Genomic DNA, 493,013 nt, shown 5'->3' with positions numbered 1-493,013 from the left:
TTTCAATCAAAATGACAAAGATCTACTAGGATGTTATATAAAACAAATAATGAATGTTTTTCATTCGTGCAATGGTGCGAATATGTTCATTCGTTGAAAGCTGGAATGTTCCATTCAACTCGGCTCCGCCTCGTTGAATAGAACATTCCATCTTTCAACTCATGAACATATTCGCACCATTGCACTCATAAACATTCATTGATGAGGGAGTGGTACTTCCGTACAGCACATCTCAGAGCCCCCGATGTGAGTGGTCTCAACATCAAAGAGCTGAGATATGCTGACGATCTGGTCCTGATGGCTCTCTCCAGAAAGCATGCTGAGGACATGCTTGCCATTCTTGGAGATATCTCAGAGGAGTATGGCCTTGTAATACATCCGGGTAAGACAGAGTACCTCGTCATCCAGAAGGTTTTAACAGATTCGACAATCACCTTTCGTGGAGCCATTATACCACGTGTCAGCAAGTTTCGCTATCTTGGCACAACAATAACTCACAATCTCAATGACAGCGAAGAAGTCCGGATAAGAATAGGGATCGGAAAGGCAGTACTTCGGAAGTGCAAATACTTGGCATCTTCGCGTGTTTCCCTTGACACAAAGTTACAGCTAGTACAGTCTTTGGTTATTGCCAAAGTGCTGTATAACTCCACCACACTCACCTTCAAAGCAGCTGACCTAAAGCGCTTCGATGCTTTTGGCAGAATGATTTGGCGAACCCTGCTGGGCATAAAGTGGTCAGACTTCATCACAAATGAAAGGCTGGCTGAACTGATTGGTGGACGGTGGTGTCTCACGAGTGATGAGGTCTTAGAGCGGAAGGCGAAAAGGTGCGCTCATGTGATGAGACAGGGAGGCCTACCCGGCGCAGCTATAGATGGTCTGCATACAGGGACAATTCGAGGCAGAGGCCGCCCTAAGCTGCGCTGGATAGACAACGTCACAAAGTGGAGTGGAAGAAGCGTCAAAGAACTGAGACGAGAAGCGATTGAAAGACACCAGGTGATGGCGGCAACTCCAGGAGTGCGCCACCATTACAACCTGAGGACGAGGCGGCCACGGACGCAAGTCTATGCCGAATGATGATGATGATGATTTAAAAAAGCTGGTTCAACTTGGACAACGCCTCCAAACATCATAAACTGGAGCAAAATTTGACAAGGAAGACGCCCGCTTGCAAAAGTCCTGCTAGACTTAAGTAAGTCCCGTTCTCGTGCGAGAGGTCCCTAAAAGCATGCCCGCAGTCAGTCAAAATGTAGTGATTGTGGTCCCCATGCGCGGGAGCAGGTTGGGGAATACAGGCAAAGATCTTTGATACAGGCCATCATAAAACAACGTCCTGCCGTCCGTGTGACTGAGATTTGTACGCTATCTACAGTGGCGTCACGCTATCTTCGGGCGTCTTCCACAACGCGCGAACGAAGCGCACGTGTTCTAAAGCGACTTTCATTTTGTATTCCTCTTTGCTTCGCTCGCTGTTTCAAAGTTACATTTTTCTGTATCAGTTTCACGGGGTTAGATCGATCATTTTAGTTCCGTTTAATATTTTGTTTGCAATGTCTGAATATGGTGCAGTTGTGTGATCGTTAGGGTTTGATAGGAACGTCCAACACGGTGAGTTGTTCAATCGAACGTGTATGCAGGAAATTAATTCACATTTCTGTTCGTCGTTATGTTTTTTTCTTCTTCAGTTTTCTCATTGTGTTCTCGGGTGTCGGGGATAGTTGGTTGCAGGTTGCAGCAGCTAGAATTATTATGTCACCTTCTGCAAGTGCCGAAGTAATTATTGTGCCGAAGTGTTCCTTGTGCAGTGAAGTAGTACAGTGTTACCCCCAAGTTGCCTGTAAACTAGTACGAAAAATGAGAAAATTCCACCATTTTCCCCCGTTCTGGTCATAATATATTGAGGGCGAAAAGTGGTAATCTGCTTAAAAGCAGACAATTCTGGTATCAGAGTAGCTGAAAAGCAGATTTTCATGGACCTTTTATGAACTTTTCTATTTTTCCACTTTTCTGATCTGAAAAGCAGGTTTTAACATTCACTTGCCCCCCCCCCCCCACCACCATTTTGTAGAAGTCCGATCCCAAAAGAAACTTTGTTTATAATTGCGACGTGGGACTACATGACACACCATGGAAAAAAACATGTAAAATATAATCTAATGAACTTTGGGCTATTTGTGTTATATAAATTATTCTTTATTGTTAAAACCTTTTAATCTAAATGTCAGAATGGAGCCTCCGACGCCGGGTAATCAAACAGATACCAAGAATGGTGTTGGGTCAGCAAGACGTGACAAAACAGACACTGCAGATAATCTTCACCATCAAGCCTCAACCCAATCTGCTGATAAGTCTACTAGAACTACTCCGTCATCGACTACAAGTCCCGTTCCCAACCCTGACCAAGGAACTCCAGGGTTTAGCCAGGCCTTCTCCGATGCACTTGATATAGCAGCTATTGCTGATTCAGTACTACAGCGTGCTTCTGAAGCAAGATACAGGTCTTTGGTGATAGACACTCTGGCTAAAGAAGCCCGCGAAAATTCAAAGGCTGTTACAGAAATCGCCCACGATGTGTGTCGAGCTGCTGTGGCTGCCTCGCTTATTGCATTGGAGACAACTAATTCTGTCACGTCCGTGGAGGATGCTTACGCGACTTACGTCGATGCAAGAAAACCTCCAATAAATCTGGAACAATTTCAAGGGGTGATGCATTTTGCACAGTCCCACAAGGACAGACATCATGTGGGACGTCAAATGAAGACATCCACGAAGCCCCGCTCTCAAAGTCGAGGACGAACAGCAAAACGAGAGACGAGATCTGCGCCGAGCCAACGCGTCTCTCGAAGCCGGAGCAGAAGCCCAGAAACCTTCTACGAGAAATTCCCTTCCACGGTGGTTCAATGCATGGAGGAGTTCGTGCAGAAGTGTTCAAGCTGCTCGTCTCTACCAAGCCTACCGGAAGATGAGGAGATTGGTGAGGAGTTTTCATTAGACCAACAAGAAGAGGTTGGTAAGAAAACCATGACCCATTACCATTTCGTCCGTTAATGTTGGTCCTTGACATTTTGGTATGGTACCCACCCACCCACTCCACATCTAAGTTCATTGTGTGCTTGGAATTTCATAATGATTATGTTTATGGGGTAGGCCTACTTATGTAGGGAAAAAGAACATTTTTGGGACACCCTCTGCCAAGAGGAAAATAGTGCATGAGTATGAGAACATTTGGGGACACTCTGCCAAGAGGATGAGAGTGTTTAGTACGGGAACATTTTTTGGGACACCTTCTGCCAAGAGGAAACTTAAGAATGTGAGATAAGAACATTTTTGGGACACCCTCTGCCAAGATAACAAGAGTGTGAGATGAGAACATTTTTGGGACACCCTCTGCCATCAGGAATAACATGTATGGTATAATTTCGTCTGCGTAAAAAGAGAAGACATCCATTATGGCTTTGCGTTCACAATCATTGACAGGGCCATTTTCGTTGCGTTAGCATAAAACACAGTTTGCGTTTGTTTGCAGTCAGGACCAGATGCCATGAGCTCATGTAGCTCAATGGAATCATCTCCGCATGTTTCGCCAAGAGAAGACAAACCTACAAATGTATATCAAGATCTTTGTGGCAAAATGGGGCTTCTCCACCGTAACCACAGTCCTCCACTACCGCAGCTACGGAAGGTGAGCGACTGCGAGTTGGTTGAGGAGACAACTCGTACGAAGATGTCACCACGGATGCTGGAGACGTCTTCAAGGAGTAGATCTCCCAGTGCAGGGTCTGATCGCGGGAAAGCTGGTAGTCGTCCGTGCTCACCCCTCGCTGTCAGTCCGTCATGCGACTCGGGACCAAAGGCCGATATACAGGTTTGTATTGGTCGAGTTGGTTAAATCATACCGATGGCGCGCTGTAGCGGTTTACAAAATATAGTTTACACTATCCAATTGATCACTGACATCAGTGGCCAAGACTATGGCTCTTTTCGAAACCACGGCTTCGGCTTTGGATTCGGCTTCAGGCTCCGTTCTCTCGTCTGAAGCGATTTTCAATACAACCGTGGGGCCATGCTAGCCTGAGCCGAGTCCAAAGCCGAAGTCCTGGTTTCGGAAAGGGCGGGCCCATGTTATTTTGTATCATATCGATATGTTCGTCGATATCAGTGGGATATTATAAACTATGTACAAACTTCTGTCATAGGGAAATCTGTACCTCGGAAATTCTGTCCCCCTTAATGAAGAATTTAATAACATGGGTTGGAGGAGGATGATTCAAAAGAGGGCGCTATCAAAATAAGTTTATCCACCGTAGTTCGCTGTGAGTGTGTAGGCATATTCCTCCATGGTATAGGGGACAGAATCTCCCAGAAACCAATTATTCCTGGCACTCATCTACAACGAACTGTTGCAAAAAGCATTCCTCCATTCCAGCATATCGGTCAAGTTTACCTCTAACTCTAGTATTCTTTTTTTTACAATGGGCGCAATGACCCGCGCGCGATGCACTACCAATTAAATAAGGTTTGTTGATGTTTGAATGGTCCATGATTGTGCAGTACGGTGTTTTTTAACGTGGGGCAATTTTCGGACTAGGCCCTACCACTGATCGCGCTATAAATAGAGATTAGTCGGCCCTATTTACTTACTCCCGAATTTTGTTACAATGCAGCTTAAAGCGCATGCTCCTTTTTCAAAATGGAGTCTGGCCTGTTTTACACTTTCGAGCGTTTTTAATTATAATGTAACTCAAACATTCAAAAGGTACACGTTTGGTAATTACTCAAAACAAATATTAATTTAAAAACTGACTTGGTAACGAGCATTGGAGAGCTGTTGGTAGTACAACTCATTGTGGGAAACGACTCCCTCTGAAGTAACTTAGTTTTTGAAAAAGAGGTAATTTCTCACTAAAATAATAAAAGACTTCTAGCTAGAAGTCTTTTATTCCTATCTGAAAGCACACAAATACGTCTAACAAGGGAGTATTTTCTGTCATCATTTTCTCACAACTTTGATGACCGATTGAGCCCAAATTTTCACAGGCTTGTTATTTTATGCTTTGATGGGATACACCAAGTGAGAACACTGATCTTTGACACATACCAAACGTGTACAATGCCGTTAACACAGATGAAGCAAAATTAAGTTAAGTTGCCATCTCATTATTTTTGGTTTTATTTGAATTTTTTGAATATTGTTTCAGTACTTTTGGATAGTTGTCATAGTTGTCAGTGGTAAGTGTCAAAGACCAGTCTTCTCACTTGGTGTATCTCAACATATGCATAAAATAACAAACCTGTGAAAATTTGAGTTAAATTGGTCGTCGAAGTTGCGAGATAATAATGAAAGAAAAGAACACCATTGTCACAAGAAGTTGTGTGGTTTCAGATGCTTGATTTCATGACCTCAAGTTCTAAATCTGAGGTCTCAAAATCAAAAACGTGGAAAATTACTTCTTTCTCGAAAACTACATTACTTCAGACAATGTTACTCACAATGTTTTATACTATCAACATCTCCCCATTACTCGTTACCAAGAAAGGTTTTATGTTAATAATTATTTTGAGTAATTACCAATAGTGTCCACTGCCTTTAAAGGTGACCACGCTGGTGCCGCATAGTGAGCCCGGATAATAATCCAGGCGCCCGTCATATTGTTTATGACCTCACGTTTCCGACCTCCGTACTGCGCCTTGACCATCCCTGGAACACTGCCAACTTTATCAAAGCGTTGACCATGTCGCTAGATTGATAAGAACGTCGTTAAGATAAAATCAGGAGAACGCAGGATGTTTTGGTCCTTTAAGTACATATTTTTCCCACGGCTTAAATTTAAAGTAGTTTGCTCTATGATATTAAAGACATAAATACAATGCTTTATTTTGGTCTCAATGCAAATTATAGGGTTAATATATGAGCTGTGGTCAATGTTTTGTTTGCCTCAAAGGTGCTCGGCTATAATTTTACGGACAAAAGTACATACTTTATTTTGGTCTTAAATGCAAATAGAGATAACGTTAATAATAGTGAGATGTGGTCACTTTTTGTTTGTTTGCCTCAAAGGTGCTCGGGAACAACACCCAGTTGTTTCAGCCGCAAATTTCCAGATCGCCAAACGGGTCGAGTGCTTCGTCCACAAACAAACAGCACGATCGCCCCTCGGTCAGCAACGGGTGACCTACGGACTAAGGTGCTGACTTTCTACCTGGCGACGACGACATCAGTTTCCCGACGATTTTTATCATTTTCCCAGTCTATATAGTCCACCATCAATCATTTTATGTCAAAACACTAACAACAACACTCATGAAGCCTAAAGGTCTGAATACCTATCGACACGGGTCACCAATAATTGTAGTTCACTTGACCGTGAAAATGAACCATAAACAAACCTAATACCGAGCTCCCAAAACTCAGGACAAATGCATTTTGTTCTAAATAGATACAATACTCACTTTAATGCGTGGCTTCAAAACTTTGGCATTTACACTTACAGTGTGTTTCAGAATATAAAGTGATTGAGTTTATTCCGATGATGTTAATTACTTAGTTTAGTAAAGGGAAAACGCTTTGTGATCATCTTTTTGTATGGCAATAAAAACCTTGGTTATAATAGCCTTCGATATAAAGGTTTGTTTTTAGATTCACTTTTAGAAGTAATGGAAACATATAATTGTGTATCATCAAAATTTGAACATGAGAAACGTTACTGTTACTCAAATTGTGTGTTCCAATATTAGTATATAGCCGCTCCAGAATTTCGGCAGTCTCAAAAACCTGTAAACATTAAATTTCATTTCAAAAAGTCCCTTTTTTCTTTAAAGTGATGCTTCACAGGTTAGTTTTGTTGTCCTTTCTCTATGGTTTTACTGTCTTAATTAGACCCTTTTCGAAACGACTTGATGTGGCTTTGGATTCAGCTCAGGCTACTAGTACTAGCTTGGCCCAGCGGTTGCGCGTGCTTTGCTTTCCTAAGCCGAAGCCGTGGTTTCGAAAAGGGCCATAGTCTGTTGTGAAGAATCCTTCATTTTCATAATTACATTCATGACGTATACTCCATAATAACCCGTCATTTTATAATGGCCGATAATAGCGACATGATTCACTACGGTACGGACTCGGGTCTGAATTCCTGCGTAAGAGTTATTGAATCAAAATATTATGTGGTCACGAAGAGCATAAAATAGTGTTGGCGTTGCTTAAGACACAGGACACTATTGGTAACTGTCAAAGACCAGTGTTCTCACTTGGTGTATCTTGAGCAACATATTGCATACAATTTAAAAAAACGTGGAAATTTGATCTCAAGTGGTCGTCGAAGTTGCTAGATAATAATTATGAAGAAAAAAAATACCCTCGTCATACGAAGTTGTTCGCTTTTAGATGTTTGATTTCGAGACCTCAAATTCTAAATCTTAGGTCTCGAAATCTGAGGTCTCGAAATCAAATTTGTGGAAAATTACTTCTTTCTCGAAAACTATGTCACTTCAGAGCAAGCCGTTTCACAATGTTTTATACTGTCAACCTCTCCGCCTATTACTCGTCATCAAGTAAGGTTTTATGCTAATAATTATTTTGAGTAATTACCAATAGTGTCCACTGCCTTTAACACTGGACACTACTAGTAGTGCAGCTTCTACTCAAAAGGTTAGACACACAAAACATATAGCTGGGACTATAACATTTTGTCTCTTTATGGTTCAACGAAATATCTACCAACGAAACGTGACTCAATTATTGTTTACATGCAGGTATTAAAAACAAATGCATTTCTGTTTACAATTCGAAAAGTGTCGTAAAATTGAACCATGGGGCGCCACTTAAATTTATTGCCTTGTGGTCTGCAAGGTATCTTTTTTTTTTTAAATGTGTTTTAAGATACTGTTTTTTCTTTTTATCTTGTATAAAGTGTTTTCTTTCTTGCTTATAAATACATTCTGATTAACATATATGCAGCTTAATTGTTGTAAATTTTAGTTGGGCATGGCTATGACGATTACGAACATTTCCTGTCCTTTCTAATTACAAGTACGTCACAGCCTGAGTTTTTGCCATCCGAGCCAGGAAAACAGTAATGGAAAGCCATAAGAATGCATTATAGCAAAACTGGCATACTGTTTTGAAACAATATTTAAACATTGTGTTGGATTTGTTAAAAACAAAACAACCAATCATGGGAGGTTTACAACATATTGAATTTGGTGAAAGCATAGTGAGTGCTGTCCTAAAACAGTCTCAACTAAATAAATTTGACTCCCGGGTCAGTTCTGACCTGGCTTTTGGACAATAGCTGGAGGGCCAGATCCACTTTTAGGTCAGATGGTCAGACTAACCCGGAAACTGTTTAAAAACGGATTCTGTGCCAGTTTGTCGTTTTGGCACCGACTCTCGTTGCCCAATTTTAGAAGCACACAAATTTGCTTATGCATGACATTTTTGCCTTCATCAACAGTATAACCAACCGAATTTCCACGTGATTTTTAAGATGAGCAAAAAACGGATTCTGTGCCAGTTTGTCGTTTTGGCACCGACTCTCGTTGCCCAATTTTAGAAGCACACAAATTTGCTTATGCATGACATTTTTGCCTTCATCAACAGTATAACCAACCGAATTTCCACGTGATTTTTAAGATGAGCAAAAAACAGCTGAATACCAGTTACAATTGCTTGTTACTGGTATTCAGCTGTTGTTTGAAATTTGGTTAGTAATCCTGTTTTTATCAAGGAAGAAATTTCATACTACGCAAATTTGTGTGCTTACAGCTCCATAATGTTAGGCCCAGGGTGCCAGTCATTAATTGTACATGTATAGGCAGGTAACCTTTTTCTGGTTAGCATTATTTTGTTATGCTTAAAGGCAGTGGACACTATTGGTAATTACTCAAAATAATTATTAGCAGAAAATCTTACTTTGTAACGAGTAATGGGGAGAGGTTGGTGGTACAAAATATTGTGAGAAACAGCTCCCTCTGAAGTGGAGTAGTTTTCGAGAAAGAAGTAATTTTTAACGAATTTGATTTCGAGACCTCAAGTTTAGAATTTGAGGTCTCGAAATCAAGCATCTGAAAGCACACAACTTCGTGTGACCATGGAGGAATGATTTTCCTTCCTCCATGGTGTGACAAAGGGTGATTTTTCTTTCATAGTTATCTCGCAACTCCGACGACCAATCGAGCTCAAATTTTCACAGGTTTGTTATTTGATGCATATGTTGAGATACAGCAAGTAAGAAGACTGGTCTTTGACAATTACCAATAGTGTCCACTGCCTTTATCAGCTCAATGAGGTTTTTTTTAAGGTAGTGTACCATCAACATGAACATATTCTTAACAGAGTAACTTTGGTCGTCGCCACACTAAATGTCTTGTTTACATCGTTGATTATCAGAGTATCGCATTGTGTGACATAGACGTTACATCATCATTTGTGTACAAAACAGATACAAAGGTCAACTCGTGATTTATGCTAGGTCAGGATATATATCAGGGGACCGTGTTGTGAACTGGACCCGTGTTTACTGACTCTTCCTGGAATAACCCAGTTTGGATTTTATGAGCGGTGAAGGCAACGGACGGGTAGGAGGTCAGTGGTACGGAAACGTTAAAGGGGCAGCAAAACAAAACAGAAGGAGAAAGACAGTCTTGTTATATGCCTATTGTCATAACTGTACGTGCCTTATACCCATAAATATGATAAGTGAAGTAACACAAAACACAATGTCCACAGATTTACATTAAATGTACACTGTTTGAAGATAATGATAGTAGAACGCGTACCTTAAAATATTAGTTGCTGAGGTGCTGTAGTTTGTGAGATATGAGTAAAACATTGTAATGAAAATACGTTTATACATGCTAAAACATTTTCCGTCTCATGATCACTGAGACGAAAGTTATTTTCATGTCGTTTACTCATTTCTAAAAAAATACAGCACCTCAGTAAATAATACTTTCAGGAAAGCTTTCACAATCATTATCTTCAAACTTTGTAAGTTTATTGTAAATCTGCGGACATTGTGTTTTTTGTCCTACAATAAGTACATAGACCCTTTAAATTATTATGAATTATAGTTCATATATGTCTTGGGCAAATTATTAAGGCATATTTATGAGATAGCTAGCATTTGTTTATTATGGGTCATTGTGACTTGTACTAATTCATAATTGTGAGATGCAATTATTCAAAAATTAAATTGTATTGTTTCCCTCATTAAAGTTTTCGTGCTTGGGCACGCCGTTCCCCAAGTGAGACCAACATCACAAAACATTCAACAGCCCCCCCCCCCCACCCACACACACACCTTCCGCCGATGATGAGAACAAGCTTGTTGCCCCTATAAAATAATTCGGTACATAAAGCCCCACCCCCCCCCCCCCCACGAAAAACCTTTAAAACAAGGAAAACAAACCACGAGCTCCTAAAGCCGCGAACAATTAAATGAAAGTTACGCCACACTCAAAAATAAATGAAACTGTAAAATTATAAGTTTCCAAGGCAACGTTAGATATATATTTATTTTCATTATCGCAATTATTATAAAACAAGGTTCAACTTAAAATGAGTTTGCTCTTCGATTCCTTCATCCACGATTTCCTAGATAGGTCTCAAAATGTGATAAATTCCCTCTTTGACTTATGGGGAAAAACGCTCACATCAAATCGCAAAAAGACAGATTTCAGAACAGAAACCCAAGTAATAAACAACACGGGCAATCCGTGTGGCTTATTTGCATACGAACCCAAACAAACCAACGCACGTAGCTCTGAGGCTGTGTCGCAATCCACATACAATGAGCTATACCATTTCAACACTAGGGGGAATATTAATTTATCAGCACCTACAAATACAAGTCAAGTGAATTAATGAACAAATTAAACAATACAATCTGTTTTAATTCGTTAAGTTGTTGTTAAACTTGTGTTATTTGATAGAAACAATATAGTCAAACATACAAAAACATATCACAAAAGAAAAACTAACAACCTTTCAATTAGATAAGTGGTTTAACCCTAAAGTACATCACTTATGCACAAAACAGCACTGCAGTCGTAAGCGCGCCATATCGCATGGTAACTGTACGTATGCAAAAAACCCATTACTCATAAACCACAGCACACTGTACATTGTGTTTACCTTTTTTACATCCCGTTTTCGGATCATAGATTCACGCGCAGGCTGCTAGAGGTTGTTTATTAATAACAACATAAACTCGCTGTTCTGACCACAAGTATTCCGCGCTGCGCTCTCGACCACTCTCGTCAGACAAAGAAAATCGTCGATTTTATGAGACTTCCTGTCAGATTCTTGACTCCAGACGCAAGTATTCATTCCGTATGATCTGGTGGTTCAAGCTCTTGGGTTTTCCAGCACATAGGAATAGGTAAGAAATTGTGCAAAAAAATGTTTTTATGGAAATTATGTATCTTTTGTACAAAAATAATGTAAAGACAGCTTAGATGATGGCCTGATGGGAGTGATGATGCATGCTGCTGCTGCAACAGCTGGCTGTGTTTATTGTGTTATTTCTAGAGGAATGATAGACTATAAAATGATAAATGGAACTGGAAGATCTGGATATTATGATCTATCCAATTCAATAATTCAGACAATCGTTGTACTAATAGTATTATGATATAGCCAAATGACAGTTGTGTGATATTGATAAGACTAAGAGTTGGAATTTCAGTTACTGGGTCAACATTTTGAGCAGAATTATGATTGAGCAGAATGGTTTTTTTCGTCCAGTGTTTGGGACAACAAAATTTTATGTGTGATCCTTATCGATTCAGACATAACATGTTTTTGTTTTTATGGAAAGTGACAGTTGTGATCAGCGATATTCCTATAATATAGGGCTGGCTCAGCTGTTTCTTCCACAGTCACAGTGTCACTTCTACATTTTCTTCATTACTGGGCAAAGTCAACAAGTTTAAGATATTATTATAAACGTCCAGGAACAACAACTGTTAATAAGAAGTGTCTTGCTCTTGAAAGGACTAAAGTGCCGGGACTGAGATTCAAAGTCAAACCCACGTTGTTGTGACTCGGTCCTCACAACTTGAATATGGTGTGCTAAACTAGACCTCTCGGCCATGACACGCTGCCCCATGCCTTCCACTTCTGTATACCCTGGTTCAAATCCCACTCAAGCCCCACTTTAGTGTGACGAAGGAAGGCCATAGCTCATGCCCTTCTCCTACATAATTCGTTCCGATATATATTGTGGAGATGATAGCGGAGACTGAATCTTTTCCTTTTCTTCATTTGGGTTTTTCCTTCCAATCTAAAATCTGAACATTTCCTCTCGTTTCCTAATAGCCATCCTGTTATTTGAACTTGTCATGTTTGGCGAAGTAAAAAAAAACTTATGTTTAGCGTCCCCGCCCGCTTCCTTTTTGGGGGCCGCATGGATTTTATTTTTATTTTTACCAATTCAAAATGAGATTTTAAAAATCGTAAAATGTCAGCCGAGCCATCGGAAAATAAAATACTTGCAAGTCAGAAATTCCAATTTATACTATAGATTGTTATCGGTCCAGTTGACCCAATCTCCACTCCAAGTACGTACGATCCATTCGGGTATTTTTTTCCCGCAATCCTTTGGTATTACTAGCTGTACTCTAGTAGCACTAACGAGTAATAAACGTTTGTCTTTTTCACGAGGACCGGATACGTCAATTTCTTTTATCGTCGTTGCTACATGTAAAGTCGGGGTACAGACTCGTTTGTCATGACTATTGCGTATTTAATACTAAACTCGGACAAGTCGGTTAGACAGTCGTGTTCTCAGTACGCGCCGCCGTATACGTACAAGTGCGGAACGCTGTTGAAGCTAGCGGCAACTAAACTCGGTTTGACTTGATTTGAAGTCTAATATTTCATGAGTTGACAACAACCACATGGACTCTTGACAGCTAGCTGCATGTGTCTGTGATCGGCTGCCTTAGGGTTTTCTGTCTTGTTTTATAGTTGAAAGTCTCAAGAAAGGAAGAAAATGGTGTTTGTTTGTATATTGATACGAACAAAAACGAAGGTATTAAAGCCGTGGTATGGACGTAGCGTACTGGATGCAAAGATTTCGTTCACAGATGTTTTCGTCTCATTTGCGAGTGGAGTTTTTGAGGAAGGGGACCCCATTGGCGACCAGTATGAAACTACGCAGGTCAGTACTCAAGTCTCAACGTTTACTAAACGAAGTTTTTGTATTTTGGTTTAAAAATAGGTTTTTCAAAATTTATCAAAAAAATTAGCTTTATTAATATGGGGTACATGTGATGTTGGGTACATTTGACTTGATTTGACAAGTTTGTTTACTTTTTTAGAAATAGAAGGGCGGGGGGGGGGGGGGGGAAACCGTTTCGGGTACATGACACACTTTGATTATTTTATTTTTTAGAATGGCGTGTCGGGTATATGACCCATGCCATTTCTTTTTTTTTGTAGCATGGCTTGTCGGGTATATGACCCAGGTCTTTTTTCTTTTTCTTTTTTTGTAGCATGGCTTGTCGGGTATATGACCCAGGTCTTTTTTGCTATTTTTTGTAGCATCCTGTGTCGGGGTTGAAATGACCCATGACCTTTTCCTCTATTGTGTCTGGGAGATGACCCACGTCTATTTCCCTCTGTTTTCCCCTTCTTTTTATTTGTAGCATGTTGGTCAAGCCCTGACCCTACGTACATATATTTCTGTATTGATGCATGACTGCTTGCTATATCACAGATGCTGCTCATTTCATCAAGTCTCTTGTTTAACAAATATGGAATGTTCATTTTATGTTTGACAATTTTATTTTCCCAGTGTGGAGAATGCCTCAAGTGGAGAGTGTGCTATGCAGCACGAGTTCTAAAACCTGAGCAAAGGCGGCAACTAGAGCGGGAACTGGAATTGTTGGCCTTCTCTTGTGGCACATGCTTTCAAGATGTTTCTACTGATGGTGATGAAGAGTCTGTCTTCAATGTAGTCTACGTCAACGATAAACTCACCTGTGACTTGCCAATAGAAGCACCATACTATGTTACTTTTGACGACCCTCTGTGCTTTTTTTGTGGAAGTGAACACGATCTTATCACTGGGGATGGGAACTACCCTCTGTGTAATGAGTGTAGAGATGCAGGCAAGAAACCTCACAAGAAGAACACTTGGGCCTTTAATCCTCGACCACAGTAGGTCATTTTACTGCATTCCTTCAGCAAGGAAAGAACCAAGTGTTGTATGATCTTTTAACACTTAAAGTTTTACTTTTCAAATCTGGTTCACAATGTTTGGAATATTAAAAAAGAGCACAGAACACAGATTGGAACCTCAAGTTCAATTTAGTTCTATTTTTTAACGTTAAATTTATTTTTGCCTGCATCTCCACAGTTTTAAGAAATAGATTACGTTTTATCCGAAAGCATACTTGGTGGTAGTAAGCATCCAGCAAAATTATTTTGTCTAGTTCCCCTGTTGATAAAAAACACTAACAAATTATGTAGAAAACTTTGAATCTCCAAAATTGCCTGCAGGCGTTTTTGAGAAATTTCCATGGTGTCCGTTGGAATGCTGCCCTCAATACAGCCAGAGATGAGGTTGGTACCCATTGTCAGCTCGTTGAACGTGGATGCATTTGATGGAAAAACCGTGACAGTTTTTTGCAGTTTACTCAATAAGTAGGCACTGCATTTTTCAACTCAAACTTTCACTTATGAGTTTTATTTGATGCATCTTTCTTGATAATCTTGCCTTTTAATTTGCAATTACGTTGACAAAAAACAAATAAAACCACTGTAAACGTGTTCAATGTCTTGTCCAACATGTTTCTTTTATGAATTTTGTGTTTGAACAGTAGAAAAACAATGTATATTTGAAATTTTTAAAAGAATGGCGGCCATCTTGAAAATAAAAAATAAAAAATAAAAAGCCCCTCCTCCTTCCTTTTTTTTAGAAACCCGGACGCTAAACATGTTTTTTTTTTTACTCGGCCTTTTGTATAGGCCTACGTGTGTAAAATAAGTAAGGAAGGTTAGTTGCAGTATACTCTCACAGCACAAGGAAATAGGCCTCGAACAAAATAGGGAAATTAGACAAATGGCACCAACAGTGGTTGTTTGTAAATTTTTTGGGAAGTTTTTTTTTTTTAGGCCACCGTGTTTATTTCTAAGTATTACATTTATGTTTATTTCTAAGTATTAGTTTATTATGCTGACTGTAACAGACACTATAACATTTTCCACAGATGCGATCCTAAATGCCAAGTCATTGCCTTGGTGGCCTTCAAATGCTCCAGTAGAAATTTACAATTTCCTCATAGGGTGCCCTTTACAAATGCCTTGGTGCCCTTGCCCTTTCAAAAACAAAGCATACAGACCCGCATTGCCATTCGCTGCACTAATCTTTCATTTCATACCTGTGTATATTACGTAGAAGAATGTATAGTACAACACATGCCTGGCGTGACATGATCTTGTAACGTTCACCAAATTTGCCACATTGCCAGACACACTGGATCACTGCCAGAAGACTTCATCAGAATCATAAGGATGTGTTTTGCTTCGTAATACTGAATCCAAGCCAAGCATGGAGGAACACAATTTCCTTCCTCCATAATCCAAGGTTAAATTGGCTCTATCTCCCACCTTCTTACCTCCACCCTTCTCAACTTCCCCATACTAGCCACCCCCCCCCCCCCTAATAAACAAACACAGCCAATCACCCACCTGGTTCATGGCTTTATTTTGTAACAGTTAGGGTTAAAGGAACACGTTGCCTTGGATCGGACGAGTTGGTCTATAAATAGCGTCTGAAACTGTTTGTTATGAAATGCAAGGGTTAGGAAGATGTTTTAAAAGTAGCATATAATGATCCACACAAGTATCACTCAAAATTGCACGGTTTTCCTTGTTCGTCGCGTACTAACATGGTCGGACCGTGTTAGTCGACGAGGTGAAAAGAAAACCACGCAATTTCGTGGCATATTCGTTTAGATCATTGTATTCTACTTTTACAACATCTTTCTACTCATGCATTTTATAACAAGTGTTAGGGGGCCTACAGAACGCTTTTCAAAGACCAACTCGACCGATCCAAGGCAACGTGTCCCTTTAATAATATTTGCTCCATCACAACGCAGCACCCAAGAAAGGCAATGGAAAACATTACTGGAGAGCAATAAATTGTCTTCAAATCTTATGAGCAGTTTTGCACTCATACACATTCCGACACTACTGGATAGTACATGTATTCTCCTATTTCTACCCCAAACCTTAACTCTTCCCCCTACCCTAGCATGTAATAGAGATATCGGTTGGCAGGGGACATAGAGCAGGTCACCATGCGCCATGATTGGACTGAACTCTATCTCGGACTGAGCTCTATCATGCAGTTTGTTATTGCATTAAAAAACGTTCACAGGCTTTAGGTAAATCCCTAGTAACTGCATAAATAGGCTTATTATCATCTTACATACAGGTACGCACCTTGCAACAAAAGTGTGTTCTTTTTCATACTATTTGAAATGAGAACTCAAGATGACTCCTTGTTTGTATGATTGTTTATTGTAATGCAATAAACATTCAGCCCTTTTCATTCTTTCTTTCTTTCTAATTTACACTGAGAATGTTGTTTGTTTATTGTTTTAAATGAAATACAATAAACACAAAAGTGTGTTCTTTTTCATACAACTCTTTGCAATGAGAATTACTTGTACTGTATAGGCCCTACATGTTGTATGTTTGTTTATCCAGTGTTGGGATGGGTATAAAGTCAACCCTGGGTTTTCATCTTAGAGAGGGTAAGGCCATTTTCATTTTGCAAAGGGCTCTTCCATTAGAAAATCATAAAGTCAATGGGAAACTTTTGAAGGGGCACCAAGGCCAAGAGTAGGGGCAACAAAGACCATGGCCTCCATGATGTAGTTCCAAGCCTGCAGAGTGAAAAACCAAACACTGGTGATTGATTTGCAATCTGGTTTTATGACGTTTTTAAACAACACAGGTGTTACTTTGGTGTTGGTCCATTGTTGATTGAAACCTACATATTTTAATTTAGGCCCGGCGTTAATGCTGATCATGGAGGTAGAAATCTGATAGTATTATCAAAATGTTTGTTGTCCAGTGATGTTTGTTTGGTTTTATCAGGAATCCACGATACTTTGTATACACACAGGAAGTAACTAAATGGTTCCATGAAATATGTACACAATATAGCTCAGCCAAACTGCCATGGCTTCCATGGGTACTGGCTCTTGCAGTAAAGATCAGGGCCCAATGAGCAGGAAATTCTGCTTAGAAAATTTAGTTGCTATTAAGGAAGAAATAAGTGGGGCACTACTCACTACAACGTTAACTTTATGGGCTTTTGGCTTGTAACCAGTTTCTACTAACTTTCTGTGCTTGCAATTTTTTTGTGCATAAGGCTGTTGAGCAGAAAATTCTGCTTAGAAAATTTCTTTGCTAAGCAAGAAATGAGTGGGGCACCACTCACAACAATGTTAACTTTATGGGGTTTGGCTGGTGACCAGTTTGTTAAGAAATAAGTGGGTTAACCAGTCGCAGCAACGGTAATTGTATTGCATTTTGGCTGGTTACTAGTTTTTGCTAAGTAAGAGTTTTTAGTGCTGAACAAGATTTTGTGCCTGTAAATGCTTTATGAAATTGGGCACAGGGCCGTTATTCACTTGGTATTCTGGCCTGGAATTACACAAAAACCATGACTTAAAGGAACACGTTGCCTTGGATCGGTCAAGTTGGTCTTTGAAAAGCGTTTGTAACCGTTTTTTTATAAAATGCATATGGTTAGAAAGATGTTGGAAAAGTAGAAAACAATGATCTACACAAATTTGCCTCGAAATTGCTTGGTTTTCGTTTTACTTTGCGAACTAACACGGCCGGCCATTTATGGGAGTCAAAAATTTGACTACCATGAATGGCCGGTCGTGTTTGTCGACGAGGTAAAATGAAAACCACGCAATTTCGAGGCATATTTGTGTGGATCATTGTATTCTACTTTTAAAACCTCTTTCTAACCATTGCATCTCATAACAAACAGTTTCAAACGCTTTTTATAGACCAACTCGTCCAATCCAAGGCAACGTGTTCCTTTAAGCCATGTTGCCCCTTGACTTGGCCGTGGTGCCCTTCAAAAGTTTCATTTACATTTTCCACTGGAATCACCCTTTGCAAAATGAAAATGACCTTGCCCTTCCAAGAATGAAATCCCAGACTGTTAATTTATTATTTGTTTTTTAATGTCATAACAAAAAGAAAGACAGAAGTTGTGGTGGGAATCCAAACAGTCTACTTGGCATGGTACTCAAGTTCTGAAGTATATCCATAAAAGTTATGATGCATGGCCTTTCTGTCGTTCATCATTCATTTTCCACCAGCAAGTTACACAAGAAGGTTCAATCGTGGTTACTGGCCTGGAATTTCATCTTAGAAAGGGCAAGGTTGTCTTCCTTAAGGGCATTGCCATTGGAGAAACTTTTGAAGGGGCACCGAAGCCAAGACCAGGGCAACTGATGCATAGATGTACATGTAATATCAGACCATTGGTTATATATAATGGGAAAGAATTGTAAAGATATGGATTGGAAGAAGAAACTTCCTTCATTCCTTTTAATGGTGGAAGCTCTTGAGCCTTTAACACCCTTTGTGTCCAACCATAGCTCCATGGTCCAACAAGCATTATAATTGCAAGAAAACAAATGCACACATGTGACTTTCACATGGTTTAATGCACCTCCCCTAAACATTGTGATCCATGGAGCACTATTAACACATGTAGGCAGGCAGTCTCTTTGTTTGGGGTTTTTGTTCACTTTGCAACATGTGTTTACCCACAGTGTCCATGCAGGATGTAATCAAATAAGATTTGCATACATTATGACCACCAGTGGTTTAGATATTGATGGAGTTGGTCCTTATGTTATATTCATCTATAAAGACATGCACTATTCAGGGAGGAGGTGGAATAATAACTGTAGGGATCTGCATTGAGCGAAGATAATGGCTTTATTGGATTGAGAAGGACTCCGAATGTAACAGTTAACCCCTACACAGTGTGCATTCAAAGAGTGCATCATTCATGGCCTATTGCTGTCAATGTTATTCATATAGTAACATGTGCAGGTACATTACCAGGCCTGTATGCTTCGTTTTTTAAAGGGCAATGGACGGCACCAAGGCTGTTTCTCCTAGGTACTTAAAAGGTCTATGTAACTTTTGTAGGACAAAACACACAATGTCCACAGATTTACACTAAACTTACACAGTTTGAAGTTAATGATAGTAGAAAGCTTCCCTGAAAATACTACGTGCTGAGGTGCTGTAGTTTTGGGGAAATGAGTAAAACAATGTAATGAAAATAATTTTCGTCTCATGAAACGAAAATTATTTTAAATCATTTACAAACATATTTTCATGACATTGTTTTACTCATTTCTCAAAAACTACAGCACCTCAGTAAGTAAGATTTGAAGGGAAGCTTGCCACTATCAATATCTTCAAACCCTGTAAGCTTAATGTAAATCTATGGACATTTTGAAAAAGTACCCAAATCCTTTAAAGGGCATCCTATATGAGTAAAGCGTAAATTTCTACTGGAGCATTTCAAGGGAACCAAGGCAATGATCAGGGGGCACAGAGATGTTTGAACTTGCATTTGGCCAGTGGACCACTGATGGTTAGAGGTAGATGCTGCAAAAACCTGTTACATATTCAGTAAGGACGCGTGCTCTGCAAGCCTTGGCAATGTTGCTCTATCAGTATCCAAGGTTCACGTCATTGCATATTGAAAGGACCTAATTGCTCTATGATAGGGCCTACATAATGTAGCATTTGCTTCCAAAATCATGAAAGATTTTTGTAACGCAGAGAATAAGAGGATTTGCAAAAAAGAAGTACAGGGATTGAATTTGGCGGTAAAAGGTTGTACTTGGTAGCTCAAAATGCTACTAGACCAGAATTTATTTTTATAAGACCAGAGGTCGATTGCACAGTAGTTAAGATTGATCTTAAAGCCCGTTTCATACTTCCTGCGAATGTGAATGCGAAGCGAATTTGAATGCGAAGCGAAATTTGAATGCGAAGCGAATTTTGGCGTCACAACCCTCCTTTCGCAGCGATATTCGCAAGTGAGTTGGGCAAAGTTAAACTGCTGCGAATTATTCGTTGCGAATTTGTGAGGTCAACTTTCGTATCGCATTCGCATTCGTAGAAAGTATGAACCGGTGTGGCGGTTTGAGTCTTCTGCCGTGTTCAGTTTTCCGGGACTCAGTACTAGCTATTGACTACTTGCGCTTGCTGTGCGCAGGCGTTGCATGACGTAATGTTACCGTATTCGGTCATTCGGAAAACTGAACACGCGGAAAGTTGAAACCGCCACACCGGGCTACACTCCAAATCGGTCCTCTTGCTAATAAGTATTACAGTGTGATGTCACAATACAAATCACTATGGTAATACTGACAATTTGTCTTTGTGAAATCGTCACCAGAATCAAAACGAGTTGAACAAGCACTAAGAGAACATCTTGATAAATGTATCTCATTTGACTTTTGTGTAAGCGTACTTTGATACTCAAGAGAATTGAGAGATTATATCAGATTTGTTTCACATAGATATAAGACAATGATGTACCGGTAGCAGTTAGTCTATATTATTCAATTGAAAAACACAAGACCGTAAGGCTAGCCGGGTCATATGAGTTTACTGGCTCTAGCTTCTTTGGTTAACTGGAGATCCTGAACTTGTGTGTTGAGTTGAGTGTGGTCTAGGTGACAATGTCAGGAACTTAACACTCGAAACAAAGTATAGGTCAGATCCTATTACATCAGAAGACTGTATACAATTGTTCAAGGGGTGCTTTACCTATCTCATGAATGGAAGAGGCAAGTCTCTTGCACTATGGCGTACAGGAAAGTCAAAGGAATTAGTCCAAGCCAAGAGTGAAAATGGGGGAGATGTTTGTAGTAGGGTTTTGGTGGAGGGGGAAGTCTTGGTTTAGAAATGATAACACACAGAAATAACAGATTAGTGACATTTTCCTGGAATGCTTGACAAGAGGTAGCGAGGGAAGTTTCTGGTCGGCACTGGGGGGACCTTGAGGTCTGAGGTCATAGCCTTAAACATTGTCATCAGTGGTCTGTTTACTAAAAGATGAAAGTGAACCTTGAAATGACAGAGTGTACTATGGGCCACCTGTTGACATATTGGGGAATACTATCAGGGATGGACGCCTTTGGTAATTGTCAGAGACTAGTGTTTTCACTTGGGTAATGGGTGTATGCATAAAATAACACATTTTAGGAAAATTGGGGCCCAATTGGTCATCAAAGTTGCAAGAGAATATTAAAAAAGAACACCATTGTGGCAAAAATGTGTGTGCTTTCAGATGCCTAAAAAAGGCTTCAGGCTTGAGGTGTATATTTGATTGAGAAATAATCTCTTTCTCAAAAAACTATGTTACTTCAGTCAGAGGGAGCCGTTTCTCACAATGTGGGATACTATCAATAACTCTCCATTGCTCGTTATCAAGATAAGTTTTTATGCTAACAACTATTTTGAGTAGTAACCAATAGTGTCCACTGCCTTGGTTTCAGTTCATCCTGCCTGTATAGTTGAGTCCGAGTTTCCTTGAGCTACTCTCCAAGGTCGTGCTTGTGACCTCCAAATTACACCTTCAAAGTACACAATGCTGCCCCTGGAGGATTTCTTATTGGTCATACTCTTGGGAGAATAAGAAAATAATCTGGGCTGAAACTTGTGGACCATGCTTAGCGCAGATTTATGTTCTTAGGGCAGTGCGCCTTGACATGGGCAAACAGCACAGAACTCTGTTGTACTATGTAATGTAAACAAAAAAGGGTTTGTTTTACGAGGAAAATGTTCAAGAAACTTACCACTCCATGCTTGACCCAACACTGCCCTCTTGCTGGGACCTGTAGCCAATTTTGCACATCGTCTCCGAGTTCTCGCGCTGTCGCGCGAAATCTTGAAGGGTCCGAGTGCGCCGCGCGACTGCAAATGAAACCTGGAAAATATGCTAATTATATCGCACTCTGCGCATGGACTGAAACAGCACCATGAAACTGGGCCCATGATACATGATAGGTACATGTACATGTACATGTACATGAATGTAGCAGTTTTTATGATTTAATATTATATATATGACCTTGGAAGAAGAAAAAGACCAAAAGCATTGTTGTCACCAAAGGGCCCCATTTGGAGACTTTGTAATGCCAGCTGGCAATATGTAACTTTCCATTGTTTACGAGTAAATAGCTGGCTGAAATTGGGCCATTTTAAAACATTATAAACAAACAAAAAAACAAAAAAATTGAATGAAAATTGTTTTCCATTGTTTTACCACGGTTTTACTGAAATTGGGCTCAGTGTTGAAATCGGTTGTATAAAAACATACAAACAATTGTATTTAATGAAACAAATTTCTGTAAAAAAACACCACTAAAAGTAATATGTACACATACCATGCACAGACCATACACAGACTATAACAAAACAAAGTATTTTGAACTGACTGAAACCCCAGCAGTGCGCAGAACAAACAAACCATACCATTGTCTGACCACAATTTCTCAAGGAGAACTACTTAAAAATTGAAACAGGAAGTGGATACCTTTTTTTCTGACCAATGTGGTTTTTGTGTACATGATGTCGGTCTACTGTCTACATTTTTAGATCAATTACCACATGCTGGTAAAATCTTCAAGTTTTCGTGGAAATTCAAATACATCTACATCATGTACAATCATAATCATCATGAGCTGACAAACTCCTTCTTGAAGATCTATTTCTAGGGTCGTGGGCGTATGGGGGACTCTTTGGTTAAGTAAGGGGGGCAGAGGAGTTGATTTGCCTGATAAAAACCTTGCAGTAAAAATTTCTGTTTTGTCGTTTTTGATTTCTTTGTCAAATTTTAAATTGTCTTGCAGTGCCAAAATTTGTCCCACTGTTACGCCAGAACGTAGCCCAAAACAAAACCAGCACGGCCCCTTTCTCGTATGTCCTCACTTGGTCTATAAATTTATTAGCCAGCACTGATGATGCCTTGGTTGTGGTTAAAGACACTGGACACTATTGGTAAATGTCAAAAACCATTCTTCTCACTTGCTGTATCTCAACATATGCATAAAGTAACAAACCTGTGAAAATTTGAGCTCAATTGGTCGTTGAAGTTGCGAGATAATAATGAAAGAAAAAAACACCCTTGTCACACGAAATTGTGTGCTTTCAGATGCTTGATTTCTTATCTTCTCAAAATCTTATTCTGAGGTCTCGAAATCAAAATGTGGAAAATTACTTCTTTCTCGAAAACTACTTCACTTCAGAGGGAGCCGTTTCTCACAATTGTTTATATTATTATCAACCTCCCCATTACTTGTTACCAAATAAGTTTTAATGCTACCAATTATTTTGAGTAATCACCAATAGTGTCCAGTGCCTTTAACACCTCTAGGCAAAAGTGACTACCTCAGACCATGGAGATAGACTTGACTCATCTTCATCTTCATCATCCACGTTCAATGGTGACTGGTGTTGACTCAAGACTCCTGACTTGGGGATTTGATATTCAGTAGGCTTTCCCCGATCATCAACCATGCAGGGAAATATGATTTCATTGGTACTTGAGCTTTGACTGTATGTGATGACCAGTCTTTAGTCATTTTGCTGGAAAATAAGTCTTGTTTCTAAGTTCCTAAGAAATGAAGAAAGTTCGATAATAATTTTCCTCCCCAATTTTATAACTAAAAGACAGTGCAGGGCTCAATTTTATTAAGCTGTTTAACCATTATTGTTTGTTTGTTTGTTTGTTGGGGTGTTTCTTCGTTTGTTTGTTTGTTTGTTTATTGTTGCTTAAAAAAGAAAAATTCTGCTGTGCAAAATTGAGAAGGGTACCAGTCACAAATGGTAACCTTTTTCTGGTAAACACTAAATTAAAATATTTTAATGTCATGCAGGCCTACAATGCATCTTTGTCAAACAAATCAGCTGTTGTACAAAGTGACCTCCTAATTAGTCTTTTTGATATAGTGGTCACTATAATATTTATTTTAAATTTTTTATTTTATTTTAAATCTTTTAGACATACACAATAGTTACAAGTTGTACAGGGGCTGTCAAGGTTAAAACAAAAGTATAAAACTGTCATCAAAAGATGTGTAAAACCAGACCCCTGCCAACGATAAAAATATAATTATACAATATAAAAAGGTGATTGCACTGAAACATTTTAAAATCACACAATAGAAATCTTTAAAACACAAGCAAAACCAGACTATTGAAAACAAAAAACTACACCCACAACAAAACACCGCAGCGATAAGAGGAAGGGATAACAATACAGTTTGGTTGGGTGTATACTGACAAATTTACCAAAACCTAATAGTGGCCACCACAGCAAGCGATTCCTCCTAGTATAGCAGTGCAAAATGCTACACAAATGTATCAGTTGCTACTCAAAAATCACAATTTGCTACTCAATATTGGGATCCATTGTTCACAAAATAAATTCAGTCTAAAAAAAATTTGCTATGCATAATTACTGGACTAAATCGTTCTCTGCACCAAATATCTCTAAATGGCAGTGGGTCTTCGCTGAATCAATTGTTCCCATTTTTAATCAATGTGTTCTTGAACTTCAGACAGTGCTCTGACTGCTGAAATAATGAATGGTATTGATATTCAATTGGGGCCTTTGTTCTCTCCAAAGAGGAGGCTGGCACCAGCATTGATTTCAGGTCATATGAATCACTGGGAGGTCATCCTGCCAGCAGCCATGTGAGGGAAGGTTGTGGCCATGGACCCCCAGAGCTAACATGTGGGTCTATTATGATGTGGTCAGACTTTAAGTCCCCCTCCAAGATTGTGTTTAAAGATTTTGTAAACTTTATAGACCTTTCTACAGCCAGACTTTTTGTCAACAAAGGTTGGAAAAGTATGTGAAGCCATGAATGCACAGCTAAAACAGATAACCACAGTTTGTGACAATGTTCAACAGGCCAGATCTGAATTGGCGGCTACGGCTACGGCTGTTGCTAAGGGTGTTGCTAAGGACGTCCTATACCTCAATGCATGATTACCCGGATATCTAGCTGTAGCCGTAGCTGTAGCCGCCTTGTTGGACACTGCCTTACAAAAATAGTGTGGAAGTTGTTGGAATCAAAGCAACAAAATCATGGGATGTATTTTTTGTTTAAAGTGAGAGTTTGCAAAATTATGAAATTTGACACATGATCTGTTTAACACTTTTGTGAAATTTGGCTGCCATGCCAACCAGCATCATATGTGGCTGCCATGCCAATCAGCATGGTTTGTTTATCAACAATAGAAAGGTCTATTGTCCAGTTTCCAAATCACATAATTGAACTCCATGACAGGCCCGGAACTTCATCTTTGATAGGGCAAGGCCATTTTCATTTTGCAAAGGGCATTGGAAAATATTAAAGTCAATTGGAATCTTTTGAATGAGCACCAAGGTCAAGGCGAAGGGCAGAGTAAGTCCTTTGTTGCCTGGGTGTAATTCCAGATGTACCATGATCTAATGATCAGGGGATCTGCAAAGGTTGCTCTATGGTTCTACTTATTCAACAAACCTCTGTGCATTGATGTTAATCAAATTCATGATTCCTGAATACCCAACTGATTATTAAGTGAGTGGCGACAAATGTTCATTTCGAATAACTGCAACTTCTTTGAACTCAAATGTGCAATTTGCAAACTAATGTGCAGGTTGCTAATTAACCATGAAAGTTCAAGGGAACTACCGGACTACAGAACATGTATAATAGAAGGGCAATTCAGCGCTGTCGTTGTTTTAATTAGCCATGCAACTAGCTATAATTTCTGGTTGTCGATTGTTTGTTGTGACAATATAATTAGCTTAACTTTTTCAAACTGCTTACCAACCCAAAGAACAAAACTATGGTATTTTCCTGACTCGAAACACAATAATTCACAGGTTTGTTATTTTGTATTTGATCACACAAAACAAGAACACTGTCTGCAACTACATAGTATTTTGTCAGCTCTACCAACCCTTTATAATAACTTTAATGTTTGGTAAACAACAAACCAGGCGGGGCTGTTCATTGTTTTGTTATGGATGTGTGTGTTTTTTTTTTCAGTGTACATTGCACCCATGTTTGTCAGTGTCAGTGAACATTGTGTTTATGCAGTGAGAATTGTGATTATTGAGTCGTTGGTTTTGTGCTTTTGGGTGGAGCTGTCTCGTCCCACCTATAGTTAGCCAACCTTTATGGCCTGCCCACATTGTGTCATAATATTGACTGTGTTATATACCAATTCAAATAATTAATCTGTCATATACTTAGTTTTTCACTATTTATTCCTGACTCACGGCCCTAATTTTCACAGGTTTGTTATTTCTTGTATTTGATCAAAGGAAGCAAGAACACTGCCTTGGACTATTTTGTTAGCTCTACCAATGCTGTATAATAACTTAAAGACACTGGACACTATTGGTAATAGTCAAAGACCAGACTTCCCCACTTGGTGTATCTCAACATATGCACAAAATAACAAACCTGTGAATGAGCTCAACTGGTCGTCGAAGTTGCGAGATAATAATGAAAGAAAAAACACCGTTGTCACACGAAGTTGTGTGCTTTCAGATGCTTGATCTCAGGACCTCAAAATCTAAATTCTGAGGTCTCGAAATCAAATTCATGGAAAATTACTTCTTTCTCGAAAACTATGTTACTTTAGAGGGAGCCGTTTCTCACAATGTTTTATACTATCAACAGCTCTCCATTGCTTGTTACCAAAGTAAGTTTTTATGCAAACAATTATTTTCAGTAATTACCTATAGTGTCCTCACTGCCTTTTTTAAATGAGAATTGTGATTAGTGAGTCGTTGGTTTTGAGCTTTTGGGTGGAGCTGTCTCGACCCACCTATAGTTAGCCAACCTTGATGCCGTCATTGTATGATAATATTGACTACTCCATACCAATCCAAACAATTATTCAATACTTCTGTGAATCAAACTGAACAATCGACAATGACCATCTGTACAACGTAGAAGGGCACACAGCTGCACTGATTTCAAGACAATGCAAAATTTCCTTTGCTCTATTTTAAAATTTCAATTTGTAAACTATAATAACCAAAGAACTGAACGAAAATGTGATTTTCTGCACAGCCACATTAGACTTGTTAACTTCTAAGACACCAAAATGAACAGCAGATTTAGTAAAAACATGGAGTAACTATTTTGCAGATTTTGTATTCAACAAACTCTATTGACATTGCTTTGTACATTCCTTCACTGTACATGATGCACAATATAATTGTTAGTCACATACCGAATGTAACTTAATGGTGTAGAGAAGTGTTACTTCCTTTTATGACCCCGAGGTCATGTTTAAGGAAACCGAGGCCGTGTCCGAAACGGCGACTTCGGCTACAGCTACGTCTAGATCAGCGCATCTACCAGTGTTGAAGAATAGGCAGACGCGCGCGATCTAGCCATAGCTGTAGCCGAAGTCGCGGTTTCGGACACGGCCTAATATTATAATACACTAATAAAGGGCCTTCTGTGTGATCAGACTTTTTAATTTTGTTATCCAGTAACATGACAAAACTGCGAGTAATTTTTTCTTTGTTCAACTCCAAATCATTTTAAAAAAAAGAGAAATTTTACCCAGTCAGTTTCCCTTGTTGGTTTCAACTTGTTGGCACAAAAATTACCCACAGATATTTCCCCATTTGCCCCACTACTACCGGAATTCCGTGATTAAAGAGCAGTAAGTTTGCCATTAATGTTCACCAATATTATTTGAAAATATTGTTGTTTGAACACTTAATGTTAGTGTAGCCGTGCTTGTTTACTTTGAAAAAAAAAAAAAAAAAAATCTCATATCTTTTTGAGAAAACAAGACAGCTTTCTATTTTGACAATACAGTAAGCACAAAGGACATCACAACAACATTTGGACATGAGTGTAATTCTACATTCTTTCCATTTGTTTTTCCATTATAAAATATCTTAAATCTTTCAGAAAACAAGACAAGATTTATTTTGTTTTTGCATGCATTCATCAGCAACTATTTTTGACAATACAATGTACAAAAAAATGAAGAAAAAAAACATCACAATAACACTTGGACATGAGTGTAAATTTTCAATCTACGTTTGTTTCATGTGAGGCGAACAACACCGACACTCGACTTCAGACATAGTTTGTGTTTGTAGCATGTGTTTTTAGCATAGCTTTGTGTACCATAGGACTTGACTGCCTTTTACGCAGCGCATAGTGCGCAGTCCGTATCCAGGGTGAAAGCCTTGTATGGCCTGACGTCAATGCAAATGGCCGATATTGTTTCTGTCAGCAAAACTGACAAAACTTGGGGTACAATCCACTCATGTGTATTGTATTTTCATACATAATAAATACATGTAGGCAGTCACACCTCCATTGTTGTTATTATGTAGTTACTGAATACAAATCATTATGTACGTGCGTCTATTTGTGATCTTTGCTTACTATACACAGGCCTATGTGGTTAGAGACTAGTAGCATTGTCACTATTCTAATTTATTTGGTTTTGTAGTGAAAATACATTTGTAGCATGTGCGTGAATTGTTGACTGCAGACATAAAACAGATCTTATAATTATTTGAAGCCTTCTTATCAAGAGACCCATTAGTTTTTCTTTTGTGTTATCTTCATTTTAAATACAGCCATGTTTGTCAGCAATGAGTAATGAGACGAAACACATTTAGGCACTAACTATATATATATTTTTTTAAAGAGGCACAAACTATTTTTTTGTTTTTTTGGTCTGGCATTGTGTTTTTTGTTTGTTTTTTTTATCCAAGGAAGGCACAAGACTGGTCATAGTTTGGGAAATACTCCAAAAATTAATGACCATACAAACATACAAAACTTAGTTTGTGAGAAGCACTGCAGCTGATGATGCTATAAACTATTTTGAGAAAGGATTCCATTTGAAATAAATGAAGCTTGGGAAATTTAAAAATTTGAATCTGAGAAACGATTTATGCATAAATCTTTTCTGAAAGTTTCACATGTGACTTTTATTTTATCTTTGCATATACATCGAGGAAAAAAAGGAAAACAAATTAAACCTGCCGAAGCCCTGTTTGCTTCGATTTTGAAAGGGCAAGGGCACCAAGGCATTTGCTCCTCTGCAAAGGGCACCCTTAGGAAATTGTAAATTTCTACCATTTCAAGGGCACAAAGGCAATGACTAGGGGGCATGGAGGCAATCTCCCTTCTTTGTTTCTGTGAAGTATCAGGCCTGCTACCTTTAAAGTCTGTACTGTCCAACTCATTTCTTATTGACAGTTTAGCACCTGCCCTCAAGCCTTCTTATTTTATTCATTTAAAGGCCATTCTGGCCACTGTAATCAAATACTACTTGATTTGGCCTTTTAAAACAAATAGAAGGCCAATTTGGAGTGATGATAATGAGAGTTGAAACCTGTAAAGGTATAATGTAGTCAGTGATATGAAAGTTGATTCCTGTTATGGCATAATGTCCTTTTTCATGTTGATGACTTTTTTTAACATAAAATAAAATATGAAAAAACAGACCCGACATGACAGCGTTGTCCAGAAGCGCCAGCTGGCGGCGATTTCGCCGGCTACTCGGTCCATTGTTGCTGGTTACTTTTTCTTCTTCTTTTATCTTTTTCCCCCCAGTTGTTTTTTGGGAAAAAAATTCAATAATTTGTTTTTCATTTTCACCTGCTACTTCAAAAATTGTGGACAACCCTGCATGATGTGCTTAGGTTTGCACTGTCCTTTCAGTGAAAAGGAAATATTATTTAACAGTTGCTCAATGGGATCCTTGAAAAAGGACAAAGGAAAACAGCCAGACAATGTTGGATAACAGCTAGGTTTTATATAATGTTATATAAAACCTAAAATTGCAGGCCTGGACTTTTATCGTTGAGTGGGCAATGACATTTTCCAAGGGCACTTGCAAAATCTTAAAATCTGATGGTTGGAACATGCCTGGAATTTCATCTTTTAGAGGCCAAGGCCATTTTCATTTTCCAAGGGCACTTCCATTGAAAAATCTTTAAGTCTGTGAAACTTCTGAAGGGGCAAAGTCACAAATCAAATGTGCCAACATTACCGTTGTCTGTGAATGGTCAATAGGTAATGCTCAATAACCAAACCTATCAAGCTTTTCAGAACCATTAATGGTTTACACAATGATTTGCACCAGTGAGCTCATCGGACATAAACCCTCATCTCATGAAAAACACCTTGTTTGATGGGTACATGCAAGATGATATTCTACAGCCGAATGCAGTCCCATACTTGCAGACTCTTGGACCAAATGCCATCTTTCAAGATGACAATGCACACCCCATCGAGCCCGACTGGTGACTGACTAACTGAATAATGTTGGGGTGCAACGGATGGATTGGCCCGCTAACAGTCAATACCTGAATCCCATGGAAAATCTGTGGGACCAGCTTGGCCACGCTGTCCGTGCCAGAACCACCAACACATCAACTGTGGCTGACCTAACCAGGTTCCTTATTAAATGAAGAATGGAACGCCATCCCTCAGCAGCGCATCACAAGACTTGTGTGCAGCATGAGAAGAAGGTGTCAGGCTGTCGTCATCAACGCCTTCGGATCATCCACTCGTTACTGAACTTTTTGTATCAATAAAGTGTCATAAGATCAGTAAGTTGTCTTGCTCTATACCAAACTTCTTGTCTCAGTAAAGTGGATTAAGATCAGTAAGTTGTCTTGCTTGTTTGAATTACAGTGTCAATTTGATTGTTTACACAGTAACAAAAAATTGCTTATTTTGGCACATTTGATTTGTGACTTTGTCTCATTCTCATTAACGTGGTCAAGTCCAGCAACATGTAATCATTGCAATATTGGTATCATTTTAAAGAGGAACAGTTCAGCTTTGCAATGATATATACCATATACAAAGAGAGTATTAAATAATAACAAATATACTGGATTGAAAAAAGTTTCCTTACTTTTTGTGAGCAGTTAACATGTAACACTGGGAGGGCACAAGTGAAAAATTGGACAGAAGAGTCACACAGCGTGCAGCGACAGCATCACATAGGTTTTTTTTTCCAAAAGATTGGCATCATATGGTTGATTATCTGAATACAAATGCAATTCTGTTGGTGTGTGGGGCGTTTGCAAGTAGCGACGAGTCTAGCTATGCTTGAATCCAATGGGCTTAAAAAATATATTGATAATAATAATAATATTAATTTTGGTTTTTACCCATACACCGATGTGTGTTAGCACTGTATACTCAGTACTTTCCCGAGTCCTTTGAAAAACAAACTTGGGGAAGGAAGTACTAACACACATCGGTGTATGGGGAAAGTACTGAGTATACAGTGCTTACACACATCGGTGTATGGGGAAAGTACTGAGTATACAGTGCTAACACACATCGGTGTATGGGGAAAGTACTGAGTATACAGTGCTAACACACATCGGTGTATGGGGAAAGTACTGAGTATACAGTGCTTACACACATCGGTGTATGGGTAAAAACCAAATTAATATTCTTAATCGCCAATGCAAATTTAACATAATAATAATAATAATAATAATAATAATAGTAACAATAATAATAATAATAATTCAGGGGACCATGTTTCAGTTCAGAGTGCTTAGACACCACAATTTAGGTCCAGAATGCCCCACAAAATAATATCCATTCATTATCAGTAAGTTGTCAGCATGGCTGGTTGCACACGTAGTCTCAATTTCAGTCAGGTTTTTTTTGTTTCAAAATCATATTAAATATTGCATTACACACGGAAGCTAATATAACCTGCTTACAAGACCCCAGTCACATTATTCAGGGTTTCTGTGAATCACAAAAGAATTAAAAAGTCTTAAAAAATAACCAGAAGTCCCTATTTAAGGTCTTAAAAAGACGCATTGGAAAGTATAAAGTTCAGTTGTTTGAGGTCTTAAAAAAAAGAAGATAAAGTGTTAAATAAAGTTTCCTATCGGCTAAACAGATAATGAACGGAATTACGCTTCTTGTCAATTTTTTTTTTAAATGAAAATTGTATTTTAGTAGGTAATTCTTGCTCTGGGAAGCAGTAAGCATAATTTATTGTGCTTAGCTATTTTGTTCTGCTTTTAAGCTGCTCTATGGAGTTTGGCGCAGGCCCAATTTCATAAAGCAGCGCAAGCAAGAAATATTGCTTAATACCTTATTTTTGCTCAGCAAATAAGCAGGATACCAGTCACAAATGGGTTACATGAAATGGTAACCATATTCTGGTAAGCATAAAGTTGGTGTGCTAAGCTAGTTTTTGTGTTTGAGCAGCTGTATCAAATGTGGCCCTGTTTTTTAGCGCTAGAAATGTACCAGCCAATTGTATTCAGATGATTGAGACTACAAGGACAGCTAAAAAGTCCAATCATAACATTTGCATGATTAATAGAGCATAAAAGGTAAATACACTGCTGCTGAAGCCTAGCGACGGGAAAACACACTGCTAGAATTCACATAGCTAGTGCTAGAATTCATTGTAGCTGGCAAGGAGGATTTCAAGGGGCTGGGTTTATTTCATGGAGCTAATTAAGCACAAAAAAGTAGCGTAGCACAAAACAATTTGGTCTACTAGGTTACAAATCAAAATATATGATACCACTACACATTTCACCTGTAACTGGATTCATGCTTGATTTTGGTTAGCAGGAAGTTGTTTAAGGCAAAGTGTTTGGTGTGTAGGAACCTTTTGATTTGCTTGCATTATTGAAATATCGCAGACAATCTGGAGTAAATAAAAATCCCCAATAGAATTATGCACAATCTAAGAAGCGTTTCTCAGATTCAAATTTTGGGGCATAAAAATTGATGTATTTTTACATTATAACCACATTACTTCAAAGCGAAATGTTTCTCAAATTGCTTTATACAATTGAAAGCTGCCGCAGGCTGCTAAGCAATAGTTTTTATTTCCATTAATTTAAGAGTGATTAATTTAAGAGTGATTACCAAACGTATACCTTCCCTTGAAAGGTAAACATTTCTCATGTAAAGAGTTCTATGAAAATGGTCCCTGATGTACATACATCATGCCAAGGTCTTTAATCATAATAACCTCATCTCATTAAACAGCTACCTGAGCGGAATGTTTTCAACAGAAATGGTATTTTTACTTGGTTATAATGCACTTGTTCACCATTTTAATGTAATTTTGATATGTGTACACTTCTGAACTTTTCGTAATTATCGAGTAAAAAATCAGGCCCCTACCTAAAGGTTTTTTGAAAAACTAAAAACACTTCTGCCGTTGAGAGCGGGCGTCAAAGGACAATGCCGCTGACGTCATTTGTGGGAGTTAGCTTTGTTATACATCCACGCTGCAACAAAGCGGCTTTATCTACTTATGACGTTTTGAGACTGATTACGTAACGGGGCTTTTCGCAAATCTCGCAGAAAAGCTCTGGACAAGGGCATACAAAATGATTGTTTTTTTACACAATTGAAACCTATTTATAATCATATGACGCGATTTCCTTATTCATCGAAAACATTTTAAGTGGAATTCAGCAAAGTTCACGACTTGACATTTTCGTTCAAGCAGGTCTTTAACATAATGTTTTGATGTAAATGTAAGCCTAATGGGTTTTCTTTGATCTTTTGTACATGTTTGTCTGAAATATGTGCATACATACGTATAAAATGCATTGATGTGGATCAACTTCTTTTTCCTAGAAATGTGTATGGCTTTATGCATCCTAATGATGCAGGTTATTAAATGCTAGTCTACCAGTGGAATGGGAATGATTTTATCGGAAAACTGTAATTAAATGCAAGAGTGATTTGACATTTTAACAGGGGCTCATGTCATATTCATTTTTGCGGGGATGAGATTGTTCAGACTTTTGGCTGAATTCAGACTGTTTATGCCGGCCTGGTGAAGAAAATCAGACAATATTTTTTTCCACAAGCAAAGAAATCCTGCTCATTGGTTCTACTTCTCTAGTGCTTTGGATACTGTTTCCAAAAGCTCCTTGGAGTCTATAACCCCAGGGGTTACCAAACGGTAGAAATGCCATCATTTCAACATACCTTTGAATTTGTATCCAAGTTTCAGACTTTTTCGTTAGTAATGACTCTCTCCCCTGATTTTGTGATGAACTTAAATTTCTCATATCTCAATAGATAGAGTCCTCATGAAAGCGGGGATAAAAATGATGATTCTCTAATATGTCATAGAGTTGTTTTTAAAGCATAAAAACCGGCAAAGCAAAAAACAGATTACCAGCCAAAATGCCATGTTTCATTTACACCTGGGTCCAATTTCATGTTTCTTCTTAACACGCTTAGGATGCCCAGTAAAGCACAGGCACTCTACTGGGCGGTAACAAGAACCACGAAATTGGGCCCTTATTTTTGCTTTAGCAGAAAATCTGCAAAGCGCTATAATCAGCTTTAATTATATATTTCTTCTAACCACGGAACTCTGCCCTTTAGAACGCCCTGTAAAGCATGCATAGAGTTCCATGATTTATAAGAAGAGCCGTGAAATTGTGGCTTGGCAGTCACTCTGCTTTGCTTAGCAGAAAATTTGCAAAGCGCTATCATGTGCTTTTTTAAGCAGCCGTATGAAATTTGGGACCCAAATAATGTTTCTCTGGTATACATTGTTATTTTGAACATGTTGAAACAGGTGGCTGAAAGGCCAATCGCTTCACTGTTAGGTAAAAGTTGAAATTAGAAAAATATGCCAAAACACAAGAGTCAAGTGGCTTTAGCATACACAGTAAATTGAGGTAATTCCATGTAATAATGGTGATTTTTTATTTTTTCCATTGCAGATACTCGAGTTGATTGAGTTAAGCTTCTTCTAAGAGACACGTTAAGCTGGCATCCTCTCGGAATTTGCCCGTCTCATCGACGTCAACGTTGGCAAGTTCAGTCCAGTGGGGCCGTGCATATTGTTCCATGCTCCAACCGGGAGACATCTGTACATTCCCTCTAAAGGGACCGTATCGTTGAGACCTCTATTACGTTGATACACGGTGTGACGTGCTACGCATGTGAGGATTAACTTCTGGGACTGCTTGAGGGTTGTGGTACTCGGGCAGCTAGCAACCACTTTACGACAACCACTCTACGACAACCACATGTATCTCAGTAGTGCATCTTCTTCTGTTTTAAGTGTCATGGTGTTCTCTCAGAGTCATTAGTGTTCCCATTTATCCCAGGCGAGTTTAGACCAGTTCATTGATGCAGACTAACTGATGTCTTAGACGTTCTCGGAAGTCAGCTCAACAGGTGTGAATCAATTTTTTGAAGACCGTGACGTGGCTAGTCAGGATTGCGTGTGTGCTCGGCAGTGAGGACCAACGTCAATACTAATATAGATTCGACGTTGTGTGTGTGTGGCATTGGATGGCCCTATAAAAAAAGAGAAACGGCATTTAAGGATCAAAGCACGTATCTAGACTCTGACAAAATGGTGAAGACATTCCAGGCGTACTTGCCGAGCTGTCACCGGCGTTATAGCTGCATCCACTGCAGGGCTCATCTGGCTAACCATGATGACCTCATATCAAAGGTAAGGCCGTATCCTAGTAGCTACGGCTACGGCTGTTGCTATGAGTGTTGCTATGGATGTCCTATACCTCAATGCATGATGACACAGAAATCTAGCTGTAGCAGCAAATTCAGTTGCTTTGCTGAGATCGAGAATGAGAAACTTCAGACTTTATCTGAATTCCGACTTTTTTTTTTAAGTCAGCCTGGTGAAGAAAATCAAACATTATTTTTCCCCAACATGCAAATAACAGGGATGTGATTTCTCCGTTTGGATTTGAGTTCAAAACTATTGGTTTACTAATTTTTCAAAAACTAGAGTATTTTAAGCGAAAATATTAAAGGAAGTTTACACAAATACTGCAAATCTGTGAACGATTATGATTTTGGTCTTTTAAACAATTTTGTGCTTACCCTTAAATGGAGTGTTTTGTTTTTAAAATTTTTGTAAAGCGCATTGAGACAGATATTGTAAAATGCGCTATATAAGAACTAGTGGTTACTATTATTTTCTTGGTCTTGGTACTGCATCAAAATTTTTCCACAGATTTCGGGAATTGAGGTGTCCTTGTTGCAAAAAAAAACAGAAACCTTTTGAGGCCTTACAATTTAGAAAAGTGTGTTGATGACCCTGCCGACTCCTTAGGAGTACCTCTTGAAAGTTTTGCGGTTTTAAAGACATTGGACACTTTCGGAACAGAAAAAAAACAAAAAAACTTACAGGGTTTACAGAAGGTAATGGTGAAAGACTTCTCTTGAAATATTATTCCATGAAATGCTTTACTTTTTGAGAAAACATTAAAACAATTACCAATTCTCTGTATATCAAGAATTACAAATTTATTTTAAACACATGTCATGACACGGCGAAACGTGCGGAAACAAGGGTGGGTTTTCCCCGTTATTTTCTCCCAACTCCGATGACCGATTGAGCCTAAATTTTCACAGGTTTGTTATTTTATATATAAGTTGTGATACACGAAGTGTGGGCCTTTGGATAATACTGTTTACCGAAAGGGTTTGATACCTTTTGTAGATCAAGATTTTTGCCATGACATGAATCCCCAATCACTATGTATTTAATATCTTTTACCTATAAACGTTAAACTTAGTTAGTCGTCAAGCTTTTGAGAAAAAAAAATGAAAATCACAGAGCAATGCTTTCATGAGAGTCGCGTAAAACCAATGTATGCTTATATAACTTTCGTCTCACTGAGACAAAAATTATTTTTGTGAATTCGTTTTACTAATTTCACAAACATTACAGCACCTTAGGAAGTAATATTTTCAGGGTAGCTTTCTACAATGTACCAGTCGTTATCTTCAAACCGTGTTAGTTTAATTTACATCTGTGTACGTTTGTGTTTTGTGTTGACAAAAAGTATCCAAACTCTTTTAAAAATCCATGTACACTGTGCAGGTCAGACACTAATACGGAGGCAACAGAGGCATTGCCTTCACTCCCTCCCAGGCCTGTATGCTTCGTTTTTGAAAGGGCAAGGGGACCAAGGCATTTTCTCCTAGGTAAAGGGCACCCTATATGAGGGGATTGTAAATTTCTACTGTGGCATTTCACGGGCACCAAGGCAATGACCAGGGGCAACGGAGGCAATTGCCTTCGTTGCCTCCGTGAAGTATCAGGCCTGCCCTCCTCCCTGGTCATAAATTACTTTGTTGCCCCTCCTCTCGTAGCTAGAGTCGCCCAAATATTTTCCCTATCTGCCCCCAACAACAACATGCACCCACTAGCACCCACGCCGTTTCATAAAATCTTGTTTCCACGAATGTTTTTTCTGTATTTGCCATCTTGCCGATTTATGGGCAATGCCATGCATCTACGGCTGCAACACTGAAGGGCGCATCAGGCCAAACAAAATAAATACCAGTTGATTGTCCCTCCACACCCTTTTTGAGGCCGCATCCTTTTTTTTTTATTCTTTTTTTTTTATACTTTTTTTTCCTTCAAAAAGACTCATTTTCTGTGTACTTATCATTTAACTTACTACACTTGTAACTAGTGATGACTTTAAACTGAAAAAATGGTGGGAGTTTGAGTTAAAATGCTTGTCGACCACCTGTGAAAGAAATAGAAAATGAAAATAAAATGGCCCTCATCCTCCTTTTTGGAAAAACCCGGACGATCAACTGGAATTTGTTTTATCTGGCCGTTAGTATAATATACGCACGTCATCGTGGGGCTTAGTAACTGCACGTGCTCTAATGTCTAGTGGACACGTGCACATCATTAGCACATGAACGGAATCTAACTCGGCTGGAATGAACCCATGGCAAAAAATACACCGACTGGTTCTTTCGGACAATTAGTTTATAAATAGTTTGAACAGACATTCTGTATGCAGTAAATGGCTCAATTTATTTTTAAAACATTGAGTTGATTTGTTTTTGTATATGTTCGTTTGTTTTTGTTTGTTTTGATTTTTGGTTATGTTTTTCAATAAACAGCCAAAATGTTAAGTGTTTTTTTCCCCTGCTCAATAGAAAATTTGTATGAAATTGTATGACAAATATTGTATTATAATATGAAAACTGTATGAAATTGGTTTATTTGTGTAAATGTGCACTGAGAACACGGATTTTCAAATTATAATTTTAATATTTTATTTCTGAATCTTTTTAGATTAGAACTGTGCCTTGGAATTGAATTTAAATCTAAATGAATGAACGATTTAACCTTTTTCAGAACATTCTACTTTGTGTAACTATTTTCATGTATCCGTATGGGTTTTAAAAACCCAAATAAATTATTTTCATTGTCTGATATGTTTACTTACCACAAGGGAATACTTGTTCTATTTTTCAACCCAAATTTAATCAATATTTGCCAAGTTTCTTACTCGTAATTACCTGAACTTTATTTGTGAGTGTATAGCTTTTATTATGATGCCATCCACTTCAGACAATATGTTTTATTTATTTATTTTTACTTAATTATTTATTTATTTTATTTCGGGGGGGGGGGGGGGGGGCCTTCAGTTTTTAATTGGGGGACTGACTGCCTACATAAGGGCTAAATAGCTTTTCAGTTAATAAAGGTCATAGGTGCAAATCCCACTCTCCTAGATTTACTTTGTTTAAAGCCATTATACACTTTCGGCACAGAAAAAAAAAATCACAGATTTACAAATAACTTACAGGGTTTACAGAAGGCAATGGTGAAAGACTTCTCTTGAAATATTATTCCATGAAATGCTTTACTTTTCAAGAAAACATTAAAACAATTATCAATTATGTCATGACACGGCGAAACGTGCGGAAACAAGGGTGGGTTTTCCCAGTTATTGTCTCCCGACTCCGATGACCGATTGAGCCTAAATTTTCACAGGTTGGTTATCAGTTGTGATACACGAAGTGTGGGCCTTTGGACAATACTGTTTACCGAAAGTGTCCAATGGCTTTAACCCAGAATTGATGTTATTCGTTTATACTGAGAATACTAAATGCAATATTTTGATTTTAAACATGTTTTTCCTCTATTTTTTTTACAGAAGTGTGTCTTTGAATTGATATTAGTTGAATTGAATTGATATGATACTAATTTGCTGTTTCTTTTGTCCCCCATTTTCTAGTCATTTCAGGGAAGTCAAGGCAGGGCGTATCTATTCAATTCGGTGTAAGTATGAAACCTCACTTTCAGAGCTCAGACTAACTGATCTTCTGCACACGTTGCCTTGGATTGGTCGAGATGGTCTTTGAAAAGTGCTTGAAAACCAGTGGTTACAAAATGCCTACGGTTAGAAAGATAACTTAAAAGTAAAATATAATGATTCACACAAACTTGCCTCGGAATTTCACGGTTTTTGTTTTACGTCACGAAGAAACACGGTCGGCCATTTATGGGAGTCAAAAATTTGACTCCCATAAATGGCCGACCGTGTTAGTCGACGAGGTAATAGGAAAACCGTGCAATTTCGAGGCATAATTGTGTAGATCATTGTATTCTACTTTTACAACATCTTTCTAACCATATGCATTTTATAACAAACGGTTACAAACGCTTTTTATAGACCAACTCGACCAATCCAAGGCAACTTGTTCCTTTAAAGTTAACGAGTAACGGGGAGAGGTTTATAGTATAAAACATTGTGAGAAACGGCTCCCTCTGAAGTGACGTAGTTTTCGAGTGTAGTAAGTTAAATGATAAGTACACAGAAAATGAGTCTTTTTGAAGGAAAAAAAAGTATAAAAAAAAAATAAATGGCCGAGGTGTTTTCTTCGTGGACGAACGTGCGTAGTTGAATAGGGGTTTTTGACGACGACGACGTCCTCGTCAAAAAAACCCTAAAGGCATCTAATACTACATTTCAACCCTACTTAATAGTTAAAGGCATTAGCAGTTCATATTTAGTGACAATGTTCGCAAAATCATGACACGAGAATTATTTCGCCGGATCATAATCCCCTCTGTTGATATAGATACATGTAAACCCTCGAATATTGTATTGGCCCTCATAGCCTAGTGGTTATTAATCGCGCTAACTTCACCGATACATGCGAGTTCGAATCTGCGCACGGGAAAAATATTTTTTTTTATCCCCAAAAACTAAAAAAAAATTCTTTTTGTAATATTTAAGTTAGATTCTTATCTTTATATCGATAGTGTTGCCTTTTCTTTTTCTCAATTGTTAGCCCAACATAACATGTGTGCATGCATGACACGATGATGTTTGAAAAACACAGTAAGCGGAAAATGGTGATCATAAGCGCATAGTTTGGTGGTTAAGAGTTCTGTGAAATCAAATCGTACTAGATCAAACATCAAACCACCGACCTCCAAAAATGTTAAAAATCGTAATTAATTAACCACGTGATATTAACCACGTGACCCATATTTGCATATTTAATTGGGAAATCTTTGTAGCACCATATCTCAAGAAGTAAACTGCCGTTTTTTAGACTGTTTGTAGTTAAAGACTCCTTGGGGATTGGAGATTAATTTTGAAAAACCGTGACCTCAAGTTGACCTCTACTTCCGGGTCAACCCAAAGTGTGGCAATATCGACTTTCAAACTGTTCTCAGTTAGAGACTCCTTGGACATTGGAGATTAGCCTTAGGTTACCATGACCCCATGTCGACCTCTACTTCCGGGTCAACCGGAAGTGGCACCAAAACTCATTCAGCATTTTCTTCTTTTTTTCAATGATAGACTCCTTGGTCATTTTAGCTCATATACCAAGCAAAAGAACACGGAACAGCTTTGTGTTTGTTCACAAACACCTAATGTCTAGTCTTTCATTATTATCTCCCAACTTTGATGACCTATTGAGCTCAGATTTTCACAGGTTTGTTATTTTATGCATTTAATGTTGAGATACACCAAGTGAGAAGACTGGTCTTTGACAATGGACCCTTCCCATGAAATATGCTAATTACATTCACGCATGCGTACAGACCCTGTTGGTTGGCAAACACCATAGAGTTGTGCACTAAGCAGACGCGCAATCGCGTGTGCGTCACGCACCCATTAGCCGTGTACAAAACAGCGCGATTTTCCCTCATTTTGCCAACCAAAACGTTAGTGCGCACGCGCTATGTGCAATTTACATATTTCATGGGAAGGGTCTATTACCAATAGTGTCCAGTGTCTTTAAATATGTTCCTGTTCAGTCTCTTCATTCTCCTGGCTAATCCTTTATGACTAAAAAAAACTACTGTTTCTCCAAAAGTATATGGTCAAAGAGCCCTTCAACTTCATTTCAAACAGCATCCAATATTTGTATAATATTTAACAGAAAATTCCTTCAATAATTTTGTGGAATCCCCGCCATTCGAAACATCCCATGGGACATAAATTGAGGTTGAAAAAGAGGTCACTCTAAACTTAATTTCGAAAAATCATTAAAAAAAATTAGCTGACAAAACAAAGGAAAAACTTTGCTTTTAAGATGTCTTTTATACACTTTCTACTTTTGTTTACATTGCATAAAGCAGCTGCCATAAGATGTATCTAGTGTAAATCTGATATTAGTTTGACAAGCTCAACCATCTGGCACAAGCTGGAAGATTAACTTTGTGTCGAAATATTTTAGCTGAGAAAACGAAGGAAATTTGCTTTCAATATGCCTTTTTGTACACTTCCTACTTGTGTGTACATTGCATAAAGCAGCTGTCATTACATAGTATATGTAATATGTAATTGTAATATTAGTTTGACAAGCTCAACCATCTGGCACAAGCTGGAAGGACTAACAATGTCACCGCACTCAGGGGTCAAGTTACTGGCAGTGATTTCATCTATATAGTCCCTTGATACCCAGGGCTTTTTTCTCTCACTCTCGGCTCTTCTAAACCTGTCCCTATTACATGGCAAGATATCTATGACACATTCCATGTAGCTATTTAAGGAGACAGAATGATGTAGTGTAGTTTTAGTATAGTGCTTGTTGTTGTTGCAGCTGATATGTTGTAACATCTGTATAGGTTGTGCTTTGCAAACGACCTCAGCATTTTAATATGTAGTTTTGCTATTTTATACTAATACAATTTTACTTGAAAAGAAGGTTATTTCAGCCAGCGGCTGCCAACTATGTATTTGTTTTTAATAATAAAACCAGAACATATATACATTTTGGGGTTATTTTTCTAAATTTTTTAGACAAACATCCCCAAAATAACAAATCTAAAAATGTTGAAATTGGAAGAAACTATAAAATGTTGTTGGTTTTACAGATGTTAGTATTAAATAATATTCAAAAACACAAGAGCTCAATGTAGTGAAAGTTTTGTGTTAGGGCTAAATATTTTAATACTAAAAAAACTTTATTTTTCCCAACTAGGGTGCTTTACAAACCTGCCTGACAATGACATTTATATCTTGGGGAAATTTTTTAAAATTTTGAGAAATATTGAAACTAGAAGTAACTATAATCTTGTTAGTTTTTTACAGTTGTTACTAATTTAAAAAAGTACTATTCAAAGACATTTATTTATGATATAAAAGAGTTCAATGTATTGACAGTGTGGTGTTAAGACAAAAAGACTATAATATTCAATTCAATTCAACTCAGCTTATTCCTTGCAAAGATGCAATACACAATATAAACCACACACAATCATTCTGAACATAAATTAGATTAAAAAAACAATTTATCACATAATAAACCACAATTGTAACCCTATTCCTTGTGCACAAGGGGAATCATCTTAGCAGAAAGTAATTTCCGAATATAGTTTCCTTATTAAAAAAACACACAAAAAAACCCTAAAAACTTCCTTTTGAGGACACTCAGTGTAACAAACAATTTTTTGTGTATGATGTGCACAGTTCAAGCTCATTATTTGGCTGGTTGTCTGACTGACAAGATCTGTTTGTTGACAAGTCTATACCTGACCATAGTTCATGTGATGCTGCACGTAGCAATAAAATTAATAAAATTACTTTTAGGGTCTCGCAGTGTAGGAAAGGACGCAGTGTACATTGCCATCCTACTTTATGAAGGAAATTGTCCCAACTTTTTATGTGTTTATGAGAGTTGCAGAAATGCTGGTGTGGGTTTTAATTGCATAGAACATGGATGTTTAATTGATTGGATCTGCAATAAAATCAATTCATGATTATCTTTGTGTATTTTAATGATCACATATATTTCATATTGTTTCATTAGCTGTTTTATAATAAGCTTTGTAATTGCATAAAATTTTAAAGAAATATTACAGAACAATAATTCCTGAAACACATTGTTTGGTCGGATATAACTTTGCATGGTAAATCAGTTATGGTTATCTTTGTAGGGGTCAGGCCTATACATGTCTGGCCGTTATTATTTTTGTTGTTATTATTATTATTGTAATGGAGTCCTTTTCGTTTGTTGATAAATTGCAGAGTGAATATAGCATGTGGTCCAGCCGAGGAGAGAGTTCTACTAACAGGCTTACACGCTGTATCCGATATCTTCTGTGAATGCTGTAAAACTACACTCGGATGGAAATATGTGAGTTTGTTTTAAAGGGGCTATGTCATAAGGTTTATCGCTATTCAGAAACACAATGCATTGTGGGAAGGAATATGGAGCGGTTTCTATGCAGTTTCTACGACTCGCGCACGCAACGCCTATACCTTTGTGTGGGTTCAACAGCGCCCTCTCTTGATATTTTGCTAATTGCGATAAACCTTATGATCAAAGCAGGGTCCAATTTCATAAGGTTGCTTAGCAGAAATTTTTGTTAACAATTGTTTCCTGCTTAGAAGAAGTAATTGCAGAATACCAGTCTCAAATTGTACATGTGACATGGTATTTTGGCTGGTAACCTTTATCTAGTAGGCATGGGGTTGCTGTGCTGAGCTACTTTAAGTGCTTATACAGCTCTGAAATTTGGCCTCGGTCTGTGACTATGTTCGTGGAATTATGAACTGTCACCCAGTTGCTGCACGTGAGCGCCCTCCGGTTTTATCTATTGAGGACGCTAATGCAGTAATTGATGGGTGAGCCATCATTCAATGTTCATCACTGGCCTGCTACGATTTAATGACAACGTTTATGGGTTAATCAGTATGCACGTATTAAGTATCTTTTTGGCTCCGAAAAGAGCCAATGTTATTCAAAGTTTGTTTTTTTGTCAATTTATTTCTGCTATTGCAATAGCAGAAATGTATTGTAAGTATTCTTTTAAATGATCTTGGTTTTGAGTTAATTATTTTTCAGAAAACTTGAGGTGCACAACCTTTTCTTGATGTTATGGTTTTTAAACATTGGCCGAACAAATAATTGTGACCCACTCTGTGAAAATGAGTCACATGTCGTCCAATGCAATATTAAGTTATGGACAGTTTAATGTGGAAAATGTATTAAAAAAAAGAAAAAAAAAAAAAAAAGATCTTTAGTTGCATGGTTAACCTTTAGAACACTTACTTTTAGGCAATAAAGCTATAAATACAACAATTTTGTGATCATACTTTTGTATCCTATTGCACACAATGGTAGTTTAACATATCATTTTACTTGTAATTCGTTTTTCACAAAAAATGGTGTAGTGGCTAATTTCAAACGGGAGTAACTCAGCATGCACCCCAAAGCTTAGACACATACCAAATTACTGCTGCTGATGTGTTCTTTCCAGCCATGTATATAATTCAATTCTTGAAATTGCCTACATCTGACTCATTTTCACAGAGCGGGTCACAATTATCTTATCTTACAATTGTTTTTCTTCTGTCTTTTTTCTTTGCTGCAGGAACATGCCTTTGAGAACAGCCAGAAGTATAAGGAGGGCAAATACATCATTGAGCTGGCTCATATGATTAAAGACAATGGCTGGGATTGTGACTGAGAATTACACCAGGGGTAGACTCCGGTGTGTTAACAGAACTCAACGAATACACAGGAAAAAGCAGCGGGGTTGCTTCAGATGTCACATTGTCCATTGCAATATTCTATGTATATGATGGTGCCAAGACCCAAAGTGCCCACTTATCATTTTGCTGTCATATTATAATAAAAATGCTGTTAAAAAAAGTGATTGATTGGAGACTATAACTGCCACAGCAGGTAGATGATGTTTTGAAGTCAACACACAGGGATGTATGGTTGTTGAACGTTGGAAAGGGCAGGCATTGACTGCGTGTGTTTCTTTATGTCGATCAAGTGGTCATGAGTGTAGCCTGAAACAACACACAGCTGTTATTACCGATTCTTCATCATCATGATCTTCATCATCATCATCAACCAGGCTTCATGGTGTAAAACAGAGTAAAATGTAGTGTCTGGAAAGGTTCGGATTTGTGGTTGTTTTTGTATGTGGATGTTGTAACGGCATTAGATGCAGTGCTCTCGTGTGGCATTCTTACTACACACACACATGGAAGGGTATCTTTTGCATGTTGCAAACACATTGTGGACATTCATTTGTGTACAAGTGTAAAAAGAAGTATGCTTCAACCCTGTGAAAACAACACTGTGTGGACGTGTGTAAGTCCACATAGTGTTTCAAGATCTAACATTGAGTGGACTTCTTGTCTCAGTATGCTTCAACTTTGTGAAAACATCACTGTGTGGACGTGTGTAAGTCCACATAGTGTTTCAAGACCTTACATTAAGTGTCTTCACATCAGATCAACTATCGTTTGAGACCAGTCTCCGGGTCACTGTGCAGTTCAGCCAGACAGAGCCCAGTTTCATAGAGCTGCTTAAGCAGAAAGCATTGCTTTTAAACAATTTATTGCTAAGCAGAAATTGGCAGGACACCAGTCACAAACATGTGACATGCTAGTTTGGGTGGTAACCTTATTCCGGTCAGCATAATTTGCTTTTAAGCGGCTCTGTGAAATGGGGCCCAGATTGCTGCGGTGGTGACACATCACCATACTGACATCCAATTCAATTCACCACTCTGACATCCAATTCACCATTTTGTAATTCTGTAAAAAGTGTGAGATTTATTTAAGTGTACTATTGTAAAATGTAGGCATGGTTTTGTCGGTTTAGAAGTTTTTTATGTGGTAAAAGATACTCCTCGGATGGCGATAGTTCTTGTACATTTTTCAGGGGTTGACGTTTTTTCCAGTTTGGTAATCACACTGATTTTTGCTGCAGCACAATGAAACTGGAAACAAATTTTTTGTTTCCAGAAAGCTAAATGTATTTTATGGAACTCTGATTGAATTAAGGTCTGTGGGGTCCATGAAAGATCCTTGTATGTAGTTTAAAGAAAAAATATTTCCAAATAAAGAAACAGATTTGGTACAAGAATGGGTTCTTTTTGGCTTCACAACATTTAACTTTTATGGTAACCATCCGTAAGTTGTCCTAAATACTCGCTCAGTTTCTCTCCCTTGCTGTGCTGGCTTACTACAGAATGTCTTGACGCCATTTTGAAGAAAATGTTGCGAAAAAAACTGATGACTCGTAGACAAAGTTAAAGAGCTTTGTGTGGAATGCAAAAAAAAAAAAAAAAAACTCACGAGTGGAAATTAAAAGTCTCCCTAGAATAATATTCTAACCTCAAATCATTTTGTTAAAATATATATTTTATTGTTAAATTATTATTAATGATAATTTTTTTATGAATTCCTACATTATGTGCATATAAATATGCATATTTGATATTGATAATTGGGAGCAGATTTACAACGAGCAATGTTGACTTAATTCGCAATCAGAGTTGGGAAGTATATTAATTATTACGGGATCCGGGGAAAATGGTGCTGCAATCCGCGGAATTTCTGCGCTTTATGGCTCAAAGGTTCGCACGCTTGTATTGGTGCAGATGTTGAGTGCAGAATTCTGTGGTAAGCGACACCATGAAATGAGGCCCCGGGTTTTTGTAACATGCATGCCTGCAGGGGCCAAATTTCATGGAGCTGCTAAGCACAAAAATTTGCTTAGTATGATTTTTTTGCCTTGATAAAAATAGGATTACCAACCAAATTTCCATGTGATTTTTGGGAGAAGCAAACGACAGATGAAAACCAGTACAGCACTATGCACAAAAATGGAAATTTGGTCGGTAATCCTGTTTTTATCAAGGAAGAAATTTCATGCTAAGCAAAATTGCGGGCTTAGCAGCATCATGAAATTGGGCCTTGTAGTTTTATGTAATGTGGGTAAAGTGCCAATAGATTTTTTTGTTTTTCTTTCATATTTTGTGCCTTCAAGCTCCGTCAACACATTTAGTGTATGATTTGTCTTTCATACCTCTATACATGCATTTTATTACAAAATGGAAATTTGAGGAACATTTGCATTGAGCCATCATGCATAGGCCTTTATCTTATGCGGCCATCTTGATTTTCTCACATTCAAACCAATGTAACCATACTGAGGCTGGAAGGAAAGTTAGTCTGGTTCTTTTTTGTACAATGAATATAAGCATCCGTTACTGTTGTTGGATGCAGGGAACATGACCAAGATGGTGGCAGCATGATAAAGGTCTATAAAGAGTTCTCTTTGTGATAATACAAATTGCAAAGTCAGCCATCTTTGCGGGCGATTATCTTAAATTTTTTCAACGCACAACTATGCAGTTTGCGTAAATACTGCTTGACGCAGGCATGTTTTATCAAATTCTTTGCATGATTGACAGGTAAACTACTTGGCCATGTAGCAAAACTGATGCAGATCATAAGTCAATTTAGATTTGCCCGCAAAGATGGCGTCTATTGGGAACTATCTATTGCCAAGTGTTTCCCCTCAGCCTATCGGCCATGGTATTCTCAGTCCAGGTACTTCATTCTTGCCACAAGGCAAGTCGGTTTTCTTTTCAAGTAAAGGACACCTCTGTAGGGGAATTTGTTTCTACTGGAAGCGCTTCAAGGGGCACCAAGGCAATCACCAGGGAAATAACAAAGTACAAAGCGTTTTAAAGAAAATATTGGCATTCAAGTTGCATTTTATGCACATGCAAAATTCAAAATCTTCTTTTGTTTTTGGCAGATTCAAATCTATGCCATCAAGTTTGAACTTTAGAGGTATAAAAATCTACTTTTTCTCTCCATCTGTTTGGAAGACAACTGATGTGAAGTGTTGAAATTGGCCAGGAATTTTTGGCGGGAAAAATAAGCAAGGCTGTTACTAACCACCTCTTGTTGGTAGCAGGGGAAACACTGGCATAATTTCCATCAATGTTTTGGTCTCTGTTTTTGTTTTTGTTCTTTATTTCATGCTGTTTTAGAAACTTGAAGTTGTCGGTTCTGTGTTTTTCTTTGTTAATTTATTGGAACGAGTTGGGTATGGTATGTTTGATTTGACCACAATGTTCATGTACTAAGCTAAATGTCATGATGCCTCTCAACATACGTGTTTATTAGTGTCCATTATAAATGCTTACTAAAATGTACATCCACCATGCAAAGTTTCAAAGCCTACTTACAGATGCACCTATTGTTAGTTGCTAAATTTATCGTTGGATTTGCTAAGCACAGTTTTTTCTTGTGGAGCAAACTATTGGTTAGGAGGTGAAATTTGATAGAGCTGTTGAACTACAGAGGTGATAAGTTTCAGACTTGTATCTTTTTGTCTTCCTCATGAAAAAAAAGATGAGGATACTTTCCAGTAGCTCCTTGAAACGAAGAGCTCCAGGGGTTAACAAAAGATGGAAATGCTATCAGCATACCTCCTCTTATTTAGATCCTATTTTGAGACATTTTTGTTGGCAGTAACTCTCACCCGTAGTAAGCATTTTTCTGTGCTTATTATAGAAAAGATTGTGTGCACAAACATGTGGAATATAAACTGGATTGATATTTGCAGCTCCCACGCTTTTTGTAGGCGTTCTGTGCAAACTTGCCATCACATAGCCAGGCCTGGAATTTTGTCTTCGAGAGGGCAAGGCCATTTTCAATTTGAAAAGGGCACTTCCATTGGAGAATCTTTAAATCTAGGGGAAACTTTTGAACGGAAATTCCAGGCCTGCAGAGGTGAAAAGACTTTGGCCTGCATTATGACCAGGACCCAATTACATAGAGCTGCTAAGCACCAAAATTTGCTTAGCATGAAATTTCTTCCGTGATAAAAGCAGGCCTGATTACCAACCAAATTTCCATTTGTTGCATATTGCTTGTTACTGGTATTCAGCTGTTGTTTGCTTATCCTGAAAATCACGTGGAAATTTGGTTGGTAATTCTGTTTTCATCAAGGAAGAAATTTCATGCTAAGCAAATTTTTGTTCTTAGCAGCTCTATGAAATTGGGCCCAGATTTGAGGTATCCATTTGAAATGGTGTAGAGGATCTGTAGACCTCTAAAATGTAACTTTCTGTTCATTCAGATTCCACCAAGAGAAAACTATTATCCAATTTTGAGAAATGTTTCTTCATACAATTGCTTTGAAATGAATAATCTAAGAGTTGCGTCATGAAGAAAACTTGAAAAAAAAAAAAAAAAACAAGATGTCTGCTTTAAATAAAATCATCTCCCAGCTAGAGGCATGTATGTTATAATCAGCTCATGACATTTGGCTTAGATGGCATAAAGTGGTAGGAAATCGGCTCCAGCAAATCCATGATAATAATCTATCATGGAACAAGGCTGGAGGTTATTGTGTGCTTTGATTTTGAATGTTTATTGAGCGTTTACAGATTATTTAAAAAAACAAATAAGAAAGATTATATGACAGAATATTTTAATGAATGATATAGTATAAATACAGCAACATTTTCCAGAATAGTAGAACAAAACAAAATCGGCCTGAAAATAGTAAGGTAAAAAAATTTATGCGTGAGAACTGTTTACGTTGATGGGGAATCTGAATGGGTTGCATGGGTTTCGATAGTCAGAACAGTCCATGGTGGTGTAGCACTGGCCATGGGTATTTATAATATATTGCATTGTCTGTGTTTACATTTTAAAGGGAAGGTACACGTTTGGTAATTACTCAAAACAAATATTAACTTAAAGACTGACTTGGTAACGAGCATTGGAGAGCTGTTGGTAGTACAAAACATTGTGGGAAACGACTCCCTCTGAAGTCACGTAGTTTTTGAGAAAGAGGTAATTTCTCACTAAAACAATAAAAGACTTCTATCTAGAAGTCTTTTATTCCTATCTGAAAGCACACAAATTCGTCCAACACGGGTGTTTTTCCCCCTATCATTTTCTTGCAACTTCGATGACCGATTGAGCCCAAATTTTCACAGGCTTGTTATTTTATGCTTATGTTGGGATACACCAAGTGAGAACACTGATCTTTGACAAATACCAAACGTGTACAATGCCTTTAAAGGCACTGGATACATTTGGTAATTGTCAAAGACCAGTATTCTCACTTTTTGTGTCCAAATATGCATAAAAAACCAAATCTGTGAAAAATTTGACCCAATTGGTTGTTGAAGTTGCAAGAGAATAATGAAAGAAAAAACAAGCTTGTTGCACGATTATTTTGTGCTTTCAGCTGACTAAAAAAGGCTTTAAGTCTTTTAATATTTGAGAGAGAAATTATCTCTTCCTCGAAAACTACGTAACTTCAGAGGAAGCCGTTTCTCAGAATGTTTCATACTATCAACAGCTCTCCATTGCTCATTACCAAGTGAGTTTTTATGCTAACAATTATTTAAATTAACAATTACCAATAGTGTCCAGTGCCTTTAAATATGAACCTTAGAAACGTGGCCTTGGCTGAGGTAGCTCGTTCATTTCAGTGTATCATCACCTGCCAAATAATGCGTAGTCTGTCTGGGATGTATCACAGGGCCCAATTTCATAAAGCTTATGTACAAACACCTTATAATAACTAGACATGACTGCATTTGTGCACAAATGCGGAGCTGTTTCGCCAACAAAAAATTCAATGATATGAACATATTTTTGTGTTCCAAGCAGGTATGACGTATCAAGCCTCTTTAAAAAATTGTTTGGTTATACAATGATCAGTTTAGCAATCTATGACTTTTGAAGAAAAAGAAAATAGAACCATTATACATTTATCTATGTATGTGGATAGTGGACCAATCCATTTTAAGTTGAGTTTATTTGATCTGCTTGATTTCACGAAGATGGGTCAGTTGGTAGAGCGCTGGCACGTTGTTGCAGAATGTTACTCCCGCTCTAGTAATTTTTCTTTGTTTAACCCCAAAAATTACTATTATCGTTGTGTAGACAAGAGAACACACTAAAGGCAAATTCGTTTTTTTGCTGAGGAAGATGAATTGTCTAAGCACTGTTTTTTTCTGCTCTTTAAATTGGGATCATCTGGGCCCAATTTTATAATTGCTGTTTTGCAGAAAATACTGCTTAGCAAATTTCTTTTGTAAGCACAAAATGAGTGGGGCACCAGTCACAACAATATGAACTTTATGGATTGTTGGTTGGTAACCTGTTTTTGCGAAAGCAAGATTTTCCTGTGCTTAACAGGTTTCTGTGTATTCAGGCTTTATGTTATTGGGCTCACCTGGGCCCAATTTCATAGCGTGCTTACTGTAGCAGAAAAATTTACTAAGGTGCAAGCGTATTTCACAGGTTGGCAGAAAAAAATAGGCGGCCATTTTGCGCTTTCACCATGGATTTGCATTGTGACGTCATTTATTTTCGTGCAGTAAGCACCGGAAGGTTTGCATGCCTTTTTATGTGCTTACGGTTAGCGGCACTATGAAATGGAAATCGCACAGTAAGCACAAAATTTGCTGCTAAGCAGCGCTATGAAGTTGGGCCTAAGTGACACTACAGTACTAAATTCTATCACTTGCTCATTCTTTGGTGACCAAGTGTAAACGTTCTAGTTGATGCATAATTGTCGAACATCTCGGGCCAAGGTTCCAGCAGACATTCAAAAAATGGAACTGAATTTGACCTATTGCGAACGAACCTGAAACAGCGCCCTCATTGATGTCAAACGGAGACCTTTCATTGTCCAAGTGGTGGCTGCTGTGCTTACATGTGTACAGGTTTCTATTACGGCGCCCTATGAAGGGGGTCTATGCTTTTTACCTACCCAAAAACGGATATATTTTACATTTTTTTAACACAATGGCCAAATTGATTTTTTGCCGTTACGGAGAGCTAACTGCTTGTGTCCTTTATGTAGATAAAACAACTTTTTAAAATCACCTTATAAATAAATTACTGTTTGTATTTATATTTGGATGAATAGAGTATTGTGTACATATGGTAATATTACTGTACCTTAAAGCAAGATGTGCATAGTTTTCATTCTTGGAAGCTGATGCCACTGCTTAAAGGCAGTGGACACTGTTGGTAATTACTCAAAATAATTATCAGCATAAAACCTTGCTTGGTAATGAGTAATGGGGAGCTGTTAACAGTATAAAACATTGTGAGAAACAGCTCCCTCTGAAGTAACAAACTTTTTGAGAAAGAAGTAATTTTCCACAAATTTGATTTTGAGACCTCAAAATTTGATTTTGAGGTCTCAAAATCAAGCATCTGAAAGCACACAACTTTGTGTGGCAAGGGTGTTTTTTCTTTCATTATTATCTCGCAACTTCGATGACCAATTGAGCTCAAATTTTCACAGGTGTGTTGTTTTATGCATATGTTGAGATACACCAAGTGAGAAGACTGGTCTTTGACAATTACCAATAGTGTCCGGTGTTTTTAAGTAAGATGTGCTGAAGTTTTAATTTTTGGAAGCTGATGCCACTGCTTTAGACAGTGTTTTATTATCAAACATGATCGTTAAAGAAATTATTTAGGTGATTAAGAACTGCATGTTTTTTTATCAAATAAATTTATTTGAAGAAAAAAAAAATTATAAAAAGAGTAGAAGAGATTGCATTAATGTTATTTTGGAGGATGAACATTTATATAATGTTCATTTCTACAGTAATTTATTTATTGTTTATTTTTTACAACAATTATTTATATAAAACTTCAGCAAAAAGGATCCTACAGTGGGTGCTGTGCATAAATTGTTTTTGTCTTATTTTTATTGTGGAAACTTATTGATAAAACTATTTCTTTCTTTGTATAGAGTGGGGCGGGGTCAACTTAGGTACAAACAATTTTCAACTGAATAAGTCAACCTTGGAAGTGCTAAACTGAATAACAATTGGTTCATAGACCCTTTTCGAAACGACTGGGTTTGGCTTTGGATTTGGCTCAGGCTAGTTTGGCCCGGCCGGTTGTTTTGACAATTGCGCGTGCTTTGGGTATACGTACTCAGGGCTACAGACGAGAGGAATCCAAAGCTGAAGCCGTGGTTTCGAAAAGGTCCTTAGTCAAAACCAAAGAGTCTGGTTGTTGGCTGGTATCTATCTCATCGATTAACTCGCCAGTAGATATGCCGGCATGAGAACAGGTACCGGCTAACATCAACATAGTCTTGGTTCAAGTCTGAGATCATATGGGTTCAGACACCTAAATACTGGCCTACAGAAATGCTGAACTCTCGTGGATAAAAGTTGTTAGTTCTTGAATGCTGGGCATACTTCAGCAATCTAACAGGCTCTTTATGTTTTTCTCTGGGGTGATAATTTTTGCGGCTGTAATTAACCACTAACTGTTTCGATCATAGCCAGTGATTAACCATTGGCCAACGACCGAAACAGTTTGGTTACGACCGCGAAAACGCACTCCTTGTGTACTCATCAGCCCATTCCAGGATCGCCCAAGCACCATACCGAGCGAGTGAGGCAGTCACCTTAATGCTGAAACTGCAGATATGTTACCAATTCGACCATGGAGTAATGAATACAAACCATGATTTCAGACTTGAATTCAAGTCTACTATCTCTGCCTCGAACATGTTGGGTACATTTGAGAATGAACAAGTTATTAAAAATGAAATGTGCCCAGCCTGATTTTCATAAGCATAGGTAGATACTAGCAGGAGTTTGTTGCTAGACTTACTTCTACCTATCACAGATGTATTTGTTGAAACGATTTTTTGTACAGATTTCTTTATTAATACATCCTGTGCCATTGACATTTTTTGCTGTACATAAACCATTATGATATTAAAGACGCTGTGATGTGTAATGTGATGTACGAGATGACAGGCAGATGGTATGTCTTTATTGATGTGTCTTACGTCATATAGTCGGTGAAAAGTTTACAGACACCGGACACCTTTGGTAATTTTCAAAGACCAGTCATCTCACTTGGTGTCAACATGCATCTCAACATGCATAAAATAACAAACCTGTGAAAAATTTGCATCGAAGTTGCGAGAGAATAATGGAAGAAATTACCCTTGGCGCACAAGGCGTGTGCTTTCAGATGCTTGATTTTGTGACCTCAAAATCTAATTCTGTCTCGAAATCAAATTCAAAAATTTCAGTGAGAAATTACTTCTTTCTCAATAACTACGTTACTTCAAAGGGAGCCGTTGTTACTTCAGCTCTCCATTGATCGTTAACAAAGAAGTTTTTATGCTAACAATTATTTTGAGTGATTACGGATGGCCAGTGTCCAGTGCTTTTAAAGGGGGTTGGAGAGTGTTCCTGCAGCTATTCTGTTGGTAAGGCAATACGTTACACACTGGTATCTGCTGTATATCATTCGCAAATGTTCCGAGGATTGTTTTACTGACGTTAATAGAAACTGCCCGGTGGCATGCCCCTCCCCCTCCCACCCCCCATCAAGTGGCACCCTGGACACGTGCCACACCTGCCATGCATACCTTAGATATGCTACTGGCATTATGTTACTGTTCATGCTGTGACGTGTCATTGCTGAGTGGTTAAGTGCATTGGACTGGATCAAGTTCTGGTCATCTTTACTCAAGTCAGTCATCATCAAGCAGTGTGTTCGAATCCCGGTCACGACACTTGTGTCCTTGAGCAAGACACTTCAACCATAATTGCATCTTTTCACCCAGGGGTACATGGGTACCCAGTGTGAGGGCAGACGTGGTTCTTGAGATTGATTTAGCTTGAAGGGGTACCTCTTAAAAAACCTCTACCTACGTTTGTACAGCTCTTTTATTTCCATTTACTCCAGTAGCTGGTGTGGGTTTTCCTCTGGCTTATGAGGCATCGTTGGTTTCATTACTAGAAATATATAATAATAATAATAATACACTCTACTTGTCAACTTCTCTAGAGGTCTTCAAGCCATGCGATTCGTTCCTCCCTTAATTTCACATATCAGGCCCCCCCCCCCCAACCGGAAAGCTGAAAAACCATGTCCTTTACCATCTCTTCCCTTCACTTCTGTGCCCAGGGGTGAATTTCACAAAGAGTTAGGACTAGTCTTATCTCGAGTTAGGAACAGTTACTTGTCCTAACTTAGGACTATCCATGCAATTTCTATATCTCCTAGGACTAGTCCCAAGTTAGGACTAGTCCCAACTCTTTGTGAAATCGACCCCTGTGCCCCCACATAAAACAATGTCCTGGCTACATATTACTGTCTTAGAATGTTGCAATGTTTTGCTTGCTGCCTTAAATGAGTTCCTCCATCCTCTGTGACAAATTTCATTCCCAGCAATTTGGCATGTTTTCCTACTTCCTTTGTTCCCATGCCAGTGGATTAAAAAAACGTATTATTTGGGGGTAATATTTTATTTTTTGGTGGCCACTTCTGGGGTGAGGGCTAAATCTGATTTGGGTTGTCGACCAAAATCAACCGACACCAGAGGCACACTGCCACCTACTGGAGCTGAAACAGGGTTACCCCCTTCACAGTCTGTAAGGATGTAGGCATGGGTATCATCCACTAGGAGCCACCTACTCCTGGGGCTGAAACAGGGTTACCCCCTCCACAGTCTGTAAGGATATAGGCATGGGTATCATCCACTAGGAGCCTGGCTGGTGAAGCAGAATGCACATCCTTCCAGAATAGTGCAAATGTAAAACTGGTACAGATACAGAAAAAGCAAAACAGCAAAATCATTTCAAATTCCATGACACCTCATGATCATTTATTAGTACTGCAAAATATTAGTACCTTCTGGAGAATTTACTTACAAAACTTCTAAGCTTTTATTTGTAAATCACAAAACCTAAGTTATACTGCTATTAAAGAAATTGCTGTTATAGAAAGACTCACAGTTAGTATATCAATTAAAAAAATTTTGATTTTAATTTATTAATAATTTATAACGATTGAAATAAGTAAATTATCAAAAATAGAAAACAAGGAAGAAAATAAGCTCAAAATTATCCACTACATTTAAATAAGGGAATCAATGTGTGGTGAAGAGGTTTTCAAATAGTTTTTCAACGGGTTTAAACCACTAGTTGAAAACCGATTCAACACACCATTCATAAATACCTCTTCGGTAAAAAAACATCAACACTTTTTGGTCAAAAAGTAAAATAAATGCAAAAATTATAATTGTTCAATGATTTCTTTCAACACAACACCCCTCCAGCTATGAAATGGTAAGGCCCTCGGGTAAACAACTCCTTACAAGGGAATGCTGTGTGTGTCGTGCGTATCGCATGATGTGGCACAGTTGTTTCAGCCGTTGCTCTCGACCAATAGGAATGAATAAACTGTCTTATAAGCACAGGTGCAAGCTCGCGTGTCACGCCCATGTTTCAACACTTTTTACTGGTCATAAACAAAGGTTTATACACACCCACGTGACGCGCTCTCCACCAATAGGAATAGCGAAACTGTCTGAGGTATTTATGAATGTCATTTTAAGACCTATCATTTTTAATCTTTGGTTGCAACCAGAGTGGTTTGCCAGCGACCAGCGCCTTTGGATGGTCCTACAGATACTGTATGCCATATCAATTTTTTGTGAAATATATTATTTAAAAAATGGATTCATCGAAGTGTGTTGAATCGGTTTTCAACTAGTGGTTTAAACCCGACGAGGCCTGGTTCTGACTTCGTCTCGGTAAAATTATCAAGAACCAGGCCTCGCTGGGATTAAACCACTAGTTGAAAACCTCTTCACCACACATTGATTTCCTTATTAATAATGATAATACATGAGTGGATCGAGTTAGGACGAGTTACTCATCTGAACTTTTTTTTTATTATCTCCTAGACCTAGTCATCTAACTCTTTGTGAGATCGACCCCTGGTACCTTAATTTAATAGATGTTGAATTTGCATCCAGGATTTGAACTGCCTCTAGCTACCATGCCATCTCCAGGTTCTAGTTGGTAAGACACTGCTTTAGAATTGCAAAGGTCAGGGGTTCGAATCCCACTCGAGTAATATGCCTGTGATTTTTGCTCACAAAACTGTTTAGAAAGTACAGAGTATATGTATACAGTGCTTACACACATCTGTGTATCTGAGTAAAACCAAATAATTACTGTTACCTTAAATTACAATTATACTGCACATTCATTAGCGTTATTAAAGTCACCTGACACCTTTAGTAATTGTCAAAGACCAGTGTTCTCACTTGGTGTATCCCAACATATGCATAAAACAACAAATCTTTGACAATTTGAACTGAAATGGTCATCGAAGTTGCAAGATAATTTAATGGGGAAAAAACCCACCCTACTTGCACACATTTGTGTGCCTTTAGGTGTCTAACAAAATAATACAAGACTTCAGGCTGGAAGCCTTTTAATATTTGAGTAAAGAAATTACCTCTTTCTTAAAAACGTTGCTACTTCATGTAGCCGTTCTCATAATGTTTTATACTATCAACAGCTCAAGTAAGTTTTTATGCTAAAAATTATTTTGAGTAATTACCAATAGTGTCTAGTGCCTTAAATATTGTTAATCTGAAGTTATTTACAATTGTTAAAATATATAGTCCATTACATACAAGTTGATAAAAGCCAACCTAAGATGAGCATTAAACTGCCGTAGCACAAAATACAAAGTTCGGCGGGATACATTAATTTGAAAGTCGGTAAATAACACCTTATTATGTAATGCAGCATTATGCACAACATGAGCTCTGATCAAATTATAGTTTAAGTAACAAAAAAGATTTCATTCCCTGAAAAGCAAATAAATAATTTTACTAAAAACGGATGGAAAACTTCTAAATGCGCTTAGAGCCTTTTGCATAAGCCGCTTTCAAACATCTTTATTGTTATTTTTATTATTGGATGCTTTCGATTAACTTCCTTGGGTCTGCTGCCCCCGGTATGTTCGAATAGCTTTGACGCCATTCCAGGGTCAGCCCCAAGTGCCCTGTTTGTGGAGTAGGTCATTTGGGGGCTGGTCCCAGGTGCATGACGTCACCACGAGAGGGTGAGTGATCGATCGATTAGCTCTTCTCGTCAGGGGCTCACCCGAGTGAGCACCACGGGGTCTACCCAAGGAAGCTAGTCAAACGCACCCATAATAGTCAGAGCTATGGGTGCGTACCATTGTGGGTGATTGGTAAAGCGTACCTCCAGTTCTGTCTGAGTTGACGCGCTAGGTCTTTAACCACATTTTGATACACAGTGTGATTATACACATTCTGCATCTCCATAGGGTCTTCTCTGTAACTGTACAACTCCACCGCTAAAGGCTTCAACCAGTTCACCGCAAACGTGGTATGATTAAACGGCAGCCACTCCACATAGCGATAGTCCTTAGAGTGCATAGAGTAACCCATGATGTTTATCTCTGGGAGCTGCGGCGTATTGGTCTTATGCGAAGGGTAGAACGTCGGCCGAGGGTACTGACTAAAACTGGCATTCTTCCAGCGTATGATACCCACCTTACTCGGTGTGTCGGTAATGTTGTGGATTACGGGTGCCAGACTTACCCCCTCTGAACAAAACTGGGTGTGGAAGGTATCGATGGGGCATACTGGGGGTACGGTTAGCCCGGCTATTTCAGAAAGGGTTGGGAATAAATCCACCAGCTCAGCGAAAACGTCGCTCGCGAAACCGGATGTTGCACGTGACGTGTTGAAGTCCGTGATGGCGTTCAGCGGGTTGATGAGGCTGAATCTGTGAGGATGGTCCCAGCGTTTATCGGTGACTTGAGGGATGTAGAACATAAGGGGCACTTGTGTAGCAGAGTCATAGTTACTGTACTTGGACCATTCCTGATGCTCACCAAGCTGCCAACCTGATACCAGAATAACGAGCAACATTTAGTCAGGCCTGATACCTCATGAAGGCAATGGAGGTGATTGCCTCCATGCCCCCTGGTCAATGCCTTTGTGCCCTTGAAATGCTACGGTAGAAATTTTACAATTTCCTCATAGGATGCCCTTTACTAAGGTGAAGATGCCTGGGTACCCTTGCCTTGAAGCATACAGGGCTGTTACGTGTCTGAGCCTGACCAGCCCTAGGCATAAACTTTGCACGTCTTTATCTTCATCATCATCGCCATCAGCAAAATATCTTGTAATCAGCAAAATATATTGTGATACATCTCACTTACTTGTGCGCTATATAAATCAGACATAAACTTACAAATGTTTGAAAATTTATAATATTGATTTTCTTAAAATGTGATTCTGAGCTAAGAAACTTACTTGGAACATTTGCTTACGGCCCTGTGCCGAGAATTACCCCCCCCCACTCCCAATTTATGCTAGAGCCACTTACCATGATCACCAGTGAGAGCAATAATAGTGTTGTTTGCAAATCCTACTTGTTCTAGTGTCGACAGCAAGCGGCCGATCTCGTGATCAATGTAAGACGTTGCAGCAAAGTACGCCTGACGCATCAGCAGCTGAAAACAAAAAAAAAACAAATCACAATCAGGTGATGGGTTCGAACCCCACCCGAGTAATATGCCTGGGAAAGTACTGAGTACTGAGTATACAGTGCTAACACACATCAGTGTAAGGGTACAACCATGAGTTTAAATTCTTTATCCCCATATATATCCCTATATTTTTCTGTATTTCCACGAGCTTGCGTGTGATAACGAATTTATATTCAAGCAAGGCATATGACGATCAGCATTTGCCGCAAACACGTCACTTTTGAATTTACATTTATTTCTCATATTAGCTGTAGGCCTATGTTTTGCGTATAGCTTGAAAAAGCGCAATACGCGGAGTTAGAACACACATCACGCAGGATGTTATATGGGCTGTGCAATGCAAGTTGTTATCACACTCCTTGTTGCTATGGATCGACCAATCAGAATCAAGGATTCAAGCCTGCTTGAAGATAATGAAAGATGTCAAACTGGAGAATTACACATTATTAAAACAACAGATGAACAACAAGAACAATTGATTGTCAACCAAGAACAGGGAAAAGGAAAAGAGGTAGAGAGAGAAGAAGATGGAGAGATGTCATCAGGATTTTTGCAGAACGACATGGACGAGAACTGCACAAAATAGAAATGAATGACGTTTACATGAGGAGAGCTACATCGTACGACACTGGATGAACACAGCTTAAATGATGATTATATGGTGATGATGAAAACAACACAAGTACGGCTCCTAACACTTACATGGTATTTTGGCGGCATGGGACCGTAGTAGTCCTTTTCTTTTTGGACTGGAATATCTTCACCGACTCGTACATCTCTCCAATGTTCCCATGCTACCGGCGGAAGATCCTTGGTATAGTTTGGGTTTGGGGCCATCTTCATTGTATGTAGAGGATACAAAGATTTGTACTCCTCTGGGTACCTATGGGAGAGAGGTTGATAAAAACATGATCGCTGTTAAAGCCAGTGGACACTTTCGGTAAACAGTATTGTCAAAGGCCCACACTTCATGTATCACAACTTATATTATAAAATAACAAACCTGTGAAAATTTAGGCTCAATCGGTCATCGGAGTCGGAAGAAATAACGGGAAAACCCACCCTTGTTTCCGCATGTTTTCGCCGTGTCATGACATGTGTTTACAATACGTTATTCTCGAGGTCGAGAATTGATAATTGTTTTAATGTTTCCTCAAAAAGTAAAGCATTTCATGGAATAATATTTCAAGAGAAGTCTTTTACCATTACCTTCTGTAAACCCTGTAAGTTATTTGTAAATCTGTGAACTTTTTTTTGTTTTTCTGTTCCGAAAGTGTATAATGGCTTTAGAGAGAGGTAATTGTCAAAGACCAGTATCCTCACTTGGTGTCATTCTGAAACTGGCTTCATATTTCTCAACAAATCATCTTCAAACTGATGCCCAATGTCCATAAAGCAAAGCACTAATCGGTTAACCCTGATGTTTCTGGTACACATAGCAAGCACAGGTTTGCCAAAGCTTGCGAGCTTCAGCGGTTAAGTTCCCTTGTGAGGCATCTTTGAAAGGCCAATAGAAGGTTACAAGGGAATGTAGTGCACTTTGTAGCTAACCCTTTCAGACACATCTGTGGGCAAACTTGTTTCCTTTGAAGTGTTGGATTGTTTCATGTGCATTACACAACACGTGGGATCTATGACTTTAATACACCCAATCTGCAGGACATAGCAATAATGGTTTGCTCAAACCCACACCCTTGCAGCACTAGACCTTGAGTCAAGTGCACTAGACCACTAGGCCATGGCACTCTGCTAAATCTCTTGTTGACACAGTCTACCAACAGTCTACAAGTGGCGAGTGGTTTGGATAGTGTTAGGTTTTCGTAACTACATCACAGAAACCAATACGAGGCAATTGGCAAAACACGAGGGCTGTGATTATAATAATAATCAATAATTTGGGAGGCTAATCATCCTTACTCGCAGCTAAGAGCTGAATTGTGAAGGATGCGACTACAACGAAACACGAAACAGGCATGCAAGGGCGCCTTCGGCAGCCAGCCACATCAACCCATTATGACCACGGAGCACAGCGAGAGATCAAAAGTGTTTGATTTTTCCTGAGGTACATGCACATGTAGGAAAACCGGATGGTCTGGAAAACCCTCATGGCACAGTAGAGAACCAACACACAACTCAACTCACATATGGCCCTGGCCGGGAATCGAACCGGGGTCACATTGGTGAGAGGCGAGCGCTTTACGCCCAAGCCAAACATGTGACCCATTATAACTCTCATACCTGAATGGTAGATGGGGTTTATGATAACCCACTGCCATGAAGAATGGAGTATGCAACGCAGGATTGATCACCGATGGCTTATTGCCTTTGTGACGCATAAGAGTATTCTTCTCGTCTTTTACAGCAGCTAGATCATGAAGAGCCGATATGGCGTAGTTAGTGCTGTCTATGTCTGGCAGGGTGCCGCCGGGCTGCTCAGTGACGTTCACGGGACACATGGTGTATGCATGAAGCTTGCCATCAGGCCCTGGGCATACCTGTACCACACAATGAAACCATTAACACGTACACCCAGTATAAATGGGGCAGACATTATTAGTGGAGCAACATTGAGCAAATTCGAGTGTGCACCATGGTTAACAAAAGGTTGACTATTTTGACTCAAACCCAGGTTGGTCGACCATTGGTTGACCATCTAGAACAAGCGTCAGGACCATGGTTTCTTCCGGGTCCCGGTAGCCTGTTCCATGCTAACACTTGTAAGGCCAAAGCCAAAGGGGAACCAGTGACACTATAGCGAAAACGCTGAAGGCAATGGAGTGTTGAATACCAAGGTACCGACGGTTGACTTAGTCTTCCAAACGAGTTGTTTAAGTGAGTGCAACACTGCGCATGTATGTTGCTGGTCAGTAGTTGACTAAATGAGGGGACTCAAACTTGCTCAAAGTGGACTTTGGGCGTTGTCTATGATCCCTTTTATTTAATATTTCCTCTACACAATGTCAAACCACCCCGCAAGTGCAGTTCTAACCAAAAAAAGTCTTTTTTTGGAAGCACAAAAATTATTTTAGCATGTAAAACGTATTTCTTGACATGGTTTTACTAATTTTTCAAAGACTACAGCACCTCAGCTAGTAATGCTTTTAGGGAAGCTTTCTACCACCATTATCTTCAATCGATGTTAGTTTAATGTTTATCTGTGGACATAGTGTTTTGTGTTACAAAAAAGTACTCAAATCCTTTAAGAAGATTTGGACAGCAAAGCACTCTTGACTGTTAGGGTGTTAACGAGAGGCATCTAGGGGATTTTTCTTCCACCGTATTCATTAGTAATTATCAACTTCAACCAAATCAAGCAAAGCAAAGCAGCTTTCAATAGTATAAACCATTTTGAGAAACATTTCCCTGCGACATAATGTTATTATATAAAAAGCTATCAGCTTTTTATGCCCCAATATTTGAAGCTGAGTTTGGGATTCCTATAACGGAGTATTCTTCTTGCGTTGATGTAATTACTCTTCATCTACGGCAATACCACACAAGTGCAAGCACCTTTGGAAATAAAATGTTTGCGTGATAGTTTTATCTGTATACATCTACATTTATATAGGATTAACACACCCAAACAGTTCCAAAAGTTAAAGGTATACCATGTTAGTCGGTTAGCTTTGACAAACGTTTTAAAGCGGATTAGATTTTCCGAAAACAAAATATTTCACTCACCAATAGCACTCATGCCGGGCTCAAATAAAAACAAGGCAATATGGCTGACAAAACAAAGATTTATGAGAAATTAAAATGACACACCGACACAGAAATAAATGGCAGGCCAGGTGTAGACTTGTGGACAAGTCGTTAAATGTCTGTCGCCGTGATTACGTTCCCATTCTCTCCGCGATTCCTGCGACATTGGCGATATTCACGGGAGACTGCTTGCCCCTGGAGAGACTACTGCTCTCGCGCTCATAGTTGGCAGCTGGCAGCTTCGCGCGAAAGCAGTGATCTCGCGAGAGCAGTATTTGATTGCAAAGACTTTAATCATTACGCCACCACCAAGAATCGACTATCACGGCGACAGACCATTTGTATTCTTCTTAAAATTATTGTTTTGCTTGTTTTTGTAGATCTTTGGATTCGCAATTTTTTGATGTGATTTTTCATGTTTGCTGGCAAATAAAATAAAATGAAACAACCATTTGACTCTGGTCTGCAAGTCTAGCCAAGATATCATATTTAAGTAGGAAGAATGTCATGCCTGATAATATATCATGATTCAAACCATTCAAACAAACTGAATAGCTGAGTTCCGGCGGTGTGTTCTTGGCCCGAGTGCACTGTTCACCCGCCCGAACGATGAGAACACATCCCGAGAACAATACACTCGGAACATTAGATCAAACACTACCTTTCAGCAGGGATCAGTCGAGAACAACACTGTACAAGAAGGTGCTACATCATCATCTTCGGCTTGAAGAAACATGAGCAGCGATCCTATTGAGCATCTAAGAACATACCGCCCGAACTCAATCAACAATCAATGCATACTACAATCTCATGGCTGAATTCTCCAAAACAATCTAAAAATTGTGGTGTTACCGCAAACCAAATATATTTTGATACCTCACCATGCAATGCCTAAAATCATATATACAATATCATAGTTAAGTTACTTGTAACTTCGTGCAAATATATGCCGGGTAAAAAATGGTACTCAAATACACACCTTGCTCGTTTTGTGTTCTCTGGTCGGCCAGTAGCAAGGAACTGACCAGCTATAAGGGTAGTCATCAGTGTTGTTGGAGCAAGGACCTTTAAACAAAAATAATAATAATAATCTTCACAATTTGTTGAGAATATGGGAGACTTTGGGAGACTTTGGAATGCTAGGTGGATGCAGACTTACCAAGTAAATTTCCATGTGGTTGTCTTTACTTTTATTAATATACATTTCTTTTGATGCATCATATGTGAACTTGATCACTGTAGCTCACAAGCCAAGGGTGCTTGCTTTGTGAACCAGAACTTACACAGGGGTTAACCCTTACTCTTCCATGATAAGGACAAAGTAATTATGTTGAAGCATCTTGCTCTAGAGCGAATGTAGAGAACTGGTGGGAGAAAATATTTCATGTTGCCATCCAATTGGAGTATAAATCTATCATTTTTGGCCTTGATGTACATAACTCTGAGGTACTGTTGGAAAATTTATGTATTATTTTGGCAAAGAAAGCTATCTATAATTGTAGGCTCAAGAACAACAAACCGAATATGACCTCCTTTTTGAACTTAGTTAAGTTTCACTACACATTGGAGAAAAAATAGCTTTGGACAACAACAACCTGCACAACTTCTTTTTTTTTTTTGTCCCCTCTTTGTTTCTCCTTGGTATGTAATTTGTTCTTGTATGTTGTATTGTTACAAGTATGTGTAAACTTGAGCATTGCAAATAAATAAAAAGAAAGAAAAAAAGAAAGAAAACAAAATCTTGCTCCAGAGCACAAGTGCCACGACCGGGACTCGAACCCACACTCTGCTGATGAGCTTGAGACTGGTGTTCTTAACCGCACTGCCACGTTATGCTACCTTGTCCACCAACTTAAACATCTGGCTGAGCCAGCGTATTACTATACCAGGCCTGATACTCCACAAAGGCGACAAAGGGGATTGCCTCGGATGCCCCAGATCTATGCCTTGATGCCCTTGAAATGCTCCAGTAGAAATTTACAATTTCCTCATTGGCTGCCCTTTACTGAGGAGAAAATGCCTTGGTGCCCTCGCCCTTTCAAAACCGAAGCACACAGGCCTGCTATACTCACCATGATGGAATACTTTGCCAGCTGACAAAGTGTAGTAGCCGTTGTCTTTGAAGTGTTGTGGTATGGTGGTGTAATTGCCCGCAGACTGGCGCCAATAGCTGGACCTGAAGTCCCACAGTAAGGTGGAGTCAGGGCGCCGTCCTGTCAAGAAGGAGATCCGGCTTGGGGCGCATACAGCTTGCTGTACAGTCCAGAAACAGGTCATTACAGTAATTGGTATTTACTCAAAATAATTATTAGCATAAAACTTTAATTGGTAACGTGTATGGGGAGAGATTGATAGTAAAAAACATTGTTAGAAACGGCTCCCTTTAAAGTGACATAGTTTTCGAGAAAGAAGTAATTTTCCACGAATTTGATTTCGAGACCTCAAGTTTAGAATTTGAGGTCTCGAAATGAACCATCTAAACTCACACAACTTCGTGTGACAAGGGTGTTTTTTCTTTCATTGTTATCTAGCAATTTAGACGACGAATTGAGCTCAAACTTTCATAGGTTTGTTATTTTATGTATTTGTTGAGATACACCAACTGTGAAGACTTGTCTTTGACAATTACCAAAAGTGTCCAGTGTCTTTAAAGACAGAGTACACTTCAGGTAATTACTCTACAAGAAAATTTATTTTCCCTTTGAAGTAGTGTAGTTTTAGAGAAAGTTGTAACTTTCAACCCCAAAATTTGAATCTGAGAAAGGCTTCAGGCTTCTGAACATACAATTCTAATCACCCATCTCAGAATATTGATGATAAACAGGAGGCAACTTCTGCAGGCATCTTGGAGGCGACGATCCCCAAGAAAAATACTTGAACATTCAAATGTGAATGCATTTTCTTTATTGAGATTTACTGGAGCTGGTTAAGAAGGATGGGATTTGCTGGCCATTGCTACAGGAGCAAAGATGAGCCAGTATCCAATTTTGTTCTGTGGACCCCTAAGTATGGGAGGAGGAAACCTTGAAGACCCTCACTAACCTACCCTACACTGACATTCTTAAAATGGACACGGGTTTGGAATCAACAGATTTAAAATCGACAATGGGGGACAGAAAGGCACGATTCAAGGACATCACTTGACTGAAGCAAGTAAGTAAGCAAGCAGGTGGCTGGTTATCTGTAAATTGCCTTCAGTGTAACATGACCCCAAGGAGGTGGCTTCTCACCTGTGCCCGGGCATCAGTGAATCGGATGGACTGAGCAGCGAGCTGATCCATGTTGGGGGTATGCACACGCTCTCCATAGCTACCCAGGGCTGGCCGGAAATCATCAATCACCAAGAACAATACATTGGGTTTGCCGCCTAACAAGAAAACAGGTTTGACATGGTTACAAAAACAAATGCCATTTTTGATTTTAGCATTGAGTGTGTTCGATGAGCTTCCCTGTGTCGACCCAATGGTGCTCACTCGGCTGAGGCCTTGACAAGAGCTAGTCAAACAATCACACACCCTCTGAGTCTCGTTGTGACGTCATGCACCTCAGGCCAGCCCCAAAAGTGACCCGTTCAACAAGCAGGGCACATGGGGCTGACCCGGGTGAGCCCCTGGAATGACGTCAAAGCTATTCAAACGTACGGGGGGGCAGATCGGGTCGACACGGGGAAGCTAATCGCACACACCCAGTACAAGGCGCACCCTAGCATACATTGTCTAGTAAAAACTGCTGCGGGCTAAGCCACTTCTGAAATTGCCCTGTGGGTCACTTGCCCTGTGAGCCAAAAGGGTGTCTGGTGTTGACGTCTAATGATCGGGCGGGGCCTTCTTTGGCAATGCATCATGGGATACAAAGGGGGCAACGTTGTAGAAAAAACTGAGTTGTTCCATTTTCATCCATTGATGATATGGATAGGCTATTTCCTCCTTTTGTGTCCCAAATTGTATTGGGCTGCTGGAGTGAGCAGTATGGTCTCTAGGCTTTCTAGCTGCGATAATCGTACCCCTCCATCCTCCCAACTTTTATGGCCACGAGGCAATTTCACCGTAGCAAAACGTGGGTCTAGTCGGAGGATGGAGGGTCACGATTATTGCATCTTTTGACTTTCAGTGAAGATAATTCCAAGTCTTCTGCTTTATTTATCACTCTAATCATACCACAGAGCTTTTTCTCCATCCATGATCAAACTGAAACCTTACCAGAAACTTAAAGTGAAAAATTTACCTTCGTTAAACTGTTGTTGTAGTTGGATGCTGATAATGACGTTTACTTTCACCAAGCAGAGCAATAGTGTGAAAAGAAACACCATCATTGTTGTCAAATTTAATCTGGCATAAAACAAAAGAGAAATTGGATAATACGTGAAATATACCACTGCCAATATTTTTCTCCCATTATTCAAAATTACTCTATAATTTCAATTAAATTAAATTAAATTCAGTTAATTTATTCAATTAAACAAATTGAACGACAGTAGTTAATGACTAAAATTTACATGTTTTCATTTTTTTAAACGACAAAAGTTTGTTAAACTAAAAAGATAAAACCCTAAAGCGATTTAGCTTGAAAAAGGGAGACCACAAACACAATGGAACTAATTATTAGCCAAAAAAGTATTGTTCAAAAAAGAAGCTGATGTCTTATTCCTAACCTAGAACTATGAGGTTCGTTCCACTATTGTTCTTCGTGCGTGGAGACGATACCAGAGAACAAACCTCATAGTTATAGGGGAGTACTGATGACTATATTAAATAACAAAACAAAACTCAAGCACCGAAGATTAAGAGTGGATTGATATAAATCATTACTGCTCCTCAGTCACCTGCGCGTGTATATCCCTACACAGAAAGACTTCAAGCCCTGAACTTATACACGCTAGAACAAAGATGACTGAGAGGTGACCTTATTGAAACCTTTAAGCTGCTCAAGGGATTGGGGAAAGCCGACTGCAAGAAATTCTTTAATACAGCTAGAAACACCAGTACGAGGGGCCATTCTCTTATATTGTACAAGCCGACTCACAACAAAAACATTGGTTTCAGAAGGAACTTCTTTTCACAGCGAATCATCTAACGATTGGAACAGTCTCCCACACAAAGTAGTAAATGCCAAAACAGTGTCAACATTCAAGAAAGAGCTTGATGCCTATTAGTTTTAGGAAGGAATCAATGATGGGGTCACAAAGCCATAACCTAAACAATTTCTCCCATCAATCGTAAGTAAGTAAGATTGTGCAGTAATTCACCACAACCAGACCCAGAATTAATTAAAATCTGAGTAAAACATTACACATGTACATTAATACTGTGTACATACCTTCACAGAAACATAACAACACCAGCTCACAAAGTTGACAGAAGGCCCTATTGTTTTTACTTTTTTTTATAGACCCCTCTCTTATTTCTTGGGTGCAAATTTTAGACACACTACACTACCGTACACAGCCTGTGCTCCTAAGCTGTGGTCTTGTTGTTGTGTTGTAAATGAATAAGGATAAAATTCAGAGTGATTTTGACCTAGAATCTATAGAAAAGAGCTGAATCTTACCCAAGAAAATCACAAAAGGATCGGTCACGGGATCCGATAATTGTTACACACTTTCTCTTCCGACTTTACTCACAGCAGTTCTGGTACGTCATCTAAAGATAAGAATCATGAGCACAAATCAAAACAACAAAACAACAATCATTTATTCAGACCGGAATATTTGTCTCTCCTCCAATCAGCCGCATGAGGGCGCGCTACTGTTTTGCGATGAGCACCTCGTTCTCATACAAAATGTAAATGATCATCGTCTTCACCTTTGAATTGCACTGTTACAAAAACCTTAGGTCGTACTTTCGGGGACGTTTAATTTATCGTTACAACACACGTGTAGAGACTTTAAATGCATCGACGTGCATGTGGAAACATTTCTTTCCCATTTTTGTAACTTTATTTTAAAGAATTTGGGGTTAAAAATGGGTAAAAAGGGGAAGACCGGGAAACAGAGGAAGGATAGGTATTACCATCTTGCGAAAGAATCAGGTGAGTTAGATTGTAGACAACATAAGTGTTGCTTTCAACAAAACTTCTTTTTTACCAAATTGATATAAAAAATTACTTTATTTTTATCTACAAATAAGTGACATTTTCATTTTGCTCTTCTTCGTCCTTTTCCCTCCGTTCTTGCATGCTTTGATTTGATGAAAATGATGACGTTTATGAGTACTAAATGATCAGTAGTAATTGATTGGCAATTCTATATGGTTGTCATAATTGCAATCTATTTCATATTAAAGGCCCCAATTCCCCCACTCCCGCCCCAAACTTTCGCCGTTGTGCGTGATTGATGTTGTGCAATAATCCAAATCCAATGCTTAAAAATTAATTCATAAATACTCCAGACAGTTTCTCTACACCTATTGGTGGAGAGCGCGACACGTGGGGGTGTTTAAACGGTTGATAATGACCAGTGTTTATGTTGGGCGCGATCGGTCAATCTGCGCGATCGGTCGATCGCGGTGCCCTATTGAAAGATCAATTGGTCGCGCAACATCGGTCGATTGCGCAACAATCGGTCGATCGCGCTATCTTTGCGCGATTGACCGATCGCACTACAAGTATTTTTTCCGTGATTAGACGATCGTGCAGGAATGGGATTGCGCGATCGACCGATCGTGCAGAAATAATTTTGCGCGATCGACCGATCGTGCAGGAAAAGTTGTGCGCGATCTACCGATCTTAGTTATATAGCGCATATCACCATGAGGTCCCTATGCGCTGTAAAAGGAAACACTTTAGTTACCAACTACGATTGATTTGCAGTTACGATCTGTCTTACATCTTTGTGAATTCGGCCCCTGCACGTCGGCCGATCTCGCTGATCGCGCAAAACCATTCCTGCACAATCGGCCGATGGCGCAAAACCATTCCTGCACAATCGGCCGATCGTGCAAAACCATTCCTGCACAATCGACCGAGCCATTCCCGCACGATCGACCGATTGTTGCGCGATCGACAGATTGTTGCGCAATCGACCGATTGTTGCGCAATCGACCGATTGTGCATAGTGTAGTAACAGCGCGTAACCTACTTCTAAGCGCGCGCGCGTAGTCTGTTTCTAAGCGCATATGCATACACACAACCCACGCTCAACAGACTCTTCACCAAGTTTTTGAAAAAAATATTTCAAATCTCGATTTTTCAACTGTCAAATTATATTTTTTTTAACAAAAGGGCATTTATGAATGGGAATAAAAGAGTAGTGACTCGTTCTTAAACGTCCGTTTAAAACCTTGCAGGGTCGTTACCGTGCGCTAAAGGCTCTCGCCTTTGGCTTAGGCCTTTATCACACGGTAACTCGACCCTGCCGGCTTTAAACGGCCGTGTAAGAACTCGTCGCTACCCTTTTATTCCCTTATGAAAGTACACGCCAAGCAACGCACTAAATTCCAGGGCACCTACAGTACAGGTCCTAAGGAATCCTACATCTATTTCATCTGTATTGTATGCTGCATTATCAACACTTGGCTTGTATTTTTGTTGGGCACGGTTGGTCTCGGCTCTGAACACATCCAACTTTTTAAGGAATTGCTTGTGACTACGCATGCAGCAGAACACACAGTGAGTGACAGACGCACAATTTTCTGGCCTAAAATCCCCTTCTGTCGGAAGGATGGATGGTTTAAGAACCACCCCATCATCGGGATGATGAAGGGTTTTGATAATCGCAACTAGAATCAATTGACCCTTCGTAAAAAAGAAGTTTACGTTTTGAAATTATTTGGCACAGGAGGCAGGTGCCAAGTGAATGCTCATAAGTTTTAGCAGTGTAAAAACAATTGCCCTACATAAGATTCAAAACTGCTCCAAAACCCATCATTCAAAATCACTTGAATGTTCTCCAGACAGTTTAAAGGAAAGGGTTTATGTTTTTGTCTATAGCACACTAACGTTTTGAATGATTGATTTGTTTCAGGTTACAGAGCCAGATCAGCCTTCAAATTGATTCAGCTCAATCGTAAATTCCAGTTTCTGCAAAAGTCTCGTGTCCTCATAGATTTGTGTGCTGCTCCAGGAGGATGGTAAGAAACAGAACCCTTTTCTAGCCCACCTTCATTTTTATTTTTTTATTTTTTACAACATCACAAGCGCCAATTACAGGACGGATACAAATAATATTAAACAGTTTAAACAGTATAAAGGCAGTACAATTTAGCATCTTATTTTAGTCATCTGCTGGTCAAAGATATGTGAAGCATTGTAGCAAAATATGTCTCTGGAAAATATCAGTATGGAGAAACAAGCCGAAACTGGCAAACAGGGTTGAAACAAAAATAATGATAAACTCTAAATTTAAATGCCAAAATATATTCTACTTTATATTAGCAGCTTCCTTTCTGAAAAAAAAAAAAACATTAAAAAGGTTTTTAAATTAACATTGAAAAATACGATATGTGCAAATGTATTTTCAACAAACGACTTGGCTTTACTTGCCCTTTTTAAGTTTATTCTCTCGCATTTCATGGTAATATCTACTTTTCAAATCTTTTGAAACAAAGGTGGCATCAATACGCTCTTTTTAAATGTAGTTACTGTATAACAAAAAATTACCTTGATCGCATCACAATAAGTCCAAGTATGTCAGACATCTGTTGAATCTGGATCTTAATGTCTGAAAGAACAGTTTTGTAATGATTTAGTGACAAGGTTACAATTGTGTTTTTTTCCCCTATTCGTGTCCAGGCTTCAGGTAGCGTCCAAGAATATGCCAATGTCCAGCTTGATTGTAGGTGTGGACCTGTTCCCTATTCGACCCATCCCACATGTTACAACACTCGTGGCTGATATAACTACAGAGAAATGCAGAAGTGTAAGTCACCTTTCACACAATGAATCCTATAGATGCATGTCCGCTCATTTGTGTACCGCTCATTTGGGGGTCAACTTGGCTCAAAGTGGCTTATTTGTTCACCCTACTACTTGTCGTCAACTCGCTTGGTGCCGTCAATTCACCGTGAACACAACCAATATACATTTAAAATCCACAAAAGAAGCATAGTAGTATTAGCCAGAAGAGAATTTTCATAAGTTTGAGGTTACATTTTGGTTATAATTTGTTTTTTTCCCCCGAAAAACTAATCTTCAAGCAGCAAAGCTGTTGTATGCATCTTGCCTTTTCACAGAGCTTGTACAACATGGGCAACAGAGGGCGCCAGATGGCAGGGTATGGAATATTTTAAACCTAAGACATCGATGATTGATTTACAAGTAGTGCAGTTACAAGTAGTGCTATGCCGTACCAATCACTTATACCTGGAGTCAAGACTATTACATAACCAGCCATCTGCAGGAAAAGCGCCCTCTGTTGCGGCGTGTCATGGCCGAGCGGTTAAGAGCACCTGATTCAAGCTCTGGTGTTTGATCAGCAGACTGTGGGTTCGAGTCCCGGTCGTGATGATTGCCATGTAAAATTGGGGAGGTAGTGCTTTCTGCTCTACCAGCCAGGCTTTGGACTGATGATACCCAAGCCTACATCCGTATGGACTGTAAAAGGGGGTACCCCTGTTTCAGCCCTAGGAGTAGGTGGCAACGGCCTCTGGAATAAAATAATTGCAGCCCACACCTTGAAGTGGCCTTCAGGCCTTGTGTGTCTGGCGACTTGCATAAAAAAAAATACAAATACAATTTTTAAAAAGGCACGAAAGCTGCCCAGTCACCATTTGCCTTTGAGTTTACCATATTTACCGCTTTGAATTATTGTGTTTACATTCACGCAGGCATTGAGGAAAGAAATAAAAACATGGAAGGTTGATTGCGTACTCCACGACGGTGCACCCAACGTGGGTACCAGCTGGGTCTTGGATGCATTCACACAAGGTAACAATTCCTAGTAACTATCGGTATACTCTCCTGCCCAACTGACTCTTGCTGTTTCACCCTAAAAAGGGAACCATTTGCCAGTGCATTTTTCCCATTGGCTTTGTCCGCAGAAAGGGTTGTTTTTAATTATGTGAAACTCAAAGAAAAGAAAGTCCAATTTCAACAATTCAAATGGCATTTAGATCAGGAGATGTTAGTTTACATTGAGACACTAACAGAAATTATGTACCAGTCTTAAAAAAATGTTGAGTGGTATTAGTACTGATATATTTGAAAAACTCAAGCACTTTTTATTCATCATTGACACATCGATTGTCAATTGATATATGAAAAAGTTCTACGCATGATTTTGGCTGTAAACATTAATAAACCCCAGTAATTCTGTGTGAATCGATTTATAAAAATTAATATTACAATTTATACACATTTTATAATATGACTCTTTTTTTCCCCATCTTTACAGCTCAACTTACCCTCTGGGCGATGAAGCTTGCCTCTGAGTTCTTGACGAAAGGCGGCTGGTTCGTCACCAAGATGTTTCGCTCCAAGGACTACCAGCCCATCATGTGGGTTCTCCAGCAACTATTCAAGAAGGTGCACGCCACTAAGCCCCAGGCTTCCCGTGCCGAGTCGGCCGAGATCTTTGTTGTCTGCCAGGGGTACATCGCACCGGACAAGATCGGTATGCAGTATTTTGAATTCATATAACTTTGGATATCTTTTTATCTCTGAGAACACAATTATAGACAGCAGTAATAAGTTGAAATAAAATGCAAAGGGTCTTTTGAGACTCTCGAGGCACTTTTACAGAAACATCAAAGAACCTCTCTCTCTCTCCGCCTATTACCTGGGCCCAACTTCATATACGTGCTGCTAAGCACAAAAATTTGCTTCGCATGAAATTTCTTCCTTAATAAAAATAGGATTATCAACCAAGTTTCCAATTGTTGCATATATTGCAAGGTACTGGTATTTACCTGTTGTTTGCAAATCCTGAAAATTTGGTTGGTAATCCTGTTTTTATCAAGGAAAACATTTCATGCTAAACAAATTGTTGTGCTTAGCAGCTCTATGAAGTCGGGCCCAGCTCACCAAAACATGGAAGGAGGAATAGGGGAAGACAGAAACTCAGTTTATAGATGTATTTGCCAGAGACATCGAGGTGCTTCTAACTGATCTCTCCAACTTAATGAGTGATAGACAGGGATGGGCAAATCTCAACATGATTCCAACCTCGGGTAGACTAGAGAGAGAGAGAGAGAGAGAGAGAAAAGTTGAATGGCTCTTGACTGGCACCCCCTAACAAAGATATTGAACAAATGTGGAGACTGCCCACATTAGGGCTAGGTAGCTCAGTTGTTGGAACGCCGGCACAATAATCGGGAGGTCACAAGCTCTAATCATTTTCTAGGAAAATTCTGTCTTTGTTCAACCCCAAATTACTTTTACTTTTCCCCTGAAATAACATTTGTTTACAACTTTGGTTTTTCTGTAAACAAAGTCTCCTAACCACTTTATCCACGTGTGATACTCCCCCCCCCCCCCTCTAAAAATAAATACACACAAACTTTACAGAATGTGCCACCGATAACAAAATTTCAATCCTGATTTGTTATTTTGTTTTCTCCTTTTATTATATTTTGTTATATTTTTTGTAGCGTAAAAGTGTGACAATATTTTATTAGTTATTGTTATTGTTTTCTTTTTTTTCATTGCAGACCCAAGGTTTTTCGATCCCAAATTCATCTTCAGTGAAGTTGCCATGGAGACCAAACAGAAGTTTGCCATCCTCGCCGACCCGAACAAACCCAAGAAAGTCAAGGCGGAGGGCTACGAAGAAGGGAACTACACACAACACACCGTTGTCAAAATGTCTGACTTTGTAGCTACCAGTTCTCCGGTGGAACTTCTCAATAGTGCTAGCGAGGTGAGAGATTATTATTATTAAAGAAGTTGTGGATAAAACAAAACAAAAACCAATAGATTTATAAAGCTGTGTCATAACCCGGCTTGGCAAGTTTCCTCTCTTTTCTTTAATGTTATTGCCGTAGAAAGTTGAAGACACTGTACAAAGTGTGTGTGCCATTTTAATTTCTTGCATGTTGTCGCGGCCTAGCCGATAAGAACGCCAGACAGAAGCTCTGGTGTTTTTGATCTGCAGAGTGTGGGTTCGAGTCCCGGTCGTGACACTTCAGTGCAAGACACTCGACCATTATTACTGCATACTTTGAATGTGACGTAAACCCATAGGTCATGTGTGTTATGCAATAATGTACGTAAATAACCCTTTGCACTTATCGAAAAGAGAAGGGGTTCCCCCTGGTGTTCCTTGTCTGATCTGCAGCATATTGCTCAACAGCACCTTGCAAAACATTACATAATGCTATAAAGGAATAGGTCTCATACTTAAAAATATAGCTCCACATACTTTGCAGGGAAAAAAAAATGAGCGCTTCAAATGTACGCTCCTAGGGGTGTTATAAACTGAGTTATAAGAACCCATTGTTGTTATGTGTTGGGGGAAATCGGGAAATGGTAGACGCGCATTGCGTGGAGGGGCGATCTGCATCGTGCCAGGGAGCATCAAAAGAGCCTTGCTTTGTAACCAGTTTCCCCACTTGACCCTGTCTTTTCTAGTTATCCTTCGACGACCCTGCCTTCGCCAATCACACACTGACCACCAAGGAGATCAAGCACTGCTGTAAGGACATCAAGGTGCTGGGAAGGAAGGAGATTCGCATCCTGCTCAACTGGCAGAAGAAGATTGCCAAGGAGATTGCTGCCAAGAAGGAGGAGGAAGAGAAAGCGGCCAAAGAGGCCGAGGAGGAGGAAGAGGCAAAAGGCAAAGGAGCGGGAGGAGATGGGTAAGAGATGGGATATCTGTCTGTGCGATTTTGTAAGAAATTATTTGGGGATGACTAAGGAAGAAATTACCGGAGAGCGGGATTTGAAATAACGACTGGCTGCCTCTAGCCAACGGGCTTGCTTAGTAGTCTAGTGGTAATAATAATAATAATATCAAAGTCTTATATAGCGCATGTATCTATCTACTTAATAAGGTGCTCGGTGGTCTTGTGGTTATACCAATGCAAAGGTCGTAGGTTCGAATCTCACCCGAGTGATTTCCTAAGGATTTTCTTTGATTGAACTCGTGAAAGGGGTAAGGGTAAAAACAAATTATATTCTTTATATCAGTTTTGGTTTTACCCTTGTCCTTGCTCCCCGACTCAAAAATATCATCTACTCGGCGTTCCCCTAACAGTGGTTTGCTGGCCAAATGGCAGTTTAAACACCTGAGGACCTGTCAGAATTCACTCTTAGTAGTCTAGCTGGCTAATTTAGTGTAGAAAAGCAGTCCTTTTTTCATTTGAAGTATTATGACTAGTGAACAAACTAGTGGACTAGTGAAGTGACAAGCTAACTGGACCTGCTGGCCAGTCACTAAAAAGTTAAAGGGAAAGTACATGTTTGATAATTACTCAAAACAAATATTAACTTATAAACTGACTTGGTAATGAGCATTGCAGAGCTGTTGATAGTATAAAGCATTGTGAGAAACGGCTCCCTCTGAAGTAGCATAGATTTTGAGAAAGAGGTAATTTCTCACTAAAATAATAAAAGACTTCTAGCTAGAAGTCTTTTATTTATTTCTGATCTGAAAGCACACAGATTCGTCCAACAAGGGTGTTTTTTCTTTCATAATTTTCTCGCAGCTTCGATGACCAATTGAGCCCAAATGTTCACAGCCTTGTTATATTATGCTTATGATGGGATACACCAAATGAGAACCTGGTCTTTGACAATTACCAAACGTGTACGGTGCCTTTAAACATTCAAACTGTTTTATTTTGTCAAGATACTGTTTTGAAATGTTGTTGTCTTTACTTTACAGAGAGGCTGATGATGAGGCTGATGACAGTGAAGATGAACTTGAAGCTATCGATAAACAACTACAAGAAGCCAAGGAAGAAGAAGAAGCTACTAACAAGAGGTGAGTAGGATCTTTCCTTATGAGCTCTTCCATCTACTTTTACTCCACTACTATGAAGGGACACCAAGGCAAAGACCAGGGCCCAATTTCATGGCTCTGCTTACCACCGAATTCTGCGCTTACGATCACGATTCCCCGCTTACGTGCAACCGCCGAATTTCTGCGCTAGCCTTGTAAGCCTAGAATGCGTAGTAACACGGAGGGCGCACGCACTGAAGTCAAAATTCGCCGCTAACCCGTGAAACGGGCTTGCCCTAAGCACAAAACCACTGCTTCCGTAAGCGCCAGTTCTGTGCTTACGGTAAGCAGAACCATGGGCCATGGCCTCTAATGTCTCTGTGTCATGCCAGGCCTGGGTCCAATTTCATAAAGCCTGTAAGCACAACAATTTTGCTTAGCATGAAATTTCTTCCTGGATAAAAACAAGATTACCAACCAAATTTTAATTTGTTGCATATTGCTTGTTACTGGGATTCAGCTGTTGTTTGCTTATCCTGAAAATCACGTGGAAATTTGGTTGGTAATCCTGTTTTTAGGAAGAAATGTCTTGCTGAGCAAGTTTTTGTGCTTACAGGCTTTATGAAATTGGGCCCTGAATGTCGTACTCTGTGAAAATGGTGGCAAGGGGATAATTTGTTTCCCATGCATTTATGAACTGTCATTAAAATGTAGCTGTTATGTTTATGCTGGATCCACACTAGACTGCATGGCTTGAATTATCAATTGCTGTGGTGCCCTGTGCTTTTGCTGTGGCGCCCTTTGCAAAGTTCCAATACAAATTTACATATTCCTCTTAGAGGCCTGAATGACATGATCTGTGAAAATGGTGGCAAGGGAACAATTTGTTTCACATGCATTTAAGAACTGTCATTAAAATGTAATTGAAACGTTGTCTCACAGAAAACGAAAAGACAAGGTGAAGATGCGAAAGAAACTGCGAGAGCGTCTGCAGAAGGCCATGGCAATGAGTACAGGAGCCAGCCAGACTGACACCACGGAGACAGCGTCCCTGTTTGCGTTACAGAACATCAAGAATAGAAAGGTGATTTGCTGCACTTTCATTTCATTGTATTTGTATTGCGATCAACGGGTGACTGAACCCTAACCCTAACCCTAGGGCTGAGAACCAGTGGCCCGAATTCCATTGCAATAGCACTCCGCACAAATGACGTCACTTTTGCTCAAAATACCCGGCTGTCAGACAAACATTCCACCACTTACGCCATCACGGCATCATCAACTCGCCAAATGGCACTATAGTAGTGAATAGTCAGGTCACGCGAGTATACGTAAAACGTGGACACACGTAACCCGCGCTTATGTTAGTGAAATTTTGTTCGCTTGTCTGAGATCCTCGTACTAAGCTTATATTTTTAACATTAGTGCGGAGTGCTAATGAGCACTCTCATTGAAGCACTTTGGGTAAGGGCTCAGCTCTTTTCATATTTGCATATGTGTGCTTAGAAATACAACGTCCCCAGATTGCAGGGTTGGTCTTTTAAAATTAAAGATAAATGTATGCAAGTAGGCTTTGCGCTTGCAAGATTGCGTGCTTGCAAGCTCTCACGCCTTGCCCTCACAGTTCTTTTTTTTTTTTTCAACAGCCAATTACAGCCCTGCGTAGTGGATCAGTTGTCTCCACAGAAACACGGCAATAGTCGGAGGCTTTATATAACAAAACAAATTGTCGGATGGTTTTAGAAAATAATTGTTTTTATTTTTATAACGCAGCAACTTCAAGCAGTAAATCAAGATGACTCCGGCATCGTAGACAAGGACGCCCAAGAGCAGGAGGATCACGACTCTGAGATCGAAGCCCTGATGAACGAGTCTTCGGACGAGAGCGATCTCCCAAGCGAGCTGGACTCAGATGAGGCGGAGATTCTGATGGAAGAGAGGATGAGGAATAATAAGAAGAAGAGAACGAGCAGCGACGAGGATGATGACTACTCAGATGGAGGCAACTCGGATATGTGAGTAGTTTTTTTTTAAGGGACACGTTGCCTTGGATCGGACGAGTTGGTCTATGAAAAGTGTTTGAAATAGTTTTTGTTTTTGCGAGTGCCACTGAGTGACTGATATGTGCACTATGTAAGAAGCCACTATTATTATTATTATTATTATAGCCATTTTTAAAATGTAAGATGCTTTACTATAATTGCTTCTCTCCACCCAGGGGTATAAATGGGTACCTGCGAGGGTAAAGGTTGATCTTGTGGATGAAAAAGCCACTAGCGCCATAAAGCAGCTCAGGGCTGTATACTCCCCAGGGAGCTGAGAAAGATTTAAGGAATGTTATTGGCCTAATGACCAGGGCACTAATGTTAAGCGCATTGAGACGTTATTGTGAAATAGGCTATATATAAGAACTAGTTATTACAATATTATTATTATTGTATATTTTTGTGCAACAACCATGGATAAAATGATAAAACTTAACTGAAAGTTTCTGCTCCATTGAACAGTGACCCTGGAGCTGAGGATGAAGAAATCGATGAACAAAAGAAGAACCCTCTGATGGTTGACCTGGATGATGAAGATCCAAACACTAAATCAAACAGACGCACGAATATGTGGTTCAACAAAGTAAGACATCCCTTTACCCTAACCTAGACTACCCAGCTACTTTACAGTCGCGGAGCTGTAAAGGGGCAAAGGAGGTCCTTTGTCACTAACACATTTTTGTTTACTCCCCCTGTCCCCCTGAAAATCTTTTAAAATAAATTATAAATAGACACACAAACATGTGGTTTAACAAACTAAGACAGCCCTTTTGCCTACCCTAGACTATCCAGCAAATAACCTTGCTTGCAGGGGTCGCGCTGCAGAGGGGCAAAGGAGGGCGTTTCCTCGTACATTGTTTTCTTTACCCACCCCCTCTTGCCCTCCCTCCAAAACAGATGCACAGATATGTGGTTTAACAAACTAAGACATCCCTCTGCTTTACCTTAGACTACCCGGCTACTGACCCTGCGTGCAGTGGTGGAGCTGCTTGTCCCTCGCCTTATTTTTCTTTGCCCTGTTACCCAAAATAGACTGATATGTGGTTCAACAAAGTAAGACAGCCCTCTACCCTACCCTAGACTACCCAGCTGCTGACCCTGCTTGTGGTTGAGGGGCAAAGGCCTTTATTCCCCTTCCACTCCAAAAATTATTTATTTTAAGTTATACAAAAAAAATGTTCCCAAAACGTGGTTTGACAAAGAAAGCCATCCCGGTATTAACCCTACTTGCAGCGGTCGCACTGCGGAGGGGGGAAAGGAGGGCCTTTGTTCCCAACACATGTTTGCTTTCTTTACTTGCTCTTGCCCGCACCCCCAAAAGACACCAATTTAAAAAGTATAAAATATTCACACAATATTTCGGTAAATAAAGATACCTGCTCTGCTCTACCCTAGACTTTCCAGCTGCTAGCCCTGCAAGCTTGCAGTGGCGAAGCTGTGGAGGGCCAAAGGAGGGCATTTGTCCCTCGCATCCCCATTTGCCCTCTTCCCAAAATAGATGCACAAATATGTGGCCATGCAATATTTTATATGGTCTTTTGACTGTGTCCTTTCTCTGTGACATTTGATACTCCAAGTAACATTAGCTGTGTCTCAGATCATTGTACAGTGGACAGCATTTTGATTTATTCTGAAGGGAAATCAGTGCTGAACGGCACAATGTATGCTGAAATTACTGGGCAAACATTGTGAGTTCTGGGCAGGCTCGCCCAGCACTGCCCATCGTGGCTACAACACTAATGCTCATAGCAATAGCCGCATCCTAAGCCCCAGCCACCAACATCCAAGAGATCAGCCACCCTAGTTCTCGAAACCATGTCTAGACCAGTACTAATGCTATCTTATCATTATATCACCAGTCTATATTCTCAGGGCTTGAAGCAGATGAAGATGAAGATTTTGAGATTGGTCAAATGACTGACAACTACAAAGAACAAGGGGGAACAATAATTGGTGAGTCAAAACCCTATTTTGTTCTATAAGAATATTCAATCCAGAAAATTGAATTGGAATAGGAGTCCCGGAGGTGATACCATTACACATACCTGACCTCACCTTTTCGTGGCGTGACGTGGCCTAGCAGTTAAGAGCACCAGATTCAAACTCTGGTGTTTCTGATCAGCAGAGTGTGGGTTTGAATCCCAGTCGTGACACCTGTGTCTTTAAGCAACACACTTAACCATGATACCATGATGCTCCGTCCTTGTAACCATGTAATGCACATAAAAGAACCCACCCAGTGCACTTATAGAAAAGAGAAGGGCTTCGCCCCGGTGTTCCTGGTTTGATTGGCAGCATATTGCGCCACAGCACCTTGTAAACCAATACATGATGCTATGTAAAAGGAGAAGGTCTCATAATTCAAACGTAGTCCGACTTACATTCCAGGAAAATACTGCATGGTAAAGTGCCTTGAATGTCACTTAGTGACGGGTATTTGCCCGCTATATAAGAAGCCACTATTTTTATTATTGTTATTCTATTTAACAGAAAGAGAGAATGGTGACGATGTGGACTCCCTCGATGAAGACGACCAGCCCTCGTCTAATAGGAAAGCCTCGTCCAAAAGTGTTCGCTTCAACACCAGCATCATGAGCATCTCCGACAAGGGCAACAAAGAAAAGGAAGACCTACCCTCGGACAGCAGCGACGATTCGGACGCCGAGACGCCAAATGGCGTTGAGGTTGATAGCAGCGATAGTGACTATGACGACGAGGTGATGATTCGGGAGATGATCGACACTAAAGGGACCGATCAGGGACCTGTGGAGAAGAAGAAGAAAAAGAGCGCCAAGGAGAAGAAGGCAGGGTTTGAGGTGGTTGGGTCGGACGGTGCAGCAGGTTGGTGGTGTTGACTTCTTTAATAAGAATAATAATAAGATGAAGAATAATAAGATACATTTATGTGGCGCATAGCGCAGGAGCCTCTAAGCGCAACACAAAACATATACATGGAAAACAAATATATACTAAAAGCAATTAACACAAAGGAAAGATTCAAACAAATGAGTCTGCCATTTTAGTGAGTCAAAAACTTGACTCCACAAAATGGCGTGCCGTGTTATTTCATGATGTTTAATGGAAAACCATGCAATTTCAAGGCATATTTGTGTGGATCGTTATATTCTACTTTAAAAAACATCTTTCTAACCATATGCAGTTTTTATAATAGATGATTTCAAACGCTTTTCATAGACCAACTCGACCGATCCAAGGCAACGTATCCCTTTAATATTGACTCTTTGCTTGTATAAAAGTCGATGCTTACTGTTTGTAAAATTTATCCTGTTTATGATATTTCCTGGAATCATGAGAATAATTAGTAATGTTTTAAGATTTAGATTTGATTCGATGCTTTTTACTAGGGAAGGTATAACTTCAGTAAACACTCTTCAAAATGAATGGCACTAACAAATTTTGGTTACAAGCCTTTAGTATAAAGCATTTTGAGAAGTTTTTCACTTAGAATTAATTTGGTTATGTAGAAAGACATAATTTCTTTTCTTCCAAGATTTGAATACTAAGAAGCGCTTCTCTCAGTAGCATTTCTCAAATGGTGTATTCCTATTAGGAATTATTCAATTCAGATTTTCGGCAGTATCTCAAAAAAACGCAACCAAATTTTCACAGTTTAGTTTTATTGTAAACATCTACATTAATATAGAACTAAAACACAAATATGAACAGTTAAAAAACAAAGGTACGCTATGCCTCTAAAGATGCCTAAAAAATAGTTGATGATAACTCTGTTCCCCCCCCCCCCCCATTACAGTTGCACATGCGCAGTATCTGGACCCCGAGGGCCTCGCTTTAGGAACCTTGATGGCCACATCCAAGAGGAAACGACGTGAAATCCTGGAGCAAGGCTACAACCGGTTCTCCTACGGGGAGGAGAATCTACCCGCTTGGTTTGTTGAGGAAGAGGTCAAACATGTCAAGAAGCAACTTCCCGTAACCAAGGTAACCAAGGCCCGATTTCGCAATGCGCTAAGATTCATCTTAAGATGCGTTGTCAATATCGCCATGGTGATTAGTATTGTGATGTCACACTTTGATTTGCAATTAAGTGACGTCACACTTTGCTTTGCAATGAAGTGACGTCAAACTTTGCTTTGCAATGAAGTGACGTCTGCTTTGCAATGAAGTGACGTCACACTTTGCTTTGCAATGAAGTGACGTCACACAAAATAGCGTGCCGTGTTAGTTCATGATCTTTGCAATGAAGTGATGTAACACTTTGCTTTGTAATAAAGTGACATCACACTTTGCTTTGCAGTTAAGTGATGTCACACTTTGCTTTGCGATTAAGTTTGATTTGCAGTTGTGACAAGGGTGTTTTTTTCTTTTATTGTTATCTCACAAGTTCGATGACCGATTGAGCTCAACTTTTCACAAGGTTGTTATTATATGCATATGTTGAGATACACCAACTGTGAAGGCTAGTCTTTGACAATTACCAAAAGTGTCCACTGCCTTTAAGATGAGTTTGCAATAGCCCCATGGTGATTTGTAGTGTGACACTCTGCTTAGCATCTAAGCTTTTTGTCAAATCTGTTCGAGCCCTGGACTTGATTTCACAAAGCACTAAGTTTCATCTCAAGATTGAAAACTAATCTTGGAGACCTTTGATATAAAATATCTGTTCGATTTTAAGCGTTACTTTGTTCTTCAGTGTAATGATTTTATTATGAAATTTGTTGACACATTGACTATTCTGACTTCTTTACCCCCCCTCCTCCCAATCCAGGACATGGTGGCAGATTATCGTGCCCGTCTCAAGGAGGTGAATGCTAGACCGATCAAGAAAATAGCGGAAGCGAAAGCCCGTAAGCGCCAACGCTCCCTGAAAAGGATGGAGAAGCTACGGAAGAAAGCAGAGGCCATTGGCGAGACTGTGGACATCTCGGAGAAGGAAAAGATGAACCAGATCAAACAGTAAGTGTTTGGTGCCAAGAGCAAGTTTCGAGCAAGGGACTTTAAGACTTTTATCACGGTGTGGTCATCTTGATTTTACTCCATTCCAACTCATTGTAACCAAACTGAGGCTGGACGAAATAATAGCCTGGTGCCATTCGCAGTGAATGTTAGTATTCATTACTGTTATAAGAAACAGGGAACATAACCAAGATGGTGACAGCGTGATAAAGGTCTATTGTCGACCATTGGGCAACACAGGCAGTATACTCCTTAGGGAGCTGAGATATTTTAAGGAATGATTTAAGGCCCAGCGAGCAGGGGTAATAATGTCGGAAGCGCTTTGAGACACCCCTTGGGCGTGAAAAGCGCTATATCAAAACGGGTTATTATTATTATGATAGCAAAGCAATAGATTATTCCATGTCTATTCCAATGTTTCTGTCATGTCCTCAATTTTCTTTTCTCTCTCAGTATATACAAGAAGGCCAAGCTGAAAACGAAGACTAAGGAAGTCACGTATATCGTCGCCAAGAAATCCCAGGCTGCCAAGAAGGTCAAGCGTCCTCGTGGGGTGAAGGGACACTACAAGGTCGTCGATCCAAGAATGAAGAAAGACGTCAGGGGCATGAAGAGAGCGGAAGCGAGAAAGAAAGGAAAAGGAAAGAAAAGATGAGAAGTGAAAGACGCAAAATGTTGAGAAACAAAACTGGATTCGGATGACCTGTGTTTTAAGATATAAAAAACAAGTGTACCCCGTTTTTATCTGTATCCAGCAAAATGTGGATTGTTTTGCAGTGGGCAGATACAGGAATGAGAAATTTCAGAACCTTTATCTGAACTTAAGCCTTTTTTTGTTTTCCTTGTAAATAAATCCTGCCCTGTGACCCACTTATCTAGCACTGAGGATACTGTTCACAGAAGCTCCTTGGAATCTATAACTTCAGGGTTTATCAAAAGGTGGCAACGCCATCATGTCAACATACCTTCTAAAATTTAGATTCTAATTGGCAGTAAACACATCTGGACCCAATTACTTAAAGCATGTAAGCATAAAAACTTGCTAAGCATGTAAATATGTTGCTTAGCAGAAATAGATTACCAGGCAAAATACATTACAGTTTACATTGCTGCATCTGGTACCCCACTCAATTCTTGCTTAGCAAAGAAAGAATTTGCTAAGCAGAGTTATCTGCTTAACAGCTTTATGCTGTTGGGCTCTGGTGTCAACTGGTTAAATCAAATTTGTTGCTGTTTTGGATTCAAATGTTTTTCTTCTTTTTTGTAGATAATTTTTTTTCTCTTTTAAAAATTTCAAATTAATTTTTTGTGATTCTCTTTTTATTTGATGGGGACACAACACATGTAATTTATTAATTCAAGAATTACTATTAACTGTTATGATTATGTACAACTTGTGTATTATAATGCTGATGGTTGTATTAAACTGCCTGGGATACAAAACTATGTTATCGTTGGTTCTGTCATTTTGATGTGATTATAGGAGAGTACTAAAAAGCCATGATTTTGGAGTGGGACTCCATAACTCTATTGGTTCCTCGACAAAAAAAAAAATCCAAAATCTCCTTGGACCTTCAAAGTAAAGCTATCGCCAAAAGGAAAAAGAAAATTCCACATTGTGTCATGTGGTTTAGTATATCTAAAATGAAGATAAATTTAATATTTTTTTTTTTCCTCTTTTGAACCCCTTATTGTGGAGTGGAACTCCAAACTTCATTGCTTCTTCGTCAACATTTAACGGCATATGATTTCTCAGGTTTCCCCCAAAATCTCCTTGGATCTTAAAAGTTTCTTGAAAGAAGTAAAGCTATCGCCAAAGGGAGAAAGGAAATAGTCCATATTGTGTCCAAACCTTTGGTTTTATATTTCTGAAATGCGCAAGCAATTTCATGTTTTTCCCCCTTTATATCTGTTCGTGTTTTTGTAGTATTACGGATGCAATTTGTGCACATTTGTAATGTGGACTCGACTCTGATTCTACAAATCTTTAAAAATATTGTTAATAATGACACATTAATCAAATATAATTTTACATTTTATTTATTTGGTTTTCACAAAAATACATTCTCTCATGGAAAATCAAATTAGTATTAAACATGGCACTTAATTATTTAATAATTGGCAAATCATTGGCACAACAAAAGTTCCTGAATCTGTGAGTTGTTTCCGAAATAATGGGCTGTCGATAGCAGAAACAAACAGTGACTATCATTATTAACAAACAGCGACTATCATTATTAACAAACAGCGACTATCATTATTAACAAACAGCGACTATCATTATTAACAAACAGCGACTATCATATTATTACAAGCACTGGGATGGTACTGTTTCACCAAACCACAGAGTTTTCAAAAAAGCCTTTTTGAGGTATGGTGGACGTGATAGGAGTGTACTGTTTGGTTTGGTCGATACACCCAAATTTATCCAAACCTATATAGTGTTGAATAATAATAATAATTTGGGGGGCTAATCGTCCTTACTCGCAGCTAAGAGCTGAATTGCGAAGGACGCGGCTACAACGTGTTCGAGAAGCAGGCATGCAAGGGCGCATTCAGCTGCCAGCCACATCAACCCAATATGACCACGGAGCACAGCCAAGATGGAAAGTGTTTGATTTTTTCCTGAGGGAGGAAAACAGGATAGTCTGGAAAACCCTCGTGGCACAGCAGAGAACCAACGCACAACTCAAGCATTGTGTCCGCCATATCTCAATGCGTCCACCATACATCAAAAAGGCTTTTGAAACGGCCCGAAAAGAAAAACTTATGGCCATTGAGAAAATGGTGCTGACCCATCATATAACACAGTGGCCGAGCAGTCTAGTTCACCAAAACCCAAGTGCTGGTGTTGTCAGCAGCAGTGTGGGCTCGAATCCCGGTCTTGACCCTTGTGCATTTGAACAAGGCACTTGACCATAATTGCTTCGTAAACAGTTTTGAAGGTAGTGCATGCTGATCTACTGGTCAGGCCTGATACCCATTTGATTGGCAATATCCATTGTTTCAAAATTAACAATTGTTACGTAAATTTATTTAAAAATGGAAAAAGAACAGTTGGGGAAAAAAATTACTGGAATAAATACATGGTTTACCCTACTTGCAAAAGTACATAACATATTTGAGATGAGTAACTGTCTGTGGTTACATAGGCGTATGGGGTGTCTCATGGATCCATTGCTGGCATACAGTGGTTCTATTGCATAAAATGCAGCGATATAACAAAATTAAATTATGGTGATACATCACAAAACAAATACGGCTAAATATCAAAATAAAATTCAGTGATTTAACGCAATCAAATACAGCGATGAAATGCAATAGTACGGTGATGTAACGCAACAGTTCGGCGATAGATCGCAATACTACAGCAACAAAAAAAACGGTAAAAAACATGACTTCTGTAAGAAACTAGCGAATATGGGCCGCAGTAGATTTGTGCCCATGGAGCCATCTCTCTAGTTCTAATTATAAAACTCAACGGATCACACACTTCATCAAAAATACATCAATCAAGATTTTGTCAATAACACTATGGCTGGGTCTGAAAAAGTGGCTATGGCTTTGCCTTGATAGCCTTGTTGACAATGTTTTGAAGCTTATGATGCCCAAAGCAACACCCTTAGCAACAGCCGCAGCCACAAATTTGAAGACAGCTACACCAACTATTGTCACATCATCTTACAGGGCTTGAATTTTACACTGAAACACAGGCCAGAGACCAGTGATGTTAGCATTGGGCCAGTAATCTTGTGTTTGTGTTCAGAAGATGACTTTCAGTCAAATATAATTCTGTTGAATACGAAGGAAGTTACCCATGATACAAATGAGATTTAAATCTTCTCTCTAGTGCTTTTTCACATTCACAGTATCATCAATGAAAGACACTAAGAATTTGGGAATGATTTGGCAAACAATATTTTCTACAACGACCTGTTTTTACTCTGCATAGTGTTCTGTATTCATATAATTAAAAAAATCAAATTTCTCTTAAAATATAAACTCTGCTTTAAATGGCTCATTAAAATTAATCATATAAAAATTTAAAATTAGAATATCTTAAAGGAATTAACCAATAATTCTGTAAACTTTCTTATGCATAATTTTTATTAGAATATATTTTAAGAAATATACTTTGTATTAATAATTTTGTTGTTAACAATTTGTACATGATGGACGTTGGGTGAAATACATTGCATACTTTCCCAAAGACATTGGTTGTGTTCTTTGTTAAAGGGAAGGTACACGTTTGGTAACTACTCGAAACAAATATTAACTTAAAAACTGACTTGGTAACCGAGCATGGGAGAGCTGTTGATGGTATAAAACATTTTGAGAAACGACTCCCTCTGAAGTAACATAGATTTTGAGAAAGAAGTAATTTCTCACTAAAATAATAAAAGTCTTTTATTCCTATCTGAATGCACACAAATTCGTCCAACAAGGGTGTTTTTTCTCTCATCATTTTCTCGCAACTTTGATAACCAATTTAGCTCACATTTTCACAGGCTTGGTATTTTATGCTTATGAGTGAGAAGACTGGTCTTTGACAATTACCTAACGAGTACCTGCCCTTTAACTATCAAAAGTTTCAAACAGGAAAGCTTTGATATAATGTTTTGCCTAATGTAAAAATCAATGTTAAAAAAAGAGGTTCAAATGTTGACTGTGAGTATGATAAATATATTTTAAATTCTGTTAAAGGCAGTGGACACTATTGGTAATTACTCAAAATAATTGTTAGCATAAAACCTTACTTGGTAACGAGTAATGGGGAGCTGTTAATAGTATAAAACATTGTGAGAAACGGCTCCCTATGAAGTAACGTAGTTTTTCGAGAAAGAAGTAATTTTCCACAAATTTGATTTCAAGACCTCAGATTTAGAATTTGACACACAACAACTTAGCGTGACAAGGGTGTTTTTTTCTTTCATTATTTCGCAACTTCGATGACCGATTGAGCTCAAATTTTCACAGGTTTGTTATTTTGTGCATTTATTATGTTGAGATACACCAAGTGAGAAGACTGGTCTTTCACAATTACCAATAGTGTCCACTGTCTTTAAGCATCAGAGTATACTCACTGGTAAGAAAATGAGATTTATTTTATATTGCTTGTTCGAAAAACTGTTTTTCCTTCTCATTTTCATTCCGATCCTGTACAACAAGTTCAGGTCCACTGAAATAGCTCAGATACAAGCCCCGTGGTCTTGTGGATGCCCCCCCCCCACTTAAGTTCGAGGCCTGTGGCCAATTTCATAAAGCCTGTAAGCACAAAAACTTGCTTAGCACAGAATAGTATTGCTAATAGCAGAAACGCCAAAGACGCCAATTTTTGAGAGACAAAACTGGATTCGAACGACCTGTGTTTAAGATACAACAGCAAAAACATTTAAAAGATGTAGTAACGGTGTTGTGGCTGGTGCCCGGCTCGTTTTTTGCTTAGTAAATTTGTTAATGATAATTTTCTGCTCAACATCTTTATGAAATTGGGCACATAGCATTGAAATCAGTTTGGTCGTCAGGCTTCTTGTAGGGTCGAGGCATAATCCGGTGGTTGACTGCTCTCACCGTACACAGGGTCTTGCGTCCAGTCCAGGGCTATCTGACTGTCCATAGCACTCATCCCATGGTGGTCTACCTTCCCATCCTCCATGGTATCAAGGTGGAGTTTTCTGTCGTAGTGCGGCTTTACTGGTTTGTTCTTGATCATTCCTTCATCTGTGAAAGTGATATAATAATATCATTACGAAAAAGCTTCAACCATAATTTCTGGCAGTGTTTGTAGGGACCGGCCCCTGGTAAGATTAAAATAATAAGTAGTTTTACTTCCACCCCCCCTAAAAATTCAAGAGCCTATACACTAACCCACCAGTTTATCAACAGCCAAATAAATGCTGAACCCCCCAGTGAGGAACAGCAGATAGCGGATTGATGTGGTTCTGTGTTTGGCCCTAAGTTTGTACACGGTTCACTCTCCAGGCAGTGTTATATATACAAGAAAGTGATATTAGTACAAGAAACCTGAAACCGTAACTTCCGGCAGTGTTTAGGAAAGTGATATATATCAATACATAATTTCCTAGGGAAATCTGGCTTCAGGCCTGAATTCTTTTAATATTTGTTTAAGTAATCTGGAATTTCACAAATTTGTGCAAAAAAGGGTCCGGTTTCTTTCTTTTCCCTTGCAACTTCAATGACCAATTGAGCCCAAATGTTCACAGTTGTGTTATTTTTATGCATATGTTGGGATACAGCATGTAAGAACAATGGTCTTTGACAATTACCAAAGGTGTCCAGTGCCTTTAAAGCCATTGGACACTTTCGGTAAACAGTATTGTCCAAGGCCAACACTTCGTGTATCACAACTTATATAGGAAATAACAAACCTGTGAAAATTTAGGCTCAATCGGTCATCCAAGGTGGGAAAAAATAACGGAAAACCCACCCTTGTTTCCGCACGTTTCGCCGTGTCATGACATGTGTTTACTATAATCCGTAATTCTTGATGTCGAGAATTGATAACTGTTTTAATGTTTTCTCAAAAAGTAAAACATTTCATGGAATAATATTTCAAGAGAAGTCTTTTACCATTCTGTAAACCCTGTAAGTTATTTGTAAATCTGTGAACTTTTTTTTTCTGTTCCGAAGTGTATAATTGCTTTAAAAGACAAACTGATATCACAAGCTTACCGATTTCCACTTTGTTGGCGTTGAGTAAACCTCTCAGTGCTTCTATCTCTTCCTCCAGTGCCTCACTGTATGTCTCAAACTTTCTCAGAATGTACAAGGCACGTCTCTTCAACTTCTTGTGATGGTGGATCTTTTTCTCGGCCTGCTGCTCCACGGACAAAACCACCCCTGGGAAGAGAAGTCAGGAAACCAGACTTTGAATAAGCCACTTCGGAATGTCAGTGGCGCATGTCCGTTACTGCTGACAACAGACTTTGTCTATCTCCCGTGACTCGGGAGATAGACCCGGGAGATAAACAAAGTCCGTTGTCAGCAGTAACAGACATGCACAGCTGGAACTCCGAAGTGGCTTATAGTGGAACACTTTTGTGTCTTACTTTATTTTGAGAAAATATAATTAGCAGTTGGAAACTGCTTACATACCAAATGGACCTATGGTATAAATACAAATTTTTTTTATTGGCCATAGGTTTCAACCCTTGCAGTCTCAAAGGCTAATTTTTATTTTATTTTGCCGTGATGCTATTGATGTTTCATAAGCAGAGCTGCCCACTCTCTCTCTCTGATTCTGCAGAAATATTCCTGAAAATAAACCAATCTTTCCTTGTTTTGATGAATGAATTTCAAACCTCCCTGCTTATGGAAACTTTTTTTCCTGTTATGATTAACGTAATTCTAACTGTCTCCCTGATCTTTGTTCAAAATCTCCCCTATTGCAAGATGTTAATGTTGGCAGCTCAGGGAGCGATTTCATTAAGCGTTGCAATGTGTCACAAAAGGTTAAAATGTATATGCATCTTAACTTGCGATGCGCTCCAATTTCATGACAACGGGCTAAAATGCATCAAAACTTCTAACGACCCTTTGGGTCGTCTCAACTTACGTCGCTCTAGTCTCAAAATGGCGTAAATGCTTCTGCTAGATAGAAGGGCCAGAGGGGCATTACAGTGGGGTATTACTATTCAATTGAAAAACACAAGACTGTTGGACTTGTCCAGTCTGAAAGGCACTGGACACTCTTGGTAATTTCTCAAAATAATTGTTAGCATAAAAACTTACTTGGTAACAAGCAATGGAGAGCTGTTGATAATATAAAACTTTGTGAGAAACTGCTCCCTCTGACGTAACGTAGTTTTCAAGAAAGAAGTTATTCTCACTGAATTTGATTTCAAGACCTCAGAATTAGATTTTGAGGTGCCAAAATTAAGCATCTGAAAGCACACAACTTCGTGTGACAAGGGTGTTTTTTTCCCATTATTATCTCGCAATTTTGACGATCAATTGAGTTAAAATTTTCACAGGTTTGTTATTTTGTGAATAGTTGAGATACACAAATTGAGAAGACTGGTCTTTGACAATTACCAATAGTGTCCAGTGCCTTAAAGTTTACTGACCAATGGCTATACCTCACTTGCCTCGGACCCATGGCCCAGGGTTTAAATTTGAGCCCTGGTAAAGTCAATAAATGTCCACCGTTACTTACCGTTAACAATGCGAAGGATACGCCACAAACGTAGGACAACAATGAGGTCCAAGACAGCGAATTGTTCAGGGAAGATCAAGGTGACTATGTCGAGTATGAAGGATGTCACAATAACTATTGCATCAAAAACCTTAGCAAGAAACAAAAACAATTAATCATGATTTATGTACAATGTTTGTGTTTTAAGTGTGATCACTATTCAAACAAATTAAAATTGGCCTTAAATTTTGCTCTTGAAGTTGTTTAGCAATTTCCCCCTCCCCTAACATACAAGTAATTAGGAACATCTTTTTACTTCACACTATCTTTAGACACAAAAGAAAGCCCCTTTTATTGTGTACCTTAAAGGCACATGGACACCTTTGGTAATTGATTTCGGAACCTCAAAAGAGAGGTCTCGAAATCAAATTCAAATATTTTCATGGAAAATTACTTCTTTTTTGAAAACTACGTTACTTCAGAGGGCGCAGTTTCTCACAATGTTTTATACTATCAACAGCTCTCCATTGCTTGTTACCAAGTAAGTTTTATGCCAACAATTATTTTGAGTAGAGGGTCGTTCAAGCACAGTACTGAATGCTCTTCAAACTTAACCGCATTTAGTTGAACCCGAATGAGTTAAAACGGACGGCGAGGGCGGTTTAACACTAAAACACCTCGGGTTTATCTTTGTGGACAGAATAAAAAAGACCATACCCGATTTAACTCTCAACAGATGACCCATTGACCTCCGTAATTATTACGTATACACCCAGTGACCAATGAACAGGACAATAAACCGAATGTTAGAGTAATGGGGTTGCATTTGCTTTGGCCTCTTAAAACCAAAGATAAACCGTATCGGGTTTAACTCAGTGCTGTCTGAACGCAGGGGGAACAACTTTTTACCACCACCTCGAAAGTTAAACCGATTTGGGTCTAACTAATAGGCTGTCTGAACATACCCATAGTGTCCAGTGCCTTTAATCTGTCGTTTAAACAAAGACTAAATGATATCGAAGCTCAGTTAACAAAAGTACACCAACAAGGAAGTAACCCAGCAGTTTATTTGACCACAAGCAACTTCACCTCCATCCTGTCATGACTAAATGGAGCCCTTCATTTGTTTATTTTATACATCTGCATTTTCGAACTTGTTTTCTATGGTTTCAAAACATTCCGTGACACGATACAGCCTCTTTACTCTCTTGCAACTTCGACGACCAATTGAGTCCCAATTTCCACAGATCTGTAATTTTATGCACATGTTGGGATATACCTAGTGGTCTTTGACCATAACCAAAGGTGTCCAGTGCCTTTAATCAAAGTTTGAAGTATTTACCAAGCCTGCAAAATAAAAGATTGAAAAACTCCTCAAAAGTTAAGCTAAAAGAAAAACTTAAACCCACACACAAACAGTATTTACCTCCAGTTTGCTGTGGAAGAACTTTGCACCCAGCGCAAACACTTTAAGCGCCAGCTCAATCATGAAGATACTCAGGATGATCAGACTCATGATGTGGAAAGCCTCGGCCGCAAGCTTAGTCGGTGATTCCTCGTGCTCTTCTTCTTCTTCTACGTGTGCATCGTCGTTATAAGGGTCTTGTGTTTCATTCTTGTAAGTGTTGTAGTAGGGCGATTCGTATCCACTTTCGGAACTGTTCCCTCCCTCTAGGCTGCATCCCTTGGCCTGTAAGATGAATACCCATTTTAAATAATATTTGGTTTTTATATAGCGCTTTTATACACCATGTCTCAAAACACTTCCAACATTATTACCCCTGATCACTGGGCCATTTAATTCCTTAAACCATCTCAGCTCCCTGGGGAGTATACAGCCTGTGCTGCCAAATATGTAGCACACTAAGCTAAACCAACCACAAGAACCATCTCTGCCCTCACAGGTACCCATTTACCCTGGGTGGAGAGAAGCAATTATAGTAAAGTGTCTTGCTCAAGGACACAAGTGTCACGATTGGGACTCGAACCCACACTCTGCTGGACAGAACACCAGAGCTTGAGTTTGATGCTCTTATCCGCTCGGCCACGACACCCCTACCAAATACTCATTCAATTCAATTCAGTTTATGTTTGTTAGATCCCCAAAAGGATCTCAAATGCTCGCATACAGTAAAAAAATTGAAACACTAAAACATTTAGCCACCAGGCAATCTCAGGGGTCTAGTTAAGGCACTGCCCCAGAATTGCAACTGTTGCGAGTTTGAATCCCAGCCGAGTATTACGAGTGTGATTTTTTTTTCACAGAACTCGGGTAATTACTGAGTATACAATGCTTTCACACATTGGTGTATATGGGTAAAAACCAAAATGAATATTAAAAACATTTAAAAGAGTTTTATACAATTACAATAAAATCCGCTAAAAAGCAATAAGTAATATTAGGTATCTCCAAAAATAAAATAACTGGTGTTGTATGGGCGATCAATTTATAATTAACGTTTGAAAGTGAGATTGTATTGTGTTATTGCACAAGGGACAAATGAGGATGGGTATTGGTTTGTCAACTCTTTGTTCAACCCCAAAAATCAAAACTTATAAAACTATGACATATTAAAACACTTACAGCGGCTAATGCCTCAAAGTCAAGAATCAACTCTCCAATGACTAAGATACAATCAAAAACGACCAAGGCGATCACGACAATCTGAAACTTCTGTGAATGCAGCAACTCTCTTAGTTTCTCTCGGAACGTCATCGGGGCCTCGTGGTAGTCTGGGTCGTCCGGGTCATGATGTGACGCTTTGCCATTCTCGTGAGTCTGTTCGTCTGTGACGATCTTTTTCTCGTCGTCAGCTTTGGTGAAGAGACCCATCTTGTTACCGCCCCCTATAATGAAGAAAACAATTATGAACTCTTACAGCTTTCTTTGATAATTTGCAGTGATAGATTTCACTGGATTCCCAAGCAGCAATAGGTCCATCGTTTATACACCTGGGTGAAGAGAAGCAATTTATGGTATTTAATAGATGGAAATTTGCATCAGGACAAAGATCGCTGTGTGTAAGAACTGTGTACTCAGTACTTTCCAAGCTCTGTGAAAAACAACCACTAGCTACAGGGAAATCTCGGTGTTCTAGTTGGAAAGACATTGCTCTAGAATTGCAAAGGTCGGGGGTTTGAATCCCAACCGAGTACATTTATGGAATTCTTTGGTAGATTGAAATTAAAACTGAGGAAGTGTGATTATTTGGGAATGAAACAATTTATCAAAAAAATGCATTGTATTAAGCATTATAATTCACTCCCACAACCTCAAAACAACAAAAATCAATCAACATAAACGAAACAAAACAAAACCAAACATGAAAATCACAAAAGCATGTGAGAAATGTCAGGAAAAAACCAGGGGAAGTGAAAAAGGTTGATTCATAGTGGCACAAGGTTTTTCCCACTGTAAATTTTTGTTTCATTTTCCTATAAATGGGGGATTTTGCAAACAGAGAATCTTAGGCAATCTGTGAAAAAGAAGTTGTTTATGACATTCACATTTCAAATTTTAAATAAATGCAGGCCCGAAAACTTTCTTCTTGCAAAGGGCAGAGGTAAACTTGTCATTACTTTTTAAATGACTAGCAGATCATTCATCTCCAAGCTGCCTGAATTTTTGTTTGTGAAGCAAACAAGCCCTATTTACACAATTTACCGGTTCCAGGCCATTCAAAGAGCAAAATGCAATTCAAATGAATTCCACTGTTTACATCTCTCTTAGGGAGAGTAACCCATAGTAATATCCAAATAATTTGTATCACCATTAATAAGGTACGTACAACCAGGTGTTCCTTTACTGCATTCAATGCAGTAAGCTGCCCAAAAGTTGTCTGTAAAATAATGCATTGTATGGTTATGCTAATAAGGGCCCTACAGCCTAAAATTCACCTTTGTGATAATTTTTTTGATGAAATACAGCAACACAATAATGTTTCATGTTAAAGGTGGTGACATTGTGGTTTTTGCCAACAAAATGTTGATTTATAGGCAAAATTATAAGGACAGATTTAAAAGTCATTGTGAAAGTTTCAGTTGAATCGGTGCCTAGTTATTGAGAAAACGACAAAAGACTAACATGGTGTTTTCATCATGAACGTTAAATACGTCCTTGCGAGTACCAACCACAATTCAGGCAGTATTGCAGGCAACATTCATTCAATCAGACACCACAGAAATTCCCCTAAACTGCCCCAGGCAATCTTTGTAGACTTTTGACATACTTTTATTGAATTCGAATCAACTGGGGGTACTTCAGACAAAACAGTTTCGCAGAATGTTTACTATAATCTTCAAAACAAGTTGGCTTTCGTAAAAGAACTCACACAATTTTCTTTTAGGGTTGTTACCAATGTTTGAGCCCATATTTAATTAATGGTAACAAATGAACCAAAATATGCTACGATAGTCACATTCCCACGCAAATCTAGTTTCTAGATTTATAATAGAAGTTTTCAAGAATGGTAAACTGAGTATCATCTGACTTAATGAGAATTTATTCGATAAAACACAGCAAGAAACACAGCAACTTACACTAAAAAATAAATAAATGCAAGCATAAAACGTGAGAGAAAATTACACAAAACTATTTGAGGATAGCCTTAAAAAAAACTTTAAAAAGAACAAAAATTTAAACATGAAAAAAAAACAAAACAAAAAAAACGAATAAGACATACACATGTACAGGGATATAGATAGGTAGTTAAAAAACAAAAACAAAGCTTATTAATTAATCATTAAGTTTTAAACAAAATATTAAAGTGAAAAAAGAAAAAAAACTATTTATTTTGGCTGAGACAGGAATCAGGATAGTTGAACTCTCAATATTTATGGGTTAATTGGAACTGTTAACAATTCAAGTCGCAGTTCACAGCACAACATAGGCTAATTTTTCTGTGATAATCAGATTGATAATAGATGCATCTTGTGTGCCTGGAATGGACCGTTCTGGCTTTCCACTAAGTTCCGCGCACAGCGCACGTGGGCAAGACACGTGTACGAGCACTCCCAATGACATTCTGCACGATTCTGCTGCGCGTGCCAAATATACGCGCACGCATGACCGAGTTGGTCCGACCACAATCAAAAGATAAGATAAGATAAGGTAAGAACTTTATTATCCCACACTGGGGAAATTAAAACTAGCCATGATTCATACAGTACAGACAAAAACGCTTAAAATTATTTAACAACAAACAGATAGATAAAAATATAATTGATTAAGAATATCAGGTAGAAAAATATGTATCTAGCATGGATTAAAACTTATGCACAGCAATATTTATATACAAGGTAAAATGTACACAAGAGAAGTCCTTAAAACCGACAACGCATAAAACACAGCAGACAGCAGACTGCTGTGATTGGTCAAATGGGTGAACGCGCACAGTTTGATTGACAGGCCGGATCGGTCCATTGCACAGAGGCCACGGAGGCCATGGCCTCTGTTGCCCCTGGTCTTGGCCTTGGTGCCCCTTCAAAAGTTTCCAATAGACTATGATTTTCCAATGGAAGTGCTTTTTGCAAAATGAAAAGAGCCTTGTCATCTCAAAGATTAAATTCCAACCCAGATGATGTTGATCAAAATTGATGAAGTTTATCAGACACAACTTGTAAGCATTTTGTGTTGTGCTTTGAAAACAGCTTTTTGTACACAATGTACTTTTTAAAAGAAAATAGTGAGTTTGAGGGCCTTGAGCAATAGAGACCATGGCCTAGTCTGTGTATGCTTTGACAGGCGTGCAATCATTTATGACACAATCTAGTGTATCAGCATATTACATGTAACTGTTTTGAGCTAGAAACAACTTGTTGTACAAAATGTACTACCAGTACTACTTTTTAAAAGATACTTTATGAATTTGAGGCCTGAAGCAATGGTATGCTGTCTGCTTGTATTTGTAATTGTTCATTGGCCAAATAAAGAATAAGAATAAGAATAAGAATAATGTAGTTTTAGGCCTGCAATCAGTGATGTGTCCACCACTTAGTGCATTAGTATACACATAATGAATGTTTATGAGTGCAATGGTGCGAATATGTTCATGAGTTGAAAGATGGAATGTTCCATTCAACGAGGCGGAGCCGAGTTGAATGGAACATTCCAGCTTTCAACGAATGAACATATTCGCACCATTGCACTCATAAACATTCATTATTTGTTTTGTATAACATCCAAGTAGATCTTTGTCATTTTCATTGAAAGATACAACTTTCAAAACAAACAAAGCGAAGTACACTTTTTAATTGTAGAAGCCGAATGCTAGTAATTTTTACTAATAATATGCCTTGCAGTAACACTGCTGCGTTACCAAAGACACGCGCACGCAGTGATGTTTTTACTCAGCTTTTTCGTTCCATCCGAAAAGTACCATTGCACGCTGGCAGCGTGCCAGCGTGCAATGGTACTTTTCGGATGGAACGAAAAAGCACGGTGAGTGACTCAGCGTGCAATGGTACTTTTATTTGCAAACACGTGACGGACAATCTTCCAATTAAATGGCAAGGATCTGCTTGGGTGTTATATAAAAGGGGTTATTCATACGGCAACCTGACTTTCAAATCATCCAGAACAAGGCAAACACATTTGAGAACATTTTTGAAACACAGATGTACGTTTTGGCGACCTTAACTAGAAACATTGGTCATCGGTTGAGCGTTTTCGTCGCAAGTTCGGTTGAGGCGCGGTGACGATGCTTTTTAGACTAACGAACCGGAAACCAACTTGTTGACTCAGTTTGGCTTTGGCTGGGGTTGCCAACGCACTGCAGTGTGAAATTTATCTCTTCTAAAAAATAACTTGTTGGTTAGTACAATCATGGAAGAAGGAAATAAAAATTTATGGTTAAAAAAAAACACAATTTATGCAAAAAACTTACCAGACTTCTCCATGCTATCAATGGTCGACATTGACATTTTATTATCATCACCGTTCATAATGACAAATCTGTTGCATACTAAAGACAAAGAAAACTTGTCTAAATCTGAAGCCTTTCTTAAAACTGATCTTTTATAAAACTCCTGCTTTCAATGTTTATGCCAAGTTGAACTTTTATGAAGGCCAGCAAGTCTTAAGACACAAGATTCAGCTGGTGTTGTTATACGTAGAGAACAATGTAAACTTTCAGAAATAGGATTCTATGCCCAGGTTTAAAACAAAAACCTGCGTTGCAGTTTGAAACTTGTGGTTGCTTGGTTGTCAAAATCTGTTGCAAATGTCAAACGCTGTTGGACTATACACCAACATCACCCGTGACAACTTCCACCAACAATGGTTAAATGTTATCTGTCCGCTGACACTAATGCAAAAGAAAACCACTCCAGTGGGTTCTATTTAACTAGACACTATTTCCTGTTCAGGTGAACAATGTTTATTCCTGGAAGCACTCAACCGCTTGCTAAAAATGACAACGTCATTGGACCCTGGAATACCAGATGAGGTATGTGGAAGTGTACAAACGAAGGTAGAATTATAAATGACAGTGCATGTTTTGGAAACTCAAGTTAGTAGGATCTTCATAAACCTAATGAGGTCGGATTAGGTACTGGCAGTTGCAGCATGTTATAGTGTAAAGTGTTTTGCAAATTACATTACCTTTCTTAAAGGAACATTACAGACTCGGTTTTGCTAGCAAAAAAGTTGCTGGCAGTGTAAGCACTTTATGTAATCTACCATTTTATACATAAACTGACAAACCTGTAGAGTCTTAGATCGATCAACCAAATGGGTCACAAGAGAAAAACAGTGAAAACCTAAAAAATTACAGATTTTACCAATTACAGATTTTGCATTGCGTCGATGCCAAACAAAAATGAATAAAACGCTCACTGAGCGATTAATTAGATTATTTATTTCTCATCAAATATGAAATTTCAGACAGAAATATTTCAAGGGATGTTTTTTTACTATCATCATCATTAGACTGTGTAAGTTTGAGTACATCTGTGATCTCCACGATTTGTGTTTCTTAACAGATATGTAACGTTCCTTTAAATAATGCATCTCTTCATGGATTACTGATAATTATTACAATGAGGAAGGAAATATCATATATGGTGATAATATCACCTTACAGGCTTAACTTTATTGAAAGCGAAAAGTAACTCTAGGCCTATAATACACAATTTGAGTTGTTATTGTTGGGAAAAAATTCTATCACCAGCAGTGTTCACCGACACTTTTTAAGTTATAATTTTTATATGCAATGGGATTTTTTTATATTTTTTTTTATCGCAACATGGGGTTGACGGTGTTACTGGGTTACTCTGAACTTCATATTGTTCTTGTGTGTGAGTACTTTGATGTGTACTTTGATGTTTTTCTAAACACCCAATGTTCCTTGACTTTGGGTTTGTTTGACCATTTGTAAAGTAAGAACGAAATGATCAAAATAGTGCAGTCACCAAACAATTGCATGGACAATAACGACAATAAATGTAGAACTAGAATGCAACAGGACATTGCTTCAAAACAAGTGCTTTGGTGCCAATCCACTAACCAGGCAATACGTAACCTTGAAGTGGCACATGACTTCAAACATGCTTCACTAAAGTTCACGAAGACATTCAAGAAACACCCAGGAATGCCATGGTGATAAACACCTCAATTTATCCTCCATGCTGAAACCAATAGTTGGTGTATCGTTCATGCTGACCTACAATAAAACAAACAAGTGCTGTCAGTGCCACTCAGCAGCATGCTCAGTGCATACTATTTATTACCTGTGTCACAGTTTCCTGGTGTTGTGTATACTCTATACTGGCTCAAAGCTTTAATTATTTGTTCTGAAATTTCTTCCTGGTTTTAAAAACCCTGCGTGTTTACATTTTTCAGTGGGAGGCGGCGGTGTGTGTAAAGCCTGCATTGATACTGTAGTAGTACTATAAACTTTGAACTTTGAACCTGCGCAGACGGCCTTTGTTTGGAAAGTTTGTATGGTGTGGAAACTTCCGAACTTTTGTTTTATGGGCGGGCGCGCGGGTGGTGGATGGGTGGGAGCTCGGAGGGGGCAGCTGTTTTTATTGCCGCTGCATGCTGCAAACATCCTGGTGTTGTTTGTTGTCGATATGACGTTGTTTTGCCCGAGGGGAAGTGTATTTTCCTTCCTCTGATTAACTCAGAAAGTTGTTTATGGCACCCTCTTCCTCGAATGCGCTGATAGCTATAGGCGGCTACTACGGCCATATGCTACGGCCAGTTTGAAAAAAAAAAAAAACAATTGTTTTACATCTATAGGCTAATTGAGCAACCTATTGAGAAATTAGTCAAACAATTTCACGAAATAAATACGTAATGCTTTCGTATCCCGAGGTGAGACGAAAGTTATCTTTAATGACTTGTTTTACTCCTTTCTCAACTACTGAGCACTGTCATCAGCAAGTATAATGAAAGCTTTCTACCATCATTATCTTCAAACTATGTGCGGTGAATTTGATGTAAATCTGTGGAAAATGTGTTTTGTGTCCTAAAAAAAGTACCAAGACCCTTTGGACATAGAGAAATTCCTCCATGCTTTGGAGTCCTACATGGATCATCCATGTTGGAGTCCTACATGGATCATCCATGTAGGACTCCAAAGCATGGAGGGATGGATGAAACCTGGAGATGATGACTTGGCGCGCGTAATTTGCCATCACGCGCTTTTTGCATGACTTTGGCAAACTGGGCCAACACATTGCATTGTGTTGATGCACTTGTTGATGTCGCACTTGAACAGCGTCAAGCACTTAAGAAGTTTGTATCAATAAACGATGTCATCAGTTTTAAGTTTACTGAACAATTCTGATATTATTGTTAGGCTTCCTCCCCATCCTCCCCAAACCCCGCCCACCCCCCAAATAATTTCACGAGAGGGCGTACGTTGCAAAATAAAAAGTGTCAAACAAAAAAGAAATGGCAGCCAAAATAAAAAGTGAGACCGGCAAAGCCCCCGTGCGTCGCCCAACTTACGGCAAAAAACCACGAGTTTTGCGTCTGGATAATGTTGTAGATGATACAAACAAATTTATGATAGGTTCTGAGGTAGGTAAGCCGCTCAAGTGTCATCATACATCGTATTATTATATGGGCATTGGGCCTAACTTAAATATAGGGATTGTCTTTTTGTTTGGCATTGAAATTGAAGGAGGATTGATTGTGTTGTGTTTTGTTTTGTTGTTGTTGTGTTTGTGCATGAAACACGCGGTGGGTTGTGGGAGCTGAGGGCCTGTTGTTGATAAACAAACCTCGCATACATGCAGGTCTATTTCTACCTCCATGTTCTCTGACTAAAATAAATTCAACATTTTTGTAAACTTTCTTTCAAAAGTTGTTTTTTTAAAATAACTTTTTAATAAAACTAATTCTTCAAGTTCAACACTATTTTTGAATAGTTGTGTGAGCATGGTGAGTGTGACATTAGTTGCGATAATGTGACCCTCCTCCCGCCGTCAGGAGGAGGCCTCCTCTCGCTGTCAGGGTTACGTTGTCATTTTTATTTGGGGACAACAATTAAATGTTCAAGAGTAAAAAAAATATTCAAAAAATGTTTCACAGGTCGGTGATTATCTCGGCATTTACAGTGGCTCAATCTACAAAAGGTTTCCCTTGCTCTGGAGAAAAGTGACATCAGCAACAGAGCGCAAGATGTTACTCAAGATTCTGGATTGTATTTGTAAGTGACCCAGAAAGTTGAATTAATTTGTTAAAGGGTCTTTTCACTTTTTTTCTAATGTTCACAGATTTACATTGAACTTAGTACAAAGCTTCCATGAAAATGTTACTAACTTAGGTGCTGTAGTTTTTGAGAAATGAGTAAAGGTAAGAAAAATCATGTTGCAATTGTATTTTTTGTTGTTCAGGTCCCGACAGTCACAACCTTCCCTACTTCGTTACTCTCGTGAAGGCTACAGAAATTGAGGAGATAGTCGAGGGCCGAGATGTAAAGTACCGGGGAGCCAAAAAGACGGTGAAAGCCAAAAAGACTGTGAAAGCCAGAAAGAGGGTGAAAACCAGATATACTGTGAAAACCAACAAGGCTATGAAAGCCAAAAAGACCTTGAAAGCTCCTTCAAAACACTCATCTCTACCCTCTCCTTTGATTTTGCCACAAGAATGCCAACTTTTGACCAGTGCAAGCTCTGAGAATAATGAATTTTTGTTCTTAACACCCGACTGTTTGAAGTACATGGACACTATTGAGCAGGCTCCATTATGATAGTAGACTTGTGGACAGGTTGTTAGTGGTCTGCCGCGCTGAGATAGTCAAGTTTTGGTGGTGCTCTCGCGAGATCACTACTCTCGGGCAAGCTGCTGGTTGCCCACTTCTACTCCCCATTGGACTGTAGTCATGAGAGCAGTAGACTCGTGGGGGCAGCAGTCTCACGAGAATACCGCAGGAATTGCAGGGAGATTCGGAATAGAGTCGGAACGCTATCACCACGACAGACATTTAAAGACCTGTCCACAAGTCTATTATGACAGTGATTAATTCTCTGGCACCGCAATATTCATCTGTAATCAATGCAATTTCCAGGCTTTCAGTGCATTGATGGATATTACTACTGGACAGTGACAAGTATTTGGAACCGCAGAGAAATAGAATGCTAAGTGTGTCACTGTGGATACGGTTTCGTTGTGTGACTATTTTTATGGACTCGCATATGCCATTTTTGTTCGCGTGTATGCAAATTATTTTGCCATACAGTAGACGTCACATTGACCAATGAAAACATGGGAACGGTCTATGTGCGCTGCCATTTTGCCATACACGCGTGTCACGTATGCTCAATTTGCCATACACGCGTGTCACGTGATGATCATTTTGCCATACATGCGTATTGCGTTTTATCGATATGTCACGCCAACAGAGGACGGCCGAACTCAGCGTTCTCCGGGTTCAATTTCTATGGAAACCCTAAATATCAGCCTGCTAGGTTATACAACTCAAGTAGAATTAATTAAAGGCAGTGGACACTATTGGTAATTGTCAAAGACTAGCCTTCACAGTTGGTGTATCTCAAACATTATGCATAAAATAACAAACCTGTGAAAATTTGAGCTCAATCGGTCATCAAAGTTGCGAGATAATAATGAAAGAAGAAAACACCCTTGTCACACGAAGTTGTGTGTGTTTAGATGGATGATTTTCTCGAAATCAAATTCGTGGAAAATTACTTTTTTCTCGAAAACTATGGCACTTCAGATGGAGCTGTTTCTCACAATGTTTTATACCATCGACCTCTCCCCATTACTCGTTACCAAGAAAGGTTTTATGCTAATAATTATTTTGAGTAATTACCAATAGTGTCCACTGCCTTTAAAGCAAATATGCCTGATATTGAATTAATTTTTGCCTGACATTGACCTGAAATCTAGTCTGTTTTAAGTACTAATGATTTGGTCACAAATCATATCATGGGTTTTATGCCGATATTTTTCTTAAAGGGCCGGCACTGGACACTATTGGTAATTACTCAAAATAATTGTTAGCATAAAAACTTACTCTGTAACTAGTAATGGAGAGCTGTTGGTTGTATAAAACAATGTGAGAAACAGCTGAAGTAATGTAGTTTTTGAGAAAGAGTTAACTTCTCACTAAAATATTGAATTGATTTTCAGACCTCAGCTGAAGTTTCGAAATCAAGCATCTAAAAGCACACAACTGGTGCGACAAGGGTGTTTTTTTTTATTCCATTATTCTCACGAAACTTTGATGACCAATGGGAGACTTTTGGACGCTAGGTGGCAGCAGACTTACCAGGTATATTCCCATTGTTTACGTAGTTCTGAGCGTGCGCATATGACCGAGAACAATGGATTTCACCTGGTAAGTCTGCTGCCACCAAGCGTCCTAAAAGTCTCCAAGTGAGTTTATTTTACAGGTTTCAAAACAACCCGTTGTTATTTTGTGCATATTATGTTTGGATACACCAAGTGAGAAGACTGGTCTTTGACAATTACCAATAGTGTCCAGTGTCTTTAAGTGAATTTGAAACTTTGCATGGTGGAATTACGAAGGTTTGCGGTAACACCATGTAATGATATTCTCTAGCACTGCTAGCAGATATTCTATGAATATCTCTATTAACCATTATTTTATGTACTGCTGGTTTATGGACGGAGTGAGGACATCAATGGTGGAGCCTCGTATTGTGACAGTTTCCACCTGCCACAGGAAGCGGCTGTTCATCATGGAGCTTGAAATGTTTTTTTTTTTACAGGTTCAACCATAAATGATGTAAATAGCTAAAACGTCTTTTTAGGCTGAAATTTTTATTTTGTTCAACTTATTTATAGTATTTTATTGGCAAAAACCCATAGTGTAAAGGACGTTATATAAAATAATTACAATTAAATCAATATTATGTACAGATTTGTATAAAATTGTAAAAGATTTTAGTTAAAAAGTATAAACTATTGACATTGTTGTAAACTGACCTACAAAATATTGCAAATATTACATCTTTGCAATATTTTGTATGTCAGTTTGCAACAAATTCAATCTTTTAAGAATTAAAAACATTGTTCAAATGCAAAACATTCATTGATGGTTTTCGGTTGCATAAACATGAAACAAGATCTTTGATATTTTGATTTGAGGATTAACAAACTGTACTGTATGGCATTTTGTACTGCTGTGTAGTGGTGTGGTCGCTGCTTAGGGTGGGAAACAAGTTGTGAAGAAATAAGTGAAAATACAATGATGCAAGCTGAGAATAGGCCTACAAACAAAATGCATAGTTTACTAAGACCATCAGCATGACTATAAGACAAAGACATACAAGGGAAGCATGGAGGATGAACATGACATAAGTGATGAGTTTTGAACTCCTTAAATGCCAGCGGACTCCCCCACTTTAATCTATTATTTAAGTTTTGTCTCCTTCAATTTTATATTTTGTCATTTTAAATGGTTGAATTGAACAATAAACCTTGAAATTGAACTATGAACTATTTGAAAACTGTGATTTAGGTGGTTCCGCCCCCACCCGGCCCGACCATTGTGTTTTCTCCTTTTCTGTTTCACGAGAGGGCGTGCTGTAAATCACCATCAGGCACAAAACGTGAAAGAGATGGCGGAGGGCAGCGATGAGGCAGCTCCCGTACCTCCACGAACTTACGGCAAAAAACCACATGTTTTCCAGTTTAAGGAACGTGGAAAAAGGTATATGATAGGTACTGAGGTAAGTACGATTCATACCATCGGTTCAATTAGAAAGTAAGAGATTCGTAAAATGGTACAGTACAGTCTACAGTTGTGAATGTGAATGCCATGGTCCGAGGGAGAGTGTTTTTTTCTAAATGGAGTACAGCGCTGTATCACTACGGGACCTTGCTGCAAACTTGGGACATGCACAAAAACAAATTTAGCACCCTGTCGAAAACAGCCGATTTTTAATAACAACAATTATTTGTAATACGAATATTGAGTGTATTTTGAAAATCTTGGACCATGAATTTCTGCCTGTATACTATAATTTCCCTGAAAAAAATCCTCTGGCTCTGGAAGCCAAACATTGACAAAGTTATTTTTTTTTTGGTGGTTTGCAGGTGGGGTGGTATCTGGACATGATGGCTGGCGGAGTCTACAAAAGGTATCCTCTTCTTAGGAGAAAGAAACCAACAAGAGAACAACGTTGTTTAATAGCCAAGACAGCACATCGACGTAAGTGACCTAGAAAGTATAACCATTATAGGCAGTGGACACTATTGGTAATTACTCAAAATAGTTATTAGCATAAAACCTTAGGCCCACTTGGTTAAGAAATGGGGAGCTGTTGATATTATAAAAAAATTGTGAGAAACGGCTCCCTCTGAAGTAGTTGCGATAACGTAACCCTCCTCTGAAGTAAGATAGTTTTTGAAAAAGAAGTAATTTTCCATGAATTTGATTTTGAGACCTCAGAATTAGATTTTAAGGTCTTGAAAGCAACTTCGTGTGACAAGGGTGTTAAATTGTTATTTTTTTCATTATTATCGCACAACTTCAACGACCAATTGAGCTTAAACATTTTACAGGTTTGTCATTTTATGCATATTATGTTGAGATACACCAAGAGAGAAGAATGGTCTTTGACATTACCAATAGTATCCAGTGTCTTAAAATAAATTCAACCAAGCTGTTTTGTAGCGCATGCCCATTTTCATTTTACAAAGGGCACTTCCATTTTCACCTTACAAAGGCATTTCTTACAGTCATAGGGAAACTCTTAAAGGGGCAACAAGGCCAAGACATGGGGCATTGGAGGTCATGCGTGGCCTAGTTCCTGGCTTGCAATAATTTGGCCATTAATTGATGCTTTGTACCATCTTGTCGTTTAGACTGCAGCGATAACGAAAACGATCACAATCAGGGTGCAAAGAGAGCGCATTCTTTTGGTTGAATTGCTTCATGCAGAATACTCATACGCTTAATTAACTAATCAAGGGTGTGCATTGTTAACATTTTCGTTCTCATTATCGAGGCCAGTGTCCACCTTCCCTACATATTCACCACCACCACCTGGCTAAAAATCGCCTTACAATTACAATGTTGTTTTTTATTTTAAGGTCTCTACAAACATGGACTTCCCAGCAGCATTACTCTTCTAAAGGTCTCAGAGATAGAGGAGATCCTCGCTGGCAGAGATGCAAAGTACCGCTCATCCGCTTATACAAAGACTGTGAAGGCTCCCGAAGCAAAACACTCCACTGTGGCCTGTCCGTTAACTGTGCACAAAGAACTCCAACTTACGCCTAGCCCAAGCTCCGAGGTTGATGAATATTTGTTCTTAACACCCGACTGGTTGAAGTACATGGACACTATTGAGCAGGCTCCATTATGAAAGTGATTAAATCAGTGGCACCGCAAATAGCCTTATCAGTTAGTGCAAGGTCATGCTTCAATTATTAGGCAACGCAAATCTGCGGAACAATGGTTGATACATACTGAATCATGGCAAGTATAAGGAACCAATCCTGAGGTGAGGTTCCCCTGGAGACTGCACAACAGCAATACCTGAAGGAAGTAGTCCCAGCCTATTTCTATACCTTCCGGGTAGTAGTTCAAAAGCAGGACAGTTCTTTTCAGAACTGAGAAGTCTCCCGAACATCCGATAATCAACTCTGCGGTAGTAGAATAAAGAAAGACAGTTCTCTAAGAACAAACTCTACCTGGCAAGTAGATACACACATGGTGTTACCGCAAACCAAAGTATGTATTAATACCTGAAACCTTTCTCATACTTCGGCTTCAGCTCCGGCTCTAGGGCCCAATTTCATAGAGCTGCTTAGCACAAACATTTGCTTAGCATGAAATTTCTTCCTTGATAAAAACAGGATTACTAATCGAATTTCCATTTGTTGCATTTTGTTTGCTAATGGTATTTGTTTGATTATCCTGAAAATCATGTGGACATTTGGTTGGTAGTCCTGTTTTTATCGAGGCAAACATTTCATGCTAAGCAAATTTTTGTGCTTAGCAGCTCTATGAAATTGGGCCCAGGTGCCATTGGATGTTGGAACCACCCCCTGTGTGCAAAATACACACTGCTCCAAAAATGTGAAGGCCTGATAGCCAGTTCATGCTCACTGCATTTCTACTGCGACCGTAGCATGTCGCAGAGCCAAAGCAAGAGATGGAGCCTAAGCCAGGGGATAGAGGCAGTGGACACTTTTGGAAATTACTCAAAATAATTGTTAGAATAAAAACTGACTTCGTAACAAGCAATGGAGAGCTGTTGATAGTATAAAAACATTGTGAGAAACGGCTCCCTCTGAACTTGTAGTTTTCAAGAAAGAACTTGAAGTAATTTTCCACTAAAATATTTAAATTTGATTTTGAGATCTCAGAATTGGATTTTGGGGTCCCGAAATCAACCATATCTGGAAGCACACAACTTCATGTGACAATGGTGTTTTTTCTTCCATTATTATCTCGCAGCTTGGATGACCAAATGATTTTAAATTTTCACAGGTTTGTTTTTTGTGCACATGTAGAGATACACCAAGTGAGAAGACTGGTCTTGGACAAAATTACCAAAGGTGTCCTGTGTCTTTAAAGCCATTGGACACTTTCGGTAAACAGTATTGTCCAAAGGCCCACACTTCGTGTATCACAACTTATATATAAAATAACAAACCTGTGAAAATTAAGGCTCAATCGGTCATCGGAGTCGGGAGAAAATAACTGGAAAACCCACCCTTGTTTCCCTATGTAGTTCTCGATGTCGAGAATTGATAATTGTTTTAATGTTTTCTCAAAAAGTTAAGCATTTCATGGAATAATATTTCAAGAGAAGTGTTTAACCATTACCTTCTGTAAACCCTTTAAGTTATTTGTAAATCTGTGAACTTTTATTTATTTTGCTGTGCTGCCGAGATTCTTTGAAATGTCTTGAAAAGAGTCTTAAACATATGTAGTCATTATATACAGAAATAATATATAAAATTAAAGATTCTAAAAGTATCAACTGTCTGTATTGTTTTATTTATTCATTTATTTCTCATTTCTTATATCTAGGAAATACTCATTATTTTAAAGTTTAAAATGATTTATGCTGCCAGACTTTTAAGAGGTGAAGGAAAGACATTCAATGACTGGCTCCCTCTATTTGAAAGTTTTTAAGTTGCCTCTGTTCTGGGAAATTGGAAGGTTTTTATGCTTGCCTCTGCCTTGAGAAATGAAAGTTCACCAGTCCTGGCTGAAATGGCTTATAGCCCTGTTTGGCTTTATGACTACATCTTTGCAATATTTTTTTAGGTCAGTTCTACTATTATTATTGTTATTATTATTATTTATTCGGCCAGTGTCAAAAACAAATACATACAAGTAAAACAAAGGATAATAAGACTTCAAAAAAGGTAACTTAAATACAGGGTAACTAGAGGAGCGGGATTAGACAAAAGGGTGCAGGACAGGTACGGGATGTGGAGGAAGGAAGGGACAACAATACATTCTAAGACGGCCAGGATAAACAAAAGCGTACTACTACACTATGACTCAAAAGCCTGCTTATCCAATCCTCGAATAGAGTATAAATAAAAAAATCACTATGATAAACACTTAGATACTTTAAAACAAACAAATATAAATATATACTTTGAGTAAAACTAAAAACAAACAAATATAAACTTTGAGTAAAACTAACTCGGGTTATTCAATCCAAAGACTTTACCCAAACTTGACCCAGGTTTTTTTTCTTCATCAACATTAAATTAGAGCCTTGTCATTTAAGATGTGATTGAAGGACAAAGCTATAAGAATAAACAAACTACCGCATTGTAATCTGGTATATTAAAAGGCGATTCGGGATTCACCCTCCCCTTTTTCCTGGGTAGTCCCCTCCCCCCACGTGTTTTCCCTCAAAATATTTCACGAGAGGGCGTCTTGTAGTTGCTTTTGTTTTACAAACACAACGAGATGGCGGCCAACGGTGAGAAAGTCCCGATTCCTCCGCGAACTTACGGCAAAAAACCTGATGTTTTCCAGTTTGAGGAAGGTGGAGACAAGTTCATGATCGGTTCTGAGGTAAGTGAGATTTCAAATCAGTTGAATTTAAAGTAAGAGACCCGTACATTGGGCGCAGAATATAGAGTTTGGAACGTTCACGTTCGTTGAAATATTCTTTGTCAATATTTCTACATCTATGATTTCATCGATGTCAAACTATGACGTGTGTGTTTTGTGTGTTGTTCCGCCTGTTGGAGCGATTTTAATATGTTTATGAGATTGCTATTGTTGTTAGAAATCTCATATTTAAACGGAAAAGGTGGTGGCAGGATACGGATTTGTTCCCCTCTCAACTCAGTCATTGTTTGACCATTCAAAGCGTGAACCTGCTGAAGCACGCACATTCCCCTCGTACGTCGTACACAATTATGAATTACAACAGAAAAGTTTTCAATCAATATCAATCAAAAGGCCATTAAATAAATTTACCTGCTGTTTCATTCTGAGTTTGAATACGGAACTCTGAATACATTTTATAGTTACAGGAGACGATAGCGGTAGAAACCGAAATAGTTCTAGTCTCTTTGCGATAAGTGTGTATACTTACTGATATTTACTGGGATATTTTGTGTGCGGTCCTACTACTTGCCGTCAACTCGCCGACTTGCCGTCAACTTGCCGACTTGCCGTCAACTCGCCGTCAATTCATTTTCGTGCCGTCAACTCATTAAATTTACATGAAAAATTTATAAATGGTACACGGAAGTGTTAAGTCTGGGCTAAACTACATATTTCTCATGGTTTTCAGTAAAAATTCATTCACAAAAACGACTTTGTGTTGATAAAAAAAAAGTACCAGTCATTGACATCTTGGGCCAAGACTAATCAATGTGAAAAAGCAAGATGGCGGCCGACGGTTTTGCTGTTTCGAGATAATTTTTTCAAGAGAAAAAAACTCAATTTTTATTCCGAAATATGACCTAAAACTTTCGCGAATTCTCTTTGAGCTGATACTTTACAGTTCTATGTTTCTTTTGTGGATTTTAAATGTATATTGGAGGAGTTGACAGCGAGTTGACGGCGAAGTGAGTTGACGGCGAGTTGACGGCAAGTAGTAGGACCCTTTTGTGTGCGTTGATATAGGTTTTTTAAACAACACACACAGCCACAGGAGCTAGACCTACAGCTTTATTTTATGTCCCATCCGAAGCATGAAGCAGTGGTTTACAAAGTGTCTAGCTTATTATCAGGACACAAGTGCCTCTACCGGAGCTCAACCGCTGGACAACGACTCTGCCTGATACTTCAAAGAGGCACAGAGGCAACGAAGGCGATTGCCTCCATGCCCCCTGGTCATTGCCTTGATGCCCTTGAAATGCTGCAGTAGAAATTTACAATTTCCTTTATAGGGTGCCCTGTACCAAGGAGAAATTGCCTTGGTGCCTTTGCCCTTTCAAAAATGAAGCATACAGCTCTGCACGACACACCACTTGCCGTGAATTTCTGCCTTTATTTCCCTTTTTAAAAAAAACCTGTGTGAGCCATAGAAAAGGAAAAGGTTATAAAATCCATTATAAGTGTGGAATAAACTTTTCAGAAAAAATGAAGAAAAAAATCAAACAAATAATAATATTTCAATTTTGTTTTGCAGGTTGGGTACTATCTGCGCATGTTCCGTGGCTCACTCTACAAAAAGTACCCATCGCTATGGAGAAAGTTGGCAACAGTAGAAGAACGCAAGAAAATAGTCACAATAGGAGATCGTAAGTGGCATGGGAATGATGACCTGGTGTTTTAGGATGTAGTTTTAACAAAATTGGAATTTATTTTGTGCACAAAGTAAAATACATACATGTATGTATTGCCATACATGTATGGCAAATTAGAAAAGTTCCTCCACTCAAATGGTTTTAAATTGTCAATCGTAATGTTTTTCTTCATTTTGTAGTCAAGTAAATTTCTGTTATATCAGGATGGGTAACCTTGGTATCAGTTTAGGATATATACATGTGCCTATGATTGAACTGGCCTAGATTATCATCTTCAAGACGCCATTTTGCATTAGTTGCACAGGATGCTTTTATGTTAAATTCTATAAAAAACTTGTGAAGGGGCACCAAGGCCAAAACCAGGGTGACACATGCGTTGGCCCTTATGTAATTGAAGAGTTTACTATAAAGCCAGACAGAACAGTGATCGACCTAGTTGGGCTTGTTCAAAGAGCTCTATGTGTGCGAGATTAGAAAAACTTATTTTTCAAGTTTGCAATACTTTGGCAATTTGATGCTTTGTTACCATGTGATTGTCTCATTCCTACTCGCATAAATGCATCCACCCTCCATACCCACTATGCCGTCGAGGCAGAACAAAACCTAACAATCTTAATTCTATTTTAGGTTTCGGCCAACATGGACTTGCCACCAACGTTACTCTCCTGAAGTCCACAGAGGTTGAGGAGATCCTCGAGGGCCGGGATTCAAAGTACCGGGCAGTCGCAATCAGCACAGACACCAATAACCTACGAGAAGCTAAACCCAAACGCAGCAGGGATTGGGTACCAGCTATACCAAACAGCTCACATCACCTGGACGCTGTACCGTGCTCCACCAGCATCTCTCGTAATCGAGTCGGTCCGAAAAGACAACGAACATTTCCCATGTGGTAAGTGTAGTATAGTGGCTTCTTATATTTAGCGATGATATCTGTCACTCAGTGATGCTCAAGGCGCTTCAACATTCGTATTTTCCTGCAAGTTATGTGGGACTAGGTTTGAATTAAGAGACCCACTCATTTTTACATAGCTTCATACAATGGTTTACAAGGTGCTGTGGTGTAATAAGCAGCCAATCAAACCAGGAACACCAGGGCTTCTGCTCTTTTTGATAAGTGCACTGGGTTCTTTTATGTGTGTTACACAACACAAGGGACCAACGGCTCAACGCCCTATCCTAAGGACGAAGCATCAAGGTTAAGTTCCTTGCTTAAGGACACATGTGTCACGACTTGGACCAAAACCCAGACTCTGCTAATCAAAAACACCAGAGTTTGAGTGCAGTGCTCTTAACTAGTTCCATGGCTCTGTTTACCATAAGCGAAGAGTTTATACACTTTCATTGTGTATCATTTCAATCCCTGAATGTTGTTCTTCCGCAGCTATGATGATCATGATCCAGCCATAATCCATGACAATGCAGACATGCCAGAGACACTAGTACCCATCAGGCTTGATATGGAGATTGAAGGTCAGAAACTCAGGGACACCTTTACGTGGAATAAGAACGGTGAGTCCCTCTCAACCTAAATTTTAAGATAATATTAATAACAGATGTTTAACATTATATTGTTGTGGTACCCGCTGCCAAAACATAGTATTCGAACACAAGGGTCTTTGACAGTCACCAATATCGGCCGCAGGCTTTGATGCGACGTATACCCAAACTTTTGTTTGGGCGCTGGCCTGGTGACCAGTCTTTTTTCTTTGTCTTTTTCTTCCACTCTGTGCTTCTTAAAGAGAAGGTACACGTTTGGTAATTGTCAAAGACCAGTCTTCTCACTTTGTGTATCCCAACTTAAGCATAAAATAACAAGCCTGCCAAAACATAGGATTCGAACTGCTTCTAGCTACCGGGCAATTACGGTAGTCTAGTTGGCAAGACACTGCTTTAGAATTGCAAGGGTCGTGGGTTCAAATCTCATTCAAGTAATATACCTGTGATATTTTTGTACAGGACTCGGAAAGTATCAAGAAAAAAACCCAAAGAAGAAACAGAAGAAGAAAAAAAATCAAGATAATGCTTAGCACGTAATGATGTGCTTACAATGTTCCTTATCAGTCTGAGTACTAGAACTCTGAGTGCTACGAGTCTGAATACTAGTATTTTGCTATAAGTCGGAGTAGTAGTTCTTTTCTATGAGTCTGAAAAATAGTACTTAGTTATAGTACTTTGCCATAAGAATGAGTAATTCCCTTTCTGTGCGAGTACTTGTACTAACCTATGAGTATGAGGAATTCCTTATGAGTCTGAATAGTAGTACTCACTATGAGTCAGAGTAGTAGTAGGGCCTACTCATTGTGTGTCTAAGTATATGAGTATTGTATTTATGCTTTAAATGCTATAGTTTTTTTAATTAAAGGCAGTGGACACTATTGGTAATTGTCAAGGACTAGCCTTCACAGTTGGTGTATCTCAACATATGCATAAAATAACAAACCTGTGAAAATTTGAGCTCAATCGGTCATCGAAGTTGCGAGATAATAATGAAAGAAGAAAAATCCCTTGTCACACGAAGTTGTGTGCGTTTAGATGGTTGATTTCGAGACCTCAAGTTCTAAATCTGAGGTCTCGAAATCAAATTCATGGACACATACTTCTTTCTCAAAAACTATGGCACTTCAGAGGGAGCCATTTCTCACAATGTTTTATACCATCAACCTCTCCCCATTACTCATCACCAAGAAAGGTTTTATGCCAATAATTTATTTTGAGTAATTACCAATAGTGTCCACTGCCTTTAAATGAGTAAGTACAAACATAATTTTATATCTCATGAGTCTGAAATGTGATGATTGGGTTTTTCACTATTTGTGCGACTTTTATGACCGATTGAGCTCAAAACTTCACAGGTTTGTTATTTCCTTTGTTTATTGCGATACACAAGGGTCTTTGACAGTCACCAATATCGGCCGTAGGCTTTGATGCAAGGTATCCCCAGACTTTTGTTTTGGCACCGGCCTGGTCTTTTTTCTTTGTCTTTTTCTTCCACTCTGTGCTTCTTAACATGTGTTCTGCGCCTTTGATCATTTTGTATGTAAGGGGCGCACTATAAATTTTAAACATTATTATTATTATTATAATTTAAATTTACAGAGACATTAATCACGCCTGAGATGTTCGCTGAAATTTTATGCGAGGATCTGGATCTCCCTCCAGTCAACTTTGTACAGTCCATCGCCCAAGCCATCCGTACACAGATTGATGCCTTCCCAGCAGACACAAGTATACTGGAGGACCAATCGGATCAGAGAGTCATTTTGAAGGTGAGTGTCGGGAAGGAGGGGTGTAGGGGAGGGGGGTGAGGGCGAGATATGATGACAAATGATTTTGACACCATAACCACTCACTGTGTTTAAGCAGGTACCAGTTCAGTACGTAGATCCATAAGCAGAAAAACACTTTATGCTTTAGGATTTTGTACATGTTCATATGGAGGTTATGTGGGTTTCGGCAAATCAATTTCTCAAGATTTCTTAAAATCTCTGTGAGCATGAACATTTTCTTGAAAGAAGTGAGGTAATCAAGGGAGAAAGAAATAGTCCACAATGCGTCAAAACCGGTAGTTTTGATTTTCTTGTGATGCACAGAGTCTGTTATTACCTTATTTGTAAAATGTTTGAGGTTCTGGGTCTAGTAAGTCGTGGAAAGTACTGAGTATCCACGTCAAAAAACCTGTAGGTAGTCAGGTTGGCTCAATCGGTCCTGTCCCTGCCTTCCAACTCTTGTGGTCCCGGTTCGATGCCCGGACCGGAGCCTTGCATGTCGACTGGATTTTTCAGTCCCTTGGTTTTCCCTATATGGTTTTCCTCCCGCAACTAAAACTGAAATTTCATTATTGTTTTTCATTACAAAAAAATGTGTGATTAGCATGCTTTGCAGACTTAATAGTTCAGAGTCAGATGCACAATGTTTTACATAAATCGGTGTTTGGATTAAACCATTGAAATAGAACCCGGAGAATGCTGAGTGTCTCATTGTGCGTGCGGTTTCGTTGTGAGACCATTTTTATGGACGCACATACGCCATTTTTGTTACGCATGTATGGCAAAATATTTTGCTATACAATTTTGCCATACAATGACATCATCATTGACCTATGAACACAGTAAAAACGGTCTATGTGCGCTGACATCTTGCCATTTTGCCATACACGCGTCTCACGCGATGATAATTTTGCCATACGCGCGTATCGCGTGGTATCGATACGCTGCGTCCACAAACGACACAGAGGGTGGCCGAGCTCAGCGTTCTCTGGGTTCTATTTCTATGGATTAAATCAATATTCTTTACTCCCGATGTAAATTATACATCTATTAATCTCATTTCTTCCTTGTCTTGCTCCTAGTTGAACATCCACGTTGGAAACATCTCCCTAGTGGATCAGTTTGAGTGGGACATGGCTTGCAAAGACAACAGCCCGGAGGAATACGCCCTCAAGCTGTGCGCCGACCTGGGTCTGGGCGGTGAGTTTGTAACGGCCATCGCCTACAGCATCAGAGGGCAACTCAGCTGGCATCAGAGAACATATGCTTTCAGGTTGGTCATCTTTACAGAACATACCTTTGTTTCCCTTCTTTTTTTACAAACCACCAACCCCTCAAATCCAACAGCAAGTTTGCTTTTATTTTGTTGCACTGAGGTCTGCGCATTTAAACTGTGTCTACTTTACGTGGGATGGGATCAGACGTGATCAGGATACGAAGATTTTGTAAAAAGGTTTCCATAATGGCTTGAAATTTCAAAACTGGGCGACTAAATTGTTTGTACAATACATGAATACAAGTAAATGACAGATAAAACAGGGTATCCATAAAGACACCCAGTCACCCCTCTGGCTAACACTTTGCTTGTCACATTTTAATATGATGTTTTAATTTGGCTGGGAAACCAAATTATGGTAGGCTTACCTGTTTGTGCTTTGTTAAATTTAATGATTAAAATGCAGTGATTTGTAACCCAATTACCCACTTTTCTTAGGAGACATACGCCTTTTGGAGATTTATTTCAGATTTTTATTTTATTTTATATTTTTTTGCTCTCCTGGACACGCCACTGTTGTTTTACTTTGTTTTCTTAAATATTTTTAATGTGTGTATGTGTGCTTGTAAATGTGTTATGAATATGAATATGAATATTATTATATTGTTTTCTTCTCCTCGATCATTTAAAATCCAGTTCTATTTCTTTTGTTGTAACACCATTAAACTGGGTGTTTTACTTTGGATCAGGTATACCAATAAAGTGTCCAACAGTTTGGATGTTAATTGTGTGATATTGGATTGATGTAGAAGAGTGATGTAGAATTCTAGTGAATAACTCCGGGGTTAAGGTTAAGGCATGATGTATTAAAACCAAAGTTGGCGAAGAATACAAGCCTCGCCTCTACATTTGGCTTGTTAAAAATGCTTATTTTAAAAGAATTCATAACTGTTGCTTTTAGATTATTTATTTGTGTTGCATGTTCATTCAGAACCTGTTTGGAGAGTTATGTGCTTTTAGGAAAGTCACTTTTTGTGCATTTTGTTATAAACCAAAAACCACTTTACATATTTTTGTTCAAGGCAGTGGACACTATTGGTAATTGTCAAAGACTAGCCTTCACAGTTGGTGTATCTCAACATATGCATAAAATAACAAACCTGTGAAAATTTGAGCTCAATTGGCCATCGAAGTTGTGAGATAATAATGAAAGAAAAATAACCCTTGCAACACAAAGTTGTGTGCGTTTAGATGGTTGTTATGCCAATAATTATTTTGAGTAATTACCAATAGTGTCCACTGCCTTTAAGATGCTGTGTATTTTCTTGTGTTATCCCTGAGCATTCTGGACTCTGGTTTTGCAATTTTAATCTTCATGCCTAAGATAATTTTCAATCTAAATTTGTTAACCTTGTTTAAAGGAACATTACAGAATTGGTTTTTGCTAACAAAACAGTTGCTGGCAGTGTAAGCACTTTATGTAATCCACCATATACATTAACTGACAAACCTGTAGAAGTTTGAGATCGATCGGCCATCTGGGTCACGAGAGAATAGTGAAAAACAATTACAAATTTTGCATTGCATCGATGCCCAAACAAAATTGAATAAAGCACTCACTGAGCGATAAACTCCAAACGCAAAGTTAGATTATTTATTTCTCATCAAATATTTCAAACAGAAATTTTTCAAGGGATGTTTTCTACTATCATCATCATTAGACCGTTTAAGTTTTATGCAAATCTGTGATCTTCACGATTTTTGTTTCTTACCAATTCTGTAATGTTCCTTTAATCGTAAGGGGGCCCATGTTTTTATTAAGGAATCATTTCGATTGTTAAGAATTTCTAAGATATACTATGTAATATCATTATTAATATTTCCGTCTATTAAATCTAACGTTACCCACTGCTAAAATATTCTATTCGAACTGCCTCTAGCTACCGGGCAATCTCGGAGCTCAGGAAAGTACTGAGTATACAGTGCTAACACACATCAGTGCATATGGGTAAAACAAACATGACGTTATTATATATTATTCCACATTCTCAGTGAATCCCCCTTACCCACTGTTGAGATTGCGGTACGTAACCAAGGAGAAGCCGACCAATGGTGCCCCTTCCTTGAGACGTTGACAGACGCCGAGATGGAGAAGAAGATCAGGGATCAAGATCGAAATACCAGGTGAGTCATAGCGCCCCCCTTGTGGTGAATTCTAGTGGCTTGATTTTAACCGGAACATCTGCCATCTGCCTAGCCTGAACATCTGACGTCCCACTTCGAGGCTCGTGAATAGGGACTTTTCGTTTTCGGCGACGGATGGTTCTGCGACGGTTGTTCATCTAAACGTTGTCGTTTTCAGCACAACGAAGATTCATCCCAAGTACTGTCGTAGAAATTGAGGGACGACCGTCCTCAAAGCCGACGCATGCGCAGATGACGCCAAATGTCATCTTTACCGTCGCAAAACCATCCGTCGTTGAAAACGAAAAGTCCCTAATAAAGCCAGAAACCGGCCCCAAGCCGGCCTGTACGTTCACCTTTGACCTACATTCATTTCACATAGAGCTACCTAGTCCACGTTATTTTACACTCAGTATTACATGCAAGTACATAAGCCTCTTTGAGGTATGGCAGATGTGATGGGAGTGTTCGTTTGGTTTGTCAGCGGCACATAAATCACCCCGACCAATTAAAGCCCATCAATGGAAAGCTTATGTCACTGCACGTTTATCCAATGACATTGTATCCAATGGAATCACTGGATCTGAAAAGCAAGTACCTGTCGTTATCATTGCTGATAAAGACAGGGCCCTGTAGGGGCCCAGTCTACCATCTACCTCACTAAAGATTATCCGCTTTATATTTGTGATAATGCACTAATCAGTTTTCATTCTTAAATTTGTTTTTAAGAAAATGTGACAATAGCTTGTACAGTGTCTGTATCTAGATAATTAATATTAACCACTTTATTTTCCCCCTTTTTTTTTCTCATCAGGCGAATGCGCCGTCTGGCCAACACTGCTCCAACTTGGTGAGGTCAATTCAAAGGTCACCAAGGGTCGTCAAGGGTCAGTTGATAATAAACTAGTTCAGCTGATTTTGTGTGCTGACCTCTCCTTGCCTTACTGGCTGTTGCTCAAGATTGAATCACCATATTGGTGACCCAGAACAGATAGGCCACATGCACAGGCATGATATTCTTTCTACTTAAAGGCAGTGGACACTATTGGTAATTGTCAAAGACTTGCCTTCACAGTTGGTGTATCTCAACATATGCATAAAATAACAAACCTGTGAAAATTTGAGCTCAATCAGTCATCGAACATGTGAGAAACAACGAAAGAAAAAAAACACCCTTGTCACATGAAGTTGTGTGCGTTTAGGTGGTTGATTTCGAGACCTCAAGTTCTAAATCTGAGGTCTCGAAAACACATTGGTAGAAAATTACTTCTTTCTCCAAAACTTTGGCACTTCAGAGGGTGCCGGTTCTCACAATGTTTTATACTCTCAACCTCTCTTATTACCAAGTAAGGTTTTAAGCTAATAATCTTATAAATACCAATAGTGTCCACTGCCTTTAAAGACACTGAACACATTTGGTAATTGTCAAAGACCAGTGTTCTCACTTGGTGTATCTCAACATATGCATAAAATAATAGAACTGGGAAAATTTGGGCTCAGATTGTTCTCAAATTTGCAATTTGCAAACTTGGAAAATTTTTGCTTTCATTAGATGCATAATAAAAGGCTTCAGCTGAGGTCTTTTATTGTTTGAGTGAGAAGTTACCTCTTTCTCAAAAACTACGCTACTTCAGAGGGAGCCGTTTCGCACAATGTTTTATACTATCAACAGTTCGTTACCAAGAAGGTTTTTGTTCTAACAATTATTTTGAGTAATTTGTGTCCAGTGCCTTTAATACTGACCCCAAGGGCAAGAATCTGACTAAGTGTTTATGAATAGCCAGCAATGTCTATTAAAGCCTACACCTGGGCCCAGCTTCATGGCTCTGCTTATCGTAAGAGCAGAATCGGCGCTTACGGAAGCAGGGAATTCTGTGCTTACGGTAAGCGTATTTCACGGGTTAGCGGCAAATTTTGGCTTCTGCGCGTGCATTCTCCACGTTACCAAGCATTCTACGCTTACAAGGCTAAAGCAGAAATTCGGCACTTGCACGTACGCGGGGAAACATGGTCGTAAGCACAGAATTCTGCGGTAAGCAGAGCCATGAAATTGGGTCCAGGTGATCTTGTATGTCTGCTCTTGTACTCAGTGAAATATTTCTACCTGTTTCCCCCAAATGACCATATATCATGCCTTTATGTGACATGTGACTAGAGCATTACACAGCATTAACAGACAGACCATGCAATGCCGAAGGTAATTTTGAAGATTATTATTAAGTCGGGCTTTCCAGTGAAAGCGTCTGTGGAATGAATTTAGGGACAGACATTCTCTTTTTGAAGTTTTCACCCTTTAAGCCCTGTTTGACCCTTCACATTTTTCTTGGAAGAAGTGAAGTAGTCACCGTTGGGGGGAAAAAAAAAGTCCACACTGTATCCAAACTTGTCCCAGGTGATTTTGAAGATAATTAAGTCAGGCTTTCCGGTGGAAATTTCTGTGCAATGAATTTAGAGACGGACATTCTCTTGTGTTGTATAAAAGCTTAATCTCTGTTTGACCCTTCACTATTTTCCTGGAAGACGTTAAGCTGTCATTAAAGGGGGAACAAATTCAACACTCAAAACTTGTCACAGGTGATTTTGAAGACAATTAAGTCAGGCTTTCCAGTAAAAATGTCTGCAGAATGAATTTCAAAGAGGGACATTCTCTTTTGTTGTATTAAATTAACCCTTAACTCCATGTGTGACCATACAAATTTTCTCCGAAGAAGTAAAGCAGTCACTAATGGGGGAAAAAAGTCCACACTGTGTCAAACTTGTTAGTTGTTTTCACAGGTGATTTTGAAGATTATTAAGCCGGGCTTTCCGTTGAAAATGTCTGGGGAATCAATTTAGAGACAGATATTTTCTTTTATTGTATAAACCTTACTTCATGTTTGACTCTTCAAATTTTCTTGGAAGAAGTAAAGCAGTCACCAATAGGAGAAAAAATAGTCCACATTTTGGTCCAAACTGTGTAGTTTTGTATTTCTGGTGATGTTCAGTGTCTGGCATCAACATTAGCCCATGGACTCCAACTGCTTGTGCAAATAATGAATGTTTATAGACTGCAAGGGCAAGGATATTTACATGATTTTTAATATGGAATATTCCTTCAATATCTAGTTGAATGGAACATTCCATCTTTTAATGATTGAAAACTCACCAAACATACATTTGTTTTAACATCCATACAAGCAGCTCTTTTCATTCGAAGCATAGTATAACCGGTCACAAAAAACATACATTACATAATATTCTGGCTGGTAACCTATCTCTGCTAAGCAAGTTTTATTTGCAGTAGGTAATTTTTCTGGTCTTAATTGCAACTCAGTGCCCAATAGCATCGAGCTGCTTAAGCATAAAAAAGTAGCTAAGCACAAAAAAGTTTGCTTTCTAGAATAAGGTCACCAGCCAAAATACCATGCTATGTGTACTGTTCGTGACTGGTTCCCTGCTTTTAGCACGCTTAGCATAATTTTAAGCCATTTCCGAGTTAGATTTGAATAATTTATGGTACAATGACTCGCTTAGTCACAATTTAAAGCTTTAAAGTTGGGTGATACCAGCACCAAAAAAATCAATTGTTTTGAAATCAAAGTATGAATTGGCAAACCTGAATCTCAAAAAAAAAAAAAAAAAAAATTGCTTCATTATGCTGAACGCAAACGGCTCAGATAGTGTGGCAGGAACCATACCAGTGGTTTCTATACTCAGAGTTTGTACTTCAAGGAACCAGACTGTAATGTTCTATTTATTTGTAGAACCATAAGAAGTCAATTTAAGTTTGTGCCCGCAATCCCGCCTCCAATTGAAGGGGCAATTTGTTTTATGAATTTATTATGTTGTTTTAATTATATTAATTCTTGTACACAGTGTAGCCTGAGATATTCTTTGGAACTATCAAACCACTTAACTGGGCCCAATTTCATAGTGCTGCTAAGCACAAAAATTTGCTAAGCATGAAACTTCTTCCTTGAAAAAAAACAGGATTACCAACCAAATTTCCATTTGTTGCATATTGCTTGTTACTGTACTTAGCTGTTGTTTGCTTATCCTGAAAACCACGTGGAAATTTTGATGGTAACCTTGTTTTTATCAAGGAAGAAACTTCATGCTTAGCAAATTGTTGTGCTTGGCAGCTCTATGAAATTGGGTCCAGCTCAGGTTGAGTATGGTGGCATATTGGCTACTCTACGTCCCGACACCCCATGTTCCAATATAAGACACTATTGGTAATTGTCAAAGACCTGTCTTCTCACTTGGTCTATCTCAACATTATGCAAAGAATTACAAACCTGTGAAAATTTGAGCTCAATTGGTCGTCGGAGTTGCGAGATGACTATGAAAGAAAAAACACCCTTGTCACACGAAGTGTAATTCTGAGGTCTCGAATTCAAATTGGTGGAAAGTTACTTCTTTCTCGAATACTAGGTCATTTCAGAGGGAGCCGTTTCTCACAATGTTTTATACCGTCATTCTCTCCCCATTACTCGTTACCAAGTGAGGTTTTATGCTAATAATTATTTTGAGTAATTACCAATAGTGTCCACTGACTTGCTAGGGTTGAGGTTAGGGTTAGATGCTGGGGTTGGGGTTGGGTTTAGTCCTAGGGTTAGTATTATGAATACATAAGGGGTGTTGGAACATAGGTGTGTAAACTGGTGGCACAACTGTACGTTGGGTTTATTCACAGCGAGATAAGCAGGATTTGAAATTTGACATGGTGAATATATAATCAAGTGAGGTTGGTGGAGACACCATGTAATAACTATATGTATGTTCAGAAAGGGGAAACAACATCATGTAAAGTTGTGTCTACCGACCATGTATTGGGTATAAAATGTGAATTTCTAAATAATGCCACCCAAAAACAACTTATACACAAAATGTGTTTTGACAATATGTACTAAAATGCTCTAAATATCTTATCTTCTAATGTCATCAATAAACTCCATTTTGGTAAAATGTTGCCGTAAATTTGTTTGTTTGTTTGTCTGTCTGTCTGTCTGTCTGTCTGTCTGTCTGTCTGTCTGTCTGTCTGTTTGTTTGTTTGTTTGTTTGTTTGTTTGTTTGTTTGTTTGTTGGGGGTGTTTGTTTTGGGGATGTTTGGTACAAATTGCTGCTGAAGTGGGTGCAGCAGTTTTTCAGGGTGTACCCAATTACATAAAAAGCATAATTCTATTCTATTCTAGACAAATTTGAGAGCCCGAAAAAGGGATAGGTATACAGTGTGATTTTGCCCAATTGTGACCTGGGGTTGTTGATGTAGGCCCGGAACTAAATGGTTCTATTTGCCGAGAGGTGTATAAAATTGTACAGCCACAGGCAATATTTTTAATGAAGGCACGGCAGTTGTAGACCATTCAATGTGGTTAATTTACCTTCATGTTACAAAACAGGGGTTACTTACCGGCAGATGTACCATTGTCTTACACCGACAAAAATTATATACTGAATCTGATTCTGATTTGCAGTCCGTTAGTTCGCGACGGGTGGTGTAGGTTCACTGCTACGTACGTCATGACGTACAGCGTCCCGCATTAGGGTGGTTAAAACAAAAAAAACATACAACTTGGTCGGCGAAGAACACACGAAGTGAGAGCAAACTAACTGCAGACATCTTCTCCAACAGAAAGGCAATCTTTCGGGAGTTTGTCATTATTTTTCTAAATATGTGTTTCGTTTCATCTTCATGAAAAATCGGGGAGATTTTCAGACTTCGGAGTCAGAACTTTGTTGGTGGAAAGCATGACAAATCTTGAGATTTTATACAGAATGAACGAATCCCCACCAAAAAGTTTTCTAACGATATGTTCAGTCTCCTAACGACGGCTAGAAAAATTACCTATACGTCGAATTCTTTGAGACGGAAGAACTGACTCCGCTGACGAACTAGAATTCTGCTCGACCCACTTAGCAAAAGTACTAGTATAGTTCCGGTCGATGTTCTACCTTCCGCCCATGGTAGTAAATTATAAGCAGAACGGTTATTTTAATTTTTACAACCGAGAAGTATCCCGAATTCAGAAAATCTACTCCGTGGTATAATACGTTCTTAAAAGAATAATCTACCTGGCTATCACAATTGTTCACGCAAACCAAATACATCTGTCACCATACAATGCCAAATCACATTATTGTAAGAAGCTTCTGTTTGTTGAAATTGCCACGGACTGAATGAGGAGATTTCAGTCGCCAGAATTAGATGACGACCTCCTCCAAGATTTCCCAACTTGGACATATCGTTGTTACATTTCATTAAAATACTATACCAACCCTTTTTGCTGTCGTTTGAATGCATGAAAAAAAAACTTCGTGTGATCAACAGTATTAATCGAAAACTCGAGCAAAACTCCATTAAAGGCAGTGGACACTATTGGTAATTGTCAAAGACTAGCCTTTACAGTTGGTGTATCTCAACATATGCATAAAATAATAAACCTGTAAAAATTTGAGCTCAATTGGTCGTGGAAGTTGTGTGATAATAATAATGAAAGAAGAAAACACCCTTGTCACACGAAGTTGTGTGCTTTCTGATGCTTGATTTCCAGACCTCAGATTCTAAACTTGAGGTCTCGGAATCAAATTCGTGGAAAATTACTTCGGATATCCTCGTAGATTGATTTCTCACACCTGTCAGATTGACTAATTACTAATAGTGTCAAGTGCCTTTAAAGGCAGTGGACACTATTGGTTATTAATCAAAATAACTATAAACATAAAACCTTATGTGGTACGAGTAATGGGGAGCTGTTGATGGTATAAAACACTGTGAGAAACGGCTCCCTCTGACGTAACGTAGTTTTCGAGAAAGATGTAATTTTCCACTAATTTGATTTCGAGACCTCAGATTTAGAATTTGAGGTATCGAAATCAAGCATCTGAAAGCACACAACTTCGTGTGACAAGGGTGTTTTTTCTTTCATTATTATCTAGCAACTTCGACGACCGATTGAGCTCAAATTTTCACAGGTTTGTTATTTTATACATATATCGAGATACACCAAGTGAAAAGACTGGTCTTTGACACTTACCAATTGTGTACAGTGCCTTTAATGAAAACCGCCCAAATGGCAGGACAACTTCTGAATGCTTTACCCAATGTTTCCATTTCGTGTCAACCACTGCGAGATAGCTATGTGGGGTCTTTTCAGATAGGCCTACTTGGATTTTGTCGGATCAAGAATATTATTGGAAATCTCGACTAGAGTAAAGTACAGAATGGAATTAAGTAAGGAAATGCAAAAGGACTTAGTTGGGATTCTATGAAAGATGTTGAATGCTCCGACAATAGGGCCTTCTGACGGAAATAATAGGTTATGGTGCACTTTCTGTAATGTCGAAGACCATACTCACTTGGAACATGCATAAAATAACAAGTCTGTGAAAATTTGGACTCAGTATTGGTCATTGGAGTTGCAAGTAAATAAGAAAAAACCTTTGTGTCTTCTTTACAGATGCCTAAAAAGGGCTTCAGGTCTTAAAGGCAGTGGACACTATTGGTAATTACTCAAAATAATTATTGGCATAAAACCTTACTTTGTAAACGAGTAATAGGGAGAGGTTGATGGTATAAAACATTGTGAGAAACAGCTCCCTCTGTAGTGACCTAGTTTTGGAGAAATGAGTAATATTCCACGAATTTGATTTCGAGACCTCAAGTTTAGAACTTCAGGTCTCGAAATCAACCTTCTAAACGCACACAACTTCGTGTGACAAGGGTGTTCTTTTCTTTCATAGCTATCTTGCAACTCCGACGACCGATCGAGCTCAAATTTTCACAGGTTTGTTATTTTATGCGTATATGTTGAGATACACCAAGTGAGAAGACTGATCTTTGACAATTACCAATAGTGTACACTGTCTTTAAGTTCTTTATTAAATTTGAATATTTGAGTGAGAAATTACCTCTTTCTCAAAAACTGCGTTACGTCAGAGGGAGCCGTAGCAATGTGTTGTACTATCAACAGCTCTTATTGCTCGTTACCAAGTAAGTTTGCCACTATTGAAGTGCTTTTCAATGAGGAATTTGTGTTCTTCTTAATCCATTCAAAAAGGGAATTCTTAAAAAATAAATATAACAACACTTTTTTAAGGATGGAAATTCTATAGTGGTAGTGCGAAGTGACCACACGGCCAGAACGACTTCCGGTTGCATTGCCTCTCCCTTGGAACTGCAACGACAACCCGTACTCTTCTAAATGCCCCCAAAATAGAAGCAGTCATTGGTAAGTGTAATCAAGGAGAAATTAACGAAGTGTTAAAATAATGTGTGGAAATGCAATAGGACTAAATCCAGATTCTTTGAAAAGTTTAGGACCAAATCCAGATTTTTCGAAAAGTTGTGACCCAGCTGGTCCAGAGGTAAAAAAAGAACCTGGTCAAATCCTATGGGACTGTATGTATCAACACGATCGCCGGTGGTTTTTCAATTTCTTCCCCTCGATAGCCAAGATCTATACACAACACACACACACTTTTTCTTCATCACTGGTCTAATTAATATCATAGAGCTGGTCCCAAGTTATATTCTGTTTCTGCTTAGCAATTCTATTCTATATGCTGAGTAAGTTTTGGTGCTTACATGTTTATGAAATTGGGCCCAGGTCCCCGACGTCATAAATCTTAAGGCCGATGCACACAGGTCAATTAACAGGCAACAATTCTCTCACATGTTCGCTTGTAAAAACTAATTTGTTTTTAGTTGGCTGGAAATGTTGTCTGAGAGAAGTAAAAACTGACACCTTGCAGTGACACTCTAAAATTTCCCGGGTCAGAGAAATTACCTGGATTCTGAGTCCGTTGAGCCTGACGTTCCGGGTCGAGTTGACCCTGAAATCTAGAAAAGTGTGATTGTGTCACTCAGACTCTATGGCCCTTTTCGAAACCACGGCATTGGATTCGGCTCAGGCTACAATCCCGGCCAAAATGCTTGGGCCACCCTTTCCTGAAACAATAGTTCCCTGTGCACTTCCCATTCACATTCACATTAAAGACATTTGCCCGCCCCCACCCCCCACCCCACCCCGCAAAAAAACAAAACACCACTACCCCCATAAAATAATCACTGTTAAAATTAGAAATTCACTTTGTTTGGACATTCATTATATTTTCAAAGCGTTCTTTGCATGTAAAAATTTTTCAAAAAATCACTCAGACAATCCCGGCCAAAATGCTTGGGCCACCCTTTCCTGAAACAACAGTTCCCTGTGCACTTCCCATTCACATTCACATTAAAAACATTTGCCCGCCCCCCGCCCCCCCCCCGCTCAATGTTGACTGAATTCGGAAGACAGTCGGCAAATGGAACCAACATTGAAAGGGGGCAGGGGGCCCAACGAGATATGGCCGGGATTGTAGCTTGGCCCCACGGTTGTTTTGTCAAATATTGCGCGTGCTTTGCGTATACGTGCTCAGAGCTTCAGACGAGAGGACGGAGCCTGAAGCCGAATCCACGGACCGAAGCCGTGGATTCGAAAAGGACCTATGTCAGTTTGAACCATTTCTTTGTTATTTTTAAACAGCGTCCAGTTCAAACTGCCACAGAATGGGTCAGTCCCAAGACGGCACTCGGAATCCGGTCAATTTTGACCAGTGAGATTTTAGAGTGAAGCTTCATAAATTATTTGTTTTACAATGTTGAAAATCCATGCAGGGAGATACAACAATTTTCTGACTGGATGTCGAAATCTGAATTATCCTTTTTTCCCAGAAAACTTTCAGTCAAATCTGATTGATGACTTTTGCAGCAATAAGTAGTTAGTTTTACCATCCCGGAACTTTTTTGAAAAAAATCTTCTCAAAGGGGCAGGATGCCACGATGTCGAATTTACCCCCTGGTGGCTCATTTCTTTTATTTATAATTTTGGTTCACGCCCCATGGTAATTTCAACGAACAGAAAACGTCTTGATGGGCATTCATCCATTCTGTATAAAGTCTCGAGATTTCATGCATTCCACCAACAAAATTCTGACTCCGAAGTCTGAAAAATCTCTCCAAATTTTTCGTTCAAAGACGAAACAAAATATTTTTTTTACAAAATGGAAAACTCTGGAAAGATTGCTTTGTCGTTGTGGAAGATGTCTACAATTCGTTTGATTTTACTCTGTGTGTTCTTCGACCAAGTATGTTTTTCTATTAGCCACCCTATTGCGGAGTCGAGTCAACTTCGACCGGGCCAGAACTCACTTGAAGCACCGGCTAGCGACGCTGAGGTACCGGCAGCAGTGAGTCTCCAACACCCATCGCGGGCCCGTCGTGATCCACATTGTTGTAATGAATTTAAACTGTTGAATCCCAAATTCACAAAAGTTCTGTCCATCAACCTTCGTGAAGTTAGAGGTGTGACACCCTACTCCGGTAAGTAAAACTTTATACTTTGTTTAATTAAAAAGTATGTTCTGGGGTTGTTGTATTTTTAAATATTTGTTATGCACGTACTTTTGCGTAAAATGTTGCCATTGGCCGGCTTCTTCGCCACATGATCGTTTTCGCCCATTCAAATCTAAGAAGTATTAATTTCTTCTGTTTCTAGAGAAAATATATGTCCAATCACTTGTTTTCCCGCAAAAAGACATTTGGGTAATTATTTTCACGGGAAAATGAAATTCGGATTTAATATTTTCACGTGAAAACTGACTTTAGAAAATTAATTTCACGGGAAAACAAAAATCTGAAAATTATGTTCTCGCGGAAATGGATTTCAGAAAAATATTTTCACGGAAAAACACAATTTTTACACTTATTATTCACGCTGTTATTTCACCAACGTCTTCAGAAGACGTTCGCGAAAAATAAAATCTGCAAATTAATGTACATCAAATAATGAATAGAAAAATAGTTTTTAAGACATTGAGATATACACCACCAGTGTTCCGCAGAAGTTTATCAAACATTTTATATTCTGGTAATGATTATGGTCTCAAAGGTTCAGTGATCAAATTGGCACGTCGTCCCCCATTAGTTATATCATTGCTGTGATATGGGCACTGTCGGTAATATCACTTACTTGGAACAAGCAATGAAGACCTTTTTTATAGTATTAAACATTGTGAGGAACGGCTCCCTCATATAGAGGTAACGTAGTGTCTGAGAAAGAGGTTATTTCTCACTTAAATAATAAACGACTTCAGGCCTGAAGTCTTTTTAAGGTATTTGAAAGCACACAAATTTGTGTAACAAGGGTGGTGTTTTTTCATTATTGTCAGCAACTTGAATGACCAATTGAGTAAAAATGTTAACAGATTTTAATTTTTATTTTGGGGGTTGATTTTTATTTTATGTACGTATAATGGGATACACCAAGTGACAATTCTGATCTTTGACAATTACTAAATGTGTCCAGTGCCTTTGCGGTAAGCAGAGCCATGACATTTGGCCCAGAATTTTAGTCTTTGGCTAATTTCTCACTTAAATAATAAAAGACTTCAGATGAAGCCTTTTACTATGCATTTGAAATCACAAAACATTTTGTTTGTTTTCTTTCACTATTCTTTCGCAACTTCGATGACCAATTGAGTCAAAATTTTCACAGAATTGTTATTTTATGCAAAAGTTGATGAGAATTAACTGGGCTTTGTCCACAGTGCCTTTATAGTCACTGTATACACGTTGATAATTGTCAAAGACCAGTCTTCTCACTTGGTGTATCCCAACATAAGCATAAAATAACAAACATGTGAAGATTTGAGCTCAATATTGGTCATCGAAATTGCGAGAAAATGATGAAAGAAAAAAACACCCTTGTTGGACGAATTTGTGTGCTTTCAGATTGGAATAAAAGACTTCTGGCTAGAAGTCTTACATTGTTTTAGTAAGAAATTACCTCTTTCTCAAAAACTACGTTACTTCAGAGGGAGTCGTTTCCCACAATGTTTTTTACTATCAACAGCTCTCCAATAGTTACCACGTTAGTTTTAAAGTAATTACTAAACGTGTGCCTTCCCTTTGAGTCTTCAATTATCAGTTGCTATCAATTGTTTTTACCTTTTACTGTTTCAGATGAAACCACAACAATAGAGTTTGAGTCAGTTGGTCTGACCCAGGTACGAATAAAGTCTTCATATGGTTACATTGGAGTCCAAAATGGTGTAATTACAAGGTTCGCCAACGACGACCGGGTAAGAAACGTAGTAACCATATCTGGTAAAATACGTTTTACATGCTAAAACTGAAACGAAAATTATTTTAGTGACATTGTTTTACTCATTTCTAAAAAACTACAGCACCTCAGCAAGTACCTTTTTAAGGGGAACCTTTAGACTTATAAAAGATGTTAATTTAGCATCAGGGATAAAGAATATAAATTTTCGTTTTTGCCCATACACCGATGTGTGTTAGCACTTTATACTCAAAACTCATCGATGTGTGTAAGTACTTTATACTCAGTACTTTCCCGAGTCCTGTGGGGAAAAAAATATCACAGACATGTTACTCGGGTGGGATTCGAACAAACGACCCACGACTACTATCATTACATCAAACTGTTTAAGTTAAATGTAAATCTGTGGACATTGTGTTTTGTGTTACAAAGAGTAGGCCTACACAAAGCCTGTAACGTTGTTAAAGGCAGTGGACACTATTGGTAATTACTCAAATTATTTATTTGCATAAAACCTTTAAGTTGGTAACGAGTAATGGGGAGAGGTTGCTATAGTATAAAACATTGTGAAAAACGACTCCCTCTGAAGTAATGTAGTTTTCGAGAAACTTGAGAAGTCATTTTCGACGAATTTGATTTCGACACCTCAGATTTAGAATTTGAGGTCTTGAAATCAAGCATCTGAAAGCACACAACTTCGTGTGACCATGGTGCGACAAGGGTGCTTTTTTCTTTCATTAATATCTCGCAACTTCGACGACCAATTTGAGCTCAAATTTTCACAGGTTTGTTATTTTATGCATAAATGTTGAGACACACCAAGTAAGAAGACTGGTCTTTTGACAATTACCAATAGTGTCCAGTGTCTTTAAACTTTAATAATCAATCAGTTTTGATCTTATTTCTTTGATCCACAGTCTTCAGACAATCTTACAATATGGTGTGAAAGCATGTCAGCCAATATGGCGGGTGTTCAGTTCAGACACTTCACCGACACTTGCAGAGAGTCAAGCTACCTAAAAGTATCACGAAATGGGAACCTCAATCTCGGTAACTCTGACGAGGGGTCGGTTTTGGTAAAGTTATAAATGAAAACAAATTCCTTTAAAGCATCAAGTGACCAAATCAGCGCAGTACTACTACTAGCCATAGGTGAAAATAGTTTTTTTTTCTCTGTAAATTTCTGTAAAAGTACAGCCAATTTAAATTTCATGCCAAACCAGTTTTTCATGTGTTTCAAAATTCAGAGTTAATGCATTCGTTTTCGTTTTGTGTCAATCTTATTCATATGGCAATGTGTTCAATTTAGCATAACAAAACTGGTTTGACTAGAAAAGCTCTTGTGAATTTGAATTTTATATTGTTTTTATAAATCGAATGATTACTTTTGCCTTTTTATAAATCGAATGATTACTTTTGCCCAGGCTCAAAACGAAATTGAAATGACTAATTTAACTGAGCATTTAAATTCGCGAAATAGAATGGTTTGGTGGTTAAATTGGCTTCTCATTTGCCGAAATTGACATAGACAACCTATAATATAGGGTCTGTATACGTTTGCTAACGTAAATGGCAAAACAAACTTACTTGAAAAGTATACATCAGCTTTGGATGGTATAGGCCCCTTACTGTCGTTTTCAAAAAGACATGACTTTTATCCCAAACAATAATTCTAAGCTGAGAAACGTTACTGATAGTAACGCTTCTGAAATTGTGTATTCCACTTGGAGATTATGGATTATTTTTCCCGCGTGGACATAATACGCCCAGGATATTTTTGCAATAGCTCAAAATATTTTATGGTAACAAAAATTCAACTAGGATTGAAAAAAACTGTGGGTTCTAGTTACCAAAATGTATAATAGGCATACAATCCCTTTTACAGGATAAATGACGCTGTAAATGTTCCCCTTTAAAGGCACTTAACACCTCTGATAGTTGTCACAGACGAGTAGTCTCACGATGTGTATATATCCCAACATATGCCCAGAAATAACAAATCTGTGAAATTTTTAACTCAATGGGAGACTTTCTGGGACGATAGAGGGCAGCAGACTTACCGGGTAAATCCATTGTTCTCAGAATTATGCGCATGTTCAGAACTACGTAAACAATGGAAATTTACCCGGTATGTCTGCTGCCACCTAGCGTTGGAAAGTCTCCTATTGGTCATCAAAGTTTTTTCATATTTGAGTGAGAAAAATACGTTACTTCAGAGGGAGCCGTTTCTCTCAATGTTATATTAACTGCTCACCATTGCTCATTTACCAAGTAAGTTTTTATGCTAACACTTTTTGAGGAATCACCAATAGTGTTCAGTGCCTTTTAAACCAGTTTCCGGTCAACCAGCCTGACCCTAAGTTGGGTCAAGCCTGACCCGGAGTTGGGTCAGGTCTCCTTGGACTCGGAATCGGGGTTAATTCTGACGCTGGTGTTTTTTGTTTGTTTTTGTGTTAATACTATAAGAAATTAAAGAATTGTTTTTTATTCAAAAAGCTATTTATCTAAAATATTATATTTATTGCCAACAATTTAAGTTATATTTGTTGTAATTCGGATTTCTGTTTTAGGCTTTTTAGTTTAATTTGCTTGACATTTTGTTTTTACCTTCACTTCATGGTTTAAACACAACAAAGATATCATTGGTAAGTTATTACTGATCTTTAGAAAACAGTCAGATAGTGTTATTATAAAGAGGAACGTACCACCCCAAAATTAAATTATGACATTATTTTTTGAAAACAATTTATTGTTTTACCCTACAGTGAGACATATTAAATTATCGTTTGAAAATTCTTCAAACTAATATATTTTAATAATAATTTTTAATAGTAATTATTAAAAAAAATTGATAATTCTTCAAACTGTGTTATTATATATGAGGGGAAAAACAGGAATTTATAAAGGTTTGTTTCGTTTGACGATTTCTTCATTATTTATATTTTACTTCCAAAGAGTATATAACATTTTAAAACTTTATGATATTAAAAAATAATGGAGATATAGGGGGTCGTACATCCCCTCAGGAATTAAATTATACCGTTTGTAGAAAAGTGAAGTTGTTCTTGTACAATATATATTTATTTAATAAATAATAATATTTGCAAATATTTAAATTAATTACGTTTTGACCCTAGCAGATTCTTTCGTGAAGAAGGACTCTGCTGGGGGTCCTTTTGGTTGGTAAGCAGTTTGCATATTATTTATTATTTATTTTTATGTTTTATATGAGAAAGAAAACCTCAGTGTATTGTCAGATTTTTAAGAGCACTTCTAAGGCTAGGTCTTTTTTATGCTCATCTTCTAAACTGCGAAGCCAGCGATGATATTGCTTATCAAAAGAACACTTTAATTGATAGAGTTAAAAACAGTTTTAGCTTGCACAAAGAATTTTCGCTGCTTCATTGCATTATTAGGCTATGTCCTTCTTTAACTCTCGTACGTAAACTGCGTCAACTATGGTGATTATTTTGTGATGGTGTCAAAACAGTTTTGTTTCGTAACCAGTTTCTTGAATATGATGATCTTGACACTCTCGGTCGGCTACTCAGATCGTTCTGACAATCCTTTTGTTTCATACATTTTCAACATGTTCTGGGGGTCGTCCAAGTGTCAGGGTTATCATGTTTCTTTATTTACGTGTTTATTTTTCTTATACTGTATATTTGATGTAAATAAATATTTTTATTTTCTTTTTTGAGGTTTTGAGGAAATAAATAAATACCAACTAAGCTATCTAATCCACAGTGTTTGTTGGTTTGCATGTTGGTCATGATTTTGGATTATAATGTTTTAAAAGCCGTAGGGCCATACCAACCATCACTAACGAAATATACCCTCCTATGTTGTCACAGCTCGTTTACCGCTTTGCAGGGCACGGGAAAACCATCACAATACAGTACAATGAACATTAAAGGCACTGGACACCTTTGGTAATTCTTATTTTCAAAGATAAGTCTTTTCACTGGGTGATCTCAACATAGTGCATAAAATAACAAACCTGTGAAAATTTGAACTCAATCGGTCGTCGAAGTTGTGGGAGAGAATAGTGAAAGGGGAAAAACACCCTTGTCGTACAAGTTGTATTTCAGTGAGAAAATAACTTATTTCTAAGTTACTTAAGAGGAAGCCGTTTCTCACAATGTTTTGTACCATCAACACTGACCTCTCAAGTGTTCGTTACCAAGTAAGTTTTTATGCTAACAGTTTTTTTTTGGAGTAATTACCAATAGTGTCCAGTGCCTTTAGGAACTATACAGAATTGGTACTAGAAAAAATCGTCTAAGATCACATTGTAACTTACGGTCTAGTGACAAGGATAGAAAACATCCCTTGAAATATTTCTGTCTGAAATTTCATAATTTGATGAGAACTAAATAAAACTAATTTCCCGTTTGGAGTTTATAGCTCAGTGTGTGTTTTAATTTAAAAAAATTAAATCGATGTCATGCTCAAAAAATGTGCAATCGGTTTTCATTATTTTCTCGTGACCCAGATGGCAGATCGATATCAAACCTCTACAGGTTTATCAGTTTATGTATGATGGAGTAGGCCTACGAACGGTGCTTACACTGCCAGCAACTGTTTTGTTAGCAAAAAAACAATTCTGTAATGATCCTTTGAACGTATTGTAATGATTATTTTGACTATTTGATGCAGTCTGATTTCTGAGAATTAACTCTGCTGGTAGACTAGCTATAATTATTTAGGGAGTTTGTCAGAATTAAGTTCATGACATTTTGAACTCATGGAAATTGCCGAATGGCAAACGTATCTGTGCAATCAATCTCAAGCCTGTGAGATTAGACGCACCGAAATCTACTATTAGCATGATCAGTGCATGACAGTATTTTCAACGGTGTCCCAGGTCTGCCGGAGAATACTGTCCCCATGGGAACTGTTCAAAAGACTGGAGGGCGTTATCAGAAGAAATTTGTATACAGTTTGCCATAGACCTTTTCGCAAAAATACCGGGGCGCGCGTATTAATTTGCGATAAGGTCTATTAGTGGATAGGGCTGCGGCGCTTGAGTGGTGTGCGTGTGTGGGGGGGGGGGGGGGGGGGGGGGGGAACGGACTAGACTTACCAACAACTTCTTTTTTTCCCAGTGGGTTGGGTGGTTTTTTGCTGTGGGGTGGGTTTCAGGGTACCGTTCTTGTGGCAGGACGGCTTTGTAGAGGTGCTGGTCACCTGTTCCTCCTCGCCACTCACTGGCTTTGTATTTGTTAGCTATTTCGATTCTTTATTTTTTTTCGTATCGATTTGTATTTCTATATTTTTATGCCAGTGTAAAGTCTAATAAAACTAAATAAAACTAAAACTTGACTCAAGAGTCCCAATGCCGTGCCGCGCCAGAAAGGCGTGATGCTCTGCATTCCCCAACATGTACCAAGTAAGTTTTAAGCTAACCATTATTTTGAGTAATTATTACCAAAAGGGTCCAGTGCCTAGTTATAATGCACACCCTCACAGTCAGTCTGCACACTCTGTTGTCATAACTCCCCCTCTCCGGCCGGCCCGTTCACGCCCCGCCCAAAACTTACGATTAACCTGGTTCAGTTTTGACAATAGAGGGCAGTAGTACGTTGCTAAACAACACAAGCGATGAAGATAATTTTTAGAACAGTGAAGGAGTAAAAACAGCTAGCCGAAACTTGACGGAAAGTGTGGTGTGAATGTTACAAAATTATTGGCACGCTGTCATATTTTAATTTTTTATATGAGCTAGACAGCATAATGAAGCAATCATGCCGGTAGCTATTGGAATCGACGCTTTCACTGCGTTTGAGAGGCAACTTAGAACATTATGTCTTACAGAATTTCCCTGCGGACGAGGATCTTGGGTATGTGAATGTCGAACAGGAAAAGTTCCTGCCACAACTTTTGCATTTTGTTATAAGTAAAATGGTATCTAATTCACTCACATGAGATGTTGTGGCAGGATACTGATTCGCTGATGTTTAATTGCCACGATTGTTCTAGACTATGGTTTAACATGCATATTAGGCTATTTAAACATGAGAAAAATAACGAAAGTAAGGACAGTAGTCAGTCATGTCAGTACAGTAGTACAGTGTCACTGTATGTGTCAGTGAAAAGAACACAAAACTATAATAATAATAATAATAGTAATAATAATAAGACTTGTAATGCGCACATATCCACCCTGCTGGGTGTTCAAGGCGCAGTAAAACCAAAAACAAAACAAAAACAAAACACAACACAAAGAAAAACAGACACAACAAAATTAGTCATTGAAAACCTGTGACATAAGATAAGTTTTGAGAAGAGACTTGAATTTTGCGGTACAAACACAAGATCGAAGATTAAGTGGTAAAAAGTTCCAGATGCGTGGCACGGCTGAAGAAAAAGACCTGTCACCCCATGAGTGTCGAGACTTAAGTTCAATGAGGAGAAGCATGGAACTTGATCGAAGATTCCTTGATGGAGTGTAAACTTGAAGTTGAAGCAGTTCAGAAATATAGTGGGGAGCCTTGCCATTTAGAGCTTTGTGGACAACGAGCATCCGCTTGAAGATGATTCGTTGAGAGATAGGGAGCCAGTGTAGTTGTTTCAGAATGGGGGTGATAGAACAGGATTTTCTGGACAGTGTCACAATGCGGGCAGCAGTATTTTGGAGCCATTGAAGTCAGGAAATCTGGTTGTTAGGAAGACTGTAGAGAAGAGCATTGCCGTTGTCAAGACGAGAAGTAACAAATGCGTGAATGACCTTTTCAGTGGCACTTTTGTCCAAGTACTTGCGAATCTTACCTATATTCCTGATGTGATATGATGATAAACGAACAATATTGTTGATGTGTGGCTGAAGTGTCATCGATGAATCAAAAATAACCCCCAAGTTCCGAGCTTTCAGCGAGGGAGCTATCCGAGCATCACCGATGGAGATGTATGGCACTGACGTGACCCAAATAAAAGGAACTCTGTCTTATCATCATTTAACTTCAGGAAGTTTTGTTGTGTCCAACTTTAAATCTCTTGGGCGCATTTCTCAAGTCTTGCAATAGATGCATTGGCGTTTTCTTGAGAAGATTTAAACGTGATGTATAGCTGAGTGTCGTCTGCGTACACATGGTAATTCAGATTAAATTTGAGGATGATGTCCCGAATCAGTAAAGTGTACAGCAGAAACCACTGCGGGCCGAGTACCAACCCCTGTGGCACAGAGTAGTTCAAAACAACAGAGTCGGATATCGCAGTGCCAATACATACATGCTGAGTTCTATTGTGGAGATACGATTTGCACCATGCTAGGGCTGTGTCCTCTATGCCAAGTACAGTACAGCATAGTTCTTGGCTCTGAAATAAAATGCCAATGGTGGTAGGTGTTTAGTTCCGATCCAACATAGTGCACAGAGCAAGCACCGAGCTAGACCCAGTTGAGTATCTGGGCTGGGGCGCTGTAGGGCCTACTCAAATTCAAATGAAAAGGGAGTAAAGCGCCCGGTTTCTGGGTCTAGCATAGACCCAGTGTGTGACTGGGGCGCTAGATTCCTTTTTTCAAAATTTTGACATGGCCGATAATGTCAAAATTTCGAAAAAAGGAATCTAGTGCCCCGTGACCGATAATGTCAAAATTTCGAAAAAAGGAATCTAGCGTCCCAGTCACTGGGTCTAGGTCTAGCACTGAGCTAGAAGTAAACACTTAAATGTAGCCTCTACTCTATATGATCTGCAGCTTATTTTCTGTTGGCTTACTCCTGCCAGTTCTAAAGACAAGATACAAGCTTCGTTTCGCTATCAAGTATCATCATCATCTCCGTCATCATCTCCATGAATGAAACTTGAAAGTGGGAGAGTCTGTTTTTTTTTTAAATCAACCGTAGTTCTAACTTCTAGGAGTAAATCTTGCTAATTTCAAATAAACACTTATAATGACTAACTCTTTGATATTTCTAGTGACCCAGACACAAATTCTTTGGGAAATCACATTTAGAAAATGTACTAAATATTATGGTGTCATTAATAAAACAAATCAAAATAATAGTGGCTTATTATATACGTAGCACTCATCAGTGGTACTCCTAGAACTATGAGGTTCGTTCCGCTAGACGATAGCGGAACGAACCTCATAGTTCTAGGAGAAGGTTCGTTCCGCTAGATGATAGTGGAACGAACCTCATAAATCTAGGAGTAGGTTCGTTCCGCTAGACGATAGCGGAACAAACCTCATAGTTCTAGGAGTAGGTTCGTTCCGCTAGACGATAGCGGAACAAACCTCATAGTTCTAGGAGTAGGTTCGTTCCGCTAGACGATAGCGGAACGAACCTCATAGTTCTAGGAGTAGGTTCGTTCCGCTAGACAATAGCGGAACAAACCTCATAGTTCTAGGAGTAGGTTCGTTCCGCTAGACGATAGCGGAACGAACCTCATAGTTCTAGGAGTAGGTTCGTTCCGCTAGACAATAGCGGAACAAACCTCATAGTTCTAGGAGAAGGTTCGTTCCGCTAGATGATAGTGGAACGAACCTCATAAATCTAGGAGTAGGTTCGTTCCGCTAGACGATAGCGGAACAAACCTCATAGTTCTAGGAGTAGGTTCGTTCCGCTAGACGATAGCGGAACGAACCTCATAGTTCTAGGAGTAGGTTCGTTCCGCTAGACGATAGCGGCACGAACCTCATAGTTCTAGGAGTAGGTTCGTTCCGCTAGACGATAGCGGAACGAACCTCATAGTTCTAGGAGTAGGTTCGTTCCGCTAGACGATAGCGGCACGAACCTCATAGTTCTAGGAGTAGGTTCGTTCCGCTAGACGATAGCGGAACGAACCTCATAGTTCTAGGAGTAGGTTCGTTCCGCTAGACGATAGCGGAACGAACCTCATAGTTCTAGGAGTAGGTTCGTTCTGCTAGACGATAGCGGAATGAACCTCATAGTTCTAGGAGTAAAGCAGTGGCAGGTTGTTTTAATTGTACTTTCGACCTGGATTATTACTGGGATTTTGTTTATTTGTTTTCAGCGCACCTTGAGTGACAAGAGTCTACCAGAATCACGTTTCACTACAACGCTGAAAGGTTTGTAATAATACAGTCCTGTCAAATCTCCGCTTGAAAGCGGATATTCGCTTTTTTCTTTATCAATATAAACCACAAGGGAAACTGACTTTAAATTTTGAAAGGATTTTTTGGGGTTGAACAAAGAATTGACTAGAGTGGGATTCGAACCAACGACCTCTGGATTAACGCGACGGCGCTCTACCAACTGAGCTATCTAGCCTATATTGGCAGTGTCCCTATTTTGTCAATATCTTTGTTCGGGGGTGCCAGTCAGAAGCCATACAACCGTTAACTGCCGTGTAGCCAGGGATCACACCCAAATAACGATACAACCTGGGAAGCGGCAGTCAGGGGATCACCTTAAGGGGATGCGACTTTTTGTTTCAGACATCAATATAAACCACAAGGGAAACTGACTGGGTAAATTTTGGAATGAGTTTTGGGGTTGAACAAAGAATTGCCTAGAGTGGGATTCGAACCAACGATCTCTGGATTTTTCTTTATCAGGCCGATTTTTTCTTTCTTTTTTTTCTTTTTTAAATCCCCCCTTATATAGGCTTGGCATGCCTTATAAGCTTTGCAACAATAATGTACAACTACAATAATGTGAGTTAAGCATTGGATTAATCGGGTGCCCTAATGTTAGCAGCGTAATGCGTGACGCACGCTCACTTGACGTTACACGATGTAGTGTTTGCAGCTCTTTTTTTAAGGGTCCACTCACATGCCTGGTAATAAGTTAGTTTGTAATTCGTCAGCTTTTATGTGCTGCTATGTTAAAGATGCTGTGTCAGATTTTTGGCCTCAAACATTAAAAAATAGATTTTTTTGAGTGAATGGTATTTCAAAGAGTATCACCCGCTCTAACGAAAAAAAGTTTTACTTTTAATGGTCGGGAACCATAAAAAAAATTTAAAACGTTTCTTATAAAACACATTAGAATTGGTCACGTGATATATTGTCGGGATCCCGACAAAAACTAATTCTGAGCACTTAATTTCACTGCTACTAATAATTGGCGAACTTTTTCGAGCTATGGCTCAAATGAAAGCTTGTAACTTTCTCGACCCCTTTTAAAATACCTATTGAATTTTAAATCAAAATTTGTGGGTCAAATCGGCCAAAAATCTGACATAGCATCTTTAATGATTGTTTTGAATGTTGGGGACTTTTCACCAGGCATGGAAATAACCCACGGCATCCACAGCATAAAATTTTCTTATCCTTTTGTGTTCGTGTAGATGTCGGAGCCCATAAAGAGCAAGAGGAGACCCTCGAGGAGTTGATCTCCTCCACTTTCTCTCCGTACAGCGTCGACTACAGCTGGAGTTCAGAAGCCAAACAGCTACGAGACATCGCTGTTAAGAGTCCCTGGCTCATCAGCAATCAATTTATTCTGGATCACTTCAAGTCGCTCAGAATAGTGGACAAGAATGTAAGAAAATACTGTGACATACTGCCAACAGGTCCTTGTCTGCTCTGCAGCCAAACGAAGACAGAAAAGAAACGAAATCAAATACCGTTCAATATGAAACACACTGATTTATTTATTCTTTGAACTCACTGAACTCAGCTGCTGGTCTCTCTAACACAACTTAATCATACACAACACAATGCAACGAGTCGGTTATCTTGGCTCCTGGCCTTGGCTGCTGGCCAACTGCTAGACCACTGTAAAGATTAAGACACGTCTCTAGTAGAGTGTAGAAATGTTCTTCTTGCGATTCTCCCCAACTATTTTTAGAAAAATTAGTTTATAAGTACAAACGTGGATTGAATTTTGTCACAAAATAGCTGTCCATTGTCCAAAGTACACAGACCACTGTCGGGGGTTGTAGCTGGACCAACTTAAGTGGTTAGGAGCTATTAATCCAATTTGTTTAAGTCCACCAAGGGCGAGCGGGACAACAAAGTTATTCACATTTATTTATGGGGTCATCGTTGCTGAAGTGCAATCTTGTTGAAATCTGTCTCTGGGCGGTACAGTGAATTTTCCCCCGAGTGCGGTGCAAAGTTTGTCAGTTCTGGGTGGGCCTGCCCGGCAGCGCCCTTCAAGGCTTTAACCTCGACCACTGCAAAGAAAAGATGATGTCTTAATGAAATGACGCTATATAAAAGCCCAGTGTATGTAAGTATGTATGTAACATCCTCTCGTGGGGGTGTATAAACGATCTTCCAGCAAAAAAAAAAAGGGTTGGTCAGTTGAGCTACAGAAACTCATTGGTAACAATGAGATGATTATTTTGTTGTTAACCCTACAGTGATATCTGTTAAGCACTGTATGCTCAGTACTTAACCACGGGAAAATTACGCAGGTGGGATTTAAACCCATGACTTTTGCCTAGACCACCGAGCTAGCCCTATATCAGCAGTGGGCACCGTAACAATCAATAGCCACATCCGTGTGGGTTAAAAAAAATGTAAAAAATTGTATTTTTTAATCCCTGATACAATTAAACATCAATTATTATTTTGTTTGTATTTTGATTCCATTTTGATCAAGGTGCATACAGTTGATGACGGTTTACTCAAGTTCAGGAATCTTGAAGAACTTACGTTGAGTGTGAATAAACTGAGAGCAGTTGACACCCGTAATATTCCAAGCACGCTAAAGGTAATGGGGTCGATGGTCGGAGGTCTTTTCCTACTCATGGACTTAAAAGCACTGGACCCTTTCGGTTATTACTAAAAAAAAGGTGTATTGCATAACAACTTATGGAGAGGTGTTGATAGTATAAAACATTGTGAGAAACGACTCCCTCTGGACTGAGGTAGATTTGAGAAAGGTGATATCTCACTAAGATGCTTGAATTGGAAAAATTCTTCAGACTTGAAGCCTTTATCAGTGCAACAGTGGCATTATTTCTTTTGATATTTTCTTGCAACTTTAGTGACCAATTGAGTCAAAACTTTGAGTCAAAAATTGTACGCATATGTTGGGATACATCAAAGGCGAATACTGGTCTTTGATAATTATTACCGAAGGTGCCCAGTGCCTTTAAGGATTTATGTTGCTTGTGCAATTTACTAGCTTTTGTAAGATTGATGGGCCAGGGCTCTATTTCACTTAGCACTAAAGATTCAATTTAAGATGAGTTGTCGGTATTTCCACAGTGGTTGTATAATGACATCACACTTTGCTATTAAATAACTTAAGATCAATCCAAGCTCTTTGTGAAATCATGCCTTATAAAGTTCCATAAAGTTTATATTGTCGAAACTGGTGCCCCACTCAGTTTATGCTTTAGCATAGAATTTAATTGCTAAGCAGTATTTTCTGCTAAACAGCTTTATGAAATTGGACCCAGTTTTCAACACTCTCTACTGCTATTTCCAACTTAGCGTTTGTTTTTTTCACAATGCCTAGGTTTTGGAGCTTGTGGCCAATCAGATCAGTGATTTGGAACCGTTATGCAACAAGCCACCTCCCACTTTAAGTCACCTTGGCCTTGGTCTAAACAAGATCTCTGCTCTACATGACTACATTACGGGAACCTACTGGTAAGGGATATTGTGATTATCAACTAAGTCCACTATAAACTATTCAATATCTCTATGTGACTAGTATCCACTGTGTGACTGTCCATTTTAGACTATCCACTATCTCTATTATGCCCACTAATGGACTATCCATGATCTCTATGTGACTATCTACTATCCGCTATGGACTATCCACTATCTCTATTATGCCCACTATGTACTATCCATGATCTCTATGTGACTATCCACTATCCGCTATGGACTATCCACTATCTCTATTATGCCCACTATGTACTATCCATGGTCTCTATGTGACTATCCACTATCCGCTATGGACTATCCACTATCTCTATTATGCCCACTATGGACTATCCATGATCTCTATGTGACTATCCACTATCCGCTATGGACTATCCACTATCTCTATTATGCCCACTATGGACTATCCATGATCTCTATGTGACTATCCACTATCCGCTATGGACTATCCACTATCTCTATTATGCCCACTATGTACTATCCATGATCTCTATGTGACTATCCACTATCCGCTATGGACTATCCACTATCTCTATTATGCCCACTATGGACTATCCATGATCTCTATGTGACTATCCACTATAGACCATCCACTACCTTTGTGTGACTATCCACAATCTCTTTGTGATATGCACTATCGCTATTCACTGTGTCTCTATGTGACTGTCCACTAAATCATGACTATCGACTACAGACTATCCACTTTGTTAGAGAAGAACCTGTAAATTTAAACCTGATGGCATTTTAACGAGACTCCTATTTTTATTTATTTATTATTTTGCCCTATCAAAATCAGTAAGATACCATAGGTCTTGTTCTTAAAAATATTTACTACTTTATTTCAAGGGTCACATATCACGCTAGACTTTTGGGCAAATCGTTAACTGTTTTTGGCGTTGATAGCTTTCCAACTAATTTGATGTTCTCTCGAGATTGCCGGACCCCTGAGAGATTACTGCTCTAGAGACTATGGTCCCATTTCAGAAGACCAGTAGCCTCACATGAGAGCAGTGGTCTCGTGAGAGCAGTCTTAGATCGTGGAGAGCTGAGTATTACACCACGACTCGACTATCACCGGAGCAAACATTAAAACAACTTGTCCACAAGTCTAATTTCACACCTGTAATGAGCCATTTGCAAGTTAGATTTGAATAATGTCTGGTACAATGACTTACTTAGTTACAATGCACTGCTTACATTTGAATTCCTCAGACTATAGAGAAAGTTGCTATGTCACATGGTTCGAGACAAGCTTTTGTATAGCAACCTCCAGAGCAAACCCTGGTACCATTGAGCCATACACCTGTAGCCAGAATCATGAATGGGTGTTCACCATCTCTTCAAAACTAAGCAAAAGCTTGCCCCTAATCAAGTGACAAAAGCAACTTTCTTGATAGTTTGAGGAATTCAAAATTAAGTGGCAACTTGTGTTTAAGCACGTCATTGTACCAGACAATACTGAAATCTCACACGCAAATGGCTTATATTACCCAAATTGATTTGAATTAACAGTTGTCTCGTTTGTTTTGTTTCCAGGCCCGATCTATTATCTCTTGATCTGAGTCACAATAACCTTTGTGACCTCATCGAGGTTGTGCAGACGCTAGCAACGCTTCCCAAACTCAGGAATCTCGTCCTAATCGGTAACCCTCTGGCAGTAAGTGCATTCCTCACTGGCCATTCAAAACAATGGCCTCTTTGGGTTTTCTTTTGTGTTGATACAGACTTGTAGACAGTGTTAGCTTTCCTTTCCGTTGTGGAGTGTTGTGGCATAAGCCGTGTTCGCATTGGACTAATGTTTTACCGAGACAGTGGTTAACATTCGAAAAGGGAAATTTTAGCAGCGTCCGCACTTGGATTAATGAGTTGGGTAAACTAATCGATCGGTAAAACACATACCGACTAACTTAAGACAAATACAAGAGGGCGCTATTGCAGTGACCTTTGACCGGGGTGCATGACAACGAGAATGCAATAAGTGCAACCGAGCTTCCGTCCATTTAAACGATGCATGTGTACGATGTGTCATCACACAATCACGTGGCGCGGCAGGTAGATCGGGGGACCGGATGTGGCTTTTTACCGGGACAGCTTTTACCCAGATCGTGTTCGCATTGGACTTTTCGGCTCGGTTAAATAAACCTGGTCAACTGGGCACTCGTGGGTCGGTTAAACTACCCATTCAGGTCGGGTAAGTTACCTGGGAGGGAAACTTCCTGGGCTGTTCGCATTGGACCTAAAATGGGTAACTTACCCATTTGCTCAGTTAGTTTACCCAAATTAAGTCCAATGCGAACAGGGCAAGTGGTTTAGAGCACTGGACTTAAGTACCGGTGTTGGTTAGTGTGTGGGTTCAGGTCTTGGTCAGGACACTTGTGTCCTTGAGCAAGACACTTGGCCATAGTTGGTTCCTACTTCGGATGCTTGTCCATCTCCTGACGACGATCCGAGCATACTGATTGAAATGTTTAATTGTCAACCAACGACCGGTTCTTTTCAGAAAACACTACTCAAAAGAGATTTACTGCAAACCTCACCAAATTGTATACTCTTATCATGCAAAGTTTCAAATCCTACTTAATTACAAAGTGTACAACGTGTGTTAATTAAACTACAAATCAAACTAATAAACTGTTGACACTCATTTCATTCTTGATAGTTGATACCAGGCTATCGAGGTTTCATTATAGACAGCCTACGAAGTCTGACCATTCTTGATGATATTGGGATCTCCGCAGATGAAAAGCACCACTTCAAGGGTCTGGCCAGAAAAATAGGTGAGTGGCTTCTCCCACTATTTTATGATCTCACCCAAGCCATTTCAGCAATCTCAGTAAATTTAATTAAATTCAATGGGCCATATTTTTGACCGTGTGAGGGCGCTCTCAATCACTTCCGGGGGTATATTCATTCATACCCAAAACAGTTTTTAAAGATTGGAACACATTACCACCACAGACATCTAATCCATCACAGACAATAAGACTTTTAAAGGAGCCGTTATAATCCACCTCTAAAGCAAATTGAAACTACGGCGCAACAAAAGTGACAGAACGCCTATTAATTTGTGCAGGGCGAATCGCGTGTACCCCCGGAAGTGATAAAAATACTATTTATAGCGCCCTCGCGCTGTCAAAAATAAGGGGCATTCAACTCGACAATTACTTCCATATTATTGCAAATTGAACATACAGCTAATTAAAGAATGGTCTATTAAACAAAAAAGTAAAAGTAGAGAACAATTACAGATAAGCCAGTTGTCTCCAGACTGAGCTATCCAGCCCTTTTTGTTGTCGGTCTCCCTATTAGTCAATATCTTTGTTCTTGCGTGCCAGTCAGAAGCCATGAAAGGGTTTTAAGTGTTTTTAATATTCTTTTTGTTTTGACAGAATTTATTTTAGACGAGGCAAAGGTTACTGTCAAGGTTGGCATGGTGACGGGCATTCCAATGCCCCCAGAACTTCAGGTAAGGGGAACTTTTTTAGGGTTACATTTATGGGGATAAAGGCACTGGACACTTTTGGTAATTGTCAAAGACCACTTGGTGTATCCCAACATATGCATTAAATGACAAACCTGTGAAAATATGGGCTCAATCGGTCAAAGAAGTTGCAAGAAAACAGTGAGAGAGAAAAGACTCTTGTTGCAAACATTTGTGTGCCTCAAGATGCATAAAATAGGCTTCAGGCATGTAGGGCCTGAAATTTTTATTATTTGAGTGAGAAATTACCTATTTCTCAAAACTATGTTACTTCAGAGGGAGTTTCTCACATTGTTTTATACTATCAACGGCACTCCATATCTCATTACCAAATATAAGTGTTGATGCTTACAATTATTTTGAGTAATTACCAATAGTGTCCACTGCCTTTAGAAGTTTCACTTTATTTTATACTAATTCATAGCGGATTTTTAATGAGACCTCAACAAACGTCAAAAACAAATAAATTTCCAGATGGCATCTTTTACTTTCCCGCAGGCCACTGAGGAACAGCCCGAGTTTCCCATTGTTACGCGTACCTACTATGTAGAGTGCATGTTCCTGGAGGATTTCCAGGCTAGGGTTTTGTCAGCTCAGAGCAAAGATGTCGCATCGCTCTTGACTGATAAAGAAACAGGGGACTTGGAGAAGGACTCGGGGGTAAGTCTTTTAATTATATTTATTATTTTATCTATTTAATAACACATCCAGTAGCACAATTACTGCCAATAATAGGATGAATAGGGAACAAGAAGAAATGCACAGTTTTTTAGATGTTGGAGGAAAACCCCCAAAGCCGAAACCCACGCAATCAGGTAGGGACTGAAAACCCAATCCACATGAACAGCTCCGAGTCTGAGGAGGGATTCGAACTGGGGTCCACAGAGGTGAAAGGCAGGAAAAGAAACCACTGAGCTAACCTGAGAATCTCACCCCGCCCCCCGCCCCCCCCCCCCCCCCAAAAAAAAAAAAAAAAAAAAAAACACCAAAAAAACAAAGTAAATTTATGTACTGAGTCTGATGGAATCCTGAATCTGGGCCCATTTTCATGGAGCTGCCAAGCACAAAAATTTGCTTAGCATGAAATTTTTGTCTTGATAAAAACAGGATTACCAACCAAAATTCCAAGTGATTTTCAGGATAAGCAAACAACAGCTGAATACCAATAACAAGGAATATGCAACAAGTGGAAATTTTGTTGGTAACCTTGTTTTTATCAAGGAAGAAATGTCATGCTAAGCAATTTTTTTGTGCTTAGCAGCTCTATGAAATTGGGCCCTGGTGACAAGTCTTAGTGCAGAATTTGGTACACTTTGTTGACTACTCACTCGCTTATTGTATTTTAGCCTCAGCTACCAAGTTCAGACGATGTTGTTGAGCAAATGGGTAGTGATGAACAGTGCATCAATACTGCAGAACCAGTCACAAACCAAGGTAAATACATGTAGGTACTTTAAAAACAATAACTATTTTTAAAAACCGCCAATCTTTCCTGAAGATGGAAGGCCTAAAACAGCAAAACCTTCATGCTAATATTTCTAAATCTTCCCGCCTTACTTCTTTAGATGGACCTGTCACAGAGGGAACATTTTTCACAGAAGCCGATGATGAAGACCAATCAGATCAGCAGCCACCCCCCTCAGCCAGTAATGGTACAGACCACTCAGGTTCACCGCTGCCTCCATTAAAGCTAGTTCCATACCGAACAGAGGGGTTGCAATGGTCTGAGGAGGGCCTGGAATTCACCTGGGAGCACGAGTTGGTCATCGATGATTTGCCTGCGCTGAAGGAGTTTTTGAAGAGGGGAATGGCAATCACTGTGAAAGAAGACAAGGTGCAAGACTTACTCATACCAATATCTGATCAATATTAGTGTCTTGTACCTGCTCTAAGTGATCATCTAGGACCAATTTGAAGGTGCCGCTTACCACAGAATTCCCCACTTTGTGTTGTTTGTATTGTTCCACAAACATATCTCCCAAAATAGTACTTAAAGTTACATGCAGCAGTTTTGTTGAAGAATTGGAATTTTCCATTCAGCGATCTAGCTTTAGCCATAGCCAAAGCCATCTTTTCAGATGTAGCTTGAGGAGTTGCTGAAAGCTTGCAGATAGTAAACCATGGAAAACCTTAAAGCCATTGGACCCTTTCGGTACAGAAAAAAAAGTTCACAGATTTTCAAATAACTTACAGGGTTTACAGAAGGTAGTGGTGAAAGACTTCTCTTGAAATATTATTCCATGAAATGCTTTTACTTTTTAAGAACAGTAAAACAATATCAATTCTCGATATCGAGAATTACGGATTTATTTTAAACACATTTCATGACACTGCGAAACGTGCGGATACAAGGGTGGGTTTTCCCGTTATTTTCTCCCAACTCCGACGTCCGATTGAGCCTAAATTTTCACAGGTTTGTTATTTTATATATAAGTTGTGATACACGAAGTGTGGGCCTTGGACAATACTGTTTACCGAAAGTGTCCAATGGCTTTAAACAACCTGACAAGGCTATCCTCGCGTTACTGCTTAGTTAATTTTGCACTCTTCCCTGATCTTGGGCCCCCTGTTTTCAACAAAAGTTTGCTACTTTATTCAAGAGTCAGTGTTATTGCTGCATTTGATGTCTTCTCTTATTCACTGACCATTATACGATTGTTTTCATCAGGTGCTCTCCGTACCAGCAGAGGAGGGGGAAGAGAAGGCCAGCGAAGCAGGCAAGAAGGGAGAGAAGGGAGGAGGAGGAGGAGGGGGACATGCGAAGTCGGCCAAAACCGGGAAGGATAGTAAAAACGAGAAAGAGAAACCCAAGGTAGGAGGAACTCAAGTCTCGAGTGTGTTTTGGCAGTTGTTACCTGTAACTTTTACGCTCATTGGCCAGTGATTCACCAATGGCAAATTCAATCGAAAACCGTTATTGGTCACGACCGCCAAAATGCACCCCAGTGATTTTTAATGTTTTACGGTATATTGCAATAAAATAGAAGGTTATCTTAGATCAGTTTACAATAGAAGAGTTAAGGATACCTCTTTCGATCATAGTGACAATAATAATCATAGATTATTATTTCCATTTCCATTTTTTCCATTTCTTTGTTATTTTGTGCCAGTCGGAAGCCATACAGCCAGTTAATGATTGTATGGCTTCTGACTGGCACCCTCTGGAGGTCATTGGTTCAAATCCCGCTCCAGTAATGATTTCTTTGTTCAAACCCAAACTAAAATTATTTACTCACATCATGTATTTATCCAGGAAAAACCCGGAGGTGGAAAGGGGAAGAAGAAGAAAGAACCGGAGATAGAATTGATCCACTCACCTCCAGAGGTGACGGTTCTAGGTCTTTACACTGTGGAGTTATCTAGCTTCATTGATGGGGACTATAGCACTGAGGAGACATGTAGGTGTGTAGGAGGATTGCTGGATGTAGGGGAAGAGGAGGAGGAGCAGAAGAAAGAGGAGGGCTCAGAGTCTAAGAAGGTAAGAAAAAACATAGCACTGAAGGTTATAACTCGATTATCTCAGTTATCAAAAACCTAGATAGATCACAGATTGTTTTTACACTGTCAGCAAAAAAAGTACTGGTTGGCAATGCTTTAACATTGCATGAGTGCTAGTCATGTTTATTTAAAGAACTGGTTAGTGTCGACCAGCCAGTTTACCTTAGTCACAACACTGGTATTCAGATGTTAAGTTTTTGTATATAGTGTACAAAGCATTTTCTTGCCCAAATAAATAGGGCGTCTTCAAGTATGTCCAACAGTTTTTCAGGCCATCCAAAAGTCAAATCGGGCGTTTGATTATGAAATGCTGGAATGTGTGTACTTATTCCCTTTTCATGACAGCTCTTATTTAATCTGTAATTGAGTTATGAAAACAACAGAGTAATTGTTACTTTTTTTATTTGTAGGACAAAAAGAAGAAAAAGGAAAGTGGAGACACCTCAAAGGCCAAGAAAGGAAAAGAATTAAAAGAAAAAGACAAAGACAAGGGTAGGTATAAATAATTATAAGCACATTTTCCGAATCTTTCCTTACATAACCAACAAAAGGCAAAGCAGCCATAAGTGACATTAAACAGACAGAGTGAAGTAGCTTGACTGGTCCCCTGTCTTTATGGGTAAAGGATAAAGACAGGCACTGGTTCTACAGAACCAGTGATTTCATTGGATACAATGATTTCATTGGATACAATAATTTCATTGGATAAAAAGTGCAGTGACATAAGATTTCTGTGTTTTGATTGGTCTGAGGTGATGTTTGTCAGCTGCCTTTTCAGTCATCTGCATGCAGCATGTTTTGTGTGGATACATGTATACATAGATTTGACTTTGAATCTCCATGTGAAATGTAGTAGTAGTGGCCATTGCCCGACACGGGCATTCATCTCCAAATCTTTAAGTAGCTACGAGCTCTCCTCTCAAGGTCCTTTAGTCTCCGTTCGGTGTCATAATTGGTGCAGGCTTTCATCGTGTAGGCTCTCCAGGTTGTTCTGTCTGATGCCAGGTTACGCCAGGTGTAAAGGGAGGATGTCCTCTTTAGTGTCCTTCTGAAAACGTCCTTGTAACACACAAAGCGACGTCCTGCACGCCTAGTGGAATGAGTTGGAGGTCAAAGATTTATTTGGAAGGATCCTGATGTAGGCTCAAGGCAGGTTTCTGGCGTATAAATCACGCGCCTCAAAGTGTTACGTCAGACGGTCAGGCTGTGGAGTGGGTGTCATTAGTTACTAAAAAACTGCTCTCACAGAAATACTTCAGATTTGTGCACCAAGGTGGTGACGATTGTTTTAAACTTTCTCAACTTAACCATTTAGGCAAGAAAGCTGGCAAACCCGATAAGAAAGATTCCAAGATGAAGAGGTCCGAATCGCAGCTCAGCGAGGATGAGGAGGTACAGACTCCGCCCCCTCCCCTCACCGTACATCTCCAGGTAAAATTCTGCTTTGTTGTATTATCCCTGTCCCCCATCACAGTAAGCCCTTTCAATAACCCCATCCCCATCATTTTAAGTTAGACTCCGCCCTTAAAAACAGTACTTTCCCCAAGTCCTGTGTAAAAAATAATCCAGAGTCATATTACTCCAGTGACCATAATCGAACCCACGTAACTCCACCCCCCCCCCTCAAACTATAAACAAAAAAATTGTGACTCAGAAAGTTTTGCTTTCAACTTTTCAAGTACAGTGTTTAAAGAATTTGGGTACTTTTTCAAAATGTCCATAGATTTACATTAAACTTACAGGGTTTGAAGATAATGAAATGAATAGTGGAAAGCTTCCCTTCAAATATTACTTAACTGAGGTGCTGTAGTTTTTGAGAAATGAGTAAAACAATGTAATGAAAATACGTTTGTAAATGATTAAAATAATTTTCGTCTCATGAGACAAAATTATTTTCATGACATTTGTTTTACTCATTTTCCAAAAACTACACCACCTCAGCACGTAATATTTTCAGGGAAGCTTTGTACAATCATTATCTTTAAACTGTGTAAGTTTAGTGTAAATCTGTGGACATTGTGTTTTTTGTCCCACAAAAGTTACATAGATCCTTTAAATTGTCTTTTTGTTTTAAGTTGCATGTATATTGAACTAAATTTGTTGTACAAGAACATGTTGGTGATTTTATACTGTAAACAAATATTTGGTTATAAATTTTACCAATACAAGTTAACAGATACAAATTATTGGGTAACTATCACTGGATATCTTTATGCTGATTTTGAATGTCACACGAGGCAATTTACTGGCAACCCTTTTTTTCTTGGTGATGGTAAAATATTCCTTGAAAAATGTATCCAGTGCTACCAAAGTGGTCTCGCAGCATGCACTGTGGTAGGTTGCCTGTAAAAGTTGCTATGTGACAAGGCCCTTAGTCTTATGTCTTTGTTATTCCATCTCTAGGTTGATCTTCATCGGTGGCTGACGGCGAGAGATTCCATTCCTAAACCCAAAGAAGTTCAGAAACCAGCGGAAGAGGATGGAGGGAAGAGTGAGGCTGGAGGTCAGACGTAGTAGGAGATTAAATGCTAAGCAGCAACAAGTTAAAAAATATTAGTGCTAAGCGATGACAAAGAGTCTGGACAGAAGCACGCCCGGTTCATTCTTCCTGCCAATGCAAAATGAATTTTGACGTCACAGCCCTTTTTTTGCTGCAAATGTCTCACAGGCGTTGAGCACATTTCAACGAATTATTCGTTTGTGACTTCAAAATTGTCCTTTGCATGAAGTGTGAACCAGGCTTAACTCGAAAAAAATTCATACTGAGAAAAACAAGCACAGAGAAATGCTGGTGTCATTAAACAGGATGAAAGTGTAGAAAGAGGCCAAGATAAGACATGTTTGTTGTGTTCACATCCATACGTACATGTAGTATACCATAGAAACTTAAAAATGTGAAAGCACCTTCAATTGACCATGAAATGATCTTATACTTAAAATAAATAAAAAAGTCAAGTTGGGCTGTTTTGCCAAGGAAGGGCCAAATTTCATAAAGCTGTTGGAGCAAAATTTCTTTGCTCAGCAAAAAAATAGTGTGGTATCAGTTGCAACGTTGCAAACTATATTGCATTTTGGCCGGTACCTGTTTCTGCAAAGCAAGATTTTATTTTTCTGTGCTTAGCAAGTTTTTGTGATTACAGCAACAGAGACAAGTGTGGAATGAAGTGAGAATCTGATAAAATCACTAGGGTAAGCCTGGCATTTTTGTCAAAAATGGGCTGAAATCTTATAGTAAGCCTTGCATTGTTGTCAACAAATTTTTGAAATCTTAAAAAGGGTTAGTTTTTGTCAAGACTGAAAAGTGGGGTAGTATGCCCCAAAATGTTTGTTCCCTTCTTAATGCAATCATCCTTAGATATTTTGACCAGAAAATATATAGAAATTAGTTGTTGATAATCCATCAAATGAAGAGGTCATGTCTTAATTCTCATATATTAAAAAAAAAAAATGTAAATATTTTTTGTAAATATTTGACACCCTAGAAAGGCACAGTGTAAGATATCACGTAGGTTTTTCTGGTGAATAAAGTATTGGTGAGACTGATAAAAAATGTGTGAGTTTCGTGCACTTTTGTCCTAATTAGCTGAAATCAGATACAATCACAAGGGGTAAGCCTTGCATTTTTGACCAAATTAGCTGGAATCGAATAAAATCACAAGGGGGAAGACTTGCATTTTTGTCAAAATTAGTTGAAATCAGATAAAATCATTAGAAGGTAAGCCTTGCTTTTTTGGCCAAATTAGCTGAAATCAAATAAAATCACAAGGGGTAAGCCTTGCATTTTTTATTCAAAATTTGCTGAATTCGGATAAAATCACAGGGGGTAAGCCTTGGAATTTTGTCCAAATTAGCTGAAATCGAATAAAATCACAAGGGGTAGGACTTGCATTTTTGTCCAAAATTAGCTGAAATCAAATAAAATCACAAGGGGTAGGACTTGCATTTTTGTCCAAAATTAGCTGAAATCAGATAAAATCACAAGAGATGAGCTTTACAGTTTTTTCCCAAACTGGCTGAAAATCTAATAAAATCACGAGGGGGTAAGCCTTGCATTTTTGTCAAAAAATAGCTGAACTACAATAAAATCATAGGTGGAGAGCCTTGAATTTTTGTCAAAAATTTGCTGAAATAAAAAAAATCACAAGGGATATAACTCTTGCATTTTAGTTTAAATGTGCCTGAAATCTGATAAATTCATAACGGGTAAACCTTAAGCTTTTGTCAAAAATTTGTATGAAATCAAATAAAACAAGAAGGGGGTAAGCCTTGCATCTTTGTCAGAAGACTGGCTGAAATCAGATAAAATCACAAAATCTTTAAGAAACAACCAGCTTTATTAGATAAAATACCAAATAAAGCTTTTAAATTCAACAATCAAACACAGAAAGTTCAAAATATTTACAAACCAATGTCATTTGAGGTATTTTTAAAATGTACAATTTGTGTCGATAATTTTAGGGCAAACAATTTACAATAATAATTATTATGGGCCTAGCAGTAATATAAAACAGTTGTGTATTTTTGAGGCGTTTTTTTTTAAAGCCCATTATGTCTGTAAGAGTGCCTCAATGTTTACTGTCACAATATATAGATAACATTTACAAAAGTTTAAAAAAATTAACTGCACACACTTTAAAACGATGACTATTTTGGCCCTATGTGATAAGCACTTTATACTCAAGAGTCCAAGAGGGAAAACTCCACAGGCTACTCAGGTAGGATTCAAACCAAACCCCCGTATTAAAATCTGTCGATTTCACAAAGAGTTAGGACTAGTCTTATCTCGAGTTAGGACGAATTACTCTTTCTAACAGTGAACCGAATATGTGACATGTGTAACCCTTAAGTTTTTAATATCTCCTAGGACTAGTCCGAAGTTAGGACTAGCTCTTTTTGACATCGGCTGCAGATGTCATAACCCCATGGCCACTGAGCCTGCCGCTTAAAGGCAGTGAACACTATTGGTAATTACTCAAAATAATTATTAGCATACAACCTTTCTTGGTGACGAGTAATATGGAGAGGTTGATGGTATAAAACATTGTAAGAAACGGCACCCTCTGAAGTGCCATAGTTTTCGAGAAAGAAGTAGTTTTCCACGAATTTGATTTCGAGACCTCAGATTTAGAACTTGAGGTCTCAAAATCAACCATCTAAACGCACACACCTTTGTGTGACAAGGGTATTTTTTTCTTTCATTCATATCTCGCAACTTCGACGACCGATTGAGCTCAATTTTTCAAAGGTTTGATATTTTTTGCATATGTTGAGTTACACCAACTGTAAAGACTAGTTTTTGACAATTACCAATAGTGTCCAGTGTCTTTAAGGTAGCCCAGTTTAAATCAGGTTTTAAACATTTCAAAATGTTTGCAACTACACATGATGAACAGTACAACAATATTTACACTTGTACAAAGAGGCACTGTTTCATGTCACACAGGTTTGTCAAAATGTCCACAATTGTAAGGATGAATTATTTATAGATCGTGGTACACTACTATCCCCTCATCTGTTCCATTGGCCCTCGGCACCAGTGTTCCTTTGGCGTGAGGCACCAGTGTTTTGTAGGCCAAGGCACCAGTGTTCCAAAGGCCCTGGGCACCTGTGTTCCCTAGATCCTAGTAACCAGTGTTTCGTAGGCCCTAGGCACTAGTATACATCAGGCACTAGGCACCAGAGTTCTGGAGGTCTTGGTAAAAGTGTTTGTTTGACCCTAGGCACTGGTGTTCCATAGGCCTAGTTACTAGTGTTCGTTAGGCCTAGGTACCAGTGTTCCAAAGGCCCTGGGCACCTGTGTTCCCTAGATCCTAGTAACCAGTGTTTCGTAGGCCCTAGGCACTAGTATACATCAGGCACTAGGCACCAGAGTTCTGGAGGTCTTGGTAAAAGTGTTTGTTTGACCCTAGGCAATGGTGTTCCATAGGCCTAGTTACTAGTGTTCGTTAGGCCTAGGTACCAGTGTTCCAGAGCCCAGGCACTAGGCACCAGAGTTCTGGAGGTCTTGGTAAAAGTGTTTGTTTGACCCTAGGCAATGGTGTTCCATAGGCCTAGTTACTAGTGTTCGTTAGGCCTAGGTACCAGTGTTCCAGAGCCCAGGCACTAGGCACCAGAGTTCTGGAGGTCTTGGTAAAAGTGTTTGTTTGACCCTAGGCACTGGTGTTCCATAGGCCTAGTTACTAGTGTTCGTTAGGCCTAGGTACCAGTGTTCCAGAGCCCAGGCACTAGGCACCAGAGTTCTGGAGGTCTTGGTAAAAGTGTTTGTTTGACCCTAGGCACTGGTGTTCCATAGGCCTAGTTACTAGTGTTCGTTAGGCCTAGGTACCAGTGTTCCAGAGCCCAGGCACTAGGCACCAGAGTTCTGGAGGTCTTGGTAAAAGTGTTTGTTTGACCCTAGGCACTGGTGTTCCATAGGCCTAGTTACTAGTGTTCGTTAGGCCTAGGTACCAGTGTTCCAGAGCCCAGGCACTAGGCACCAGAGTTCTGGAGGTCTTGGTAAAAGTGTTTGTTTGACCCTAGGCAATGGTGTTCCATAGGCCTAGTTACTAGTGTTCGTTAGGCCTAGGTACCAGTGTTCCAGAGCCCAAGACAGAGCTCAAGAAGGAACCCCAACTGGACTCCAAGCCGGAGCCTAAGCCAGAGCCCCATTCAGAACCCAAGCCAGAGTCAGAGCCCAAACTAGAGCCAGGGCCCAATTTCATAGAGCTGCTAAGCACAAAAATTTGCTTAGCATGAAGTTTCTTCCTTGATAAAAACAGGATTACCAACCGAATTTCCATTTGTTGCATACTGCTTGTTACTGGTATTCAGCTGTTGTTTGCTTATCCTGAAAATCACGTGGAAGTTCGGTTGGTAACCCTGTTTTCATCAAGGAAGAAATTTCATGCTAAGCAAACTTTTGTGCTTAGCAGCGCAATGAAATGGGGCCCAGATCTGTTGGAAAAGGAACTAAATAACTGCTCTCAGTTTTACATTACGTTTCTTTGGCTTATCGGAACAATGGACACATTTCCACAAAACTACCTTATCGTCCTCATATTCAAAGTCTTGTAAATGCAACATAACCGATAGTTAACAAGACTAGAAACAGCGCCACGCCAATGGTATACTGTGGAGAATCACCTTTAAAGCGTGGACTAAAAGGGAAGTACATCTCTTCAAAGCATTGATCATTGTCGCAGCGTATCGGGCCTGATAACCTGGAGAAAGTAAACAGACAAATAACAAGGATTAAACCAATGTCAAAATTTCTCAACTTGAATTTGTTAATGGAAATTGTCGGATGCAAGTGTTTGTAATCGATAGGATTACTAGAGTTCACCAAGATGACCCAGAGGCAGCACCGATGTCAAGGTTGCTAAATCATGTATGAAATACACTTTTGCTTTCGCCAATTTTTTCTGCCATTCTAAGTATAAAAACTTGGTTACTGGTAAACAGGTTTATAAAGTTGGGTCCAGCAGCCGATTTCAAAAACGCTAGGATTAATTTTAGGAAGTCCCAAGATTAATCCTAAGTTAGGAAGAGTTTTGTGAAATCGACGGCAGGTTCCCTCAGGAGTAATCTCAGTTCATACATTTCGTGAACAAAAAAAGCTGTGTCATAGTCAAGCAGCTTTTACTTTTAAAGGAACATTACAGAATTGATTTTTGCTAACAAAACAGTTGCTGGCAGTGTAAGCAATTTATGTAATCCACCATATACATTAGCTGACAAACCTGTAAAAGTTTGAGATTGATCGGTCATCTGGGTCGTGAGAAAATAGTAAAAAAATCAATACCACATTTCGCATGACATCGATGTAAACAAAAACAATGAATTAAACGCTCACTGAGCGATAAACTCCAAGCGGGAAATTATGTTCATTTATTTCTCATCAAATATGACATTTCAGACAGAAATATTTCAAGGGATGTTTTATAATATCATCATCATTAAACCTTGTAATTTTGTGTAAAGCTGTGATCTTAGACAATTTGTTTTCTCCCTCTTACCAATTCTGTAATGTTTCTTTAAAGACAGTGGACACTATTGGTAATTGTCAAAGACCAGTCTTCTCACTTGGTGTATCTCAACATATGCACACAAATAACAAACCTGTGAAAATTTGAGCTCAATCGGTCATCGAAGTTGAGAGATAATAATGAAAGAAAAAAACACCCTGGTCACGCGAAGTTGTGTGCGTTTAGATGGTTGTTTTCGAGACAACAAGTTCTAAATCTGAGGTCTCGAAATCAAATTCGTGGAAAATTACTTCTTTCTCGAAAACTACTTCACTTCAGAGGGAGCCGTTTCTCACAATGTTGTATACCATCAACCTCTCCCCATTACTCGTCACCAAGAAAGGTTTTATGCTAATAATTATTTTGAGTAATTACCAATAGTGTCCACTGCCTTGAAGTGATCCAGCCATGATCACTGTTGAAGCCATCAACTTGGACATGATATTTATATTAAATTATTGAAATAGACAAAAGGATGGAATATGACGACAGAAACTTACAGATAGCCTGGCCCCAAATCTTCAGCAGGCACCCTGGTGAAAACCACAGTGCTTGTTACTGGAAAAGACTGCACCCATTCTGTTGCATTGTCAGAGGCTTGATTGAGGTGGCATGTAACGCTGTTGGCTCCACTGCATTGAAACTTGATGGTCGACTTGCTAAAGCTATGGATATTATAATAATATTAATAATAATAATAATAATAATAATAATAATGGCTTCTTATATAGTGCGCATATCCGTCACTCGGTGCTTTAAAGGGAAGGTACACATTTGGTAATTACTCAAAACAAATATTCACTTAAAAACTGACTTGGTAACGAGCATTGGAGAGCTGTTGATAGGATAAAACATTGTGGGAAACGATTCCATATGAAGTAACGTAGTTTTTGAGAAAGAGGTAATTTCGCACTAAAATAATAAAAGACTTCTAGCTAGAAGTCTTTTATTATTATCTGAAAGCACACAAATTCGTCCATCAAGGGTGTTTTTTCTTTCTTCATTTTCTAACAACTTTGATGACCAATTGAACCAAAATTTTCACAGGCTTGATATTTTATGATTATGATGGGATACACCAAGTGAGAAGACTGGTCTTTGACAATTACCAAATGTGTACCTTCCCTTTAACATACAGCATGTTCCTGCAAGGTATGTTGGACTACGTTTGGTTTGTGAGATCTACTCTTTTTACATAGCACCATTATAATGGCTTACAAGAGAGTGGCGCAACAAGCTGCCAATCAAACCAGGTGTATTGGGGCAAATCCCTTCTCTTTTCGCCAAGCGTGCATTACACAAAACATGGGACCAGCTTTTTATGTCCCATCAGAAGGACAAAGCAATGGTTAAGTGTCTTGCTCAAGGACACATGTGCCACGACTGACACTCGAACACACAGTTTGAACTTGGTGCTCTTAGCTGTTCGGCCATGACACTTCCACAGAACGAGCAAGAGTTTTTCATAATACTGCAACAAAAAGAATTACTACTAAAAATAATACTAAACAAATTCTTATATAGCGTATTTCACAATAACCGTATCAATGCCCTTTACATTAGTGGAGTTCAGGGCTCATTTTCATGGTCTGACTTGCAACCGTAATCTGCTGTAAGTAGTGCCATGAAATTGGACCCAGACATTGGGAAGAAAATCTTTCAGCATAAAGAAAGCAAAAGTAAAATATTTTGTTGTTGTTTTCTTTAATAGTTTGCTTCCATACGATATCTTTCACTACCAAAAACAATTCTTAAAACCTGTAAAGAAATAATAGAATTTGACCCTAATTTCTCCAGAAACAAGTGGATAACACGTACTTGTTATATATTTGGTTTGCGGTAACACCATGTGTGTATCTACTTGCCAGGTAGAGTTTGTTCTTAGAGAACTGTCTTTCTTTATTCTACTACTGCGGAGTAGATTGATCGGGTGTTTGGGAGACTTCTCAGTTCCGAAAAGAACTGTCCTGCTTTTTTAACTACTACCCAGGCGGAAGGTATAGAAAATTGGTTGGGACTACTACTTTAGCTTATAGGATCGTAATTAACTGCACTACCGCGAAGTCAGTTCTTGAATTGGTCTCAACATTTCGACTAGTTTGCTCTAAAAATCGTCAGGAGACTGAAGAGATAAGAAAGAAGTGGGCTTATTTATAGAGGCTTCAGTGTAAAGACAATCAACGCTCTGATTACCGCAAACCAAATTAAGGGTGTATTCGATTAGCTTCCCTGGGTCGACCCCTATGTGGCGTATTTTATTTTTTTCCAGGACACTGTGGGCACATAGTTTACCCACGCTCCACCTGGAAAAAAAACAGACACTTCATCACGTGAGCCTTCCCGTGGTGATGTCAGTGCACCTCGGCCAGCCCCAAGAGCCCCGCTTGTGGATAGGGTCACTTGGGGGTGACCCGAGGTGCACTGACGTCACGACAAGAAGGCTCACACGATGATGTGTCTGTTTTTTTTCCAGCTGGAGCGTGGGTAAACATCTGCACACGTTCGTACTGGAAAACAAAATAGGCGACTTTTCCAGGACGAACGTGGGGTAATTATGTGCCCACGTTTGTCCTGGGAAAAAATAAAATACTCCACATCGAGGTCGACCCCAGGGAAGCTAATCGAATGCACCTATATATTGATACCTCACCATGCAATGCCTGAAATCCTATACACTTACTTGATTCGCGCGGATAAGATCTCCTGCTGCACTAGACCACCAAACTCCCCAGTATTTGCATACAAGATCTCCAGATTCACTCCAGTGGGTACGTCATAACACACACCCTGACCCAGATCAAGGGGTCGATACTCTAGCGTCTCGTTCTGCTCCTCCGACGTTGTCATGTCAGCAGTTGTCATGGCATCAGTTGTCACGGCAGCTGTGACAGGTGGAGGGTCAGTTGGAAGTGGTTGTTCCACAGGTCTTGTAAGAAGAAACAAAAACAGGAAAATTACTTTAAAGACACTGGACACTATTGGTAATTGTAAAAGACTAGTCTTCTCAGTTGGTGTATCTCAACATATGCACAAAATATCAAACCTGTAAAAAATTTGAACTCAACTGGTCGTCGAAGTTGTCACACAAAGTTTCGGCTTTCAGATGCTTGATTTCGGGACCCGAAATCTAATTCTGAGGTTTCCAAATCAAGTTTGTGGAAAAATTCTTCTTTCTTGAAAACTACGTTACATCAGAGGGAGCCGTTTCTCACAATGTTTTAAACTATCAACAGCTCCCCATTACTCGTTACCAAGTAAGATTTTATGGCAACAATTATTTTGAGTAATTACCAAAAGTCCAGTGCCTTTAAGATGTTTATGTAGACCCCTTGCATATGATGTCACAAGCTAAAATAGTGTCTTCATCAAGGTCAAAAGAAGAACTGTTTAATGAATGTCCAAGTGGACATTAAACTGGTCCCCTTTCTTTAACAGCAAGGATAAAGACAGGTACCTACTTTTCCAAACATGTGATTTCATTAGATACAATACGCCTCTCTTAATATTTATGCATGACGTCATAATTCTAACCCAAAATGAGGCTATGGGCGCAAGTCCCCCATCACTTGCAGTGGCTGCGCCTATCGCTTCGGTTTGGGATAGCATTGTGACGTACCTCATGCATAAATATTAAGAGAGGCATATGATTTCATTTGCTAAACATGCAGTGACGTAAGCTTTCCATATCTGTGTTTTGATTGGTCCGAGGTGATGTGGGTGCAGCTGTGGGTGTAAACCATTACATGGTTCTATGTAAAGTAGTAGTAGGTCTCATACTTCAAAACGTAGCGCCAAAATACTGAATGTTGAAGCGCCTTGAGCATCACTGAGTGACGGATATGAGAGCTACATAAGAAACCACTATTATTATTATTGTATACACGCCATCTGATGTGAAGTGTTACAACAAATTCAGAGCTTTCAAGAGATTATTACATATTTAGGCTGTATCCAAATTGGCAGCTTTGGCTCTGGCTATAGGTGTTGCTAAGGGTGTTGCTAAAGACGTCCTATACTTCAACGCATGATGACACGGTGATCAGCCATAGCAGTAGCCACAGTCGCCAATTCAAACACAGCCTGTGTGGCAAATACAAACGCTGTATTCACCCAAATGGTACTCACTTAAAAACTGGCGCCCAGTTCCTTAACATGGTCGTGCTTGCGTTGCCGGTTTTACCAATCCTGTCTGCTGCCATCATTGACAGGAACTCCATCAGCATCGTCTCTCGCAATGCGCTGCAGTTGCTGACTTGTGACCAACCTAGCCTGAGAATACAGCCCGAGACATGGTCCTCTCCATATGTGACATCAACCAGGCTAGACTGTGAGCATAGACTCCCTGGGCCTGGAGGTGGTAACAAAGAGTACATATATTTTTTAGGGATCCTTGGATGTTCGGCGTGCGATCTTGAATCCGCTTGGAACTCAAGTTATACACACATCCAGTAATTTATATGATAAAACACAAAGACCGGGCCTTGAATCCCTTTTAAAAGGGGGCACAGCAATAGACCCTTATCATGATGCCTCCATCTTGGTCATGTTCCTCATATCAAATAACAATAAAATATGCTAATATACATTTTGCAAATAGGAACCAGACTATTTTGTTCTTTCAGCCTCGGTTTGGTTACATTGATATCAATGGGAGAAACTCAAGATGGCTGCACCATGATAAAGGTATATTATTCTCTGGTGGGGGCACTTCTATGAGAAAAATGCAAGTTTGTTTTGGAACCTTGCAGAGGGCACCATTGGAACCTTGCAGAGGGCACCATTGGAACCTTGCAGAGGGCACCATTGGAACCTTGCAGAGGGCACCATTGGAACCTTGCAGAGGGCACCATTGGAACCTTGCAGAGGGCACCATTGGAACCTTGCAGAGGGCACCATTGGAACCTTGCAGAGGGCACCATTGGAACCTTGCAGAGGGCACCATTGGAACCTTGCAGAGGGCACCATTGGAACCTTGCAGAGGGCACCATTGGAACCTTGCAGAGGGCACCACAGCAATCGATAGTTTAATAGAATTGTACTGTGCTTTTAAAGTAATGTTAAATTTTTCAGTAGTTTTATGAAGTAACCTCTTCTCATTAATTGCTGTAATTTGCTTTGTACTGTACTTTTTAAAGCCATTGGACCCTTTCGGTAAACAGTATTGTCCAAGGCCCACACTTCGTGTATCACAACTTATATATAAAATAACAAACCTGTGAAAATTTAGGCTCAATCAGTCCTCGGCGTCGGGAGAAAATAACGGGAAAACCGACCCTTGTATCCGCACGTTTCGCCGTGTCACGACATGTGTTTAAAATAAATCTGTAATTCTCGATAACGAGAATTGATATTGTTTTACTGTTTTCTCAAAAACTAAAGCATTTCATGGAATAATATTTTAAGAGAAGTCTTTCACCACTACCTTCTGTAAACCCTGTAAGTTATTTGTAAAACTTTTTCTTTTTTTTCTGTACCGAAAGGGTCCAATGGCTTTAAGGAATGTTTACTTCTTCAGTATAGTTTTTTTTATACATTGTGCACTTTTAACTTCTTACTTTTATTGTTTGTGTGAAGCGCCTTGGGTGCCTTTTTAGGTGGATTTTGGCTACATAAGATCTTTTTATTCTTAAATCATTATAAATATAACACACCTCTCTTTGAACATGAAATTTCTACGTACTATACCGTGAGTTTATTTAGGCCTTACCTGGTGCCCAGACTCTCAGCCTGTTCGTCTCTGCATCATCAACCCTCACAAAGTCACTAAACTGTACTGGTTCAACGGTGGCACACAGACTCTCATTGTTGCACTCAGTCTGAGGGTCGTAAACAGCCACACCCGACAACACTCTCCTCCCAATGATGTAACCAGGGTTACCAGACCGTTCTACTTGATCGCTGACGTCTGGCGGGTCAATTGGGGCAGGGTCAGATATGGGCGTGGAGAGGTGTGTAAATTTGACTGAGAAATGTTGAGTGAAGGGCAAAGCAGGGTACCGTTCGACAACGATGGTACTGCCGGTAGTCATGGAGGACGTGGTGAAATCTGAGGTGGTTACCGGTATGGCAGGGGTGGTCATTGGTTGGGCAGGGGTCGTTGTTGGAGGGAGAGTCGGAGGCTGGGTTGTGGGTGCTAAGGTGGTCAGCATTTGGGTTGTGGGGTCTATAGTTCCGAACGTTTCTGGGTCCGTTCCCAGCATGGTGATGATATCAGTCACATCTTCTATGAGGGTTACTATTTCAGTGCCCTCCATTGTTACCTCCATGGTCGGAACAGGAGTCGTCGGGGGAGTCACAAATGTGACGTCTTCGTCGTCGTCTGTTGAAGCTTTGGTGCCCACTAGCGCTAAGCCAGCCACGCCTAGGATGACACTAGCATCCGCTTGAACGATCTGGTTTCCTCGCCAGAATAACTCATAGCGGACATCAAGTACAACGTTACTACAAAGTGAAGTTTGGTTGTTATATTGGGGCACGGGTGGGAGGGTGAACCCATCATCCCAAGAACAACGGTCAGGCAGTGCGAAGGTAGCGTTGGAGCTACCGTCAGGGAAGAGGGATTCTTGGTTTGGAGAGACCAACTCTTCGATTCGCAACCCAGAAACGAGGTAGGCCGTGATGTCATCTGTGCAGTAGTACCTGACGGATGTTGGTGCTGGATTAATACCACCGTAACTTCTCAGAATTCCCGGTGCTTCCGAGCATGGTGGATACGCAGCATTGGACGAGAGTGTAAAAGCGCGGGCGCTTAGCACTGAGGAGTCAACGCATAGGTCCTCCTTGGGGTCCACGTCACAACTTGAAGACGTACCCATCTGGAATCTGATTGGGGAAAGCCAAGAGCAGCCACCATTAGAATCCACCTGGGGCAGAGCGAGAAACCCACGGACGCTAGTCTTGAATAAAGTCTCGACCGGAAATCCAAACTTATACCCTCCTGCGTTGGTGTCTTCATCCTGAAATTCCAGAGAGCGTTGCTCAGTGTCCTCAAAACTTGTTGTCTGTGGAGTTGTGGCTTTCAGGGCGTTGAAGCTGGCCGCGTTACGAGTTCCTGGCCGAGACGAGAAGTAGTACCCGAGGTAGGGGCTGTTGTCGGTTTCCACACAGAGGAACGGGGACCAGTCTGATTTGAAAATGGCTTGAGTTTTGCAGTTGTAATCGTCTTGAATGGTAAAATTTCCGCCAGGGATACCCGGGATACAGATGAAGGCTGTTTGATCTTCTTCCGAGCAGAGCTGGGAAGAAAATGTCAAGAAAAAAAATGGAGGACTTAAAACCAATGTCTTAGTTTCAGTTAATAGTACTAATAATAAAAATATGCACTTCTTCCTTCACACCCTAAAGGCATCCAAAGTTGAAATTTTTTTCTCCAGGGTATGAAGAGCTATACTTGAAATATGCAACCCATTGTAGCTCCTTGTAAAGGTTTATGAGGTACTATGGCGCAAACTTAATGCAGCCAAGCATGCCAGAAACAATGCGGCAAACCCCTTCTTCATCTGGGCCCCCAATTTCATAGAGCTGCTAAGCACGAAAATTTCCTTAGCATGAAATTTATTCCTTGATAAAACAGGATTACCAACCAAATTTCCATTTGTTGCATATTGCTTGTTACTTGTGTTCAGCTGTTGTTTGCTTATATCCTAAAAAATCATGTGGAAATTTGGTTGGTATTCCTATTTTTATCAAGGAAGAAATTTCATGCCAAGCAAATTTTTGTGCTTAGCAGCTCTACTATGAAATTGTGCCCCTGGAGACTGAAGTAGTAATGGTCTTGCTCGAGAACACAATTAATGATCGTTCATTAAAAATAAAATGCTCCTTGATGCAATTCAAACAGATTGCGAAAAATAAAGGTGATAAGGTTTACCGAGTCACAGCAACAATTGACATCACATTTATTGGACGTCAGATCACAGGGGCAGGGTGAGACCTCAGTGTAGGCTGGGTTTGTGATGACTCTCTCTGTTTGGGGTTGACTGACGTCTGCAAGGAATGAACTTTATTAACCCTCCAGCTCATTATGGGTGCGTTTGATTAGCTTACCCGGGTCGACCACGGTCTGCCCCGGTACGTTCGAATAGCTCTGACGTCATTCCAGGGACTCACCCGGGTCAGCCCCAAGTGCCCTGCTTGTGGAATGGGCTTGGGGTTGGGGGTGACGTCACCACGGTCGTTTGATTAGCTCTTGTCAGGGGCTCACTCGAGTGAGCACTGCGGGTCGACACAGGGAAGCTTATCGAACGCACCCTATATATTTGGTTCGTGGTAACACCATGTATGAATCTACTTGCCAGGTAGATTATGTTCCTTTGAGAACTTATTTTGCTTTATATTCTACTACCGCACAGTAGATTTTCAGAATTTGGGAGACTTCTCGATTCTGAAAAGAACTGTACTGCTTATTAATTACTACCTGGGCGGAAGGTAGACAACCGGCAGGGACTACAGCTTTAGCTTTAGTGGATCGAGGGGATTTCTCATTATCAGCTTCACAGAGTTCTTAACTGGTCATTTCAACTAGCTTGCTCTGGAAATCGTCAGGAGGCATTTTTCAGCGAGTCAATCAACTACTTTGTACAACTACATGGGTTGTCTATGACAGGCATGGAATTTCGTCTTTGAGAGGGCAAGGCCATTTTCATTTTGCAAAGGGCACTTCCATTGGAAAGTCTTAAAGTCCATGGGAAACTTTTGAAGGTGTAGATGGGGGTACAGACCCCTTGCATTGGCCGTAACCTTTGATGAAACGTGCTCTTGTGAAAGGCTATCTTTGGCCGAGAATTGTGCGCAGGGCATTATTTGCCATAAAAGATGGTGGTCAATGACGTTTTGTGCAATCCATCTACCCTGCTTACAGACCTTTCTTTTGCAATGTCACAGCCCAAGTTTTTGCCAACCCAAGTTGGAAATGTATCGAAAGCCATAAATGCAAACAAACAATAGATCGCTACTGTTTGTAAAACATTCGAACATTGTATTGATTTTGTTGAAAACAAAACAACTAGTTATGGAAGGTATTTTATTTAATTGAAAGTTTGCAAAAAAAAACGTGAATTTCTTTACACCATCTGTTAATGCGATTGAGGAATTTAAAACAATCAGCCGCCCATGCCAACCAGGGCGGTTTGTTTATCAACAAAAGAAAGGTCTATAAGACTTGTTTGAAAGATTCTAGATGACAAACGAAGTGACAGTTATATGTTTGGATGATTAAATACCTGACGCAGCTGTCCAGTTGATAGATCTTGCCGGTGGAACGTCGACCGTCGCCACCACTGCTGTTATCAACCCGCTATACTTCGGACTCGTGTTTAGCTCCTTAGCGGCACAGCAGGTTACCAGTAAAACTCCCTGGTAACCGTCCCTGCTGCCGCTCCGGCTGACCAACAACGCAAGCTCCATGTCCCCTTCTTGGAAGACGATCTCCGACTCTGCGAGCTTCCACTCTGAGCTGACGTTGCCTGGTGGGGTTGTCGGGACCGGGAACGTTGGAGATTGGGTCGTGGGGAGCGGGGTAGTCGGGGGAAGGGTTAATAGTGGCGGGGTGGTCGGTTGAGGGGTGGTTATTTGAGGGGTTGTTGTGATTGGTTGGGTTGCATTGGTGGGCAAGGTAGAGTTTGAAGTGTTTGTTGAGGTTGTCATGGCAGGAGTCGGACCAGCTGGAAATTTGTAACACAAGTAGAACAATATTATTAATTTGATTACCGGTACTAAATCATGCACAAATAAAGGAAAGGTTGCCAATCAATGATTCTTTTCAAACAATAAAACAAAGGAAGTTACAAACTTCATGTGTTTCTTACAGAAGCCTGTTAGTGTCATAGCTATTTTATTTATTTTTGAGAGCAGTTACTCAGGCTGGATATTTTATGTTTGAGAGAGCAAGGCCATTTCAGTTTGCAAAGGGCACTTCTGTTGGAAGATCTCGAAAGTCTATGGGAAACTATTGCAGGGGCACCAAGTACAAGACCGGGGCAGCGGAGGCCATGGCCTCTATTGCCTCTATGTAATTTCCAGGACTGGGCAGGTTTTTTTATTTTCAAGGGCAGTTTTTCTTACTTTCAATGGCAGTTAATTTTATTTTCGAGAGTAGTTTTTTTCCGATTTTAAAAGCTGTTAATTTTATTTTTAAGAAAAGTTATTTTTGAGCTGTTATTTTTTATTTTCAAAGGGCAGTTATTTTTATTCTCAAGAAGTAATTATTACTTTTGTTTAAGTTAAATCTTGTTAACAGTTAATTTCATTGTCAGGATTAGTTAATTTTTATTTTCGAGCAGTTATTTTTTTTTTTCAACCCCACATTGATCATCACGTGAACAAGCATCGAAGCATAAGATATCCACAGAAACTGCGCCCTTAGCAATAGCTGCAGTCACAAAATCAAACAAGATGACAAAATTGTTGATCAATGGATTGCAAGAGGATCCATCGTAGGGAATATTGATAATAATAACAATAATAGTGGCCTCGTCTAGAGTGCTCAGGTCCGCGAGGCATGACGCTCATGGCGCTGTTAACGCAAAATATCAATACAAATACAAAAGTAAGTACAATATATCTATACAACATTGGTTCATAGCCACCAATTGTTTCTCAAATAGAAACTTTGATTGGCTGTAATTTTCCTGGTTTTTTTTCTGGATCCTTCCCTTAATCCCTTTCCCCTCTTCTTTTCTATAAATGAATATGTATTTGTTTGTACTTGTTTGTTTATGCCTCTGAAGAAGGTCCGGTTTGGATCGAAAACTAAGGCCATCTACCCTACTCATTATATACAACATTGGAACTATATAATGACTAACTAGGTAGATATGCAGGGTAATCAGTTCCATGAAACATAGTTACGAAGTGAACAGATGAGTTTTAAGTAATTGTTTGAAAGAACTAGCAGATGAAGCTTGGCGAGGAAGAAGAGGGTCGAGAACAAACAAACAAATCTTTGTAGCTTAAAGGGAAGGTAAACAATTCGTAATCACACTTGAAATTAGTGGCAATAAAAAGTCATTGGTTAGAAGCCTACATCTGCTTTCGGTAGTGTAAAGCATTTGAAAAAAAATTCACTTTGAAGTTATGTTATTATGTAAAAAGGTTAGTTTCAATGTATACATCCACATTAAAACATTTGAACGACTCCAAAAACCAAAGGTATATGTTCCTTTAATAGTCTAGCTAGATGACTTCACTTCTAAGCATCGTGAAAAGTCAGCAGCTAGCTTTGAGAGTCAAACCCATACCTTAGCAATCTCAAGCACTGTAGTCTAACCACTACATTACAAATACTCTGGCGACCAACAAATTTTAAGCTGTGATGCGATTTTGAATAATCCATCAACAAACTTTCAAGTTACAAGAAGCCATGTTTTTAGATATTATTAAACTAAAGAATCAGAGGGTATAATTAATGTACTAATTCTAACGACGATAAAGAACAAAAGGGTTTTACATTTGACGCTACACCACTGTGCAATATACACTGTATACTCGGTGTTTCCTTGAGTCCTGGGCACAATGTCATGGAGCTGCTAAGCACAAAAATTTGCTTAACATGAAATTTCTTCCTTGATAAAAACAGGATTACCAACCATATTTCAATTTGTTGCATATTGCTTGTTACTGGTAATCTGTTGTTTGCTTATCCTGAAAATCACGTGAAAATTTGGTTGGTATCTTGTCTTTATCAAGGAAGAAATTTCATGTTAAGCAAATTGCTGTGCTTAGCAGCTCTTTGAAATTGGGCCCTGATGAGAACATTTCATAGGCTACTTAAGTGGGATTCGAACCATGATACCAACTGAAATTGTTAAATTGTTGGTGATACCTGCTGTCTATCAATTTATCAATACAGGCCGCTTCACTGGGAATCATGCCCAGTGGCCTGGAGTGTGAGACACCTGCTCTAGAATATCGTGGTCATTGGTTCGAATCCCACCCAAGCAGTAGAGGCCTATGCCTGTGAAATATATTTACACCAGACTTGAAAAGCTATCACACACCAGTGCCAGGGTAAGAAATAAATATGGTTATACATAAGATAGCAAAGTTCCATCACCATTTTAAACCAAGAAATAAAATAAAACCTTACATGATATAAGCATGCAGAGTATTTCGGTTTATCAGAGCATTGCTAAATTAATAATGCTAGGTCCAATCTCATAGAGCAGTATGCCAAGCAGATTGCTTAACCATTTTCTGCTTAGCAAAAGTAAGCAGGATACCGGTCATAAATAATACAACTTACATGGTACTTTGGCCGGTAAGCTTATGTAACCTAGTAAGCATAATGTTATTGTGCTTAGCTGCTTTTTGTACTTACAGGTTCTGGACAAGCTTGGTAATTGTCAAAGACCAGTATCACACTTGGTGAAAATTTGGTCTCAATTGGTCAGTGAATTTGCAAGAGAATGAATAAAAAACAACACCCTTGTTGCATTACATGTACTTCGTGTTCTTTCCGATGCATAATAAAATGCTTTGACAGCTAAATTCTTTTAATAGTTGAGTGAGAAATGACCAATTTCCCCAAAACTATGTTACTTCTGAGGGAGCCATTTCTCACAATGTTTTTAAACTATCAAAAGCTCTCCATTGCTCGTTACCAATTACCAATAGTGTCCAGTGCCTTTAAGCAGCTCAATGATGTTACAATTATACTAGTCAAGAACATGGAGGGATTACAAAGGAGGAGGAAGCTTCAGTTTTACTATGCAAACCTGAGGGACAAAAGTAGCACAAAAAAAAACCATCCAGTCATAGCGTTGTGCAGTTAAAGGGTAGGGGTGTTTTTGGTAGGACACAAAACACAATGTCCACAGATTTACATCAAACTCACACAGTTGGCAGATAATGATGGTAGAAAGCTTCCCTTAAATTATTACTAGCTAAGGCGCTGTAGTTTTGGAGAAATTAGTTTTTTTAAAAAGTCACAAAATTAGTTGAAGTCTCGGGAGACAACAAGTTATTTTACCATGTAAAACGTTTTTTTTGTGACTTGTTTTACTCATCTCTTGAAAACTACAGCACCTCAGCAAGCAACATTTTAAGAGAAGGTTTCTTCCATCATTATCTTCAAACTGTCTTAGTTTAAATCTGTGGACATTGTGCTTTGTGTTACAAAAAGTACCCAGATCATTTGACTGCTTCGATTCATCTTAGCACTAAGACCACTACTGAAGCCATACAGTGTACTGCTTACAGGCAAGCAAAGAAACAGGGTGAAAAGTAATCAAATGGCTTTACTTACCAATTTTTGGTTTTTAAGTGCAATTAGTTATTAGTATGTAGAACAAAAACAAAAAATTAACAGGGTTTTTTTTTGGGGGGGGGTGCAAACAAATGGGAATTGAATGAAAATAGTATAAAAAGAACCATTCAGAATAGTACATAAAAAACAAATATCACTTTTTTTATATTTTTTTTAACCCACCCACCCCAATTTTGATTTTTAAAGACAGTGGACACTATTGGTAATTGTCAAAGACTAGCCTTCACAGTTGGTGTATCTCAACATATGCATAAAATAACAAACCTGTGAAAATTTCAGCTCAATCGGTCATCGAACTTGCAAGATAATAATGAAAGAAAAAAACACCCTTGTCACACGAAGTTGTGTGCGTTTAGATGGTTGATTTCGAGACCTCAAGTTCTAAACCTGAGGTCTCGAAATCAAATTTGTGGAAAATAACTTCTTTCTCGAAAACTATGGCACTTCAGAGGGAGCCGTTTCTCACAACGTTTTATACCATCAACCTCTCCCCATTACTCGTCCCCAAGAAAGGTTTTATGCCAATCAATATTTTGAGTAATTACCAATAGTGTCCACTGCCTTTAAGAATTGAATGGCTTCATAATACAAGCCATACATTGAAGAAAAAGCGATGCCTCAAATGAAGCTGATATTTTTTATCAAAGGTTTCCAACACCAGTTTTTTTCATTGGCTTTCTTCTGGCTCAAACAAACAAATCTGTAACTACTTCAGGAATGGTGACAAATCTTGCCAGCTTGGCTAGCTGGGTATTGTGTCTTCTTCTTTGTTTGTTAATATTATATATTATTATTTATATCAGGCTTCCAGGGGCAAAAATATATCAGCGTATTGAACGCTGTGTCAGTAAAAGTTCCCGGATGGAGCAATATTGCTTCAATATTGCTCCTTCCGGGCATTTTAACACTTGCACGCGCATCTCACGCGGCGACTGATGCAACGCTCACCATGTTGGGTAAGTTAGATTTACGTGTATTAACGCCGCAACGCCTAAATCTTGCACTTTTACTGCATAAGGCACAGCACTCTGAGTTATATATATAAACGCACAGTGAAACGGCCCACAGTATGGCGCATTCAAGATTTTCAAAAATAGCATTGAAATAGAAAAAAAAACATAATAAAATTGAATTGAAAATCTGGAATCAGGTGAGCCAAAATAGTGTTGCTTTGATCAAGTCCTCAGCCTGATATAAATAATAATAATAATATTGGATTGCTTTTTTCGGGGGATACAAGAATATATTGCACTCGCTATGACAATATTCTTGTATCCCCCTCAAAGCCATCCAATATTATATAATTATTTGTATTTTTTCATTATAAACTAAATTACAAGTTTTTTAGGCATTGGCTATTCTGAATGGCCCCTAACATAAAATCTGCATAATCATTAAAATCATAATTTTAGTCCCAAGTTAGGATGAGTAACCTGTCTTATTGAGCACATATATCGCGCAATCTGCTGCCATGAAACCAGAAAAACCTAGACAAACCCTTTCACCCACGCATGTGAACTGGGTTCGTTTACAGGTACCACACTCAGCACACAGGGTTTTACGTCCCATCTGAATTGTGGTTCAATATTCTGCCCCAGCTTTTACCCGACTGTCTTCTTGAACGGCATAGCTGTTAATCTACAAACTGAGCACCGTTTCATGAAGCTGGTAAACATTTACTGAGGAATACCTTGCTATATGTAGAAATGGGTTACCAGCCAACATGCTATGTTGCCCTGCAAGTCTTTTGCTTAGCAGATTTAAGGGGTGTTTGGAAGAAACTACTGCTCAGCAAATCTCCATGCTAAGTAAATATTTAGTGGGGCACCAGTCACAACAAGGTAAACTTCATGGTTGCTGTATTTGTAACCTGTTTCTACTACACCAGATCTTTCTGTGCTAAGCAAGTTTAGATTAAAGCTGTTTAGAAGAAAATACTGCTCAGCAAATCTCCTTTCTAACTAAACATTTAGTGGGGCACCAGTCACAACAAGGTAAACTTCATGGTTGCTGTATTTGTAATCTGTTTCTACTACACCAGATCTTTCTGTGCTAAGCAAGTTTGTCAGCTTACAGGCTTTAAGCAATTTGGCCCTGCTAGTACTTACCTGTTGGATTAGGTGTTGTTGCGAGACCACTCTCTGGTACCGTACATTCCGCACGGTCGAGAAAGCTTTGCACTTCGTCCGTTGAGTTTAGCTGGGTGAGGGTGCACAGGAACGTTACCTCATCGTCACCAGGCTGGAGGGGTTCGGCCAGGACCAGTAAGGGGGTGAATTTATTACTGGTCACCCTGGATGTGGCCGGTAACAATGTTACGGAACCCATCTCAAAGTCAAAGAGGATGTCACCTGGGATAGGAAGGAGTTTAATTGTAATATAATCATAATAGTTTGGGGTTTGAACCAAAGACCTCCTCATTAACATCCCGGTGCTCTACCAACCTAGCTATCAAGCCATAAAAGTGGCGGTCTCCCTATTTTGTCAATATCTTTGTTCCTGGGTGCCAGTCAGAAGCCATACAACCGTGTAGCCAGGGATCACACCAAAGCAAGTACCTGTGAAGCGGCAGCCAGGGGATCAACTTAGGGAATGTGACTTTTTATTTCAGATATCAAATAATAAACCACATGGGAAACTGACTGGGTAAATTTAAAATGATATGGGATTGACTAGAGCGGAATTTGAACCAATGACCTCCGAATTAAAGGCACTGGACACCTTTGGTAATTGTCAAAGACCAGTATTCTCATTTGGTGTAATCCAACATATGCATAAAATAACAAGTCTGTGAAAATCTGAAGTCTGTTATTATTTTTATTTGAGTGAGAAATGAACTCTTACTAAAAAACTACGTTACTTCAGAGGGAGCTGTTTCCACGATGTTTTTATACTATCAACAGCTCTCCATTGCTTGTTACCAAGTAAGTTTTTATTCCAAAAATTGTTTTGAGTAATTACCAATAGTGCCTTTAAGCCTATAGGGTAAGTATTTCTTAATGTTACGGTTGTCTTCACTTTAAATATCATTTCAAGTGTGTGATGTTGGTGTGGGGCATCACTTATAACTAATTTGGATCTTACTTGATGATGAGCTTCGTTGATACTGCACATCATCGTCTGATTCTGCATAACATGTAACCTGTAAGGTGTCACCACGACCTGTGATGTCATACGGCATCTGTAATAATGACAAGAACAAGTTTTATGTAGGATTTGAGGCATTGCATGGTGAGGTATCAATATATATATGGTTTGCGGTAACACCATGTGTGTATCTACTTGCCAGGTAGAATTTGTTCTTAGAGAACTGTCTTTCTTTATTCTACTATCGCGGAGTAAATTTATCGGATGTTTGGGAGACTTCTCAGTTCTGAAAAGATATGTCCTGCTTTTTAACTACTACCTGGGCGGAAGGTATAGAAAATTGGCTGGGACTACTACTTTAGCCTATAGAATCGTAACTAACTGCACTACCGCAGAGTCACTTCTTGAATTAGTCTTAACCTTTCGACTAGCTTGCTCTAGGCATCGCAGGAGACTGAAGAGGTAAGAGAGAAGTGGGCTTATTTATAGGGGTTCAGAGGCTTCAGTGTAGATTCAATCAACGCTCTGATTGGTTCTCCTGAAAGGAGAATTGTGGTTGGTTGGTTCGGGGCTATTGTGTAGGTTGCCCATTGTGTGAGAAAGCCCTTGTGTGTAGTGTGGCAGTGAAGAACAAGTTTTATTATTGACTGCTGTCTGACCATTTAGTATCATCCACAATATTGATGCTTAACATCTCCTACTATTATTTAATATTCAATGATCCTTACCGTTGCACTGTCTTGGTCAATAAGGATACTGACTATGTCGAAACTCAACCACACCACCATGCCAACTGTGATGGGGAAGACAAAAACATTTCCAATATTGTGAAGAATATAGTTTCAGTTTTACTTTTTACACTTTTATCACGCAGCCAACAATCGCTGTCATGTTCCCTGTTGAGGAGCATTCTATTTAAAGACACTGGACACCTTTGGTAGTTGTCAAAGACCAGTCTTCCCCCTTGGTGTATCTGAACATATGCATAAAATAACAAACCTGTGAAAATTTGAGCTCAATTGGTGGTTGAAGTTGCGAGACAATAAACACCCTTGTCACACAAAGTTGTGTGCTTTTAGATGCTTGATTTTGAGACCTCAAAATCGAATTCTGAGGTCTGGAAATCAAACTCATGGAAAATTACTTCTTTCTCGAAAACTATGTTACTTCAGAGGGAGCTGTTTCTCACAATGTTTTATACCATCAACCTCTCCCCATTACTCGTTACCAAGTAAAGTTTCATGCGAGTAATTACCAATAGTGTGTCCTGCAAGGAGTAAGGGTGGTATGTAAAGATGAAATGAGGCATTGATGTATTCAAAAGAGGACACTCTGGGTGTTTAACCATGTCAACTGTAGTTCAACATAGAAATATTTTGTGAGTACACACGTCAACCAGTGCGAAGTGGTTAAAATGCTTATAGATTAAAACAATTGCAAAAAACTGTGAACATTTCACCTCCCCCACCCTGTGTTCAGAAGAAAGATCACAATCACTTACCAGATGTTATGCCAGTGACATCACACTGTGCTGTAACATTAGATCCTTGCACTGGTTCACTGTTAACAAAATGAAACCAATTATTTATTTATTTTGTTTATTTATTTATTTCCAGGTAGCACCAGACAGTACATACAGAGAATAAATAATCAGAAGAAAATACTTTTTTTTTCCAAAAAGCGGATATAACATAAATTCTGAAACAAATTCTGAATTCTGAAAAACTATTTTTCAAGTGCAAAATTTATTGTTCTTTTAACGTTCCCGCTCCTTCCAATTTGCAGCTCAACAATGGATCACCAGAACAATTCAAAACAATTTGTGCGCGAAGTAGAATGGTTTTATTGTATATTTAAAATCTTCTTTTTATGTTTGCCTGCAAGATAACAAAGCTTGTATTCCTAGACTTACCTAAGCTGCAGGTTGAGTTGTCCTCTTGTTATCCCGTTGCTATTAGCAACAAAGATTCTCTCCTGACATAGACTGAGTACGGGACTTTTCTTGATTGTTACATGCCTGTTGAATCAAACAAAAGGAATGCATCATTTCAACAACGTTGAATTGACTGTTAAAAAGACACTTGGTCAAAATGCATTTAAAAAACAAATTCTGTTGAAAATTTTCTGTATTTTGGTTTTTGTTACTACCAGTACCAGTGTAAACACACATTTTCTTGACTTGTAGATCTGTGCTAGTGTCAACACACTGTTTCCCTTGATCCTTGGTTAGTGGATTAAGTTGGTGTCAACAACAGTTTCACTTGACTTGTGGATTCATTTCATTATCAACACAATGCTTGCCTTGACTTGTGGATTTGTGTTAGTGTCAACACAAATTTTTCCCACCACTTGTGGATATTTGTTGATGTCAACACAATATTTCCCTTGACTTGTGGATGTTTGTTGATGTCAACAGAATATTTCCCTTGACTTGTGGATATATACTACCATTCACAATGACCTACCCTGTTTGTCCTGCCGAGGTGTTCAGACTGAAGTACGATGTCAACCCTGGGGTTGTCGTCTCTCCCCTGCATTGCACCTCAACCTGTCTTCCCTGGGATACAATGCTGAAAGTATAGAATCACAAAGAGTGGAGACCAGTTAAGATATCACTCCGCAGCAGTGCAGTTAATATTGATCCTATAAGCTAAAGTAGTAGGCCCAGCCGATTTTCTAACTTCCGCCCAGGTAGTAGTTAAAAAGCAGGATGGGTTCTTTTCAAAACAGAGAAGTCTCCTGAAATTCTGAATATCTACTCCGCGGTAGTAGAATAAAGAAAGACAGTTCTCTAAGAACAAACTCTACCTGGCAAGTAGATACACACATGGTGTTACCACAAACCAAATATACATTGATGCTTCACCGTGCAATGACTCAAATCCCATAAACAAAGAGTGAATAATAATAATAATTATGGCTTTTTATATAGCGCTCCTATCCACCACTCAGTGAATACTCAAGGCGCTTCAACATGCAGTATTTTCCTGCAAGGTATTGTGGACCTACATATTGAAGAATGTAACCTTACTTAGCACCATGTAGTGGTTTACGCTGCAGCGCAATATGCAGCCAGTCAAACCCGGAACACCTCGACGAACCCCTTCTCTTTTTGATGCACTGGATTCTTTTATGTGCACCATACAATACACAGGGCAAAAGCTTCACGTCCCATCCGAATGGTTGGTTAAGTGTCGTGCTTAAGGACAACCATTTCGTGAATGAGACTCGAACCTACACTCTGCTGAACAAAAACTACAGAGCTTGAGCACAAAATACTACATATTCTCTGTACATCACCAAATCGCACATGACAAGTTCCTTCGGACACTAGCTCAGAATACTTACTCAAACGGCGCATCACCCACAGTGACGCCATTTCTAAGTTCTATGACTGCATCAGTGAATTGTAATACAGAATCTCCTTCAGTAAAAACTGTTGTTATGGCACAGGACACAGTCACCTGTTGATGAAACAAATATCACATAGTAAGGATTAAGAGTAATATTGGGGTATTGTGGGGTAATATTGGGGTGGCGTGGCCAAGCGGAGTAGAGCATTGAACTCAAGCTCTGGTGTTTCTGTTCAGCAGAGTGTGGGTTCGAATCCCGGTCGTGACACTTGTATCCCTGAGCAAGACACTTTACTATAATTGCTTCTCTCCACCCAGGGGTAAATGGGTAACTGTGAGGGCAGAGATGGTTCTTGTTTGTTGGTTTAGCTTAGTGCGCTACATATTTGGTGGCACAGGATGTATACTGCCCTAGGAGCTGAGATGAAATGGCCCAGTGATCAGGGTAATCATGTTGGAAGCGCTTTTAGACATGGTGTATAAAGTGCTATAATAAAAACCAAATATTATCATATTATCTTTAAAGGCACTGGATACATTTGGTAACTACTCAAAATAACATACTAGCATAAAAAAATAACTTGGTAACGAGCAAAGGAGAGCTGTTGATAGTATATTTTCAAAGGCTTTTTCATACACAATATACTACCTTCACAGGTGCCCGTTTATACCCCTGGGTTGAGAGGAGCAATTAAAGTAAAGCATCTTGCTCAAGGACACAAGTGTTATGAACGGGATTCAAACACACACTCCGATGACTTAACAAGCAGAACTTGAATACGATGCTCTTAAAGACACTAGACACCTTTGGTAATTGTCAAAGACCCGTCTTCTCACTTGGTCTTGAGTAAAGCAATCCCTGTAGCAGTTCTCATTGGAAACTGTACTGGGATGGTGTATCTCAACATATGCACAAAATAACAAACCAGTGAAAATTTGAACTCAATTGGTCGTTAAAGTTGCGAGATAATAAGGGAAGAAAAAACACCCTTGTCACACGAAGTTGTGTGCTTTCAGATGCTTAATTTCGGGACCTCAAAATTTATTTCTGAGGTCTCGAAATCAAATTCAAATATTTTAGTTGAAAATGACTCCTTTCTCGAAAACTACGTTACTTCAGAGGGAGCCATTTCTCACAATGTTTTATACTATCAACAGCTCTACATTGCTAGCTACCATGTAAGTTTTATGGTTACAATTATTTTGCATAATTACCAAGAGTGTCCAGTGCCTTTAACCATTCGCCCATGATACCCTATACCTATTCATACTTACATCTTCATCAAATGCAACCCCCGTGGCATTACTTCCATCCGTCACATTGTACAGGTCAAAGTTCAACGGCAGGGTCCCAGAATTGACATTGAGCGTGAAGAAGAAATCAGTGGGTGATGTCGTAGAGTTACCATCTGACCCCAGGTTGACCCTTCCTTGAATATCTGTAGCACGAAAGTAGATGATTTATTTAATGATTATTTTGTAGCCGTCATTTTTCTCAGACTACTTTTTAACTTTCAGATTCAAAGTGTTAACAAAGAAAGTAAACCACAGACAGGTACATGGGTAAATGAAATAAAGAAATGGGAATAAAGTAATTTTTCAACTTAGTTTTGTTAAAAGAAACAATTCAGAAAACTTACACACAAAACATGAGGGAAAACAAAGGAAAGAGATCAAACCATCATTTAAAAAACAACGTTCTTTTCTGTAAATTACTGCATTACCTCGGTTGTAGTTGGGAAAATCTCATCCTATGTTGCAGTAATCGCAACCCTCAGCTCAGCCTCTCAGGTTACTATTATTTGAATATTAGGCCTATATCGTAGGAGGTCCTAGTTTCGAGGTGTCCCTAAAATCGTGGCAAATCTTTTACTTCTCTGTGCGCGATGTAAACAGTCCCAAGATAAAAATTGTGTGGTTTTATTTGCCAAGCAAAGAGTCTCCTCTCCCTTGACCAAAACTTAGAAACACGTAAGGCTCCACTGGATATTTGCACTTGTAAATGCAAAAAGTTTGGTATTTTAGGCATTTCTACAAGGTACAAAAATATGTCATCATGTTGAGGCCATATAAAAATATTTGCCCACCGAAAAAGTTTCATCAAACTCTATTTCAGTTCACAATTCATGATGATCAAATCATGTGACTGAATATTTTGCTGAGCATTCTGGAAAAAAATATACAGAGGCTTAAAGAAGCCATGTGCCTTATATCATTTTCTAATATTTTTGGAGATTTTTTTGTTAACCCTCCGATCAACATTATTATTTATATTAAAATTTAAACGATCAGCTTGTTGATTCAATTATCACTGTTTATTTATACGCTTTATTATAAATTTTAAGAGAAAAAAAAGGGGGAAAAAATAAATAAAAATCAGATTTGAAAGCCAATGATTATTCACACTTTTTATTAAATTATTTATTTTTGTTATTTTTTGAAAATTACCAAGGTAATTTTAAAATTTCATTAAAAAATATTTTGAATAAAACAAAGACAACTGCTGGCTATAGAGTCATACACACAGTCTCAAAGAACACTTGTAGTCACTGTAGATGTTTCTTCCATGTATGGCATCACCTGGAAACCATGCTTTCTTGTATGCCGTGAAAACAGGAAAAACTCAAAACAAATGGGGCCAGTTGAAGTCATCGAAGATCGGTGTGTAGTGTGAACATTTCAATGTCCATCAAGTTTTAATATATGTTTGCATACTTCATATTAACAAAAGAAGGTAATTAGGGCATCGGTTGATATAAGGCATCATTATTTTTATTCCAATTCAAAGAAAAAGGCATAATAGCGTGAAAACTGTTAATTAACGGAATAACGCAACTGTTTCCAATGCCCCTTCAAATATGATCAATCGAATCAAAGAAGGATGAGGACCTCGTTGAGGTGGTCAAGGATAACTTTCCGTATGGCGCCACCACTTTTTCATTCGATATGAAAAAATATAGTATCTAATTTACCTCAATGAGATATCCCTTTTTGTAAAAATGAGTGAAAAAGTGGTGGCGCCATACGGAAAGTTATCCGTGGTCAACCCTTCTTAATCTATTCTTATTCAGTGACCACCTCGCTCATTATTTATTTGTCTAAGTATCACCACCTCGCTGTGGAGACTTGTCATAACCACACAGGAAATTATCGAATAGCCACGCCACTAAACATTGCTAAATAGTCACTGCTGATCTGGTCCATGGCATTGAACCATACCGTTACTGGTTAAGGCAAAACTCACACGTTATTTATTGATAAAAATTGCCATCAAATAATTAAAAGTTATCAATTTGTTTACCTTGACTATCAGTGGTCTCAAATAAAATCAGGATTGCTATAAAACACGTCACAAAATACTGGCGAAACATTGGTGATAGTTTGATTCTTCATTGCTGTCTGGAATACATCAACTTACACAGTTGTTTACACTAGTTACTTTGCCGCAATTTCCCAACACAAATTTTTATCAGAAAACATTCCTGGATAAGTTTGACCACTTGAGGGCGCTGTGTACACAAAAACAAAAATGTCTCTTCTGTTCGGTCCTACTTACTATTACTAAAAACGATGTGAAAACACGGTTGTATCCTTTGACTTTACCACAAATAATCGTGATTAGAAGTAAAGTAAATTATCTTAAGTAAGTATGATAAGCTCTTAATAAAGAATTAACAACAAAACAATTCGAAAGATGATCGAAACAAAATTGTTTGCAGCTCTTTGATTTGATTGGTGAATAAAGTGGGCGTGGTGGGCTACTTCTATCTAGAAACCTGGGCCTTTTAAGTTTTGCTTACTTTGGTGTTGAGGCTTAAAGCTACAGCTTATGTGCCCCTCTTTAATGCATATGTTTCACGTTGGTAAGGGCATTAATTCACAGGTGGTGCTCCCACTGATTTTTTCCCCATACAAAACAAAACCCTGTAAGTGTAATCTATCCTGGTGTCATGTGTTCTTCTTCTTCTTCCTATACGAGTACTACAAGCCTCACGTGTGAGTAATATCGTACTATGAGGTACAAAAGTAAGCAGGCCGCGGGAACATGTCAGTAAAAAAGCGCACAGAAATACGTGAAATAAGGTGTATTTATACAGATGCAGGTAGGCTGCTGGTGCAAGTAAAAGAAAAAACTGCGGCTTAATGGAGCTTTAGGCTGGACAGCCGACCTTGGAACTGGTCCAGTGATGGAGCTGTCACAACAGTGTCTGGTAGGTGGTTCCACAGACAGATGGCGCTTGGTATGAATGAGTGTTGGTATACAAGTATCCTGCAGTGGTGTTGGAGGAAGCCTGATCTTGATGGAATGAAGTAAGGTGGTCCACATGGTATGGCCACAAGCCCATGCACAATCCTATACACCATAGTTGCTTTGTTTTGAGCCCGTCTCTCACGAAGAGTTTGCCCTTTGAGGTCTTCTAGCATCTTGGTGACGCTGTGCCGTTGATGGAAGTCGGCCTTGACAAAACGAGCAGCACATCTTTGTACCATGTCCACTTGGTCAGATAAGTCGGTGTGGTGGGGGTCCCAGACTGTAGAGGCATACTCGAGCGTTGGACGGACATAGGTCTTGTAAGGCTGCTCTTTGACTGTGGCTGGGCATCTCCTGAGGTTCCTTCGGAGAAAGCCTCTGGTGCTGTTAGCCTTTTTTCAGTAGGATAACAGGAAAATTGTTCACAATAAAAAACTAAATGTTTTTTTGTTCAAATCATCTATCACATTTGTTAGCAATAACACTTACACTTCATGGTGTGTGGAAATTTTAAAAGTTTTGTTTTTTATGTTGCGAAAGATAGTCCGCCATTAACAGTGCTTATGCATGCACGACATTGGAGCAACGTCATATGTTTTCACACCTTTCATTGGTTGGTATTTTATTGAATATTCAGAAACTAGTATGGCGTGCAAAATAAATCAAAAATATTATTCAATTACTACTTAACAAATTTATTAACATTTTTGTCCTAAGGCATTATGGCTACTATATTAGAATCCAGAGATATCATAAGGCATGAAAGTAAAACACCCCACCCCCCTTGAAGCACACACACTTCATAACAATCTGTTTTCCCCCATTTCAGACCAGTAATGTTTGGTTTCAGGAGATAAGAAACCAATCTGATATTTTCTCTTTAATGTAGACTTAATATTTATTACGCTTATCGGATTTATTACAGTATGCCGTTAATAAAATTTTAAAAATTGTTGTTATTTTCACTTAAAATATTTTAATTTTTTCCCATATTATTGGCACACCATAGAATCCCAAATAGTAACCACCTCACGTGATCCATCTAGTGACTAAAGCAGAATGAAACTCAAATCTCAGTCGGAGTATAGTTTGGTAGGCTAGTACAGTAGCCCACTTTGTTAGGCTTTTTTTATGGTTCCCTTTTATCATACTCTGTACTAACTAAATAAAGGCTCCCCGGTTTCTAGTTTCTAGATTAGAAGTAGCCCACTTTTATAGTTTTAGAAGCTGGCCTTGGCTACTTGTTTTTTTTTTAAGAACAATCAGTGTGAAAAGAGAGCCATTACACTTATTTCAGCCCAACAACATGAACAAGGTGGGACAATGTCCGTATAGGGCTGGTACTCGCAGAGCATAAGAAATGAAAAAGTGGTGGCAGGATATGGACATTTTAAAAAAAATTCCTCCAAATCAGAGGATATCATATTATTTCAGTGGATACAAAGAAAGAACAGTTTATGTCTTGGCAGGGACTTTGTCACGCTATGGGGTAATCCTTTTTCAACTTTTGGCCAATGAACTAAAAAAACAAAATCAAGTGTGTGTGCTATTTATTTTGACTTGAATCTAACATTTAGTTATTTTTCCTATCCATGCAGGGAGTTCTAGAAGTCTTCTACACTCGTCAAGAAAAAACACCCATTGATGAATGTAACAAGACTTTGCCGCAGCCTCCATCAAAGTAACTTTCGTCCTTTCCTCTCAGATGCCAAGTCCATCAATCTCATCTCAAAGATGGCCTCCGCCTCGCTGCACAACTCAAAGCCATCAGATGGCTCTGATCTTCCCGACGGGGACGTCCACGTTCCTCTCGACTCCATTTTGAATCTTCGGCGTATCGACGCCCACGGTAAGCTGTACCGCTCAGCAAAACAGGACAAGGCGTCCCCGGAAGACATTAAACATCTTCAAAGTCTTGGTATACGAACCCACTTAGACCTTCGCAGCAAAACAGAGTACCTTCGTGAAAGCACCCCGAAAGCTATCGACCATATTGTCGGTGTTCTCGTTCCGAAATCCCTCCCAGACCCCAAGGTCAAACCGTACCCAACCGATATTCTGATGAAAGGTCTCAAGAAGAAGATGGTTGAGGTGAAAGATTTATCGCAACGACGGTATCTCATCGATTTCTTCTCGTTTGAATTGGCCATGAAAACCTTTAACTCGGCTCCGCTATACAAACGACTGCTTGCCCTCTTTGTGTTGGTGTTCGACATCATCATGGGGAATAACTTCAAGCACTTTGTGAGAATGTTCAAGGATACCATTAATGATCACGGTCTTTCTGGACAGTACATCGACATGCTGGAGTTCGGAGGCAAGCAGTTATGCTTTGGTAAGTAATAATAATAATAACTAGTTCCTCTAATCTGAATCAATTAAATCAATAAATTCAATCAATCAATCATATAGCGCATTCCACAATTACCGTCTCAATGTTCTTTACATTAGTGCCCTGGTCGTTGGGCCAATAACCCCAACAAACAGTGAGCTTCTTCCTTCATGATGTTTTCATTCTTTTGCCTTTTCATCCAGTTCTGAGGACATTGTCCAATCCAGAGAATCTGCCGGCGTTAGTCTCCTGCGCTCACGGAAAGGATCGCACTGGAATCGTAACAGCCATGATATTAAGCATTCTGGGAAAATCAGATGAGTACATAGCAGAGGAATATGCGATGTCAGAGGTCAGTAGTTCATGCATATGCATAATTTGGGTTGACTTTTATAAAAGTCTCTTTCCTGAGGCGCAGTTCATATAAACAGGCATGCAACAAAAATTCTGATTGGTTGATTTGCTCATGTTTTTAAGTCCTTTTGTCCTTTTGCATAATTTAAAATGGAGAGAGTATACTGAATGAAAAAAGGGTTTAAAGTCGAGTTGTTTATTGAAAATACAATGGTACATGTTGTTTAAATGATAGTTTTAACCCTTTCTTGATGTTATTTATCAAGAAGGAAGTTGCTAAGTTTTTGCATTTTAATTGATAATTTTGTTTTTCTTTCTTCAAATTTCACCCCTGTTTACCTGTTTTGGCATGTTTCTCCATACTGATGTGATAATTTGTCTTCATTGAAAATTGATCTAGATTTCTGCCTTGGAATTTTTTTTTTCAGAAGAAGTGCGTGTTACAAGTGCTGATTAATTGTTCTTAATATATACCACATTGCAGGAAGGACTTAAACCAATACGGTCGTCTGTGCGAGATGATATAGTTTTACAGTTCAGGTTTGATGAGTCGTTTGCCACAGCAAAGAAAGAAACAATGTTGAAAGTACTGGAGTACCTTCGGGATAGGTATACATTCAATTCATATAATGATTGACTATGATTCACTTTGATTGACTATAGTTGACTATGATTGACTGTAGACCTTTACCACGCTGTCACCATCTTGGTCATGTTCCTTGTTTCCATAACAGTAATGAATGCTAACATTCATTGCGCAAACATGGCACCAGACTATTATTTTGTCCAGCGTCAGTTTGGTTACAGTGAGTTGGAATGGAGTAAAATCAAGATGGCCACACCGTGATAAAGGTCTGTGATATTGACATGATTGCCTCGTTGTTATATTTTTCTTATACACTGTAGGCTCGAATTTGGGGGGAAATCCACAAGACCGCAGGCCTGTAACTCAGAATCTTTACTGGATCAGGATTTTATTTACAAGACCAAAATCAATATGAGAAGAGACTAGAATCAAAATGAGAAAACAGTTTTGCCATCATTGTATTTGAACAACCACTAAGAGAACATTTATTTCTTCTGTTTTATGAGTGATACTCAGCAGAATCGAAATATATTTTTTGTAAATTTAAACTCAACAGTTGAACATCATTCTTTTGAGACAAAGATGTTGAATTGAAAACAAACAAAAAACACCGGACTTGTCCTGTCTTGACTTCAGTGGCCCAACTCTGAAATAACTGGCCTATGCCTGGGGCGGATGGTCCAGTGTAAAATTTGAGCCCTGGTTATATATCCAACCCTACCAAACTGGTACACTGGAGGTTTATGAAAACACTAGGCCCCTATGTTTTAAAAGGTCGCAATTCTTTTTACATTTTTCTTTCTTCAACATTTTTACCAGATAAGGATGTAAAATGTTGGAGAAGAAAACAATTTTTTAACACAAGGGAATCAAATTAAAACCTGTCATAAATAAATATAATTTTCTTACTTTTTCAGGTATGGATCTATAGAGAATTTCCTGGAATCCCTCGGCTTCGGCAAAGAGGACCAAGAAAGACTGCGACAGGTTTTGTCATAGTGGTCTTGATGTTGATCATGAGCACCAAGGCCAGTCTATTTTGATCTATAAGATTAAGGCCATGTCCGAAACGGCGACTTCGGCTACAGCTACAGCTAGATCAGTGCGTCTGCTTCTCAACACTGGCAGACGCATTGATCTAGCCGTAGCTGTAGCGGAAGTCGCCATTTCGGACACGGCCTAGTTATAATTCTTGGTAGTCTTTCGGGTAGTATATGGATACAAGACTTTGGGTATGGCTTTAGATGCTGGGTTCACAATGTTGACACAGATCAGAGCCCACTTTTAAGGCTCTGCTTATCGTAACCAAAGAATCTACGCTCACGAAAGCAGGGAACTTCAAGCATATTTCATAGGTTAGCAAGGTTTTTTTGCTTGTGCAAGTGCGTACTTCACCTTAAAGGCATTCTTGCTTACACCAGAAATTCAGCGCTTACCCTGTAAGCGGAGAATGGTGATTGTTAGCGCAGAATTAAGCTGTCAGCAGAGCCATGAAATTGGGCCCATGGTGCTACTAAGCCATCTTGCTCTGTTAGCATCACCATGATATATCATGTATATGCTGATGACACTCAGTTGTATTTCTCTTTTAAACCATCCAAACATTTTGCTGATGAGAGCATCAGTCGTATTGAAACGTGTGTTGGTGAAATTCGTGTTTGGATGCAAGACAATTTCCTTAAACTTAATGATAACAAGACTGAATTTATGATACTTGGTTCACGCCAACAACTCTCTAAAGCTACTATTCCCCATATTAATATAGGTGACTCCGAAGTTACCGCTGTTACCAAAGCTCGTAATCTTGGTGTGATCTTCGACTCTTCCATGACACTTAATTCACATATTTCTAGTATTGCACGTTCTACAACATTTCACATTCGTAATATAGGCAAAGTGAGGAAATATTTAACACAAAAAGCAACTGAGCAAATAGTCCACTCCGTCGTCGTTTCCAGACTTGACATGTGTAGCTCACTTCTATATGGTCTTCCTAATACTCAAATTGAACGACTTCAGCGTATTCAGAACTATGCTGCTCGTGTTATCACCTTAAATAAAAAGTCCTGTCATATAACTCCGATTTTGAAAGAATTACACTGGCTACCTGTAAGCAGTAGAGTTAAGTATAAACTTCTTCTTTTTGTGTATAAATCACTCACCAACAATGCCCCTGCATATATTGATGATCTACTCAAACCATACAATCCTCCTCGCAAACTCCGGTCTTACAATTCTAGTCTCCTTATTGAGCCCATATCCAATCATTCATGGGGAGACCGATCTTTCTCACATGCTGCCCCACGCCTATGGAACAAATTGCCAGCACTAGTAAAATCATCTGTTTCTTTAACACAATTTAAGAAAAACCTTAAGACACATCTTTTCAACCAAGTATTTGAGAAAATGGTTTGATTTCTACCCTTCAATGTTTTCTTTGATATTGCATTTGTATTGTATTTCTCTTCAACATGTTCTGGATTTCTTCTTAGCTTAGACTTACGTTTCAATTTTGGTTATTGTACATGTAAATATTATTCTTTGTATTTAGTGCCATGAGCACTTTGATGGATTTGTGCGCTTTATAAGTTCTCATTATTATTATTAAAATTATATTGGGTTCTTACGTTGAAGCCAAAGAGAGTGTGTATTCTATTCCTTTAAAACGTAACATCCATTTTTTTTTGTGCTATGGTTTTAATGGGCTAACAGACATTAAATATTGATTTTACTATTAAACAAGCAGCTTGTATTAAAGAAGATATTGTGATACCAAAGATTTCACTGTGAACTATTTCCAAAGTAAATTACTCTACTTAATAGTATCAAACTTGTCTCGCCCACTAGTGGCATATAGGTCCATTTCTGCTGCCAGCCCTCTTTGGCAAAACATGGTCTCTATTGGTGAAGCCTAATGCAAATTAGGTTTCTGTGTTTTTATTGGTGTTTCTAGCGCACACTTAGTATTTTGTTTTTAGGCGCAGCGGTAGAATCAACTTAACTCATTAAGAGATTATTCCCATGGGGTTGCCCCAAACATAGCTAATCTTCTTTCCACCGAGCGAGCAGAGGTTCAACTCTAATTTTCGTTTCTGTACTGTGTAACTCTTAGTTGCTCCTTTAGTGTTCTCATAACGCCCTCATATGTCAACATTGCAGCTCATAAGTTAGTGTCTTTCTTTCTCCCTCACCATGTCTTATTATCTTAAAAATAATATTAATTTAACGTTTTTGAACATTCTTTTTAAAAATCTTCTTTGTGACATATTATTTCCAAGTGTCAAGTTTAACATCCAGGTAGCCGTTTTAAACAGTTGGTACCTTGGGAGAATGTGTTGAGGGTCTTTGAGGTACTCGAGCAGTGACATGGCTAGGATTAAAAATAAACCACTGTACTTAAGTATAAATTTAATATGAGATACCTGCTTTGATATGTGGTGTCATGGCCGAGCGAATAAGAGTACCGAACTCAAGCTCTGGTGTTTCTGTTCAGCAGAGTGTGGGTTCAAATCCCGGTGATAACACTGAGCAAGACACTTTACTAAAATTGCTTCACTCCACCCAGGGGTAAATGGGTAGAGATGGTTCTTGTGTTTGGTTTAGCTTTAGCGCGTTACATATTTAGCGGCACAGGCTGTATACTCCCCAGGGAGCTGAGATGGTTTAAGGAATAAAATGGCCCAGTGATCAGGGTAATAATGTTGGAAGTGCTTTGAGACATGGTGTATAAAGCGCTACATAAAAACCGATTATTAGTAGTACATGTATTATTATTATGTGAGCGTTAATTCTATAAGAAACTGTCTTGATTTTTGTATGACAAATTTATAACAACATTTTAATGGTAGTGATGTACTTATATCAAGTAAGTGTATTTTTAATAATTAAAACAGATTTGAAGATATGATTATTTACTTAATACTCCAAAAGTGAATTTTGTAACTTAGAGTTAAAAATCAAGTTAAAAATGATAAAAAGTGGTGAAATTGTATTTTTAAAATATAAACAAACTTTTATATAGTTTAATGGATGTGACCAGTATCTTGTCAAAAATACTTAAATGATGTTTAGACTATTAATAATCAAGTATTTGACCAAAACAATAAATAACTTTAGATTTATATAGCTCATAGTAATTAATACTTAATTCCCTATGTGCAACTTTTTTACTATGAAATGATTTTAATAGTTGTATGATAACCAGCATTAAATTAAACATACCTTATGTGGTTTGTTTTCATTAATTTTTACTCCCAAAATGTTGTTGATGACGGCAGGTGTTTTTGACTCCACACTAACGTCACTTTTGCTAACAAAACCTGTATGTCAGACAAACATTCCACAACTAGCTCTCACGCAATCACTTGAGTAAACATAACACTTGGCCATGTATGCACGACTGCACATGTATGTTTGTTAGTCACATTGTCTAAAAAGCTCGTCACACGAGAGCAATTAAGCAAGAGTCCCTTGCTAAATTGTAGCATGGTTGTAAAATTTTACTAAATGTACCATGTGTGAAAGAAAAAGAAATCTACTGTCCAAGTTCACTTGCAAAATCTTGTCAAACATTGCTAGATATTTTACAACCATGCTAAAATTAAGCAAGGGACCCCGATTAAATTGCGGTCGTGTAAATAGGTCTTAAGAGTCGGGTACTGAGCTTCCATTGTAGCATCAGTGCGGAGTGAATCCATCACCATTATAGTAAGTAAAAAACCCAAAAAACTTTGAAACATAATTTTGTGCAAGTTCGTTTCAAACAAGACTAAATTAAAGCCACTCTTGGTAAGAAGAACAATAATGATTAAAGGCAGTGGACACTTTTGGTGATTATTCAAAATAATTGTCAGCATAAAAAAATTACTTGGTAACAAGCAATGGAGAGCTGTTGATAGTATAAAACATTGTGAGAAACGGCTCCCTCTTAAGTAATGTAGTTTTCGAGAAAGAAGTAACTTTGAGGTCCCGAAATCAAGCATCTGAAAGCACACAACTTGGTGTGACATGGGTGTTTTTTTCTTCCATTATTATCTCGCAACTTCGACAAACAATTGAGTTCAATTGGTGTTTCTCAACATATGCTTAAAATAACAAACCTGTGACAATTTGAGCTCAATCGGTTGTCAAAGTTGCGAGATAAAAATGAAAGAAAAAAAACCCTTGTCACACAAAGTTAGTGCTTTTAGATGCTTGATTTCGAGACCTCAAATTCTAAATCTGAGGTCTATATTAAAATTATTTTGAGTAATTACCAATAGTGTCCACTGCCTTTAAGGGTTAAATATAAACTGTGCCTCATCATTTTCAAGATCTTGCAAGGTGATGCCCCAGCATATTTAAGTGATCTTGTGCAGATATACACCCCAGGACATTGTGGCTTACGGTCTACAAAACACAAACTCCTCCAGGAAAAAACAACTAACCATGTATGGGGGGAGAGAAGTTTTCAGAGTGCAGCACCAAAGCTTTGGAACTCCCTCCCGGACACTGTAAAACTCTCCAAATCACTCAACACATTCAAGAACAGTTTAAAAACTCATTTTCATAGAGAAGCTTTTTGTTAAGTTTATTTTCTTATTTTGCTGTTTGCTACTTTCATTGCTTGTTGTTCCTTTGCGGATACCGGCGCTTTATTAAGTGTCCATTATTATTATTATTTAACTAGTGCAGTCCGCAGTCAAAAAGAGTCTAAACAAAACCTAAAAATAAATACTTTAGGTCACAAAGTTTTCTTTTCTTGAAAAATGTATCCATTTATTGTTTCCATACAATATTTTACATGAATATACATGCAGTTCTGCATACTCGGTGCTCTCATAAAAATAAATTAAGACAAATTTGACTCTGGAGTGAAACGGTTGGAAATTCAGAAAAAGTAAACACAAAACCATTACAGTTCACAAAGATTGAACAACCATAATGTTATGTACAACAACATAAGCATACAATCACAAGCCCATGTAACTTCAGTAAAAAATTAGCCCCCCCCCCCACCCCCAAGCATTTGAGGAAGCAAAACACAATGACCCTGCCTAAATTAGCCGCTCAGGCATGGTATTTAGCTTTGGAAAAAAGTTGGAAAATTGTAATGAGTACGAGGGCTGTCCTACATGTACAAGCAAATTTTTTTCCAAGCTATTTAACCCAATTTTGCTGTATTTGTCTTCCTACTTTTATTTGTAAATCTGTACATTTTTTATTTTATACCCTGTTAAGCTTATTGACCCAACTCAACCGACGTCCTCATCCCGAACAAATATTTTGGTAGTGCAATTTTGGGAGTCAGTTTTTAAATATGTTTACTGTGCATTTCGCATTTTTAAGCTACACGTCTGCAGTTTGATTCTTACCATACCTTTGCATGTAATTTGACTCCCAAAATGGCACATTATGGCCAGACCGAAGCCTCTTGTGGTGTCAGTACATAGGGTAGATATAGTGGTCCTTTCTCTATAGATGGATTGCACATAGTGTAATCGACTGCCGTATTTGTTGAAAAACAATGGAAAAAGTACGCTGTGCACAACTGTCAGCCACTGATAGCCTTTCACGCGTGCACATTTCATCAAGAATAGTGGTCAATGAAGTCATGTGCAATCCATCTATAGATAAACTCGGTGTATAATAATAATAATAATAAATAATTAATAATTACACATCATTTGTAAAGGTGTTCTGAATCTGATTTAAAACCATTCACAGGCGCCGTCAGGATGGAAAGGAGGGAATTCTCAAGTGGTAGGAAAAGCAAGTGTGAACAGGGGCCCAATTTCATAGAACTGCTTAAGCAAAGAATTTGCTTAAGCTAAACAAACCCTTGCCAAGACTCCCGGCCAAGACTCCAGTCAATAGACCAATCCAGTAGGCTCCGCCCACGACGCACGTGTGAGCAAAAACACGTGGGGCTCTCCAATGCCTTTCTGCACAACTCTGCCGCGCGCGCCAAGATATGCGCATGCATGTCCGACCTTAGTGTCGGATCTTCGTTGCGTTGTGATTGGTCAATACGCAATGGGGTGGAGCTTAATGGTTTGGTCTATTGTTATGCTAAGTAAACAGCAGCTAAATACTAGTCACAAGCAATGTATAAAACATGGGATTTTGGCAAATAACTTGGTAAAATAAGCAAGCTATTTTCAAATTTTGTGCTTAAGCAGCTCTATGAAATTGGCCCCTGGTGTGTATTCAGTTGTACTGAATAAGATTATCCTTACGGTTGTTCCCAGGGTCAAATAACAAGCCTGAGTTATGTCGGAGTTCAATGATATTATTATATGGTGAAATGTCAGGAGAGATGAATTTGAATTATTGTACAGAAAAAATAAAACAAACATTGGAGTGTGGACAAGTGGTTCAGACTCATTAAAAAAACTCAGACCCTCTTCAAAAACATCTCTGCACCTGTCATGTGTCATCACTTGCTGTTTTTCCCAGATACTTGTCAAAGCAGCCCAACAAACAACAACTTGTTTATGCCTAGACAACCACACCAAGGGCATTCACTCTCAGTGACTTCCTGGAGCTTACTGAGGCAAAATTAAACACTTCCACTTTCAACTACAGCATGAACGACCATTAAGTGGAGCATGACAGAGCTGATTAAGGTAATCTGACAATAGTTTGACAATGGACAAATCTTAGAGTTAGAGTTTTAAGAAATGTTGGATACAATATAACCTTTTTCTAGCTTGTTTGTGTTATCCTCGACAATTCCACATACACATGTACAGGCCTGGGCCCAATTTCATAGAAGCACAAAAAATGTATGCTACCCAAACAAGGTTACCAGCCAAACTACCATGTCACATGTACAGTTCGTGAGTGGTATTCCGCTCATTTCCGCTAAGCAGAAAGCTGTTGAGCTTTACAAGCACCTGTAAGAAATTGGGCCCTGATACTTCAAGGAGGCAACAGGGGCAATTGCATCCGTGCTCCTAGTCACTGCCTTGGTGCTCCTTTGAAATATTCAAGTAGAAATTAACATTTTTCTCATAGATGAGCCCTTCACCGAGTAACCACTGCCTTGCCCTTACAGCAGTGAAATAGCAGGCTTGTATTTAAATGTAATTCCTATCAAAGATCAACAGCGTAGCCATTTTGTTTTACTTGCAAACTGAGGCTGAAATATAGTCTGGCCCAAATTTGATTAACAACACAGTCATAGAGTTATAAGAACTAGAGGGCGCACTGGCCTATATACGCGTGTGTTTGTGCGGCCATTTTGTAAGTTGAACAAACAGGATTGCGTCAGCGTTCAATAAACATAAACTCCAACGTGAACTTCATATTCAACGCGCGTGCAGAATGGTGCGCGTGTTTTCTCGCGGTCCCGTCGCGTTTGTGCAAGAAGCATCACCAGTGCGCCCTCTAGTTGTTATATATAACTCTATGATACAAATCTATGCCTCAAACTGAGGCTGAAATATAGTCTGACCAAAACTTGATTAACAACACTGTAAACATTAACGAACAGAGAGAACCTGACAAAGATGGCCAAATAAAGTGGTGACAGTATTATGTGTATACAAAACATAACTATAATTTACATTTCAGTTCTCAGAAATGTTTCCTGAACATGGGTATCTTTTTCCTTGAATGGTGTTTCACAGTTAAACCGAAAACCAAACGCCAACGTGGCTTTTCCTCAATAGTTTCAATGACCCACGAGTACAACAAAGCATCTTTGAAACAATATCGTACAAAATACAACACAACAAGGAAATCAAAACAGAGTGCATTATCTACTTCCAGAGGTGAACTAAATGTACATACAACAAGAATGACATTTCACTAAAAACACAGATCACACAAATGACAAAATGCAGTTGTGCAATTAAAACAAATTCCCCAGTTTCTTTTTAGAAAAAAATTACATTATGTGTTATCAATATCCATTTATGAAAGGATCAAGTGTTTAAAAAACATTGACGTTTTAAGTTGTTGTAAGTTATGTCAGGAATTGGGATGTCATTTTTCTTCTTCAGTGTTATGGCAACATTACCCCTTCAAAACGAATTGATTAGTTTTAATCCTTAGAGATTACTGGTTTACATTCCTTCAAACTTGATCCTACAGACAAATCTTTCAAACATGGGTGTTTGCCCTGGTTTGGCCTTGGCGCCCCTTCAACAGATTCCCACAGACTTTAAGTGTGTTTCCAATGAAAGTGCCAAATGAAAACGATGAAATGTTCTTGCCCTCTCACAAGGAGGAAATTCTAGTCCACTTTCAAGCTGATAGATTACACTTCTAGATTACCAATGCAGCGCATTGTAACAAAAATCTCACATCAATCCGGCACCATGAAAACAAATCTTTAACTTTTTCGTTGTTATATATTCTGTGACTTAAAGTAGGAGAAAATTATGATACTGCATTGTGGACTTTGATATAAATTCCAATATGGAATAATATAAAGATGGCCTCTGCCAGAATAAAAAGTCCGGCCATTAAATTATTTCTCGCATATATAGAATGCATCTAATAAAGAGGTACACAAATCTATACACTACACTGTTAATGATTTGTAACCTACTGTTGCCTTTGTTTCGGAGGCAAACTTTTATGTTGATGCAATATCCACCAATATGCACCGTACCTTTTTGAAAATGACGTGACCCCATAACTGATAAAAAATGGTCGCCATGTTTTCTATCTATGTTTTGGGTCTATACTTACAAAAGAAAACAGCTCCCATCCAACGTCGGTGTCGAGTATAAAATATAAAAAGCATTGCCGTACAAAGCATCATCTCAATACAACATTAAGAATACAATGTGTAATTAGTTTGGAATTAATGTAGGAACTGTATCCTCAAGAACGTTCCCGGGGCCAAATTTCATGGAGCTGCTTAAACAAAATTATGCTTACCAGAAATAAATTACCAGCTGCACTACCATGTCACATGTACAATTTGTGACTGGTATCCTGCTCATTTCTGCTTAGCAGATAACTACTACACAAGATTTTCTACTCAAGTAGCACCATGAAATTGGGCCCAGATCAGAAACAGCTCACTCTTTTTCTGAGTTGTTCCGGCAGCCGAGCCCTCCTCATGTCTTCCGGACTCTATGGTCATCCTCTTCGTCGCTGTGGCAGGCTGCTGCAGCTGCGAAGGATCCCAGCTTGGTGCCGATGTTGTGCAGTGCCTCGGCGTCTTGGCTATCCAGTCTCTCGTACAGTAGAATGTTTAACGTCTCCTCTAAGATACGAGCCTCGGGAAACTCAACCTATTGAGAAATGAATTAGAAACGCATCAGGGATTGTTAAGATGATCAGGAAAACATACTACTACACACCAATCTTGCAAAAGCAAATCTCTGTCATACAAACATTGGTTTAACATTTATGATTACCATTTGTTCAAATCTAGAAAATGTGATTCGATAACAAGACGACAATACTTATTCTAGTCATTGTGAAATCAGTGGAGAAAGCCATCTTCATTATAAAATCTTGTGTGTATCAAACCGGGGTCCACATAGGTGAAAGACAGGGACAGAAACCACTGAGCCAAACTAACCCCTCTTAAGCTTTGACAGTCTATATGACCCCTCTTGCCCTTTGACCCACTCACCTTTGTCTGCTTCTTCTCACTGGTATACATGATGGAGGTGCAGCTGATCTCTCCGACTTTTCTTGAGTGTCCGTAGAATGACCAACAGCAAATCTCCTCGTTGCCACCGATAACGTCCTTGACGAAGATAACGCGCCCGTTGAAACGTACAGACAGCTTGTCGAACATCTCAATGTTTTTTAGTATGTTGTCGTCAGAGTTGCTGTAGAAATGGAACAATTAAAAAATACATGAATTAAAACTAGGAATAGTTTTTTTACATGATAATGTTTAAAGGGAAGGTACACGTTTTGTACTTGTCAAAGACCAGTCTTCTCACTTGGTGTATCCCAACATAAGCATAAAACAATAAGCCTGTGAAAATTTGAGCTCAATTGGTCATCGAAGTTGCGAACAAATGATGACCAAAAAAACACCCTTGTTGGATGAATTTGTGTGCTTTCAGATAGGAATAAAAGACTTCTGGCTAGAAGTCTTTTATTATTTTAGTGAGAAATTACCTCTTTCTCAAAATCTATGCTACTTCAGAGGGAGTCGTTTCTCACAATGTTGTGTACTACCAACAGCTCTCCAATGCTCATTACCAAGTCACTTTTTAAGTTAATATTTGTTATGAGTATTATCAAACGTGTACCTTCCCTTTAAGACTAGTCCTCACTTTGTGGTTTAGAGTTTTTTTTAGAAAAATGTACCAAGTTAGTTTACCTCCATGGCTTGAACTCGGGGGTAAAGTACCAAAAGACCACAGGACTTTAAATTAAAAAATGTGTACAGTACAATAATGTATGTAAAAAGACCCTGTGTTGATTTCACCAAACTCATCCTAACTTAGGATTAATCTTAGTATTGTGCTTAGGACGAGTTAAGTTCCCTATCCGAAGACATAGGACGCATTGAACCCATCCTAAGTTAGGACGGGTTACTCGTCCTAACTTGAGATAGGATTAATCCTAGCATTTCGTGAAACCGACGGCAGAATCTTTCCACAAAGTGTAAAATTGAAACTGATTTATCTGGTTTGTTTTTGTAAAAAGATTTTACACAGTAAGACAGGCCGCAGTTAGATATTATCATTCAAATGAAAAACAACAATGCCTTATAGTATTTTCTTATTCCTTTTCCTCATAGATTAAAATAATAACACTATCAACTAAAGTTTCTACTTAGTTTACAGTGAACATTTTCAAAGGCAGTTTTACTTGTCATTATTTGTTTTCCCCTAGTTCCGCATTTGACATCTATTATATCGTTACGGTACCCGCTGCCAAAACATAGGATTCGAACTGCCTTTAGCTACCGGGCGATCTCGGTAGTATAGTTGGTAAAACACTGCTCTAGAATTGCAAGGGTCCCGGGTTTGAATCCCACCTAAGTTATATGCCTGTAAAATGTTTTCACAGGACTTGGGGAAAGTACTGAGTATACAGTGCTAATACACACATCGGTGTATGGGTAAAAACCAAAATTAATATTCTTTATCCCCGATGCAAATTTAACATCTATTACAAATGACATGGACGGGATTTCAACCCACACTCTGATGACTCAGCTACTTAGAAACAACAACCCTTTAAAACCAAACCAGAAAAAACAACGAGAACAGTTAACTCACCTTGTGTAAGAATACTTGTTGTTTTGTCTATTGTACAGGAGTTTTACGATGGGCTGAAAATACAAGGAAGTGAAACAAAATTTCAAAACTGCTTCTGTAGTCATGATTGAATATTAGATACTGAAACAAAAATTTTTATCACAGTGTACCTACAATCCCGGCAACATCTTGTTGAGCCCCTGCCCCCCCCCCCCCCCCCCCTTCCATTCAATGTTGCCTCTCATTAAAGGCACAGGGGTTGATTTCACAAAGAGTTAAGACTAGTCCTAACTTAGGACTAGTCCTAGGAGATATACAAATTGCCTGGAAAGTTCTAAGTTAGGACGAGTAACTGGCCCTAACTCGAGATAAGACTAGTCCTAACTCTTTGTGAAATCCACCCCTGGACACCTTTGGTAATTGTCAAAGACCAATATCTCAGCACATGTATAAAATAACAAATTTGTGAACATTTGGACTCGATTGGTCATCGAAGTTGCAAGAGAATAATGAAAGCAAAAATACCCTTGTACCTAAAGAGGGCTTCGGCCCTGAAGACTTTTTTAATATTTGAGAGAAAAATCTGCACTCAAGCTGGGTTTATTGCGCATTCTGCACTCCAGTTAAAGATGCTATGTCAGATTTTTGGCCCCAAACATTAAAAAATTGATTTTTTTGAGTGAATGGTATTTCAAAGAGTATCTCCCGCTCTAATGACATTTTTTTTAACTTAAAGGAGATTTGTCCATTGTAAAGAGCACCCGAATAAGGGGAAATGAAAATGTCTACTGGAGCACTTCAAGAGGCAATTGCCTCTGTTGCCTTGAATGACATTGCTTCATTCTTGTACTAAGGACAAGGCAGTTTGTCATTGATCAAAGGGCACTTCCGTGAAGGAAATGTAAGTTTCTAATGGTTAGATAATCTCAAGGGGCACCAAGGCAACGACCAGGGAGCTTGGAGGCAATTTCCTCTGTTGTAAGCCTGATACTTCTTGGAGGCAATGAAGGTGATTCCCTCCATGCCCCTTGGTCATTGCCTTGCTGCCATTGAAATGCTCCAGGAGAAATTTCCTCAAAGAGTCATTTACCAAGAAGAAAATGCCTTGGTGCCCTCGCCCTTTCAAAAATGAAGCACACAGGCCTGCTGTTGGCTCCTTGAAACATCAGGCCACCAACAATAATTATAACAGAAATAATTTTGTGTGTGTACAAACTCACCTTAGAGGAACTGCTTATAAGCAACTGCGCCTCTCTCTGTGAGGTTATAACAGGAATGCGACAAACTGGAAAATATTCATCTTGCTTTTTCTTTAGCACCTTCTGACACTGGTCTACGAGTCCTTGTATCAAATAATACTTGGCTTCATTGTGAAGCTCTTCAATTTCACTCTGTAACTCTGGCAACGGTATCTGGCCATCCCTGAGGTAGTTGAGAATTATGTTGAAGTGTTTACCACATCTATCTATGAGGATCCAGCCTGAAAAATTTAGGGGGAAAATTACTTTTTATTTTTGCAGTTCTAGTATAAATAATAATACCGGAGTATTACACAGCGCCCGACTACTACCAATAAGGTCGTCAAGGCACTTGCACAAAGAGAAACATTTAAGACAGGTTTTTGAGATAATTTTTGAATTATGATACCGACTTGTAGCACCTTATAATAATTGGTGCGTTCGTTTAGCTTCCCTGGGTCGACCCCGGTGTGCGGCGTTTTTTTTTTCCAGGACAAACGTGGGTAATTATCTGCACACGTTCGTCCTGGGAAAAAAATCTGACACACACCGGGGTCGACCCAGGGAAGCTAAACGAACGCACCTAATAAAGGTTTACAAGATTCTGCCGCACACACTGCACGAAACGCTATTCATGTAGATTCCAATAAACACACAAGACAAAATACAACTGTGATAACGTCATCAATGAGTTGGTAATGACTGTTAATAACCAAACTACCCAATAGTTTATCTTCTCTAGTTTCAATAGTCGTTACCCTCCATCCTCCCAATGGTCAGCGATCAGTGTTGTGTTTCACTAAAATTTAGCTAAACATAGGCCTTAAATAGAAGCTATGACACATAAAAATGATAAATACATAGGGGAAATGGTAAGAAATTATAATTAACTGGTCTGCACTATAAAATATAGAGTTGAGAAACAGAACATGAAAATGGTTTAGCTTTAAAGGTAATTTACAAAACAATCTACGTACACTTTACAAAACAAATTTGGAGTCATTCCCTGTACTAGTAGCGATAACGTAACCCTCCTGCCGACGGCGGAGTCGGTGTAATTGCAATAATCGAAACGGAAAAGTTTCCGTATGGCGCCACCACTTTTTCATTCGATATGAAATAATATAGTATCTTATTTACCTCAATGAGATATCCCTTTTTGTAAAAATGAGTGAAAAAGTGGTGGCGCCATACGGAAAGTTATCCATCGAAACTCTCCATCCTCCTGACAGTCCGAGGAGGAGGGTTATGATTATTGCAAGTATACTGACTGCGTTGACTTGAGTACATCATTATTGGGTTTTTGTATTTTATAATAAGTATTTCTTTTTAAACCTCCATATTTCAATTTACAAAACAATGGAGGTAAACACTTTTTTTGTTACTGCACAAACAAAAATGTGTTAATGTCATTATCAATATAAATAATAATCTCCATTTTTTGATGTGCGGCTTTTTGTGTGGTGGGGGAAGTAAAATTAAAATAGATAGGCTACTTCTTATTTATTTATAATTTAAATAAGTGATTATTCTCTCTTTATTATCTTTCTCTAAACCTACCTTCTGAATCAGTAAGCACTTCCATCCGTCCACTAAACATTGCCCTAAGCATGTTGTCTTGTTTTGTGAGTGTGTCGATGGTCGTGTAAAACAGCGCACCACCGACGTTCAGCTTGACGTACTTGCTGGGCGAGCCTCGTATTTTCACCGCCGAGGTTGGCCCGCTCGCCGCGGCAGACGCCCGGGTACTTGTCCCAGTCGTACCCGCTTCCCCGGACATAACGTCGGAATCAATGGTTGTTGTGGGGATCTATGATATCTAAACTCTGGATTGGTGTGAACTATTTCACGTAGAATAGCTCAAGATTGCTTTTAAAACAGCAAACTCGGGCGAGATTTCCACTTCACCTGTCTGCACACTCCGTCGTTTGTATGGATGTGTGTGTTTGTACGATCTTTGGTGTGTACGAACGACGACGCGCCGTCTATCTTCATCATGTACATGTCAAACACTACCGGTGATTTGCACTGTACATCCCATATACGTGCACTATACATGCAGCGGCAGTGATGTCACGTTGGATTTCATTGATGATGAATTAAATTATGACGTCATGACAGGAACACCCTTCCTTCTTTTTCTCCATGCCCTCCGCACAGCTCATGTGTCTATTTTTAGAATTGGTATAAACCTTTGGGTTGGTGGTGATAAACTTTTAGTATCTAGTCGTCGACCACACTGAACACTTGTCAACATGTTTATGACCAATCCAAGTTCCAAGAACTTGAATTTAGGGCTGAATTTGCATCACAAAAGTAATTTTATTTTGGCATGACTCCCACCATGTGCATTACCTTGGCTGGGTCATGTTTTTTTTTATGGGGACAAATGATATTTACAATAAAACATGAAACATATAAAGCTTGGAGCTTCAAATACTTCTCACTGGTGTTGTTTTTTGTGTAATTAAGTTTAACCAATAAAAAGCAGACTGATACCCTCTTTGAGGCATTGAAGAAGAATAACAAATTCGATATGTTCTGTTAAAAATATGTACACTTATGTTTTATTAAACTTCAAAGTTGAAATAAAACAATGTTCTTAACCACAAGAGAGCATCATTTGGTGAAGTGTGTAAAAATGATACATATAAAAGAGCAGTCAATTAACCAATTTAGGATTTGTTTTCTTTATCTTTTGACAATGTCAGAAAGCCTGGAAATATTAACTCTGAAAATGTAGCCAACCCTCCAAAATCCTCTTCAAGAAGTTGTCCAATAGACTGATCCATTAAGCTCCGCCCCATTGCGTATTGACCAATCACAACGCAACGAAGGTCCGACATGCATGCGCGTATGCTTGGCGCGCGCGGCAGAGTTGTGCAGAAAGACATTGGAGAGGCTCACGTGTTCTTGCTCACATGTGCGTCGTGGGCGGAGCCTAATGGATCGGTCTAATCCAGAGGGTTGAAAATAGTAGGCCTAAATGACAATATTGTTTATCATGGGGCCAGGCATACCTTAGTCTTGGCCCAAGACGTAAGTGCTCGATATTGGATAGTGTACTACTCTCAGGAAATTGCTAAAGCACGCCCTCTTATAGTATGATTTAACCAACTTGACTGGTTGCTCACTAGACTAGTTTCAAGCTCAACGGTCAAGTTGGTTAAAGCCATCGGACACTTTCGGTAAACAGTATTGTCCAAAGGCCCACACTTCGTGTATCACAACGTATATATAAATTAACAAACCTGTGAAAATTTAGGCTCAATCGTTCATCGGAGTCGGGAGTAAATATTGGGAAAACCCATACCTTGTTTCCGCACGTTTCGCCGTGTCATGACAAGTGTTTAAAATAAATCTGTAATTCTCGTTAGCGAGAATTGATAGTTGTTTTAATGTTTTCTCAAAAAGTAAAGCATTTCATGGAATAATATTTCAAGAGAAGTCTTTCACCATTACCTTCTTTAAACCCTGTAAGTTGTTTGTAAATCTGTGCATATTTTTTCTGTTCTGAAAGTGGTTAATGGCTTTAACCAACTTGACTGGTTGCTCCCTAGACTAGTCTCAAGCTCGCCAGTCAAGTTGGCTAAATCATACTAAAAGAGGGCGCGCTTTAGCGATTTACAACTGAGCGTAGTACACTTTCCAATATCGAGCACTTATGTCTTGGGCAAAGACTAGGCATACCTTTATTATCCAAGTTGCCATATTTTTGTGTTGACTTACCATAAGGTACAGGATATTGGGGATTCGGGTTGCATGGGCCTAGGGAGTAAGGGTTAATGCTTTTTACAAAGTGAATTAACCCCCAAAGTTATCCTACTATGCTACACGTACATGTATAGCCATTGTGCAAAGCTGTGGACAACATATTTTCTTGACTATTAAAGTCAACATTGTTTTGAATATTTAGAAGAAATATATAAATTGAAAAGCTGTTATTAAGAAAATTTCTCATTTTGTTTTTCTTTTGAAAATGTCAACAAGTTAGAAAATATCATCTGCAGCTTTGAGTATTAATTTGTTCATTAAATTTTTTTTAAATTTGTGTTAAAATCCAATACTTGTTCCATTCTGCTTTAGACACTGTCCCAAGCTCTGGGAAATAGAAATACTTAGGCCGAGTAAAAAAAAAACATGTTTCACGTCCGGGTTTTTCAAAAAAAGGAGGAAGAGGGGCTTTTTTTTTTTTATTTCAAGATGGCCGCCATTCTTTGTTAAAATGTCAAACATCCATTGTTTTTTCTACTGCTGAAATACACAAAACAATTTAGTCGAGGCATTCAGACAAGACATTCAGATTGTTTTTGCTGAGATCATTTAAAATAACCCTATTTAAAAAAAAAAAAAAAAATGTGCATAAAAAAATAAAATAAAAAATAAAATAGAAAAGGAGGCGGCCTGTAAAAAGGAAGCGGGCGGGGACGCGAAACATGTTTTTTTTTTTACTTGGCCTTATAGAGAGCGTCATTTGGAGTGTACCGGTCCCACTAACCAGGGCTAAATTTCATAGAGCTGATTAAGCACAAATTTAAGCTAAATACAAACTAAAAAAGCTTAATATGAAAATCCTGTTAAAGACAGTTGACACTTTTGGTAATTGTCAAAGACTAGCCTTCACATTTTGTGTATCTCATCATATGCATAAAATAAGAAACCTGTCAAAATTTGAGCTCAAACGGTCTTTGAACTTGCGAGATAAAAATGAAAGAAAACATGCCCTTGTCACACGAAGTTGTGTGCGTTTAGATGGTTGATTTCGAGACCTCAAGTTCTAAATCTGAGGTCTCAAAATCAAATTTGTGGAAAATTAATTCTTTCTCGAAAACTATGGCACTTCAGAGGGAGCCGTTTCTCACAATGTTTTATACCATCAATTACTCGTCACCAAGAAAGGTTTTATGCTAATAATTATTTTAAGTAATTACCAAAAGTGTCCACTGCCTTTAAGCGATATTTGTCAGTTGAAGCAGCCCTATGAAGACGGGCCTGGGGTTTATTACACAAAGATAGTCCAAGGAGTTATTAGAAACTTAAGGCTAGCTCTAAGTTAGAGTGTCTGGTACTTTTTGTAACACAATGTCACAATGTCCACAGATTTACATTAAACTTACACCGTTTGAAGATAATGATAGTAGAAAGCTTTCTTTTCTGATTCTAAACTTGCCAATGGCTCTCTGTGGTGTTGTGTCTGTTTTATTTGGTTCACAAGAGTCTTCTCCAAACCTCTGCAGTATCAGGCCTGAGAACTTGAGTCCATCACGCTAAACTGCTTGGCCACGGCATCCCTGAGGAACGTAGGATCAGAAATCTTTTCTGATTCTAAACTTGCCGATGGCTCTCTGTGGTGTTGTGTCTGTTCTATTTGGTTCATCATCGTCTTCTCCAAACCTTTGCAGTACAAGGCCTGAAAACCTGAGTCCACCAAGCTTAACCGCTCGGCCACGGCATCCCTGAGGAACGTAAGATCAGAAATCTTTTCTGATTCTAAACTTGCCGATGGCTCTCTGTGGTGTTGTGTCTGTTTTATTTGGCTCATCATCGTCTTCTCCAAACCTCTGCAGTTCCTCGTCAATCCTCTTGTGTCTCATCATATCGTTGAAGATCTTGTCCATTCTGGCTACTCGCTTCTTGCCACTTCCTTGGGCATGACCACTGCCTAAAACAAAGACAAGAAAATAAAGTACTTTGTTGTAACATTTAGGAATTTGCCGCATTTTTTACCTTGTAAGGGGGGCGTAGGTGGGCCAATTTCATGTCATGATAAACAAGTAAACAAATAGCTTCTTTTCTTCAATTTGTTATTAAAGTCACAAGAGGGCTCTAACACCTCTAAAGACACAGGGTAAGGCAACATTACAAGTCCTGGGAATGTGCATGTTAGCCAGAGAAAACATGCATGCTGATGATCAAACTAACTCCTCAACTAAATTCAACTCGGGTATAAAATGGCTGAGTCAACAATAAACAGAAATAGTCACAAGAGGGCGCTAACATCTCTACTGACACAGGGTAGGACAACTTTGCAAATACTGGGAACGTGCACATTAGCCATAAGATGAAGTACATGCTGGTCTAGACCCACATGCTCATTCCATGGCCGACAAGCGTGTTCCAAAAATGTTCAAAGTTATCTATGGCAGTCCATACAGCATAATTCTGTAGGTCACAAACCAATAATTTTGTGGTAAGCAGCACCATATATTGGGACCTAATGCAAATGTTGAGCTTTAAATGCACTGGGCACTATTGGTAATTACTTAAAACAATTGTTAGCATGAAAACTAACCTGGTAATGAGCAATGGAGAACTGTTCATAGTATAAAACATTGTGAGAAACAGCTCCCTCTGAAGTAACATAGTTTTTGAGAAAGAGGTAATTTCTCGCTCAAATAATAAAAGACTTCAGGCCTGAAGCGAAAGCACACAAATTTGTGCAACAAGAATGTCTTTACTTTCAATATTCCCTTGCAACTTCGATGACCAATTGAGTCCAAATTTGCACAGAGTTGTTATGTTATGCATATTGTTTGGATACACCAAGTGAGAAGACTGGTCTTTGACAATTACCAAAGGTTTCCAGTGCCCTTAACTGTGGTAGACTGAATAGATAATACTAATACTAATGTACAATAGACTTACCTGGTGTCCGTCTTGGAGTCATGCTTGTAATGGATGGAGTATCAATGTCAAAATCAAACTCTGTGGGTTCCTCTTCCCTGTGAAAAAAAAAGCAAGTTAAAATTTGTCAAACAAGGATTCTTCTGACAACCATCCACAGAGAAGATACAAGATTACAAAACTTGACAACTTGGTGACTAGAGCAGGCTAGTACATGTAGAAACATTGATGCCAATTAAGAACTCACTGTGGGGTATTGAAGTTTATATTAAAACAAGAAGTCTTCTTAATACACTAAAGCAAAAATAGTAATCATGGCTGATGTTCTACCTTCTGCCAGATAGTAGTTAAAAAGCAGGACAGTTCTTTTCAGAACTGAGAAGTCTCTAGAATTCCAGAAAATCTACTCTGCAGTAGTAGACTAAAAAAGCATGAAGAACATCTACCTGGCAAGTAGATACAAACAAAATATAAACCTAAACTGTATTGATAAAGGACCTAAAAGGGTTTTGGTTTCCTGTCCCACTACCAGGAGTAGATGCTCTTTAGTCACTGACTCCACCTTTTGTTGTTGAACTCATTCACCCATTACTTTCTTGTATATAAGTGTGTACTTGGCTTGTCCCCTAAGTAGTTACTACTACCTTCCTTCTCTTATCGATACAGTTATTTCATTTTGGGGACAAACAAACTTACTCTTTCTTTTCTTCAGTTTCCTTCGTCTCGATCTCTTCCTCCATCTTCTCCGTCTCCTCATTCTCTGTTTTTTCCTTCTCAGGTTGACGTCTCCCCGGGCACTTCCACTGCAGCTCCAGAACCCCCTCCTTGTCGAGCTTCTGGTAGAGGTCGATGATGATGTTGGCGTTGGGCATCCACACTCCAGATCGCTTCTTATCCTGAGCGACCTCTCCTTCCTCATCGTCTGTTCCTAAAACATCCCAGTCTTCAATTATTTCTGTAGACTCTTCTTTACAAAGTACTTGCTCGTTCACCTGTTCACATGAGTTTGGGGCGACGACGGGATCAACCTTATCCTCGACAACAATTTCCTTTTCCTCCACGAGTTCTTTGGGTGTTTCCTCTACAGCTCCTTCTTTAACATCTTTCTCATCACTAACTTTTACTTCTTCATCATCTTTCTCAATAACCTCCACCTCTTTCTTAGCTGGTTCGACGTCCTCCACTTCTTTCTCTTTGGTTTCGGGTTCAGTTTCGGCTATAGGTTCTGCTATGGGTTCTGCTGGTTTAGTTTCCATAGGTTCAACTACCTCTGCATTGACATTGCTTGAGTCTTCTAACTGTGTTTCATCCGTCTCCATTTTCACCTCGGGTTCTGGTTCTTCGTTTGTTGGAGCAACTTCTGTTTCTATTTGTGTAGAGGTATCTGCATCGACCTCCACTTGTTTGGACTCTGAACTGATTGCTTGCTCCGTAACGGGAACCTCGGCTGGTTTTTCCTCGGTGGCCATCATTTTGACAGGTTTTATTGAAAACCTAAACAAATGGAAAAGATAAAAGTAAAACAAAAACACATACTTAAAAAAAACAGGATAACCCTGACACTCATGGATGACCTCCTGGTATTAAACTAGTATTGAACTAATTACTATTCTTTTTTCTCTACTCCCACCATTGATATTGTCCTTTGTGTTTCTATCTTCTTATTGTGGTCAAGTCACCCCTTCTCTCCAACCAAACCCCCCTTTGTCTCTCTTTTTATTGTTTACCCCTTGCTTTTTGTCCAGCTCTCTCTCTCTATAGTATTCATGTACTTCCACTTCACTAAATTTCTGTTCATGTTTGTTGGCTTTTTGTTGCCTTGTTTTTCTCTGATTTTGTGCCTGGTGGTATAGAGTGCTGTTGTTGCTTTTGTGAGGTTTGTACTTTATACATGTGTATTTGTTTATCTCTTGTTCTGCGTTTCGCTTTTTCTACAGGGCCCCCAGGGAGAACAGTGTTTTTTTACACTGATGACGGGCTGCCCTGTATAAATAATACTTTTAATAATAAATAATAAAAGTTGTTATTTGCCTTCATTTAAGAAAGACATGCTCTGCTAGCATCAAAACATTGCTGATTAAATTTGGTTTGCATTTTATACTATAATAATAGGTGATTTAAAAGGTAAGTGCAACAGCTAATACTATTTTCTCAAATAAAAATTAATATTTATTAACAATGAAATTAAGTAAAATATAGAAAATAAATTATTTTCTGTTGTAGTTGCCCCTCCTGCCGACGGCCGAGGGTTACATTATCGCAACTAATTCTGCTGCAGTGTTGCGTTTGGGTTGTGGGTAATCCAGGGCCCAATTTCATGGCTGTGCGCTGTTTAGAGCAAAGAATCGACATTTGCAGAAGCAGGGTATTCTCGTCAAGCGTATTTCACAGTAGTTGCGATAACTAACTTCACAGGTTGGCTGGGAATTTTGGCTTGTGATATCTAGTTTGTGTGCATGCACAACTCCACGTTCTAGGCATTCTACACTTCACAGCTAGCCCAGAAATTTGGCGCTTGCACGAGCGAAGAAAAGTTAGATAGAATTTGAATTAAAATTATCTACACAAAGTTGTCACTATCCCTTCACTTCACTTCAGTCAGAAAATCAGACTAATTCCAACTTGACAAAACTATCTAACTTAATCCAACGTAAATGATATTCCAATGATACTTTCTTCAAATCAAAAAGACAAAGTTTTTGCGCGTTTGCTTTGCGGGGGGTAATCATTGTTATACATATTTAATACTGTCCGGAATTTGGGCTAAACAACAAACGAGTGTGGTTTACCAAAACGACTAGCATGACTAGGAAACAAGTCAGATCTTTATCTACCACCAACAAACACTCACCAAGTTTACGTATGAATGATGTCCTTCCTTACTCCATGCTCAGACCACATAGGAAACAGTAAACACGGCAAAGAAACAAACGAAGCTCAAGGAAGCCGCCATCTTGATTAAGAGTAAAGAGTAACCAACAATCGAACACGAAATTCTCAACGCTGATTGGTTGAATTTCCAGCTGATAAATTTGGTGGTAGATTTGACTGCGACGTGTTGACGTGTTGTGTTTCAGCTCCTCTATCGGAAAGGTAAATTTTGATTTTATTCAACTTTTATTGACAAGATTCGAAGACAATTATGTAAACTTAATTCTAATTTTGTTATTGAAAAACTTCATGGTCGCTGCAATGATCGGTCATGACCAGCATGGCAGCAATCAACTTCGAACGTGACTGACCCAATACAAACTGCTTTAATTTGTGCACGAATGAATGTGGGAGGATCAGGAACTTCACAACACAACAAGATGCTTGTCGTTCTTTCCAAAATTAAGAATTGCTCCAACTTCATAGCTAAGCTTGGTCTTACTCTTAGCCATATGGACTCCTCCATTGATTTGTGCTCAACAAACATCTTAAAAACATGATTACCAAAAACCAAAATGCTTTCAACTGTAAACCTTTTTTTTATTATGTATGTTGTTATGTTCTGTTGTATTTTTTGTAGGCCCCTTGTTGTTTAGCCCACCTTGTCATGCTTGTTGGGCTGTGTTATGGCTCTCTTTTAACATCGGTCAGAATTTTCACAGTCGCAAGATCGATGTTAAAAGAGAGCCCAGCCAACAGCCGAACAAGGTGGGCTAGTTCGTTGGTGTAGTGGTACACTGTACTGTCTCCAGTAACTGGGGTGCTGTAATCCTTTTTCCACGAAATTTGTCATTATTGGTCGTACGACTGATAATGACAAATTTTAAGAAACGACCGATAATGAACAATTTTGTTTATGGTTATAGATATAAATGTTACTGTCTTGTTTTGGATTTTTCAATTTCAATTTCATTAATTTTAGATGTAAATTTTCAATTTTTTGTAAAGAGTGGACAAAACAAAACAAAGAATTTCGAAAAGTTTCTGTATCCTGCCACCACTTTTTCATTCATTATAAAGGCTTTGAAAAGTAGCTGAATAGATGTAGATGTTAAGAAATAAAATAGTATCTTATTTACCTAAAAACTTGTGAAAAAGTGGTGGCAGGGTACAGAAATTGTTTCCAATAATTTAATAAGATTGATTAAAATTTTGATTGATTTTGACAGATGTCTTGTGCCCAAAGCGCTGGAGATGCTACAAGAATCAAGGTTGCCGTCCGGCTTCGCCCAGTCAACAAAGAAGACAAAGATAAGAAGCTCTGCGTCAATGGCTTGGACGAGTCCTCTCTGGAAATCTGGAACTGGAGGAACTCTACTCAGACTATCAAGTATAGTTTTGACGCTTTTTTCGACGCTGCCTCGAAACAAGAAGATGTCTACAAAAAATGTGTCGAGCCATTGATGGACAAAATACTGAACGGACAGAATGTGAGCATTTTTGCTTACGGGCCGACTGGTGCAGGTACAAAGCTAGGCCCAATTTCATACAGCTGCTTAGCAGAAGTAAGCAGGATACCAGTCACAAACTGTACACCCAATATGGTAGTTTGGCTGGTAACCTTTTCTAGTTAAGCATAATTTGTTGTGCTTAGCTATTTTTTGTGCTTAGTAGCTCTATGAATTTGAATTGGGCCCAGTAAATTTTGGAGTTGTCTTTTGTTATATGTTGTAGAACTCACTGGGCCAATTTCATACCGCTGCTTCATAGTAAGCAAATTTGTGTGCTAACTATAGCAGAACAATTTGTTGTAAAAGTGTAAGCGTTTTTCACAGGTTAGCAAGAAAATTTGGTGGTGCCAGATTGGGCATTCAAAGGATTTGCATTGTTCTGTCATTCATTTTCATATAGTTAGCACCAGAAGGTTAAGCATGCCTATCGAGTGCAAATGTTTGGCAGCGTTATGAAAAGAAACCTCGCACAGTTAGCACACAATCAGCCGTTAAAGGCAGCGGACACTACTCAAAATAATTATTACGTAGTTTTTGAGAAAGAAAAAATTTTCCACGAATTTGATTTCGAGAACACAGATTTAGAATTTGAGGTCGCGAAATCAAGCATCTGAAAGCACACAACTTCGTGTGAAAAGGGTGTTTTAAGGGTGTTCTTTTGAAAAGGGTGTTCTTTTGTTTTAGGTAAGACCCATACTATGTTGGGCACAGCAGAGAATCCTGGCATCATCCCACGTGCAGTCAACGGTATTCAAAGAGCAACTGGAAAACAGAGAAACGACCCAAGAAATTCACAGTGGACTTATACTTTCAGCTTCTCATACCTTGAAATTTACCAGGAAAAGGTAAATCTAAAATAAATACTAAAAACAATCATAGGTTTCCGGTAGCCTGACCATTCCTGCAAAACCCTTGCAACCGTAACAATTTTGAAGAAAATTGAATTAGCTGTTGCAAACTGCCTATCAACCAAAAGTATCTATGGTATAAATGCAAAAACAGTTAATTTACCAATTAATTACCGATTTCTGAAAAAATGGTTCATTTGTAGCCCACACCTTGAAGTGGCCTTCACAAAAAAATCATAAATAACAAAAATACAACAAAATCTGAAAATGCTTACCTTTTGAAATTTTCACATGTTTGTTTTATTGATGAACATAGATACATTTCTATATGATTAAATTAATCAAACAGTTCCAAAAACTTGCCTTTAAAAGTTTACAATAGGCCCTTTTTTTATATGTGAGCATTTTGTACACTTTTGTGAAACTATTATACCTACAATCTTGAATCAGGTGTATGACCTTCTGGAGGTCAAAAGTCAGGATCTACCCATCCGTGAAGATCGTGATCGGACCATCTTTATTCCCAACCTTGCCGAGCGGGAAATCAAGTCCCTTCAAGAGTTTCACACACTGTTTGTACCGGCTAGCAAAAACAGGTGGGTTGAATAGATAAGCCTAATCTTACTAATTTAGTAAATTCACACATTTGACCAATGCTTGCCAGGCCTGAAGTTTCACAAAGGCAATGGTCTCTATTGCCCTGGTCTTGGCATTGGTGCCCCTTCAAAAGTTTCCCACAGACTTAAAGATTTTTTATTAAAATTAAAATGGCCTTGTCCTCTCAAAGATGAAAGTCAAGGCCTAGCTTTCACATATTTACAAGCTGTTTGGCTGAATGGATAAGAACACCGGACCCAAGCTCTGGTGTTTCTGTTGAGCAGAGTAAAGCCCGGTTCATACTTCCTGCGAATGCGAAGCAAATTTGTTGTGAATTTGACGTCACAACCCTCCTTTCGCAGCGATATTCGCAAGTGAGTTGAGCACATCAACTCGTCTCAGTGCGAATTTCGTTGCGAATTTGTGGCGTCAACATTCGTATCGCATTCGCATTCGCAGGAAGTATGCACCGGGCTTAAAGGCTCGAGTCCCAGTCTTGTCACTTGTGTCCTTTTAAAGCAAGACACTTAATAACCATTATTGCTGTGTCCTTCGAATGGGACGTAAAACCATTGGTCCCGTGTGCATTGTGTAATGCACAAAAAAGAACTTGAAAAGAGAAAGGATTGCCCTGGTGTTCCTGGTTTGATAGGCTGCATATTGTGCAGGAATATACTGAATGTTGAAGCCACTTTATAAGAAGCCACTATTATCAGCTCCATGAGCACCCATTATCTGTGGCGGATACCAGAGCTTTCATCATTATCATTCTAGGATGTTAACTCCCTGTACAATTTGACACGTCAATATCATTCTCAAGCGAAGCTTCTTTATTCTTCCATTTTGTTGTTAATTAATACACTTTCTTTTATCTTGCTATTCTAGAACCACGGCTGCCACCAAACTCAACAGCAGATCAAGCAGAAGTCACTCCATCCTATTACTCAAAGTAAAAATCCAACGATGTTTCTCACTTCATTTCTTTGTGAAACTCATTCTCAACATCTTACCCAGAAAAAAAACCTTTTATAAGTTTCTGTACACAAATCCAATGAAAAGGTATGGGGCGGAAGGACCATTACCAACTGTTGCATGTCTGCATATTATAGGAGTGGGGCGGGGGGGGGGGGGATCAAAATCGAGTCATGAATGAGGGCTTAATTTCAACCCATGTTGCTCTTACATAACATAACATAACAATTAAAATTTATAAGGCGCTATTCCATCAAGATCATAGCGCACTAGAAAGAAATTAACTTGGAAAAAGGTGAGTCTTAAGGACTTTACGAAAAGCAGAGTATTAGATTCCCTAATGGCAGTTGGGAGATTGTTCCAAATCATTGGCCCAGCCATACTGAAAGCCTTTTGACCTAGAATTTTGTTTGCTCGGGGAGCATTCAAGCGAGTGATGTCAAGTGTGGACCAAAGACATCGCGGAGGAGTGTAATGTGACAGTAAAGTGGTAATATAATGAGGTGTAGTTTTGTTAAAGCATTTAAAAACGAGAAGAGCAATCTTTAAATGGTTTCGTTCTCCAATTCGTTCTCTTTGTGTCTTAATGCTTTTATGTGCTTCTCCATCAATCATTACATTCTTCACAAACACCCCTTTAAAACGATCCTCCCCAAATTATACCAAAAAAAGACAGCTCAATGTTTAATACAAGCTGAGTTTTTCTCTAACCTTCTTTCAAGGCCTTCTTGGCTTGGACAGCTTCATAAAGCAACTGGAGCGGATGACCATGTGTGCGAGCCGAGACGCTATCTTGTGTGCGGTCTCCCCTTTCAGTCGCTTGGGATCTCGGCTCTACGAAGCTGTCCCAGCCACGAAAGGCCGTGACAAAATGCAAACTTTCCTAAACAACATTATCTTGTCACTCTTTTTGTAGGTTGTGAAGAAACAGCATCTGCCTCCATACAGGAAGCAGATTGGGAAAGCGTACTTGATTGATTTAGCTGGTAGTGAGAACAACAAGAGAACTGGTAACCAAGGTATCAGGTATGTCATCAAGAGAGTGTTTTTGTATTTTAACAGTAATAACAATAACAACACAAACAATGGGAGACTTTCTGGGACGATAGAGGGCAGCAGACTTACCGGGTAAATCCATTGTTCTCAGAATTATGCGCATGTTCAGAACTACGTAAACAATGGAAATTTACCCGGTAGGTCTGCTGCCACCTAGCGTTGGAAAGTCTCCTATTGTAATTAAGCACACCCAAGAGCAAAGAGCTGTTGTGGTCTCAACGTTTTCGAAATGGTACACTCGTTCTCGTCTTCAGGGAAGAAAAAAAAAGACGCGCAGAGCCTTTTGTTTGAAACGTTGCGACGTTGCGGTCTTTTCAGAACCGACACTCCTCCAACAGATATTATACATGGTTTTACCTGCAAGTTCATCAGTAGAGTTAATTCTTAACACACAGGACCTACGCCTTTATGCCCCATCCTAAGGACTAAGCAATTGAGGTTGAGTGTCTTGCAATTGCACAAATTTCCATTTCAATAAAATGAGATGCTTTAAGGGTATCATTCGTCTCGCATATTTAATATTTTGTAGTGGTAAACTTACATCTTTGTTTTCTTTTTGTGATATCCTCATAGGTTAAAAGAGAGTGGTGCCATCAACACATCACTCTTTGTACTGGGTAAAGTTGTGGATGCACTCAACCAAGGCTTGGTAAGTTGAATCAACTTTATCTAAACTCTGTCAGTGCTAAGCTTGGGCGATATCACGATATTATCGAATATCGCGATACTAATTTGGAAACGATTTCGATATCGGATCGATTTGGTTTTAATCGAAATATCGATATATCGCGATATATCGCGATATCGATTAAGTATCGCAAGATCACGATGTATTTCCTAGCTGAGACATCTTGCACCCCATAGGTTTGGAGTAAAACCAGAAGAATAGGTCATTAGAACACCTCTCTTATGCTATAACTGTCTCTTCTACAACTTTCACTGGGAGTTTGAAGACCGATGAAGTCAAATTTAATTAATCGCGAAGATACCGAATAACGCGATATATTGTCGGCGATATATCGCGATTAAAATAAATCGATATCGCCCAAGCTTAGTCAGTGCCAAGGTTGTACATGTACAATATTTGTTATGTACTCATAAAGTGTCATAAATCCAACATGTAGGACCCATAATAAACATGTTATCACGAGAGAGCATAGTCACTCAAGAAATGCTATTGATTGTCTTTGATCTGGTAACACAAACCAGCAAGATACATTTTGGGATTGGACTATATACCGGTAGCTGTTCTTTGTGCCTAAAAATGTGCATGTGAGCTCAGCGTCTGTATAGCGTTTCGTGTTATGCAAGGGGTCTAAGTTGACTAGGTGTTTCAAACTAAGTCCGTTTTTTTTTCCTCTAGGGTCGAATTCCATACAGAGACAGCAAGCTGACCCGCCTCTTGCAGGACTCCCTTGGGGGCAGTGCACATGCCTGTATGGTCACAAACATCGCACCCGAAGAGACCAACTATATGGAGACCTACACTGCCCTCAACTTTGCCTCCAAATCCAGACAGATTGTTAACAGACCCTTCACAAGAGAGACAATGGGTATGTACTCTGGGCCCTATCTCATAGAATTGCTAAAGCAGAAAGTATTGCTTAATGGCACAGGACAATATTGATAATTACTCAAAATAACAGTTAGCATAGAAACGTATCTCAGCTCCCTCTGAAGTATAATAGTTTTTGAGAAAGAGGTAATCTCTCACTCAAATATTAAAAGATTCAGACCTGCAGCATTTTATCATGCATCTAAAAGCACACAAGTTTGTGCAACAAGGGTGATTTCTTTGATTATTCTCTTGCAACTTCAATTACCAATTGAGTCAGAATTGTCAAAGTAGTGCCCAGTTTTATAGGGCTGCTCAAACAGATAGTTGTGCATAACTAATATTCTGCTAAGCAAAACTAAGCAGGGTAGCAGTCAAAGAAGATACCCGTGACATAGTAGTTTGGCAGGTACATGCAGCCTTATTCTGATAAGCAAAGTTTTGTTTGTGCTTAGCTGTATTTTGTGCTTAAGCAGCTCTATCAAAGTTTGCCAAGGTTATAAGTAATTTATTTATTGTAAAGGAGCAACTTCTAAAGGCACATTTTCTATTTATTATAGAGAAACCAGTTGTACGTGTACCGGTGAAAAGAGCACACAGCACTGATGGACAACGGCCTTCTTCATGCTCCCCATCAAAGAAAGCTAAGAGAGGGTCAAACGGAGACAAAGTAGGATCTACAGCCGTCAAACCACAGGAGAAAGCACCGTTTCTCAGGTATAGTAAATCTGCATCATGTTGAAGAATACTCCCAAAACCAAATTATCAGAATTTGTGATATATACAGTTTTGTCAGCATGTGTGCCCTAAACAAAGCTGAAAGCCACTCTTGGTATAAGGGAATACAAGAAGAACAGTTATTTAGTGTGAAAAATAACTCTGAGGGTAAGAACTGATATTCCTCTTAAAACAGTCTAGATGGTGGGATGGAGGAAAACATGCACCAGGCAAGGAGTTTCGAAGAGATGTAGTACCTGGAATAAAGCTGTTTGAATGGCTCTTTGTTCTACATCTCGGGAAATCAAGAGTGTACTTTGAAATAAAGTTATTCTAAAAAATGCTTTATACTATCTAAAGCTACTGTACGTCTAACCAGGTCAGTTTTTATTGCCATTAATTTTAAGAGCGATAACCAAACGTGTACCTTCCCTTTGAAGCACTGAGCTGACAAACTGAGATATTGTGCCATACTTGTTTCTTTGTTCAGCCCATTGCTGAAACGACAACACAACTTTGAGGAGAGCATGCGACAACGCCTTCAGTTACTAGAGACCAACATCCTGACTCATCTCAACCCATCATCATCAACCAATCAGGACCACTCAAACCAGTCGCATGATCAACAAAATCGCAAGATACTGGCGCAATTGAAGGAGAGTAGCAAACAGCTATCCGAGGTACGCAGAATATCTTACAAGTTTAAGATTACGGACGCCTGTATGCTTTGTTTTTTGAGAGGGCAAGGGCACCAAGGTATTTTCTCTTTGTTAAGCGGCACACAGTGAGAAAATTGTAATTTTTTACTTGAACACTATGTGGATTGAGTTATTCCCAAGTCATCGTCTGGAGACTGCCGATGACTAGTTGAAACTTGATAGTCAAAACTATTGATACCTCAGCATGCGATTGCCTCAAGTCCCATTTGGTGATTAAGTTCACTTTTATGCGAGTCCTTAACTTCACACCCAGAAGTAACAAATGAAGTAAGATGAGGAAGTTTGCCATGCATTTCAAATTAAGTCTTCAAAATTAATTATTATTTGTTTCCATTTCTGATCTGATTACACCTCTAATTTTTCTAGTTACAAAGAGACCACACCAAGCTTCATCACACGGTGGTCAACAGTGCCAAAGTTGGGCACGTGCAGCCGAGAAAACGCAACTTATTGAACACCGTCGAGTCCAACAAGACCGGTCATTGCTCTAAGCCGAAGGCCATCATCCAACCAATGACAGGTAGCCTTTTGACTTCTGTGTTTCTTGAAACCAGTTAATGATCCCTTGTACAATTCTTTACTGAATAATTCAGGCCTCGAAAAATCCCACGGCACCCTACAGCAATTGCCGATGGTGCCGACGTTTCATGTTTGAGAAGTCTACTTTCAGTTTGCAAACTTTACAATACAAGTTTAAAGTGTTCCGTTACTGTACAATGCAATATTAGCATTTTCAAGGATCACTTTAAAAGATAAACTCCCAAATGTCCCTCAACGATATCGTTCTTGCTATATTTCAGTGTCGTCGCAGGAAAATATACCTTCCCCTGTCATCACCAAACCTACTAAACCTACACTGAAGAAAGAGCACACTCGTCAAGATGTGCAGTTCCTGAAGATCAAGGCATGTAGAGACAGTAATGAAGGGAGTCAGAAGGAGAATTTACATCATCTTCAACCAAACCCAGAACTAAGAGCTAAACATGGTGAGTTTCCATAAAAATGTACACGTTGCCTTGTGGTTAAAATATGATAGGGAAAACTTATTCATGTCGAATTAGTTGATGTAATAATTGCATCAGGGATAAAAGAATGTAGTCATGAAGCCCTTTATTTGGTATCTGAGAGCACACAAATTTGTGCAACAATGATGTTTTTTCTTCCGTTAGCCTATTTTCTCACAACTTCGTTTAGTTTTAGTTTTAGTTTCATTAGACTTTACACTGGCATAAAAAAAATATAAATATACAAATCGATACATAAAGAAACAAAGAAGCAACATAGGCAAACAATACCAAGCCAGTGAGTGGCGAGGAGGAACAGGTGACCAGCACCTCTACAAAGCCGTCCTGCCAAAGCCGTCCTGCCACTTCGATAACCAATTGAGTCAAAATTGTCACAGATTTTGTTTTTTTAATGCATATGTTGAGATACACCAATTGAGATAACTTGTCTTTGATAACCAATTATCAAAGGTGTCAATTGCCTTTTATCACCCTCCTTGTGTTTATATTTCCCCAGCTGCCGAGATAATCCATCTACTCAATACCGGGACAGTCAAGCAACTAAAGTCTCTCCAGAGTGTGGGTGAGAAGAGAGCCCAACTCATCCACAGCTGGAGACAAATGTTTGGAGAATTCACTAAGGTCAGTCAAAAAACTACCAAGTCCTTCCGTCCCTACACCTTTAAATTCGTCATCTTGTTTCTTGATTTTTTAGGCTTTGCACGTTGTGGAAAACAAGAAGTAACTATAACTAGTAAACCTGCTGTGGGTACAACCAGGGTGTGTTAGATTTGAAGCATTACATGGTGAGGTATCAAGGTTTATTTGCTTTGCAGCAAGACTTTGGGTGGCACTTAATGGGTAGCATGGTTGGCTTGTGCGTAAAGCGCTCGCCTCTCACCAAGGTGACCCCTGTTCGATTCCCGGCCTGGGCCATATATGAGTCGAGTTGAGCGTTGATTCTCTGCTGTGCCACGAGGGTTTTCCAGACCATCCGGTTTCCTCCCTCAGGAAAAATAAATCACTTTGGATCTTGGCTGTGCTCCGTGGTCATAATGGGTTGATGTGGCTGGCAGCAAGAGGCGCCCTTGCATGCCTGCTTCTCGAACACCTTGTAGCCTCGTCCTTTGCAATTCAGCTCTTAGCTGCAAGTAAGGATGATTAGCCCCCCCAAAAAAATTATTGTTATTATTACTTTGTGTGTATCTACTAGCTGGGTAGATTATGTTCTTCTGAGAACATGTCTTGCAATATATTCTAATGCTGCAGAGTAGTTTATTAACCAGTACCTAGGCGGATGGTAGGAAATTAGTCGTGACCACTTCTTTCGCTTTGTGGATCGAGGGAACTTCTCATTAATAACTTCACTGCCTAGGAGTGAGTTTTTAATTGATCTCAACGCTTCGATTCGCTTGCTCTTGACATCGTCAGGAGACTGACGAAGAGCCAATGCTCTAAAAAGAGAACAACACCAAAGATTTACACATGTGCTCACGAGTTTACTCTTATAATTTTTATTTTTTATTTTGTTATGCAGATTGATGACCTAAGAAGTGTTAATGGTCTTCCAACCAAGACAGTAGATGCCATTATAAGAAACAATCTCCTGTAGAGTCGACTCCAACCAGCCGGCCTTGGAACATTGTCAGTGATTTCTCTTTATGGTACCGGGAGGGATGGATGCAATTTCTCTGAGTGTTCTCTGTGGAGTATTTCCTCAACAGAGTTTACACTACTACGGTGGTAAAACACGTTGACATAATTATTACCCAACAGACTTCAAATATGGTTTATGGTGTATGACTTGTTTTCTTTGATTAGAACAGGCATCGAAATAACCTACAGCACCCACAGCGAATGCAGTGGTGTCCTTTTGCAAAGTTTCAATACAAATTGACATTTTTCTACATAGAAGTGCCCCTTACCAAATGGAAAATTGCCATGCACCTTCAAGAGCAAAGTTAATAGGAGACTTTCCAACGCTAGGTGGCAGCAGACATACCGGGTAAATTTCCATTGTTTACGTAGCTCTGAACACGCGCATAATTCTGAGAACAACGGATTTACCCGGTAAGTCTGCTGCCCTCTATCGTCCCAGAAAGTCTCCCAGTCCAATAGACCGTATTGCATAACCCCTTTGCTGCTATGAAAGTCGCCATCTTGTAGGGCAAACCGTATGCGCGTCTAAACGCGCACATCAAAGAAACACGCAGCGTTCTCGGTTTGATTTCTACGGCACAAGCTCGCACACGTTCACAGACGCCATGTTGTACGGCAGATATCTGAATGGTGACGTCATATTCAATACAGTCTATTGACCCATTTCACCTGACGTCATCATCAAAAAAACTTGAATGCGCCATACTGGTGGGCAATTTCACTGTGCGTTTTCATATATGACTCTATGCCGTGAGTTATGCAGTGAAAGTGCGAGTTTTAGGCAACGCGGCGTTAATACACGTAAACCTAACTTGCCCACCAACATGGTGAGCGCGGATCAGTCGCCGCGTGTGACACACGTGCAAGGGGTCAATAGGAGGAAAACCTCATAAGCTGCATTCAGTTATAAAAAATTTGCATCCGAGTGCACATAGCACTCCATTTTTATGTAACCAGATGGCTGTGTGTCTCGTTTGATGTAAAGTCTCTTACAGTCCCCTGCCATTTAAAGGCGGCCCATGTCACTACTTCCTTTTTAGCTGATACAACCACATCGCCAGGAAGATTTGCCATCAAGAAAACACCAATTGAAAAATGTATGTCACTTACAAGCTTTTACCTTGACCTCTATGCATCAAGAACTCACAATTTGGATGCGTAGAATGGATCCTTGAGCATTTGTGTGAGCGCTTTCTTCTCGTCGGTTTGCAGATTCTTGTCAGTTCTTGTAGACTGCTTATTTTTTGCTTAAATCATCAGTTTAAGAACTATTACCTCTTTGGTTTTCAGCAGGCGAAAACACCGCTCTATACAATAATGTCAATGTATTGCAGAATGATTCATAAATGTTCCTCCTTGTTGAGTTTGTTTGTTGATTCTAAATATTCAATGGCTTCACGTTGGTTTCATTCTGAAATACGAATGTGATCTGCGTTCCAGCACTCGCTATATGTTCATCCTATCCAATAAAGAAACAAGTGTACATTTTAGTGAAATAATCAAAAAATAGCTAGTTGACTCTTTCATGCGCTGACCAGTGGCTAGTGACGGGTTTATATCCCTTCTGAAAAATAGTTGTAAAACAAAAAAATAAAGACTGCACGACCAAACATATTTTCAGAATGGGAAACGGGACTCTTGAGTGGGATATTGTGACCTGTTTGGGTGGGTTGCCATTTGGAAAAACGAATAAACAATTAACATGTCCATGTGATCAATTTATCACTAAAAAAAAAAGATGGATATGACCTGTACTACCTTGTCCATATGCCATGCCAAGTTTTGACCAAATATATAATAAATTAGTTCAAAATATACCGGTTACTATCAATGCTATCACCGTTAGGTGTTTTGTTTTCAATTTATTTCATTTGAAACAATGTAATAAGGAACTCCCACAAAACATGCCTTATTCATAATATAGGACATGTAGGTTTCATCACTGGTGAAACAAGAACTTAATAAAAAAACATTCAAAACATTATTATTCTTAGGGTCCTTACTCCACAAGTGATGTCACATCATGAGCTAAGCCTGTTTTTGTGGGTGTTGCCAGAAAAGAATTAATTTGAAATGAAATAAAATTGTAAAAAACAAACCTACAGGGAATAGTAACGTGTATATTATACACATAATGAATGTTTATGAGTGCAATGGTGCGAATATGTTCATGAGTTGAAAGATGGAATGTTCTATTCAACGAGGCGGAGCCGAGTTGAATGGAACATTCCAGCTTTCAACGAATGAACATATTCGCACCATTGCACGAATGAAAAACATTCATTATTTGTTTTATATAACATCCAAGTAGATCTTTGTCATTTTGATTGAAAGATACAACTTTCAAAACAAACAATTTCAACTGTAGAAGCTGAATGCTAGTAATTTTACTATGCCTTCTTGCAGTAACACCTGCTGCGTTACCAAAGACACGCGCACGCAGTGATGTTTTTACTCAGCTTTTTCGTTCCATCCGAAAAGTACCATTGCACGCTGCCAGCGTGCAATGGTACTTTTCGGATGGAACGAAAAAGCACGGTGAGTGACTCAGCGTGCAATGGTACTTTTATTTGCTATCACGTGACGGACAATCCTCCAATCAAATGGCAAGGATCTGCTTGGGTGTTATATAAAATTTGTTATCTTTGCATTATTTATGTTTAATGTGGTATTGTTTTTTATAACTTGTAAATTTGTACTTTTATCAACGAAATTGTTTGCTTTATTGTTGGTTTTGTGCCAATATTTTTGACTACTTTTTAATATTGTTAAGAGCTCAGTGACTGGTTTGATTGTTTGGGTGCTGTATAGAATCCTACTTATTATTATTATTATTATTAATATTATTCAACGATATTCAAAAAAGACACTGGCAGTAAAAAAAACAAAACTGAATTACGGTCTTAAATTATTGCCGGTACTATTATTTTTATATGTATAACCAATTCTTGATAGATTAATTACAAACTTTGTCATGGCATACATGGACAATGTAAGTACAACACACAATCCAAAACATCCGCTATACAAATGTAATAATATCCTTTTCAAATGTCTATACAAAATAATTGTTAACCAACACGTCATGGAAGCAGTTTAATAAGTAAATATGCAGAAGGAAAATAGATGTAAAATTTTTGGTTTTTACCCTTGTTAGAACTGTATATAATAGATGTTAAATTTGCATCGGGGATAACGAATATTAATTTTGGTTTTTTACCCATACACCGATGTGTGTTATCTATTATATCGTTGCAGTACCCGCTGCCAAAACATAGGATTCGAACTGCCTCTAGCTGCCGGGCAACCTCGGTAGTCTAGTTGGTAAGACACTGCTCTAGAGTTGCAAGGGTCGTGGGTTCGAATCCCACCCGAGTAACATGCCTGTGATATTTTTTCACAGGACTCGGGAAAGTACTGAGTATACAGTGCTAACACACATCGGTGTATGGGTAAAAACCACAATCACTGTGCAAACAGAATATGTTGATGTGAAACAGAATAGTGAAATGGTACCTTAAAATTCACGAACCACTTTTTTATCAATTTTACCTTTAAAGGCAGTGGACACTATTGGTAATTACTCAAAATAATTTTTAGCATAAAACCTATCTTGGAAACGAGTAACGAGGAGAGGTTGATAGTATAAAACATTGAGCGCAATGGCTCCCTCTGAAGGAACGTAGTTTTTGAGAAAGAAGTAATTTTCCACAAATTTGATTTCGAGACCTCAGAATTCGATTTTGAGGTCTCGAAATCAAGCATCTGAAAGCACACAACTGCGTGTGACACGGGTGTTTTTGCTTTCATTATTATCTCGCAACTTCGACGACCAATTGAGCTCACATTTTCACAGGTTCTGAGACACACCAAGTGAGAAGACTGGTCCTTGACAATTACCAATAGTATCCAGTGTCCTTTAAGCAAGAGTTGAACTTACCTGGTAGTTTTCATTTAGTGGACCCAAGAAATGTTTCCATTCCATAAGTTGGTTCATGGCCAGGTTCTGTATAATACATGTATAACAAATGTAAAGAAAAATGTAAATAGAATTTTGTAAAATAAAATGTCCGGAAATCAAACACCATTACTTTCTTTCAACTTTTTTGTTTGTTTTTTTAACTCGGATCTTGTCAGCTTGTTTAAAAATAGTGAAATGAATCCAATGAGGTCCTTCTGGAACGCTAGGTGGTAGCTGACTTGACATAAAATTTCCATTGATTACATAGTTTTGAGTACATGTTTATGCACATTACTGAGAACAATGGATTTACCTAGTAAGTCTGCTGCCATCTTGCGTCCCAAATTGACCTTATTGCACTGGCCACTATCAACCACTATGAATCTTGCTTGCGCCAAGTGTTGAGGACTTAAGCCAATATTCACCACCATTTTAAGGAGGACACGGAAATGTCAAAAATCAAGTTTCTATATTGTTGAAACATAATTGTAAATCAGTTGCTGCTTTGTCAAAACCAGTTCTTATATTGGGGGTTGAGCAAAAACAAATTACTAAATCAGGATTTGAACTTGCATCCTCTGGAGCACTAGCTAGAGTGTTCTACCAACTGAGCTTTCTAGTCTGATGTTGGCAGTCTCCCTATTTTCTAAAATCTTTGTTTAAAGGCGCCATTCAGAAGCAAACTTCTTCAAACAGTAATAAATTTGCATGGAAAGCCCTCCATGACATGAAGAAGATCTGGACATCTCAGCTCCCCAAGGGTTTAAAGCTGAGATTCTTTCATGCCGCAATAGAAACCATCCTGCTGTACGGGTGTGAGTCTTGGACTCTCACAAAGGCATTGACCAAATCCATCAATGGTTGCTACACCAGGATGCTAGGGATGGCACAGAATGTCTCCTGGAGGGATCACATCACCAACCTGGAGCTCTATGGCAACATCCCCCCACTGAGCGAGAAGATCAAGGAGCGCCGGTTGCGCCTTGCTGGTCACTGTCTACGGCACCCAGAGCTACCAGCCAATAAAGTCATCGTGTGGGAGCCCACTCACGACAGGCGCGGCCCCGGAAGACCCACCAAGACCATGCTCAAGACCCTAATTGAAGATGCCGGAGTAATCAACAAGGAGGAGCCAATCAGCTGTATGCAGGATAGAGTTGTGTGGGTGTCAGACATAGAGCCTGACTCAAACATGCGGCAACGCGACAACTTGGGTCGACTGAGTGAGTGAGTGAGTAATAAATTTGCACACTCATGAGGAGGCGGGCATTCCCAAACATATGCAAGTTAAATTGTATCAGTAAAGTTTCTGCTTACCCTCTTGTCAGTGCTGTTCTTCTTGGCTCCAAGTTGGCAAGTTCTATTCACTGTACTCTCCTGTGGGTTATCAAGGACTACTTCTGTACCAGTCTGACATGTACATGCCATCATGTCATGAGTTATGCACACTGTGCCTTCATTCAAAGTGAATAGATCCTGCAAATAATAATAACAACAATGACTAGAGCAAGCTAGTCCAAATGTTGAGACCAATTAATTAAGAACCGACTCTGCGGTAGTACAGTTAATCACGACCCTGTAAGCCAATAGCAGCCCCAGTCTATTTTCTATACCATGCGCCCATGTAATAGTTAAAAAGCAGGACAGTTCTTTTCAGAACTGATAAGTCTCCCGAACACCCTAACAATCTACTCCGTGGTAGTAGAATAAAGAAAGAGAGTTCTCTAAGAACAAACTCTACCTGGCAAGTAGATACACACATGGTGTTACCGCAAACCAAATATACATTGATACCTATATAATCCTATATAATAATAACAATAACGAAAACTTATAAAACACAGAAGTCCATAAAAGTGCTCACTTAACAACGGTACAAACTATAACATAAAGATGTAATAATAGTGAAAACTCATAATAATAATGAAAACTAAACCCATCAAAGTGCTCATGGTGCTAAATACCAGTACACTCGCAAGGGCCTTCATCGCACGGCCACACCCCTGCAAGGTTTTAAACGGCGGTTTAAGAACTTGTTGCTCCACTTTTGTTCCCTTAATAATAATGAAAACCAAATTCATCTAAAGTGCTCATGGCGCTAAATACAAACAATAACATACACATGAACAATAACCAAAATTGAAATATAAGCTTAAGCTAAGAAGAAATCCAGAACATGTGGTAGAGAAATACAATACAAATGCAATATCTAAGAAAACTATAAATAATAACCAAAATTGAAATATAGGCCTACGCTAAGAAAAAATCCCAAATAAAGTAGATATTGTGGAGAAATATAAAATACAATATCTAAGAAAGCATGGAAAGGTAAAACAAACAAAAACTTTTACTCAAATACTTGAGTGAAACAAAATAAAAGTCACATAGAGATAAAAACCCAAATACGGGAAACACTGCTAATGATTCAAACTGGCTCTAGCCATCAGGCTAGCTCGATGGTCAAGCGGTAAGACATCTGCTCTAGCAATGCAAAGGTTGTGGGTTCGAATCCCTCCCGAGTGATTTGCCTGTGATTTTTTGTTCACAGACCTCAGGAATTTACTGAGTATACGGTGCTGAATAAAAAAACAAAAAATTGTATTCTTATAAACATCTATTTAATCATTTGGGGACCCACTGCTTATGATTCAAACTGCCTCTGGCCATCGAGCTAGCTCAGTGGTCTAGTTTGAAGACATCTGCTCCGGCAATGCAAAGGTTGTGGAATCGAATCCCACATAAGTGATTCGCCTGTGGATTTTGTTCACAGAACTTTGGAAAGTATTGAGTATACAGTGCTTAATACACTGTAGTGTATGGGTAAAAAACAAATTATATACTTCTTTATCCCCGGCACTGCAATGGTTGTGGGTTGGAATCCCTCTCGGGTGATTTGCCTATTTTTTTCTCTCACAAAACTCTAGAAAGTACTGAGTGTACAGTGCTTAATACACATCAGTGTAAGGGTAAAAAACAAGCGGCCGAAGCTATTACCTTAAGATCTTCCAGTGAGAATTTGACATGCCCATGGCTCTTAGCATCCACCACAGCCCCACTCAGGCCTTGCTTGCTGATCTGCCTTTGATAAACTTTCTCTTCAATAGTACCCTGTGTAAAAAAAATTTAAAAAGTTGTCTTTTCATCTTGGATGTGATAAGCTGTTAAAAAAAACCTGCACTATAAGCACAAAGTGTGAAAGGTTGCGGGCGCGAAAGCTTGCGAGCGCGAAGCCTGCTTAGGTTAATTTATATTTGGTTTTCCCTACTCTGCAATACGGTGTGTTCCATAAAGGTTTATCTGCTGGTTCTTATGAATTTGATCTTAGTTTTTTTCCCCCTTTTTTTCTTCAAGAAAAAACGGATTTCTGGTTTAAAAGGGAGAAATCACATCAGTATTTTATGCTTCTAACTGGGCCTATAGCTCATTACCTAATAAGCTCATTACACTGGCCTGGAATTTCTTCTTTGAGAGGGCAGGGGACATTTTCATTTTGCAAAAGGCACTTCCATTGAAAACTCTTAAAGTTAATGGGGAGTTTTTGAAGGGGCACCAATGATAAGTGCAGGGCAAAAGAGGCCAGCAGCCGATTTCACGAAACGCTAGGATTAATCCTATCGCGAGTTAGGGCGAGGAACCCGTCCTAACTTTGGTTGGGTTCAATGCGTCCTACGTCTTCGGATAGGGAACTTAACTCGCCCTAAGTCCTAAGATTAATCCAAAGTTAGGATGAGTTAGGTCAAATCGGTGGCAGGGCCTCCATGTAGTTCAAGGCCTGGGAACAGTTTGCATTCTCTCCTGTCAGTTCTGTGAATTGTCTTCGTTTCTGTTTTTCCATAATGTCTAGTGTGTCCCACAACACTTTTTCCAAGGTGAATTCACCAAGGATCACAGCCTGACTATGACTGGGTTGGTTAAACACGCACCGTTGTGATGAGTCTGTAAATATGAACTTGTTTCTTCTGACCGTCTCTCCAAACTCTTGCCATTGCCTGCAAAGAAAGGAATTGTTTGATAAAGACAACACAGGTATGATATGTTTTATGTATTCCGAATGTGTCATTGTATTATGTACAATCGTTTTTATGTACTGAACAAGTTTTGAAAATTAGAATTAGAACTAGAATTAGAATGATTTATTCAGCCAACATTATAAAGTTAAAAACCTAAATCATCGGAAACTGTAGTGTACCTCAAGCTCTCTAGATTTAACAATCACAAAATTACATTTAAAAACATTACGAAGAAGATACAAAAATATAAATCTATATACAAATATATAGGCTACAAAAAGCAGAAAAAACGTGAATTCTACTAGTTAACATTAAAAGCACGAACAGCATAAGGATAAAAACTATCTGTAAACTGCTTACTACCTTTATAATGCTTAAGACGACGATTAGAAGGGAGGAATTGGAAATAATCAGCTGCTGGGTGAAATTTGTCCTGATACATGTATGACCCATAACATACATGTCATCAAAAATGGGCACAACCACTCAAGAAATACTATCGACTGTGGGATGTACAAAGGCAACACAAATCAGCAAGATCATTTCTTTAGTGAGAATGACTTTTATCAAAATTTGTTTACACAATATCAAAAACCTTCAAAAAGCTGGGCATTTAAGTTTCAAATTAGGCAAACAAACAAGCGGGCATTGAAAGAGTTAAGAAGCCTGCCGGACGAACAAACTGTGCTTTTCACAGCAAAAGTTATCGTTGAGTTTGTAAAACAATTTTGTAATCAAATAAAAATGAAATGGCCTGGGGGTTCAATGGACATATATGTAAATGAGGTATTCATACCTGCAGATCATTGGCTGGATTCCAGTCGATGTCATAGAGCAGCAGTCTGGATGCACCAATCAAATTCAAGCCCACACCACCAGCTTTGGAACTCAGTAGAAATACAGCTTTGCACAATAAAGATACATGGACAGTTATCAGTGCTGGTGCTATTTACGATAAACATTTAGAATTTCTCTTGATTAAAACTTAATTATCCCACATCAGTCTTGATTAAAAAAGTACAGACAAAAACACTCAAGTTTAGAACAACAAACAAATTGACAGAATTATTTAACTGATAAAAGAAAAAATATATTTACATTTTTGGGGGCATGATATGCCAACATTTTTGAGATATTAGCAAAACATCAAGTTTTTATCAAGAGAGTCCAAAAAGAGATGTTTGAAAACACTTAAAGGCAGTGAACACGTTTGGTAATTGTCAAAGACGAGTGTTTGGTGTATCCCATCGTAAACATAAAATAACAAGCCTGTGAAAATTTGGGCTCAATTGGTCATTGAGGTTGCGAGAAAATGATGACAGAAAAAACACCCTTGTTGGACGAATTTGTGTGCTTTCAAATAGGAATAAAAGACTTCTAGCTAGAAGTCTTTTATTATTTTAGTGAGAAATTACCTCTTTCTCAAAAACTACCTTACTTCAGAGGGAGCGGTTTCCCACAATGTTCTATACTACCAACAGCTCTCAAATGCTCGTTACCAAGTCAGTTTTTAAGTTAATATTTGTTTTGAGTAATTACCAACGTGTACCTTCCCTTTAAGCACCATTAGGGTTTTGTTCTACTATTTTCTTGTGACTCTGATGACTGAGCTAAAGCTTTCACAAGTGTATTATTTCATGTATATGTTGGGTCACAGTCCGTAAGGATATAGGCATGGGTATCATCCACTAGGATCCTGGGCCAAATTTCATAGAGCTGCTAAGCACAAAATTTGCTTAGCATGAAATTTCTTCCTTGATAAAAACAAGATTACCAACCAAATTTCTACGTGATTTTCAGAATAAGAAAACAACAGCTGAATACCAGTAGCAATCAATATGTAACAAATAGAAATTTGGTTGGTAATCCTGTTTTTATCAAGGAAGAAATTTCATGCTAAGCAAATTTTTGTGCTTAGCAGCTCTATGAAATTGGGCCCTGGCTGGTAGAGCAAAAATGCACTACCTCTCCAGCTACGTGCCTTGCTCAAGGGCACAAGTGTCATGACCGGGTATCGAACCCACAATCTGCTGCTCACAACAGCAGGTGCCAATATCATAGAGCTGCTTAAGCACAAAAAGCAGCTAAGCACAGCAAAATTATGCTAACCAGAACAAAATGACCAGCCAAACTACCATGCTGCATGTACAATTTGTGACTGGTATCCTGCTCATTTCTGTGAGAAATGTGTCAAGCAATATTTTCTGCTTAAGCAGCTCTATGAAATTGGGCCCAGAGCTTAGGCTCAGTGAACTAGATCGCTCGACCAGGACACACCATTAAGAAGACAATTAAGAAAACAGAGCAAAGTAACTTACTTTCTTGTGAGTATGAGCTGTTGAAATGCTCTACAATCTCCTGGCGTCTTGAGGTCGGTGTACTCCCGTCAAGACGACAGAATTTATATCCTTCCTGCTCACACAACATCTGCAGTAGACTCAGGGTCTGTGGAAAAAAACACAATATACACATCAAGACAAGATTTCTACCTTGCATTATAAAGATATTGATTATTTATTCAGCTCTCAAAGCAATACAATAATACTTTTACATGAGCTTGGAGAAACAAAAGCAAAGCAACAACTGTGATCTACAGACCTCTCCTCACAGACATAATGTATAATAATTTATGTAAATGAAAATAAACACTAAGAAAGTACACAAAAAAATACACTAAAAAGAAAAACATATGCATCGAAGGTTAACAAATTTAATACAACATTAAAAGCATGAAATTTGTGATCAATCTTCGTTCCTCTTCTACTTCCCATTTGTGCTCGTCTCCTGCACCCCGCACCCACACCCGGTATGGCCAACGAGCCTTCACAGTCAACGCACCTACACTATGGAACAATCTCCCTCTTCACATCCCTCAGGCTTCATCTCTTGAATCTTTCAAAGCCATGTTAAAGACTCATTTACTTCTTTGCTAAGCTTAGTTATTATAATTTGTGTTTATTCGTAGTTATTGTACAGCGCTTTGTAACTTTTGTAAAAGGCGCTCTATAAATATTATTTATTATTATTAAAGGGACACGTTGCCTTGAATCGGACGAGTTGGTCTATAAAAAAACGTTTCAAACGTTATGAAGTGCATATGGTTGGAAAGATGTTTCAAAAGTATAATACAATGATCCACACAAGTATCACTCAAAATTGCACGGTTTTCCTTTTACGTCGCAAACTAACACGGTCGGCCATTTATGGGTGTCAAAAATTTGACTCCCATAAATGGCCGACCGTGTTTGTCGACGAGGTAAAAGGAAAACCACGCAATTTCAAGGCATGTTTGTGTAGATCATTGTATTCTACTTTTACAACATCTTTCTACCCATATGCATTTTAAAACAAACGGCTACAGAATGCTTTTCAAAGACCAACTCGACCGATCCAAGGCAACGTGTTCCTTTAAACAAATTTTTTAAGAATGGGAAAGAGGAGAAAGAAAAAAGCTGTAAATTAATACCTTTTTTTGTTACCTTAAAAACATATTTCAAGATTCATTGGGCAAGCTTTAAGAACAAGGAATATATCTGACATAAACAGGGGCGAGAGTCAACGCAGACAAAAAAGTCTGAAGCTGGGATCCAGATCTTAGGAGGTACCATTCAAATAATTAGAATAATAATAATAATAATAATAATAATAATAATAATAATAATAATAATAATAATAATAATAATAATAATAATAATAATAATAATAATAATAATAATAATAATAATAATAATAATAATAATAATAATAATAATAATAATAATAATAATAATAATATCAAAGTCTTATATAGCGCATGTATCTACCAAACAAGGTACTCAAGGTGCTGAGTATACACAAATTTCAGAAAAGAGGCTATTGCAGTGATGAATTCTGAGACCCAATTATTTAGCACCTTGTAAGGGTTTACAAGGTGCTACGGCGCATACAGCAGCCACAGCCAGGAACACCTGGGCGAACCCCTTCTCTCTTCTCCAGTGCACTGGGTTCTTTTACATGCGTTACACAACACATGGGATCAACAGCTTTACGTTCCATCTGAAGGACGAAGCAATGGTTAAGTGTCTTGCTTAAGGACACAAGTGTCACGGTTAGGAATTCGAACCCACACTCTGTTAATCGGAAACACCAGAGTTTGAATTCGGCGCTCTTAACCGCTTGGCCACGACACTTCCACCTGTTGGTAACCCCTGAAGTCATAGTTTCCAAGGAGTATCCTCAGTGCTAGAGAAGTGGCTGCTGCATAGTTTGGAGAGAGAACATTATTTACTTGCACCAGGCAGACTTCAAAACTCAGAAATTTCTCATCCTTGCATAAAGTATGCCATGGAGAAGTTACAATCATCAACATACATCCACTGGAGTCAACATATGACCAACAAAGTCTTATATGGGAACCTACCCAAGCTATCAACAAAATCAGACAGAGAAGGAGGCGCTTTGCTGGCCACTGCTACAGGAGCAAAGACGAACCAGTGTCCAATATTGTTCTGTGGACCCCTAAGCATGGGAGGAGGAAACCTGGTAGACCGGCACTAACTTACACTGACATTCTCAAAATGGACACGGGACTTGAATCAACAGATTTCAAGTCAGCAATGGGGGACAGGAAGGCTTGGGGAACCATCGTGATTCGAGGACACCACTCGACTTAAGCAAGTAAGCAAGCAAGCAAGCAAGCAAGCAAGCAAGCAAGCAAGCAAGCAAGCAAGCAACCAAGCAACCAAGAAAGCAAGCAAGCAGCAAGCAAGCAAGCAAGCAACCAAGCAACATACACATTTTAGGCATGGGCTATTTGCTATACCTGTGTGTAGTTGGACACCAGGACAATCTTCTCTGATGGACCATCTTTGTGCATTGAGCGTAGAAGACTAGCAAGGACTTGCATCTTGCCTGAGTGATCAGTGTCTAGGCTGTCCAGGGTGAAGCCTTCAGGGTAGAGTGGAAGCAGGTCCTTGTATAATGATTCCTACAAAAAGAAAATAAGAATAATTGATATTAACGATCTAGCAATGCAAAAGTCTTGGGTACTAAAATGATTCGCCTAGGGTTTTGTAATAGACCTTGGGAAAGTACCGAGTATACAGTGCTTAATAAACATCGGTGTAGTATTGCAAATAGAAAATTCTACACTGTAAACACTCTAACCACTAGAACCCGTTTGCTACGAAATCACATTGCTGCAATAAAATCACAAACTTGCCTCGTATGAAATGAACCTGTGTGATGAGATTGCCTTGGACCCGCGTTATAAACAACCAGGATCAAGACCTCCTCCAAAAAACGCATCGCTATGATCAGACATTTAAAACGACGCATGGCATGATTACCAAGGTCCCAAGCTTTTGCACAACGATCACATGTGCACAAACTATTAAGCAGTACATGTCATCACATGTCATGTGTGTTATCAGAACCTGATGTGTGTGATCGTGTGAATGTTTGTCAAGATATCGCATGCAACCTTTGGGACAAACAAAACGATGGACAGCCGTTTTCGGCTTTCATGTTAAAGGGGCTTATGACCACACTTACTTCTTGCAAGTAGCCAGGATCCAGAGAAGCCCTAGCCTGACGCTCCTCATCCGTGTCTTGACATACTTGATGCAGCAGCCCGGGATGGTTACAAAGCTTCTTCAGCGCCATGATGCAGACAAGGTGAGGGGAGGACTCGCTGGAGGCAGTCAGGCAGCTACGGAGCACACGGGAACTTAGAAGCTTCTGATACAGAGCAAGCTGGAGACGACTTGGCTTGCAGAAGACGACTGTCTCAACTGAATGAATGGATTAATGAAATAGACCTTTATCATGCCGTAAATTTTCATTGTCTTGTTCGCTATGTGCATTGTGGGGTGTCGTGGTCAAGCGGATAAGAGCACCGAATTCAAGCTCTGGTGATTCTGTTCAGCAGAGTGTGGGTTTGAATCCCGGTCGTGACACTTGTGTCCCTGAGTAAGACACTTCACTATAAATGCTTCTCTCCACTCAGGGGTAAATGGGTACCTGTGAGGGCAGAGATGGTTCTTTTGATTGATTAAGCTTTGCAGCGCTTATTTATTGCACAGGCTGTATACTCCCCAGGGAGCTGAGATGGTTTAATGAATGATTTAAGGCCCAGTGACCAGGGGTAATAATATTGGAGCACCATGAGCGTCACTGCGTGACGGACCTGAGCGCTATATTCTTATTATTGGCAATAATAAAACAAAATTCACCTCGAATGAAGGTACAGCATGACATGATGGTTTGTACATGTCAAAGTGGTACAGAGATGACACATGGGATTTAAAAAAAAAAAAAGTATGCAAGTCACCCAAAACAAGGCTAAAAGGGATGGTACAACTCATAGAGCTTGCCAACTTGGAATGAAGAAGAACAGCACAGACAAGAGGGTAAGCATATACTTAAAGGAACACGTTGCCTTGGATCGGACGAGTTGGTCTATAAAAAGCATTTGTAACCGTTTGTTATAAAATGCATATTATTGGAAAGATGTTTTAAAAGTAGAATACAATGATCCACACAAATTTGCCTTGAAACTGCGTGGTTTTCCTTTTATTTTGCGAACTAACACGGTCGGCTATTTATGGGAGTCAAAAATTTGACTCCCATAAATGGCCGACCGTGTAAGTCGACACGGTAAAAGGAAAACCGTGCAATTTCGAGGCATGTTTGTGTGGATCATTGTATTCTACTTTTACAACATCTTTCTAACCAAATGCATTTTATAACAAACGGTTTCAAATGCTTTTCAAAGACCAACTCGACCGATCCAAGGCAACGTGTTCCTTTAATAATAGTACTGGGTTCTTATATAGTGCTTTATCACACTCGATGGGCTTATCAAAGCACTCAAGATTTTTGTTTTTCCTGCAAGGAAGGTATGTGGAGCTACGTTTGAGACATATTCATTTATAATGCCATGTGAAGGTTTACAAGGTGCTGTGGCGCAGTATGCAAAATGTTTTTGCTCAGAAAATTGAAAATGTGGATAAAAAGTCATATTACACTTCAACAGGGGCCAATTTCATAGAGCTGCTTAAGCAAAAAATTTGCTTAAGCACGAAAATAGCTCGCTTATTTTACACATGTTACTGGCCAAAATTTCCTGCCATATACATTGCTTATGACTAGTATTAAGCTGTTGTTTACTTAGCATTACAATTGAGTGGAGTCTTGGTCGGTAATCTGATTTTACTAAGCAATGAATTTTTTGCTTAAGCAAATTGTTTTGCTTAAGCAGCTCTATGAAATTGGGCCCAGGAGACAGGCGGAAAAATGACAAACCTTTGGGAGGTAAATACTTGTTGTTGATCTCTTGAGTTCTCCTTAAAACAAATAAACCAGTCAATCTGGACAACTGAAGACGAACACAAACAATAACATCAGTCAATACATGAACAATCTTGGCTTGTGACTGGCACTCCCAAAAGAAAGATCTTGACAAAATAGGGGGACAACCAAAAGTAGGGCTATACAGTAGCCCTGGCGGCCTTACACTTTCGTATTATACTACAGTGACGTCCTGGATATCAGGGTCCATTTCTGGGGCGGATAATTTAAAAAGTTTCATAACTCAAATCTTACCTGCAAGAAAGCACTAATTTCAACAGATTCACATTCCATTGCAGCATATATTTTTCTGCGGTGGGTCTTGATCGTCATATATTTTCACACAATTTGAAAGTTTTCTGCCCCAGAAATGGCCTTAATAGATTGGACTCTGTATCTGTGTACAGAGGAAGAGTCCTATATAGGGCTAGGCTATACAGCTAAGATGGTGGAGCGCTGCTAAACCACGTTAAACTAGAAATTAATGGTTCCATTCCCGCCCTAGTCAATTTTTCTTTGTTCAACCCCAGATTAATTTCTCAGCTGTTTTTTTTACTGACCTCTGTTGCTCTAGTAGCAGCTAGTTTCTTCTCTTCTTCCGTTGCTTGAGGTTGGTTGCTCTTGTTAATGGGTTCTTCATATACACGTCTGAATGCTCCGCTGGACCCTACAAACGAACAACGGCAAAATAATAATAATAACAAGATCTTATATAGCGCATTTCACAATAACCGTAACAATGCGCTTTACATTAGTGCCCTGGTCATGGGGCCAATAACATCCCTGTAATGTTTCTCAGCTCCCTTGGGAGTATACAGCCCTGAGCTGCCTGTAAGGCGCTTGTGGCTTTTTCATAAACAATATCAACCTCTACCCTCGCAGGTACCCATTTATACACCTGGGTGAAGAGAAGCAATTATAGTAAAGTATCTTGCTCAAGGACACAAGTGTCACGACCGGGATTCGAACCCACACTCCGGTGAATCAGCACCAGAACTTGAATTCGATGCTCTTAACCACTCGGCCATGACACTCTACAAATATAATCTCTGTTCTTATTATTGGCCCAATTCATGTGACGTCATCATCACAGTGTTACAGATGGGCTTTCTCTCCCCTTTAAAGGCAGTGGACTATATTGGTAATTACTCAAAATAATTGTTAGCATAAAACCTTTCTTCGTAACGAGTAATGGGGAGAGATTGATAGTATAAAACATTGTGAGAAAGATAGTTTTTGAGAAAGAAGTAATTTTCCACGAATTTGATTTTGAGACCTCAGATTTAGAATTTGAGGTCTCAAAATCAAGCATCTAAAAGCACACAACTTCGTGTGACAAGGGTGTTTTTTCTTTCATTGCTATCTCGCAACTTCGACGACCGATTGAGCCCAAATTTTCACAGGTTTGTTATTTTATGCATATGTTGAGATACACCAAGTAAGAAGACTGGTCTTTGACAATTATCAATAGTGTCCAGTGTTTTTAAATGTTATGCAACAGTCATTGTGTTTGTACTCCAAACTGTTATTGTTAATGTGCATGCAGTGGGCACACGGATTAATGTAATTGCCTACTGCACTGTGTGATGTTTTAGTTTGTGTGATTAATTACCAACATATTATGTGCCAATTTGGTTACCGGTGCTGCATACATATACAAAGTTCAGATAGTCTTAGAAATGCAATTTGCCAAATGACAGTAATGTCGGATGGCATTTCACATGTTGTCTTTTCTATTGAAATGAAACAAATCTATTCAACTTACCTAAGACACCTGGATTGCAGAATTCAACAATTGAATGAAATTCTTGAAGATCATTCTAAAAATTTAAGTATTAACATAAAAACATATGAATAAATTGATACACTAAAAATAAATTTAGTGAAATGGGCGAGATGGCCTATCAAACGAATATAGACACCTTTTATAATGCAAACTTTAACAACTTTTTGATATTATTTTTCAGGAAGGAAGTTGCCAAAATAAAATGAGGTATATTTTGGTATTTAAATTTACAAAAAAAATAAAAAAATAAAAAGTTTCACACCTGTTGGCCTGAGGCTTATGATCGCATCACATAATGCATTTATGTCACCCCACTGCCATCTTAGAGGTTAGAGGTAATTGAGAACAAAACCATCGAAACGCACAGATTTGTATGAGCTGTGCACCAGATGGGCCAATGACCAACTAGCCTGAACATCTGACGTCACACTTCGAGGCTCGTGAATAACGCCAGAGACCGACATCAAAACCGGAGTATAGTTTGACCTTTGACCTCGGTCATTTCACATAGAGATACGCTACCAACTTCTATTGCGGACATGACAGCAGTGACTATTTGGGCATCTACTGTATGTCACTGCACGTTTACCAAACGATGATTGTATCCAATGGAATCACTGTATCTAACAGAGGGGACCTGTCTCAGGGGCCCAGTCTAATGACCAACCTCCTTTTGACCTCTCAGAGAGGGCGCCCTACTTCAAATGATGTCAAATGTTTGTACCTGAACTGGAGTTCCAGTCAAAAGAATCCGTCTCTGCACAGGGATACTTGATATTAGCTGCAATTAAAACAAATCAAATATAAATTATATTAAAAACACTGGACAACTTTTGAAATTGTCAAAGACCAGTATTCTCACATGGTGTATCCCAACATAGTCATAAAATAACAAATCTGAGAAAATTTGAACTCAATTAGCAAGACAATAATGACAGAAAAACACCATTTTCGAGTTCTAGTGTGCTCACAATGGCCTAAAATTGCTTTAGGCCAGAAGTCTTTTAATAATCGAGTGAGAAATTATCTCTTTCTCAAAAAGTATGCTACTTCTGTTCAGAGAGAGAGCAGTACACTAGCTCTCCATTGCTCATTACCAATTAAATGTTTATGCTAACAAATATTTTGAGTAATTACCAATAATAACCAGTGCCTTTAACCACCAGAGGGGGAAAAGATAGACCTAATAATTAAGGGTCATGAGTAGAACTGCATTGTTAAAGCCAGTGGACACTATTGGTAGTTGTCAAAGACCACTTCTCACTTGGTGTATCTCAACATAACTGCATAAAACAGGGTGTTTTTTCTTTTATTTGTATCTCGCAACTTTGACGACCAATTGAGCTCAAACTTTCACAGGTTTGTTATTTTGTGCATATGTTGAGATACACCAAGTAAGGAGACTGGTCTTTGACAATTACCAATAGTGCCCACTGTCTTTAAGCAGCAAGAATGATGGCTGGAAGGACTTACAAAATCTGGTTTAAAGAACAGCAGCAGAGTGCGGGTTCGAATTTAGGTCAAGACACTTGTGTCCTTGAGCAAGGTACTTAAGAAAAATTGTCTTGTAAAAAGTTGAAAAGGTAGTAAATTCTACTCTACCAGCCAGACTCCCTTTGGATGATTACCAAGCCTACATCCTTATGCAATGTGCAGGGGGTAACTCTGTTTCAGCCCCAGGAGTAGGTGGCAACATGCCTCTGGTGGCAGTTTATCTGGGTCAATAGCCCTCATCTTAAAGCCATTGGACACTTTCTGAACAGAACAGAAATTAAAAGTTCACAGATTTACAAATATATTACAGGGTTTAAAGAAGGTAATGCTGAAAGACTTCCCTTGCAATATTACTCCATGAAATGCTTTACTTTTTGAGAAAACATTAAAACAATTATCAATTCTCGATATCGAGAATAACAGATTTATTTTAACAACATGCCATGACACGCCGAAAACGTGCGGAAACATTGGTGGGTTTTCCCGTTATTTTCTCCCGACTCCGATGACCGATTGAGCCTAAATTTTCACAGGTTTGTTATTTTAAATAGAAGTTGTGATACACGAAGTGTGGGCCTTTGGACAATTCTGTTCGCCGATATTGTGCAATTGCTTTAAAGTGGCTGTCCGGCCTCATAAAATAAAACAATATAAAATAAAAAGGGCTGTTCCCCACAAGCCTGGGCTTTACACAGATTTAACCCAGATCAACTGCCATCAGTGGCATGTTGCCACCTATTCCTGGGGCCGAAACAGGGTTACACCCTTCACAGTCTTTAAGGGTGTAGGCATGGGTATCATCCACTAGATGGCTTGGCCGGTAGAGCAAAATGCAAAAAATTCCCAAGTTATTTGAACAGCCTCCTTCATATACTCACATGATTCTGCTGTAAAAAAAAGTAGGTTCAACTTACAGATGTTGTTTTGATGTTAGTATTCTTCAAGCGATGTCCTTCGTCACAGACAATCAAGTCAAAGCTGATCTTTCTGATGGCCTCAATGGATCGAACGAACATCTCATAACTGATGATAAGGACTGGGTAGATTGGACTGCTGGCAAATTCCTGTGATACATGGGGTGTGATCCAACAAAAACATTACAAAATTGATGACGTTCGAAACTTCTGATACTTCATCACAGGACTCCTATTTTGGGGGGGAGCAACACATGTTATTTTCTGCAGCATCGGGCCAAGTGTGGAACCAACTTCCCCAAAATCATCTCCATCCATCACAACTTTCAAGAAAATGTTTAAGGCTAACCTGTTGAAACAAGCATGCTCACATGACCCAAAGTCATACTCAAGTGCCATGAGCACTTTTTTTAGGCGGATAGTAGCATTATATTAAGTTTTCTTTATGAACATAATCATTGTTATCATTCATTCTTACAACAATAACATATATATAAACAAACAACAAATAAAAAGTGAAGTTGTAGACAAGTACCAAACAAAAAATTGTTTTCCATTATAAATTGAGACACATTGAAGAAAGGAGTACCTGGACTTTCTTGTCGGCATTTACAGGAAACACTCGCATTCTCTCATTACCGAGCCATTTCTTGAACTCCTGACACCAGTTCTAATAATTAGGGCCAAAAATAAACCATGTTTAAATAATTGAATAATGTCTTTATAAAGGAGAAATATTTGGGGCTGAACACACAAAGACAAATTGACTAGTGCGGAATTTGAATCTCTGGATTAACGTGCCGGGGCTCTACCAACTGAGCTATCTACAATCCCGAGCCCCCTGCCCCCTTTCAATCTTGGTTCTCATTGTTGCACGGTCTTCTTCTGCGTTCCAGTCAACATTGAGCGGGGGGACGAGGGACAGGGGAGAGAATGTTTATTGTATGGGGAAGTGGACAGGGGGTGGCCCAAGCATTTTGGCCGGGATTGTAGCCCTATGTTGACGGTCTCGCCATTTTGTCAATATCTCTGAAACGTTGCGTTTATGCCAGTTTTGGTTTCTGCGACGTATAGATACAGATACAGAACAGACAGATCTTTGTTCGGGGATGCCAGTCAGAAGCCATATAACCCTCAACTGCTGTGTAGCCAGGGAAAACACTCAAGTTCCAGTATAACTTGGGAAGTGGCAGCCAGGGGATCAACTTCAGGTGATGTGAATTTTCATTTCAGATATCAAAAACTACAAGGGAAACTAACTAAACTGGTTAAGGAGAAAGTGTACATTTTATAGTAATTACTGTAATTTGTGCATCAGAACATAGAAAGATTTTTTTTTTCAGGGAGCTGCAGAATCAAGGAGACACAGCTGAGACAGCAAAAATGAGGAATCAGCTGAGAAATTGCAAACCTGTTTTCTGTTTCTTTTCCTTATTTTGATGCTTACCTTAACCAGGCTTCCCGGTGTGACAATCAACACTCTCTTGATGATGGGCTTGCCCCTGTAAGGACCTTGCTTAAACAGTGTCCTTTGGTGTTAAAAACAAAGACAGATCTCAATGACATATAAACCAATTGGCTCTGTAAGATTCTCTGGTATAGAACATTGATTGATTGATTTCTTGTTTTATTCCAAAAGGAACATACCCCATCCCCCTGGGGAAAGGTTACAACAATATTTATAATATACAAATTGCAGTTTACATCACGACGGAGGAGTTAGCAATTGTCTCCAAAAAATTTGTCTATTTCCGATAAATATTAATAAAGACATAAATGTCTTCTCAAAGTCCTTGGCGTGTTGTGGCCGACCAGTTAATTGTGCCGGACTTAAGCTCTGGTGTTTCTGATTAACAGGGTGTCACTCTAGGACATAAAATGTGGCCCTTCCAAAAAAGCAGTAACATTTTATTGAGTACAAGGGCTGACCTACATGTAAATGCAAGCATGAAAGTTTGCGAGCACGAAACCTTGCTAGCGCGAAGCCTGCTCACATACATTTATCTTTCATTATAAAAACCCTTCTCTGCAATCTGGGGCATTCTATTTATGAATTTGATCTTAATTATAAAAACTTAATTATATTAAACTGTGATTTATTTTGTTGATGTTTTTTTTTTTTTGGGGGGGGGGGGGGGGGGGGGGGGTGGCAGGGGGTGTGGGGGTAAAAAAAAACTTTATTTTGGGGTTAAAAACAGAAAAACCAAATCCCTGAACTTACCATATTAGACAGATACACTGGAGGGTCTTCCCAAGTCCCATATCATCCCTAGACAAAATAAAATTGCCAACAATACAATAAATCCTGAAAGATTCAGCACAGGTACTGGTAACAGTTCGTCACTGACACCACAGAGTAACGCAGAAGTAGATACAAGTGACAATCGGACAAAACAGTGTTTCCTCAGTACTTTCTTGAGAAAAAGAACTCAGAAAAATTCTTAGTATACAGTGCTAACACCAGTACTTTTCCCGAGTTCTGCGAAAAACAGAGCTCAGAAAAACTCTGAGTAAACAGTGCTTAAACATATTTTAGATGCTAACACACATTGTTGTTAGGGTGAAACCAAAATTAATATTTGTTAATCCTATTTTATTAAATCCATACTTACGCGAGTATTGCCCCATTTCCTTGGAAACCCTTCATTCCCATCACACACTCATACAGGAAGATGACTCCCTCTCGCTGATGGGGTCTGAGCTTGGATGTCAAGTAGGGGTCCAAGACCACATCCACTACAGGGAGGTGCTGGGGATTGTTGGCCCACTGGTGTGCAGAGGAAGGGCGGGGCATAACGAGGGCATCGGGTTGTGTTGCATCGTGGAGAGGTTTTGGAGCTGTTTTGTTGGATGAGCCGGCCTGAATAGAAAGGCACACAAACAAATCTGGGGCTTTTTAGCTGAAAATTATTACAAAATCTAGACAGAAACAAAAATGAGCAAATTGCCTACTTTTTACTTCTCTGTAAAGTGAAAGTGCTTTAAAACACAAGCTTTTTAAATCTGAGTTTACATCACTGATTACCTGCCATTATTAGTCAACAAAAGTTTAACAACAGTCAATCAGACCAATTTCATGGCTCTCCATACTGTAAGCAAAGAATTGGTGCTCATTGAAGCAGGGATTTCTGGGCTTACGTCAAGCGTATTTCATAGGTTAGCAGGGTTTTTACGGCTTTTGCGTATCTGTACTCCAGGTTACTAGACTTCACTTATACACGGCTATTGTAGAAATTTGACACTTCCCCTTTCCACGACCCAAACAAATCAGAAATCTGACTTAAGCAGGAAGAATATCATGCCTGTAATTACCAGAGGATTTAATGCAGTTGATCCAGCCTTCAGGGGGTTCATGAACGGCTTGGCAGCAGAAGGAGGCTTTGACGAAAAGGAATTCTCTTCTGGAGGAGAGGCAGCTGAAGTTGTCTGGAAACATTTGCCTGAAGTGAAATCATTTTGGGGAATCTCACTCATAACCTGCAGTATTAGAATAAAGACCAGTGGTAAATGCTGGGTTGAACATGATCCACACAGCAAGTAGATATAATAACAAATAATAATAATAATGGAAATTTATATAGCGCCTATCCATGTAAACATGTTCCTGGGCGCTGAACAATTCAAAGAAAACCTATTAAAATCCATACCGTTATAACACCCAAGAGAAAACAGTGTAAAAGAAATCAGACCCAAGGGAAAACAGTACGAACAACCCAAACTCAATCATTTAGTTACTCAGTTCATACCTCATCCATAGAGCTATATATATTGACTAGAGCGCTAACACCCCGTTATACACGCACTAAGGTTTTGAAGCCGTGTGGGTGCATCCATGTTTATGTACAAACCAATACAAAAGCTTGAAATTTTGTACGGCAATTGTACGGCTATTTGCATGATAGTGCGTTTGTTGTTTTTTATGTGTCATCGAAGCATACAATGCAGCAAACGTGAACGCACAATCTGCTGCTCAGCGTACAAACTGCGAGCGTCAAAGACGCGTATACTTTTTTTAGTACGTCAATCTAGTCGAAGTTACGGTTTTCATAGTGCGGACGTACGCGAGTGGACAGTCGCGTATGTAAGCGCACACGCCAAAGGTAAAAAAATTGCGGCAATGTGTGTTCTCTTAAAATTAAAATCATTCCGAACTCACGCAACACATCAAACATGTCTGCGCTCAGGATGGCTTCAAAACGCAGAGCAAGTTAGTGCTCTAGTCAATATATATAGCTCTATGACCTCATCATACACATACCTCAATTTCCTTGCCACCAATGACCAACGTATGCCCTTCTGACAAGCTGCTGAGTTCAGTGGATTTGTAGCCTCTACCCTTGCCGATTCTGTCAACAACAGAAACCAACCCAGAAATCGTTAAATTCATTTGCTATTAGACATATGTACAGACTACTTCTTGGTCAGTATGAAGAATGAGATGCCACATTCAAACTTGATGTTCTCGTAAGGGAAAGGCACCTAACGAGGGAAATCTTTACTGTAGAGCTTTTCCAGGGGGGCAGCAAAGCACTGGCCAAGGGAAGGAGGCAATTGCTTTCATAAAGTAATACATTTTATCCTAATCAAAAATGTTAGGAGTTGTTTAAATACTAAACACACAATTCTATATTCGAAGTATCACATTTTACCTAAATCAACAATGTTGGGACTTGTTTTAACACTACGCACACAATGAATCTAGATTAGCATAATAAAGGTAAAAATCAACTTACTCTTTTCCGTCTGTGTCTAATAACGAGACAGACTTTCCTCTGGTCACAAGCACAGCTGTGAAAAACAATAAAATATTGATTAGAAATAGTATTATTTGAAAACCGGAAATAAAAAGTCACTGGACCCTTTCAGTACAGAAAAAGACAAAAAGTTCACAGATTTATAAATTACTTACAGGGTTTACAGAAGGTAGTGGTGAAAGACTTCTCTTGAAATATTATTCCATAAAATGCGTTACTTTTTGAGAAAACAGTAAAACAATATCAATTCTCGATATCGAGAATTACGGATATATTTTAAACACACATGTCGTGACACGGCGAAACGTGCGGATACAAGGGTGGGTTTTCCCGTTATTTTCTCCCGACTCCGATGACCGATTGAGACTAAATTTTCATAGGTTTGTTATTTTATATAGAAGTTGTGATACACAAAGTGTGGGCCTTGGACAATACTGTTTACCGAAAGGGTCCAATGGCTTCAAGGTGGTTTGCCTGCTTGCTGCTGCTTCCCAGGTTGGATCTTGGGTGTGATCCTTTGCTACACGGCAGTTAATGGTTGTATGGCTTCTGACTGTCAATCCTAACAAGGATATTGACAAAATACCACCACAGGTCTGCATGCTTTGTTTTTGAAAGGGCAAAGGCACCAATGCATGTTCTCCTTGGTAAAGGGCATCCTATGAGAAAACTTTGAATTTCTAATGGAGCATTTCAAGGGCACCAAGGTGTGGAATAGTCTTCCCTACCACATCAGGACTGCAAATACAGCATCTTCTTTCAAAACTGTCCTCAAAACCCACCTCTTTGCAGTTAAACAATGACCAGCGACTCTCTACAAATTTGTTCTGTTCCTTTCTGTTGAACTGTTTATTTTGTATCCTGAGCGAGCGCCATGAGCGCCTTTTTGTGGCGGATACCGGCGCTATATAAGACTCCATTATTATCATTAATGACCAATGGAGGCAATCGCCTTCATTGCTTTTGTGAGGTATAAGTCCTGCGGCCAACATCGGGCTAGATGGCTCAATCGAATGACCCACAAGCTCCCCTCTTTAACAAGTGGATGATTTTTTTGTTTACAGCATAGACTGCTTTACTCACGGGTTGATTTCGCAATTAAGTGCTGAATCAACCTGATGTTGATAGATATTATAATAAAACAGAAAGGTAAAAAAAACAAATTAAAAAGGAAACAACTCACCATCCCCTTCCCACTTCTTGTGCTTCTTCTTGGACAACTTGCACCTGAAAAAGTATTGTTAGAAAGGCAAATCAGTAAGCAGTTATATTTTAAGGTAATCAGAACCAATTGTGTTATCTGTGTTTATATAGGAATAGACCCCTTGCAATTTACATCACAAGCCCCAAAACAGCGCCCTCCCTCAGATCAATGAAGACCAACTTCATTTTCGTTTCATTTCATTTTTATTCTAGTTAAGAACCAAAGGACTCACTTTAAAGCCCACTTAATCACTATACTAGCCAAGAACCCCATGGAGAGAAGACAAGGAATGTAGTTTCAGTTTTAGATGTGGGAAAACCCCAGAGAAATATTCCTGGTAAAACTGAAAACCCAATCCACATAGTGCCCCCTAGTGGGACACGAACTGGGGTCCCAGAAGTGGAAGACGAGGAATGATGCCACTATGTCAAACCAACCATCCCTACATCAACCGGACCGCTAACATTGGCTGAGAGGGATTTTGTGCGCGGTGCGTACACACATGCACATTTCCATTGTTTGACCTCAATGATGGGGGCCAATGCAAAGGGTCTATTGGTCAGTTTCCACTTGTTAATTTGCTTTGAGGGTCTTGGCTCAGTATCGAAGGACTGTGTATAAAACAGCCCTGAAATTTTATCTTATCTGAGAGGGAAAGGCCATTTTCATTTTGGAAATGGCACTTCCATTGGAAAATCTTAAAGTCTGTGGGAAACTTTTGAAGGGGCACCAAGGCCTAGACCAGGCCAACAGAGGCCATGCCCTCTGTGAAACTCCAGGCCTGATAAAACATACATACCACACAACATTGAAGTAGTGTGGTTCAGGTTCCCCTTGCTCCTGCACAGCTACTGCCTTAGGAGGATGAGTTGTCTGCAGTGAGGGTTGCCTGAACCCTCGATACTGGATGCTTCTAGGTATTGCTTTCACATCAGGAGCTTGTGCTTGTTCTCTGGCTGATGCGCTGTCTCCTAAAGACCCACTAATGAGGTGACCTTGTTTGACCTTTGACCCTTCATGAGGCTGGACTGAATTTTCGTTGTTCAAGTTGCTACAAAGTTTGTTATCAGTGCATCCCGATAAATCATTTGTTGAATTTCTGATTTCTGCAGAGTCTTCTTCTACATTTGATGCTGGTGATTGTCTTGCATTTAAAGTTTGCTTCATGGGACTGGTGAAAGCTGAAGAACCTAACGTCTGACCAAAGGGTTCTCTTGTCTGGTTGTGAGGCTGGAGAACATTTAGAGCGGAGCGGTCGTCAATTGGTTTCTGTGCATCATAACATCTATTTGATGTTGATAATCTCTGATTCTTGATTTCCAAAGTGTTCTCGTTGCCACTGGTCTGTTTGACTGCAAAAGGAGGGGTAAATCGTGGTCTCTTACATGCCGAGGCAAGCTGGGAGGGGGCAGCCGAGCGCCTCATGGTGAAATGTCTTATCAATCCTCAGTCAGATAACAAAGACCATCTTCTGTGAATCAATAAAAAAAAAAAATACAGAAATAACTGAACTTAACCAAATTAATCTGTTTAGTTTATTTTTATGTAATTTTAAACAAAAAGAAAAATAAATACCCAGCTAGCCAAGATCGACAATTTCATTCTTCATTATCGCAACACTAGGTCTAGGCCGAGGATGTCGGACACTTCGTACCTTTGCCACTTCGTACCTTCGGGACACTTCGTACCGTACCCAAATTGGTCACTTCGTACCGTGGGCGGGGTACGAAGTGACCATCAGATAAGTCACTTCGTACCGTCAGCCGAGTCACTTCGTACCTTCAGTAAAATTATAAAAGTATATAACTGAATACCTCATGAATTGTTATTAATGTCTAAAATGTGAAAGTCCTTGTCAGTGTGAAGTTTAAAATATCATAATTTAAAATTGTAACATTCGTGCGGATCAGCCATTCGTTCCAGTCAGCCATAGAGGGCGCCGCTCCGCTGGAAGTTTTTGAGGCCCGGTGTACATTACGTCATCCGATGTTTCCGGATTATAGGAAAAGATGGAATACCAGTTTTTAAGTTAAAAGTATTTATTTTTAAAACGTGTTTTACTATGATTTTTATTACTATAATTTTTATTATGATTTATTTATTTGATATGGACATTAAAGTGAAGTTCATTAAAAATAATGATTACTGTTAAAAATATTTGTGGAATATCCTTGGGGTTGTGAAGTGTTTGGGTGTTTCTTGTAAGTGTTTTTAAGTTGTTCTTAGATATTAGAAATAATTTTTGTTTCCTTTTTGTTTAAATAATGCACTTATGTCCTCAATCGGTGCAATAAGTCTATTGGCGACACTAGCAATGTGACCCTTCAGTTGATGCAGAAATTCAGAAACTATGCAGAAATCCTGAAGGTACGAAGTGTCTCGTTTGAAGGTACGAAGTGTCTCGTGAGAAGGTACGAAGTGTCTCACGGGAAGGTACGAAGTGTCTCAAGGGAAGGTACGAAGTGTCCAAGGTACGAAGTGTCCAAAGACACTTCGTACCTTCAAAAGGTACGAAGTGTCCAGGGTACGAAGTGGCAAAGGTACGAAGTGTCCTGACACCTACATGTAGGCCGAGCACCGGTGACCGTGCACTTCACTCAGTTTTTCCATGTCCGGAAACTAGACAAAATTATTTCACTTTAACTTTTTTTTAACCGTGTGTCTGTGTTCTAAATAACAAAAACATTTAATTAAACGAAACGAAAAGAAGGGCTAGTCACCTAGAATATTTTACAAGGTTAGAGAATTTCCGTAGGTTTGTTTCTCACTTGAAGGATGAAGACGGAAGATCCACTCTTCTTTTTCTAATAAAGTTTGATTATGGAGGCTGACATTTTGTTTTTCCCGCTGGAGCTTGTGTCTGGTATCAGTCGCCCGATATGGACTCTTCCGTACTGCCTGCGTGCAGCAGATTGGCCCAAAACCAGACTAGTTTGTAAAACTCGGGCGTTCTGCCACGAAAATCTTTTCGGTTTTACAATTCACTTCAAAACTACATTACAAATTAGTAACGACTTTGATTTTTGATGTTATTTGATCTTTAAAAAAATCTCTTTTGTTGGGCCTACTTTTATAATTATTCAGCTTGTAAGTTGCACAGTGTTTTTTATTTTATTATCACATGTCGCATCGTCTGATTGGATAGTATTTCTGAACAATGAAAGAAGACACATTATTGGTTGGCCAGTGGTTGCTAACTTCCCTCCAATTACGTCATATCCGCTGGCCCGGAAATTTGTGGGCACTCTTATTTTTTTACTGTCGTCTGCTAAAACAACTATCTAAGCTGCTATAATTGATTGTCATTGTAAGGTAAGGTAAGGTAAGGTAATGTAATTTGCTTATTTGAAATATATTATTTGTCCTTAGAAATTGTCTTTCTAGAACGTTAATAATTCAATTGTAATATTCTGATCTGATTCTGAGTCTGACAGAGAGAATCTGAGAGATTTGTCAATTGAGAATCACTCGTCAGATGAATGCATGGATGCACTGCACTGACTGACCGCGAAGATATTGCACATTTGCAGCGCAGTGTCTGTCTGTGTCTGTATCATCACAAGATACAACCAGGTCGGATACAACCAGGATGACAACCAGGATGACAAAGGATGACATTCGTTGACAACCAACATGATAATTGCACCTTCTTTTTTTTTTTGGAGTGAAGCACAGCAGAAAGAACAAAGCAAAAAAGTGGATTGGTTTAATTAGGCAAGCAAGCCTTGCTTAGAAAGGCAGTTAGGAATAGCCTGGGTTGGGTGCATTTCGGCGACCCATATTCTAAACGAACTGACCGTCAGAAATTTGTTTATGGTTACTTCATTCAATCAATATGCAGTCACTGGTCAGTGCCAGGCAGAGGCCAGTGCCCAGTGGCGTAAAAAGCTGTCGTAAGGCGTAATAAGATATTTTCATACTGGGGAGGAGCAAGTGAAGTGGGGGCACAAGAAAAACACAAAATGGGTTGGGGCCTTTTGATTGTTGTATAAAGGAAAAAGTCAAACCATTCAACATGTTAACTTTTTCATATTTGTGCATAACTTTTTGAAAATGGGCATGACTGGGTTCTTTCGTGCATAAACTCAACACATGGGTCATAGGACAACTTTCAGTTGTTCAATGGTGAACTGACTGATGAAACAGTCAACGTATGGTCAAGTGTTCGACAAGGACACAAGTGCCATAACTGGGAACTGAACTGGCACTCTTGACAAAACCAGAACTTAAATATGGTGCACTTGACCACACTCTATAGCTCAATATTTGTTCAGACCCCCCCCCCCCCCAAATGTGCCCCAGAATTTGAGACTTGGTTATTTCGGTATCCACACTCTTCACACTAATACATCTGGAAGGTGCTTGGAAGTTTGAGCTCCATCGAAGTAAGCAAATCTGCCCAATTCATTCCCTTGAAAAATCTGCCCCTTCATTCCCTTGTTTTTAGATGGCACATAAAACTGTAAGAGTGGTTATTGTCTCATACTTAATAACTGTGCTGTAGTCTGTTTTCATAATGAGGGTGTAAAATGTTCAACCTGTTTTTACTCAAGTAAGGTTCTCCCTTCATAGTGATCTGATTGTTACCCCGGCCTGTCGTCGTCAGACAGAGCGAAGAAATATGTTCAACACAATTGGCCGCAGCAAACAGGCAACAGTGTAAGTTTTCCAATATTTTGTTTGACAAAAACAAAAAACCTAAAGCCTGTTTGAATCTCTATTTTCTCTAGAACAGTTGTACTACAGCCAACTTATTGAAATGAACTAGTTCCTCTTACCTCGGCAAATGTTATTAAAGACATTATTGTAGACTGCTAATAGTTGAGAACAATTCCTCATTTTATTTGGGGCATGTGAATTGCTGCAGGTAGAAAATAAGTAAATGTATGTACTTCATAGTAATCAACCCTTGACTTTGCCTTTTGTTGTTACAAAAATCCAAATAAAAAATATATAGGTTTGGACCCTCCTGACAAAAACAAAAGAGCACTATTCATCATCATGTGTTTCCTTTGAAAGTAAATCTATAGGTCATATACATCTGATAAAAAAGCCAATTATTCATCTCACAACTTGATTTTTCCTCCAACAGTCATCCATTCATAAAACCAGCTAAGTCAGTGCCCATTCCTCCATCTTCATTGCAAGATATCTCCAGCTCACAATCCTTTCAAGATAATGATGATGAAGGAGAAATATCTGCATCACAACTCTTCCGACAGAGTAATTTCAAAGGTACTGAATCTTGTCAAATTAATAATGATACTAAAGGAGAGACACGGCACACAGGATGGTTTCAGGAATACGACTGGCGTGGTCGGGGCTTGCATCAAACTGGTGAGCGCCCCGCTCACGCCTGACTGGTATAGTCATACCCTTTCATGTTGCGTAACTGCAAATTACTAACATTTCTCACCATAGCAGTGATTTACACTCAATTTGATTTATATATTTTCCAGTTCCAATAGCACCCAGGGGTATTTTGAAACGGACACACCAGTCTGTCAGAGAAGCTTTCGATGAGGACAATATCTTTGGATCACAAAGTCTGTTTGAAGATGATGATCCCAAGCCATCGAGGTCTGATATCTTCAATAATGACTACGGCGACAGCCAAAGAAGTGTAGGGCACCAACAACTTCTATCTCAAGTTGAGGATGTGATTCCAAGTTCGCAGCCGACCAGGTAAATTTTTTGTTTTGCCACTTCTTATCTAATAGATGTTAATCTTAATAATAATAATAATAATAAGACTTGTAATGCGCACACCGTATAAACATTTGTAATCTGCTCCCAGTGTATAAAACTGTGTATTTGTTTGTGAAAATTCAGTACTGTTTTCCGTCCACTAAATTTTGACAGACATGGCCAAAGATTCATTCCTTCATTCACACCCAAGAGGGTTAGAATATCGGACAGTGTAACTTCAAGCCAAAGAAGCAGTCAAGATAATTATGGAGATGACTCACAAGCTACGGTGACGGACAGTCCGTATACACTAGCTATTCCTGGTAGGTGGTATAACTTTTGAATGGTTTTCCTTATTTCCTAAAAGGGATCGTATGCTTCAGGCCTGAAAAACACTGAGGCAATATTTGCCTCCATGCCCCCTGGTTATTGCCTTGGTGCCCTTAAAATGCTCCAGTATAAATTTACAATTTTCTCATAGGATGCCCTTTTCCAAGGAGAAACTGCCTTGGTACCCTTGCCCTTTCAAAAACGAATCATACAGACCTGATGCTTGGTAACCACTTTTAAAATTAATGGCAATAAAAAAAATCTGTTTAGAACCCTACAGCAGTGTTTGATAGTATAAAGCATGTTGAGAAACATTGCTCTTTGGACTAATGTGGTTATGTGACATAAGGTGATCGGTCATAATTTTTTTAAATTGTTGCTGACAATAAGCAAAGTATTGTTGATGCTTTCTTTCGTCATAGTAAAGAATGTTTTTAAGGTGGACAGTCGGGTCTCCCAAGTGAAAGTTGTTATTATTATTTTTTTTTCAATTTCAGGGTACGCAACCCCAGGTGGAACGACACACAGTGGCACAAAACTTCGCTCTGTGAATGAAATACGTATCCTTGAAAACTTTTATGTGTAATATAAGTAAACAACTTCCGTAATATAAGTGAACAACTTCCATCTTTGATCACAGCAATTTTCTTTCCATCGTTATAAATAAATTTCTTAACCAAATTAAAGCTACACAATACAGATGTGTGTTTCCCTTCCCCTACTTCAACATTGTGCAGTCCAAAGTACTTGATGATGTAAGTATTCTGTAGAGCAAGTCGGAGACTGAGTCCAAGTCAGAGACCTAGAGGTTCGAAACCAGTGCCCAAGTCTTGAGACCTGTCTTGAGAACTAGCCCCGTCTTTAGTCCTACAACACTGCATAGAGCCACAGACATTGAAGAGCTTTCAGTTTCAAATTCTTTATTCTGCACAAAGAAATGTAAAGCATAAACATAGGGCCTGCATGAACACATCCTTTATAAAAAATCATGTATACATGACAAGTTGTTTGAAGGATTACTGTATAGTTATAATGTAGTTATTTTCAGATGATTCATTTTGTCAATTACACCAAGGAACAAGATCAAAACAATCATTTTTAAATATTTTATTGTTACTGAAAACTGAACTTGGCTTAAATTTCAAGTCCAGAAAAAAACTTTTAAAACGCTTTGTAAACTACCAACAATATGTTACAATTCCAATTGGTGTTCTTTGTTATTTTTCCACACTTTCTTGTTTAGGTCCTTCATACAGACAAGCATATGGTTGTTTGTGCTCCAACTGGATCAGGCAAAACAGCTATATTTGAATTAGCCATTGTGCGCTTGCTAACAGCATTGGGTGCCAACGCCATCAAATCAAAAGTTGTATACAGTAAGTCAATCTAAACTGAGTAGAATTTAATAATGTGATTGGTGTATGTCATAGTCTGGACCCCCATTTTTACTTGACTTCATGCGGGAGATATTTGATTTGTATCCAAAGGAGACATGCTGAAAATACTAGGCACTTGGTGTATCCCAACATATGAATAAAATAACAAATCTGTGAAAATGTTGCCTTAATTGGTCACCTCAGTTGACGATTTGGCCAGCTAGGTATTTTTTCTTCTTTTTTACAATATTGTTTTTTTTTTTTTTAGTAATTTGTTTTAAATTGGCGTTCGATTTTTAGTTATTTCTTTTTCACACCCACTTACCCACAATCAAAAAAAAATTGTAAAATTAACATTGATTTTTCTGAATTATACTGTGTTCTTAACCAATCTTTTTGTATTATAGTGGCGCCAATCAAAGCCCTGTGCAGCCAGCGCTGCCAAGACTGGAAAGATAAATTTGAGCCTCTTGGTCTGAAGTGTCAAGAGCTGACGGGTGACACTGAGATCGATGATTACTTCCAGTTGCAAGAGATTAATATTGTCTTGACCACTCCGGTAATTCTTATTGGAAACTTGGGGATCATAAAGAGAGTTTGCAGACTGTTTTTCATTGTTTGTAAAATTGAAACAGTTTTTCACCTCAAACTAACCATCTAAAATTTTCTGAAATGTTTGTGTCTGCAAATTTGTGTCATCATGTCAGTTTTAAGTCTGTCCAGTCTCTTCTGGTTTGGTATAGACATTTAACAATCATAGTATATTTTCTTTTACTTCACAGCTTTAAGGGTCCAGTTACAAATTGATAAACTAATCAATGACTTAATCTGAATGATAAGTTTTGGCTTTTAAGTGAAGCATCATTTATAATCAGTGGGCAGGTTTATGTGCCCATTTAAACAGCATTCGGGATATTTACAAACTTAATAAAAGTTTGTTGTTATATGGTCTGCTAATCATATTTTTTGAAATGGCAGATAGACTTCTCAAATCTTTTGTCAAGAAGCAGTACATTTTGTTCAGTTTTTTATTCTCCATTTTTTTTTTTTTTACAGGAAAAATGGGACAGCATGACAAGGAAATGGAGAGACAACAAGTCTCTTGTGCAGTTAGTCAAGTTATTCCTAATTGATGAGGTAAACATACTAATTGTTACAACTTACAAAAACTGTGAACAAAAGCTTCCTCGAGAAACTAAAGTCCTTTTCACACAACGGCTGCCCAAGCTTCCTCACTTGGATCGTTTCTACCCCCGGGCCCAATAACGATAGCACTAGTGACGACAGTAGCTCTGAACCATTGAATGACACTACTCTTCGTTTCAATGATTGTGTTTTTTTAACCCGACAATTCTGAATTCAACGGATCCTAGTCAGCTTTTATTTAATTCCTGTGGTGCTGAATACTTTTCAGAAAGACAACTCAGAGACAAATCAAAGGAATTAGAAAATGACTCATTTTCAATCTTCCACGCCAATATCAGAAGTGTAAACAAAAATTTTGAAGATCTCACTCTTACTCTAAACGAAATACAACATAAGTTCCACATTATCGGTCTTACTTATCGGATACAATGTGAAAAGGGCTTAAATGAGCAACAGTAGATGACAGTTAAATAACTTTTTTTAGCCTTTGAGAAAAACTTATTTAGGGGTCGAAACTTCCGGCCATTAACAATTTGTTTACAGTAAAATAACTCATTACATCTCTCCCATACTAAGGTTCATTCATTGAATGAAGAGAATCGAGGCGCCACTGTGGAGGCAGTGATCAGCAGAATGAAGACAGTACAAGCAGCTGCGGCCAGAGAAGCAACAACCACTGAGAAGGCTGCAGAAGGGGGGACACCAGACTTGAGATTCTTAGCTGTGTCTGCTACAATCCCAAATATTGAAGATGTGAGTTACCTTCCTAATGTTTTATTTTGTTATATTTTTTTATCATTTACCCTGGGGTTTTAAGAGGTGCCAAGTAGCTACAAACAAACATTACCATGGCAAGAAAATAACTAAGAATTTTATGAGATATCATTAAAAGTTGACCATGATAATGTGGCAGAGGGGATGAAACAAATAATTAATAATTAATTGTTAATGTATATTTGGTTTGCGGTAACACCATGTGGGTATCTACTTGCCAGGTAGAGTTTGTTCTTAGAGAACTGTTTTGCTTTATTCTACTGCTGAGGAGTAGATAATCGGAGGTTCGGGAGACTTCTCCGTTCTGTAAAGAACTGTCCTGCTTTTTAACTATTACCTGGGTGGATGGTATAGAAAATAGACTGGACTACTACTTTAGCTTATAGGATCGTAATTAACTGTACTGCTGCCGCGGAGTCAGTTCTGAATTGGTCTCAACTGTGTTCATCAGGCTAACACTTTGATAAGTGACGGAATCATATGAAGGAGAAAGAAAACTTATTGGAATAAACTTTATTGTTTCTTAGGTAGCTGAATGGTTAAAGACTGATGGCAAAAGTGGAGTCTTTCACAAGTAAGAAACCTGATCAAATATAAATTACTTGATTAATCAAACGCATTTCTACATCCTTTGTTACTGAAACTTTGAATATAAGGTAATGTCTTCATTAAACTGCTGGAGACCAAACAATGCATTGAAGTGGTGTAAAAAAACCTGTTTCCTGTTGCCCAACCTCCCCTTCAAAAACCTGCTGACTTTAAAAGATATTATCATCAATTTCAAAAATGTGAAATATTCTGTCCTGACGAACTGCATGTGTCAATGTTATTCCTCCAGAATTCAAGACTTGAGCAAAACATGATATCAAAATTTAATGCTGACACACGTCTGTTAATTTAATTGTCTTATGTTAGCAAAAGGTTTAGTCTCAATTTATTTCCAGATGACACATCCGAGTTTTGGATTCAAAATTTGTATTTTCCTTTTTCAAGAAAACATGTTGCAAAACAAACCCAAACAAACCCTTAGCCAAGGCAACCCTGACCTATCCCAACCCTAATCCTAACCCAACCCAATCCAACCCAACCCTAACCCAACCCAACCCTAACCCAACCCTCCGCCATCCTAACCCAATTACCCTAACCCAACCCAAGCCCAACCCAACCCAAGTCTTGTAAGTGATAAATCATTTGTATTGTTCCAACAGACTTGATGAGAGTCACCGGCCTGTTAAATTGAGGAAAGTAGTGCTTTCCTACCCCTGCTCAGACCGGCAGTCTGAATTCCGCTTTGACTTGTCACTCAACTACAAGTTGGGTGGAGTTATACACACCTACTCAGATCAAAAACCAACACTTGTGGTGAGTGGCAATAATAGTTGAAATGGAAGGGGGGACTTTTAGTACAGTTGGTGGCAGCAGACTTACCAGGTAAAACTGCTGTTTTTAGTAATGTGCGCTTGCTCAGAACTACATAAACAATGGAAATTTACCTGGTAACTTTTATTCCAGAAGTATCCAGTGAGATTGTTTCACTTCATTTCATTCAGAAGAAAAATTTAACATTTTGACAAATTTTTCGGTAGACGATTTTTCATACTTAATCCTACCCCAAAATCCATACTTTAAAAAAAGTCACACAAAAATTACCAATGATATAATTTCCCTGTAATCAAAGCCAATTCCCTAACAACCTTTTCTTCTTCTTAAACTAAAATTGGACTCACTCTATTGTAAGTAAGGTTTGCGGTGACGCAATGTGAAAATATCTTTTGGGGAGGGGTGGCTCTGAGAAGCGTACTGCTCAAAGTTTCGGTCAGTGTGCTCTGACTGTCTTCTGGTGTAAGGTTAAAACCACCACTACTCACAAAAGGGATTTTTACATCGTGTCATCGCAAATCTTACTTATTACTTAGTATTTTCCGAAGTCTTATCTTGATTCATTCTCCATTCCACAGTTCTGTGCGACCCGTAAAGGTGTACAGCAAGCAGCAAGCATACTTATAAAGGAGGCCAGGTTCATTATGAACGGTCAACATAAACAGCGACTACAGAAAGTAGCCAATATGATCAGAGAGACTAAACTAAGAGGTAAGTAGTGCCACCAACAGTAAGTAGTTTTCTCCATGCCACAGTTCTGTGCGACCAGTAAAGGTGTACAGCAAGCAGCAAGCATACTTATAAAGGAGGCCAGGTTCATTATGAACAGTCAACATAAACAACGACTACAGAAAGTAGCCAATATGATCAGAGAGACTAAACTATAAAGAGGTAAGTAGTGCCACCAAAAGTAAGTAGTTTTCTCCATGCCACAGTTCTGTGCGACCAGTAAAGGTGTACAGCAAGCAGCAAGCATACTTATAAAGGAGGCCAGGTTCATTATGAACGGTCAACATAAACAGCGACTACAGAAAGTAGCCAATATGATCAGAGAGACTAAACTAAGAGGTAAGTAGTGCCACCAACAGTAAGTAGTTTTCTCCATGCTTAAGTTCTGTGCTACCCGTAAAGATCTACAGCAAGCAGCAAGCATACTTATAAAGGAGGCAAGGTTCATTATGAACGGTCAACATAAACAGCGACTACAGAAAGTAGCCAATATGATCAGAGAGACTAAACTAAGAGGTAAGTAGTGCCACCAACAGTAAGTAGTTTTCTCCATGCTTAAGTTCTGTGCTACCCGTAAAGATGTACAGCAAGCAGCAAGCATACTTATAAAGGAGGCCAGGTTCATTATGAACGGTCAACATAAACAGCGACTACAGAAAGTAGCCAATATGATCAGAGAGACTAAACTAAGAGGTAAGTAGTGCCACTCATAGGGTTTGGGTACTTTTTTTTACAACCAAAAAACACACAAATGTCCACAGGTTTACATTTGACTCACACGGTTCAAAGATAATGATAGTTGAAAGCTTCCCTTTAAAGGCAGTGGACACTATTGGTAATTGTCAAAGACTAGCCTTCGTAGTTGGTGTATCTCAACATATACATAAAATAACAAACCTGTGAAAATTTGAGCTCAATCGGTCATCGAACTTGCGAGATATGAATGAAAGAAAAAACACCCTTGTTACTCGAAGGTGTGTGCGTTTAGATGGTTGATTTCGAGACCTCAAGTTCTAAATCTGAGGTCTTGAAATCAAATTCGCAAAAAATTACTTCTTTCTCGGACACTATGGCACTTCAGAGGGTGCCGTTTCTCACAATGTTTTATACCATCAACTATTACTTGTCACCCAGAAAGGTTTTATGCTAATAATTATTTTGAGTAATTACCAATAGTGTCCACTGCCTTTAAACATTGTTGCTGAGGTGCTGTAGTTTTTGAGAAATGAGTAAAGCAATTTCTCACAAATTATTTTAGCATATAAAACAGATTTACTTGACTCTCCTGAAACCATATTGCTCTGTGATTTTCACCTTTTTCTCAAAAATTTGATGACTAATGAAGCTGAAACTTCTTCATGTGAACTATATTACATATCTTCATTCACAGTGAGTATGGATTCATGTCATGGCCCATAACTTGTGATACTAAAGTTTAGCTCATTCATAAGTTATTGTTTCTGAATTACAGAGTTACTGCTGAGCGGTGTAGGCTATCATCATGCAGGCCTAGATGCCCAAGACAGGAAATGCACAGAAGAATTGTTCATCAGCGGAGATCTGCCGGTTCTCAGTGAGTACAAAATTGAAATTATTGTGTAATCCTTTCAAAATTAAATTTTGTAAAATATCAAAAAAAAATTGACTGATGATCGTGTCACCCAATATAATTCAGTCAGATATATTTTCTTATCCTTGAATAAACTGCACTTTGCCATTCATTAGTAGTAGGTCTTAACTTATTTTTCGATTGAATGGTAGATAAAAGTTTATTTTCCATTTATTCTAATTTTGTTTTTCGCTTGCACATAAATGTTTTGAATTGTACATTACATGATACATATATTTTAAATAATGGTATTATGAACTAAAGGGAAAGTATACCTTTGGCTTTTAGAGCTGTTTTATTTCTATACAAATCACAAATGAAGATATATACAATAAAACTCAGAAACTGCTGTACTTGCCAAGTTAGATTTTGTTGCCATTAACTTTAAGAGAGATAACCAAAAGTATCCCCTACATGCAGTTTTCTAGAGCAGATGTCTAATTGCTAGGTAGCTTTAATTGCTTGGCTCGTTAGTCGGTCAGCTCAAATGCCAATGGATTCTGCATAAAGAAAGAGGGAAAACGAAACTTGAATATTATCAGTTTATTACTTGTGCCTTAGTGCCATAAAAATGATGTGTGATGGATTACTGTATTTGAGCACAGATAATTGCCAGTTAGCTTACTAGGCTCATAAGTAGGTCAACCCAAGAAATCTGGAAAACAAATTTAGGAAATATTATAAGTTTATTTCTTGTGCCTTAGTTGCAACCAGTACTCCAGCGACTGGTGTTAACCTACCAGCCCATCTAGTAGTAGTCAAATCCATTGGATATTGCAAAAATAAATCTGGAAAACAAAGTCTGAAATAAGTTTATGACTAGTTTATTTCTTGTGCCTTTAGTTGCAACCAGTACTCTAGCAATGGGTGTTAACCTACCAGCCCATTTATAGTAGTAGTCAAATCCATTGGATACTGCAAAAATAAATCTGGAAAATCTGAAATAAGTTTATGACTAGTTTATTTCTTGTGCCTTTAGTTGCGACCAGTACTCTAGTGATGGGTGTTAACCTACCAGCCTATCTAGTAGTAGTCAAATCCATTGGATACTGCAAAAATAAATCTGGAAAACAAAATCTGAAATAAGTTTATGACTAGTTTATTTCTTGTGCCTTTAGTTGCAACCAGTACTCTAGCGATGGGTGTTAACCTACCAGCCCATTTATAGTAGTAGTCAAATCCATTGGATACTGCAAAAATAAATCTGGAAAATCTGAAATAAGTTTATGACTTGTTTATTTCTTGTGCCTTTAGTTGCGACCAGTACTCTAGTGATGGGTGTTAACCTACCAGCCTATCTAGTAGTAGTCAAATCCATTGGATACTGCAAAAATAAATCTGGAAAACAAAATCTGAAATAAGTTTATGACTAGTTTATTTCTTGTGCCTTTAGTTGCAACCAGTACTCTAGCGATGGGTGTTAACCTACCAGCCCATCTAGTAGTAGTGAAATCCATTGGATACTGCAAAAATAAATCTGGAAAACAAAATCTGAAATAAGTTTATGACTAGTTTATTTCTTGTGCCTTTAGTTGCAACCAGTACTCTAGCGATGGGTGTTAACCTACCAGCCTATCTAGTAGTAGTCAAATCCATTGGATACTGCAAAAATAAATCTGGAAAACAAAATCTGAAATAAGTTTATGACTAGTTTATTTCTTGTGCCTTTAGTTGCAACCAGTACTCTAGTGATGGGTGTTAACCTACCAGCCTATCTAGTAGTAGTCAAATCCATTGGATACTGCAAAAATAAATCTGGAAAACAAAATCTGAAATAAGTTTATGACTAGTTTATTTCTTGTGCCTTTAGTTGCAACCAGTACTCTAGCAATGGGTGTTAACCTACCAGCCCATTTATAGTAGTAGTCAAATCCATTGGATACTGCAAAAATAAATCTGGAACACAAAATCTGAAATAAGTTTATGACTAGTTTATTTCTTGTGCCTTTAGTTGCGACCAGTACTCTAGTGATGGGTGTTAACCTACCAGCCTATCTAGTAGTAGTCAAATCCATTGGATACTGCAAAAATAAATCTGGAAAACAAAATCTGAAATAAGTTTATGACTAGTTTATTTCTTGTGCCTTTAGTTGCAACCAGTACTCTAGCGATGGGTGTTAACCTACCAGCCCATTTATAGTAGTAGTCAAATCCATTGGATACTGCAAAAATAAATCTGGAAAACAAAATCTGAAATAAGTTTATGACTAGTTTATTTCTTGTGCCTTTAGTTGCAACCAGTACTCTAGCGATGGGTGTTAACCTACCAGCCCATCTAGTAGTAGTGAAATCCATTGGATACTGCAAAAATAAATCTGGAAAACAAAATCTGAAATAAGTTTATGACTAGTTTATTTCTTGTGCCTTTAGTTGCAACCAGTACTCTAGCGATGGGTGTTAACCTACGAGCCTATCTAGTAGTAGTCAAATCCATTGGATACTGCAAAAATAAATCTGGAAAACAAAATCTGAAATAAGTTTATGACTAGTTTATTTCTTGTGCCTTTAGTTGCAACCAGTACTCAAGTGATGGGTGTTAACCTACCAGCCTATCTAGTAGTAGTCAAATCCATTGGATACTGCAAAAATAAATCTGGAAAACAAAATCTGAAATAAGTTTATGACTAGTTTTTTTCTTGTGCCTTTAGTTGCAACCAGTACTCTAGCAATGGGTGTTAACCTACCAGCCCATTTATAGTAGTAGTCAAATCCATTGGATACTGCAAAAATAAATCTGGAACACAAAATCTGAAATAAGTTTATGACTAGTTTATTTCTTGTGCCTTTAGTTGCGACCAGTACTCTAGTGATGGGTGTTAACCTACCAGCCTATCTAGTAGTAGTCAAATCCATTGGATACTGCAAAAATAAATCTGGAAAACAAAATCTGAAATAAGTTTATGACTAGTTTATTTCTTGTGCCATTAGTTGCAACCAGTACTCTAGCAATGGGTGTTAACCTACCAGCCCATTTATAGTAGTAGTCAAATCCATTGGATACTGCAAAAATAAATCTGGAAAACAAAATCTGAAATAAGTTTATGACTAGTTTATTTCTTGTGCCTTTAGTTGCGACCAGTACTCTAGCGATGGGTGTTAACCTACCAGCCCATTTATAGTAGTAGTCAAATCCATTGGATACTGCAAAAATAAATCTGGAAAACAAAATCTGAAATAAGTTTATGACTAGTTTATTTCTTGTGCCTTTAGTTGCGACCAGTACTCTAGCGATGGGTGTTAACCTACCAGCCCATTTATAGTAGTAGTCAAATCCATTGGATACTGCAAAAATAAATCTGGAAAACAAAATCTGAAATAAGTTTATGACTAGTTTATTTCTTGTGCCTTTAGTTGCAACCAGTACTCTAGCAATGGGTGTTAACCTACCAGCCCATTTATAGTAGTAGTCAAATCCATTGGATACTGCAAAAATAAATCTGGAAAACAAAATCTGAAATAAGTTTATGACTAGTTTATTTCTTGTGCCTTTAGTTGCGACCAGTACTCTAGCGATGGGTGTTAACCTACCAGCCCATTTATAGTAGTAGTCAAATCCATTGGATACTGCAAAAATAAATCTGGAAAACAAAATCTGAAATAAGTTTATGACTAGTTTATTTCTTGTGCCTTTAGTTGCAACCAGTACTCTAGCGATGGGTGTTAACCTACCAGCCCATCTAGTAGTAGTGAAATCCATTGGATACTGCAAAAATAAATCTGGAAAACAAAATCTGAAATAAGTTTATGACTAGTTTATTTCTTGTGCCTTTAGTTGCAACCAGTACTCTAGCGATGGGTGTTAACCTACCAGCCCATCTAGTAGTAGTGAAATCCATTGGATACTGCAAAAATAAATCTGGAAAACAAAATCTGAAATAAGTTTATGACTAGTTTATTTCTTGTGCCTTTAGTTGCGACCAGTACTCTAGCGATGGGTGTTAACCTACCAGCCCATTTATAGTAGTAGTCAAATCCATTGGATACTGCAAAAATAAATCTGGAAAACAAAATCTGAAATAAGTTTATGACTAGTTTATTTCTTGTGCCTTTAGTTGCAACCAGTACTCTAGCGATGGGTGTTAACCTACCAGCCCATCTAGTAGTAGTGAAATCCACCCAGCACTACATCTCAGGCATGTACTGTGAGTACACAGAGACACAGGTACTACAGATGATTGGTAGGGCTGGTCGGCCGCAGTTTGATACCAGCGCTACTGCCGTCATTATGACCAAACATGAGAGCAAGGTATGTGTTGCAGTTAAAGGGTTTTATATAACACCCAAGCAGATCCTTGGCATTTGATTGGAGGATTGTCCGTCACGTGATAGCAAATAAAAGTACCATTGCACGCTGAGTCACTCGCCGTGCTTTTTCGTTCCATCCGAAAAGTACCATTGCACGCTGGCACGCTGCCAGCGTGCAATGGTACTTTTCGGATGGAACGAAAAAGCTGAGTAAAAACATCACTGCGTGCGCGTGTCTTTGGTAACGCAGCAGGTGTGTTACTGCAAGAAGGCATAGTAAAATTACTAGCATTCGGCTTCTACAGTTGAAATTGTTTGTTTTGAAAGTTGTTTCTTTCAATCAAAATGACAAAGTTCTACTTGGATGTTATATAAAACAAATAATGAATGTTTTTCATTCGTGCAATGGTGCGAATATGTTCATTCGTTGAAAGCTGGAATGTTCCATTCAACTCGGCTCCGCCTCGTTGAATAGAACATTCCATCTTTCAACTCATGAACATATTCGCACCATTGCACTCATAAACATTCATTATGTGTATAATAATTGGTACTCTTTATACAACAAAAAACACAATGCCCACAGGTTTTATAGAAAACTTACACAGTTTGAAGCTAATGCTAATAGAAAGCTTCCCTGAAATTATTACTTGCCGAGGTGCTGTAGTTTTTGAGAAAACTTACACAGTTTGAAGCTAATGCTAATAGAAAGCTTCCCTGAAAATATTACTTGCCGAGGTGCTGTGGTTTTTGAGAAAACGTACAGAGTTTTAAGCTAATGCTGGTAGAAAGCTTCCCTGAAAATTTTACTTGCTGAGGTGCGGTAGTTTTTGAGAAAACGTACACAGTTTGAAGCTAAGGCTGGTAGAAAGCTTCCCTGAAAATATTACTTGCTGAGGTGCTGTAGTTTTTGAGAAAACGTACACAGTTTGAAGCTAATGCTGGTAGAAAGCTTCCCTGAAAATTTTACTTGCTGAGGTGCGGTAGTTTTTGAGAAAACTTACACAGTTTGAAGCTAATGCTGGTAGAAAGCTTCCCTGAAATTATTACTTGCCGAGGTGCTGTAGTTTTTGAGAAAACTTACACAGTTTGAAGCTAATGCTAATAGAAAGCTTCCCTGAAATTATTACTTGCTGAGGGCGGTAGTTTTCGAGAAATGAGTAAAACAATGTCACAAAAAATAACTTCTCAAAAACTTTACTACTAATACAGGTATCTATAAACCATAAATCGTGATTCACAGTGAGTAGGGATTCATGTCATGGCCAAAAACGATCTACAAAAGGTGTCAAAAACCCTTGAACAATTAACAATATTGTTATGAATACAGGGAACTACTCAAGACTTTTTCACAAAGGGGAGTGTGTGCACAGCCATAATCACGGGTACACATTGGGCGTTCATTTATGAACAAAACAGTTTGAAAACCACAGATGTAGCATTTATCTCAGTGTTATTTTTCATCTTTGCAAACTTATGGCTTTCCAAATGTGACTTAGTGAGAAACCTCAGTCTTGCTTCCAAGGGAAAATGTGCTTTTTCCCCATAAATGAAGACTTTTAGTTTTAATTATGTTTGATCTTACTTTCCTCTTCTATGTAGAAAAAGTATTTGTCTCTGCTGAATGGAGCTGATGACATTGAAAGCAGGTAAGCTCTGTCTATGAACATGTAAAGTGAGTATTGTTCAAAATGAGTGACTAACTTGGAAAACTGTGACCTCTTCATTAAAGTGTGGTTGGATGAACAGGCTTTTGAGTCACAGTGTTTTCACTTGTGTTCATCCTGGCCATCTTAGGTTAGATTGTCTTAACTCTGCTTGTTGAACTCCTTCACACTTCCCCCATCCCCCTATCTGCTCCCCTTCTATACATTCCTCATCCCCACCCCCATCTCTTCCCCATCTCATTCTTACCTACTGTACCTCTATTCAATTTCATTGGTATTTGTTATACAATTTATCTTTCATCTTGACTGTCCTTGATGTGTGGCATTTCTTACTTTGTGTGTACATGTTTTTATTTTTAATGTTTTTGGCCAAACAAATAAGAATAAGAATAATAGTAATAGTAATAAAGTTACCAGATTAGATTTATTTAAGAATTCGCGATTAATGGAAAATGTGTCGGTATAACTTGAGCACTTTGTATCAATTTTGGTTTTTACCCTTACACGGATGTGTATTAGCACTGTATACTCAGTACTTTCCCGAGTCCTGTAAAAAAATCACAGGCATATTACTCTGATGGGATTCAAACCCATGACCTTGCAACTCTAGAGTAGCATCTTAAACACTAGACTGGGGCGAGATTGCCCGGTAGCTAGAGGCAGTTTGAATCCTATTTTTTAGCAGCGGGTACTGCACTGATTTAATATATAGTATATTTGCATCAGGGATAAAATATATTAATTTTGATAACTTTTGTTCCTCCTTCATCAGCCTTCACAATCACCTGATAGAGCATCTGAATGCAGAGATAGTCCTACACACCATCAATGACATCTCGATTGCACTGGAGTGGCTCAAGTCTACCTTCTTGTATATCCGCATTATGAAGAATCCGTCTCATTACAAGATCCCTGCCAATCTGACCAAGGAACAGATGGAGACGAAACTACAAGGTATTTCAAGCATCATATTCTTCCTACTTAAGTCTGATTTATGATTTTTTGACCCTCAGAAAAATTATCAATTTTTTTATTAAAAGGCCTGAAAAGTCCATTTATAGCCTATGCCAGGCCTGGAACTAAATGGAAGCCACGGAAGACATGGCCACTGTTGCCCCAGTTTTGGTCTTGGTGCCCCTTCAAAAAAATCCCAAAGGCTTTCAAGTTTTTCCAAAAGAAGTGCCCTCTGCAATATGAAAATGGCCTTGCCCTCTTAAAAATAAAATTAAGGCCTGCTATGCCATGTGTACATGTTGGTCAGCACAAAATTGTCCCATTTTTTTCACAGGGGCCAAGTATCATGCCTGGTATTTTGTTTATCTAATGTAGAACTCAAGAATTGTACACAAGCATTCAAAATCTGCCTTGAAATGTGTCTCTTGAGGTATCGAAATGCACTGGACCATTTTTTCCCCCCAAATGCATGCTTTTGAAAATTTATGAATGTAAACTGAGTTTTTTTTAGTTCCAATCTTCCACCTTAAACTTTAGCAAATGTAAAACGAGGAAGAAATATTTTAGGTCCAGTGAAAGTTTTGGGCTAAAAGACATTGAAGGTTTTCTTTAAAATTTGAACCCCTTCATTGTATTTTCAGTGAATCATTGACAAATATGGTTGAAACCTAAATTAAATTTAGTAATCATATTGCTATTTTATACAATTAAACTAGTTATCTTATAACAAATCAGATATCTTTGAAGAAGTAAAGATAATGCAGGATTATACTGAGGGGGAAAAAAGAGTTTCTTTGTAAACCTGTTGTTGCTTGCTACTCACAATAAATACTTTGAGGGGATGTTTCACGAAGAAAGTCCTATTTTAGGACTAGTCCTATGAGTTAATAAAAACTTAAGGCTAGTACTAAGTTAGGATGACTAACTCTTTGTGAAATCCCGGCCTGCATTTAATAATTACCCGAAGAGGTTGTTTGTTTTAACACAGGAACACCTTTTTTAAGTATTAGCATTAAGTTGCAAACGTTTTTTATTTTAAAGATATATGCATTAGAGACCTGAATTTGCTGTCAAACTTTGGTCTTGTCACGATGGATGCAGAAACAATGGACCTGAAACCAACAGGTAAGTATTGTGTAAAGATTATCTATGAGTTATAAAAACAGACCAATATTAAAGGGTTTGGGTACTTTTTGTATGACACAAAACACAAACGTCCACAGATTTACATTAAACTTACAACGGTTTTAAGATAATAATGGTAGAAAGCTTCCCCCTAAATATAACTTGTTAAGGTTCTGTAGTTTTTGAGAAATTAGTAAAACAATTTCACGAAAAAATAGTTTAAGTCGCAGTGAGACGAAAATTATGTTGGCATGTACAGAATTTCTGCAACTCTCCTGAAAACATTGCTCTATAAATTGTACCTTTTTCCCCTCAAAAACTTGACGACTAATGAAGCTGAAACTTCTACAGGTAAATTATATCACAAACATCTTTATTCAGAGTGAGTAGGGATTCATGCCATGGCCTAAACCTTAGTGTACAAGGGCATCAAACCCTTTAGGGTAATCATACTTTCATCAGCTCATCATTTTCCTTCCTGTAGCCCTTTAATAAGAGTGTTTTTTAAAGTTGATTGGGGACATCTTGCACAATAAAAAATGTTTGACTGAATTCCCTTAAGCTTTTGTTGTGTTCCTGATGCAAGAAGAAGTATAAAGCTCTTAGAACTCTACGAATTTATGGTCTGATAAGTAGACTTAACAAAAATTGCTGTAGTGTTAGTTCAATAATCGTGCAGCAAAAAGTTCCTTTCGCACTTTTCAGACTTACAAATTTTTAGTTGTTGAGCTAATTTTCTTTTTTTGGTCAAAAATACAATAGTGCCACAGAACATAAATTTTATTATCAAACCTATAGTTATTTGTTTACTGTTGTATCTGTCTGCAAATTTATATGACAGCTAACACAAAATCAACTAACCATGAAAATAGTAGAAAAGTGAATTGACTCGCCATTACCTTTTTCTTTCTTTGTTGAATTGAAAAAGTTGCCTGTCTAGATCTGAATTTGCTAGACAGTCTCTGTTCAAAGTTGTTGTTTTATTTATGTTGGAAACTGTTTGTTGTCCCTGTTCCAGAGACTGGGCGACTGATGGCAAGGTACTGCATTGCCTTTGACACTATGAAGCAGTTCAGTGCAGTAGTAGGCACAGAATCCATGGAGGAAATTGTAAGTTATGTCTTTAATTTTGGGTCAAACAAAGAGAAAGTGACTAGAGCAGGAATTGAACCTAAGATTGCCTGATTAACATGCCAGTGCTCTACCAACTTGGCCATCAATTTACCTAGTCAGTTTAACTTGTGGCTTATTACTTGAAATTGTACTACTTTCCAATTTTACTTTTGTACTTGTACTTGTACGTACACTTTTTTTATTTTTAGAAAGACTCTGCTAGGGTCGTTACGTCAGGCCATTAAATATTTGTTCCTTAAAGCCATTTATACACTTTCGGCACAAAAAAAAAAGATTCACAGATTTACAAATAACTTACAGGGTTTACAGAAGGTAATGGTGAAAGACTTCTCTTGAAATATTATTCCATGAAATGCTTTACTTTTCGAGAAAACATTAAAACAAATATCAATTCTCGTTGTCGAGAATAACGGATTTATTTTAAACACATGTCATGACACGGTGAAGCGTGCAAAAACAAGGGTGGGTTTTCCCCGTTACTTTCTCCCGACTCCGATGACCGATTGAGCCTTGTTTGTTATTATTTATATCAGTTGTGATACACGAAGTGTGGGCCTTTGGACAACACTATATTTACCGAAAGTGTCCACTGGCTTTAAAGATGTACTTTGTTTACTAATGTGGTCAAAGGATGTTTGAAAGTTTGTCAACATCAGCTTTTCCATACTTTTGTTGCTCTTTTCTCCATGTGAGTTTTGTTCTAAAGAGATGAGTAATTGGTTCAAACTGCAAAACAGAAAGGAATAGCAGCTCTAACCGTCCCTTTTCGTTTATTCATGATGTTTTAGCTAACCATGCTGTGCAAATGTAAGGAGTTTGCAGATATCCAACTGAGGGTCAATGAAAGAAAAGTCCTGAACACTCTCAACAAAGACAAGAACAGGGTGACCATTCGATTCCCAATGAAAGGAAAGATAAAGACCACTGACATGAAAGTTAACTGGTGAGCTATTAACCCCCTTGCACACGCTCTTCATTTTGGAAATTAACAGGGCCCAATTTCATAAAGCCTGTAAGCACAACCTGTAAGCGCAAAAGCTTGCTGAACATAAACAAAGGGGGTCGATTTCACAAAGAGTTAGGACTAGTCCTAACTTAGGACTATATCAAAAACGCATAGCTAGTCTTAAGTTAGGACAAGTAACTCATCCTAAGTCGAGATAAGACTAGTCCTAACTCTTTGTGAAATCCACCCCAGGTGACCAGCCAAATTCCATAAGATATACACTCTTTTTTTGCTCAGCAAAACAATTTACTTGTCATTTTTTCTAGCTTAACAACTTTATAAAATTGGGCCCAGGTAGGCCTATCAAGTGTGTTCTCACTACATCGTATTCACACAGTGACATTGACTCTCAAACGTTGACTCCCCATGGCGCATCCAAAAGTATTTAGATAATAATGTCAAGTGAATTGGTTCATTAGTCTATTTCTTGTTTATGTTCATGCTTTACTTACCCATTAATTTGATTTGATTTGATTTTTTTTTTTTTTACAATTAAAAGTTTATTTTTGTACATGTACACATTTAAAAACTTTAAACACAAATAAAGGAAATGAAATTAACGGAGAAAGAAAAGTGGTCTTTAGTTTACTAAAATTACTACAAATTTAATATGATCAAAAAGCAAAATAAAGTTTTTATGTTTTGGAAGTTTTCACTCTCTTTTTTGTCTCTTTTTTTTAAAGCTTGATCCAGTCAGTGCTAGGCTGTCTACCCATTCAGGATTTTGGTCTGACTCAAGACACTAATCGTATCTTCAGAGCTGGTCAGAGACTTACAAGATGTAAGTTCAACATAAACGTTGAGGAATTACCCCTTTTTAGGGATTTAGCACAACATATAAGGCCTTCTAAGCAGAAGTGAGATTTGGCATGATTTGTTTTCACTTGGATTTTGAATTGTTCTGATATTTCAGCCTGTTTAACAACCTCTGGAAGACTGTTCCATAACTGAACTGCTGCATGTTGGAAAGAGCGGGAACAATACAACTTGGTTCTGATAACTGGTGGAGTCAGCAGGGATTTATGTGTTGGTCGCTTGATACTCCTAAACTGAACTTGTTATTCTCCAGACCTTGCACAGCTCAAAACATTTCTCTTTTTGTCAATTGTTTTCTAAGGTTTACTGGAGTACTTGATGCAGAAGACTAATTTCAAGGCTCTCTTACATGCCGCAATGATCTCCAAATGTTTCAAGGCAAGACTCTGGGAGAACTCCAAGAATGTGGCCAGGCAACTAGACAAGATTGGACCAGCACTCGGAACAGCTTTGGTCAATGCAGGAATAACCAACTTCCAGAAAGTAGAAAGCACTAACCCAAGGGAGCTTGAACTGGTGAGCACCTCAGGCCTCAAAATAACCCACAGCACCCACAGCAATTGCTGTGGTGCCCTGTGCTTCTGCTGTGTGGCCCTTTGCAAAGTTCCCCTTACCAGAGAGGAAAATTGCTGTGCCGGCCTTCAAGTACAAAAAGTGTGCAATATGTAATAAAAAAAAATTCTCTATGGTAAGGGAAGCATCATTTTTATGTTACTATTCTATTGCAAAAGCATGTACTTCAATGCTCTAAAGTTTTTTTTTACCAATTGCAAACCTGAGAATAATTTATTTCTAAAGTTTTGTTATTTTATTTTGTCTTTATAACAGATTTTAAACAGACATCCACCCTTTGGAAATTTGATTCTAGACGCTGTCACACACCTACCAAAGTATGATGTCTCAATAGAGCAGGTATGCTTTCCGAGGTTTGAAATTAATGTACTTTAAAGCCATTGGACACTTTCTGAACAGAACAAAAAATTAAAAGATCACAGATTTACAATTAACTTACAGGGTTTACAGAAGGTAATAGTGAAAGACTTCCCTTGAAATATTATTCCATGAAATGCTTTACTTTTTGAGGAAACATTAAAACAATTATCAATTCTCGATATCGAGAATAACGGATGTATTTTAAACACATGTCATGACACGGCGAAACGTGCAAAAACAAGGGTGGGTTTTCCCCGTTACTTTCTCCCAACTCCGATGACCGATTGAGCCTAAATTTTCACAGGTTTGTTATTTAATATATAAGTTGTGATACACGAAGTGTGGGCCTTTGGACAATACTGTTTACCGATGTTGTACGATTGCTTTAAAAATAAAACACCATATCTTTAATGAAGTTATTTTCTTGGAGACCAGTCATGAACAATGTATATTGCACAGCATTTTGGTTTATTTATAACTGGTTATCCCTCCATCCTACAATCTAGACTGTTTTAAAGAAAGACATGATATTTTTCCTAGTTTAGTCCGATTTCCGTTTTTAGGCCCTTTGATTTTTTGGGAAAATTGGGATTAAATAGCCTAAAAAGTCTATTGAATCCTTTTTCATATGAACATAGGGCCAGGTTAGTCCTTGTACTCGACAAATTGTTGTTGTACTTGTTTCCCAAGGACCAATTATCATGCCTGTTTAAAGGCAGTGGACACGATTGGTAATTGTCAAAGACTAGCCTTCACAGTTGGTGTATCTCAACATATGCATAAAATAACAAACCTGTGAAAATTTGAGCTCAATCGGTCATCGAACTTGCGAGATAATAATGAAAGAAAAAACACCCTTGTCACACGAAGATGTGTGCGTTTAGATAGTTGATTTCGAGACCTCAATTTTTAACTTTGAGGTCTCGAAATCAAATTCGTGGAAAATTACTTCTTTCTCGACAACTATGGCACTTCAGAGGGAGCCATTTCTCACAATGTTTTATACCATCAACCTCTCCCCATTACTTGTCACTAAGAAAGGTTTTATGCTAATAATTATTTTGAGTAATTACCAATAGTGTCCACTGCCTTTAAGAGCAGTATCAATTCCTACCTTCAGCTCCCCTGAGTTATTTTCACTTTTAATAACTGTTTTCCTTGTAGCTCCTCCAACAGTGGCTTTTATCCTTGTTTAGGGCAAACTTGCATAATTAAAAAAAATACATTTTGAGCTCAGAATCTATGTAAAATAATACAATACAAAAATGTTTTATAAACTGCCATTTCATGAAGACCACAGCAGGTTGTGATGATATACAGCAAAAGAAACAAGGCAACGATGATACACAAATCTACAAGAATCTAAAGTTGGTCGGCAGTTTCCCATCTAAAACCTTGCCCAACTATAAGATTTCAATGATTTGGGGTAACTATTCTTCTCATAGGCCCCTCGGTACAACACTCAGTCAGCTGAGATCACTCTGACCATTGGTCTGATGAACCAGGAGAGCTTGGCCAAGAAGCGGACAGCAAAGACCTATCATGGATGTATGCTTCTTATTGGAGACGCTGATAATAAAGTCGTCTTCAAACAGAGAATCATGTAAGTGTTGATACAGAATTAGAATTCAGAACAAACTGATTGAATCTTTGATGTATTTCGCCAGTGACTGATCTATATTCTGACACCCCTATGTTCAGAAAACCCCCTGATGATTTATATGTTAGGGTTAAAGTTAGGGTTAGGGTTAGGATTAGAAAAATACACTAGACAAAACATAGGGGTGTAACTGTTTCACTTCAGAACAAAAGATAAATTTATGTAAATGGTGTTCCCGCAAACCTTACTATAGATTGCATTTTAATCTTTACCATTGTAAAGTATTGTTCCCCTTTTGTGTATTTGTGGAGTCGTTTTGTTTGACTTGTAGTTTTTGTTTTTCTACTAATGTCATGTAATTTAGCTGTTTTCTTTGATTTTGATTTGTGAAAAATAATGATAATTCTACCACCACCGTGCGATTCCTACTAGTTTCAAATTCTACTTAATAGTGTGTTGTTTTGATGTTAATTTAACAACAATCTTCTTCTTCACTGTATATGCATTTTTCTTTTAAAGTAAGTGAACTTTGATATAAATTCCTGGTCAGTTGGGAAATGAATACATTTATTGTATTTTCCTATTCAGACATATTTGTAAAAATAATACAGATTTTTTTTTTAGAAAACCCTGAAATCAGTAAACAAAAAATACTGATGTGCTTTATCAGGATTTTTTTTATATATATACTCATTTCAGGTTTTTATCTCAAAAATTTCCTGTGTCATCAAATTTTCTTAAGAGAAATAGAGCAGTTATGTTATGACCTTTTCACACATTATTTACATACGTTTCTCAAGCTATTAGCAATAACTCCAGTTTAGTAACTTTGTAATGTGTTTGTTCCCTTTGCATTGTGTTATATTGACCTGGTGTGTAGGGATTCACAGCTTGTGAGGAGCGGGGCATGGAGCAAAAAGATCTACATTAAGAGAGCTAACGGTGCAGAACAGCTCAGTGTCAATCTTATCAGTCAAGACTATGGTAAGGCTGCGTACAAATCAAGTGACAACTTAACGCTTTTTACGCTGTCTCTGGTTTCATACTGTGTTCCACTGTTTTTTTTTTTTACAGTCATTGTGTGTTGGTTATTTTTATTCATTTGGGTTTTTTAAATCACAGGCATTACTCGGGTGGGATACCAACCCATGACCTTTGTTTTCTGTCCAAAGCCATAAATTCACAGACCAATGGAAGTGCCCTTTAAACTGGCAATGCCATTGTCTTTTCAAAGATAAACTTTAGAATCCCAGGCAAACGCAATTTCAAAATAGAACTTCAAGTAGTGCTATTATTTATTTGTTTACAAGTTTTAGCTAACCAGTTATTTCGATGTGATCTAAAAGGCCGATGAAGTTTTTACAATACAATACAATAAATCTTTATTTTCCCTACATTGGAAATTTCTTTTGCCTATTTTTTAAACATAAAAACACACAAATATCAAATACCAACGTTAGAAAGGGGTCAAACGGTACAATAGAGAAAGAGTATAGGCCTTAATAGAAAGTACAAAAAGGAACCCCCCCCCCAACAAAAAAACAAATAACTAAAAAACATAAAAGGGGAGATACTGAAAAAGTACAGTATACAACAATAGTAAAAGGGTATTATGTGTCTAATATTCTGTGACATTGATTATATCCGCGATGGCAGTTGGACTCGATGTACAGAGCAGCTACACCCCTTTCTACTCTGGACCCAAACACATGCAGGCCATAACAACAGAGCGGTCTCATCCTACACCCCTACAACCCAAGACTAATACACAAGAAAGAAGGCAACCGGCAATGATGAACAGCTGGCAGGGATATGATAATGGTAAGAAGCAATTTAAAGGCACTATTGTTAGCATATAAACTTACTTGGTAATGAGCAATAAAATAATTGTTAGCGCAAAAAAATGACTTGTTAATGAGCAATGGAGAGCTGTTGATAGTCAAAAACATTGTGAGAAATGACTCCCTCTGAAGTAAAGGTAGTTTTTGAGAAAAAGGTAATTTTCAATCAAGAATTAAAAAACTTCAGGCCTGAAGCCTTAATTAAGCATCTGAAAGCACACACATTTTGTTCTTTCATTATTCTCTTGCAACTTCGATGACCAAGTAAGTCAACATTTTCACAGGTTTGTTATTTTATGCATATGTTGGGAAAAGAAAAGGAAAAAAATCAGCTGAAGCCTGAAGGATTGCCTTAAAAAAAACACAGTTCCTATCAAAAGTGATTTATTGCCTCGTCAGATCTGAATACTGATGATGAGGATATATCAGAGTTTGGCGATCGTAAACCCTGCAACCATCACTGTTCTAATAAAAACTCCTGTGCCCACGAATGCTGTAAGTTTGGAATACCCATCAAGCAATCCAAGCCGAAGGAAGAAAAGTCCAGTCGGAGGTCAACAGTGGCCAACACACCCTCCGCAAGCGGTCAGCCTAGATCGTCTCGGCTCGACCAGTACTTTAGTGATCTGCATGCAAAGTTAGATGTATTGCCACAAACACCCAGTATTAAAAGATTGAAGGTATGGCTTCCATTGTTTCTTTAAAAATGAATAGCATTACTCAGAAATTTGAATTTGTTTAAAGGTAAAAAATATTGGTGACTAAAAAAACTTACCTGGTAAGAAGTACAGCAGCTGTGGATAGTATATTTTGAGAAACTTTTTACTTTGAAATGCTGCAGAAAACTATATAACTTTTTATCCCCCAAAAACTGTTAAAGATGCTATGTCAGATTTTTGGCCGATTTGACTCAAAAATGTTGATTTAAAATTCAATAGTATTTTAATGGGGGTCGAGAAAGTTACAAGCTTTCATTTGAGCCATTGCTTGAAAAAGTCCGCCAAATATTAGTAGCAGTGAAATAAAGTGCTCAAAATTAGTTTTTGTCGGGATCCCGACAATATATCACGTGACCAATTCTTATGTATTTTATAAGAAACGTTTAAAATTTTTGTCATGGTTCCTGACCATTAAAGTAAAAGTTAAACTTTTTTTCGTTAGAGCGGGTGATACTCTTTGAAATACCATTCACTCAAAAAAATGTATTTTTTAATGCTTGGGGCAAAAAATCTGACATAGCATCTTTAAGTGTTTAAATCTGACAAACGTTAACAACAGTTGCAGATTTTTCTTCCTGCGTGGACATAACCGCTCCAGATTTTTGACAAAACTCTAAAACCTTTTGAACGGAAATTTTCACAGGTTAGTTTCATGGTACAACTGGTACAACTATATATAGACCGTATTGAACATGACGTCACCGTTCAAATATTGGCCCTACAAGATGGCGTCTGCGTGTGTGTATGCGTGCTTGTATTGTAGAAATCAAACCGGGAATGCTGCGTGCTGCGTGTTTCTTTGATGTACGCGTTTAAACGCGCATGCGGTTTGACCTACAAGATGGCAACTTTTATAGCAGCAAAGGGGTTATTCAATATGGTCTATAGGGTTGAAACAAACAATAGGTTCCAGTTAGCAAAAGTACAGAATCCCTTTAAGTACTTGTCTTAGCCTCGGTGGCCCTTCAAAAGGTTCACATGACTATAAGATTTTCCAATGGAAGTGCCCTTTGCAAAATGAAAATTACCTTGCCCTTTTGAAGATGAAATTCCAGGCCTGTGGATTTGGGAAGAAAATCACGGTTACCTCTCCAGGAGGAAGTCCCAGTCTGGGGTTTCATTTTATTGGATTTAAAGGCAGTGGACACTATTGGTAATTACTCAAAATACTTTTTATGGGGAGAGGTTGATAGTATAAAACATTGTGAGAAATGGCTCCCTCTGAAGGAACGTAGTTTTCGAGAAAGAAGTAATTTTCCACAAATTTGATTTCGAGACCTCAGAATTAGATTTTGAGGTCTCGAAATCAAGCATCTGAAAGCACACAACTTCGTGTAACAAGGGTGTTTTCATTATTATCTCACAACTTAGACGACCAATTGAGCTCAAGTTTTCACAGGTTTGTTGTTATATATGCATATTCTGAGACACAAAGTGAGAAGACTGGTCTTTGACAATTACCAATGGTGTCCAGTGAACAATAACATTTCCTTGCATGACATTTTGTGTTTTGATACAGGCTAAACAAGGAAGCAATACATGCAATGTCGACCTGGATAGATTCTCCTTTACACCTCAGTCTAAGACAGTGGTTCCCCCCTCCTCCTCCTCTACACCCAGCCTCATGGGTACCGCAAGGACACCTGCTACTCCCCAATCAGCCGCTAAGGGATGGGAGATGCTGGATATGTATCAACAGACAAGGTGTCATCAGGGAGTCATGATGGAGGAGGCAGAAGATCAAGTCAGATGTGAAGGTGAATTACAAATGAAAAATTTAGAACTTTTTATGGTACGGCACAAGGTGTTCTGACAAAGCAGAGCAGCCAACAGGGAGATTTTGTACAACAATCAGGGAGTATTGTTTGAAGCTTTGCATGGTGTGGAGAAATAAGAAGAAACTAGAAATAAATAGTGAACTTGCTATTTTATGCTGGTAGTTGGCTTAGCCGTTACTTACTTACTTACTCATCTATGTTATAATGTTTTCTAATTCGTATTGTTTGGTTTATTGTTAGTCCCTTTGTTTACTTCGCATACATGTTCTGCTCCAGCGTTATATATACCTTTTTTTAACCATGGTTAAACCTTTACGTAGTAATCTATCTTAACAGTAAGTATTTATTTATTTGTCTATTTGGAGCTGTTATCCTGTTTCGTTTTGTAATTGTATTGTTGTAACGGGCACATCCACCACAAGCCTCGGCTTTTAGGATGATGCCTCCATGTGAATGTGGAAATAAATGTTATATTGATTGATGTGTAAATCTCTTAGGGTGAGTGTTGGCTCTGAAAACAGCCGGTTTGGCAGTATACTCTGCTCGTCTTCAGGAGAATGAGGGAGATGATATTTAGAATAACATTCAACACCAACTTCAATAATTAGGGAGGTTTTCGAATTTGTTAATCAGAGCATGACAAGGTTATTTTATTTTCAGTGAACTTTCTGCAGAAGCAGGGAGAATTGCAGCTCTGTCAAAATCACAAAATAGTAATTTTAATAAATGTTTTTAAATAATATAGTTTATACCATCTGTGATTGGTTATCTAAATGCTTATTGGGTCTAAACAATAGAAGAGATTTATTTCTGTAGTCTGCATTATAGGCCCATTGTTTCCCTTATTCATGACCAATTCATTTCATCTAAAAATTACACATTATTGTGTTACTTTTAGATTCGCTTCCAATTCCTGAAGAAACGACGCCCTGGGTAGTAGACAAAAGGAATATCGAGGATGGAGATATGTCTTGGTCAGATACGGACCTAGAGGATTTTTTCTTGGACAGTAGCTCCCAGGTTGACCCCGTCAGCAGTCAATGTAAGTAGGATTTACTTGAGATCAGTGATTGTCAATGTACAAAGAAAGTATAAGTAGTTAGTAAACTTGGAAGTACAACCATGTGTAAATCTCTGTGTGAGTGTTGGCTGAGCCGGTGTGTGGTCTCCACGCTTCTAACAGTATACTCTGCTCGTCTTCAGGAGAAGAGCCAACACTCCAACAAAAGAGATTTACACATGGTTGTACCCACAAGTTTACTATTTATTTATAGTTTCTTCCTATGTATCCACACCATGCAAAGTTTCAACTAATACTAAGTTGTCAACATGTTGGCCGTCCAGATAAAAAAAAACAATTTTTAACCCAGGATTTATTTATTTATACATATGTTTTTTTATTACACATGCAACAGCACAATTAGCGCAAATAACAGAATGATTATGAAATGACAAGAAATGCTCAGTTGTAGATGTGGGAGGAAAAAACCCAAACGGGGGAAACCCATGCAATTGGGTAGGGAATGAAAACTCCAAGGACTGAGGTGGGATTCAAACTGGGGTCCACAGAGGTGAAAGGCAGGGGAAGAAACCACTGAGCCAACCTGGTTCCACATCCAGTCATTACAACAAAATTCATGAAGTTTTCAACTCAAATTTAAGTAAATTTTATTTGTTTGCAGCTTTTAACGAGTCTAACAAGCAGCCTTGGGACATGGCGACTTATAAGCAGCCCAATCAAGCATCAGCAACCCTTCATCCACAACAAGAAAATACACAACACCAGCTCTCGAACATTTTCAAACCTGCATCAGTAAACCGGCAACAACTTGGACAACAGCCAACGGCCTGCGTTCTTGAAGCAGGGAGGAGTGCAACATCCACAAACCAGCTCAAACAACCCAATCCACACCAGCGAGTATTAACCCCCTTCAAACAGGCATCAGCAAATAAGCAACAGTTTGATCCACAACTTGGGCAACAGCCAACGGCCCGCGTACTTGAAGCAGCGAGTGCAACATCCACAAACCAGCTCAAACCTAGTCTGAGTCAGCGAGTATTAAACCCCTTCAGACAAACATCATCAAGTCAGCCACAGTTTGATCGGCAAATGGCAACGTTAAAATCAGCACCAATCAACAAGCATGTACAAGAAAAACACAATCCACGTCAGCAAGTTTCAACCACCTTCAAATATGCATCAGCAGATCAGCAACAGTTTGATCAACATCCGCAAATGGCAACCTTCAAGTCAGCACCAATCAACCAACATCAACAAGAAAAACCTGATCCTCGTCAGCAAAATTCAACAACCTTTAAACAAGCGTCAGGGAATCAGTATCATGATCAACAACAGCAGCGGTCGGGCATCAACAAATCAGCATCATCAGCAACCCTCCATCCACAGCCACATGGTCAGTATGGAGGCATGTCCACACAACCAAGCGGATCATTGTCAGAAAGCGTTAGGCGCAGAGGTCAGGTATTTGCTTGGAAGTCTCCTATAAGCAAACAACCTACAGAAGACACTAGTGTTGTCTCCTCACCACCGATGGGACTCACTCCAATGTGGCCCTCTAGTAACAAAGGAGCAGCAAGGTAAATGAAATCATAAAATAGAACTGGAACAGCTTTGTGTATGTCCAAAGGACAAACACCTGACGTTTTGTTATAAATGTAATGACAATACAATCATGATTGATTTATATGAAACTTAGTTCAGGGATTGTGGAGATCTCTACCCCTTAAAATAAAAAACATACTTTTTGTTCTCCTGAGATTTATTACATGGGTGTTACCCGCAAGTTTCACACCATGCAAAGCTTCAAACATCAGCTAATAGGCTGTGATCTTTTATTTCAGAATCCTCACATTTATTTTGTCTTATAAACGCAAAGTGTTTTGTATCAGGTTAACCACAAAAATTATCAATTCACATAAAATAAAACAAACAATACAAACTTAAAGACAATGTCATAAAACAAGCGACATTTTACAAAATTTACATTAAAATGAATCACTCATTAATAAATTCATTACTTAACTACTTTTCTTGACATAATGCTGCTTTTTCAACCGCAGGGTCTTCTGGTAACTCACAAAAATAAATTGTTGTTAACCTAATGGCTTAACAAATTCTAAGGTTCACCAACCAATGCATAGGGACAGTGAGTGTGTTTTAAATTAATTTTTCAGACAAGCACCATCCACTGATGACAGCAGTAGCAGAGCCAATGAATTTAGAACAGCAAAATCAGCTCTGGCATCCTGTCCTGCTTCATCCAACACAAATACAACAAAGTCTCTATCATCAACTAGACCCAGGAGCTGTACATACACAACAACTGGAGAGACAAAAACACTACCCAAGACCAGTAAGACTTGCATTAGTAACTCACCAGTCTTTCAGCATCAGATGATGAACGGTATGTATAGTTTTGAAGATTGTTCTTAAGACTTAAAACAAAAATTGTTTTCAAAAATTATCAGGTGTATGTTGTTTTCTTAAGTATAGCAGGGGTGGATTTCACAAAGAGTTAGGACTAGTCTTATCTCGAGTTAGGACTAGTTACTAGTCCTAACTTAGGACTATCCATGCAATTTGTATATCTCCTAGGACTAGTCCTAACTCTTTGTGAAATCGACCCCAGGAATATTGTACAGATTAAATAGTCTTCAAGTCGGTAGTTTGCTTATTTAAGGCAGTATTTATAAAGCAGTTTAATAGATGCTTTAAAAAATTCGCATAGGGATAATGAAGATTTGTTTTTGTGACCCTTACACCGATACGTGTATGCACTGTATATATACTAAGTACAAATTTCCTGAGCTCTGTGAAAGGAAATCACAAGAATCTCGGGTGGAGATTCGAACCAATTGCCAATATAGAGCAGATGTCTTTCTAATTAGACAACCGAGATTGCCCAGAAGCTAAAACAAGTTTAAACATCAAGGCCGGTTTATAGTCGGTCGCGCGATGGGAATTTGGACGCGCAACACAGTTTATAGTCATCGCCGAGGCCTACAACTGTGTCTTTTTTTGATCGCGCATCAAGATTTTTACCACCGCCCGACCATCTTGCGACCGACTATAAACCGGCCTTCAGACTAAAATTATTTATAAAGAGGATGGAAAAAGAGCAGTGAATTGCATTTGATTTGGGACCCAAATTTTGAACAAATCTCAACAAGATTAAAGGTCCTGTAGCTCAGCATTTTTACTGGACAAGATAACTTGACCTAAAATGTTTCCTTCTTTTTTAAATTTGCTGAACTTTGAGAGTTGGATTGAGAAGTTCCAGTGTAAAAACAAAGTGTACATAATTGTGTTTTTGGAAAAAACACTAGGCTGAAGTAATTGTTCGGATGTGAGTTACTGGGCAAAGCTACAAATTACCAGACTCTTGAATGTGGGCCAGATGGTATTTTGTGCCGTATCTGAATAACATGGTCAAATCTTTCTATTCAGGCATTTTGCAGGGTATTTTTTATTTTTTTATTTTTTTTATTTTTATAAATAATCTTTTAAATAATCTTTTAAACAATTTTTCTGTAAACACTTCCCTTTTAATGTTTTTGTTATGTGACTTCTTGTTGTATATCTTTTAAACTCAATTCAGCCCTTGGGCTGCGATGTTGAATTTTTAATAAACCAACAATAAATAATATTTTAAAAAATAAACAAATTCCATTGCTGCTCCCCGATTATGGAATAGTTGGCTGGGTGGGTCCAACACCTAGCAGTATTGGCAACAAAATTTGGGCGTTGACTTGGTTGGAAGCTGAACCGAAGTGAAGTTCCCGCACAAATGCAGCGTGGCAACGCTGTTGCTGTACGTAACTGCACTTGATTGGTTTAATTAGGGAGCCCCGGCCATTGCAAAAGGACACCCCGGGAAAACCCTAGAAAATGTGCAAGGTCATAAAAAAGACGAACTGGACAGAGTACAGCAAGCCCACCCAACATGACAAAACTCGCCAAGGTGGCACCACAACAGTTGTGTGTGTCCAATGAATAATGCATTTTATCTGTGAGTGATAAAATGAACTATCCAAACCAGCAACTCCAACAGTGTCCCATCAGCCTTCATAGATTAAACGGGCTCTCAAGACCCACCTTTTCCCCATAGTCTTGCCTGGTCAACAGCATCTTTGTTCTGTCTTAATTTGCTTCTTTCTTCAGCACCTTGTATCCTTTGTCAATTTGGCGCTTAATAAAAACAGTTATTATTATCAATATTAAACAATTCAGCAGAAAAACACCCCTAATATTCTGAACACTTTTACATTGAAGCATCAAGACAAGACCAGCTAGTGGATTTGAACGAGGACCAACACTTCAGCATCTCATCGGATGAAGAGTTTATTCTTGACAGTAATCAGTACACAATGAACTCCAGCTCAGATGAGGAGTTTCTCAACAGCTGTCTCCAAGTGGAGTCTCAAGAAGCTATCAATGTAAGATCTACAGCGGGAATGGTAAGGAACAGTTTCTTGATCATCAACATCCTGATGATGACTAGAGCAAGCTAGTCGAAATGTTGAGACCAATTAAGAACTCACTCCGCGGTAGTGAAGTAAATAACAAGAAGTCCCCTCAATCCACTTATCGAAAGTCGTAGTCCAGGCCGATTTTCTACCTTCTGCCCAGGTAGTAGTTCAAATGCAGGCCAGTTCTTTTCAGAACTGAGAAGCCTCCCAAACTCCAGAAAAACCTACTCTGCGGTAGTAAAATATAAAGCAAGACAAGTTCTCAAAAGAACATTATCTACCTAGCAAGTTTTAAATTTTAAGTAGTCTTTTGTGTGTTAAATGTTGGATCTGATAAGGAAAAGAACCATTTTAAAAGAAGTCGCAACATAATTGTTTATATTTTTTTTCTGGAGAAAATTGGTGTGTACAACTTGGGCCTATTTTCACACAATAAAACTTAGCATCACAAACAAACCTGCTGAGCAGAAACATGTTACAAGCCAAAGTACAACAGCATGTGTCTTGTCTGTGACTGGCTCCCTGGTAATTTTTGCTATGCAAAACAAATTGCTAAGCGCATTTTCTCCAAAACAGTTTTAGGCTTACCACAGAAATACACGCTTAGGGCCCTTATAATTGTAGGCTTGACGTAGGAACCTAATGCCAGATTAAGTAAGCAGCATTATTAAATTGGGCCCAGCTCTTTATCAGAGCCAGCACACAAACATAAAAAGAAATTATCTCAGACCACCAACATCAGTAGGAGCGTTTTGATTGGAAATTAATTCCTTTCTTAATTTCCAGTTTCAGAGAGACTGCCAGGCTGTGTCTGCTCCAGTTTCTCACCAGAAGAAACATGACGATTTAATTAGACATCAAGCAAGGACTGCAGAGCCAAAACTGACTGATACAAGTCCTCTCCATTCCCAAATCACTCATCCAAACCAACGTCCAGATATTCATCCAACTGAATCAACTTCAGCTGATAAAGCTCGTCCTACTACCTCAATCCAGCAGAGCCATAGAATCATGAATTCTTCAAAATCTTCTGATATTCCAGCTCCAGCCCAACGTCATGGATTTCAGCCGTCACACAAACCTGTACCCTTTGATTCCCAGGAATCTAATCCCCGTCCTTTTCTATCAAGTCAAAAGAACCGAAGCCCGCTCTCATCTGTGACAGCCGTATCAAAGAAAGATGATTCAACCCAAGATGACGCTGGAATTCCTGGTTCAATGACGTTGATGTACTCGCCAGAAATCTCTCCAACGACATTTTCCCCGCCCTTAGTAGACTATGGGCAAATGTCACCTGCATCTCTGGTCTCTAAGAATCCACCTGATGCAATTTCACAATCACAATCATCGGATGCCGCCACTCCAAGACCTTCGTCACGTGCAAGACAGGGAGGTGGTCTCCCGAAGAGGTGGACAATAAGTCCCAGGCTGTCTGACCTCCCTGGCCTGCATCACATAAGTTCACCACCATCAAGACAACTCAAAAACCATTCTCCAAAGTTAAGTCTTGGCTCTCCTCCTGAGGCGATTCTACACTCTACTCCAACGTCTTCAAAAAGTGGAAGCACACAGTGGAGAAGACAAGTTTGCAGTCCACTTCTGAGAAGACAGAAAACAAGAAACTTCTTCTCTGCAGTACCCGACCAGTGAGTTTTGTTATTTTCCCTTTTTTGATATGATTTCATGCACAAAATAGTTAATGACCTGATATTTCAACCCTAACGTAAGTCTTTCTCGATTAACACTTTCATGCACCATTTAGTCATAAATTGATCGAATACATTCATTCTGAAAACTGTGTGATCTTGTTTTAAGTCTGATGGGATTTTAAACCGATCGCTAGCGACCGGTCGGCGCAGGAAATAAAAAAACAAACCATGTACACTCACCCTTAAAATATACATTGTAACTTTCCATACCCTCTCTTATCTCCCATGCAGTTCACCTGAAGCTGCTGATGATGCACAAGCCCTGTTTGATCAGATCTTCCAAGGAATATTCTGAGAGACTTCCTTATTCCATCACCACCATTCTTAATCTCAGATTATTTCAGAGTTCACATCAAGTCAAGGTACTCTTCTACTAATGTGAATTTTGTAGATCTTAGTCTTGGTTCAAGGCGTTGTTATTCATTCGCACTCAAGTATTGTAATCCCCTGCTCCACTTCTCCTCGCCGCACAAATTACTATCGAACCTTAGCGGATGCTGTTGAAAAACTTTCAGATCACCCTACCACATGGCAGGATCGCGGCTTACAGAAACACTCTTTATCGGTGGAATAGTGCAACGTGTGTAGCAATGAGTTTATGTGCATGTACCGGTACATTACGACATTACGGAGGGCGTCTTGGGCTTATGGAACGCCATAGGGGTATTACGGTACCATGGATGTTTTACCAACTCAACAAGAACGTTTTTTCCAAGGAGTTACATTCAATCAGCTGTTCCTAAGCTGATTAAATCCTAATGATGTTTAAATCCTAACCACATTTGTGGAATGTGTATCAACTGACAAAACACGTCTACTTAAACTGACCTTTGAGAAAGTTCAAGTTGTGACCAAAATGAAAGTCAACTTTTCGTATGCAAGTTGTATTTTTCAAACGGGTTGATCTCTTTTGAGTCACGTGGGACAAAAAACCACAAACTACTTATTTTGTTGGGATGTAAACCCATGACCCTTATATAAAACAAGTAAGGACTCAATTTTTGTTTCTTCTAAATATTTATATCTTTCACACTTTATTTACATTCATGTCATAAGTTATTATAGAAATTTACGAAACTTTCAGATGTTTCCCCACCTTTGGAAATTGTTTGGGAAATATTTTGTAAAGAAGGACTAAATTTATACCTAAGATTAATATATTTCTAGTTGTGTTGAAACGAATGACATTACCTTTAATCTCACCCTGTACTAATATATTGAAAGAAATTAAAACTATTTACTGAATTCTATGTACAATTAAAAATTATCACAAATCGTAATTTACTATATTTAATATACAAAAGATAATATATACATGTTTTTCTGTTTTAGAAGACTGATAATATATTTATTAGTGTTGCGCTCGTGTTTTACACATTTCAATGTCTTGGACTATTTATTTTTAAAGATATTTATAGCAAGAACTTCCTTGAATATTCATTTAGTTTTAATATTTTCAAACTGTGCAAAAACTTTTTTTTTTAAACAAGAGGGTTATTAATTAAAATCTTAGTAGACTTTTTATTTTGGTTTTACCCATATACACTGATGTGTGTTAGCACTGTATAATCAGTACCCGAAATCACAGGCATATTACTCGGGTGTGATTCACACCCCAGACCTTGCAATTCTAGAGCAGTGTCATACCAACTAGTATGAATAGACTAACATTGTCTTTAAATGATGTGTTGTACTACCTTGTCTGTATGATTTTTTTCAAGTTGGTAACTCTTAAAGCCATTATACACTTTCGGTAAACAGTATTTTCAAAGTCCCACACTTCGTGTATCACAACTTATATATAAAATAAAAAACCTGTGAAAATTTAGGCTCAATCGGTCATCGGAGTCGGGAGAAAATAACGGAAAAACCCACTCTTGTTTCCGCGCGTTTCGCCGTGTCATGACATGTGTTTAAAATAAATCCGTAATTCTTGCTATCGAGAATTTATATTGTTTTAATGTTTTCTCAAAAAGTAAAGCATTTCATGGAACAATATTTCAAGAGAAGGCTTTCACCATTACCTTCTGTAAACCCTGTAAATTATTTGTAAATCTGTGAACTTTTTTTTTCTTTTTCTGTATCGAAAGTGTATAATGGCTTTAACTAGCTTAGACACCCATAGTAACGGGCGTTTTTTCAGCTAATGCATTATAAACTGATTACAAACTAGTGTAGATGGCACATGGACAAGTTAGTACACAATCCTTTCAATTTTCTTGCAAGTTGATGCTCATATAGAACAACATGAATCATGGTCAGTTCTTGTAGCTTATGGTCGCTTCATTAGAATATCATCACACTATAAAGCTAGCATATTTCACATAATGGCATAGGTTTAAGCATCTTAATAATTCACACTATGTACAATCTACAAACACAGGCTTATTTTCTGATTATTTTGTACAACTTTTTGTTGATGACAAGCTCCTTCAAAAACGATTGTATACGCATAAATAAGTCCGACATCAGTTTCTGGTGGTACCCCAAAGTAGTACACACAAATCTTGTGTGAAATGTGTATGACTTGATGTTGATAAAGGACTATGTACGTACCCAGTATGTGATATTATGGAGCTTGTATTCCTATGTCAGCAGCGAGATAAGGGCATCAAAGAATTTACTCCGATCTTCATTCTTCATTTCGATTACTGCAAATCCAAATAGACAAAAGATAAAAATTGATTTAACATTCAAACTTGACAGTCTCTTGCTCTCATTGACACCCCATATAGATCTCAACATACATTTACAACCTTATGTAGCTATTTTTATAGACAGCTGAAAATGTACTTTTGGGAATATTTAGTTTTCATTTATCTATATTTAGTATTGTAACTTATTTTCTTTTTCTTCAGCTCTGTTGGCATTAACAACGGAAACTTAATTGCCATTCGTGTGTTTTGAACTTCTCCGTTTAAAATAATTTGCTAACCATAATATTATGTATGTTGGTTTCACATACTTTCTTTAGTTTCATTGTATGTTGGTTGTTTAGTACTGAAGTTAAAATATAAAGTGTTAAATTAGAGAAAGCTTTAATAAAAGCCAAAGGCATTTCTTCTTACCTGATGAGTCAAATTTGTCGTGGAGAATCCTTGAGCCTGTCTTTTGTCCAGCTTGTTCGAAAGCTCTTCCGAAGAAACTGGAAAAAAGAGAGCAAAATGGTAGTTTAAAAAAATGTCTCAACATGTTAACCATATGCAGACCTTGACCTTCGCTTTTGAAGGGCACAGCAATTTTTCTTTGGAAAGGGGAACTTCTATGAGGAAAATCAAAATTTGCATTGGAGCTTTGCAAAGGGCACCACAGCAAAAGCACAGGGCACCACAACAAATGCTTATTATTTTTTATCCGAAATAAAAAGTTGCATCCCCTTAAGCCAACCCCCTAGATGCTGCTTTCCTAGATAGTATCTTAAACTTGGGTGTGTTCTCTGGCTACACGGCAGCTAACAGTTGTAGGGCTTCTCACTGGCACCCCCGAACAAAGATATTGACAAGCTATGGAGACGGCTGGATAGCTCAGTTGATACAGCGCCAGCACATTAATCTGGAGGTTGTTGGTTCAAATCCTGCTTCAGCCAATATTTTCTTTGTTCAACCCCAAATCAGGACTTACTTTCTTGAGCTTTGTTCCAGCTCCGGGAGTGGCGGTATTCCAACAACTAACAGCGTCCCAGTCTCAAGGTTTAAAGGTGCAGTCATTACAAGTGGAAGCGTTCTAGCCTTCCTGTTCTTTGACTGGAACGAAAAGAAACAAAGAGCAACGAGAAACATAAACATAGTTTTCTGGAAAAACAAAGAAGACAAACATGCAGTTTCTGAACCTTCGTCAACCGGTCATTTGTATCCACTTTAAAATGGTCCCCATTAATTCGTTTGAAACTCTGAATCTGCACAGTTCTTTGAAACAAGTTTTGACTTGTAATGCATGTTCCTTTCCACTGTTTTACTGACAACAGTTGAAAAGGATTTTGAAAGAACTTGGTAGACCCCTAGTCTCCTGACAATGATCAGAGTAAGCTCGTCGAATCGTTGAGACCAATTGAGGACTCATTCCGCGGCAATGAGGTTAATAACGAGAAGTCCCCTAGATCCACTAAGTTTCCTATCTTCCTCCCAGGTAGTCATTGTCAGAACTGAGAATTTTCCCGAATTCCAAAAAATCTACTCAGCAGGAATACAGAAATCTCCCAAATTACAAAAACTCTACTCCGCGGTAGTATAATCTAAAGCGAGACAAGTTCTCAAAAGAACTTAATCAACCCAGATATAGATATACGCATGGTGTTACTACAAACCAAATATAGATAGAAACTTTGCCTGGAGAGGAGATCCGCAGACCCTCATCGCCAAGAGCCTGAAAATCTAAATAAACCTCTAGACTTGGTGCTTTTCAATCTTTTGTCCACAAACTGTTAAAAAAACTTACCATTTTAACATAGGCCTCAAGCGTGAACCTAGCAAGCATCCCAAGACAGTTTGGCATGGAGAAGTAATTGACGTCTGGAGTTCCTTCTGGGATGAAAGCATAGAGGAATGAGCCAGCCGAGATGACTTGACTCATGTCTAGTAGAGACTGGACCTGATTGACGGTCGCACGGAACTGTCGCTTGGATAGCTCTAGACCGTGGACGAGCTTTTCAATATTTGATCTGCCCATAAAGAAGTACAAAAATTAATTTAAAATCTTTTACCCTCACACCAGTGTTTGTTAGAATTGTATCCTCGGTGCTTTCCCCAAGTTCCATGAAACGAAAATCACAGGCATATTTTATTACCTTTGCAATTCTAGAGCAGTGTCTTACCAACTAGACCACCGGGTTTGCCCAGTAGCTAGCTGCAGTACGAATCCTATATATTTTTTGCAGTGAATATCTCAACGATTTAATAAATGCTCAATTTGCATCGGGGAATAAAAGATTTAAATTTTTGTTTTGGTTTTACCCTTAGCCTGAAGAAGTCAAAGGTAAAACAATTCTTGTGAAAAGGATTGTGTAATCTGTGGAATTTTTGAAGAGAGTAAAAGAGGTAGATTGGTGATCGTGGCCGAGCGGATAAGAGCACCAAACTCAAGCTCTGGTGCTTCTGTTCAGCAGAGTGTGGGTTTGAATCCCGGTCGTGACAGTTGTTTCCCTGAGCAATATACTTAACTTTAATTGCTTCTCTCCACCCAGGGGTAAATGGGTACCTGTGAGGGCAGAGATGGTTCTTGTGATTGATTTAGCCGAGTAGTGCATATTAACGTGCACAAGGCTGTATACTCCCCACCAGGGAGCTAGGATGGTTTAATGAGTGAATTAAGGCCCAGTGACCAGCAGCCGATTTCACGAAACGCTAAGATTAATCCTAACCCGAGTTAGGACGAGTGACCCGTCCTAACTTAGGATGGGTTTAATGCGTACTACGTATTTGGATACGGAACTGAACCCGTCCTAAGTCCTAACATTAATCCTAAGTTAGGAAGAGTTTGGTGAAATCGACGGCAGGGGTAATAATGTGAAGCGCTTTGGGACGCCCTCCGGGTGTGAAACGCGCTATTTAAAAATGGGTTATTATTCTCTTTATTTTATAATGTAGCTTGAACTTAAAAAAAAAAAAAAAACATGCAGGGCTCCAATCTTACACATGGGACCAAAGGCCGGCAGCCAGTAGTTTTAAGATCGGGCCAGTAGTTTTAAGATCGGGCCAGTAGTTTTAAGATCGGGCCAGTAAACACGTGACTTGACAAATCCAGCAGCCTTTTGTTTTTAAATTGTGTAATATTGTGTTCAAATAATGGCTTCGACAGGACTGGAATTTCTTCTTTGAAAATATTGAAAGGGCAAGGCCATTTTCATTTTGTAAAGGGCACATCCATTGACAAACAATGGACAACTTTTGAAGGGCACCAAGGCCAACAGAAGGGGCAACGGAGGCCATGGCCTCTTTGTAATTCCTGGCCTGCTTTGAGTCTGATAAAATATTTTTCCATTTTATACCACAAAGTGTACAGTCAAAGAGTCAATTACCTTGAGAGACAGTCGAGTGCTTCCAAGAAATTGCCCTCTAAGGTCTTGTTCATCTCCTGTGCCAAAATAGAATAAAAGTTTCATTACAATTTCGAAAATCAGGAAAAAGATTGTGTCAAATCATTGGTCCAGCTACACTGAATGCTTTTTGAACATGAACTGCTAGGAGAACTTTCAAGTGCGTGATGTCAAGTGTGGACTGAATTAAACATGGAGGTGCAACATGACAGTAAAATTCATTTTATTGCAGTTTGCAATCAAAATGCTTTATGCTCTACTATACACTTATGGGTGGCGCCCTCATGCATTGCAAGTTTACCAGGTGGGATGGTTCGCGGGCCTCCCCGGGATTGGCCAATTTGGATTGGTGCGTTGTTTGTTAGCCAATGAAATCTGCCCATGGGGGGGGGGGGGAACTTTTTGTTTTGGTGCCCGGTTGAGCACTTTCGTTGCAGCTTTGTTATAGAACAGTCAATTCAAATAATGTAAATATATGTTGGAGTAAAAAGAAATAATGTATGGTTACTAAAAGAAGAATAAAATATACTTACAACTGATTCAAGAAGAGCATTGACCGCATAGGCAATGTCAAATGCACAGAACTGGCAACCGAAACAAACAAAAACAAGTTAATTTGATCTCAAAGGAAAACATTTGCTAATAAAGAAACACTTGTCAAAAATATAACAAAGAAAAATAACACTCTAGTAACAAACAAAAAAGACAAATCTCATGCACAATAATAACAAGTTGAAGAAAACAAGATCATAGCGATATGAAACAAACTTATGATCAAAATATCAAATCAAAACATATGTTTGGAAAATGTTAATACCGCAGTTTGTAATGCAGTGTCGCTGAAAATAATGTATGTATGTCCATTTCAAAAGGGGTACAAAATTGTCCTTTTAATATAAAATATAATTCCAAACTCTGTTTCTAACCAATTCAAACACATGTTGTTATAAAAATAAACAATCACCTTGTTCTTGAAGCCATACTGAGCTTGAAATGAAGAGAGTGTTATCTGCTCCAACCTGAGAGAAGACATCAAAGAGAAAAGTCATTATTGAAAAAAATTGCCGTCAAACTTGTGAACTATGAGGCCACACAGTTCTTATCATACTCTTTCGGTACAGAAAATAAAATAAAAGTTCACAGATTTACAAACAACTTACAGGGTTTACAGAAGGTAATGGTGAAAGACTTATCTTGAAATATTATTCCATGAAATGTTTTACTTTTTGAGAAAACATCGAAACAATATCAATTCTCGATAGCGAAAATTACGGATTTATTTTAAACACATGTCATGACACGGCGAAACGTGCGGAAACAAGAGTGGGTTTTCCCATTATTTTCTCCTGACTCCGCTGACCGATTGAGCCTACATTTTCACAGGTTTGTTATTTTATATATAAGTTGTGATACACGAAGTGTGGAACTTGGACAATACTGTTTGCCAAAAGTGTATATTGGCTTTAACAGCAAATCTTTCATTTTGTCCACTGGGGGACTTTGCGGCACTAAAGCGGCAGTAGTCAAGTCAGGTAATTTTCAGTTGTTTACATAATTCTGCACAATGTACACATTTCTATTGAAAAGTTATAATTAAATATTTGAGCACTTCACTTTCAAGGGAAATTTCACAATTTGGGGAAATAATAACTAATTCTAAAATATATAAAATTCTCTAATCATTTTAAAACAATGTTATTGTTCTTTACCCAATCAGTCTCACAAAGTTGAATTGATGTATGTGTTACGATCGTGAATGTTCAAAAAATTAATAATTCTCTCGTACAATGTGCTCTGGGGTGGAAAGAGTTAAGACTAACTTAGGACTAGCCTTAAGTTTTTTTTAAACTCCTAGGACTAGTCCTAAGTTAGAACTGTCTTTGAGAAATCGACCCCTGAACCTTTGATAAAAATGTACACTCACCCAAACTTGCGAGCCGATGTAACCAGCCACTCGGCCACATTATCCTTGAGGCCCATGTCCATAGCGGAAAACTTTTGTTTACATTCAGAAAGCGGCACACCCATATCAGCCAAGAACTCATGAAGCTTCTTGAACCCCTTCAACGTCCATAACTTAAGGCTACAAAGAAAAGGGGACAAACAAAATAACACAGAGAAAAGCTGATATAAAAATCTAAGATTTTTAGAATTGTTGAACACTAGCCATTTTCATTGCAATATACTGAGCATAAAAATAATCATTCTACACTTAATGGTGGTTATTTTCTGGTCATTGTGTGTTTTACCTGGCATTTGGCCAGCGGACAACTGTTTAAGGCAAAGGATACGTTTGGTATTTGTCAAAGACCAGTATTCTCACTTGGTGTATCCCAACACATGTTAAAGATTATTTTATTTTTTTTATCTGTGAACATTTTGGTTCAATTGGTCATCAAAGTTGAACCAGAATAATGAAAGAAAAACACCCTCGACCTTGTTGCACAAAAGCGTGAGCTTTCAGATGCCTGGGAAAGGAAGGTTTCAGTCCTAAAGTCTTTCTCCAGGCCTAAAGTCTTTCTCAGATTGAAATATTTTAGTGAGAAATTACCTCTTTTTCAACAACTATGTTACTTCAGAGGGAGACGTTTCTCACAATGTTTATCTACTATCAACAGCTCTCCAATGCTTGTTACCAAGTTTTTATGTCATTATTTTATTTTGAGTTGTTACCATAAGTGTCTAGTGCCTTTATGGGGGAACCCTGGAATAATGACTTACTTGCAAGCTGTGTACGATGAGTGCCTCAGACTGTCAAATAATGACCAATGCCTGTACAACGCCAATTGAAGTCTGTTCAACAAATATTAAGGCAATTAATTCAAACTAAATCAGAAAATCACTTAAAAACATAAAAATCACAAGGCAAATTGGTAAGTGTCAAAGACAGGGTTGTCCACTTTATATGAAAATAACAAACCTCTGAAAATTTAAGCTCGTATTGGTCAGGAAAATATTTTTTTTTTTACAAAAAGTTGTTTAACTCATTTCTCAAAAGTCATTTACTTCCACATTTTGAAAATTTTTCTTAAAGCAGAGGCATGTGATGGATGTGCTCATTACAATGATACAACACAAAACAGGGTAGGCAACACTAAATTGTAAAATAAAGAAAAAATAACTGTTACGGTAAACAAATATACGAAGGATACTCCGAGGTGAATGATATCCTCATGGAATTGATGGAGACGGAGTCATCTTCGTCTTCCCCTCGGTGATTATGTCTTGCCACGTGGCGATTTAAATCTGTCGCCTCCAAGACGTACGTTTCTCTGAAAGGAAAAAAAAAAAGGATGGGAGAGGAGACTTGTGAAGCCAATTGGTCATTACTCTAAGACTAAAGACACAGCAGACAGAATTGTCCTGTTTTGTGACATGATGCCACAGCTTCAATGTATTCTTGATTCAGCCAGAAACAATTTGTACAGGATGCTAAAACGTTTGTATTCAGAGCAAACAGGTAAACAATTTTGCAAGCAAGGTAAGTGGGCGACACCAGACCCAGAATTTAATGCTAAGTATGGTTTACTCAATTAGTGTTTGCCCTGACAATTTAAAAGCGAGGGGGACCTCTTTGCTTTTAAATGCTACCTTCAGTGACAACCTCACTCATAGTTTGGCAAACATGACCACCTCATCGTGTATGCCATGTAGACCGTTCCATTTTAGCCTGCACGCACAAGTGCTGCCTGTAAGTGATGCCCGCACGCACAAGTGATGCCCGCACGCACAAGTGATGCCTGCACGCACAAGTGATGCCCGCACGCACAAGTGATGCCTGCACGCACAAGTGATGCCCGCACGCACAAGTGATGCCTGCACGCACAAGTGATGCCCGCACGCACAAGTGATGCCCGCACGCACAAGTGATGCCCGCACGCACAAGTGATGCCCGCACGCACAAGTGATGCCTGCACGCACAAGTGATGCCCGCACGCACAAGTGATGCCTGCACGCACAAGTGCTGAGGAAGACACTTAATTCGCAAAACATTTATCTTACCTGTCTATTTTCTTGGAGAGTAGTTGATCGGTCAAACCAACGATAGCCCACCTACACAAAAGTGAACGTTATACAGGGGTTAAGTTATGAATTCACAAAAATTGCTTTTGATATCTACCACAGATTTTATCGAAATAACACTTAATTTAACTTGGAGTTACCCTTAACAACGATGTGTATTCAGCACTGCGCTTTCCCCCAAGTTCTGTGAAAAAATCCACAGGGAATCACTTGGGATTCAAACCTGCAACCTTTGCATTGCTAGACCACAAAGCAATTGTCTGGGGGCTAGAGGCAGTTTGAATCCTATGTATTAGCAGCGGCTATCACAACGATTCATTGAATGTCATTTTTGCATGCGGTATAGAGAATATTACTATTTTTGTCAAATAACATCTATTGAAATTATACTTAATATTTTAAAAGAAATTTTTGCTCCTATTGTCTGAAGCTACACTTAACCAAATTATCCAAAACTTACCAGAGTAAATCATTTGTGTCTTTGGACATCTTCCAAGCCAAGTCGTACATTATCATTGCCGCCTGTTCAAAGTCAAGAATTAAAAGTTTCCTTACAACAATCAAACCTGGGCCCAATTTCATGACACTGCTTTATTGGATGATTTCCATGCGTTTCGGTAGCATTATGTTGAGGTTTGCCGAATCACTAGGCTTCCTGGGTTCAGGGTTGTAGCTAGACCAATTTTAGTGGTGGGTATAATAAATCATTTTTTCCACTATTAAGGGCGAGGGAATCAACAAAATTATTCATGTTTAATTATGGGGCCATTATTGCTGAAGTGCAGTCTTCAGGCACGATGCCAGGTTTACAAACTGTTTGTGTTACGGGGCCATGCAATAAGTCGCAGGGCCTTTTGACTGTGTTCTTTCTCTGTGACATTTGATACTCCTTATCATCAGCTGTGTCTCAGATCAATGCACAGTGTACAATTTTATGATTTATTCTAGGGGGAAAACTGTGCTGGGAGGCACAATGCTTAGAGTGCTGGGCAAAAAATTGTGAGTCCTGGGCAGGCCCACCCAGCAGCGCCAACCGTGGCGGCTACAACACTGCCTGCGTTCCGTTTATAGGATCTAAGAATCTAAGACGTTTCGTGACTTACTGATTGACCGTATCCCGAGAACTCTTCATAGTCAAATAACAGCTGATGCCTCTTCTCATCCCACTCTCTCTTAAGACGTTTTTTCTCCATCCTCCTCTCCAAGGCATCCTGCATACGACCATCAGAAATATAATAGTCACATTTCAAGCCTTTTGGTGATTTTGATGTAAGGGCATTGGCACACGAGGCAAACTTTTACAGGCGACTTGGAGGCAACTTGGAGGCAACCAACTGCAGTGCTTGCTCTACAGGACCACTTTGGTAAGCACTTGAGTAATTTTGCAGACAATGTCTGAAAATATGTGAACGTTCGAATGTGACTGCCTTCTCTTCTTGGAGATTGCCTGGAACTGGTTGCCTGTAAATTAACTCGTGTGACACGGCCCTTACATTTCAAATTCTAATACAAGCCTTGCTTATGCGACGTCACACATAAACCTCAAATAGCCCACTCACTGGGCTCTAAGGAAGACCTCTTAAACTCTTTGATGGTAGATTTACTTCTTTCAAGAAAATATGAAGACCCGATTTCTTACCGCATCATATCGACGCCTCTTTCCGTTTGGCTCCGAGCCGTCACTTTCATGTCCACTATCGTCTTCGTCAGACTAAAGAGGAGGAAAAAAGAGCAGTGAATTACACTAAGATCAAAACTTAAATTTTAAAAGAATCTCCACTAGACTCTAGGATTATAACTCAGCATTTTTACTGGGCCAGATAACTTTTCTAAACTTGAAAAAAAAACACTAAACTGCAGGACTTGCTCGGTTGAGGTTGAGTTATTGGCCAAAGCTAATTACCAGACTCTTGCCTGTGGGTATTTTGGGCCCTGTTATCTGAATAACATGGTCAAATCTTTCTACCCAGGAATTTTGCAGGACTCCTGTTATAATTTATAAAGCAGAGAGAACCAATCAAAAGTGCAATACCATCACTTATCCAACACTGGCTGTAAGCTCTCTACCAGCTTGCCAGGTTATCTGTTTGCTATGGACTGGATTAATTATGGATTCCTTATGTTCATATTTGATGTTGACATTTCCTTCCTTAAAACCTGCTCACCTCTTCATCTCTGAAAATCTCCTCATATTTTGGGATGGATTCTTCAGGTGTTATCAGCAGTTTGACCTGAAGACAAAAAAAACATCAAAGTTCAGTCTCTTACTTAAAGGAACACGTTGCCTTGGATCGGATGAGTTGGTCTATAAAAGGCGTTTGTAACCGTTTTTTATAAAAATGCATATGGTTGGAATACAATGACCCACACAAATTTGCTTCGAAATTGCATGGTTTTCCTTTTACTGTGAGAACTAACATGGTCAACCATTTATGGGAGTCAAAAATTTGACTCCCATAAATGGCCGACCATGGTAGTCGACGAGGTTAAAGGAAAACCGTGCAATTTCGAGGCATGTTTGTGTGGATCATTGTATTCTACTTTTACAACATCTTTGTACCCATGCATTTTATATCAAACGGTTACAAACGCTTTTCAAAGACCAACTCGACCGATCCATTAGGCAACGTGTTCCTTTAAGTTCACAAACTAACCACTAAAACCAGGGGAAAAGATACTGGTTAGCACAATGCCTACCTCAGGCCTTGAACTACGCCCTTGAATGGGCTCAGTGTGTGAAATTAACTTTATTTAACCATTAATTTGGTTGTGATTGCTACCATTAAAGGGTCTATGTAACTTTTGTAGGACAAAAAACAGAACGTCCACAGATTTACACTAAACTTACACAGTTTGAAGATAATGATAGTAGAAAGCTTCCCTGAAAATATTACGTGCTGAGGTACTGTAGTTTTGGGGAAATGAGTAAAACAATGTCAAGAAAATAATTTTCGTTTAATGAGATGATTTTTTTTTAATTATTTACAATCATATTTTCATCACATTGTTTTACTCATTTCTCAAAAACTACAGCACCTCAGTAAGTAATATTTGAAGGGAGGCTTTCCACTATCATTATCTTCAAACCCTGTAAGTTTAATGTAAATCTATGGACATTTTGGAAAGGTACCCAAGTCCTTTAATACATCAGAAAGGTACATACATGTATACTATGACAATATCTGGGTTACTGAAACTTCCTGGGGGGCGAGTAAAAAGCAGTGTATTAGTCTGGTACTCTGGTGGGCTAAGTTATGGTGGGCTACTAGTACTTTACAAAAAAAAACTTACAAAAAGATTGCCCAAAATATCAAATCAATAGTTAAGATTTCATCTACATTTGATGAAGGTACATGGGTGTCAATTTATATTTGGTTTGCAGTGTGTGTATACTTGCTAGCCTATAGACATGTTCTTTTGAGAACTGACTTGAGGTCTTAGTTTATGCAATACTACTGCGGATTTTCGGACTTTGGGAGACTTATTCTCAGTTCTTAAAAGAACTGTACTGCTTTTTAACTACTTTTTTTTCCTCTTCTTTTTTCATGCAATTCGCCAGACACACAAGGCCTGAAGGCCACTTCAAGGTGTGGGCTTTCCAGAGGTCGTTGCCACCTACGTGTACTCCTAGGGCTGAAACAGGTTTACCCCTTTTACAATCCATAAGGGTGTAGGCTTGGGTATCATCAATCCGAAGCCTGGCCGGTAGAGCAGAAAACACTACCTCCTAAATTTTACGTAGCAAGTGTCACAACCGGGATTCAAACCAACACTCTGCTGATCGAATGCCAGAGCTTGAATCCGGTGCTCTTAACCTAACACTACCTGGGCAACGGTAGAACATCGGCTAGGACTACTGCTTTTGCTTTAGTGGATCGAGGGGACTTCTGGTAATTTAACTTCATTACCGCGGAGAGAGTTCTTAATTAATTCTCACCTGAGTATCATTGTAGACATTGACAAGGTCAATTGGTCGATGGCTGTCACAAACGAAGAACGTCACATTCTCCTCTGGTTGGAGAGTCTCCAGAATGTTGAGCGTTGCACCACAGTTAATCATGACAACAAACTCAAGCTGTGACAAATCATCGAACACATACCCTCATTAAATGTAAAGTAATGCACAAATATTTAGTCCATCTTTTCTTCCTTTCTGATTATTTTTAAAACAAACATTTCATATTGAAACATTAAAAACAACAAAACATTTTAGGCGTAAAAAAAATGCATAAAAATTTTCGGGTTTTTTTTCCCTCTTTTTTTTATATTTACTAGCGCCCTCTAGCGGTGAAAAAACTATTCAAATATCCGGTTAATTTTGGATAGTTGGCCAGCGGTATCCGAGTACCAAAATTTCACTATTCGCTCAGCACTAATAAAAATATGCTTTTAAGACTGTTTATATTAGTATTTATTAGTTAAGATTTTTTTTTAGGTCAAATTATACTAAATGCTTTAAAATATGACTCAAAAGTGAAAAACAAATGAGCTGCGAAACATTAGTAATCATATGGAAGTAAAAAAGGAAAAGTTTCCGTATGGCGCCACCACTTTTTCATTCGAAATAAAATAATATAGTATCTAATTTACCTGATTGATATATCCCTTTTTGTAAAAATGAGTGAAAAAGTGGTGGCGCCATACGGAAAGTTATCCGTAAAAAAATTGAAAATGAACGAACCAACAATTTCAATATTCATTGATAAAAATTGCAGGTTTGTTTTACAACATTGAACAAAAGTACAATTGTATTGTATGATAACTTGAGTACGAGGGCCAAACTATAATCAACAATAATCTTACAGATTTCCTGAAGGTAAACAAAATTGGGAAATGAGATTATGAAGAATATTATGCCTTTTGAACATACCTGCTCAGCGTGTTCCGAGAAAGCTCGTTCCCAGTCCATCTTACCCACGACTGGCACCAAGGTGTACTGTACACTGTCACAGTGGAACAAGGCCTGTAGAATCTTGCAGGCACATATTGCATCAATGTCAAATGACACCAAGACGAGAACGCGCTGGAACAGGAAAGAGAAAATGGTAGTGGATTTTAGGCCAAGTAAAAAAAGAAACATGTTTAGTGTCCCCACCCGCTTCCATTTTACAGGCCGCCTCCTTTTTTTTATTATTTTTTTTTATTTTTTTGTATGCACTTTTCTTCTTCTTTTTGAAATAGGGTTATTTTAAATCATCTCAGCAAAAACAATCTGAATGTCTTGTCTGAATGCCTCGACCAAAATGTTTTATTAATGTTTTGTGTAATTCAGCAGTAGTAAAAAACAATGGATATTTGACATTTTAACAAAGAATGGCGGCCATCTTGAAATAAAAAATAAAAAATAAAAAGCCGGACGCTAAACATGTTTCTTTTTATCTCGGCCTTAAAGTAAAGTACACCATGGAGTTTGGAGGAAGGAAAACATGCATTGCATTGCATTCAAAAGCCAGCCTGGAATTTCATCTTTGAGAGGGCAAAGACTTCATAATTTTACAAAGGGCACTTCCACTATTATTGCAAAATCCTAACCAGTCTGTGGGAAATATCTGAAGGGGCATCACAGGGCAACAGACACAACAGAGGTTGTGAATATTACGAGGTCACAACGGCATGGAACTATGGAACTATCTATCTAGGCTTTAACATTTGCCAATCCAATGTCAGGGAAGATAAAACTAAGTGCCTTAATGCATGTTGAAACAATAACTCAAAATACATTTTCAGTGTCATTTGTGCTTTATTAACAAAAAATAACACAGTACAATTATAAATTAGCTTTTATAATATTATAATAACTAATAATTTGATGGAAAAGTTTCCATATGGCGCCACCAGTTTTTTATTCGATATGAAATAATATAGTATCTAACTAATTTACCTCAATGAGATATCCCTTTTTGTAAAAATTAGTAAAAAAGTGGTGGCGCCATACGGAAAGTTATAGAATTTGATAACTACCGTATGGCGCCACCACTTTTTCACTCACTTTTACAAAAAAGGATATATCTCATTCTACTTCTACCTTGAAACTAGTGTATTTTCCTGCGGTATATAAGGCTCACCTCACAAAAAAGTGACAGGGGAGCCTTATTATAGTTTCTAGATAGAAGTAATCTCATTCGAGGTTATTAAATTATATATACAATATTATTTCATATCGAATGAAAAAGTGGTGGTGACAAGCCCATACGGAAACTTTTCGAAATAATATTATTTTTGTATGATAAATTATATTTTATAAAACAAAAAATATTTATTTATTAAAAATAAAACAAAAGTGACTGCTGAATACTAACAATAACATCAGTCACTTTTGTTTTATTTAAACTAACAGCGTTAGTGTAAGTTTACACGTTGTGTTCTGACTGCTGCTGACCAATGCAACAAAGGTACAAATAATGTTTTAAAAGTTCACATGGTTTCAATCAATCAAGTCAATTGTCAACTGAGTCATCATACAAAACACATCACTGACTGACTGTCACTGTCACTGTGCTATCCCCGGGCACACTGATGATTCGATTGTGCAGTACAGCTCTCCACTGGATGAAATGAAAAAAAGGAATCTGCTGAACGTAATAAAAGAAAGACGGCCAACTTACCTTGTGAAGCACCTTCTCATAAAAATCCTTCCGAATATCCGTAACAAACATTGTGATCTCGTTTAGCAGTAGTTTATATCACTTCTGATCGTTGCGACGAGTTGTAAACAACAGCAAAATATCGGCTCTTTCTTCACTCATTCAATGTACGTCGCCTTTAACTTTCCCGCGGAATGATGTAGCCTGGTAGGCGGAATATTTTGATAATTAGTAAGAGATGCAAAATAGTCGAGTTTCGGACTCGGTTATCTAAAATGACAAATTTATGCGGTGCGAAAGGTCAATGAAATTACTTTTGAATACAAGACTTATGCAAGCACAAGACTATTAAAAAAATAAACTTTAAGATTGATAGTTAATATTTTCAAATGAATAAATAGTTTTTGGAAATGGTTATTTGTTAGTAAATTTATAATTTTATGGTTATTTAGTTCCACAGTGTTAAATCATAGTGCCTAGAAATGTTGACAAAATAAGGTCAAAGGTAAAAGGTTAGACAATACTTGTAACTTTGGCGAGTCATCTGTTTTCTTTTTTCATTCCGCCGATTGTGAAAAGAATATTCCATCTAAGGAAGAAGCCATTTAAATAAGTCACGATGGTATGTATTACAATTAACAGACCATTAGATTTACATAGATAAAATCGCTACACAAAAGCTATGGTACTTTTAATGAAATGAAAGCTTAGGTTGTCAAAAAAACTGTAAATAAGTATCGTCACATTTATTCTGTTGTTGACTCCTTCCAAGTTCCACCATCAGGAAATAAAGTTTTGCTCAGAAATGTTACTCAATGTTGCCTCATTGAGTGTTGTTCCTAGTAGAAAGGAGCTAAGGATCAAGTATTCCATCAAGATCAAGATAATATCAAAATAATAATCCTTGTCCCAGAGTTTTAATTTGGAATTTGTTTCACTACTATTACTAAGTACTAACCCCAACACAAGTGACCAAGTCAACTGATGCAAATTTCTCTTTGCGAATGTGTCACATAAAAATCCGTATCGCATTCGCATTCGCTGAGCGTATGAATAATCCTGGTCTTGAATAAAAACTGTAAACAAAAAAAATTCATAGAAATAATTTAAATCAAAGATTTCATTTCAGAAAAAAAAGTATATTCTTCGATTGACGTGTTTTCTCATTCTGATACACGCAAAATTTGCAAGATCTATCGACACATATGAATATGTCTGACGTTGAAAAAGGTCCCCAAAAATATCATGTTTCTTCTTAACCCTCCGCTTCACTAGTTTACGACAATCAACAGGATCCAGGATTAACAATTATCGCAACTAACTCAACTTTTTTACCTAGATCCATATGACGACATCATTTAGGTGTTGTTTTTACGGACAAAGACAAAAATACAAACTGTACCTTGTATTCTCTCTTTAAAAAATTTCAGTTTGGGTTTCAGATGTTTGGCGCATTTCCCCAGACCTTTAACAAGCAGTACCGATGTTACTCTGTGTCTATGCTGACTGGAACATACAGACAAGATGTGGAACGAGGAGGAAAAAGTAATATGATAAGCTGTTTTTGTGTCTTATGAAGAAACACAAGTTTACAAAAAGTCCCCTGGTGGCATGTCGTGGCCAAGCGCTCTAGTTCACCGTACCTAAGCTCCGGTTCTTCAGCAGCAGAATGTGGGTTCGAATCCCGGTCATAACCCTTGTGCCCTTGAGATAGGCACTTGACCATAATTGCTTAAAAAGGTTGGGAAGGTAACGCATTGTGCTCTCAGCGCTACCAACAAGAATCCCATGCCTGCATCCTACGGACTGTGAAGGGGGTAACCCTTTTTCAGCCCCAGGAGTAAGTGGCAATGGGTCCCTAGTGACAGTTGATTTGGGTCTATAGCCCAAATCGGTTCAGGGTAGCCCTCGCCTTGAAGTGGCCGCCTGGCCTTCTTGTGAGATGGGCTAAACCTCATTTTAAAAAAAAGTAAGAATGTAAATAGTCAATGTTTAGAGGCAACTTCTGAAATAATTCCAGCAGTTGATTTTGTTTTTTATTTTACACACATGAGAACATTCTTAAATTTCGGACTAAACTACCTCACACTTAAAGGGGTTAGACTGCAGGGTATGAAATCACAAGGTTTTGTGGGTTTAAGCCCGGCCAAGCTCAACACTAATTTCACAATGACTAGAAAAAGTATTTGTCACCTAATTACTGAATCAGAGTTGATTGAATTGTGCAGTTCATAATCATAGACAATAAACTAACAGAGAGAGAGAGAAAGATAATTGACTGTTGCTAGCTTGGTGTTTGTATCCCATTGTGGGAGCTTTGCCGAGTTCTCTTGTTGGGGAGATCATGTAAACCCCAAAATAAACCAACAAAAACATGATTCATTGCTCAGTGTTTTCTAGAGAACTTTTTTTTTTTTTTTTTCAGTAAATTTTCACAGGGTGCCTTTTGAAATCTAGAAGATGTTCTTGTCAAAGGATTTTTGTTCAATAATGATTGTAACATTCTAAAATTGTTGTTTTCTTCTTTCAGTTATTATGCCACCTTCTGCTCTAGATGTTTTAAGTAAGTATAGTTTGCGTTTCATCAAAGTGACATCTAAAGATGTAAATATTTAAACATCAATATTTAAACTTTAAAAAAGAGTAAGCATCATTTTGTTTCTTCATTGGAATGATAATGGGCTTATTGGCTGTATTAGTAATTACTCCAAATATTTGTTAGCATAAGAACCTACTTGATAACGAGCAAAGGAGAGCTCTTGGTTTAAAAATTTGTGAGAAACGACTCCCGCTGAAGTAAATAGTTTTTGAGAAGGAGGTAAGTTCTCACTCAAATATATTTCAGACTGCAAACAAACTAACTTTCTTCAGTAATAGTTCAGTTATAGCATATTGAGCAACTTCATACCAATAGCATAACATTGGATGATAGAAACATCGAATTGAGATAAAGTTCTTGGAGAAACCTGAGGGAGTATACTGCTGTGCCTTGTTGCACAGTTGGTAGAGCATCTGCCCGGAGTGTCAGGGGTCTTGGGTTCAAATCACAATGAGGACCATTAGATTTTTCTCTCATCCCATGTTTGGTTACTTCACTTCCATGGTGAGGCATCATACCAAAACAAATATTGTGTTTGATACAAATAGCATAAAATACTTTAAAGACACTGGACACTATTGGTAATTGTCAAAGACCAGTCTTCTCACTTTGTGTATCTCAACCTAATAATGAAAGAGATAATAATGAAAGAAAAAAACACCCTTGTCGCACCATGGTCACACGAAGTTGTGTGCTTTCAGATGCTTGATTTCGAGACCTCAAATTCTAATTCTAAGTCTCGAAATCAAATTCAGCAGCTCTCCATTACTCGCTACCAAGTATAGTTTTATGCTAATAATTATTTTGCGTAATTACCAATAGTGTCTACTGCCTTTAATTTTTAAACTAAACACCCTACTTTGTTGCCTCTCTGCAGCCCGACAGAATATCGACTACCCCATGTTGTTTAAATTGACACACAAGAAAATGGAACGAGTAACTCACTGCGGTGTACTGGAGTTTGTGGCCGATGAAGGAAAGGTCTATTTACCGTACTGGGTAAGAATGAAATATCCGATCACAATAAAATATTTAAGCTCTGGTGTTTCTTATCGGTAGAATGTCGGTTCAGGTCTGGGCCCAATTTCATAGAGCAGCTTAAGCACAAAATTTTGATTAAGCAAATAAATCCTTGCTTAGTAAAATCAGATTACCGGCCAAGACTCCACTAAATTGTTATGCTAAGTGAACAACAGCTAAATACCAGTCACAAGCAATATATATGGCATGAAATTTTGGCCAGTAACATGTGTAAAATAAACAAGCTATTTACATGCTTAAGCAAATGTTTTGCTTAAGCAGCTCTATGAAATTGGGCCCTCCAGGTTATGACCATTTTGTCTTTAAGCAAGACACTTAACCATTATTGCTGCGGCCTTCAGATGGGTCGTACAGCCGTAGGTCCCGTGTGTTGTGTAATGCGCGTAAAATAACTCGGTGCACTTATCGAGAAGAGAATGAATTCGCCCCGGTGTTCGTGGTTTGATTGGCAGCATATTGCGTTACAGCACCTCTTTAACCATTACATAGTGCTATAAAGCAATATATCTCATATTTCAAAACACTGACAAAAAACTGAGCGCATTGATGCAAGCCCCTTGGGGTGTGATAAAGCTTTACATTAGAACCCAGTATTATTCCATTTGCTTTTCCTCCCTCCCAGTTTTATTTCTAGCTCGTCTGATTGTTTTAACTTAATTTTTTTCATACCACAGATGATGAAAAATCTATTTTTAGATGAGGGTGACCTACTGAATGTGGAGAGCTGCAGTCTGTCCGTCGCTACCTACTCCAAGTTTGAACCTCAATCCGTCGACTTCTTAGATATCACAAATCCCAAAGCAGTGTATCCTTTACATCATAATATGAAGGAAGGATTTTATTAAACTATAATTTTTGTTTACTCTGTACCGATGTGTGTTAGCACTGTATACTCAGTATTTTTTCCCAAGTTCTGTGAAGAAAAAAACCCCAGACAAATCACTCGACCTTTGCATTGCTAGAGCAGGGCCCACTTTCATGGCTCTGCTTACCCCCAAATTCTGCGCTTACGATCATGATTCTGCGCTTACGAGCATGATTCCCCGCTCACGTGCAAGCGCCGAATTTCTGCGCTAGCCTTGTAAGCGCAGAATGCCTAGTAACGTGGAGTACGCACGCGCAGAAGCCCAAATTCACCGCTAACCCGTGAAATACGTTTGCCGTAAGCACAGAATTCCCTGCTTCCGTAAGCGCCGATTCTGTGCTTATGGTAAGCAGAGCCATGAAATTGGGCCCAGATGTCTTATGACCGCTAGAGGCAGTTTGAATCCTATGTGTTAACGATTTATAAATGTTATTTTTGCAACGGGATGAAGAATATAATTTGTTATTTAAGGCACTGGATACTATCGGTAATCACTCAAAATAATTGTTAGCATAAAAACTTACTTGGTAGCAAGCAATGGAGAGCTGTTGATATTATTAAATATTATAATAGATGTTAAATTTGCATCGCGATGAAGAATATAAATTTTGGTTGTTTAAAACATTGTGAGAAACGGCGTCCTCAGAAGTAGCGTAGTTTTCAAGAAAGACGTAATTTTCCACTAAAATATTTGAATTTTGATTTTGAGACCTCAGAGTTAGATTTTGAGGTCTCGAAATCAAGCATCTGAAAGCACACAACTTCGTGTGACAAGGGTGTTTTTTCTTCCATTATTATCTCGCAACTTCGCAACCAATTGAGTTCAAATTTTCACAGGTTTGTTATTTTGTGCATATTTTGAGATACACCAAGGGAGAAGACTGGTCTTTGACAATTACCAGTAGTGTCCAGTGTCTTTAAACTAACTATGGCCATGTGGATTAGTAACTACGGCCATGTGGATTAATATTCTGAGAACCAATTATCATACTAATTCACTACTCCGTTCAACTGTATGAAAATCAATTTCTACTTAAGTTTCCTTAATATACCCTATCAGTCTGGAGAACATCTTACGTGGCTTTGCCTGCCTAACAAAGGGGGATATGATCGCAATCAATTACAATAATAAGGTAAGATAGGATGGACCCCCAAGTTATCAATCATGTAACTCTGAATCTTCTAAAGCTGAAGCCTACCCTGTTCTTGACTTTGTCCTGTGTTGTTTTCTGGTGACAGGTAACAGTTGGTTAGTTTTATAGGCTAGGTTCTTCTTCAGTTTCCATAAAAGTACAGTTCACCATCTGGTGTATTACGTACTGTGGTTATTGTGTTTATGCGAGGGTGTGGATATATACAGTGCAGGTGGGTGAACAGTGAACGTAAGAGTGCGGCTAAAAACAGCTCAGGCTGATCTAGCGGAGCTGGACTGACTGTACACCCTGCATAAAACTAGCAGGAGATTGTTCCATATCCTAATGCTATTGGAAAAGAATGACTTGGTAGACCCCTGTCCTGGTGAATGGTATTTTTAAGAATTTGTAAGGTTTTGTGAAACCACTCAAACATGTACATGTACTTGTCCTTCCACAAGCTATAGTGGATGCAAAAACTGTTGCAAGATTCAAGTCAAAACTGGATACTCACTGGAAGGAGGAAAAGATAGGATATGGGGTCACAAAGGCTATGCCTAATTAATATACCCATTAAACCGTAAGTAGTAAGTAGTTATCAACAAACGGAATTCTTTGTGTTGTCCACATTGTTAATTTGATTTATTAATGACAGTTTTTTCTTTTTTTTAACAGAGCTATGAATTACAGGTGCTTGAGACAAAACCAAGTGATGCAGTCTCTATCATTGAGTGTGACATGAGTGTGAGTAGTAACAATTGATTCAGTAGTAATGCTCCGGGCCAACTTTAGAATCGTGCCAACTGTAGTTGGGAATGGTCAGAATCGTGCCAACTGAAGTTGGGAATGGTCAGAATCGTGCCAACTGTAGTTGGGAATGGTCAGAATCGTGCCAACTGTAGTTGGGAATGGTCAGAATCGTGCCAACTGTAGTTGGGAATGGTCAGAATCGTGCCAACTGTAGTTGGGAATGGTCAGAATCGTGCCAACTGTAGTTGGGAATGGTCAGAATCGTGCCAACTGAAGTTGGGAATGGTCAGAATCGTGCCAACTGTAGTTGGGAATGGTCAGAATCGTGCCAACTGTAGTTGGGAATGGTCAGAATCGTGCCAACTGTAGTTGGGAATGGTCAGAATCGTGCCAACTGTAGTTGCGACTGAGCCCAGCTTGATTGAGTGTTACAGTTGGGACAGCCCAACTATAGCTGGGATCGCCTGATAGTGAATTGTGACGGGGATAGTGTTGAAGACCACAATAACATCGGCCTCTATTTTTTCTGTGTATAAGATATATTAGATAGTCTGTTGATATTTTTAAATCGAGCTATGGCTGGGTTGGTTTGTCAAAAGTTTATTTTGGGGGGTAATCTTTGACATTGATTATTCTGAATGCCCCTCCCCTTTAATACATCATTGTACATTTGCTTTTATAAATTTACATTTATGTGACATATACTTGTGGTTTATCTTATCCTAGGTGGAGTTTGCTGCTCCTATTGGTTACGTTGAACCACAGAGACATAGACCAGCAGAACAAGACCCTGAGGTGAGTTTGACCAGGGCCCAATTTCATGGAGCTGCACAAAAATTTGCTTAGCATGAAATTTCTTCCTTGAAAAAAAAACCACGATACCCAACAAAATTTCCATTTGATACATAACAAATTATTGCCTGTACTGATATTCAGCTGTTGTTTGCTTATCCTGAAAATCACGTGGAAATTTTATTAGAAATCCTGGTTATATATGAAGGCCAAAATTTCATGCTAAGCAAATTTTTGTGCTTAGCAGCTCTATGAAATTGGGCACAGACTACTACTGGGCCCAATTTCATGGCTCTGCTTACTGTAAGCACAGAATCAACGCCTACGAAAGCAGGGAATTCTGTGCTTGCGCCAAGCGTATTTCAAGTGTAAGCGTGGATTTTTGGCTTGTGCGCTTGCTCCACGTTACTTTGCATTCTACACATACACAGAAACTCAGCGCTTGCACATAAGCAGAGAATGGTGATTGTAAGTGCAGAATTCGGTGGTAAGCAGAGCCATGAAATTGGGCTCTGATGAAGTGATGTTGCCGATGGTGCTAGTAGTCGTCAAACTAGCATGATTGTAGGGTCAACTTGTATTGGTTTTTTTCTGTAATTGTTTTACTTTTTCTTCTCAGGAAATGCAGGTTGATGGTGCAGGATTTATAGATACAGATCAATTCATGGTAAGAATTCAAGATCACTCAGACAAAGTTAAGTTGTGAGGAGAAGTGCAATTTCCCTGGAATTCCTTAAAGGCACTGGACACTATTGGTAATTTATCAAAATAATTGTTGGCATAAAAATTTACACGGTAACAGGCAATGGAGAGCTGTTGAAAGTATAAAACATTGTGAGAAATGGCTGCCTCTGAAGTAACGTGGTTTTCGAGAAAAAAGTTATTTTCCACAAAATGTTTGAGATTGATTTCGAGACCTCATAATCAGATTTTGAGGTCCCGAAATCAAGCATCTGAAAGCACACAACTTCGTGTGACAAGGGTGTTTTTTCTTCCACTATTATCTCGCCACTTCGATGACCAATTGAGTTCAAATTTTCACAGGTTTGTTTTGAGCATATGTTGAAGTACACCAAGTGAGAAGACTGGTCTTTGACAATTACTTAAGGTGTCCAGTGTTTTTAAGTTGTGCGGAGAAGTGAGATTTCCCTCGCATTCCGTAAAAAATGATGATCTGAGTTTGGACAGAGCCTGTGCCCAATCTCATATTGCTGTTAAGCAAAGATGTACTTCTTGACAAGCAAAAGTTCAGTCAGGAACCAGCCACAACAATGCAAACTTAATATAATTTGGGCTGGTAACCTGTTTCTGCTAGGCAACTATTCGGCTTAGCGAATTGTTGTGCTTACCCAGGTCGAAATTCTAGTTGAACCTAGTTAAACTGGGTTTAACTGGAACTAGTTGAAAACCAGTTGATAAACTAGTTAAACACAGTTAAATCCAGTTGGTTTAATATGGAAAATGGACAGACACCAACTGGTTTATAATTTAAACCTAGTTGAACACAGTTGAACCTAGTCCAAACCAGTTGGTTAATATGGAAAATAGACGAGTTTGGTCACTATCCAGTTGAACCAGTTGACCCCAGTTAACTAGGTTCAACTGGAATTTTGACCTTGGTACAGGCTTTATGAAAGTGGGCCCGGGTCAGAACACCCAGGGAAGTAGGTTTGAAAAGAAGTGTTTGGTTAAATTTCCATGTCTTGCTTTTTTTACTGAGTTTCATTTCACTCGTCATTCTTGACAGGCTTTCCAAGGACAAGGAAATCGGTTAGACGGAAAAAAGAAAAACGTAGATTCAAAACCAGTTCCTCTGGGCACAACAACAATAAAAAGGTAAGACCAGACTAGATAATAATCAAACATATAGACGCCGTGAGTCATTGTGTCCAATGTGTGTGCCAATATTTAATTTATTTATTGTTGTGTTCAAGTATCTTTTTAAAGTAATTTTATATTTTCAAATTTCGTTATGACCTTTTTTTGCCATCAGATTTTAATGTCTAAAATTAAACTCTTAAATTCTGTTTTGTTTCTCCCCTTTCATTGTAATACTATTGCAACTCAGCATCTAGCTGCTTATGAACATTTTTGTAATAACTCATTCTACACTTGGTTCATTTTTGTTCTTGACAGGGGTATTCCAAACTACGACTACAAAAAGGGCACAATCACATTCATCAGAACAGTAAGACCATCGGTAACAAACGGCACAAATGGCGAGGTAACTATAATTTTTCGAAGATTTATCTCCTTTGTCTTTATTGTTGTTTATGTGACTCAAAGACAACATGTGAACACAACTTGTCTTTGTTTCATAATAACAATGTGGGGTTTTGTTATTCAATTGAAAAACACAAGACTGCCTGACTTGTCCAGTCATGAGTTTACAGGCTCGACGCTAAAACTACCGGCCTCAAGCCTGTGGTCCACTTCAAAATTCTAGCCCTGAATGTGTAGATACTTGTTCACGATTTAAAGGCAAACGGTAACTTTGTTTTTAGTAATGTAGTGCTTTTTTTTTATATTTGTTTGCAGGATGTGCCAGACTTCGAGGCCTTCAAGGGAGAAGGACAACAGTTACGTAAAAAGAACAAGAAGAAGTAGATCATGCCAAGGGATGAACTGTTTACAAGTCAATGTGATTATTTATTCAACAACTTTGTGAATCCAGGGAACGATTTCGTCCAGCAATTTTGCATAGCAAGAAATTTAGACTGAAGTTGTTTTGTGCACACTGAATGCTGATTTCTTGATCTCAATTGGAACTTCGTGTGTAGCATTTTGCTCTGCTATACAAGGGAAGTCGTTCACTGGAATCTGTTTGCCCAAAAGATGCTACATGTTGAATCCCAGACTCTGCCGATGACACCAATCTTGTCTGAGGAAACACTGGGAAGTTATCAACGATGTGCAAACAAACTCTGGAATAAGGTTGTGCTGGTGTTATCGTGAGGGAATCATATCGACACATACCGGCCTTGAATTTCGTTCTTGAAGGGGCACGGCAATTTCCCTCTGGTAAAGGGCAGTTCATAAAGGAAAGTGTAATGTGTAACGAAACTTTGCAGAGGGCACCACGGCAATTGCTGCGGGTGTCGTGGGTTATTTTAAGGCCTTCATCTATGACAACCTATGTTAGATTTCATAGAACACAGTTATCAAACCAACCATCCATAAAGAGTATTAAGCAGTGACCAGTCACAACCCCCCCTCCCCCGACCCCCTTCACCTTCACTCCATCCCTCGTCGATCTCAATGAAATATTGATCCTGTGATCAGATACACGGACCTTAAAAGGGTCTATGCACTTTTTCCTAACAAAAAACACAATGTCCACAGATTTACATTAAACTTACACAGTTAGAATATTATGATAGTAGAAAGCTTCCCTTGAAATTTTACTTACTAAGGTGCAGTAGTTTTTGAGAAATGAGTAAAAGTAATAATTTTCGTCTCAGTTTTAGCATAGTTTTAGCATGTAAAAACGTATTAACCAGTTATGCTATGGTTTTGGTGTAATATCATAACTGGTTAAGGGGATTTTACATGCTAAAATAATTTGGTCTCATGAGACCAAAATTATTTTGTGACTTGTTTTACTAATTTCTCAAAAACTACACAACCTTAGTTAGTAATATTTAAAGGGAAGCTTTCCACTATCATTATCTTCAAACCCTGTAAGTTTAATGCAAATCTGTGGACATTTTTAAAAAGTACCCGAATCCTTTAAACAACTTTTGCAATTTTCAAGGCTGAGTGGTCTAGAGCAGTGGACTCGAGTTCAGTACAGAATGTGGGTTTGAATCCTTGCCTGGTTAGTTGCGACACTTGTGTCCTTGATCAATGCACTTTATCATAAATGCTTCTCCCCACCCAGGACTAAATGGGTACCGCTGTGGCAGGAGATTCTGTCCCCCCATTTTGCGAACTATGTAAAAACTACTTCTGAGGACGTCCTCTTTTGAATCCTCCTCCTCCAGTCCACGTTACCTTCCCATGTAGGAGACAGAATCTCCGGGGGGACGGAATTCCCTGGGACACCGGCAAGAGTTGGGGAGTAACCTGTGATGGACTGGAATCCTGTAATGCCAAGGAAATTGGATATAAAGACCGGCCTGATGAGCCATATTGGCTCGAGACAGACTTCACTTTAAATATCTCTTTAAAGTCATTCACAGTTTTAACCGAAAGGCCGGTTTATAGTCGGTCGCGCGATGTGCGCGCAATGGAAATCTTGACGTGCGATCATAAAAAGACACAGTTTTTAGCACTCAGTCTTAGGATCGCCTAAGCTCCTTCTCTTCCTTCCTCCCTCCATGCTCTAACCAACTGCTGGTCTGTAGCCAGCCTCTGCTTTTTCTGCATAAATGTTTATGATAAATTGTGCCACCAGTGTGTCACATTTGATTCCTCCAATCAGGGTGTTTGAAGGTGAAATCAGGCTTTCTGCTTCTTCTCACGAATGCACCCTTGCTTTGCTGAGATGTAGAACAATGAGCCATTCCAACAGCTTTATTCCACAAACTGCATCTCTTTGTAACTCCTTGGCTGGTGAATATTTCCCTCCATCCTACAATACAATCTAGACTATTATATAACAGGAATATCTTTTTCTACCTTCAGCTCCCCCGAATTATTTTCATCTCCACTTTTTCTTCTTGTGACCTTGCATGGCGTTTCATTCACTCATAATGCCAACTGTACATGCTTATCATTTTAGAGGTTAGCGATGTGAGCGTTGTCAGATTGATGAACGTGTATTTTAGAAAAATAAATGAAGAAGAAAAAAACGTGACGGTGGTCTTGACCTATGAATCTACTATTTTTTATATGTATGAGCGATCAGATTAAACTTTGCTGATATTCTGCCAAAATAATATTACATACTCTGAAACGTGGTAGCAGAGTTCAAACCAAATGAAATATTTCTTGACCCTACTACTCCAACCCAACCCAATTTGTGCAGAGTAGTTTAAACCATGGTTTTACCATGGAGGTAGCTACATATATGGTTGTACACAGACCAACATATTGTTGGCATACTGTTGTATAAAACCAACAAAAATTTCAGAACCACCCCAACTCATTTTAGAGATTATCAGTAGGTCACATGGTGTTACCGCAAACCTTTCTATTTCGTACTTCCACCATGCAAAGTTTCAAGTCTTTCACTTCAAAATGAGTTTTTACAAAAATTTCACGCGAATTTATAATGTCTCTGTCCGTTTGCAAAGTTTTTTAATTTTATATTTCTATTTAACAAAATATTAAACAGTTAATGGCCTAAGGTTTCGACCCTAGCAGAGTCTTTCTCGAAGGCTTTCTAATAAGCAGTGAAATGGGTTTAGAAAGCATGCAGAAAAAAACATGGGGTATTCCTATGAAACAATGAAGCAATGAATAGGGAGACAACACAAATCGGTAATAAATTGGACAATTAATTTAGTACAAATGACCGTTAAAGTTATCTTAATTTTTTAATCTGACAGTTTAAAAACGGGGAAAGAACACGTGCGGCAAACTTTTGCATCATCGAACGAACTCACGCACGAACCTTTTAATGGTCAACAAATTAATATTGCCGTCACTTTCGTGCCCGAATATTTTTCATTCTGCCCCCGTGACCAGGATTCGAACCTGGGTTATTGCGACCACAACGCAATGTCCTAACCATTAGACGATCACGGCACGCTACGTGACAACTTAAAATAGTTACTAACTTGTTCATGCAATAGGCAATAGACGACTAAAGCCCAATAAAGCAATATTTTAAGCCTAAAGCTGAAAAACGTTGTGGCGTAATTGTTGATATTATTGTTTTCCAAAGATATTTGACGCAAATCCCAATGTCTCTGTCCGTTTGCAGAATGTTTTGTTTGATAGTTCACTTTAAAAAAAACATCAGTAATAAATTGGCCAATAGGGGCTTGGCCGTTAAATGTTTCTAAAATAATGTGTAAAACTGTGAAGAAAAAAAAAGAAGCGAACTCACGAACGAAAGGTCAATGTGGAAAAGGCCAAAAGTGTTGCAGCCAATTTCTTGCCCAAATATTTCATTCTGCCCTGACCGTTCCAGGATTCGAACCTGGGTTATTGCGACCACAACGCAATGTCCTAACCACTAGACGATCACGGCACGCTACGTGACTGACTTGGGTACGTCACTAACTTGTTTATAGAATAGGCCAAAAGCCGATCGAAGTCCAACACAATATTTGGCGCCAAAAGCAATATTTTGTGCGTATAAGGCCTCGGCTTATAAAGCCTCTTTTTTTTTCAAGCACAAAAGGTGCACAAAATAAACATACATTTTTACAAAGAATCTGGCGCGAATTCATATAAATTAATCTGTCCGTTTGCAGAATATTTCTCTTGGCTCACTTAATAGCCGTTAAATTTATCTTGACTTTAAAACCTTCAATTTTAAAATCTGGGGGAAAGCACACGTGCTGCCCCCCTATTGCGTCTACGAACAAACTCAAAAAAGGTATATGTGCCTAAACGTGGAAAATGCCAAAAAAAATTGCCGTCACTTTCGTGCCCGAAGTGTTCCATTCTGCCGTGACCAGGATTCGAACCTGGGTTATTGCGACCACAACGCAATGTCCTAACCACTAGACGATCACGGCACGCTACGTGACAACTTGAATTGGTAGCTAACTTGTTTAAGCAATGGGCTCACATCCAACCAAAGTTTACGTCGGGCGGCAATACTTATGAAAGCAGTAAACGTGTGTCAAAGACCAGTCTTCTCACTTGGTGTATCTCAAAATAATAATATGCATAAAATAACCAACCTGTGAAAATTTGAGCTCAATTGGTCGTCGAAGTTGCGAGACAACTATATATGAAAAAAAAAAAAACATTGTCACACGAAGTTGTGCTTTCAGATGCTTAATTTCGAGACCTCAAAATCTAATTCTGAGGTCTCGAAATCAAATTCGAGGAAAATTACTTCTTTCTCGAAATCTACGTCACTTCAGAGGGAGCCGTTTCTCGCAATGTTTTATACTATCAACCTCTCCCCGTTACTCGTTACCAAGTAAGGTTTTAGTGCTAAAAACTATTTTGAGTAGTTACCAATAGTGAGGAAAACGCGACCAAGAGCAAAATAGTATATTCTGGGGCCTAATTATCGCGTTTCGTTATATTTCAATGGTTCTAAAAATGTTTGTTTAATGTCGAAAAGTCGGTCTGTTAAAAAAAAGGGTAGGGGTAGAAAACAAATGAAAAATATAGAAATAAATTATAACCATGCGATACAATTTCTTGTCATTTGGGGAAAAATTGTCCGTCACTTTCGTGCCCGAATTGTTTATTCTGCCGTGACCAGGATTCGAACCTGGGTTATTGCGACCACAACGCAATGTCCTAACCACTAGACGATCACGGCACGCTACGTGACTGATTTGAAAGAGTTTCGAAATTGTTCGTGCAATAGGCCAAAGCCGACAGTCAAAGTCCTAATCATTATCTGGTGTCAATAATTATAATATAAAGCAATATTTTGTGCAAAATAGGTCTAGCTAGGCCTATAAAGCTATAAGGGCGAAAAGGGACCAATAGCAAAATGGTATTCACGCGTTTCTATCAATCTTAGTTACCGAATTGAAATACTGTTTCTTTATTTTAAAATGGGCATTAGGCCTATTGGTTTTTTTTTTATTTCGTACATGTATTTATTTATATTTATTTATTCGTAGGTTTTAAAAACATAAAAACCATACAGCAACAAAGGATTTAAAAACATTAGGAAAACGATAGAGCAGTAAAAAAAAAAGCAAAAAAAAACAACAAACAAACAGAAGCCCAGGGATTGCCCAAAAGCGAACCAAATCACCATCAAAAGGAGCAATCCCTTTAGGTATAAAGCAAAATAAGACCAAAAAAAAGCAATCAAAAAGGGGAACATCGTATGGAAACTATAATATAATAATGATATAATTTCTCTGGGCCCAGCCCGGTTGTACTGTTAAAAAGGGGGGAAAGATTACGATGAAAGTTGTATAAATAATCATTATGCGAAACAAGAAATATGTTGTTCTCATTTGAGGAAAAATAATCTTGCTGTCAATTTCGTGCCCGAATTTGTTCACTCTGCCGTGACCAGGATTCGAACCTGGGTTATTGCGACCACAACGCAATGTCCTAACCACTAGACGATCACGGCACGCTACGTGACAACTTGAATTGGTAGCTAACTTGTTTAAGCAATGGGCTCACATCCAACCAAAGTTTACGTCGGGCGGCAATACTTATGAAAGCAGTAAACGTGTGTCAAAGACCAGTCTTCTCACTTGGTGTATCTCAAAATAATAATATGCATAAAATAACCAACCTGTGAAAATTTGAGCTCAATTGGTCGTCGAAGTTGCGAGACAACTATATATGAAAAGAAAAAAAACATTGTCACACGAAGTTGTGCTTTCAGATGCTTAATTTCGAGACCTCAAAATCTAATTCTGAGGTCTCGAAATCAAATTCGAGGAAAATTACTTCTTTCTCGAAATCTACGTCACTTCAGAGGGAGCCGTTTCTCGCAATGTTTTATACTATCAACCTCTCCCCGTTACTCGTTACCAAGTAAGGTTTTAGTGCTAAAAACTATTTGAGTAGTTACCAATAGTGAGGAAAACGCGACCAAGAGCAAAATAGTATATTCTGGGGCCTAATTATCGCGTTTCGTTATATTTCAATGGTTCTAAAAATGTTTGTTTAATGTCGAAAAGTCGGTCTTTTAAAAAAAAGGGGAGGGGTAGAAAACAAATGAAAAATATAGAAATAAATTATAACCATGCGATACAATTTCTTGTCATTTGGGGAAAAATTGTCCGTCACTTTCGTGCCCGAATTGTTTATTCTGCCGTGACCAGGATTCGAACCTGGGTTATTGCGACCACAACGCAATGTCCTAACCACTAGACGATCACGGCACGCTACGTGACTGACTTGAAAGAGTTTCGAAATTGTTCGTGCAATAGGCCAAAGCCGACAGTCAAAGTCCTAATCATTATCTGGTGTCAATAATTATAATATAAAGCAATATTTTGTGCAAAATAGGTCTAGCTAGGCCTATAAAGCTATAAGGGCGAAAAGGGACCAATAGCAAAATGGTATTCACGCGTTTCTATCAATCTTAGTTACCGAATTGAAATACTGTTTCTTTATTTTAAAATGGGCATTAGGCCTATTGGTTTTTTTTTTATTTCGTACATGTATTTATTTATATTTATTTATTCGTAGGTTTTAAAAACATAAAAACCATACAGCAACAAAGGATTTAAAAACATTAGGAAAACGATAGAGCAGTAAAAAAAAAAAGCAAAAAAAAACAACAAACAAACAGAAGCCCAGGGATTGCCCAAAAGCGAACCAAATCACCATCAAAAGGAGCAATCCCTTTAGGTATAAAGCAAAATAAGACCAAAAAAAAGCAATCAAAAAGGGGAACATCGTATGGAAACTATAATATAATAATGGTATAATTTCTCTGGGCCCAGCCCGGTTGTACTGTTAAAAAGGGGGGAAAGATTACGATGAAAGTTGTATAAATAATCATTATGCGAAACAAGAAATATGTTGTTCTCATTTGAGGAAAAATAATCTTGCTGTCAATTTCGTGCCCGAACTTGTTCACTCTGCCGTGACCAGGATTCGAACCTGGGTTATTGCGACCACAACGCAATGTCCTAACCACTAGACGATCACGGCTGCATGCACGTAACGTGACTGACTTGACAGTTGCTAACCTGTTCATGCATTATAGGCCAGTACAGCAGACCGAATTCAAATAAAATATCTGGTGTTAATAGGCCTATACGCTGCCTATGAAATCGATAATTTGGTGGAAGACCAAAACTAATATTCACATGTTTCGTTCAATCTGGGGCTTAATTGCCGCATATCTTTATGTATTAAAATGTCATATGAAGCTTTAAGAATTGTATAAAGTATTTGCCTCTGCCAAGCCTTGCTCTGTTAAAAAGGGGAGGGGTATATTAAATATGAAAGTCGTATGAATAAATTATAATCATGCGAAACAAGTAATTGCTCTCTTGGGAAAAAATTTGCCGTCACTTTCGTGCCCGAATATTTCATTATGCCGTGACCAGGATTCGAACCTGGGTTATTGCGACCACAACGCAATGTCCTAACCACTAGACGATCACGGCACGCTACGTAACAACTTGAAATAGTTACTACTGGTTCATGCAATATAGATTGCCGCCAAAGTCCAATACATTATCTTGCGTCACCAATTCTTATGAAAGCAATATTTTGTGCATAAAAGACATAGACCTCAGTCAAGCTAAAAACATTGGTGGCGTAGGCCTACTGTTGTTATTATACACAACAAAATAATTATTAATTTTTATATACAAAGAATTTCGACGTGAATTCCAGTGTCTCTGTTCGATGCAAAATACTTTCGTTCGATTGTTCACAATAAAAAAAATCAGAAATAAATTTGACAATTTAGTACAAATATGCCTATAGCTAGCCGTTAAATTTATCTTAATTTTAAAAACTGGAAACTTTAAAAACTGAGGAAAAGCACACGTGCTGTCCACCTTTTGTTTCATCGAACGAACTCACGCGTGAACCTTGAAGGATCATTTTGGAAAGGTAAAAAAAACTTACCGTCACTTTCGTGCCGAAATGTTTCATTCTGCCGTGACCAGGATTCGAACCTGGGTTATTGCGACCACAACGCAATGTCCTAACCACTAGACGATCACGGCACGCTACGTGACTGACTTGATAAATAATGTGGTTTGAATTTATTTACAAAATATATCAGTTTTGGGACAGTTGCACTTGTTTGTTTATTTATTAGAAAAGTTTTTGAACATTTATTTTAGGAGCATGTATATTAAACATTATATTTCCATTTATGTTATTGTCATTGGTCGGTAGTGGAAGACACGTCACACTTTGTTTTACCATATGGCCATACTCGTAACATTTTAATATCTTGCTGAACAAAAATCAATGTTTCATTCGAATTTTGATTAGATCTAGGAATGCCAAGCCGTTAAATATGTTTTTTTTTTAATGACTAAACGGGAAAAAAACATGTTTTCATAAACAACAAAACCCATTAGTAGCATTTGCTAATAATAAAATAAGTTTTTTAAAGGTTTTTATCTGGAAAGCTTGAGGACTGCCCTTGCGATCATTTTTTCATTTTATTTAGGAAGTTCGACAGAATAATAAATATGTCTATAGATTTTGGGTGATGCAGTACGCATAATTTGAATATGTGAACATTTTGTGGACCCGTCCAGAACACCCGCTGTACAGTGTAAAAGAAGAAGAAGATACACGAGACCAATTTGAAGTTTTATGAGTTAACTACATGCAAAATAAGAAATACTTGGACTTTAAATAGTGTAAAAAAAAGTCTAGACGTCACTTTCGTGCCCGAATATTTCATTCTGCCGCGACCAGGATTCGAACCTGGGTTATTGCGACCACAACGCAATGTCCTAACCACTAGACGATCACGGCACGCTACGTGACAACTTGAAAACATTGCTGTGGTTAAAATGAATTATATCAACGTATCTCAGTATCGGCGCATGGTAAATAAAGGTTGTTAAACAAACATTCATAATCATACAACAATCAAAGTGACTATTGTTTCTTTGTGAAATGATGCATGTATAAGAATTTGTTTTATGTTTTCCATTTACAAATAATAATAAAAATAAAATAAATAAAGAAATATAAGAAATCACATAACAAAAAATAAAACTTTACAGAAATAAAAAAAAAATTGAAAAAAAATTACATCAATCAATCAACAATCAAACGGTAGTTAGCAAGTTTTAGAAACGATGATTACACCTTTGGTCTAAACCTTTTCGAAATTTATCAACAAGTATTACTTCAATTGTGTCTTATAAAGTTGGCAAAAATTGCCTTTTCAACATCATGTTTAACTTGTATGTTTTTTATTTTACTCGGTTGGGAATGTTTGGAACTTTTTGTATGAGTATTTTTAACTTAATTTATTGACAATTGAACTTATATATTTATAATTTTTTGAACATTTATCACAGACTTGTAAATGTTTTACACACTTAAAATCCGTGTCATTGGTCGGCGGGAACACAGGCATCAGACTTTATTTTACCGGCCGTCATGGCCATACTCGTATTATTTTAATATTTTTTGCTGAATTAAATCACTTTCAGTCGGAGCGCATACACCTAAAATGTTTTCTTCTTTTAAATTTCTAGACGGGCAAAACATATTTTCGTAAAAAAAAAATAATAGTCTAACAATAACAAATTAGTTCGACAGTAACAATTTGTTGGCTTTGGGTGATTGGGTCACTGCACGTTGTTGGTGGACTTTGTGGTCCCGTCAGGGGCACGAATTAAATCAAACTGTGTATTCATCATGCAAAACAGAACTACTGTGACTATAAACCCTATATGAAGAAAACAACTCGCAGCCACTTTCGTGCACGAATGTTTCAATTCTGCCGCGACCAGGATTCGAACCTGGGTTATTGCGACCACAACGCAATGTCCTAACCACTAGACGACCACGGCACGCTTTGTGACTGACTTAATTTGAGTGTTTGGATGCGACTCTGTTATGTCTATAGTTGGCTAACATTGCCTGAAAAAAAAACTTTTATAAAACAAATTTGGGGAAATGTTTGAAAATTTTTGTAAATGTTATGACTATGTATAATGTCGAATATGCACCGCTAAATATGTTTTCTTCAATATGTCTAGACGAAAAAATGTTTTCGTAAACAAAAAATTGTTTATTGTTTAGCAAACTAATTATTTAGGACAACAGAAATTGACAAAATATGTTGGTTCGGTTGATTTGGTCCACACGTTTGAATTATGCGGAACTCGTAGACAGTAAAGAAGAAGTCAAAATGAGTAAAACTTAAAGCTTTCATGGGATAAATACATGCAAAAAATAAATACTTCAACCATCGAAAAAAGAAAAAAAAAATGTGCCGTCACTTTCGTGCCCGAATTTTTCATTCTGCCGTGACCAGGATTCGAACCTGGGTTATTGCGACCACAACGCAATGTCCTAACCACTAGACGATCACGGCACGCTACGTGACAACTTGACTCATCCAGGAAATTGTAACAATATATAGATAAAAACAACAAATGCAAATTTACGTAAGATATAAATACACCAAACTCTGGTGATGTCAGTTCTAAAAATGTTAATGTAAGGAACTCATATAAGTTTTTACAATAATACTGAACGTTCTTGTTATTTTTTTTTTTACGAGATAGAGAGCGATTACTGTTGGAAGAGTCTATTATTCATAGCAGGTAAAATAGGTTTTAAGGAGGGGCCTAATTTATGAGTTTTATCTTTTTAAACAATCGTAGTGCATTTAATTGTAAACAGAATGTTTGTCACTAGTTTATTTAAATTTTATAAAACGATGTTGAGAGTTGATAATGTATGAAACAATGTATCTAATCTTATTTCTTTTGACCCATTAAGAATATTTCACTCAACCTGCTCCATGGTTTAATCGACAAGCCGCATGAGGGACCTGGTGCCTTGCGTATCGTTGTATGATATGTGAATGGTCGGTCACTAGGTACCACCCAGAATGCGATGATTGCGTGCATACAGTACACACAAAAAACATGCCCAAAGATTGTACACAACACGAGAAACAAAAGTGAAAATGAACTTAAATGCACAAAAATAGCTTGTTTTGAGATGTGGCTGATGTAGTTCTCATCTGGAAAGCTTGACGGCTGCCCTTGCGAACTGACAATGTCGGAAAATTGGGAGGTTAGTGAAAAACATGATAACGGATTTTTGTGAAAATACTAATAAGACTGAGACCTGAGTAAGTAATAAGACTCAAGTCAGATCAATTGTCAGCAGAGGGCGCTCGTGTGTAGCCTTGTTAACTTTTTCTCATCTCCTCTCCATTATATTGTCTCAAAATTCACATGAACTCTCCTCCTAATAAGTCTCTTGTTGTAGGGCTATTATGGCTCTCGGCTTCCTGGCTTTCTTGGGAAAACTTGCCGTATCCTGCCAAAAATATTCACTCATTTTTTTTACAAAAAGGAATATCTAATTTTTGAGTGAAGAATTAAAAGCATAATAAGAATAAGATTAAAAGGAAAAGTTTCCGTATGGCGCCACTATTTTTCAATAGTATCTAATTTACCTCAATGAGATATCCCTTTTTGTAAAAATAATAAGTGGCATTTAACGATGAGACCGACGATGGATCCGTAACAACAGTGTCCAATTTACTGCATGAATGATGAAGGAATGAATGAATGAACGAACGAACGAACGAACGAATGAAAGAATAAATGAACGATGAACGAATGCATACAATTTTAACTCTGTGCATGTAACTTACCTGACTCCACATGTACGGGTGCTATAACAATAACATTTAAGCTATTTAATTTTACATCAAATGGTTAATGAGGTTTAAATAAATTTAATTCCAATATATTCCAAGTTTTTTCTTACAACAATTACAATATGTTGACAAAAATTTTGCTTACAAAATCCCAAGAGGGTTTTCTATTTTATTTTGTAAAATGCTTTGACAATTGGAATGTTAAAGACACTGGACACCTTTGGTAATTGTCAAAGACCCGTCTTCTCACTTGGTGTATGACCTGTGAAAATTTGAACTCAATTGTTCGTCAAAGTCGTGAGATACTAATGGAAGAAAAAATACCCATGTCACACGAAGTTGTGTGCTTTCTGATGCTTGATTTGGGGACCTCAAAATCTAAATTCTGAGGTCTTGAAATCAAATTCAAATATTTTAGTGGAAAATTACTTTCGTGAAAACTACGTTACTTCAGAGGGAATCGTTTCTCACAATGTTTTATACTATCAACAGCTATCCATTACTCGTAAGTAAGTTTTTATGCTATTATGACCAATAGTGTCCAGTGGCTTTAAAACATGCAAGCACATACAACCACATGGTGATGTGGACAGTTGGCCTATACACATCACAGGACTGGTCGTCCTACCATAGAGTAAGGACAGTCCCACAATGTTTGATAGAGCTGGTCCAAAGTCCAACCTAATGTCGAATACAATAAACAATGGTGGCAGCCTATCGGAACAAGAATTCCAGTACCAATTGTCCCTCTTTGTAACACATTTTTTTGCAGGTACCAAATCACCTAAAATCCTGAAAAATTTGGCAGGCTCCTTGTCGGATTTTGCTAGTATTTTTTTCATACGATTCCCTATGGGTGCCATGAACACACAGGGCTTAAAGCCAGTGGACACTTTCGGTAAACAGTATTGTCCAAGGCCCACACTTCGTGTATCACAACTTCTATGTATATAAAATAACAAACCTAAGAAAATTTAGGCTCAATCGGTCATCGGAGTCGGGAGAAAATAACGGGAAAACCCACTCTTGTTTTCGCACGTTTCGCCGTGTCATGACATGTGTTTACTATAACTCTGTAATTCTTGATGTCGAGAATTGATAATTGTTTGAATGTTTTCTCAAAAAGTAAAGCATTTCATGGAATAATATTTCAAGAGAAGTCTTTTACTATTACCTTCTGTAAACCCTGTAAGTTATTTGTAAATCTGTGAACTTTTTTTTCTTCTTCTCTGTTTCGAAAGTGTATTTATAATGGCTTTAATTTTTTAGGGTGTCGTATCTCAAAAAAAAATTGAGGAATAGGATTCTAAAATGTGTGTGTGTGTTCATGGCACCCAGGATTGTTTTAAAGGCAGTGGACACTATTGGTAATTACTCAAAATAATTATCGGCATAATAATAATAATAATAATAATAATATGGATTTATAATGCGCACTTTTCCAGAAAACCGATCAAGGCGCCTACACAAAATGAAAACATTATACAATAGAAAATGAAGAATAAACAAAACATAATGAAACCCAATGAAAGTCTAAGTGAACAAGTGTGTTTTCAGTTCCCTCTTGAAGTTGTTGAGTGATGTTGTTTGGCGAAGTGAGACTGGGAGCTTATTCCAAAGGGCAGGAGCAGCTTTAGCGAAAGCACGGTCTCCGTAACGAATTGTTCTAGACCTTGGCTCTACCAGCAAGTGAGACCCAGCAGACCGTAGAGAACGACTGCTGTGCTTAGTGAAGATGAGTTCACAAAGATACTGTGGGGCTTGTCCATGCAGAACTTTGAACACAAGGAGGCAGATTTTGAAGGTGATCCTCTTTGCGATGGGGAGCCAATGTAGGCGTCTTGGGACTGGCGAAATGTGATCGTATTTTCTGGCTTGGACAACAACTCGAGCGGCATTATTGTGAACACGTTGGAGACGAGAAGTAGATGTAGCTGGAAGCCCAACCAAGAGCGCGTTGCAACAATCCAAGCGGGAGGAGACCAGAGCATGGATGACTTTCTCAGCTGTATCCAGAGACAAATATTTGCGAATTTTGGCTATGTTACGAAGATGGAAGTTAGCGCTTTTGCACACGCTTGAGATGTGTGATTCCATGTTGAACAGCTTGTCGTATACAACTCCCAGATTGCGTGCACTTTTGGAGGCGGACAGATCGTGGTTGTTGATTGAGAACTGTTGGGAAGTAAACTTTGCATGGTCGTGTCGCGATCCCAAAACAAGAACTTGTGTCTTTTCCGCGTTCAGTCGCAGGAAATTACGACTCATCCACGATTGAATATGGCTGACACATTCGTGCATCTGCTTGAGTGACACAGTTTTCGAGAAAGAAGTAATTTTCAACGAATTTGATTTCGAGACCTCGAGTTTAGAATTTGAGGTTTCGAAATCAAGCAACTTCGTGTGACGAGGTTTTTTGTTTTATTTCACTCATATCTCGCAACTTCGACGACCAAGTGAGCTCAAATCTTCACAGGTTTGTTATATTATGCATAATGTTTAGATACACCAAGAGAGAATGGTCTTTGAAAATTATCAATAGTGTCCGCTAGGCCTGTGCGAAATATTCGACTATCCGGTTAATGGCGAATAGGTTTTCCTATCCGTAACCGCGAATGCCTTTTTTTTCTTAACCAGATATCCGCAATGGGCGCGAATACCTATTTACAAACCGGATAGTTCTGTAATTACAACCGAGTAACCAGATATTCTTTAATATCCGAATATCCGCGGACATCAGGCGACAACTGATAGGAATGTTTTGTCTGAATCCTTATGAAACTTCTATTAAGACAGCATAAAACAGCACTAATTAAGTATTTAACTATGCTCACCTCCGTGAAGAGTTAAAACAATGACATTTCTGACGTAATTTTCCTTCACGTAGAGTCAATAACGATCAAAAGAAAAAGCAAATTGCCATCTTTAAATTAGATCGGGTCATTTTTATGAATGAACCGAGTGACACCGTCTAAAACTAATATCAATCCGCCCATAAAATCTCACAAACGAACAGCGGCAAAAAAAAATATTTTTTAATTTTTTTTACAATTTTTTGTTTTAATAGCGCCCTCTAGCGGCGAAAAAAACTATTCGAATATCCGGTTAATTTCGGATAGTTGGCCAGCGGTATCCGAATAACAAAATTTCACTATTCGCCCAGCACTAGTGTCCGCTGTCTTTAAGAGTGGTTCAAGGAATAGAACTGAGAATGCAATAGAGGAGCACTTTAGTTTTACTAGATCTATGTCCAATCCTACTGCCACTTTTTCATTCATTTGACAAAAAATAGCACCTACATACATGGATTCGAACACTAGAATTTTGAGGCTGGTCATATATATATACACGCAAATTTGGAGGTTAGACTCGATTAGCACTCTGGAGTCTTAACCAGAAAATCTTTTGGTGTAAAAATTTAAGTACTGACTAGCCTGTGACTACTTCTATATTATAGCCTAATTATAGCCTAATATTATAGCCTAATTTCTAAACAACAATGCCCATCATAAGTTTGTATTAATAGAGCACTACCTCCATGGTTGAAGTATGGGAACAATTGGAGAGGGGACACACCCTCTTCCACATCATGCATGATGTAAATGGGGGAGGCAATGGGAACAGTTTTTAGAAGTTTTTATACAGTGCCTTATCTACAAGCATCTCAAATGGCTTATTAAATGGGTATTTTTATAGACAGGTTTTTGAAGTTTTTGAATTGTGAGACCCATTTATGTAAAGGCTTACAAAGTGCTGCGGCACATTAAGCAGCCACTGCCAGAAATAGGCCTTACCGGTGCAAACCCCTAAACTTAGTTTTTATCTTGCAAATTGTATTTTTTTTTTTCAACCTTGTTGAGCAGCTGTTTTCATTTAATAAATGCACACATAGGCCCTACATGGTGAACCTTGAAAATATGATAAAAAATGTACATGTTGTGCTCTGCTGTCATGGGGGGGGGGGGGGAGAGGGGGTGCTTTTCCTCTTAACAGTAAATTTCAAAGGGTTCAAAGTGTGCTCTAATAATAGAATACTGGGTGCAATCGTGCCTGGTCCTTGCTCTATGGTGCAATGCTCTCAGGAGCTGATAATGTTAAATACTGGGTGCAATCGTGCCTGGTCCTTGCTCTATGGTGCAATGCTCTCAGGAGCTGATAATGTTAAATACTGGGTGCAATCGTGCCTGGTCCTTGCTCTATGGTGCAATGCTCTCAGGAGCTGATAATGTTAAATACTGGGTGCAATCGTGCCTGGTCCTTGCTCTATGGTGCAATGCTCTCAGGAGCTGATAATGTTAAATACTGGGTGCAATCGTGCCTGGTCCTTGCTCTATGGTGCAATGCTCTCAGGAGCTGATAATGTTAAATACTGGGTGCAATCGTGCCTGGTCCTTGCTCTATGGTGCAATGCTCTCAGGAGCTGATAATGTTAAATACTGGGTGCAATCGTGCCTGGTCCTTGCTCTATGGTGCAATGCTCTCAGGAGCTGATAATGTTAAATACTGGGTGCAATCGTGCCTGGTCCTTGCTCTATGGTGCAATGCTCTCAGGAGCTGATAATGTTAAACTCTGTGATCAACGGTTTGTATGAGTACATGTAGTACTGGTCCTTTCTCTAATGGCAGTTAGCTACTCCCATCCATGCATAGCGCAGGGATTCATGAACTACAAATGATATGCAAAGTACATTCAATTTACTAAACCAACCCACACTGTGGAGTTCCCAATCAATATCACACAGTGTGGCTCAATCATCCAAAGGCACTTCACACTAGTATTAAATAGAGAACAATGTAAATAGGCCTTCTCCCAGCCTGCCCACATTAATTATGCATTAGTTATGTTAGGATGACTGCCCTGGCTCTCTAATAGTGTATTTGTACACCCAGCATACAGAATGTTTGGATGAGTAACAGGTTGGACGTAGTGAGAGCATCTGGTGAAGCACTGCTTTAGTAAAGCTGAAAAGCTGGTAAAAGCTCTCTGCAATATTTATTCTGCTACACCCGGGCTTGTGCAGCTTTGTTTCGATCTACTCTATGATAATTGTTTGGATATATTGGAGTATTTCCATGGATTCCTGGGATTTTTGTATTACATGTTCAACAATTGACCTTTTTCTCCACGTTGGAAAACTAAGTGCTCCTATCATTCAACCTGAAGTTTTAGAGGTTTGAATTAAAAGAATTGATCGTCTCTGCATGCAGTACGTACACTTGGCACCCACGCAAGGCTTACTACTGAACCAGTGCTGAGACCTGCTCTTGACACCTGCACAATACCTGGACTATCACCGTTGGATAAGTTGTGGTTTCTGTGGATACTTGTTGCAGGAATTCGCTGACTGACACCAGTAAAGCTTTGGTGATACTTTGCACTATTTGGACTTTCCTTACTTTCATCACTGGTCAACTGGACATTGTGTGGTTTGAGTGCAGGGAACGATATCGTCCAGCCTGTTTTGTGTAGCAACACATTTTGACTGAACTTATTTTGTGCACACTGAATGCTGATTCAAATCGTGATTTTTGAGTAGCAACTGATACATTTTGGATCTGTCTTTTCTTTCATTTACTGGTGGTCAACTGCTCATTATGGTACAGCGAACGATAATATTCTGCAATTTGGTGTAGCAACAAATTTAGACTGACACCAAGTTGTGCATACTGAATGCCAATATTGACTAGCATGTACTGTACGTGATTTTTTGAGTAGCAACCGATACATTTTGGATCTGTCTTTTCTTTCATCACTGGTGGTCAACTGGTCATTGTGGTGCAGGGAACGATATCGACCAACAGTTTTGTGTAGTGCTCAACAAATTTAGACTGACCTTATTTGTGCGCACTGAATGCCAATATTGACTAGCAAATCGTGATTTTGCTCTGCTATACAAGAAAAATCGTTCCCCGGAGTGTGTGGCCGAGTCTGTGTACATAAAACAACCTACTCACCGGGACATGTACACCAAGGTGTTAATTTCGATTCCCTGCAATTTTCTACAAGTCGATCGATCATCACAAAACTATTTTGCAGCTTGCCTGACTTCTGATACTTTGTCACCATAATGGTTCAGTATTGGAATTGTTTTTAGCAATCTACATACATCTTCCCCAGTGCCTTATTTCAGCAAAAATTAGGAGACGAACATTGATCTGTTTTAATAGACCCTTTTGCTAGAGAAAGAAAACGAATTCTAGAGACGGAAAAATGTCTTACCAGGATGGAGTGGCTGAGGAAGTGATTGATATGGATAGTTTGGCATCGGCTTCTTCCGGAACATATAAGGTTCTCCAATTTATTTATTTTATTTTCAATTTTGAATTTTTGCATTCTTTCAACAATATCATATGTTTTGGTGTTCTTGGTGGCAGTTACTTCTTTTAATAGTAGCATAGTAGTAGTTTGTATTTAGGAAAAAAATACTCTTGACCTTTGGCTTGAGGCCGCCAATGCAAAAGTTCAACCAATGAAAATCTTGGCCCTTGATAGTTCTTGCTTTGAATTCAGTGGGACATCGGTTTCTTCCGAAACATACAATGTTCTCAGATTTTCTTTTATTTATTTCAAATCTTGAATTTTTGCATTCTCTTAATAATTTGTTTCTTTATTTTTCTTGGTGGCAGTTACTTCTAAATACATAGTAGCATAGAGGTAGTTTGTTGTTGGAAGCAAACTGTAGACCCTTAGCTTGCAGAGGCCCCATTGCAAAGTTCACTTTGAACACAGTAAGGGCTTCGGTTTCTCCCGGAACTTACAAGGTTCTCAGATTTGCTTTATTTCTCTGTTAAATTTTGAGTTTTTGCATTCTCTCAACAATATATCATATTATGTTGTGCTTTTCTTGGTGGCAGTTACTTTTCAATAGTAGCATTAGAAAGAATGTTTTGGGAAAACTAAAAGACCCATTGCTGGGGCCGCCCTGGCAAAATTCAACCACTGAAAATCTCAGTCATTCAGGCCTTGCTCTTTAAAGCCATTGGACCCTTTCGGTTCAGAAAAAAAAAAAAAAGTTCACAGATTTACAAATAACTTACAGGGTTTACAGAAGGCAATGGTGAAAGACTTCTCTTGAAATATTATTCCATGAAATGCTTTACTTTTTGAGAAAACAGCAAAACAATATAAATTCTCGTTAACGAGAATTACGGATTTATTTGAAACACATGTCATGAAACGCGCGGAAACAAGGGTGGGTTTTTCCGTTGTTTTCTCCCGACTCCGATGACCAATTGAGCCTAAATTTTGTTATTTGATATAGAAGTTGTGGTACACAAAGTGTGGGCCTTGGACAACACTGTTTACCGAAAGGGTCCAATGGCTTTAAGGGACACAGCACTTTTCCTCTGGTAAGGGGCACTCCTATGGGAAAATGTAAGTTTGTATTGGAACCTTGCAAAGGGCACCGCAGCAAAAGCAAAGGGCACCACGGCAATTGCTGTGTGTGTCATGGGTTATTTCAAGAGCGAGTAGGCCAAGGTTTCAAGAAAAAAAAAACACCCTTGTTGCAAAGAATTGTGTGCTTTCAGATGCCCGAGAAAGGCTTCATCAGGTTCAAATGATTTGGTGAAAAAATTACCTCTTTCTCTAAAACTACATTACTTCAAAAGGGGTCGTTTCTGAACCAATTTGTTATAGTATCAACAGCTCTCCAGTGCTCTTTACCAAGTAGGTTTTTCTGGTCCTTAATAATTACCAAAGTTATACTATACACTCCCTTCGCTCTCCTTGTCCATTATGGTCCATTAGGACAGACACTGTAAACTATAAAGAGAATACCATTTATTAAAAAAGTGTTGTTGCATGTATTCCATACACTAACAAAGCCCAATTGTTTACTTGGGTCGCTATTTTTTTAATAAACCTGTCTCATAATGACAGCTCTTTTGTTGGAATAATTATTGATGAATATACAGGGCCAAATTGTCATCATCATTGACTAGAGCGCCTTGAAGCAAAAAATATTGCTGAACAATTTTCTATCTAGGTAAAGCAAAAATTTACAGATGTTACTTGTGATACAGAATTTTTTACTGGTATTTTTGTTGTGATGAGCTAGTTTTTGTGCTTATATTTTAAAGCCATTGGACACTTTCGTTAAACAATATTGTCCAAGGCTCACACTTCGTGTACCACAACTTATATATAAAACAACAAACCTGTAAAAATTTAGGCTCAATCGTTCATCGGAGTCGGGAGAAAATAACAGGAAAACCCACCCTTGTTTCCCCGCGTTTCGCAGTATACAAATATATTTTTTAGATTCTCAAGGTCAGGTTTCTAATCACCTCTAACACAAACCTTGTCCATAAAATGAACTGTTTTAGAGATAATTGACCTTAAAGATTGCTAATTACTACCTAATTTAAATATGCAAATTAGGTCACTTCTGGCTTGAAACTCTTGTCCGATTTTGGATACTCCAACATAGCACCAAGACTCTGGAACTCACTTCCGGATTACCTCAGACAAATACACAACATCACTCTCTTCCAGCAGAAACTCAAAACACACTTATTCTTGCTTGCTTTCCAACATCTTGACAAAACTTGACCGGCGCCTTTGAATGTTTCTCCTTTTCAGTAAAGTGCGCCTTATAAATGCTGTAGTTTATTATTATTATTATTATGTCACCAATAACCACCCAATAAACAATAATCAACAATAAAACAAACTTTTGCAATTAGTGTGACTCAATAAATTGCGTGGTTTTCCTTTTACCTCATCGACAAACACGGTCGGCCATCTATGGGAGTCAAATTTTTGACTCCCATAAATGGCCGACCGTGTTAGTTCGCAAAGTAAAAGGAAAACCACGCAATTTCGAGGCAAAAATGTATGGATCATTGTATTCTACTTTTAAAACATCTTTCTAACAATGCATTTTATAACAAACGGTTACAAACGCTTTTCAAAGACCAACTCGACCGATCCAAGGCAACATGTTCCTTTAAAGGCAGTGGACACTATTGATAATTGTCAAAGACCAGTCTTCTTACTTGGTGTATCTCAACATATGCACGAAATAACAAACCTGTGCAAATTTTACCTCAATTGGTCGACCAATTTGCGAGATAATAATGGAAGAAAAAACCCCCTTGTCACACGAAGTTGTGTGCTTTCAGATGTATTAGTTTCAAGACCTCAAAATCTAAATGAGGTCTCGAAATCGAAGTTTTTATGCTTAAATGATTATTATGAGTAATTACCAATAGTGTCCACTGCCTTTAAATGAATACTTTTGCTAAAACAACATGTGGTGTGTTGGCTTTCGTTCTAATCCCTGTTATTTTTGTATTGCAGCCATTGATTGAAGAGTCACAGGAGAATTACAGCACCCAGGCCAGGAAAGAATCCGAGTACAATGCTCCCGCCTCGGGAAAAATGTGGTAAGCTCAGACTTTCTGTTTCTAAATTCAATTCTTTCTTTGCACACCATGACTTCTGTTGCACTGGATCCAGTTTTTATCACAAGTGACACAAAATGTACATGATCACATGAGGAGTGATCCTAAAGTTAAAGACAGTGGACACTATTGGTTATTGTCAAAGACTAGCCTTCACAGTTGGTGTATCTCAACATATGCATAAAATAACAAACCTGTGAAAATTTGAGCTCAATCGGTCGTCGAATTTGCGAGATAATAATGAAAGAAAAAAAACCTTGTGTCACGAAGTTGTGTGCTTTCTGATGCTTGATTTCGAGACCTCAAATTCTAAACTTGAGGTCTCGAAATCAAATGCATGCAAAAATTACTTCTTTCTCAAAATCTACGTCACTTCAGAGGGAGCTGTTTCTCAGAATGTTTTTTACTATCAACCTCTCCCCATTACTCGTAATAAAGAAAGGTTTTATGATGATAATTATTTAGAGTAGTTACCAATAGTGTCCACTGCCTTTAAGAGTAATCATCATTAAAAAAAAAAGTCTCATTACTTCTACTAAGCTTACCAGCATATGATAGAAAATTATAAGCATAATAATTAGTGTACTCAAAAATAATAATAATTAAACTTAAATTGCACCCTTTTCCGGACAATGCTGTTCAAAGGCGCTTGACAACAAAAATGTCTGTCTGATATTCTTTCAAGATCAAAAGGGAGAAACAGCTTTTTTAAATTTATTTCTTTGTTATTCACTAGAAGGCCTGTTATTAAACCCTCATTTGCAACAAAGACTTTTTTCTAAATGCCAGAAAAACTTGTCAGAGCTGTTGTCACCAACAATTTTAAGCCATGAAACGTAATATTAAATCGGAAAGGAGGATTGGTGAATGCAATATCAGAACATGAATTTATGGGGGAAATTTTTGGTTACAATAACTGACCCCAATGGAATCCTCCACTTTTACCAAATGTAAACTTTCTCTCGGCGTTAGTTGCTGGTTCGCTGAAGGGTGTCATAACAACACCTAGTACCCCAGCAAAAGAATCTGAAAAGGAAATCAAACTTGATTTTAATTTTTAATTCCAGGCCTGATACTTCTCGGAGGCAACGGAAACGATTGCCTCGGGGCACCCTGGTCATTACCCTGGTGCTCTTGAAATGCTCCAATAGAAGGGTGTCATCACCCAACTGCGTATACCCCTAGTATCCCAGTAAAAGAATATGAAGAGGAAATCAAACTTGATTTTAATCTTTAATTCCAGGCCTAATACTTCTCGGAGGCAACGGAAGCGATTGCCTCTGTGCACCCTGGTCATTACCCTGGTTCTCTTGAAATGCTCCAACAGAAGGGTGTCATCACCCAACTGCGTATACCCCTAGTATCCCAGTAAAAGAATATGAAGAGGAAATCAACTTGATTTTAATCTTTAATTCCAGGCCTGATACTTCTTGGAGGCAACGGACGCGATTGCCTCTGTGCCCCCTAGTCATTACCTTGGTGCCCTTGAAATGCTCCACTAGATATTTACAATTTCCTCATAGGGTGCCCTTCACCAAGGCGAAAATGCCTTGCCTTGGTGCCCTTGTCCTTTCAAAAACGAAACTTACAGGCCTGTATTATTAGTTTCTTCATCTGAATTCTTCACCTTCATTAGTTTTTGTTCAAACCTTTTCCTTTTTGCCAAATTCCCATTTTCTCTCGCAGGTGGTGGCAGCATCCGGAGATCAGGCAGAATTGGAGAGCTGTGCTGGGATCAGTTGTTATGCTTGTTGTGGGCATTTGTAAGTAGAAGAAACGAATGTTTTATTACTCAGTTTTCAGTGGGTTAAACTAGGAGGTCGGTGGCCAATGACCTATCAGCCGGTGCAGCAAGAACTCAAGGTGGCAATCGAAAACAATAAATTCAATGGATAAAAAAAAGGTGTATACAAAGATGTGCTGGTGATGATGTAAAAAGATACTTATAATTTATAGACTTCTTAGACTTGGTGGTGGACGCATCTCCCTGATGGCTGGAAGAGCTGCCGACTTAAATGTTTCCATCAATGGAGCATTCACTGCTGGAGCAGGAAGTCGGTTCCAGATACGGATTGCTCTAGGGTAGTATGAGTATCCTCAAATTACTTTTATGGCATGTCGTAACGGAGCTGTTAAGAGCAACTAGAGTAGACTCAAGCTCTGGCGTCTCAGATTAGCAGAGTGTGGGTTCGAATCCCCAGCCATGACACTTGTGTCCTTAAAGGCAGTGGACACTATTGGTAATTACTCAAAATAGTTATTAGCATGAAACCTTTCTTGGTGACGAGTAATGGGGAGAGGTTGATGGTATAAAACATTGTGAGAAGCGGCTCCCTCTGAAGTGACATAGTTTTCGAGAAAGAGGTAATTTTCCACGAATTTGATTTTGAGACCTCAAGTTTAGAATTTGAGGTCTCGAAATCAACCATCTAAACGCACACAACTTTGTGTGACCAGGGTGTTTTTTCTTTCATTATTATCTCGCAAGTTCGATGACCGATTGAGCTCAAACTTTCACAGGTTTGTTGTTTCATGCATATGTTGAGATACACCAACTGTGAAGGCTAGTCTTTGACAATTACCAATAGTGTCCACTGCCTTTAAGCAAGACACTTTACCATTGCTTCGTCCTTCGGATGGGATGTAAAACAATTGGTCCTGTGTGTTGTGTAACACACGTAAAAGAACCCAGTGCACTTACCGTAAAGAGAAAGGGTTTGCCCCGTTGTTCCTGGTCTGATTTGCAGCATTATGCACCACAGCACCTTGTAAACCATCATATGGTGCTATTCAAAAGGAGTAGGTTTAATATTGGACCGTATGAAATTGTGCGCAGGTGCTGTGTGAATTTTAATGCTGTGTTTTTTTTCTCCTATCTTGCAGTGTTAATAGCTGCTGGAATAGTGTTTGAGGCAACAAAACGTGGTGAGTTGGCAATGGTTTTCAACTAAATTTGTTATACCTCGGTAACAAAGTGTGAAGTTTGATTGGTCGAGAACCAATCATGTGACGCGCAACAAAAACGCATGTTACATGGCTCGACGGGCCGGGTAAAATGAAAAGTGATGTACACCGGTGTACATCACCTTGATCATTCCCGGCATGGTCGATTTCCAGCGCTGTGTACGAAACAACCGCGGGTTTGAGGGAATTGTTTCTTGTTCGTCTGCTTATTAAACAATGAATAGTCTGTCGTAATAATGTTTGAAGATGACAACAGAACTTCGAGAAGAGGAATAACAATTTACAAAGGTATAACAAAAAAAATTGTTGAATGCTGTGACTGGGGTCCATGGGTTTTGTACACCCTCAGTGGCAAATGGCACCCTCAGCTTCGCCTCGGGTGCCATTTTCCCCCTCGGCTTCGCCTCGGGTGCCATTTTCCTCCTCGAGTGTACAAAACGCCATGGACCCCGTCACAGCATGCAACAATTGTATAGTGTGTCAGCTTAAAAAAGAAACCTATAGGAAAAAAACAAATAAACGCTTTAATTACAAGCAACTTGGGTTTGGGCTTTGAGTATAGCCCTGGCGGCCTTACACTTTTGTTTTATACTACAGGGTCCATTTCTGGGGAGGAATCTTTTCAAAGCTTCATAACTCAAATCTTACCTGCAAGAAACCACTAATTTCAACAGATTCATATTCTATGCCAGCACTGCAGTGGGTTTTGGTCGTCATATTTTCCTTACAAATGCGTAATTTTTTCGCGAAATTATGCAGCTCCGTACGTTAAAGATTGCCGTTTTTTATCATACGCAAGACGCATGATGCGCATATCTTGCGTTGCGTTTGCATGTTAACGCTTTGCAGTCAAGATACGGTGACAAAGATTTACAAACATTCGTCATGCACGTGAATGTATACGACGGCAGCAGACAACACTGAGAATACATCAAAACAGGAATTTTTTAATGTTGGGTCCTTTATAGGGCGAGGCTTTGAGCTGCATGTTCTAATGTTTATGGTCCACCAATGCAAGGAATTTCATATCTTGCAAAGATTAGATTGAAACAATCTGTTATTTTTCTTTTTCCAACAAAGGGTGGTTTAGAAAGAGGTTGACTATTTTATGTTCGGACGGGTGAGGGTTCTGGTTTGGGTTAGGAACTTACATGTGTAGAGGTGTTGGAACATAAGGCCGAGTAAAAAAAACAAAATTATGAAAAAAGGGTTATTTTAAACGATCTCAGCTAAAACAATCTGAATGTCTTGTCTGAATGTCTTGACCAAAATGTTTCGTTTATGTATTGTGTGTTTGAGCAGGAGAAAAAACAATGGGTATTTGACATTTTAAAAAGAATGGCGGCCATCTTGAAATAAAAAATAAAAAGCCCCTCCTCCTTCCTTTTTTTGAGAAACCCGGACGCTAAACATGTTTATTTTTTTACTCGGCCTAAGGGTGTAACCAGAGATAGGGTCTTTATTGTAATACATTGCTCTAGCTGTAGCCACTTCAAATCAATCAAGCAATGATTATTAATCGATGAATTTTTACATTTTTCCTTCGACAGAACATATTGCCAGTGCAATTTTTATCATCATCGGCTTCCTGTTCTTTGTGCCGGGACGTAAGTATTAAAAATAATGTCACATTTGATGGTTGTTTTTTCATTTAATGCAATTATTGGACACCCCAGAATTGGTAAGAAGAAAAAAAAGTGAAGAAAAATTTACATGGTCCAATAATTATGATGGTAGAAACACCCATTGAAATATTTCTGTCTGAAATGTCATATTTGATGAAAATAAATAAAATTTGTTTCCCGTTTGAAATTTATTGCTCAGTGAGCATTTTATTATTTTTTGTTTTTATCAATGTCATGCAAAATGTGTTGTTGTTTTTTCACTATTTTCGTGTGTCCAAGATGGCTGATCGATCTCAAACTTCTACAGGATTGTCAGTTTATGTATACGATGGCTTACATAAAGTGCTTACACTGCCAGCAACAGCAAAAATCAATTCTGTAATGTTCCTTTAAAGTACGATGTTCATGTATTATTGTTTTTGGGGGAAAACAACATTTATTGAGTGCTTTAAACGTTCTGGGTTTACAAGCTTTAACATTAAACATTGGTCCTATGAAGCTGTTTAACGGTATACGTAAATGTTGGCATGACACTGTTTTATTGTGGCTGGTAACCTGTCTAAGCTTAAAGGGAAGGTACACGTTTGGTAATTACTCAAAACAAATATTAACTTAAAAACTGACTTGGTAACGAGCATTGGAGAGCTCTTGATAGTATAAAACATTATGGGAAACGACTCTCTCTGAAGTAATGTAGTTTTTGAGAAAGAGGTAATTTCTCACTAAAATAATAAAAGACTTCTAGCTAGAAGTCTTTTATTCCTGTCTGAAAGCACACAAATTCGTCCAACAAGGGTGTTTTTTCTTTCATCATTTTCTCGCAACTTCGATGACCGATTGAGCCCAGCTTTCACTGGCTTGTTATTTTATGCATATGATGGGATACACCTAGTGAGAAGACTGGTCTTTGACAATTACCAAAGGTGTACCTTCCCTTCAAACTTGTGCCATGTCCGACAACCACTGGGACACTAGTTTGTGTTTGTGACATTTAACCTTTGGGTCGTTGGGTTAGCATATTGGTATCTTTCCTCGCTTTCCACCTCTAGAACCTAGGTTGGAACGTCGGGGGCACTACATGTATGTGGATTGGGTTTTCTGTCCCCACTTGACTGAGTGGGTTTTCCCTAGAATATTTCTGCTGGTTTTTTTCTCTCACATCTAAAGCTAAACTTTCCTTCCTTGTCTTGTCTCCATTGGGTTCTTAGACAGTAATTAAAGGAACATTACAGAGGTGGTTTCGCTGGCAAAAGGTTGCTGGCAGTGTAAGCACGTAGTTCACCATACACATAAACTGACAAACCTGTAGAGGTTTGAGATCGATCGGCCATCTGGGTCATGAGAGAATAGTGGAAAACCGATTACAAATTTTGCATTGCATTGATGCCAAAACAAGAAAATGAATAAAATGCTCATTGAGCAATAAACCCACAAACGCGAAATTAAACTATTTATTTCTCATCAAGTATGAAATTTCAGACAGAAATATTTCAAGGGATGTTTTTTACTATCATCATCATCATTAGACCGTGTTAATTTTAATTCTGTAACGTTCCTTTAAATTTCACTTTTCTGAGAGTCCTTGGCTTCATAACCAGAATTAATTAAAATAAATTGAAAGCTTTTGTAATGTAGTGTCTCATATCAAGAACTCCACTGGCTCTCGATCAAACTACAGATCGGATATAAATTGCATATTATCCCTTTCAAAGCTCTTTATGGCCTATCTCCCGTCTATGTATCTGACTTTCTACATACATGTATTCCTATTCAGCCTCTTTGTCCGCTGGCCGATCCCTGCTGACTGAAACTTCTTTTTCAACTAAGTTCTCCGCTCAAAGAGGTTTCAAAAGCATTGCACCCTCGTTATGGAATGACTTACATCTTCATATTCGCCAAGCTCACTCTATTAAGATTTTCAAGGGACTTTTTATGACTCGTTTGTTTGAATCTTTTTGTTGTAACAATTGCTTGTAGTTTATTTTGTCATTGTTTTAAGTTTTGTGTTGCGCATAGAGGCTCCTGCATTATTTGCCCTTATAAATGTCTTGTATTCGTACCATTATTGTTATTGTTATCTCTATTATCCTTCGCAGTGTACCACACCGGTTACATCTACTTTGCAGCCAAAGGCATACGAGGATTTGAGATGAACCACTTGTCAATCTTCAGTATGTCAAGATGAGGACAGCGGAGTGACCCCACGGAGAATGTGCAGTAGACCTTGCTCACAAGTCGGCCATTTTAATCCGAGGTCGTTTCTAAATAAGCAGCTGCAGCTGGATTATCATGTTAAAGACACTGGACACTATTGGTAGTTGTCAAAGACCAGTCTTCTCACTTAGTGTATCTCAATATATGCATAAAATAACAAACCTGTGAAAATTTGAGCTCGATTGGTCGCCGGAGTTGCGAGATAACTATAAAAGAAAAAAACACCCTTGAGAAAGAAGTCATTTTCCACTAAAATATTTGAATTTGATTTTGAGACCTCAGAATTAGATTTTGAGGTCCCGAAATCAAGCATCTGAAAGCACACAACTTTGTGTGAAAAGGGTGTTTTTTCTTCCTATATTATCTCCCACTTTCATCAAACAATTGAGCTAAAATTCTCACAGTTTTTTTATTTTGTGCATATGTTGAGATACACAAAGTGAGAAGACTGGTCTTTGACAATTACCAAAAGTGTCCAGTGTCTGTAAAACCCTGGGAGTGCCATGTGTTGAGTCTGGTAATGCCATGCATTTTATAAGCTGTAAGTTATTACTTGATTGTTATTTTGTTTAGTAATCAATTGTTAATTAACATTCCAGACACAATGACTGTAGTCAAGGCACTCAAAAGCTCAAAGCTGACTTCCCAAAAATATATTTTGGTCGCCATTTTCAACGTTAAGAAAGGACATTTTAAGGTCACGTGGTGTATTGTAACCAAAGTAATTTCTGGAACGGGATTTTATTTGCTTGACCAGAATCTCTTTTGCTTAAGCAAATTTGTCTGTTTTAGTTAGCACACAAATTTGCTTTCCGTTAAGTAGCACTATAAAATTGGCCCTTTGCCCTGGGGCCAAGAGACGGTTGCTGCTCAAAAATCATCATTTGATGCTCAATTACTCAGTGTGCAAAAAATAACTCAAGTCAACAAATTTTGCTGTGCAAAATTAATTTTTAAATTGTTTTCAGACATTATAAAAATGGGGCCGATTTAATTATCCCTTATTGCAAAGTCAGAAAAAAACGGATCGATGACGGTACTGCAAGGTTTTTTACATGTGTTGAAGCATATATGCTGAAATTAGTTGCAGCTGCCTATTCAAATACAGCCTGAGGCTGGATTTAGTCTGGTCCCGGTCGGGTGACGAGGATTATTATTTTTAATATGCAGGGTATGATCAGACTACAATAACAAAATAAAATAACAGTTTTTAATCATGAGTAACGAGAAAATATCAGAGCTAAACCTTTTCAAGAAAATCTACAAAGGGCCCCAGGGCTTGTAGTTTAAAACTTTTACTGAACCAGCCGTCGATTTCACAAAGAGTTAGGACTCGTCTTATCTGTTAGGGGGAGTAACACGTCCTAACTGAGGATTAATCTTAAGGTCTGCATGCTACAGTGCAGGGTTGGGACTCGTCCTAAGTCCTAAGATTATTCTTAAGTTAGGAAGAGTTTTGTGAAATCGACGGCAGGCGTTTATTTCACAAAGATAGTCCTAACCTAGGACTAGTCCCAAGAGTTATTCAAACCTAAGGCCAGTCCTAAGTGTGCGGCGGGCATTTCAGGTCATTTTCATTTTGCAAAGGGCACTTCTATTGAATAAATCTTAAAGGAACATTACAGAATCGGTTTTTGCTAACAAAACAATTGCTGGCAGTGTAAGCACTTTATGTAATCCACCTTATACATAAACTGACAAACCTGTAGAAGTTTGAGAACGATTGGCCATCTGGGTTAAAAAACAGACTACAAATTTTGCATTGCATCGATGCCAAAATAAAAATGAATAAAACACTCACTGAGCGATAAACTCCAAACGCGAAGTTAGATTATTTATTTCTCATCAAATATGACATTTCAGACAGAAATATTTCAAGGGATGTTTTCAACTATCATCATTAGACCGTGTAAGTTTTATGTAAATCTGTGATCTTCATGATTTTTGTTTCTTACCAATTCTGTAACGTTCCTTTAAGAGTCTATGGGAAACCGAGGTCATGAAACAGGGCACGAGAGGCTACCTCGGTGTAATTTCAATCCTGGGCTATAATGTGTCCATTCAAATAAAATTACAATTTCGTCTACTTAAAAAAAACAGAGATCTTCCTGTAATTGAACTTCATGAAACGCACCAGGCAATGTGTATAGATTAAAATTAAAAAAACAATAATGTAAATTAATTTTCAAGAAATATAATATATATTAAAATAAATGTGTTATTTATGTGAGATGTGAATGTTTAATTTAATAATTATGAAATAGAAACAATAGTACTATCTTTTGCCAATTGTAACTGTCGGACAATATTTTGTGATAAATTTTTGTGACTAACTAGAACGTATAAAAGAAAACAATTATGCATGTTTTAGGTATCTTCCATTTTGAAATGCAAGAGAGTTTTTTTGCATCTGTTTACATAAACACTGTGTATATTCATTGGTTTTATCCATATACACCGATTTCTAATAGCACTGTATCCTCAGTACTTTCCCGAGCTCTGTGAAAAACATCACAGGCATATTACTCGAGTGGGATACCACAGAACTCGGGAAAGTACTGAGTATACAGTGCTAAGATACATCAGTGTCTGTGGGTACAACCAAAATGATTAGTCCCTTTATCCCTGATGCAAATTTAACATCTAGTTAATTGTGCATCTAATGTATTTAATTGTATAGTTAATTAAAGCACACATCATTTGTTTCCAGATGATCAAGACATGTAAATAGAAACCAATTATGATAATAATAATTACTTTATAATTACCATATGGTGTAAAATAGGGTATCACTCAAATGATCATCTAAACGATGCATAGCCAAAACGAGAAACATGAACAATTTTTTTTTCTGTTAATAATAATAACAATAACATACAATTTATGAGGCGCACAGTATCTGGAATGGTTCCATTCAAAGGCGCCGGAAGCTAGCAAACAGACAAATTGAACAGATGAGTCTTGAGGTTGTGTTTGAATGTTGATAGATCAGGTGTGTCCCTCAGCTCGTATGGCAAGGAATTCCAGAGACACGGTGCGCAACTGGAAAAGGCACAGTCTTCGTAACTTGCCAGACGAGTTTAGGGAACATAGAGTATGTGTGATGATGATGAAGATTCCCCTTTTGTATTCATTATTTTATTTAAATAGAATACACAAATACTGGTTATGCATTCTATAAATAGAGTCCAGAATGTACAGAAATTACTATGGTACCAATATGCAAATACATGTAGCCTGACAACAGCTGCACAAAAATCACACTTTTAAAGAAGTTCTGTACAAAAACTTTGGCTTGCCCACAGGCATGACACGAATTTAATTTACAGTGTTAAATAGGGTGCGTTCGTTTAGCTTCCCTGGGTCTACCCCGCGGTGCTCACTCGGGTGTGCCCCTAACAAGAGCTAAACGAACGACCACTGACCGCTCTCGTAGTGAGGTCGTTTACCTGGGGCCAGCCCCCAAGTGACCCACTCCACAAGCAGGGCACTGGGGGCTGACCTGGGTGAGCCGCTGGAATGATGTCAAAAGCTATTCGAACGCACCGGGGCAGACCTGGGATGACCCAGGGAAGCTAAACGAATGCACCCATAAGCACTCTGTATTATGTGTAGATGATGTGACCTGTGACATCACATGTTTACAAAAGAGCCACAGAGCCTGTATTTCCTGAAAGGCACGATTTGTACACAGCTCAATGGAAGAAACCATGAAATCTTATATTTTATGGAGATTGCACTGTCTAATTCTTATCAACTTTTGATATGATGAAAGGGGGCACATCTCAAAACTTTTCCAGCTTTTACTTTCATATAGTTTTATGTAAAAATTCTGACACAAAATGTCAACTTTCCCATAGGACCAGTGTAGTATCTTGCGTGCCAGAATACTCAAAGAATGTGCAAGGTCACACTTATTGTAAACAAGGTTCACTTTATGCGTATAAATGAGTTTTTGTGTGGAGCCAATTGTTTCTGAAATGGTTCAATACATTATCCTAGCAACATGGGGCAATAATTTTTTTTAAACGGAATTTGCTTTACTGGTACAATTTTGCTTCTTAGCAAAAGATGTTTATTTTAAATTGTATTATTTCTGTTGTTCCCATTAATCAATAGCTTAACTATACAATACACCAACTAATTAATGAATAGTTGATTATTATTTGACAATTATGACTAAGCGACAGCAACTCTTTTTCAGAGTTGAAGAGAACGTTCCAATTGTTATGTTATGTTGTTTCAAACAGCTTGAATCGTTTTTTTTATTTCTGGTTAATTTATTCTTTTTTAGTTTTTTGTATTTCCGATTAAATTTTTAACATCTCTCCCAAACAGGTGCAAATAGATTAGTGTTTAATTAGTTGTGTTTTTATTTTGTAGATTGTAAAGAAACATTCCAAATGAGGGCTAATTTATGTAACTTTTGAAGGTTTAACTGGTTCAGAAGAGAATATATTATTACTGAAAAAAAACTATCCTGTTTTGTTATACAAAAAGTCATCAGGGTTTCCGCAAGTTCCTTTAAAGGAACATTACAGAATTGTTTTTCGAGTTGCTGGCAGTGTAAGCATTTAATGTAATCCACCATACATAAACTGACAAACCTGTAGAAGTTAATGATTGATCAGCCATCTGTTAAAAACAGACTACATATTTTGCATGACAACGATGCCAATAACAAAAATAAATATAACGCTCACTGAGCGATAAACTGCTATCGCGAAACTATATTTTTTATTTCTCATCAAATTATGACATGTCGGACAGATCACTATCATCATTATTGGACTGTGTATTTGAAGTTTTATGTATATCTGTGATCTTAGACAATTTTGTTTTCTTACCAATTCTGTAATGTTCCTTTAAATATTCAGCACAAGTTCCTTTACAGGAGTATACACCATGGTTATTTGGAAGAATGAGTTTATTCAAATTCTTTTGTTTTAAGTAAACACAGAGAGTTTTCGCTGGTAATGAGCAACTGGTAGCACCAACAAATTTGTGTTAATTTTAAATTAGAAACACGCACCGTTTCTCTCTGATTGTTGCCGTTAGTTTTACTGTATTGTAACAAATTCACCCCGGTATCTCGCAACTAACTAGTACCAACCTACACAGGTGTCCCCCAAGTGCAGGTGGTTTTTGATCCTTTGGCTTTTTGCATGGTCTCAAGTAAACCACGTCAAATTCTCTTATCGTCTCTCCTTGGATGACTTTGTTGTCCTTGGACCGGTAAATGACGCTTTGTCGCGTCTCCTTCCATCTTACCAATTGACCCGAGAGAAGTCTTCCAAGCTGAAATGGTGTGTCACTCATCTGTAGGGTTTCAACTGGCTCCCCCACTGGTTCGTCGTCAGCAGCGCCTTCTCCCTGCGTCCGCTGCATCATCCTCAGCATGCCCCTGGGCTTTTCGGCAGGTATTTCGGGGCTACTTCCTCCTCTTCCCACCTGGTAGGTGTTGCAGACAGTGCAATTTCTGCTGCCTCTTGTAAACCCCGGTCAATGGTTTACAGCTGTGTCTCCATGGTTTGCTCTGACACCTATCTGCACTGTAATCTCGTTCCCTGTGGTTGACGCAGTGATTTCCTGGGGATCCTGGCACACAGACGCGTCCCTGATGGCCACTGTTGTCTACTGGCAACACCTCATCAGGTGCTCTCGACAACGTTGCTGGAGCTTTTCCACCCATGCGCGTTTCTTTGTCGACTTCTCTTCGAGAGCGACATCCTCTCTGCCCCGCTTCTTCTCGCTGGCAGGGCTAGGGTAACTCCTTCACCCAGAAAGGCTTGACTTATTTCTCTTCATGCAGTGGCGGTTTGTCTCTTCGCTTTTAGATTGCCTTGCCCACTCCCTGGACTCGTAGAACTCCGCTCGAATTTGTTCCACCTCTTCTAGTGCTGCAGAATGAAATTGAGCCCTTCCGTAGGTTGTCTCTTCTGTTGTCTTGGTGATCACACCTTCCACACCAGTAGAACACTTCTGGCTCGATCGTCATATGGCGTTCCAAAATCCGCTTATGCTGGAACACATCATGGCATTTGGGACACTCCACTGTTTCTGCTTCATCCATGTCCTTCGGTACCGTCTTCTTCGATGGTGTTTCTTTCCTCATGACGTCCCTATCAAAACACACACAATGAAATCCGATCGCACTTAATAGCTGCTAACTTCAACATTAATTAAGGTGTATACGCCCCAACTCATTCACTCTCCACTCACACAACAACGCCTTAGTCGAGGGACTTCCCTGGGTTCCCCTGCCCTCTTTTTAAAGTTATAAGTAACGTTGAGGCCTACGGCGATGCCTGGGTGGATTCCTTCTCCCCTGTACAGATGGAAGAGTTTCAACTTGGTTCTCCAATTGGGCTTCTAAGGTTTCTGGGGTCCCTTGCACCGATTCCATCGGCTCTGGCAGGCACGTCTCCGAGCCTACACTCTCCTCTTGGGTCTCTTCCACCACACCTATGTCTTCCTCTTCTATCACTGGCTCTTCCTGGTGCCTTTAGACAGGTGTCACAGGTGGTTCCGTACTGTCCCAACCAACTAGCTCTCGGCCCACATCAGGCTTTAGCCGGTCAAAATGTACAACCTTCTTCTTGCCTCTTGGCTGCTTCTGAATTCTTAATGTTACTTCTGACAGCTTTTTCAGAATTAGGTAAGGCTTCGGTCTCTAGCGTTGTTTGGCTTGTCTTCTGATCGTAGTATTTCTCCTGTCACCTTGCACTTTGTTTTAAGTGCTCTCTGGTTCAAACGTGAGCAAAGCGAATACCTTCCCTCAACCGGTAGGCAGAGTCGCTTTTGACATCCTCCTTATCTGAATCAAATCTAGTCGTCAAATCTTTCTGAATAGAAAGGTTTTAAATTGATTGCCAACTTTCAACCAATATCATTCAGGTATGCATTGATAGTTTACTACCAAGTTAGTTTGAATTTGAATCCTGAAACTACATGTAATCTTTTATTTTAGGGAGGGGGGCATTCAGGTTGGCTCACTGGTTTCTTTCCCTGCCGTTTCACTTCTGTGAGCCCTCCCAGTTCAATTTCAGGACCAAAGCCTTAATTTGAGTATAGTTGTGCGGGTTTTCTTTATTTTGGGTTTTCCTCTTACATATAAAGCTGATATTTGTTCACTGCCTTCTTTACATAGGTATCTTCAAACCTAAAGGTTGCATTAATTTTCACATTTGGGGTCCCAAAAGTACCAAAAATAGTTAACAAATAATAATCATAATCATCATCATCTTCATCAAAAATAATTTTAAAATGTCTATGGTGCCTTTTGCAAGGCCCCAAAGCAAATAATTAGTGTGTACAGACTGAGAAACTACAGGCAAATCATCAGTATTCAGTGTAGGCCTAAGTAAGCAAAAGTGGGTTTTCCCATTATTTTCTCCCGACTCCGATTGAGCCTAAATTGTCACAGGTTTGTTATTTTATATATAAGTTGTAATACACGAAGTGTGGGACTTGGACAACACTGTTTACCGAAAGTGTATAATGGGTTTATTAAGTAGTCTTCTGACCTCACTAAGTCGAGTACGTGACGAAATTAGTCAGAGGCTAAACACTATTCCACTGTCAGACTGTCATTTGTTTCTTTATTGGAACCAGTGTGAAACTGTAATAAACAAGAATAAAACATACATTTAGTTATAAAGCATAATGTGAACGAAGCCTTAAAATATAAAAAAGCTGACATAGAATGGGCAAAGTCACAAAAAAGACCCTATATCCATGCTGAAATACTAAACATGAGATTTGCCCAGTTTCCGGACAAACGTTGAACGTGTAGTGCCTTCGCAATGCACACATGGTAAAAAAGTACATGTAAAGCGCACATGTAGCCGATTTTGGCAACAACAGTTTTAAGGAAAGTAAACTAGCCTGAAAACGCTAATAAATCGAGCGAGCTAGACAAGGAATGATTTATAATAAGACGGAATGAAAAACTTACAGATTGTGCTTGATCCAAGGGAAAAAACAAGGAAATTGGGGCTCAAAACTGCAGAATTAGACGAAGGCTTTATAACTGGAAAATGATAGATGCGAGTAAAAATAATGATCACTTGAGGGCACTATCTACAAAGGCAAGAGGCCTATTAAGTTCTCGGGGCAAGACAAGTAGCCTGAAAAAATGTTCAAGCCTATTATATTCATGTACAATAAACATTGTACTCAATGCAATTTTCCACCTTTTAACCCCAGGGGCCAAGTACAATGCCTGATAAATTCAGACAAAAAGTATTGTCAGTACTAGAGAAAGTTACTGAACTCAAAAAGCCTTGTCTGTGTAAAAGAGTTAAGAGTTAGTTGACTTGATGTATTTATATTTAGAACAGTTGTATATGCAATCCTGATTATTATTCATAATTATGTGTACTAATTTTGGAGAATTGTGAATAAAATTGGTTTTAACAGCAAAATGTTGTTGAATCTTTTGTAATGTAAAAGGAAGTAAAAACGTTGTTAAACATATTTCTAAAACATTAAAAGTTGTCTTACTTTGGCATAATAATAATAGTAATAACTAATTCTTATATATAGCGCAGTAATAACCCTATCAATGCGGTTTACATCCTGGTAATTGGGCCATAACATTCCTTATACAGCCCTGAGCTGCCGTGACACCCCAGTGGCTTTACTACCCTCACAGGTACCCATTTATACCCCTGGTTGAAGAGAAGCAATTATAAAGTGTCATATGACCAGGTTTTGAACCCACAATTTGCTTTTGATGCTCTATTGACTTCTGGGCCATCTATTGCAACAATCACTCAACAATTTTGGCTAATGTGCAATGGTCACCCCATGTTGTCAAGTATCTAAGTAAAATGATCATCTCCAAAAATGTGTGACAACAATTAAAATCTTGACCATCCATACTCGAATCCTGCCCCGCCCACTCTCTCATTCTCTTGGTGTCGAAATTCCTGCAAAATGATTGGCTCGTCGGACTACGCCCCCTGCCGCGCCCCCGTTGATGTGTAAAGTTCTAACGACAGAGGGCGCCATACCGTATACATAGACCTTATCGCAAATACCAATGCGCAAGCGCAGACTGTTGAATGAGGTGCATTGTGGGATAGATATGGATCAAATTTGGATACCAGCTAGACCACAATGCATCAATTTCAAGCTTTACGCGCGCGCCCCGGTATTTGCGAAAAGGTCTATGTGTTTTACACTTTTTATGGCTGTTTCGGGTAAGTTTGTTGTTGAACCGCTGTCTATTTTCACTAAAAAATCATAAAAGTAGAGAGTATTATATCCCCATGGTAAGACTATCATTATGTAATCTGTGAGATATTCATGTTCATGATATATACGAGAGGTCTGATGTGGTTTGTAATCTTTTTTTTTTTAAGCAATGTTCCATCGTTTGTGCTTGCTCCATGACCATGGATGGATGGTCCATGATGGACAGTGATGCTACCGGTTTGACCGCTCGATAGTCCGAAGGTTCGATGGTCCGAAGGTTTACTAGTTCGAAGGTCTGTCAGTCCTAAATCGAACCTTATTATCGATTCGGACTATCGAACCTTATTGTCAATTCGGACTATTGAACCTTATTGTCAATTCGGACTATCGAACCTTATTGTCAATTCGGACTATCAAACTTTATTGTCAATTCGGACTATCAAACCTTATCCTCGATTCAGACTATCGAACCTTCGGACTGTTGAACCTCGTTTTTGTTTCGAACTATCGAACCTTCCAACCAACTAACCTTATTCTAAATTCGGACTACCGAACCGTCTGACCAGTAAACCTTCGGATCGATGAACCTTCGGACTAATGAACCTTCGGACTATCGCATCAAATGTTCGGATTAACGAACCCTATTACATTTTCGGACTAATGAACCCCCTCTTATGGAAAATTTGTGCATTCGGACTATCGAACCTTCGGACTATTGAACTTTCGGACTAACGGACCTTCAGACAATCGGGCGGACCCCATGCTACCAGTGGCTTATTATAGTTTCTAGGTAGGTCTCATGCCAGAACCCAGTGACTGGGGCGCTGTGCTGTACTCTTTTTTTTTCGAAATGTTGTCATGATCGGTCGTATAAATTTGGTCATTATCGGTTGTTCTTTTTCGAAAAAAGGAATCTTGCGCCAGTCACTGGGTCAAACAGCGCCCCAGTTATACTTGGTCTATCGTTTTGGCTCTATTGAATCAATGATTTGATTATGAATGGGGCTTATGTATTCCTGCCCGACGTACATTGTACGTTGTTGATGTTAGTTCTCGTCGGATCATATTGTAACGGATCAACCCTGCATCCGCCAGAAAGAGAGGGGAACCACTTGCTAAACTCAGAGACAAAATAACAACTCAAAAATGGAAACAGATATGCAGGTACTCGCTCATCTTGTAATTCTCCTCAACGGGGACATGAACAAAATAATACATATAATAAAGTCAATTAATAATAAAGCAAAACGTAGCAACTGGCTGAGTTGGGGGAATTTAAGGACACTCCTCACTTAACTAATAAATAAATAAATACAACATTACCTTAACATTATGAACCCGGCCGGACGACGTGCAGATAATAAACTATACAGAAATAAATACATAGGCTGACCACTATCTGTGCTAGTACTTTTGTAAATGGTACTGAGAGCCTTCAGTTTACACATAGAAAGTATAGAGCCGCCGTCCGACCACCCTGATGTCCCAAGCCACAGTTCTATTCTAGAATGCCACACCTAGATTTGGTGCCTTGGTTTTATACCCAATAGGGTCATTCCGTGTCAAATCAACAGTTAGAAAAGTTAGCCAGAAAAAAAACAGTTACACAAGCTTCAAACATATATAACCATGTATTGTACATGTGTACATGAATGTACATGTACATGTATACTGTATGATATTACATTAAAATGTGCCCAAAACATATAATATTCAAATTGCCACCACACCATGAAGGAGTTGAGTGCCAAAGCTGAAAATTGGTGTATAAGAAGATATAATATAAATGTTTAACTGGTATAAATTTCAAAAAATGTTTTAATTGATCGCGGGGTCAAACGGGGTCAAGACGGGCGGGGTCTTTTTCACCTTTTTCTGGCTGGAACCAACTTTGGGCCCATGCTATTTCTAAATTAATGCATTGGTGAGCTTATAATTGCTTATGGATATAGACATGCACCCATAGATAATACCTAGGGAATATAGGATTCATTTGACCTCTCATGTTGGCACAGGGTGCATATGACCCCAATTATCCCAAAAAACATTTTCGGCTGATTAAAGTGCCTACTTTAAGTGACCATAACTAGAAAATTAAAGGAGATACATTTAAATTGAGTGCAGATTCATTAAATTTGGCAAGAAGTAAGATGGAATACCAAATTTGAGCTCTCTACCTGGTACAATAACTAAATTATGAGCTTTCAAAGTTGGAAATTAACACAAAAATCACTTTTCGCGTCTCGCGCGAGCACAAAATGGCCGCCGCGACCAAATTTCAATGGATCATATCTCGAAAAGGACGTGGAGTATGACTTAGCTTTTTTGTATGTGTTCATTTGAGCCACATCCAATCATTCTGATAAAGTTTCATCAAAATCTGAGAGGGTCACCTGGGGACTACTGGTTGATTTGACATGGAATTACCCAATAGGAAACTCTTTGTTATTTTAAATGTACTAGTAATCATTAAAGCTAAATTGAGGGGAAATAATGATACTAACAATGTGAACACATTCCTTGCAGGCCAATGGTGGCTGGCAAGGGAATGATAAATAAATGACATAACTGACTACATTGTACCCCCGTCTGGCACAACAATACACATTCATTGCAGGCCAATACAGAGCCAGAACATGTGTTTAAACACTATAACAAAAGGAGCTTGAAATGCATCACAAAGCACAATCCTTGCAGGCCAATGGTGGCTGGCAAGGGAATGATAAATTAATGACATAACTGACTACATTGTACCCCGGTCTGGCACAACAATACACATTCATTGCAGGCCAATACAGAGCCAGAACATGTGTTTAAACACTATAACAAAAGGAGCTTGAAATGCATCACAAAGCATGTTCATTACAATATGTTTTCGATAGTCACATATTTTTTAACCCCAACTCTGTGCAAGCTCTTGTTAATTTTTGTTTAAAAGGAATGCAGCACACCAGTTACTGGGTTTTGTCATAGGTTATGCTCAAACATTTATAAAATGATAAATTTTTGGTATATTATACCAACAATCAAATGAGTCAAAGTAACAACATCCAACCTCAAAAGTTCAAAGCAAAATTATTGTCTGGAAGATTAAGTTTCATTCCCCTTCACTCAGTCACTACAATAGATCAGGTGTTGTGGTTGCTATTTGGTATTCTATGGCGTGCCAAAATGAAAAAAAATTGTTTTTTTTATTAACTGCAGATTGTAATAAATTCTGCTAAATGTAATAAATAGCATATTTTTATGTCTACATTTAATAGAGAAAATAAAACAGATTGGTTTCTTATCTCCTGAAACCAAACATTGCTGGTCTAAAATTGGGAAAACAGATCGTTATGAAGTGTTTGTGCTCCAAGGGGGTCAGGGTGTTTTACTGTCATGCCTTGTGATATCTCCGGATTCTAACCTAGCAGCCATATGTCTTTAAGGACAAAAAATGTAATTAAATTTGTTTAATATTAATTGAATGAGATTTATGATTTATTTAGCACGCCATACTAGCTTCTGAAGATTTAATAAAATACCAACCAATGAAAGTGTTGAAAACACACTTTGTATGCATTACCACTGTAAATGGCAGACGATCTCTCGCAACGAAAGACCAAAACTTTTAAGATTTCAACACGATGAAGTGCAAGTGTCTTGTAAAAAGGTTGGATAGATGATTTAAAGTGTGTTGTAAAAAGGTTGGATAGATGATTTAAACAAATTTTTTAAAGTTATTTATTGTAAAAAAATATTCCCGTTATCCTACTTGAAACCCACGACACCAGGATATGAGAATAACCTAGACCCAGTAACTGGGGCGCTGTACTCCATTCTTCAAAATTTTGTCGCTATCGGTTGTATTCCTTTTTTCAAAATTTTGTCATTATTGGTATTACTCCTTTTATCGAAATTTTGTCATTATCGGTAGTACGACCGTAATGACAAAATTTTGGGGGAAAAGGAGTACGGTACAGCACCCCAGTTACTGGGTCTACGTATTATCGTGATAACCAATAATTTCGTGATGCTGTTATTAGTTAAGCAGTATTTAGGTGTTTGGCCCGTCCTCCATGGGCCTTCAGCCCGGAACACGTCTTATTTTTGTCTGTTTTTTTTTCTTAATAATAATACTTCTTCTTCGGAACATTCATAATTGTCCACTTAAAATAACAACTTGGCTTTTCCATAGAACTCGTATGAACTTGAAACGCTACACATAGTTAGATATTCATTAGGAGAGGAAACCGTTGTTATGTCACGATGGACGTCATCCATTCTTGAATTATGAAAATTCAAAGTTTATTGTTTCAGAAAATCATAGCTTTTGACCTACATGAGGGATTCTTACAACCAATACATCATCGGAAAGGTCAATAAAACTGCGTGAATGCTTCACAGGCATGACCCCATTTTGACCTTGTTTTCCGGATCAAATCGAAAGTTGAAATTTAAAAATTCATGTCTTAAGAACTACACATTTCCCCCATTGGTTGTATATCTACCTCCATGGTATATCCAAGGCGTTTTCAACTTACTCTTCCCTTTAGGTTATAGTTAGTCTCTTCTACAGTCATCAATATTTTTTAAGTTCATATTTCCTCAACCACATAAGCTATTTTGACAATCTGTACCTCATATGAAAGGGCTTTGCGTACTTTAAAAAAATGAATATGTTGGTGAACTTGTCTTGACCTTTTGACCTGTCAAAACTGGAAATGCCTGTATAATGCTCTTCCAGGAAAGGCGTTATTTAATGGCTTTTAGATTGAAATGTACACCTTTTGCTGCTTTAAAACTTTACACATCAAGAATACATTTTCATTTTGACTTCGCTTCATTTTGACGAGCTATTATCAAAATTCTTTTCATTGATTCAAACACTGCCCATACGACAGCCGAACACCTAGTGTTTGTTTCCACAAACACTCGATGTCTAGTCTTATACTACTTTACTTTTTCTTATTTCTCGGGATTTTCCGCTCACAAAAACACACTTGTCAAGCTCATTGAGACTTGAAATTCACATAATTTAGTTGGATGTTCAGTGGAGATAAAAACCTTCTACTTTTAGTTACTACACAAACTTGTCAGTCAATGTTTTTTCATACATTTAGGCCCCCTTATAGTTTTCCGAACAGCTAGGTATTTTTTTTTCCACTAGTAACCTTCCACTATACACACTTTACACCAGTGATTCTCACACTTTTAACCAATTGCTTATCTTTTACACACTTTTCAAACCAGGTTGTTTCACGCCCACTTTGAATCACAGTCTTACATTAAAAATCTAAAAACGCTGTACAGACAGTTTTTATAACAGATGTTAAATTCGGGGATAAATAATATTAATTTAGGTTTTTACCCATACACCGATGTGTGTTAGCACTGTATACTCAGTACTTTCCCCGAGTCCTGTGAACAAATATCACAGGCATGTTACTCGGGTGGGATTCGAACCCACGACCCTTGCAATTCTAGAGCAGTGTCTTACCAACTAGACCACCGAGGTTGCCCGGCAGCTAGAGGCAGTTCGAATCCTATGTTTTGGCAGCGGGTACCGCAACGATATAATAGATGTTAAATTTGCATCAGGGATAAAGAATATTAATTTTGGTTTTTACCCATACACCGATGTGTACATGGTGTATGGGTAAAAACCAAAATTAATAGACAGTTTTTACATATTAACACAGCTGAAAAAAGAGATGAGCAAAAATGCAGCTAGAATACATATTGTTTACAATAAAACCGACACAAATGATGGTTTTATATGTTATGGCTTTATGTAAAGGTGATATAATTTGGTTATTCAGATATAACAAATGTGATTATTGTGATAACGCCATACAGTCTTTTCAAAACCGTCTATTTGCAAGTCCGTAAATAATCGAGTTACAATACACACCTTGCTGAAGCACAATACCTGACTAGAGTACATGGATCTCGCTTCTACATCCCACACTGCAGCAATCAGGTTTACGTCTCATCGTTCTTTCCTCGCAAAATGAAGGACTGGAACTGCTTGAAGACGGACCCTGCACTCTCACCCTCTCTAGATGCATTCAAGAATGCACTGAGGGTCTCACCTAGTCAGTAATCTTGCTGGCCAGTTTTTACTTGCACCATGTATATTTTGCACCTGATTGGCTTTCGGTCCCATGGTTTCACGCGTGCGCCCAGCCACAGTGCGGTAATCTTCAAATTTTCTGAAGCAGCACTTTAAAGGAAAAAGAAGAATAAATGTTCACATATATAATGTTTATAAAGTTATAGTTATGGGGCTATATGATGGTTTGATGTGTTATGGCTCTGTAATAAGGTGATGTGTTTTGGTTATTCAAATCTAACAAATGTGAAGATTGCGTAGCAACTCCACACAGTCTTTTCGAAACCGACTATTTGCAAGACCGTAAATAATCGGGTTACAGAAGTTGTTCACGTATAAAACAGAAAAAACCTGACTTAGTATATCTACGATTATTGGGCTGACACTTATCCCATTAAGGTCAGCAAAATAGACACAGATGTAAATACAATATGGCAGCCAGGTCACCATTAACACCACACTGGTAATCAACAACATTCTGGTTGTCTTCCGCTGCAGAGAAGGGGCACCAGTTGTTTTCACACGACGCCCTCTGTTGTCACGGTGCACTTGATCTGAAACTTTGGACCCACTCGTGCTCATCTGTGGCGTAGTTGGATGGACGCTGTTCTCACTGCTACCCTCTGAGGCTGCCTTGTTAGTTTCCTTTGTCGATGATGATGTTACCATGGAAATAGATGCTACTGCTACCTTCTGAAGTGACATATTATTGCCCGATTTGTCAGGAACAGTTAGTAAAGCTGGTTCTGGTTTTATTGGTGCCGTAACTGGGTTTGGTTGTTGGTCGACCTTCGGAAGGCTAACATCGGGTTTGGCCATGTTGGACGGTAAACCAATTTTGACATGCTTCCGGATGGCCATGTAGACCGTAGAGTAAGAAATGATGATGACCACAAATGCGAATAATAAATAAGCTAGTCGAGTTCCCTGCGATACTTGGTGCAATGTAGGAGTGTCAACACTAGTAAGTACCGTGGTGAGTTCTGGAGTCGTTGACAAGAAAGCGACCAGAAACGAGATGAAAGCTGCCGCCTTTCCTCTTGATGCATTAAAAAATCGCAGGTGCGCCGGGCGGCAGATGCAGTCGTAACGGTCGAGCGCAATCAATATGGTGACACCAGTGGAGGTAAACATGCAGGTTTCCTCAATCCATCCCATTATCTCAAACAATTTATGTTCATTTTGACCAGTTACTAGAGCAAGACAATCATACAGGAGATCAGAGACCTGACATAAACAGATTAAGAGATCCGTCAAAGCCAACGACATGATCAGAATGTGTGTGCTTGTCGTGAGCGGTTTTGACCAATACACGCGTAGAATGAGAGAGTTTCCAGGCACTCCAAGCACCAGAATAATAATGCTGCTTATTGTACGGTACACGTAAGTACCCACGTCTATCTGAAAGTCACTTGTCTGTATCTCAGAGGAAGAGTTGCTAACTTGGATGTCCTCCATCTTGATCGCAGATAGTTTTTGTTTAGTTTTGAACTCTCTCACAACACACCCACAAACTATAACCCGCGATCAAGTTTGACGACAAGGATTTAGAAATGCCACTAAAAATGTGTTAGATCTGCTGCACAAACGATACCTTAAGAAGTTTGACAAAAATGTTAGTTTGGTTGCTATTTGAAACGCACACACAAAAACACCCAAGAATGATGAAAGACTCAAATTTCTCTGAAGCTTATATAGGCCCAGTGAAGGGTAAATTTAGATACATTTTTTTCAACGGCCAATTGGCTTTGGCCAAGTCTTTATAAGTGCAACCGTTTGTTATTCCGTAGCTTGGAGACAGAAACCAAAGAGATGGATACGTCATTGAATGTTGTTTACTGTGGTTGCTGAAACATGACAACGGAACAAGCAAATCATGTCGAAACATGGATGAAAGCAAATCATTTTCAGAAAGGGACAAGTTGTTTGTATTCTAGGGAACTGAATGTCAATTTGAAATGGAAGGAATTGTATATCTGAGGCTGATTAGCTTCCCCGGCTTTTCTCATAATAATAATAATTACAGTAATGAAATTTCATGTTGATATAGGGAAAGGCTGTTTTTTAAAAATTTCTTTTTAAAGGCACATCCATTGGAAAAATCTCAAAGCAGGGAAACAAACTTGGTTGTGACAAGATGATTATTGTACAAAGAACACACAATAAACCTAACATTGTATGCTCAAACCAAACTGTGAAACTCCAAAGAAAAAACACTTGACAAATGTGTAGGATTTGAAACTTTGCATGGTGGAAGTAAGATATAGAAAAGTTTGTGGTAACACCATGTAATAACAATCTCTAAATGAGTTGGGGTGGTTCTGAAAAGAACCGTTGGATTAACTCGACGTTTCGATCAGTATGCTCTGATCGTCTTCTGGAGAATGCTGGACTCTGATGCTGCTTGCTGCTTAAGTACTGGGCGGTGGATCAGCGGTGATGCATGAAGGCGGGAAATAGAGGCGGGAAGTAAACTCGATGATGCGTGGTGAAACCTGTTGTGGAGCCTTGGGTGGTGTGTGGGGGGTGTGTGCTCACTGAACCGTGTCATTAGGAACAAGCACAGGGGATAGTGAGGGTGTGGGGCCTAGGTGACTGAGGGTATAGATGATCCATTGGTCGGGAGAAGGGGGAGCCAGATGTCGCTGATGTGGAAGCCGATGTCTTGGGGTACGGTGTCATGCTTGTGGATCTCTATGGCCTCTCTGATGCATCTAGGGTGCCACGCCTGGATAGGAGCGATGATTTCTGCTGCTTCCCAGTTCACTCGGTGGTCAGTGATGTGGGAATGCTTGACGATGGCGGATTTATCGAAGTCCCCCCTCCTTCCGTGTGCTCGGTGTTCCTTAAGTCTAGTGGGAAGGTTACGCCCGGTTTCCCCAACATAAACCTTACCACATTCGCATGGAATGCGATAGACTCCGGCACGGGTGGAGGGGTCCTTCTTGTCCTTGTGCGATTGGAGAGAGCCATGGAGTTTCTTCTTGACAAATGTATTGTGACGCATGTACATTGTTAACTGGTTGTATCCACAATAAAGATGATTATTGTACAAAGAACACACAAGAAACCTAACATTGTATGCTCAAACCAAACTGTGAAACTCCAAAGAAAAAACACTTGACAAATGTATTGTGACGCATGTACATTGTTAACTGGTTGTATTAACAATCCATTACAAACCCACAATGACGCGCACGTAGCTAAAATTAAACCAACTCGACTCTAAAGTCAAGAAGCGCTCAACGCTTTGTGACACTTCATTTGTGAGTTGTTTGTATCCAAGTTGCAATTCAAGATGAGCAGATTGGTGCAAAAGTACAAGGGCATAACATCATTAATCTTCGTTCTGCAGATGATATTGTACTCCTAGCCTGAGCGGATAAGAGCAACAAACTCGAGCTGTGGTGTTTCTGTTCAGCAGAGTGTGGGTTCGAATCCCATTCGTGACACTGGGTCCTTGAGCAAGACACTTAACCATAAGCTTTTCTCTACCCAGGGGTAAATGGGTTACCTGTGAGGGCAGAGATGGTTCTTGTGATTGATTAGCTTAGTGCGCTACATATTTAGCGGCACAGGCTGTATACTCCCTAGGTAGCTGAGATGGTTTAAGGAATGATTTAAGGCCCAGTGACCAGGGCTAATAATGTTGAAGTGCCATGAGCGTCACTACGTGACGGAACTGAGCGCTGTAAAAGAAGCCACTATTATTATTATTATTATTATTATTATTATTATTATTATTATTATTCAAACCCTTTAATTTATTTCTCCATTTCTTTTATAGAACTATAAAGGCCAAAGAATCTGGCAATGATGGCTAAACCTCTTCATATATGCACCCCTCTGTTGGAGAGTGTACCCATGAGTAAAGTAGCTGGCTGTAAAGTCTTCATCAAATGCGACAGCATGCAGCCATCGGCGTCATTTAAGATCAGAGGGATTGGACACAGAATACAGAAGGTACGGAATGTTTAAAAGCGCTGGGGTGGATTTCACAAAGAGATCTCGAGTTCGGACCAGTACTTAGGACTAGCCTTAAAGGGACACGTTGCCTTGGATCAGACGAGTTGGTCTATAAAAAGCGTTTGTAACCGTTTGTTATAAAATGCACATGGTTAGAAAGATGTTTTAAAAGTAGAATACAATGATCCACACAAATTTGCTTTAAAATTGCGCTTTTCTTTTCAGTTTTCTTTTCACTAACACGGTCAGCCATTTATGGGAGTCAAAAACTCCCATAAATGCCCGACCATGCAACATCTTTCTACCAATATAATGAACGGTTACAAACGCTTTTCAAATACCATCCCGGCCGATCCAAGGCAATGTGTTCCTTTAAAGACGAGCCTTAAGTTTTGAATAGCTCTTATTGAGTCCTAGGACTAGTCCTAAGTTAGAACTATCTTTATGAAATCGACCCCAGGACACTTTTGTTAACGACTCAAAACAAATATTAGCATAAAAACTTACTTGGTATTGAGCAATGGAGAGCTGTTGATAAGATGAAACATTGAAGGAAACAACTCCCTCTGAATTAACATAGGTTTTGAGAAGGAGGTAATTTCTCACTAAAATATTTGAATTTGAAAAAGACATCAGGCCTGAAGTCTTTTTCAGGCCTCTGAAAGCGCACAAATCTGTGCAACAAGGGTGTTTTGTCTTTCATTACTTTCTTGCAACTTCATTGACCAAATGAGCCAAAGTTTTCATAGGTTTGTTATTTTATGCATATGTTGAGAATGGGATACCAAGTGAGAATTTGGTCTCTGACAATATTACCAAATGAATCCAATGCCTTTATAAGTATCCTGAGTAGTTTTTATTTTACATGAGCTTGGCACAATATTACCCGGTAACGCAAGTCCTAAGTGAGTCAACTTTTTTCAATTTTCTAATTTGTATCCACAGGCAGTGCAGATGGGTGGAAAACACATCATTTGTTCATCAGGTAAGAGATGCAGTTAGTGACCTTGACTGCTTTTCTCAAAGCAGTCGCAAATTTTCCCAAATTTAGTTCATCAGTTGAAGTTGTTTTGCCTTAAGTTTGTTGATAGGGGTACATGGAGTTAATAACCGATATGTGTATTTATTATGCATTTTTGCAAGCCAAGTAGGCTCTTCAAAGCGCCTAACAGTTATATTAGTTATTACAACTATTTATTGAGCCCTAAACATTCCTAAAAACTATCTCAATTCCTTGGAGTATTGCAGCACCAGCTATTAAATGAGCGCAGAGGTTACAAGTCATTAACATTCAACAGGACAATGAGAAGCAATTATAGTCAAGTGTCTTGCTCAAGGAAAGGTGTGTCACAGCTGGGTTGAACCCACACTCCAGTGACTTGGCCACCAGAGTGTGAGTTAAGTGCACTAGATGGCTTGACCATGACACGCCAACTTGGGGGCATTTGCAATACTTAATCTGTCAAAGTCAAGCAAAAGGTGCCATACGCTTTGAAAGGGAGTTTGGGTGAATGATTTGAAATTTTTATTATGTTTATTTGCCAAGCAAATGTGCCAATTTGATGATAAGATGTAAATTTGGTTCACTTTTCAGGTGGGAATGCTGGATTTGCAGCGGCGTATGCAGCCAGGCAGCTTGGTTACCCAGCGACCATCGTCATTCCAGAGAGTACACCAGACTTTGTGGCTGCTGGTCTGCGGGATGAAGGAGCAGAGGTCATAGTTCATGGAAAGGTTAATGTGCAGTAGTTTGTATTGAAGATACTTCCTGGACCCAGTTTCATCAGGCCAGTAAGCACAAAAAAACTTGCTAAGCACAGAATAGTATTGCTAAGCAGAAACAGGTTACCAGCCCAAATTGCTTAAGTTTGAATTGTTGTGGCTGGTGCCTGAATCAGTATTTGCTTAGCAAACAAATTTGTCAAGCAGTATTTTCTGCTAATTGGCTTTATGAAATAGACTGATCCACTAAGCTCCGCCCCATTGCTAATGACCAATCACAACGCAAAGAAGGTCCGACATGTGTGCGCTTATCTTGGCGCGCGCGGCAGAGTTGTGCAAAAAGGCATTGGAGAGCCCAACGTGTTCTTGCTCACACGTGCGTCGTGGGCGGAGTAACAACATGTGTATATCTACTTGCTTGGTAGATTATGTTCGTTTGAGAACTTGTCTTGCTATATATTCTTCTGCAGAGGAGAATATTTTTTCAAAATTCGCGAAACTTCTGGGTTCTCAAAAGGACAGTTCTTGTTAGAACTGAGAAATCTCATGAATATCCCAAAATTTACTCCAAGGCAGTAGAGTATTAGCAAGACAAGTTCTCAAAAGAACAAAATCTACCCAGCATGTAGATTACACATAGCACAAACCAAACATACAAAATAAGACCAGTACATATCGCCTTTACATGAACTTTATTGGTTGCCGGTCCATCAAAAAAGCCATGGAATGAAACCCTGAATGTTTCCTGCAAACTAGTCTTAGTTACTCTCAAAAATGTTTGAGGAATTTGTCATAAAAAAATATGATAGCGGTTCATGTCATAATAGCACCCTCTGTCAGAATTGATTTTCGTTCGCAAATAACACAACAGGGGCCGATTTTACAAAGCAATGAAATTGTGAAATCACACTTTACTTAGCAACTACGATTGATGGGCAGTTAAGATCAATCATAGCTCTTTGTGAAATCCGCCCCAGGAGCGTCTTGAAACCAAGCCTAAGTGCAAACCAGGTTCTTGATTCGTGACTGCACTTTGTCTGTATATTACTCAGGTATGGGATAATGCTAATGAGTACGCGTTGAAGCTAGCTGAAGACATTGAAGGCTCCATCGTAATACATCCTTTTGATCATCCGGATTTATGGTAAGATCTGAATTTATCAAAGGTTCCTGAGCAAAAAATAAGTAAAGGGTGAAATATTTCAGGGCCCAATTTCATTTTGCTGCTTAAAGCCATTGGACACTTTCGGTAAACAGTATTGTCCAAGGCCCACACTTCGTGTATCACAACTTCTATATAAATAACAAACCTGTGAAAATTTAGGCTCAATCGGTCAGCTGAGTCGGGAGAAAATAACGGGAAAACCCCCCGGTCATTGGAGTCGGGAGAAAATAACGTGAAAACCCGCCCTTGTTTCCGCACGTTTCGCCGTGTCATGACATGTGTTTAAAATAAATCCGTAATTCTCGATATCGAGAATTGATATTGTTTTAATGTTTTCTCAAAAAGTAAAGCATTTCATGGAATAATATTCTAAAGTCTTTCACCATTACCTTCTATAAACCCTGTAAGTTATTTGTAAATCTGTGAACTTTTTTTTTTTTTTTCTGTTCCGAAAGTGTCCAATGGCTTTAAGCACAAAAAGTAGCTAGGCACAAAATATTATGCTTTTCAGAATAAGGTTACAAACCAAAATACAATTTCACATCTGTGGCTGGTAGAATTTTTTTGCTAGGCAGTATTTCTTTTCTCTTAATAAGTCTCTGGGGTTTTTCTCCCACATCAAAAATTAAAATCTCTTTCCTTGTCTTCTCTCCATTGGGTGATTGGCTAGTATAGTGAATAATCTTGGCTTCACAACCAGAATTAGTAAATGAAATGAAGTATTTGTCTGCTAGAGACATTATGCATTGACGTCATCCAGCCGCCATCTTAGGGATGACGAAACAATCGAGACGCACAGATTTGTATGCGCACAGGATTGGCAGATGAACACCTTCCTTTTGACCTCTAGGTGAGGGCGCCCTACTGAAATGACGTCATGTGCATAAGGTCCATAGACCTTATCGCAAATACCAATGCGCACGCGCAGACTGTTGGATGAGGTGCATTGTGGGATATATATGGATCAAATTTGGATACCAGCAAGACCACAATGCACCTAATTCCTAGCTTTACGCACGCGCCCCGGTATTTGCGAAAAGGTCTATTCAAAGCTCTTACGACTTCTGGTAATTATGTTATGTTTTTGTCCACGTCCACAGGGAGGGGCACAGTACAGTCATAACCGAGAGTGCCAACCAGATGCCCATCAAGCCAGCCGCAGTCGTCGTCTGCGTAGGGGGCGGGGGTCTACTCTGTGGAGTGGTGCAAGGAATGAAGAAGGTCGGATGGAGCGATGTTCCTATTGTTGCTATGGAAACCAAAGGAGCCGATAGTTACAATGCGGCCGTTTTGGCTGGGGAGTTGGTCACACTACCAGATATAACAAGGTGGGTTTGAAATTATGCTTCAACATAATATTTGGTTAAAGTAAACCTGGTTCATATTTCCTGTGAATGCAAATGCGATAACAATTTTGAGGCAACAAAAGCCTTTGACCCCATGCCCCCTGGTCATTGGCCTTGGTGCCCTTGAAATGCTCCTTTAGAAATGTACATTTTCCTCTTAGGGTGCTAAATGCCTTGGTGCCCTTGCCCTTTCAAAAACAAAGCATACAGTCGGCCTGCCAGACCTACAAGCTAATTTCAGGAGTTTTCACATTTGGTTAAACTCATCCATGCTTGAAAACATGGTAGGTTGAAATTCAATGTTGCCACATCCCATTAAACACTCCTTTCATTTTTTCTCCTCATCGTTAATTGAATTGAATTGAACTGAATGGTTTATTCGTCAGGTATATAAAAATACATGAAATTTACAATCTTTACAATTAACATCTTCCTCCCATCTCTCATAACTTGCCCCTCTTTTTTAGCCGGGCAAAATGTCTTGGTGCCCTGACTGTTTGTAAACGCAGCTTGGAATACTCCAAAGAGCACCCTATTCACTCTGTAGTGGTTGACGATCGGGACGCAGTGAATGGATGCCTGCGGTTATTAGGTGAATATAAACGATCTTTGCCACCTCTTGGATCAACAGTTGAAAGGGACAAGGGGTACACAAGTCTGGGCAGTGGTGCAACAGGGGGAGGGGGATCTGAACTCGGCTTGACCCCCTGCCTCTTGCCCCTCTCCAGTGTTGTAGCCACAGTGGGTGGTACGTGGTTCTGATCAGAGGAGCCACCACTGCTCGTAGAGAGAGTTTATTAACATGGTGTCTTCACAAATCTCTCAGAACCACCACAGCACATAGAGTTTATTTACATTGTGTCTCCACAAAACTCACTAGATTACATTCCCACCATGCAAAGTTTAAAATCTTGCTTCTGTAAGTAGTAAAAGTAAGAAATAAATTCATTTAAACTTTACATATGAAATTCATTTAGGTAGATCGAAGTCTTATATAACCAAACCAACCAAACAAGGTACTCAAGGCGCTGAGATACAAATTTTCAGAAAGATAGGTTATTGCAGTGATGAATTCTGAGACCCAATTATGTAGCACCTTATAAGGGTTTACATGGTAGACACAGCAATCTGACAAGAAATTTGATAAATCAAGATGATTTGTTTTGAATTCTCAGACGATCATCGCATCCTCGTTGAAGTAGCGTGTGGAGCAGCTTTGGCAGGTGTCTATAGCAACGTCCTTAGAGATCTGCAAAAAGAAGGCAAGCTGCCGTCTGAGTTGAAGTCTGTTCTGGTGATTGTATGCGGCGGGAGCGGAATCACACTTCAGAAGCTTATAGAGTACCAAGCCAGTGTTGGATTATGATTTTAAAATAAGTTCCAATATTGACCAGTCTTTCAATACTTTCAATACTTTTTATCACGATATTGATGATAGAAAGCTTCCCCTAAAAATGTTACTTGCTGCTTGTAGTTTTTAAGAAATGAGTAAAACAATTTCACCAAAATAATTGTTGTCTCAGGGAGACGAAAATTATTTTATCAATTTACGCGACTCTCCTGGAAAAATTGCTCTGTGATTTTCACTATTTTTTTTTCCTCTTAAAAACTTGATGACTAATGAAGCTGAAAATTCTACAGGTAAATTATATCTTCATTCAGAGTGAGTAAGGGATTCATCTCATGGCCAAAAAACTTGGTATACAAAAGGTATCAAAATTCTTTCAGGTTTATACTTCTTTGGTCTTATTTTTTTTTTTTATATTTTGCATTTAAAAACCATAAGGTGCAATTTCACCTTACCATAAATTTACCATATACTTTTTAAGACCCACCAAATTCTTAAAGTGTATAATGAAGAGAGGTGATTCTGGATTTTAATGGAAACTTATCATGTATTTGTAAAAATAAATTGGAGAGGGCAGCTGTGGTCTTTTTACTTAAAGTTTATTAATGAAAGAGTACATTTTATAGAGAATTAACCTCAAACTTGTACAAAAAGAATTGTTCAGGGGAACTGTTTTCTGTCTTTAATTTGTGCTTGTATTTATGAATTAATACATTACACAGGGTAACATTCAAAGTAGTATTTATTTTGAAAATACTGCTACCTTTGATAGTATTTTGCAGTGTGTTAAAATCTTTTTAATGGTAAATAAAATCATTGGTCTATTTTATAAAGCTATTTTATTTTATTTTATTTTATTTTATTTTATTTTATTTTATTTTATTTTATTTTATTTTATTTTATTTTATTTTATTTCACTTTATTTTATTTTATTTTATTTTATTTTATTTTATTTTATTTTTTTTTTTATTTTTTTTTTTTTTATTTTTTATTTTTTTTTTTTTTAATTTTTTTTTTTTTTAATTTATTTATTTCAATCACGTCAAAGAGTGCAAGTGCCAATGACAAGATGGTCGTTGGGAACTTATGTGAATATAATGTGTTTTATTTCCATTTTCCTCAATGGAAACTGCGTGCAGCAGCTAGCTCTGTATAAAACTTTGTCTTTAAAACTTTACTCCTTGCAAAACGGTGTCTAGCAAACAACTTAAAGACCCATAGAATGCCTTCATTCCGTCTGGGACTAAGCTTAATGAATAAACATGGCACAACTATAACTGCAAAGGAATATGCAAATGAGTCTACTTGTGGTTTCTCAAGTTCAAATAAACAATGAAGATGGGTACAAAAAAAGAACTTTCCCACATATCAAATAAACTGTAATTTGAAATGTATTGGCATGAATGAAAAAGAAAAGAAGTAAATATACTATAGTAAAAGCCATAGAGGTATACCTCTTTGTTGAAATCAAATAGGATTTAACTTATTAAAGGCAGTGGACACTATTGGTAATTGTCAAAGACCAGTCTTCTCACTTGGTGTATCTGCACATAATGCATAAAATAACAACCCTGTGAAAATTTGAGCTCAATTGGTCGTCGAAGTTGCGAGATATGAATAAAAAACACCCTTGTCACACAAAGTTGTGTGCTTTCAGATGCTTGATTTCGAGACCTCAAATTCTAAACTTGAAGTCTCGAAATCAAATTCGTGGAAAATTACTTCTTTCTCGAAAACTACGTCACTTCGACAGAGGGAGCCGTTTCTCACAATGTTTTATACTATCAACCTCTCCCTATTATTACTTGTTACCAAGTAAGGTTTTATGCTGATAATTATTTTGAGTAATTACCAACAGTGTCCACTGCCTTTAAGCAGAGAAAACAAAACCACGCAGTACATTTTACACCTGTGACACTTGGTTGCAAACTTTCGACCAGTCACAATTCTCTTTATAGGCTAGAGGTAATAAAAACGTCAGTGAAGCGGGAGGCGCGGGTGTACGTGTTTATATAGAGGGCGCATGTATGGAGCCACAGGTGGATAAACAGGTGCATCTTCTTTATAACTGAAACCCGGAAGGTGGGTTTCAGTGAAGCAACAAAAGGACACGGTGACATTGGTAAACAACACCACACGCCTCCTGCCGTCGAACACCCTGCATGGTTGCGGTAAGTGGTCTTCAGATGTTTTAAAGACAGTGGACACTATTGGCAATTGTCAAAGACCAGTCTTCTCACTTGGTGTATCTCAACATATGCATGAAATAACAAACCTGGAAAAATTTGAGCTCAGTTCGACGTCGAAATTGCGAGATAACAATGAAAGAGAAAACACCCATGTCACACGAAGTTGTGTGCGTTTAGATGGTTGATTTCGAGACCTCAAGTTCTAAACTTGAGGTCTCGAAATCAAATTCGTGGAAATTACTTCTTTTTCAAAAACTACGTCACTTCAGAGGGAGCCGTTTCTCACAATGTTTGATACCATCAACCTCTCCCCATTACTTGTTACCAAGTGAAGTTTTATGCTGATACTTATTTTGAGTAATTACCAATAGTGTCCACTGCCTTTAAGTGATATTAGTTTCAAAGCATTGGTTACGGTATAGTTCGGAATTCATCTAGGAGATACTGTCATGATCTACTTCTAGAAACTATAAGGCTCCCCTATAGTTTCTAGAAGTAGTCATGACCTAGACCCAGTACCTGGGGTGCTACTCCTTTTTTCCGAAATTTTGACATCCTCTGTAGACAGAGCGAATGTCAAAATTTCGAAAAAGGAGTACAGCGCCCAAGTTACTGGGTCTTGTCATGACCGTATAGTCCTGAGTTGAAATAGACCCCATAATACTGCCATTCTCTGTCATTTTGATCCTCTGCATTCTGACCCATGTTGTGGTGGTGAACTCCATGACTAAGCAAGGTACTTCTTGAAACTGTAAGGCTCCCCTGCTCACAGTGGAGTCTTATAGTTTCTAGAAGTATAGACAAGGGTTTGTCAGTCGATCTCCATCAAGCACAACACTGTTTTGCAATTAAATTTGTGTTCTGCTCATGTCGGATATTTTGTCATGCTCTCTCTCTGAAGTCTAGAAAGTTTGTATTCAAAACAAACTAAATATAGGGCCAAAATGTGTTAATTTTAACGATAGTAAGCGTACGCTCCTTGTCTGACGCAGAAAGTTGGAGAGTTTTACTCTTGTAACCCCTTGCAAACTCCTAGGTAAGTCAATTCCCCTGCTTGAGAGTGGGGTTAAGCTACTCCTAGAACGAGGTTTGTTCTGCTATGAGATGATAGCGGAACGAACCTCATAGTATAGGAGTAGGGTTAAACCAGATAGCCTCGGTGTTACATCTGGACCCTCCCTGCACCCTCCTGCTGTCGAACACCCTGCTGTGGAACACCCTGACCTCTGACCTGAGGACCATAAGTGTGATCCACTCTCTACGAAATTTCTTTTACCAATAATTTCATCATCCACAATTTTTAGATGACGTTCAAGTCATGAGATAACTGACCGTCCGTCCTCAAGTCCCTCGATCATGAGTCGACCTCGGGGAGACTCCTATCGGCTTGGACCATCGTCCGACCTGGACATTAGCTACCACATACGGATTGCACTCATCGGGGATGCGGGTATCGGCAAGACGAGTCTGTTGCTAAGGTACGTTGATGAGGGCACTGGCTTGAGATCGACCAATCCTGACCACTCGGTGGATGTCAAAACTAAAGTGATCACCAGGAATGGACGATGGATTAAACTGGATATCCAAGATACTGCAGGTAAAAAGGTTCTGCTTCCAATGACATTCCTAATTAACACCACTCTGAGGGCCTTAATTGGGATCACACCTGTCAAATTTTTACAGGCATCTTGGTAACACACAAGTAATTTTTCGAACAATGTCTTAAAGGCAGTGGACACTGTTGGTAATTACTCAAAATAATTATTTGCATAAAACCTTACTTGGTGACGAGTAATGGGGAGAGGTTGATAGTATAAAACATTGTGAGAAACGGCTCCCTCCGAAGCGACATAGTTTTCGAGAAAGAAGTAATTTTCCACGAATTTGATTTCGAGACCTCAAATTTAGAATTTGAGGTCTCGAAAAATCAACCATCTGAACGCACACAACTTCGTACTGTGACAAGGGAGTTCATTCTTTCATTAATATTATCTCGCAACTTCGACGACCAATTGTTTTTTCCCCCATGTTTCTGGAGCCATTGATTTAGAGATGCTATGTCAGATTTTTGGCCGATGGGAGTCGAGAAGGTTACAAGCTTTCATTTGAGCCATTGCTCGAAAAAGTCCGCCAATTATTAGTAGCAGTGAAATAAAGTGCTCAAAATTTGTGTCGGGATCCGACAATACATCATGTGACCAATTCTTATGTGTTTTATAAGAAACGTTTTAAATTTTTGTCATGGTTCCTGACCATTAAAAGTAAAAGTTAACTTTTTTTCGTTATAGCGGGTGTTACTCTTTGAAATACCATTCACGAAATTAAAAAATATATTTTTTAATGTTTTGGGCCAAAAATCTGACATAGCATCTTCAACGTCTATGGATTATGAATTGCTCAAATCAATAAACTAAATTGTGATTCAGTATCTAGAGGACAATATCTATCTAGTCATAAAGACTTGTCGTCTTTGCGTTACTGAATCACAATTTATTATTTTGTGCAATTCATAATCATAGACGCTCAACCAATATTTGTTTGAGAGGGATTAGCTTTGTCAATTTCCCTTGTGAGGAAGATTATCTAAATAACAAACAAGCATACAAACACCCCAAGCAAAAAACAAACAAACACCCCAACAAACAAACAAACAAACAAATAAACAAACACTCCATCACTCAAAAAACAAAATAACAAAGAAATAACCACAAATTGCCTGAATGGTGTATTAAAGCCATTGGACCCTTTCGGCACAGAAAAAAAAAAAAGTTCACAGATTTACAAATAATTTACAGGGTTTACAGAAGGTAATGGTGAAATACTTCTCTTGAAATATAAGTCCATGAAATGCTTTACTTTTTGAGAAAACGGTAAAACAATATAAATTCTCGTTAACGAGAATTACGGATTTGTTATAAACACATGTCATGACATGGCGAAACGCGCGAAAACAGGAGTGGGTTTTCCCGTTATTTTCTCCCGACTCCGATTGAGCCTAAATTTCCACAGGATTGTTATTTTATATATAAGTTGTGATACACGAAGTGTGGGACTTGGACAATACTGTTTACCTAAAGTGTATAATGGCTTTAACTAATATAGGTATGGAGCGTTACAGAAGTCTAACTAAGTCCCATTACAACACCATCACCGGTGCACTTCTCTTGTTTGATCTGACCAATGAGAAATCATTTCAGCACGTACTTTACTGGTAAGTTTTTCTGATCTGTTTTTAAAAATTACTTTTTTTTCCCCTTAGTATTACAAATAGTTCTATTTTTCAGTTTTCTTAATATCATAATTCTCTTGAAAACAATTTGATGTCAAGAACTAATTTCTTAGGAAGCTGAAAATGTAATAAAATACGCAATTTTGTATCATATGTACGTCATCAGTTGTATGTCATCAGTCTCCTAATGATGGACAGAGTATTCTGTCCCAAACGTCTAGCCCCCCAGTTTCTCTTAGAACCACCGGCACTCAAAACAGATTTCTACATGTACCGGTACATGGTGTCACTGCAAATTTTCTGATGCCTATTATCCTTCCACCATTCAAGTCTTACCTAAACATATTTCATATTTGATTTGTTTACTGATCAATTTCTAATCTGAAGTCACCCACATCCTTCAGGTACGAAGATCTTAACAAGTACGCTTCAGCACCCCAAGCAGTTCTTGTAGGAACCCGCTGCCACAAGAAAGGAGACTGTGAAGTGAGTGAGGAGAGCGTAAAGAGACTCGCTGAGCATCTGGACATCCAGTACGTTGAGACAAGCTCAGAGAAGAACATGAACGTCGAGACGTGCTTCGAGAGTCTTGTTGATAAGATTGTCGAGAAACATTCGGAGAGAGTGAAAGTGACGAGTAAGAAGCCTGGGGTGAGGCTGGAGGATGAGACTGAGCCACCGTGCTGTGGATGCTGGATGTCTTCTAAGAAAGAAACGGAGCGGTAATATCAGGGACGCGATTTCTTCGTTTTAACCAGAAGTCGGCTTTTTTTACCTTCTCCAAAAGAGAAGAAAACAAATATATAATTTTTTTATTGCAGTACCCGCTGCTAAAACATAGGATCCGGGCAATCTTGGTGGTCTACTAGGTGGCAAGACACTGCTCTAGAATGGCGGTGGTGGGTTCGAATCCACATATATGCATGTGATCTTTTTACAGAACTCGGGGAAAGTACTGAATTAAAAAAAAAAATTTAAATTCAAACCCACATTCTGCTGATCAGAAAAACGTTTGAATTCGGTGCTCTTGAACCCCTCGGCCACCACAGTTCCACATGATTACATGCATTGAAAGCAGACTTTCCTTAGCAACATCAATAGCAACAGCCGTAACCCCATATCTCGGACATGGCCTTATTGCAACCAATGAATGATGTAACATTTTAAAAAATACAAGTTGATCTTGAAATCACTTTTTTTTCTTTTCTTTTTAAAAAACTTGTTATACTTGTTTTATAATAAATGAACATAATTATTTTGTACATCTTTTTTACAATTTCTTCCCCAAGTGCCAATTCTTGTATCTAATCCTTCCTCTGAAATACTTTTTTGCATAAAAATATTATATTTAATCTCTTTTTTATGCTGTCATTTTCATGTACTTATCACTGTTTTATATAAAATTTTGTGAACTATTTTGTATGAATTAATTTTTTATTTTATATAAATTTCACATTAAAGTAATTGTTTGTCTGCTTTAGCAATGTAAAAGCATATATTTCACCGGCAAAATATTTGGAAATGTGCCCAGTACACAACAGCAACCATGAACACTGTTTTTCAATGAGAAAATGGAGCCAGACTTTTCCGTTGCAGCCTCAGTGTGGTTGCATTGTTACAAGGCCCTTTCTCAAACCTCCGATTGGGCTTGGCTCCAACTGCTGATGTTCGAAGCCACTTCATGCAGTTTACACGCTGCTCCAAAAAGGAAAACGTTTAGTGCAGCCATCAGAGATCGAGCAAAAGCCGAGGTTCGAGAAAGGCCCCCAGATGTAAGAAAGAAAAAAAAAGATGGCTGGACTAAAAGTTGTCCTTTTCAAAACCACAGCCTATCAGCAGCATTCATTTCAAACAGTTTCATAATTTCAGCACCTCTTCAAAGGAACACGTTGCCTTGGATTGGTCGAGTTGGTGTTTGAAAAGCGTTTTGTAACCGTTTGTTATAAAATGCATATGATTAGAAAGATGTTCAAAAGTAGAATACAATGATCCACACACATTTGCCTCGAAATTGTGTGGTTTTCCATTTACTTTGCGAACTAACACGGTCGGCCATTTATGCGAGTCAAAAAGTTGACTCCCATAAATTGCCGACCATGTTTGTCGACGAAGTAAAAGGAAAACCACGCAATTTCAAGTGATACTTGTGTGGATTATTATATTCTCTTTTAAAATATCTTTCTAATCAAATGCATTTTATAACAAACGGTTACAAACGCTTTTCAAAGACCAACTCGACCAATCGAAGGCAATGTGTTCCTTTAATGAACAGTAGTGGCAACAGTTATACTCAATCCAGGAGTTAATCAATATTATGTAATCATTAAAAGTCATTTTTACTTGTAAAATAAATAACTACTGATAAGTCTGAAATAAACTATGCAATACTTTATCAACTAAATGTAAATTGTCTGCAATTTTGTTCGACTCCCAGAAACAAAACCTTTATTTGGTATAATGATCAGTGGTGTATTAAGGCCCCCCCCCCAATCGATGTCCATGTCTCCCAAAACCTCCCTAAAGGCGCCCCCCCCTTTTGAAATTTTGACTTTTAAAAATTTCCAGAATAAAACGGTACATTTTATAATTGCTTAGTTAGATCAATGTTTCTAAAACTATTTTTCTATTTACAATTGTACAATTTATTTGTTTTGAAATGACAAGAGTGGACAGTTTTAAGTTGTCCAAGTGCCCCAAAGGTACACCATGTGTGCCCCTTCTACTTTTATTGACCAGTATTTAAGGCAGGGTATGCTTTTGGTAGTTGCCACTTACTTGATATATCCTAACTTGTGTATTAATGAACATATTTAATTATGGGAATCAATGTGTGGTGAAGAGGTTTTCAACTAGTGGTTTAATCCCAACGAGGCCTGGTTCTTAATATTTTTACCGAGACCACTAGTTGAAAACTGATTCAACACACTTTGATTCCCATTCATAAATATCTTTTCGGTAAAAAACATCAACACTTTATGGTCAAAAAGTAATATAAATGCAAAAATTATAATTGTTCAATGATTTCTTTCAACAAAACGCCCCTCCAGCTATGAAATGGTAAAGCCCTCCGCCGCCTTCGGGTTAACAACTCCTTATAAGGGAATGCTGTGCGCATCGCGCTTATCGCGTGATGTGGCACAACTGTTTCAGCTGTTGCTCTCGACCAAATAGAATGAAGAAATTGTCTTATAAGAACAGGTGCAAGCTCCCCGTCACGCCCATGTTTCAACACTTTTTACTGGTCATAAACAAAGGTGTATACACACCCACGTGATGCGCTCTCCACCAATAGGAATAGCGAAACTGTCTGATGTATTTATGAATAATGAATAAAACTAGTGTTATTTGCTTGTTTACTTATTCATTTACTTATTTTCTTGAAAAATAACAATAGCTGTGTAATTCTGATAGATTTATTAAGGAAGGTAGTGTTGGTCTTTAAAGACATTGGACACTATTGGTAATTACTCAAAATAATTATTTGCATAAAACATTACTTGGTAAAGATTAATGGGAAACTGTTGATAGTATAAATCATTGTGAAAAACGGCTCCCTTTGAAGTGACGTAGTTTTCGAGGAAAAAGTAATTTTCCAGGAATTTGATTTTGAGACCTCAGATTTAGAATTTGAGGTCTCGAAATCAAGCATCTGAAAGCACACAACTTCGTGTGACAAGGGTGTTTTTTCTTTCACAGTTATCTCACAACTTCAACGACCAATCAAGCTCAAATTTTCGCAGGTTTGTTATTTTATGCATTTGTTGAAAAACACCAAGTTAGAAGAAAGCAATATTTTTTGCTCTATGAAATTGGACCCGGGTTTAGAGTACAAATTACACAGAAATGAATAATTTTACTTTTTGTTACAATGCACTTTTTTTAAAGGTAGAAATTGGCATTTAAAGAAATAAAATTTGATGAAGATTTTTATTATAAACAGAGTAAAATACTTATTGCAAGATCTCAAGACCAAATGCACAAATTTCCTTCACAAATATTTCTGTTGGAACTTTTGACATAATATTTCAGAAAAACCGGACTAAATAATTTGGACAATTAAAACAACAAGTTGTAAACCAATTACCTGTCATTATATTTTTCTATTTTTCCAATAAAAGGTGATCAAATTGTAAACCAAATATCTGTCAGTCTATTTTCAAATTTTTGTAAAATAAATGTGGTTATCCCCTGTGACTCAAATTTTCCAAGGTTATTTTTTTAAATAAATTTAATACGAGACAAGACTATTGGAAGTAAAGAATATTACTATTATTTTAAACAATTTGGGGCTGAACAAACGTTATTTACTTCAACAGGATTTCAATAAACGACCTATGTTTTAACATGCCATCACTCTACCAACTAAGCTATCTATTATATAAATAAAAATTATCTTTAATAAATTTATAAAAAAAAATTATAGTGAAAATTACACTGAACAATAATCCTCTATATATAGACATAAATTAAACAAGGTTTTTGCTTAATAAAAATAATCATATTTTCCTGTACGTCATATTGAATTAGTAATAACAGCCAAGGCACTTTGAAATAAGTTGAATAAAATATTGGCTCATAGTGTGATCAGAATCATTTAGGTTGCATAGAATGAAAACTGAAGTATTAAAAGACACTGGACTTTGTTCCCATTACAAAAGTGTGTGAGTAGGCCTTGTATCAATATTACCTACACTTCACCTTTCGACCAAAGTTGTTTTGGTACAAATCAAACCTTGTTAGTTTTTATCAGAGGTCATCAGTACATCTGTGATAGCGATGTTTTGGGGATCAACCCATCTTAAAGGCAGTGGACACTTTTAGTAGTTACTCATAATGGGGAGAGGTTGATAGTATAAAACATTGTGAGAAACGGCTCCCTCTGAAGTGACATAGTTTTCGAGAAAGAAGTAATTTTCCACAAATTTTCAGAATTAAAATTTTGAGGTCTCGAAATCAACCATCTTTTAGAAATTTAGAATTTGAGGTATTGAAATCAAGCATCTAACAACTTCGTGTGATAAGATTTTTTTTTTTTTTCATATTTATCTCGCATCTATGATGACCGATTTTCACAGGTTTGTTATTTTATGCATATGTTGAGATACACCAAGTGAGAAGACTAGTCTTTGACAATTACCAGTAGTGTCCAGAGTTTTTAAGCTCTGTATACTCAAATATAGTTCTGTTTAACATGTTACTGAGTCTTAAAAAAAAACCTTTTAAAATGATATTTCAGAAAAGAATTCAAAATCTAACATTATACAAAGTTATATGGCAAAACATTTTTGTTCAGTAGATTTCAATTAATATTCAAATCAGTCTGTGAACGTTATCATATTAGAAGAAAGGAAACTCACACACGATCCAAATTTCCATAAATCCCACCTTGTGAATGCAGGGCCCATAAAGCCTGTTAGCACAAAAATTTGCTAAGCACAGGAAAATCTTGCTTAGTAAAAACAGATTATCAGCCAACGTTTCATAAAGTTTATACTTTTGTGACTGGTGCCCAATCTAATTTTTTGCTCAGCAAAGACGTTTTTCAGCAGTATTTTCTGCTTAACAGCTTTATAAAATTGGGCCCTTGGGTTTGGCAGTGCATACATAATCTATCTAAGATATTACATTCGTTATATGTCCATTTCATGAACAACAGTTAGAAAACCACTGATGTAGCAGTCTTTTTATTATTATTTATATATCAATTAAAGGAACATTACAGAATTGGTTGTTGCTAACAAAACAGTTGCTGGCAGTGTAAGCACTTTATGTAATCCAGCATATACATAAACTTACAAACCTGTAGAAGTTTGAGATCGATCGGCCATCTGGGTCACGAGAAAATAGTGAAAAACCGAATACAAATTTTGCATTGCATCGATGCCCAAACAAAAATGAATAAAACGCTCACTGAGCGATAAACTCCAAACAGGGAATTAGATTATTTATTTCTCATCAAATATGACATTTCATGAGAAATATTTCAAGGGATGTTTTTTACTCTCATCATCATCATTAGACGGTGTAAGTTTTGTGTAAATCTGTGATCTTCACCGTTTTTCGTTTCTTATCAATTCTGTAACCTTCCTTTAACAATCGCCGAGTCAATGATGACTAAAAACTGCTGAGTTTGTCAAATACAAGATCTGCAAAGACTTTCACGATATTTATCTGTTGTTCATTTGGTGTCTTTGAAAGAGTGTACTTATGAAAGAGTGTACTGGCTGTGCACCTGTAATTAGTTGGTGAAGTGTAAAGCATCACAAGATTGTGTGCGTTTTTCTTCTTCACTGTTGTTGGACTAGCAACACATTGACTAAAGCTTGGCTTTCTGATCCATGAATCGGTTCATTCTGATCGGTTTGATGTCATACTTTGGAGGTTTACCCATCGCCAGGTCACCCAGAATCTTGCCAATCAGCGGGCCCATTTTGAAGCCCTTCCCTGAGAATCCGCAGCCGATCGCAATGTTGTGGTGTACTGGATGGGTGTCAATGATAATATCTTCTCCTGGGGTACACTGCAGTGAGGAAATAATATACAATCAATCAATCAATCAATCAATCAATCAATCAATCAATCAATCAATTGTTAAATTTATAAGGCGCCAATCCAACAGTCGTTGTCATTAGCATGTACATAGGCTTTCGCAAAAAAAGTGCGAATTAAGCAAAGTTTTGAAATTTGCTAATGAAGTAGATTGCCTGATGTTCTGAGGAAGATGATTCCACATCCTTGGTGCTGCGATAGAAAAGGCACGATCCCCCCCAACTGTGTTTGGTTCTTTGATTGCGAAAACTTGAAGGTTGGGAACAGGAACGCAGATTTCTGACAGGTTCTTTGATGGACATGGGTCATTGAGATATGAAGGGGCAGAGGCATCGAGGCAGCGGAACATAAGAAGGAGGATTTTAAATTGTGATCGTGACTCAACTGGTCGCCAGTGAAATATACAAACTTGATTACTCAACAAAATATTTCTAATTCTCTAAGAAAGGAGGAAGAATAATTGAAATGAAATAAATGAACAAATAGACGGGTGCTTACCGTGTACATGCACTTTTCAATAATGGACGGTTCAGACTCCAGACCGGGGTAGTGTTTTCTGACGTATGACTTGAGATGATCGATATCGACTTGGCGTTTATCCGTCCATTTATCTCTGCTATCCGGATCCACTTCATCCCACAGTAAATGATAACCAAACTGTGAACCAAACATCAACAAGAAAATCACAAAAATTTGATAGAGTCTTGTTGGTAACTTTTTACCTGCACCATGTATTATATTGTACTTGATTTAGGTTGCGGTTCATGGTTTCACTTGTGCGCCCAGCCGCAGTGCGGTAATCTTCACTTATGAAGCAGGAAGAAGAATAAAATTTCAAAAAAGTAGTTTGATTAAATTAAAGGTATCAAAACCACAAGATCCTTGCCCCAAGTCATCCCATAGCAAATGATAACCGAACTGTGAACCAAAAATCAACAAGAAAATCACAACCAAATAATTTGACAACATTATTGTGTATCTTACATCGATGTGCACAAAATTTTAGTTTTCAGCACTGTATACTTGGTACTTTCCCCGATTTCTCTGAAGAAAAAAACATCCACAGGCAAATCACTTGGGTGAGAATTTGCATTGCTAGAGCAGATGTCTTACCACTAGATCACGGAGCTAGAAAGGCTAGAGCCAGTTTGAATCAATCATTAGCAGTTTGAATCCCACCCGAGTGATTTGCTCGTGGATTTGTTTTCTTTCACTGTTTTCAAACATTGAGCTTTGGACTTTAAAACATCAAAACTAATTGTTTTACTCATTTCTCGAAAACCATTGCATTTCATGCAAAAATATTTCAACGGGAGTTTCCCATTATGATCTTTTTTTAATCATGTACATTGTGTGCAAATCTGTGAACATTTATATTACTAATTTTGGTTTGACCCTTACACCGATGTGTATTAGCACTGTATACTCAATACTTTCCCGAGTCCTGTGAACAAGTTCACAGGCATATTACTCGATGGGATTTGAACCAACAACCTTTGCATCTAGAGCAGATGTCCAACTAGACCGCCGAGATTTCTCGATAGCTAAACGCAGTTCGATTCCTATATTTTAGCAGCGGGTACAGCAACGATTCTAATAGATGTTAAATTTGCATTACTCTTACCAATGTTATCCACACCCTTTTAAAAAAAAACTGTATTTCGAATTTCAGTTATTTTTTTGTGTGACAGTTCAGAATAACTATTTCATGTATGTAAACCCCATTGAGTGACCTATGGATAACAATGACCTTTGACCCTGACTGACCTTCATATAGCCTGGGTAGTCTTGACTTGGGAAACAGTAGACAAACCCTTCCCCTACTTCATCTACCATGATGGGGTAGTTCACGTAAGAACTGTGTACTTTTTCCTTGAAATAGCATACGTTTACTTTCCACACCTGCAAAAAAAACATTGAGAGCTGTCACCTGTTTTGTCACAAAATATTGCATTTATAAATCTAGATCTAGATTAAATGTGGATTATAAGGTCGGCAAAGTGTCTTAATGGAAACATCAGGCAAACATTTTGTAGAGAAGACAATGAAGACATTTCAGTTTTAGGCTTGGGGAGGAAAACCCCTACAGGGAAAAACCCAGTCCACATGCAAGACTCTGGTCCGGGTATCGAATGGGGGTCCACAGAGGTAAAGCGAGGACAGAAACTACTGGGCCAACCTGGCTGCCTCAAGTTTTGGTGACAGGACAGGTCCAGTGGTCTTTTTTTTTTTTTTTTTCCGATTCAAAAACTTTGTGTCAAAAGAATCATGTTCAAATTGTTGAGTTTGAGTGTGATAAATATCTTTCAATCACCCATAAAACAGAGTCGGTTGATGCATCAGCTATTATAAGTATTCAGGTGGAATTCAAAAATATATAGCACTTTTGCGTCCCATATCTAAAGAGGCCGAAAACGAATGCATCTTCAAGCGAGCTTCAAGCAACGCATGTGACGATCAGCATTTAAAGCAAACGTGCCACTTTTGAATTTTCATAAACTTCTTATAAGCTGTACGTTTTGCGTATAGCTTATATAAGAGGGGAGAGGGAAGTTAAAACACACAATTCGCAGGGTGTGATATGGGCCGTGCGATATAAGTTTGTAGCACACTCCTTGTTGCTATGGATCGACCAATCAGAATCAAGGATTCAAGCCTGCTTGAAGATAATATTCATTAATGTTTATTATTTACTTACCTTAAGTGGAAGATGTACACCTAGTGGTTTCAGAAGCTCAGAGGCCCAGGGTCCAGCTGCGAGTACTAACGCACCTGTCTTATACTGTCCCTTACTGGTGTGGACGGTCACGATACGACCTGGCTCTATCCTCGTAACCTTTTCACCGTCATGGAGCATGCCGCCATACTTTTTAAACAGCTCCTAGGATGAAATGATAGACAAATTTACACCTTGTTTCTTGTAAGTGCAAGGCACAGTTACTTTCAACTTTGCTGTGAAATAGACTCGAATGTCCATTTTTCTCTGTGAACTTATATTTGAATGCTCAACCTTGCCTTTTTTTTGTTGACAAAGGACACCCTAATGAGAAAAACGTAACTTTCTAATTACTTCTCGATAGGGTGTCATGGCCGAGTGGTTTAGAGCATCAAAATCCAAGTTCAGGTGGTTAAGTTTTTGGAGTGTGGGGGTCGAATCCCAGTTGTGACACTTGTGTTTCGTGAGCAGATGCTAAAATACTATAAGTGCTTCTCTTCACCCAGGGGTATATGTACATAACGGGTACCTGCGAGGGTAGAGGTTGATGTTGTGTTTGAAAGAGCCACTGGAGCGCCACTGGAGCGCCACGGCAGCTCAGGGCTGTATATACTCCCCAGGGAGCTGAGACAGATGAAAGGGATGTTATTGACCCAATGACCAGGGCACTAGTGCAAAGATGAAAGGAATGTTATTGGCCCAATGACCAGGGCACTAGTGCAAAGATGAAAGGAATGTTATTGGCCCAATGACCAGGGCACTAGTGCAAAGATGAAAGGAATGTTATTGGCCCAATGACCAGGACACTAGTGCAAAGATGAAAGGAATGTTATTGGCCCAATGACCAGGGCACTAGTGAAAAAATGAAAGGAATGTTATTGGCCCAATGACCAGGGCACTAGTGCAAAGATGAAAGGAATGTTATTGGCCCAATGACCAGGGCACTAGTGCAAAGCGCATTGATACGGTAATTGTAAAATGTGTTATATAGAACTGTATTTTTATTATTATAAAGATGTCAAGATGAAGACAATTTTCCTTGATTCTGATCAGTAAAGAACAAGAAAAAGGACGGCTATTTCAAGATCTGTGAAATTTAGTCCAGTCCAAAAAGTCAATGATGAGAGGGAGAGAGAAAAAGTAATTAATTAGTGTATGAGGCAGACTAAAATCATATACTGTCTGTGAATGAGAAAGCAAAGCAAATTTTAACTCACAAATTCGCAACAAATATTTCGCAACAGTTGAAATGTGTTCAACTCTTGCAAAACATTAGTGATAAAAACAGGGCTGTGACGTAAAAATTTGCTTTGCATTAAGTATGAACCGGGCTCAAAAGTAATTAACATATTTTGCCAACCTGAAGTAGCTGCAGACATTTATTAGCGATAAGGAAGCCTGCTTCTGTGTCCATTAGACAGTCATAGTGGCCCTCATAGGACATCAGAGGGTAGCGCGCTGTCAGCTGCTGAGTTGTTAAATCCTCAAAAGGAAGTTGGCGTTTGACTAGGGTCTGTCTTGTGCTCACAAAACTCTCTGCGTTCCTCCTCTGATTCAGAACGAGCATTCCTGTTTGTCTGTTCCGAGATTTTAAAAAGTTGCAGTTATTTTCTTTCCTAAAGAAGTCCTGAAAGTTGCACTGGCATATTTTTATAACTTGTTACCTTCCAGAGTTCTGTAAAAAAAAAACCAAGGGCAACCAACTTGGGTGGGATTTGAACCCACGACCTTTGCATTACTTAGGCAGATGTCTTCCTAGAGCACCAAGCTAGCTTGGTGGCTAGAGGCAGATAGAATCATATATGTGATAGCAGCGGGTACCGCAACAATTTAATAGACCTTAGTTTTGCATCGGGTATAAAGAATATCATTTGTTTTTACCCCAATTACATTTGATGTGTATTAAGCACTGGATATCTTTTTACACAACCACATTACGTTTTAGTGAAATGTTTATCAAAATGCTTTTCTATCGAAAGCTGCTGTAGGCTTCTAACCAAACCAATTTTTTTAATTGTCATTCATCTTAAGAATGATCACCAAACATGATCACTAGATGATCTCACCTCCGTAAAGTCGTATTTGTTTCTCGTTCAATATCTTCCCACGTTTTTTGAACCTCCTGCACCATTGCGCTATGGTGGTCCTCGGCATAAGCATTCCGGATGATGCGCGATGGGCCGGAGGAGCTGCCCCGCGCGTGCGGAAGAGAAAACTGCTCCAGGAGGAGAGTCTTGTGTCCTTCCTTGGCCATCTGGTAGGCTGCTCCCGATCCGATGATTCCACCTCCGACTACGATGCAGTCGTACACCACAGTGCTAGCCATGTGTCCTGCCATGTTGAGGTTTTAGGTCAGTTTAGGTCTTGACATCAATGTGGCTGGAAATTAGAAAAGAACAAAATAAAATTTCATTTCTGCTCAATTATACTAAACCAGGCCTTGAATTACACGTACAGGCAGCCCTCCGCTGCCCCTGGTCTTGGCCGCTTGGTGCCCTTCAAAAAGTTCCTATTGACTTTAAGATTTGCCAATGGAAGTGCCCTTTGCAAAATGAAAGTGGTGTAACCCTTTCAGCATGTTCAAAGATGGAATTCCAGGCCTGCTTATCACATACAGTTAATCCTCTATTAGCCACAACGCGCCCACACCATTGATATCCCGATAGCAGAGTTTGTGTGCAGTACCGAACAGATACACTTAGTACAATTATTTCCTTGAAGTTTTATTGTTTTCTTGTAGATTTGTTAAGTGTGAGCTCTCCTTCTAGCACCTTAAAGAAGATGAAGTGTTGTTTATCACTGTCCACCAGTATTGAACCTCTTTGCTGGATTGTTCTCAGAGCATTTTGAACTCAATTAACCACACGTATAACACTGCTCAAATATTGAAAGACCGCCCCTCATTAACTACAACACTTAAGGATCTGCACGTAAACCTCTGGTAAATAAAGAGAAGTAGGTTGACCCGTTAAAGTTGAAGAACCCCCACGATCATAGGTCCCTGGCTGTGTATGGCCAAACTTTTCAAAGGTAACCAAACTTGTGTACATTTAAAGAAAGGTAACACTTTGTGATTCGCTCATTTTGTAACAGGTAATATGTGGTGTATTTGGCATGGGTTAACAGACAATAAATAATATACACAATGTGCAAAGGAGCTGCCATACGGGAAAAATATTTATTACTAAACCTGGGAATGCAGGTCATGGTGTGACCTTTGACATGAGCTGTATGCAAAATTATTCAATACTAAATATTTATGAGCTGGGTGTAGCCAAGCGGGCAACATTTTTTATTTTTTATTATTCTGTTGGCATTTACTTTCTTTTCATATATTTTTCTTTTTGTTTTTCCTCTTTTTTAACTGTTTGGTGAACCTTTTCACTAAATTTTAAAGTATTATTTTTATTACTTTTTTTTTTTTTTTACGTTTCTTTTTTGTTAATTTTATGCTGGTTCGTTTCTTATTTGCCTGGTCGGAGGTGGGGGGGGGGGATATTTTGCATTTTTACTCATTCTGCGTCATTGCTTTTTTTTCTGCTGTTGTCTAACTAATGTTCTTAGATTTATTGTAAATAATTATACATTTTTTATTATGACCAGGGATATTGGAATGAAGGCCTTCGGGTTACAGTTTTTTGGTAAACTTGTTTAATTCCAGGCATATGTCCCTGGTTTTTGTTTTGTTTTGATTATGTTTGTATTTTGTATGTGTTTTTATGCCAAATAAATAATAATAATAATGATAATAATATCCTTGGTTATGGTCAAATATGTGAAACATTCATCAACAAACATCAGCTTTAAAATACACAGACAGCTTATTTTTTACGGTGACTACATGCCTAATATTAATAATAGTCGTATTTATCGATCATCATACAACAATACGGTATGGGTGATTATGTACAGCGCAGACACATAATATTGCAATTGCCGGGTCAATGCAAAACTGTGTCTCCCAAAACATGCCCAAAATGACAACTGTGCACTGTGTACCTAGGCCAGGGTAAACCACCACGGACCATCCTATAATTATGATAAGACCCAGTGCAGTGGGTTATTGCATGGGCGACAAATTGCATGTGCATGAAGTCTACTCACCTGGTTGGTAGTTACAGCAGTAAGTTGCAGGCAGTTCAAACAAGTTATGGATGTATTATGCCTGATTTACTAGGTCAACCTTCAGCATCCAGCCAAAACTTGTCATGTGTGCACGATCGACCTCAGGCTAGGTACTCGCTCGGGAGACGGCGCGCGGCTCACAGTCACCCTAGACTTGACTCAAGTCCCAATCCCGTATTATTCACAACTAACTTATTTGACGGCGCGGCAAAGGGCTAGTTGGTGCGATATGATATAGGGACCTGTCACACTCACACGGGACTTGAATCAAGTCTACACTCACCCATGCCTCGGCGGGCTGCGTTTGAATTGAATTCCTGTTACAACGTGTGAAGCAAGGAACAATGGCCCAAACTTTGGATACCATTCTGTCAACAATATTAGCAAGCATTTAGCTCTAATGAGATCACCATGCTAGATGGTCAGGCTGCTAGTTGTTGTTTTACTTTTTACCTGGGTTGTCTAAGACTAAGTAGGGTTGTTGTTAGGGTTACGGTTTCTGGCTCAGGTTATGGTCAGGGTTATGGTAAGAGGGTCAGGATAAGAGGGTTTAGTATGGTTTGGTTAGGGTTATGGTAAGGGTTCGGGTTCGGGTTGTTAGGGTCAGATAAGGGTCAGGGTTAGAGGGTCAGGGCACTTGTAGAGGGTCAGGATATTGCTAGCTGCTGGTGGTTTTACCTTTTACCTGGGTTTGGGTTAGGTTTGGGTTTTAAATTAGGGTTTTGGTTAGGGTTATGGTAAGGGTTCGGGTTCAGAGGTTTATGGTTAGGGTTAGAGGGTCAGGGTACTCGTAGAAGGTCATTGATAGCTGCTGGTGGTTCCTTTTTACCTGGGTTTGGGTTAGGGTTAGGGTCAGAGGGTTTAAGTAGGGTTATGGTAATGGTTCAGGGTCAGGTTAGGGTCAGGGTTAGGGTAAGAGGGTCAGGGTATGAGGGTTGGTTATGGTGAGGGTATGGTAATAAGGGTTGTATGGGTTCGGGTTCCGTTTGGGTCAGGATTAGGGTTAGGGTTAGGTTAGGGTCAGGATATTGCTAGCTGCTGGTGGTTTTACTTAAGTTACCTGGGTTGGGTTTAGGTTTAGGGTTAGGCCGAAAAGTTTGATTTTCTCAAGTTTTGCCATGAGCAGGGCTGAGATTTATTGGTAAAAGTCAGAAAATCATACTGTATGTAAAGGTCAAGAAAATCATCTTGGTAGAGGATCTAAATCCACGGTTTGTCTAGCTATAGCCTACAACAATACGGTCACTCACAGGCGACCCCAGCTTGCTACATATACAGTTGGCCCGTCCGCTGACTCGAACAATTAAAAAAGCTTGGGCCGGAACCCGTTCATTAAACTATTTGCTATGATGCCTGTTCTCTGGCAATAATGCATTTAGGTCTAGATATCGGGATTTTTTTAAATAATTGTTTGTGTGGGGAGAAGAAGATTTTGTCTGGAATATTTTTTAGACTGCACCCGGAGCATGGGAAGGAAGAATTGTGGAAGCCCTATTTCAAGCGTTCGCTGAGATGACGACTGATTATGTGCATGTTTTGGCCGCGATCCGGTTAGTAGTAAAGATGTTCAATTATATTTTCATCGGTAAAAAAAAAGTTAACATTATAAATTGGGATCGGCTTGTTTCTTTGAACCAAGCTGATCGTTTCAGAAGTTCAGTCTGCATTCTGAAAAGTGACCCAAGCGGTTTTGAAGTTGAAGTACGCACGCCCACCACACGCCGTCCGGCCGGATTGTATACAACGATTGGCGCGCTTTGACAAGTAGTGAGAAGACTGGAACAAGTTTATACCCAGTTTATATCACATGACAATGGTTAGACAAGATGGCAGCCTCCTTCGCGATGGGGTAACTTTTTGACTTCGTTGTTCTGTGTGTGTGTGTGTGTGTTTACAAAACAAGTTCACCATTCTTGCTTGTTGCAATAATCTTGTTTTGGAAGTAACCTTGTGTTTTCTTTAAGGTTGTATGATTTTATCAGTATATATCTTTTATTATATAGTAAAACTGTTTTCGGACGTCGTCATTTCATATGAAAATTGTAACCTAGCTAATTTGCTTGGTTTGTTTTTGCTATGGTTTTTGTTGAACTGAAGTTAGCGTCTAGCGAGTCTGTTAAAATGGCAGTTTTGTAAAACGTATCTGTTTGTGTGTGAAAAAGTAGCTGTGAAGAACTCACCAATTGATAACGTTAACCTTGTCCAAATCAAACAAGGATTTAGTGTTCCAGAAGAACAATAATTAATAAATCCATAGAAAAAGCTGCAGTAAAATTGTGAAAAATTAAGTTTACTTTTGCGTTTTTGGGACCAGATATTGAACGTCCATTTTGTTGACTGCCACAAGAAGTATATTTTCATGAATACTGGAGGGTGCTCTTTCTTTTGAGATAATGTGAGAAACCAAAGTACATGGATGAAGAATTTTGTCAGCTTTCCAATGGTACTATTTTGTAATAATTCACGTAAATAAAAATGTCATTTTTGCCCAGTTTTTCGAAAACATGAAATACAGACATAATGTCGATTTTTTCTCCTGAAAATGCTTCAAAATGTCATATTTATAGGTCATTGCAGTTCTTTGACAGAAATCTATTTGAAAGATTAGACTCTGAACTGGGTGTCTATGCACTTTTTTTATAGTATTAACTAGCGCAAACAAGCGCAAAGCAAATTTATAGAGAAGGTTCTTCAAGAAAAACCATCAAAATCGGGTCCATGGTTAAACACAGCGCAGCACTGCGCACTCAGACACATAGTCTTGGTTCCAAGACCATTGGTGTTGCGCGGTCACACACAACCAACGTTCCGATCTATGCACGCACGGCATAAACTGTACACTCTTGTAACGAATAAACGTAGCGGGCGCTCTGTTTCTCTGATTTCCGGATCCCACCAAGACTATTCGACACACCGTGTCTGCGCAAATTGCCATTTCAATGGTCGTGTCCCCTGACTTAAAAATGGCTTATCAGCAAGCGTTGCTGCGTGAGTGTGGACACCACTTTGTGAAAGATTGCGCAATTCGCTGATACGCAAAAAATAGACCGAATAAGAAACACCTGGCGGCGACGTCCGTCCGGGGATTTATTGGGTTTTAATTCAGACTCGGAGAGGAATAAAATAAATTTCCATTGTTCGAGGTTACATACATGTTTAAACTTAACTGTTATTAATATTTGTTTAATAAGATAGACAAACAAATAAAACAAATAAAACAAGTTTTTTGTGCGGAATTTTAAGAGATATTTGGTAATGTTTATTTTAACTTTCCAAAATGAAAAAAGGGCTTAAAATTTGTGTTAGAGAAGTAAACAAAATTACTCCAATGAATTGACACTAATTTTAATAAAATACTTTGTAACTATGTTCCCATATTTCTTTATTAGCATTTGTTTATTGACATAAAATGCACGTTTTCAGTTGGCATGGTAGCGGTTAATTGTGCAGCTTATGTCTTTGAAACTGACTTGCTTGAATCTTCAAGACTTGAGGTACCTGAAATAGAAAAAAAGAGATATATTCACGCTACATGTATTTTAATTTGTTTACCTTTTTTGGAATATATAATTAGGCTTTAAAATGTGTAAACAATACACAATTATCACCTATTTTCCCATCGATGTGAATACCGAGATCAATGTTGTCATATTTATTATGTCTGATATGCTCTTATGAATAAATCAAGAGCAGTTTCCACACTCTTTTAATCAGTAAGAAATTGACAGACTCAAAATCGCCATTTGCCATGTTTAAATGAGCATAGCTTCCCCATTATACAAGCTATTGAAATAAAATAAACACCATTGGTTTGCTCTTGCCATCCTCTTTCCAATGGTATAAAACTGGTTGAGGTTTTGTGAAAAAAGGCAAAGTTTTGTGAAGACTTGGGAAGTTGTGTGAAGTGAAGTTCTAGTTGTTTGACAACTTTATACCTCCATGAGTAATGCATGTGAAAACTGTCCGTATCCTGCCACCACTTTTTCACTAATTTTTACAAAAAGGAATATCTCATATCTTTAGGTAAATTAGATCTATTTTATTTCAGGCAATTTCATAACAAATGAAAAAGTGAGTGGCAGCATGGTGGCAGGATACGGTATCTTTTCCCTTATTTTGTCAAAATGTCTTTAATTTTAAGGCCTAATATCATAGATGTCTATGTCCAATTTCCATTTTCTAAGGTATATTTTAGATTTTGTAATAGATCTAGGCTAGTTGCGATAACGTATTCCCTCCTCCAGTTGGCGGAGCCAGAGGGTTACGAAGCATGCTCAAATTTCAATTTGAATTAACCCGTTGTCACTATCGTTTTTGTCTTTCATCAGGCCAGGGGATAGAATATTTTTCATATACGATCGTTCCGTCGTCAAAAAGGAAGAAGATGATCCTAAGGATGCTATCGTCTACTTTTACCCACAAACTGTGAGTAGATGAACATGGCCTGTGTGGCTATCCGTTTATAACTAGATCTGACACCACACATAAAGCTCTTCTAAAGATGTAAGTAGGGTTTGCGGTGACATCTTGTAAAAATCTTACATTGGTGGCTCTGAGAAGAGCCAGTTTGTCCTTAAAAGAGCTTGACGTTTTGGTCATTATCCTCTGACCTTTTTGGTTTTACAGAGATACCAACATACACGATTTGGGCGTAGCAAATACGATTTCGAGCCGTGACTACGACGCTACGATAATACTCAATAAAACACGCTAAACAAGCCGCCCAATATAATTTTATTAAATCGTACAATACATGCAAACAACGAATGAACTATTAAGTGGAAATACAAATTAAGAAAAATATCAAAACAATTGTAACAAAAAAGAAAAACACACTTTTTATTTTAGAACGCAGTGTTGAATAATAGCGGCGAATTCACTCGAAGAATGTACGTGTCTCGACGTAATGATTGTTGCGTGCCCTCCCCCGCTGGCTGGCCGGCTGAGTGTGCATTTTTTACGCTAGTGATTGCTGCAAGATCGTACCCATTGATCTCTATTACACGATGGGGAATAGTGCACACGTGCGTGGGGAATGAGGTTGTGTGTGAGCTAAACGTGCCACAGTAACCTCATTCCTCATGTATCCACTATTATTGTGCCCACGCTGTCTGTACATGTACTTCATCGAAGCTTGGCAAAAAAAGTACGAAATAATGGCGACAAAAAAAGGAGACCTTCTAAACAAAAATACCTTCAACTGAGTGGCCTGCGAGGTCTAAGCTAGACAGTTTTTCATGTTTTCCTACCAGTAATTGTAGCGCCGATACGGACACGTATTTTTTGCCCAAAATCCGGACACTTTTTTTTTTTTTTCCTCCCTCCCAATAGCTTGTTGTTGCATTTCTGATCATTAAAACAAAAACATTTAAGTAAGGCCACCCTTTTTTATGTTACATTTAAGTAAGGCCACCCTTTTTTATGTTACATTTATTTTTGAAACATAGTCAGAAGATGAGGGAAATCAGTTTTTTTTTTCAAGTTTCTTTTCACTGGCCATTATAAACATTTGTAGCTGTTCTGTTGATGCATACAGGTAATTGTTATTTCACAACAATGCCTGAAAATGAGCTAATTAGCATTGTAGAGAGTAAAAGAAAGATCGGTATAGGTAGCCCAAGCTGCGCTCGCCCTTAACATTTGGGAGATGCTACTCTTTTTTAAAATTCAATGTTGGCATCTCTGGTTTTACCCGAACACCGAGCAGTACAAAACGGCTCTTCTCAGAGCCACCACTACTTACAAAAGAGATTTTTTACATGGTGTCACCGCAAACCTTACTTTGATACTTAGTATTTTCCTTCATGCATAGCCTTAGATACATTTTTATTTGGTTAGCAAGACTTAATTGACTTGCAGACTTAAAGATTTTTTAAAAACTCAAAAAGCTTGGCATTATAGGTTCAAATCGCCAACAAAGAGCAGGCCCTAAAAGAGTTTTAAAAGCAGTACTTGGGAGTTGGGCCCATCATTCAGGGCCTAGTTTCATAGAGCTATTAGCAGACAATTCTGCTGAGCAGGAAATGAGTGGGGTAAGAATAGCAGCAACGGTAAATGTATGGTATTCTTGCTGGTAAGCTATTTTTGCTAAGCAAGATTTGTTTGTGCTTAGCAAGTTTTTGTGCTTACAGGCATTATGAATTTGGGCCCTGGGCCCAAGTTCATAGAGCTGCTTAAGCACAAAATTTTGCTTCAGCAAAAAAATTGTACATGTATATGGCATGAAATTTTGGCCAGTAACATGTGTAAAACAAGCGAGCTATTTTCGTGCTTAAGGAAATTTTTTGCTTAAGCAGCTCTATGAAATTGGCCCCTGGTCTTACCTTAAAGATCCTTTCTCTTTCAGACTACACTTGATATGCAGTGTATATTTTGCTGTCAAATCGTGGGAATGTACAACCTGACCAAGAGCATCACTGGATCTACACCAAAGCTGTTTAAATTGCGACGAAGTAAAGTAGCAACTGTCCACGAGGGGAAATTTACACTGGTAATTGTTGCGTTAAATATCAGGTTGTTTTGTTTGATTTTATTTTCGGTGAAAGCTAGAAGGATGGATTATTTTATATTAAGTTGAAAAAATATATTCCGTTTGGGGGTTGAACAAAGAAATGACTAGTGTGGGATTCAAACCAACTACCTCCGGATTAACGTGCCGGCGCTCTACCAACTGAGCTATCTAGCCCTATATTGGCTATATTTGTTCGGGGGTGCCAGTCAGAAGCCATACAACCGTTAACTGTCATGTAGCAAGGGATCACACCCAAATTACGATACAACCTGGGAAGCGGCAGCCAGGGGACCACCTTAAGGGGAAAAATAAATTCAAGATGTTTTCTGTCAGCAATGACTCTCACCCCTGGAAGATGTTGATAATATTGTCGAGTTGGCTTACTCCCAAGGGAGCTGAGAAAGATTACACAATTGAATGTTAATACCTGAACCACAAGTGCTTGATTTCTCAAAGAGTTAAGATTTATCTTACGATGTGTGTCAGTCTTAAACAACTCGTCTGAAGATGAATCTTAGAGCTTTGTGAAATCAGATCGAAGGGCACTATAAATGTTAAGCACATTGAAACGTTACTGTAAAATGCACTAAACCAGAATGAGTTATCATCATTGAATAGTTTCTACATCTTTATTATCCTGTAGGCTCTTGCCTGTAAGCTCAGGACTCCAGATGCAGCCATCATAAACAAACTGGAAAACTTGTACAGAGTGTTCGCTTTCTACCATTGCTCTATAACAAATGTACAACGAGTAAGTATAGACCAAGGCACAACCTCTTGGAGCTGCTTTTTAGGGTGTCATGGCCGAGTGGCTTAGAGCATTGAATTCAAGTTCTGGTGGTTAAAGGGAAGATACACGTTTGGTAATTACTGGAAACAAATATTAACTTAAAAACTGAATTGGTAACGAGCATTGGAGAGCTGTTGATAGTATAAAACATTGTGAGAAACGGCTCCCTCTGAAATAGCATAGATTTTGAGAAAGAGGTAATTTGTCACTAAAATAATAAAAGACTTCTAGCCAGAAGTCTTTTATTCCTATCTATATAAGCACACAAATTCGTTCAACAAGGGTGTTTTTTCTCTCATCATTTTCTGGCAACTTGGATGACCAATTTAGCTCAAATTTTCACAGGTTTGTTATTTTATGCATATGTTGAGATACACCAAGTGAGACGACTGGTCTTTGACAATTACCAATAGTGTACCTTCCCTTTAAGTTATCAGAGTGTAGGTTTGAATCCCAGTCGTGACACTTGGCTCTGCGATAATTGCTTCTCTTCACCCAGGGGTATAAATGGGTACCTGCAAGGGTAGAGGTTGATATTGTGTATGGAAAAAGCCACTGGAGCGCCTTGGTAGCCCGGGGCTGTATACTCCCCAGGGAGCTGAGAAAGTTGACAATTTGTATCATAATTGGAGACTTTGGAATGCTAGGTGGCAGCAGACTTACCAGGTAAATTTCTATTGTTTACGTAGTTCTGAGCGTCCCAAAAGTCCTTCATTATGACAAAAAATCATGAACTGAACTGACAGCTAAACAAGTAATGAGACACGCCTGTTTTCTCTTATCAAATGTTGATAACAAATTGAGTGGAAATTTTAGTACAATCTAACATTTTTGAAAACTTTCTGTTTTGGTTTTGTCAGATTTCTGGAACTAAAGAGGCGTTTATATCCAATATGTCTGCCATCTGGGATTTCTATGTGCCTTATGTCCGTCGCTATGGCAACACAGTGCCAGGCATCTTCGAGCCCATTCAGAGTATAAGACTATTAAAGGTAAAATAGAAAAAACAACTAACGATGACAATTTTTTATTTGATGACTTATTTTACCTTGTGCCTTTGTCGCAGTATATAACATAAGTATGTTTTGAAGTTTGCATGCGATGGTGTGGATAAATAGGAAGAAACTATAAATAAATAGTACAACCATGTGTAAATCTCTTTGTGGGAATGTTGGCTCTGAACTGTAAACTCTGCTTGTTTTCAGGAGATATTTTTTGTTTAAGTATTGACTATCTCTGACATTCACACCAATCCCGGTCGTGACACTTGTGTCCTTGAGCAAGATACTTTACTATAATTGCTTCTTTTTACCCGTGGGTAAATATGGGTGCCTTCTGGGGTGGAGGTTTATATTGTATTCGTAAATGCCTTGAGAGAGCTACGGTTACCCAAGGCTATAAACTCCCTTGGGTGCTGAGAAACTAAACCACCGAAATAGCCTGGTAGCTAGAGGCAGCTATAGAATTGCATTAGGCTGTGGGTTCAAACCCAAACCGAGTAATATGCCTGTGATTTTTTTCGTAGAACTCGGGAAAGTACTGAGGATTCAGTACAAACACACATCGGTGTAAGGGTACAACCAAAATTCTTCTTCTTTATTTATTGACTGCAGGGTGGGAATTTTTTATTCCTGAGATGCTCTCATCTTCTGCAATGGATGAAGAGTCAATCATCTCTCCTTGCTGGATGTATTCTCTACAGGCGTAGGTACGTTGTGATTTATGAGTCGTTGCTGAATGGTCAAAAGCACCGGATGTGATTTCTGGGCTAAATTTCATCAAGCTGTTATTTATTTTTCATAAAACTGGATGGTGCGCCAGTCAACACAATGTAAAATGTATGTATGTTTTCTCTGTGCTAGATGTGTTCTCTACAAACGTTGGTCTGTCGGGAGTCCTGGCCGAGCAGTTAAGAACACCGTTCTCGAGCTCTGAGCCCAATTTCATCAAGTAGAAATTACTGATTAGGAAGTTTGAATTCTAAGTGAAAAATGAGTGGTGCACCAGTCACAGCAATGTAAACTGTTTGGACTTCTATGATTTTTCTATGATTTCTGTGCTTAGCATGTTTTTGTGCTTGCAGGCTTTATGAAATTAGGCCCTGGTGTTTCCGATCAGCAGAGTGTGTGTTCGAGTCCTGGTCTTAAACAAGACTTCACCACTATTGCTTGTAACTTCATATGGAATGTAAAGCCATACGTTCTGTGTGTTGTGTAATGCACGTGTGTTGTGTAATGCACGTAAAAGAACCCTAACTGCAGTTGCATATGTTTTAAGCAGAAATCTAATTGACAAATTCGTAACATTTTGTTATCTCCCTTCAGTGTTCTGTGCACCCAGCTGACCCCTGAGTTGACCTCTCATCTTCTTCTCATCAAGCCAAATCAGCATCATGTAAGTGCAATGAGCAATTTTTTACAATTGTCGGTGGTGACAAAAGGTTTTCGGCTTAAAGGCACTGATCACTATTGATAATAACTCAAAATAAATGCATAAAAACTTACTTGGTAACAAGCAATGGAGAGCTGTTGATAGTATAAAACATTGTGAGAAATGTAAAATTGTTTAGAATGCTTGTTGACTGTTTCTTTCTCTTCCAGCATCCGTCCCAGTCTGTCACAGACACCGTGCTACCATTCGGTGTCCGCATCATGTCAGTTTACGTTACCAAGCAGCAATACCGTCAAATCCTGACCCCAACCCAGCCCTCCTCAAAATCAACCAGTTGTGCCACGCCCGAAGATGAGGATGTCTTCCACACCCCTCCTACCTCTCTGACCGAGAAGGTAGATGGGAAAACTTTGATGCCGAATGGAACCCCTGCAAAACCAAAGAGAAAACTCAAAAGCTCAAAAGCCGGCACACTTTTATCAAACTTCAGCGGCATTTTGGATGGGACAGTGTGGCAAACCACTCCTAAGTCTGGTATCTCTAGATCGCAGTCGTCATCGGGAGGTAAGAAGGGAGGGAGTCTTAAGGGAGGGTCACCATCAGAATCTCCGATGAAGGACGTGAATGACGTCGTCTTGTCGAGGAATAGCGGTGATGTCGTCGTAGCTCTTCAAGCCGAGGAGGGTTTCCCGGCGAACAAGTTATCTGGGATTGCATATCAGGAATGTCAGACAAGTATAACTTCTAAAAACTCAGAGGAGAATGAGGACACAAGGAAGGTGCTGGACGCCGTTGATTGCTCAGTGACATTGCCAAACTCATTAAAAAGTGACCATCACATGGAAAACTCAAATGAAACTGGGTCAATCCGAAGAAATACTAACGGACACTTACGGAATCGTGTTCCGGTGGATGAACGTGGAGATGTAAAAATTATTCAGGAATGTCTTACTCCATCCAAAGATGATCCTAAAGAGTCTGTAAAGATATTACAAGTAGATGAAGAAGCTATCAATGGTAGCACAGATTGTTCAATTAAAAAAAGCTCTTGTGTTGGAAGTGGGGAAATGAATTACTACATTTCAGAGCAAAATACCAATCATTTACACACGTCCAAAGAACACCTTCGAAATAGCCAGGTTCCAGTAAAAGAGGCAACAGGAAAATACTCACATTCCATCTTAGAGAGTCTGGGTGCAGACAGACCAGATCTTCTAAGAAGCAGGAGCGACGAGCATCGAGACAACCCTGACTTGCTTCAGTCCTCTTCGATAAAGACATCCATCAGAAATGACGACTTGGATCAGAGAGAAGTCCAAGATAAGAATGCCAATTTGAAATGTCATCAATGTGAGACTCCCATAGGGGTGCCTCTTTCTCCTGAGGCTGAAGATGCGGTCTCTTGGGTTACCCTGGGAGAAGAAATCGAAAGAGGAACTGCCATGAAAGGTGACGTTGAGACAAATTTGTTGTCAGAGAAGAGGGTTCTTTCTCTGGAGGCTGAAGATGCGGCCTGTGGGGTTTCCTTGGGAGACGGTACCGGCACTGTCATGAACGGTGATGTTGAGATCAATTCATTTTCAGAGCATGAAAAACTGGATGGGGACGATGAAAAGCAAAACCTGACAAGAACGAACACTGAGACGGTGAGCCCAAGCACCAGGTCAGGGGTCAACCCGAAAGCTCTCAATGTCTGCAAGGAATCTGAGAATAAAGAGAATATTACACAAGACATTCCAGAAGACTTCAAGGGGGTGTCGGAGCAATGCGCACGCCTCTCTGGTGTGGGATCATTGGAAGAGCAACCTGGCAGCGACGAGTGTTATCATCAGAGCGTAACGGACGGAGATGGCTCGGTGGGTTCTTCGGAATCTGACAAGACGTTACAATTCTCATTGTCGACGTCGGGTATCGAGAGCAAAGAAGAGGAGGATGCTGCAGAGGAAGTTGAAGAGGTGAGAGAGCAATTGATCGAGGCAAAGGAGAAACTATCTGAAGATGTGGAAGATGTAAGAAGCCAAGATTCTGAGAGTGATGATGCAGCAAATCTTGATGAATCTGAGGTAGGAACATGTAGTAATGAAAACATTTCTTTTTAAATATTTATAAATTGTAGAAAATAGATAATGGCCTGGGCCCAATTTCATAAAGCCTGTAAGCACAAAAATTTGCTTAGCAAGAAATTTCTTCCTTTTTATAAAAACAAGATTACCAACCAAATTTAAATTGGTTGCATAGTGCTTGTTACTGGCATTCAGCTGTTGTTTGCTTATCCTGTGTAATCACGTGGACATTTGGTTGGTAGTCCTGTTTTAATTGTGCTTACAGGCTTTATGAAATTGGGCCTTGATGTTTCGTCCGTAGCAGAGTCTTTCTTAAATGCTAAATGACAACACAACATACATGGGCAGTTTCTTAAAGTCAGTGGACACGATTGGTAATTGTCAAAGACTAGCTTTCACAGTTGGTGTATCTCAACATATGTATAAAATAACTAACCTGTGAACATTTGAGCTCAATCGGTCATCGAAGTTGCGAGATAATAATGAAAGAAAAAAACACCCTTGTCACACAAAGTTGTGTACGTTTAGATGGTTGATTTCGAGACCTCAAGTTCTAAATCTGAGGTCTCGAAATCAAATTCGTGGAAAATTACTTCTTTCTCGAAAACTATGGCATTTCAGAGGGAGCCGTTTCTCACATTGTTTTATACCATGCTAATAATTATTTTGAGTAATTACCAATAGTGTCCACTGCCTTTAAGTGTAACATAAGCACTTTACTGATCATGTTACACTTGGTTTGCAACAGCTAATTCTATTTGCCCAGTCATAATTGTGTCTTACTTTTACATTGTAAAAGCCTAAAACACAATATAATTCAGAGAGGGTTACATTAATAAGGGAATCAATGTGTGGTGAAGAGGTTTTCAACTAGTGGTTTAATCCCAACGAGGCCTGGTTCTTGATAATTTTACCGAGACGAAGTCGAGGTAAATTATAAACAACCAGGACTCGGCGGGTTTAAAACACTAGTTGAAAACCGATTCAACACACTTTGATTCCCATTCATAAATACATTTTCAGTCAAAAACATCATCACTTTTTGGTCATAAAGTAAAATAAGTGCAAAAATTATAATTGTTAAATGATTTCTTTCAACACAACACCCCTCCAGCTATGAAATGGTAAAGCCCTCCGCCGCCCTCGGGTAAACAACAAAGGGAATGCTGTGCGCGTCGCGCGTATCGCGTGCTGTGGCACAACTGTTTCAGCCGTCGCTCTCGACCAATAGGAATGAAGAAACTGTCTTATAAGAACAGGTGCAAGGTCGCGTGTCACGCCCATGAATTAACACTTTTTACCGGTCATAAACAAAGGTTTATACACACCCACGTGACATACTCTCCACCAATAGGAATAGCGAAACTGTCTGAGGTATTTATGAATACACATTTGAAACGATTGGTTTATGGATGTTTTGTCCTGAAAGGTTCTACCAACTTAGTGAAAACAAAATTCCTGTAGGTACAATAGTTGTTTCTGATAAACTACTTACAACCTCAGAAAAAATGACGCCTGTAAGAATAGTCAGTTGTTTTATTTATATCTAGTGCTGACAATACTGTACAACTCCAGGGTTCCAGATGAGTTGTCAATAATACCACAGTGATTTGTATTGTGACATTACACTTTGCTTGCCAATTAAAATGTATACACAGTTAAGATCAATCTGAGCTCCAGGGGTTACACAACTTTGTAAATGTCATGATTTCAAAATACCGCCTACAACTTAGATCCTCGTTTCAGATCGTTTTTGTCGGCAATGACTCTCATCCCATGTTTTATTTTCTTCTTTCCATAGCCCACCCTGGATGATTTAGTGAATGTCAGCCTGTACGTCCAGGCCCACTCCGACACCACGTTGCTGTTTCTGGCTGATAAATCCATCATGCAGGAAAAGGACATGCTCAATAAGTTGGTAAGAGATGTGACTATTTAGGGGAGTTTTCATTTCTAAAGAGACTGTGTTGAATCCTTGCACTGATGTCACATGTAGTGACAGTCTGTCCATAGTCTGAACATAAGCATTCAAATCCCACTTAAAAAGTATGGTTTGCGTGCTGAAAAAAAATATATAAATAGTGAATTGTGAAAGTTTCCCTTAAAACATTTTTCGTATTATTTCAACATTCTGTCAATGGCGAACTTGAGAAACAAAAAATAAATGAAACAGAAGAAAATTTGCATGTTGTAATGAAAGATGACTCGTGACCAACTCATGTTACTCAATTGGCTCAACACCAAGAACTCAAATCAGATTGTAGTTGAGGATTAAGGACTCATTTTTTGGAAGACTGTAATGTTTACAATGGCACCATAAGTAAGTTAGTCCTGTCGTTGAAATTTGGCAAAAATTTGCGAAATGTCTAAAACCTTTCAAAAGGGGAGACTTAAGATAACACTCTTTTATTACAGTGGCAATCAGTTTTGAGGGAACTTGGCGAACTGGAGCTCCAATTGAAGAACGTTGTGAGACCTGAAAGATCTTTGGTGAGTTATTAAATGAGTTTAGGTTTGTGGTCGTGAGTAGCATTTGAGTAACGCAGATACCAGTTCTATTCAGTTTCCAACGTAATCTTAAGTCATATCTTCTTCAAAATTGACTTTTTTTTTTCCCTCCTGTAATCTTGTTTGAATTTTTGTATCTTTGTTGTCGCGATCTTTGTTAGTTTTGTGCTTCGTGCTTTGTCTGCTCTGTCTGTATTAATTCTATTGTATATGTATTGGATCCTTTCTTTGTACGGGCACTTCCTACCACAAGCTGTGCTTACATAGTTGTTGCCCCCAATTTCCTGCATTTTTGTGTATAATAATAATAATAATACAAAACATTTATAGGGCGCTATACAAAGAACAGAGCGCCTAACATTAACAAAGGGAGGGCAACATAGAACAAAAACAAAATCAGACCAACGACATGCTAATAGAGAAACAAAAGGAGGAGCAAATTAGGATGGTTCTGGAAATAAAAATGTCTTGAGGAAGCGTTTAAACACAGCCAACGACGCAGCTTCTCTCAGACTTGGTGGTAGCAACTGCAAAGGCTGTGTTCCCTTTGTAAACATTGTATTTATATTGATTGAGGAATTGGAAATAAATGTTGTAGTGAACCGAACTGAACTGAACCGAACCAGAGCTGCCAATTCTCCCTGATTCTCTGAACAAGTTTGAAAATCTCCCTGATTATGGAAACTTTGTCCCTGGATATATACACATGAATTGTTTTGTTTACATTGTCTCTGAAAGGCTATTTTGTATTATTTGCAGTGCTATTGTCTTTTTGTTTAAACGCTGTGATCTCAATGAAATGGCGCTATATAAAAGCCCAGTGTATGTATATGTATGTATGTTGAATGTAATTCTAAATAACTTGTGAATGTTAGCAGCTCTATGATATAGTATGTCGCAGGGTTTTAAATTTGCCTAGCATGAAATTCCTTCCTTGATAAAAACAGGATTACCAACCAATTTCCACTTATATATAGAAAAGTTTGCGGTAACACCATGTAATAACAATCTCTAAATGAGTTGGGGTGGTTCTGAAAAGAACCGTTGGATTAACTCGACGTTTCGATCAGTATGCTCTGATCGTCTTCTGGAGAATGCTGGACTCTGATGCTGCATGAGTACTGGGCGGTGGATCAGCGGTGATGCATGAAGGCGGGAAATCGAGGCGGGAAGTGAACTCTATGATGCGTGGTGAAACCTGTTACGTATTGCTTGTGACTGGTATTCAGCTGTTGTTTGCTCATCCTGAAAATCATGCGGAAATTTGGTTGGTAATCCTGTTTATACCAAGGAAGAAATTTCATGCTAAGCTAATTATTCTGCTGGGCAGCTCTATAAAGTGGGCCCTGAACCTAATGGTTTAAGAAACTGAGGCTAAGATTTGAAACGAAGTGAAGAAGTGAAATTGGTCATTGAATATGAATCTTTTTTCTGTTTATCTTTTAGGATACCAAATCTGCTTACAACTTCATCCACTTCGATAACCACGGCCAGACATTGGAAGGTACATAATAATATTTTAAACGCAGTGGATCGCACACTATTGGTAATTGTCAAAGACCAGTCTTTCCACTTGGTGTACCTCAACATATGTATAAAATAACAAAGCTCTGAAAATTTTAGCTTGATTGGTCGTCGGGGTTGAGAGATAACTATGAAAGAAAAAAAACACCCTTGTCACACGAAGTTGTGTGCTTTCAGATGCTTGATTTCGAGACCTCAAATTCTAAACTTGACGTCTCGAAATCAAATTCGTGGAAAAATACTTCTTTCTCGAAAACTACGTCACTTCAGAGGGAGCCGTTTCACACAATGTTTTATACTATCAACCTCTCCCCATTACTCGTAACCAAGAAAGGTTTTTTGATAATAATTATTTTGAGTAATTACAAATAGTGTCCATTGCCTTTAAATGTATATTTGACGCGAGTTCTGGTAGTAAGTCATCGGAGTGTGGGTTCGAATCCCGGTCGTGACACTTGTGTCCTTGAGCAAGACACTGAACCATAAGCTTCTCATCACAAAGGGATAAAATGGGTACCTGTGAGGGCAGAGATGATTTATGTGAGTGATTAGCCGGTGTTCTTATCTGCTCTGCTCAAAAGTCTTCAAGATCAAAGAGGGGGAAGCAGGAGTTACTGTTCATGTTTTTTTTTTCAAGAGCCCGTCGAAAACTCCAAACAAGGCTCCAAGTTTACACTGGAGCCGGGCTGAGGCCGTTGGATATAGTGTTTCAATGAGTGGGACGTAAAGCCGTAGGTCCTGTGTGTTGTGGAATGCACATAAAAAAAAAGAAGTAAACGATTACATGGTGCTATTGACCCCTTGCACGCACGCCACATGCGGCGACTGTGCCACGCTCACCATGTTGGTGGGCTATAGGTTTACGAGTAAACGTCGCGTCGCCTAAAATGCGTCCTTCACTGAATAACGCACAGTGACATTGCCCACCAGAATGGTTCATCCAAAATTATTCTGATGATGACGTCAGGTGAATTGGGTCAATAAAGGAATAGGTCTTCTAATTTAAAACGTAGCTCCATACACCTTGCACAAAATAATACTGAGCACTTTGATACGCTCCTAGGGGTGTGATAAAGTGCCATATAAGGACACAGTAGTACTACTGTTATTACCATGAATAAGGGAATCAGTGTGTGGTGAAGAGGTTTTCAACTAGTGGTTTTATCCCAACGAGGCCTGGTTCTTGATAATTTTACCCAGACGAAGTCGAGGTAAATTATCAAGAACCAGGCCTCAGCGGGTTTAAACCACGAGTTGAAACCGATTCAACACACTTTGATTCCCATTCATTAATACCTTTTCGGTCGAAAAACATCAACACTTATGGTCAAAAAGTAAATAAATGCAAAAGCTTTATTTTTTCATTGAGTTATTTCAACACAACACCCCTCCAGCTATGAAATGGTAAGGCCCAGTCAAGGGCATCGGGTAAACAACTCCTTATAAGGGAATGCTGTGCGCATTTGCGCGTATCGCGTGATGTGGCACAACTGTCTCGGCCGTTGCTCTCGACCAATAGGAATGAAGAAACTGTCTTATAAGCACAGGTGCAAACTCGCGTGTCACGCCCATGTTTCAACATTTTTTACTGGTCATAAACAAAGGTTTATACACACCCACGTGACGCGCTCTCCACCAATAGGAAGAGCGAAACTGTCTGAGGTATTTATGAATGTTCATTATTCCTCCAGGTAACATAGTGAATCCTGTAAACCAGACAGAGTCCTTATTCTGTCGTAGCTGCCAAATCTTACATGATCAGTTTCTTGGAGATGAAACGCTGACTGACGTTACACTTAGGTAAGTTAACACCGAGTCAAGTTCATTAATTTATGGTGGAAATAATACGTGGGAATTTGTTTCTGCAATAGAAGGACTCACAACCCATGAGGTACTCTCTTTTTTAACTCAAAATATAGAAAAATCACTTTTCACTTTTCCTTTTAAAAATGTGCAGGGTAAATCCATTTAAAGGCAGTGGACGCTCTTGGTAATTACTCAAAATAATTATCAGCAGAAAAACTTCCCTAGTAACAAGCAACGGAGAGCTGTTGATAGTATAAAACATTGTGAGAAACGGCTCCCTCTGAAGTAACATAGTTTTCGAGAAAGAAGTAATTTTCCACGAATATGATTTAGAGACTTCAGAATTAGATTTTGAGGTCCTGAAATCAAGCATCTGATAGCACACAACTTCGTGTGACGAGGGTGTTATTTCTTCCATTATTATCTCGCAACTTCGACGCCCAGTTAAGTTCAAATTTTTACAGGTTTGTTATTTTGTGCATATGTTGAGATACACCAAGTGAGAAGACTGGTCTTTCTTTGACAATTACCAAAAGTGTCCAGTGTCTTTAAAAGGAAACGTTATATTTGTTCACCCACAGAAATCACCAGACAGTTGTCTGTGCCCACCAAAACGCCTGCCACCATACATTCTATCAGAGGATATGTAAGAGCAACCCAAGTGTGGGAATTCCGTCTCGAGATGACGCCGACTTCTACATACAGAACAGATGGAAAGATGCACTTAAAGAGCAAAATATAAACTTACTGTAAAGTTCCTGCAACTAGGAGGTCTGTATGCATTTTATATATTAAAGATGGGATCCAAAGTTAATAGTTTTGTGATGCAATTATTTCCCAATACATAGAGTCCAGGTTGATGGCGGCACTTTCTGAAATGTATGATACCTTCCCGAGGGCAGTCTATCCAACCGTCAAGAAATTCTCAGGGAACTGGAATTTGTCCTTCGTTGCTATTGAGTTGTTTTCTCATTTGATGCCCATAAATTCATTTGGCACTTCCAAAAAGCTCCTTGGAATCTTTAACTTCTGGGGTGATCAAAGAGTGGAAGTGCCATCATTTCAATGCACTTTTTAAGACCTGGATCCTCTGATCACCCCTGTCAGGTGAATGGACCTTTCCCATGAAATATTTAAATTACATATGGCACATGCGAACTAGTCTACTGGCGGGCAAATTGAGGGAACCTTGCACCTTTCTGTAACGATGGAAGTGTGACGCATACAGTAGTACACAACTCTATGGCATTTGCCAACCAAATGTAGCATGCCTGCATGAATGGAATCAGAATATGCAGTAATGTGGGGTTTAAGAAGAGATTTGATATCTTAATTTGTTCGTGCTGCTCAAATACTTATATATTTTTTGATTGGTTGACAGAGGATATACTTAATCTATACTTGGCATAATAACTGTAATAACATATTTCTAACTATATTTTTGTAATAATAATCACTTCAAAATGTGCAAATTGATTTAATGAATTGAATAATAGGAATATAAGTCCTGAAATTAATATATAAAAAACAAGAAGTAATGATTTGTTTGTGTTTATGTGCTATAGCTTTGAAAAACACTAGCATCATCATACGTTTCTAAAGGAACACGATGCCTTGGATCGGATGTGTTGGTCTATAAAAAGCGTTTGTAACCGTTTGTTATGAAATGCATATAGTGAGAAAGATGTTTTAAAAGTAAAATATAAAGATCACACATCCAAGATTTGCCTCAAAATTGCCTGGTTTTCCTTTTACTCCGGAAAACCATGCATTTTCGAGTCATGTTTGTGTGGATCATTGTATTCTACTTTTACAACATCTTTCTACCCATTATGCATTTTATAACAAGTTACAAACGCTTTTAATAGAACAACTCGTCCGATCCAAGGCAATGTGTTCCTTTAAATTTGAACATACTATTATAATCTAGCAGCTTATAATAATTAAAAAAATTACTGCTCAAATTCCTATTAAAATTTTCCCAAACTTAAGGATTTTTCAATATATACCAAAGGAAAATATAACATTTAACAACAAAAATCCTTGAAATTTTCCCAAACCTGAGGGTTTTGCATAAAATAATATATTTTGAAATTTGTGCGGATAAAAAAACTGGTGATTTAATCTCAACAAATAAACTGTATTGTTCTGAACAATATAATATTATCTTTATGATATCCCTTTTGTTTTTTGTTTCTGTCAATGAAATAATGTTCCTTAAAGGGAATGTACACGTTTGGTAATCACTCAAAACAAACTTACTTGGTAACGAGCATTGGGGAGCTGTTGATAGTATTGTGGGAAACGACTCTCTCTGAAGTAACATAGATTTCGAGAAAGTGGTAATTAGGTGTTCGGCTTTTAGCCGAAAACCTATTGTTATTGTTAAGTTTTTTTTTTTTTTTTTTTTTTTTTCTCCGTCTTCTTCTTCTGCCTGAACGTTCTCCGCCAATTTTGAGAAAAACTGAAACTTGTATGAACTTGAAACTTCTCATGAACATCAACCTCGGTGAGTAGACGGCACCGCAACTTTTTTGGAATGGTGACGTCATTGATGACGTCATTACGTTAAATAAACGTGAAATAAACCTTAAATAATTAGAAAAATCATATCTTCAAAACCAAAAGAGCTACGTTCAAGATTCTTTTTTTACATAAAACCTCTTATAAAGATCTACAAATGCGGTGCACAACGTGACCCCATTTGACCTTTACTTCCGGTCGAAACCGGAAGTTAAAGTAACAAATCATGTTATTTTGGGCTCTAGAGCCTAAGTGAATAAAAATATGAAAAAATGTCCAATGCATAAAATTTTTTTAAACTCAAGAGCATTCTAAAAATATAATGTGTGACGTCATAGCTACGTCACAACGAAAATGGTACACGAGGTCGAAAAAAAAATTATTTTGCTATCTCAAAAAATACAGCATGTACGGACTTGAAACTTACCACGTACTTAGACCAAAGCGTGTATATGACAAAGAACAAAATTTGGAATGATGACGTCATCGATGACGTCATTATATTAAATTGAAGTTTTTTATTAAAATACTCATATCTCCAGAATCAGATATGCTACATACGTGATCTTTACACCATATGAAAGGTCATGAAGTATTAAACAAATCTTACACAGGGTGTGACCCCATTTGACCTTTACTTCCGGTCGAAACCGGAAGTAGTAGTTTGTTTTATAAAAAATCGTATCTGAATAATATTATTTTGTGTATTAATATAATAACTTAATTTTAAGGCCCTTCGACGATTCTACAAATGTTTACAATGTGTGACCTCATTTGACCTTCATTTCCGGTCGAACCCGGAAGTATAAGTTTGTACATACAAAATTGTGTATCTTATTAATGAAACGTGGTACATTAATAATCATTACATCAATTTTGAGCTCTCTGGCAATTCTATATGTTTTGCACAAAGTGTGACCCCATTTGACCTTTAAATCCTGTCAAACCGGAAGCTGAAGTTTAACATGACAAACCTTCATTTCTCCGTCTTCTTCTGCCTGAACGTTCTCCGCCAATTTTGAGAAAAACTGAAACTTGTATGAACTTGAAACTTCTCATGAACATCAACCTCGGTGAGTAGACGGCACCGCAACTTTTTTGGAATACTTCACAAAAAAGAATATGTTGATGACCTTGTATTGACCTTTTCACCTGTCTAAACTGGAAGTTCTAAAAAACGCTTAGAAAAAAGGTTATTTAATAGCTATTCACTTTGTTTTCACAATAATCACTCAAAACAAACTTACTTGGTAACGAGCATTGGGGAGCTGTTGATAGTATTGTGGGAAACGACTCTCTCTGAAGTAACATAGATTTCGAGAAAGTGGTAATTAGGTGTTCGGCTTTTAGCCGAAAACCTATTGTTATTGTTAAGTTTTTTTTTTTTTTTTTTTTTTTTTCTCCGTCTTCTTCTTCTGCCTGAACGTTCTCCGCCAATTTTGAGAAAAACTGAAACTTGTATGAACTTGAAACTTCTCATGAACATCAACCTCGGTGAGTAGACGGCACCGCAACTTTTTTGGAATGGTGACGTCATTGATGACGTCATTACGTTAAATAAACGTGAAATAAACCTTAAATAATTAGAAAAATCATATCTTCAAAACCAAAAGAGCTACGTTCAAGATTCTTTTTTTACATAAAACCTCTTATAAAGATCTACAAATGCGGTGCACAACGTGACCCCATTTGACCTTTACTTCCGGTCGAAACCGGAAGTTAAAGTAACAAATCATGTTATTTTGGGCTCTAGAGCCTAAGTGAATAAAAATATGAAAAAATGTCCAATGCATAAAATTTTTTTAAACTCAAGAGCATTCTAAAAATATAATGTGTGACGTCATAGCTACGTCACAACGAAAATGGTACACGAGGTCGAAAAAAAAATTATTTTGCTATCTCAAAAAATACAGCATGTACGGACTTGAAACTTACCACGTACTTAGACCAAAGCGTGTATATGACAAAGAACAAAATTTGGAATGATGACGTCATCGATGACGTCATTATATTAAATTGAAGTTTTTTATTAAAATACTCATATCTCCAGAATCAGATATGCTACATACGTGATCTTTACACCATATGAAAGGTCATGAAGTATTAAACAAATCTTACACAGGGTGTGACCCCATTTGACCTTTACTTCCGGTCGAAACCGGAAGTAGTAGTTTGTTTTATAAAAAATCGTATCTGAATAATATTATTTTGTGTATTAATATAATAACTTAATTTTAAGGCCCTTCGACGATTCTACAAATGTTTACAATGTGTGACCTCATTTGACCTTCATTTCCGGTCGAACCCGGAAGTATAAGTTTGTACATACAAAATTGTGTATCTTATTAATGAAACGTGGTACATTAATAATCATTACATCAATTTTGAGCTCTCTGGCAATTCTATATGTTTTGCACAAAGTGTGACCCCATTTGACCTTTAAATCCTGTCAAACCGGAAGCTGAAGTTTAACATGACAAACCTTCATTTCTCCGTCTTCTTCTGCCTGAACGTTCTCCGCCAATTTTGAGAAAAACTGAAACTTGTATGAACTTGAAACTTCTCATGAACATCAACCTCGGTGAGTAGACGGCACCGCAACTTTTTTGGAATACTTCACAAAAAAGAATATGTTGATGACCTTGTATTGACCTTTTCACCTGTCTAAACTGGAAGTTCTAAAAAACGCTTAGAAAAAAGGTTATTTAATAGCTATTCACTTTGTTTTCACAATAACACACAGCATAGCTCACTATCTCCCCAGTCAACTAAACTTAAAAAGTGATGGCTCGTTAATTCAGGCCAGAAATCCGAACACCTCGAATTTGTTATCAAACAAATTCTTATGTCTAGTTTCTCACTAAAATAATAAAGGTCTTTTATTCCTATCTGAAAGCACACAAATTCGTCCAACATGGTGTTTTTTCTCTCATCATTTTCTCGCAACTTTGATGACCAATTTAGCTCATATTTTCACAGACTTGCTATTTTATGCTTATGATGGGATACACTAAGTGAGAATACTGGTCTTTGACAATAACCAAACGTGTACAGTGCCTTAAATAAGTGACAAAAAAAGGAACATTTTTCAAGAAGGGTGTCCTGATGATGGTTTCACAGTGAGGTGGTGATATTGGTAGAAATAAGTGACGTGGTCACTGAAAATGAGGGTATAGTAAGGTGGGCGATTTCATGCTGCCCTAGCCTTTAGTCAAGGCGCACGCGGCACACCTGATAGCACGCACAACCCCAAAAATGTAACGCACGAAAAAAGACTATCACCGCGAGCGGCGAAGCCGCGAAGCGCCTTTACCAACTCGTTTTGGGGGCCTTATGTTTTTCTTACATTTGCCAACGATTTTGGTGGGAGAAAATGTAACGAATTTGCATCGGACGTTCTTGTGACGTCATGCAAGTAATTGTGGCTTCTTATTGGCCAGCAACTCACCTCGCTAATGCATTATGCATTACATTTTCTCCCCAAAAAATCGTTGGCAAATGTAAAGAAAAACATAAGGCCCCCAAAACGAGTTGGTAAAGGCGCTTCGCCGCTTGCGGTGATAGTCTTTTTTCATGCGTTACACTTTGGGGGCTGTGCGTGCTGTCCGGTGTGCCGCGTGCGCCTTGACTATAGGCTAATGCTGCCCAAGCCCTTGATGTAGTTTTACATAAATACATTACTGCAAAGTGAAATGTTTCTAAAAATGCTTCGTACTATCGAAAGCCCAACAGTTTTTATCGCCATTTTTTTACAAAGTGATTACCAAACTTATACTGCCCTGAGGCCCTTATCGAATGGAAATTAAAAGGTTTCCGAATTCTGTCTAGTGCCATATTGTTCTCGAGATTTTTGACCGTCCAAGGAAAACAGTAAGTTATTTTAGGTTTCCATGTTTATAAGGACACGTAAGCCACAACTAATGAGCATAAACGGGCCTATCACAGCTTGAGATAAAGCTCGTGAGGTCACTGTTGACGTATAAGTTCCCAGTTTGTGTGGTCTGTGGAAGAGGGGGTGCTTAATGGAGAGAATTAGAATAACGAAGTAAGCGTGACCACTGATAAAGGCATTGGTGCTATCTGAGTGCCAATTGCATAAAACTAGCTGGTTATAGCAGCAGTAACGTTTCTCAAATGCATAATTTGGAGGGTAGAACCCCCATACTGAACCCCTATCTTTTTTTTCCTCAAAATGCTAAGCTGCTGCAGCCTATACTTCTAACCTATGTTTAAGTGTGATAACAAACGCAGATCGTTGAAGTTGTGTAGCCTTAAATGTTAAATAAATTGTCAAAATCCGGGCCCAGCCCCAGCCCCAACCCCTATCCCTGCATCGAGAGACACACCATTTCCGAAACATTTGAATCATTCCAAGTTCTGAATTAAAGAAAAACAGATCAATTTCAATTGAAATATTAAATTTGTTTTTCAAATTGTTAGTGAGACCATAACATGCCAAAGTGGCAGCATTGAAATGACATGTTTGGTAGTTGTCAAAGACCAGTGTTTTCACTTAGTGTATCCCATCACAAGCATAACATAACAAGCCTGTGAAAATTTGGGTTCAATTGGTCATCGAAGTTGACACTCTTGTTGGACGAATTTGTGTGCTTTCAGATAGGAAAACAAGACAGTCTAGCTAGAAGTTTGTCAATATTTTAGTGAGAAATTACCTCTTTCTTAAAAACTAAGTTACTATTTAATGACGAGTGGTATACCTGTCTTGTTATACCTTCTCTCTGTCAAAGATTCACCCTCATCAGATGTAACATTTTATTTTATCAGACAATCATTCACATTCTAAAGGAGCTCCTTATCGGCATTGAACATCCTTTGTCATAATCACTTTACTCCTATTGCTATTCATAACCACCAATATTGTTTCTGAAATAGAAACTTTGATTGGCTATAATTTTCACGCTTTTTCCTGGATCCTTCCCTAAACCCCTTTCCCCTCTTTTTATAATATTGTTTTTTTTATAAATGGATATATATGTATTTATTTGTACTTGTTTATGCCTCTGAAGAAGGTCCGGTGTCGCATGCAATTATGTCCTCTATGCAACACTATCCGGAGGATAGTATTGCATATGCAATAATGTCCGCATGACGGTTTTGCATATGCAATCGTGTCCGCCCGGACGCTGCTGCATAATGCAATTGTGTCCGCCCGGACACATTTGCATATGCAGTTGTGTCCGCCCCCGTGCAAAACCGCCCATGCAGTAAATTAAACGCCCTTGGTCGACGAAACACGTTCGCCATTTTTTGTACAAGCTAAGTGCGTGTCATGAATGACATAAGGTTCGGCCGTTGGGTATTCGCTGTAGTCATAAAATACGTGAATACTCATGCTGCATATAGGCTACGTAGGTTCAGTGCATACGCGCGCACATACATATACAGCTATGTACTTGTACGTCCGCCGCCGGACGGTCGGACACGATTGCATATGCAAAAGTGTCCGGAGAAGACAGTTCTGCATGGCGGACACAATTGCATCTGACACCGGTTTTGGATCGAAAAAGGCCATCTACCCTACTCAGTACACGTTGCTATTTGTATAACTAATATTTGTCTATTTGATCAAGTTTTAAGTTTGCAGCCTCGGGCAACGCACGTCAGACCAACAACAGGATTCCAAAGGTTATATTTAGCAACAACTACATCATCCATTCAATGACGCTTTGGACACACACACACGATCCTTATAGGGACAAAACGTTAATCCGTTATCTATTCAATGTACGTTGAATATAAAGTAAACAGTATGCTATTTATAGACGAATGAATCTCAATGAAAAAGCTTACATGAACGGTTTACATTGTGCTACTAAACAGCAAGTGAACCAAGGTTCACATTTTCAACGAGCACGCGGTTTGACCCCCGGAACACTCTTCATTTTTACGTGTAGTGTCAACTATCAGAGCATAGCCTACTACTCGAAACGTCGAGTTGAAACTAAACGGTTCTTTTCAGAACCACCCCAACTTATTTAGAGATTATCATTAAGTTGTGTTGACCGCAATCTTATTATAGTATTTCAACCATGCAAAGTTGCAAATCCTACTTATAACTGCAGCATGTCGGCCCAATTTCTGACTGTAAAATTTCAAAAAGCTATGTTTTCTTGGTACCCTGCCACTAAGCACCACTGTGGTCGAGTATTAAGTTGCCGAGTACTGAGTCCAACAGTCGAGTACCAAGATAGGCCCTGTGTATCATTTACACGTGACAAACGGGACCCTAACTCTCGATAACATGATTAAATAAAATCGGGAATTAAAAACCCATCAGAAACAAACAAACAATCAAAAACAATCTTGAAGAGATAAATACACAAAGAGATGCCAATGCCATAGTTGGCCCACGGTAAGCCCAGTCTGCCCCGCCGGTGCGTTCGAATAGCTTTTGACGTCATTCCAGGGGCTCACCCAGGTCAGCCCCCAGTGCCCTGCTTGTGGAGTGGGTCACTTTGGGGCTGGCCCCAGGTAAAACGAAGTCACTACGAGAGCGGTGAGTGGTCGTTCATTTAGCCCTTGTCAGGGGCTCACCCGAGTGAGCACCGCGGGGTAGACCCGCAGGGAAGCTAAACGAACGCACCCAATATTGAGTGTACGTTTTTAATGGACGGAACATGAATTGAAGAGTCTCACATATTTTATGAATGAATAGGGATTAGAGAGCGGTGACTTTGTCTTGAACTTTCTTTTAAGACCTTGCAGTATCGTGGACGTGCGATAAAGGATGAGACGAAGGTGTGATCCTTCATAACACGGCCAGGAGCCTGCCCAGGTTTTAGACGAACGTGCAAGACCTTGTCATCCCACAGAAAGTTCCTGAGGCTAGTAAAAAATAAATAATAAAAAAATCCGGGTAGCTACACTAATTTTTCATCAGCCTACTAGAGTGCACTGAAATGAATACTCTAAAAAAAAAATGCAAGCAGGAAAATGCCTGCCTGGAAATTGTTATCTTAAAATATACATTAATATTCATCGATCAATCTAGAAGGATATGAAATACTACCCGTAAACATCATAATGTAACAATCAAGTGGAAAGGGTGGGTACGGGAAAAGCCCATGTTGTTTCACTGGAAAGGAAATACTGTTGTTGTTTCTGTTGCAACATGATCGGGTGTCAAGAGTTGAACATGAAGTTTGATGACTCGAATCAAAGGTGAAACTCTTGCATGTAGTAACAGACTAACCTAAATATTGACAAGAATTGACTTCCCCTAGCCTATTTATATAGCTATACTGTAGATTAAGAATTTCACCATTGAAGGTTGAAGATCTTACCGCTCCTGGTAAGTAATCGAAATAATTGCTCAAACTTTTTTGGTAACGAGCAATGGAGAGCTGTTGATGTATAAAATCACCTCCATTTATACCTCCATAATAAAACATTGTGAGAAACGCTCCATCTGAAGTGACGTAGTTTAAAAAAAAAAGAAGTAATTGTTCATTAAAATTTGATTTTTAGGTCTCGAAATCAAGCATCTGAAAGCACACAACTTGTCACAAGGGTGTTTTTTCTTCCAATATTCTCTGCAAATTGACGACCAACTGAGCTAATATTATCACAGCTTTCTTATTTGATGCATATGTTGAGACACACCAAGTGAGAAGGCCGTTCTTTGAAAGGTGTCCCCCGTTGCATTTAAGGCTCGTCCCTAAGTTTGGACGGGTAACTCGCCCTGTAAGACTAGCTTAACTCTTTGTGAAATCCACCTCTGGTCTTTGACAATTACCAAAGGTGTCCGGTGCCCTTTAGGTAATATTGCACGTGGGACCTAAGTGGTCCCTCAAAAGTTTGATACAAGCGAGACTTGCACTTTTCATGGGTATCTATACCCCGAGGCCGGGATTTGGACTGTTAGTGCATTCCATGGTTAGTGAAACCATGGAGAAATTTATTCCTCCATGGTGAAACCATAGCTTATTCGCTTCGGCTCTTATCTAGCTTGGCAACGTTTCACAAGGATCTATGTGAAAAAGGCAAAATACTGAATGCATTTATTTCGAATGGAGTTCTATACAAGTGTTATCCGACGTAAACGTAAGATGGCGTCTTCCCAACGTTATCTTAGGATGTAGACGTTATGAAATGTCGACAGTGTCTCGGGATGACGACCCGAACGTATAGGATGTCGACCTCCGGAGAACATAGAATGATAACAATCTGAAAATGACGGAAAATGTAGATATCTTTGGAAGACAACATCCTACTTTCAGGGGAAAATGTGTGTCTTGAGACAGCGTTCTATACTTTCTTTCAAGAAGGGTGTAACAAGGAAGACAGCATTCTTCCTTGAAGGTGTCGTCATAAGAGATAAATTCACTCCGGATGTTTTCACCGAACCTTTCAACAGGGGCCAATTTTATATAGACCTGCTTAAGCAAAAAGATCGCTTAAGTAGGTAAATAGCTCGCTTATTTTACATGTTTTTAATACTGGCCAAAATTTCACGTCAGAGACATTGCTTGTGACTGGTATTTAGCTGTTGTTTACTACTATAGCATAACAATTGAGTGGAGCCTTGGCCGGTAATCTGATTTTACTAAGCAAGGATTTGTTTGATTAAGCAAAATTTTGTGCCGAAGCAGCTCTATGAAATTGGGCCAAGTTCTGCAGAAAATTACCTCAGGATCTAAACAACGTCGCACTCTTCGAAAATCAGACATCTCTTTCCATTAAAAGCCTTGTAGATACTGACATGGAATAGCCCAGATATTAACTCTCGATTCACCAGCAGTGTAAACGAATGCATATAAAATTCATTTATAACAGCACTGCACTGTTTGTGACCACTTTGGCAGAAAACCCCTGTTTTTTTTGCTATGAAAACCTGATCAATATTTCATGGTTTATTAGGCTATAATCATCAGTGAAATTTAGCACTGTAGGCTAAACCTTTACGCCTGAACTATTCCCAGATCCTTAGAGTAAGAGCTAAACTACTGTGAACACTAGTGACTATTATAGTCAACAAAAATACCCACATTCCATGCATATAGGAATACAAATAATTCTGCACAAATCACTGAATTGCCGGCACTAATACCAAAAGCTTCTACTTTAATAGTGGCAGAAAAACCCTGCCAATTTTCCACCGCGTGATTTCTCCCTTTGATCTCTCCAGTAGGAATTTACTCTGGTCATTGTGCCTTTTAGCGAGCAGCGGAAGGGGCGAGAGTTCCGAACACAAAGGCAAAGTGAGCTGTTGGGGGCCATTTTGAATAAGCCTGGAATGTGTTATTCTAATAATAAAGCTGGGGACATAATAGGGGAAATAAAGGTGCACTACTAGCCCTGGGGGGACAAGTCGACCTTCAAGTCCGGGGGACTAATTACGGAGCACGGAAAAATTCTGAAATCCTTTTTCACGATGCCCGAAAGATGAACCCGAAATAATTCCTTAACGGGTTAGTTGCCTATTATAGGCTATACATATTGTGATTATAAAGTTTATAATGTTTATTTGGTTTGCGATAACACCATACAAAGCAAGACAAGTTATCACAAGCACATAGGAAGTACAGATACACACGTGTTGCAAACTAATTGATACCCGGCCATGCAATAATGTTCTCAAATGGTTATTATACCTTTTTGATATCACAACTTTCATGATACTCGATTTATTTTAAAACACTTTTTACATTGTCTACAATTTTTGGGCTAAAACAAATATACGAAAGGTAAAAAGTAGGCCAAATAAAAAGAACAGTAATTTCAAGCCTGTTGGGTCATGCAGTGAACACGTTTTCGAAGTTTTGCAAGCATGATTGTTCCTTTTAGAAAAGACTACATTTTGCCCGGATTCAGTATGGCTTCTTCGGTATCAAGGGGAACATTGAGTCTGGAATACTATTGGAGCATCCTCTGCCACTTCGGGCATTGCCTACAAACTTGTATTGACAGTGCGGATCTTGCAGCCGATTTCACGAAACGATATGATTAACCATAATCTCGAGTGACGAGTAACCCGTCCTAACTTCGGATGGGTTTATTGCGTCCTAACGTCTATGGATACGGAACTTAACCCGTCCCTAAGTCCTAAAAGAATAGTTTGGTGAAATCGACGGTTGGTTTTTGACATACCAAATATGGCATGGTTTTGGGAATATCACACTCAGTCCAGAGTTTTTTCTATACACATCACATTCACACCTGTACATAGTAGTTTCTGAAAAAATAGTATTCCAAGGTCCATTCAAATACCTTAATTTGGATTGTAGCCCCATTTTGTGTGTAGAAGTAGGCCAACTTCCGTTTCAAACGTCCTCATATCCACTCTGCATCAATACTTTGAAAGATGAGGAAGTATGTTTCTATAGGAGTTTATTTGAATAATTTTACGAAAATAAAATGTCTGTTGTTTTTTAGTTCATGGTTAAATATGGGCCTACCAATGTTGTATGTTTGCCGCCATCACGTCAATGTTCCTAGAACAGAGTTATATATATACCGGGGTATAAAGGAATACGAGTCTGACTGACAAGGGTCCACAATGGCAACGGTACCAGGTACAGGCACTGGAGCGGTGCTTGCCACGCCCAAAGCAGCACCAAAAAAGTGAGTCACCCATACCCGGACCACTATACGTCGACTTCTTCCCCCAATCCCCGAACAATTGGTACCAAGCACCGCTATTTACCCACCAATTACGTCAACGTACGTATACGACACCTTGAGCAAAGCACGTCATGCATTCACACACATAGAGAAAAATCAATTGCGAACTTTACAAGCTCGATCGTCAAGGCACAAAGTCCCTCAAAGTACACCACAGCGTGGAAGCAGCAAATGCTCCTTCTACAAGAAAACCTTCAAACTACACATAAAGTGGCGGACTTTAAGGAAGGAAGAGGACGAACAGACGAGTTGTCGGTTTCTCACTGACGACGGAAGCCTTCTGCGGGACGGAAGGCTGTTCTCCAATCCCCACTAAATCTACGACTACCTCTAGCTAGCTATAGGACTCTCTGCGTTGACGTAGGCAGTATTCGTGAATAACACTCATTATATAACGTTTTGGCTGGATCCTAAAATATGCGGTAAGCTAATTGACAGAATTCCTTTAATTATGGTGATGTTCTTCAAGTTACTTAACCAACCTAATATTTCATACTTTATGCATGCCGGGTACGGTTAGTTTGTGAAAGGGTAAGGGAACCAAGACAATCGTTGGTAAAGGGCACCTATGATGAAATTGTAAATTTCTACTTGTGCATTTCAAGGACGGGTACCAAGGCATGGGCGGTGGAGGCAATCGCCTTCGTTGCATCCGTTAATTATAAGGCATGTGCTTGTATCATCGGCTCCTGAAAAGTACGGACAAGTTTCCGTATGGCGCCACCACTTTTTCATTCGATATGAAATAATGTAGTATCTAATTTACCTCAATGAGATATCCCTTTTTGTAAAAATGAGTGAAAAAGTGGTGGCGCCATACGGAAAAATATCCAAAAAGGGACATCCATCCTCAAGTTGTCGGTTAAAAAATATTCAATGCAACAAGACGTACGTGTGGGGCCAAAACCATGGAGGTAACAGCAGGGATGGTAGAAGGGGGGGGGGGCATTTTGCAGCACAAACCCACAACTCGTTGCTTTAAATTTTTTTAAACCTCTCTCATCACTCACCATTGTCTTAATGAGCAGAGTATCGACTTGAGGTGTGTATATATCAGCGCGGCCTGCTGCTTTACGCAGTCTATATATAACTATTCCTTTGCATAAGATGTTTTATAAGCAGAAGATTACGCAAAAAGGTTGGTTACGAAAAGGCTTTTTTTCTGAAGGTTGTTTACGGTTTTTGTTCATGGATGAATTTGACTGGAGAAATTAATAACATGAAACAGAGAAGTCTTAGTTTTACTATGGCCTATGTCACTATCATCAGAAGTCATTTAGAGTCGGTCAGTATTCACGGGTGTATACTTTGCAGAGGAAGACGTGACACAGTTTTGGCGTCCTGCTCTTAGTCACAGATACCACATTTTATTGATAGGAGCTTGATATTTTACAGTAACTTTGTGAGAATTTGAGAATTTGTCACACTACACGTTGTGTGCTTATATGGACCTGGGATGTAGGGCACAACTTGATGGGCATGTACCATTCTGCAGAGACACCGTTAATAACACGAGAAGAAGATCGTAAGTTAAAAAAAACTGCATTTATTAAAGATTTTGTTTCTCAAATCCCCATTTTTATGAATTGATCCTCGTTAGCTGCAGTGCGTTTTATATTTCTTCGGTAAATATTTGTCGGCCATAAGAAAACACAAGAAAGTTGTCGCTGACAAATAGGTATTTATTTATGTATTCACTTATTTGTTTCTTGTTTTCCTTCTCTTTATTTGAGACTTACAACTTCATTTATTCAGCTTCCATATAACAATTGGCTCTTTATCGAAAGAAAAGCTTCAGTCATAATTTTTGTTTGCGCGCTTGTTTGTTTGTTCATTTATTGAATGATTGATAAATTAATCTTTATTTTGTGTTATATGCGTTCATTTATTTGTGATTATTAATTTTTAATTATCTTACGGGAGATTAAACTAATGCCTGAGGTATCATGTAACGCAAATAGCACTGTAAACCACAAATCTGAAACCTGTGTGTACAGAAGACGAGATGTTGACAGTTTTCCCGTGTTGTGGTCCGCATGCATGTAATGCTTCCTTTTTTTGAAAGGGCACGGGCATCAAGCGTTTTCTCCTTTGTAAAGGGCACACTATATATGAGGCAATTTTCTATTGGAGCATTTCAGGGGCACCAAGGCAATGACCAGGGGGCTTGGAGGCAATCGCCTTTGTTGCCTCCATGAGGTATCAGACCTGGCCGGTCGTGGCACAGTTCTCAAGAGCCTCCGGAAAAAATATCGTCCTTAAAGGCAGTGGACACTATTGGTAATTACTCAAAATAACTATTAGCATAAAACCTTACTTTCTAACGAGTAATGGGGAGAGGTTGGTGGTACAAAACATTGTGAGAAACGGCTCCCTCTGAAGTGACGTAGTTTTCAAGAAAGAAGTAATTTTCCACGAATTTGATTTCGAGACCTCAAGTTTAGAATTTGAGGTCTCGAAATCAAGCATCTGAAAGTACACAACTTCGTGTGAGAAGGGTGATTTTTTCTTTCATAGTTATCTCGCAACTCCGACGACCAATCAAGCTCAAATTTTCACAATTATTTTATGCATGTTGAGATACACCATCTGTGAAGGCTAGTCTTTGACGATTACCAATAGTGTCCACTGCCTTTAACACACACACTTGATATCTGCATGTTGACCCTTTTTCAAGCTTGACTTTCACGCTTGATTCCGAGGCCTGAAAATCTAATTCTGAGATCTCGAAATCAAATTCTTGGAAAATTACTTCTTTCTCGAAAACTACGTCACTTCAGAGGATAAAATAAGCTGAAAACCATGACTAGAAACTGAGTCCGCGATCTGTAAAATTCAACATTACCAAACAAATTTTAAACCGTTATTGTCAATCGTCCTGTTTTATCATTTTGATGCATTATTTAAAACAAAGTTTATTCCGCCCTCACACGCCGGATGCATCCTCGGCTGATTCTGATTTTATAACCTTCGGTTTATATAAATGCAAACCGATCTAATTAACTGACATGGATCTATACGCAGCGGTCAATTTGTTTTCAGTTCTCAAGGCAACAAAAACACCAATTTTAAAAATGAACTGCCAACTCTCCCTGCTTCTGCAGGAAGTTCCCTGAAAAACAAACTTGTTCTGATGAATTTACAGGAAAATCTCCCTGATAATGGAAACCTTATCTCTATTGTTGAATGTAGGCCCTAATAATAACTATCTAGATGATGATGGATTTAAAGGAACACGTTGCCTTGGATCGGTCGAGTTGGTCTTCGAAAAGCGTTTGTAACCGTTTGTTATAAAATGCATGGTTAGCAAGATAATTTAAAGGTAGAATACAATAATCCACACAAATTTGCCTCGAAATTGTATGGTTTTCCTTTTAATTTGCGACTAACACGGTCGGCCTAGTATGATGGTATGAGAGTCAATTGACTCCCATAAATGGCCGACCGTGTTAGTCGACGAGGTAAAAGGAAAACCACGCAATTTCGAGTGATACTTGTGTGGGTCATTATATTCTACTTTTAAAATATCTTTCTAAACATATGCATTTTATAACAAACGCTTACTAACGCTTTTCAAAGACCTACTCGACCGATCCAAGGCAACGTGTTCCTTTAAATCCACGCTTAAAACAAACAAAAACTATCTGAATAAATCAAGTCAACAAATTTAATGAGAAAGTAACTATCAGGAAGTTCTCTGAAAAACAAACAAACCGTTCTGTGTTCTGATGAGATTATTGGAAAGTCTACATGTACATGGATTTGAATTAAGGGTCGATTTCACAAAGAGTTAGGACTAGTCCTAACTTAGGACTAGTCCTAAGAGATATCATAAACGTACAGCTAGTCCTAAGTTAGGTCGAGATAAGACTAGTCCTAACTCTTTGTGAAATCCACCACTGATCTAATTGTTTGGTTTGACAAAAAAAATTCCTGATTCAAGATGCAAGAGTAGGCCGCTTGAATCAAAGCATTAAAAACAAATCTTTCTAAAAAAAAATTGTCAGAAAGGGAAAGTTCTATAAAAAAAGGATTTTGTATGAAAAATTAAATTCAAGGTGACGTTTTTACTATAAATAAATAAAAATATAACCGCTCAAATCTCTGTTGGTCGGTTATGGCTCCGAAAGAGACGCAAATGTGTAACATGTCGTATTTTGACCTAAAATAAGGCCACGTGACACTTAAAAATTGCACATTTATTTTTGTTTAAAAGAATGTCACATTTTTTCCGTAGTATTGTTTTGTTTTGGTTTTGTGCGGTTTGTTTATTTTGGTCTGAGTATAACCCGGATGTGGGCGTGGGATAGCGGTGGGCTCAGTTTGGACCCTTTGTCAAAATTTGACTAGCCGTCTCTTCGCCCCCTCATTTTGGGCTTGGGGTAAAAATAGGTGGTGCACTTGGGGTCCAAGCCGAACAGACATAATAACAGCTTAAATTGTACATGATTGCTCACCGTGTCAGCTATGGACACCATGCCATTCACACCATCGTAACGGAGCCTGCAGGGAGTGGGGGGGGGAAGGTAGAATTGTCTTAAAAACATGGATGTGCAAAATACATTAAGCTTCATCCTGCCCTCATCCTTTTTTAGCCCACATTCTTTTTTCTGTACTTTTTGTTGTTGCCCTTCAAAAAAAAAAAGGTTCAAGTATTTCGCTTCGTATTGGCACCATTCTTTCGACGAATGATTTAACTTTGTCATATTCAGAATTGTTACTTCAACAACACCAGATAATTTTTCCTCCTGACTCTTTTCTCCTTGAACTCAATTATTACAAAACAAAGGCCCTCATTCTTCTCTTTCAGACCCCACCCTGGACGATCATATGTCATGTGAAATTTGTTTACTTGGTCTAATGGTGATTCACAGGGGTGTGGCCCTACCCTTACAGTGCCAAAGATTTTGCCAAATGGCTTACCAACAACAGATCGTGTACAGTGTATTGTGCACCAAAAAATCAATCAATAAATCAATCATAAATAAATAAATAAATAGTTTAAAAAGCGCCTAAATCAAAGGTTTGTTCAAAGGCGCCGCGGCACAGAAGAAATAAATAGGTCATTGATGGTAGGTCCCCTGAAACAAGTAGGTTTCTCAGAAGTGTCTTAAATGTGTTGAAAGGATGTTGTGTCTCTGATGTGATTTGGTATAAAGGCTGCTGTTTAAATAAGTTAATCGACAATCTTGAAGGCAATATCTGCTGAGATTCCTCCATGGTTTAAACACTGCCAAAACTGAGGGTAAGTTTGACACAATGGGTGTTGTCGCATAGATACCAAAATTGAATCGAAATGGACAACATGAGGTGTTTTGAATAACACTAATTTCTGTCAAATCGAATATTCGTGTTATTTTAGTATCCTTTATTATTGATTACAATATTATCCTGGGTATAATCATAATCTACCTGTAGGCTTACATAATGTGTTGTGTAACGCATGTAAAAGAACCCAGTGCACTCTTCGAAAAGAGACGGGGGTTCGCCCCGGTGTTCCTGGCTGTGGCTGCTGTATGCACCGTAGCACCTTGTAAAACCTTTATAAGGTGCTAAATAATTGGGTCTCAGAATTCATCACTGCAATAACCTATCTTTCTGAAAGTTTGTATAAACTCAGCGCCTTGTTTGGTAGATACGTGCGCTATAAAGACTTCGATATTCTGCTTACTATTATTAGTATATCATAACGATACCAGCCTTGGTGCCAATGTTAGCCCTAACGCCCAAGTTTTCGCAGCTAACAACCATCAAGGAACAGTTAAAACCAAGGCCAACTTCTTGCATGTTTTTATCATTGTTCAACAACCAGTGGTTGTATATTAGGACGAATCTACGAAAACTTATAGTTTGTTAATGTAATTAGTTCGTCTTTACCCTACTTGTTTTATCAACAAGACTTTTAAAAAAAACACCGGTTATTTTGTATTATTCTAAGAATACGTGTACATGTATACCAAGCTACACTGTACCATCCTAAAGCAAGGTTAAAGCTTGCTCCATGGTTAAAGCATGGAGGTAAAAAAAGTTGATCTAATCCAATGTACGCGTACATGTACAGCTCCTTTTGTACCTTGCTTATAATACTCATGGCTAAACAATTAACGGTAGAGTAACTTTTCTGAATGAAGTGTACACAATTTGCATGTTGAAGAGCTTTCCGTCACTGCGCGTTGGTCTTTTGTACAAAAGGGTTTGTACGTCATTAGTAAACAGGCAACAAGTTGATCATCGTGGTTTAACTGATGTAGGGGGGGGTGGGGTTGGTGTCGTCAAAACAGAGGTGCATAAGCTGTCACTTTAATGAGTGATACATACATGCAGTGAAACCTGGGCGTTCACTTCACTTGTGTTGTCTTTTGTTACCGCTTCCTTGGAAAAATAGAATGCGTTTGTACCTGTGACCTCCGCCCTATGATTAATAAGTTATCATAAACATTTGAATGGTCGTAATACAAGACACCAGGTACCAATTTGGGTAACACGGTTTGGTGTGATGATGACTTGACATTAAAACAGGCTTTCGCACGTGGCGAAATTTTCCCCTCCTAAAATGTTTTGACTCCTGAAGTGAAATATCATAGCTCCATGTTCAGACCCATTCTCTCGGACTGGCTGGAACCATGTGGTCCAGAAACGCCCGCCATGGCATGGAGCTTTATTGAACAACATTTGCGACTGTCCGATCATGTCAATGTAAAATATTAGACGATTGGTTTGGTATTTCTTTTCATCAACTGTGTTCTTGACTGGGCTCTAAATATTGTTCAACTCTTCTGGAGAGTTTTCTTATTTATTTTTCACACCGATCACGAAATCTGTGTCAAATTGATGGCAGTAGCATCGTGTTCAGGAGCTAATGAATCAAAGTCCACCGGGAAACTTGCAAGGTAAGAATTGAAGAAGAGAAGTTGAACAAAAAGGGAGAATACACTGAACAAAAAGTTATATATATAGCAATGCGATATGAATCAAGAAACCTTGCGAAGTTGTTAAAGTCATTTTGATAAGAAAAATATGTCCATCCATTGATTTGAAAGCCGCGCTGTTTTTATTGTTGGTGACTTTTGGGGGTATATGTGGTCGACGTTTTTAGGCGTACGAACGGTATGTTTTTTCCCCACAAACTCCACTTGCCTTTGTATCTGCTGCTGACATACATTATTATTTGTTTTCAACTTTAGATTAAAACAAATTACGAACATCGTGAAGTCGTCAAGTGACATCATCGATGGGGACTGTAAAGGGAATATATATTTGGTAATCACATTTAAAAATAATGGCAATAAAAATAATTTTGTTATAAGTACAGTAGCTTTGGATGGTATACAATATTTTGAGAATCGTTTCACTTCGAGGTAATGTGGTGAAAGGAAAATATGTAATTTTTATCCCTTAAAATTTGAATATAATTTTTTTTCAGTGTTTTTATTAATCCCTTAACACATGGTCGTAATCAGCTTTTCTGTTTATTCAGTATTTTTGGCGATACAGTTTTCTTAAAAATGACTTCATTTCAGAGGGGAAATACTTCACCGAAAAAAATAAGTATGAAATTCATAATCAGCGAGTTCCAGACTGAAAATTAAACACGGATGTTTTCATCCCTATTATTTATGACGGCCTACAAATACCTTTCAAACAAAAGAGGCAAGCTTGTTCTAGTAAAAAATACGTGACCACATTCTGAACGTCCACTCCCTGCCAAAAAAATAGTAACTTTAAACGTTATTCACGGTGAGTCAGGGAGTTAAATTTCTCTTATCAGAAACCAACAGGTACACGGGCATATAATTTCTTCATTCTTCCTTCTAACTCGCTATGAAATAGAAACTCCTATTGTATTTTGTTCAAGGGAACAACGGTGCAAGAGGCGTATTGATTGTTTTTCTGTTTCTTCTTATTTTGTTGGGAAATTATTATTATTTCCTCGTTTGGGGGAAACACAAAACAAAATATATGCGTGAGTGACTTCTCATTTGCATTTCGCCGCCTGGGAAAATAGGGATGCAAAATGACATTCTGATTTTGGTGGTGATGTTGTGATGTTTTTGATGGTAAGTTCAGGAGAAATGTTCATGCAGCGGTATTGTCTTTTCTGTTTCTAACTATTAATTAAGCTAATTCAACTATATAAACTATGTATTTAGTTTTGAGACGGTAAGATTGATTGGCCTTTGAGAAAGACTCTGCTTTGGTTGAAACGTCAGGCAACTTTTTTTTGGTTTTTGGTGTTGCATTTACACCATGTTATCGGTCATTTTGGTTCGGAAGCATTTTGAAACAGCTTATTCTTGTTCAGAACAAGCTCTAACTTTTGCTGATTGCCAACAGTCAGATGAAATAATCAGATTAAAACGGTTAAATTTTAGATGAAATTTTTTGGTACCAATACCTTAACAGGCCGTGGATTGCACTCCGCATCCCATAGTCCAACAATTCAAAAATGATCACGGGATACCAGTCACAAGTTGTACAGGTCTATGACATGGCGGTTTGGCTGGTAACCTACCCTATTACGCATTTTGTTGAGTGCTAAAGTACTTGTGCTTTTATACATTCTAGTAGCTGAGTGAAAATGGGCCCTGATAGTGTGACCAGGTTTGGGTCAATTTTAAATTAACATTTTGTTTTTATGCCCACAGATGCAAAGTTTCAATTGGGTCATTGCTCCGTATAATGACACTTATATTTATGAATCCTTATTATTATTTTGCTTTGCAGACTTGTGCTGGACACTTCAGACGCAATGGCACCCTCATCTTGCAAGAAAACTCCCCCCAAACCAGTCCTCCCACTTTGCAGAATCTGCACGGATGAAGCATCAGGAATTCACTATGGTGTAACGTCATGTGAAGGTTGCAAAGTGAGTATTTATACCCTCCTTGAGTCCTTGTTATCTTTTAATTTTATCTTTCATCTGGTAACAGAACCGAGAAATCGTAAAAACCGACTCGATCAAATCCCACTCTGAACCTAAAGTCTTCAGAAAAGAATCCATCTTCTCTCCAACAAAAGTAAAACAATGACCTGGGTTGTAGCGAAACTTCAAGGGCCTTTTGGCGGGCCCTTATTTACTTCCAAGTCGATAAACATAATAGTTTGTATAGTGCCTAATCCCACTAGAAGTGAAATAATGAAATATATGGGATGAGAGAAAAATCAAATTGTCCTCACTGGGATTTGAACCCAAGGCTTCTGACACTCCGGGCAGATGCTCTACCAAGGAAAACAGGTTCTTATGGGAAAAACCTGAGGGAGTCTAAAGCTGTGTCCCATAGCTCAGTTGGAAGAGCATTTGCCCGGAGTGTCAGGGGTCTTGGGTTCACATCCCAATGAGAACCATTTGTTTTTATCTCATCCCATGTTTGATTACCTAGTTGATACTCAGTTAAAGTCCTCACAGAATTGGGTCAGAAGCAGAAGTCAATCACACAAATGAAATGTTCTTTAATTCATCTACAATCGTAAGTCTACATGAAAATGGTTTGGGTTGTATAAAGCTTCTGGGGCCCTTAACGGGCCCTTATACTACATGTGGATAATTCATGTGTCGAATGATGAATATCTTGGCAAGGGCCCTTGGGCAAGTAAACACGGTATATTTTGTACTTCATCAAAAGCCTCATCAAGGACTAGCAGTGAGCAATTTCAGAACATGAATGGTGTTGTTATTTTTTCATCGCCCAAACCTGGAAACTATTCTCATTGTTGATTTTCCTTGATCATTTTGGAAATTGCAGCAGTTTGTTGGTGGGGAAGGGGGTGGGGAAGTGGAGCACTAAGGTCCCCCCTAAAAAAATAAAATAATAATAATTTGATCAGGGAAAAATTCACAATGCTTTGATACTGTCAAAAGCCCCCCAAAATTTCTAGTGTCAAGTGAATTGACCTGCTAATGGTCATTTTAAAGGATGTTAAAACTGAACTCTCACTGAGTGTCACCTTGAAATTGTCCTATTTCTTGGTCAAACATTTTGACAGTGAACCCCAATCGACCAATTCAAGATACTAAACTGGTGAGGTGGAACTCCGGTGGACAAGGCCTTTAACTTTTTCAACTGGTGGCATGCACTATCAAGGAAGACACCTGGGTTGAATTTCCACCACATTAATTATTTGTTTTCTTTTTGGGTTTTTTCAGGGTTTCTTCAGACGCTGCATTGGCAATAAGACATTAATCGTTCAATGCCAAAAAGACGGTGATTGTAACATAGACAAGACAAGTAGAGGTCGCTGTGCACACTGCCGCTACAGGAAATGCCTCGCAGTTGGAATGTCTGTGCACTGTAAGTAAACTTTCCTAATTAATGAACAAGAAAGAAAAAACAGGTTTAAGATTTTGTTTACGACTCAAGTACTTAGACTCAAGTGCAGGCCTACATGCTTCGTTTTTGAAAGGGCAAGGGCACAAAGGCATTTTCTCCTTAGTGGTAAAGGGCACCCTTTGAGGAAATTGTAATTTTCTACTGGAGTCTTTCAAGGGCACCAAGACAATGACCAGGGGGCAACAAGAACAAAAGTTTTAATACTTTGTTTATGAATCAAGTACAATATTTAAGAGTCAAGTTCTAATCTTTATATAAGAAGTACCTAAACTTAGTATAAGACCCAAGCTTAGTTTTTTTGCAGACTCGGGTACCTATAGTTTTTGGCTCTAGTAACTTGTTTAAGTTCTAGTGAGGTACTTTTGTTTATGATTCAAGTGATTTGGTTTCAGACTCGGGTACCACTGTGAAAGACTCTAGTACCTTTAGTTTAGAACTTGAGTATCACTGTTTCAGGCTCAAGCACCTGTTTTGTTATAGACTCAGGTACCTGAGTTAGATCTTGAGTACCTTCGGTAAGACTGGCTTCTTCTTTCTATTCACTTCAGTTTAAGGGTTGCCCCACTTTTTGGAATAGCTCACTCACCCCCCTTCTTTCAGTGACCCTCACACCCTTTTTTCACAATGTATTTTCGTAAAAACAATATCTTTTCCCCCCTTTTTTTGGAATAGCTCACTCACGCCCCTTCTTTTAGTGTATCTCACACCATTTTTTTTACAATATCTTTCCATACAAATTCTTTCCATTAGACCTCACAAATGGCAACAATTGCATCAAAGTGCAACAACATAAAACTCTAGCGTGTTTTGAATTTGATTTTTCCCAAACTGTATACCCCACCCCTTAACCTTCCACATAGCCCAACAAAAAGACACGTTGTTTACTGTATTTCCATTGAAATATTCCCTTCAAAAGATTAAAGAAATAAAGTGTGAACTCATGTCAGTATGATGTAGTACTGCATACAGTAGTTACACAGAATATGACTCATACCAATTTACACAAAAACCTATAGAATTTATCAACAAGAGTTATTAAACTGGGTCACACAATCTCCCCCCCCCCCTAAATATAACCACATCTAAATCCAACCCTCATTTGCCAGTTACACAGTAACATTTGCACAAGCCTAAATAGGCTTAAAATACTCAGTAAGATCAGCTGATTGTTTTAAAAGGGAGTAGAGTTTGTAGAGTTCATGAGGTTGTCATTCAAACCATACTAGGCTGTGTAAATTTATTCAAGTTGATTATGGTCGCCCCACCAATCCAAAAAAAATTAGATGACTTCAAATTTGTTTGCTTTGTATGTGAACATAATTACAATGATAATTACAATTATGACCACAGGACAAAAAGTAAATTCTTATGTAATCATCGCATTGGTAAAATTTGATGTCATCAATTTGTTTGATTTTAGAGGACTAAAGGCTGCACTATTTATTACAGATAGGGAGACCGCCAACTAGAGTTGGATAGCTCAGTTGATAAAGCGCAATCTTTTCCCATTTTTTATGGTCAAAGATCATTTTTAAAGATCATAACGCTGCTCCATATCTTTGGAATAGTCTTCCTTTGCATATTTGCCAGGCTAGTTCTTTACACTGTTTTAAGTTTCAGTTAGAAACTCATTCGTTTGAAGCTGCTCGTATCTGTGTTACTTGGAATTGTAATTGCCTTCATATTTTATTGTTCTCTTTATGCACTAAGAGGCTTTGCATTAGGTGCTTTACAAATGTATTTCCATGTATTATTATTAGTATTAATCCAGAGGACACTGGTTCGATTCCCACTCTAGCCGATCTTTCTTCCTCAAAATTTGTTATACTATGATTATTGTTGTCACTCACAGCTGTTAGAGTGGGAAGATATCCCAAGAAGCAGAAAGCCAGAAGTCTTGCAGAAATCTTAAGTCTCTCTTCTAAGGAGAAGAATGTTTAAAAACTTTAAGGAATGGAATTCATTGGCCTTTTTCATAATTTTATTATTATTTTTAGTGAATTTTTTACAATTAATAATTATTCTGAATTTGTTTTAATCCATCACAGCTGTCAGAGTGGGAAGATATTCGAAGAAGCAGAAAGCTAGAAATCTTGCAGAAATCCAGAGTCTCTCTACCAAGGAGAAGATACAGGAGAGAGAGCAGCGAGACAGGGAGATGTACACACTCATACAGAAACTGGTTCAGGCTTATGAAGGAACATGCTTCACCAACAATACACAGGCTCATGTAAGTGGAAGGTTAAAAACTCTTAAAGGCAGTGGACACTATTGGTAATTACTCAAAATCGTTTTTAGCATAAAACCTTACCTGGTAACGAGTAATGGGGAACTGTTGATAGTATAAAACATTCTGAGAAACGGCTCCCTCTGAAGTGACATAGTTTTCGAGAAAGAAGTAATTTTCCACGTATTTGATTTTAAGACCTCAGATTTAGAATTTGAGGTCTCGAGTCAAGCATCAAGGCGTCAAGCACACAGCTCCGGTGACATGGGTGTTTTTTTCTTTCATTATTATCTCGTAACTTCGACGACCAATTGAGCTCAAATTTCCACAGGTTTTGTTATTTTATGCATATGTTGAGATACACCAAGTGTGAAGACTGGTCTTTGACAATTACCAATAGAGTCCAGTGTCATTAAGGCAGAGAAGTCATGGGCCTTTCTAAAATCTTGGCCTGGGCTCCGCCTACGGCTTGGGCATCTTAGTGGAAACGTAGGCAGTATGAACCAGCCTTCAGTCCTATACATTTTTGGAGCTGTGTGTATTTCGCACGCAGTGGTTCGAACATCAGCAGCTTTAGCTGGAGTCGAAACCCAAGCCGGGTGTGTCAGTCAGGTGCAATGCTTAAAAATAAAATTTCCCTTTGGTAAAGGGCACACTATGATGAAATATATAAGTTTTGTATTAAAACTTTGCAAAGGGCACCACAGCAAAAGCACAGGGCACAACAGCAATTGCTGTGGGTGCAGTGGGTTATTTTTAGTCCTGCAAAAGGGAAGTCTTGGTTAACTTCTCTCAGAATCTTAACTTCTCTCAGAATCTAGTTTTATCATTATATCTTTATTTTTGAGTGTTCTGTTTTGGAGCTCTTATCAATGTTTAGATAGGTAAATTTTCCATTATTATCTTTTTAATGACCAATAAATTAATTGATAATTGAAATTGAAGAAGAATCAATTTTTACAAAATTACTAAATTGTTTCTGTGGATGTTCCTCCTATAGCTTAAGCTGAAGCAGAGCTCCTGTGAGAGCCAGATGGAGACCGACCAATTGGACATGTCCTTTATAGCGGCCCAGGAGTTTGCCCTAATGTCTCCAGTGCCCTTTATGGATCCAGCTGCCATCTACACCCAGATCTGTGCCGTCCGATCCTTCCTGACAGACGTGATCACCCCGTCGGTTGTCAACGTGGTGAAGTTTAGCAAGAATCTTCCAGGCTTTTGTGCTCTTCCTCAGGTGAGTTATAAAGGGCAAAAGGAAGATGGTCGCACCATGTTAAAGGCAAAAGGTGTTGAAAATTCTGAGCTTGAATAACCTAAGAGTAAATTCCAACAATCGTCTTACGAGGATGAAATGCAGAACGGAAGAAGCGGTAACTGGAGGTTGAACCAGAATATTGAGTTACGATCCAACCTTTTTTTCCCCTATGAAAATTTCGGTTGCAATCGAACAGTTCAGGCCTCTATGCTTCATTTTTGAAAAGGCAAGGGCACCAAGGCATTTTTCTCCTTGGTAACGGGCACCCTATGAGGAAATTGTAAACTTGTTCTGGAACATTTCAAGGGCACCAAGGCAATGCCCAGGGACATGGAGGCAAGCAGACCTGCCAACAACCAACCAACCCTAGCAAAAATCTTTATCTCATGCTCTGTCCTGTTTTATCTCTCATTTATCAGGAGGACCAAATGACCCTTCTCAAAGCTGGTTTCTTTGAGATCTGGCTCATTCGGACCGCCCCCTTCCTGAAGGTAGTTGACAATGAAATCATTGACTTTGGAGGACCGGAGGATCACAGTGACAAGTTCTCCTTCAGACTATCAGACCTTCAAGGGATGGGATTGCAGGAGAAGTTCTGGGAGACTCTGTACGATTTTGTCCGCAACTTCAACTCGCTGGATTTGATAAAGGAAGAGCTGGCAATCTTCACATCTATCATCATCCTTTGTGCCGGTAAGGAAACCATATTGGGTTCGGCCTTATTTTTCAAGAAATTTTCAAGAACTTGTTAGAAACCGTATTGAAGGCTAAAAATTCTCATGGCTAACACATAACATTTCAACCATCTGCAAAAAAAGCAGAGTACAACTAAACAAATCAGGTAAAAATAGGTTACAAAACGTTTTCATATGGAACTAATTAGGCCTAATTAGTTTGATTTCTATGTTTTAGCAGCGGGTTCCCCAACAACTAAATTGTTGAAACACATTCCAAGCACAACCAAACAAAACATTGTATATAATTTGAGCCAATTCATGTTTTCTGCAGATCGTTACGGGCTGAAGGAGGTGCAGAGAGTAGAGCAGTTACAGGGTGAACTCGTCGAAGTCTTGAAGCGTGAGGTCACTCGTCGAGATTGGAAGAACAAGCAGCTCTTCGCTCGGCTCCTCATGCAGGTCACCTCCATCCGCGTCGTCTCAATGATGTTCAACAAATGCGCAAACGATTTCCGTCGCGCCTGGCCCCACGTGGAGATCCCCGCTCTCCTGGAGGAGATACTTGATTACGAGTACTAAATCAAGTCCCCAAAAGTACTTCCAGACATCAGGTTTGATACTTCACGGAGGCAACGAAGGAAATTGCCTCCCTGCGCCCTGGTCATTGCCTTGGTGCCTCTTAAAATGCTCCTGTAGAAATTTACAATTTCCTCATAGGATGGCCTTTACTAAGGAAAAAATGCCTTGGTGCCCTTGCCCTTTCAAAAACAAAGCATACAGGCCGGAGACTTTCATCTTTACTCCTGAAAATGTATAACACTTTTTGTTCTTTATTCCCAACTCAATTCTCCTTTGGGATTAAAACTTCCCTGTTATCGCATTCCATCAGCTTTATTTTCATAACCTGAAGTAATTATTTGGATCTTCTTATAGAGCTGCTACAACACACAACATAGCTAAGCACAAACAGGTTATGCTTACCAGAATAAGGTTACCAGTCAAAGCATAATGCCATATGTACTGTACTTCTTCTGCTTAGCAGATCCATGAAATTGGGGCTCAGGACCCAGCTTGGTTAGATCAAAATTAGTCTAAAGCTCATGGGTGGACTATGAAAAGTTCACAGTACTAAAATAAAAAAGTTGTCCATTATTTTGGAATAATTATTAGGTTTCTAAGTCAAAACGAAAACAATTGCCCAAATCAAACTCAAAGTCTGTCAAGACTTCTCCATTCTGACTAACTGGTAAAAAAAGTTGGTGTAATATTTTTTGTAAAGATTTTTTAACGATTTGTTGCGAAGAAAGTACTTAACAAGGATGTTATCTTATGATGAAAGTTAGACATGAAAACATGTACTTCTTGATATAAATGTACATAATATTTTCCACTAAAAGACTTTATTTATTTCTTAACTACCATGGAAAGAGTTTATACTGGTAGGGCATATTGAGCTGTAATGATACCAACAATTGAAGAATTTTCTTTGTTGGTTTTTAAAATAATGTTTGTTGATCACAAGACTGATCTTAGCAGCAGCACCCCCCAAAAAGTTTCACTTTGCACGCTACACTTTTGCACGTTCACCTCACTGTTAGTAGAATGATTGGAATGACTTTGACCCAATTTCATAAAGCCTGTAAGCATACAAAACTTGCTAAGCACATAGTTTGACATTGGTGCAACAGCTGGTGCCGACTCATTTTTTGCTTTAGCAAATTTGCTAAAGCAGTATTTTCTGTGTAACAGCTTTATGAAATTGGGCCCAAGCAAGAGTTCACTCTTTGTTAAGTAATTATTGTGTGTGATTGTAGTAAAAATGTTCTGACTTGATAGACAGATTGGTTAGAATGAGTTTAGAAACTTCCACCGATTTTTCTGTCTCTTTTCATCATCCCTTGTTTCTGATGATGAGGAATCTAAATTCAAAATATATTTCAGACTATAAAAAAAGTTTATCCTAAATTAGATCTGAATCAACACTTTTCTGTTAGGAAGTATAACTAGCTATCCATGTAGTTCAATAACCCAGTAACTGGTAGAATAACCTAAGTTACTATAACTTAAAACCCATGGATTAGTACAAAGGAAAGACCATTGGTGCATTGCTGTTGGCTTCTCACCATACAAAGGATGTTAGTATTTTAGGCTCAATTTCTTTAAAGCTGTTAAGCACATATGTTTGCTTAGCACTGAAATAATTAGCAGCAAACAACACGTCACCAGCCAAAAAATTACATAAAGTACACACTACTTGTGACAGGCCGCTTAAATTTGCTTTGGAAATTAGTTCATTATTAGCAAGTTGTCTGCTAATACACGTAGATTACATTAGCCTATAGTTACTAAGCCCAGGTATTAAGCCTAGGAACCATAAACCATATAAACTATATAAATACTATAAACTCTGACCATAGAGAAATATGGCCATCGAGAGTTATGACCATTAGTGTAAAAGGAAACACTTGTAAAAAGGTACTTTAGAGCGACTGGTCGATCAGTTTGTTAAAAAAAAAGAAACAGGCTGGCCCTCTATTTTGTTTTGTTTTGTTTATATATTGCATAAGAATGAAGAGTACAGTAACAGGAAAATGTAAATTAACTACTAAAAACTTATTGTTAACATTAATACTACCAAAGATGAAACTTGCATTGCGTTTAATAATAGTGATACTGGAGAGATTATGTAATGGTGGTGGAAAATTCATTTAATTGATAAAGCTTTGGATAAACAAACTTCTTAAAAAGTTTTATACTTGTACATAATTGGTAATGATTGAAAAAAAAAACACCCCACTAATTGTGAGCTTTGATTAATCTGAAAGCTTGCTTTCTTAAACCAGAACCAATAGCACCCTAAACAGGACTCAAATTTGGGGAAAAACCACAAGACTAAAGGGCTGCAGACCAGAAAATTTGAAACAAGACCAGAATCAAAATGAGAAGAACACTAGACACACAGTTTCACAACTGTATTTGGAACAGGCACTATTAGAGAAAATTTATCACATTTTCCTAATGGGAGGGTAATACTTCAATACTCAACAGAGTTGAAAGAGATTTGTATTTATCAGTTTTAAATTAAACTCGCAGTGGTGCGGTGTTATTACTCAAAAACACAAGACTGTCGGACTACCCAACAGGGTAACAATCAAATTATTTTCAAATCTGAGAACCGTGTAAATGTTCTGTGGCGGAATTCAAGATATAAAAAGGCATGATATTTGGCCCTCAGAAAAAAAGTACAAGGGCTGACATACAAATGTGACGTTGGCTTTATAGGGTTGACAAATCGGAAATCAGACTTTTAAGTAGGAATAAAATCATGCCTTTATAAATCTATGGATCCTTAAAATTTATGCAAAAGGCTGCGGATTATGCAGAATTTTGCGGTAGTTTTGGCCACATGCTAAATATGTTTAAAAGCATTATATATTTTCCTAACTAATTTTCAGAGTGTGGAGTTTATTTTTTAAGAGTGGCATAACTTAACTGGAGATTGTTTTCTGGATTTGATAATTAAAACACTCTCCGCTGGTCGGAGTGCTTAGCTTTTTAGACTTTGAAGTTTAAGACTGCTGGTGTTGGCATTTTTTAAAATTTATTTTTATAGATACAAACAAAATCATATGAAAAGACAAACAATGATGATTTAATTTTCCCAAAAGACTATGGTCCCCTTGCACGCGCATCATACGCGGCGACTGATGCCACGCTCAGCATGTTGGTGGTCAATAGGTTTACGTGTAAAAGCCGCATTCACTAAAAAGCGCACTTCACTGAATAACACACAATGACATTGGCCACCAAAATGGCCTATCCAAGATTATTCTGATGATGACGTCAGGTGAAATGTTTCAATACAATGGAAACCATAACTTTTTAAGATGAAACTTCTCTTTTTGAGAATTTTTGATTTCCCCCCTTCTTTGAACTCTATGTGGACTTAGACAAGTCCACACAGCGTTTTCACCAGTGTTGAAGAAAGAATAGGAGTATAGCATAACGAAAGGAATGTCCACAGATTGAGTGCAACAAAGAGCTGTGGTGCAAGTCTAATAATGCGTATTTGACTATTGGGATCTGTTAAAGGCACTGGCAATTACTCAAAGTAACTGTTAGCATTAAAACTTACTTGGTAACGAGCAATGGAGAGCTGTTGATAATACACAACTTTGTGAGAAACGGCTACAGCTGAAGTAACATAGTGTTTGAGAATGAGGTAATTTCTCACTCAAACAAAAGAAAGATTCAGGCTTGAAGCCTTTTTTAGGCATCTGAAATCACACAAATTTGTGCAACACGGTGTTTTTTTCTTTCACTATTCTCTTGCAACTTCAATGAACAATTGAGTCCTAGTTTTCACAGATTTGTTATTTAATGCACATATTAAGATACACCAAGTGAGGATACTGCCCTTTGACAGTTACCAAAGGTATCCAGTGCGCATTTTATTAAAGTGCGCCATGGTCTGTTATTTTGGGACTTGCACAGTCTGTTATTAAGTTGAATCTGAAAGCAATTAACAGATCAAATGAAAGATGCATGGCTTGTTTTGTGCATTAATTATAACCAGAGCACTGTTAGTAGACTGCACCCCCACTATACAGGCACATGCACTGTAGCTATATGTATAGGGACAAAACACATACTTAATGGAGCTTAGAACCGGGCTTTAAAAAGCCCGGTTCCTGCGAATGCGATACGAATATTGACGTTTCATATTTGCAAGGAATACTTCGCAACAGTTGAGTTGTGTTCAACTCTCTTGCGGATATCAAAGCGAAAACAGAGTTAGACTTCAAATTCACGTCAAATCCGCATTCACAGGAAGTTAGTCTTCTTTCTACACCATTTGATGAGAATAAATTATAGTTTGAGACTATTAAACGAGATCTGTCTGAAAGCAATCAACAGATGTTAAGTCAAATGCAAGATGCCTGGCTTGTTTTGTGCATATATTATCATTAATTCGAGCACTGCTAGACTGCACACACTATACAGGCACATGTACTCTAGCTACATGTATACAGGGAGAAAACACATTCATGGTGCTAAAAGTCGGCTTTATACAACCATTTGATGACGATATTTGTATTATAAAAGATTTTGTCTTTGTGTAACAACTTTGTTCAACTGAAGGGGAAAAATGTGTTTGTACAAGAAATTTTCATATGAGATGTATGTATTTTTGCCTCATTATTTACAAATAAATATGCTTCCTGTATGGATTACACAATACCAGGAAAACTAAACCTTTGTGATTTTGTAAATTTCATTTTCTTTTATTTTTCAAAGGTAAACATTGCCTTTGGATTGGTTGCTTTGGGCTACACAAGTGTTTCCTTTGAAATAAATGGTGGTTGGAAAGATGTTTTAAAAGTGGAACATAATGAAAATCAATTTTGGTTTTAACCCACATGTACACTGATGTATACATGTACTTGGTTCTCTCCTTAGTTCTATGAACAAAAATCACAGGCATTATTCTCGGGTGGGATGCCGACCCATAACCTTTGAAATGCTAGAACAGTGTCTTACCATGGAGATAGAACCTCAATGGTCTTACCAGTTGGACCATTGAGATTGCCTGGTAGCTTATCAATGTTGCCCTTTAAGAGGTGGGTGAGGGGGAGGGGGAGGGGGGGGGGACACACTTGCTAGTTCCACTTTCTACAGCTAAGTCACTGTCTAATCAAAGGGCAAAGACAGAGAAGATAATGGTCTTGGCCCAATTTCATAGTGCTGCTAACTGTAAGCAAGTTTTCTTGCTTACTGCAGCAGAAACATTTGATAAGGTGCAAGCATATTTCACAGGTTAGGAGAAGAATTGGGCGGCCATAGTGCGCGTTCACCATGGATTTGCATTGTGACATCTTATATTTTCGTGCGGTAAGCACCAGAAGGTTAGCATGCCTTTCTTGTGCTTACGGTTAGCAGCGCTATGAAATGGAAATCGCACAGTAAGCACTGATATATTAGTCTGTGACTTTTTATTTGGTGAACATTGTATTTTTTATAAAAAAATAAACCAATTTTGAATTATTTGAATTTAATTTTTAACCACGCATCAAAGGGACACATTGCCTTTGAATTGGGCGCTTTGGCCTATAAAAGTATTTGCTATGAAATAAATGTGGTTGGAAAGATGTTTTTAAAGTAGAACATAATCACACAAATATCCCTTTGCCGGAAATTTAAATGTTTTCTTTTTACTTTATGAACTAACATATAGTTTTGTAGAACCAAGAAAGGAAATGGATACCTTTAAAGGGACACGTTGCCCTGGATCGGGCAGTTGGGCTATGAAAAGCATTTGTAACCATGTGTTATAAAATGCGTATGGTTAGAAAAATGTTTTAAAAGTAGAATATTGATCCACCCAAATATGCCTCGGACATGGAGTGCTGTGTTAGCTTAAAACATATAAGGAAAACCATGCAATTTCGAGGCATGACTATGTGGATCATTATATTCTACTTTTAAAACCATATAAAAGGCTTTTCTATGGTTAGACTTTTCTAGACTATTCAAATCAATGCATTTCATAACACACGGTTTTAATTGCTTTTCATAATAGACCAACTCGTTTGATCAAAGACAACGTGTCCCTCTACTAAGCAATACCTCTGAAAACCAAAACACCAAGATTATAAAACGTCTCCCGAACTTGTCCTCATTAGTGAGACCCATTACACAAAGGAGGCTTTTCAACTTGATGCCGGGACATTCCAACATGTCTGTGTTTTGTAATCCTACCTACTGGAAAGCTGAGATGCTTCTTCTTGTTTTTTTTTTGTAAGGGCAGTGGACACTATTGGTAATTACTCAAAATATGTTTCAGCATAACACCTTACTCGGTAACTAGTAATGGGGAGAGGTTGATAGTATAAAAAATAGTAAGGAACGTTGTTTTCAAGAAAGAGGTAATTTTCCACCAATTTGATTTCGAGACCTCAGATTTAGAATTTGAGGTCTCGAAATCAAGCATCTGAAAGCACACAACTTCGTGTGACAAGGGTGTTTTTCTTTCATTATTATCTCCCAACTTGACAACTGATTGAGCTCAAATTTTCACAGAATTGTTATTTGATGCATATTTTGAGATACACCAAGTGAGAAGACTGGTCTTTGACAATTACCAAAGGTGTCCAGTGCTTACTGTGCGATTTCCATTTCATAGCGCTGCTAACCGTAAGCACAAGAAAGGCATGCTAACCTTCTGGTGCTTACCGCACGAAAATATAAGGTGTCACAATGCAAATCCATGGTGAACGCGCACTATGGCCGCCCAATTCTTCTCCTAACCTGTGAAATATGCTTGCACCTTATCAAATTTTTCTGCTGCAGTAAGAAAATTTGGACTCAATTGGTCTTTGAAGTTGCAAGAGAATAATGGCCGATTTGTAACAAGGTTTGTGCGTGTTTGTGTTTGTCGCTATTTTTGTTTTATTACATCAATTCGGCAAATCAAGATAACAACTGACTTGGGGAGCAGAGTTCTTGACAGTAGTAATAAATTATGACCAAGTGTGCCTAGTAACATAAACAACCTTACATAAGATTTTGTTTTGTAATTTCGTGTCCACAATTTTTGTCCCACCCTTTTTAAAGCTGTTTTCCCAATTTCTGTTTTTCCCAATTATGCATACATTGGGATATACCAAGTGAGAATAGTGGTCTTTGACGATTAACAAATGTGTCCAGGGGTCGAAGTCACAAAGAGTTACTTGTCCTAGATAGGAGATATTAAAAACTTAAGACTAGTCTTAAATAGCTACCTGAGCGGAATGTTTTCAACAGAAATGGTATTTTTACTTGTTTATAATGCACTTGTTCACCATTTTAACGTAATTTTGATATGTGTACACTTCTGAACTTTTCGTAATTATCGAGTAAAAAATCAGGCCCCTACCTAAAGGATTTTTGAAAAACTAAAAACACTTCTGCCGTTGAGAGCGGGCGTCAAAGGACAATGCCACTGACGTCATTTGTGGGAGTTTGCTTTGTTATGCATTCACGCTGCAACAAAGCGGCTTTATCTACTTATGACGTTTTGAGAGTGATTACGTAGTGGGGCTTTTCGCAAATCTCGCAGAAAAGCTCTGGACAAGGGCATACAAAATGATTGTTTTTTTACACAATTTCGTTCAAGCAGGTCTTTAAGTCCTTACTCGAAATAAAACTAGTCTTAACTCTTTGTGAAATCCACCCCAGTGCCTTAAAGCCATGAAAAAACACATGAAGGAAAAAACCCAAAACAACACAATGTCCTTGGAAATTACCGAACCGAAATGGCAAATCAAGATCATGATTCAATCAGTAAGAAACAGAAATGTACAATTTGCATCATTTAATGGTGACATAACATCCACCTGAGACCCAATTACTCAGTTCAATTGTCGAACAGGTCGTGGGGGGGGGGGGGGGGGGAGTTCAAGCTAATTATTATTGATTAAGTGGACACCCATGCATATGCCTAAAGGATACCCTACTTTTCATGCCTTGCTAGGGGGTGGGGTGGGGGGTGGTTAGAGAGCACTTTGGCATTTGGTCAGGCAATAACTAGTCAACCCTCATCATACAGAGCTGTTACAAAAAGGTTTTGCTTTATAAATTAAAAACAATTTCTGAAGTCCCCAATCTGCACGTTTGGTCATCACTTTTAAAGTTTATGGCAATAACAACTTTTGTTTAGAAGGCTACAGCAGTAGTATCAATAGTATGAAGCTTTTCAGAATTGTTTTCACTTTGTTGAAGTAATGTGGTTAAATGGAAACAGATATAAGTTACTATGCGCCTAAATTTGAATCTGAGAAGTCAGTAATGCTTGTATTCTTAAGTATTCTCAGTAACTGCGTGTATTCTTCCAAACAATCAAACTACTCCAAAAACACAAGTATACTCTTTCTTTAATTAAAGGCACTGAACACATTTGGTAAGGGGAGACTTTCTGGGACGATAGAGGGCAGCAGACTTACCGGGTAAATCCATTGTTCTCAGAATTATGCGCATGTTCAGAACTACGTAAACAATGGAAATTTACCCGGTATGTCTGCTGCCACCTAGCGTTGGAAAGTCTCCTATTTACCAGTATTCTTACTTGGTGCATCCCAACATATGCTCATCTAGTTGCCCTCCTGTCACGTTCTGTTCTGGGTTTTTATTTTTATTTTTTGTTTTTATATTTATTGTGTGCTTTTTGCTGGTTTATTTATTGTATTCGTTTTTATTTTGATTGGTTCGTTGCTTTTCGTTTAACTTTTGCTGTACTTTTTGATGTACTTGTATTTGTTGAGGTCAAATAAATAATAATAATAATAATAATAATAATAATAATAATAATAACAATAATAATAATAAAATGTTGACTCAATTGGTCATCGAAGTTGCAACAGAATAATGAACACCCTTGTTGCACAAATTTGTTTGCTTTCAGATGCCTACAAAAAGCTTCAGGCCCGAGGTCTTTTAACTATTTGAGTGAGAAATAACCTCATTCTCACAATGTTTTTTACTATCAAAAGCTCTCCATTGCACATTACCAAGTAAGTTTTTATGCTAATTTTTTTTTTTAGTAATTGTCCAAAGTGTCCGGGGGTGGATTTCACAAAGAGTTAGGAATAGTCTTATCTTGAGTTAGGACGAGTTACTAGTCCTAACTTTTTTGTACGTTTTTGTACGATATCAAAAACGCTGTACGTTTTTGATATCTCTTAGGACTCCTCCTAAGTTAGGACTAGTCCTAACTCTTTATGAAATTGACCCAAGTGCGTTTAATCGACATGGCCTATACAATACATTTCAAACTTTAAAAATTCTTCCTCAATAAATGAAAGTATTTTCCAGTTTCAAAAAAAGTTGTGAATGTTGATGAGGAACTAACCTAGATTAACCTCTTTTGGAAACATGAGTAATACACGCTGTGCTGAAAATAGTATTTCCTCTTACATTGAGAGTTATGTGGCAAGATGAGGTAATTTTAAGCTGGTTTGTGGTAAAGCACGCTCCATGTGGAAGAGGACAATTGTTTCAGGGGACTCAGGAAATACTTTTGATTTGATCATGTGGTCATCAATGTCGTAGAGCTGATGAAGTACAAAAAAACCTAAGCACAAATAAGTTATGCTTACCAGAATAAGCTTACCAGTCAGATTATCATGGCACGTGAACAATTTATGACTGGTATGCTGCTTATTTCTGCTAAGCAGAAATTTTTAAAGCGGTATGTTTGCTTAAGCAACTGTATGAAATTGGGCCCAGGGCTCAACTGTGAGAGGGGGGGGGGGGGGGTCCACTAGACTTCAGGGCTTGTACACTGTAGGGCATCATTTTTGTTAAAGGCAGTGGACACTATTGGTAAATGTCAAAGACAAGCCTTCACAGTTGGTATATCTCAACATAAGCATAAAATAACAAACCTGTGAAAATTTGAGCTCAATCGGTCGTTGAAGTTGCAAGATAATAATGAAAGAAAAATAACCCTTGTCACACGAAGTTGTGTGCTATTAGATGGTTGATTTCGAGACCTCAAGTTCTAAATCTGAGGTCTCCAAATCAAATTCGTTGAAAATGACTTCTTTCTCGAAAACTATGGCACTTCAGAGGGAGCCGTTTCTCAAAATGTTTTATACCATCAACCTCTCCCCATTACTCATCACCAATAAAGGTTTTATGCCAATCATTATTTTGAGAAATTACCAATAGTGTCCACTACCTTTAAGAAATGGGTGATTTAAATGACAGCCTCATTTCAAATCATCCGCGCATATGTCGACGATAGTATACTGTAGAACCACAAAACCTGACTGGCTTGGGCTGTAATAAACACACACTTTAAAATTTCATTTATTTGTGATTTAACTCCACACTTTATTTTCTATAATTCTTATACATAATAAATATACATGCATTAGAAACGACATGTCATTGGTTTAATGAGGTATCAATATGTATGTACACCTACAGCAAGATAGTAGTTAATATACTACATGGATAAACTGCATACAAATTTTCAAAATCACAGGCATGTTTGTTTTCTTAAATTTTGCAGCTTGTTAATGACACCAATGAAAATTGGAAATATTAACCAATCCTCATGCAATGCTTGTATAAAAGGTGCATGGTATGATAATTTGTCAGTTTTGAATAAATGCCAATCATATTAATTGAATGGGGCCAAGTCTCATATGAGGCAACTTAAAATGAAACCAGCTCCTGGCAAAAAGGAATGAAAAAAGAAGAAATGTTTCAATTTCATCAAAAAATTTCTTGCAGGGTTCCAGACAAAATGGTTAACATAAATGTCCCTTTTTCATCCAGAAAGTTCCTTCTACAAGCAGTGCCCATCATTGGGCAAATGGCCACCTTAGCTTCACCTCTGGTGGCATTTGCCCATTAGTGTTAGCCAGCAGGTTGCTGTGTGTCTGTTGAACACACTGTTATAAATGTTGACACCCTGTTTTATCTGTCATTTACATGTAAATGTATTGTAAGTGAACACACTCAGTTATTAAATTTCCAGCAAAAATTGACATCCTTTTACCAAATCCTGGCTAAAACCTTGCCCCTCTGGGTACCATGAATGCCATCAAAAACTGAAACAATTGCATACTGGCTTATTGATCATGTTCAACACACACACTGTGACTCTTCACAATCTTCACTCACGCCGCAGGGCTGCTATTCACCAAGTCCATAAGAGATCATTATAGCGATCAGAAAGCAATCATCACAACACCACATCAAACCAATCATGTAAAACCTGGCTATTTGAAGCCCTGGAACGGGTTTTATCTGATCCCAATAAAAGCTTTGTTTACCAGACTCAGGTGTTTTGCTACCGAGAATATGTTTATCATCATTTACATCTTCCTCCAGGGAATCTCTTAAAATATAAAATCCCTTTTCTTTTCTCCATTTGATTCTAAATAAAGTTTTTGTATAAGTGTTTGTGGGTTATTTATAAAAAAACCAAAACCAACTTCAGTTTCCTCTCTTAAATGCAAATTAAAATAAACACTTTGTCGATGTAAGTGGTCCTAGCTGGCTTTTAGAATGCAAACCAAAGCTTCCCATAAACCTGTTTGTATTCTTGGCAACTATTTTCATTATATCCCAGTCACTGTTTTAGAAATCTGTCTGGAAACTCGCACACAGATAAAGAAAAACAGAAGTAATGACTGATCAACAAGAGTAATACGATTACTGTTTGATTTTACTTGTTACAATTTAAAAGACAGCAGTCAATATATTTTGTCAAATGTCATGGCCGAGTGGTTAAGAGCATCAAATTCAAGTTCTGGTGCTAAGTCACCGGAGTGTGGGTTCGAATCCCGGTCGTGACACTTGTTCTCCTTGAGCAAGATACTTTACTATAATTGCTTTTCTTCACCCAGGGGTATAAATGGGTACCTACGAGGGTAGAGGTTGATATTGTGAATGAAAAAGCCTTTGGAGCGATATAAACTGTTGCCCAGGTTGTATACTCCCAAGGGAGCTGAGAAACGTTAAAAGGGATGTTATTGGCCCGATGACCAGGGCACTAATGTAAAGCTCATTGATACAGTTATTGTGAAATGTGCTTTATAAGAATTGGTTATTACAATGATCCTCTTTCTCTTCCAGGGGGAAGCACCTCTTCAAACCTCATTCTCACGCAACCAAGATCAGGTTGATTAATAGTTTACCACAACATATCCTACAGTCCACAGTTGGATAAGTTCATTCGATCGTTTTCTTTCCAGGGTAGTATTTCCCTTTTGAAAACATCCTTACTGGCCGCTGATCAGCAAAGATAAACCCTCCAAATGAAAACCGATCCAGGAAATACTAACGAGAGCCAAGCGTAAAAAGGAGGTGTTTGCTCAGATGTGCATAGAGACAGTCCCTCAATCAAATTTGGGCCCAATTTCATAAAGCTGCTTAAGCAGAGAATTATGCTTAGCGACTTTCTGCTTATAAAAGCAGAGAATTATGCTTAGCGACTTTCTGCTTAAGCAGAGAATTATGCTTAGCGACTTTCTGCTTCAGCAGAGAATTATCTAAGCAACTTTCTGCTGAGCAAAAATAAGGCGGGATATCAGTCACAGATTGTACATGCGACATGCTACGTTGGCTGGTAACCTTATTCTGGTAAGCATAGTTTTGTTGTGCTTAGCTATTGTGCTTTAAAAGCAGCTTTATAAAATAGGGCCCAAATTGACTTGGAGCTGGATTTGAACCCGAGACCCCGGATACCCTCATGTTGATAATTACCCTTTTTTAGTCTATTTCCCTTGTGTGTTATTTTTAGATAATAAAAAAACAACAATCAACAGAGTCTCGAGTTCTGCATCTATTTTTTTTCAGTGCCCATTAAAACCATTTTTGTGTTGTGCTTCTGGTGGTATCAGAAATATTCCCTTATTTTCCAACCCAGTAACAGGAATTTTTTTTATGAATATTAATTTTTGAAATGGATTAATTTATACTTATATTCACTCACACACTTTGAAAATATATAACAATTCGTACTGAATCATTTGAAGAGGGAAATTAGCCTTAAAAATATCCTGATGTTATTCGGAGAGGTTGGTACAGCATTGGTTTAGGGTAGTGGTCTACTAACGTTTAGGTCGGCCACTCAATTTCATTTAATTTCATTTCATTTATTTTGGTTGTGAAGGACTCTAGGAAAAGCAAACCTAACCACTGTACTATCCAAGAACCCAATTGAGAGAAGAGAAGGAAGGAAGAGAGGAAAACCCTCAGAGAATTATTTCAGGAAAAAGCCAGGCAGCAAACTAGGGACTGAAAAACAATCACTCGTAGTGCCCCCAGAGTGATTCGAACCTGGGTCCTAGAGATGGAAGGCGGCGAAAGATAACTGTTCGCCAACCCGATCACTCGGACTAAATTTTCTATGGGAAAATTTGAAAGTCTACGGGCACCAAGGCCAAGACCAGGGGCAACAGAGGCCATGTAATTTGAGGCCTGATGTTATGTCATACAAGCTAATCTTAATAGGCGTAAATTATTTAATGCAGCAATCTGTTTTTAATTCTGACAATGTCTGGTGATCCACCTGAATTTTGTTCACGACCAATTTTGGGGTCACGTCCCATAGTTTGTGAAAATTTTGGTTTCGGGCACAAAAAAACACACACACTTAGTGTACATAAACAGCTGTTGAGGTCCATGCCGCACAAACAGGCCCAAATGAAAATACAATCTTCCCCCATAACCAATGCTGTTACAGTTTTAAATACTGGAAAGGTCAAACAATGTCATTCAAAACATCTCATAAAAATCAGTAAACTTATCTGAAAACTTTAAAACTTTCGACGTGCAGTCTGCTAGTCCTCCAAGCAATGACGTTGTAGTTCTTATTGCACACCTGAAAAAAACCCACAGATACAAACAGAAGCATGAGAAACGAAATGCTAGACACAATTTTGATAAAACTATGGTTGGAATTGTCTATATCTGGTGGTCTTTGACCCCAAGAGGACATTTCCCTTCCGCTGTAATTGAACTTCATAGGGGTGTGCCAGATATCTAGTCCTATAACAGAATTGTGGGAACACCAAGTGAAAATCTCTTATAAAGTGTGCGGCAAATCTTTCAGTGCTGAAATCAAAACACAAACTTTCCCAAATTTGTTTTTTAGAAAAAAGATCGAAGGTTGACAATTGTAGTAATCCCAGGCAGTGTGCATAATCTGTTAAGTATGCTGACTCTCACTGACCCCCGTTGCTTCTGATTCGTTTGGACTTTTAGTGAGTTTGGTAGCCTAAGTCGAGATTTAAAAAGTCAAGATTTATTTGTAAAAAGCCCTTGTTCTGCAATAGACGCTTGGTCTCCCCTTAAAGGCAGTGGACACTATTGGTATTTGTCAAAGACTAGCCTTCACAGTTGGTGTATCTCAACATATGCATAAAATAACAAACCTGTGAAAATTTGAGCTCAATCGGTCGTCGAACTTGCGAGATAATAATGAAAGAAAAAACACCACTGTCACACGAAGTTGTGTGCGCTTACATGGTTGATTTCCAGACCTCAAGTTCTAAATCTGAGGTCACAAAATCAAATTCGTGGAAAATTACTTCTTTCTCGAAAACTACGTAATTTCAAAGAAAGGTTTTGTGCTAATAATTATTTTGAGTAATTACCAATAGTGTCCACTGCCTCTAATGTGCTTGGGATAGCCGCTCTATGAAGCTGTCCGAGCCAAGAAGGCCTTGAAAACAGGCTAATTTTCACTTCATAAATATCCAAAAGGGCTGGGGATAATACACATTAAAACTGCGTGGTATTATAAAATACCTAATTTTCTTTTCAAAAGTTAATCACTTTCTAAAACAACCCACTTATCAAAAAAGAAATTAATTTATTATTTGTATTTTTTTAGAGTGCTGATTGAGTCAAATTGAAGAGTATGAATACAGAGGAATGCATTATAAATGTAGTTTAATTACAACAATGATAACACGCAGTTCTAATACAGCGCTTTTCACATCCCAAATGTTTTTTCCTATAGGTGTACAGAGCTATGTTTGGAATTATGAGACCCATTTTACATGTATAATGTAAAATGGTTTATGAGGAGCTATGGTGCAAACTTAATGCAGCCATCCATGTGCAAGTAACACAGCGGCGAAACCCTCTCTTAAAGACTGTGACATAAAAATAACAGACTGAAAGAGGATGCGGAAAACTTCCGCGCTGCCATGGTCTTTACCCCGCTAAAAAGTCTAATGGGAACAGCTCTGGGCTGTAAACCTACCGCAACGCCAGGCAAACTTGCGGATTAAGTCCAGGTGGAAATGCACAGTAGAGCTACACCAAAGCCAGTCATGGAAACTTGTTGCGTGGCAGCGGAACAAAAAGTCAAATGGGAACACAGCTTTAGTGTGTTAAAGGCAGTGGACAGTATTGCTAATTGTCAAAGACTAGCCTTCACAGTTGGTGTATCTCAACATATGCATAAAATAACTAACCTGTGAAAATTTTAGCTCAATCGGTCATCAAACTTGCGAGATAATAATGAAAGAAAAAAAAACACCCTTGTCACACAAAGATGTGTGCGTTTAGATGTTTGATTTCGAGACCTCAAGTTCTAAATCTGAGGTCTCGAAATCAAATTTGTAGAAAATTACTTCTATCTTGAAAACTATGGCACTTCAGAGGGAGCCGTTTCTCACAATGTTTTATACCACATCAGCCTCTCCCCATTACTCGTCACCAAGATAGGTTTTATGCTAATAATTATTTTGAGTAATTACCAATTAGAGTCCACTGCCTTTAGTTGTTTCGTTTTTCTTACCATACGACACCTTGCACTGCTTAAGCGCGTCGTTGAATCCTTCACACAGTGATATATCATGCTGGCTCTGGGCACAATTTAAGAACTGCTGCAGTTCATAGCGGCAGGCACCACCCTGCATCTGGTCCGACTGCTGCTGCTGCTGGTATGGCTGCTGCTCTTGGTATGTGACATCTGCAGGTTGCTGTCTTTCGCTGCTGCCGCCCGTCATGGCTGCTCCAATTGTGTGACCCTTAGGAGTAGAACAAATATCGATTCAAATCTCTTCTAAAGATTAAAACACACAATTTTACTGTGCAACGAAAGCCTAAATAATAGATAAAAATTTTAAAAACTGTATTCTCTATTAAGCTTGGGCGATATCAATTTATTTTATTCACGATATATCGCCGACAATATATCGCGGTATTCGATATAATCGCGATTAATGAAATTTGACATCATCAGTCTTAAAACTCCAAGTGAAAGTTGTAGAAGAGACAGTCCTAGCATAAGAGAGGTGTTCTAATGACCTATTCTTCTGGTTTTACTCCAAACCTATGGGGTGCAAGATGTCTCAGCTAGCAAATACATCGCAATATTTAATCGATATATCTATATAATGCGATTATCGCGATATATCGCGATATATCGATATTTCGATTAAAACCAAATCCATCCGATATCGAAATCGTGTCCAAATTAATATCGCGATATTCGATAATATCGTGATATCGCCCAAGCTTATTCTCTATTAATACAAGCTGGGCAGCAGGTGGGCCCAATTTTACAAAACAGGTTTTTCAGGCCTTGAATTACACAGAGGCCATGTCCTCTGTTGCCCGTGGTCTTGGCCTTAATGCCCCTTCAAAATTTTCCCATGAAAGTGCCCTTTGCAAAATGAAAATTATCATTGCCATCTCAATGAGTTCTGCCCTTCAGGCACCCAGACAAGGGCATAATTCTCAGATCCGTAAGTGCAGACATTCCTGAAATTGGCCCCTATGTTGAGAGGATACACTATTACAGGCCTATATGCCTCGTTTGTAAAAGGGCAGGGGCACCAAGGCATTTTCTGCTTGGTAAAGGGCACCCTATGAGGAAATTGTGGAGCATTTCAAGGGCACCAAGGCAATTACCACGGGGCATGGAGGCAATCGCCTCTGTTGCCTCTGTGAGGTATCAGACCTGCTATTATTTTGAGTATATTACAATCTTGTTCATGAAGTGTTAGACCCGATACAAACACAGATTTTTGCTATCATAACTATTTATGCATTATGCCTACTCTATCTTCGTATTAATCTTATTTAAAACTGCAAATAATATCAACAAAACCACTTAGATGTAATTTACTTATAATTTCAATCTAATCATTGACTTAGTTTGTGTATCAATGAATATATATTGAACGATTAAAATCCAGACTAAAATGAGGAGAAAAAATAACAGACACAGTTTAACATTGTCAGTTATTCTGTCTGCTGATTAACGAAAATAGTCATGTTGATCAATTGAATAAACCAACTGCAATCAACCAAACATCAATAGAGCAAAACTAAGTTGTCATTTTAACATCAAAGTTTATGATTGAGTAAAAAGGGAGAACAAAATGTTTCAAAATGCCTAAAATATTGTAACGTCAAGATTTAAGAAAATTCAATAAATAAAGCTAACTCACCACGGCAGATCCGATTGCCACACCACCGGCTGTAGCGGCCATCTGGCCAAACAAGCCTGGGCCTCTAGAGGGCGCCATACCACTCTGCTGGGGCTGTGCAGCGACTGGTGCCCGCTGCTGTTGTTGAACGGGTGCTGGCGCTCGGCTCACTGGGGCTGGAGCACGAGTAACTGTCCTCGGAGGCGCTGGGGCAGACCTGTTAAATAGCATCAACATTGTTAATTATAATATAACTATTTCTTAATAGCGCCTTTTTGTATTAATAAAATCAATGTACTTGACAAAAAAGGGGGAATAATAAAGTTCAACATTATACATTATATCCATAAACCGCCTGGTTGATTTTGCTGAATTGCGGAAAGGCACTGTGTGACTGTGGGGAAGGAAAAGGGGCCTTACAATACACTAGCTGCGATAACGTAACCCTCCTGCCGTCGGCCGGCAGGAGGGTTATGTTATCGCAACTAACAATACAAAGCCCCCTTTTCCTTCCACAAATCCTTTTGAAGTTTTGTCGGCCATCAGCAGTAATCAATTGAACCAGGTGGATTTGCGAAACTCTAGAACTTTTGAGGTTCGTGCTATCGTCTCAGAGACGATAGCGCAACCTACCTACCTACCTCACCATGTCAATAATTCCAGAATCTAGGAGTAGCCTACAGATTGGTTATTTATAAGGTCTATTAAATTTGATTTTGCCATATATCAAATATTAAATAATATAATAATTTTAAAATGTGGCAGATAGATATGAATGAAATCATGTCAGATGAAATAATTTCCCTTTGGGGGCAGGGAGTGCAACAACTCAAGTGTACTACATTTTTAAAAGCCTTTTTAATTACAATTAATTAAATTAAAGACTCACATTCACACCAAAAAAGGAACAAGACAGATAACAATATATTACAAACTTTCAGAATAATATCAAGATCCTATATCGTGATATGAATTATTTGTATTTATTGAAAAGCAAATTTAAACACAGACAGTCTGAATGATGTAACAATTAACATCATTACATTTTTCAGTTTCACACTTTATTGTTTAACTTTAAGTTTAGTCTTCGCTAAAAATTGTTGTATTTTGATTTGCAGGTTTATATGACAAAAACACCTCTAAAAAATTACCTTACTGGCGAAAAAGATCGCCCACGACTTCTTCCACCACGAGGCATTTTATTTGTATAGTTTTTACTTTAGCAAAATCGCTTTCTAAAACGAAATTCTCGTCGAAATAAAAGACCGGCAGTTCTCACTTTACACGCTGGTTGTCGTTTTCTAGAAACTTGCTGTGACCGCCCCTAACCTTTAACCTTCGACCGATAACTTAAGTAACGTTTGGCTGTTAGATTTCCGCAAGGTGCTAATTTGGACTACAGGGGAAAAAACGTTTCAAAGGAAAACAATCTAAAACGACTGAATACACTATGTTCAAATTTCGAATTTTAAATAAACCTTGGCATATAGTGAATTCAGCCTTAAAAATGATTGTTATTTCACGAATTGAGCCAGCCGCTATTAGATTTCCACTGGGTGGTAGATTCGCTGAACGAAGAGGTCCGTTTGTAATACTGCCCTCTATTGACATATTTGCAGAAAAAAGTTTTGATGTTGTTGGTGTGCTGTGCATTATTTTCCCAGACCTCCATGATTTTGGTCATGCTCATTTGCTGTATTGAGAAAACAGAAACAGTTCAACATTTCTCCTCATAAAATAATCCACATCTGCATGGTTCTGGTGTTCCAGACACAAGCTTGTGACTCCTCCAAGACCCAGCCCCCTACCCCCAATTTAATTAATTAACAAACAACTTAATAAACATAAAAATGTCAACTTCGCTTTTGACACTCTTTCGCTATGTTTAGAATTGAACAAAGTTAAAAGTAGAGGGCTCATGCAACAATCATTGCTTTTTTATCTGCATTCAGGGAACTTCTTTTTGAAAGAAAATGAATAAAACTAAAACACTTGACAAAATAAAGAAAACAGAAACTACCAGATTTCATTTTGAATTATAATAATTATATTTATTTTAATAAATAAACAAGTTGATTCCATATCTTAAAAAAAATCTACCGATAATAACCAAGACTTTCTTAGAATTTTGTATTGTTCTGACGAGAAAGAGGTTGTTCTCCTTCATGTCATCAAAGCAGATCTATTTAATAGTTCCTAGATCTATTTATTAGTTTCATTCACAATCATCCTCTGGTCTTCTGGAGACACTAGGTGGCAGCAGACTTCCGTTAATTCATTGTTCTCAGTAAAGTGAGAGAAATTAGTAAGTGCCAAGAAGCCCTCCAAAGTATCCAATTACATGATACATGCAGTCAGTGTAACAGAGGTCCATACAATCATTGACATGGGAAAACTTCTATCCTTTGATGGCCAGGCATGATTTTTTGTTGCCGGACGTAGGCCACCTCAAAGAGGAAAATGTAATTTTTTACCGACACATTTCAAGAGGCACAAAGGCAATAACTATAGGGGTATCAGCCTGAAACATTTCAAAGAGGAAGTAAGGCAATGATTATGGGCATAGAGTCATAGCATCCGGGAATTCTCAGGCCTTGAACATGCCAAGGGTCACTAAAATGCAATGGACCCTTCCCATGAAATATGCTAATAACATTCACGCATGCGTACAGACCCTATTGGTTGGCAAACGCCATAGAGTTGTGCACTAAGCAGATGCGCAATCGCGTCTGCGTCATGCACCCATTAGCCTTGTACAAAACAGCACGATGTTCCCTCTTTTTGCCAACCAAAATGTCAGTGCGCACGCGCTGTGTGCAATTTACATATTTCATGGGAAGGGTCTATTACGACAGGCATGAGGGTAATCTGGAGGCCGTTGCCTCGGTTGCCCCTGTAAAGTATCATCCGTTGATGGTCTTGAACATATTGCACTCTGTATCAATCCCCATCAGGTATAACATCTTCAGTTTCCGTACCCTCCTCATCTTCCCCTGTGTCACCCCCTGGTAATGTTGTAGCAAGTTACACTCAGTGTCAATCCCCATCAGGTATAACATCTTCAGTTTCCATACCCTCCTCATCTTCCGCTGTGTCACCCCCTGGTAATGTTGTAGCAAGTTACACTCAGTGTCATTCCCCCTCAGGTATAACATCTTCAGTTTCCATCCCCTCCTCATCTTCCGCTGTGTCACCCCCTGGTAAGGTTGTAGCAAGTTGCACTCAGTGTCAATCCCCCTCAGGTATAACATCTTCAGTTTCCATACCCTCCTCATCTTCCGCTGTGTCACCCCCTGGTAATGTTGTAGCAATGATATCCAGCAGCTGTTCAATCTGTGCCTCGGTCAGTCTCTCCTCACTCTCTTCAATCATCTAAAAAATACAAAGGGACAAATATTTCAACTTCCCTTGAAATTCCAGCATGCTGGAATGGAAAAACATTTTTGTAAACTATCATAGTCTAGGATACTTGTTTGCCACAAAACCACACAGACAATATCAAACTCAATGTGGAAGTGCCGAGCGGTTAAGAGCAACAAATTCAAACTCTGGTGTTTCTGATCAGCAGGGTGTGGTTCATATCCCCAGCCATGACACTTTAGTCCTTAAGCAAGACACTTCACCATTGCTTCGTACTTCGGGATGGGACGTAAAGCCGTTGGTCACATGTGTTGTGTAATGCATGTAAAAGAACCCAGTGCACTTTTTGAAAAGAGAAGGGGTTCACCCCGGTTTTCCTGGTCTGATCAGCAGCATATTGCGCCACAGCACCTTGTTAAACATTACATTGCGCTATCTAAGGATTAGGTCTCTTAATTCAAAAACGTAGTCCCAAATCTTGCAGGGAATACTATAATGTTACAGCGCCAGGAGCGTAACTGAGTGACGGACATGTGCTCTATATAAGAAGCCACAATTATTGTTACATTATTATTAATTCAATGGTTTTTGTTGTGGAGGTGGGTGCAGTGTTTCTAATAGTGCATGGAAACTCTGCACAACAAGACGATCATATGGTCTTACCAGTTGTATTTCCACTGCACTGCTTGGTCTGTTGTTAAGGAGTTGTAATCTTTCTGCTCTGAAATATCAACAAACAGCAACAAATTACAACATAAAAATGAAATATGTGTGAACCAAATATAATAATTTGTAACATTGATTGTAACAAGTAATTATTCAACTCAATTTCAATTCAATGAGTTTTTTGTTTATATATCACAAACATACACAACATAAGTTAAAAGTACTTAAATTGGCGTGTTTACAATCATTATTGTTAAAAATTACAAAAAACAACAACACACTGACTTAAAAATGAGAAGAAAAGCTGTAGGCATAAATGCACAAAACATTATTAACATTTACCCAACCTCCAAACCCCAAGTACATTGTATCAATTTAACAGAATATTTACTAACTGTTAGAGTAGGGGACAAGTGAATGTTATTGTTACTCTATAATTCCTACAAAAAAAACCTCCTGCCTTTCATTATATGACCAACAGACATAATTTTTCCTAATTGATAGTTAAAGACAATTGATTTCTTACTTTGTTATGTTGAATGTTTCCACTGCCTTCATGAATTCCCTGATGCAGTCGGGGTTCTGAAGTTTACATGGCGAGTTCTCCAGATACTTGGATGTCTGCGATACAAAGAAAACAATGGAAGACAAATGATTAAGAGGAGATTGATGTTCTTGAACTCCTTCCTTTACAAAGTTACTATATAATGCAATATTTATATCGCACACAGGTAAGACAGAACATTGTCAAAGACCAGTTTTCTCACTTGGTGTATCTCAACAAATGCATAATATAACAAACCTGTGCAATTTTTTAGCTCAATTGGTCGTCGAAGTTGCGAGATAATAATGAAAGAAAAACCACCCTTGTCACAAGAAGTTGTGTGGTTTCAGATGCTTGACTTCGAGACCTAAAAATCTCTTTCTGAGGTCTCAAAATCAAATTCGTGGAAGAATTACTTCTTTCTCGAAAACTACGTCACTTCAGAGCGAACCGTTTCTCACAATATTTTATACCATCAACCTCTCCCCATTACTCCTTTGCAAGTAAGGTTTTATGCTAATAATTATTTGAGTAATTACCAATATTGTCCACTGCCTTTAAAGCCATTGGACACTTTCGTGAACAGTAGTGCCAAGGCCCACACTTCGTGTATCACAACTAATAAATAAAATAACAAACCTGTGAAAATTTAGGCTCAATTGGTCATCGGCGTCGGGAGAAAATAACGGGAAAACCCACCCTTGTTTCCGCACGTTTCGCCGTGTCATGACATGTGCTTATAATAAATCCGTTATTCTCGATATCGAGAATTGATATTGTTTTAATGTTTTTTCAAAAAGTAAAGCATTTCATGGAATAATATTTCAAGAGAAGTCTTTCACCATTACCTTCTGTAAACCCTGTAAGTTATTTGTAAATCTATGAACTTTTATTTTTTTTCTGTTCCGCAATTAAGCACTACAAAATTAAACACATACATACATACATACATACATACATACATACATATTAAAGGCATTTGTAAAGCACCACTACGTCAAGAACCATGTCATAAGATTGACTATCTGTGACTGGTGTCGTGCAAATTTTTGCCGAGCTAAAAACTATATGATATTGGGCCATGGATTTTGGAGGACTAGAGTTAAGTGATCTTACCTCATATGAAATGGTTGCCAGATTTTGTTGTGTCTTACTTGGCTTCTTCCGATTGGATGAAGTCTGTGACTGAAGCTCTGTCAGAAGTGAGTACACCTGTACAACAAGAAAAGACAATACACACACACAAAAGGTTAATTAGGAAATCTGTATTACAACTCTCTCTCTCTCTCTTTGACATTGAAGACACTGGGCACCTTTGGTGATTGTCACAGACCAGTATTCTCAATAGGTGTATCCCAATTAATGCATAAAATAACAAATCTGTGAAAAGTTGGACACAATTGGTCATCGAAATTGCAAGAGAATGTGACCCTGCCCCTTGTTGCACAAATTTGTGTGCTTTCAGATGTCTCAAAAAGGCTCCAGGCGTGAAACAAACTACTCTTTATCAGGTTTTAGTCACGCTATACTGGCTAGTTAAAGCTGGTGGAATTTTGATGGCACAGTGTGTTCTAAAACTCATACCAACCCTAGGTGTTGCAATGCACTTCTAAAAAAAAAAAATATGCATTCTGGTAAACCATTTCTGGACTCTTTTGTGATTACAAATACAGACTAATAATATAATTAAACCACACACTTACCTCATAGTTACTCAACATTGCTGCATTTCTATCAACACTGAAAATAGAAATAGGTACAAACAAAATTTATTTAAAAAAGTCTACGTCATGTTTAGTCATGGCCATACCTCAAAACACATTAATAAGCCAACTGTGAATGCCTCAAATGTCAAAGGTAAAATTTGATGTTGTGTAACAATAAGTGCGAAGGATCAAGCCGAAAACCAGTAAAAATGCAACCCTAAACTGTCGGTCTTCGGTATATTTTGGAACTGTTTTTAGGCTTCACCTTGATATATCGAGTATACTTGATATGAAATTTTCGATCAAACGGTTAAAAAAAAAAAAACTGGCATCGACGGATGTTACTCCCAGTACCTGGGTCTAGATAAGACCAATGTTCAATTCAAAGAGAGTCATAACACTAGAGCCCAACTAGATTGGTGGACAACTGGGTGGACAAGTCGTTAACGGTCTGCTGCGCTGCGATAGTCGAGTTGTGGCGGTGTCGTGATGATTCAGGCTTCCGCGATCGAATACTGCTCTCGCGCAAAATGCTGGTTGCCAATTTCTCTTCCCAACATTTCTACTCCCGCGAGAAAACCGAGGAAATCGTGGGGCGATTCGGAATAGAGTCGGAACGCTATCCACTGCGACAGACATTTTAGCGGCTTGTCCACTAGTCTCGAACCCAACAAGTTCAAGGTGGGCTAACAAACTGCGACATTCCCATTTCTACAAATCAACTACTCCCCACCCAGACACTACGCCTAAGCGGTAAGCCAGCGGAAAAGTTTTCTGTATCTGGGGCATAGAGCTATAAGTTAACAAACGAATAGCCACTTTTTCATAATTTAATCAGACCACCAAATGAGATGTATAGACATTATGCATATGACGTCATTTCAGTAGGGCGCCCTCACCTAGAGGTCAAAAGGAGGTTGTTCATTGGCCAATACTGCGCGCCGCACGTACAAATCTGTGCGTCTCCATTGTTTCGTCACCGTTTTCCCTCTAAGATAAAGATGGCGGCTGGATGACGTCAATGCATAAGCTAGTTGCGATAATCGTAACCCTCCATCCTCCCGATGGTCGGAGACCGGAGGGTTACGACACAAGACTGATATTATCGGTGTAACTAGCAGTTTTGACCAGTTTTTGCCAGACTCGTGATCAGATTCGTCCTTTTTTTCCACTTTCCAAAATCATGACAGACAGTCTAAACACATGGAGTTGATCTTTATTGTATGACAACGTCATCTGGAACCCTTAAAACAACATCATGAAAATATTTGGCAGAAAAAACGACAAAAACTTACCAAAAGACTGACCGAATATTTCCATAATCCATAGCGGGGCCAACTAGTGATTTTGAACGTCGCACTTGCTTGGCAACAACCAATCAGCGTGACCCAACCAAACACGCATCTGCGCACTCGGTGCGGGGGATCGGTGCTTACACACACAGGCGGTGAGTTTGCAAGCTGGAATGGCCGATACGCATACGACAGCCATGGCTCGTCCAGAATCACTAGTTGGCCCCGCTATGCATTATGGAAATATTCGGTCAGTCTTTTGGTAAGTTTTTGTCGTTTTTTCTGCCAAATATTTTCATGATGTTGTTTTAAGGGTTCCAGATGACGTTGTCATACAATAAAGATCAACTCCATGTGTTTAGAATGTCTGTCATGATTTTGGAAAGTGGAAAAAAAGGACGAATCTGATCACGAGTCTGGCAAAAACTGGTCAAAACTGCTAGTTACACCGATAATATCAGTCTTGTGTCGTAACCCTCCGGTCTCCGACCGTCGGGAGGATGGAGGGTTACGATTATCGCAACTATGCATATTATTAAGCCTAAGGTCTATCTCTATACTCCTTTTGTAAAAATAAGTGAAAAAGTGGCTGGCAGGATACACAAAGTTTTCCGATAAATTAAAACAGTAGCTGTAGATTGGACACAAGCAAGAGCAAAGAAAAAGTAGGTCACACAAGTGAAAGGTCAAACCAGTTTTTTTACATAGGAGCTAGCATTAGCAAGAGACACCTTTTCAATTTCACTGCAATAAATAATGCTTTAATTAAACACCGTGACCATGGAGGTACCTCCATGCACACACTAACCGTAGCTAAACTGGTATCAAATTAACCCTTCGTTTGTCAATAAATAAACGACTTTACTTACACCTCCATAGCGGTTGTCCAGATGTGTCTGTGTCCAGGGCACGTTGTCTAAACCATGTCATGGAGGTAGAAATTCTTAACCATGTAAACAGAAGGAATTTTAACACCAAGCATACAACAAACACACCAAAAACAAAAATGGCTATGGAGTATTCCATTTTAAGAACGAGGTTACGAATACAGTAACGGGGTTTTATAATCTCAAAAAGCCTCACAAAAAATATCGACAATGTATAAATTTTAATTTAAAAAGTACACTATTTATAATTTAGTTTACCTTTCTAAGAAATAAAAAATGGTTATCACTATGAATGATTGCTGTTCTGGTTTCTTTAAAAAAAGTAAAAACTCTAAACCCCCTCTATAAAAAGTCGACGGACTCATTTCTGCTGAGCGACAATCTTTACTTGGGACAGGTAGGTAGGCTTACCATCGCAGTCAATCGAAGAGCGACAGTATTTCCGGCGACAACGTATAGTGCTTCAACATGCTTGATTGGTCTTTCACGTGTGTTCTGCTGCCATCACATGCCAACGTCAAGCCTACAACAAGTGAATGCTAAAACGTCTTGGAAAAACAATTATAGACCAACTTTCAGGTACGTTTTCTAACAGATCTGAGCAGTGATCCTTAATATTGTCAATAATTAATCATCTGTATATATTATTCTGTATTGGGTAGTTTTTGTATGAGATGACATGTTCAGATTCTATTCGAAAATTTAAAGCAAAAACAATTTTTTTTTTTTTTCAAGTTTATTGACGTGACCCGCGCCGTAGGTCGAACCGGTACCACCAGTCACCTTCACTCAGCGGCCGGCCCCTCATTTTTGCTGAAACTTATCACCCTGAAATATTAGTTTGGCATGGGTTGTGGCCAAATTAAACACAATTTCACTCATTAGTACTCATTGTGCACATATACATGCTTATTTTTCCTCTCAGAAAGTGTGCCAGGATCAATTCTTTATGAAATAAAATTGGGCAATTTCACCCACCCCGTCCGTCCCCCGTCGGCTACTCAATAAACAATTCCTGTTCCCTCTTTTCTTGTTAGTTGAATGACATGCCATTTTCTCTACGTTATTTGTCATGATTATGATCCTAAAGATTTTACGATTCAACTTATTAATTATCATTGCACTGTTTTGACTTTCAAATCATACTTCACCACATTTTCCTAGATTGGTGTGAACTTAAATTTGCCGCGTGGAGTATTCGACCATCCACGGCCCAAGTGTGATTCATCGGGGGTGCACGCCAGCCTGACCGTATACCGTCGTACGCGGCGCGGGCACGGCCGCCATGAGTCAGACCAATTCACATAACACGTCAAGTTCGTTGAGCTCTGCGGGCACCGTGTCGAGCATGGAGACGCTACCGACTCAAGACGTTGTTGACGGCTTCTTTGATGAGCACGAGGAGGCCGATGAGAACCCGGAGATTGTGTGGGGCCGTCTGTTGCCTGTGGGCAAAACTTTTGTTGCAGTGGGTAGGTCGTTTTTTGTTGTGCCTAAATTTGACGTTGTAAAGAAATGCAATGCATTGAGTAAAGTGCCAGTCTGATTTGCTAACCAAAGTATAAACAAAGCAAATATTTGTTTTCTTTCTCTTGTTTAGTTTTCCTCTTCTGTAATAACTAAATATTACTCCACCAAGGCACCATGGATAATTTTACTCTCATTCAATCATATAATCATATGATATTTAATTAAGATTATGATGATGAAAATTGACAAAAAAGGAATCACAACTAAAAATTAGACAAGTGCATTTCGTACAGAAATTGAAGAAACAATTAAAAACTTGTTTGTCCAAAATTCCCTACTTATTTATATTTTTTACTGTATTTTCTATATTTGTTCGATCAACCTGATTTATTTATAAACTCAGTGCATAATTTAAATGGCCAAAGAAAAAATAAGAATGAACAATAAATCACAACAAATTTGCCTAAATAATGTTGTTTAGTTCAACCTTTTTTTAATTTCTCTTTCGAGAGATATTAATTGGTAAGCAAAACACCCACTTTCAAATGTAGATAGAATTGTGAAAAGTAAAAATAGTGTTTAGACGGATGGCTCCTCTAGCAAGCTTGGGAGACACTTAGCCCTCAAAAAGCATGTAGTAAGCACAGAAATGTATTACTGAACAGAACTATGTTACCAGCCAAAATTACATTAAGTTTACACTGTTGTGACTGGTGCCCCATTAACAAATTTCTTGGCAAAGAAATTTGTCTTTTGGTATTTTCTGCTTAGAAGCTTTATAAAATTGGGCCCAGGTTGGACTCCCTGTCTTTAATGGAGGAGTCCAAGCTGGGCTAGGGGGAGACACAGCCTTGAATTGACCAAATTTCTCTAAATTCTCTTGTAGATCTAAAGGAGACAAAAGAACAAAGCAAGGATGAGTACATCTTTGGACGAGACTCGTTGTGTGACGTCACCTACACCACTCAACAGATGTGTAATAATCCATGTTATCAAGCCATCAGCAAGAGGCACTTCAGGATATACAAGGTTCGCAATACTCACCTCCCCTAGGCCTTTCTCAAACCTTGGCTTACGGCCCGTTCACACAGGCCCCGATAACGAAAACGAGAACGATAAAAATGCATGCCCTCGATTGGTTGAATAAGGGCGTGTATCTTTAACGTTTTCGTTCTCGTTATCTGGGCCTTTTTGACCATGCCTTTAGACTCTGGCTCCAGGCACAGTCTGATGTTCGAAACCACCACCCCGTGCAAAACACACTCTGCTCCAAAAAGTACAGGCTTGAAGGTCAGTTCATAGTTGCTGCATTTCCACTGCGTAGGTGCAATGCACGAAGCCCAGGCTGGAGACTGAACCCAGGCCAGGGTTTCAGAAAGGTCCCTAGAGCTGCTTCAATACAGAAAGTAGCTAAGCACACACAACTTTAATTACCAGAATAAGGTTACCAGCCAAAATACTACAATTTCACACATACCATTTGTGACTGGTTTCCTGCTTATATAAGCAGAAAAATGGTTAAGCAATAATTTCTGTAAAAGCAGCTCTATTGAATTGGCCATGGTACTTCACAGAGGCAACGGAGGCAATTGCATTCAAGCCCCTGATCATTGCCTCGTTAAAGTGTTCAAAAAGAAAATGTCCCTGTTCCAAGAAGGGAAGCACTACCTTGCCAATACAAACTACAAGAACAAAACATCAGTCCTTCAAATTCATTTAGGGATCTAGCTGGAAAGTAATGTAAAGACTAGAATATGAGGATCCCTGTGACCGTTGTTTTTTTGGAAGAGAACACTCCTTTTGATCCTCTCGTTTTCAAGCAACACATCATATCTAAAAGCACTCACATGAACAACGAGGATCAGCTTTTGGTTGAAGAACAATACACTTTCTCTTTGAAGAATTGTTTTTTAGAATCATAATTACGTCTCTTAACTTGCAGGAGAAGAAAAACAACAGCGTCTTCGTTTTCATTGAGGACTTTAGCTCCAATGGAACCTTCTTGAACGGGGAGAAGATTGGTAAAGGAAACAAGTCTGTCATGAAGAACAACGATGAAATAGCACTGTCCATGCCCAAAAATAAAGGTACACCTTTAGGAGCTTTTTCTTGATTTGTTGATGAAAATAAAAGTGGCGTCTTATAGTCAGTCACTCAGTGACGCTCATATCGCTTGTACATTATTACCCCTGGTCACTGGGCCATTTGTTTAATCTTTAAACCATCTCACTATACAGCCTATGCTGCTAAGTATGTAGCGCACCCAGCTAGATCGATCACAAGAACCATCTCTGCCCTCACAGGTACCAGTTTACCCCCTGGGTGAAGAGAAGCATTTACGCCAAAGTGTCTTGCCCAAGGACACAAGTGTCATGACCGGGATTCGAACCTATACCCTGATGACTTAGCCACCACAACTTGAATTTAATACTTGGCCATGACACCTCATGAATACATGTGTAATGTAAAGTTTAGTAGCTACCAAAAGAAAGAAAAAGGTAGGGGGGATGACGGACGAAACTGAACTTGAAATTATTTATATTTTGTTCAAACGCTATTCTTTTATCAAGCTTGCAGAGTCTGCACGACAGTACCCAGAGCTAGTATGTATTGACATTGTTGCGACAAGTTGTGATTAGAAACCTTTTTCATTCCCAGAACAAGGCATGTGCACACAAGTTGCCAGACAAGACTGCCCATTTGGTTCTGCTACATTTTGACTGAAAATGTCATCCAACAACCACTTGACCAAAGACAACTGGTTCCTCCATGTCGCAACTCTCTCAATACACAACTCTGCTCTAGCCTAAAGCCTGGTTCATACTTCCTGCGAAGGCAAATGCGATACAAATTTTGACGTCAAAAATTTGCAATGAATAGTTTGCATCAGTTGACTTAAGTTGTGCTCAACTCCTGCGAAACATTCGCTGCAAAAACAGCCCTGTGACGTCAAAATTGGTATCGCATTCTTTGAATTAGTATGAACCAGGCTTTATGCTAAAAATAATAGCCCAGTGGTCCAGTGGGTATATGGAGGCCGTGTAAACTTAAAAGTTTTGATTTTCCATTGCAGCATATGTTTTCATGGACAGTAACGAAACAGAACAGGAAGATCTACCCGCTGCCATTAGGAATAAATACATCTTGTCTAAAGTACTGGGAAGGTATGTGTTTTAGTTTAAACTTTGAATATAGGAAACTCGACAACAGATAGAGCTCAATACTGTGGTTTCAAAGGTCTTGGGTACAACATGCATTCCAATGGGAGACTTTCTGGGACGATAGAGGGCAGCAGACTTACCGGGTAAATCCATTGTTCTCAGAATTATGCGCATGTTCAGAACTACGTAAACAATGGAAATTTACCCGGTATGTCTGCTGCCACCTAGTGTTGGAAAGTCTCCAATTCTTTCAGGCCTTGAACTTCACTCTTGAAGAGCCACAGCCATTTTTCTCTGATAAGGGGCACCTCTGAGGTTATTTTGTTATTGGAACTTTGCAAAGGGCACTACGGCAAAAAGCACAGGGCACCACAGCAATTAGTTTTTGAGACAGGCAATTTCTCAAATAATAAAAGACTTCAGCTGAAGCCTTTTATTATGCATCTGAAAGTTATGTAACACAAGTTATTTTGTCTTTCATTATTCTCTTGCAAATTCGATGATCAATTGATTCCAAATTTCAACAGGTTTGTTATTGAATGCATAATGTTGAGAATACACCAAGTGAGAATACTGTACTTTGACAAATACCGAGCGTGTCCAGTGCCTTTAAATAGGGATGCGTATACTGGTCTTTGACAAATACCGAGCGTGTCCAGTGCCTTTAAATAGGGATGCGTATACTGGTCTTTGACAAATACCGAGCGTGTCCAGTGCCTTTAAATAGGGATGCGTATACTGGTCTTTGACAAATACCGAGCGTGTCCAGTGCCTTTAAATAGGGATGCGTATACTGGTCTTTGACAAATACCGAGCGTGTCCAGTGCCTTTAAATAGGGATGCGTATACTGGTCTTTGACAAATACCGAGCGTGTCCAGTGCCTTTAAATAGGGATGCGTATACTGGTCTTTGACAAATACCGAGCGTGTCCAGTGCCTTTAAATAGGGATGCGTATACTGGTCTTTGACAAATACCGAGCGTGTCCAGTGCCTTTAAATAGGGATGCGTATACTGGTCTTTGACAAATACCGAGCGTGTCCAGTGCCTTTAAATAGGGATGCGTATACTGGTCTTTGACAAATACCGAGCGTGTCCAGTGCCTTTAAATAGGGATGCGTATACTGGTCTTTGACAAATACCGAGCGTGTCCAGTGCCTTTAAATAGGGATGCTTTTCAAAACCGAACTATCCAGCTGGATCTGCATTAAGTGACAATCTTTATCTTTTTCAACAGGGGGGCGTGTGGGCTTGTTAGGTTGGCCTTCAGGAAAGGAAATTGCGAAAAGTTTGCGATTAAAATCATCGAGAAGAAGACTTTCTCCATCGGCGGCTCAGTTCTAAGTGTGAGTACAATGAATTGATACTGACTAGCAGTGTAATACACACCCTGCAGTGTTAAACAGTACACACAGATTCTATTGTTTGCATCCCTGTGGAGACGTCTTTACGTCTACCCTTTGTCCCTGTTGTTAAGATCTTCCCATAGAGTTTGTTGTGTTCCCTTTCCCGTTTTGTTCTCTGCCTCCATAAGGTAGTGAATATGGTGAACTATGAGAAAACAGATCTGGCTATTGCAAATTGCTTACCAACCAAGACTAGGACCATGGTTTAAATTCAACAAAAAGTCAATGGCCTGTCATTCCAACCCTAGCAGAGTCTGTCTCGAAGGCTAAATGACAACACAACACACACAAACAACCAGGCCCTGAATTCCCTCTCTGTATTTAAATTATTGTTATATTTTGCAGAATATGGAGAAGACAGTCATGGAAGAAGTCAACATTTTAAAGTCGTTAGATCATGTGAGTGTTATGTACTTATCAACTGCTGGCTTAGACTGGTGCCCTGTATTTGTTCAAATAAATAACACAATTTGGTGTACCCAATAAGCCATGCACTAGTTAAATTTGAAGTCTGGTTCAAAGACTTGTATGGGGTGCGTTCCACTTGCGTTCGAAGTTACCAACGTTTGTGCATGTTTGTCAACAAGTTCGAGTGGATCGAGTTGTGCGTTAGCAACTATAGGCGAGCGTACTCTTGAGGTGTTTGCGGTTTGTCTTAAAATGGCAGCCAATCGTAAGGTAAACAGAGTATTTTGTGTCGTCATCTTCATTACAGAGTGCCGCCATATTGATATCACATAGTGCGCACCAATTATTCCCATGAAAACAACTTTTGCACACCAATTGTTTCCATGAAAAAACTTTCGCGCCTTGGCATGTGATATGCTTGCGCAAGTTGAACGCACCCCTGGTCACCATTACACCACCCCTAGTGGCCATTATACGAAGGCCATTGCCTCGTTCTGTTGCCCCTTCTCTTGGCTCTGGTTCCCCTCAAACTGTTCCTGCAGACTAAAAAGAGGGTCCTTTCCGGGATGAGAGTCATTGCTGACGAAAAAGTCTGTAACTGGGCTCCATCTGGGCCCAATTTCACAAATTTGCTTAGCATGAAATTTCTTCTTTGAAAAAAAACCCAGGATTACCAACCAAATTTCTATTCGTTGCATATTGCTTGTTACTGGTATTCAGCTGTTGTTTGCTTATCACATGGAAATTTGGTTGGTAGTCCTGTTTTTATCAAGGAAGAAATTGCATGCTAAGCAAATTTTCATGCTAAGCAGCTCTATGAAATTGGGCCCTGTTAGGATGTACATTAATATGATGGATATTTGGAACAGTATCCTTAGTGCTAGAGAAAAGGATACAAGACCATGACTCTTTAAATTTGGAGGGAAAAAACAGCCTCTTGACTACCAAAAAAGTCTAAATTCAGATAAAAGTGTGAACTTCCTCATCCTTGTCCTTTGCCAAATCAAATGGGCCTCACAACCTCGAAGGCGATGTTCCAGACCTGGCCACTGAAGGATATTTTATTATTTAGAAGTTATTTTACATTTTTGTTTTCAGCCTTGCATCATAGCAATTGAGGATGTGTGTCACACTGATGATAAACTCTACATCATTTTGGAACTGTAAGTATACAAATCGTTTTTCCTGTTGTAGATTCAATTTTTTTTAGTGAAACATGCAAGGATATTACACTTATTGGGGAGAAATCCTGTCATATGCAATCTCTCAAACTCTGAAATTACTTCATCTTAATCAAATTATGTACCATATACTGTATAAACTCCATGTTATAGTGACATAGACGCATACATTAAGTCCGAGTGCAGATGTGTTCCATTCAGAAATGCACTTTTAAGGAATTATTTGAATCCCTACTCACTGTGAATGAAGATTTATGTAATACAATTTACTTGTAGAAGTTTCAGCCTCATTAATCTTCAAGTTTTTGAGACAAAAAATGTGAAAATCACAGGGCAATAAGTTCAGGAGCGTCGCATAAATACGTTGCATGTGCTAAAATTATTCTCGTCTCACTGAGACAAAAAATATTTCCTGAAATTGTTCTAAAAATTTCTCAAAAACTACAGCACTTCCGCAATAAATATTTTAAGGGAAGCTTTCTACCATCACTATCTTTAAAACGTGTAAGTTATTGTAAATCTGTGGACGTTTGTGTTTTGTGTCGTACAAAGGAATACCCAAACCCTTTAAAACAAGATGGTGATTATCGACCCATTTTGTTTGCTTAGAGTTGAAGGTGGTGAGCTGTTCGACAGGGTGATCTCAGTGAAAAAGTTTGATGAATTGACTGCAAGGGTTCTCTTCTACCAGATGCTTTTGGCAACAAAATATCTCCATGACAACGGAATCACTCACAGGGACTTAAAAGTATGAATTGCATGATGTTGAATTTAACATAATTTATGACTGAAAGGATCTCGTAAAAGTGTGTATTCTGGACCTTAAAAAAATCCCCTTATCACATTACAAAGGTTCACTGTTACTGCATCTGCCATTACAACTCGTAGAAATCAACAGGCATGATATTTCTGCTACTTAAGTCTGATTTCCGATTTTTTAACCCTTGAAAAAATAAGAATTTGTTTTTTTATTAAAGGCAGTGGACACTAAACTATTGGTAATTACTCAAAATAATTATTAGCATAAAACCTTACTTGGTGACGAGTAATGGAGAGAGGTTGATAGTATGAAACGTTGTGAGAAACAGCTCCCACAGAGGTGACCTAGTTTTCGAGAAAGAATTAATTTTCCACGAATTTGACTTCAAGACCTTATCAGAAATAGATTTTGAGGTAATTCTTATATAGCGCATTTCACAATAAACCGTATCAATGCGCTTTACATTAGTGCCCTGGTCATCGGGCCAATAACATCCCTTTAATCTTTCTCAGCTCCCTATAAGATCTTACCAGAATATCTCTCAATATTTCTTTTTATTATTATTTATTATTATTATTATTATTATTATTTCACAGCCAGAAAACATCCTCCTCACCAACGATGAAAACCAAACCCTTATAAAAGTGACAGACTTTGGCTTGTCCAAGTTCCTTGGTGAGAAATCCTTAATGCAGACGCTATGCGGCACCCCGACCTATCTAGCCCCTGAAGTCCTGACAAAGGCTGGTAAGACAGGCTACGGGAAGAGTGTGGACTGCTGGAGTCTAGGAGTTATTTTATTTATTTGGTAAGTAAGTTTTTTTTATAATGGAGGGTATATTTTTAATTTTAGAAATTTGCATCGAGGATAAGGATATTAATTTTGGTATTACCCATATACACCGATGTGTGTTAGCACTGTATACTCAGTACTTCCCCGAGCTTTGTGAAAAAAAAAATCACAGGCATATTACTTGGTCGGGATTCGAACCCACAACATTTCTAGAGTAGTGTCTTGCCAACTTGGGTGTAATTTGAGGTTTTTCCCTTCTTTAAATTTATTGCAAACCTGCGTGTCGTGGTGCAGCGAATTAGGGTGCCGGACTCAAGCTCTTGTGGTTCTGATCAGCAGAGCATGGGTTCGAGTTCCAGTTGTGGCACTTGTGTCCTTGAGCAAGACACTTTACCACAATTGCTATGTCCTACGGATGAGACATTAAGCCGTTCTAGGTCCTGTGTACTAGGATTGGTTTTGCACTTTAAAAAAACCCAGATTACTTATCGTGGAAGAGTAGCGGTTAACTCTAGTGTTTCTAGTTTAAATAGCAAGCACCCTTGTTTACAGGTTTTGCTGTGGCCTGCGCGTACTGTGATTAAGTTCACTTATGAGGCATTATTGGTTTCATTTTCAGAAACATGTAATAATAGAAACATCTTACACATTCTTTTTAAGAATTAGGGCAGCTGCTAGAGCAATGCAAGATTCTTTCCTTGTAAATTTGGTTTACATGTGTGTTAGTGGTTGTAGCATACATTTAGTTCGCCATTTGCCAACAAGGTGCGTGGGTATGTGGTAACAATTATATTCACAAAGATACCGACTAATAAGGAGACCGCCGACATAGGGCTGGATAGCTCAGTTAGAAGAGCGCCAGGACGTTAATCCGGATGTCATTGGTTCAAGTCCTGACCTGATCCAGTCAATTTTTTGTGTGGTTCAAATCAAGACTAGAATTCTTTTCATTTGGCTGTTTGATCCCCTTCCAGCCTTGGTGGGTATCCACCATTCACAGAGGAAGTGACCGTGATGCCGTTAGACGAGCAGATCAAGAGAGGGTACTACAGTTTCCCCGGTAAATTCTGGAAAGGTGTCTCAGAAAAAGGTGAGAAAAGACGTGTAGCTCTCTGTCTATGAATAAAACTAATAGAGCGAATAAAATCCGACTAGGATAGGAAGTAAAGCTGTTGTTCCCATGTGAATTGTGTAATTGAACATCAAAGAACCAAGGGATCGATTTTACAAAGAGTTAGGACTATAACTAACTAAAGACTAGTCCTAGGGTATAATAAAAATTAATGCTAGTCCTAAGTTGGACCTAGATAAGACTAAGTCTTTACTCTTGGTGAAATCCACACCAGGACACTTATTGATAAAAGAAAGGAGTCACATCTTTGTTCCTGACAGTGGCTGATTTTGTGTGTCCCCCCCCCCCTCCATACGGCAAACTGTGTACAAACTTCTTTTGATAGCGACCTCTTTTGAATACTCCTCCTGCAGCCCATGTGAATTTCTTATGGAGGGACAAAATCTCCCAGGACAGATTTCCCTAGGACACCAGCACTTCTGTACTTTCCCGAGCTCTGTGAACAAAATCACAGGCATACTACTCAAGTGGGATTTGAACCCATGACTGTTGCAATTCTAGAGCAGTGTCTTACCAACTCTTTTTCACAGAGTTCGGGAAAGTACTGAGTATACAGTGCTAATACACATCATTGATATGGGTGAAACCAAAATTAATATTCTTTATCCCGATACAAATTTCCATCTATTAAAGTTGTAACAAGCAAAACAATTGTTCTTTCAGCCATGGACTTAATTAAGAAACTGCTTACAGTTGACACAAGAAGACGATATACAGTGAACCAAGCCCTCAAGCATCCTTGGCTACAAGACGACAAAATGAAAGCCATTGTTGACAACCTTATGAACCCACCGTCAAAAAAGATGCCACCACCTCCAGCAGGGGTAAGACAAAGCTCACAAAAAGTCTCATTTAATAATATTTTTTAAAGGGGTTTTGATACCTTCTGTTGATCAAGTTTTTGGGCCATGACATGAATCCCTACTCACTGTGAATGAAGATGTATGTGTTATAATTTAACTGTAGAAATTTCAATTTCATAAGTCGTTAAGTTTTTGAGAAATAAAAGTGAAAATCATTGAGCAATGTTTTTAGGAGAGTCGCGTTGGATTGTTGTACATGCTGAAATAATTTTCATCTCAGCGAGATGAAAATTATATCCGTGAATTTTTGTAATAATTTTTTTCCCCAAAAACTACAGCACCTCAGCAATTATAAATTTTAACGGAAGCTTTCTACCATCATCTTCAAACTGTGTAAGTTTAATGTAAATCTGTGGACATTGTGTTTTGTGTCCTACAAAAAGTACCTAAACCCTTTAACTTAATAACCCTTCTTCAATCAACAGGGAATATCCAAGAAACGCAACTTTGACAAAACTTCTGAAGATCTGAACGGAGACTACTCAAACAGTAGCAACGGCACATGCAAAACACCCAGGCTTTCTGACAGCAGTGACGAGGTCACCAAAAGCTCCTCGGATGTCTCTCTGAACTGACCATAATATCCAAACTGTGCGTAACCCACTGAGGGCGCCCTTCATACAGACAGCTGCTAAGAGTTAAAAGGAATAGCATAATCTTAATTGCGAGTTCATTTCACTATGTTCCTGAAATGACCATAATAATATTCTAGCCTAAACATCTGATGTCACACTTCGAGCCTCGTGGATTACACCAGAGATCTGCTGTTGAGCCTACGTACACAATCACCTTTGACCTCCCATCATTTTAAATGGCCTTCATCATGGTTCTGGAGATTCATAGTTAAATCCAGCATACATGTGTTTACATAAACCAGTACCAGTCCTTCTGTGGATAAAGACAGGAGACCTGTCTAATATTCAGGCAGCTGCGATAAATTTAAAGGAATATCATTTTTAATTGCGGTTCATGCCATTCAGGATCCTGAATATGCAGGGAACGATTTCATCCATTAAATTTGTGTAGCAAAATATTTCGACTCAACATTTTTTGTGGACACCGACACTTAATGCTAATATCGAGTAGCTACCTGGACACTCTGTGTGAGATTTTTTTCTGCTATACAAGGGAAATCGTTCGCTGTGTTGAATTTGAAACTATGGGGTTTTCGTGCAAGCCCCATCATAAATAATTACACTCCTTAAGAGAAGCAGTGCTTTTTGACGCTGGCTAAACAGTCAGATTTGTACATTGGCCATGGCAAACATACCACTAAAAGTCCTGGATCCATGGAACCGAGTATTCTGCTGTTGAGAGGGAAGTGAGAATGAAACTGCATGCTAGAGCCAGAGGAAGTGAGACACACGGAATGAAAGACAATGAAACCAAAGATTCAAATAAAATGGTGGCCAATTCTGAGGATGTCGGAGACTGGAAATGTGCACATGTACGTGCCGTGCATGACTCTCGGCCAAAGATAGGTTTTCGTTGAAGTCAGTGAGAGATGGCCTTTTTTTTTTTTTACTAAAAAGAGGTTTGTGGTCACACCTTGTAAATTGTGAATATCTCTTTGTGAGTAATGTTGGTCCTGCAAACCTGTTTTATTCAAACTTCCACCAAACAAGTTTTAAATCCTGTTTTTGTGAGTTTTTTTCTTGGGGGGGGGGGGTTTGTGATGTCAATATGCAAGGGGTCAATTAGATTTCAACTCTACTTTTGCCTGCCCATTCAATATCACCCACTGTGGTTTTGAATGGTCGATAACCTGTGCTGATCTTCAATGGGGTATCATGTGGTGAACGTATCTATGCAGTACTTGGTCAACCCTCCTACTGTCTGATCATTCAATGTCACCCACTGAGGTTTTGAGAGGTCCATAAACTATACCAGCCTGCAATTGGTAATCATTTTGTAAATGCATCTATACAGTGCATGTAAATGAAGCTAAATGAATTGACTTTGTTTTGGATAAGGATATAAATTTGTATCCCAACAAATTTGAATCTGAAGTGTTTCTGTCTGATACATTTCACAGATTGTGCTTCCTGCGAAATCTGAAAAAGCGACCAACTTTTGAAATGAAATTTTCACCAGTCAGTTTTATTATATCCACATTTTTATAGGATTAACACATAGGAAAAGTTAAAAAATCAAAGGTACACTTTGCTTTTAATTAAAGTAGTATTTATGATTCTATAGATGGATTGCAGTACGCATCATCGACTGCCATCTTTGATGTATTAACATGGGAAAGGTGCACGCGCAGCGGGCACACTTGTCCCTTATTAATACATCAAAGATGACGCATTGCAATCCATCTATAACAAAGAACAAACTATCATCATGTAATAGTTTTTAGCTTAAATTCCTGTCTTGCACAACTCAGAATTTGTGTTGGAAAAATTTGTTCAATTGTTTTGTGAAAAAAAAACCCCTATTTTTAAGAATAATTTTCATCGGAAGGACATCAGCATTTTTCCAACAATAATAGTATCTGTAAAACATTTTGAAAGAACTTTATAAGTGTATTTTTAAAAAGAACTACGTTTCCAGTATTTTGTATTCAAGAATTTTACCTAAAGATTACATCTTGCTGTATGTGGCATATTTCTTAGGGCTAAAGGGGGAGGGGGGGGGGGGTTCAAAGAATTTACTTTTTAATACAGTGTACAAATATAATAATTGTGCCATTGCAGACCACATGTCACAAACACCACCGTGTACGAAACAAGGCGTTCTGAATTGCCACAAGTACAAATACCTGTACCTTCAAAATCAAATTAATTGCTGGAACGAATGTAAACAATGTGGGGAAAAAATGTGAATACTTATTTTTTGTATATAATAATTTTAGGTGATATGGTCCCGTTGTGACCAGGTAGCTCAACAAAAAAAAGCCAAATAAACTTGTACCTACATAGAAAACAAACTGGTTGATATTTCGGTGTTTTAATTAATTTAGACCTCACTTATTTCAAAAAGTTTGTAATAACTTTGATGACGGCACCAAGTACACAATATCAAAGGAACACGTTGCCTTGGATCGGACGAGTTGGTCTATGAAAAGCGTTTGAAACCGTTTGTTATGAAATGCATATGGTTAGAAAGATGTTTTAAAAGTAGAATATATTGATCCACACAAGTATCAATCAAAATTGCACGGTTTTCATTTTACGGCGCGACCTAACACGGTCAGCCATTTATGGGAGTCAAAGTTTTGAGTTTTGACTCCCATAAATGGCCGACCGTGTTTGTCGACGAGGTAAAACGAAAACCACGCAATTTCGAGGCATATTTGTGTAGATCATTGTATTCTACTTTTACACAATCTTTCTAACCATATTGATTTTATAACAAACGGTTCCAGGACGCTTGTCAAAGACCAACTCGACCGATCCAAGGCAACGTGTTCCTGTTACCTCTACCCTCGCAGGTTCCCATTTTTACCCCTGGCTGAAGAGCAGTAATTGTAGTGAAGCATCTTGCTCAAGGATACAAGTGCCATGATCGGGATTCGAACCCACACTCCGATGACTTAACCACCCAAAAATTAATTTGATGGCCTTAACTGCTCGGCCATGACACCCTATACCAGCCAAGATTTTGTACAGAAAGATTCGACTGCATTGCCACAATGCCTTTCATATCTCAGGATGACGCAGCCGTGAATGGCACCTTGTGTAATTAGTAAAAATTACTCTACTAGAGTTAGTTTCAAATTTAAGCTTTTAGAAGTGTTGCATTATGTTGGCCTTATGTTTGATGTAGTCTGGGAGAGGAATGTGCAGCTACTTGTCAAAGCCTATTCAGCCTCTAGACAAGGGTGCGGCTGACGACGGTGGACGGTTTGTGTGCTCAGTGGGTGCCAAAATATGTACAAAAATAGAGATTGTGTGAGTAAAAACATGACTCTTGATGCCTACTCGCATCTGATGGCCTCCTTGAACAGCTCCAAGGTAGGCAGCTCGATAATATCTAGTGATTACTAATAGTAATACAGATGGCTCGACACTTAAACTACTGGCCTCGGGCCTGCGGTCCATTGTAATATTTGAGCCCTCGGAGTCTAATGGACTTGCTTTCTGCTGCGTATTCTTCAGGTCTGAAATCTAATCTTTAAAGGCAGTGGACACTATTGGTAATTACTCAAATAATTATTCACATTAAACCTTTCTTGGTGACGAGTAATGGGGAGAGATTGATGGTATAATACATTAAGAGAAACGGCACCCTCTGAAGCGCCAACGTTTTCGAGAAAGAAGTCATTTTTCACGAATTTGATTTCCAGGCCTCAGATTTAGAACTTGAGGTCTCGAAATCAACCATCTAAACGCACACAACTTTGTGTGATAAGGTTGTTTTTTCTTTCATTATTATCTTGCAAGTTCGATGACCAATTGAGCTCAAATTTTCACAGGTTTGTTATTTTATGCATGTTGAGATACACCAACTGTGAAGGCTAGTCTTTGACAATGGGAAACTTTAGATCATCTGCCAATCACCAAGAGAGGGCGCTCTTCACCAGGTAATGTCAACAACTTAGGAATAGGAGGAGCATGAGTGACGGTCACTGACAGCAAATACTTTGTGTTTTGCGTGTTTTTGATTTTGTATTTTAGATTTAGCCAAACTGTATTTTATTTTTCATAACACTTTGCGAGCATAAACCAAACTGTTCTGGAACAGGACGTACTGGACACGAGTTCCCCAAGGATAACAAGCGGTGTGCATGAGTTTTGGGGAGTGTTTCTTCTAGGGTAAAGCAAAAATTCCAAAATGCTGACCTACCAAAACTTGAGAAGAAATCTGAAGTTTAGTTGTATGGCAATGTATCTGATTTAATTTTCAAGAGGCTGAGAGACTTCTAAATATTTTTTGAGTATTTTTGAATTTTTAGCATTTACCGTTGTTTGCTATAGGAGTTGTGCACCCTTACCTGGTAGGTCTTCTGCCCTCTAGTGGCAGAGCTTTCAAAAAGTCTCCCATTACCAATAGTGTCCACTGCCTTTAAAAGGGCAGGGCCACTTTTATTGTGCAGAGGGCACTTTCATTGGAAAATCTTAAAGTCAATGGGAAATTTTTGAAGGAGCACCATGGCCAAGACCAGGGGCAACGCGGAGACTATGGCCTCCAATGCAGGCCTGATTCTCCAGGCTATTTTTTTTCCCTAAAGCTTGGGTTTCTGTTGTTTAAGGCTCATCTCCCGCATTCTGTTGAGAGGGGAGAAGACTTCGTCATAGTGTGGATTGAGATCTTCCCTGACGCGCTTTATCCACGCCGCTAGTTTGGGATGGCCGGCGGTGACGTCTCGACCCGAAGCAGAAACCTGTACCACCTGAGGCAGTGATAATAACATTAAGCATTTATTAGGCGCTTGTATCAAAGTACCTTAAAAGGGATCGTCATACGTTCGGTAATCACTCTTGAAGACACTGGAGACTATTAGTTATCACTCAAAATAATTGTTAGCATAAAAGCTCACTATGTATCGAGCAATGGAGAGCTGTTGATAGAACAAAACATTGTGAGAAACGGCTCCCTCTGAAGTAACATAGTTTTTGAGAAAGAGGTAAATTCTCACTCAAATATAAAAAGACTTTAGGCCTGAAGCCTTTTACAAGGCATCTGAAAGCACATAAATTTGTGCAACAAGTTGGTTTTTTTTTTTCATTATTTTCTTGCAACTCATATGACCAATTGAGCTAAAAATTTTGCAGATTGTTATTTTATGCATCTGTTGGGATACAATTCCTAAAAAATTCCTAAAAAATTCCCAAAACTCAGTTTGGAGAAAATAAAAAATCTACTGACCTCGCTAACTGCAAGGAGGTCTGCAATGCTGATATGATCCCCTCTGAGATATGGGGTGTCCTGAAGGAAGACATCCTCTATGTTGGTCAGTGTGGTGTTCATCGACTCAACATACTCATGAAGTTTCCCTTTGTCTGGGGCAATTCCAGTAGATCTGGGGAGAATGACCTGAACAGAAGTTTATAAACAGAGCTGAGAGATCAAAGTTTATTCTTAGAAATTGCGGTCGAAGAAAATTATAAAATCTTTTAAAGTCTTTGAACGGAAAACTTTGAAGAAACTCAGCAGCTCCAAGAAATTTAACCCTGATGATGGACGAGAAAATAATGTCACATTGGAAGACTTTTGGGGACTCTAGGTTGCAGCAGACTAAGCAGGTTACGTCCATTGATCTTGCTCAGAACAACATAAATAATGGCATTTAAAGGCAGTGGACACTATTGGTAATTGTCAAAGACTAGCCTTCACAGTTGATGTATCTCAACATATGCATAAAATAACAAACCTGTGAAAATTTGAGCTCAATCGGTCATCAAAGTTGCGAGATAATAATGAAAGAAGAAAACACCCTTGTCACACGAAGTTGTGTGCGTTTAGATGGTTGATTTCGAGACCTCAAGTTCTAAACTTGAGGTCTCAAAATCAAATTCGTGGCAAATTACTTCTTTCTCCAAAACTATGGCACTTCAGAGGGAGCTGTTTCTCACAATGTTTTATACCACCAACCTCTCCCCATACTTGTCACCGAGAAAGGTTTTATGCTAATAATTATTCTGAGTAATTACCAATAGTGTCCACTGTCTTTAACCGGGCACATGTAAGTCTCCTGCCACCTAGCATTCAAAAGTCTCCCATCAAATAGTAAGTTGATTTGGTTACAGAATTCATTTTCCAACGATTGAGAGGGTTCACATGCATCAAAATTAATTCATACTAATCTTAATACTGAAACGAAAAGAACAAGCCTGGAACTTCATGGCCTCAATTGCCTTGGTCATGGCCTTGGTGCCCCTCTAAAAGATTCCCATAGACTTTAAGATCTTCCAATGTAAATGCTTTTTCCAAAATTAAAATGGCCTTGCCATTTCAAAGATGTTATTCCAGAGGCCCGTAAGAAGCAATTATTTACAACTTAAAGAAGCATAAATTGAACTCTGCAAATGGGTACATACCTCGTGCACAAAGACAGCTACACAATGCATTCGAGTATTCAGGTGCTGCCATGCCATGTACTCCTGCACCTTACCCCGTGCCTTGATGTCCTTTGGGTACCAATGATCAGGGCAGTGGTACCGTTCAGCGAGGTACTGAAGGATCGCTACACTGTTGGAGGAACAAGGAATGAGGGGAAGGTGTCAGAATCATTTTCAGAGATTGAAAATCTTCACTACTGGACCTACTTTTATGAAGCTGTTATTATAAGCAAAAAATACAGATTGACAACTTTCTTTGCTAAGCAAAAAGTGAGTGGGGCACCAGTCACAGTCACAACAAAGTAAACTTAATGTAATTTTGGCTAATAGCCTGTTTCTGTAGAGTAATACTGGCGCTTAGCAAGTTTGTTCCGGTACTTTGTGGCAGTCTGTGTGTATAGGAGTTAACGAACACAGTCTCCCGTAGAGGGGGCAGAGTAACACCCGTTACAGACAGACGCTCCAGAGTCCCACCAAACCAAATCTAAATCCTGAAAAGTTTGATGTCTGAAACAGTGAGAAGCGACTGAACATGCTAGAAGTCGAAAAGATTGACTATTGCAGTCTTTTGGAATGAGTTAACGAACACTCCAGTAGAGGGGGCACAGTAACACCGTTTTAAGACAGGCGCTCCAGAGTCCCGCCAAACCAAATTCTGATTTCTGAAAAGTTTGAAGTCTGAAAAAGGTAGGAGCGACGAGAGGAGCAAGAATTTGAAAGATTTACTATTGCAGTCGTTCGGATGACTCTGGAGCGCCTTGGATTTTTAGAGACATCAATCTTGTCGTGAGTTGAGCCATTGTAAATGTTAGGTCTGCCCTTCAAACAAAAATTTATTTTGGTCGACCTAGAGTCGCTCCAAATCTACTTGGTGGGCATGCAGGAGGGAGCTGGATCCCCCGCTCAGAACCTTTGCCCCCACCCCCCCCCCCTCCATGTGAGGTGGTAAAAATGCACAAATTACTCTTTGGACATCCCCTCACGTACTCACCTCTCTGTAAGGATGTAGTCACCATCTTGGATAGCTGGAACTCTCCTGAATGGATTAATGAGTCCATATTCACCACTTAAAGGTTCATCTTAAAGAAACAGAGAAAAAAGGATTAAGATTCTGTCATGTTACAATAATATGTTCAATTAGTAAACGAGTATTAAGTTCTCATAGCCAACCACCAAACAGGATCAGACTAATTTACCCTTCTGGCCTCATTTCAAGATGATTGCTCCACACATGCAGGCCTGAATTAGATTAGATTAAAAAATTTTATTTTTCACGCCCAGCATGAAAATCACTTCCCCGAATTTGCACATTAAAATACAGTCATTAAAAATAGCACAAAACACAAGAACCGTAGACATTAAAACAGCAACAATATAATAAAAAATAACACATTGCACAAATAAATAGTTTAAAATACATCAGAATTAAAATATACATAAAAAACAGAAACTAAACTAAGGATGACTTGGAAAGGAAAGGGGGTGGGAAAAGGAGAGAAGGAAGGGTGTGGCAGGGGTGGGAAGACAATACATGGGAACGAGGGAGAGGCCGTAGGAGACATGGATTGGGAAGTACGAAGCAAGTTATCTAATAAAATTGTTGTTAAAAAAGGAAATTGCACTGGGTAAGAAGGAGAGACGATGCTGATTAGTGTTGGATTTGAGTTGACGTAATCTCCCTGACTTATTAAAAACAAAAAGTGTAGGAACTCAGTGTAATAACACAGAGGCCTTGGAGGTCAGGGCCTCTGTTGCCCCTGGTCTCTTGGCATCGGTGCCCCTTTTAAATATTCACATAGACTTTAAGATTTTACAAGGGATTTGCAAAATGAAAATTGCCAAGCTCTTTCAAAGATGAAACTTAAGGCCTGCACATGCCAAAATAAAATATCACACTTGAAACCAACCTTGGAGAACAACATTTTCTTTCATAAATATAAAACAGCTCAACAAGGAAAAAAATAGAAGCATATCAAGTATCACACAAATTGATGACAAATTGGATTTAAAATTCCAACAAATTGACAAAATTACAATAGTAACAATGAATTAACAAAAGCAAGTATTTCAATGGAGCACAAAATAAGATTACTAAAATGCAAACAATTTATTTAGAAATAACCCACGTACACGACAGTAATTGCCGTGGTGCGTCTTAATTGTTTGCATTGGGGGGGGGGGGGGGGGGGGTGGTTGGTGCCCTTTGCGGCAACTTCAAAAAGCAGTGCCCTCTCCACCTATCTATCAATCAGAGGACTCAGAGTCAAGGCTCAAACCAAGAGCGTACTCTTGCATGCACCACTTTTTCCTTCATTATTAAAATGATATAAAATGGTATTAGATACCGAACCCCACGTGGTGGCAGGATACGGAAAGTTTTCAAAAAATATCATGGTAGAAAGGACCATAGTATTCACAGGAATTCTAACACTAAACATTTTAAGACTCATCTGATTTTTAATTTAACACTGCCTACCTTATTCATTCGGCAGCCAGCTAGCGACCGTGACTGCGGCCCTGGTGCGGCCCTGGTGCGGCGCACCGCAGCCGCCGCACGGTCCACGCCTAACAATAACATGGCATGAATGCAGCAGGGCAGCCAGTGAGGAAGGCCATCGGAATCTTTCCAAAAGTCCATGCAAACATTACAGAAATATAGGATTAATACAAGAAATTCGTGTAAACATTGTCGTCGAGTGGTTGCACTCCATCCGCGGCCGCAGCCCTTCTTCGTCGCCTCCGTGTGACTGCTAACCATCCGCCGAGCGAGGCAGGTGTGGCGGTTTCAACTTTCCGCCGTGTTCAGTTTTCCGAATGACCAAATACGGTAACATTACCTCATGCGATGCCTGCGCACAGCAAGCGAAAGTAGTCAATTTTTAGTGCCGTATTGAGTCATCCGTGTTACTCTCCGGTAGCTGTCATCATGGCGGCGTCCACGAGTACAACGAGCGGCGAACGCGTGGATCGTATGAGAGAATTTGGTGTGAAGACCAAGCAAATTATCCTGTATTTATACCGAACGAGCGTCAGAGAATCAGAAGAATTTTTTATTATTCTGGTTTAGTTTATTAAATTTATTTATTACCGTTTTTTTGGTTTATTTTATTTGTTTAGTTATTTTTTTTACAGTACTTGCCAGGGTATTCGCGGCGGTATTTTTGTCTGGCTACGTCACCCGGAAAACTGAACACGGCGGAAGACTGAAACCGCCACACCTGTATGGCCGGCGGAGATGACGACTTGCAAAAAGCTGTCGAGTTATCCGCAGGTCGAGTTGTCTGAGCCGTCAAGTTGTCCGGCAGACAACTCGTCTGCCGGACAACTTGACGGCTCATCAGACATCCGTCCAGGGTACGAAGTGTCAAATGTCACTTCATACGTTGTAAATGGACGAAGTGGTCAAGGTGACCACCTGACACACGACCCAACTTTGACAACCAATCGAAACGGGTATCGGTTCACCCACATAGGGGGGTGAACAGATATCCCGACAGGGATCATGGTGGAAAAAAAGTATTAAAATAAAAGTACTCACATTTTTTAAGAGTCACCGGTTTGGGGATGAACGGAATCCCATTGACTTTGCAGAAGAGCACCACAGCTCTTGAAGGCTGCGAAAAGAGGTCGTAGTAGACTTCCAGACTCATGATTAATTATATCATGGAGGTAGAATGGAGTTCAAGAAAGGTAAGCAGCCAACTTATGAAAGTTGTGCGCTACTTCATACGCGCCACTTTGTGTGCAATCTAGTGGCTATAGAAAATGGCTTTCGTGATACATGACCGGGAATTGAGTGAACTTTGGCAGCAAAACAACCTGCTGAATCAATAAATTATGATTCAGGTTGTTCCAACGTTCAAAAAGTTCGCACTGGGGTTGATATAGACAACCTATCCGAATCTGGGGGTTCTGTGCTACAACGTTTGAGGAGATTTTATAAATCATTAGGTTTCAAAGTTGGTACCATTTGGCTGTATGATGTGGAAAATGCCTCATGGAAACTGGCAGGAGTCAGTTTGGGGAAAAACAAACATTTGATGTTTTTCTTGGGTAATAAGCGAACACTCCAAATGGCTAACCTACCAAAATTGAAAAAGAAATCTGAAGTTCAGTTAAATAATAATAATATTTTGTGAAAGTTCAGTTGTCTGAAAATGATATCTGATTGGTTTCAAGAGGCACGAGAGGCTTAAATATTTTTCCCGAGTATTCTTGAATATTTAGTATTAACTCTTGGTTACTATTTACATAGTTTGGCACACCCTTCTTTATCTATCCTTTATATGGGCAAAGAGGCTGCTGCCGTAAGAGTCAACTCACACATAACTTGTCTACGCCTGCAACCGTGGACCTCCTATTGTCCCTCTTTTTTGCAACAGCTCCCATTGGTTTGTACAAATTTTCCAACTGTATGTGGACCTTTCCCGAACCGTGGATAGGTCCCGCTTTGAATGTACATACCTACTCATCCACACAAAAAATCTCAACTGGTGTATTTTGTCTACTGTTATGGATGGTCAGAGACAAAAATAGACTTAAGAACAGGGCTTGAACCTCTGACCTATGCTGCTTAGTTTGGAAGAATATCTGTATGGGGTGTTGTTAACTATGAGCAATACTAGGCTGTCACATTCTCTTCACAGTTAATAATAATAATAATTTTTATAACTTTTATATAGCGCTTTATACACCATGTCTCAAAGCGCTTCCAACATGATACCCTGATCACTGGGCCATTTCATTCCTTAAACCATCTCAGCTCCCTGGGGAGTATACAGCCTGTGCTGCCAAATATTTAGCACACTAAGCTAAACCAACCACAAGAACCATCTCTGCCCTCACAGGTACCCATTTACCCCTGGGTGGAGAGAAGCAATTACAGTAAAGCGCCTTGCTTGGGACACAGGTGTCACAACCGGGATTCGAACCCACACTCTGCTGAAAAGAAACACCAGAGTTTGAGTTCGGTGCTCTTATCCGCTCGGCCACGACACGGTTACCATGTTGTGCATCATTCACATGCTTTTCAGTAATAACATTTTGTTGTTGTAAGATAGTTTAACCTGTCTTGGTGAACTAATAGTTAGTACACTGATAAACTTTTCCTGACAAGGGCAACTTCAAATGTTGTTGATATCTTCAAATTTTTTATTAACTTCATCACTTCGTAATTATAAGTTCTTAAAATTAATTTACCGCATTTAACCAAAATATATATTTTATCTTTTTAACATAAAATAACAATATTTGCTGAACTCCGACCAACATTTTTAAACGACTTGATACACCTCTTGCATATTCATCCTGCTTGGATAGCGCCCTCACTGAGGTCCAAGACCTATAAGGTCCAAGAAGACATATCGTTGGACGACAGTTGTGTATGACCTGGGCCCAATTTCATAGAGCTGCTAAGCATAAAAATTTGCTTAGCATGAAATTTCTTCCTTGATAAAAACAGGATTACCAACCAAATTTCCATTTGTTGCATGTTGCTCTTTACTGGTATTCAGCTGTTGTTTGCCTGTCCTGAAAATCACGTGGACATTTGGTTGGCAATCCTGTTTTTATCAAGGAAGAAATCTCATGCTAAGCAAATTTTATTTTATGAAATTGAGCCCTGTACGATGTATGTTACTGTAAGGGTGCTACGCCAGTAGATAACTAGACATTCTCATTTTGATCACAAATCATTATAAGTGCTTTGAGATGCCTGTAGACAAAGCAATGTTATAAACATTAGTTATTATCATCTGAACTTTTATTAAAGGCAGTGGACACTATTGGTAATTACTCAAAATAATTATCATCATAAAACCATTCTTGATTACGAGTAATGGGGAGAGGTTGATGGTATAAAACATTGTGAGAACAGCTCCCTCTGAAGTGATGTAGTTTTCGAGAAAGAAGTAATTTTCCACGAATTTGATTGAGAGACCTCAAGTTTAGGATTTGAGGTCTCGAAATCAAGCATCTGAAAGCACGCAGCTTCGTATGACAAGGGTGTTTTTTTCTTTCATAATTATCTCGCAACTTCGATGACCAATTGAGCTCAAACTTTCTCAGGATTGTTATTTTATGCATATGTTGAGATACACCAAGTGAGAAGACTTGTCTTTGACAATTACCAATAGTGTCCAGTGTCTTTAAAAGAGGTCGAATTGTTAGTATTGAAAAAAACTTTGTTGAAAAGAAAGGTTTCTTAGGATTGGACCTGATCTGATTTAATATTTACCCCCCTACACTAAGTTCACTTTGTTAGAAAACAAAATTCCACAGAATTCCACAAAGATTCGTGGCATTTTGAAGAACGAATGTATTGCTGTATTGGAACACACCTCCACAGCAGATTGCAGTGCCATGTAGCACAGGACAATTTTTAGGAGAATAATTACTTCTGAATAGGAATTTCTTGAAATATTCTGTTCCTCACTGAAGATATATCACACTCTTGCAATGTATCTTGTGGAAATTTCTGATCATGAACAATTTTCAAATCATGTTTTTCAATCATCATATCCCCTCAAAGATTGTGGGGCTTTCAGCAGACTGCTTTTGGACTCCACGGCCATGTATCCATCAATGTCCTTTCAGTTTCTGTTTTCATAGTTTTGATTTCTGCTGTTTCAAACTCATGTCTCGCACTCTGTTTATAACCGTGAAGACCTCGTCGAAGTGTGGACTGAGCTCTTCCCTGACGCGCTTTATCCACGTCGCTATTTTGGGATGGTCGGCGGTGACGTCTCGACCCGAAGCGGAAACTTGTACCACCTGAGTCGATAAGGAGGAAAAGCATCCATGTCAAAGTTTACACGATTTGGTTTAGATTCCTTTGGCGATCTTTTTCAGAGTTTTTGTTTCCGTCAGTGGTTGCTGGGACATTTTTGAGCGGGCATCAAGTTACTCTCAACTTTGACTTAAAACCTGATGCAGCGATTCACATTGCAAACCAATCGCCAATAAATCGGTTGATGAGCTGGGCGGACACAAGAATACAAGTTTACGCACAGTTTGTCACACCTAGGCAGGAAGTCAGACAAGTGCCTGCCGGACACCGGCCGATAAATGGATCGAGAACTCGACCCAATATCTGTCAAGGCAGCATGCAAGACACTTTTAATTATGACTGAAACTGCCGGTCGATGCCTTGGCTGATCTTTTTAGTGTTTCTTGTTTCTGTCCCTTAGACTGTGCATTAAGGTGTGTACTTCATCGAAGTGAGGTCGGAGCTCAGATTTAACACGCTCTGTCCAGGTTCTCAGGGTTGGATGACCAGCGCTGACGTCTCTTCCTGAAGCAACTACCTGCTCTACCTATATGAGCAATCAGAACGATCAATGCAAAAAAGACCCTTCCCATGAAATATTGTTAAATTTTAAATTTTATTTTAGCCACATCCAACAGCGCAAGTGCCAATAACAGGATGGATAAAAACATTAAATTACATAAAATAGCCAAACATATGCTAATTACATTCAGCATGCGTACAGACACTATTGGTTGGCAAATGCCAAAGAGATGTGCACTAAGACGCATTTATGTATCTGCGTCACCCCACCATCATCCCCATACAAAATGGTGCGATTTGCCGTCATTTAGTGCGCATGCGTGCCATGCAAATTAAATGATGTCAATGATAAAGGAACATCTCAAAAGTCGGAACGATATTAACATTCTCATTGGATCGAATAAGTGTTCAAGCGTGTACGTATAAATCATTCCGTTGGACCGCTACAATAATCGATTGAAACATTCAAAATACATGCCGCCCAGCCTCCGCTTTAACTATGACTTAGCTACGAGCCAAAAACTGAGACCAAAACTGAGACAAAAATGCGAATTACCTCACACACTCCAAGCAGGTCTGCAATGCTGATCTGATGTCCGGAGATATACGGGGTGTCCTTCAGGAAAAAATTCTCCATGTTTGTGAGTGTGGTGTTCATTGCAGCGACGTGCTTACTTAGTTTTCCTTCATCTGGCGGGTTGCCAGTCGCTTTAGGTAAGATCACCTACAAAGATATTGAATGTTTTGATAGATGTTAATAGTAATAAGGGAATAAAAGGGTAGCGACTAGTTCTTTCACGGCCGTTTAAAACAGCGCAGGGTCGAAATGCCGTGTAAAAACATGACAACTCGACCCTGCAAGGTTTTAAACGGCCGTGAAAAAAGGCGTAATAAAGTAATGCTAGGGCAAATTGGATGCCGGCTAATTTTGTCGAGAGCATGGTCGGGAGGGCGGGTGTAGTGGGGCAGCATAGCACCTCACAACCCGATGGGATCAACAGGGGCAGCGTCTTTGGAAGCTGAAGGGTTTTAGGTTTTGTGATGGGTTCCCCAGGCTCTCTCTTGCCCATTTGTGCCTTGACATAGACATTGTCAGAGGAAAAAACATAAATTTATGCCGGTCGGAGTTTGATATTTTTTGTTGGATCCCGGTCTGCTAAAGCTGGGGCCGGTCACAGCCGACCGGCTCCAACCGTGGTAGTAAGCAATTTATACTCCAAATTCCTGTGAAAAAAAATCACAGGATATTACTCGGGTGGGATTCGAACCCACGCTCTTTGCAATTTTTGAGCCGTGTAGGCCTGAAGCCTTTTTTAAAGGAATCTGAAAGCACACAAATTTGTGCAGCAAGGGTACAATTTTCTCTTAAATTGTTCTCTTACAAGCTTTGGCTTGTCTGGTTATGCCCCCATTTTCAATTCTCCTAAATATTGTTCTTTGTTATTGTTATTTTGAATATCTGTTGGAATGGAAATAAATGTCTTGCAATGAAATGAACCTCGATGACCAATTGCGTCAAAATGTTCACATATATTTTTATTTTATGCATATAAATGTTTGGATACACCAAGTAAGAATACTGGTCGTTGACAATTACCAAAGTTGTCCAGTGCCTTTAAAGGGAAGGTACACGCTTGGTAATTACTCAAAACAAATATTAACTTAAAACTGACTTGGTAACAAGCATTGGAGAGCTGTTGGTAGTACAGAATATTGTGGGAAACGACTCCCTCTGAAGTAACGTAGTTTTTGAGCAAGAGGTAATTTCCCACTAAAATAATGAATGACTTCTAGCTAGAAGTCTTTTATTCCTATCTGAAAGCACACAAATTCGTCCAACAAGAGTGTTTTTTCTGTCATAATTTTCTTGCAACTTCGATGACCGATTGAGCCCAAATTTTCACAGGCTTGTTATTTTATGCTTATGATGGGATATACCAAGTGAGAACACTGGTCTTTGACAATTACCAAATGTGTCAAGTGCCTTTGAATTCATTTACACCAGCAAATGTGTGTACCTCCTGTATGAATACTGTTGCACAATGCATGCGGGTGTTCCAGTGCTGCCACGCCATGTACTCCTGCACCTTACCCCGTGCCTTGGGGTCTTTAGGGTACCAATGATCCGGGCAGTCAAACCGATCAGCAAGGTATTGAAGGATAGCTACACTGTGGAAGAAACAAGGAGGTAGACATTTCAAACTTTTCTCATAGAGGTGACACTTTCCAAAGAAAAAATTGCCTTGCCCTTTACCAAGGAAAAAACTGCCTTGCCCTTTACCAAGAAAAAAACTGCCTTGCCCTTTACCAAGGAAGAAACGCCTTGCCCTTTACCAACACAAAATCCCTGCCTTGCCCTTCACCAATGAAGAACCGCCTTGCCCTTTACCAAGGAAAAAACTGCCTTGCCCTTTACCAATGAAGAACCGCCTTGCCCTTTACCAAGGAAGAACCGCCATGCCCTTTACCAACACAAAGTCCCTGCCTTGCCCTTCACCAAGGAAAAAACTGCCTTGCCCTTTACCAATGAACATCCGCCTTGCCCTTTACCAACACAAAATCCCTGCCTTGCCCTTCGCCAAGGAAAAACTGCCTTGCCCTTTACAAACACAAAATCCCTGTCTCGCCCTTCACAAAGGAAAAACTGTCTTGCCCTCTACCAAAGAAAAACTGCTTTGCCATTTACCAAGGAAAAATTATCACCTCTTGCCCTTTATCAAGAAAATACTGGCTTGCCCTTCACCAAAGAAAACCTGCCTAGCCCTTCACCAAGGAAAACCTATCTTGCCCTTTACCAAGGAAAACTGCCTTGCTCTTTACCAAGGAAAAACTGCCTTGCCCTTTATCAAGAAAGAACTTCCTTGCCCTTTACCAAGGAAAAACTACCTTGTCTTTTACCAAGGAAAACTGCATTGCCCTTTACCGAAGAAGCACTGCCCTGCTCTTTACCAAGAAAGAACTGCCATGCCCATGCAATAGCGTCAAAGTATTTATGACAGAAATTTTGCCCTGATCTTTACAACAGAACAGTGCTCAGCAGATTTAACCTCAGTAACAAAAATGTATGTAACGGATGTAATATTTTATTAAATATAGACAATTATTTAACTTACCTCTCTGTCAGTGTAAAATCACCATCTTGAATAACAGGAACTTTCCGAAAAGGACTAATGAGACCATATTCCTCACTTTGATGCTCGTCTTCAAAAGAAGGAAAGAAATTAATCTAAAAAATTCAATTCAAGTATGGATATATATTTCAAGTAAGTCAAACATGTTGACTAAAAAGTTTAGTTTTAAATCAAGATCAATCCTATCAAATTCAATGGACAATCGACCCAACTCGTTTCATTCTGTGTCAAAAACTTTAATTTTTTAAAATAAGAAATTGCCTAACAACATCACAAGGCTAGACGACCATCTTTTTAAGGCAAGGAAGATGCAAATGTTAAAATATATTTTTGTTTACCAATTTACTGGGCTATTCATGAAAGTAGAATTAGACCTACCTCCATGGTGGAGACCAGACAACTCGTCCGTCGGACAACTCGTCCGTTCGGACAACTCGACGGTTCAGACAACTCGACGGTTCGGACAACTCGACGGATGATTTATTCAACCGTCAGACAACTCGACTTGGGGTCAAGACAAGTCGACGGATGGCCGTGACGGGGCTCAGCACGGGGCGGGAGGGGTAAAAAGCGGCATGGGTGGGGATGTACTGACTAGCGACTTGGCAATATGCAAGGGCGTTCCCCGCGGGGAGGGGGTATATTATGGTGGGTGGGTTTATATCCGGGCAAACGGATAATTGATTTTTTGATTTATTTTTTACCATAGCCCGCTGCATTTTCATTGCTTGTACCATAGAGCAATGATCGAGTTGTTATTGTTGTTAGTAATAAAGTAAATAAAAGTAAATCTTCTAATAATAGAGCTGTATAATGTTTTACTTATTTAATGTTTTAATTGTTTTTTTTTTAAATCTTTTATTTTGAATAAATTGAAGACAACTGCTAGCTGGCTACACATAGAGTCATACCATGGTCATCTCATAGTCTGTTTTTTACACAAAGTCTCGAGATAGTTACTAACAGATGTTTCTGCAAGTATGGCTTCACTGGAACACCACACTTCTTGTGATAAATAATAATTGGTAAATAATAATGATCAACATTAACCATCGACTTGTCTTGGCCATCCGTCGAGTTGTCTCAAAGTCGAGTTGTCTCAAAGTCGAGTTGTCTCAAAGTCGAGTTGTCCGAACCGTCGAGTTGTCCGAACCGTCGAGTTGTCTGAATCGTCGAGTTGTCCGAACGGACGAGTTGTCCGACGGACGAGTTGTCTGACATTCTCCATGGTAGCCCCATAAATTGGTCCAATCCACTCTGTATCCTTGGCCCTATCCACCCTATATCTTTGGCCCCAGCACCATTGATATAAAAAACAAAATTCTCCTATTTTTTGGGTTCCCTTAAAGACACTGGACACTATTTGGTAATTGTCACAGACTAGTCTTCACAGTTGGTATCTCAACATAAGCACAAAATAACAAACCTGTGAAAATTTGAGCTCAATCGGTTGTTGAAGTTGCGAGATATTAATGTCGCACCATGGTCAAACAAAGTAGTGTGCTTTCAGATGCTTGGTTTCAAGACCTCGAAATTCTAAATCTGAGGTCTTGAAATCAAATTCGTGGAAAATTCTTCTTTCTCAAAAACTACGTCACTTCAGAGGGAGCTGTTTCTCACAATGTTTTATACTATCAACCTCTCCCCATTACTCGTAATCAAGAAAGGTTTTTATGATAATAATTATTTCGAGTAATTACCAATCAATAGTGTCCACTGCCTTTAACCGTTTATCAATAATGGTGCAACCAATTACTACAATTGAAGGAACCCAATAAATTATGAGATGGTGTGGGCGCTTCAAAGCTTGAAGTTGGCAAAATCGATGGGAACTTACCAGATCCCGGAGCGAATTCCCAGGTTCATATTTTGAACCTGTCGCATCGCTTTGCAAACGCATTATTTTGTTGTTGGGCTAAACCATTCTGTAAAAGGGGTGTTACAATGTTGCAGTGCTGCAGTGCGTGCGCGCCATTATGAGTGAACGGCGTGCAATGCAAACGGACAGCGCGCACACGCACTGCAAAATTGTAACACCCCTTTTACAGAATGGTTTAGCCCAACACCAAAATATTGCGTTTGCAAAGCTATGCGACAGGTTCAAAATATGAACCTGGGAATTCGCTCCGGGATCTGGTAAGTTTTTGTCCATTTTTCTTCGAAATATTTCCTAAATGGTGTTTTGAGTATTATGGCAGGCTGCATTAGACATTGCGGATTAAGTTTGTACCCTCAGAATTTGTGTCATGATTTTTGAAAGTCGTAAAAATCGGGCAAATCTGGTGACTAGCTGTCGAAATTGTACGTGTTGGACCAGATTAACCGTTTTCGCTCGAACCTAGCTCAATAATGGTACAACCAATTACTACAATTGAAGGAACCCAATAAATTATGAGATGGTGTGCGCGCGCTTCAAAGCGCGCAAGTTGGCAAAATCGATGGGAACTTACAAGATCCCGGAGCGAATTCCCAGGTTCATATTTTGAACCTGTCGCATCGCTTTGCAAACGCCTTATTTTGTTGTTGGGCTAAACCATTCTGTAAAAGGGGTGTTACAATGTTGCAGTGCTGCAGTGCGTGCGCGCCATTATGAGTGAACGGCGTGCAATGCAAACGGACAGCGCGCACACGCACTGCAAAATTGTAACACCCCTTTTACAGAATGGTTTAGCCCAACAACAAAATATTGCGTTTGCAAAGCTATGCGACAGGTTCAAAATATGAACCTGGGAATTCGCTACGGGATCTGGTAAGTTTTTGTCCATTTTTCTTCGAAATATTTCCTAAATGGTGTTTTGAGTATTATGGCAGGCTGCATTAGACATTGCGGATTAAGTTTGTACCCTCAGAATTTGTGTCATGATTTTTGAAAGTGGTAAAAATCGGGCAAATCTGGTGAGTAGCTGTCGAAATTGTACGTGTTGGACCAGATTAACCGTTTTTGCTTGAACCTAGCTAGATACCCTCCGGCCTGGCGGCTGTCGGGAGGAGGGTTACGTTATCGCAACTACTAATAATAATACTTTTTTTTAGTACTAATATTTTTAATAATAACTAAATACTTGGTTTTTTTTATATACACAACTTTGTTTACAAATTCATGATTATAAATGACTTGGCTTGGTTGGTTGAGCATAAATTAATGTGAAAAATCTTATACAAAAAAGGAGTCAATAAAAATGAATTGTGCAGAACAATGCAGATAATCACAATCAGATATAGCGATACCCCCACCCCCCGCCCCCTCTCCACAAAAGATGTGTGATTCTGAATTAGTTACACAACTTATGGATGTGCAGGCGCAGGCTAGGCCACCGTGCACCCGTTCCTAGAAAAAAAATTAACTCACATTTTCGAAGAGCCACTGGCTTTGGCGTGAAAGGAATTTTGTTGGCTTTGCAGAAGAGTACCACAGCTCTCGCTGGTTGCGACATGAGGTCGTAGTAAACCTTTAAACTCATGGTTAAGAAAAGTATTGGAAATCTATCAAACAACACTCAGTAAAAAAGTAAATACACTAGCCGGCAGAAGGTAGGTGAGATACTGTGAACACAAAGTTCAATTATGATATGAAGAGTGATAGCGTAGTCTTGGCGCAAGACGTTCTTGGGGAATTAGCAAAACCCTAAACCATAGGGCCTCCTACATGTGAACGTGCGGCGCGGAACGGGGAATAACAATTATTAATGAACAACGGCGTCTTGTATCAAGACTAGATAGCTGCAGGGACGTGGACGTCACCACTTCAATTACGTCACAAAATGCAAGATGGCAGCCTCCATTAGCCGAACGAAAGTTCGCACAGTGAGCGAGTGTTCGGAAGGAACCGATTCCAGTGAAAGGTTCGTGTTTTAATTGAAATATGTCACTGAAAATGTTACTTTACTGGAGTGGAGCCTATTTAATTGACTCAATCCTTCTTGCTTACCTTTCATTTATCGATAAAGAAGTGGTGACGTTTGGCTGATTGAATTGAGACTGAGAGGGGGGGGGGGGGCGGTGGGGCGGGGATACCCCCCTATATAGGAGTTTCCGTATGTCGCCACCACTTTTTCATTCGAAATAAAGTAATATAGTATCTAATTTACCTGATTGATATATCCCTTTTTGTAAAAATGAGTGAAAAAGTGGTGGCGCCATACGGAAAGTTATCCTCCGAGCCATTTACTACAGCTCAACTCAACATAACTTAATTAAACTCATAACAAGCCTATATAAATAGAAAAATGTATGATATTAAATTTAATAAAACTAAAAGTCTAACCCTTGAATAAGACTTAAAGGCAGTAGACACTATTGGTAATTGTCAAAGACTAGCCTCCACAGTTGGTGTATCTCTCAACAGATGCATAATTAAAATAACAAACATATGAAAATTTGAGCTCAATCGGTCATCGAACTTGCAAGATAATAGTGAAAGAAAAAAACACCCTTGTCACACGAAGTTGTGTGCGTTTAGATGGTTGATTTCGAGACCTCAAGTTCTTAACTTGAGGTCTCGAAATCAAATTCGCGGTAAATTACTTCTTTCTCGAAAACTATGGCACTTCAGAGGGAGCCGTTTCTCACAATGGTTTATACCATCAACCTCTCCCCATTACTCGTCACCAAGAAAGGTTTTATGCTCATAATTATTTTGAGTAATTACCAATAGTGTCCACTGCCTTTAAGTCTAAGTCTGACTGAAGTCTGTATAAAGACAAGATTTTGTTTGACACTTTTGATGTAATCACTGAATCATTCATGATTTGAACTTGCAATTGCATGAGATGTGTGCAACAATTATTTATTTATGCTTTGTTGTGTTACTATTTCTCTCTTCCGCAGTGAATTGCTCCAGGAACTGAGACTGCTAACAGAAATCTACATCAATGAACTGAATATTATTTGTGATGACAGGTAAAGTTTGTTTGCTCCTCTCGACGCAGTTTTTTTATATATTTTTTTATACATCTGTGGTCTTATGTGTACTACTACTGTACTGGCCGCAGATTTGTTTTTGAAGGAGTACAGCGCCCCAGTTACTCCTTTATTTAAACATAGATCTGGTTTAAAAATTTGTTGGCCGACTTGATGGCTCACTTTCACTGTCTACTTCAAAGTTTTATATTCTCTGGAGTCTGTAATAATCTGTTAAACATTTTCCATTTTTCTAAAAGTTATTGTTTGAACTGCTGGGCAAAACAGTGTTTCCCTGAAAGGTTTTCCTTACTCCCAGCTAGGATAAACAAGAAAATAATTTTAAATGAAATAATTTTGACTTATGACATCACATTTTATCAAAGCATGACATTCACAAAATGTAATTGTGAAGTGTCTTGTTTTGTTTCAAAAATGAAATTCTTGTTTAAGTATTTGGCAAGATAAACACAATTTAACCAGGTACATTTCATTTGTGGTTGTAAACCACACAGAACTTGGGGAAATTACTGAGTGCTAAATGCACATCGTTTTAAGTGTAAAATCAAAATTAATATACTTTGTATCCCCTATGCAAATTTAACATCTTTTAAATCGTTCCAGTATCCGCTGCTAACATATAGGATTCTAACTGCCGCTAGCTACAGGGCAATCTCGGTGGTCTTGTTGGTAAGCCACTGTATTAGAACTGCAAAGGAAGTGGGTTCAAATCCAATCGGAGTAATATGCCTGTGATTTTTTTCACACATCTCTGGAAATTGCTGACATCAGGTGTAAGAGTAAAAACCAAAATTAATACAAATTTTGTTCATGTAATTGTGTTATAACTTTTGTGTTTTCTTTTTTCACAGTGGAATTGCGAGTGAAGTCTGTGTAGTCTTGCATCCAGCCACTGCTGATAATGTAGAGGAGCAGTATGTGTGTCTTACGTTAGATATGAAGTTACCTGAGCAGGTTAGGTTACATTTTATAAACGAAACCAAGGATCAGGGATTTAGAGGCAAGGTTTTGGTTTGTGGTAACACGATGTGTGTATCTCCTTGCGAGGCATATTATGTCCTTTTGGGAACTTGTTTTAACTTATGTTCTACTTCTGCAGAGTAAGTTTTTGGAATTCAGGAGACTTCTCAGTTTCTGAAAAGAACTTTTTTTGCTTTTTAACTACTTCGTGGGCGGAAGGTAAAAAATGGACCTGGGGACTTTTTGCTTTTGTGGATCTTGCGTCAAGTGTAAAAATTTAGTCCAGTAATAACTCATAATGAGAAGCTCAAATTTTTTAGTAGTTTCCGGAAATTTGTTGTGTTGTTGGACTCCTGAAATGAAAGCCAGGGTGATGCTTTTTGAATTTTTTTCCCACTCTAAGCTGTACTCCCAAGCAGTTTTAGTAGAAGAACAAAATTATGTCAGTGTATAAACAGTTATAGGTACTTCTTTGAAAGGTGAAGTCACAGGCAAGATTTGTTATTGGGAGAGTATGGCCATTTGACACTATCTATTTTACTTTTGACAGTACCCAGACGCTCTGCCGGAAATCACCATCAGGAATTCCAGAGGGATTTCGGACGAACACCTCATGAGGTAAGTTGAAAACAGAGACAGAATAAGCCTTTATCTATCGTCATTAGTTGGGTCAAGGGCTTTGATACTCACATCATGAACATGACGGGGAAGTGTCGTGGCCGAGCGGTTAAGAGCACTGAATTCAAACTCTGGTGTTTCTGATCAGCAGAGTGTGGGTTTGAATCCACAGCCGTGACACTTGTGTTCTTAAGCAAGACACTTAACCTTTGCTTCATCCTTCGGATGGGAAGTAAAGCCGTTGGTCCCATGTGTTGTGTAACGCATGTAAAAGAACCCAGTGCACTTATGGTAAAGAGAAGGAGTTTGCCCCTGCGTTCCTGGCTGGATTGGCAGCATATTGCGCCAAAGCGCCTTGTAAAACCATTACATGGTGCTAAGTATTGGGTCTCATAATATTTCAAACTTGGTCCCACTCACCTTGCAGTAAAAATACCTGGCGCTTTGTATCCTTTGGCAAAAAGTGCGTTTTAAATACGGCTTTTATTATCATTATTATTTAGGCAGCTGTCCAGAATTGGTGGGGCCTAGTGGATACCTTTCAGTTTGATTGATGTTTTTCAAAAAGGTGCTCAGACTAAGACACACATAATCAGTGAAGTTTTTTGTTTAACTTATTTGTAGTGTTAATACTGTTAAGACTGTGTTCTTGGGCGTTTCTTTTTCAGTCTTGATGCCAAGCTGAAGCAGTTAGCTGAGGAGAGACAGGGTGGAGCTATGCTGTATGAACTAATTGAGGTATAATCAATGTTTAAAAACAAAGAATCTCTTGAGTGGACTTGGTTCAAGTCAGATTTCGTGTTGGCTTGATGAGCTTTTTTAACGTGTGCTTTCTAGTGTCAAGTAATTGCCAATTCAGGGAGATGAATCTCAAACATAGCCTGAACATCTGACGTCACACTTGGAGGCTCATGAATAACGCTAAAGACTGGCCTCCAGCAGGGGTGTACATCCCCCTTCGACCTACATTTACCTCACATAGAGATACACAGTCAAATTCTATGGCGGACGTAATAGGAGTGTTCTATTTGGGCATCTATGGAAAGCTAGCTCATGTCACTGCACATTTATCCAATGATATCATTGTATCCGATGGAATCACTTGATCTGAGTAGGAGGTACCTGTCTTTATCCTTGCTGATAATGACAGGGGCCCAGACTATCACAAACATAGCAGAGTTGATTGGCTATTTCCTGGTAAGTGAGGTCGGACAACAAAGTGCTGAAATAGAGCTGCAAATGATGGATAGTCTTTTTGCATGATGCAGAGGATTGATCGGACGATCAAAGTCTCTTCAAAAGTTTTACTTGAGTCAAGCGCCAAGCAGTTCTGTTCAAAAAATGAAACAATGTTTCACACCATTCTTTGTGATTTCTTATTTGTTTGTTTGTCAGGTTGCCAAGGAGAGCCTTACCAATAACAACACACCGAGCTGTCAGTGTGTGATCTGCCTACACGGTTTCACAGAGGGTGACGTCTTCACCAAGACGCCCTGCTACCATTACTTCCATAGTCTCTGTCTGGCTCGTTATCTCAAACACGCTCAGGAAAGCGAAGAAAAGGTGAGGTGAAAACTAACGATGTTTACAATGAAAACTGATTGTTGTACAAAATCTCAAGATGCAGATGTTGGTAGCTCTTTATTCTTGGTGTGTCTAGTTATGAAAGAAATTTCCAGCTCGTGGCAAGTTGATCCTTCCTGCCTGGTTTATACTTCCTGCGAATGTGAAGCGAATTTTTACGTCACAGGCTACTTTTGCAGCGAATGTTTTGCAGGAGTGGGAGTTGAGCACAAGTCAAGTGTTGGGAACTATTCGTTGCGAATTTGTGATGTCAAAATTTGTATGAACCTGGGTCTACTTGACCTGACCGTTCTGGAGCAAAAGTTAACTGAACTGGCAAAACGAAATTTTAACAAGTAGTGTAACACAGCTTTGTGTATTTCCCACAGACTGTGTGTGCCGTCTGTCGAGAACCAGTGACCTACGACCTTTCCCAGCTGGAAAATGCTCCAGCCCCTAGTGCCAATCATGAAGCGTACACCCCCGATGCCGAGTTACGCAAGATGCAGAGAAGGTTTGCTGCCCTCTATAGACGACAGAAGGAAAAGGGCGGAATCATTGACCTTGAAGCTGAGAGTAATAAGTTCCTCATAGATATATCCCAGGTAACTTTTCCACTTGAAAAATATTACTTTTCAGACACACGGTTTCTGAGAAAATAGAATTAGCTGTTGCAAACTGCGTACCAACCAAATATACCTACAGTTTAATAAAATGTTATGTTAAGGGTACTAGTTTATTGCTCAAGTTTTTACCCTTGCAGAGTCTTTCTCAAACGGCAATATGACAACACATACTTACAAGTATAAAAGAGAAACATGGCCCAATTCATAAAGCTGTTGGGCAGAAAATACTGCTTGACAAATTTCTTTGCTGAGCAAAAACTGAGTGGAGCACTAGTCACATCATTGTAAAGTTAATGTAATTTTGGCTGGTATGACCTGTTTCTGTAAAGCAATACTTTTCTGTGCTTAGCAAGTATTTGTACTTTCAGCCTTTATGAAATTGGGCCCAGGACAGAGGCAATCAGGAAGAAAGATGTGTAAACAGAGAGGCAATAATCAATCAGAAAAAACCTGAAGGATGAACAAAACAAAGGAGACAAAATCTGGTGGGTGGAGGTGCTTGGAGAGAAGGGGCTAGTTTAACCACAAGAGGGTGGAACCACAAAAGACAAAACCAGAGGCCTGAAGAGGGAGAATAAGGAATGAATTAGTGACTGAGACTGACTTTAACGGGGGGACGTCTGCGGAAAAAGAAAAGGCACAAATGGTTTTGGATAATAAGGTGAAATAAATACAAAATTATTATTAACTCTTCAATTTCTCGACTCCTTCGTTCCTGGAGAAAAAACTTTTTGCCTGTGAGAATCTCACATTTGAACCCCTCAAGCTACCCGCTGATTAGAGTAAATGTTCAAGTTGAGATGAATAATGTCTTCATTTACTTTGCATTGTTCGTTTCAGACCCCTACACTGCCGCTAAATACTGGCATCACAGCAGTGACAACACAGCCGCAAAACCTTCATGAAAGAAATACCAAGACGCAAGATGTTGCCCCACGTCAGACGGAGCAGGGGCAGGAAGAGGCAAAACCTCCTGTTTCTAGAAATGACGCAGGACATAACAAGAGGAGTTACCCCGATAGACCAAGATCGTCTAATAGGAGCAACCACAGACCGGGTGGGCGGGGCTCCGCCCAAGGGAGATGGTCAAGGGGGAGGGGTCACACACGCCCACATTCTTCGGGTAATAAGGAAAACTTTTCTAAACCAACAGATGCTGGTAGAAGGGATAACAGGCCTGGTCAAAGGTCAATGGATAAGGGGTCAACAGAGCATGAGAACACTACTGACCAATCACAGATTAGTACTGGTGAAAATATGGCTGACCAATCAGATAGGAGGTTTGACAATGATAGCATATGTCCAGCTGGTATTACGGTCAAAGATCATGAGAAACATGAGAGAGAGGAGCAATCAAAAGGGAGAAATGACCCTCACGGGACAGAAAATGAAAGGAGAAATGATGCATCGGCTGATAAATTGGACAATCCAGTGTGTGGTTCAGGTGAAACCAGAAACGAGGGTCCAAAGTCTGGGACACGACCAATTGAGAAGAGGAGAAATAATTACAAAGACAAAATTAATCCAGATGCAAAAGCGACGGTAGATCCGCGTTCAACAGAGCCCACGGGGCGAAAGGAAAAACCAACTTTGATTGACGAGCGTAGGAAGAAAGCAGATGGGCCAGATTCAAAACTGTCTGGAGATAGAACTGCAGATGTGAGTGTGCAATCAGCTAGTATTAAGACCGACCTGCGAACGAAGGGAGATACTTCTGAGCCAAGGAATAACGCAGGGCGGAGGCGAAAAGCGAAAGCTTCAGAGGAGAATCTTGGCGGAGATTGCAAGAGGGAACAATCTAATGATGTTAGAAGTAAGAGCAGGGATGATAGAACTGATATTAGGAAGGAGCGTTATCATACGAGAGAAGAACGGAGACCAGAACATTTCAACCAATCCAAAGATGGGTCTCATCAAAGCCAAAGCGCAGGCAGGGGAAACCAACGGAGACCGTCTCATCTCAACCAATCAAATGACAGGTTTCAAAACAGTGACCGTAGAGGTAACCAATCAAAAGATTCATCTCGAGGTAAGGGCAGAGGTCATCCGCAGAGATCTGAACAGCTTAGCCAATCAAATAACGTGTCTCAAAGCCAAAATAAGGGTAGAGGTAAACTGAGGTCTGAATACCAATCGCCAATTAACCAATCACAAGGCACGTCTCAAAGCGGTAAAGGTTGCAGCAGCCAATCAAATGAATCGTCTCACAGTAAAGGCAGTGGAGGAAGAGCAAAAGACAAGACACTTACTGATCCGAAGTATGAGACTGTTGGCAGTGACAGCAAGAGCAAGCCCGAGCTCTTTAAAGCCAAACCTAATGATAGTGCCACTTCCGTCTCGACTAAAACAGCCGGCTTTGAGACAGTTTCAGATCCAAAGAAAGACTTGGGTCAGAGGTCAGTTGCACCGCCGCCTGGATTTGAGAATGTTAAGTTATGATGCTTGATGTGACCCTTTAAAAAAGTCTCTTAAAAACAATTTTTGATAGTTTTCAAGTGAAAAGCCAAAGAAATTCCTTAAAGGCACTGGACACTATCAGTAGACACTCAAAATAATTATTAACACAAAAACGTACTTGGTTATGAGCAATGGATAGCTGTTGACAGTATAAAATGTTGTGAGAAACGGCTCCCTCTGAAGTAAGGTAGTGTTTGAGAAAGAGGTACATTCTCATGCAAATATTTGAATTTGATAAAAGACTTCAGGCCTGAAGCCTTTTTAGGGCATCTGAAAGCACACAAATTTGTGCAACAAAGGTGTTTTTTCTTTCTTTGTTCTCTTGCAACTTTGATGACCATTTGAGTCAAAATTTTCACAGACTTGTTCTTTTAAGCATACATGTATTCTGTTTGGATACACTCAGTGAATACTGGTCTTCGACAACTACCAAATGTGTCCAGTGCCTTTATAACGATTCTTTTTGTATAACAATTTTTTGTGTATAACTTTCAAGTGGAAAGCCAAAGAGATTTCTTTACAAAGTTATCAATAACATTTTGAAAATATTTTGAAAATATTCTTTAATATTATGTGCATCTTTATAAGCAATTTTTCTCATGCCTAAATATCCACACTCTGTATTTCACTGCTGG

At 38.7% G+C, this 493,013-nt stretch overlaps 30 protein-coding genes and 11 non-coding genes across 60 annotated transcripts; 18 read left to right on the top strand and 23 right to left on the bottom strand.

Annotated features, from left to right (window-relative positions):
- Positions 1-11,091: 11,091 nt before the first annotated feature.
- LOC117290287 (protein yippee-like 2) lies at positions 11,092-46,257 on the top strand. Its single transcript, XM_033771597.1, has 5 exons — positions 11,092-11,381; positions 34,833-35,575; positions 39,141-39,184; positions 43,395-43,503; positions 44,744-46,257. The coding sequence occupies exons 2-5, from the start codon at positions 35,474-35,476 to the stop codon at positions 44,837-44,839; spliced, it is 351 nt and encodes a 116-aa protein (XP_033627488.1). The 5' UTR covers positions 11,092-11,381; positions 34,833-35,473; the 3' UTR covers positions 44,840-46,257.
- Positions 12,364-14,781, top strand: LOC117290286. The gene is made up of 2 exons (XM_033771596.1): positions 12,364-13,163; positions 13,800-14,781. The coding sequence occupies exons 1-2, from the start codon at positions 12,996-12,998 to the stop codon at positions 14,166-14,168; spliced, it is 537 nt and encodes a 178-aa protein (XP_033627487.1). The 5' UTR covers positions 12,364-12,995; the 3' UTR covers positions 14,169-14,781.
- An 11,187-nt stretch (positions 46,258-57,444) lies between the features above and the next one.
- LOC117290285 (iduronate 2-sulfatase-like) lies at positions 57,445-68,928 on the bottom strand. The gene is made up of 9 exons (XM_033771595.1): positions 68,790-68,928; positions 67,467-67,570; positions 66,473-66,609; positions 65,315-65,495; positions 64,222-64,307; positions 61,779-62,035; positions 60,243-60,423; positions 59,378-59,504; positions 57,445-58,892 (listed from the first exon to the last, which is right to left on the bottom strand). Exons 2-9 carry the CDS (start codon positions 67,552-67,554, stop codon positions 58,183-58,185), a joined length of 1,767 nt encoding a protein of 588 aa, XP_033627486.1. The 5' UTR covers positions 67,555-67,570; positions 68,790-68,928; the 3' UTR covers positions 57,445-58,182.
- A 187-nt stretch (positions 68,929-69,115) lies between these two features.
- Positions 69,116-85,125, top strand: LOC117290284 (pre-rRNA 2'-O-ribose RNA methyltransferase FTSJ3-like). Its single transcript, XM_033771594.1, has 16 exons — positions 69,116-69,269; positions 71,203-71,308; positions 71,970-72,096; positions 73,004-73,103; positions 73,570-73,788; positions 74,825-75,033; positions 75,744-75,970; positions 76,999-77,097; positions 77,998-78,139; positions 78,829-79,070; positions 79,563-79,683; positions 80,960-81,053; positions 81,591-81,941; positions 82,873-83,060; positions 83,848-84,035; positions 84,489-85,125. The coding sequence occupies exons 1-16, from the start codon at positions 69,203-69,205 to the stop codon at positions 84,688-84,690; spliced, it is 2,682 nt and encodes an 893-aa protein (XP_033627485.1). The 5' UTR covers positions 69,116-69,202; the 3' UTR covers positions 84,691-85,125.
- A 3,905-nt stretch (positions 85,126-89,030) lies between these two features.
- On the bottom strand, positions 89,031-101,051 carry LOC117290975 (voltage-gated hydrogen channel 1-like). Of its 2 annotated transcripts, none has more exons than XM_033772566.1 (6): positions 100,918-101,051; positions 94,775-95,037; positions 93,617-93,880; positions 92,212-92,341; positions 90,729-90,896; positions 89,031-89,756 (listed from the first exon to the last, which is right to left on the bottom strand). In XM_033772566.1, the coding sequence occupies exons 2-6, from the start codon at positions 95,021-95,023 to the stop codon at positions 89,557-89,559; spliced, it is 1,011 nt and encodes a 336-aa protein (XP_033628457.1). In that variant the 5' UTR covers positions 95,024-95,037; positions 100,918-101,051; the 3' UTR covers positions 89,031-89,556. The 2 variants fall into 2 exon arrangements, with proteins under 2 accessions (XP_033628457.1, XP_033628456.1); XM_033772565.1 differs by lacking the exon at positions 100,918-101,051 and adding an exon at positions 99,075-99,506.
- A 1,037-nt stretch (positions 101,052-102,088) lies between these two features.
- Positions 102,089-103,933, top strand: LOC117290899 (SWI/SNF-related matrix-associated actin-dependent regulator of chromatin subfamily B member 1-like). The gene is made up of 3 exons (XM_033772469.1): positions 102,089-102,217; positions 102,731-102,848; positions 103,036-103,933. Exons 1-3 carry the CDS (start codon positions 102,089-102,091, stop codon positions 103,389-103,391), a joined length of 603 nt encoding a protein of 200 aa, XP_033628360.1. The 3' UTR covers positions 103,392-103,933.
- A 2,312-nt stretch (positions 103,934-106,245) lies between these two features.
- Positions 106,246-108,255, top strand: LOC117290898 (SWI/SNF-related matrix-associated actin-dependent regulator of chromatin subfamily B member 1-like). Its single transcript, XM_033772468.1, has 3 exons — positions 106,246-106,359; positions 106,727-106,841; positions 107,726-108,255. Exons 1-3 carry the CDS (start codon positions 106,249-106,251, stop codon positions 107,998-108,000), a joined length of 501 nt encoding a protein of 166 aa, XP_033628359.1. The 5' UTR covers positions 106,246-106,248; the 3' UTR covers positions 108,001-108,255.
- A 2,320-nt stretch (positions 108,256-110,575) lies between these two features.
- LOC117290435 (SWI/SNF-related matrix-associated actin-dependent regulator of chromatin subfamily B member 1-A-like) lies at positions 110,576-120,124 on the top strand. The gene is made up of 8 exons (XM_033771848.1): positions 110,576-110,684; positions 112,258-112,369; positions 113,003-113,267; positions 113,760-113,887; positions 115,475-115,644; positions 116,727-116,917; positions 118,913-119,044; positions 119,859-120,124. Exons 1-8 carry the CDS (start codon positions 110,577-110,579, stop codon positions 119,896-119,898), a joined length of 1,146 nt encoding a protein of 381 aa, XP_033627739.1. The 5' UTR covers position 110,576; the 3' UTR covers positions 119,899-120,124.
- Positions 120,125-136,746: 16,622 nt separating this feature from the next.
- Positions 136,747-153,319, top strand: LOC117290498 (leucine-rich repeat-containing protein 43-like). Its single transcript, XM_033771917.1, has 16 exons — positions 136,747-136,970; positions 140,104-140,158; positions 141,382-141,575; positions 142,644-142,754; positions 143,508-143,641; positions 145,196-145,316; positions 146,319-146,436; positions 147,049-147,125; positions 147,639-147,800; positions 148,487-148,574; positions 148,706-148,974; positions 149,809-149,952; positions 150,394-150,618; positions 151,049-151,130; positions 151,954-152,069; positions 153,042-153,319. Exons 1-16 carry the CDS (start codon positions 136,875-136,877, stop codon positions 153,150-153,152), a joined length of 2,103 nt encoding a protein of 700 aa, XP_033627808.1. The 5' UTR covers positions 136,747-136,874; the 3' UTR covers positions 153,153-153,319.
- A 4,213-nt stretch (positions 153,320-157,532) lies between these two features.
- Positions 157,533-181,794, bottom strand: LOC117290773. 2 transcript variants are annotated; one of them, XM_033772318.1, is made up of 16 exons: positions 181,647-181,794; positions 179,621-179,784; positions 178,341-178,456; positions 177,458-177,562; positions 176,905-177,009; positions 176,494-176,552; positions 175,721-175,785; positions 174,990-175,086; positions 174,014-174,256; positions 167,863-168,303; positions 166,512-166,627; positions 164,349-165,876; positions 162,767-162,989; positions 161,322-161,567; positions 159,142-159,306; positions 157,533-157,837 (listed from the first exon to the last, which is right to left on the bottom strand). In XM_033772318.1, the coding sequence occupies exons 1-16, from the start codon at positions 181,714-181,716 to the stop codon at positions 157,678-157,680; spliced, it is 3,903 nt and encodes a 1,300-aa protein (XP_033628209.1). In that variant the 5' UTR covers positions 181,717-181,794; the 3' UTR covers positions 157,533-157,677. The 2 variants fall into 2 exon arrangements, with proteins under 2 accessions (XP_033628209.1, XP_033628210.1); XM_033772319.1 differs by having other exon boundaries at positions 167,863-168,105.
- A 73-nt stretch (positions 181,795-181,867) lies between these two features.
- On the top strand, positions 181,868-186,968 carry LOC117290692. 2 transcript variants are annotated; one of them, XM_033772216.1, is made up of 5 exons: positions 181,868-181,988; positions 184,303-184,932; positions 185,133-185,281; positions 185,768-185,892; positions 186,787-186,968. In XM_033772216.1, the coding sequence occupies exons 2-5, from the start codon at positions 184,332-184,334 to the stop codon at positions 186,866-186,868; spliced, it is 957 nt and encodes a 318-aa protein (XP_033628107.1). In that variant the 5' UTR covers positions 181,868-181,988; positions 184,303-184,331; the 3' UTR covers positions 186,869-186,968. The 2 variants fall into 2 exon arrangements, with proteins under 2 accessions (XP_033628107.1, XP_033628106.1); XM_033772215.1 differs by having other exon boundaries at positions 184,196-184,932.
- A 7,229-nt stretch (positions 186,969-194,197) lies between these two features.
- Positions 194,198-201,244, bottom strand: LOC117289949 (BTB/POZ domain-containing adapter for CUL3-mediated RhoA degradation protein 3-like). Its single transcript, XM_033771157.1, has 5 exons — positions 200,838-201,244; positions 199,260-199,519; positions 198,061-198,113; positions 196,449-196,650; positions 194,198-196,101 (listed from the first exon to the last, which is right to left on the bottom strand). The coding sequence occupies exons 1-5, from the start codon at positions 201,055-201,057 to the stop codon at positions 195,925-195,927; spliced, it is 912 nt and encodes a 303-aa protein (XP_033627048.1). The 5' UTR covers positions 201,058-201,244; the 3' UTR covers positions 194,198-195,924.
- Positions 201,245-204,160: 2,916 nt separating this feature from the next.
- On the bottom strand, positions 204,161-208,883 carry LOC117289948 (PAXIP1-associated glutamate-rich protein 1A-like). Of its 2 annotated transcripts, XM_033771156.1 has the most exons (5): positions 208,753-208,883; positions 206,598-207,395; positions 205,923-205,999; positions 204,837-204,939; positions 204,161-204,671 (listed from the first exon to the last, which is right to left on the bottom strand). In XM_033771156.1, exons 2-5 carry the CDS (start codon positions 207,371-207,373, stop codon positions 204,584-204,586), a joined length of 1,044 nt encoding a protein of 347 aa, XP_033627047.1. In that variant the 5' UTR covers positions 207,374-207,395; positions 208,753-208,883; the 3' UTR covers positions 204,161-204,583. The 2 variants fall into 2 exon arrangements, with proteins under 2 accessions (XP_033627047.1, XP_033627046.1); XM_033771155.1 differs by having other exon boundaries at positions 204,585-204,939.
- Positions 208,884-208,953: 70 nt separating this feature from the next.
- LOC117289915 (kinesin-like protein KIF22) lies at positions 208,954-219,697 on the top strand. Its single transcript, XM_033771114.1, has 14 exons — positions 208,954-208,994; positions 210,002-210,296; positions 210,968-211,128; positions 211,582-211,727; positions 212,614-212,677; positions 213,617-213,726; positions 214,330-214,405; positions 215,120-215,309; positions 215,872-216,028; positions 216,519-216,708; positions 217,114-217,267; positions 217,548-217,733; positions 218,269-218,393; positions 219,289-219,697. The coding sequence occupies exons 2-14, from the start codon at positions 210,002-210,004 to the stop codon at positions 219,361-219,363; spliced, it is 1,929 nt and encodes a 642-aa protein (XP_033627005.1). The 5' UTR covers positions 208,954-208,994; the 3' UTR covers positions 219,364-219,697.
- Positions 219,698-220,216: 519 nt separating this feature from the next.
- On the bottom strand, positions 220,217-247,701 carry LOC117290757 (DNA repair and recombination protein RAD54B-like). 2 transcript variants are annotated; one of them, XM_033772303.1, is made up of 24 exons: positions 247,583-247,701; positions 245,662-246,333; positions 244,842-244,885; positions 243,638-243,692; positions 243,163-243,250; positions 242,217-242,381; positions 241,517-241,764; positions 241,126-241,173; positions 240,352-240,433; positions 239,494-239,574; positions 238,905-239,054; positions 237,221-237,277; positions 236,476-236,530; positions 235,271-235,377; positions 234,666-234,738; positions 232,914-233,152; positions 232,183-232,347; positions 229,700-229,826; positions 228,178-228,284; positions 227,295-227,360; positions 226,366-226,479; positions 224,689-224,847; positions 223,351-223,416; positions 220,217-220,869 (listed from the first exon to the last, which is right to left on the bottom strand). In XM_033772303.1, exons 2-24 carry the CDS (start codon positions 246,285-246,287, stop codon positions 220,789-220,791), a joined length of 3,003 nt encoding a protein of 1,000 aa, XP_033628194.1. In that variant the 5' UTR covers positions 246,288-246,333; positions 247,583-247,701; the 3' UTR covers positions 220,217-220,788. The 2 variants fall into 2 exon arrangements, with proteins under 2 accessions (XP_033628194.1, XP_033628195.1); XM_033772304.1 differs by lacking the exon at positions 247,583-247,701 and having other exon boundaries at positions 244,838-244,885; positions 245,662-245,751.
- A 1,782-nt stretch (positions 247,702-249,483) lies between these two features.
- LOC117290087 (probable ATP-dependent DNA helicase HFM1) lies at positions 249,484-284,495 on the top strand. The gene is made up of 34 exons (XM_033771335.1): positions 249,484-249,521; positions 249,955-250,097; positions 250,322-250,547; positions 250,725-250,873; positions 251,378-251,440; positions 251,568-251,635; positions 252,124-252,256; positions 252,664-252,815; positions 253,313-253,393; positions 253,979-254,155; positions 254,704-254,750; positions 255,385-255,538; positions 256,135-256,267; positions 257,757-257,858; positions 261,947-262,140; positions 263,742-263,788; positions 264,579-264,760; positions 265,802-265,885; positions 266,904-266,995; positions 267,808-267,962; positions 268,709-268,806; positions 269,143-269,357; positions 269,670-269,753; positions 271,220-271,377; positions 272,255-272,358; positions 273,031-273,195; positions 273,615-273,895; positions 275,454-275,691; positions 276,611-276,754; positions 277,395-278,310; positions 278,908-279,137; positions 281,006-281,190; positions 281,989-282,848; positions 283,143-284,495. The coding sequence occupies exons 1-34, from the start codon at positions 249,484-249,486 to the stop codon at positions 283,204-283,206; spliced, it is 6,162 nt and encodes a 2,053-aa protein (XP_033627226.1). The 3' UTR covers positions 283,207-284,495.
- A 462-nt stretch (positions 284,496-284,957) lies between these two features.
- LOC117290640 (cell division control protein 45 homolog) lies at positions 284,958-299,711 on the bottom strand. The gene is made up of 18 exons (XM_033772153.1): positions 299,571-299,711; positions 297,836-297,988; positions 296,903-297,040; positions 295,131-295,196; positions 294,605-294,676; positions 294,069-294,176; positions 293,426-293,487; positions 292,945-292,995; positions 292,095-292,214; positions 291,664-291,735; positions 290,867-291,025; positions 289,907-289,961; positions 289,476-289,526; positions 288,925-288,980; positions 287,346-287,568; positions 286,533-286,654; positions 285,980-286,056; positions 284,958-285,562 (listed from the first exon to the last, which is right to left on the bottom strand). Exons 1-18 carry the CDS (start codon positions 299,619-299,621, stop codon positions 285,498-285,500), a joined length of 1,701 nt encoding a protein of 566 aa, XP_033628044.1. The 5' UTR covers positions 299,622-299,711; the 3' UTR covers positions 284,958-285,497.
- Positions 299,712-300,067: 356 nt separating this feature from the next.
- LOC117290423 (ubiquitin recognition factor in ER-associated degradation protein 1-like) lies at positions 300,068-310,113 on the top strand. Of its 2 annotated transcripts, none has more exons than XM_033771823.1 (12): positions 300,068-300,171; positions 300,992-301,094; positions 302,080-302,112; positions 303,026-303,147; positions 303,864-303,994; positions 305,115-305,187; positions 305,863-305,931; positions 306,664-306,732; positions 307,349-307,396; positions 308,477-308,565; positions 308,866-308,953; positions 309,268-310,113. In XM_033771823.1, the coding sequence occupies exons 1-12, from the start codon at positions 300,169-300,171 to the stop codon at positions 309,334-309,336; spliced, it is 897 nt and encodes a 298-aa protein (XP_033627714.1). In that variant the 5' UTR covers positions 300,068-300,168; the 3' UTR covers positions 309,337-310,113. The 2 variants fall into 2 exon arrangements, with proteins under 2 accessions (XP_033627714.1, XP_033627713.1); XM_033771822.1 differs by having other exon boundaries at positions 300,980-301,094.
- Positions 310,114-312,348: 2,235 nt separating this feature from the next.
- On the bottom strand, positions 312,349-312,420 carry Trnah-gug. Its single transcript has one exon. It is a non-coding gene; the product is annotated as a tRNA-His (tRNA).
- An 869-nt stretch (positions 312,421-313,289) lies between these two features.
- Positions 313,290-313,361, bottom strand: Trnah-gug. Its single transcript has one exon. It is a non-coding gene; the product is annotated as a tRNA-His (tRNA).
- A 692-nt stretch (positions 313,362-314,053) lies between these two features.
- Trnah-gug lies at positions 314,054-314,125 on the bottom strand. Its single transcript has one exon. It is a non-coding gene; the product is annotated as a tRNA-His (tRNA).
- A 705-nt stretch (positions 314,126-314,830) lies between these two features.
- Trnah-gug lies at positions 314,831-314,902 on the bottom strand. Its single transcript has one exon. It is a non-coding gene; the product is annotated as a tRNA-His (tRNA).
- Positions 314,903-315,593: 691 nt separating this feature from the next.
- On the bottom strand, positions 315,594-315,665 carry Trnah-gug. Its single transcript has one exon. It is a non-coding gene; the product is annotated as a tRNA-His (tRNA).
- Positions 315,666-316,371: 706 nt separating this feature from the next.
- Positions 316,372-316,443, bottom strand: Trnah-gug. The gene has a single exon. It is a non-coding gene; the product is annotated as a tRNA-His (tRNA).
- Positions 316,444-316,832: 389 nt separating this feature from the next.
- On the bottom strand, positions 316,833-316,904 carry Trnah-gug. The gene has a single exon. It is a non-coding gene; the product is annotated as a tRNA-His (tRNA).
- A 498-nt stretch (positions 316,905-317,402) lies between these two features.
- On the bottom strand, positions 317,403-317,474 carry Trnah-gug. Its single transcript has one exon. It is a non-coding gene; the product is annotated as a tRNA-His (tRNA).
- Positions 317,475-318,171: 697 nt separating this feature from the next.
- On the bottom strand, positions 318,172-318,243 carry Trnah-gug. The gene has a single exon. It is a non-coding gene; the product is annotated as a tRNA-His (tRNA).
- Positions 318,244-319,223: 980 nt separating this feature from the next.
- Positions 319,224-319,295, bottom strand: Trnah-gug. The gene has a single exon. It is a non-coding gene; the product is annotated as a tRNA-His (tRNA).
- Positions 319,296-319,750: 455 nt separating this feature from the next.
- Positions 319,751-319,822, bottom strand: Trnah-gug. Its single transcript has one exon. It is a non-coding gene; the product is annotated as a tRNA-His (tRNA).
- Positions 319,823-320,363: 541 nt separating this feature from the next.
- Positions 320,364-337,466, top strand: LOC117289959 (transmembrane protein 134-like). Of its 2 annotated transcripts, none has more exons than XM_033771168.1 (6): positions 320,364-320,532; positions 330,432-330,517; positions 332,222-332,298; positions 333,419-333,460; positions 335,050-335,106; positions 337,221-337,466. In XM_033771168.1, the coding sequence occupies exons 1-6, from the start codon at positions 320,515-320,517 to the stop codon at positions 337,307-337,309; spliced, it is 369 nt and encodes a 122-aa protein (XP_033627059.1). In that variant the 5' UTR covers positions 320,364-320,514; the 3' UTR covers positions 337,310-337,466. The 2 variants fall into 2 exon arrangements, with proteins under 2 accessions (XP_033627059.1, XP_033627058.1); XM_033771167.1 differs by lacking the exon at positions 320,364-320,532 and adding an exon at positions 325,948-327,416.
- An 8,990-nt stretch (positions 337,467-346,456) lies between these two features.
- LOC117290878 (serine dehydratase-like) lies at positions 346,457-362,318 on the top strand. 6 transcript variants are annotated; one of them, XM_033772437.1, is made up of 8 exons: positions 346,457-346,544; positions 356,424-356,599; positions 357,548-357,587; positions 358,197-358,336; positions 359,377-359,468; positions 360,590-360,817; positions 361,303-361,427; positions 362,011-362,318. In XM_033772437.1, the coding sequence occupies exons 2-8, from the start codon at positions 356,450-356,452 to the stop codon at positions 362,199-362,201; spliced, it is 966 nt and encodes a 321-aa protein (XP_033628328.1). In that variant the 5' UTR covers positions 346,457-346,544; positions 356,424-356,449; the 3' UTR covers positions 362,202-362,318. The 6 variants fall into 6 exon arrangements, with proteins under 6 accessions (XP_033628328.1, XP_033628332.1, XP_033628327.1 ...); XM_033772441.1 differs by lacking the exon at positions 346,457-346,544 and adding an exon at positions 353,229-353,366; XM_033772436.1 differs by lacking the exon at positions 346,457-346,544 and adding an exon at positions 353,229-353,463.
- Positions 352,874-354,094, bottom strand: LOC117290086 (gastrin/cholecystokinin type B receptor-like). Its single transcript, XM_033771334.1, has one exon. It carries the CDS (start codon positions 354,092-354,094, stop codon positions 352,874-352,876), a length of 1,221 nt encoding a protein of 406 aa, XP_033627225.1.
- Positions 362,319-364,247: 1,929 nt separating the features above from the next.
- LOC117290746 (ras-related protein Rab-3A-like) lies at positions 364,248-368,444 on the top strand. Its single transcript, XM_033772294.1, has 4 exons — positions 364,248-364,354; positions 365,677-365,969; positions 367,475-367,583; positions 368,006-368,444. Exons 2-4 carry the CDS (start codon positions 365,729-365,731, stop codon positions 368,325-368,327), a joined length of 672 nt encoding a protein of 223 aa, XP_033628185.1. The 5' UTR covers positions 364,248-364,354; positions 365,677-365,728; the 3' UTR covers positions 368,328-368,444.
- A 5,149-nt stretch (positions 368,445-373,593) lies between these two features.
- On the bottom strand, positions 373,594-381,117 carry LOC117290635 (peroxisomal sarcosine oxidase-like). Of its 3 annotated transcripts, none has more exons than XM_033772146.1 (7): positions 380,971-381,117; positions 378,933-379,245; positions 378,227-378,443; positions 376,849-377,031; positions 375,918-376,052; positions 374,649-374,807; positions 373,594-374,121 (listed from the first exon to the last, which is right to left on the bottom strand). In XM_033772146.1, the coding sequence occupies exons 2-7, from the start codon at positions 379,202-379,204 to the stop codon at positions 373,918-373,920; spliced, it is 1,170 nt and encodes a 389-aa protein (XP_033628037.1). In that variant the 5' UTR covers positions 379,205-379,245; positions 380,971-381,117; the 3' UTR covers positions 373,594-373,917. The 3 variants fall into 3 exon arrangements, with proteins under 3 accessions (XP_033628037.1, XP_033628038.1, XP_033628039.1); XM_033772147.1 differs by lacking the exon at positions 380,971-381,117 and adding an exon at positions 379,638-379,650; XM_033772148.1 differs by lacking the exon at positions 380,971-381,117 and adding an exon at positions 379,552-379,602.
- Positions 381,118-382,808: 1,691 nt separating this feature from the next.
- On the top strand, positions 382,809-400,259 carry LOC117290032 (Hermansky-Pudlak syndrome 4 protein-like). The gene is made up of 13 exons (XM_033771266.1): positions 382,809-382,840; positions 385,320-385,416; positions 387,338-387,481; positions 388,146-388,253; positions 389,153-389,284; positions 389,906-390,000; positions 390,617-390,686; positions 390,893-392,746; positions 394,548-394,664; positions 395,162-395,236; positions 396,701-396,758; positions 398,470-398,578; positions 399,166-400,259. The coding sequence occupies exons 1-13, from the start codon at positions 382,818-382,820 to the stop codon at positions 399,335-399,337; spliced, it is 3,054 nt and encodes a 1,017-aa protein (XP_033627157.1). The 5' UTR covers positions 382,809-382,817; the 3' UTR covers positions 399,338-400,259.
- Positions 400,260-411,705: 11,446 nt separating this feature from the next.
- On the top strand, positions 411,706-426,927 carry LOC117290031 (nuclear receptor subfamily 1 group D member 1-like). 5 transcript variants are annotated; one of them, XM_033771262.1, is made up of 7 exons: positions 411,706-412,173; positions 420,476-420,617; positions 421,896-422,040; positions 424,128-424,309; positions 425,307-425,540; positions 425,981-426,254; positions 426,570-426,927. In XM_033771262.1, exons 1-7 carry the CDS (start codon positions 412,169-412,171, stop codon positions 426,815-426,817), a joined length of 1,230 nt encoding a protein of 409 aa, XP_033627153.1. In that variant the 5' UTR covers positions 411,706-412,168; the 3' UTR covers positions 426,818-426,927. The 5 variants fall into 5 exon arrangements, with proteins under 5 accessions (XP_033627153.1, XP_033627155.1, XP_033627156.1 ...); XM_033771264.1 differs by lacking the exon at positions 411,706-412,173 and adding an exon at positions 413,237-413,276; XM_033771265.1 differs by lacking the exon at positions 411,706-412,173 and adding an exon at positions 418,605-418,641.
- An 11,843-nt stretch (positions 426,928-438,770) lies between these two features.
- On the bottom strand, positions 438,771-452,731 carry LOC117290557 (coiled-coil-helix-coiled-coil-helix domain-containing protein 2-like). Its single transcript, XM_033771997.1, has 7 exons — positions 452,621-452,731; positions 450,457-450,493; positions 449,870-449,965; positions 448,736-448,830; positions 444,205-444,400; positions 442,545-442,776; positions 438,771-440,615 (listed from the first exon to the last, which is right to left on the bottom strand). Exons 1-7 carry the CDS (start codon positions 452,626-452,628, stop codon positions 440,605-440,607), a joined length of 675 nt encoding a protein of 224 aa, XP_033627888.1. The 5' UTR covers positions 452,629-452,731; the 3' UTR covers positions 438,771-440,604.
- A 417-nt stretch (positions 452,732-453,148) lies between these two features.
- On the top strand, positions 453,149-466,880 carry LOC117290682 (serine/threonine-protein kinase Chk2-like). The gene is made up of 13 exons (XM_033772204.1): positions 453,149-453,217; positions 453,803-454,110; positions 454,995-455,137; positions 456,051-456,195; positions 457,182-457,272; positions 458,506-458,614; positions 459,020-459,073; positions 460,181-460,245; positions 460,873-461,011; positions 461,620-461,831; positions 462,791-462,906; positions 463,612-463,772; positions 464,237-466,880. Exons 2-13 carry the CDS (start codon positions 453,924-453,926, stop codon positions 464,384-464,386), a joined length of 1,572 nt encoding a protein of 523 aa, XP_033628095.1. The 5' UTR covers positions 453,149-453,217; positions 453,803-453,923; the 3' UTR covers positions 464,387-466,880.
- Positions 466,881-468,757: 1,877 nt separating this feature from the next.
- Positions 468,758-474,586, bottom strand: LOC117290680 (glutathione S-transferase theta-1-like). The gene is made up of 5 exons (XM_033772201.1): positions 474,354-474,586; positions 471,807-471,894; positions 470,795-470,945; positions 469,623-469,790; positions 468,758-469,146 (listed from the first exon to the last, which is right to left on the bottom strand). Exons 1-5 carry the CDS (start codon positions 474,463-474,465, stop codon positions 468,979-468,981), a joined length of 687 nt encoding a protein of 228 aa, XP_033628092.1. The 5' UTR covers positions 474,466-474,586; the 3' UTR covers positions 468,758-468,978.
- A 2,340-nt stretch (positions 474,587-476,926) lies between these two features.
- On the bottom strand, positions 476,927-484,789 carry LOC117289896 (glutathione S-transferase theta-1-like). Of its 2 annotated transcripts, none has more exons than XM_033771090.1 (5): positions 484,584-484,789; positions 481,217-481,304; positions 480,122-480,272; positions 478,660-478,827; positions 476,927-477,586 (listed from the first exon to the last, which is right to left on the bottom strand). In XM_033771090.1, the coding sequence occupies exons 1-5, from the start codon at positions 484,693-484,695 to the stop codon at positions 477,419-477,421; spliced, it is 687 nt and encodes a 228-aa protein (XP_033626981.1). In that variant the 5' UTR covers positions 484,696-484,789; the 3' UTR covers positions 476,927-477,418. The 2 variants fall into 2 exon arrangements, with proteins under 2 accessions (XP_033626981.1, XP_033626982.1); XM_033771091.1 differs by having other exon boundaries at positions 477,494-478,128.
- Positions 484,790-484,974: 185 nt separating this feature from the next.
- LOC117290544 (zinc finger CCCH domain-containing protein 13-like) lies at positions 484,975-492,501 on the top strand. The gene is made up of 8 exons (XM_033771978.1): positions 484,975-485,076; positions 486,062-486,133; positions 487,006-487,108; positions 487,665-487,732; positions 488,401-488,470; positions 489,128-489,295; positions 489,685-489,900; positions 490,762-492,501. The coding sequence occupies exons 1-8, from the start codon at positions 485,003-485,005 to the stop codon at positions 492,358-492,360; spliced, it is 2,370 nt and encodes a 789-aa protein (XP_033627869.1). The 5' UTR covers positions 484,975-485,002; the 3' UTR covers positions 492,361-492,501.
- Positions 492,502-493,013: the final 512 nt, after the last annotated feature.

This window comes from Asterias rubens, chromosome 5 (assembly GCF_902459465.1).
Source record: "Asterias rubens chromosome 5, eAstRub1.3, whole genome shotgun sequence".
NCBI classification, from domain to species: Eukaryota; Metazoa; Echinodermata; class Asteroidea; order Forcipulatida; family Asteriidae; genus Asterias; species Asterias rubens.
The sequence above is the reverse complement of the archived record's forward strand: the minus strand, read 5'-3'. Positions and strand labels throughout refer to the sequence as shown.

What these genes read in the sequence shown, in the direction of transcription:
- LOC117290087 (XM_033771335.1), top strand. Translation starts at nt 249,484, where the DNA reads ATGTTCAACACAATTGGCCGCAGCAAACAGGCAACAGT. An exon ending in GTATACACTAGCTATTCCTG is followed by an intron (nt 250,874 to 251,377) that starts GTAGGTGGTATA and finishes TTTCAATTTCAG; the next exon opens with GGTACGCAACCCCAGGTGGA. An exon ending in TGACCAAACATGAGAGCAAG is followed by an intron (nt 262,141 to 263,741) that starts GTATGTGTTGCA and finishes TCTTCTATGTAG; the next exon opens with AAAAAGTATTTGTCTCTGCT.
- LOC117289959 (XM_033771167.1), top strand. Translation starts at nt 327,339, where the DNA reads ATGTCTTACCAGGATGGAGTGGCTGAGGAAGTGATTGATATGGATAGT. An exon ending in CTTCTTCCGGAACATATAAG is followed by an intron (nt 327,417 to 330,431) that starts GTTCTCCAATTT and finishes TTTGTATTGCAG; the next exon opens with CCATTGATTGAAGAGTCACA. An exon ending in GTTTGAGGCAACAAAACGTG is followed by an intron (nt 333,461 to 335,049) that starts GTGAGTTGGCAA and finishes TTCCTTCGACAG; the next exon opens with AACATATTGCCAGTGCAATT.
- LOC117290773 (XM_033772318.1), bottom strand. Translation starts at nt 181,716, where the DNA reads ATGTTTCGCCAGTATTTTGTGACGTGTTTTATAGCAATCCTGATTTTA. An exon ending in CAACTCAACCTGCAGCTTAG is followed by an intron (nt 176,553 to 176,904) that starts GTAAGTCTAGGA and finishes TTTTGTTAACAG; the next exon opens with TGAACCAGTGCAAGGATCTA. An exon ending in TTGACCAAGACAGTGCAACG is followed by an intron (nt 175,087 to 175,720) that starts GTAAGGATCATT and finishes TCATTATTACAG; the next exon opens with ATGCCGTATGACATCACAGG.
- LOC117290032 (XM_033771266.1), top strand. Translation starts at nt 382,818, where the DNA reads ATGGCAGCCTCCTTCGCGATGGG. An exon ending in CTATAACAAATGTACAACGA is followed by an intron (nt 388,254 to 389,152) that starts GTAAGTATAGAC and finishes TGGTTTTGTCAG; the next exon opens with ATTTCTGGAACTAAAGAGGC. An exon ending in TCAAGCCAAATCAGCATCAT is followed by an intron (nt 390,687 to 390,892) that starts GTAAGTGCAATG and finishes TTTCTCTTCCAG; the next exon opens with CATCCGTCCCAGTCTGTCAC.
- LOC117290640 (XM_033772153.1), bottom strand. Translation starts at nt 299,621, where the DNA reads ATGTTTGTTACGGATATTCGGAAGGATTTTTATGAGAAGGTGCTTCAC. An exon ending in ATGCTCTTCTTGAATCAGTT is followed by an intron (nt 288,981 to 289,475) that starts GTAAGTATATTT and finishes ATTTTGGCACAG; the next exon opens with GAGATGAACAAGACCTTAGA. An exon ending in TTGAGGCCTATGTTAAAATG is followed by an intron (nt 286,655 to 287,345) that starts GTAAGTTTTTTT and finishes TTTTCGTTCCAG; the next exon opens with TCAAAGAACAGGAAGGCTAG.
- LOC117290557 (XM_033771997.1), bottom strand. An exon ending in TGGCAACCATTTCATATGAG is followed by an intron (nt 448,831 to 449,869) that starts GTAAGATCACTT and finishes TTTGTATCGCAG; the next exon opens with ACATCCAAGTATCTGGAGAA. An exon ending in GAAACATTCAACATAACAAA is followed by an intron (nt 444,401 to 448,735) that starts GTAAGAAATCAA and finishes GCTATTTAACAG; the next exon opens with GTCTGCCCCAGCGCCTCCGA.
- LOC117290680 (XM_033772201.1), bottom strand. Translation starts at nt 474,465, where the DNA reads ATGAGTCTGGAAGTCTACTACGACCTCTTTTCGCAGCCTTCAAGAGCT. An exon ending in ACCGGTGACTCTTAAAAAAT is followed by an intron (nt 471,895 to 474,353) that starts GTGAGTACTTTT and finishes TGTTTCTTTAAG; the next exon opens with ATGAACCTTTAAGTGGTGAA. An exon ending in ACCTCCTTGCAGTTAGCGAG is followed by an intron (nt 469,147 to 469,622) that starts GTCAGTAGATTT and finishes TCACTGCCTCAG; the next exon opens with GTGGTACAGGTTTCTGCTTC.
- LOC117289948 (XM_033771156.1), bottom strand. Translation starts at nt 207,373, where the DNA reads ATGATGGCCACCGAGGAAAAACCAGCCGAGGTTCCCGTTACGGAGCAA. An exon ending in GAAACTGAAGAAAAGAAAGA is followed by an intron (nt 206,000 to 206,597) that starts GTAAGTTTGTTT and finishes TTTTTTTCACAG; the next exon opens with GGAAGAGGAACCCACAGAGT. An exon ending in GACTCCAAGACGGACACCAG is followed by an intron (nt 204,940 to 205,922) that starts GTAAGTCTATTG and finishes TCTTTGTTTTAG; the next exon opens with GCAGTGGTCATGCCCAAGGA.
- LOC117290682 (XM_033772204.1), top strand. Translation starts at nt 453,924, where the DNA reads ATGAGTCAGACCAATTCACATAACACGTCAAGTTCGTTGAGCTCTGCG. An exon ending in CAAAACTTTTGTTGCAGTGG is followed by an intron (nt 454,111 to 454,994) that starts GTAGGTCGTTTT and finishes ATTCTCTTGTAG; the next exon opens with ATCTAAAGGAGACAAAAGAA. An exon ending in TTGTCTAAAGTACTGGGAAG is followed by an intron (nt 457,273 to 458,505) that starts GTATGTGTTTTA and finishes CTTTTTCAACAG; the next exon opens with GGGGGCGTGTGGGCTTGTTA.
- LOC117290086 (XM_033771334.1), bottom strand. Translation starts at nt 354,094, where the DNA reads ATGGAGGACATCCAAGTTAGCAACTCTTCCTCTGAGATACAGACAAGT.
- LOC117290286 (XM_033771596.1), top strand. Translation starts at nt 12,996, where the DNA reads ATGGTGTTTGTTTGTATATTGATACGAACAAAAACGAAGGTATTAAAG. An exon ending in ACCAGTATGAAACTACGCAG is followed by an intron (nt 13,164 to 13,799) that starts GTCAGTACTCAA and finishes TTATTTTCCCAG; the next exon opens with TGTGGAGAATGCCTCAAGTG.
- LOC117290031 (XM_033771261.1), top strand. Translation starts at nt 420,330, where the DNA reads ATGGGCCCTGATAGTGTGACCAG. An exon ending in GGCCCTGATAGTGTGACCAG is followed by an intron (nt 420,353 to 420,475) that starts GTTTGGGTCAAT and finishes TTTGCTTTGCAG; the next exon opens with ACTTGTGCTGGACACTTCAG. An exon ending in GCTTTTGTGCTCTTCCTCAG is followed by an intron (nt 425,541 to 425,980) that starts GTGAGTTATAAA and finishes CTCATTTATCAG; the next exon opens with GAGGACCAAATGACCCTTCT.
- LOC117290899 (XM_033772469.1), top strand. Translation starts at nt 102,089, where the DNA reads ATGGCAGCCAAAATAAAAAGTGAGACCGGCAAAGCCCCCGTGCGTCGC. An exon ending in AATTTATGATAGGTTCTGAG is followed by an intron (nt 102,218 to 102,730) that starts GTAGGTAAGCCG and finishes AATGTTTCACAG; the next exon opens with GTCGGTGATTATCTCGGCAT. An exon ending in CAAGATTCTGGATTGTATTT is followed by an intron (nt 102,849 to 103,035) that starts GTAAGTGACCCA and finishes TTTGTTGTTCAG; the next exon opens with GTCCCGACAGTCACAACCTT.
- LOC117290284 (XM_033771594.1), top strand. Translation starts at nt 69,203, where the DNA reads ATGGGTAAAAAGGGGAAGACCGGGAAACAGAGGAAGGATAGGTATTAC. An exon ending in CATCGCACCGGACAAGATCG is followed by an intron (nt 73,789 to 74,824) that starts GTATGCAGTATT and finishes TTTTCATTGCAG; the next exon opens with ACCCAAGGTTTTTCGATCCC. An exon ending in AAGATGAACCAGATCAAACA is followed by an intron (nt 84,036 to 84,488) that starts GTAAGTGTTTGG and finishes TTTCTCTCTCAG; the next exon opens with TATATACAAGAAGGCCAAGC.
- LOC117290287 (XM_033771597.1), top strand. Translation starts at nt 35,474, where the DNA reads ATGGTGAAGACATTCCAGGCGTACTTGCCGAGCTGTCACCGGCGTTAT. An exon ending in GCGTATCTATTCAATTCGGT is followed by an intron (nt 39,185 to 43,394) that starts GTAAGTATGAAA and finishes GATAAATTGCAG; the next exon opens with AGTGAATATAGCATGTGGTC. An exon ending in CTACACTCGGATGGAAATAT is followed by an intron (nt 43,504 to 44,743) that starts GTGAGTTTGTTT and finishes TCTTTGCTGCAG; the next exon opens with GAACATGCCTTTGAGAACAG.
- LOC117289915 (XM_033771114.1), top strand. Translation starts at nt 210,002, where the DNA reads ATGTCTTGTGCCCAAAGCGCTGGAGATGCTACAAGAATCAAGGTTGCC. An exon ending in TTGAAATTTACCAGGAAAAG is followed by an intron (nt 211,129 to 211,581) that starts GTAAATCTAAAA and finishes ATCTTGAATCAG; the next exon opens with GTGTATGACCTTCTGGAGGT. An exon ending in GTAGCAAACAGCTATCCGAG is followed by an intron (nt 216,709 to 217,113) that starts GTACGCAGAATA and finishes TAATTTTTCTAG; the next exon opens with TTACAAAGAGACCACACCAA.
- LOC117290544 (XM_033771978.1), top strand. Translation starts at nt 485,003, where the DNA reads ATGGCAGCCTCCATTAGCCGAACGAAAGTTCGCACAGTGAGCGAGTGT. An exon ending in GGAACCGATTCCAGTGAAAG is followed by an intron (nt 485,077 to 486,061) that starts GTTCGTGTTTTA and finishes TCTCTTCCGCAG; the next exon opens with TGAATTGCTCCAGGAACTGA. An exon ending in ATATGAAGTTACCTGAGCAG is followed by an intron (nt 487,109 to 487,664) that starts GTTAGGTTACAT and finishes TACTTTTGACAG; the next exon opens with TACCCAGACGCTCTGCCGGA.
- LOC117290285 (XM_033771595.1), bottom strand. Translation starts at nt 67,554, where the DNA reads ATGATGGTGTTTCTTTTCACACTATTGCTCTGCTTGGTGAAAGTAAAC. An exon ending in TGGCAAAGTATTCCATCATG is followed by an intron (nt 64,308 to 65,314) that starts GTGAGTATAGCA and finishes TTTTGTTTAAAG; the next exon opens with GTCCTTGCTCCAACAACACT. An exon ending in GAGAACACAAAACGAGCAAG is followed by an intron (nt 62,036 to 64,221) that starts GTGTGTATTTGA and finishes TGTGTGGTACAG; the next exon opens with GTATGCCCAGGGCCTGATGG.
- LOC117290898 (XM_033772468.1), top strand. Translation starts at nt 106,249, where the DNA reads ATGGCGGAGGGCAGCGATGAGGCAGCTCCCGTACCTCCACGAACTTAC. An exon ending in GGTATATGATAGGTACTGAG is followed by an intron (nt 106,360 to 106,726) that starts GTAAGTACGATT and finishes GGTGGTTTGCAG; the next exon opens with GTGGGGTGGTATCTGGACAT. An exon ending in AGCCAAGACAGCACATCGAC is followed by an intron (nt 106,842 to 107,725) that starts GTAAGTGACCTA and finishes TTTTATTTTAAG; the next exon opens with GTCTCTACAAACATGGACTT.
- LOC117290635 (XM_033772146.1), bottom strand. Translation starts at nt 379,204, where the DNA reads ATGGCAGGACACATGGCTAGCACTGTGGTGTACGACTGCATCGTAGTC. An exon ending in AATGTCTGCAGCTACTTCAG is followed by an intron (nt 377,032 to 378,226) that starts GTTGGCAAAATA and finishes ATTTCATCCTAG; the next exon opens with GAGCTGTTTAAAAAGTATGG. An exon ending in ACTACCCAGGCTATATGAAG is followed by an intron (nt 374,808 to 375,917) that starts GTCAGTCAGGGT and finishes TTTGGTTCACAG; the next exon opens with TTTGGTTATCATTTACTGTG.
- LOC117289896 (XM_033771090.1), bottom strand. Translation starts at nt 484,695, where the DNA reads ATGAGTTTAAAGGTTTACTACGACCTCATGTCGCAACCAGCGAGAGCT. An exon ending in GCCAGTGGCTCTTCGAAAAT is followed by an intron (nt 481,305 to 484,583) that starts GTGAGTTAATTT and finishes CTTCTTTTGAAG; the next exon opens with ACGAGCATCAAAGTGAGGAA. An exon ending in GATTTTACACTGACAGAGAG is followed by an intron (nt 480,273 to 481,216) that starts GTAAGTTAAATA and finishes TTTCTTCCACAG; the next exon opens with TGTAGCTATCCTTCAATACC.
- LOC117290746 (XM_033772294.1), top strand. Translation starts at nt 365,729, where the DNA reads ATGAGTCGACCTCGGGGAGACTCCTATCGGCTTGGACCATCGTCCGAC. An exon ending in GGATATCCAAGATACTGCAG is followed by an intron (nt 365,970 to 367,474) that starts GTAAAAAGGTTC and finishes TAACTAATATAG; the next exon opens with GTATGGAGCGTTACAGAAGT. An exon ending in TTTCAGCACGTACTTTACTG is followed by an intron (nt 367,584 to 368,005) that starts GTAAGTTTTTCT and finishes CACATCCTTCAG; the next exon opens with GTACGAAGATCTTAACAAGT.
- LOC117290435 (XM_033771848.1), top strand. Translation starts at nt 110,577, where the DNA reads ATGGCGGCCAACGGTGAGAAAGTCCCGATTCCTCCGCGAACTTACGGC. An exon ending in AGTTCATGATCGGTTCTGAG is followed by an intron (nt 110,685 to 112,257) that starts GTAAGTGAGATT and finishes TTTGTTTTGCAG; the next exon opens with GTTGGGTACTATCTGCGCAT. An exon ending in GATCAAGATCGAAATACCAG is followed by an intron (nt 119,045 to 119,858) that starts GTGAGTCATAGC and finishes TTTTCTCATCAG; the next exon opens with GCGAATGCGCCGTCTGGCCA.
- LOC117290692 (XM_033772215.1), top strand. Translation starts at nt 184,242, where the DNA reads ATGAATGTAACAAGACTTTGCCGCAGCCTCCATCAAAGTAACTTTCGT. An exon ending in AGGCAAGCAGTTATGCTTTG is followed by an intron (nt 184,933 to 185,132) that starts GTAAGTAATAAT and finishes CTTTTCATCCAG; the next exon opens with TTCTGAGGACATTGTCCAAT. An exon ending in CTGGAGTACCTTCGGGATAG is followed by an intron (nt 185,893 to 186,786) that starts GTATACATTCAA and finishes TTACTTTTTCAG; the next exon opens with GTATGGATCTATAGAGAATT.
- LOC117290757 (XM_033772303.1), bottom strand. Translation starts at nt 246,287, where the DNA reads ATGAGGCGCTCGGCTGCCCCCTCCCAGCTTGCCTCGGCATGTAAGAGA. An exon ending in CAAGAAGTGGGAAGGGGATG is followed by an intron (nt 243,693 to 244,841) that starts GTGAGTTGTTTC and finishes TGTTTTTCACAG; the next exon opens with CTGTGCTTGTGACCAGAGGA. An exon ending in CTGCTACTAGAGCAACAGAG is followed by an intron (nt 234,739 to 235,270) that starts GTCAGTAAAAAA and finishes GTTCGTCTTCAG; the next exon opens with TTGTCCAGATTGACTGGTTT.
- LOC117290975 (XM_033772565.1), bottom strand. Translation starts at nt 99,132, where the DNA reads ATGAACGGTGATGATAATAAAATGTCAATGTCGACCATTGATAGCATG. An exon ending in TATCCTTCGCATTGTTAACG is followed by an intron (nt 90,897 to 92,211) that starts GTAAGTAACGGT and finishes TTCTCTTCCCAG; the next exon opens with GGGTGGTTTTGTCCGTGGAG. An exon ending in CGCCAACAAAGTGGAAATCG is followed by an intron (nt 89,757 to 90,728) that starts GTAAGCTTGTGA and finishes TCACTTTCACAG; the next exon opens with ATGAAGGAATGATCAAGAAC.
- LOC117289949 (XM_033771157.1), bottom strand. Translation starts at nt 201,057, where the DNA reads ATGTCCGGGGAAGCGGGTACGACTGGGACAAGTACCCGGGCGTCTGCC. An exon ending in AGTGCTTACTGATTCAGAAG is followed by an intron (nt 199,520 to 200,837) that starts GTAGGTTTAGAG and finishes TAAATTTTTCAG; the next exon opens with GCTGGATCCTCATAGATAGA. An exon ending in GTGAGAAGAAGCAGACAAAG is followed by an intron (nt 196,102 to 196,448) that starts GTGAGTGGGTCA and finishes ATTTCTCAATAG; the next exon opens with GTTGAGTTTCCCGAGGCTCG.
- LOC117290423 (XM_033771822.1), top strand. An exon ending in TTCTGCTCTAGATGTTTTAA is followed by an intron (nt 302,113 to 303,025) that starts GTAAGTATAGTT and finishes GCCTCTCTGCAG; the next exon opens with CCCGACAGAATATCGACTAC. An exon ending in ATCACAAATCCCAAAGCAGT is followed by an intron (nt 303,995 to 305,114) that starts GTATCCTTTACA and finishes ATACCCTATCAG; the next exon opens with TCTGGAGAACATCTTACGTG.
- LOC117290878 (XM_033772437.1), top strand. Translation starts at nt 356,450, where the DNA reads ATGATGGCTAAACCTCTTCATATATGCACCCCTCTGTTGGAGAGTGTA. An exon ending in AGGTCATAGTTCATGGAAAG is followed by an intron (nt 358,337 to 359,376) that starts GTTAATGTGCAG and finishes TATATTACTCAG; the next exon opens with GTATGGGATAATGCTAATGA. An exon ending in TGGATGCCTGCGGTTATTAG is followed by an intron (nt 361,428 to 362,010) that starts GTGAATATAAAC and finishes TTGAATTCTCAG; the next exon opens with ACGATCATCGCATCCTCGTT.
- LOC117290498 (XM_033771917.1), top strand. Translation starts at nt 136,875, where the DNA reads ATGCCGGTAGCTATTGGAATCGACGCTTTCACTGCGTTTGAGAGGCAA. An exon ending in ACTTGGAGAAGGACTCGGGG is followed by an intron (nt 147,801 to 148,486) that starts GTAAGTCTTTTA and finishes ATTGTATTTTAG; the next exon opens with CCTCAGCTACCAAGTTCAGA. An exon ending in CCCTCACCGTACATCTCCAG is followed by an intron (nt 152,070 to 153,041) that starts GTAAAATTCTGC and finishes TTCCATCTCTAG; the next exon opens with GTTGATCTTCATCGGTGGCT.